Source organism: Drosophila subpulchrella, chromosome X, assembly GCF_014743375.2.
Source record: "Drosophila subpulchrella strain 33 F10 #4 breed RU33 chromosome X, RU_Dsub_v1.1 Primary Assembly, whole genome shotgun sequence".
NCBI lineage: Eukaryota > Metazoa > Arthropoda > Insecta > Diptera > Drosophilidae > Drosophila > Drosophila subpulchrella.
Window position 1 is genome coordinate 29,175,550 of NC_050613.1, and position 498,742 is coordinate 29,674,291.

The 498,742-nt window shown below is 40.7% G+C and overlaps 49 protein-coding genes across 99 annotated transcripts; 24 read left to right on the forward strand and 25 right to left on the reverse strand.

Moving 5' to 3' along the window:
- Positions 1-37,371: 37,371 nt before the first annotated feature.
- On the forward strand, positions 37,372-59,317 carry LOC119557508 (hormone receptor 4). Its single transcript, XM_037870281.1, has 3 exons — positions 37,372-38,154; positions 50,541-51,319; positions 57,521-59,317. Exons 1-3 carry the CDS (start codon positions 37,620-37,622, stop codon positions 58,529-58,531), a joined length of 2,325 nt encoding a protein of 774 aa, XP_037726209.1. The 5' UTR covers positions 37,372-37,619; the 3' UTR covers positions 58,532-59,317.
- Positions 59,318-59,847: 530 nt separating this feature from the next.
- On the reverse strand, positions 59,848-61,388 carry LOC119557185 (myosin light chain 6B). Its single transcript, XM_037869830.1, has 3 exons — positions 61,120-61,388; positions 60,053-60,800; positions 59,848-60,002 (listed from the first exon to the last, which is right to left on the reverse strand). The coding sequence occupies exons 1-2, from the start codon at positions 61,325-61,327 to the stop codon at positions 60,088-60,090; spliced, it is 921 nt and encodes a 306-aa protein (XP_037725758.1). The 5' UTR covers positions 61,328-61,388; the 3' UTR covers positions 59,848-60,002; positions 60,053-60,087.
- A 612-nt stretch (positions 61,389-62,000) lies between these two features.
- On the reverse strand, positions 62,001-63,324 carry LOC119556168. Its single transcript, XM_037868086.1, has 2 exons — positions 62,992-63,324; positions 62,001-62,756 (listed from the first exon to the last, which is right to left on the reverse strand). Exons 1-2 carry the CDS (start codon positions 63,201-63,203, stop codon positions 62,072-62,074), a joined length of 897 nt encoding a protein of 298 aa, XP_037724014.1. The 5' UTR covers positions 63,204-63,324; the 3' UTR covers positions 62,001-62,071.
- Positions 63,325-63,683: 359 nt separating this feature from the next.
- On the reverse strand, positions 63,684-65,935 carry LOC119556166 (N-chimaerin). The gene is made up of 5 exons (XM_037868085.1): positions 65,675-65,935; positions 64,993-65,609; positions 64,451-64,928; positions 64,283-64,388; positions 63,684-64,219 (listed from the first exon to the last, which is right to left on the reverse strand). The coding sequence occupies exons 1-5, from the start codon at positions 65,784-65,786 to the stop codon at positions 64,054-64,056; spliced, it is 1,479 nt and encodes a 492-aa protein (XP_037724013.1). The 5' UTR covers positions 65,787-65,935; the 3' UTR covers positions 63,684-64,053.
- Positions 65,936-66,294: 359 nt separating this feature from the next.
- Positions 66,295-69,912, reverse strand: LOC119556169 (myosin-2 essential light chain). The gene is made up of 3 exons (XM_037868087.1): positions 69,783-69,912; positions 69,609-69,636; positions 66,295-67,344 (listed from the first exon to the last, which is right to left on the reverse strand). Exons 1-3 carry the CDS (start codon positions 69,783-69,785, stop codon positions 66,932-66,934), a joined length of 444 nt encoding a protein of 147 aa, XP_037724015.1. The 5' UTR covers positions 69,786-69,912; the 3' UTR covers positions 66,295-66,931.
- Positions 69,913-69,960: 48 nt separating this feature from the next.
- LOC119556165 (ribonucleases P/MRP protein subunit POP1) lies at positions 69,961-73,664 on the forward strand. The gene is made up of 2 exons (XM_037868084.1): positions 69,961-71,815; positions 71,877-73,664. The coding sequence occupies exons 1-2, from the start codon at positions 70,159-70,161 to the stop codon at positions 72,761-72,763; spliced, it is 2,544 nt and encodes an 847-aa protein (XP_037724012.1). The 5' UTR covers positions 69,961-70,158; the 3' UTR covers positions 72,764-73,664.
- Positions 73,665-76,133: 2,469 nt separating this feature from the next.
- LOC119556163 (proton channel OtopLc) lies at positions 76,134-97,065 on the reverse strand. Of its 15 annotated transcripts, none has more exons than XM_037868078.1 (13): positions 96,903-97,065; positions 96,330-96,715; positions 91,459-91,947; positions 90,062-90,195; positions 89,712-89,750; positions 82,286-82,470; positions 81,999-82,156; positions 81,832-81,852; positions 81,428-81,539; positions 81,195-81,355; positions 78,266-79,683; positions 77,740-78,100; positions 76,134-76,881 (listed from the first exon to the last, which is right to left on the reverse strand). In XM_037868078.1, the coding sequence occupies exons 3-13, from the start codon at positions 91,606-91,608 to the stop codon at positions 76,741-76,743; spliced, it is 2,880 nt and encodes a 959-aa protein (XP_037724006.1). In that variant the 5' UTR covers positions 91,609-91,947; positions 96,330-96,715; positions 96,903-97,065; the 3' UTR covers positions 76,134-76,740. The 15 variants fall into 15 exon arrangements, with proteins under 15 accessions (XP_037724006.1, XP_037723997.1, XP_037724002.1 ...); XM_037868069.1 differs by lacking the exon at positions 89,712-89,750 and adding an exon at positions 83,647-83,757 and having other exon boundaries at positions 96,855-97,065; XM_037868074.1 differs by lacking the exon at positions 89,712-89,750 and adding an exon at positions 83,647-83,757 and having other exon boundaries at positions 91,477-91,947; positions 96,903-97,064.
- A 2,026-nt stretch (positions 97,066-99,091) lies between these two features.
- On the reverse strand, positions 99,092-110,646 carry LOC119556372 (proton channel OtopLc). Of its 2 annotated transcripts, none has more exons than XM_037868537.1 (6): positions 108,908-110,646; positions 104,498-105,241; positions 104,244-104,361; positions 104,029-104,125; positions 103,770-103,958; positions 99,092-103,619 (listed from the first exon to the last, which is right to left on the reverse strand). In XM_037868537.1, exons 1-6 carry the CDS (start codon positions 110,644-110,646, stop codon positions 102,316-102,318), a joined length of 4,191 nt encoding a protein of 1,396 aa, XP_037724465.1. In that variant the 3' UTR covers positions 99,092-102,315. The 2 variants fall into 2 exon arrangements, with proteins under 2 accessions (XP_037724465.1, XP_037724466.1); XM_037868538.1 differs by lacking the exon at positions 108,908-110,646 and adding an exon at positions 105,658-108,841.
- A 2,342-nt stretch (positions 110,647-112,988) lies between these two features.
- On the reverse strand, positions 112,989-114,356 carry LOC119556542 (NAD-dependent protein deacylase Sirt4). Its single transcript, XM_037868825.1, has 2 exons — positions 114,114-114,356; positions 112,989-113,809 (listed from the first exon to the last, which is right to left on the reverse strand). Exons 1-2 carry the CDS (start codon positions 114,292-114,294, stop codon positions 113,052-113,054), a joined length of 939 nt encoding a protein of 312 aa, XP_037724753.1. The 5' UTR covers positions 114,295-114,356; the 3' UTR covers positions 112,989-113,051.
- An 878-nt stretch (positions 114,357-115,234) lies between these two features.
- On the forward strand, positions 115,235-121,145 carry LOC119556174 (RNA-binding protein 25). Of its 3 annotated transcripts, XM_037868096.1 has the most exons (7): positions 115,235-115,509; positions 115,566-115,666; positions 115,741-115,982; positions 116,598-117,786; positions 117,901-118,723; positions 118,784-119,439; positions 119,672-119,767. In XM_037868096.1, the coding sequence occupies exons 2-7, from the start codon at positions 115,604-115,606 to the stop codon at positions 119,765-119,767; spliced, it is 3,069 nt and encodes a 1,022-aa protein (XP_037724024.1). In that variant the 5' UTR covers positions 115,235-115,509; positions 115,566-115,603. The 3 variants fall into 3 exon arrangements, with proteins under 3 accessions (XP_037724024.1, XP_037724023.1, XP_037724025.1); XM_037868095.1 differs by having other exon boundaries at positions 115,236-115,666; positions 119,672-121,145; XM_037868097.1 differs by lacking the exon at positions 119,672-119,767 and having other exon boundaries at positions 115,236-115,666; positions 118,784-119,104; positions 119,232-119,432.
- Positions 121,146-121,152: 7 nt separating this feature from the next.
- On the reverse strand, positions 121,153-122,178 carry LOC119556176 (ras-related protein Rab-18). The gene is made up of 3 exons (XM_037868098.1): positions 121,989-122,178; positions 121,467-121,899; positions 121,153-121,347 (listed from the first exon to the last, which is right to left on the reverse strand). The coding sequence occupies exons 1-3, from the start codon at positions 122,045-122,047 to the stop codon at positions 121,246-121,248; spliced, it is 594 nt and encodes a 197-aa protein (XP_037724026.1). The 5' UTR covers positions 122,048-122,178; the 3' UTR covers positions 121,153-121,245.
- Positions 122,179-123,430: 1,252 nt separating this feature from the next.
- Positions 123,431-124,281, forward strand: LOC119556720 (60S ribosomal protein L35). The gene is made up of 3 exons (XM_037869118.1): positions 123,431-123,561; positions 123,748-123,884; positions 123,955-124,281. Exons 1-3 carry the CDS (start codon positions 123,559-123,561, stop codon positions 124,184-124,186), a joined length of 372 nt encoding a protein of 123 aa, XP_037725046.1. The 5' UTR covers positions 123,431-123,558; the 3' UTR covers positions 124,187-124,281.
- A 712-nt stretch (positions 124,282-124,993) lies between these two features.
- LOC119556719 (protein trapped in endoderm-1) lies at positions 124,994-131,277 on the reverse strand. The gene is made up of 7 exons (XM_037869116.1): positions 130,948-131,277; positions 126,727-126,860; positions 126,511-126,656; positions 126,269-126,369; positions 126,101-126,203; positions 125,404-125,894; positions 124,994-125,332 (listed from the first exon to the last, which is right to left on the reverse strand). The coding sequence occupies exons 2-7, from the start codon at positions 126,857-126,859 to the stop codon at positions 125,146-125,148; spliced, it is 1,161 nt and encodes a 386-aa protein (XP_037725044.1). The 5' UTR covers position 126,860; positions 130,948-131,277; the 3' UTR covers positions 124,994-125,145.
- Positions 131,278-132,326: 1,049 nt separating this feature from the next.
- On the forward strand, positions 132,327-134,232 carry LOC119556718 (gustatory receptor 5a for trehalose). The gene is made up of 7 exons (XM_037869115.1): positions 132,327-132,452; positions 132,516-132,776; positions 132,847-133,041; positions 133,101-133,369; positions 133,417-133,571; positions 133,629-133,881; positions 133,990-134,232. The coding sequence occupies exons 1-7, from the start codon at positions 132,329-132,331 to the stop codon at positions 134,080-134,082; spliced, it is 1,350 nt and encodes a 449-aa protein (XP_037725043.1). The 5' UTR covers positions 132,327-132,328; the 3' UTR covers positions 134,083-134,232.
- Positions 134,233-134,565: 333 nt separating this feature from the next.
- Positions 134,566-135,902, forward strand: LOC119557586 (vegetative cell wall protein gp1). Its single transcript, XM_037870387.1, has 2 exons — positions 134,566-135,655; positions 135,785-135,902. The coding sequence occupies exons 1-2, from the start codon at positions 134,829-134,831 to the stop codon at positions 135,864-135,866; spliced, it is 909 nt and encodes a 302-aa protein (XP_037726315.1). The 5' UTR covers positions 134,566-134,828; the 3' UTR covers positions 135,867-135,902.
- A 1,222-nt stretch (positions 135,903-137,124) lies between these two features.
- LOC119558050 (GPI inositol-deacylase) lies at positions 137,125-141,627 on the reverse strand. Its single transcript, XM_037871200.1, has 10 exons — positions 141,441-141,627; positions 140,652-141,383; positions 140,410-140,592; positions 140,113-140,357; positions 139,573-139,995; positions 139,385-139,510; positions 139,059-139,252; positions 138,366-138,999; positions 138,183-138,278; positions 137,125-138,115 (listed from the first exon to the last, which is right to left on the reverse strand). The coding sequence occupies exons 1-10, from the start codon at positions 141,579-141,581 to the stop codon at positions 137,947-137,949; spliced, it is 2,943 nt and encodes a 980-aa protein (XP_037727128.1). The 5' UTR covers positions 141,582-141,627; the 3' UTR covers positions 137,125-137,946.
- A 382-nt stretch (positions 141,628-142,009) lies between these two features.
- LOC119558054 (protein twisted gastrulation) lies at positions 142,010-144,578 on the forward strand. The gene is made up of 4 exons (XM_037871204.1): positions 142,010-142,878; positions 143,767-143,979; positions 144,038-144,182; positions 144,237-144,578. The coding sequence occupies exons 1-4, from the start codon at positions 142,662-142,664 to the stop codon at positions 144,430-144,432; spliced, it is 771 nt and encodes a 256-aa protein (XP_037727132.1). The 5' UTR covers positions 142,010-142,661; the 3' UTR covers positions 144,433-144,578.
- A 490-nt stretch (positions 144,579-145,068) lies between these two features.
- On the forward strand, positions 145,069-148,406 carry LOC119558051 (paraplegin). The gene is made up of 7 exons (XM_037871201.1): positions 145,069-145,227; positions 145,288-145,737; positions 145,792-146,160; positions 146,219-146,755; positions 146,814-147,084; positions 147,155-147,690; positions 148,099-148,406. Exons 1-7 carry the CDS (start codon positions 145,090-145,092, stop codon positions 148,258-148,260), a joined length of 2,463 nt encoding a protein of 820 aa, XP_037727129.1. The 5' UTR covers positions 145,069-145,089; the 3' UTR covers positions 148,261-148,406.
- A 1,328-nt stretch (positions 148,407-149,734) lies between these two features.
- LOC119558053 (circadian clock-controlled protein daywake) lies at positions 149,735-150,933 on the forward strand. The gene is made up of 3 exons (XM_037871203.1): positions 149,735-149,890; positions 150,066-150,558; positions 150,697-150,933. The coding sequence occupies exons 1-3, from the start codon at positions 149,809-149,811 to the stop codon at positions 150,896-150,898; spliced, it is 777 nt and encodes a 258-aa protein (XP_037727131.1). The 5' UTR covers positions 149,735-149,808; the 3' UTR covers positions 150,899-150,933.
- A 492-nt stretch (positions 150,934-151,425) lies between these two features.
- LOC119558049 (period circadian protein) lies at positions 151,426-160,086 on the reverse strand. Of its 2 annotated transcripts, XM_037871198.1 has the most exons (9): positions 159,844-160,086; positions 156,464-156,618; positions 154,842-155,866; positions 154,402-154,758; positions 152,557-154,316; positions 152,214-152,447; positions 151,968-152,108; positions 151,670-151,853; positions 151,426-151,611 (listed from the first exon to the last, which is right to left on the reverse strand). In XM_037871198.1, exons 2-8 carry the CDS (start codon positions 156,556-156,558, stop codon positions 151,782-151,784), a joined length of 3,684 nt encoding a protein of 1,227 aa, XP_037727126.1. In that variant the 5' UTR covers positions 156,559-156,618; positions 159,844-160,086; the 3' UTR covers positions 151,426-151,611; positions 151,670-151,781. The 2 variants fall into 2 exon arrangements, with proteins under 2 accessions (XP_037727126.1, XP_037727127.1); XM_037871199.1 differs by lacking the exons at positions 151,426-151,611; positions 151,670-151,853; positions 151,968-152,108; positions 152,214-152,447 and having other exon boundaries at positions 153,676-153,922; positions 153,999-154,316.
- On the forward strand, positions 156,465-166,938 carry LOC119558055. The gene is made up of 3 exons (XM_037871205.1): positions 156,465-156,600; positions 165,563-166,313; positions 166,805-166,938. Exon 2 carries the CDS (start codon positions 165,596-165,598, stop codon positions 166,295-166,297), a length of 702 nt encoding a protein of 233 aa, XP_037727133.1. The 5' UTR covers positions 156,465-156,600; positions 165,563-165,595; the 3' UTR covers positions 166,298-166,313; positions 166,805-166,938.
- A 65-nt stretch (positions 166,939-167,003) lies between these two features.
- LOC119558052 (T-cell acute lymphocytic leukemia protein 1) lies at positions 167,004-169,567 on the forward strand. Its single transcript, XM_037871202.1, has 2 exons — positions 167,004-167,351; positions 168,661-169,567. The coding sequence occupies exons 1-2, from the start codon at positions 167,033-167,035 to the stop codon at positions 169,431-169,433; spliced, it is 1,092 nt and encodes a 363-aa protein (XP_037727130.1). The 5' UTR covers positions 167,004-167,032; the 3' UTR covers positions 169,434-169,567.
- A 7,618-nt stretch (positions 169,568-177,185) lies between these two features.
- Positions 177,186-228,585, reverse strand: LOC119555853 (protein kinase shaggy). Of its 10 annotated transcripts, none has more exons than XM_037867491.1 (11): positions 228,487-228,585; positions 218,795-219,297; positions 187,364-187,554; positions 187,200-187,283; positions 186,512-186,565; positions 185,613-185,723; positions 185,253-185,490; positions 184,989-185,182; positions 183,763-183,952; positions 183,262-183,693; positions 177,186-179,324 (listed from the first exon to the last, which is right to left on the reverse strand). In XM_037867491.1, the coding sequence occupies exons 2-11, from the start codon at positions 218,877-218,879 to the stop codon at positions 179,128-179,130; spliced, it is 1,776 nt and encodes a 591-aa protein (XP_037723419.1). In that variant the 5' UTR covers positions 218,880-219,297; positions 228,487-228,585; the 3' UTR covers positions 177,186-179,127. The 10 variants fall into 10 exon arrangements, with proteins under 10 accessions (XP_037723419.1, XP_037723418.1, XP_037723420.1 ...); XM_037867490.1 differs by having other exon boundaries at positions 228,329-228,519; XM_037867492.1 differs by lacking the exon at positions 186,512-186,565 and having other exon boundaries at positions 228,329-228,517.
- Positions 228,586-229,151: 566 nt separating this feature from the next.
- On the reverse strand, positions 229,152-238,262 carry LOC119555851 (phosphatidylinositol 4-kinase alpha). Of its 2 annotated transcripts, XM_037867482.1 has the most exons (11): positions 237,994-238,089; positions 237,295-237,508; positions 236,165-237,226; positions 235,451-235,510; positions 234,547-235,048; positions 233,502-234,488; positions 231,626-233,424; positions 230,589-231,505; positions 230,343-230,531; positions 230,031-230,277; positions 229,152-229,842 (listed from the first exon to the last, which is right to left on the reverse strand). In XM_037867482.1, the coding sequence occupies exons 1-11, from the start codon at positions 238,087-238,089 to the stop codon at positions 229,457-229,459; spliced, it is 6,459 nt and encodes a 2,152-aa protein (XP_037723410.1). In that variant the 3' UTR covers positions 229,152-229,456. The 2 variants fall into 2 exon arrangements, with proteins under 2 accessions (XP_037723410.1, XP_037723411.1); XM_037867483.1 differs by lacking the exon at positions 235,451-235,510 and having other exon boundaries at positions 229,457-229,842; positions 237,994-238,262.
- Positions 238,263-238,838: 576 nt separating this feature from the next.
- On the forward strand, positions 238,839-241,278 carry LOC119556819 (polycystic kidney disease 2-like 1 protein). The gene is made up of 2 exons (XM_037869269.1): positions 238,839-239,836; positions 239,901-241,278. The coding sequence occupies exons 1-2, from the start codon at positions 238,916-238,918 to the stop codon at positions 241,212-241,214; spliced, it is 2,235 nt and encodes a 744-aa protein (XP_037725197.1). The 5' UTR covers positions 238,839-238,915; the 3' UTR covers positions 241,215-241,278.
- Positions 241,279-241,736: 458 nt separating this feature from the next.
- Positions 241,737-243,715, reverse strand: LOC119556820 (seipin). The gene is made up of 3 exons (XM_037869270.1): positions 243,039-243,715; positions 242,189-242,676; positions 241,737-242,121 (listed from the first exon to the last, which is right to left on the reverse strand). The coding sequence occupies exons 1-3, from the start codon at positions 243,320-243,322 to the stop codon at positions 241,784-241,786; spliced, it is 1,110 nt and encodes a 369-aa protein (XP_037725198.1). The 5' UTR covers positions 243,323-243,715; the 3' UTR covers positions 241,737-241,783.
- A 327-nt stretch (positions 243,716-244,042) lies between these two features.
- On the forward strand, positions 244,043-246,268 carry LOC119556821 (tetraspanin-33). The gene is made up of 3 exons (XM_037869272.1): positions 244,043-244,460; positions 244,540-244,710; positions 245,151-246,268. Exons 1-3 carry the CDS (start codon positions 244,043-244,045, stop codon positions 245,474-245,476), a joined length of 915 nt encoding a protein of 304 aa, XP_037725200.1. The 3' UTR covers positions 245,477-246,268.
- Positions 246,269-246,975: 707 nt separating this feature from the next.
- On the forward strand, positions 246,976-250,837 carry LOC119556336 (myb-binding protein 1A). Its single transcript, XM_037868426.1, has 4 exons — positions 246,976-247,399; positions 247,465-247,836; positions 247,898-249,178; positions 249,242-250,837. Exons 1-4 carry the CDS (start codon positions 247,076-247,078, stop codon positions 250,709-250,711), a joined length of 3,447 nt encoding a protein of 1,148 aa, XP_037724354.1. The 5' UTR covers positions 246,976-247,075; the 3' UTR covers positions 250,712-250,837.
- A 77-nt stretch (positions 250,838-250,914) lies between these two features.
- Positions 250,915-253,177, reverse strand: LOC119556337 (caspase-8). 2 transcript variants are annotated; one of them, XM_037868427.1, is made up of 5 exons: positions 252,974-253,176; positions 251,988-252,767; positions 251,563-251,934; positions 251,297-251,451; positions 250,915-251,229 (listed from the first exon to the last, which is right to left on the reverse strand). In XM_037868427.1, the coding sequence occupies exons 1-5, from the start codon at positions 253,061-253,063 to the stop codon at positions 251,097-251,099; spliced, it is 1,530 nt and encodes a 509-aa protein (XP_037724355.1). In that variant the 5' UTR covers positions 253,064-253,176; the 3' UTR covers positions 250,915-251,096. The 2 variants fall into 2 exon arrangements, with proteins under 2 accessions (XP_037724355.1, XP_037724356.1); XM_037868428.1 differs by lacking the exons at positions 250,915-251,229; positions 251,297-251,451 and having other exon boundaries at positions 251,642-251,788; positions 251,866-251,934; positions 252,974-253,177.
- A 567-nt stretch (positions 253,178-253,744) lies between these two features.
- Positions 253,745-262,625, forward strand: LOC119558350 (protein suppressor of sable). 3 transcript variants are annotated; one of them, XM_037871848.1, is made up of 6 exons: positions 253,745-254,138; positions 256,706-257,062; positions 257,131-257,369; positions 258,241-259,595; positions 259,660-259,784; positions 260,043-262,625. In XM_037871848.1, the coding sequence occupies exons 2-6, from the start codon at positions 256,783-256,785 to the stop codon at positions 262,073-262,075; spliced, it is 4,032 nt and encodes a 1,343-aa protein (XP_037727776.1). In that variant the 5' UTR covers positions 253,745-254,138; positions 256,706-256,782; the 3' UTR covers positions 262,076-262,625. The 3 variants fall into 3 exon arrangements, with proteins under 3 accessions (XP_037727776.1, XP_037727778.1, XP_037727777.1); XM_037871850.1 differs by having other exon boundaries at positions 253,745-254,090; positions 256,703-257,062; XM_037871849.1 differs by having other exon boundaries at positions 253,745-254,090.
- Positions 262,626-263,550: 925 nt separating this feature from the next.
- LOC119558352 (HEAT repeat-containing protein 6) lies at positions 263,551-266,770 on the forward strand. Its single transcript, XM_037871851.1, has one exon. The coding sequence runs from the start codon at positions 263,573-263,575 to the stop codon at positions 266,702-266,704; it is 3,132 nt and encodes a 1,043-aa protein (XP_037727779.1). The 5' UTR covers positions 263,551-263,572; the 3' UTR covers positions 266,705-266,770.
- Positions 266,771-274,573: 7,803 nt separating this feature from the next.
- On the reverse strand, positions 274,574-278,813 carry LOC119556894 (retinoblastoma family protein). Its single transcript, XM_037869375.1, has 8 exons — positions 278,359-278,813; positions 278,149-278,288; positions 277,885-278,073; positions 277,470-277,824; positions 277,071-277,402; positions 275,746-276,481; positions 275,125-275,505; positions 274,574-274,958 (listed from the first exon to the last, which is right to left on the reverse strand). Exons 1-8 carry the CDS (start codon positions 278,545-278,547, stop codon positions 274,740-274,742), a joined length of 2,541 nt encoding a protein of 846 aa, XP_037725303.1. The 5' UTR covers positions 278,548-278,813; the 3' UTR covers positions 274,574-274,739.
- On the reverse strand, positions 278,580-280,791 carry LOC119556896. Of its 3 annotated transcripts, XM_037869378.1 has the most exons (4): positions 280,415-280,531; positions 279,457-280,361; positions 279,008-279,290; positions 278,580-278,713 (listed from the first exon to the last, which is right to left on the reverse strand). In XM_037869378.1, exon 2 carries the CDS (start codon positions 280,304-280,306, stop codon positions 279,467-279,469), a length of 840 nt encoding a protein of 279 aa, XP_037725306.1. In that variant the 5' UTR covers positions 280,307-280,361; positions 280,415-280,531; the 3' UTR covers positions 278,580-278,713; positions 279,008-279,290; positions 279,457-279,466. The 3 variants fall into 3 exon arrangements, with proteins under 3 accessions (XP_037725306.1, XP_037725304.1, XP_037725305.1); XM_037869376.1 differs by having other exon boundaries at positions 279,457-280,768; XM_037869377.1 differs by lacking the exons at positions 278,580-278,713; positions 279,008-279,290 and having other exon boundaries at positions 279,381-279,588; positions 279,644-280,791.
- A 171-nt stretch (positions 280,792-280,962) lies between these two features.
- On the reverse strand, positions 280,963-282,392 carry LOC119556897. The gene is made up of 2 exons (XM_037869379.1): positions 281,316-282,392; positions 280,963-281,258 (listed from the first exon to the last, which is right to left on the reverse strand). Exons 1-2 carry the CDS (start codon positions 282,338-282,340, stop codon positions 281,177-281,179), a joined length of 1,107 nt encoding a protein of 368 aa, XP_037725307.1. The 5' UTR covers positions 282,341-282,392; the 3' UTR covers positions 280,963-281,176.
- Positions 282,393-283,468: 1,076 nt separating this feature from the next.
- LOC119557836 (vesicle-trafficking protein SEC22b) lies at positions 283,469-285,575 on the forward strand. Of its 2 annotated transcripts, XM_037870814.1 has the most exons (4): positions 283,474-283,897; positions 283,958-284,067; positions 284,357-284,658; positions 284,781-285,575. In XM_037870814.1, exons 1-4 carry the CDS (start codon positions 283,823-283,825, stop codon positions 284,927-284,929), a joined length of 636 nt encoding a protein of 211 aa, XP_037726742.1. In that variant the 5' UTR covers positions 283,474-283,822; the 3' UTR covers positions 284,930-285,575. The 2 variants fall into 2 exon arrangements, with proteins under 2 accessions (XP_037726740.1, XP_037726742.1); XM_037870812.1 differs by having other exon boundaries at positions 283,469-284,067.
- LOC119557834 (uncharacterized protein CG43867) lies at positions 285,336-394,261 on the reverse strand. Of its 13 annotated transcripts, none has more exons than XM_037870810.1 (14): positions 393,683-394,261; positions 376,129-376,964; positions 375,591-375,683; positions 310,916-310,978; positions 292,223-293,669; positions 291,409-291,809; positions 290,929-291,351; positions 290,583-290,865; positions 290,406-290,518; positions 290,133-290,342; positions 288,921-289,016; positions 288,361-288,702; positions 288,094-288,298; positions 285,336-285,466 (listed from the first exon to the last, which is right to left on the reverse strand). In XM_037870810.1, the coding sequence occupies exons 2-14, from the start codon at positions 376,951-376,953 to the stop codon at positions 285,426-285,428; spliced, it is 4,542 nt and encodes a 1,513-aa protein (XP_037726738.1). In that variant the 5' UTR covers positions 376,954-376,964; positions 393,683-394,261; the 3' UTR covers positions 285,336-285,425. The 13 variants fall into 13 exon arrangements, with proteins under 13 accessions (XP_037726738.1, XP_037726727.1, XP_037726732.1 ...); XM_037870799.1 differs by lacking the exon at positions 285,336-285,466 and having other exon boundaries at positions 285,647-288,298; positions 292,223-292,345; positions 292,400-293,669; positions 393,683-394,258; XM_037870804.1 differs by lacking the exon at positions 285,336-285,466 and having other exon boundaries at positions 285,647-288,298; positions 291,409-291,542; positions 292,223-292,345; positions 292,400-293,669; positions 393,683-394,257.
- On the forward strand, positions 313,227-313,798 carry LOC119557840. Its single transcript, XM_037870818.1, has one exon. It carries the CDS (start codon positions 313,233-313,235, stop codon positions 313,605-313,607), a length of 375 nt encoding a protein of 124 aa, XP_037726746.1. The 5' UTR covers positions 313,227-313,232; the 3' UTR covers positions 313,608-313,798.
- Positions 314,948-315,549, reverse strand: LOC119557839. The gene has a single exon (XM_037870817.1). The coding sequence runs from the start codon at positions 315,516-315,518 to the stop codon at positions 315,282-315,284; it is 237 nt and encodes a 78-aa protein (XP_037726745.1). The 5' UTR covers positions 315,519-315,549; the 3' UTR covers positions 314,948-315,281.
- LOC119557838 lies at positions 339,199-339,856 on the forward strand. Its single transcript, XM_037870816.1, has 2 exons — positions 339,199-339,245; positions 339,378-339,856. Exon 2 carries the CDS (start codon positions 339,397-339,399, stop codon positions 339,760-339,762), a length of 366 nt encoding a protein of 121 aa, XP_037726744.1. The 5' UTR covers positions 339,199-339,245; positions 339,378-339,396; the 3' UTR covers positions 339,763-339,856.
- LOC119557835 (seminase) lies at positions 355,800-356,824 on the forward strand. The gene has a single exon (XM_037870811.1). The coding sequence runs from the start codon at positions 355,800-355,802 to the stop codon at positions 356,556-356,558; it is 759 nt and encodes a 252-aa protein (XP_037726739.1). The 3' UTR covers positions 356,559-356,824.
- On the forward strand, positions 378,827-379,536 carry LOC119557837. The gene is made up of 2 exons (XM_037870815.1): positions 378,827-378,913; positions 378,998-379,536. Exon 2 carries the CDS (start codon positions 379,001-379,003, stop codon positions 379,421-379,423), a length of 423 nt encoding a protein of 140 aa, XP_037726743.1. The 5' UTR covers positions 378,827-378,913; positions 378,998-379,000; the 3' UTR covers positions 379,424-379,536.
- A 19,333-nt stretch (positions 394,262-413,594) lies between the features above and the next one.
- On the reverse strand, positions 413,595-418,968 carry LOC119556563 (leucine-zipper-like transcriptional regulator 1 homolog). The gene is made up of 6 exons (XM_037868857.1): positions 418,277-418,968; positions 416,673-418,091; positions 416,417-416,592; positions 416,182-416,360; positions 414,984-416,022; positions 413,595-414,930 (listed from the first exon to the last, which is right to left on the reverse strand). The coding sequence occupies exons 1-5, from the start codon at positions 418,867-418,869 to the stop codon at positions 415,618-415,620; spliced, it is 2,772 nt and encodes a 923-aa protein (XP_037724785.1). The 5' UTR covers positions 418,870-418,968; the 3' UTR covers positions 413,595-414,930; positions 414,984-415,617.
- Positions 418,969-420,110: 1,142 nt separating this feature from the next.
- Positions 420,111-420,838, forward strand: LOC119557919 (mediator of RNA polymerase II transcription subunit 22). Its single transcript, XM_037870927.1, has 3 exons — positions 420,111-420,325; positions 420,382-420,483; positions 420,545-420,838. Exons 1-3 carry the CDS (start codon positions 420,214-420,216, stop codon positions 420,760-420,762), a joined length of 432 nt encoding a protein of 143 aa, XP_037726855.1. The 5' UTR covers positions 420,111-420,213; the 3' UTR covers positions 420,763-420,838.
- LOC119557918 (nucleosome assembly protein 1-like 1) lies at positions 420,799-422,243 on the reverse strand. The gene has a single exon (XM_037870926.1). The coding sequence runs from the start codon at positions 421,974-421,976 to the stop codon at positions 420,888-420,890; it is 1,089 nt and encodes a 362-aa protein (XP_037726854.1). The 5' UTR covers positions 421,977-422,243; the 3' UTR covers positions 420,799-420,887.
- Positions 422,244-424,107: 1,864 nt separating this feature from the next.
- Positions 424,108-425,554, reverse strand: LOC119556949. The gene has a single exon (XM_037869448.1). The coding sequence runs from the start codon at positions 425,492-425,494 to the stop codon at positions 424,160-424,162; it is 1,335 nt and encodes a 444-aa protein (XP_037725376.1). The 5' UTR covers positions 425,495-425,554; the 3' UTR covers positions 424,108-424,159.
- Positions 425,555-426,102: 548 nt separating this feature from the next.
- On the forward strand, positions 426,103-433,214 carry LOC119556039 (cell wall integrity and stress response component 4). 2 transcript variants are annotated; one of them, XM_037867827.1, is made up of 4 exons: positions 426,103-426,326; positions 426,383-427,522; positions 427,802-427,942; positions 431,563-433,214. In XM_037867827.1, the coding sequence occupies exons 2-4, from the start codon at positions 426,599-426,601 to the stop codon at positions 431,632-431,634; spliced, it is 1,137 nt and encodes a 378-aa protein (XP_037723755.1). In that variant the 5' UTR covers positions 426,103-426,326; positions 426,383-426,598; the 3' UTR covers positions 431,635-433,214. The 2 variants fall into 2 exon arrangements, with proteins under 2 accessions (XP_037723755.1, XP_037723754.1); XM_037867826.1 differs by having other exon boundaries at positions 426,103-426,293.
- LOC119556040 (translocating chain-associated membrane protein 1) lies at positions 428,860-431,463 on the forward strand. Its single transcript, XM_037867828.1, has 2 exons — positions 428,860-429,014; positions 429,798-431,463. Exon 2 carries the CDS (start codon positions 429,820-429,822, stop codon positions 430,924-430,926), a length of 1,107 nt encoding a protein of 368 aa, XP_037723756.1. The 5' UTR covers positions 428,860-429,014; positions 429,798-429,819; the 3' UTR covers positions 430,927-431,463.
- On the reverse strand, positions 432,285-434,845 carry LOC119556038 (GPN-loop GTPase 1). Its single transcript, XM_037867825.1, has 3 exons — positions 434,153-434,845; positions 433,736-434,089; positions 432,285-433,679 (listed from the first exon to the last, which is right to left on the reverse strand). The coding sequence occupies exons 1-3, from the start codon at positions 434,732-434,734 to the stop codon at positions 433,473-433,475; spliced, it is 1,143 nt and encodes a 380-aa protein (XP_037723753.1). The 5' UTR covers positions 434,735-434,845; the 3' UTR covers positions 432,285-433,472.
- Positions 434,846-479,356: 44,511 nt separating this feature from the next.
- On the reverse strand, positions 479,357-482,153 carry LOC119557666. 4 transcript variants are annotated; one of them, XM_037870530.1, is made up of 3 exons: positions 481,643-482,143; positions 481,425-481,551; positions 479,357-480,873 (listed from the first exon to the last, which is right to left on the reverse strand). In XM_037870530.1, exons 1-3 carry the CDS (start codon positions 481,646-481,648, stop codon positions 480,743-480,745), a joined length of 264 nt encoding a protein of 87 aa, XP_037726458.1. In that variant the 5' UTR covers positions 481,649-482,143; the 3' UTR covers positions 479,357-480,742. The 4 variants fall into 4 exon arrangements, 3 of the variants coding, with proteins under 3 accessions (XP_037726458.1, XP_037726456.1, XP_037726457.1); XM_037870529.1 differs by having other exon boundaries at positions 479,358-480,873; positions 481,612-482,142; XR_005220114.1 differs by having other exon boundaries at positions 479,357-479,585; positions 481,425-482,153.
- Between the last annotated feature and the right edge of the window lie 16,589 nt (positions 482,154-498,742).

The window sequence follows — 498,742 nt, forward strand, 5'->3', positions numbered from 1 at the left end:
TAACTTGCAATTACAATCGCCGGGGATCCTGTCAAAATAAATATTGAATTTCGCCAGGGATTATGGGTAATCAGATCCTAGAGATATTTTCCATTTCCAACGAAAACTAGTTTCCCCCAGGCGACTATTGGCTACAGTTCAATGTTGGAGTTTTCTTATTTTTTTATTGGGTCCTTTGGCATGTCCTTCGAGTTCCCAGAAGCTCGGGCCTTTATGCTTTTGTTTTGCAAATATTTTGACGTGCCAACGAAGGACTGACAACCCGACTACCTGGGAATAGCCTGGCTATATATTTGTATGTGTATATATGGTCATATATGTATTTGGATATTTCGATACCGGGTGCCCTATTCCGTCTCGAGTTGCTCTTCACATTTCTGGTAGTTGACGTGGCCCGCCAAATGATTTAATTATGATCTCAAGTGCGAAAGTTTACCAAAATCGATTGTCAATTATGTGTCGAGATTTATTTACTTAACTACTATTGTCTTGGCACACACACAATATACCATGTACAATACACAATCGGAATTGGACAAACTTAATTATGAACAATTAAAGTTCAGTTATTTTTTGTGTAGGCTTCCCCCAGCGGGTTTCTCGATTATTTTTGGAGTGATGGCCGAGTGACAGGTGCTATACGGCTTGCCAAAAAAAAGCTGGACAAAAAAGCAGTAATAAATAATGATAAATCAAAATGGCATAAATAACAGCAGGCCCATTGTTGTGTAATTAAGTTGTTAAGTGTGAACAAATCTCGGTAAATCTTCGCGGGGAAACGGGGTTTTTTAAGGGGCTTTAGACAATATTATTGTCACACAATTGTTGCCGTGTGATTAGTTGAAACTTTAATTGCGCCACAATGGCATAATAACGACGATAATGGCCCGAAGAGCACAGACAAATTTTCAAGCAAAGGTTTTCGTGTTGGCACTTTGGCGAGGTTCGAATACTCTCAAACAGTTGTGCTATAATAGGTTATCCGTAACGTAAAAATATAATACGATAATTATGAACTAAATTAAATCGATCAGGATTTAAAATACTAATATATTAAGTTTTGTGTTTTCAAAAACTTTTTAATTCAATTTGAAAGATTGCCTTAGGTAAAAGAATAAAAATAATAATAATAATGATATAAAAAATACAAATTTTTTTATAAGCATAAAAGTATAAACATGATAATAATCATTTAACAATTATTCCTATTTACCAAACGTTTCGAGTACTACATTTGTATACCCCGAAAATTTATAGAGCATACTAATTTACCGTACAAGTGGTGGCATTTGGTATTAGCTGTGAATTATAATCGTCATTATCATATTACTATTATTTATTATTGTTATTGTGGTTGCTATTTCTGCGGCTCTATCCACAGTTGCTTGTGCTGTTCAAGTTTACTTTTCAATTATTTAATTGTTTATTTCGTTGGATAACGTGAGAAAATTAATATCTGCCTTTGAGAAGTTGCGTTTTGTGGCCATTGCCCACAGATGGCGCCAGTATAGCGTTTATGGCTAATTTTGCACAAAGCCAATCAGCGAATCCCTGTTTTCTGGCAGGTTTGTGTCTTCGCTAATTAATGAAAGTTTTTGCTAATAATGTAATTACCACAAAATCTTATAATCTATCAGTAGATTTTAGTTAGTATGCGAGTTAAGTAATTCGATTATTTATCAAATTCTAAATTTTAAAGAAGTGTTTGTATTTGTATAGACTCTTTAGAAAACATAGCTTTTACAATGGACTATAAAATATATATATAAAATGCTGTAGCATAAATTTGTGTTTTCGGTGGCATTGGAGTATTTAAAATTAACTAAACAGAGTTAACTTATTTTCTATTTAACCTTTGTTCCTCTTATTATTACCGTCGCCTATCCCATCACACAGAACAAAACGATACTCTGACGTTATATACACACATGTGTACGTCCTTTAATGGGATTATCTGCACTAATTTCCACCCAGCAAAAGTAACATACGAGCTGAAGTAGAAAATACTCGATCATCATTTGTGTGAGCGACGGGAAAAATGATTTATCATTCGAGAGCACTCGAGGGTGAGGATGCTCGCTGACAGCCGTTGGGCTATATGCTTAGTTCTTCGACTGGTTTGGGTGGTATTGGGTTTTTATGCTGTGCTTACATAGAGAGAAATTATAAATCTCTCGCCCTAGATACATTTGGTAATAACTGTACATCTAAGATCGAGTTCAAATGATAGAGCAACGAATTATGATTGCAATAAACAAATCGTATGATACTATAATTTGTTCGAGAAACCCATGAAAAAACGGTCTGGAGAATAGCCAAAAAAGCAACAATTATATTTTTAAAATCAAATTCAAATGCTAGGACCACACTGATATATCCGTAAACAGTATAACATGACTGTAATAAATAAATTGTGTAATCAGCCCACGAAACAAGGTCCGGAGAATAGCAGACTTACCTTAGCCACACTGCTGCTTGACCCCAGAGTCCTTTTTTTCCAGTGTACCACCGTATCTGGCTGTGTGAGCTTCCGAAGTGGCCGAAGAGTGTGCTCGACAATGACGACGAACCAATTTATGGGACAGGCTTTCGAGTTGGCACTTGAGTAAACCGAAAGGCAAACACTGCACTACACACAACCAGATCGGAGGGAGGGTGGGCATGATTAGGGGTTGTGGAAACTTTGCCCATGGACGGTGGTTGTAGCCTCAAATTAGAAAATAGGCAACAAAAATGTGCAGAGCCAAAACAAATTAGAAGCAGCACAAAAAACACAATAACAATAGTGAAATAAGGGAGCGAGGGGTGTGAAATCCAAAATGGCCGAGCTTCAATTGAAGTGTTACAGAAGAAGTGGCCGCCAGTGGCATACAAATACAAGAGTACCTCTGATGGCCGCCACACTGAAAAAAAATCATGGGCTGAGTAGTAAGTCACAAGACATATCACTTTGAAGTGATCACATTGTAAAAATATTCAATCACGGTAAGTTCATCCAAAAGTGAAGCGTTCTTCATCAAGACCTTTGATACTAAGGAACTCATTGAAAGCTTTTATTTAATTATTTTTAAACTTCATTGGAGATGTACTTAATTGGTGGCTGTAGGCAAAACCACACCCTGTATTAAAAAGCATTTAGAATAAATAAATAACGCAAAGCCTTTCTGAAAACAACAATTATAATATACTAAGCCAAACATCATATGAAGATCTTCATATCTTATCTTTTTGGAAAGAGGACCCTTTTAGAAAATACAATTAATAAAGTTACCCTATCCATTATTGTCGCTAAAACCAATCAATTTGAAAAAGTAGATCCCAGCTTGCCTCAGTGTAGCTTAGTGTCGACGGGTCGCTAATGATGATGGAAGGTCCCGCGCCTCGTTTATGGGTTAATCAAATTGTATGAGCGGGATTCCGGCTATGCAAAGCAGCCGCCGGGGGCAAGGGAGTGTTAAGCGAGAGTGGACTGGGAAGTGGAAGTGGGAATGACTTCAATTAGACGCCTGGTTTTTGATGTTTTCGATGGTGGCGGTACTTGGCAGCCAACCAAAAGGGGCGCAATTCGCCTGAAAATGGGAGTACGGCGCGGTGTTATAATAAAAACGAGAGGCAGAAATACAGAACACAAAAAACATGGCAGCTTGCTGGGCGAAAAAGGGGAAGGCAGCCACTTTCAATTGTGGCAAATTGCAGGCGTTTCCGCCGCTGCCATCATTACTTATTATTTGAGTTCTTTCCCCCACTCCCTGAATATTCTTCTCTGGCATTTTATTTGTTAATTTTTAAATCAGAGTCGCGTGCAAATTTGATTATTTCGCCTTCAAGCTGTGACCCATGGAGTTTCCAGAGGCGTCCTTCTGTTCGCAAGACTTACCAACTTTTTTATTCGAAATTGTTTTTTGTGAAAACTCTTTTGTTGAAAGTATTCGCTGGCTCTTGCTAATGAGTCATTCAAAGTGTGATTTGCATACGAGAGCAGGATTACGAACTTTAAATGCTGTGGAGGGAAGGCCGAGGAATGGGAATTTCAAGTGTCCAGTAACTGGAATCAGGAAAGTAGAGTTTTATACATGAAGATCCATTTTTTTTTTTTATTATAAATTGCTCGGAAACAACTGTTTAACGGAATACATTTTAATAAAATGATCTTGAAAAAAAAAAAAAAGTTTTTGAAAACTTTCAATATTTTCGCATTATATTCTTTTGTTTCTTTTCCTGGAGCATTTCAAACACTTTAAAAATAGTACTCAATATGTGAAGCATTCCAGTTCAATACATTATTGGTGATAAAAGTAGATGAAAACACAGGCAGTAAATTTTGTAAATGACTAAAGAATCCAACTGTTGAAACCGAATATTTTCCTAGTCTTCTCGAGGAAGGGTTTTACAAAAAAAGAAAAGAAAAAAACAAGTGTTTGATTTTAAAGTACTATACATGGAATGAAACACACACCTTTTTGTTTAATTTCTTTATTCATTTCTTTTCTACCTTTTCTCACCATCTGGCAAAAAACAAAAAAATCGGTTGGCAATTAACGACAACGAGCCCAATGAAAACAAAACCAAAAATGCTATGCGTTTGATTGTTTGTGCAGAAAGAGCATGAATATCATTCTGAGGACCAGAGATTAAAAACCACCCACTAGGCGGTTTCAATCAACTTTCCTGCGAATCCAATTCACAATTTTCGACACGAATTTTGATTAATTTCCTTTTTCGTCGCTTTTTTGTTGTTTTTGTTTGTTCAATATTCACGCAATCGTAATCAAAGACACTGAATTGGATTTGTGGGAAACTCAATGGAAAAGGAACTTGCAAGGATTTAAAGAGCGGAGGACAACGAATAAATCTGATGACTGCATTAATGTGAGGCTTAACATATCTCAATGCAGCTGGAATATATTTAAGGTACATGAAATCCAATAGGTGCGAAGTAAAAATATTTAAAGAACAAAACAAAAGCGGGGAAAATAAATTTGTACGCAGATTTCAAAGCGTTGACGAATTTGAAAGAATTATAACAACAAAATTGAAGGAGAATGATTTCAAATAATACTATTTCACAGAAAGACGGTAATGTTTCGTTATGTCTATGACACTTGCCTAATTTTTAACTAACTGGATGAATTTATGTTAAAAAGTCGTGAAAACCTAGAAGAAACCAGAGAGACCGGTATAATCGATGCCATCGACTATCAGATACCCGTTACTCAGCTAAATGTACTGACATTACAAGTAGCTCAGCGTCTGTTCCCAAGATTGAACACTATATTTTTTATAACTTCTTGATGAATGGCCCGAATGGAACAATTTGTTTTTATTTTTGACATTAATAATCAAAAGTATTAAAAAATTTGGGTGCTAAACGTGGTACCCTACTGAAACAAACTTGTGCCTCGCAAGGAGCTCAAGAATATAAATGCCAAGTCCCAACTATCTAGCTTTTACACTTTCCGAGATCTCAGCGTTCATACGGACGTACAAACAGACGGACATGACTAGATCGACTCGGCTAGTGATCCTGATCAAGAATATATATACTTTATATATTTCGGAAACGTCTCCTTCTACCTGTTACATACTTTTCGACGAATCTAGTACACCCTATTACTCTACAAGTAAGGGGTAGAATTACGAGAGGGGAAAGTAGGTTGAATGTGAGATTGTAACCGAATAATTGTTGTTAGCCTGGGTAAAACATGTCGATCTGAGTCGTCTTAAACAATTTCTTATAATTATAGCTATGAATTTTGAGGAACTGAAACGAATAATTGAAAATATTATCAAGTTAATGGGGGAATCTTATCTTTCGTACACATATGCTTACATACTTGGCAATATCTCATGGCATAAAGCACTCTTTCACTTTACAACAATCGGAGCACACACACATGCATTTTTGAAGTGTCCAGACACACACACAGGCTTTTGCGTGAAAAGACGATATAAGCAGCAAACTAAAATAGAAATTAAGAGAAATGGCGAGAAAGGGTGGGGGATATAAAAACAAAACCATAAAGTGCAACTCAGATGGCGGAAATGAAATGAAATGGTATATATGTACACAAGTATTCATGTGTGTGTGTGTGGTGCATTTCCCTCTGTATGTATCTGCATATGTATGTATGTGCGTGTACATAATGAAAAAGTACTTCATTAAAAATCAAGTATGTGTTGATTTCCATATGAAAAACAACAACAGAGACATAAGCCGACCGAGGAAATGCTAAGTACACGTACGTAATGCACTAGTGGGCGGTAGGTGCCACGCCCCCTCGAGGGGGAGGGGCTGGAGGAGGCTCGGCCCATTGTCACAGGAAATGAGTTGAGCCATAATGCAGGAGAAATGGAGAAAGCCCTAGACTTTGGCTCAGAATTGAAATTAAAAATGTGTAAATGAAAAAATGAATAAATATGCACGAAGAGGATGAGGATGGTGATGGTGATGGTGGGGTTCGCAAATACAAGAATATAATTGCTACATTTCGTATTAAGCACCCCTCCTCCGCGCAGCATTAAGCCCACCCACTTCCGCTGCTGGGCAAATGGCAACAATTGAAATCATTCTTTGATCTTTCGCATGGAAATTAATTTCTTGCGCCTTTTTGTTGTTGCTCAGCAATTATTATTCGTATTATTTGCAATGAGCAGGAGCTTTTCGATGGGAAAGGGGCACCCGATGATGGGCGATTGGAACTCTCGATGGGCCTTTGGAAATGTGATATGGAACCGAATACCCGGACAAAGTTATGAGCCTTCGAGGGGCCAAACGTTAGTTGTGGGATTCAATTGAGAATGGCTCGTTCTAAAATAATACTTCACATATAGCAGTATTTTAAAGGCTTGGTAATGTGTGGACTACAAGGTTTAATAAATAAATTGCATTAAAATATTTTCATTTACTTGTAGTAACGATATATCGTTTGTATACAAAATGAATTGAGGTACTTTGTTTTTGAATTTAAAATACTGGTTTGAAAAGAATAAAAACATTACATCGATCGACGGATAAATACACATTTTGTATACAAGTTTAAAAATATATATAACAAACTTTATACTTATTCACACATTATGTACGCACAAAGCTGAAAAGCTATGAAAGTATGAAATAGAAAATTAAGAAAATTTGAGATGTTTGGGCCGGTGGGGATAAGTGCCTCAGGCTATTAGCCAAGTCTTATTCTTACTGAAAATACGCGTCGAATGACACCTCATTGGTTGAAATCCAAAGCTCTGTTCAATTATACCAAAAACAAGATTTTGTATTTTCCTTTGAGAATTTAGAAGAGTTATATAATCTGAAATGTTATTACCAACGATTCTCATTAAAAATAGTTGCAAATGGATAACCGTTGGATAAGCGAAAATAGGAAGCTCCATTTCCAATTGTCTGCTGACGTTTTATAATGATAATGATGAGGCTGATTTAGCCAAACCCAGATATTCATATGGGGACCGTCTGCTCGTTCGGTGTGAATTTTCATTACAATCAGGCCTTCCTTTTCTTCTCGGCCTAAACCACGCCATTTTGTGAAACAATGGAAAATACAACCAGAGACCGCATTTGTGGCTTGAACGGAAACCTGTGATACGGGGAAAACTCACACACGGATACGTGGGAAAAGTCTGTCAGGTGCACTGAGAAAAAGTAGAAGTAGGATGCTGGAATGTTAAGCTTTCAGGGTGAGAAATAAGGAAATAATAAAAGAAATACCTTTAAAAAGGAAGGGAACATACCTTCGGTACGCCGAAGTTTTTATACCCTTGGATGGTATTTGTTGTCACAACCTTTTCTAGCAGTGTTCCTTCTTCCAGCCGCGAAATTTTGCAATTTGCGCATAATAATCATGATAATAATAATCGCACCCATACTTGGTTTTTTTTACCTCGGGCCAGGGCGTTGGCGCTTGCCGGAGAAATTCCACAAAAAATATGGAAAAAGTACGGAAAAGGGAAAATAATTCTAATGGAGGCGTCCTAGGCGGGGCATGGCGAGTATATGTATGTGTGTGGGGGTGTCATTCGCCTGGTTAATTGTGGTGGAAATGGGGTATGTGCTCTGTTTCCCACTTGTGAGAATTGCGCAATTTTCAATTATTTCTTGGGGAAAATGCAGAGTGAGGTAGCTGCCCAGGGGCGGGGTGAGTAGGTGGGCGTGTCGCTGCAGACTTTTGCATAATTATAAGCTGCGATTCACTCCCAGCTTGCAAATTATAATTAATGTATGCCATAGTGTGAGTGTCGCCTTTTTCAAATGCTCATGTGTGGGGCTAAAATTATGCAATGGTCTGATTATGCAACTGTGAAAAAAGTACTCAAAGCAATATGAATTAAAGCCTTCGTCAAGGATAGCTGGAAAAAATGAAAAGTAGTTGTTGCGTGACACAAGGGTAATGCTAATGGCCACAAGATACCTGCTAAAATTTCGGCCAACTGACGGAACTTTTTAAAGAATGTGATGCCAACCTATGGTATATCTATCCGAATTCATATAATTATATTGAGCTGTAGATCTTTATACCCGTTACTCGTAGAATAAAAGGGTGTACTAGATTCGGCGGAAAGTATGTAACAGGTACAAGGAAGCGTTTCCGACCCTATAAAGTACATTATTCTTGATCAGGATCACTGGCCGTCCGTCCGTCTGTCCGTATGAACGCTCAGATTTCGAAAACTATAAGGCTAGAATGTTGGGACTTGGCATGCAGATTCCTTGTCTTGCTGGTCTTGTTTTAGAAAGATGCTACGCCCACTTTAACGCCCACAAACGACTATAACACTAACATTTTGTAAAAATTGAAATCAGATTTTAAATAAGAACCGATTAAATATTTAAGTGACTTTTAGTAATCCACTAGAAAGCCCAAATATGTTAGTAGAATTTTACTGTACAACTGGCCTTTATTATTCCCAGTGTAATCAAGATTCCTCACATTCCCCTTTCTCCCCTCAATTTGCACTATCGCGTCTGCATATTTCAAAGCTGACTCATCCAAGGTACGATCCCTGATCCTTGAGACCTGTTCCTCCTCTTCTTTCGGACCTTCCTGCTTTGTGCAAAAAAGAAGCACTCATTTTTGGCATTCTTCTGTCAAAATATTGACACAACAGTTGTCAGGCTGTCAGGTCGCTCGGCAGAACTTTGCAGGACCTTGCAGGACATTCCAGTGTGCCTTTGTCCGGCTTCAGAATGGGATCATTGCCGTGGGCAGGAGAAATTACTTGTAATTATATTATCTGGAGAACAAACACGACAGGATGCCGAGTAATTATGATAATAATCCTGCCCGAGAAGTGCCAATGTAAATAAGCCGTTTGACAGGAGAGGTGCGAATGGGGTCGAACAGGATTAGGGATTAGCATTGACCTTTCCCCGGCGAAGGTATGATCGAGGATCGAAGGTCGAGAGTTCCAAGGGGCAAAACACAACAATCCTCGGTAGCAACAGTTGGCCAGGATAAACAAAGGCCCACAACAGCAGCTGAAGTGATTTCAAGAGGAAATCGTCTGCGGAAATAAAATAAGAAGCCAAAACTCAAAGAGCTATTAAAACATTAAAATATAATGCTAGCTCCTCGGTTCGACCTCTCAACCTAAACTCAATTGAACCTTGACTATCTAAATATCTCAAACAGTTTTTGGAGAGTCTTTGAAAACAAATTAGAACAACAAAAAATCAATCCAATGGAGACTATTATTATTTTCGATCTTACTGCGGTTAAGTTATTCCAATATATGCTATATGCGCAACCTACCCTCCATCTAGATGATTTCCATGTGTAAAAATTCCATTCCTGTTCTATATCATTAGAATATAACATACTTTCAAACAATCCATGTTTTGACCAATAATGTATAACGACTTATGAAGAACTTCGCCACTTAGCCACCTTTCCAACTCGATTTCAACCTGCCTGTCATTATCCATTATCAGGGGCTATCGGAGGCTGACTTATAGCCCAATTAATTAATGATTAACGCCAATCTGCCTCGAATAGCCCCTCCTCCCCTTCAACACAAATGATTTTCAGGCACTTGGGTTCCGCCTCTCGAGGAGCTGGAAAAAAGACAGCCAGAAGCAGAGGGGACAGGTGCTATCCACCTATCCACCCGTCCAATGGCTCAGCAACTTTTGCGAGTGCTTTCCGCTCTTTCCCAACGATTTTCCAGCAGCCTGGCAACGTTTACACAACTCCTTAAAGAGCCTTGTTTTTTCCTCCGTTTCTGAACCAATTCTACTGTGTTCTCAAGCGTGACTACAGCATTTCTGAAAAAGGCAGCTAACGAGCAATTTTTAGAGATTGTAACGTGATTGCATCATTTTAAAACTATTACAAAGGATTAATCTACCAATGCTCTATCTCATGGACGAATATTCGGTGACTTATAGGTAAAGTCAAATGTATCATTTACAGGGACTCGGGTTTTTTAAATCACTTGGCCTTAGTTAATGTTTATAAGCTCGGAATTCAGTTTATTGGCTTAAAATTTATTGGCATTCACATGCATTTGTACAACAAATTTATATTGGTGCTCCTTGACGGCATAAACATTTGTATAATTTTTATATTCTGGCCATTCACGACTATCGCCACTGCAACAGGGCTCAGACCGATCTCCTCTCTAGGCCAGGTGAAAAACTCACACATGGTTCGCCGGCTCTGAAGTTCTCAGGTCTTTGGCTGGCAATCGGGTTTAATTGGTAAATGGTTCATTTAGCAGTCAGAACCAATTACGAGCCACGTTCACACTTGCCTTCGCCGCTTTGTCCGCCGCTTCTGTAAAAACAATTACAACAGTTTTTCACCTTTTTTAACGAGGCAACGACGTGAAAGTGCCTCTCAAGGGTGTGCCCGCTTTTTTCCATTCGTTGGAACCAATTAAATTTTTAGAATATTCCATGGGTGATACGCCTTTACGAGAGAGGTCTCAATCGAATTATTTCGTTTTCTCCGTTTTGGAAATCAATTTACACACGCCTCCTTGATTGGGTAATTGGCGTAGCCCCAGCATAATTTAGATATTGACTAAGCTGCAGTTGCGAGCGGTTGTTAAATTGGGATAAATGGACAAATGAGCTCCAAGTTCTCTAGATCATTTTTGGAATCGAGGTCAAAGCATGAGTTCGAAAAAAATTAGGTATTGAAAATATATACTTAGACCCGACATATTGTTCCTTAAATTAAGGAGTTTGGTAAAAAAAAACGTTTTAGATACTCTTGATAATGTGACACTTTGTACCAGAACAATAACACCTTCGGCATTATATATAATTGGTAACTAACCATCTTTGTGAGTCGCTCATGAGAAGAATTGCGAGAAAGCAAGGCGAAAATGTCTTTTCTTTAAGGAAATCAACATATTTTAGCGTTAATTTAGATGGTCTGGTTTCTGTCCTCGAGGGAGCAAAACGAGTTTAAAACGCCAGGGAGAGAATAGAGGCATTATAACCGTGTGTGCCCGACGAGGTGCGGAAATATAATAATGAGGACACCCCCCAGGTCTCTGTGACTTCAGGACCCGAGGACCCAGGACTCACCGCATCCTCACCTCGTTAGCTAACGATGCTCCGCCCGAAATGGCGAAATGGAGTATTAAAAAATTATGCAAATGAATTCGTACGTTCGTATTCGCTGGGAAATCGCGGGGGTTCTAGTCCTTCAACGCCACTCCCACCAAATGCGCGAAAATTAAGCGCAGGCAGTGCATTATGAATGTTGTAAATTAATTTCTCCGTACATTTTTTCCTCCGAAGGCTCTTGAAAAGACACGAGCCGAGCTAAGCAGTCGGTGCAGAATGGGATCAGGAGGGGAGTGGACAAATGCGTAAAAACAATTACGCTTTAATTGCAATGATTTCCCAGGAAACAAGCAACGGACCCGGTGAAAAAAGCCAACGAAAATTGACGGAGAAACGGTGGGGGAAATGGGTTTTTCAAGGAGGTGTAGAGCCACTGCAGTTTTGCATATTACAAAAAAATAATGGGTAAAACGTGGAAGGCACCAAAATAAATCCTACTACTAACGAGTCCCCGATATGGGCAGGTGACTCTGGAGAACAGTGGGGCAAAACAAGTTATCGGCCTCGGGTTTTATAAAGTATATAACTTATTTATTTAGGATATATGTATACAACATAAGAAGGGCTTACTGGACTCCTCGTAAAAACAGATTTCTATTGAGAATTTATATATTTATTTCCGTAAGTACATATGAATATGCACCAAATTCTAAAATAAATATAAAAGTGAACAGTGTTTTTGGTAATCTATTTTTATATGAAAGAGTATTATATGAAATGTAGCGTTTGTTATGGCTTTTCATACTTTTTTGGCATTGCAAGGGCACTTTTCCATTTCACTGCTGACACCAGCGATCTGGGCCCATGGTGGTCGAGCGGCTGCAGTTAGCAATTTTAATCTCGCTTAACGAATTATTAAATCCTCATGGGTGTGTGGTTGGAAATCATATTCACATTCATGCTTGAATGGGCACTTGCTTGATCAAAGGACGACACTCTTGAGAAATTATCATAAAAGGATTTGCGGCAACGGCGACTGCTCTCCATACCATTTCAATCCTTTTCTTTTTCTTTTCCTTTCTTTTTTGCATTTTTTGAATGGAGCGCCTTCGCTTTTGTTTTTCATTTGAAAATTTCAAAATTTGAATAAAGCGCAAGTGGCGTGAACAGCAGAACGAAGGGAAAACCATATTCAGATTGGGATGCAGATGCAGTCCTGATTGCATAATAGGCATTTCCCCAATCCGCAGATTGCAATTAGACAATTGTAGAAGGCGCGATGGAAATTAGAGTAAATGCTAAATAAGTAATCAAGTGATTCGGTAGCTTCAAGTGCATTTTGACATTTGCACTTTGAAGTGGTTGAGCACTCGAGGGGAAAGGACCTCACACCCAACCATTTATATCCGCGTACCATGGCCCCTTCCGCAACAATCAAGGTAATTCTACTCGGGCTTATTGACTTTCTTAGTGCCCAATAACCCTCTTTCATGCCTTTAAGAACAGGTAGGGCCTACTCACATCTCCCACCAGTTTCGGATAGATTTTCGTAGCAATCCACAAGAACAAACTAAATACTGGCTAGCGTTGAAATTAGGAATTCAATAAAATAATAAGTAGATTGTTTAGGTTTTTTAGAGATTAATATTTGTAAACAAAATCAACAACATCATTTGTTAATCGATTTTACTGAATCGGTATCTATTGTCAACGATTATCTTTTACGAATTGAGTTTATATTCTCAGAAATTCTTTTTATATCATATTAGGGTCTCAATATGTAAATTAACATTAAAACAGTGAAATTTCATGTCAAATAATTTTATCTCAGCTTTTTAGAATTGCCTCTCAAAATTGGTCTAAAAAAACAAGGTTGTTGAATTTAAAAAAAACACATTATTTTATAAAACTTTTATTTTATTAATGAATTTTTTACTCTACAAGAATACTTGCTTAGGTTTCTAAAAAGATATGTGATACTCTTAATGATGTATTGAAATAGTAGTTTTCCTATGCTAAGAGCTCCAGCCGTGCCCATTTTAGTAACTCCTTACCCAGTGGTTAAATCTATAGAGATTTGTGCGACATTCCTGATAAATCTACTTCAAGGGATAATGCTTAGCCATAAGTCTAGAGTCCCCGAATCTCAGGACGCTCTAGCCCTAGGTTTGTGTCCCGACTAAAATGAGGATTGCTGATTGCGAGCGCTGAAAAGTTTGCAAGCACTTTGCAAGCAGCTTTCCAGGAACATAAAAGGGGGAAGAGGAGCTTTTTCAATCCTCTCAAAGGATTGCATATTGTTTTATTCACCGCACGAGTATTAGTACTAATGAGCCCTCTGGCTGGTGTGTGCGTATGTGTGTGTGGCCATTGCGCCTGCCCATATCCTTGGGACCACGGTGCGTATGCGTCACGTCGCAGTTTGATTTAATTTCCGCCTATTAAGCGATGCTGCCCAAAATAATGGGGAGGAACCCAAGTGAGTTGTTGGCAATTTCGTTAAGTTGCATTTAATGTCGATTTTCCCATTGCAATGTCCTCAATACACAATAAAAACGATAAATTAAATTACTCCCGGGCAAAGACGGGCCGGCCAAATATGTCAATGGCAGGACGACAGCCCTCAACCCCGAATTCTTCGCCAAGGAGTTGGTCCAAAGTGTATTTAAGCTAAAAGCTTTAGAGCCCTCTTGACAATGGGCCAAGTTGTTATCCTTGCCTGTCCTGCCCCGTCCTTTGCCCTGTGAAATCCTGTGGCCGCTCGGAAAAACCCAAGCATTTTCCCTTTGGATTTATTTACACTCATTGCGGTCCAGTCGAACGCAGTCAACAAGACAATCCAGAATAGATATCCAGTATTACACGTGGAGTATTAGGGGAATTTCGGATTGTCCGGACTTTGGGTTCGTATGGGGGTGGGAAGGACCTGTTATGCGACCGAAAATTCTGTTTTCTGGATGGTAAATTATGTCTATAGACATGTATATGATGCCAAAGTACAGACTACGTTCAATTAGTTCGCGATGACTCATTTCCATCTGAAACAATTACATTTTTAGCCAAAGTAATTTTAGTATTTAAAAGAACTTATAATTTACCTGTTTATGCAGAAAGGAACTAACAATTAAAGTTCTAGCATCAGAAATCATAATCTTAATCATTTTTAAAAGAGTCAATGCAAATTACATCTTTTACATTTTTGTTATAAAAAGTAGAAAGTAATTGACTTAAAAATTGTAGACAGCAAAAAATCGTTTGCCAAATTGCACCTGCTTCAGCTGACCCAGCCACGCCCATTTCCGCCCCAAACTCCACCTACAGAAATATAAAACCGAACTTCTTTGCATATAAAAGGTAAAGAAATTGCTTAACGGCAATTTTCACCCTCCGCCGCACAAATGGAAATTTCATATTTCGTAAATGAATTAATTCCAGATTACGATGGGAAATTTCTTTGAAGGCGATTTGCTTCTTTTTCGTGTTTTATTTATGCTTTTGCTATGCAAATGAGAAATTTCTCCACTCATATTTTCACATTTTTGCTGATGGAGCAAAGGCCTTAAGCACCTGGAACTGTTTTACCTGAAAAAACACAATTTAGCAATTTGCTATTCCGAGAATCGGGACAACATTATGCGTAAATATATCGAATGCAACATCTGTCGGCGTGAGCAAATAAATAAGGGAAAATAAAGAAGCGTATCTGATAGATACCGTGCACAATGGGCCTTTTTATCGTCGCTACCATCGAGCTGACAAAAGGATGAAGTGTAAACAGTTCACGTCACCGAAAGACGAAGGACAAACATGTCAACCAATTCTGACAAGTCCCCTCTGAAGTGGGAAAACCCGGGAAAACTCTAAATTCGGGGGTAGCGTGGCGGTGCTATTTGCGGTCTGCTATTGGTTTATCGTCATTACTATTGTCTAGGAGCATCTGTTAAGTTTGTGAATTGAACGGATATCATTTGCCTAAGACGTTAAACTTTGGTTACCTTGTAAAAAAAAATAGAAACTTTTATTTACCTTTTTGATATTGTAAATTGGTTTTGTAATTATTGAAGCAATACAAATTAGAATTTATTATTCGACACGAACTGAATATTTTTAATTTTTACTTTCCTTTTATTTTCCATTTTGTTTAGGATTTCAGCTGAACTCATTGGAATTTACATATTATATGGTTGTTAACGAGACTTTACATTCTTTTCTACGATTTATTGCTATTTCCCTCATGCCATGGACTACTGTATATCCATTGCTGGCAACTATAAGCACGAAAATCGCAATCCAAGTAAAGCAAGTGCAATGCCAACAGTTAAAGTGTCAACATGCCAAATGGAACTAGTAATAGAAATATAAATTCGTTTAGTTGCAATTTCCCAGGGACTGACAGCGGCAGTCGAAGGAGTTGGCTGTTAAGCCCGATTCAATTCCGAATCGGAATCGAAATCGAAATCGTTTTTGTTATGATGATTGCACAACAAATATGACGCCAGCACCTCCGAATTGATTCGATTTAATAACTTCTGTCAAACGCATACAAATACATGTAACTACGGCTCACTTAGCTCGTCTGCTGTTAACTGCTTTTGACGTGGCCCCCAGTGCCACCCCTCATTTTCCCCATTTCCCGTTGCCTTTTGGAGCTGCCAATATTTGCCATGCAACTCCTTGTGAATCGAAAATGCCAAGCGGTAATAGAAAATGCCAAATGCCATTTTATTCGGAAGCGCGGAAGTTATGGAAAATAGCTGTTGGTGCTAACTGATTTTCCACGCTTTTTGACTTATGGACACCACGGGTGAAGTAAGTTCTGATTTTCGCGTGGAATTACACTTACAATCGGGGTCGTAATCGTTATAATTGGTTTCCTATTTTCACCCCCACACACGCACTCACATTTTGGTGGATGGATCAGCAATCCATTAATTCTGGCCCGCAGCCCCGAAGCTGAAATTGCGAAATTTCAAATTCGATATCATTCAATTTTGCGGAAGAAAAAGGAGGCGAGCGAGGACAACAGCCAACATAATTCCCCATTGCAGTTGTGCGCCATAATGACATCCTGTGCGCAATGCACCTCCCAGCCCACAAGAGTCCTGCCAGGCAGCCATTAGCGAAATATGAGAAAACATAGGAAGGAAAAATATAATAAGAGCACCCAGAGCGAATCGCATCGAGTCAAAGGAAAACTTGACAAATGCGATGGATGCCCAGGGTGGGTTGTGCATGGGGGTTAGGTCACCGAATAATGCCGGGATCCGAATTAAGCTGAATAATTTACACAACCCCTTAAAAGTGCACTCAAGAGCTACAATATAATAATAAATGGAAGCGTAAAAATGTTGAATTATTATTTTACCCGCGCAGTCCCCCGTCTCATGGCCTTCTCCGGCATCCTTCAGCATCCTGGCTTCCTGTCGCCGACTGCCAATAGAAAATTGCGTTCCCCAATTGACTGACTGATTGACAAATCGACTGACTGTCTGACTGAGAAATTGCGATTCGGCTGCACTGAAAGTGTAGGAAAATATCTCCAGGCTGAGACCTTTGGCAAAATTAAACTGTTAAAATAATATTCATATTTCTACTCGCTTTGTAAATAATATAATCATAAATAAGTAAGTAAGTCCCCCTTAAAACTTATTAGCTCCGATTGGTAACATAGTATATCTAAAAGACATACTGTTACACCGATAGCTTATTTTTTTAATTTTTTTAATTTAAAATATGGATACCACATTCTGTAAATATTTACTTGTAACACTAATATACCTTATACATAAGATTCCTTGTTTTTCACAGTGACTTTTCGATGGGCTGTGCAATTGTCTGAATGGGCATTGAATGGATCCTGAAAAATGGAATGGATCCTGAAAGGAGGTTGAGGGATGTGCTGGATTCAGTCAAGTGTATTATCAATTGAAAACTCAACGAACTTGCCAGGTAGCAGTGAATTGGATTGGACTGAAATGGATTGATTTGGCGTGGTCGGTTAAGTTATCGGGAGCTGTATTGCATTGGGCTTCGGACACAGAAACTATACACTATAATATATTACATAAGTATTATATATTACATGTTCTAAAAGAGTACCTAAAATACTCCTTCACCAATAAGTAAAAACAAATACATTTGAATACGATATATTTTAATTTATTGCATTTATTTTGATTAAATTGAATTGAAATGCTTTTAAACTTTGTTTTGCAAAAAAAATAATATTGACTTTAAGGGTGTGCAACATTTTTATTTATGACCTAACATTATTATTTAGTAAAACAATTAAAATCAATATAATTAGACTTGCTATTTTTACTTTTATTTAATAATAAAGCATTTAAATTTTCAGTTTAGCTATTTCGGATATGCATACATTTTCACCATAGAGTATTGTTCGTATCGACCATATCCAAACCCATTCTTAGCCCGATTTTTCTTTCCTTCCGCTGCTCTTCGCTAATGACGCTGATGAGTTGACGAGGTAGGTTTTCCAGGATATTAACGACAACGACAACGAGGACGCCGGTAATGAGAACGATTATAATGTCCCTGATTTTGTGTTGAAACTAACAGGCAACTGAAGCACACAACATAACCCCCGATGGAACCCCTTTTTTTTAATCTGTATTTTTTTGCGATTCTGAAGTTTGTTTTATTATGCCGAGTGCTGTTGGATGTCGAGAACGGTTGGCATATTTCTGCTCTAAATGAGGTTGAGTTTTGAGCTCCGTTGGCGCAAACAATGCCGCCACCGCACCACCCAACCACCCACCCACTCATCCACCCACCACCCCCTCGTTGGGGAAACCCCTTGAGGGGCCGAAGACGGCGCCCGTCTATTCAATTCAAAATTTGCTGCGTTGCCCCACGATAATCACGATGATAATAATGATAATGTTGCTGCTGATGCTGATGCTGATAACTGATGACTACTTCACTTAATGCAAATTTTAATCCGGGTGAATAAAAAAGGTAGATTTCAGAGTTCTACCAAACAGAGCAAAATAAATATATAAATTAAATATATAACAAACAGAGCAAAATAAATATATAAATAAAATATTATTATATTATATATTATTCGGTTTACTACTAATTAGAATTTTAAAAGTCAATTAATAACATGCTGTATTTACTGATCGTTTGATTAATTGATCAATTGCTCTTTAACTTTTTAAGAAATTATATAGAGATGAACGGAGCTCCTTATAGAACCAAAGCTTAAATCCTTTTAATGAGGGATAAAGTGTCAAATTTAAGAGCGGTTTTGCTGATATTTTCTCCCAGTATTTCCCGATAAATAACCCTAGGATTGGGGCTGCCATCGAGGCCATAATACTGCAAATCGTCGTATAATGAATGAGATTCTGCAACTCGTTAGGCCGTAAAACATAAAAAGTGAGTGTGGTCTGAAGGGCCCTTGGATATAGCTTTCAAAAGCCTTTCTGGCAAACATTTTCACATCTGAAATTAATATGCCATTGTGGAGGCGTGTTTAGAGCCAAATAAAAAGTTGCAAAATTCAATTTCCACCTCGATTTTCCCGCATTCGAGATGCGCTAACGATTTGCGGAGGGATGGAACTCAACTAACGAGATTTGCATATGGATGCGAGTGGTTCGCCATCATAAACTCAATTCCCACAGCGACATAATCAACTGACGACGAAGACGAACTCGGGATTCTTCCTCCGAAATTAAAAACGAAAATTGCATTGAAATATTGGAAAAACTTCGAAATCAGCAGAGCAAATGAAGCGTAACATCAGGTGTGGGGCTATGGCACTGATTGAGGATAAAATATGGTGAGTAGGGGTTATAAGTATACGTATGAGTAGAGGGCGTTTAGGTTGGCAACAAGTCGGATATATAATTTTCAAGAGCTTTGAGCCGCGATTACTGGATTTCCTTATTCCAAAGGCTTAGTTGGTTTTAATATAATCCAAAAAAAAGTTCTTAAAAAATTATGTTATAAAAATTGTAAGTCTTTGTACATATATGTACAAATACTTAAAAATATAAAAAACTTTCTTTTGTTTTCGTAACTGCTTTCTTGATATTTTTAAGGACTTCCAAATACTTAAAAGTACGGATCTTAAGAGATATAACATTTTCCCTGAGCTATGATGAAGTTAGCACTCAGCTTGTGCGGCTTTATTCTGTGTTTAATCCCAGCATTAATTGACTCTCCTTAGCCGCAATCAGTCTAATTGCTGGCAGATCTCATTAAAATTGAACCTCCACGATATGCCTCATTAGAAGAGATGCAGAGGCCCTGCATAATTGTTGATTTGATGCAATCCAAATTCGAGCTCGTCAAGTGTTTACCGCCCAAATCATCAAGTCATCACAATCAGTGATTACGTGGATTCAATATTTCCAATCTAATATCCGGCGAACCACCCATAAGCCCCCTGAAATGCGGACAACCGACCAACCAGGACCCAAACTGGCGCCAAGGTCCAGGGACTCCGGACTTTGAGGGCTGGCTATCTCTGTTTAACCCACGTCAGCCCGATGGTGGTTGTTTCTTACCTGCTGGCAGGGTAATGGGTGGGTGGGTGGTTGCTGAGTGGGTTTACAGATGGGTGGTTTACAGAGTGGCCGAGAGCAACCCTTGATTTTTTTGCCTTATTCTGATTTTCGCAATCATCCTTGAGAGGAGTTCCATGTTTGCCCCTCCCAGTTAATTTGTTCTGCCCTCTTTTTCGCTCGCCGTAGTGCTCTCTCTGTCGCACGCCCTTTTTTCTGTGGCCTCATTTATTCATTTTATGAATTGCATTTGCGCTCTCCCTCGCGCCCTCTTGCTCGCACTCGTTCGACCTGCGCACACACCAGTCGCCCTCACTCTTTCACTCGCCATACTTCTGTCTCTCTCCGCTGTGGTAGCCCTCTCTCTTTCTCACCCCTCGAGAGGTGGTCTCAGAAGAGGAAGCCATTATAAATTTTCATTCTACGAGGGGTTGGGAAATATGCGAAATATAGGGGTGAGGGGTTTATTAAAACGCTGATTACGATTTGGATTTGACAACCCCTTTGGTAATCGGTGGTTACTTTCAGCCAACAACCGCCTAACTAATCAGGCTACTAAGTTAACAGATCGAAAGGCCATTCCCAAAGCTTTTGCGCCAAAATCTTGGGATTGCCTAACACTATAACAACAAAAATAAGAAACTTGAAAGCTAATGATTCAGTAATATTATATATAAATGCCATTAACGACTATTAAGTAAACTGATCAGATTTGACAACTTATCTTGTATGTTTTAAAATACTTAGCTTAGCCTAGCGAAAACTTCTGGTCAACGAATTTATTATCAGTCAGAGCAGAACTTGAACTTAGCTATAACTGATTGGGAATTGTAATTACCCACTGAAGCGATAATATTTTAATTAACATTAAAATTTGGTTAATTTTACATTTCCATTATTTTAACATTATCAGACATTTTACATGACTTATGTTGTCATTTGCGACTAACAAAAGTCGTGACGTGCGCACCTTCAGCACGCCAAATTCCTTTATACAATTTTGTGGCTAATAAATACTCATACATTTTTCCACGACCAAATCGGGATCCAATAACTCAAGTTATTAAATCTATAAGTGAAGTTTTGGGTTTCCATTCTAAACGCCATTGGAATTACGGAATAATCGAACATGAAAATGGGTTAAAATGTTGACTCTCGCTTAAAAGAAAACTTTTAATGTAGAATATCAGAGAATTAAACCACGAATTCATAGAGGTATCCCACTTAAAGATCGGGATCCTACAGGTAAAGTTATGGAATTTAAAAGTTCAGTTTTGGGTTCCCATTCTGGACCCTATTGGAATTACGGAATAATCGAACATAAAAGTGGGCTAAGATTTTGACCCACGTTCAAAATAAAAATTTTAATGTAGAATATCAGAGAATTAAACCACAAATTCATAGAGGTATCCCACTTAAAGATCGGGATCCTATAAGTCAAGTTATGGAATTTGGAAGTTCATTTTTGGGTTCCCATGCTGGACCCATTGAAATTACGGAAAAATCGAACATGAAAGTGGGTTAAAATTTTGACCCTCGCTTAAAAAAAAACTTTGAATGTAGCATATTAGAGAATTAAACCACGAATTTATAGAGGTATCCCACTTAAAGATCGGGATCCTACAGGTCAAGTTATGGAATATAGAAGTTCAGTTTAGGGTTCCCATTCTGGACCCCATTGGAATTACGGAATAATCGAACATGAAAGTGGGTGAAAATTTTGACCCTCGCTTAAGAAAAAACTTTTAATGTAGAATATCAGAGAATTAAACTACGAATTCAAAGAGGTATCCCACTAAAAGATCGGGATCCTACAGGTCAAGTTATGGAATTTATAAGTTCAGTTTTGGGTTCCCATTCTGGACCCCATTGGAATTACGGAATAATCGAACATGAAAGTGGGTGAAAATTTTGACCCTCGCTTAAAAGGAAAATTTTAATGTAGGATATTAGAGAATTACACTACAAATTCATAGAGGTATCCCACTTAAAGATCGGGATCCTATAAGTCAAGTTATGGAATTTGGAAGATCATTTTTGGGTTCCCATGTTGGACCCATTGGAATTACGGAAAAATCGAACATGAAAATGGGTTAAAATTTTGACCCTCGCTTAAGAAAAAACTTTGAATGTAGCATATTAGAGAATTAAACTACAAATTCATAGAGGCATCCCACTTCAAAATCGGGATCTTATAAGACAATTTATGGAATTTAGATGTTCAGTTTTGGGTTTCCATGCTGGGCCCCATTGGAACTACGGAATAATCGAACATGAAAATAGGTTAAAATGTTGACCCTCGCTTAAAAGAAAACTTTTAATGTAGAATATCAGAGAAATAAACCACGAATTCATAGAGGTATCCCACTTAATGATCGGGATCATACAGGTCAAGTTATGAAATTTATAAGTTCAGTTTTGGGTTCCCATTCTGGACCCCATTAGAATTACGGAATAATCGAACATGAAAGTGGGCTAAAATTTTGACCCTCGCTTAAAAGAAAACTTTTAATGTAGAATATCAGAGAATTAAACCACGAATTCATAGAGGTATCCCACTTAAAGATCGGGATCCTACAGGTCAAGTTATGGAATTTAGAAGTTCAGATTTGGGTTCCCTTCTGGACCCCAATGGAACTGGTTAAAGTGAAGAACAATTTTAATGTAAAATACTAAAGCAATCAGAATGAAACACTCTCAAAAGTCTTATTTCTATTTCAAGTGGTATATAACTATATCTTATAGCTCCCATGGATCCCATGGACAAAATGATCAGAAAAATAATAGGTCGAACATATCAGCTTAGGTGTTTTTGATCATATTCTCTTCTACTCCGGGTAATATAATTGTTTTAAGATTTAATACGCTTTTTGCCACCTCTATAGTATCCGCTTACAACATTTGAAATCGCTTCAGAACGCCTAACAAGGACATTAAAAGGACACCTCCTTACCTTAAGACATCCTTGGCTTATGCAACCTCATCTGTCAGATACTCGCGTCTTTGGGGAGGCAGTCCAATCCTGCGAGTCCACATAAGTGCACAAAAGCCAAAGCACCACGCAGTTATTCATATTGCTGTGCTAGGACTCAAGGATATGCACGGATACGCGGATAAAGGATACTTGAAGCATATTAATGCATATGCAAATTACTGCAGGACGAGCACAAAAGGAAAACTGCAGCCTGCAGGTGGTAATGTGGTGCAGTGGTGTGGGATCGTGTGGTGCTGTGGGTGGCTCAGTGGTGCCGGCGGTTTCGCTTGGTTGGTTCGTTATTCGGTTACATTGCATTACATTTCATTTCAATTCAAAGACACACTGCAAGAAATATTTTTTGGCTTGCAAAAAAAAGGTAGCAGAGGATCCATGATGTGGCGTGGCTCAATTAAACTCTCCTTAGACTACAAAAATGAGAATTTTTTTTTAACTTTCCAAGCTTTAATAAAATTATTATTTTATTTTATCTAAGTACGAATTTATTTAGTTCTAAATTGCAACCAATCGACCTTATATCGAGTGCTATTTTTTCAATGTCAGTGTCATACAAACGCAAACTTAAACATGAACTTTTTGGTGACGAAACTATTTTAAATAGTGCCAACCCATATGTGTGACATCAGTTCAACGATAATCATTTTCTCTATGTGTTGTTGGTAAGTCGGAAATTTAATTCCTTCCAGTTTCATGCATATTCACAAGATGATGACAGCAGCAATGCACGCTTTTATAAATTAAGGATAACGACGTCGTCCTCGAGAGCTGGTGTGTGTGGGCACATATCAACCTGATGGCTCTGTAATGAGACGCATTTTTCCATATCCCCAAAAGCCCTCCCCCTAGGATGTCCCTCGCTGCTTTGCATAACGCTCCTCATCCTTAGCCTCATAATTGTTATATGTTTGCATTTCTCCGGGACTTCTTTTCGTTTCGTTCAAAGTGTTAAAACACCATAAACAATTATTTCGCATATCGCTGTGAGGTGTTATCCCTTTGTCGGATGGGCGTCCTTCGTGGACGTGGAAGCACGTGTGTCACAAAGGATCTTATTGCGCTTTTTACGTTTGTGCATTTTACCAATTCATTTAATCTGCCCATAGGCGATTAGGAAAGACGAGTAAAAATCGCTAGAAGGCTTCTAGCAGACATCAGATGTTATGGCCCCAGGATAATATGTGTGGCTACAGAGCAATTAAGTTCAGCGTTAGTATCTTTTTAAGCAAATTAAGTTCTATAAATCATACAACAATCTATTGTGACGATAGAACCTTCTATACATACACAAAACATCTGATTTTACAATTGGCGACAAAAAGGCAATTTTAGAAAATGACAAATTTGTAATAATTTTATATTGATATAGAATCTAAAAATTGTTTAACATTAACATGGAAATAACACTCTTAACAGCCTGGGAGTAGGTACTATAAATTGGGTCCTTGTAACGCAGTAAAGAAAACGTTTTAAACCCTATATGGTATACGCTATATATTCTTTATCAGCATCACTAGACGTAGATAAAAAAGATCACCGGTAAATCATGAAAAACGGCCCTGTTACTGAAGACAGTCTTTACAGCGTAAAAGCTTTAGTATGCAAATCGTTGTTTTATATATATATCTATTAAGGTAAAAATTGTTGCTGATCGGATGATTATATCCTATTGCTGAGCATCAGGTTTTAATATGCCAAATTTGTATCTATTTAAAGGCATTAGCGTTTATTTCGTTGTTTAAGATGTTATATTTTGGGCTTATACTAGTAACATTATATTAGTAAAATTTTAATTCGATTCGCGTCTTATATAAAGATTACAACTTTTTAAGTCATTTCTGTAAATTATAAATGTTTTAATAATTTTAGATTTTCCCAACTGGGTAAAGTTTCATTTAGCACCGCGCTGGAGCGTGAAACCTTTCAGGCCTCTTGAAAGACCCTTTATTCGCTGTCTTTATTCCCATTTTTTCCGGGGGCGCGACTGCAAGCCAAGCTGCACAATCACAAAAGAGGGAGCATTCGGAAAATTTCCACATTTCACATGCGACGCTCCACTTTGATGTCCACGAATTGGGCGGATACCAAGATTTTAAAATTAAAAGCAAAAAAAGGGAGCCATGATGGCCGACACGGAATGATGGCGAACGCTTTGCTCACTCTTGATTTTAATTTGAGCCTCAATTTAAATTTCAAAGGGCGAGCAAATGCACAAAGAGCGAAATCAAACAATAAACTGCACTCGAGCACGAGGCAGGTGGAAGTGGATGGTTTCAGGGGAAAGTGGGTGGATCATGGGTGGGTTTTGGGTGTTGGTCGGGTGACTTGAGCCTCCGGGCAAGTGACAAGTTGGCCATATTTGGACGCCATGCTGGGCGCCTTAATTCGATCAAAAGGAGCTCCAAAATCCGGGGGTTCTCGATGCACTCGCCTGCCCCTTCCGTTTTGGGTAAGCCCCCCTTCTTTTTTTGCATAGCACCCCGCGTCGATGACGTTGTCGACGTCGTCTAACCCTCAAGGAGAGTTCTGCGTGGCTGGGAACTTTCGATGACATTGTTGAAATTATACTCGACGCAAAAAAGTGTTTCCTAAATGATTATTAATGAGAAAAGGGTTGCTGTCGCAACGCTCAAGTGGAAACGCCCCCCGGGTGGCAACTCTGCCACTCCACTTCGACTCAGTTGCAATTCGAGTTGGGAGAATTTTGTAATTTGGTCTGCTTAACAATGTCACACATCGTATTTCCCATATTTGCGTAAATACGTTGTACCTTAACAAAATGGTGCTCCCGAAAGGCATTTTCATTGGGAAGCCATTCTATTCTCTCCGCACACCTCCAATCTTTCTCTCTCGACCCAATCAAACAATCGACATCAATCATAATTTTCGCTATTTTCCTCTCTCATTGATTACTGTCTGTTCGGGCTTTTCTTTCTTTTCTACCATCTATTTTTTGTGCCTTTGTGAATTTTGTCATTTTCTTATTTTCCATGGATGTCCTTAATCCTTGTCAACAGCAGCTAACAATGTTCGAGGTCCTGGGCTGTTGCTCCTTTGGCTGTTGTTGTCGCCTGTCGGATTTTCATGTTCATTTGTGGTGGGAAAATTGTCATAATCTTTTGACATGCACCCCGCACCTCATTTGTTCGCATTTTTCCAGGAGAGTTTTGGTTTCTTTCGTTCGCCACCTTTTTCTGCTTCAGTGCTCCTGGGTTTTCCTCCGCTTTTCGCCTTTGATACTCAATAAGAAATGTCCTCCACCGGATTAGTGAGAGGTTGACAAAGCCGAGTACTCACTTAATTTGTATTTTCCACCACTCCACCCCCTTTCACCATTTTTTTGTCTAAGTTTTCCTTACAAGGCGTATCAACTTACGAATCATTAAAATTTTACGGCTGACTCTTCCCACTTTTCCGCGGGAAAAACTTTCTCTTGACGGCAAAGAGCAGCCAGCAATTAGTCAGTGGCAGGTGTAATGATAATGAAAATGATAATGATATCAGACTCATCGTGGCACTCCAATTGTTCTTTCAAATGAACTCGAAATGAGAGACCTGAACTGCAAAACCGAAAAAAATTTAAGTTACAATCAATTTTGTCTTTGAATAAATTGGCTTTAAAAACCTAAAATTCATGACACATTTTTGTCAAACGACCGGCAAGAATTTATAAATGTAAGTGTAGCATTAATAAAATTTACAGCTGACTCAATAATGTTAATAAAACAATTATACACTCGGTGGAAAATTAAATAAGAGTTTTAGGAAAAGTAACCGTATTTAGCGTGTGTTTTTTTTATTTTTTGTTGGCCAAAAATGGTCAAAAATTAAAGTTTTTAGGCTTGAATGCCAATCGATTGGGAATTTAATTACGAGCTCATCGAGGTATGGCATTCCTTTTTCCGACTTTATTTCGAAAATTGATTGCTAAAATACGTAGTTTTTTTTGGGTCAAAAATAGGTAGTAGGATTTCAGATGAAACAAGAAAGAACGCTATGGTCGATGCCATCGACATCTATCGACTCGGCTAGATCGGCGAGTATAAGGTATAGTTAATAGGAAATTAACTAGAGTATCGACTATTTGTTATAACAAGAAGGGTATATAAACTTCGGATGGACAAAGCTTTGGCTTTCTTATATATTTTGTGTGTTTCTTGTGTCCCGGTAACACAATTTTCCTCCTCCCCCTGCCAATAAGTGCGAAAATGGCAAGCCAAGTGTGTGGGAATAATTGAGCAAATTGAAACACAAATTGAGCAACAAAAAGCGGGAGGACATATGCGAAAAGGTGCCTCAGCTGTTGGAGAAAAATAATGCGAAAATGGTCAGGGCAAAGTGCTTTTCATGCCTAAGTGAATGGCAACTCGATTTATTTGCTTATTCTCGGACACTTATTGTCAAAATCGAGGGACTGTGATTGGTTTTATCTATTCGATTTGTTGAACCACTTCAAATGTTATTTCACCGAGCAGAAAATCGCATATATGTATAAGTTATATCGCAAAAGACTCTTTAGTATTGTGTTTCTTGAAGATTGGTTATTTTCTTTAACGAGGAGCCCAAAATGTTTTGTTTTAACTATACTTAAAATGTTGATGATATGCAGTTTTTTGACTTACCTAAAAGCGTAAATGAATAATTAAATAAAATCTTCTTCCGTTGACGATCGGTTAGTCCATTGTTTTCCGCAACCATTCCGATTGAGTAGTCAGTTCATTAAATTAATCTATAATTCATTCATTCGTTTCGTAATCGGAGACCCATGCACACTCAATTGACCAAATCACCTGCGCAATGCTTATGCAAATTTCTGTGGATTTATTTATTTGTTAATAGGCAGAAAAATATAATGATTGCATAATGTGTTTGAGGTGGAAAAGTGTGTGAGTGGAAGGAGGGGAACCTGCGGCTCAATTCGACTGGAAATCGAAGGATTCCGTTTGAGTCGGTTGGTGTGGGGGTTGAATTTGGTTTGGAAGCTGCCAGCGGTGGGTTCACTGAAAAAATTAGGGCAGTACTCCTTAAAAAATTGGTCTTCAAAAAGAGTATTGATTATAATTTGAGAAGAAAGCGCCGCTTTAAATAAGTGTTTATTTATCGCTTGCTCTATTTTCCACTCCTCCAAATAAAAGAAAATGTAAATGTTCGATTTAGATTTTAATTCAGATTGTCAAAACACACCATATCACTACAGATGCGGATGCAGGGAAACCTGCAAGATGGCGCATTCGATTTTCAATTTGCTTATTGCGAAACCAATTCTGCGCAGGGAAACAAATATCCTTAAGGCAAAGTCCCGTCGAATCCTTTGTGACCATCCTTAGACGAATGACATTCGCGCCAGGAAGCGGCATTTGAATTGTATAAATATAGGGAGCGGGGCATTTCCTTTTTGTAATCGAAACCCGATCGTCATGACACGGGCAATCCTTTCTGCCATTATCCTTGCGGTTGTCGTTTTGCTCTTCACGCAATTTAATCAACTTGCCGCGTTTCCTCCTATTTATTTATTTGTGTGGCTGCCATTGTGTCCTAGTAAGTGGTGGGGACGAGAGTCCTGGTATCAATTACCAAATGTTTTGACAGCGATTGTCCAAATAGGCAGCTTTTGCCCAGCATCCTTTTTTGCGGCTGCTTCCCCAGGCACTTCGAAGATGTTCTGGGAATCGAGATCCAGACTTCGGCTTAAAAGTTATAGTACTGCACTGAAACTCAGGAAAGATCCCTGAAAAATAGTTTTATTCATTCTATAACAATTCATTTCCGCTTTAAAGCTTTTAAAACAAGGGGTTCCATCTTATCATTGTTGACTACATACAACTTACATCTAATGTAAGCCTACCTCAAAGGGTAATTCTTATAATCCATATCAATTATCTTCGTAAAACAACAACTTTAAACCAATCTAAGCATCCCCACCAAACATACTTCGTTTACGAACCACATCTCCCCTCGATAATCCAAATAATAACCAAAGCCCGTAGGCCAGATTGAATCATTTTTCCAATCAATCAAGTGACAAAGCTCCCAGGAAATAAAATGTGCTGCTGATGAAGCAATCAATGGATGGTCTATTGCCGTCTTCGCTGTAATCATTATTATATTGCTGTTATTATTGCCACGTAGAAATAAAAACAATTTGAGGCTCGTTAGTTTTGACACTTTCATTAAGTTGGCGAAATGGGAATCGTTTTTTCTGTGTCCGTTGGGCGTTAATGAGGAATGAAATTTGACGAGACGTGGAAAATTAGTGACAAATTAAAAGTCCACCGGGGGCAGGGGGGTTTGTTGATGCCGCTGCGAGCCATCCAAATTGTGTCAAATGTCAAAATACAAGACACTCCCCCATTTAATCTTGTCACCCCATTCCGCCCGTCCTTTTCACCACCTGCTGCGCCTGCGACTGCCAACATCCAATTAAACGGCATAAGGCGGAAAAGCGGGAATAGATGTCAATGATGTCGTCATGCCACCAATTAAACTAATGATAAGCAAAACGAGCAACAAATCGAAGTGGGACGCGTCGAAAGTCAAAACATGGGGCCGAAAATATGAAAGGCAAACGGGTCTACACGTGGAAAACACAAGTAAGTTATTGATATTATTGCCCATATAAATAGAAAATTCAAAACAAATGTTGTTTATTATAAATTTTAAATAAATATCAAGTTTATGTACCATTAACTTAATATATTTTAATAAATGCCAGCTCTTAATCGATTAACATTTTTTAAGACTACATTTATTTTTAAATTCTCAGTTCGTTTTGAAACTATAACTACTTCTTACGAATTTTGATGGCGGTGTACCATGCAGATTTCGATTCCGGCATATGAGACTTTTGGTGTGTGCCTCATCATCGTCCTGAAAATCAGAAATAGCAGCAAGAGCAGCGCTGGCAACCAAAAATGGCACGCCACGCTCGAGAGACGTGAGAAATTGCTTGTTATCAAGTTTATTTCGGTCGGCACGTTGCACATGCCAAAAAGTATGCTACGGATTCGGATGTGCGCGCGTGTGTGCGTAAGTTTGTACATGCAAAACTGTATCCAACACACAGACACGCACACACACACACACATCGGGGGGAGGCGGGCGGGGGAGCAGTCCTTAAGTGGCATCATTTCGAAATAAAGTTGATTCAATCAGATACTGACATGGATGTGGATGGCACTGCGTGTGTGTTTGTGGGTGTTTGTAGTGCTCCAACTGTCACGCATCCATCCAATCCATCCAATGTTGGCTGCCTTACGTCGGATATCAAGTTCGCAATCCCCAGTTTCCCCCGAATCGCCCTGAAATTAACCAATTTAAGTTGCTCGATCGAGAGTACAAGAACGCTGTGTCAAGTTTTTTGGATATTTAAGTTGCAGTTTTAAAGGACTTTGGAAGTCCCAGCCGATTTTGTATATTTGCCGTGACTTTTTCAAAGGGGCTAGTCCATTAGCGGATCTTAACGACGGACAATAAGTTTTCCGTGGCATTATGTATAAGATTTCACCTGAGGGAGTGGGTTTTGAACCCTCGATTCACCAAACAAGTTAAAATATAAATCAATTCTTAGAGACATATTATAAGAAAAAGTTATTTACGCAATCAAAATAAATGATTAAGTGCGCTCAAGTGATTAGGTAAATGTGAAAAAAACTAAAGTAACCTTTATTTATCATTATCATTTATATTGACAAATTCCGCACAATCTTAAGCCTTCTTAAATGCAGTAAACAACATGTAAGTTTAAGCCTCCCCAAACTTGTGTTCGAGCTTATTTGGGCTTTCAGCGAATACACAAACCGCAGAATTGTTATAAGCTCTAAAGGACTCTCGTCCTTTTTGCGTGGCGCCATCTATCGTAGCTCGTCCTCGCTTGCTATAACTTTGCCATAAAATGCCTAGCAATGGGGGAGAAGAATTTTTTGCCAGGACCCAAAACGATATTTGTTCTTTGTCACTTTGTAATTTAACGCTTTTGATTACTTTTTCTTTGCCCCAGCAGTAAATTGCACCGCAGTTTTTATACAGCTGTTTTTAGACAGCATCAGCTGCGCTAATCCCTAGAAAAAATAAATGTAACAAAGCAGCAAACTCTAAACAAATGTCAGCAAACGTCATACATGCTGCTGATATGCCTTTCAGCTCTTTTAATTGAAAAATTTTGAAATCACATAATTACGAAGCACTCGACGTCAAATGAAGCCCCGCCATTTTGAGCTGCGCAATTAAGGAAATAAACCTTTAGATACAGTTTAAATAGAACCACTTGAAAGAAGCGCGTACTTCTATTTCGCTTGGTGTAGGGCTTCTGCTGACTTAAATGGTCAAAAAGGCTGCGTCGACAGAAATTGAAAGAAAAGCCCGCTTTTCACCCCGACTTTCGCTTCCTTTTGAAGTCTGCGATTCAGATTCATATTCATTTGAATCGCTCACGAAGAGTGGGTTGCTCATTTAGGCGCAATGTCCACAAAGAATCCAAAGACAACCCCCAACAAAACTTCCCATGTTCGGGATTAATTTTGAATTATGAGCGTTTTTGAATTCCATTTAAATGTTGTTTTTGCTGAAATAATTGAAAAGCGGAATTCGCTTAATACGCCTGAGGCTTAATGAGCTCGCTGCAAAAGAAAGTCATGGGCTGGGTTCAAGGGGATTTTTCTAAGGGGTGAAGGTCCATCATTGAAGGTTTTCCTGCTATCCTGAAAGGAGTCAGCTGATTAGGCCAGGGAAATAGGAGGAAAAAACAGCAAATTGTTAAAAAATGCTTATAATTCTTGATTAAACCAAAAATAAAACAATTGTTATATTGCTAAAGCCCAAACAAAATGTAATATTTTACAAGTGACTATTTATATATTTATGAAAATAAGTTTTTGGGTTATTTTATTAGCTTACACATTGAGGTTAGTGCTTGTTTGTTCTGCATGACAGATATATAGGATTTAGCCGATCCAGTGGTCACCCTACCAGTGTTTCAAAATACCTTATTTTCCAACCCCATGAAACTGAGCCATCGCTTTCCCCCTTAACCTTTCCCCGCTTTTTTGTGCCAACCCCTTAAGTCAAACAAATCTCAAACAGCAAGAACAAGCCAAGTGGCCAAGGAGAAGGGGCCATTTGGAAGGGAATGGAGCAGAAGTTGACCAATTATGTAAACCACTTACACCACTGCTACATATGTACCGCACACACACACACCCCAACGCACACACCCTCGCAGAGAAAAAAACTGAGAACGAAAACACGTCAATGCGATAATTATTAATAATTATCCACTCGTCCTTCTTTTTCTTTTTCTGTTGCCGCTTCCCCTGTTTTTCCTCTTTTTACCACTCGTTCCCTTTCTGCCCCACATGAAGCACTAATAAAAATACGTATCACACGATATTGGTATATTATTGTTATCCTATTTCAAATGGAACATTACTTATGTTTATAATCCAGACCTTAAGATTGTAGCTATTATATGTGTGTATTCTGTGAATGATCTCATAGTTCAAAAAATATTATAGATGTTATATATGTAAGCCACCTAGACTTGACGTATTCCCCACCATTTTTCGCCGTGCAGCTGACTTGTTGTGGCCGCTCCTTCGAGGACACTTCGTCCTCTTTGAGGCGCTCCCTGCCCACTACCGACTACCGACTACCCACTGCCCACCCAACACCCAAATCCAACCCAAATCCTGGTGCTGATTTCCCGCTGAGTGCCATTGCAACAAAGGCACCTCCCTCGCCGCCGCCCACTTCGTGTGGCCTGAACTGCTAATGGACGGGCAAAACTAAATTATGGCCAAAATGGTGTTGGCTTTCTGGCTGGCTGCCACTTATGTGCCACTTACACATCCACAAGCATCCATGTATACACACACACAACCATGCGACCCGGACTTCCCCATTTTGGAGTTCGGAGTTCGGAGCGTGTGCATGAAACATGTAATTATAAAATTAACGATTTCCAAGTGGCTCAAAGCGACGTCGCTATTTGGGAGCGTGTCAGCCAGGAAGACGAAGAGGAGCACACAAACAATGGTCAGGATAATATGGCGCAAGGAGGCTGGTCTGGGTAGAGTCCATATTTTAAGGGGCGTCTCGAATGTCGCAGGCCCCTTCCGATGATTAGCTGCAACTGTACTAACAGATATGTTCTTTTCAAACGAACACATCGTATTCAGTTTCGCAGCTTTATGTATCTGGTATGGTATCCTGTATCAGAGTATTTGTATGTAATTCAGGGTACCGCATTTAAATTAAACATCATTAAATTTGAATGTTTTCTTACAATAGAAAGTTGGAATACTAATGAAATTACCAATGAAATAGTTACTCTCACAACAACAAAATACACACAACTTACTATTTTATGGAAGTTTTACTATTAAACGGCAACCAAAGCGACAACAAAAGACACATAACTATTTTGAATAGTTATTCACATACTTTTACAGTAACGTAACTATCCGTATTGGTCAATTTTACCTATAACATATTTTTGTGTGTAGAAACAAGACTTCCAAGACTCTCTTTAGATACATTTATATAAAGTGTAACGATTTCAAAAATTTTATTTAATTTTGTCACCTTGTTTTTTTTATAGCCGACAAATTGGTAAAAGGTAAGGGAACCTCTGCAATTGTGACCTTAAAAGACGAGTACGAACACATTCAACTTACAAAAAAAAGCCCACAAATCACGGACCTCTTGAAATATATTTGAGAGTTTCGGCGCATATAGCATATAACTATAACATTTTTTTGAGTGTAGAAATGAGATTTCCAAGACTTTCTTTAGATACATTTACATAAATTGCAGTGATTTCAAATAACTTATTTATTTTTTGTCATCTTGTTTTTTATCGCGGACGTATTGGTCAATGGTAAGGGAACCTCTGCAATTGTGACCTTAAAAGACGAGTACAAACACATTCAATTTACAAAAAAATCCCACAAATCACGGACCTCTCGAAATATATTTGAGAGTTTCGGCGTATTTAGCACAGCTGGATATCTGTTTTCAAGGACATATTTTTCAGATCGCAGCCGAGGCCCCAAGCCCTTTGAATACAAGTCCCATGGAGCGATTGTGGTTTTGTCATTAGTCAAATGGCAGCCAAGGTCCTTCCTGGCTAAGCAACAACAATGGCGAAACGGGAGCACTACGGGGCTAATATGCGGTCGGATACGGACACGGAGACAATGCCGTGCGATTCCCCGGGGACCCCACAAGTGAGCAAAAACAAAAAGCCAGAAGCGATGCAATCGATGGCAGATGTTCCTTTCACCTCCTCGGTTAATTAGTTGGCCACCGAGGCTTTTAACCTAATGAGAATCGAGGCAGGGAGTCGGGGCCCCGAGATCCAGGGATCAAAGGATCAATCAACCAATAATCGAAGTGAATTTCCCATTTGCATTCAACAAGAGCTCAAGGAACTGCTGCGCCCACACCCGCGGAAAACATACGAAAACGACTTATTCCAAATGCATCTCGAGTGGCCGTCGAACATCAAACAAAAAGGCGATGCTGAAAAAATGAAAAATAAAGCGTAAAGAGCCGCATACAAAGGCTTTTAGCCCACGAAGTGGACGTCCTGCATATGGAATGTGGTATATGTACATATACGTATACACGGAATAGTCGCCAAGCACGCCTCCATTTATATTCGTGATTTATGCGCCGTCTCTTTGAGGCTCAAGTGCAGATTACATTATAAATATGAAATAATGCTCGGGTCCTCGAGGACAATGCGAAACGGAAACTCCTTTTATCGAACTTTTGTGTCCTGACCACTTCTGTTTCGCTGGAAAGCCGTGTGAGGATGGCTGCGAACCAATTACGAGGGGATTGGGGTCCAAACGAATGAGGATGGGCCTTACATCCCAAAGGTTGATCGGAATATCAGGCTTTCGTGGGGAAACCTAAAACCATGGTGCTTAAAGCGCTCTCAGCAGTTTGTATTCCACGTGTTTAAGGTATGTTAAAATATAGCCATTTAAATGGTGCATACCCTCAGCTGCACTATTTTGAAAATTATTAAACTGACTAAAAATATTTTTTGATTTGGTATTTTATTCATTAAAGCACTTTACAACCACCCACGTTTCCAAGACTCAATTAGATTTATTTCATCTGTAAATTTACAATGCCACTTGAGACTGCACATGGAAAGATTAAAGCGGAAAATAAATCATGCAGATGCCATCAAAATTGTCAGTTTTAATGGGTTTTATTAATGCCGCTGCTTAAGAGTTAAGATGAAAGTCAAACTTTTTATGGAGATGAAAGACACGCGAAGAGAAGGGAAGTCTCTTAAAAGTGCAGATTGTCTCCGTTTCAAAGTTTAAGGTTGCATCCACTCATTACTATAAAACATATATATTACAATAGGTACAAGGTAATAGATCCCTCCAACTCGGGTTAAAAAGTATATGTAATCTGTATTATATTCCAAAGTTTTGATTTCTACTCAACACATGTTTTGTATATACCCCCACAACGAAGTTCTGGGTCCGCCAATGATTATAATATAGTATTTCAGTGTTTACCATCAAATGGCAATTGACCTTATGGTTATACAACCTATTTAGTTACCCAAAATAACAAAACTAATGTATCCCCGTTGTTTCCCACCGTGTAGCCTTACTTACTAAGTGCTAATTACTTAAAATATCGGACAGACGGGCTCCAAAAAACCAGCGATAGGAAAGAGGTGGTCGAAAAAAGAGGATGGGTGATTGGATGGTTTTGTGGGCTGACTAAGTGCCAACCAAGCAGTTAATTGAAATGGCATATTGATTATGCAATTGTTATGCAATGCGACTAATTAATGTTTGCAACTGCAGTGCCAGGCGGGGAAAGGGGAAAGGGGAAAGGGGAAAGGGGAAAGGGGGAGGGAGGGCCAGGCCATGGCAGCCGCAGCTAATCGATAAGAGAGAGCCGAGTTTCCCGGAGAGTAGGGGAAGGGGCAGCCGAAGCTTAATTAACATGACCAAGTTTGGCCTGAACAATGCGCGCGCTTTTGGGGCAGAGGCGTGGAATGCGGGAAACGGAAAAGCGCAGGGGACTTAAAACTTCCAGGAAAAACTTTACTTTCGGAGAGAATAAATGGAAGAGCGGAGAAAGCGGGAAATGTAAGGAGCAAAGACATATTTGGGTGGGATTCCAACTCAATTTTCAGGCCAACCTATTCATTTCCCTTCTTTTAGTAATACGAAATTGGTTGCATATGAGTAATATCAAAAGATTACATCTAAGATTTCGAAAGTATATTATATAAATTAAGCCTGAAAAATAATCGAGTAATGTTATATGAGCGTAGTTGATTAAAGACAGATTGGAAAATTAATTAAGTTTTACAAAATAAGTAGGGAAATTGGTTTAATACGCAATTAAGATAGTAATACTTTTCATCAACATTTCTAACAAGAAAACTTACTTTTTGTGTATTATAAAAACCAATAGGAAAGTATGTATGTTACTAAAGAGTATAACAATACCATTTAGTTATGGATCAAAAAACCATAATCCAATGTCTTGAACAAATTCAAGTAAAATGATCGGTTTTACCCATGATTTTTATCCTTAATACCAGAGTAGTTAGTAAAGATTTGGTAATAACAAATTTGACCTATAATAGAACTCTGATCCCGTTTTGGCGGGAGTTATCTGTGATTATGCCTAATTGGTGGTATAAAAGGTATCTTCGAATATTGGAGCTTGTTACTTAGGCGAAGCAATACCTCCAGTCAGTGTTTTTATTAAGGTTTATTTATCAACTAAACAAAAAACAAGAAAAACGCAGAAAAAGATAGTTCCAATTGCACACACACTCTCTCACTCTCACACAGATACATATATATACATATACATTGGGACATATAGCATCATTGGCGTCGCAAAACAAACTGAAATCTGAAATCGAAAAGCCGAAAAACTGGGAGCGAAATGAAATTCAGTGTAATTAACACGCACACATTGACCCCTCACACGCACAGTGTTTACAGTGTACGTGAGGGTTTTCCAGGGCGGAAAGAGAGGCAAATAGGGGAGTGCCCAGGCGGGAGAGAGAAAGATGCAGGATAACCCCTCTGCGCTGGAAGTATCTGAGGTCAAAGCGGGTGAGTGAGCGAGACGACTGCATGGCGCTGCTATGGCCATCCCCTTCGCGCCCGCAAAGATGGCGCTGCAAGTTGTTGTTGCCTTGCCCTGTGTGTGGGTGCGGGCGCCGACGCCAGCAGCGACGCCGACGGCGGCAGCGGCGTTCAACGCGACGCTTTTGCTGGCGTGCAGTTCGCTTTTCAATTTCAGTTCGTTTTCGAACGCCGCACCGAACGCTCCAGCGCTCAAAAACACACCGAACAACAAAAAACAAGCCCACAAAAATAAAATACATACAAGCGCCAAGTGCGTGAGTGAACTTTTTTTCCTGTGTACGTGTACGTGTACGTGTGCGTGTGTTCGCCAGCTGCCATGAGAGTGTGCGATAAATAGAAACTTGGGAACTCCGACTCTTTTCGAAAACAAACTCAGAACCCAAACAATCGTTCAGTGCAAAAGTTCCGTCGGCAAAATGCAGGCCACCAAGATGCGAACGCCCTTCGCCATCCAGGAGATTTTGGGACTGGGCGCCTACCAGCAGCAGAACAGCGCCAGTGCCACGCCCTCGGAGGCGCCGCCCTCGCCGGCAGCCACGCCCCCGCCCACCGCGAGTACGCCCGCCAACGGCTCGATATCCGCCGGACAACAGCAGCAACAACAGCAGCAGCAGCAACAACAGCAGCAGCAACAGCAACAGCAGCAGCAGATGGACGGCCTCAGGGACTCCCGATCCATATCGCCGGACGTGTCCAGATTGTCGGCGGCTGCTGCAGCCGCGGCGGCGGCGGCCGCCCACTGCCAACTGCCCGTCTTCAACCCGGCCAACTTCTACGCCGCCGCCGGATACGCCGCTGCAGCGGACCCTGGCAACGCGGCGGCCGCCCACCACCACCACATGACCACCTTGGCGGCGGCCGCCTATCTCCGGGGATTCCTGCCCCCCGGTTTCAGCACGCCCCACGAGTTCCGGGGACACTTCCAGCAGCACTTCGGCGCCCAGTTTGCAGGTGAGTCAGGTGATCGAGATCCCCGGTTTCCCCTCCTAAGTATTGGTATAGCCTATTGAAAACCCCATTTCACTGCTGGTACTACCATCAGTTACTGGGCCCTGTTTATGAGTAATGCCTTGACTCGTAAGAGTAACATACAAATCCCTGTGGGATCTGGTACTCCAAAATATGTAAAATGGTATTAACAAAATGTTCGTACATTTATGAATGAATTTGTACACCCAATTAAATAGTTACAAAGGCATTTGACCTTAACTTTTTATTTACCGGTGTTATTGTCCCCGAAATCCTATCCAATTCAATCACTTTCTTTTATCGGTTTATATTATCGATATAAACTGCTTTAGAGGCAATATAAATACATACTTTGGATGTATGTTTAATAAGTTAAGTCCTTTTTTAACCTATATCTTGGGCCATACCTTCATTAACGTTTGTACTCTAGTACCAAACGAATATTGATTCCCTCTATTCAAAAAGATATCTACAAAATATTGAATTTCTAAAAATTCCATTCTCTGGAATTAAAATCATGGTAATCATTTACGAAGTATTTGTGAAATTATTCTGCTTGTATTCTGTTTCCAACATTTAAAAAAAAAACATTTCGATATGGTTCAAAAATCGATTAGATTAGGATTTCCAATTTGTAAAACAACGATGAAGTTACGTTATTCAATGCCAACTAGTTTTAGGGAATTTTAGTTGGGCATCCCCAGACTGCGCATCCCAACTAGGTTTTTATAAAATAAAGCACGAATTGATATTCCTCCTGCACTTTGCCAGTGAGTTGCTTCGAATGGGGCACAAAAGGGAGGAGGGGTGGCTAATTAGGGGGAGTGCGGGGAAGGAGCTGCATAGCGCTGAACACTCTGTTGCATCTGCTGTACGGGTGCAGCCAAGTGGCAACCGCATCTGTCTCCTGCATTTCGTACTCGGCACTCCGAGTCCTTCGTCCCTCGACCTGGTCCTTTTGCCCACCCGTAGGCGCAACTAATAAGCTCAAAGGGTTGGCAATTGAGTCGCGTCCTCATCGGAGTTAAAACAATGAAACGACACGATTAAGCACAGCACAAAGGGCGTGGATGCGGACACAGGGGAGGTTACCGGGGTCCAGCTTATTAATAACACTTATCCACTCGAAAAAACGCCTTAAATGTGGGATACTGAGCTCAAAAACTTGATTTGCAATAGGTGACCTAACCGGGGATCTAGAACTTCCGGCTCTATTTAAGAAGTTACTATTGAAGATCATTGGCAATATATTGTTCTGGTATGTAAGTCAGTAGTAAGTAAGTTGCTAATGATGGAATTGCCTTTTTACAATTATTTAATTGAAAATTTCCACCCATTTTAACTTGCTAAAATTATATTACTGATTTCTCCAAGTGTACACACAGAATGAGGGAGGAATAGAAGGAGGGGCGTGGCAGGGGCAGGAGCGGTAAGTGAGCGGCAGCCGTCCTGTCAGCAAAGTGTGAAATCTCTCACACACTTCACTCGAGGCACGATTTTGGTTTCTCTCTGTGTGTGTAGCGCTAATTAAGCGCATAATTTTCAGTGAAATTAGCAAACTCCAGTTGGCACGAGCATCCATTAAAATGCGATAGCCAGTGGAGCTTCATCAAAAAAAGGTTCAAGCTTCAGAGAATTACGGACAGTTCGGAAATAAAACTTTGATGGGTCTAACTCCGATAATCCCAAAGCGAATAGGTAACGAAGAACGCACAAACAATTGGAATCCTATAACTTTTAACAGATCGTATAAATGTCTCTATTTTTAAAGCTTTTTATTTCCATTTGGATGATACTGTTCTACTTTTTAATGGGAAATGGCATACTGTTCAAAGGTATATCACTATAATATCCGTTTTTTGTTCATTACTATACACCCGCAAAGTTAAGTATTTCTACAAAATATAATATTTAAAATTAAATAAAGATATCTTGTTATTTGGTTTGGAACACAAAGGACTTGGAACCTTTTTATGCCGCATTTATTATTTTAAGTGCATGTAGAACCGTCTTTTGCCGTTGAACTCCATTTCCCGGCCAAATGGCCACGCCCCCACAAGATTTTCACCCGAATCGCCCATCTCCTTTCCGCAACACTTTCCACACACTCTCATGGCAGACACAATTGCATCCGAGAGTTACACGCACTTAATTTGTTAAATTTTCACACTTTACATCTGTTTATTTGTCATTCCGTTCCCTTTGTGTGGTTCTTCGTTTCGGTTTCTTCGTTTGTCATTCAGTCATTCCGTCATTGTTGACCTTTCCGGGAGCTGCTGCCAACCACTTTAAAATCGTCTTTATCCCGCTCTTCTTCTAGTTCCACCTTTGCACTGCGCGAAAATGCGGAAAGCGAACTTTATTTAATTGTCCTTTTATAATAGGTTTGATCAGAAAAAGAGAACCAAACCCTCCATTTAGACCCTTTCAAATTACTACCTCATTTGGGTTTTACACTTAACTGATTCCTTTTTAATAACAAATAAATGTACCCTGGGAAGAATCTAGATAAACTGGTATGATTTAATACCGTAAAATTCGAAAAGGTGTTTTTAGGTTACTTCTAAGTGAGATCATCATCATCATGAGATGCATCCACTGTGTTCCCAGCCAATTCTCCTGAAGTAGGTGCTCATTTTTTTCGCCTGCATCCTGGCACATCCTTTTCAACTTGTTCTTCTTAGTCATGCCCATCGCAGTTATTTGCCGAAGGTCCGTTCGCACTTTGTTTGCACAACAGCAGAAGTTGAGACCCCGAGGCTCCTTGCGAGCTGTAAAAAAGGCAACAAACGCCGTGTCCTTTCCCGGTTACCAGATCCTGGACCCGAGGAACACGGGGCGTTAGTTTCGAGGCAAATTGTGTACAAAATAAATCGACTCGAGTGGTTAACCGCAGCTGGAACATCGGAAAATAGCAGGGGAGTGGGTGGGCGAACAGCAGCCTTTCAGTTTTCTTTTCTCGGGCGAAATTGCTACTTGCACGTTGTTAGCCTTAATTTGAGTGGCCATTGAGGAGCTCTCTTTTTACCTCGGCTTCTGGCTCTAATAAATATTTGCTCGAGAGATCCTTGGCGTATGTTGTGTCCTTTTGTTCGCATCGCTTTCCTCGTGTAATGCAGGCCACTATTTTTCTTTCTCCTTTTCCACTTGGTATGGTGTCTGGTATTATTCTTGTACTTCTATTTTTCTTCGCACATTTGGCTGAGCTGCCCTGTGAGCCATTTGGTTGTAAGCGCCTCTTTTTCTCGCCCATTGTTGTCTTGCCGCCTTAGTCATGTGTAATTTTCCCTGCGCTCTGGAAAGTTAATTTGTCTTAATGACAAATAATTGCAGACAAATTGGTTTCCCCAATTGGGCTTCACCAAAGAAATACCTTCACAGCAGATTAACGGCTTTAGGAGTGTTTTCTTCAACTTCCATTGATTGAGTAATTGGTATATTAACTTAAATCACTTAACGGTTGCAAAAGTACGAAAAATATGCTTTGCAAACTTTCTAAATACAGATTGTCAAATGTTCTAGAGAAAGATCTAAATTCAGGAACGAAGCTCTTGGTTTCATGCAATTTTCAACTGAAAATTAAAAATTTTATAAAAACTGTAACACCGTTTAAGGCATGATTAAGTCAAGACCAATTTGTTTTGTTTTCCAATTTCAAGATTTCAAGACCACTTTCCTAACTTTATATATTTTTTTCTCTGTCTAAATCAAAAAAATGAGCTATCATTTGGTTCTTTTAATCCATACCTAAATCCAATAATCCTTGTGGCAAAAGGTCCCTTGTCACGCGTGTCCTGGCCGACTGTAAATCAATCGCACCAATTTTGAAAGCCAAAAATAATTACCACAAAAGAAGCGGAATAAAGAAAAATCCCAAGGAAAAGAAAACCTCAAAAAAAGCAGCACCGATAAGAATCTGTACTCTTCACAAAAAAGGTAAAAGGTGTCTCAGATATTTTTGCGATATTATTGTGCGCCGCAAGGACGCACTTCCGATACAAATCCTTGCACATTTCCTGCCCCTGCGGCAAAGGAAATTCGATAGTTTTTCGCACATTTTCCCAAACAAGAGACGAAAACTGCTGGGAAAATTCCCCAAAAACTGTACACAAATTGCTATATCAAGTGTTAATTATGTGACAATGAGTAGGTCAAAAAGTAGAAGAAAAAGGAAACGAGAACGAGAACGAAAATAACAGCTATTATTTTCTTAATCATTTTTTAATTAGAAAACTTCAAGTTCGGGTTTCAACGAAACCAGACGAAACGAAAACAAATATGGTCGGATGATACGCGTGGTTTTCACATTTAGGGTTTTTCCGAAATGTTGCTTCCAGCGAAGTGCAACCGAACTGCAAGTGGCCCCGCTGGATAAACAGAGGGCCAGAAATTGATGACAACAAGTGGCAGGCATTGAAAGGAGCTCGGTCCTACCACCGACCGTCCAAAATTTGAACCAGCTGCATGATCAGCCAAATGCAACCTGGACCACTCCACTTCAGGCTGCAGTTGCACTCGCACTCGCAGTCGCAGTCGTCGTCGATTTCCTAGGAAGCACTCGAGAGCGGCGTGTAAACAACTCGCACAGACACAGATACAGATGCAGATACAGATACAGACACAGATACAGATTTTCCAGCCTCTTGGCTCTCAGGGTCCGAGATGGAGCCGAAGATTGGAGTCTGCCTGCTACGAGCCACAAACTATATAAACCTACAAGGCTAGTCAGCGCATCAGTTAAGTGGCTTTGTTCGCCAGTTTAAGCCCAATCCAATCCTAGTTCCAATCCCAGTCCCAGCTCGAACATTTTCTGCATGATTTTGCAGTTAAGCCCCCAGAGGGCAAACAGCATTCAGTATTCAGCATTTGGGGCCAAGTGGCATTTGGTAAAAAGTGCATGGACAGCAGACGAACATGATGGACAATTTTTTAGCCAGACGCTGTAGGAGTTGCATTTGCCAAATCAGAAATCCCGAGAGAAGGAGTAGGGCAATAAGGATGGATGATGGCTGAGAATGGGAAAGCTTACTCCGAAGAATGTAGAGCCCTGGGAAAGAATTCGATGAATACACCCGATCATCAGAAGATTCTATTCGTAAGAAGTTATCACACTTAAGTCGTACTAAAATTGGTTTACTCATATCATTAACAACTGTACTTATAAGCCCAATTGCTATGCTAAGTGCTAACTCGTAATCCTCGTCTTAGTCGTCTCTAAAATAGAAGTAGGAAACATAGCCCAAAGTTCCCTTTTATTTCCCATCATCACACGCAATTACCTCGTCGAATTTTGGCACTCTAATTGCCGTTAATCGAATCAAATGCCCAAAACTAGAGAGCTTCTCGAGGACTAGGTCCGCTGTTTGGGCGCCACTTTAGTAACTCATTGCGGCATTTTTACAGCGTCGCGTGTGCGCAAATTGAATATTAAACGTGTTAATCCATTTTATGGCTTCGCAAAGAACCCAAAAGTTGGTGTAGCTGCTAAGGGTCTTATTTTATTTGCCGATCTTAACACACAAGCACCCATTTCACGGGGGTGGTGTTGCTTCGCCTTTAAAAGGCGTTTGACTTTTTATTAATTTCCCTGTTGACAGCAATTTGCAACGGTACACGAATTTGTTACCACCGAAAAACATACCCACATATGCAAAGGGGGAGGGGGTGGCGCAGTGGCCAAAGGGGGTGCCACAGGGGGGTGAGGGGTAGGGGGTAGGGGGTGGTCTGAAGTTTTCGGCTGTTATATGTGTTTGCAACGAAAAGGCCGGAAAAACTTCCGCATGTGTTGATGGGTTAATAAATATTTGAGCGCACACAAACAGGCATTTTAACACCCTGCTGCATGCCAGCCGTGTGTGTGTGTGTTTTTATATTTACCGCTATTTCCGCACAGCATTTACAGTGTTGTAAAACGTAGCCAGCCGAAATGGACAGACCACAAAAGGGTTGTTGGTCGTTTGGCTGTTTGGTTTGCCGGTTTCGAGTTAGTTGCCCATTTAAATGGAACAACGTTCCGACCGACCATTTGCGAGGTGGCCCAAATTGGGGGGAGTACGGCTTGTAAGCTGGAAGGCTGCTGGCGCCCCAAAGTCCTCAATTCCTAACTGTGCACAGCCCGTTTTATGGCCAAATGAATTTTACAAAAGTGAAACATGCAATTCGGCTTGGTTTCTGATTCGTAGCTCGATTTTTGTGGGCTGAAAACAGTGAGCAGGGGAGAAGGTTGATCCAAAAATCGTACCGATCATTTGGCTGCGGAATCGATTGACCCAAACCGGGAAAGTGGTCCATGGGGCTTTTCTCTATAACTTATTCATATTATTTGCTGTAATAAGAAAGGCAATATATTTAAAAGCAATCGGAAAACGGGCGACCCCCAAATTATCAGAACCAATATCTTAACTAGTTCTTGCATTAGTCGAATAATACTATTTCCCTACCAATTTCCTCGCATTACTGTTAACTTGATATACGACATAGCTGCATGCATTTCATTAGCTAATAGCCACCTAGTCGAGCCACGCCCACTTTGTCAACTACAGAACCCAACTGAACGCGAAATAATGTCTAATTATAAGGTGAAAATAGGGGGGAATTGGGGAAAATGGGGAAATGGTTTGTGCGCAACAGCGGCAGAAATAAACGTCGGAGAAAAGCTGAGAAAAGCTCCTGCCTCACTCAAGAGTCTTGCGTATAAATAAATTAAAAGCGGAAGAATGCAAAGCGAGGCGGCAGAAGCGTTTTTCAAGGAGCCTGCGAAAGGAAAGGAAAATCGCACTAACTACCCAATTATTTCATTCAAGCTTCACTGCTCCGCTGCCGAATGGATGGAAAAACAGAAACGGAAAGCTTTCAAACAAACAAAAAAGAGTGGATGCAGAGCGGAGGAAAACACAGCTAGACAACAACAGGAAAATAGCAGAAAATCAGCTTGAAAATCGAAATACAATACACAGCAACAAAGCGCCAAGTGGTTGGGTGGGGGGTGGCGTCAAATTTGGGGGCAGGGTTTTCAAGGCGAGTAAGCAAATTTAAGCACAGCTTGGAAAATCAATGGCTGCGAATCTGCGAGTAAAAAAACACCAGCGAAATTGGAAAATAAGCGTAACACAAAACCAAAACCGGGAAAACCCCGCGGCCCCACAACACCCCACTTTTCCACCGCTTTTTTCTTCAATTGTCATTGTCTGATTGTTGTTTTTCCCTTGGCGTTTCTTTCTCTTGTTTTTGTTTGAGTATCAACAAGGAAAATAAGTCCTGCGAAAACTAAGGATACACAAGAACATTTCAATAAATGGATCGATGTTTAGATCATAATATTAAAAAGATAAAGTACCAACGTAAGAGTTACTACATTTTAATAACTTGAATTATAATACAGACAACTAAAATATTTAAGTTTCGTCTATTTTGTACATAGTATTTTTTATTTATGTTATTGAAGTCATATTTTAGGTCAATACTATTCCAGGTAGCTACAAAATCGTCATGGTTTTACAAAAAGTTTTTCATTTAAAATTCGAAGATACATTATTTAAAGTTCAGACCCAACCTAATTTTACTGATTTATCTTATGTTTAAGGAAAATCAACTGATCTAACTCATGTAAGAATCGCTGATATCAGCGACCTTTTCATTCCTTTCAATGGCCTGTCGTAAAGCGGCGTTATCTTTCACTATTCAGTTTGTTTTTATTATATTATTTAAACTTAAAGTGGAAACTCTCTCTGCCTGTCTGTGTGTCAGTCTGTTCCGGCCCCACACCCCACTCCCCACACACACATACACAGGTCCGCCATCTTGGAAAAACAACGCCTTTCGTATTTATTACAACAGCAAAGGCAATAGGAATAGCAACAATGCAAAATACGAGCGCAAATGGAGTTAACGAGCTAACTGCGGGACGTCCAGCCACCCACACTTCGAAGCCCTCCAAAAAACCTTTAGAACCCCCCTCCAACCACTGGGCGAACCCCCCGTAAAGCCCCGAATATTTTGTTTCCCCCGCGGCGACAAACAACCACCCAGAAAACTGGGAGACAAGCCGAAAACGCAACCCCAAAACAAAAAGCAAGTCCCTCGTTGTGTAACAACTAGCAAGTTGGGAGAACAGCAGCCAACCCAACCGCCCAACAGCCCAACCACCCAACCACCCCACCACCCACTTGCCTTGCCATTTTTCTTTTACCACTTTGCTTCTTCAACTTATTTACGTCTCCATTACAAATAATTGCGCGTCATATTGGCTCAGCTATACTTAGCCCTCGTCTCTCGCCCAGTCGAGGAAAGCCACCCCCGGCAGCACCACCCCCGGAAAAGCGCCCAGCACCACCCAATGGGGCAATGTTGCCTTGGCGCAAATAAATACCTATTTCTTTTTGGCGACCAAAAAAAGAGAGAAGAAAACCCACCCACTTTCGCCTAGACAACCTCCTCCTCGTAAAAGTGTAAGTAGTAAATACGCTTGAGTATTATTAACGTAAATGCAAAATTGCCAATTTCGAGTGTATTTCCTGTCAACAGAAATTTTTCTCTTTTTCCTCTCTACGGCGAAAATAAAATTAAAAGCAAAAAACAAGAGCTGAGGGAAAATATAAATCGTTTGAAAAGGGGCGTCGGTTTCCCTCGGCTTCATCTGCTTCTTATATCGCCTGGTGGCACCCATGTGGCCCATCCACTAAATCGCTCTGCTATTACGCAATGATGCACTGCAAAAAAACAATCACTTAATACAATATTTATAGTTAGGATTGTTTAAAGATGTTTTAGGAAATTTAAATAAATTATCTAAAAAGTGTACCGTCATACACTGTAATTAATATGCACATAACTAAATCATCTACGAAATATATATGACATTTTACCAGCTCTTTACATTTAAATGCAGTATCGGCTAGCAATCTTCAGAACCAAGAAAATACTCAGGTGCAGGAACCACCGATTTTGCACCGTGTAATCGCGTTAGGAAACGGCCCAAGACAGGCATAGATCCACTCCACTCCTGATGCCAGTGCCAAACGGTGGTGCTCTCGATGGCGGTGGTTGGTGGGCTTTTATTAATATGTCTGGCAATTTCAATTTGACTTTATTGGTAATTTTACATTTCGTCTGTGGACGCTGGCGGGGGGTCCTTTGGAGGATCTGCTACTTGGACGGCTGCCATTTATCAGGAGGAGTTCCTGGGGAGTCCATAAATCTCATTCGCTCAATGGGATAGGTTATTCGAAAGCTGCAGAAAGTACACGAACTTCCGGACACAAATTAAAGCTATAAACATGGAAAATACTGCCAAGTCGAAAGTAAAAGGAAAATTCTAGGACGAAATCTTTTTTGCCGTTACGAAAAAGTTAACAAGTTATAAAACTATGTTTCAGATATTTTTGATTATTAAAGCGAAATCCCCCTAACGTAGCACAAACTACCGAAAGGTAGCTACATAACTAAGCCCGAACTCAATAAATACCACAATAAATTGGCATATTATCGTAGCCGCTTCACTGGGCAGTTAATGCAATTCATGGAATGCCGCACAGAACAAAAGCCATTCGATCAAATTATTGCTTAATTGAACAATTAATCGAGGCACAAAGGATCCCGAAAGGATACTCGGCCAAGGGATAGGACACAAAGGAGGCGGTCGTATACATTTCACCCCCACTCACCACACCATCCTCCAATCCACAAAAACCAGGAAAAGAACTACGAGTACATATCAAATTAATTTAGGCGGAAAACGAGCCAGAAAAACTTGGCGAAACGGGAACGAAAGTGGATAAGGAAAATGGCAAATGGAAAAGTTGGGGGACGGCACAAAATATCGCATGACCGAAAACAGAAAATCAAGCAACTCATGCCCCGATTGACTTACCCGAGTAGCAAATTAAATTAGTTGACGAACCGAACAGAACTGAACACATCGGAAAATAAGTGAGCTGGACCAGACCAAGCTGCACACTGAACATTTTTTTTATTTATTAATACTTTTAAATAGAATAAAATTTTCCTTTTCCCTTTTTTTATACAAATACACCATTAGGCAAGACTTCAAGCCTTGGTTTGGGACTAACGGCCGTATCTTCTCAATTTGTATATTACCTTTGGCTGAATCCATTTTTCCCAGCGTAGACGACATCGATAGCTGGCCAAAGTGGCTGACCACTCATCGCCCTCTCCCCAGTATATATATTTATATATGTATCATTAACGTGACTATTTATAAGTGTGCGAGGGCTTTTAAAGCATTTTTGCGAGGGTCTGACTTTGGCTTCGGACTGTATATGAATGTAGGGGATGCAGAGGGGGTTTGGTCAGCTGTCGTTCGCTGACCAGCTAATTGCTAATTGATGTGTGTCTAATTGTGCCGCCAAAGTAGCCAGGCAATAAAAGCACCGCTCAAACACATGAACTCGTGGGACGTACATGTATTTATAGAGAACTGAATAGATCCGTTTGGTAGTGAAATCAGGTCCAAATTGGTTGAAATGTGGAGCATATTTTGGTTTTATTAATACAAGTGCCTAGAAGTGGCTCAAAAGTTGCAAGAGATTAAAATCATTTCAATGTACAATATTGGTGAATTCAACTACAAACTTATAGACGTATTCCACGTCCGAATCGGGATCCAATAACTGTTTTTGGGTTCCCATTCTGAACCCCATTGGAATTGCAGAACAATCGAACATGAAAATGAGTTAAAATTTTGACCCTCGCTTAAAAGAAAACTTTTAATGTAAGATATTAGAGAATTAAGCCACAAATTCATAGAGGTATCCCACTTCGAAATCCGGATCCTAGAAGTCAAGTTATGGAATCTAGAAGTTCAGTTTTGGGTTCCCATGCTGGACCCATTGGAATTACGGAATAATCGAACATGAAAATGGGCTAAAATTTTGACCGTCGCTTCAAAGAAAACTTTTAATGTAAAATATCAGAGAATTAAACCACGAATTCATAGAGGTATCCCACTTAAAGATAGGGATCCTACAGGTCAAGTTATGGAATTTAGAAGTTCAGTTTTGGGTTCCCATGCTGGACCCCATTGGAATTACGGAATAATCGAACATGAAAGTGGACTAAAATTTTGAACCTCGCTTAAAAGAAAACTTTTAATGTAGAATATCAGATAATTAAGCCACAAATTCATAGAGGCATCCCACTTCAAAATCGGGATACAATAACTGAAGTTATAGAATTTGGAAGTGCAGTTTTGGGTCACCATTTTGGAGGCCATAGGAAATACGGAAAAATATAACATAAGAAATACATAGGGCGTAACGAATTGTTTCTTATTTCTTTGTATACTTGCAAAGAAACTAAGAACACATCTAAATACTACCCAGAACTCGTAAATTGAAAAGTAATCTTTCAGTATTCATTATTAAATTGCCTGTAGAAGAATATACCTCATTGATAGATTGGTTAAATTAAGTGGCCGGAAGTCCATCGAAGAGTGAGACCTTTCGTGTTCGTCGACCTCATCACCATCACCACCACTACCGCCATTATCATCATTATCATCCTTGTGGATCGGCTCATTCAAGCAATCACAATAGAACGCCCTGTGCAACACGCCTAAGCCGATTCGCGTTTAATTTGAGACCGAAAAAGGGCTAAACCACTTAACACTCTAACACCCTAATTGTCAAAACAAAGCCGGCACACGAAACCGAGGTCCCGTCCGTGTCCGCTCGTCCTTTTCCTCCGCTTTCCTCTTCAAGGAGCTGAGCAGGGCAAAGAAAATATTTGCCATCTGAGGGTGTGTGTTGCTATTTTCTCGGCTTTCTAGGAAGGTGCAAACACAAACACATTTAACCCTTTGCTGACATTTGAATAAAATCCAGGCAACTTGTCAAAATCTGCGCGACACATCGAGTTGAACGGGCATGGAGCGATTTTCCAGCTGCCGCTTTATCGTGTGCGAAAAATCGACTTCTCGAATATCTGCTCGCCATTGTCTGCCGTTTAAAGGAAATAGGATTTGCCACAGGGATTGGGTTATGGTTTTTGGGCCAGGGTTTTTGCTCGGGATCGGGGGCTACATCCTACGACATGTGTTTAGCAAGCGCCAGGAATTCGAGTAAGCCGTGCCGTATGGAAAGGGGTTGAAGACTTCTTAGAAATATGATTACAGATTCGGAATAATGGTAGGTAATCATTTTTATTCACTCTTCAAAAGCTCTGCCAGACTTAAATATAGTCTAACATCTTTCAGATTTGTTTGCTTTCTGATTCGAAAATCTAAAGCATTGAAGAGAAAACTTATGGATGATAAATAATTGTATATTAGAATATGATATGCTAAAAGGGAAAAGCGGGGTATCTTAACGTTTAGTCAACGCAACTTAATTTTTTTCCAATTTCTCCTGCAGAACAAGCTGCCGCCCGAGGACAGGAGTATGCCAGCAGTTTGGCCAATGCCAGCGGTGACGAGCAGTCGCCCAGCAAAAATAGCAGTTCATCGGGCAACGGGTCCGGAGGATCGGGAACCGGTTCCGGGGGTTCCGGATCGGGAGGCGCCAATCAGACCTCCAATGGCCTGGGACATTTGGGCTCGCCAACGGCCAGCAACGGTGGTTCCGCCGTGGGAGCCGGAATAAGTGGATCGGGCGGAGCTTCTGGCACCTCCGGAAGCACCTCCACATCCGCTGGAAACGGCGGAAACTCCGGCAACCGCTCTTCGCCCGCTGGTGCGCATCACTCGGCCGCCCTGGCCGCCCACCAACATGCAGCGGCTGCTGCGGCCGCCGCTCATCATCATGCCGCAGCGGCCGCCGCCGCCCATCATGCCCACCACGCCCACGCCCAGGCACACGCTCACGCCCACGCCCATGTCCACGCCCATGCCGCCCACGCTGCCCATGCTGCCCATGCCCATGCCCATCATGCCGAGGCGTTCTTGGGGGCTGCTGGCGGACCTGGAGGTAATCCCAACAGCCTGCTAGCCGCCCATGGCGCGGATGTCCTGGTTGGCCCCGGCGGAACGGGCCCCGGGGGAAAGAAGAAGAACAAGCGGCGTCATGGCAGGACGATCTTCACCAGCAGCCAGCTGGAGGAGCTGGAGAAGGCCTTCAAGGAGGCCCACTATCCGGACGTGAGTGCCCGCGAACTGCTGTCCATGAAAACCGGCCTGGCCGAGGATCGCATTCAGGTGAGCAGTCTCCTATATTCGATATCAGCCATAAGGAAGTGTCCCAGAACTAAAATTACTGATCTCCCATGGTATTTAAATCAATATTATTTTATAAATTTATAGTCAATACTGAGAGTTGAAAATTGATTTCCTTGACTTTGGAACTTTCCGATGCACCTCAGAGAAACTGTTTTCTGACTGTCCCTGAGTAAATCAAGGATTCTCCATTTTGGGTTTTGCGGCTTTTTTTAATGGGGGAAATGGGGGGCTATCAGGCTGTCACGTAGCACTGCAGAATCAAGCTGAGGATGCGCGAGCGTTCTTCTGCCATTTTATAGCCATTTTTTATGGCTTTTCCCATCCTAAACTGGAAAGGATTGCAATCAAAGGCGGCTTCGATTCGAGGGGAGTGTTTCGTGGCCCCCATAAAGGAAATTTAAAAATGGGGAGTGCACATGGCACTTGGCAAGTGTTGCCACACGTAATGAGGCCTCGCTGATTACGTAATTACGAATGCACACAATTGCAATTGCAACGTCCAAGTAGCGAAACAAAAACGGAAATGGAATGAAGTAAGAAAACGTGGCACTTGGCACTCGCCGACACTCCAAAAAATTCACGAAAAATTCGTTACAAGAGCTCGCGAGGTGCGAGCTTCAAAATTGCAAATTATACTTTTCAAAGCGCCCGTTCCGATAATAGAAACTGAAACCAAACCAAACACAAGGGGTAAATAAGTCCAAATTAGAGCTGCAATGAAGGGAGTTGTAAAATCTTCAGGACAAGGGAAAGGAAAAATTGTACGGATTAAATAGCCATGTGTTGAAATAAGGTGGAAATTATTTATTAACTTTTTTAGATTAAGATCTTGGTAAACGTAAAGAAATTATTTTATTAGAGTTTGAAACCAATGTATTGTGGGTGAAGTGAATATGTGAAAATTCAATTCAATTCAATTCAAGCTTAAAAATATTTTTTATTTATAATTTTATTTTTAAAAAAAATATTACAGATTTTTGATAGAAAATGTAAAAATAGAGCATTGGGTAAGAGGTTCTGACAAATAATTAATTTTCTTTTAACTTATAACTTTGTAATCATGTGACTAATAGCTCCAATGGCACTTTAATTTTTGGGGACTTCCCCCTAATAAATCAAGCCCACTTTCCCGTAACGCCCGTTATTCCATTAACCACTTGAAAGTCCGCAAGATGGCGCCACATCAATTGCACCGTATGTGGGTGTGAGTGCATCCTGCTCTTTGCATTTGTGTGCGAAAATCAAATTAACAAGCACAATTGGCCGAAAGGCAAAAAGAAACAACACCAACAAAAAAGCCGACAGTCGGGCAGAATGAAGAAGAAGAGCTGCAGTAAACATAATACCAAAACATTCACACACGCAAATACACTTCAATTAAGTGCAAATATGGCGCACAGCTGGAAAAGAGAGTGGTGAAAGAGAGGGGATGGGAGGGCGAGGAGGAGAGGCAATCATTAGCAGCACTATAAGAATGGGCTAAGAAAGGGGAGGGCGAAAGGAGAAGAGGGAAGTGGAAAGGGGGAGGAGGAAAGAGGAAGAGAAACGGCAGCCATGCAAATTTGCACAAAACAACGGCAAATATCGGAGCCACCATTCAAAGTCTCTCCTCTCTCTCTTTTTGTGTGCTTTTTTGCCTGCCGTTTTTAATTGCATTTCATTTTGCGTGCATTTCGCGCATTATGTGTGTGTTTTCTGCAATTCTTCCCCTTTTTTGCATAAATTTCCCCTTTAAAACCAAGTAAAAGAAACATGGCCAAACATGTTTTTCAGCCTCTCCCTGTCTCTCTCTCCCGGGAATCGCCTTGTCTCCCTCACTCTTATTGGCTTTTTCTGCTGGACTGGAAGTTGCCAAAAATGTTGCCATCGCCGAAAGTCAACGACCAGGCGACAAAAACGTCGCAATCTGAATAAAATGCTAATCCCCATCAACCTTAGACAGTTGGACATTATGTTTATGTTAATGATGATGAAAATTACTACGGATTTTGGTTTAGTTTTAAAGGTTATCTACCAAAAAAGTAAAAACAATAGTGATTTTCGCGATTTTAAGATGACTACAATTATGACTAATTCAAATTTAATTTTTTACAAGCCATCCCAAGCTTTTTTTAATAATCACCTTGTCATTCCGTATCATATCATATATTCTGCAAAAAGCTGGCAAGCTAAGGCTATTTTTTACAATTAATATTTAACGAATTAATGTTTAATTTCAATTATTGTAACCTTTTAAAGGTGTGACAAAGACGGAGCTAGGATGTGCACACATTGTCTGCCATATTTAAAACTTTTTTGCACTTCTCTTTGGCCATTTACATCGCCCCCTTTTGTTGGTAATTTCCATACACATTAACAGAAAAAAGAAAAGGCTAAAACAAAGGGCAAACCCTTTGAGAAAACATGAAAAACACAATCGGGTTTTAAAACAATGCAAATTGCATTAAATGAAAAAATCAAATTGCACTCCACCGCATGTTCAAATTTTTCCAATTTGCTATAAAAAAATGCGATAAAATTGCCACTTTCAGTTGGCGATTTTCGAAAGACAAAAGAAACTGCACTTGCACTTCAAAGAAAAAATAATGAGCAAGTGTTTCCTTTTTTTCAAATCTTTGAGTGTTCTTTGGCCGAATAATCGAGACTTTCAAGCTTTTAAAATTAAGAAACAAAAGAATAATTGGTTTAACCAAGACTGGGGGCTTTTGCTTCCAATTCAAAAAAAACGTCTCAAATAGATCAAAAAAAGGAAGTTTTTGAACTATATATTTTTCTCTTTATTTTGAATAGGTCTTAGAAATGAAAATAATGAAATAAGAAAAAGTTTTGCTTAAAAAGCTGGTATTGGTCATTAAATTGTATCCAGGTGCATCTTATGAGTAATGAAATGGCACACATAAAATTAAAACAGCTTACACTATGAAAGTGCATTTTTATATTGCAATAGCACATAGTAGCGTTACATGCTCACTAACAATTGCAAATTGCACCATCTGAATTTATTTTTTGCATAATTTGGTTGCTCCTTGCATTAATTACACACTTTTGCGTTTCTTTTCTCCTGCGCTTTTAATGAGCTGTTAATATTAACGCACACATACACCAGCAAAGGGAAAAAATGAAATTAAAAATGATTATGCATAATTATGTAATTAACATTTAAACAAAAGAGGTTATGGCTGTGCAACAAAAGCATTTAACAAATTGCTATTTGTGCGTCCCCCTTTATTTCTCACTTTTTCTCTCTGCATTCGGTCCACAAAAAACAATATTCCTGGGAAAACAATGTTTTTTTCGATAAACATCATAATATTAAAATATTTTGGCAAACAATTATATAGTTTTTATCTTAAAGTCCATAAATGTTCGATGTGTTCAGAGTTCTGGAGGCCTTATACATTAGTATCAGCCTTAGAAGTACTTCTTTCTATAAATATTACATTTAAAATGCAAAAAATCCCAAATGCCATTTTTATAGGCCGTAATACTCGCTGTTTTAGAACTTTGTTAGCGTTTGTAATAGACCTTTTTAGGCGTATTTTAAAAAGTCATTTATCACGGCATTAGCAACACCGATTGAGTTCGTCCGCCCGGGACCGTCGCACCCCCGGCACTGGGCACCATAGATAGATAGATACATATATTTCTGGCTGCGGATTTGGGTTCGAGGGGGTGTTAAGTGTTGTCAACTCAAGCAGATTTAATTTGCCATGTTTTCGCTTTGCTTTTTTCGTGATGCTGCTCAAGTGCAACAATAAACAAGGCAAACAACTGTAAATGCAAATGTTGACATCACACCGACCGAATTGAAATAAAAAACAAGAATTTCAGAAGGGAATAAGAACAGGACGAGGCCGCGTGGCGGGGAATTTAAAGCGATTCGGTCCTTGGAGAATTGCGGCACATGTCGTTACGTCAGCAACCCTGGGAAAACTTGAACTTTTACAACAGAAGATTAAGTTGTCCCCGGGGAAAAGGGGAGAACGGCCGCAACTTGTCTGCGAAAATGGAAAATTGACCGTTTAATGTTGTCGGCCGGCAGCATTTCTTGTTAATGTTTCATATTGTTCCTAATGTTGTTACTAATAAGTACTCGAGCAGCCGGGGGATGCGCGACAAGTGTTGTTGTCGAAGGGCGGCCGAAAGGGGAAGTCCCCTGTTAAATTAATTAGTTTTTGGTCGCTATTGTGCCGGCGAATCCCCACCCCGAGGTCCTGATTTTCCGTCGCCTTTGTGCGGCCCTAAACAATCACAGAACTCGATGATAATCCCTGAAAAATATTGTCGCTGGCGCAAATAATTTCTTAATTAATTTGCACTTGCACAGCGATGTGCAGCGAGTTATTTAGAAAGTCAATTGATGAGGAATTCAATTTGTTGACCTCTTTCTATGATAAAACATATAACTATAACTGATTATATCAGACATAAGCGGTGGGTTTAGTTATAAAAACAAGGCTGCACTTACCTTCCTGTCGATCTGGAGGTGTCTTGATCGAGGAAAATATATGTAGATCGTTGGAAAGGGCACACAGCGAAATTGGTGGGGAATTTGCAAGACATTAGGGGGTCTTCACTGGATCACTTGCAAATAGGAACTGGCCCAACTAGAGCTTACGACCTCCAGAGCGGAGTGGAGACCTCGAGACTGTCGGAGGGGTACCGCGGTGTGCGTGATATGGACTTTTCTGGAGAAACCGTTTATGATACAATTGCATATAGAAAGGAGAGTGTGAATGAGATAGAGACATCTGAGAAACCTTTTATTGATAACCTTGTAAATGGGCACTAACATACGCCTAGTCTTGGCAAAACGGTGTAATGCAATTGTATATAGGAACTGATTAGCATAACCAAAGCTTAAGGGCGACGACTTGGTGAACTGTCTAAGAGGGAGAGCGAAAAGTGTTTCATTGATAAAGTTGTATATAGGAACTAACAACGCCTAGCTTAGGTAAAGCTTGGGAGAGTGTGAAGGGGATAGACACACATACATATCTTGACATACTGTTCATTGATTCAGTTGTATATGGGAACTAAGATCACCCAGCCAAACTTTAGGAAGAGTGTGAGGGAGACGAGAAACCGGACATTGATATTCTTGTAAATGGTCACTTACACAAGAAAAGCTTGAGTAAACCGGTTCAAAGTGGAGAGATGGTGATGGGGACAGCAGGGGTGCTTTCAAATTCTCTATATAAACTCTATATATATAATTTCTTAATTAATTAGCACTTGCACAGCGAAGTGCAGCGAGTTATTTAGAAAGTTAATTGATGAGGAATTCAATTTGTTCACCTCTTTCTATGATAAAACATATAACTACAACTGTATTTTTATCAGACATAAGCGGTGGGTTTAGTTATAAAAACAAGGCTGCACTTACCTTCCTGTTGATCTGGAGGTGTCTTGATCGAGGAAAATATATGTAGATCGTAGGAAAGGGCACACAGCGAAATTGGTCGGGGTTTTGCACGACAAGCGTGGGGTCTTTATTGGATCACTTGCAAATGGGAACTGGCCCAACTTGAGCTTACGAGCTCCAGAGGAACTGATTAGCATAACCAAAGCTTAAGGGCGGAGACTTGGGGGACTGTCTGAGAGGGAGAGCAAAAAGTGTTTCATTGATACACTTGTATGTAGGAACTAACAACGCCTAGCTTAGGTAAAGCTTAGAAGAGTGTGAAGGGGATGGACATACATATCTTGACATACTGAACTAAGATCACCCAGCCAAACTTTAAGAAGAGTGTGAGTGAGATGAGAAACCGGACATTGATATTCTTGTAAATGGTCACGTACACAAGAAAAGCTTGGGTAAAGCGTTACGAAGTGGAAAGATGGTGATGCTTGCTTTTAAACTCTCTATTAACACATTTTTTAACAAAGTAGTCCGTTCTATAAATCAAGCCAATACCAAACATATACATACATAATGCTCAAAAGATGCCTAGGTTTAAATTTAACCATGAAACTGCTAAGTTATTTTGAAGTGCAATTCCCTTAGAAATTTCAGCAATTTTGGTGTTCATTAAAGCCCCCTCTTGTCCCACACCCAGCGCCCTCTGACCCAGTTATACTTTTTAATTGCATATTACGTTGCAGGGCCAAAATAGTGATAATAAGACACCTGAGTAGCCCCACACAGATCAATAATTTGGGTTCTTTGCTTTTTTGCAGGTGTGGTACCAGAACCGCCGGGCCAAGTGGCGTAAAACCGAGAAGTGCTGGGGCCACAGCACCAAAATGGCGGAGTACGGTCTCTACGGGGCGATGGTGCGGCACTCGCTGCCCCTGCCGGAGACAATTATAAAGTCGGCCAAGGAGGACGAGTCGGTGGCTCCCTGGCTGCTGGGCATGCACAAGAAGTCCCTGGAGGCCGCCGAGCTGCTAAAGAGCGACGAGAGCGACCGCGAGACCCCGACCTCGGACGACACGAACACCAGCTACTCCGCCGGAAGCACCCACAACTCCCCGATCTCAAGCTTCTCGATCTCACGGCTGCTCTTCGACGCACCCCCACCAGCGGCGGGTTCCGCCGGGGGCAAGGGGCACCACCACCACCACAAGGGGCACCACCACGCCCACGTTCACGCCCAGGCCCAGGCGCACGCCCACATGTTGTTGCACCACCAGCAGCACCACTTGCACGGCGGAGAGCCCTCGCTGAAGCAGCAGCAGCAGGTGGCCGGGACAGGATCGGCTGGGCCGCCGGCCCACCACCCCTACAACCAGCAGCAGCACCTGCACCACCTGCAGCAACTGCAGCAGCAGCAACAGCAGCAGCAGCAGACACAGCAGCAGCAGCACCACCACCACCAGGTGCACCACATGCACCACCACAATGCAGCCGGCTACGCCGAGGCCGCAGTGGCTGCAGCAGCAGCCGCAGCAGCCGTTGCTGCAGCAGCAAACGCGCGGAACGCAGCGGTGGCCGTGGCCTCCGCGTCCTCCGCCGTGACCATCGCCGAGTCCGAGGCGGAGGAGGAGCAGGACGACATCGAGGACATGGAGCTGGACAAGGACTGCGAGCTGGAGGAGGACGTGGAGCCCGTGGACAACGACAACGAAGGGGATGTGGACGCGGACCCCGAGATAGACATCTGCGACGACCACGACGAGGAGGTGGGTCTGCAGGAGCAGCTCCTGCTGAAAGTCAAGCAGGAGCAGGCCCACCACGGACCAAGATGAAACATGTACATCGACGTGTTGTTCTAAGGACAACGGTAAACATACAGGATTCGAAACACATCCGGCTAAATGCAATGAACGTTTTCTAAGCATAGACGAGCTTTTTGGTCTGGGTTGTGTGCTGTACTCAAAATGTTTTCAAGACAAACGTCAAAACAATTTTTGGTCTTCAGGCAAAACACACAGCCCAGGCTAAAAACCTTAAATTAAAGGCATTACATTCATAACAAACGAAAAACAAAAACCTAAACTTAAAGCCAACAACAATTTTTTTTCATACACCTAAGCTGCACACGTAATTAATCTATATATAATAACATATAATCTCTCATTTTTTAGTGTAAATATTAAATTATTACAAATATGAAAGAAAAACACAAGACATTAGCGCGTAAAAAGAGCTGCAACGATTTGCAAAATTTTTAAAATATGCTAAATGTGATTTAATTTAGTTGTCAATTCTAAACAAGGCTTTTTATGGTTTAAGACTTTTTTTTTGCCTATTACATTTAGTGATTTTTTTTAACTGAACTTTCCTCCTGTATAAAATGTACATACCAAGTCAAAATTCAATCAATCCATCAACGTATATGTACACGTGCTACAACCTGAAACGTAAAACAGTCCACTGCCTCTGGCCCTAATATTCTCTACTTTTTTCCTTCATAACTCAAATTTTTTGAAACAAAAACGAAAATACATAAGAAACAGCAAATTGTGTAATTAATTAAAAAACAAAACAAATCCACATACAATACACATACTTATATATGAAAGTTAGATGAAATAAAATGGATGATATATAAATATAACTGGCTTTGTGTTATTTTCTGAGGGTTCAAGATAAATATTTTGTGAAGCAAAATGGTCGTATGCTTTAATTTCGACTAAGAGACTGGGCTTATTTAAAAAATTCATTGGATAATTCATTATGGAAAACCTTTATATAAGTACATTCTTTCCATGACTGCTTTTTAATTTCATTTTTGGGAGTATTAAAAAAGTCAATTATTGAAAAATCTTGGTGGATGTAATAACAGATCTGTAAAAAAGGGGTAAACAACATGTAATATGTTTCCCCATTCGAAATGCTGTCAATTTACAATTTAGTTACATGAAATATATACACATAGTTGAATTTCTAATTACATAATGTAATGTATAATGTTTCGTGTAAAAGGAAATATGTGTAAATGTAAATTGGGTGATGTTAGGTAGATAATTCGAAATGTATGTTACTTAATGTAACGCAAGAAGTGTCGTGTAAAAGATAACATTGTCAAATGTAATGTTATAAACATATGTCAAATATCCCTGTAAATTCCAGGTGTATTGTAGTTATTTTGAAATGTATCTTACAGGCATTTAATTTTACTTTAAAAATTTAAGGTATTGTTAAGTTTTCTTGACACATAGAGGGAGTTCTATAAATAGATTCTATATTATACATTAGCCAGTGCTATCACAGTTTCTAAGGATGAAATTTTCAAATTTTGTAGGATAACGCTCAAAATTGCATACCTGTTTGACCGAATCCGTTGCGCTCCCAAAACGATCTACTCATTCATGATGAACTGCAGAAAGCGGCGGTAGTTTATGCCCCGCTCGCACTTGGTGTCCTCCATTCCCTGGGTAAGGAGCTGCAGCTCCTCGCCGGTGAACCGCTCATCGTTCCGATTCAGCAGCTCCAGCAGGCGCTTCGGCTCAATGAATCCGGAGCGCGTGGGATCCGAGCGGCGGAGGGCGTCGATGAACTCATCCCTCTTGGCCATGTCCATGTCGATGGCATTGCGCCCCACCGCCTGCAAGTAGAGCCGGGCCTGCAGGAGCCGCTCCTCCGCCTGCTCGTCCTTGGCGAACACCCGGTGCACCAGGTGCTCGTAGTGCACATTGCCAGCAATGTCCGAGGCGCAGTGCAGCAGGCTGAAGACCTCCGCCTCGTCCAGCCGGTCGCCCATGGTGGTCAGCATGTGGCGCAGCTCGGAGTAGGGCAGCACTCCAGTGCCCCTCGGATCGCGGCTGCGCAGGACCTGCAGCGCGTCCTCGGCTGAGGGGCCTTCCTCCTCCTCGGCCATCTGGCAATAGAGTGTGAGCACCAGCTCGAAGGACGCTCGTTGGGAGAACGCCGCTCCCACGGGTCCCATTGCCTCTCGCCGACGAAGGTGCTCCGCCAGGCGCGTGGCCAGCCAGTGGTCACTTGGACTCAGGCCCATGGTGCGGAGGCAGTCCGCCACATCAGACAGTTCTATGCTGGCCGCAGGATCCAAGCCTTCGTGAAAAATAATGAAAAATGTCCTGATTATTATATACACATTGCAGTAGCAGCAGTTTTTTATAGTTTAAAGTGGCTTTAAAATAGCTTGATAGAGAGGTTTTTTGTGCAATAATTGTATGAGAAAACTAAAAGCATGTATTTTAGGATCTAGGCGTTGCACTATTGGTTCTCCAAAATGTTGTTGCTTAGTTCAAACCTACGCCACCTTAAATTCTAAAGTAAAGGCAACGGTGCGCGTGAGTGATAAACATTAACTCATTGCGCAGACCCTAAACCTTGGTCCATACAAACTATAACTATTGGTGGCACATACCCTCTGCTCCTGCTTCCGTTTCTGCTCCTGCTCCACTTTCAGCTCCTGTTCCATTGCCATTAACTACGAACAGGTCAAATATGTTTCGCAGCTGTGGAACTTCTGGCAGCATTATCATCAGCTCCGATTGCTTGTGGAAGAATCCGGGTCCGCGAGTGGATTGCAGTAGATTGTGCGACTGAGGCTCCCGCTTCCCTTTCATATTCATTTTGTCCAGCACTGGAAACAGAAAAAAATTTTGTTCAGAGTGCCAAATGGGAATAGATTTTTTATCCAGGCGGATAGCATTGAAGTCAAAGAATGCTTCGCCTTAAAAATATAAGCGGATCCCGAACTATCATTTTTGTTGCCAAAATTGGCCAAAATTAAAAGAGTCCAAACGATTAGGAATTTAATTGCGAGCTCAACGAGTTTTGTCATTCCTTTTTTGCGAGTTTTCGATCGTAACTTGGTCAAAACGAGGCGCACAGCTGATAATCTTATCGCATTCCCTAGCAACCTAGCCTAACCATCCCTATCATATTTTTTGACCCATTTTCACATTATTTTAATACGATTTTTTGCGAAAATTGGCCGAAAATTAATGATTCCAGGTTCAAGGAGGTTCAAAGAGTAAAAGTAAAACTAGAGGAGTAATGTAAGTGTTTGTATCTCCTTTACTCCCACATAGCTAGACTACTTCCGTCTCACTCTGATTTGTGTTTTCTGAATGTGAGATACAAAAATATACATTACTTCTCTAGAGATGGAAGGCATCCCACTCTAATTTGTGTTTCTTAGCTATGAGAACTCCTACTCCTCTGCTTTGTGACCGACTGGTTCTCGAGTTCCGAGGAACACCGCTTAAGGACCGACTGTGTCGATTCTTATCATTCTGAACCTTATTTTGTACAATGTCGTTTATTTGGTGGCTTTATAGTTTAAGAAATTGAAAAAATTTCTAGACATCACATTAGTTTTCCCCAGGCTTCGTTGACTTATCCAAGTGACTGGGACCGTCCTCTCCATACTCAACCACTTCACTACGAACTTCTGGGGGCTGAGTGGTTTCATCACACTCCACCGGAATAACTTGGTCTGGATCTTCTTGAATTGCTGCACAACTTGGCAATTGAGCCGTATCTGCAACATCCGCACAACTTGCCGACTGGACTCCTCCATCGATCTCCATGGTTGTAGTGTCTTGTTCCTCCGGCAAAAACTCTATAATACTATCGATGTCCAATTCCTCCTGACTCTCAGTTGCCTGAACAAAGGAAACGCCACTTTCCTGTGCGTCAACGACGAAAACACGTGAATCGTTAATGTCTATAGCAACGGTATCCTCCGGATGGTACACGATCTCGCCGTTCCCGCCGGTCAAGATGATGAGTTCCCCATCGTTGATACGGACCTCTCGCATGCCAGGCACCTGCTCGTTCGGGGTAATCGGCGATTCCCCGGCATAGCACTCATGAGTGCCATCCGGTTGCATTACGAACATATTCGCAACCGGATCGATGCTTATTTCCTCAGTTGTCACCTCCTTCTCCGGCTGTGCCACCGCTGATTGGCCGACCGATTGGCTGATACTTGCCGCAGAACCAGATGGCAGATCGTCTAGGGTGAGGGCCTGTTTATCAGGGCTGTCTTGCTTCCTACATATTAAAGAAGATATGTATTACTATATGGATAAAAAACGAACAAGGTCAAACGCATTTTTTTTTATAATTTTCGAAACACTTTAAATTTACCTCTGTACTATGCTACCTAAATGCTAGCTAAACAGAGGCTTAAGAGATTTATTGATATTTAAGTATGTATAGGATTGAATGATACATATTGTTAGAACAGTGTGAAAATTTTTAATATGAAAAAAGTTCCCAAACTCACTTTTCACTTTTTGTCAAAGTTTTTGAATTAACTGGCGTTACGAGACTTTCCAGGCTACCCGTCATTTCGTTGAAGTGAGCCTTTTGGTCTTTGATTTCCCTCAGCTTCTTGTCGATTTGATCCGCATCGTTGCGCTGCGATCGCATGGAACTCTTCGACAAGCCCGGCTTTCCACGCTCACGTTCATCGTCAAAAACTTTTTCGCCCTTCATCGTCGTTTTTTTTTTTTTTGTAGTTTTTTTTTAACACACACGAAAATAATATTTGAAAGCAAAAAGATGAAGTCGACTAGTCTCAACGAAATCCCTTCTCAAAGTGACTAAAACAGTCGTGGCACCTCTACAGCAAAGGACTCGCCTACCAAGTTGGAGTGCTGAAAATGATATATGTATAAAGTTTTTGGTTTTGGACAACTTTTTGTTCGGTTGAATACTAGACCGAATGCTTTCATAAAATTAGATTTTCATTATAGAAGGTAAAAGCCTTCAAGGGACTACACAACCCTTAGGGTATTCCCTAAACTGTTGAACTGCTGCATTTTTGAAGCCATGTTCAGAAACCCTCGATGGGATTACTGCAAACCAGAGTTCTTTCATTAAACAGAAACCGTGATCCTGTTGAATTTTTAACAATGCAGCAGTTCAGCTGGTTCAGTTCAGCCTGAAACTGGGTTTAGTTCAAAAGCTTAACAATTACATTGTAAAAATAAAATAAATACATATCTTTATTGTGACAAAAAATACTTCACCTAAAAATATTTCGAAAAGTCGTTAAATTCGTACTCCTACAACATTCAATGTATTCTACTGGATATTTGTTTTTTCCTTGTGTTTTTGGGCTGCTAAAAGAGATAAAACCACCGATTCGAAGTGACCGATGCGGATATTTGATCTTAGGCTAAATTTTTGGTGGAATTCTCGAGTCACGAGTACCGATGCGTGCTTGGCAGAGGGCACACTCTGGGATCCGTTTGAAAAAGAGGGGCAATCCGTGCGGCTGCGCCCCTCGGACTACAGCCTAGGGTTTTGGCGTTGGGAGGCATTGGGCTCGGTTTAAGGCTGTTTAGGACGCCGCAAATATAGTCTTGCAGTGGGTGATGAGCGAGGAGAGCATGAAAATCTCCTCCGTAAGGTTTGTCATGTGCTGGGGGGTGGCAATCAGTGTGGGCGCAAACACGGTGGCCAAATTGTGCTCGTTCATCTTGTTCACGGCGTAATGGGAGGCCACGCTGTGGTAAGAGCGGCTTGTCAAAGATCTTCGGAACTTAGTGGCTACACAGACACCAACTTACCGCTTCAGGTGCTCCAGCATATACTGCAGGCAGCTGTGGTGGGCGGGCGGCAGGCGACGCACTGCCTCCGCCATGAGCTGCCGTTGCTCCGTCTGCTTGCCGGTGCCTGGGAAACAAATAGCATGATTAGGTCCGGCAAACCCATGTTTAGGGGTAGGTAAAGCTCACGTCCTGCTGCCATGAAGCTGGGGTAGGCCTGGAACGTGATGAGCGGCACTGGGAGCAGGCGTAGGTAAAGCTTCAGGGTCCCGGCAATCACATTCACATTTCCGTAGGCCGTCTCCGACATGTCCGTCGTCTCGCCCTCCCGATCCAAGGCCAGCTTAAGGGCCTCGATCTCATCGGCGAACCCGGACACCCGGTATATCCCCTCCTGCAGCATGCCCCTGGCCTCCACCTCTTCCACGCAGCGCCGCACCACGAAGGGTATCTGGTGGTGCGGCTCCAGCTGCACCATGGTGGTCAAGTCAGTGCCGAATACGCCACGTATGCGCTTTAGGTCCGGCACACACTTGGGCGGCACCAGCTCGGAGCACTTGCTGTGCGCCACAAAGCCGCAGGCTTCGCACTTGACGCCCTGGGCGGTGAATCCCCACAGGAAGTTGGCACAGAACTCGCACCAGTTGAGGCCCTTGAAGGTGTGTACCTGCAGGGAGACAACACTTGGTTCAGGTGCGTCATTGTAGATTATGGATTTACGCTGAGCCCACCTTAAAATGATGCGGTTTCTCGTACACCAGCGGCATCGGATCCGCGGCAGGTGGCGGCTCCACTTGCTTTTGCTCCTTTTCCTCGACTGGCGGGGACTCCTTGGCTGCCGAGGCCTTGCCCAGCTCATTGGAGAGGGCCCTCAGCTTCCGTCCGTTTAACGTCATGTAGGGGCTCTGCTGGTAGCAGTTCTTGGTTTGCTGGTTTATCTGCTGGATGATGGGGCTGGCGTGGAGCTGCATGTGGAAGTTGATCAGCCCGTCGGCGACCATGTCGTGAACCGTATCAAAGCGCTTGTCCTGGCCGCGCAGGTAGTGGCCTACGCCGGGCTTGTGGAGCAGCTTGTAGTGCTTGGGGCGCTTGTTGAAGCGGAGACTCAGCGTGTAGTAGCCGTCGGACTGGGGGCTCCGGCGGACGAAGTAGCTGCCGTCGCGGGCGTTGGCCAGCAGCTGCTCCGCCTCCAAGTGCCCCATGAGTCCGTGGTACTCGGAGCCGTACAGCCGTCCAGCCAAGTTGTTGGCCTCCACGGCCTCCGCCGTACTCTTCGCCGGCGGCAGAGGCAAGGTACGCTGGCAGCGCAGCGGACACGGAGCCGGTGCCTCCAACTGGAGTTTGTACACTGTAGGGGAGGTGGGGAATCGATGTAGTGGACGTGGGGGTCATAAGTGCAGCTCCTCCACTCACATTCTGGCTTCCAAACCTTCTGAACCGGAGAACTGGGCTCGGGAGCACCACCTACACCGCCGGAACCGAGAGTTCCCGCACTTCCGGCGCCCGCCTCCGTGTTCCGGGGCATCCTCCTTGGGACTAGCAGACCAATAAATCAAGTCACTCAGTAGGCGGCAGTAATTTGATAAATTAATTTAAGTTAACTTAATGATTCTTAATTTTTTGCTTGGCAGACGAGCAAGGTTGCCAGGCCGTCAAATGCAGTGCGGTATTAAGCTTTAACAAAATACCAAAATAAAAATACTACAAATTTAAATTTATTTTTTGATACTCAACCAATTCGTACAATTTATTTCAGACGAAATTATAATGTCCATGGATGCTAATACCGAAATATATACACATGCACATATGCATACACTCAGAAACATTGTGCATGAGTTCTGAGCAAATAAAGTCCGAAGTATACCCAACAAAAATTAAACAAAAGTATACTTCTCACAGTCCGCAGTAATTTTGATCATCTAGGCAATTGATCATCTTCCCTTTTCCACTACATATCAAAACAACAACTTAGGTTCAATTGGTTTAATAGATTTAAGTACGTTTCTTTTGTAAAAAGACCTACACATTCATTGCTTCTCTTTTTATTATTTATTAAATACAAATATTAAATTATTTAAAAAAAATAAACATGTAAAACTTCAAAATGCGCATTTAAATTCGGACACACGCCACCGACGCATATCAAATTTAATTTAGAAATACTTTTTCGTGATACTCTCGCTGATTTCCACTGAAATATAATATATGTATCGAGTGTGATTGGTACAAAAGAACGCCTGCACTAGGTGATAATTGCTGATTAACCTTCTAATTTCTTTTTAGAATAATACGCACATTCACAGACGCAATGATTAGTTATGGTTAATAATGAATCTATGTCTACATCGATGGTTAGTTTTGGAAGAGGGAATAGCTCCAATCTCTATGTTTTCAGTTTGCTTCAGTTTTCAGCTGCTTATTAAGGACTTTCCCCTGTATGTATATATATCTCGATATCCTTGGTCGTTGTCCTTGGTTTGCAAAACAGAGTTTGTTCTTCACCCGGGAGAAGAATGGCTAAGTTGGAATCACGGAGTTGGAACTTCTGGCGGAATGAACGGATCAGCTAGCTTGGCAGGTGTTTTAGTGTTGCTGTTGTGTTGGATAGTGTGTGTTGCTTCTATTGTCGTGGTCCTGGACAGTTGGAATCGGAAGGACCCGGCCGGCCTAGCCGCTCATGACCATGCGAACAAACTCCTCGTAGTTGATGTTGCCCTGCTGGTCCTCCATGTTGGCCAGCAGCTGCTCCACCTCCTCGTCAGTCAGCTTCTCGCCCAGCGTGGTCAGCAGGTGGCGCAGCTCGGCGGAGGAGATGTAGCCGCTGGCGTCCTTGTCAAAGTGACGCAGTCCCTCGATAAAGTCATCGGCCGTATCGCCAGAACGGGCCTTCGAGATCGCCTGGTAAATAGGCAGGAACACCTCGAACGAGATGCGCTCGTCGGGCTTCAGCTGGTGGGTGCACTTCTTCACGTCCGACTCCGTGGGGTTCTGGCCCAGGGCCCTCAGGCACTCGCCCACCTGGCTCAGCTGGATCTTGCCATCGCCGCGGTTGTCGAACAGGTTGAAAGCCTCCTGAAATTCTGCGGAAAAATGTGGCTGTTTGTTAGAGAATTGTCATACAAAATCAACGAAACTCCTTTCACTTCTCCTAGACAGTTAATATTTTTAAATGTGTTCTTAGAAAATCCACAATTGTTTACCCCTTAGGGGTTTTGTTCATATATGGATAGTAACTATGACACTGTATTTCACTACATAACTTTGAACTCAAAAAAATAGTCGAATATTATTTCGAAATAGTTCTCTTATTAACACTCATTGGTTTATCACTCGGTGTAATCGGACCATTGGCCACTACTGCAGATTTTCAATTCTGCGGCTATTCATACACAGTGATATATGACAAGTGATCCCTCAAGAACCCAGTATATAGATGAATAGATCACCTTCCAGGGTGGTAAAGGTTTGCTTCACGTGTGCAGTGTAGTAATACATATTGAACCACTCCGATGACCGTTTTGTCAGCTACTGACTGCCTGAAACTCCGTCTGCCCGGATTTGGCTGGCCATTGGATCGAATCCGATCCCCTGCCACCCCGCCCTCCCTCGCGATGCGATACCCTGACTTCGCGGTAGAACTTCTATACTGGGAAGTGGCTGCAACTCTCTTGAAGTCGGGCCTTAGAGTAAACTGTTTACAATTGAAATAAACAACCCGGGAACCCAGGAAATGGCTTGTTTTGAAAGGTTTTGTTTCGGGGCAAGTGTGGAACGAGGAATCGTAGGCTTTTCCAGGGACAGCGGTTGCAGTTGGATTTAAGCAAGTGAAGGTGTAAGTTCTTCAGCTCGAGAAGTTTTGTGGAATAAGTTAAATATACAAAAAATGGATGGCAGATGTTTGAAAGTGTAACTCGGATTAAATATTTAATGGATTGCACCAAACAACCTTCTGGATTCTGAGGTTTTTAGTGAAAAACTGTGTGCTTTCAAAACGGTACGAAAACAATTAGAATGGATAAATAAATTATGATACATTCAGTATAAACTAGAGTGTTCAGAATTCGATGACCTGCACGGATGCTCAGCTTTATGCTTGGTTATCATGCGCATACGACATCCGTAAATGGCAAAAAACAAACGAATCCAGCACATTTTTGTCCATTTAAGGCGATGACAAAACGACGGCGACTGGCGATTCGACACCGCTGAATGCTAAAGCTAAAGATTGCCAGGCATTGCCGACAAGGTAAGTTAGAATTGGAAAATACATATGGTATATGGTTATAGTACATACGGTCGAATGCGGTCGAACGCTGACGTCAGAGTCAGCATTGCTGAATTATCGGAGACCATTGACTTTGATTAGGCTAACACAGGGAATTGCGTAAAAATTCGATTTGGTTCGCTATGGAATCGGAATCCAAATCAGACTCGGAATCGCGTTGCATTTCAACTCAGAGAAGGCGCTTTTCCGTAAATGGAAGCTGATTTTTGTCAGATGGCTGTCTTATCGTTTGGTTTTTGCCACTGCAATTGCAGTTTTATTTGAAACGAGCTGCCGGTGGGTCAGAAAACCGGGTGATTATCCCACTGGGTAGCTCCTATATCTTTATCTTATCGCTCACTTCCTTTCGCCATTCAACAGTGGTTTTCTTTGATGCCCTGGCAGAGGGTTTTGTAGTGGGGCTTAACCTTGAGATATGATTCAGGGGAGAGGGGCCTTTCTTTTTGAATAATGTTTTGCGCATAATGACCAGCATTGTTTTTCAGATGACTACAATTAAATTGGTATGTACACGTTTGCAACGGTTTCATACAACTATCCTACAACTAACATTGTACCACCGGGTGGAAGATCATAACATTGTTCCTTACACACACATGATTTCCTCTTAATTGGAGTATTGTTATGGGGGACGGTAGCGTTAAAGACCCATTACAGAACTAAATGTACGCCTCATAGCTTGGATATCGTAGAGATAAGGATATCCTCAGAGCGACAGACGTGGAGTCCAAGGATGCCTCCTCATTGGGCCACAGGGTGACCCCACTTCGGCCCTCGGATTTCCCCGGGGCACTGCTGTTTCTCGGCCTTTTTGGGTGATTCACGATCGTATTCGTATGGCTGCTTTCCAGCGCATTGGCTTTATCAATGATTCATGTTTTCGCCGCCTATAAAGCTGTGTAGCACTTACACACACCTTCGTGCCGTCGCTCTCCCACTCCCGCATTCCAGTGCCGAGTGGGAGGGAGAGGGCGCGATGTGCCAGCGCACACATATTTCGACGCTGTTTGGTGGCCGACTTTTGGTTCTTGACCTTTGGAAACCTTTGGGAACACTCACCAGCCAACTGATCCTCGGTGTAAGCTGCCTGCAACGAGAAAAGAAAACAAGGGACACTTGAGTACCGTTTCCAAGGCTTCCAGGGCGGCCTTCCATCCGACACGATGGTAAACAGTAAATAGTAAACAGTAAACAGTAAACAGCGCCGCAGTAAACAGTCCACCCTGCACTCACCATTTCAATTTGTTTTTAGCTAGCTGGGGGAAAACAACACAAAAACACGGGAAATTCAATATTGTAATAAATGACCAAGCCAACAGTAAGACCGTGCAGCAATACCGTCCGACTGTGGGAAATATACTTTTTATACCATTTCTATGCGCTCAAATATACCAAAAGAAATTCGTAGAAAGGTCATGCTAAAATGTCAGGATGGTGTCCTTGCTAGCATAGCGGAGACACCCTCCTGACACACCTTGCCAGATTGTTTACAGGACTGGGATCGACAGTGCTGGAGAACACCAAAATACAAAATAAACACGTGCCGCTCGGTTTGTTTTGCCCCGGGACGGGCCTTAATTTGACTTTAGATCTGTTTGGCCGATCCCAGATGAGCACCCAGAAGCTGGAGTACGACGCAGCCGTGGGCGGTCGCGTGACCCTGCCATCGCACGTGACCACGTACCACTACGCGTCCGGGGCGCTGCAGGAGATCCGGAACCTGGTGGCCGACTGCCAGGAGACGACGCAGCGGAGCAGCAAGCTGATCTTCCAGACGCTGCCCAAGCACATGCGCCGCCGGGCGATGTCGCACCACCCGAAGCGCCTGCCGCGCAAGTACCGCCAGGCACACAAGTCCCAGATGGGCAAGGGCGGCAACCAGCCCGTGAATAGCAAACGCCCCTCGAGGAAGTACCGCCGGCGCCCCAAGAACCTGATGCGGGAGTACGTGCGCCGGCAGAGGCGCCACGTCTGGCTGGAGACGCACATCTGGCACGCGAAGCGATTCCACATGGTTGACCGCTGGGGCCACCGGCTGGCCTATGCCAGCTGCGACAAGACCTACCGCGCCTGCTATCGCGCCAGCTCGGAGCACTGTCTGCTGCAGGACATCTCGTTTTACTGCTGCGTGGAGCTGCGAGGGCCCTTGGACCTCCTGCGAAAGGGATTCGACCGGCTAACCAGTCCGCAGTGCGGGGTGGGAATCACGGCCAGAACGTTTTTAAGTGGACGACGAGAGGGCAGCGTGGAGTTGTTCAGGGACGGCCGCTATCCGCATGGAGGTCTGCAGCGGGCCAGCTTCATGTGGCGGCCACGGGGAACAGAGGAGGACCAGGAGGATCACACGCTCTGGCTGTGGTTGCATCCCAGTGGCGCCCAGGCCACTCTGAAGGAACTGATCGGCGTGTTCCAGCTTAAGTCCACAAAACAACAAGTGTTGCCCTTAAAGGAGGAAGTAGAAGAGCAAAAGATGGAGGTTGAGTCAGAGGAGTTGTCCAAGGAAAAGCAAGAGAATCTCAGCGAGAAGAGCCAAGGCAAGAACCTTCGCTTTTGGACACAAACAAAAGCCTTTGAACTACAGCCCAGTTACTCCAACTCCGAGAACACCCTCCGATTGGAAACGTTGCAGCGGGAGTTCAATCGTTTCCGCTTGACAGGCCCCAGAGCGCAACGCGTTTTGCTTGCTAGCTTGCGTCCGCATCAACAGGGGGAGCTCCAGGACCAAGCCAACTACTGCCAGTCAGCCTTGCAGCTGAGTTCACCCGCAGAACTGCTTTCCAACCTGGTGATGGGCCACCAGGTGGTGGATCCGCGCCTACAGCGACCGAAAAAGCGCACGAAAGCAGAGGGGAAAGCGGTGCAGACGCTCTGCGCCGGCGATCTTCTCGTGGACCAGCCAAAGAGTCTGCCGGAAAGTCCATTGTGGAGCAAGGAGGCGAGGGAACGGCTGGCCCAGAACATCATGTCCACGCACACGTACGATCAGCTGCGTCAACAGCATGCCGTGGTGCCTGGAGCTCCCTGTGCCTTCGAACAGAAAATGCAGGCGGTTCCTCTGATTCTCGTTCAAAGACCAGGCTCCCAAGACCCCAGATACAAAAGACTGGCCTACGGTTGCGGCTGGGATGTGATTGCGCCGGCTGGATACGGCATGGCCCTTTGGTTGACGCTCACCATGTGGGGCGCAAGGCCGGGCGGGTTGAGGGAACTGGATTCGGTGGCTAGGGAGGCGGGTGCCGAGATGCATCTGCCGGATACAATACCAGGTTAGTGGCTATTACAATATGCTCCGCATATTTCTCATCACTTCCTTTTTGATCTCTCTAGGACTCCAGCAAGCTGCGTCTGCAGCGGATGAGCACCGTGTCAGCTACTTCCGGATGCCGCCCAATAAGCGCACCAACTACCGAAGACTGGCGGTGGTCAGTCCGTTCAGTGCTCCCTGGAAGTACTTAGTGCGCGACTGGAGTCCACCTTCCAGTTCTGCCAGCGGATCATCATTCTATGTGCTGCGCCATCGCCAGCAGCTGGAGGAGATTGCCGAGAGCATTCGACAACGTAGACCGCTACCGGAGCCACTGCCCGAGGAGGCACTCGTGCAGATCCAACTCCGGCTTGTATCCCGTGGCTATGTAAAAAGCAACGCCTTGATTTGCCTGCCCACGGCAGAGGATCACATGCAGCGTTGGCGACAGATTAAGCGCGATGACCAGGCCCCGGTCTACGTTGAGCCACTGCAACCGGATTTGAATGAACAGCTGCGCAAGGATCTGCGCCAGAGTCACAAGCTCAAGCTGAAGCGATTACGGTCGGGGAGGGTGCGTGAAAAGCGGAAGCTTCAGGAGACTGCCACCCATCGTGTTCACATACGGCCAGCAAACACAGCCCACCTGGTTCATGCCCAGCTGCAGCAGATGTGCCAGCTATGGCTGCCGACCCATCCGGCGGAGATGCGCGACAGCGTGCGCCGCCAATGTAGTCGGCAAGTCTTTGGCTATGTGAGCTCGGCCGGCTTCAGCTTTACGGAGGCCCTTGTCTGCGCCGTGGGATACGTCACCCCCGCTGGTCTGCAGAAGCTCGTCGGGGAGCTGCCGAACTGCAGGGGTCACCAGAAACAGCCGCCCCTAATGTGCCTGCTGCGCGACCCTGATAGCCGGGACTACCGCTGGGCCAGCTTCCAGATCAATCTGAACGTGGCTAGTCCAGCCTTTTAGTCTTATATTAAGTACTTCTAGTTGTTAGCCAACGATGTACCAAATATCTTAATGCAATTATATAGCATTACTATCACTAAGTATTAATTACTAAGTTCTGCAATGCTGCATTTTCAAGAAACCTGGCTTTGAAGCAAGGTATTTTTGACTAATTTTTGACGGATTTTCGCAAAAATAGACGATGTTACCCCTTATAAAAAATGTGAAATTTAGTCAAAAAATAAATTTTCCGGAATGTGATGGACATCGGTAGCCTAGGTTGTAAGCTGCTCAACACAGTCGGTCTTTCGGCTGTGCGCCTCGTTTTGACCAAGTTACGACTGAAAAACTGCAAAAAAATAAGGTGTTTTTGTCTAAAATCCTTCTACCTATTTTTTCACCCAAACAAACTAGGTTTTTTTGCCATCATTTTGCGAAACAGGGTCGGAATTGGGAATGCCATACCTCGTTGAGCTCATTATTAAATTCCCAATCGATTGGCATTCAAACCCGGAAACTTTAATTTTTGACGGATTTTCGCAAAAATAGACCCCTTATACCCCTTATAAAAAATGTAAAAATTGGCCAAAAAATAAATTTCCCTGAAAGTAATTGAATCTGTTAGCCTAGGATGTTAGCTGTTCAAAACTGTCGGTATCTTGGTTGTAAGTCTTGATTTGGCTAAACTACGACATAAAAACCCGCAAAAATTGAATTTTTGACCTAAATCTGAATTTCAAAAAAACCTGGTATAGCCCCTTATAAAAAGTGCAAAAATTGGTCAAAAAATGTATTTCCCTTAAAATGATTGGGATTGTTGGCTTAGGATATTAGCTGCTCGGCAACGAAGTCTTTACATGTTTTGAAGCGGTACTCCCCTAGTAAAGCCTTAAAAACTGATCGTTGGCCACCTAGGTGAAATTTTCAAGCAAATGTCTGATAAATAAAACACCCTTGGAATTTGTTGTACATATTTAATACTAGTTTTTATTCAATTTAAAATTACTTGTATGTCATCTGTACTTCGTTTACCATCAAATGTTTACTTCATTTTTGTATGTCAATTTGTATTCGTTATGCAATGAACTCAATGTTGAGCGAATGTCAGTGTGATGCTGAACGTGTGTTTAAGTGTTTAACAAAATGATCTCGCGCTTAGAAATGTTTGAATTTTGTATTCGTTCTTGTTATCATATCTTAAATGCGACAATGATTAAAAAATGGCTTACAATTTTGGGATTTAATTTTGTGTTGTATCTTGTTGTTGAGCATATACATTTGCTTTCGCTCGTCCACAATTTATAATATTCATTCTTCGAACACGTTTGTCGAATCCTTTATCCACGTTAGTTCGTTCGTAATTGTTGGTTTACTTGATTTTTTGTTTAGTTGATGCGGTTATGGAAAATGTATTTGAATTGCATGTAAATTTCGCTTTTTGGTTTTCACTTTGTATATATATTTATCAGTTATTGAAATTGTCTATATACTTACGAGTATATAAGTTGTTCATGTTTTTTTTCATGGGATTTAGCAGCTGCTTTGGTGTTGATCTCTTGTTCTTGTGCGTTAAGTCTGAATATTTTAATGTTATTCGAATTCCCAACTTGTTTTTCGTCGACGCTTTCCCAAAATGTTGTCAGTGTTTTTTTTGCTTAGATACAGATACATAATTCCATTATGTAAACTCTCACTTATAATTATACAACTTAGTTGAAACATTTAATAAATATTTCTTTCTGCTCACTTTTTTGTTCGGTTGTACGGCATAAAATATGATTCAATCTTACGTTTAACTAAATGTTAAGGAAAAAACAATTCTTTTTATTTATATATATATATATATAAATGTATAGTTAAATATATGTATGTGACTTATGATGTAGCGTATGCATTCAAGTAAAATTTCTAAGAGCTACGCAAGTACAAGTTTCAAACTGAATTTGATTCGCAAACTTTGGATATATGATTCCCCGGATACTGGATTCTCGATCCCGATCCAGATCCGTTCGTGAGTGACTGAGTGTGTGCTGAACTACTTAGGGTTTGTTCGATTTTTGTCTTGGTTTACCTATGCTTGCTACCACATTACATTTGATTGGATTACGAGTATTGAATACGTATTCTTCTTGAACTCCCCGCGTCTACAGTTAACATGCATTATATAGACTTGTAGACTGGATTATTATTACAGATTATAATCGGATTCGCAATTTATCGTTTCGCTTTTGGTAACGTCTTTGGTCTTTAGCAAACTGATGCCTTCTGACTTGAGTTGCAGCTGTATTTGGGATGGGGTTTTTGGTTCATAGGGAGGGGGAGTTGGGGACCTGGGTTCGGAGTTGGGGGTTCGGGGTTCGAGGTCAGAGGGGGACAGGTCATTCATAACTGTCCCGACCTCTTGTCTTGCGCATCGTCTCCTTGTATAAAACGTTGAAATACTTTGAATTTGGTGGGTTAGTATACATATATTTATAGATATACGTGGCATATATATCTTTCAAAATGTTCGTTTCTTTAACATTGTTGTAAACAAATTGATGCTTGTCAATGGATTCTCCTTTCTTTTCCTGTCGCCTCATCATCACTCCACTTGACTTTCCATTTCGCTTTAGCTAAAATTTTCATTCATAAATGCGGGGATTCACTTGGAAAGTTTTTCGTTTGCTTCGCAAGTTCTCTTTTTTCGAGTCTTGCTTAAGAATTTCTTGGTTTATCCGATTCTTTGCTATAACATACATACATATTATTATTTTTACTGTTAATTATGTTTTTTTAACATCACTACTAATAATCAAAAAATGGACATTTATAAACTTTTATATAATGTATATTAAAAATGTTTTTTTTGTGTTTTTGGCGTTTAAATGCCACAATTTTCTTTGTTTTCTCTTGTTTTTTTATATTTTTGGTTTTACTTATGGTGTTTTGGGGAATTTGTTTTTACAATTGGCCATGAAGTTGTCTTAGCGCCATTGTTTCTAAATTCTTACAAAAGTTTTGTCGACTCAGTGAGTGAATTGTGGCTGAGAATAAAAAAAAAAGAGGTTAAGTGATTAAATTAAGTCGAGAACAGATTTCATGAAATTAAATTATACCAGTAAATCAAATAAATTCATCACAGTTTGTTGTTGTTCGGCTGTTACTGTTGTTGTTGGTTGGTGGAAAAGTCAGATCAAATTTATTGAGAAAGTCCTTCGTTTCCGGGTCTCGTTACCGTTACCGTTTCGTTTCCGCTTCCGCTTCCTATGGCCGCGTTCTTCATGGCATTGCATTTTGTGTCCCTGTTTTGTGTTTCTGTGTATTCGTGTGGGTGTTTCCCGGGGACTGTGACTTTCACGGGCATTTCCCTCACTCGCAGTCGCAAAAAAATACACGAAAGTAAACAACCTTTTTAGATTAATTTCCATCTTATTTGTAATGTGAATTTTTTAATCGATTTCGTTTTGGTTTCTGTTGCCGAAGCGGATAAAGGTTAAACTACTAAGAAATTAATATTAACTTGCATTTTTGATTCAGTAACAAGATATTGCAGCGTGTTAGAGACGAAACTAAACTAAACTAAATTAATACGTAACTCAAACAAAAACGTGTGCCGTGGTTTTCGGGTAAGCTGTAACACTATGACTTAGTTCTTAAGTTCTTAAGTCCTCCACGCGTTAACAAAGTAAAATGGGAAAGCGGGGGAAAATCAACAAGCGACTTGCAAATCGTTTTCGCTTGGCAATCGTTAACCGCGCAGATTGGTCCGATCGGTTCGTTCGTTTCGTTTATCATTTCGTTTCGCTTTGGTTCTCAAACAAAAAAATCATACTCATATCTGCGTTAATGTATATGTATATTATATGTAGTACGCATATATGTTTAATACGTAATTAGAAACTAACTCTTCACTTGATTTCTATTTGCGTTCTGGGCTCGCTATGTTTTGGTTTGGTGCATTTTCATACTCCCACATCCTATATAGCCTATATAGACATCGGGACTCGGACATCGGCTTACTCCAGGCGTGCCTTGTAGGTGGTCTTCCAGATCTCGGCGAGTGTCACAGCGCTGTGGAACCGATGGAAGATGCACAGGGGCAGTGTGATGCGCTGGATGATCGACCAGGGCACGAAGCCGTAGAACTCCAGCTGAACCTGTGGGTATAGGTAAGGTATGGTTAGAGGGGTCAATGAGACGAGGGCTTCCAGGGCTAAACATCAACGACATGCAAGGGGACATCACAGCAAGACAAACAGCTGTTTATAACCAGAAAAACACGGTCAGTGAAAAATAAACTTCTCAAGTGATTACAGTTTACAGTACAATTTAAATTGTTATATATATATACACTAGGGTGTTCCAAAAATATAATCGTTACAAAATCGTATACATCGACCATGTCGATGTTGGTGTGCAACAAACGTACTCGAAAACTTAAAAATCACTCATACGACACGTAGCCAGTTGCAATATAGTCATTTCTAACCGTGCCAACTTATGATTTCGTTTGAAACCTTGTAAGCAAGGGACATTGAAATTGAAATGGTTGGTTGAAACCTACGCCAAGTAGAATAAAATATATTTTTGATTAAAAGCAACAGTACGTATGTGTGATATTATTTAAAGCCAATGCGCAGACCCAAAAACCCTTTTTTAAAATAAAGATATTTAGGTATGCCCCAAATGCCTCAAAAAGCCCCGTATATGCGGGTGGGAGTAAGACCTTGGACCTTATATACGCATTTAAAAGTGTTGTCCGCTTTCAAAGCGACAAAAAGTATGCTATAATATTTTAAATAAAATATTTTAAAATAGTTTAGGGACTAACATGTTTTAAGGATTTTTATTTGTTTCAGTACCCAAACACAACAGCAAAAATATATCTTAACTTGGAGCCCCAACCCAAAGGCATGCAGAAAAACACACAAAAACAAGAACAAGACCATTTGAGGAATAACGAGTAGAGAACGAGAACGTTAATCGTCTTACTTAACTCAGTCTCGCGTACGTACATATCTACTTACAGGATTGGCGAATACTTTTTGAGCTTCGAATGTGTAGATGGCGAACATGGCCACGTTGCAGATGAGGAGGAAGGTGACGATCTGGCGGCCCGGCTTGCTGCGATCGTGCTCCGGCAGGTGGACGCGACGGCGGGACACGTCCGCGATGAAGAGCAGCTGCAGGATCACCTGGAAGACGGCCACGCCCCCGGTGGTCGTCACCAGCAGGCTGGGCTCGCTCTCCAGGACCTTCAGGCTGCCGGCGATGATGCTGAACACGGAGTAGGTGAACAGGCCGAAGGCCGAGATGCGCAGCAGTATGTCGTTCAGGTTCGACTGCTCCTCGCAGCGGAACTTCAGGTTCTTGACCCTTTTGAGAAAACGGGAAAACATGAGTATGGGTTAGATCGGATTATTGAGTATTATGGGGACTGCTCAGGGAAATGGCACAGCAAAGATATTGAGGAATCATAATATAATAGGCTCTATTTTCCCTGTGCAGTCGGCTCCCAGGGCCATCATGCTCCGTCCAAACCTTATGAATCCAACTATTATGGCCAGGATGGCGAAGGCCATCAGAATGCAGTGGCTGGCGTCGGCGAGGTAAATGGCCAACAGCGAGAACTGCTGATGGCGCACCAAGACGAAGAAGAGTATCAGGCAGATGAGGGCCCCGACCAGCAGCAGGAGCCCGAAGAACAGGCCCTTCGACGAGCCTACGCAGTCAACGCGTCCGGATCGCGCCTGCTGCGCCATGGCCACCGCCCTCCGCGAGAGCATCACCTCCAGCCGGTGCTCCAGGTCCTCGTCGTTCATGCGCCCTGGGTAGCGGCCGATGTGCTTCCACATGACATACAACACCACCGCCCCGATCAGCGAGTACTCGATAATGAACGGATACAGGTAGGGCGCCGAGTCGTAGACAATGGTGCCCATGATGTCGATGCGTCCGCAGGCGGTGGAGTTGAGTGTGCCGATATTGGAGGACAGCGCCGCCGGGTATATGTTGTCCAGGCTCTCCAGGTTCTCGAAGCTGACCAGCCCGGTGGCCTCCTCGTGACCTAGGTCGGTGTACGTCTGGAAGCTGTTCTCCATGGGGCCCTGGCCGAACAGGTTGTTCATTATGCTGGCCGAGCCTTCGGTGCTGCTGGCTGGGCTCAGGGTGCTGGCCAGGAAGGAGTCCACAAAGGAGCCGGGACCGGAAACGGGAGTGGGCGTGGCAGCGGAACCGAACCCATCGACTGGCGCCAGGCTCGGCGGAGCGGCGCTGGAGAGAACGCGCTGCAAGCCGCCAAAGGGCGAGTCGCTGCCGCTGGTCTCGAGATTCAGGGCGGCAGTGGTGCTAAATGGGTTGAAGGTGGTACTCGGTGAAATGGTGGTGCTACTGGTGGTCGGCGGGATGGTGGTGCTACTGGTGGTCGGTGAGATGGTGGTGCTGCTGGTGGAGCTACTGCTGCCCGCCGCCGTGGTGGCCGCGGTGGTGGCGCTGGTGATAAACTTCTTCAACTTGCGGGCCATAGTAGTGCTGTGCCATTGGTAATTCGGAGTGGTGAACGGGGCCCTCGTGGTCGTGGTGGTGGTGCTGGCGACCACCTGGTCACCACCCATGCCCAGGCTCTTCGAAATACCGTTGACGGTATTGCGAACCAGCTTGGACAGCACGTTGTCGCCCTTGTATCCATCCTTAGGCAGGAGGTCCTCGCCGTCGAGGACCTCGAACTCGCTGTTGGGTCCCGCGTGGGTCCTCAGCACGGTTCCGGCGTGGCGCAGGGCGTGCTGCCTTATCGAGTGGGCTATGGAGGAGGCTCCCGCCTCCGGCTCGTGCTTCTGGTGATAGATCGTGATCTCAAGCAGGGACTCCTTCACCAGGGTGCGTATCCACACGCAGATGTTGGTGGCCACCACGTGCATCAGGCCAAAGCGGGCGATCACCTTGAAGCGGTGGATGTTCAGCTGGAGATGCGGAATCCCAAATCCGGTGGAGAGTTACGGAAACACAGAGAGAGAGAGAGAGAATGGGGTGCGCCGGGCGCTTGAGTACGGCGGAGAGTTTCACGGCGGTCAAGTCGATTACATTGATTACTTATAGAGATTAGATTGCGGGCAAAACTCAGTTCCTATTCGGGAACTGCAAGCCACTGGCCCTGCAGAGGGGTTTTTCAAAAGATCCCATATTATGAGGTGCGCTTAAGACTCTGTTTTAGCTTTGTATTTCCAATTATTTGCGTTACTGCATTTCAAGCCCAAGATCAACGTTCCTAGTGAATACTTCAAAAATCGGACTTGTTATAATTTAAAGAAAATAAGATCTTGAAAGACCCCTCTACAGTGGCAGTGGGGCGAAACAAAAACCAAACGCCCGCGGATGAGAACCCTTAAATATATAGTAACTTGTTTAGACTTGTGGTTATCATATCATATCGTAACATATATACATATAATAGACATAGGTGGTAGAGGTATGCAGTTGGGTGATCAAAATGAGCATTTGGTTGGAGGCAGATGTACAGGTACAGGTAGAGTTAGAGGTAGTGAGTACAGTAGAATAGAGTAGAAAATGAGTTGCATATCGTACCTGAAATGGCGGCCTAGTCTGCGATCGCGCGAATGGGGCGGAGTTGTGGGATTATGTACACAAAAATGGTTCATTAAATAACTACGTAGCAAAATTTCGGAATTTGTTTTAAAGAATGAATATGCATTGGTTGATTGATGGATAGTTTGGATGAATGGATGTTTGAATGAGCTGTGGCTGGCTGATGGTGGGTGGTTTCGGTGGTCAAAATGCGTGTGGTGCTGAGGATTTGAACTCTGTGTCAGTGGGTCTGTGAGTTCACAGAAAAAGAACAAAATAAAGGATCAACACTAAACGCAAGGGGTCAATTTGACTTCATTATCGATCATATCATGTTTCAGAATAAGATCAGATTGACACCCCTAGCACATAATTTTAAGTAGTCTGTTGTCTGTGGCTTTTCCAATGATCGTTTGAGAGATTGAGAGAAGCAAGCGAGTGATATGGCAGATGATGTGATTAGCGATGGATGCAATTGCGAATGCAGATAAAGATGCCGGTGGATGAAAACTGAACTCAAAACTGCCAATTAGCACGCCAATGTAACACTCGTGGTGAGATTTGGATTGAGATCGATGAAGGTGAAAATAAACCGAAACCGAATCCGAAACCAAAAACGAAACCGGAACCGCGACCTGACTTTAAATGCCGCGACCTAACTTTGAGATCTACGGAAACTTGGGAAACTAACCTCGCTGGGGTTCTTGAGGAGGAGCTGGGTTGGTTTCGTGTACTTATGATGGTTTTACATTTAACATACGAGTATAGAATAGCCGTAGATAATAGCAGTAGGTAGTAGTAGTAGTAGGTAGTAGTCATACGCTTACAGTGTTCTTTAGTTTTAGTTTTAGTTCATAGTTAGACACTGATTGTTGACCTTTCGACTTACCCGGGCATTCATGAATATAAAATACATCTGCATGAAGGTGAAAATCATCTGGAGCAGTGGATTTACGCCGATCAGGATATGATGGCACGGCGAATCGAAGGGAATTTCGAAGAACGATCCAAACTCTAGGCCAATATAAATCATGGCGCCAAGTCCAAAAGCTGTGCATGAAAGGGGTCGAATGGCATCAGTTCTGGTAGATATATACTGTGAAGTTGGGGCTCTTAACTTACCAATGGCTCCCACGCGCAGGAAAAAGCTGCCGTGTGTCAGATCACTGTGGGTCGTTTTGCGCTTGCGCACATTCTTCGGGGTGACGGCCACCTCGGCGTCCACGGGTGCTTCCTATATTTGAATGGACGGAGAGATCGGGCGGTCAAGAGATAATACATGTAGGGAAAATCTCACAGCCCTCGGAAGAAACTAATTGATGCGACCTTAGCACTTGGCCCCTAATTAGCAAAGCTTGACAGGGTGAATTGCTTAATTGGCAAGTAGGTCATGGAAAATGCCAGGTGAGGGTTTGATGCCAATACAGATATTGACATTAAGACCTGGTTTATGATAAGGGAGTACATGTACATGTACATAGCGAACAGGGACCTTAGAAATAGTTTAAGTAACGTTCATAGCAAACCAGAAACTTGGCCATCGTATGCTTATATTATAGGGGAAACAGAACATATTCCGAATTAGTTCAATATATCTTCACGAGATCGTTTTCGAGGGAAACTTTTCAGGGAATTTTGATAGAAGGAATACTGTTTTTTGTAAATCAGTGTCAGTCAATTATATAGAACCCACCTGATATGCGGCGCCCTTGGCTGCCTTGCCAGAGTCCTTTGAGCCCTTCGCTTCCTTCGAATCGGCCGGATCGGCATTTTTGGCTTTCTTCGACTTCTTCTCCTTGGGTTGGGGTTTCGGTTTGCTGCCACCATTGCCGCCATTGCAGCAAGAGCTCTCTGTAGAAATCGGAAGGAATGAAGTCGGATAATGTCTTTGGAAAGTGGAATGTCTTTTGTCTTTCAGCCTCCATGAATCAAAAAGTATGGTAAGCGGAGCAGAAATTTTAAAAGCTAAGTACCACTCACCCTGCAGCAGGAAACAGAAGACGTAGAGGAGGAAGAGTATGCTGACGCCGTAGAGATAGGTGAAGAACGTCTCGTAGTACAGAACCGGCAGTCGGTGGGTGGTTACATCGCTGATTACGTAGGCGATGCAGACGACGATCAGGAGGATCGCGTACACCAGACTGGTCACGATGAAAAGCGATGTCCTGCGAATGGGAGGGCCCAAAGGTCAGCCTCTGAGTGCTCAGGTATCTTTTAACTCAATTATGTACAGAAGAGTAAACTCTGGGTGCGCGTATTTACGGGTGGCGTGGGTGTGTGTGTTATTTCGTGCGGGAACTGTGTCAAGATCTGGCCAAAAGTCTGGCCCTAACTCCCCCGCGTTGACCCACTGTCCCGCTTCCAGAGTGGGCTAATTTTCCGCTTTTCCACTGTTAGTTCTAATTCTGTCTTTCTAGTTTCTGGTGTGTGTGTGCTTGTGTTCTTGCCCAGAGACAAGAGCTTATTGTGTGTTTGGGTGTGCGAACCACATCACATGCAACTAAACCCAAGTGCATTTACACTTGACAACTCAAGAACATAACCGCCCTGCATTAACCCCTATTTGATGTTTGATTAGCCACGAACGTGCACAGGGGACTCTGATACAAATTTAGTGTTCAAAAAATGAGCAACGTCTAGCTCACTAAAATAGATTTAACATTAGAAGTTTTATGCATAAATACATATTTAAGTTTTCAATAGTTTGCGGACCCTATTTTATAAACTCTTTATTTATTATTATTATTATTATTATTTAAGTGTTCGATATCTCTTTTATAAATGTCGTGGAAAAAGTAGCTTTGGTTGGTCGAACTTTTATTGCATCCTTTTAGGGGCTCCAATTGGGTATTTAAACTTACAGTGTTAATGTATTTATAAATTCTGTTAAGCTTTCCTATTAACCGAACATTTTCTAAGCATGCATCCCACTGTGGCTCATACAGTATTTTCAGTATTTCGTGACCTAGTTAGTTGCTGCTTTTAATGCACACCTCTTTTTCCACCCCATTTAAGCATCCATTTGCATGTGTATGAGCCCTGAGCTGGATCAAATCCTACGTTTGCATTGTATAATGCGAGTATTTAGAAAGAATTCCCTTAATTATGCATGACATCAAAGCTGATTTTGCCTGCATTTACAATAAACCTTTAGAGGAATATGATTGTTTTTTAATGAATTCATGTTTCAAATTCAAATATCGTTTGGAACCCCAAAATAAGTAATCCTTAGCAGTGTGTTCACATTTAAGATGTGGGGAGCATGAAACAGGGGAATTTAGCGGACGGAGTATTTTGGACTTTGGGTAGGGGTAGGTCATGGTTTTCACATGTCACATTACCATAGTTCGATGGGTCCCGTTATCGGATTGGTTTCATATGTGCCCTGTACCGTAATTTTCGCTGGCATAAAACTGAACTTATTTGGATTTGGCTTGAACGTGTAGCAAACCCTATAAGATTTGGTGTAAATTAAGTGTTGATATCCAATTCGTTAGACTATAAGTAATCTTTAATGGATGGTTTTACAAAGCCTTGGACGGTTGGGGGCGGGGCTGGTGGTAAAATGCAAGCGCGCAGAACCAAAACGTAAATCTTTTGGGGGTCCTTGATAAGAGAGGGAGACGGCGCTTTACAGATGAAATTGCACTTCCAATCCAATATACTTCTTGCTTATGTACAAAGTGTGCGGGTGCGAGCGTTTCTATCTGTGTACTGTGTGTGTGCTCATGTGCTTTGGGTGAATCTGTTATACACAGGGATTCGCTAATTACTAATTGGAGAACGGCCTTGATATTAACGCTCAATGCCTAGCAAGACATTTAAAGTTGGGATGTTAATACGTTAAGGAAAGGTGAAGATTTGTGCTAATGTTTCAACAAATGACAGAACTATTTACTAATATGTTTTCGCGCTACCCATTTAATCATTAACTTGTTTTGGATTTAAGTTTATATTAAAGTAAATACTTTAAAAATTACTCCCTTTACAGTATTTCGAGAAACTTTGAAAATGTTTTAAGGGCAAAAATAACTTTAGGATATAAAATATTTCTAATGTTTAAATACACTGGAGATGTTTACTCAGGACTAGAGTTATTAGATTCCAAAAAGTCCTCCTTTGTTTCAGGATTTACATCCAGGTTATCAGTTCATCCCTTATCAATACATGTTCTTAGGTTGGAGATTGTCTCTTGGGACTCGTAGTCCCCCCAAAATGCGATAGAAGTATCCCCGAACCTTCCCCCAATTTGCGAACCTCTGCAGCGGCTGCGGCATGACATTCTTGAGCTCCATCTCCTTGTTGGCGGCGTTGTTCTTTTCGGCGCTGTCGGTGCTGCCGGCGGTATGCGAGCGGGACACCGGCAGCGTGGCCATGTTGTCCCCGCCTTCGACGTCGACGGTAGCGACCTTCACTTCACCGCCGCCCATTGTATCTGCTTCCGTTTCGGTCTCCGTTGTAATGGCTTTTTCGACGACCTCCTTTCCGATTACTCTATTGATGGGCGATAGGATCTTTTGGTCCTTCGCGGCGGATCTTTTTTTCTCTTTCCTTAATTTCACTTCACAGTTCTGAATTATGTATCTTGACAACTCTAAATGAAGCAATTTGCAGGGTTTATTTTCTATTTTGGAATGCAACAGAACAACTATTGTTTGACTTGGAGAGCATCCCTATATACAGTATCTGACTCTCTCCCTCTCTCTCTGTCTCTCTCTCTTTCTGTTGGGAGCCTTGTGGAACGCATTTGAAATGCATTTGACAAATGGGCAAATGAGGCGTGGTTATAATTTTTGAAACGGACTGCATCCCGGATGGGAGCGACCCAGTGACCTCTCTCTCCGGCGGATTTGGAGGGTTGAAAGCCCTATCTGGCATTCCGCATTTCGGAGGGGAAAGTGTATCCCGTGGAGCCCACAGACTCTGGGTGTGCTGGTGTGTATGCATTGGACGCGGGCCTATGTGGAATGTACTATCCCTCTACATTGGGAGTCCTCAGGTTCTTAAGAGGCTATCGAGCTGTTTCTTTCCCCAATATCTCCCCATCTCTCTCAGTCTCCCATTGCTGTGTGTATAATAAGCTGCTTAACTTGTGTGTATTGCCCGGTGCCATTAAAGTTATTTTTTTGCAGGCCTGGCCAAATCTATTAACTGTAGTTAGCGGAAAATCACTAGCATTATGAAATAAACGCCACTGCAAATTGCTTCATTGAACCCAAATTATTTCTTGGTTAAAAACTGGAGTGCCTTCGTTGATTTCACAGATAGTTTCACGGTTTCGAATTTATCTTTTCAGAACACTAAGAGAATCACTTTTCGAGTTAAAACTTAAAAAAAATGCTATGGCAGTCACAGTTACAGTTTGAAGTTTTGAAATTTTGTTGAAAACTTCCAACTGATTGGAGGACTTTTGCTTTTGGAGGACTTTGGAGGCTACCTGGCGAACGATTCGCTCGACACGTCCAAGACCCTTTACTATCCAACTACAACTGAAACGGGCCCTGGCAGGATAAATCCAGCATCCTTTTCAGCCAGCAGCCGCCCTCAATCTGCGCCGAATCTCTCACGCTCTCTCTTTCTTCTCGCCTATTCCCGTCTCTTTCGCCTGTAGTCCCTCATCTCTCTCACACTAACTCGCAGGATGCTCTCGGTATGCAGGGGGAAAATTTGCTTGGGTATGCCAGAAAGTAGGACACATTTCGGTGCGCGATTTGATGTGCGATTTTTGCTCTTGTTGCTCTCAGCTCTGCTGGGTTATATTCAAATTGTGGGTCTTGTCGGGGTACTGGCTCTGAAGAGGCCTGTCATTCATGTAGCATCCACAGGCTCTGCTTCCGCCGCGCTTGAAATGTTAACTAACGTTATAGTTATTCTTAATTGCGCTGCAAAATAGCTAAACAGTTCTTTGTTCCAATTAAACTTTAATGTTGATCTCCTGACTCAATAATATTCTTGTTTTTTTTATACATAGCCACCTATACATTATTTTTTTAATTTTGCCATGTTTCCCGCAAAATTCCGGACTCCAGAGCTGTCCAAAAACGTATCTTTTAATTGAGTTTTCCATCAGGCAACGGAGATTCTTTGTGAGCCGCACATTCGATGTAAATGGGTCACTTACGGAGAACCCAGGAGTTAAAAGGGGGGATGCCACATGTCAATCAGCGGGTATGCCAATATGCAGAGTGCATCAGCAAAGGTGGGTGGTTTCGAGCCAAAGGAGGCGGTCATTTGGAATCAAAAATGGGGAATTGAAGAACAGAACCCAACAGAACCGCCAGTCATCAAGAAGCAACAGCACCAAACTCAATTACCCACGTTGCTGGGCCAACCTCTACTAATTTTACTACTATCATCTGATGTCTTTGTTGTTCGATTGTGTGGATGCGACGTGCTACAGCCACCCAACGTCACAACCACCCCGCAAACCTTTTTGGCACAGTGGGCTGTATCTCTTGGACACTGAATAAAATGCATACTTCACTATTGTATGTCTTGTAGTACATCTGCTTTCCGACAGATACCCCCATTCCTTACAAGTCACTAAAATCATTCTCTAATCCATGTCGTACATTCATCAGCTCTTCTCTTCAGTTCATCAGAGCCTTTTTGAGACGCAATTTCCATTAATCCCACTCGAGGGCCCATTGTGCGCTGTGGCAGAGCCTTACGGTAAAAGCCGACGCCGTCGTCATGCTGTCTGGTTCGTTCTGTTTCGGCGTTCGAAGTTCGGCTTCGTTCTCGTCCTTGTTCGTCCTGTTTTACCGTTTATCGTAACTCCAGCGCTGGCTGCCTTTTGTGCTGCCGTTCGCAAAAACATTGCGGCATTCTGTTTTGGTTGCCCATTCGCCGACAGAGTAGCCCCATCCCTTCGAATTCCCAACCGCCGAATCCCGAGCCATTGAACGTCGAGCGCAGAGTGCGACAAGGGGTTGCAGTCATCCAGAAGAGTGGCGGTATTAAAAATGTGAGCGCACAGTCAGAGAAAAGAGGAGTTCCATAACAATCTTATTCTGCAATGTTTGCCCCTCCGCGAAGATCAGTGGAGAGTATTTTTTACTGAATTAATTTCTTATTTGATTGGAAGATCGGTAGAATATCGTTTCAGAGTCTTTTCCCTTGAATAAGATAACAATTTTGGCAAGTTTTGTTAAACGTATCTATTCCATCTATTTTTCTTGCAGTGTAAACGAAATTAAAGGATTTGCGACGCAGCTCGCCAACTGCGTCGTAGTTGCATAGAAAGGCATAAAAGCTGGAAAGTTGCGGACAGACGGGCAGCAGAGGGTTAAAGGCGGAAGGTGAAAGGGCGCAAGAAAACCGGGGGTTATCGAATCGCTGGCAGCCGCACCCTGGTCACAACCAGATGAAGACGTGTGACCCAAATGCCACTCACCAACTCCTGGAGTAGAAAAATGCGATAATAAGGCCTCGGAATTCAGGCTGCCTAATGTTGAATCAAGTTAAAATTGATGAGACTCCCTAAACAGTTGTCTGACTGTAGGTCCCACAGTAAAATACACACAACGTTGCTGAAGAAAAAATTGAAATAATATTCTTTTGATTTTTACTTAAGTACCGATAATACGCTGTTATCCTTAAGTATATGAAAACACGAATAAATCCCTGACCTGTTGTTCCCTTTAATTGAAATCAATCCCCAAGTGAGTCTATTATTATTGTGGTCTGTACCACACAGCCCTCGGAAATCAAAGAAGGGTTGCACTGGCCTTGTTTCCACTCGCCTAATTATACATTTAGCCACCCCTCACAACAGATGAGGTCTTTGTGCGGAGCTTAAATTATTATTTTTAAAACAAAGTATCGGGGGTGAACAGAGATCCTTGAGCCTATCACAAAAAACCTCGTGCCTAATCGGGTGACAATGTTTTTGCCAGGGACAGCGCCACAAATAGATGATGGGCATTTTTTACAAATGGATTGAGAGCCAAATATAAAAAACTTTAGAAGTAGGAAAACTTTGGCATGCGCTAGATGCACCGCGAAAAATCTCCCCCACCAAGTTTTAGCTGGAACTGAAGCGTACATCAATAGGATTCTGTGTTATAGGTATAGAAGCTCGCCTTCAACAACAAGTGTCGCCAGTTTTGTTCTCTGTAAAGTGCGAGGATGTCGAGGACCATGTTCTCAAGTGAGCTTGACAACTCTGGCCAAATGCCAAGCATCGATAGTTTCGCCGTCTGCTCAACTCAACGCCGCTCTCCTTTGCGCCCATTGGGCCACCGCCATCCCATTGTTAACAAATTGCACAAACTCACGAATGTAAGTCATTCGTACAATGACACTTTGGGTCCCGAGACAAAGACATAGCTCCACGGGTTTCCCGTGTGCGGGTCTTGCAGGTGATGGGACTGGAGATGCGAATGATATGTTGATTTGTTGAACTATTTTAGAGTGAATTAATTTAATAAACATCGAAATACCACTGTACTATAATATCCTTTTGATCGCACTCACTTTTGTTTTGAATGTACGATCATATATTCTGCGAATATCTAATTGATATATTTTCTATCTGTGTATGTGATACAAGACGCTAACAGATCTCGTTGGCATGCATCGCTGACAGTTCATGCCGCAGCCAGCCGAGTGGAATGCTTTGTCGGTTTGTCAAGTTGCATAATTTGTTTGCAACTTCAAACCCCCCAGCACCACCCACTGGCAGCATTGTGTAAGCGATTTTGGATGACTCGCTGCCTACTTATTTGTTTTACGTCCCGACCGGAGAGGAGCAAAAGAAAAATACTCGTATAAAAAACCATGCCACACCATCGGAAATGTAAGGCAATGTGCCTGGCGTCCAGTTCATTGACATTATAATCCACTGGATGCCAACAAATAGTGCAAATAGTACAACAAATACAAGAGCCATACAGATACAAAGAAAAGGCTGAATGAAATTCGGGCTAAGATGGCTCTTTGGCTCTTGTGTGTATGCGACTCCCAAAGCGGATATGTGTACTACTTAATTTGGGATTTTGCACTCAGCGAAAAAGTCTTGGAAACCATATATCACGTTTCCTACATTTATTCTAGTTTATAAAATTACATTTCCTTTCTCTATTCCAAATAATATTAATGATTTCAAATGAATGACGAAAATCGTAATTATCGTAGATCTAAGGCTTGTGTATATTTTGTTATCCTAGGGATTTTCAGGTTACTAACCCTAATATATAGTTAGAGTAAGTCTGTTTACTACAGCTGTAGGAAGCCATGTCAAAATGCAGGAGATAGAAAAGATCAACTACGTTCCAGAGAGAACTAACTAACATTCCTAGGTTAGTAGGAAAAGGATTTGGGTTCTACTGTAATATATATGTGTAAGTATTTTAAGACTAGTTATAGGATCGGTTTTTGAAAAATGAGTTATAGCAAATCTGACCTTTGCTGTGGGCGCGTCAGAACCGCTGGATGTTTGCCGCTGTAACGGGTTCTAACTGATTAAATTGTACACGAATCACGGATTTCGGGGCTTTACGGTTCTACTGCAGATCTAATAAAAATGTCTCACAGGTTAAAAAGGAGGAAAAGAATGAGGAAATCGAGATCTCGCTGGCACTTTGTTAGCCGTTTGAAATGTGAAACGGAAGCCTAGTAACGCAGGAAAAGAATGGTGAGACACAAAACACAAAACAAATTCAGTGGAGACACATAGAGAGGTGCTGGCTTAGAAATGGCATTTGGTACTTTTGCGGTTCGGGACATTGTGGTGGGTCCATGGAACACACTTACTTGGCATTTTTCGGTCGTCGGGCGTCGATCGGAAAGTCGTCGTCGAAATCCAAATTAAAGTCTTCACCGAGATCGTGAGGCACTAGTGGGGTGCGTTGGTGTGCAGGGCTTGTGTGGTATCCATCGCCCTGCAGCTGTTGGTGGATCGATAACACATTGGGGTTAGTTCTCGGTGCCAAGTGGGTCTCGAGCTTACGACAATAAATTGGAATTTCATATTTATAATACAAAATGTACAAGGAATATACCATGCGCGGATCCACGGGGGGGATATAGGGGATAGATCCCCGCCACTCGGGTTAAAAGTATATGTACTAAGTATTTTATTCCAAACTTTTGATTTCTACTCAACATATTTTTTGCATATCCCCCCACAACCAAATTCTGGATCCGCCACTGGTATATACAAAAAGTTATTTAAAGAGATTGCCACAGAAATTTCAAAGTGTTAGCGTTCTGAAAATTATGTTATTTAATTAGCTCGGAAGTCAAGAGTTGGTAGACAAGTTGGTCTACCAATCCTATATCCATTTAATTCAATAATGGTTAGTAATTATTTATATGTGTGGATTAGTGTGGATTATTTATATTTCTTTTAGTTAAAAATCATTTCTGTGGCATTGCGCCTCTTAGAGAAAAATAATGTATTTCTTGATCCATTCACATGCGTTTCGAAAATAAGACGGTAATAAATATTTGTATCCTTTTAGATAAAATCAATTCCAATTTATTGCAAATTAAATGAATCATAATTGCTTTGGCTCTTTTCGTTATCATTTTCGATTCGAGGAACATAAAGAAAGGGCGAATCGGTTACTCGTGCAAGGATTTGGTTGGTTCAAACATTTGGATCCGTTTCGAATTCATGGCTAAGGAGAAAAATCTTTAAAAATAAATTATTTATTTGTCACACACACCAACACACACACTGCTTAATGAAGTTAAAGCTGTTATATTCATATGCAATATACAAGCTATGTACATTAACTTGTTTAATGGAAGTTCATGTGATTTTATGGATAAAATGGTATTAATGATTTTATGTTCAATGTTCGTCGTCGATGAGAAAAATATCGGTGTTGAAAATAGAAGATATATTTCCTGTTTATTTTTAAAAAATATCCAAAATGGATAACTGAATACGAATAAAAAAGCAAATTTTGTATCCAATCTATTAAAAAACAAATTAACTAGTAAAGACAATGATATATTTTTGAAAGCTGCTAAAATATGGTTGATTTAATATCACTGATAGTATTATGTTGTATAAAAGTGAGTTTATTGAGAGTTGCGTGTGTGTAATGTGTGTTTCGACTGGACGTGGTTAGATGGTGTTAGATATTGCATATGAGTTGGATAGGGGAAATCCTTGTAGCGAGTATATCGAAGGCCCCTACCTTGACCACAGTGCCGACCTGGTTGGATTCGGATGCCGATTGGCGGTTGTCGAGCAGAGTGGCCCGCTCCATGTTCTCCAGTTGAGGTGTCTCCCGTGGCTGGTCCAGTAATCTTTCTCGCATCTCATGAATGTAGGGACACCGCTGCATTCCTCTCTGCTCTCTCGCTCCCGACCCTCCTCTGCTCTCCCCTATCTATCAGATAAATATGTATTTGCTTAGATCGGCTAACTAAGTGCAGATACTATATACGGGAGTTCGAAATGCAACACTTCAAGCGCTTTACGATATAGTCCTATATAATCGAATTTATTGCTCTGCCATTCATATATATCCAGCCGTAAATGCAGGGGTGTATGTATTTTTTGTAAGCTAGTGTAAAGTTCTTAGGGAGGTAATCGCTATGGCTTGCTCAACGAGATAAATCAGTCATACGGTTTGCAGCAGCAGTTGAATGTTTAAGACTTTTAGTTGCGCAATTTGGTCGGTCTGAAATGAGAAAAGTTATTCATCTTATTATTTTTGATAATTTTTTTTATTGCGAGAGGGGACAGTTTAATCATCATCATAACCAAAAAAAGCATTTCTCTGTTTTTTGTTAAGATACGCATTGCCCTACTTATATTTAACAAAATCTATGAGTTTACATTGCAAGTTTATAAGGCCATACGACCCCAGATTTGGATTTTCAACACGCACGAAAAGCGAGACTAGCGAAAAGAAAATAAACAATTTGAAATAATATTCTACAGCATGCGATTGGCACCCACCCATTCCCCTTTTTTGGCTACACGAGTATGAAGTGATGTGAAATTTTGGTTGGTGTAACTACAAAAGTAGCAACAAGATTCCTTAACGCAAAGTAAAGTCAGTGGCGGATCCAGAGACGATTCTTGGGGGGGGAAATTGAACTTATTCTTCGATTTGGGGCTCAAACTTATTATTGCGAGAGAAATACAGTACAAATTATAAAACAAAAATTATCCATCCCAATTTTTAGGTAAACAAAGTGGTTATATTTTTTTATTGCAGAGAATATTTTTCTAGCAAACAAGTAAAATTTTCAGGTTCTGTGGTTCCAAGGGGGGGGAAATTTCCCTAATTTCCCCCCCCGTGGATCCGCCACTGGTAAAGTACATATAAATATGTTGAGCACAGCTGTTGCTATCTTCTATTACATAGTAATAATCACTTAAATGATTTAATCAATTATATTTTTTCAAATCCATAGAATGTATTTGATTTTCTAAAAACATTTTGAGCAGCACTATTTCAGAATTCTGGCAGGCAGCCAAATGAAAAGTGTGGCAAATAGTCGGAGCGAACTATGCAGCGGCTTTTGCTCGTGACTCTGAATCTTGATCTGAATCTAGATGTGGATCCATAATATTCATTTTGTATTTAGTTCTCTCGAACAGCTACCCTCATCAATCTGGCAAGATATGTTTGGCACATATCCATCAGTATCAGCATCAGCATCGTGGATTTGATCGGATTAGATGGCCGAGATGGAGAGTCATAAAAATTGTGCCAGATTTCCTTCTAGAGCTTCCACTTGTTGCTCTCGCCTTCGAAGGAGGGGATAAGTTTTATTTTAATTCCAAGTCAGCCAGCCTTTGGGGAGCATTAGGTTTTTATGGTTATGATTGAAAATATGATTGAAAATATTTGGCTGGAATTCGGAATGGATTTCAAAAACTGACATTATTAAGTAAACAAATATTCAATGAAAATCGACTTGCCTTATTAGATATAAGAGATGAACACATTTTGTTCTTCAGTTCAAACTTGTACAAAATTAAAGTAAATTCAGTACTATATCTACAAAACAATATTTATATTATTATAGGTAAGATAATTTTATGCTTTTGAATAATTTCGAGCCAAATAAGCATATGTTGATAATAAGCGTATCAAAAATTATCAAAAACTCGAAGTGCCCCCATGAAAAACTACTAGGGCTTCCTACCTTTGCCATCCAACTCTCATTTGGATGGAGATCTAGATTATCTTCATCTGGAGCATCACCATTACCTTTTCCTGCCAAAAAAAACACAGTGAGGAGAGCGTAATAAAGCAAAGGCGGTGGTCACAAAAAGCATTCTAGTCAGCACTTTGTAGTTTGTAGTTTTTTTCTGCCGGTCCGTAGTTTTTCATGCTTGTCCATGGCCATTTGCAAGCTAGAATTGTCGCATGTTCGCGTTTGGCTCGCAGCGAACATCAAGCAGCCACCAACACAGTCTCGCGAATTGAAATCTTGGCTAATACCATTAACATTTGATGGCTAACACTCGCGAAAAACTGAGAAACTGGCGCAAAAACTAACCCAGTGCTGTTAATTGCGAGCTCTCTTATTTTGGCTCTGCCCAACATTATTGCCAACAACCGAATCGAATCGCTAACTTGACCCGATTAGCAGCGAATCGATATCGGTGGGTGTTTCAATTTAAACTCGTGTTCTACACATTGTATTATTTTGTATTATACTAAAAGTATATGTATTACTGAAACTTGTAACTGAAGACGCCAAACCCAAATCACTTTCGTGCCTCTTCTTTGGGTTTCTTCTCCTGCCAATCAAGCGGTTAACAAGGTTTTCCCTTTTTAAGATCTAAGAGGTCTTGCAGCCATCGAACGGGAAATTCGAGTGAGCCCAACTGTCTGGTTTTCGTTGTAAACAAGCTGTGCCACTGGAATTGGATTGGGAGATCATTGTAGCGAGTTTATGAAAGTGTCCGATGACAGATTGCACACAAATGACAGCTTGCACCACCCTGCTCCACCCTGCACCACCCATTCGCGGCCTCACCCACCCACACAGAAGCTCGGTGGATCGGCGCCAGGGGCAAAACAAAAGGAAACTGCGGAGAGGAAAAGTTGATCTATGCAGATCTGTGGATGTTCCAGAGACGGCGCCCACATGGAGGACCGGATATGCAATTGTATACCGAAAAGAAAGAAATAAAGAATCGGAATCGAAATGGAAATGGAAAGGGAAATGGAACGAAAATGGGCATGAAAATGGCTATGGAAATGAGCATTAGAACTGTCAGCAGATGGATGCAATACGTGAGAATAGGGTGACCTTATAAACAAACCCTGTCTGCAGTCGCCAGTCAGCCATGGCACTCAGAAAAATACTTGTGCCAAGAACTACGAATGAAATATGTAAATTTTAGGCCTGGATATTCTGCCTGATCAATTTTCAATAATAAGACAAAGTATTTTAACGAAATAGAATTAAAATCGTTTAAATACAAAGCAAGTTGCTATGCACTTTTCTGAAAGCAGATAATTCATTTATTTTTTGCCTGTTCCCAGTGGGTTGGTTTCCGGCTGGGTGGATAAATGGGAGGGTGGTGCGTGGCCCTGCTCTTTCGTCACTGATTCACCCACGCCCCAGTCCGTCAGTTGTCCATCCCCCGAGGTCATCGGCTCATTAGTTAATATATATGCTGACGCACGGTACGCGACCGTATGCAGAATATGCACTCCGTTTTGCTTTTTGTTTTTTTCCTGCTCACCGTGTTTCAAGCCGTCCACTAGCCACCAAAGCCGAGCAACCCACCACCACCCATCATCGTCGAGGTGGCACCACCCACTCGCAGAACCACCCACCCACCAACTGGCCAACTAACCACCGTTAGAAATCGCGTGTCGCGGCTTCAACCCTCGTAAGTGCTTTTCCATGATGCCAAACAGTACCGCCGATTTTGAATCGATGCGAATCGATGACCGACAGTCTGGGCTGATCTTTATATTTGATCATACTATATATTCTGAAACATAGTAAATTGTGCCGACAATGACTCACATCTGAGCTCAGCACTTTCACTTGCTCACAGTGATTCACACGATCAAATCGATTTAATAAAATTAAGGATTCATGAGTTATGGCTTGAATTCCACCAACAATTACTCGATTCAATAAAAACTTTTGAATTATTTAGAAACTATAATAATGGTTATATGGTGATGTTTTTTTCTTTGGATGATAGAACTATATTTTAAACAAAATGCAACAATATAATGAGCTGCTGAATTGAATAATGCTTAGATCTTTAATAAAAATTGAGCTGGATTGGACCAACAAAATGGATTGGACTAGCAAAATGTCGAATCTGAAACTACCAATTTGAGTAACGCAAGAAATGAAGAAGAATGATTCCAAAATAGTGTGATCGCCGGGGAAATTAGCACTGCCGTGACTGTAACCCAATTCTGGGGACTGACTCTGTTTCTTCTGGCAGATCAGATCCGCCCTATTAAAGCTCGTTTTATGTTTGTGCGGTTTTTTCTCTTGTCCGCGCCTCTTGTGCAATTAAGATTTTCCATTTGGCCCAGCACTTTTATGGGTTTACTTGGACGAAGGTAGCGAAAACCGAAAAAGGAAATCCCCACGACACCGAAGCTGTTTCAATGTCTTTCTAATGGAAGACCAAGAAATGTGTCTGTAACCCGAGAAGGGCAGCAGTTTGATTGCTTTCGAGTGCGGAGAGGGGATCAAAGAGCTTAGTGTTACGGCAGAACCTGTATAGTTCTACATATACGAGTATATGTCATATATATATATATACAGGAAGTTCTGTTTTTATTAGCTCGTTAGTTAGTAAAAAAAAGTTTTTATACACCTAATGAAAAAATTAAAGGGTTTCTTGTAGACAGCATAGATATTGGAGTTTTTGGACCGCAGAGTTTTTAGGTTTTGAATTTTAATATGAGTGGAGATCTGAGGAATGGGAGACAGATTTATACCAAGTCTGAATAATGTAAGAAAGCAATGTACAAATTAAAGGCACTTATAGGCAAGTGGTTACTATACTGGGCCTGGATTGAGATGAGAACATAGTGAGGGGGTGATCTTGACTTACTTTGGGGGATATATCCTTCCGTTCAGATCATATGCGTTCCTTTTTCGGGTCGCTTCCTCTTGTTTTATTCTCCTTGCTTTTGCGCTGTCCTGGTCTTTTTGTTTTGCTTCCGTTCGAAAGGAGGGGGAGGGCGGATGTCGTGGAGTCTGTGGCACGCGCGTTTTTCTACTACGCTTCGCATTTACTTAGTAGCTTTAAGGATATTACTGTCCTGCGTTTTGGCCAAATACAATGTCTGTTGACACGGTGGGACTACACCGGAAACGGACTCGATCACACACACAGGCACTCGCACAGCTCACAAAATGGACGACGCACTCTCTCAAATGTAATTTCCTGTTTTTATTCGTTAGTTTTCCTGGCCTTTATTTTCTAGCACTGCCACACTGCACATTTACAAAAACAAAGCAAATAGTATGTATAGACTCGAAAGCAAGCGATGGCAAGAGCAACAATAACAAGAGTAATAGCAATACCCGATGCAACGATTACTAGTTAATGTAAATGTCATTAAAAAGTACTAACTCGTTTTTGTTTGGGGCTCTTGCCTTCACTGCCGAGTGTTGCTATTACCTCTTGTCTGCCTGGTGTTCTTTTGGCAACTGGCTATTTATTTGTTATTTTCGATTATTTTCGGCACCGGTAGTGTTCGTAGCAAAGGGAGACAGCAACACCGTGAGTGTCTGTTAAAAGTAAAAGAGGGAGACAAAACACGTCTTCCAGCACTCGCAGTCCGCTTTGAAATGAAATTCCGAACTTGCAACGCAAAGCAACGGCAGAATCAAAGCAACGGCACAACGAGGGCAGCGACGCCGGCAGAGGCAGAGGCAGCAGCTTTTACGATATTCGCGGTGCTCGCCGTCTGTTGCTTCCGTCCTAATACCGTTTGTTGTTGCTTTTTGCTTTGCACTCACAGTTGTTGCTTGAGTTGTGCACTGAACAAAATTCATAAGCAAATAAGACATTACTATAAATATACTTTAGAAAAGTACATTACTTTACAGCAACTGGCAAATTAGGTATTTCTATTATCACACAATTCGTTAAGTTTATAAACATTTTTTTATGTCATTAATAGCGGTTTCTCCAAGTTTCTTAATTTGAAATTTCATTTTATTTTTAAATGCTCTGGTCCATATCTATAACTACATACATATGCATGGGTAAAATTATGTCAGTGTACTTCTGCCGTTTTTTGTTTTGTGGCCAAAGCTGGGAAATAAATGAAAATGCCTATGCGACAGATTGAATAATTAAATCAAATACGAAAGAAGTGGCGATAAATCATCGTACACACTGAAAAATTTTCAAAAATAAAATGTTTATACCTATGTTATGTTACCCTAAGAATCTTTTTGAACGTACTTTAAGGCCTTCTATACACTTTGAGTTGGCTTCGAAAATCTAAGAGATTTAAAAAGTCCCATTACGAAAATCATAGTGAAATGAAATTAATTGTCAGTGAAGTTAATATTTCCATCGTCGGCTCATGTTTCCTCAAGCAATTAGAGAACTAGGAAAGCCTGCATTCTATTTCATGAACAGGGACCGTCTATCCCTTATGCTTGAAGAGAAAACTTCACCGGGTGTCCTTTTCTGTCCAGCGGCGTAATCAGATTATCGCCATCGGACTGACTCCCCGAAAAGGGGACTCTCCTGGGGTTTGCCACAACATCTATGCACCAAAAGACGCTAATGGGCCAAAAAGGTGTGACACGGGGCGAAGCAGAGCCAGCAATCGTGATATCAAAGATGCACACAAGTTTCTAGGGTGTGGGCCTGTACGTTTTGGGTGGCAAAGTGCGAAAATGGGGCGGCAGTGGGTGAGTCCTTCTTTGCCCAGGAGCAGCGCATGCGTTGAGTCCTGCCAAAGGACATTCACCTCTGGTCGGTCCTGAGTTTGCCGCCAAACAGGGTGCATTTATATGTGAGCCGCTCGCATTGTATCTGATTTCAGGCGCGCCCACAAAAAAACAAAACATGCACACCCCACAAAATAGAATAAACAATACCCCCCTGAATGGTAAGTTAATTGAATTAGGTCTTAGACTTAAAAAAGCGTTGGAGTTTGGTAACGAAACTTTCTTTTGATGATCACACAAGGGCAGTTCTTAATACTTCGGTAAAATATTTTTACTAAAAGTTAAAATTCTTTTCAGCGATCTAACACTTTTATAGAGTTCAGTCGCTACTTCAACTCCTTTATGTATTAAAAATCTCCGTATTTTGTGTGTAATCATGTACTTGAGCGCTAACCTAGTTTTCGGTCAGCTTGGTTGGCCAGGGCGTGGTTCCAATCCCGGGTAACCAGTTGGTAGGTGTATATACCCATGAATATAGTACATGGCATCCACAGATTGCAGTGCAAATCAGGGGAAACAGCATCCACAAAGGGTCTGAAAGAGAGAGGGAGCTTGAGAAATGTTGGGGAAGTTCTTAGGCCATCTCGCTCTGAAAGATGCAAAATCGGGGGTGTTGGGGTGTAGCACGAACTCATAGATACATGCCCGCGGTTCGAGATACAATTGCGAGTAATACTGCTACAGCTTCAGCTCTGTATCTGTAGGTGCTACTGCGCCTATTCCCCAGCCTAAGCAGTGCCACCCAAAAGCCCTCCAAAAGTTCCCTCCCAGAACCCCTGAAAACCCCCAAGCTACCCTGCCCACTTGAAAACCCCACCCTGAGACTTCGAAGAGCGCACTTTTTATCGCTATGTAGAACATTATTTAATTCTTTATGACCCACATAGAAAAACATCGGCATTTTGCATAGTAATCGAAATACGTTTCAATTTATTATTCATATTTATTGCATATTTACTGCTCTTTTATAGTCAATATAGTTGTCTTTCGGGTGTACAGGGTGGTGGTGTATTTGTTTTCGGGGAACACAGAACATTCACGACTAGTTTTATGTTGTGTTTTAACTTTATGTTCATAGCCATTATTGTAAATACATATAAATACTTGTAACACTTAATACAAATTGCTCTTCCTAGGCTTAGTCAAGTTGCATTGGTTGAGTATTATGAGAAATATTTAGAAGTTGCTAGAAAGTTGTTCCTTAAATAGGAATCAGAAGTAATTTATCTGATATTAATAATCTGAGATGCATAAATGTCTTTTAAAAACGGTAACGGAACTGTAAAAGATCTTAGGCAATATCAAAATTTAACTCCTTACTATTTGAATAATCCATATAGTCCTAAGGAATTCTTAATCAATCCATCTTAATAGCTACTGAAATTCAGAATATAGGGTTAAATTCGAAGATAGAAATGAAACCTTTCAGAATAAAGCAAAAACAAACATCCAGAAACACTTTTTAGAAACTTACGAAAGAGTGTAGAAAAACTTGAAAGAATTTATTTATTATGGCTTGTGGCTTAAAACCCAAGTTAAGATCCATTGAGAAATAGTTATAGAAACGAATAGGAATAGTCGTACAATAATAGCAAGTTCTCATCTTAGTTAGAATTTTTAAGTGAGTCCCACAAATACTATAATTTCGTTTTATTTAATTTTCCTTTTTGAATAATAAGAACAAATAGTGGTTGTCGGGTATAACTTGAATATTTCCGTTGGTTTTTTTTTCGTTTTTCTTTTAATTTTTTTTAATTTTGCATAAAATGTCATTTGCTGGTTTCGATTTTCGTTTCGATTCTACATAGAATAGGAGTTCCTCTAATGAGTTCGATCTCTCATCATATCTACTTAGTTTCAATAAATTCTAATGTAATCGGCTGTAAATACAATACAATTTTCAATTTTGATTTTTCGCTGAATATGCGATTTTTCGAACAATGTTTCGAGTCGGCGTACAATAAATACATGTAAGAAAATGCATACAAAGTTACAGTTAATTCTAGTTAAAAATTTAGTACGAGTATAAAATTGAAATAACTAATTTAATATATATATATATTGTTTTTTCTTAAGATTTTTGTTTCTTTTGGTTTTGATTTCGATTTTGGCATTCATAACTTTGAATATACAATTAATTAGTCAGTAGATTCAAAATACTCGAACTCAACAAGAAAGCGATTACAACGTAGGCTACATAAAGAACTCTTTGGCATTGAAAATATATATATCGCATCGTATGTGTAAGTGGGGTCTATATCCTAGATAACTTATACCATTATGGTAGACAAAAAAAAACACAGACATATTTATACCTCCTTAAATAGATTTGTGCGTCTTATAGTAAGTTATTTCATTGGAATTTTTAGCAATCTCTTGATTTGTCCTTCTACAATTTTTGAGCTTTCATAATACTGAAATGGGGTTTGTTGGGGATTACTGGAGCTGGAACAAGCACAAACGTATCACATAAAAATCTATTCGGGCGAAACAAGGTTCCTAACAAGAGCTCTCCATGTCTTTTATCTCGGACTTAAGTTAAAAATGGTGGTAAATTCTATGCTAAAAATCAGGAATCTCAACAAGGGGACCAAACAATCACGGGTGGGGCTTAAGAGGGGCTTTTGCAGTTTGGATTGAACATCTACATATGCATGTGAGTATATATCCTTAGGTGCTAGGCTGTGTAAACCGTCTACTTTGTAGTACAGTGTTGTCTAATAACTTTTGCGGTTCTCGATTTCTGGTGGGGTTAATGACTTCTCCTATCCGTATTCTTCTCCTCTTTCAAAACTTCATCTCTTCTTCCGTTTCCTTTTCTTTAAACTTTTCATTTCTGAAATACATCCAAAGTGCTTTGGAACGCCGATTAATTATCCTTGTAAATATCATTGATAGAACTCGCTATCTTGGGTTATACATATTCGGTATATCTGCTCTATATTTGGTTGATCGTTAGTTTAGCGGCATACATCGTAGTGCGGTTGGTTCACAACCCGTTTTGCTGATCCTCAGTCAGTAACTATTTATAAATGTATAAAATGTTGTCTAGTTTTTTGATTGCGACTCTTTTCAACATTTATCAAACTTTGATTCTTGGATTTTCGGAATTGTGTGTGAGGGGTAAACATGTATTCATCTACGGTTACGTGTTTTGCCTACAATACTTCTCAGATCGCTCACCTGCTACCAAAGGGAAGTTACCTAAAAATCGGGACTTTCGATTGATACGAACAAAGATACTTCAAAATAAAATTTCCATACAATCACTGGTAATTTCCTCTTTTCTTAAGTGGTAAAAATCGGATTTGAGGGTTGTTGTCAGAAAAAATACTTTATGGTAGTAAGTGAACGCTGAGTTTAAACCATTTAATATATTGCGTATACGCACTAGTGACAATTGCTTGGAAATTTATTGCCTATACGCCCTAATGACATTGCTTGGGGTTTCTTCAATGATTTATCTTTGCTATGGGTCTTGTGGGGGCTACCCGATTGATTTATCTTATATTGTTCCATACTTGGGACCCATTGGGAATCTTTTCTTTATAATGTTTCTTTTCTAGGATATGTTTTGGGCTTTCGACGCTTGCATCCCATTGGGTTTATGTTTGGCTTTGGTGGTTCTCGAAGATGGGTTCCTAGTTCTCTGGTGTCGGTTTCGTTGGTGGGTGGATTGGTATGGTGGAGCCCAGCGGATGCAAGTCCTAGACAAAGCTGAGCTCATGGCCGCTGATCGCGTCGATGAACTCAAAGTGCGCGTAAACTCATTCGCCATTGATCACGTAAACCGGACAGAAGGCCTTTTCCGTGTTGAGGGACTGCGGCGACAGCGCCCGGATGGGTGCCCTCAGTCCACAGCTGCCATCGCCGCCCTGTTGCCCCTCTGCTCCTACCTCTCCTGCTCCCCCTGATTCTGCTGATGCTGCCGACCCTGCTGATCCTCCGGCCGGTGCTCTTCCCTCCTCCGCCGAATTACTCTCCCCGCTCTCCACCTCCTCGACGGTCTCCAGCTCGCCGCCAGCCAGCGTAGTGGAGCAGTAGCAGTAGGACAGGTTCGTCTTGAGATCCTCGCAGAATTGCTGCTGCTGCGCAATGCTCTGGATGCGCGAGCGGGCGAATTCTCACATGTACGTGGGCTTCAGCTTGTAGGCCCTCTTCCAGATCTCGCACAGGCACACCGTCGAGTGGAACCTGTAGAATATGGCCAGGGGCATCGACACGTGCGTGATGATCGTCCAGGCCCACAAGCCGTAGAAGTTCAGCTGTATGGGATGCGACTCTGCGCGAGACTTCTCCAGCGTACTGATGGCCCACATGGCCAGGTTCACGACCAGCATGAAGGTTACGATCTCACGGCCTGGCTTCTTGCGCAAGTGCTCCGGGCTGACGGCCTGCCGGCGACTGGCGTCCAAAATAAACATCGTCTGGCAGGCGGTCTGCACGATGGAGGCCAGGGCATTTATGGGCACCAACATATCGTCACTCCGCAGGGTAAAGTGCCCGGCTATGACTGTAAAGATGTTGTACAGAAACGAGCCCGTCTGCGCGCCGACCAAGAGTATGTCATCCAGCGAGAAACTCCTGTAGGCATCGTACTGCAGATGTCGGATCTGAATCATCCCGACCAAAGTGGCTATCGTGGCCGTTCCGTAGATGAGAAGCTCACAAATTGTCACCTCCGTAACGGCCAAGGCCACGAACTCGGGCCGTGAGATCAGCACAAAGAAGATGATCAGCGATATGATAGTCAGCACCAGGATGAGAATGCCCACGAACAGGCCCTTGTGGGCCCTGGCACAGTCCACGGAATAGTGGTGCGGAGATCGCTTCATCGGCGAACTGATCATATCCGGACGCTGGGGCGTGGGCGTCTGGGGCCTTGAGATACTTCTCCACATCACGTACAATATGGCCGCGCATATCAACGAGTACTCAATGGTGCAGGGGAACAGAAACGGCGAGGCATCCTGCACCAGAGTTCCAATGATATTGGTTCGCCGGCACTCAAAGATTTGGTACGGTCCCTTGAGGCCCCTCGCAACCCGCAAATGGGCCGTCGGATCGTGCTGGATTATGGCATGCCCCCTGGAGTGTCCCGGTATCCTGTGCGAAATCCTCAGCGTGCGATTCTCCGGATTGTAGAACGTCAATATCTCGTGCTTCGTCTCCTGGATGAGGACATTAAGCCAAACGGCCAAATTCGTACCAATCATGTGCATCAGGCCGAAACGAGCAATGATCTTGTACCGATACACCTTGATCTGTTCGTTGTTCAGGAAGATGAAGTACATTTGGATGAAGATGAAGGCCATACGGGTGGCCGGCGTCAGGGCCAGCAGAACGTTGTGGCACTTGGTGTCCGGATTAAGTTCGAAATACTGTCCAAACTCCAGACCCGAATAGATCATGCTGCCAATTCCGAACGCTGTAATTGTGAAGGGGGATTTTGGATGAGCTTTTAGTAGTATTTATGTATTGGCAAAAGCCGGGTGAATTCCATTCAAGAAACATGAGTATTTTTTACGCATATAATCCTGCAATGTTATGATTTTTAACCGGTATAGTTCACACTCACCGACGGCGCCCATGCGCAGATAAAAGCTACCGTAGTGGGCATCCCTCCTTCCAAGTGGCGAGAGGAGCGATGGACGCCGCACGGGAATCGCCGGTGGGAGTCGGTGGTGCACGGAGTTACTATCTGTATCCGATTCGTCCATGCTATCTGTTCCACTTGCCTTCGTCGTCGACTTGTTCGGGGAAGTGGCTATGGAAAAAAGGAGACATCCCTGCCTTTAGACCATTTAAATACCCCCTAAGACCTCAACACAACTTACCAATTGGAACTGGCAATTTAGGACGTCCCCATAGCAAAGTGGCGTACATAAAAAGCAGGAATATCATGCTGCCGATGTACAAGTACAAATAGTACACCTAGATAATTACAACACAAAATTAGTAGATGCCCTCAGTAAACATATTACAAGGATCCACAATGTTCATGAGGTTATCAGAGCCCGTTCCTCCCAAGATAGAGATTTATAGAACTCACCTCATAGAAAGAGGGTGGGATATAGGTCGATATAACCTCTGCCATTGGAAATGCTATTCCCATCACGACCAACAGTTTCCCGTAGAGTGCGGAGAACAGTGTGGCCAGTGCATCGCCGCTGAAATACAAACAAATCTAGGATGTTATATACCAATGAATACAATCTGTCGATAATCAGTTCAGTGACCTGGAACCTCTGGCACACTTAACGGATAACATTTATTTTATATCTTTTATATTATATATGTACTTACGCCTTAACCCTCGGCATCGGCGGATAAACAAAGGATGGCCGGTGAGTGCGCTTAATGGCCGGCAGCACCGGATAGTTGGTCAGCTGATGCGAGTGGTACATCAGCGCCAGCTGTCCGTCCGCCTGACTCCCGCTGAGGGCCGGCTGGGAGCTGCTGCCTCCGGGCGAGGAGGGCGGATCCGAGCTGTCGGGCCCGCCGCCTCCAATGTCCCGATCGCCGTCCCCATTTCCGCCGCCAATGATCAGGCCACTGGGCCCCGGTGTCTCCTGGATGTTGCCCTTGTGGCTGGGCAGACTGGACTCGTCGATGGTCACATGGTGCTGCGATCCCGAGCGGGCTGAGACTCGGCCCGGGGATATGGCCACCGCTGGCTCGGCGGGGGTGCCCATCAGGGACCCTCCGGCGGCGGCCGGAGGAGCTGCTTCCATGAAGAGCCGGCGGCGGTCAACGGGAGAACTGCTGCTCCCGCTGTCGGCGGGCGGGGCATAGCTACTGGGCACAGTGGGCGTGGGCACCCGCACACTGTGGGTGTGGTGGTTCTGGTGGTGTGGATGCTGGAACTGGTGCGGCAAGTGGTAGTGGTGGTGGCTGCTCGTGAAGTGGGACCTCGGCTGGGTGGTGACCACCGCAGGGGGCTTCTGCTCATCCTGGTAGCTCACCGTGGCTATTGACGGCTTCAGTGGCTCCGGCTTCGGTGGCTCCGGCTTCGGTGGCTCTGGCGGTTCGGCGGTGCAGCTGCTTAAGCTGGAAGCGGAAGATGAAGAAGAAGAGGAGGAACCGGATGCGACCGACATTAGTGGGATCAACGAGTATATGGTATGCGTGGCTGGATTGGCGGACCGACGTGGGCTCACTGAATCGGTGGACTGGGTTCTGGGCCCCGCACCCGATTTTGCAGATACAAATACATACGGCTGGCTTAATTAAATAATGGTCTCCCCTTCAAATCGTATATATGCGAGTATGAATATACATATGTATGCATAAATCGCGTGTGCGGGGATTTATTGTATCGGATGCCAGACATTTCCGCCGCGGATACATTGAACTTGGTGTCAAGACGCCAGCCTTCGAATGAACTTAAAGCCCTGCAAGAAGATGAGCCACTATTTATAGACACCGAGACTCCGGCGGAATCTCTGTCCTTCCGGAGCACCCACCTCCTCCCGCTTCCACCCACCGGCAAACACAGCGTGCGCTCCGAAATTGCGCTTAATAACAGATACAAATAGGGACACATGTACGGATGCCAACGCATATTCAGACTCGGATCAAGATAAACACATAGAGCTGGCGAAAAAAAGAACAATACCCACTCAAAACAGAAACTTAATGAAAAGTCCCCAACCATTCGCCACGGGCAATTGAAACTAATCGCTGTCTAGTGGACACAGCACAAATCGGGATACACATGCGAACTATACAGTGCGTTTCGTAATTTTAGGTGGTGAGATTAAATAATTTTCTATAGGGTGATTTTAAAGTATCATCACTAAGACCTCTTTAAAGAGAATAATATTTATATAGCTACTGGAACTGTAAGGAGATGGTTTTAAAAAATAGTTTGCATTGCTCTGTTAATTCAAAACAGCGCCCTATACTATAGAACCATAGGACTACAGTACAAAAGTCCTGATAAACCTAATTCTTTATTATTTCAACACAAAAGTCGTGATAAATCCAATTCGCACTGTACCCCTTATAAGTGAATACGGGGATTTGTGCCTGTATTTTAGCTGGCGGCACTCACACAATCCTAGTATGTTTGCTGGCTTAATGGAAATATGAAATATTTTCAGTACGTGATTGGGATGTTTAATTAAGGCGGAGCGGCATGCACATGACACATGTCGGATGACAGGTGGATTCGAAAGAAGGGGGGTGGGTGTACTTTTCGAGGGCCCACATCCTGCTTCACACGCTTCCCATGCCAACAGATCCACGAGATTCGAGCACGCATCATTTATTCGCATTCAAATCGAGGCTAGACCCCATTGCTTTTTCAAATCGAGAACCACTCGAAAGTAATGCCGGGCATCATTACGACATCTGGTTGAGGGATCACGAGAAGTCGCATTATTCACAATTCAGTGTCACAAATGTGTTAGTTTTGAGGAACACTTGAACTTAAATATTGTAATTAGAGAATTAAACAGATTCAGAAGAATAAATATTGCTTAAAACAACAAATATTTACATTTTTTATATCAATGATATCAACTATAGTGAAAATTCTTAATGTGCTTTAAAATATTTATATTTTTCGATTTTGGGGAATTGAATACTATGCTTAATTTAGCTTTTAACAATGATGGGAACAATGATAATGGGAAAGAAAGAATTGCAACGTTTGTTCAGGGACCCTGTCCTGTGGTTTTGGAGAGGGATTTTGGGTTTACAAATAACCTTGACATCAGGACACATCCATCAACACAAATACAAACAGAGACTGGAGTGCATGCCACATAGGGAGGGGCAGAAATTGTGTGGGCTGTGCACTCAGGCGCTCTTGTAATCCGATTTCTAAAAGCGTGCTGCGTGCTGGGGTCCTTTTTTGTACCTGTGTTTTTGGGGTTGTTAACCCGACGCGACGGTAACCTTTTGCCCTGACTGTTGCATAAATGGATGGCGAACCAGCCAGCTTTCCATCGCTTCCCCATGATTCTACTGCACCTGCAGCACAAAGTCAAAGAGGGCAAACAAACGCGATCTGTGCAGCAAACACTTTGAGGAGCGCTACTACACAAGTAACTCGCAATCATGGTGGCAATTTGCAGTGAGGTAACAAGGAACCAAAGTGATTTGAGTGGATTATCCTTCTTACAATAGGATGTAAAATGTTCATTTTTCTATGTGGCGTGGGATAGAATAGAGAGTGTTTTATGATATTTTAAAAGGGTGCAAGGAGATGAATAAAAGCTTGTCTCTACCCCTTTCACCCCTGCACCAGCCTGCTTGTTCGCCAGTGCCACTTCTTGATGCCCAGATAAATGGACACGGATCGATCGGAAGAGCCGGGACTCAATCAGCAACCATCAATCCGGTTGCCTGTCAGTCAGCTGGGGCAGTTAATTTCCGGCTCGAAAGGCGGAAGACATCAAATATTCACGAGTGCGAATGCATTCACCCCGGATCCGAGGCTCCGTGCTTCGAGCCCGGACAAAAGACGGCCTGGAAATGTCCATTAATGAGGGCTCCTTGCATTCGGACAAATGCGAAAACCGCACTGGCAACACAAAAGTTGCCACTGAGCACATGGCACAACAAACATTCAATTGACCCATTTTGCGGTGGTGCTCGGGGGTCTTTCGGTTGGCTGGCAGTGGCTGGGCAATTTCCAGTCGAGCCGCTTGCTTTTGGCGCCATAATAATGGGCGTGGCAATGGCCGAGGACAACAACCTACCAGGTCATCCTTTTCACCTTTCACCTCCTCGGTTCTGCTCTTTTTCATGCTTTTTTTTTTGAGCAGCAACAATTTGTGCATGTCAAGCCAATCGAGCAGCTACAGGCGAGGACCGTGTTCACCTGTAAAGCCTCCCGTGCCTCCCCCACCAGGCTGCACACCAGGCGTATACGCACTTCAAATGCCGCATACGCCGTGTGGTCCTTCCACTGAACGAGACACTACGAACGTCTAGAATTGAATTGCTATCCATTGGAGCGGAGCTGATAACTCACAAAAGTTTTGGGGACGTAGGGCACATCAGCTTGAATCTCTGTGGTTTCCCATTCTAAGCTGTGTAGTAATATTTCTCAGTGAGTACCCCCTGTTTCTCTCAGTTTACGGCTCTGCTTACGGCATGAAACTTGTCAGGGTGTTGCTCTGGAAACGGTTGTTTAATTAATGCCGAGGGGAGGCTGCAGGGGATGCAGGCAGACAACGCCACAGCGGCGCAGCGAAGCGAGTGCAGATGGAGCTTTCGTGGCAGGAGGTGTTCGAGAGGTCCCGGACGACCAAGTGGAGGAGTAGGGAATGCACCGACACGGTGGGAACACGAGCACACAAGCCAAACAGTTTTGCCGAGCTATTAGCAGCGCCCAATGGAGGCTGACGAGAACGACTTCGCCGTACGTTGTTAGATGAAATTGGGGATAAGGACGCGCGGCGTTCTAAGGACGATTATGCAATTAATGAAGTGCCCGAGGGAACACGAAACCAGACAAGATGGTTCAGTTAGGTACGCGATAGGAGAGCAGCATCCCAAGAAACGCTCTGCGCTTAAAAGTTTCTTAAGCCTGAAGCCCTAAAAGATTTGCATCTCAAGTTAAGCCAAATTTAGGCGAGACTGAATAGCAAATCTGCGGTTTAAATGGAGTTTATATTATAGGTACTTATCGTTGTGGATAGTCCACTTAAAATGTTGGTATGCTGTTGTCCCAATCACCGCTTTCATTTTTGTGCCACTCACCCGATCTGCTCCTTGACTCCGGCGGCGACTCCCACGGCAGCGGCCGCGGACTCGGCCAGTTTCGGTGGACTGCTGACCAGCGGCGGACTGCAGACCCTCGGCGGCGTCGTGATCCTGGGCGGACTGTGCATCTGGCGGGCCAGTTCCGGCGGAGGACTCCTCATCAGTGGGGGCGAGGGCATTGCCGGAGCTCCCTCTCCGGCTGGCGGACTTTGCACCCGATGTGATCCGGACTTGATGGATCCCGCCGGGCTGCGCACGGATGTGTGGCCCTGCGAGCGAACGGAAGTCTGTGACTTGAGGGAGGCCTGTGGGGAGAGGACGTCAGCTGCCTGGGCGGAGGCCACGGATCCCGTGCGGGATCCTAGTCGAGAGCCTCCCCGGGACCCTGGAGCAGATCCCTGCTGCGATCCCGATCTCAGTTGCGAGCGCTGGCTGCCACTACGACTCGGCCCGCGACTGTCGAGCCTCGGCGAACCTCCAGCTCCGCCGCCAACGGATGTAGAAATGGATCCCGTCAAGATGCTGGCTGGCCGCGGAGAACTTATACTGTCGCCGCCCTGATCCTGCAGCGATTCCCTGTCCACGGATATCTCATCCGTCTCCTTAGTCAGCTCCTCCTCCTCCTCCTCCTCCTCGTCGGGCTCTTGCTCTAAGGGCGGTGGCGGTATGAAGCCCCTGTCCTCCTCCAGTTCCGCAAAGTGCTCGGGGGGAGGAGCTATGATGGAGGAGGCGGAGTAGCCGTTGCTGGGCGGTGTGGTGATGGTGGTGGACTCATCTTCGTTGTCCAGGGAGCGGCTGTGATCCTCCTGCTGCATTCCGGGTGGTGGCTGCTCCGCCTCCAATCTGGGTGGCGGCGAATTTGGCTGGGACTCTGCCTCACCCTCGCTCTCGTCGGAGGGCGTTAGTGGTGGGATCTGGCTGATGTGCTGGGCAGGCGGCGAGACCATGCGGCTGATGTTGAGTTCCGGGCAAGGTGGTGGAGTCACGGGCGGCGAGGGCGAGTTCGATGGCGACTTGGTTAGAGGCGGAGTGACCTGGCCGAGATTGTGACCCTGAACATAGGATAGGTTGGAGGGGAGCGGTGGTAAGGGGGGCGGTGGCGTGGACTTGTCGTCGTCCTCCTCCTCTTCGTCGTTGTCGTCCTTGGGTTTTTCTTCCTGAGCAGTCTCCTGCTGCTCCTCCTCTGGAATGATTTCTGTGTCCTGCATTTCCTGTGGTGGCGGAATGGCCTCCACCTCCTCTGCCTCGTCGGGTTCCTCGCCCTCGTCGTCGTCATCTGTGCGTAGGCCCGCATCCTCCGACGGCGACAGTGGAGGAGGTGGTATTAGCTCCAGTTCCAGGACTGAAATAATGGGTGAGCCTGGTGGCGAAGGAGCTGCCCTGACTCCTTGATCCTGATTCGCGTCCTCCTGCTCCTTCTCCTCGTCCGCCTCTTCCTCCCTTTGCTGCGGTGGGGGCGTGGGCGTAGGCGGAATATCATCCGTTTCTGTTAGCGTTGGCAGTGGTTGACCCAGTAAAGAGGGCGGTGGGGCCACCAGGAGCAGGACCTCCTCTGCCAGGGAGACTGTGGGCAACGGCGGCGGCGGAGGCGGTACCTCCCCGGCTTCCGGGTTGGCGGTGTTGTCCACCTCCTCGATATCGGAGTCGATGCCTTGGGCAAAGTCCATGTAGAAATTATCCCGCGAATCGCTGGAACCGCGTCGCAATTTCAGCGACAGATCCGGCGAGCTGTCCATCTCGCTCGCACACTGGTCGTCCTGCCTGCACGGGGCTTCCCCTCTTGAGCTCTCTCTCCCCTCTGTGCTTTCGCCGTTCGAGAAATTCCTTCACACACCAACACACGCACACGCCTGCAGGGGCGCCCTCTAGCGTTGGCTTTCTTTTAACTGCGTGATTCTTCTATTTTCGAGGTTTTCCTTTGGGTTTTAAGTTTTTTATATTTTTTAATTAGTTGTTAGCTGGTGATTTTTGGCCTTTCACTTAATTTCACTGCACACGCACATTGTGTGTATCCCTAAAATGCACTAGCAAAGGAAGTGTCAAAAACACGCATACGCACAGCATTCCGCTCTGTATCTGCTCCTTCTGCTCTCTCTCTCTGCTGTAAAGGCGTGGGCGTTTTTGGAAGGGGCGTGGCGCGGCAATGCAGTTTGCTGCGCATTTGGCTTTTTACGCAATTAAAGTGCGTGAGTGTGAATGTGCGTGTTAGCAGGTAGGGTGCAGGGAGGGGAAAAGGATGCGGAGTAATGGTTAGGAAAGGGTTTTCCTTTGGCACTAACCAAATTAAACATTAAATTCAATTATAACAAACAATAAACACACTTTAAATTCCAAAAAAATGTTCTGCTTATTTAAACACTGGGATAACTGGATTTCACACAAAAAAAAACTAACGGTTCAGGTTCGTGTTCCGGTTTCCGACTCCGTCGCTTGTTGTTGCTCGGTAAAAGCACGGACTGTGCTCGATTTACATGTACTAACATGTACGACTAACTGCGACTCCTGCTGCGGCGGCACTTAATTTTAGAATGAGAAGACCGTTCGAACTCGGGACGTAACGGAACCCACATCGAATTGAGTTGCGCACAGCCTCTCAAAACGAGAGAGTGGGAGAGCGGGCGAGAGAGCGCCACATAACGGTGCCGGCTAACGGTGGTTGTCGAACGGCGTTTGCAACTACAACGCACTTGACCGGATTCCAATTGCCTTTGTTCGCAAAGTTTCCAGTTTTGAGAGAGCCTTTATCGCAAATCCGGAATCCGCGACGTAGAAGAAAGTAGGGTAGGAAGTCGAGTGGTGGTCGAAAGCAATAGTAACTACATACAGGTGGGCACTCGGACTTTTAATATCGTTGCACGTCAGGGCCATTTATCAGCTGGCGATATGCATATGTACATATATTAAGAAAGTCCTTTTCACTAGTAGTTTACTGAGCTAAGCTGACTTAATATTATCTCTTATAATAACCCCAAAAACATGTCGAAAATATTATACGATTTAAAGGGGAAGGTAAAATTGCGCATTAAGTAGCATACTTTTTAAGGCATTATGCATTTGAACACTACGAATGCTTGAATGTTAATTTTAGAACACACTATTTGACTGGTTTTGTATGCCTTTGGAATCCGCATTCCGAAAATTTCGTACATTGATATACGTTTTATAAAAATGGAATTAAACTAAAATGTTTTCGTTCAGCGTACATATGTACATTAGCATGAATGCATATATGCATGTACAATGTACACATATTCCTCTTTTCATTTAAAAGAGTTGGACAAAAGTTGCACACAATGCATCCCGATCCGTAACCTTGTATTTTTGCCCACTGTGCCGCGTCCTACGCATCTTTCTCCTTCTATAAGCTCTTGATGAGGCGGGAAGCTGGGGGGCGTTGGCAGGGGTAATGGACAGCGTGTGAAAAGTGTCACTGTCTGTGTGCTTTGCGATTGTGTGTGCAGCGGTAGATGCCTCAATTGCGGTACATTTATGTGGAGCAAAGAGAGCAGCGGAGCAGGCTGGAGTGAAAAACAAAAACATTCAACGGGAGCGGACCGGTAACAACGGAAGTGCGCATAGCAGCCCGACCGCCACCCCTCCCGCCAATCCTTCCCCGGGTTCCCCATGGGATGTGCTGGAATTTCAGCACCCAGCACAGGTCAATGGGAGAGCCACAGAGAGAGGATCTGCTAATGGGGAGGAAGTAGACGTGGACGGATTTAGGGAATGAGAGAACCGTTATTCGGGAAAGCGTGTCAGTGCGTCGCCCGTTGAGTTTGCTTCAGAAACCTGCGCAAAAATAAACCAAAACCTCAAAAATAAAGCAGGACCTCGGCCGGGCTTGCCAACTGGTTTTTAATCAAATTCGCGTTGCCATACACATTCAGGAATGTGACAGCTAGAACCGTTACTCGCAGAAATGCTAAAATCTGGCATACCAGATTTTAAAAGTTTGGATTTATTTTACATTTATGTATATGATAACGAAAAAGTACATATCACTACATGCATGATATGTACATATATTTCTTACATAAAAAATTTATGATACAATTCTTATAGTCAAAAAAAAAAAAAATTTCCATAACTGAAATTTATTGCAAGATATACAATGTACAATATACAATAAGAGCAGCCAGGATTAGCTGGCGCTCTTCGAGGAGCGAAAATCAAACAATTTGGGTATCACATCGCCGCACTTAGCGGAGATCTTGATGTCCGCCAGGTGGTCGGCACGCGTGTCGCCTATATTGACTATGGCCACCGGTAGCTTGAGGTCCTTCATCTGCAAGACAACGCGGTAGCCGGAGAAGACTAAGAGACTAGATCCCAGGACCAGCAGGCCATCGCTGTTGTAGACCATGCCCGCAATCTGGTCTAGTCGTGGCTTTGGCACAGAGTCCCCAAAGAAGACGATTTCCGGCTTTAAATCGCCGCCGCACTGCGCGCACTCCGGTATCCGGAAGTTCTCTATGTACTCCAGGGGGATCTCCACATCGCCGTCGGGTCGGATCATGTCGGGGGCATCCTTGAAGGCCGGATTGAGGGTGGCCAGTATGCTCTGCAACTCGTGCCGATCGATGCGGTATTCGCAGCTCAGGCACTTGACTACATAGCCACTGCCATGGACCTCCACCACGTTCTGGCTACCGGCCTTTGAATGCAACCGATCCACATTCTGGGTGACCACCGCCTGGACCCGTCCCTCCCTCTCGAACCTGGCTAGAGCATGGTGCGTAGAATTGGGCTGGGTGGCGGAGAACTTGGGCCAACCTACGAAGTTCCTGGCCCAGTACCTCTTGCGCACCGCCGATGACTTCACGAATTCCATGTGCTGCACGGGCTTATGATTGGACCGGGCGTAGAGTCCCACGCCCTCGGATCGGTAGTCGGGAATGCCTGGAATATATTTTGCAGTGTTAGTTTCTGATGTTCATATAGAACTCTCGGAATTAAGGCGGTAAATCTAAATACCTAAGAATACTCTTTTTTAACTTTTTAAGGATTCATAGAAATAATAATAATAAAAAACAAATATTTTTGAACTTAAAATCCAGTTTATTGAAACGAAAAAGAGACAAATTAAAAATAAACAATAACTGAAAATTTGTACATATTTTACATTTCATACATTAAACATATTATGAAATTTTTGAGTATTTCAAACAACAATCTCTCAGTGTAGACAAATCAAGAAACTTACCCGATTCAGTTGAGATCCCAGCGCCCGTCAGAACCAAAACATTCGGCTTGGACATTAGGAAATCTTCCAACCGTTTGATGTCATCTTCCACAACGGGTTTATGATGCGGCACGTACTCTTGTTTAGCGGTGGATCCCCGGAAGGCAGTGCTTCCGAACCGGAGCAATTGACCCACTCGCATATTTTGTTATGTATTGTTTTATTATTATATTTTATTTTACTGGTTACGTTACTAGAGCTGGGCTGCCCACTAACGATACTATCGATATATCCCATATTTATAGGGTACCAAAAATCAAGTAATTGGAACCCAATTTGCCGAAAGACCTTATCTTTTAATAATAAGTCAAACATTTTGATAAATAAATTATTTATAAATAAGTATCTTCCAATATACCAAAAATATACAAAAACAAAAACTGAACTATTTTGAATATACAGTTCTCGCCGAATAGGAGTATTAATAACAAAAGAAACAACGGCCGCGTTTAGCAGAACAACGTGATACCTGATTATTAATGGAATTCTTACGATAGTTCTGCTGAACGCACATGATTACTAATCATGATGCAAAAATTCTTCCTCATGATCAGTAAAAAAAAAAGCGTAAAATTGGACGCTACCTTTCCGTAATACATGATACATTGCTGCTGGCGTGTATCTATGAGTGAAATATCGATACAAATTAAAATAATTAATACAAAATACCATGAAGTAAGTTAAATTTTTTAGAGCTGCTTAGGCTTTTTTGATTTTTACGTGTCGACGATTGCTGTGCGCAATGCTACAGTTGCGGTGGCAACCGATATCGTTTTTACAAAAGCAATTTTAATTTAAAGACATACATATGATTATAAAGTGATTGTCAAAACCGTACACTAGGACCCATTTAAAAAGACAAATGAATTGTACAGTGGAGTTTTTCTGGTAAAATGTTTTACTTTTTCGGCGTAGTTATGTACTATGAGCGTTATTATGTTGTACTACTGAATCTATTAATATAATTAGATATAAAACTTGGTTGAGCGTGCCGATAGAAAAATACTAAAATCGAATTTGGGACGCGTGATATCGATAGCCCCATGGCCGCCATCGATTTTTACACGCCGTCAACCGATAGCAGCTTGCTAGCAGCTACCATCTCTAGACGAGAGCAGCGGCCTCAGAAAAAATCAGAGATTCGGTAATTTACGTGTGAATTAAGCACGCGCCGTGTACCCAGCACTTGCAGCAGCCGCAGGCCAGCCGACCCGAGATCCTTTTAGTGATCCTTGCGGGCGCCCAGCTCCGGAACCGGGAAAAAGGACATCCGCACTCACATTTGCCACTCCGTGTGGCGTTTGCGCCCATCCGTGTGTTCATGTGTATGTGTGCCTGCCTGCTCAGTCGCTTGCTTGTGTGTGTGAATTGTCGGCTTTAATTTGCAAGCACGCTAAAGTTGTGTTTTTAAAGGACACAAAGGATTTGCAGGCGGAACGGAAACGCACAAGATGTCTTACCCACCGCGGGCGCCCATGCCGCCCTACATGAATGCATCTATACCGCCGCCGCACGTAAGTGTCCGCTTCTGGGTCACAATGGCCATGGAGATGTTGAGTCCCAAGCCAATCCTCCCTCCTTCTTTTAGATGATGCAAAACATGGGCAATCCGCCGCGGAACTTCCGCAACTCGGCAACCATCAGCTCACAGCCGACAGTGTATCACCGTCCGCCGGAGCCGCAGCCCCAGTTCCGCGGACCAATCATTACCGTCTTCGTGGGCAACATCAGCGAACGCGTCCCAGAGGCGCTGCTCAAACGCATCCTGGCAGCTTGCGGAGTGGTCATCAACTGGAAGCGGGTCTCCACATTTGGCTTCTGCGAATTCGAGTGGGTTCTACTGCCTCTGGGGCACTAGGGAAGGTGTAAAGCACTTTGGAAGGCCTAGGATAGCACTTGTACGTTTTGGATCGTCATAGCCCTCTGAAAGAGTTTGGCATCCGGTTTGAACCGTTAACAAATCCCTAAGATCCTATAGATTGGCTTAGAACCCTAGGAGAGTTTCTAATGTATAGAAAAGCAATTGGATTCTTGGAAAGATTTTTGCAACCATTGGTTCAACATTGACTTTCCTAGAAAGGCAAAGCTTATTTATAAATTGGTTCCATTGCCTCTAGCCATGTTAACTAAGCCGAAAGTTTATGGGTGTTAATCTAGATGTTCAAACAACAAAAGTTTCTCGAATTACCAGCAAAAAGTAGGAAAGTAATACAATCCGAAAGAAAGATGAGTATTCGTAAGCTCTATTTATTATAGGCAATGGCAAAATTATTGTTCAAAGAAATTAAGATATGTCAATTTAGTAATAATCATTAAGAAATCAATATTGCTTATATATAATCATTTAGCAAACAAATATGTAGATAAAAGCAACGGCCTTCTAGTGTGCTTTCTCGAATGCTTAAAATCGCCAGATGCCTAACGGAGTTCTTTGACGTCTTTCAGCGGACCCATTGCAGCCATGCGAGCTGTTCGCCTGCTGAGCGAGATGGAGATCGATGGCAAGAAGCTGGTGGCCAAGGTGGATGCCAAGAACAAGGTGCTCATCGAGGACTACAAGGAGCAAGAGTGTAAGAACGGAGATCGCTCCAACTCAGTGGACGAGAAGACTGAGGATGAATACGCCATCAGCCAGATGCATGAGTTTCTGGAAGAGCACAAGCACGAGTTTGATGGATTCGACGGCAGCAATCGTACCGATCTGTACGGCAGCACCAGTCGCAACAAGAAGACACGCCGCGAGGAAGACATCAAAATCAAGGTGCTGAACGAAAATGCCTTAGAGGAGGAGAAGCGCAACCTGATCAGCAGCGAGATTGGAAAGTTCCGGATGCGGGCGGAGGCCGATGAGCACCGCAAGGAACTGGAGAAGGAGAAAGAAAAGGAGAAGCTTGCGGCCAGCAAGGAGAAGGAGCGCGACAAGGAACGCAAGAAGCACCAGCGTGAAAAAGAGCGCAAGACGTCGACCAGCAAATCCAGTAGCTCATCGGCAGCAGTTACCAGCTCCTCCGCCACCACAGGTGCCTCTTCGTCGTCAGCTGCAGATGGCAACGACGTGGCGGAAAAAGCGGAGAAAGAAGTCACTACCGCTGTTGTCAAGGACGCGGCTGCCACCAAGGAACCGAAGGAATCGTCCTCATCTACTGGACGCAGTGCCAGCAGTCGCAAGGAGTCGTCTGCCACCGAGACAACACAGAAGGAGCGGCGCTCTGATTCCAAGGAGACGCGACGCCGTCGCTCGAAATCGCGTTCCAAGGACCGGGAGCGGGAACGCGAACGAGAGCTGCGTGAGCTCCGCGACAAGGAGCGCGAGCGGGAACGCGAAAGGGAGCGGGAACGGGAGCGTGAGCGGGAACGCAACGAAATGCGGGAACGGGAGCGCAACGAGATGAGGGAACGGGAGCGGGAACGCGAACGAGAGCGGGAAAGGGAGCGGGACCGAGAACGCGAACGGGAGCGCGAGGAAAAGCTCCTGAAGCCTGTCCGCGATTCGCGGCGTGAAAAGGAAATGGAGGACGAGCTGCGAGAGCGCAAGAAATCCGAAAAGAAGGCCCGCGAGAAGGAGGCCGCCTACCAGGAGCGTCTGTCCAACTGGGAGATTCGTGAGAAGCGCAAGGCCAAGGAAAACGAAAAGGTAATTGATGTTCTTGGGTAGCTTTCGTTCCTTAAAAGGAATCACTTGGCTTCAAGCTAATGTCAACTGTACCAACTACCACTTATCTGTTTGTATTTCTTTTATTTTCATTAGTACCGCCTTAAGGAGCTGCTGCGGCAGGAGGAGCGCGAGAGCGACGCCAAACGACTGAAGGAGTTTGTCGAGGACTACGATGATGAGCGCGACGATTCGCTATATTATCGCGGTCGCGAACTGCAGCAGCGGCTGGCAGAGCGTGTGCGTGAGGCAGATGCCGACTCCAAGGATCGCGAGAAAGAGGCCGACGAACTGGGCGAGCTCAAGACTAAATTCTTCAGCGGGGAGTACGAAAACCCGTCGCTGGAGTTCGAGAAGGCGCGCCGGGAGATTGAGAAGCTCTACGAACCACGCATTCTGATCAATGTGAACCTGGAAGCTGCGGCAGCGGCGACTGCGACGGGCCACCAGCGCAAGCAGGCAGCCTCCGCGGCGGGCGAAGGTGATGGCCTGAAACAGCGTCAAAAGAGCCAGCAGCTGGACAGTTATGATCCGGACATGGCCGGCATGAATGATGATGACTCCATATCGAACGACGACCACGGCTCCATGGCCGATACAGCCTCCAATGCCAGTGGGGGCTATGCCAAGAACAACAACAACGACAAGTCGCTGTCGAACAGCCTAAGCAGGCAGAACAGTGAGTCGCGGGACTCGCTGGCCCAGATCCATACGCCCACGCAGAGTGCCATGCTGAATGACCAGGGATCGGGACATGATGCCCTCTTGCCGTCAGCCACGCCCCCCATGACCATGCCCCTCATCTCGCTAACGCTGGGCAACAACCTCAAGAAGAAGATCGAGGCAACGGGTGTGTTCGTCAACGACGACGATAACGATGAGAATATCAATCCAAAAAAGCGCAAGCTGGTGCCGCTAGGTGAGTTTTAAAAATCTGCACAAATAGAAACCCATTATAAAGATTTCTTTGCTTTCGCAGACTACGACGACAACATGAGCAACACAACACCATCCACACATCCAGCCAGCACCGCTGGCGGAGTGGGAAACAACAACAGCAGCAACAACAACAACAGCAGCTCGGCGGACCGTCAAAGCTCTGCCGTGTCGGCGGCCACCGCTGCAGCCGCTGCCGTTAGCCAGAAGATCGCCCAGGCGGGTGGCTCCTCCGCCACGGGATCGGGATCCGGTTCCGGCGGCTCCGGGTCGACCACATCCGGCGGCAAGAACAACGGCAGTGGCAGCAACAGCAGCAGCGGTGGCAACAATAACAGCAAACAGAACAGCAGCAGCAAACATGGTAAGAATGAGGCAGCTGCATCTGCGGGCAGTAGCGCAGATGCTGCCGCTGGCAACACAAAAAAGGATGAGAATGGTGCAAAGGTGTATGATGAAAAACGGCGGCATATAAAAAGCATTATTGACAGGATACCCACGCAAAAGGAGGAGCTATTTAATTATAAGCTTGACCGCAACGAGATTGACACTGGTCTAATGGAACGCAAAATACGTCCATGGATCAATAAGAAAATCATCGAGTATATCGGTGAGCCGGAGCCAACGCTGGTGGACTTTATTTGTTCCAAAGTGTTGGCTGGCAGCCCTCCTCAAAGCATCCTAGACGATGTGCAAATGGTAAGTGTTTGTGGATAGGTACGATAACGATGACGGCACTAAAGTTTCCAATGCAAAATCATTTATTTAATGAAGTGCAAATTTATCACAGATGCATTGATCTTTAATAGAAAAAGCTAGTATTACAAAAACTTTAGTGTTATTATGCGAATCGTGATTGTCTCCCCCTACGATCGTTTGATGTATAACTAACCACACTACCCTTCTCCCTCTATTTCGATTCAATCTTCAGGTACTTGACGAGGAGGCAGAGGTGTTTGTTGTGAAGATGTGGCGCTTGCTCATCTACGAACTGGACGCCAAGAAGAGCGGCATCGCGGGGAAGTAGGAGTGCGCCCTGCATCACTGGGGGACTGGGGGGAGCGGGTGCAGATCGAGGGATCGAACGAGGAGCAACTGCGCGAATAGACTCTAAGTTACTCTTATGAACCTATGCGACTACAACCTTGTACATAAAAGGCGAGCTCCGGAAATTGTTGCGGCCAAATGTCCAGCTTTGTTTTCTAAGCTTTGACTTCGTGCAAAAAATCAAAAAGAAATTTATGAAAAAGCGAGACACAAACACTGAAAAACATAAGCAAAAGCGCAGCCTCAATGATTTCTCAATCCACCTTGTTAGCGTTAATTGCTAAAATTAATAATCGATTAATGTAAATACACACTAAACTCACTTATAAATTTACACCAGCAGAATCAACAAAAAATAGCCGTACATAAACAAAACAAAGCGCTGCCTATGTACAATTCAGTTGGTTTCTGATCCCAATATTCCTTTTATTTGTTGCGACATCGAAAATCGATCTATGCGACAACTCCTTTATTCAAAACGAGCGCAAACAAGAAAAAAACGTCTTCTTTTAATAAAACAATGAAAGGAAATTCGAACCTGGGTTTTTGATTGGTCGAAAACTGAATGTTAGCTTGCTAATAGGAGCTTGTGAAAATAAATGATGTTTTTAAATTTGTATAATTTGGAAGGCAAGAGCTGTCTAAAGAGTGAAGTCTCCAATCTTCTTGCATCAATATTGCAATTTTAATAAAAAGTTCTTATCCTAATTTAATATTCTAGCTAGATACACTTAATTTACTGAGATTTTTGCGTCCCAAATGTTTTTCCTATGTGGAACTTATCCCAAAAATCTATTCTAAACGCATACGTGGCTTTGAAAGTTTCTGTTAATATCCGTTGTAGCCGAATGAAAAAATGCGAGGATGTCACAGTTTTCTCTCTCCCAACTAATTTCGTTGCAATTCGTATCAATGTACAAACAAATTCTAAACAAATTTGTTTGTAGGGGATTTTAGTGGCAATCCGATAGTATTACAGTTCAATTCAAATTTATAAGGAAGTAGACAGTTTTATAAATATTAATATTACAACGTAAGACTGAAAGATTTTGTAGAGACTTTCCTTTCACTTTTCTCATCATTCTTAGTAACATTTAATTACAAAGATAAAAGGGATTTGAATTGATCCGAAATATTAGTAAGTATAGACTAAAGTATATGAAATTAAGAGGCTACCCAAGATGTGACCAATTTTAAAGGTCTCTGTAGAATAAGTGCTCATCTTTCTAACTCTTCAATGTATCAATTAGCTTTAGCTCGTTTGGATAAGGCCAGATAATAAAGCAGATAGTACTGGGGAGTTACCTATGACCTGACCAACTAATTAAGCCTTAATCCCTGATCAGAGTTCATTAGAGTTCACGATTGAACGTTGAGGTTGACTTTATGCTAGTGATATTGAAACAATTAAATAAATACACGGTTTAAATTTGAAAAAGCACGAACAACACCCGAATATCAACAGTAACACGTGGAAGCGCTTTCCTCCAGATCCCGATTGCTGGCGATGTCGAGACCGCCGGCACCGTTGCCATTGTTGAAGTACTCGGAGGAGACAATCTAAGAGGGGGATTTGAGAAGGATTAAACACTGCTTAGCAGAATGAAATGGGGGAAATAAACAATGGGATATGTTCTCCCCATTGGAGATGGAGATTGTGGCTCCACCTCGTAACCCACCTTCTCCACAACATCCTTGAACACATCGCTGACGAACTGATCGCACTTGGCAGAGGTCTCGATGAAGAGGGCTCTGTGCTTCCTGGCGAATTTGCGGCCCTCCTCCCGATCCACCACTCGCTCCTGGTCGATCTTGTTGCCCACCACGATGATGGCTATGTTGGGATTGTCGCTGTAGCTGTCCAGTTCGGCCAGCCAGGCCTCCAGCTTCACGAGGGAGTCCCGGTTGGTGATGTCATACACCAGAATGGCCCCCAAGGCCTTTCTGTAGAAGCTGGGCGTCAGACTGCGGAATCTCTCGGCGCCCGCAGTGTCCCAGAGGGCCACCTTATAGTCGATCCCGTCCACGTTCATCACCTTGCTCTTGAAGTCCATGCCAATCGTGACGTCATGGTTCTCGTCGAACTTGTTCTCCACGAAGCGGCGGATCAAACTGTGGCGAAACGCAAATGATGCAAGCGGCTAGTAATATACGCAGTGGATTTTCTCCATGGACTTGGGACTCCAGGAGACTCTACCCACCTGGACTTGCCCACGCCGCTCTCCCCGATCACCAGCAGCTTGATAGCCCGATCAGCCATTGTCTTTGAGCTCTACTTATTGCTTATCAACACTATTGCTCACTCAAACAGACAAAAATGGCCAATTATTTATGTAGAGTATCTATTATCTGTGGGTATGTGGTCGCGGCGTTGCCACCTGGCTGCTTTGTTTACATTCTCACGATAGAGGTGGACCCCTGCGATAATTCTGATTGCTGCCCTGTTAGAACGGAACTTGGAGCTAGTGCTGACACTTTGGGTGCAATCTGGCTATTTTTCAGTCGGTCTTTTAGCTGTACGCCTTGATTTGGCTAAACATCGACTGAAAAACCACTAAAAAATTAGTATTTTTGACAAAAATCTGAATCCCAAAAAAACCCGATGTACCCCTTAAAAAAAATGCGAAAATGGGTCAAAAAATAAATGTTCCTTAAAGTTGTGGGGATCGATAGGATTTGTAGCAAGCTGCTCAAAACAGTCGCTCTTTTAGCTGTACGCCTTAATTTGGCTAAACTACGACTAAAAAACCACCAAAAAATTAGTATTTTTGACAAAAATCTGAATCCCAAAAACCCTTATAAAAAAATGCGAAAACGGGTCAAAAAAAAAATATGTTCTTTAAAGTGGTAAGGATCGATAGCATTTGTAGCAAGCTGTTCAAAACAGTCGGTCTTTTAGCTGTATGCCTTAATTTGGCTAAGCTACCACTGAAAAACTACTAAAAGTGAGTATTTTTGACAAAAATCTGAATCCCAAAAAAACCCGATGTACCCCCTTATAAAAAAAGCGAAAACGGGTAAAAAAAAATTTTTTTTTAAGTGGTAAGGATCGATAGCATTTGCAGCAAGCTGTTCAAAACAGTCGGTCCTTTAGCTGTACGCCTTAATTTGGCTAGGCTACGACTGAAAAACCACTAAAAAATGAGTATTTTTGACCAAAATCCGAATCCCAAAAAAACCTGATGTACCCTTATAAAAAAAATGAGAAAATGATGAAAATGTTCTCTAAAGTGGTAAGGATCGACAGTATTTTTAGCAAGCTGCTCAAAAGCTGAGCTATTTTGCGCAGCGCACGTTTATTTCAGCGGGATGTATTTCTTTTGTTTCTCATAAATAGATTTTTTGTATGATTGCAGAAATAAATGTTATACCTTTTTTTTAACTATCTTTTTGTTTTCGTTTAGTTTTTAACACTTAAATAACATTAATAAAAAGTCGCAAAAGCAAACTGCCTCTGAGACAGCAAATTTGGTGAGATAATCTTTGACTTCAAAATGAATTAGCTACCATTTATTTTTTTACTATGAAATAGACCTTAAATAATTATTTAATAATAGAGTAGTGGTATTTCGCTTTATCAGAATTATTCCCCAAAAACAAAGTTATTTCATATTTCATAAGAACCACTACTTAGCTATTTTCCCGCCGCTCTCGCCGGAGCGCGAACCGGTTCGATAACAGCGCCGCTGGCGGTTCACTGCACGGCTGTGTCACCTCCAACTGGTTCTTTCATCTTTCCATCTTTCTTTTTTGACGTGACCAGCGAGAAAAATGGTTGGTTTTCCGACGGAGTTTAATTTTGTAAAATAAGAGCCATCCGTGCACAAAATGACCGGTTGAGCCGTTATACTGGCGGCCCGCTGTTTTTGCCGCGCGGTGGAGTTGCTATTTTCGCGAGGCGTACCCCTGCAAACCGAATTCTAATGATGTGTTTTCTGCCCTTTTGTTTGCGCCGCCCAGGTGAAGGTTAAGTGCTCCGAGCTGAGGACCAAGGACAAGAAGGACCTCACCAAGCAGTTGGATGAGCTGAAGAATGAGCTGCTCAGCCTGCGCGTGGCCAAGGTGACCGGCGGAGCTCCCTCGAAGCTCTCCAAGATGTGAGTATGCCGCTGCGCGCGACCGACTGTAGCATCTCCCCTAATCCCCGTCTCTTCTGCGCTCCCACAGCCGCGTTGTGCGCAAGGCCATCGCCCGCGTCTACATCGTGATGCACCAGAAGCAGAAGGAGAACCTGCGCAAGGTCTTCAAGAACAAGAAGTACAAGCCCCTGGATCTGCGCAAGAAGAAGACCCGCGCCATCCGCAAGGCCCTCTCGCCCCGGGACGCCAACCGCAAGACCCTCAAGGAGATCCGCAAGCGCTCCGTCTTCCCCCAGCGCAAGTTCGCCGTCAAGGCCTAGAGGCGTCCTCCTTCTGTCTAGTGTGCGTTAAGGGTTCTTCGGTCCATGGAGAAGAAAACAAATAAAACCTTTTTTTTAAAGTGAAAAACCCGAAACAATTTTTTATTTGTGACCGAAATTCGCGAGTGGCACATGGCTCCTCCGTGGGTTGATCGAACTGAGTTGAAACAAGAGCCGTATTGCCTAAAGTTGAATATTAACCAGGTCAAGCTTATCAAAGCCACATGCAAATACATAAGTGATCAATGATGCAGTTAATTTAGTGAATTCAGAAAGTCGCGTGTGAGGGTCGCAGTCGAGCAGAAACGTGGATCAAGACAGAGGTTAATTCCATTAGGAGCTGAAGCTTAACAAGGGAACTAGGCCATTCATACGAGACTCTGATCTGAAGAGAAGTAATCTAAAAACGTCTAACCCTCCCCTTAAATAAGGTCAGTAGGCCAAAGAAATTATTCACCAAACTGATTGGTACTGATGCAATAGAAAAGGTGATCCCATATAAAGACGTTCTAATAGTTGACAATGCTTATATCAAAGCTGTGACGATCAGATTTTCGAAAACAAGGTAGTAGATCTTTAAATTAGTTTCTTTAGATCAACAATATCAATGTAATTAACTTATTGTCGGAAATAATGTAATCATAAAAGAAAACTACGGAAATTTAAGGGGAAATTCTTTGATAAAATCAAAACTAATGTCAGTGTTATTCCACGCGATGTTTTAGAGCTGACGTGACCTTGAATTAAATCATAATACTCTTCTGAAAAACAGACCCGGCTTAAACTTTAAATTAAAAAAACATCGCCTTCTCAATTGGTCTACATATATATATTTAATTCGATTGTCTTTGATGTAAGCACTGCGGTACATCGTTTATAAATTTATGAACTAAAAAGTAATAAGTAGGTAATTGATATGAACTACAAGCTCTAATACAAAGACTCGACTGCGATTTCGATTATACTGAATATGTTTGGCACATTTGGTTAATACTATTCTTCTGCACAGCGTGGAAGAGCGGCGTGCTGCGGATTACGCCCGACAGCTCCTTGGAGTTCTTGCTTTGGTGATAGTTTCTACTCGGCATCGGCGACAACGGCTCGCCCCAGAACTTAAGCAGCGCAAAGATCTTGTAGTAGGCCACTCTAAAACGAAAGAAATTCGGAATAAGTAATACGTTCCCGATCCAGACCCACAAGCAAACCCCTTATCCTACCTGTAGTTGCGGTTGCTGGCCGCATAGATGATCGGGTTGATGACGCTGGAGGCCCAGGCCATTACCGAGGCGATGATGTGCAGCCAGGGAACCCGGGTGTTGCGCTCGTCGTCCACCACGTTGGCCAGCATCAGCGGAAGGAAGCACACGAGGAAGCACAGGAAGATGGTGACCATCATGACGGTCAGTCGGTTGTCTTCGCGCGCCTTTCGCGTGCACGTGGTGGTCATGTAGGATCCGCCGGCGGAGGAGCCTTTTCCCGCACCACTCGCACCGATTTGGAAGTTGTCGTGGTTGCGGATCTTCTTCTTCTGGTGCAGCACCGTGATGTAGATGCAGGTGTACGAGACGATGATGACCAGGCAGGGCAGCAGGAAGCCGATCACGAACAGCGTCTTCTTGATCGATCGTCCCTCCTTCTTGAGTATTGTGCAGGAGAAGGTGGCCTCGTCCAGACCCATCTCGCCCCAGATTCCCAGAATGGGCGGTAGCTGCGATTGTAAATATATGTATTGTTTAAAAATAATTCAAGTTCTTTATTGATATTAAAATATCTTCAAATTCCTGAGGATCACTGTGCCTGCAGATTTTTGAGTCTTCCGTAATACCATTTTGAAAATCAATTTTAGGAAAGCTATATAGAAAATGTCTATTTCTATATAGGAAATATGGTTAAAAGGGTAGACTTATCACTTACCAGGAGAAGAAAGGACACGGCCCATACGAACACCAGCTGCAGGGTTATGAACTTCGGTTTATATATCTGCGAGTAGCGACTGTGGCAGGCAATGAGTATATATCTACCAGAGGATTATGGTGACGGTTGAGGATTAGCTTGTGACAAAAGGGACTGAACTGGGCTTACCTGTTCAGCGTGATGCCCACCATGCTGAGGAGTGAAACAGCCACATTGCCATAGAAGATCACCGGAAAGATCTTGCACAAAGTGGTGCCAAAGGTCCAGCTCTGCAAACAAAAATGTATATGTTAAAATGTAACAAAGGTTAGTTCGGTAACTATACAACTTAGAAAAACCGCAGTGGTTCCTCAAATACTACATTTTTCTCCGACATTTTGAAATCCCATTTGGTAGGGATGGTGACTCACCTCCTGGAAGTATCGAACCGCCGTCAGCGGCAGGCTAAAGGAGCAGAAGAGCAGGTCGGAGATGCTCAGCGAGATGACGAAGGCGGTGGTTGCGTGTTCCCGTATCGTGGGGCTTTTGAGGAGCGCCAGCAGCGTAATCAGGTTGCCTGCGGGAGCAGTCAGCCCAAAACCGGTTAGAAAAGGAGTTCGAGGAGCAGCAGGACGCAGATTACTCACCAAGAACGCCAATTGTCACAAAGACACAGGCACTAATTGCCGCGAACAATGTCGCCGAATGCGGGTAGATTGTGGTCGGGGGAGCACCTGTGGCCGTGTTCATGCCCATTCCCATATTAATGTCCGTGTCCATTCTGCGGGGGAAACAAGGAAGAAATATTAACGTTTTATTAGCCATTTTCAACATACTACATTGTGAGCAAAGAAAGAAGCTCTATCCGCTAATTCCTACTTATTCTTTGGATGCATATTTTTAACTTATCATTAATGGGAATTGATTTGAATTATTTAGCCCTAATAGTTTGAGACTTTAGTACCCTTGCAGAGGGTATATTAACTTGTTCAGATGTTTGTTACCCAGTGAAGATTTCCAAAACTGTTGAATTCCGTGTTGGGTGACCCGATATTTTTTTAAAACTGAAAAATTCGCTTTATTTTTTAATTGGGGCAGGGAAAATACTTAAAACACAACTACTCTGGCCTGGGTAAACATTATTGCCCATTGGTTTTTACTATATCCTATAGCTTCCCTAGGAACAATCTGTTAAAATCTAAAGAATGAATTGATCAAACTATTCAGAGTAAACTTTTTTCTTTGCTCGATAAAGGAAATTCATATTATCCGCAAAATCAAGTTCCTCTCGCGTGAAAATCTGTGAATGAATGGGGACGTAATATACATACACATAAGCGGGAAAATTAAAAAAGTTATTTAATTGCCGTTTTGCGGATGCAATACCCCAGTTTGCTCGGCTGGCGAGATCACAGCTAAGGAAAACTCGACTTGATCTGCGGGATTAGCAAGGAAGTCTGCGTACTCCCACCAACTTTTCGCATCCGCGACATTTGATTTATGCGAACTGATTTTGTTATAAGATTTTTGCTGGCCAACTGGTCAACCGTAATGATCGAGCCGGTTTGCACGCGATTTGAATTCACATTTGTACAAATTTTTCATCAAAAGTTCGAGTTTTTCACCAATTTCCTCATCACACGAGCAAGGCAAACGGCTTTGAATAATAGTGTATGATACATAAACCAAATTGCTGCTGACTGCGTGATTGATGGCCACAAGATTATTTATTATCGAATCAGGATTCAAAAGGAGATCAATGTCAAATGCAGACAGGAACATGAAAGACGGATGTCATTTGCAGTTAAAAACATCAGCCGGAGTTTGTTTGCTTGGCGCAAGTACTGGTAGCATCGTAAGTTCCTGCTTAACTATTTAAAAACGTAAAGGTTATTTGCATAGATGATATGAGAACGGCTTTTTTACTAGTCAGGTATCTTTATTATGACTCATTATCATCAGATGGCTGACCAGTTTTTGCTGCTTTCTTTTTAATAATTATACGTTTTAACTTTATATTTAAATTTTTGTCACGTAGAACTGTGCTGATTTATCTTTTAATAGCCGGAAAACGCAAAGCATCCAATGCTAAAATATCGAGATCGGTTGAATGCGAATGATATTCCGGATATTAAATGATTCTCGAAATTGTTCAGGCCAGAAAAATGCCACGCTGTTGGGAAAAACATAGAAAATAAAAGAAACCCGACTTTTTACGACGATCAACGGATGCAATTCAAGCGATTACGGCTCCAATTCGATAACGTTACAGATTGGCTGCCCTCGTTTCAATTTAAGTAGAAATTTGGAAATAAATTATTGGTTCGATATGCTGTCAGAAAGATCCCTTATCTTCTTGAGGGTTTGATCTGGGTTTCGAAACGATTCTATTTTGAAATCTCGCTTTTATAAAGGTCCCTCTCCTTTTGAATTTGTAGTATGGTTATCTTTGCGAACAGGCGGCTTTATCAGCGACTTTAATGCACTTTTTACGACCAATTAAATTTTAATTTTCCTTTCTTTTCCCGTTGATAAGCGGCGAAAGTGATAGAAAAAGCGTTGCGACAGAAATGCAATTAAATGGGTTCCGTTTCGGTTTCAATTTCCCGTTTCCAGTGAAAAGAACCCACCGTCATATGTTGCGCGTATTGAATCAATGACAGTTTCAATTAAGCCGGGGTTTGTCGCGTTATTTCGTTGGTTTAACCCTGCAGATAACGCGGCCGTGCAACTGTTTTGCATATGCACACAATTTCATTTATTTAATGCTTTTTATTTGGATCGGTTAAATTAAAAAGCGCCTTGTTACGCATTTAACGATGTTTCCGGTGCGTGATGGTACTACGCTTCTGGGAACGGGAACCTCAGGGCCCCAGAAGGGGTACTATGTGGAAACATTGGAAGGTGGATGGGGGATGGTAGGTGGTGCCGGGGGAGCGGTTCGCTTTCATGCATGATCAACATGTGTGTTTGCTTTTCAACTCTGTGTATGTTGTTTCAGTTCTTTGGGTCTCCCCAGTCTTTCGTTCTTATGTTTTCGAATAGGGGGAGCAACAGCCAGCAACTGGAAATCTGAATATGCATCCCATCCAATATAGGCACCATCCCATCGTTTCACATAATTCCATTTCCATTCCCATATACATATGCGTGCCCGCACAGCGGCGGCGGTTAAAAGAGGTCCAAATAGTTTGTTGTTATTTATCAACTTATAAATCATATAACTACAATAAGAGCATTGTTATTCCAGAGGCCATATTGATTTTACTAATTTTGTGGTGCACTGAACCGTATTATGGAGCGCACAGATAAACTTAACTTAAACTAGAGCTAGAATACTTTGTATCCCGGTCTATTGAGTTTACCGCGAGTGTGGGTGAGCTGCCTCTTAACAGTTGGCAATGATGATGGCACAGATATCAGCGATAACATCCACCCCACTTCGGGATATGCAGATCCCGCACTTTGTCGCCTTCCTCTGGCGCGCTTCCCTTGCAAGTTTACATATTATGTACACACAGCTAAACACATAAAGGATGTCCATATAGTTTAATCAAAGTCTTATCAGCCTTGGGTTCCCAACGCTCGAAATTCTTCGAAACCCTCCCTCGCCCAAAAATCCAAGACAAGCAGTGGGACGAAGATTAAAAAAAAATCAATCAACAAATATGTATTTTGCGGGCGTGAAGGCGAACGCAAATAATGGGGACTGATGAATATTTATAAAGTTGTGAACGCCTTAGTTTTATTTTTTACATGATATCAATCTAAGTCAAGTAATATCTTATCTGAAAATGTGTTATAAAATATTGATATTATTATCCTTTGGAAAAGAGCGTTTGATGCGATTTACCATAGGAGTATATTGTAAAACCACTATATTTTGTTTAGGGCTTTTCTGACTTAAGAGGTCCTATCAAAAATATTACTCAATCCTCTTCTCGGTCTCTCATTCTTATCGTGTCAATGTACCAGTCCCGCTTCAGTTGCAGTTCGCTGACTAATCAAAGCTAAATACCAGTGTAATGCCCAAATAAGTTTTCGATATGAGGGGTATACTAATACCCGCCATGCATATGTAGATAGTGCACATATGTATTGGACTGTTTTGGAGCTGGGTTTTTCATTTTTCGTTGTTTTCAGAGACTTGGGCTGTATGAGTCGCTACCAACTGTTGCGGTGACGGACAAGGGACTTGGATGATTCATGCAGCTGATGTTTCGAAAGGGGAAGAGTGACAGAGAAAACACATCGGAAGCGGCGGAATCAAAAAATCTGTGTAAGTAAGAACAAAAGACTTGGGCAGTGGGGCCGGAACATTATTAGAGTCGAAGCATGTCAAAGTACAGAGAAAGTTATTTTGTACTTAATAGTTCATTTATTTTTAAGTACTTTTAGCCTCGATTTCAATATGAAATTACTTGTCTAGTGTGATAATTCAATCCTTGTAAACAAATGATTCAATGAGGAAACTTTTGCAGCAGCATTATTAAAAGTGAAGGACCCTATTACTAAGTGACTGCATCAAGGAAAGGCAATCAGGATGCGAGTCTGATGCTCCTACCTAATCCGCTACTAGCCTGAACGCCCTTACGATCAGTTTCTCTCGGTGTATCGCTGTCCCCTCTCCATCCCCTCTTTGCTGATTTTATTTTTGAGAGGGTGGAATTCTAGATTTCGGATGGCATGTACAAATGTATGTAACATTGTGGAAACAGCCGTTCCATTATCGTTTCATTACACTCACACTCCAGCACAAACACAGTGTGCGTGTGGACCAAATGCAACAACAATAGAAACGCGCAACTCAAATTGTTAACAAAAGTAAGGCCGCTCTTGGCCGGATTCTGGTCTTGAAAGAGACTCACCCGAACTCGAACTCGAACCCGTTTCAGCGTTTCAGCGTTTTATATATTCCTCGTTTCGTGTTTCCTAAATGCCTTTAAATTGCATTTTGTCAAGCGCACAGCGCCCGTTTCGAGTTGGCAAACGGTGATGTTGACATTAAACCGCGCAGCACAGCAAAAAAATGCAACAAAAACGTACTATGTTATATTCTGACTTTGACTTTTCGAGAGAGATGGAGATCTACGGGCGCACCGCGCGAAATGTCGTATTTTCTTTGGCAATTAACAGCAATAGTACAACGCGTAGTGCTGCTCGGCGACGGCGAGCGACTTTACCGATCGAGCAAGAATGAGAAAAAACCATATAAGAGCGGCTTGACAGACCCGAACAAGACTCGCCGCCCGCCGATGACTGCGGCTATCGCCGTGCTGTTCTATCGATACTCAGCGCCGCGCTGCGCAGGCGCCTATCGATGTTTAAAATTCTCTCGAAATGTCACTTTTGTTCTATCTTCTGTACAAAGTTGGGATTCCTATCACGATGTTTAAAATTCTCTCGAAATGTCACTTTTGTTCTATCTTCTATCCTAAGTTGGGATTCCTTACTCGATCAGTTTCACCAGTTTAGAGCTAAAACTTCCTAGCCGCCAGTTGGCGCTGAGCACAGTTTTCGAAGGCCACTCGCGTGCGGTTTTCTTTGCGGAACCCGTCAGATAAAATGCCAGGTGTACGTATAAATTATGTGTAGGTTTATCAAATGTTGCTTTCAAGTGCCACTTGGCGTTCGTGGCTTTCATTTAGACGCTGCCGGCGGTTCAAGACGCAAAACTTTTGGCTTTCATTTACCGCTTTGGATGGGTAGTTTCTCCTTTTAAAACTCACATTTATTTTATGCTTATGATTTGGTACTTATCTTTACGCCCATATCGGAGACTAATGATATTTACAACCCGTTAAATTCAATCCACACTTAATCAATTTTCCCAGGGAGCTGCACATTTTTTATGACTGGCCAATCATTTATCATTTTTCACTATTAGTGCCAAGTTCATGGCTGATTGAGTGTGTTACCAATTTGCATGTTTGAGCGCCATTGACTTTTATCCGGCTTTTCGCCAAGGTCGCGCTAATTAAATCCTCGTTGTCAGTGATGAGAAAGGTACTACCTATATCGGTTCAAAAATATGTTAGTTTTCTTTCAAACTTGAAAACTTACCCATAGTACTTACAAAATATTATATATTATATGTCAAGAAAAAGTTTTAAGAACATGATATTTAAAAGTTAGGTTCTAAAACCTGAGTATTCCTCACCACTGGTCGTTAGCTATAATAGGCTGACTTTTATCCCTTCCTGCTGCATTTTTGCATTGAGGTTTTCAGTCAGGAATCGAAATTCAAGCATGGTGCGACCACTAAATGACCGCTTTCCACACCGAAGGCGGGCTAATCAAGCCGTTCGCCATCTGAAAAGCCAAGGAAGGATCTGGCTGAAACACTTGAAAAGAGGATTGGACCAGTGTCGAGGTGCGATCCAATGGGGTCTTGGTCCTGGGTAAATTGCATACATTATTGGCTTTCTTAATCCAGACACCCAGGCGCGGGGAACGCGAAAGAACTTCCTGCGCAACGGCTCCTTCCATGAGGCGGTGTCTCCTGTTCTGGCCGTGGCTCAGTGCTTCTGCCTAATGCCCGTGAGTGGTATCAGTGCTTCCTCCTGGCAAGGATTGAAATTCAGCCGGCGTAGCTGGCGGTTTTGGTACTCTGTCGCGTACCTCTGCTCCACTTCGGTGGATCTGGCCTTCAGCATCCGCAAAGTGGCCTACAGTGTTTTGGATGTGCGCAGTGTGGGTGAGACGCATTACCCATTTATCCCTCCCATAAATACTGATTTTCCGATCGAAACTCATTAAAACTGTAGAGCCCATCGTTTTCCACGTGAGCATTCTGATCGCCTCCTGGCAGTTCCTTAAACTGGCGTATCTCTGGCCCGGATTAATGCGCCACTGGGCGGCGGTGGAACAGCGGCTGCCTGGCTATACCTGTTGCCTGCAAAGGGCTCGTCCTGCCCGCCGCATCCAGTTGGTGGCCTTCCTGCTGCTTTCACTTTCTCTGAGTTGGGTCTTGTATTTCTTACCTCTACGTCCTGACTGATTGACAAGTATAACTCTTTAGTGGAGCACCTGCTGAGCATCATTTCGGTGGTGTACTACGACTTCTGTCCCCGGAGAAGGGACCCCGTGGAATCGTACTTGCACGGAACCAGTGCCCAGTTGTTCGCCGTGTTTCCCTACTCCAACTGGCTGGGGTGGCTGGGCAAGATACAGAACTTGCTGCTCACATTCGGCTGGAGCTACATGGACATATTCCTGATGATGCTGGGCATGGGTCTCAGCGAGATGCTGGCCAGGCTCAACCGCAGCCTGGAGCTGCAGGTGCAACAGGTGGGTATGGACTCTTAAGTACCATCATGTAAAGTGCATCCCTTTAGCCCATGCCGGAAGCTTACTGGACTTGGTCGCGCACTCTCTACCGATCGATAGTGGAGCTCATACGGGAGGTGGACGACGCCGTATCCGGTATAATGCTAATATCCTTCGGCAGCAATCTGTACTTTATCTGCCTCCAGCTGCTGAAGAGCATCAAGTGAGTTATCCGGACAAAAGCACACATTGAAATGAGTACAATAGTCCTGGAATCCAGCACCATGCCCTCCTCGGCCCACGCCGTCTACTTCTACTTCTCGCTGATGTTCCTGCTCAGCCGATCGGCGGCCGTGCTGCTATTCGTCTCGGCGATCAATGACCAAGCCAGGGTGCCACTGCGTCTGATGCGTCTGGTACCGATCGAAGGATACCACCCTGAGGTCTTTCGGTTCGCCGCGGAGCTGGCCTGTGATCAGGTGGCGCTCACGGGGCTTAAGTTCTTCAACGTCACCAGGAAGCTGTTTCTGGCGGTGGGTAAAGAGTGATGTTATGTTAAGGGTCGTCCCAAATATCCCTGCCACCTGTGTTCCCAGGAACGTCTTCATGCTCATTCCCATGTTTGTATTTGTATCTTTTAGATGGCGGGAACAGTGGCCACCTACGAACTAGTGCTTATCCAGTTTCACGAGGATAAAAAGTCCTGGGACTGCTCGGCCTCCGATTTAAATTAGATATAATTATATATTCAGGCACCAGTAGTGTTGTCTGGTTTATTATTGCGATTTATCCGATAAATGTCTTAATTTATTAACCAGCAGACCATTCTTCAGTGCAAAAAATATTTTGTATCACTCATACGCAGCGTTGCCGTAACTTGAAAAAAGTCCTTTGAATACTAAGTTTTGTAATTTGCTGTGCGATAACTGTGAGCTTTACTTATTTATCTCTAATTCGTCAGTCGCCAGCAATTGCCTTAGATGATAGCTATTAAAACACTTTATACACTGTGCTACACAGTTGCGAGAGGAGTCCGTGGAGGAACCTGTTTTCATCTGCCCACTTTTTTGCACGCGCTTTCCACTTTTCACATCAGTTGGCGTCTGCGGCTGCGTTTTCGTTTTCATTTTCATTTGCGGACCATTTACTTTGGTAATCCAGTATAAGTATGTGATGCAATTGCTGGCCATAAATGGTGCACGCTTCCTAGGCACACCGAAATGCGTGAACCGCTGTTAAATTCAAACTGAACCAGTTGGCCAAATGCCAATGCCGATTGCTCCTAGGCTCCTCAACTCTAGCTCCAGCTCCACGATGCTTCCGGTCAGCGGGTCTAGCCGATCTAGTCCGGTTCCAGCCAATTGTTAACCCAATTCACGAGCGGAGTTCGGGGATCAGATCGCCGATAGGAGTATATAAGGCCCACAATCGGTTCAACGCGCAGACACAAATCGCGCACTGAAGCTCCAGTTAAGACGTTATGGCCAGATATCAGAGTAGCATCCACTGCCTTGGCGGGATCGGGTTCCTAGTGGTCCTGTTCATAGATCAGTTGGCCAGCGGCCAGTTCGTTCCTGGCCCGATTTCTGCGATTCCCCGACAGCAGAGATCTCTCTTCGGTCCGGGACCTCCGCCGGGATGGAGCAGTGGTGGCCTCAGCCACGGCTGGAACGCTCCCAGCTTCGAATTCAGTCACCTGCCGCCATCCTCCAGTCCACATGTGACCAAGGACGAGTTGCTGGCCCTGCTGGCCGCCTGGAAGGATGTGGCCGTGAAGCCCACGACTCCTGCGCCGGAACCAGAGCCCGAAGAGCCGGAACCCGAGCCAGAGACCACAGCAGCCCCGCCGCCGGAGGATCAGGATGAACCAGAGCCGGAACCGGCGGCACCAGAAGCGCCAGCTGGCCCACCACCCGGTGTTCCCGTCACCGTATCCCTGCCCGCCCTGGTGCCCATACAACTGGCAGCCATGTGGCAGCAGCCGGCGCCAGGAGCAGCGGCCGGTGGACTGGGTCCCTTGGGGCTGGGAGGCTTGGGTCTGGGGGGTGGAATCGCCTTGAACAACCTTGGCGGTGGTGCGGCTGCAGCAGGAGCTGCTGCAGCTGGAGGCGGAGGAGCAGCGGCCGCCGGATCCGCCGCAGCGGCAAGATCCGGACTTGCCCGTCCCAGAGCCCGAGCAAGGATCGGAGGACGTGCGTCTAATGCTCAGCCTGCCATTCGCTTCCCGGTGGCCAATCCGCGCAGCTTCACCTCAAACAACTATGTGGCCCCCAGGCCACGTTACTATCGCGATACGGAGACAATGCGGTGAGTATAAGAACATCAGATTAACAATTCTTAATTTATATTTAAGAAAAGAAGGTTGCATTACATATTTTTTATACATTATGATAACTTCTTGTTTGGATCCTGTACCATTTGCTATTTTTCTTTCAGCGTCAATGTAATGGCCCCTCCGCCTTATCAAATGCCCAATGTTCAAGGGCCGGTTCAGCTTGTGCCCGCCTACTGGCAATAGTTCGTTCACCTCTTCAAGTCTTATAATCGTACTGCCAATTCATTATAAGTTAAACTGTACAAAGTTATATGTTATAGTAATACGCTCATGTGCATGTAGAATGCCATGGCCTGTTAACCAGTCGGATTTGTTTTTTTTTATTATGCCAATAAAATATTTTACCAAAAAATAAATACACCATTTATTCATTGGGGTTAACACGTAATCAAGAGTGAGTTTTGGGCCAAAAATAGGGTTTTGGCAACAATTTAACTATTAAGTCGGAATAAGAAATGTCATACCCACCTTGAGCTCGTAATTAAATTCCCAATCTATTGGAATTCAAGCCTTAAAATTTTAATTCTTGTCAATTTTCGCAAAAAAAAAGCGAAAATTGCTCAGAAAATTATTATCCCGAAAAGTGATGGGGGTCGTTAGCTGCTCAAAACAGTCGATCTTTCAGCTGTGCGCCCTGGTTTGACCAAGATAAGATTGAAAAACCGCATAAAATTAATATTTTTAAGCATCTTCCAATTTTTTACCTCAAAAAAATATTTTGGTTACCATTGTGGAAAATAAGGTCTGGGTATGAGTTGTATGTCTAATATCTGCAAGGGTGTACAAATATGGTCCCATTAATTACAATAACAATATAAATAAATAGTTTGGCGTTTAAACAGCACACATAAAAGATTTAACAAACCATAAAAACCGATGCAATTTTGACTACCCAAACCTGTAGCCTTAATTAGCAAATGTTTTTCTCCATTAAAATATGCACAGCTCTGTAAGCTACTAAAGCCAATATGGAAATAGGCTGTTTATTCCCTAATTAATATACTTTGTACACAGAAATGCAATTTGCTTATATCACTGCACGAATATTGGCAACTTTCGTCACATGCTGCTGACAGATGTCGGCCCCATAAGCGAATCGGTTATGAATATATATGCTGGTGGTCAAGTCCTTATCGGGACATCGTGTTTGGCCACTGAACAGCTTAAAACTAGCTCCGAACGACTCCCGTGGGTATTGTAGACGACGGAATGGCCTCACCCAGTTTGCGTGCGGCCACGCCTCCCGTCCCCCGGGTGTTATGATCCACCGACTGATCCAGATTTCGACATCGCACAAATGAGACATTAAGTAGATGGCGTGGATGGACCAAAACTTGTTTCAGTCGCCATCCTTGTGGGCGAAGACGAGCTTAATCAATGCATTGGTAATTGCGCACCCATCTAAACAGATCAGCAAATCAATACAGTTTTTTGGAGTTTACAAATGTATAAAATTGTATTTTTAGGGTAAAACAAAGCTCTAGTAAAACATTTTACATACATAAATTTGTTCTTGGTAAAAGTCCGTTTGTGACACATGGCACCTAGAAACATTAGGTAGATAAACTATTAGGTAATCGGAAAAGTAAAATATTTTTTACAATCATTATGGGACAAACAAAAGAATATTGTTGTATAAAATCTATACTAAATGTAACATTTTCATGTGTGTGCACAGTTATTTGGCAGTTATTTTACATTTCTTTCAAATGGTTTTAAGAAATTAAAAACCTTAATAACTCGCACACAATCTTATTTCATTTTTCAAGAACGCAGAACAAAATAAATTGTATAAATACAGATATGTATCTCACAGTAAAAATCAACTAATTCTAAGAAAGTATTATACTATTAAGTAAATAATTGCGGAAAATTACTAAATAATACGTCTTTGGCTAAGAGCAAACTAGAGTCTGGATGGGGAGTGTGCCCAACTGGCGACGATGTTTAAAGTCATTTTCACACATTTTCCGCAAATGGAGATTAACGTGTCTGCCACCCGAGATACCGAGGTATCGCTAACCAAAAGCGCCGGCGACAGGCGTAAAAACAATTAATACGTGTAATGTGCGATCGACGCAAATCGAGAGCAACGCCCAATCGGGCTCAGTTTGGACTTCCCGCTAAGAGAGATCCCGATCGGGGCTTATTTACCTCACAACGATATGGTTTACGTAAGCTGCCGACCACGACTCCAATCTCGGACTGAATTAACTAACGCAGCAATAATTAACGAATTATAACGTGGAGGACAAAATGTAAACTAGATTTGGGACAGGCGACGCCATAGGATCCAAAGACTTTGGTGGGCAGAGAGCAGTGCGAAGGCCCCGGCAATCACAAAAGTCAGCCTGTAGATAGCCGCCTGACAGTACAGTAAAACCACGCCGGCCAGAACGTAAAAAACGAGGGAAAGCATCCAGTATCCCTGACTGCAAGTAAGTTTAAAGAATTTTAAAAACTATTAAGCGAGCAATGCATGTACGCGTGTATGTTTACCATTTTTGGGGAGCCCTCAGTTGCAGGAGCAAACTAAGTGATGCCAGGACTACGATGCTGGGATATAAACTCGGATCCGGCAGGTCGATGCCATGCCTAAAGGAAAAAGCAGTTAGGCAACACGAAGATCAGATCGTATATTGTGGTCTTAAAAGACTATACTAGCTATAAGTTAAAACTTACCGACGACTGCGCACCCAAGCCAAAGTGCTAGGAGAATTGAGCAGCAGATGCATGAGCAACATCAGCAGCAAAGTGACATGAAAGGAGAAGTTGTGCAAGCCCACGCAGGGCTCCGGTTCCTCGTCCTCCTCCTGTTGTCCACCCTTCTGTTCCAAAGCTTCTGCATTTTGCTCCTTCGCAGCATCTTCGCAGCTGGCAGGTTCTTCTGCTGCCCCCGCAGCAGGCATTCCACGCACCAAATTAGCCGCCTTCTGCCAGAGAAGGTCTTCCAGATAATCCTTATATGCGTTCGATAGCATCAGGAAATAGAAGACGAAGGCCAGGAGAAGACCCACTCCGCTGCAGGTTCCTACAGCTGTGGCAATGGTCAGTATACCGAACGTTATAGGCAAGTGGGTCATGATCGAGATCATCACGTTGGAGGTTGGCTGGGAAAGGCGTGTTATCCGCAGAGCCAAGCGGTAGAAGGCGTTGCCATAGAGCGTCAAGGCCAACCAAGTGCCCAGAGTGGCCAGCAGGGACAAGGCAATGGCTGCACAATGGATCACAATGGAAACATTGATACTGTAGTCCAGGGGTTCTGGCTCCGGCAGCATGCGGCTGCTTATGATTAGCTTCTTTAGAAGCCGACAAGCTGATATTTGATTAAACGTATAATAAATGTAAGTGGTAATTACAATGAATTAAACAAACCTGTGACCACATAGAGCGAGGTGTACTGCATGTAGCCCACATAAGGCCGCAGGCTACGAAAAGTTCCCACCTGGTGAAAGGTTTCAACTTGCTTCCTTAGCACAATCAGTAAAACGCAGACCAGGTGTGCCGGCAACCAGCCGTAGAACTCGAGCACCAGTCGAGATAATGCAGAGGAGTAGGAGTACTCATAGCTAGGCAACACAAATCAGAGTGAGATAGATGTAGCCAGTGGAAGTAAAAGAGATACAAAATAATACATTACTTATATAGTTTTACTTGTACCCTTTTCATGTATAAATTTCCATTACGTTTGCGATGCTTACCTGATTCGATAGCGACAAGTGGGATCCAGGTAAAGATCCAGTGTCACAGGATTAAGAGTAGTGTTGTAATGTCTGGGCACCAAGGTGGGTACATTTACATACAATTGAGGTTTCTGATCAAAAGATCTGGAAAATTTCAAAAGCACCCGAATTAATAGTACATATCGTCAATAAAATAGCCAACTCACTTAAGGGTCTGGAAACGTTCGAAGCCAGCAGCCCAGGGAACACATATCCTGGCTGTCACTCTGTACTCCGAACTGATGCACTGCAGCGGCTCCACAATCACTCGAATGCTCTGGTATGGATCCACCATCTCGGAGATGCGAAGCCGATGATGCAGCGTGCCTTGAAGAGTTTCGTTTATTATAGGCAGTCTTGCCATGGTGTACCAGCGCGGCATCTTGATGTCCGTCACGCGCTCTCGGGGATCGTAGATGTCCAGGTTGTAGCCGATTCGCTTGGTGCTCGGTGGCAGGCGCACTAGCACATGGGTCCACTGCACGTAGGTCTTGCGCAGGTTGTGCAGGTCTAAGATGGCAATGCTACGGGGATCGCGATCTTCGTTGGGCAGCCGCTGGACGAGGTGCATCAGCGAGGTGGCCTTTTCGCTGGACAGGAAGATATATATTCTTATTAATGTGGCTTATTGTTTGGTTATTAGGACGTCTGTGGAACTTCAATTAAAAAAAGTGCAAGTTAGATTTATTATATACGATTTAACGCACCAATATAGCTGTCCCGTCTTATTGTTGTCCAGGGCCGAGCAGCCAAACAACCAGTCTTCGTCATCAACATTCAAAGCCTCGATGGCTGTTTTTTTGTATCTCTCCTGACGCAGCAATCCCACTAAATCAAAGAAAGTGCCCTTGAGTCCATTGGTAAAGTACTTGTTTATCACGAGACGACGCTCCTCGTGCCAGTTTCCAGCGGCTCCGAATCTCTGTGTGCTCTGTTGCCGTCTTCGTGGCTTCTGTGAGTATATATTTAGTATTGAACTGAGATTGGCATTTTTAGGAACCTACGACAAAGGTGGCTAGGGCCGACTGCAGGTTGCGCTGCTTGTTGGTGCCAAATACGATTGATGAGCGATCCTCGCGCACATACGCAATGCTGAAGAGAAAATGATTTATGGTCTGCATAAACTGCAAGCACCACACGGCGGATAAATGGTCGCAGCTCAGACTAACTTTGGGTATAGCCGAGGTCTGGGGGACAAGATAGGAAAATATACACAGATCAGGAAGGCTAAATATTATTCAACTACCATGGCATGTATATCGTTGAACCGAGAGCTGGTGAGACCGGGGCGCACAAGCAAATCCCTATTACCGCCTCCCGTGGAAATGAGCAGCACGTTGTCCAGCCGCGCCGAGCTGTCTTGGCTGGCCATTCGCTGCACACTTGGGGGTCGCTGGTGCAGGCTGTCGCATACATTTGTGGTCATCGTGGGCACCGTTGCAGTGCGTAGCTTGCTTAGCACAGCGTTCGTCTGGTCGTAGAAATACTCCAGCTCGGCGTCTAGGTTGAGCACCGGCTGATCCAGCGGCGTGGAGATGCTGACAATTGTATTGATGTGCTGACCAATGGCCGGATCAACCAGCACCGACTGCGCCAGCTTTCCACCCATTGAGTGGCCAATCAGCACGATGGAGGGCTGCTCCGCGCGCCCCTCGTAGATCGACAGAATAGTGCGGATGCAGAGCTTTAGATAGTTTCGCTGGCGAGGCAGATAGCCCCCGTACAAGGCAGACAACTCCTCGTCGTAGTCAATGGTGTAGTAGTCTAGGTGGATGCCCGCATCGTCCGACATGGCCTTGCGGAGCGCCACGGACGCCAGAGAGCGCACCTGCTTGTACGAACCGGCATTGCCGGGAACAAAAATCACCGGAGCACCTGTCATCCGACGCCTGAGCGGATCCAGCGGCTGTCGCACGCCCTCATAGTAGTAGTAAAGTCCGTAATTTGGATACTGATCGCCATCCTTGACTCCAACTTTCTGCAAATCGAGTATAATCAGCATTTAGTGGCCTTATCTTTCACAGTTCGGTCTTACCGCAAACATTGGTTCGCCAAACATGTAGGTCATCCGGCAAGCATTTGGCTCCACCTCCACGTGCAAGTTGAACAGGCCGTAGATAAGGCAGCATATTGAGCCGATCACCAGCAGAACCGCACAGTTTCGGAACATAAACATCCTCGATTTTCAATTTTTCATGTCTGTTTATGTCTTGTTGTCCCAGCTGTGATAGAGATGAGTGCGGCGCTATTACAATACGATAGTTTGCATGAGGATAGGGGTGGGCAACCGATAGTTCGTATCGACTACTTATATAAGGCCGTTGTAAAATTAGCTAAAGCCATGCAAGAAGAACAACTAGAATGCTCTCTTCAAAAAGCATACCTTTAGTTATTCAAAATGCCTAGTAAAAATAGCAATCTCTAATAGATTGTTACGTCAGATTCTCTAGTGAAGAATCGACGATGATGTTGTTACTTTTAAGCCGTGACTTTTAGTGACCCTTTCACGGTTGCCGCAGATGCGCTCATCTCTAGCCACTTGATCGACACACATACATAAGTATGTATCGAGCCGATCCGAGTTGTTGCTTTGGCTAGTTTATTATTCAGTTGGCGTAAGCGTGCGCTCACCTCCGATCCGCTGATCCGATCCTCCAGATTCAGATACATATACATATATCGTACCGGAATTGTCAACAAAAAGGCAGCGGCGCCGGCGTCAGCATCATCGATTCGAATCGAATTTCTAAGTCTGGCCTGTGAGTGTATGCGTGGATGCGTGTGAGCCAGCGCCTTTGTGTGCGCGCGATTAGTTCGCGTACTAAGCTCGGCTTGTGTCTAGCCTGGCGATATTGTTCTTGTTTTTGGTGGGAAGATAAAGACGGTTTATGCCCTTGCAATAACAAAAACAACGAGAGAGAGAGACATTGTCGCCGAGCAGTTGCTCCGCTGCCGCCGTCGACGTCCGCTGCCGCAGCGAACAGTTCGATCCGCTAGTTGTTGCTGTTTAGTGTTCGTTGTGGTGTCGCTTGTTGTTGCTTTGATCCGTTCCGAATTCGAATCCGCATCCGATTGCGATATAATTCACCCAATACAAATTACTTATAATATTTAGTGCAAAGAGGCGAAATGACTGTGTGCCAGTAATTGTTGTTTGTTGTAATTGCACCCGCACACAGCCACGAGCACCAGTGCACACGTATATACGTATATACGGGAGCGCATTCCAATCCCTACACACGCACACACAGTTACCATGGAAATTTGGCGCTCGCTCACAGTGGGCACCATCGTGCTTCTGGGCCTCGTCTGCTTCTACACAGTGGAGTCCTGCAACGAGGTCGTCTGCGCCTCCATAGTCTCCAAGTGCATGCTCACCCAGAGCTGCAAGTGCGAGCTGAAGAACTGTTCCTGCTGCAAGGAGTGCCTCAAGTGTCTGGGCAAGAACTACGAGGAGTGCTGCAGCTGTGTGGGTAAGGAAGGTCGTCCGGTGGGATCACCGTTTGGGTGGTGGGAGGTGTCCATATGAATATGTATGTATTTGATCACCAGTGATGTCAACTGGGTATGTGTGTGTGTGGGATGGAGGGGGGATGGGAGGGGGTGAGCTTGCGATGTGCTAACTAGTTATCGATATCAGGCTTGAGCTGGTGATCGGTCTGGGGTTAAAATATTATAGCGCTGAATAGGAGACCTTTTAGACCTGGAGGGAGGGTCATATGTTGTTTTTCACAAAATATTCTTTGCATTAACAAAGCATTTGTTTTAAAATAGCAAGTTTAAAAGCTTAATAAAATAAATAATTATATTTACGGCTAATGGGAATTATCCCAGGTCTACAAACCCTTCATGTTCTTTATATTTAGCAATGCTCAGGCGCCCTTGAACAATTCTTAAGGTCCCACAAAATCCCCAAAAACTTTGAAAACTCACTATCTGTCACTTACATTTAGTTATGAGCGAAGAAAAACTGTTTATTGATGCAGTAAAAAAGTAAATAATCAGGCTGTAATCATCCTGATCGGATTTTCTTGAAATGCAATTTACGTTTGGCCCACTTGATGTTGTTTATAAACGAATCGAGCATGACGATGAAAACAAATGTGCACACGAGATCATATGTATGTCTTTTTTCGAGGAATAAATATAAATCATATTAATGATCAGATGCACAATAAAAACAAGAATCCGGTCGTAAATATTAGAATGCATAAAGAAAGGAATGTGCATCTTGAAAACCGCCATTTCCATTCAAAAGCATTATACGATTTAGTATGGGTCCTAAAAGTTAACACAATTCAATACTTTTTACAATCCTTTCATATTCCTTATTGGGCAATATCGATCCCTTATTTTTCCAGAACTCTGTCCAAAACCCAATGACACGCGCAACTCGCTGTCCAAGAAGTCCCACGTAGAAGACTTCGATGGAGTGCCGGAGCTATTTAACGCCGTAGCCACTCCGGATGAGGGCGACAGCTTTGGCTACAACTGGAACGTGTTTACGTTTCAAGTGGACTTTGACAAGTACTTAAAGGGTCCTAAGTTGGAAAAGGACGGTCATTACTTTTTGAGTGAGTGGCGACTCAGGTTGATGGTTTCGCATTCCTATAACATTCCGATTTCGTGTAGGAACCAATGATAAAAACCTGGACGAGGCGATTCAGGAGCGGGATAACATAGTGACCGTGAATTGCACGGTTATATATCTGGACCAGTGCGTGTCGTGGAACAAGTGCCGCACCAGCTGCCAAACAACAGGCGCCAGCAGTACGAGGTAAGGAGAAGAACAGATACGGCGAGAACTTTCGTTCATTGGTCAAAATAACAGATGGTTTCACGACGGCTGCTGCGAGTGCGTGGGCTCCACCTGCATCAACTACGGCGTCAACGAGAGCCGCTGTAGGAAGTGTCCGGAGTCGAAGGGCGAGCTGGGCGACGAGCTGGACGACGCCATGGAGGAGGAGATGCAGGACTTCGGGGAGAGCATGGGCCCCTTCGACGGACCCGTGAACAACAACTACTGAGCGACGTGCGGGTGCGGTCAAATGCCATTCAACGAACAGAACAGAACCACATCTAACAAATTTAGCTACTCAATTCAGTGACATTATTATTATGTAGTACGAAGTAATATTTGTATAGCACTATTATTATTATTTTATTTACAAAATCGAATAGGCGCTTTGAATTGTTTTACTTATTGAACCGGCCAAGATATATATATTATACATTTTTTTTAACTTAAATAAAAAAAGTAGTTTTTGTTCGGAGTTTCAGCGGGCTTAGGTAATTTATATGCCTTTTAGGCTTTTAAGCTGCGTTTATTATAATTTTTTTTTAATATTTTATAAATATTAGATATTAAAGTACTTGAACTGTTTCAAATGATAGTTCTCATAATTTTAACGGCCTTTAGTGTGACCAGTTGAGGCTATCATGTTGCGTTAGGCGTTTCGGTATTCTGGGCGTATAGAGCCTACTATTTGCGGCAAACCAAATTTCGTGTGTTTTTATTAAAGTTAAATCATCATTATTTGGGGGTGGCTCAAGTGTGGCAAAGAATTTGGGAAGCCGTTTGGCCGTAGTTCAGTATTAACAAGGGCTATCGACTTTATCGGGACCTGTCAACGAAATAGAGTTGCGTCGGAGTTACGTAGTCGCACCGCTTCCGTGATTTGGAAATGATGTTGAAGGGCCTGCGGCATGTGCGGAATGTGCTGCAGCGCGGCGGCTCTCAGTTGGCCCAGATCCGCGGTGCCACGGGGCAGCCCCAAAGGATTTGTCAGGAGCTATCGCTGCTCCAACTCAGCCGGCGGCAGGTGCTTTGAGTGGCTAACCGCAATCCCCCAGAGATTTAATCAGGGTGCTTCCTTCTCCAGGTGATGCAGCTGCAGACGGAGTACAAGGCGATTGTGGGCTTGATAGCCCGCTCACTGCAACTGACCCCCAAGGAGGTCCGACTGATGCACCTGCGCAGCCTGAGCACCGCAGGAAAACCTCCCGCTCCCACGGAGGGCAAGGCGGAAAAGTCGACCAAGGACGGATCCAAGACTGAAGGTGATTCCTCCAAGGAAAAGCAAAAGCAAGCTGTCGCGGCGGAGGGCAGTGAGAAGAGCAGCAAAGCCTCCCAAGACGAAGGCTCCAGTAGTCCGAATCCCAGCCCAAGCAGCTCCACCGGCGAACCCGGCGAGGATCCCAACAAAAACAGCAACGAGAATGATGAAAAGATGCGTTCTGTACTGACCAAGGCCGTGCTTTGGCTTTTTACCATCTATATGTTTGTAGCCTTCTTCTCCTTGCTGATTACCCCGCGTTCCGAGAGACCAGAGGTAAACATGATCATAATAGTAGTAGCCAATAACCTAATCCTTTCCACCAACCAGGGCTCCACGCGCTATGTGTCCTGGAATGAGTTCGTCCACCATATGCTGGCCGTGGGTGAGGTCAAGGAGCTGATCATACGGCCCGACATGGAGATGGTCACCATCATCCTGCACGAGGGTGCGGTCATAAAGGGCCGGAAGGTGTCGTCCACAATCTTTCACATGGCGGTGGCTGACGCCAACAGGTTCGAGGAGAAGCTACGTGAGGTGGAGAAGCGGCTGGGCATCAAGGATGGTGTGCCGGTGACCTACGACCGCCAGACGGACACCACCGGCCGCATCCTCATGCTGCTGCTTGTCTGCGCCCTGCTCGTGTCCATTGCCACCCGCATGAAGAGCATGAAGAGTCCCCTCAGCATGGATTCGTTTGTGAGTAGTGCTCCTTAAGCCAGAGAACCGTGACTCATAACTGCTTAAATCTTTTCAGAACCAAATGGGCCGCGCCAAGTTCACGCTGGTTGATCCCTTCGACGGCGGCCGCGGCGTGCTCTTTCGTGACGTGGCTGGTCTCAGCGAGGCCAAGCAGGAGGTAAAGGAGTTTGTCGATTACCTTAAGTCCCCGGAGAAGTACCAGCGCCTGGGGGCGAAGGTTCCGCGCGGAGCCCTGCTCCTGGGTCCGCCGGGATGCGGCAAGACGTTGCTGGCCAAGGCGGTGGCCACCGAGGCCCAGGTGCCGTTCCTTAGCATGAACGGTTCAGAGTTCATAGAGATGATCGGTGGCCTGGGGGCGGCGCGAGTGCGCGATCTCTTTAAGGAGGGCAAGAAACGGGCGCCGTGCATTATCTATATCGACGAGATAGACGCCATCGGTCGGCAACGTTCGGGAACGGAGAGCATGGGGCAGGGCAGCTCTGGCGAGTCAGAGCAGACACTTAACCAGCTGCTGGTCGAGATGGACGGCATGGCCACCAAGGAGGGTGTGCTCATGCTGGCCAGCACGAATCGGGCGGATATCCTAGACAAGGTACGACATGTACACTCATTTAATTTAACATACCAACGATTATTTTTATATTTTGAAGGCCCTTCTGCGACCCGGTCGCTTTGATCGCCACATCCTCATAGATTTACCTACGCTGGCGGAACGCAAGGAGATCTTCGAGAAACACTTGTCGTCGGTGAAATTGGAGTCGCCGCCCACGACCTTTTCGCAGCGATTGGCACGTCTGACGCCGGGTTTCTCAGGTGCTGACATCGCCAACGTGTGCAATGAGGCTGCCCTGCATGCGGCCCGAAATACCCAAAAGGAGGTCAGCAGCAAGAACCTAGAGTATGCTGTGGAGAGACTAGTTGGTAAGTTTATCTGCAGATTGCACAATACCTTTAGAGTTCTATTCAAGTATTCAACTCCCAACTCCTCTAGGCGGCACTGAGAAGCGTTCGCACGCTTTGTCGCTGGCGGAGCGCAAGGTGATCGCGTATCACGAATCCGGACACGCTCTGGTGGGCTGGATGCTGCCCAACTCGGACATCTTGCTCAAGGTGACCATTGTGCCGCGCACCAGTTTGGCGCTGGGATTCGCCCAATACACCCCTAGCGAACAGCATTTGTACAGCAAGGAGGAGCTGTTCGACAAGATGTGCATGGCGCTGGGCGGTCGGGCAGCCGAGAATCTTATATTCAATCGCATAACGACGGGCGCTCAGAACGACCTGGAAAAGGTGACGAAGATTGCATACTCGCAGATCAAGAAGTTCGGCATGAACGAGACCCTGGGACCCATCTACGTCCGGGACGCGGATGAGACGGAGGGCGGTGGTGCGATGGGCAGCGGTGGCAAGAAGCCATTCTCGCGAGCTATGGAAAGCATGATCGACAACGAGGCGCGGCATGTGGTGGCCAGCGCCTACCAAACCACCGAGGGGATACTCGCTTTGCATCGCGATAAGCTGGAAAAGGTTCGTTGGTACTGCTTTCTTACTTTATATCATTTCCGCAAAGAAATTATTGGAATGTCTTATAAAAACCTTAAAATCATAAAGCCTATGCGTCATAAACTTGTATAAATTAATTAATTTGTTTGTAAATCATGTCAATAACGATATTTTATGTTCTTAACATGTTTCTAAAACTTCGCAGTATAAAGATAATTAACTTAAGATTTGATTGAGATCCTACAGTGTAAATTATAAAAAGCGTATAATGAACATGCTTGATTATAGTTAATCAATATCTATAGAACTAGTTATTTTAGCTCATTGTAATTCGCTTACGCTTATTTTTTTGTTTTCAAATCGGATATGCTTCCGTTTTGTAAGAATATCCTACGACGCACGAACGTTTCCATTCATCACCATCTATTTCAGCTGGCTGAAGCTCTGCTTGAGAAGGAAACACTGGACTACGACCAGGTGGTGGAACTGATTGGACCGCCGCCGTACGATCTAGGGAAGCGGCAAGTGGATGGTGTGGAGTTCGAGCAGTCACTGAAGAACCTGGGCAGCGACACGGACGCCACGAAAGCCTGAGGCTTTGAGTAGAACTCAAATTCAGAGTCATAGTCCCAGAGTCACAGTCATTCATCATACGCCACGTGCCCCGAGTCGCTCACCTTTCCGCCCGCCCTGGTTCATGTTCGTTGAATGTAAATAAAGTTGTTTACCTTTTAAATGATTCCAAGCCGTGTTCATTATCTAATTGCCCGCTAATAAGCCGCGTCTCGTCGGGCAAGCCGATTTTGAACTACCTAACGGATAATACAGTCCATCTAGTAATGATTACCGCTCGAATGAATGAATGAATATGACTGTGACTATGAGCTGGAAAACAAATTGTTATGTATTTTTTTGTTGAGCTGAAAGCAATATATTAAAATCTTTTTAGAACGAATATTGTTTGTACGAAATTTTATGTAGCTAAACAAACATGGGATCGTGCATAATTTTCATGTCAAAGTAAACCTAATAACAAATGCTGATGAGAAGATCATTGAAGATCCATCATTATTATTTCCTGATATTTCGAAATACTTTTGTACATAATACCCGTCGTTGATCAGGGTATTGTGTAATCAGCGTCATCACACCGACACGGCAGGAGATCAAAGTTTAATTCCACACTTGTCCACACTGACCTAGAACCTGACGCGCACTGTCAATTGGCTGAGCATACACAATCACCCGGTGACCGTACCGATGGTCACCTGATGACAGCCGGAATCCGCCGATCCGCTCCATATCCATGTCCAAATCGGTCGAGGGATACATATTTGAAACATTTTTGAAAGCTCATGAAAGAGCAAATAAAAAAGCTAAATAACATTTGGCATATTTTACTAAATATCTTTATCTATTCAACAAAGACTTACTGGCAGATATCACCAAAGATCGGAGTTACGTAAATATCAGGGTCTACCACATTTATGTATATTTGCCTTTATGGGTGCAATTCTAAATTGAACTCAGATGATAGAATCTCTATAGATGGAGAAGAGAAACCAGTTCTCCATTGCAAACCAAGTTGAGAATCATTTAGTTTTCACTCATATTCAATTGAATTCGATTTATGAGCCGAATGCTGTTTAAACTTTTCTCATTTTAATACCGACATGTTACTTACTTCAGTTACCTACTTAAGTTATAATTAATAAAAAAGTCGTGCAGAAAAATTCAAAAAACATAAATGGTAATACATTTTTCAGCCATTTTGCATTTCTTGAATTTGATTGAATTTTTACCAATTATGTATGCAAACCAAATAATAAACATAATTCCTTGGTAAGACATGGAATAATAAGTTATTCAAACGAATCTAAAATCAAAGTTTGAACAAATATAGTTTTCGATAAAATTCGACGATTTTCCAACTCGGTGAAATAAAAATATTAAATTAAATACTTAAATAATGTTCATACCGGTACGATCGGGTTTAGGAACACTTAATTTGATCTGGTCCCAGAATCGCACTAGAACTTGCACTCGGCTTCTAGAGGATGCATAAATAGGCCCGGCTTTGGGTTGGAGGGTGTCAGTTGTCGCTCAGCTAAATCGGTAAGCAGAAATCGGATTACGGAGAAAATGCAGCTAACCGGTGTCTCGGTATTCTTGTTATGGATCGGTGTACTGTGCCTGGTTCCTTATAGTGTCTCCGATTTATTCCGTGAGTGTCCAAACGTTTAATAAGTTTTTTAGTCAATACAATTTTTGCAAAGCATGTAGTTTTTATTAAAGCATTAATAAGTCTAGGAGTCTGCAGTATATTATTTTAAGTCTGCAGCAAAACTAGCATGATTATTTATAGAACGCTTTATTTGTATTCTTGGGAAATACCACAGCATCGCCCCTGAAACGGTGCAAGGTGGAGGATGAGTCGTGCCACGTGGCGCAGGCGCAGACCTTTTTGGAGGCCTTTAAGAAAGGCATTCAAGGACGGCAGGTGCCCGGTCTAGAGCCCATTTATCTGGGAACGTTGCGCGTCGAGAGTGGGGGCCACTCGGAGTCCCTGCAGTTTAAGCTGGTCATGACCGATGCCAAGCTCTACAACCTGGCTAATTCCGCGGTGGTAAAGAGCATGAAAGGCTTCTCCAAGGACCTCACGAAGCCGCTTAAGCTAACGATGGTCATGGATGCACCGGAGCTGGTGGTGCGGGCGAAGTACGATGTGAACGGTAAACTCCTCATCCTGCCCATCGTTAGCAAGGGTGATTTAACCATTCGGCTGAACGAGGTCCAGACCAAGTCGAGGGTTATGGTGGAGCCCGTAAAGCGGTCCGACGGCCATACATATCTTAACATCACCGATTACAAGACGATCACCAAGATCAAGGGGTGAGTAAATAGAAGTATTATTGAGAGTTTATGTACACTACCTTTTCGATTTTCGATTCCAAGTACAAGGCGAACAGAAGTTGAAATAGACGACTGAGTAAAGTTAATTGTTTAAAAATTGTACATTTCCATTCTTAGTGGCCACTTTGACATGACGAACCTGTTCAACGACAACGTGGAGCTTCGGGAGAGCACCTTGAAAGTTCTAAACCAGGAGTGGAATACCCTGGCTCTCGATGTCCAGCCGAAACTCAACGAGGCCTGTTCCAAGGCCTTTAGATCCATACTGCAAAATTTGTGGAAAAATATACCCTATGACGAGTTCTTTGAGACGGAATAAGCAATAAGCACAAATATATCCAAGATAAAAGTATACTATTTTTATTTATACTCGTAGAGTAAAAGGGTATACTAGATTCGTCGGAAAGTATGTAACAGGTAGAGGGAAGCGTTTCCGACCCCATAAAGTGTATATATTGATCTGGATCACCAGTCGAGTCGATCTAGCCATGTCCGTCTGTCCGTATAAACGCTGAGATCTCGGAAACTATAAACTATTTTCTCTTGTTACATTTAAAAATATTATTTTACTCATAAAACAAGTAGGTTAAACGAAATAAAGTACATATCTATTAAATGACCAACTACTACTTTTGGGGAGTTACATTTAAAGTAGCCCATTTTGCAGTTACATCTATCTATACCTTATCAACTTCACCCAAGTATTCAAATCGCAAAGCATAAGTGCCGGAATAAAACGTCTGTTTAAAACAAATAAAGCAGCGATTGGTTTTTGCAATTTATTACACAAACGAATAATAAATAAAAATGTCTTAAAAACTAGAGATAAAGTATTTAACGCTGAGATGCATTTTTTGAAGAATTTTATTTTTCGACACATGTAATATTTCTGAATTGAGATCTTTGTAATTTGCAAGTCCAGCCGGTTCGGTATTATTAAGAAATCTTCACCAGTTCATCTTGCTGTTTTCGTTGCTTCAATAAGATTCAGAATAGTTGATATCCTACGGATATGTTCGTAAATTCGGAGAACTTAAAGGAAAACTCAGGATTAGCTGTGACACCAGGTCAGGTGATTTAAACTGCTCACTCTTTTCTAGGATTCCTGCTTGTCCTCGGTGATTGCTGCTTGGTTCGTCCTAGGGATCGACATTGTGCACTCGATTGTGTACGTCGGTCAGCAGCAACTGAGGGTTTGGCTACTACCCATCCCCATGCTGCGTCTGGTCCTCCTCGGGGTGTTCCATGATCTTGCTCTCCGAATTGGTCATGTTCTGTGGGATACAAAGTATGACCTTATAAGTGTGGCTTAAGGAATCAAATAACAACAAAGACTTTTGTAAAAGCCACAAAGATATTTGTAAGACTGTTGGGACCTAAGTAAATACCTTTAGTTTACGATGCTTGGGGTCCTTTTCGGTGTCCGGCGGACTCTCCGATCCATCCGTGGTCTTAATGAAGGATGAGTAGAACGAGGAGAAGCTGGAGCCATCCATGTCATCGCTGTTTCCATTGCTGTCCGTGTATTTCTGTGGATAAGTAGGTGTTGTTATAATGGTGTAGTTAACTTCCAATGACCTATTATGATCATTACAATTACAATTATTTCCTCGTTGTATTTTATCCATAATTACCTTGTTGTTGGTGGGATTGCTGCTGCAGGGCGGATCGGAGTTGTAGTCCCCCATAACGGAGGGAATGGAAGAAGAGTCGGGCACTTCCTTCTTGCAGGGATCCGACATAGCCACATTGGAACCCGGCTCCGCCTTGACGGAGGTGGTCTGTGAGGAGGGCCGTTGCACCTGGGCGGTGGTGGTGACCGAGTGGAATGCCCCAGGTACCTTCTTCGTCATTGTCGCTGGCGTGGCCTGCGGGGAAATTGGGAGAAGGTTAGTTATCCAAACATCTGAATCAGGCCCGGCCAGAAAGGGAGGCACTCAGAATGCTCGTCTGGATCTAGCCCATCCGCTCACTCACTGTGTACACCGTCTTGTTGTAGGCTGACTGAGAGCCCAACGGCCGCTCCGGTATCTGTAGGGCATTGGCCATCCCGGGGAAGGGCATCGGTTGGTACATCATGGCCGTGGCGGCCGCCGCCGCTGGATGTGTGTAGAAGAGGGAGGGATGTGGATACATCACGCCGGCCATGTACTGAAGCGGCATGGCCTGGGCGGCCGCTGCTGCTGCCTGCTGCGAGGTGGTGGGCAGCTCCACGCCACTCTTGTGCGGGTGCTTGTGGATTCTAGGGGAGCGTGTGGGACTGGTGGGCGTCAAGGAGGCGGGGATGTAGTAGAACGTCGGGAAGAGGCCGGCGGAGGAAAAGCTGCTCTGGGCCATCGCCGTGTGCGTGGAGTGGACGGGCGGGGTGATGCCCACCGAGAATGGTGGCCAGAGGTTAATGTTTTGGGTGCAGGAGGGATACGAGGAGGGTCCTGGCGTGGAGCTGCCCACCGAGGAGGTGGCTCCGACCGCCCCTCCTGTTCCTCCCCCTCCTCCTGGGGTTCCTGCTCCCGATGTTGTCGTGGTCCTGCCGTCTTGTGTTCCCACTACACCTGGCCCGGTTCCTCCTCCGCCTGCCACACCTGCTCCCCCTGACCCCACCCCACCAGAGCCCGCGGCTGCTCCCCCGCTTCCTGCCGCCCCTTTGACCGCATCCGTTCCCAAGGCCATCTGCTGCTTGGGTTTGTTCGCCTCTCCCTCCCACGAGTGGGAACCGCCCCTTTTTATCCCGTGTCCTGGGCCACTGTACTCCAGCATCTTGAGGGTGTCGTTTGTGGACTTCTTGCTCTTTTCACCAGTGCGTCCCCGCGACTCGCGGTGCTTCTTCAGCATAAACTTTTCCATTTCGTCGTTGTGCTTGTTGAGCAGCGATTCGGTGAGCGTAATGGGCGGTGTGGCGGCGCCTCCGCCTCCTGTTCTCGTACCGGTTCCTGTTCCTGTTCCTGTCCCTGTTCCTGTCCCAGTTCCTGTCCCAGTTCCTGTCCCAGTTCCTGTCCCAGTTCCTGTCCCAGTTCCTGTCCCAGTTCCTGTCCCAGTTCCTGTCCCAGTTCCTGTCCCAGTTCCAGTCCCAGTTCCTGTCCCAGTTCCTGTCCCAGTTCCAGTACCTGTGCCCGTTCCTGTGCCCGTTCCTGTGCCCGTTCCGCCTGTGCCCGCAATGCTCGTATTGGTCACACTGCTCATGTGGATATTACTGGCGGTGGTGAAGTTGCCCGAGGAGCCACTGCCCCCACTACCCTCGTGCACGGGACTCATCGGTCCACTGGCCCCACTGACACAGGTGCCCCGCGGCTCCGGCGGCTCCGTCTTGGGCGGATCGAGCTCCGCCGGCGCCGTGACCGGCTTGCTGTTGAAAAAACGCAGCAGGTTCTCGTTATAGTTTAGCTGGTTGTAGCTGGGCGGCGTCTCTGTGGAGCTCTTACTGTCATAGTAGTCATGGTGCGGCGAGATCTCGCCGAGCATCACGCTGTCCCGCTCCGAGACGGTCAGCTCGTTCTCGTGCGGCAGCTCCAGCTTGAGGTCAGCCCGAGACACCTCGTCCATTAGGGTCTCCATGAAGCTGGCGAGTGCCTGGCAGCGACGGGAGACCTCCTGTTTGACCGTATCCGACGGGCGGGACACAGTCTCCGCCAGGCGCTTCACGATGTCCTCCTTGATTCGCGTGTTCCGGCTCTGGGCCTCCTCCGATATCTTGAGCTTGCACGTGGGCGCGGCCTCGAAGACATTGCACTGTTTGGGTCCTGTAGATGTTCAAGTTCAACATTTTATTAAGTCAGTCAAGGCTTGGTTGGGGAGTGAGATAATGGGAAGGAACGGCGAACTCACCCTGAAAGACTCGATGATGTCCGACCACAAACTCCAGCTTGCGGGACCACGGATTCACGAAGCTGGTCCACTCGGTCTCCAAGAGTACGTAGCACCCGTTCTGGATGAGAAAGCGGTACGGCTTGCTGCAGAAGGAAGCGCCAGCCGTCTGGCCCTTCTTCATCACCGTCTCGTAGGTCTCCTTCATGACGGTGAGGTCCTCGTGGTGGTAGAAGTCCATGATGCTGCGTCCTATCAGGTCCTGCGGCAGATAGCCCAGCGCACTTACCGCCGCACTGTCCACATGCGAAATAATACCGGTGGCCGTGTGGCGGATGGCGAACTTGGGGCTCTTCTGGGAGAGAATCTCGTCGGGAACTAGGAAAGAAAAGTGAAAGTATGGTAAGTCACACCATCTAAATCTGTTTCTCTTGCTTAAAAAAATTTTAGCTGAGACTCACCCTTGTAGCTGCTCTTGATCGGAGTGGCGCAAATGACGAGCAGCATGTTGGTGCCATTGGAGACCATGTAGTTGTCGGGTCGCGCCTCCTCCGGGGCCTCTCTGAAGGTGAGGCCAAGCCGAAAGGGTTCGTAGCTGACCGATCGCCCGATCACTCCGAATCCACCGGACTTCAATCCTCGATAGCGTCGCAGCATCACGCAGAACGTGCTCTTGGCATCCTTTGGCATGCTGCCTCGGGATTCGGCGATGGGTATGCCCGTGGTTATTTGACTGGCGAACGTGGCCCGATCCTTGAGATGCACAAAGTCGATGAAGGATCTACCCAACCACATGTCGCGTGGAAAGCCCAGGACATCGGTGATGCTAGGCGTGGTGTACAGGACAATGCCGTCGTGCATGGATATCACGCAGCAGAAGCTGTCCTCCTTGACCCGCTCCCCTCGATGCCCACCGGATGCTCCAGCACCTACTCCAGTCATGGACTCCATTTTTCCCGGGGTTGATTCCCAGGTCTTATCGAATTTCGCCAGGCTGCTGTCCAGACCGGAGGCGTGACCCACTCCGCCGCAACCGCCCACTCCTCCGCCCATCGAAGGCGGCACTATGGTCACGGACAGCGGCGAGGGGATGGGAAAGCTCTGGGCATCCGACTTGGCTACGCCCTCGCCCCGATCCGCTTCCGACTCGGATCCGGACTGATCCTCCTCCTCCTGCTGCAGCTGCTCTGTGGCCTCGGGCTCGTTGCGATCCTCGCCGTGCTGCTGGTCCTGCAAAGTCTGCTCGTCTCCGCATCCACTGCCACTGGGCCGCGGCTTCTCCTCCGCTCCCTCCAGGGATGTCGCCGCCGAGATCAGGGACTGCACCTGCGTCTGCCCCGCCCCTTTGTTCTTCTTCTTCTTGCGCGACTTGTCCTTGTTCCGCTTGATGATCATGTCGCTACTGCTGGCCTGCGTCGAGGGCTTGCCGCCATAGCCACTGCTGCCGGAGGAGTGGCTTCCGCTCAGGCGGGACTTGGAGCTGCCACTGCAATGGTGAAGGGATTGAAAAATAACCGTTTGCAGGGTGGCCAAAGCCCATTCAGTCCGCCAAAATACTTGTGTAGCCTTATCTCGGAAGGCACTGACTTATGTAAGTACATACATAGAAAATAAAACCCTAGAGATGTTTAATATTGGTTGCATACTTTCCGGGTCTTTCCGTTTAGCTTAAACAAAAATGCGATTAATTTTCGAGTCTAGTGCTAATTTGAAAAGTAACGAATTAATAAGAAAAAGAAATCAAAAGTGTCACCCCCCTCATTTTGTATTTTACTTTTTATCGAATCAAAGTGCTGCCACCCTTTCTACAAAACAACAGTTATAACCAAGCGTTGAAGGAGAAGCGCACGAAACGTTGTTGTGGCCAAATATATTAAATTAAAAATTTAATAATAAACAGACAAATGATCAATTAAATCTGTGCAAGACTAGATAAGTGGTTCTGGCTACCGCGCTGGTTTGTCCCCACCACCATTCGTCGTTCGAGCCCCGCATCCTGACTGGGAAACAGGTGGGTGCTCCAACAACAGTTATCAAATAGCAACGTCACAGCAGTGTGTGCGCAGACTTCTGGAGGACTTACCTGCGCTGCGACTGACTGTTGCTGCAGCTGTTTGAATACGCCGAGTCGGACACCTTGGTGTTGTGTGTGGACTCCGTGGACTCGCCGCCCTCCATGTTGTTTAGATTATCCAGTTTGCCGGTTTACGTGGAGGCAATGTAAGTGTTGCGAGATTTCTGAAAATCGTAAGGTAACCATTTATACATACATGACTTGTATATGAGCTTATGTGTCCTAGATATGTACATATGTTCAAACTTCAATAACTTAAAGCAGTTGTAAAACCATTTAAATACGCTAGCTCCCACTTCCGAAGCAGTCCTTTCATTCCATTGTGTCCCTAGCAAACTTTAATTTTCAATCTGTTCGGTAACCAATTAGTTTTCCGTGTAAAGGATTTGTAAAATTCGAAATGTTTCAACAAATTGCCCAACCGCATAGCAGAATCCACTTTTACTTTCATTCAAAACAAAGGTTTACGTGGAGGCAATGTAAGTGTTGCGAGATTTCTGAAAAGCGTAAGGTAACCATTTATACATGACTTGTATTTGAGCTTATGTGTCCTAGATATATACATATGTTCAAATTTCAATAACTTAAAGCAGTTGTAAAACCATTTAAATACGCTAGCTCCCACTTTCGAAGCAGTCATTTCATTCCATTGTGCCCCTAGCAAACTTTAATTTTCAATCTGTTCGGTAACCAATTAGTTTTCCGTGTAAAGGATTTGTAAAATTCGAAATGTTTCAACAAATTGCCCAACCGCATTGCAGAATCCACTTTTACTTTCATTCAAAACAAAGTCGCTGCATGAATGCGAATCGATTGTATTGTGAAATAGTTTCACTTCGGCCGAGTGACGAAATGAACCACAGATTTGTTGCGGCATTGTGTTACGACTCACAAAATCGGGCTTCTGTGGCGATTGCAGCTTTCTTTCAATCAATCAATTCAAATCAATCAAAATACTTGCGTATGCATAGTATATATTTCATTTTATTTACTCACGTTGTTTGCCTTTATTTCCTTCAACTCGTTTGAGAATCTCAAGAAATAACTTATTTGGTTTGGCATTAGCTGTGAGTAAACATCGTTAAATGTATAAGTAAGGAAAATAAGTTAGAAACTGATTTTAAAATCTGTCTTGAAAAGGGGATGTGGCCTAAACACGCTGGTCATTGTCATACATTAAGCCAATTCTCACATTTATTAACGCGTGATTAATGGCATATTCAATTGATTTTTTGTAAGGAAATCGGAAAACAGTATATACTGCTAACGTTATTATTTTGATGCAGATGCTATGTCCAATTAAAAGTGGATTTTAAACTAAGAAGAAGTGTACTCTAAGTTTATCATAAGCTAAGCTAAGCCAATTCGTCCAGCTTGTTAAGTAGGAACTCAGTTACGACCAGTTATAATCAGCTACTATTTTTTAAAAGAGTTCGAGCACTCGGATGTTCCTAAATGTCAAACCATTCGTACTTGCTTGTAAAAAGGTTTCACTGTGGTAATTAAGAACGGTGTGGCAGGGAGGAGGCAAAATGTTGCATTCACGTGCAGCTGCAGGCGTTGTTTGTAGTGCTTTCGTTGTTCCCGACAACGGATGCCGTTATGCAGTCGCAATGCACTTAGCTGTTGAATCGCAAATACAAATACAGTCAAACACACCCACACCCAAACACAGATAGATTGGTGCACAGCTAAAAGATACATCTTCTGGGAGACGCATAAGTTGCGTGCCGCTTTTCAGAGCAGTGTTGAATTCTGCTGACTTGTTAAACATTCTAGCAAGAAAAATGTCCCATAACCAAACAATTATTTCGCAAGCGTTTATATACGTAATACCAAAAACATTTTATGGAGTCCACTTACAAAGATTACGTAAGCTTGAGTTTAATTTTCCCAATTTGCAAAATCAGCAAGCCCTAAAAATACTTGTATAAGCACTAAAATCGCAAAGCATTGTATGAGCGTTAGGGTGGACCCCAGATTTATCGAAAAGATTCTCTTTAAAACCTCCTACATACTGTTTATTTTGCACTGGGCTATTGAATTTTCAACTGTAACCAAATGCGGATTTTAAGCTACATTTGATTGTTGAATGTTACATGTTGCACACTTAATTCAAAGAACTAAAAAAAACATATGGAATAAAATTTGCTGACTAAAACAAAAAATACACAATGTTCTATTCAATGTTATGAAATCTTATCAATTAATTATGTTAAAATGTTTCATCTTTAATTAAGTACAGACTGAAAAAAAGCTTAAACAAATTAACTAAGCGGCCCTAACTATCGACACTTAAAGAGCCTTAAGAAAACGCTTAAGCGTTAAGCTATGAACCACTTCGTCGAGCCTCCAAATTGTATAATCCAACAGATAACCCAGTTTACAACGTATACGTCAGTAAACTTTGACGCAGTTTCGTCAAACGCTAACAAATCAAAAAGGGGCCAACTGGTCGAGTCCTTGCGGGAGGCTTGGATTGCGGGATTACATTTGGTCGTGCGTCACTCGCGAGGATGTTAGATAATGCAGTGAAGAAAGCGCGGCAGACGGTGGATAACAGTTCCATAACCGAGGAGTAGGAGTTGTCAGTTATAGGTTTGCATTGTGGGAAAATACAATGCACAAAGCGGGAGGCCGAGCTATTAATGTTTTTCGGTTTCACTTGTATAACATGTCTGGGGCTCTCCAAATCTGTTTAACATAAATATTTATTTATCGTGAATAAGTGGGACCACGTGGCGTATGCGAACTGGGTGAGCTGCAATTAGCTGCAATTTCACACCAATTTTTATTCAAAAATAGTTACCTAAGTTTGGGCAAATTCGTTTATATTATTTCACATGCTAAGTTTTTATGTACAACAAGAACGAATCATGGGCCCACCCTACGTATGCGTAATATCCTGTAATTCAAAATAGTTACATATATGACTTTCCATTGTTACGTATGGGGAAATGACTTAGTTGCAAGGCAGTCAATGCAGGCAAAGGACTGTCGCCAATTGTATTTTACGGATGCGCAATATGTGCACTGTTAGGCCAATTGGCAATAACGTTTTCCCAATGCAACATGTTTGGAAAACAAACGCTAGTCTAAATTTGTATTTATATTTATCCGAAAGTATCGTTCAGTAGGGTCAGGTATGTGTTTGTAGCTTTTGTTTACGCTAGAATTGATTACAATTTTTAGCGCTTTGTGCAACGTGCACTGTGCGGTCGGCACTTATTAATAAACAATATATATATACGCCATAGAGGCGTTATGAACCAAGTTCTTTATGTAAGTTGGGCCCAAGTTGCTTTTTTTTCGCAATATGATAATGGGTCTCTCTCCGGCCTGTTGCTATTTTGTGTTTTTTATTGCAACAACGTGACAATTGCACTTACACTCTCGCGGGCTCTCCCTGATGCACTCTTGAGAGTATGAGATAGGTTTATATCAAGTTTTAGGCTTTATTTCTCACTTTTGAAACTGATTTTAATTCAGCTCCGGCACTCTCACTGTCACCAAATAAATGAAACGTATTGTTTATGGCAAAATGGTCTCTTGCGTGGTTCTAGAGGACGTTGTTTCGATTTTTGAAATATTACGATTGACGGCAGCCGCGTTAGTCGACCTTCTGGCTTTAAATCCGCACGAATACTAGCTGTGGCCCGCAAGCTCCGATATGTGTATATGCCGTCGTATATTCGCATTCTGAGAATTTTCTCACACTCAATCGCCGCTCTCCGCTGTCGCTGAGAATCGGAAGAATCGTGCTCGCTCGGGAATCGGATGATTTACTCGGATTCTTCTGGCATTAACCCTTGAGCGGAGCTTTTGTAAACCCTTTAAATAAATAAGCTTAAAAAGGGTTTTTGAAAAGTTGCAATTATAAATACATTTTCTGTTAAAGTTGTATTTTCAGAAAAAACTTGTTTTTACCCATGTCATATTCGCCTTATTAATGTATGTGATTTTCTCCTAACTTAAAGCCTTAACGCAGATAAAACACTTTACAAATTACAAGGAACTACAAAAAGACAATACAATCATATATGCACATGTCTTTCAGTGCGAATTTGTTTATATGTTTATATGTATTTTATATCTGGAACTTCCGAACTCATTTAATTCAAAACCAGACCCCGCGTACCAACTTGAGGTTAAGGAAAGCTATGGAATCCGTTGTCTTTTCGGGGGTGGTTGGGTGGCGTCGGGTGGCCGCCGGGGGGCTGGCAGCACGTTTTCTGGGGGGTGTTTTCCGAGGGGTGCCTGGGCGGACGATTTGCGGGTCAAGTCACGCAATTCGCCACGTGAGCGTCGGCTTTTCACTGCCTACGGCTTTCATGGGACGCTTTTTGCACTCGGGCCTGCCCCACGATGGCTTTTGCATGCAGGCACTGACATTTCGCAACGCATTACTCACCCACAATCTTTCATCTATCGCCAGTTCTCGTACAGACACAAATGAAAGTGGCGCCAAGCTTTTGGCCCCCATCCCTCTGCTCGCCCCTCGTAAGCTTTACCTGGGCAGGTGTGCTCTGTGGCACGTACTGATTGAAATGCCAGCGACAGCTGATTTTCCTTTGCTTTTCCATCTCCGCCCACCTGGCTATCGATTGCCAACGGGTATTGGGTTTCGAAGGCGGCAAGCGCGTGTTGTAGCCAACAGGTGGCGTCACACATCAGCAACAAGGGATTCCCCGTAGTCGTAGGGGTCGTTGAACTCTATGTGGGGGAGTGACTGGATATTGAGGCCAGGCTCTTCTTGAGTATATCACACGAGGAGGTAATCTTTCTTTCCTATGGCAGCTATGTACATATATGATAAGGATTTTATAAGTTTGGTCCGATCCGGCCCGTTTGACTCATTTATGTACTATCTGCAATAAAATAAGACTTAGTTGGTGTTATTCGCTAGGTGGGGCTAGGTAGCGCAAGCCACAAGCAAGCATATCTCCATCTCTCTGTCACTCTCTTTAGCTGAGTAACTGGTATTTGATAGTCGATGACATCGACTTTATTACGTATACGTATAAGATAAATGTCTGCGCACCTTGAATATATTGTCCTCTGAATGGGTAACGGTTACAGTGATTTATAGCTAACATTTAAATCAAAAAAAAGTAACAATCTTTTATTAATAGTGAACAACTACAGAAATGTTTTGTTTTATGCAGCTTCCAGCCTCAAGTCCCTTTAACAAGCAGCCTTCTTAGAATGAAAAGGCTAAAAGGAAAAGACGATTTAAGCTGAATAAGATCAGATAAATTATTTGGAAAAAAATGTTATTGGCGATTTTCTAAAATGTAGGTTAAATATTATTTTGAGTGTAGCGGGCCAAATTGTTATAGCCATCTTTGATTTAGTCAGCGGCCACGATGAATTTGCGTGGAAGGACTACGATCAGCTAAAGATGCAAGCAAACATATTACCCTTGAAACGAGAAAAACCCTTGAAAAAGACTTCAACCAAAAATGTACATACACTCAAAATACAATTAACCCTATAGTCAAGGAAATCGCCTTATTTTTGTCTTCAAGACAAGCTCGCCAAATATTTTAGTAATCTTAGTAAGATATTTTCGAAATACTAGGTTAATTTTTACTACATTTCAGGGGTAATTTTTCTTTAGATTTTAGGGTAATAGTTTTTTTCAAAATAGAATATAATTTCTTGGATGTAGAAAAGCTTTTCTACGAAGTAGAACTATTTTCTAAAAAATAAAAACATGTTTATTACATCTTAGTACTGTATGAATGTATGTAATGATGTTAGGGCTTCTTAAATGTTGGTTGAATATTAAGTATTCGGGAGCATGTGCCACCTGTGGTTCGAAAAGTAATTGTCGTTATTAATGAGAACTACGGGGGAGGGGGATGGGGAATGTAGAAAATTTTAATTTGTTAATAATTTATCTTCCTGAAAAAACTTACATTGATATTTCTCCGCCGGAGGGATCAAACCCGAGTTTTCCGCGCGAGCTAATGTGAAACTTAAATTAGGTTTGGCTAACCTAGCATTGTATATAAGTAGTGAATTCTACTTATAGCGTTCTGTACCATACCATGTACGATTGAGCGTACATACATATGTTATAAACAGGAACCCCTTGCAGAGCCAGCTAAGGAGTCACTTTCCACCCTATATCAAGCTTCTTCATAAATGGGTTGAATTGACTTTAACTCCCCGTTAGCCCAATCCAAGTGTCGAAAGATGCTATTATTTTATCGGCTTTCTCATCGGTCTGCGGTGGCTTGGAATAATTGAATTTTATTAATTGGCGGCTTTGCCGGCGTCGAGTGGGTGTGAAAATCCCTTTGACCTGGCCCACTCCTCACAAACCTCCATTGTGGGCCACGTGGTGGTGTTTGGCGAAGTTTGCCGGAGTTTGCTGGGGTTTGTTCTTATCTATCCCGGCCACACACGTGCCAAAAAGTCACAGACGCCTGCCCGAATATGATAAAGAGCATTCGAATTAGCCACCAAACTGCTACTAATTTGATTTTGATGCTGGCAACTGTTGACTTTCCTCACTTTTTCACTCCCGGGCTTTTTTGATATGATGTGGTTTTATTTGATTGCCACTAATCGGATTCCGGGGGGTGGTTTTGGGTGAGTGTCGGTTGGACTGTGAGCGGGATTAGATCTGGGTTCCCAAGGCCCACCCTCTAATGCCCACGTGACGATGGCTTAAGAACCTGCTTATGAATACGGATTGCGATTAGATGACAGTGATCTACTTCAGGTGGGCTGTAAGGGTACTTCAATTTCCCTTTGCCGTTAAAAAATAATGTTAAGTTTAAAAAAAACAAGGAATTCTGTAGTCAAGTGCCTTAACAAGTATCATTCATTATACACCGAAAATCCAATTTTAAGCAAGATTGCTTGCTCCAGTTAAATAAGTTTATCAACCCGTTGGCTGCACATAATATGTAGATTATATTACCAAAGCAGAAGGTTCTCTTTTCTTTCCATTACCTTGCGAAATGGATCTTTCATTTAAGAGGAACTCGCTAAGCTGAGGTGTCAGCAGGAGCTATGACGGAGGCGCACCTCGACGTGGCTTACAGCCGCTTCCTGCTGGCCACCGACTACGAGCAAAGACTGCCGGGAGCGTGTCCCGTCGGCTGTTCCAGCCGCTTGCAAATCGTTGGACTGGTCGACTATGTGCATAAGGTTGTGTTTCGCATCAGCGAGGATTGCCTCGACTGCATTAACATTTTAGACAATCCGCCATTTCAAACTTGTTCCATCTGCAGCCCGGATTCAATGGTCACATTAACCCTGCTCTTTCAGGATTCGAATCATGCCATCAAGCTTTTGGGCCAGGATTTGATGGGAAGACAGATCCCTTGCGCTGTACAGTAAACCGTTCACACCATTAGCTTTGTGAGCCCCTCCAGGAAAGCGATGCAGCTGCATATGTGGCCAGTTTTGGAGGAGATGAAAGATCAGGATAGACAGGATGACCTTAAACATCAGGGGCATCCTGAGAGTCACGAAAGGCTTGAGAAGCAAGAGAAGAACAAAGGATATCAACTACAAGGAACACTAGAACTAGTGGAAATGCCAGAACCAATATTACTGTCCCAAGTTGGTCCCATGGCAATGAAAAATCTCCAAACCGAACTAAATCGAGCTCGTGATACATTGTCCTCGAGCGGCGTTATTTGCTCAATCCGTGGCCCTGTGACTTTTGAGATCCCACTTCGAAACTAAGAAATTAAGAATTAATTTTTTGATAAATTTCCCTGTGCCAAAAAGATGTCTTGCGAAATAATCGTTCGGGTCTTAACAACCCTTAGCGCTCTTGACAAAACTCCGCCTCCTAGCGCCTGCGCATTACTTACTTATAACCTCTTTTACCCTTACTCTTCTTAATTTTTTGATGTGGTAATTAATTAGACAATTCGATTTTAAGGCGTGGAACAACGAGGAAAGGCCAGTTCTTGGTAAATGGCAGAGGCGTTGAAATTTCAACGCCTTTGGGGAAAACTTTTTTCTACTTAATCCCAGATTAAGATTTACATCTTCGAAGAGTAAAATAAAAGGTTGAAAACACTTAATGGTTATTTGCACTTGGCAACTCAATTTTAAGGAAATAAAATGAAACCAACTTTACCAATACTAAAAACGATATTTTAATTTAGTTTATTTTCAAATAAGTAATTGAGTAATTTAATCCATTACTTGAGTAATTGGATACCGACTTAGAAGTGTGATACCTCTATGAATTTGTGTTTAAATTCTTGTATAATATACCCTCAAATATTTCGTTAAACGAGGGCCGAAATTTGAGCATATTTTCATGTTACATATTTCCATCATTTCAATGGCTTTCAGAATGGGAAACCAACACTGCGCTTCTATTATCCATAACTTGAGTTATAGACTACCGATTTAAAAGTGTGATACCTCTATGAGTTTGTGTTTAAATTCTCTAATAATCTGTATTAAAATATTTATATTTAACGACGGTCAAAAATTGAGCCTATTTTCATGTTTAATTTTTCCTTATTACAATGGCTTTCAGAATGGGAACCCAAAACTGCACTTCTTTAGTCCATAACTTGACTTATAGGATCCCGATTTTGAAGTGGGATACCTCTATTAATTTGTGGTTTAAATCTCTGATATTCTACATTAAAACTTTTCTCTTAAGCGAATGTCAAAATTTTACCCCATTGTTATGTTCGATTATTCTTCAATTCCAATGGGGTCCAGAATGGGAACCCAAAACAGAACTTCTAGATTCTATAACTTGCCTTATAGAATCCCGATTTTGAAGAGGGATACCTTTACAAATTTGTGTTTAAATTCTTTTATAGTTTACATTAAAATATTTCGATTAAGCGAGTGTCAAAATTAGAGTCTATTTTCATGTTCAAGTTTTCTGTAATTCAAATGGCTTTCAGAAACTATGAGGTTGTTTAATTTCTCTAATAATCTACATTAAAATATACTTAAAGAAGTAGGCTTTTGCTTTTCCTGTTACATATGTTTGAAGGCTCCATTTTATTAGTTTTCTAAAAATTGTAGTAATGCTTATAGTGATCTTGGCGTGTTAAAATTTTCGGTTACACATAACTAAAAAATTTTCCCTGCTTTTATAATAATTAGGGATACCGATACGGATACGCAATCGGAATCGGAATGAGCTACACGAACCTCCTGCGCCAGCAAAACGTGGTGGACGACTGTCAGCGGGTGAGTTGCAACCGCGGACCGGCGTCCAATCTCTCCGGGCGCTGTGTGATTAGCCGGGACATCGTGATCGGATGCAGGATGGAACAATGCGATCCAGACTTGCCATACATGCTGGAGCCCACGTGGAGTGTCTACCTGCGATCCGGTCATGATGGCGGTGATCTGTCCCGCTTCGTGCGGAGGGCCACCTTCAAGATGTCGCCGCGACTGCCGCTGAGATTACACGTGGCGGACAGTGCTCCGTTCGAGATCAGCGAGGTGCTGGGCAGCGACTTTCCTGTGGAGGTGCAGGTGCAGTATGTGGACGCCCGGATGTCAGCCACCTCGTACGTATTCCGACCCCGAGTGGTGCGTGAGGGGCATGGCGGGATCAGCGAGGAGGTGACCGACAAGATGATATTCGTGAATCCCACGCCCTCTATGAGGTTGAGCCTGACACCCGTTTATGTGCCGTGTGTGAGTGGTCCGCCCAAGGCTAGGGTATCCTCCGAGTCCCAGTTGGAGCGCCCCGAATCGGAGAAAAAGGGTGAGCGGAAGGAACGGGATCGGGAGCAGGTTGGCGATGTGGCACGGCAAACGCAGCCGCACACCACTCAGCTCAAGAAGCGCCTAAGTGTGGGTGAAAACTACACTAGCAGCCACCAGTAAAATATACTATTCACAGGTGAGTAAGCTGGGTTGATTTGTATGGACAAAAAAAAGTGACAAATCATAGGTAGATAAATATTCTAAGTAATGTTGCTAAAGAAACTACGACCCGGAAATCACATTTGCCCTACGCATTGCAAAAGAAGGAAAAATGGAACGGAATATTATTTTTTTAATGCATTTTCTTAAAAGAAAGATTACGGCTTGAAGTATGAGTATGTAATCTGTTAGCAATTTTTTTCTCATTGTTGCTAAGGGATCCATTATATGATATTGTAAATGCTGAAATATCAATAAAATATTAAATGCGAGTACTTAACAAAATATTAAAATAGGGATAAGTTGATATTTATATTATGGTTTAATTATGCTGAAACATCCCAATCGCGTATCTTTAATTTAACTAAATATTAGGGTAGCTAACTTCGAAGACACCAACCAAATCAAATAGCTTAAGAAATTCGTATCCAAAATGGGTAACCGATTGCTCCGTATTTAACCCTACAGCACCAAAATAACACAGCAACACCTCATTGCCAAGGACGGTACCGCCCATTTTGTGTGTATGCCTCATCCTGGGGTGGTTCGCTGCTTCCTTGGCCCCGCCTTCATTCTAAGAGGGGTTGGTTACCAGCCACAGAGTCACAGAACTCATCACTTAGTCAGTTGCTCACTTCGCTGCTGCTCTCCGAACGCAACAGAACATTCATATCCTTTATCCGGAGAAACGGACAGATGGCCTGGCTACCGAGCAGCTCCAACGGGGCGGACAACGCGGACGAAAGGAGCACAGCTTCGAGTGGGTCCTCCGGACACAGCCAGACCAACGAATCTCCGCATTCCGGAAATATAAATGGAAATGGAGTAATCCGGGACACCGGGAGACACCCGCCAGCTCTGCTACGGCACGCCACGCCCCATCTGCAGCCCAAGACGGAGTCCGTTTCCGACGGAGACGGTGACGCGGAGCTCTCCGATTTTTCGCTTAACGACACTGAGGAGGATGAGGAGGATCTGCGGGACTACATCGTGTTGAGTGGCAACCAGGCGGATGGTAAGGACTACCTTTTTAAATCTAACATTCCTGGGTTGCGAAAATTAACTTTATTTAAAAACAAGATAATACGCTATAGTCGATGTCCTCGACTATTAGATACCAGTTACTCAGCTTAAAGGAGTGCAAGAGGGATGGAGATATGCTTAAAGTATATCTGCTTTTTTCGCTAACACACCTAATCTATAGCGCCACCTTGCCTACAGCGCCAACTAGCCTATAGCGCCCCTAGCGGCTTGGTGGCGTATTAGTGAAAACAGCTTATTTGCATGTGGTGCTCGATTGAATTGCAAAATATTGATTATATACACCCTTTTAATGAATAGTTCGATTTCAATAATTTTTGGCATGTAGATCGGTAGATATAATAAGAACAAACGTTCATTGAAATTTTTTAAAAATATGTAAAAATGTCGCCGCTAGACGGGTTTTAGTGTTATAGTCGTTTGAGGGCGTTAGAGTGCGCGTGGTACCCTGCTGAAATAAACTTGCGCTGCGCAGGAAGCCCAAGAATCTACATGCCAAGTGTCAACACTAGCTCTTATAGTATCCGAGATCTCAGCGTTCATATTGAGATTTGGCTTGCAGATTCCTGAGCTTTTTACGCAGCGCAAGTTTGTTTCAGCAGAGTGCCACGCCCACAAACCGCCCAAAACAGTTTTGATGCTAGAGAAACAATTTTAACTGAAATGTATTGCTCTCGTCAATATATATCGATTGACCCAAAAAAAAGTTTGCCACGCCCACTTTAACGCCCACAAACTTCAAAAAATCGTAAATATGAACGTGGATATCTCGGAAACTATCAAAGATAGATAATTGGGATTTTAGATTGTGATTCCGTAGCCTTGTACGCAGCGCAAGTTTGTTATGCGAATATGCCACGCCCACTCTAACGCCCACAAACCGCCCAAGCTTGTGGCGCCCACAATTTTCATGCTAGATAAAAAATTTTAACTGAAATGTATTGGTCTCGTCAATACCTATCGATTGGTCCAAAAAAAATTTGTCACGCCCACTCTAACGCCCATAACGCTTAAATCTGTCTACCGCCGGTAGGTGGCGCATTTCAATCTCGTTTTTCTGCTTGCATATCTCCATTTCCCTTTGGTCCCTTTAGCTGGGTAACGGGTATCTAATAGTCGAGGTACTCGAATATAGCGTTCTTCCTTGTTTCTAGTTAACTTTTGTATATTTTTGTTAAAAATGGTCTAACTTGATATAATATCGTATTATCTTTGTTTTTCACAATTCAATTCAATTGGTTTTTGTATTGATAATTTCGATGTTTTTTTTGTCCCTTCCCTAGGCAATCGATCACTGTCCAGTTCCCCGCGTAGCCACTCCCGCAACGGGCTGCTTACAGCGCCTCCCAGCTCCGGAAGTTCAGTCGGCGGAGGCGGTGGTGGGGGAAATGTCTCCGGAGGCAACGCGTCCAGCGGCGGAGGAGGAGGAGTCACTGGCGGAGTGCGTAAGGTGTTCACAAACACAAGGGAGCGCTGGCGCCAGCAGAACGTATCTGGCGCCTTTGCGGAACTACGCAAGCTGGTGCCCACGCATCCGCCGGACAAGAAGCTTTCGAAGAATGAAATCTTGCGCTCGGCCATCAAGTATATCAAGCTACTGACGGGCATCCTCGAGTGGCAGCAGCGACAGGAGCCTTCCCTGCACTCTAGGGGTCAACTGGAGCCGAACAACAACGACAATAGGATGGTCAATGGTCATGCGGCGGACGGCGAGTTAGAAAACGCAAGTATCCCAGCAGTTCGGCACATAAAATGTGAACGTGCCGAAGGACAGCAGCAGAGGATAGGGCTTGGGAACGGTGGAAATGACTTGCTAATGATTGCGCCGGGAGCGATTATTAAGAGCGAGCTCCTTTTGGAGTCACCACTGCCTCTTGGACAGCCGGTTCCGGGCACTCCACTGCCGTTGCCCACTGCTCCGCTGGCCATTGTGGAATCACGAATTTCCGGAACCGTGTCCGGCATTAAGGTGATTGGCAGTCGGACCAGCAAGCGGCGTCTCAAGTCAGAGAGCGGGGCCACCGACCTCAGTGTGGGCAAACGCCGCCGGACTTAAAAGAACACGGCCAGATGGAATCTCTGGAAGAATGGATGCCGACTGTGCCGAAGCAAAGGGAGCAACTGTCAGATAGTTACACCCCTCATATTAAAATTATTTTATTTTACCAATAAATTTAAAAGTTATAGAAATACTGTCTTAAGGTTTAAGATGTCATGTGTAGAAGGACAATGAAAACTATGCTTTCACGTTGCTCTGCTTTATTTAAGCAATTGTAAGTAATTTTATAATAATTAACATAAACAAACAACAGCAGCTCTGCCTGACCATTAGCCACCTGCTGACGCTGGCAATGAGCTCGGATCTGCCGGCGACGCGGGAGTCGCTCAAGGCGGACCAAAGCTGTCCAGCGCATTGGATGCACCCATATATAACTTGGCCCATCTATATCCTTTTGCAGTGGAATCAAACCCAAAGCTGCTGTCCAGCCTCGGCCTGCACTGCAAATATATTTTTGTTTGTTTAAAATAAGCTTCACCGGAAATAAATAATTTCTTCAATAAGTTTTATTTAAGTTTTCTCACTGCAGCATAAGATCATATTCATAGTAACAGTAGGCTATAGAAAAGAAATACCACTTTTGAAAAATAAAATCGACATGGCGCTTCTTTGTTTTTTGGGGGCAGGGTATGGGGCGGCATACTTTTGGGCTTTTGTGGTTGGCAACGCAGGTCTTGCCCATCGTGCCTAACTCTTGACAAAAGCAAACTAACGGTTGTTTTTCACGGAACTGACTTCAACTTGTTCGCACGGTATACAAAGTCGAGAAATTTGCCAATGATTATCGGATTTCTGATCAATTTTGTCGGGCGAATCGAGAGATTTTCCATTAAAAATACCAGGCGAACAAATATGTTAAGAGGTGGATGCGTCATTTCTTAAGCCATAAAACTCAGTAGACACCTACTAACTTTTATGTTCGCCTGGTATACAAAGTCGAGAAATTTGCCAATGAATGCCAATCGATTGGGAATTTAATTACGAGCTCAACGAGGAATGACATTCCCAATTCCGACTTTATTTCGCAAAATGATTGCCAAAAAACCTAGTTTGGTTGGGTCAAAAAATAGGTAGAAGGATTTTAGACAAAAACAACTTATTTTTTTGCAGTTTTTCAGTCGTAACTTGGTCAAAACGAGGCGCATAGCTGAAAGACAAACTGTTTTGAGCAACTAACAACCTATGCTTCCGATCCCCATCACATTCCGGCAAATTTATTTTTTGACTAAATTTCACATTTTTCAAAAGGGGTAACATCGTCTATTTTTGCGAAAATCCGTCAAAAATTAAAGTTTCCGGGTTTGAATGCCAATCGATTGGGAATTTAATAACGAGCTCAACGAGGTATGGCATTCCCAATTCCGACCCTGTTTCCCAAAATGATGGCCAAAAAACCTAGTTTGGTTGGGTCAAAAAATAGGTAGAAGGATTTTAGACAAAAACAACTTATTTTTTTGCAGTTTTTCAGTCGTAACTTGGTCAAAACGAGGCGCATAGCTGAAAGACAAACTGTTTTGAGCAACTAACAACCTATGCTTCCGATCCCCATCACATTCCGGCAAATTTATTTTTTGACTAAATTTCACATTTTTCAAAAGGGGTAACATCGTCTATTTTTGCGAAAATCCGTCAAAAATTAAAGTTTCCGGGTTTGAATGCCAATCGATTGGGAATTTAATAACGAGCTCAACGAGGTATGGCATTCCCAATTCCGACCCTGTTTCCCAAAATGATGGCCAAAAAACCTAGTTTGTTTGGGTGAAAAAATAGGTAGAAGGATTTTAGACAAAAACAACTTATTTTTTTGCAGTTTTTCAGTCGTAACTTGGTCAAAACGAGGCGCATAGCTGAAAGACAAACTGTTTTGAGCAACTAACAACCTATGCTTCCGATCCCCATCACATTCCGGCAAATTTATTTTTTGACTAAATTTCACATTTTTCAAAAGGGGTAACATCGTCTATTTTTGCGAAAATCCGTCAAAAATTAAAGTTTCCTGGCTTGAATGCCAATCGATTGGGAATTTAATAACGAGCTCAACGAGGTATGACATTCCCAATTCCGACTTTAGTTCGCAAAATGATTGCCAAAAAACGTAGTTTGTTTGGGTAAAAAATTAGACAAAAACACCTTATTTTTTCAGTTTTTCAGTCGTAACTTGGTCAAAACGAGGCGCACAGCTGAAAGACAGACTGTGTTGAGCAGCTAACAACCTAGGCTACCGATGCCCATCACATTCCGGAAAATTTAATAACGAGCTCAACGAGGTATGACATTCCCAATTCCGACTTTAGTTCGCAAAATGATTGCCAAAAAACGTAGTTTGCTTGGGTCAAAAAATAGGTAGAAGGATTTCAGACAAAAATACCATAGTTGTTTGCAGTTTTTCAGTCGCAACTTGGTCAAAACGAGGCGCACACCTGAAAGACTAGCTGTTTTGAGCAACTAACAACCTATGCTTCCGATCCCCATCACATTCCGGCAAATTTATTTTTTGACTAAATTTCACATTTTTCATAAGGGGTAACATCGTCTATTTTTGCGAAAATCCGTCAAAAATTAAAGTTTCCTGGCTTGAATGCCAATTGATTGGGAATTTAATTACGAGCTCAACGAGGTATGACATTCCCAATTCCGACTTTATTTTGCAAAATGATTGCCAAAAAACGTAGTTTGCTTGGGTCGAAAAATAGGTAGAAGGATTTTAGACAAAAACAACTTATTTTTTTGCAGTTTTTCAGTCGTAACTTGGTCAAAACGAGGCGCATAGCTGAAAGACAAACTGTTTTGAGCAACTAACAACCTATGCTTCCGATCCCCATCACATTCCGGCAAATTTATTTTTTGACTAAATTTCACATTTTTCATAAGGGGTAACATCGTCTATTTTTGCGAAAATCCGTCAAAAATCAAAGTTTCCTGGCTTGAATGCCAATTGATTGGGAATTTAATTACGAGCTCAACGAGGTGTGACATTCCTTATTCTGGCTCCCATTCGCAATTTGTCGACGAAAAACTGATCTATTTTGGGCAAAAATCGGAAGTAGCATTTTAAGCCGTTTTTCAGTCGTAATTCCGTCATGTCGAGGCGCACAACAAAAAGACCGACTGTTTTGAGCAGATTACAATCTAGGCCTATCACTTTTAGGGAAATTTATTTTTGGACCAATTTTCCCATTTTTTATAAGTTTTGAATGTCAATCGATTGGGAATAATAACGAGTTCAATGAGGTATGACATTCCATATTCCGACTGTATTTCACAGAATGATTTCCAAAATACTTTGTTTTTTGGGGCCGAAAAATAGGAGGTTTCTATTTAAATTACCTCTACTTTTGTTTGGGTTTTTCTATAGTAACTTGGTCAAAACGAGGCGCACAACTAAAAGACCGACTGTTTTAAGTAGCTAACAACCTATGCTGCGGAACCCCATCACTTTTTGGGAAGTTTATTTTTTAACATTTTTTGGATTTTCCGTAAAGGTTCACATTTTTTTTGCGAAAATTAGTCAAAACTTAAAATTTACAGGTTTGTGCCAACTGATTGTCAAATTTCTCGATTTCCTAATTTCGGACACCAGGCGAACAGAAGTTTAGCAGAAGAAAAAACGATCAGCTGATCAGTTTAATCAGAGCTCACTTGCAGATGACCTCGTGAGTGCTTCCTTTTGGCACGGCACAAGCAATTACATAGGATTTAATTGTTATTTTGTGCATATCGTGACAAGCTCGTGATAAGCTCGTGAAACAGCCATGGTTGCCCATCTCTAGTCTGCGTTTGGCTTACAACTAACGGTTCTTTCCCATGGAGATCAATTCCTATTGGTCAGTGGGGGGAAGGGAAATATGTAAACGGCCGCCATCTTGAAAATTAACAGCTGTTTAAGTTTACTTCTGCCTACCAGATGTCACTTGCTAAGTTTTCTGTTTGCCTGGTGTCTGAGATCCAGAAATCCAGCATTTTGGCTGAAAAATATTGCGAAGCCCTTCAATTTATCGAAGTAAATTAGCGATTTTTCAATTTCAAACACCAGGTGAACAGGAAAATTCGTAGGTGGCCAACGATTAGTTTTTAAGGCTTGACTAGAGGTGTGCCACCTCAAAATATGTAAGGCCTTTGTTGCCGACCAAGCGTTAGCCCACCTCTAGTCGTCTTACACTAAACTAACGGTGTCCTTCCATTAAAAAAATGTTAACTCCCAGCAGCCACCTGCTATGGATTATGTTGGCCTGGTGTCAAAAATCAAGAAATTTATTTTCAGACCTCATAAAATGTCAATTCATAGAAATCATAACACCAAAATACCTCATTTGCTCCTCGAGAAAATGGTCAGATTTCTTGATTTCTTAATTTCAGACACCAGGCGAACATAAACGTTTAGTAGGCGGAAAACGATCAGCTGATTAGCTTATTCCAAGCTTACTTAGAGATGCCCTAGTGATTTATTCCTTTTGGCACGGCTTAAGCAAATACATAGACTTAATTGTTACTTCGTGACAAGATCGTGACAAGCTCGTGACTAGCTGGTGACACGGCCATGGTTGCTCATCTCTGGTCTGCGTTTGGCTCGCAACTAACGGTCCTTTCCCATGGAGATCAATTTCTATTGGTCAGTTGGGGGTGGGGAAATATGTAAAGGGCCGCCATCTTGAAAATTAACAGCTGTTTAGGCTCACTTTTGGCTACCAGCTGTCACTTGCTATGATTTCTGTTTGCCTGGTGTCTGAAACCAAAGAACTACATTTTAGACTTGATTGAAATGTCAATAATAGAAATCAGAAGTCCAAAATACCTTATTTGCTCGTCGAGAAAAATAGTCATATTGCTAGATTTTTTATTTCAGACACCAGGCGAACATAAACGTTTAGTAGGTGTAAAACGATCAGCTGATTAGCTTATTCCAAGCTTAATTAGAGATGCCCTAGTGATTTCTTCCTTTTGGCACGGCCTAAGCAAATACATAGGACTTAACTGTTTCTTCGTTCATATCGTGACAGGCTTGTGACAAGATCGTGACAAGCTCGTGAAACAGACATGGTTGCTCATCTCTAGTCTGCATTTGGCTTACAACTAACGGTTCCTTCCCATGGAGATCAATTCTTATTGGTCAGTTGGGGGTGGGGAAATATGTAAAGGGCCGCCATCTTGAAAATTAACAGCTGTTTAGGTTCACTTTTGGCTACCAGCTGCCACTTGCTATGATTTCTGTTTGCCTGGTGTCTGACTGAAAAAATGTTACAAAGCACTTCATTTTGTTGAAGAAAAAAAGTTTATTTTAAGCTGTTTTTCAGTCGTAATTTAGTCAAATCAAGCCGCACAACAAAAAGACCGACTGTTTTGAGCAGCTAACAACCTAGGCTATCGATCCCTATCACTTTTCAGGATATTTATTTTTTAACCAATTTTCGCATTTTTTATAAGGGGTTACATCATCCAATTTTGCGAAAAGTGGCCAAAAATTTAAGTTTTAAGATTTAAATGCCAATCGATTGGGAATTTAAGTACGAGCTCAACGAGGTATGACATTCCTTATTCTGGCTCCATGTCGCAATTTGTCGACGAAAAAACTGATCTTTTTTGTGCAAAAATAGGGAGTAGCATTTTTTGACGAAAAATACGTTATTTTAAAGTCGTTTTTCAGTCGTAATTTAGTCAAATCTAGGCGCACAACCAAAACACCGACTGTTCTGATCAGCTTACAATCTAGGCTAACGATCCTTATCACTTTTAGGGAAATTTATTTTTGGACCAATTTTCGCATTTTTTATAAGGGGTAACATCGTCTATTTTTGCGAAAATCCGTCAAAAATTAAAGTTTCCGGGTTTGAATGCCAATCGATTGGGAATTTAATTACGAGCTCAACGAGGTATGACATTCCCAATTCCGACTTTATTTCGCAAAATGATTGCCAAAAACGTAGTTTGTTTGGGTCAAAAAATAGGTAGAAGGATTTCAGACAAAAATACCATAGTTGTTTGCAGTTTTTCAGTCGTAACTTAGTCAGAACGAAGCGCACAGCTGAAAGATTAACTGTTTTGAGCAGCTAACAACCTAGGCTTCCGATCCCCATCACATTCCGGGATTTCAGACAAATTTATTAAAAACATACAAATTTTAAATTTCAAAGCAAATTTATCGATTTCCGACACCAAGCGAACATAATCCGTAGCAAGTGGACACTTTAGACATTCTGGAAAACAACCGTAAGTTGGCCAAAGCTCACTAGAGATTCCTATTTCACCTAACTACCTACGGATTTTTCTGTTCGCCTGGTACTTGAAGTCGAAAATTGCCCGACAAATTTATTCAAATTTATTACGAACATAATTTTTTCGGGCGAATCGAGAGATTTCCGGCGAATACCAGGCGAACAGAAATTTTAGGATGTGGTTGCGCCATTTCTTAAATCACGAAAATGCGGAAACTAAACAATTTTTGATAACTTTGTCGAACAAAACAAGAGATTCTTGTCGATTTTAAATTTTGAAGTACCAGGCGAACAGAATTTTCAGTAGGTGGCTGCGTGATCTGAGAACTTGGTAGCCCCCAAAAGGCGGCAACACAAAATTCTCAAGCCGAAAAAATCGGCTGCCCAAAAGTATGCCACAACAACTGGACCCAGTGTAAGCAAAACCATCGACTGCCCACAAGTATGCCACAAAAAAGTTACTCAAAATTGCAAATCCATAGACGGCCCAAGAGTATGCTACAAAATAAGCCTTAAGCCAAGCTTTAAATTAAAAAACATTGCATTCTTTTAGGCATTAAGAATAAATATATTAGAAACTGAATTTTTATTGGATGCGCCACCTACTAATTTTTATGTTCGCCTGGTATCCAAAGTCGAGAAATTAGCCAATGATTTTTGGATTTCTGTTCAATTTTGTCGGCAGAATCGAGAGAATTTTTATTTCAAGTACCAGGCGAACAGAAATTTCAGGATGTGGCTGTGCCATTTCTTAAACCACGAAACCCAGTAAACACCTACTAACTTTTATGTTCGCCTGGTATCAAAAATGAGGAAATGAATCAATTTGTGATTAATTTCGTCGAACAAAACAAAGATTCTTGTCGATTTTAGATTTTGAAGTACCAGGCGAACAGAATTTTCAATAGGTGGCTGCGCGATCTGAGAACTTGGTTGCCCCCAAAAGGCGGCAACAAGAAATTCTTATGCTGCAGAGATCGGCTGCCCAAAACTATGCCACAACAAATAAGCCCAGTGTAAGCAAAACTATCGACTGCCCAAAAGTATGCCACAAAATAAATTAAAATTAGAAAAACACTGCATTCTCTTAGGCCTTAAGAATAAATATATTTGAAAACTCAATTTTTATTTCCAGTTTGTTTATATTTTCTTTAAGTCTACATATATTTGTAATAAAGAACTAAATAAAATAATTTAATATATTTGTAATTCTTTTCCAGCTCCTGAAAAGCTTCCTGAAGAAACGCACTTTCCACGTATCTGCTGATGGGTACACGTCGTCCACCAAACCGATCTCTGCCGGAGTTCCCAAAAGTAGCGTCCTTACAAACTTCTTTTATTCTCTATTTTCTAACAAACGTATGAGGTTTCCACCTAGAATAGAAACAAATCCACAACCGCAGAGCCCATAAGAAAATACACATTTATATAAATATATTTTTGTTTGTAATTTTTATTGTTTTTAAATTAATGTTTTCTTTACGCATTTGTCTCGTGTTTTATTTTCATTATCATTTCCTCTTTCAATTTGGTTTTCCCATTTTTTAGTTTTGCAATTAATTTAGGTTTGTGTTTATTTGTAATTAAGTTTAAGTTTGGTTTGGATTTCTCATGTGGTTGTTGCCTCATAATTAAAGCGAAACGCTGAAGTTCTTCATCATATATAAGTATGTTTTTCTATGCATATATATGTGTGTATATGTATATATTGTTTTGGGCTTTCATTTATCTTCGGTTGAAATTTGTAATTACAAATAAAGCAGTGTGTTGGTGTTTTTTAAGGTATATATAACTTGTCTGCAGTTTTCGTAGAATCTTTACCAAAAAGAATATTAGTTCACAAATCTTCGGTTTCAAATTTATTTGAAATTATAGACGTATGTGCGTGTGAATATGTCTGAATTTACGTGTGTTTTTTTGTGTGGGTGTGTACATATATGTATATAGTAAAATTTATTTAGTTTTGATGTCACAAAACTCAACTTCATTAATTGTATAAATGTATCATTTAGTTAGTAAAAAAAAAATATGTTCTCATATAATATATAAGGAGTTCTATGGAAATACATACAAATAGACTTGCTTTCCTTTTTTCTTTTTCTTTTCTCATGTTTCGCTTTGTTTTGTTTACTTTGTTGGTTTTAATGGGCTTAAAGTGCTTGGACATAACCGCAGATTTTTAAAACGAGATCTAAGCAGTTTAACTGGGTGTTTTTCATAGGTATAGAGAGATAGATTGGAACCAATCGAACCGAGGGGTAGTGCTATAGTCGCGCAGGAGTTTCCGGTTGATCTAAGGCCTTATATTCTAAAACCATCATCGGTTTCATTGTATTTTACTTCAATTTGTATTAAATAAGTTTAAATTTTTAATTGCAGCTAGATGTTTTTTGTCGGTTACTTTTAAATATATCCTGGCTCTACTACCTCATTACCTCAATATTTGCATTGTTAATTTAAGTTAATGGGTGGCGTCGCGCGCTAAAAGCGTTTCTCATTCAAACATTCATTTACTTTTTTGCTCTTTTTGTTATAACCTTTGTATTTATGTATAGTGTTAGTGTATATTGCATTTTGACGATCGCTTCCTTAGATAATCGTAGTTCCTATGCGTCACTTGAGAACAGGCCACGAAAAATGTTGCTATACGTGGAATTTTTTCATTTCTTTCGGCATTTCCGGTTCATGGGTTGGGGGTTGCTACTAGGATTACGAATGTCTTGGTAATATCTCGTATATATATCTATGTTTATATAATATCTATATCGTATTTATATAGATGCACTTGCGCGAGTTTAGTAAATGTTATATCCTCCTTTTTGCTAGTTGTTACTTTGCCGCCTTTTATTTTTACTTTTACTTTCACTATGGATTGCTAACTGCTGTGAACGTTATATATTTGTATAACCGCATATATATAAACGTTAAATGGGGCAAAAATTTTGATTTATTTCACTAAGTATTCCCTTATCTTTCTTGTGGTTTCTTACTTAACTTTTATTACGTTTCGCGAGCTATTTGTTAAATGTTATTTACTATATTTGAGGGCGGGGGCACAAGGGGGAGGAGTTTTTCTCTTTGTTTTTCAATAATACAGATTATTATTTAAATTATTTATGCAAAATTTAAAGTGGATTTTGTTTTTTTCTCGAGTTTTATGCTAAATATTTGCTTGCGCACAATGCATATAGCTTGATATACATACATACATGTGTGTTGTTAGTGAGAATGTGTAAGGATGTGGCTGTTGTTGTCGGGGTGGGGGTGTCAGTGTATTGGGTGGGTGTTATGTGAAGTGAATTCCATTGTCTATAATTTTGTCTTAGCTTTAGCTGGGACTTCATCCATCTCAAATGTCGAGTCTAATTGTGTGTGTCTGGGTGATGTTGCCGTATCGCTTACGGCCAAAATGGTAAACTTAATCCCTGGCCCAAGAGAAAATCCTGTGAATAACATTACATTAAAAGAGCACCTCTCTCGCGCTAACCCGACGCCGCTGCCTCGGTTTCTGCTGCTCCTGCTCCAGATCCGGCTGCTCCACTGTCTCCAGCGTCCTTATCCCCGCCATTTCCACCTCCTGATCCCGATCCGCATCCGGATCCCGAGCCGCCTGCTTCTCCGTTTCCGCTGCCGCTTCCACCACTTCCGCTGCTGTTCAGGGCGCTGTTCGACTGGGAACCTAGAAAACGTCGTCAAAAAAAGAAAGAGATACAAATGTGGATTGCTTTTCGTATTCAGTAGCTCTGTTTTGCAGGATATACTCTTCAGAGGCGTAGACAGAGAGACCTTGGGGTGGACCCATGAGAATATGAGATAACTCCCAGGACAAACATCCATAAGATTTTACCAAATTCCTAGGGCAGTAGAGTTTTGTATTAAACCATTCACAAAATATAAGAAATCATAACTATTGATAAAAAAATCTTTGAAATAACTGGTATTTCGGAGTTTTAGTTTAACTCCCACATGACCAAAAAAAAACATAAAACTTTAAAAAATTAAAAGAAACTCTTGATAAAACTAGAATTAGTTTAAGTGCCTATTACTTTTCGCGTCCAAATCTTATAGTCCTATTAGTTTATTTAAATATTTTGATAAAAATAATCTTTAAAAATAGTAAAACATGAGTGGGGCGTAGAGATTTTCGTACTTCCAATGTCAGCTGCAATATATATTAATATATGTATTGTGCATTTTATTATATTAGGATCAGCTCAAACAACTATTCCATGCATACTAATCTTATTGACCTCAAATACATCCACAAGGAAAATGAGGATGCAGCCGAAAGCCCAACGAAAACGCAAAAGCAATGCTTACATTGAACAATTGGATACAATAGATGTGGATGGTCATAAAAAAGAAAGGCAAAAACAAAAGGTTTTACTTTTGTTTAAATATTGTATTTCTCTTTTTATTTGTTGGATTTTGTAGTATTTATTTATTATCATTATCATTACGGCTTCTTTGCTCATTGTCATCAACGAATCTATATATTATCATGATTATTACAGCATTACATATACAATTGTCAAAGTATGCGTATGTACGTGGCTGTGTGTAGTGTATGTTTGTGTTATGTATTTAGCAATTTTAAAAATAAGATAATGTGTTTAATTTGTTGTTCCTTTTTATTTTTGTATATTTTATAATTTTTTTATCTGTTTTCTTGTATGTCTAAATTACTAGGAAAAATGTATTTTTTTCTGCGTGTGTGTGTATCCATTCATCATTTATAATTAGAATAATAATTAGTTTAAGGTCGATTATGATAAACTATAGAAATAAATATGTGTTTAGCTTTTTGTTTTCTTTTTTAATTTTTTGTCGATCTAATTTTGTGTTTTTACTTCTCCCATACTGACGAAAGAAAATGATATTTAATTTTAAAGCAGCTCTGTATTGAAAGAAGGATTTGGGGGCGAGGCAGGCGACACTGACTATATATGCAAATTAAAATAATGCAGTTCTACAGTTACAGAAACGATAATTGGACCTTATCTACATATTGCAACTAAGCCGTCGGTTCTCAGATGCCAGCTTCCATGCCTGTGTTCTGCTTCTTGATCTCGTTATCCGATATTCTCTCTCTCACAACTACTGGCTAAATAAAAATACATGCATTGAGATATATCTGTACATATATATTTTAAGGGCGAACAAAATATATACGTCTTATTTTCCACGCTCTGTTCGTTTCTTGCTGTCAATCAATTATTTTCTTTTATTTATTACAAAATAATAATAATAATTATTTAATAAAAATAAAAATAATTTATTTATTTAATATGTATGTATACATAATGCGTGTTGCAAAAAAAAAATATAGTTTATGTTCATAAAGATTATATATTATATATGTATAGTTTAAACAGTTTCGCTTTTTGTTTTGTTTGTTGCTTGTAGTTCTTTTTTTCTTTTTTCTTTTTTTTTGTGGTAATAATTTCCATTAAATTAAGGTATAACATAACATTAACATTATGCTTGCGGCTTTGTTTTTGTTTTTTTTTCTCTTCCTCTTTATCTGTATCTCCTCTTCTGTTCTCTGCTGTTCTCCAGTTTTGTTAAGGTCGTTTGTATGTGGTGTATCTATGCTTTTGCTTTAGTTAATCTGTGCAAATTCATTAAATGTCTGCTTTTGTTTAGATCTTAGCTTTTACTACACAAAACTTTTTCCATTGGATTATTTATATCTGTTTCCTGGTTCCTTATCAGTTAAACGTACTAAACCAAGGTGCTATAAAAAAAATACGCAATGACTCTGTTCAATATACATATACATAGTTATTTCTTTAGGCTTCAAAAATAATGGGTAGAATATTTACGGAGATAGTGAGAGAGGGGAGGAAGGAGAGATATTTGTAATAAAAGGTATTTTTAAAAGTTATATCGCCACACACGATGGTGACGAAGTGACAATCGGTCAGCGCTTTACTATTAGAATTATTAGGTTTTTATTTACCATTATTAGTTATTATTATTATGCTTATTATTTTTATTTTAGATTTAAAATAACTTTAATTTTTACCTAAGTAAAATGATTTCTCGTTATACATTTACTTGCTTTTGCTTCTCTCTCTCGCTTTTTTGCCGCTATTCTTCTTTCGTATGTATTTGTTGTTGTTCTTTTCCTCAATTGCATTAATTAAATTTATTAATTAGTGTGTATATATGTAGGTTGTTGTTTTAATTTTTGTTGCTGCTGGTTTTGCGTTCTCCGTTCTTGTTTATAATTATTATATATGCTTGTTGCTGTTGTTGTGGGTGAAGGTTTTATATATATTTATTTCTATATATATACGTGGATATATATAAGTGTGTATGTATGTTACTATTGCCCCTATGAATCTGTAAATAAAAAATAAAAAGAAACGAAAACGAAATTAAAATTAAAATATGTTTCTATTAGCTGACTACTAATAATAAGAAACTAAAAATAAATAAAAGCTTAATGAAAATGAATGAATTTTCTATTTTTTAAATACCGATAAAAGCCACATACTGACATAAAACTGACATAAACATATCCTCAATAAGGTAATTAACATTTTTGTAGGCACCATTATTTTTAAAGGGAATTTTCTGTGCATTGGGTAACCAACCCTAGGAAAGATATTTTTGGAGCAAAACATACCTTATTTAATACATTTATGGAAATGTAACTTTCCTTAAGTTTCGTAGTTCGATTTCAAAAACATCTCACTAATATACAACTTACTTGTTTCTTTCAACAAACCTTATTAAATTTAAAGCATTGCATTTTTTTTAAATATTTATTGTAGCTTTAGAATCATCTTTTTTAGATTTATCTAATAAAACTTGAAAATATGCCGAAATTTGCTTTGCCTGTCATTAGCCTAGAGATTATTTCTCCTTTTCCATTATTGTTGACTCTTGACTGTAATTCCTTGCTCTTAGTTCTTGATTTTTCACTTTTAATTCATGATTCCCACACTTTCAGCTCTCACTTTCTACAGGTCAATTGATGGCTATTTGCTCTTTCCGTGGGTTGGTTTGGATTGGAGGTGCGTTTTGGATGGATGGATAGGTGGATGGATGGATGGGTGGATGGATCAAGGGATGGTGGTCAAGCGCCGATAGGTTGATTCAAATTCATATGTTGGCCGGATTGCGCAGGAAGGGTTTCCCTGACAACGGCAATTTGCGGTGCGGCCTCAGCATGAGATTGATACCAGCTAAGGAGCATAAGATGCGGTGGAAGTATTCTGGGTATACAGCAAAGACATTGCCCGTATCAAAATCGTATCGAATCGTAATTATGTGGTGACAAATATGGAAACTGGTGTTCATCGATATAATAGATGTTTAGAAATTATTCTATATTTAATATTGAAATACTATCTTGTATATTTTAATATAAAGTAATGTCAATCTGTTGACCCGACTTTTCAAAGACCACAAGAAGTGGGCTTAAATATACAAGGTAGTCAACCCTGATCATCAGCAAGGGTGTTAACCATTGTATTACAAAACGATACTGATACTTTTTTGGCTGGCATGATGTGGTGACTGTTTGAAGATGTCAAAGCGTCAGGAGAGGAAAAGGAGCCAGGGGCAAGGGGCAGGAAGCGCTGGCTGGCCAACCGCTTACTCACCTGTTACGTTGGCGCCGCCGGCGTTGCTCGCGGCCATAGCGCCAGCTGCTGAGGCAGCAGTGGCCGCCGCACCGGCACCGCCACCACCACCACCGGCGACCGCGGCATTGGCAGCAGCTGCCACGGCAGACGGCGCTCCCGGTGCTCCGCCGCCGCTGCTGCTGTTGTTGCCAGACCCGGGTCCCCCGGCACTCGATCCGCCGGCTCCTGCTGCTGCTCCGCCAGATCCCGATCCCGCAGCTGCTGTTGTGCCCTGCGGCTGGGAGGATCCTTCCGCCGAGGCGCCACTGCCCGTTGACGAGATGCTGGTGGAGCCGCTGGCCGCAGCAGAGGCTGCGCCGCCGGCTGAGGATCGATTGCCGCCAGGTCCGGATGCATTCTGCAGATGCTTGGGCAACAATTGTGGCACTAGGCTGGGCTGTATCGAGAGTTCTGCGGATGGAGTGGGCAACGATTAGGGTTAGTATTCGTGGGGTCGTGGTCAGAGATCAATTCACTTACCATGCTCGGTGAAGTTGAACAGCGGCGGCATCTCGCGACCGTTGGGCAAGGTGTGGTTGCCCTCCATGCGCAGCTCATCGAAGAACGGATGTGCACAGGCCTTGAGCGGTGTGATCCGTGCACTGGGCGTGTACTCGAGCAGCAGGGACACCAAGTTGATAGCTTCTGTAGGAGTGCGTATACGGAAAACCTGCGATAGGAGTAGGGAGATGAATCCAGTTAATGGGTTGTGCTATCACCAAACATTTTGGAGCGGAACTTCTTGCGGGACACAACAACTGGGCGGGTCACAACTGGGCATCTGGGCGACAGGGCAACAAGGCGGGGCAGTAACGCAGTAATCGTCATTGAAATGGGCAGGACTCAAGTAATAGCACAGAGGAAGCTTTCATATTTACAGACTTAAATGTCTTGCTCCGGATTTCACATATTTCTTTCAATTTTAAATCGAAAGATTTATGTAAAAACGTAGCAAAACGCTGTTTTTTTTTTACATTTATTCAAGGGATCAAAATAAATGTCGGCAGTGAGCAGGCCAGAAACCAAAACAATCAATTAAATTAAACTCCAAATCAAATCTAATGAATCAATTAAACAAATGTATAACTCCTGAACGGCTGGAAGAACTGGCAAAAAGCTTAGCATAACTTAAAAGCCATGAAACTGCATCTCAAGCGGTATCTGAATATATAAGAACTAACCCTATAAAAACCATTTGAAAATGTTAGGGGGTCGACATATGAAAAATAACTTTAAAAAACCATTCAATTATTAATTATGAAATAGCCCTGGAATAAAATCAGAGTCTGTCGTGGAACCTGCTATTTACCCCCTGCTGAAAAAGTTATTATAGCATATGTATCTGCATGTTGGCATTATGAATTTTGTCAAGCAAATTTTGTAATTAAATTAATTCGGTCTTTTTGCTGCAACATTTTCTGTTTATGTTTTCAATTCGCTTCTTGGCTTACTCTCAATCGTTGTTTCTGGTTTAGGGCGTTTGGAAATTGGGTGCGTTCGAGTAGTGACTGCAACGAGTATTCATGAACACACAATTTTCGTTAGAAACAATTGTGGAAAAGTAACAAAGAGCGGTTGGGTGGTTATTTTAATGACAAAATTACGTTTCCCTGGAGAAGAGTGAAGAGGGAAGGCCACATGAGCGGAAAGCGCAAGGGAAAACATCGTGAACGGGTCAATCCATTTCCTGGTAACTAGCCACTTACTTTCTGCCATGGATGACTCTTAATTTGTGGGAACTTAAATTCCGTATAGTTTGGATTCATTTCGCGTATCTGTTCTCTTGTCGGTGTGCCCAGGACCTTGATGACCTCGACAAGCTGATCGACACCGGAATCGCCAGGGAAGATGGGCTGGCCCAGCAGTAGCTCGGCCAAAACGCAACCGGCACTCCACACATCTGAAATAAGAAATAAATAATGGTAATTTCAAAGTAGGACTATCGATTCTATTAGACACCGCGGACTCACCGATCTTTGTGGTATAATTGATGGCGCCAAAGATGAGCTCGGGGGCGCGGTAATACCGAGAGCAGATGTACGACACATTCGGCTCGCCGTGCAGCAGCTGTTTGGCACTGCCGAAGTCACAGAGCTTCAGCACAGCCGTCTCCGGATCGAGCAGAAGGTTCTGCGGCTTGATATCACGATGGCAAATGCCCAGCGAGTGGATGTAGGCCAAACTTCTAAACAGTTGATACATGTAGAGCTAAGAGGAGATCGGGTTAGTACAGAACGCAGAGTCTTAACTGGTCACAATAATACTAATAGTCATATTTCATTTGTTATTTGTATTATGTTGACCACACTTAAATACTAGACTAGACTCACCCGAATAAAGTTGATTGGTATCGTTTGCTTGGTTTTGGCATATTGGCGAGCCACTTTGTATACGGTTTCTGGTATATATTCGAGGACTAAATTCAAAAATACTTCATCACGCTGCGAATCGAAGAGAACACACGATTAATTTCTGATATTGCGGTTTTAGGTCATATGATCCATGTATGGATATGTAAAGGAGTCTAGGTCTGAGGGTGAATTGACTGATGAAGTTGCAAGCTGTCAACATGCGTTTTTGTTCAGGGTTGTATAGTCGGCGACATTTAACTCAAACTAGCATAGCAGCAGGATTCGATTCACAGGAGTTTATACCATGCGGTGTGATCTTCTGTACGTTTCATTGTACTTTTCTCAATACAAAGCAAAGGGATTCGGTTTCGGATTCATATATGAGAGATAAAGAAAGTTTAAGATCGAATGAGAGCAAGTTGCTTATGGCCGTATGAAACTTGCTTAAAGTTCGATTAACTAACTGAATTTATTTGTATAAAAACAACGAGAATATGATATGAACCTTATGAAAAACCTACTGCTGTGTAAACAACAGCTCACACCACTGTAAAACGTAAACAGCTTTATAGCTTGATCACTGCTTTAAAGATTTTTGTTCTTCATCGCTTGCTTTGGAATTTTATTTTTGACATTTTATATGCCATTCTACAGCCCTTTAGAGGCTGCTCATTTGCAACAATTCAAATATCACATTAAGTGTGTAAACTCACTGTTAACGCGATAAGTCCTGTGTAGTATAAGAAGTATACGTCATTTATTTAAGTTTTTTAATTTCTCCCTCTCCCCCGCACAATAAATCCAGTCAGTTAGTCAATTGTCATACGGCCATTAATGATCTGAGCTGAAGAACTGAAAACTTTGAGATTTTGGGATACCTGGGGCTTGAGCACACTCGCGAATATGCCCAAATCGATGGGGAACTCGGCCAGCTAGTGACCGATTTTAGTTTCGGATTCAGTTTTGATATCAGGTTCGGTTTCAGTTTCAATATGCAAGTGAAAGAGATTTAATTCAATTCGATATTTGCACAACTCATAATCCTGTCAAGAAATGCTTAGCGATTAAAGCTCAATTCATTGTTTAAAATAAATACTTAGTACGGTTTAACCATGTAGAAATGAAAACAAAACTAGAGGTAAAATTTGTACGTATAAATAACTACCCTTTTGCTAAAAATATTATTTTTCTTTTCAGAACAACCAATCAATAGGGTTTTAAATTGCATTAGGTATACAAATTTTCTCCCAACCAATCTTAAGTAATAAAGTTTAAGAGATTTGCGTTTGAAAATCGATATGCTGCTGGTAAAATCAACCTTTGATATCGACGCAAATGGTTTTTCAATTAAAACATAGCAGAAATTAATTTTTAAGAAAAAGGTAGATTTAAATACAGACAACCACACACTATTTAGCAAAGTAAGCCAAATATTATTTTTGTATTTTTACGTACTTGTTCAAAGGAGACTCAATAAATGCTTTCCGTACTAAGTAAATACCGATGCTGGCAACTTCAGCAGTCCATCTCCCCATAATAAAGAGTGCTATACTAAGTGAAACTTACCTTTTCACCGCTCGAATAGAAAAAGTACAAAAGCTTTACAATATTACAATGCTCCAATTTGCGCATAATTTGCAATTCGCGATTCTGTGAAAGAAAAAAGTATTTAATTAAGTTAGATCCATAAACTTTTTGGTATTTCGATTTTAGGAGACTAAAGAACCAACCTTAAATCGTCTGTCTTGTAAAACTTTTTTGATTGCCACCAGTTCGCCGGTATCGCAAAGCTTTGCCTGGAACACGACGCCGAAGCTGCCATTGCCGATGACCTTAGTGTCTGTATAGGAGACCTCTTGTACGCGATCGGTGCCTTGGCCGGGTGTTGCAACAACTGTTGTAATTTTAGAACCATCGCGACCTGTTTTTGTGCGTAAACAAGAATTGTGTTATTTCAATTTGTATTTTAAAGCGCAGAGAGGAGACTCCCGTATAGTATATGCCCGAACTTATCCTAGCACACACACATATATAAATAGATGGTTTATACACCTGTGGTCTCCCAGGCGCCCTCCAGTTTCTCCTTGCTCCTATCGACCTCCTTTGGAATGGACAGTGCAACACTGTGCTCGGGCCACAGGTCGTTCAGCTTTCCGATCAGTTGTTTCATGCCTGCACACAAATCAGACACGAATCACACAAGATATAGTCAAGAGATCGATCAGTCAATGCTGATCAGAGATCAGCTCGAAAACGAAAACAACGGAGAGAGGGGTAGGAAGAAATAATCACAGAAGGTGAACAAAACAGTGTGAGGAACAATTAGAAGAGTTTGGGTTTACATGGAGTTTAGGTTAAGGAGCGTAAGAAACAGAGATATAACAAATTTTGAGAGAGTTGTATTATGGCCGAGAAATTCACATCAGTTTCTTGAAGATTGTAATAATTTGTATGCAATGCAATTCCTTGCTCAGATTCAAAATTAAGAATCATTATATTATAAAGATAATAGAAAAAAACAAAGTGAAAGAAGAAAGCAACTCGACTATTAGAAACCCGTTACCCAGCTTAAGGGAGTGCGAGAGGGATGCAGATATGCTTAAAGCAACTCTGCTTTATTCCACTAACTAGCACATTCTACGAGTAATGTAATGTAAAAAATACCAAATTGAAATAAAAGAAAATTAAAAAATAAAATGGCAGACCTTTAAATTATAGTCCCTGGATGTAATGCTTTTGTTGTTATCTTTGGCGATCTAAACCAAATAAATCAATAGATCATATCAAGTGTTGAATAAGGAATACAATTATTCCTAAAAACCATCACATCAAGATTTTGATTTTACCCTGTACCATCCGACCGATCTCTTCGCATTTTTGTTGCTAATTAATTTTGGCATTGGCGGCTAAGATGCCGATGCTATGAGCATTATGTTGGTAATAATATAATAATGATGATGGGGCAGGCAGCTGCTACTGCCTCTCGCATCATAGTGGATTTTGGTGGTCACATAACCTTACGGGTTTTAAATTTTTGTTTAGGGTTTGTTGTTATTCTCATTTATCCGTGTACTAATATTCTAATTCCCTACAATCCGGATTTGGTTATAAAATGTGGAATCTTCAGAACGATTCGGCTTTTATTTTCTGTGGGCTTTGTTAATATAAACCCTATCTCTGTACTTGAATCGCTGTTTGGGATTTGGGATATTGAGGGTTTTTATTTCTGTACTTGGATCCTTGTACTGCTTGCCTCCTCCCCCGGCACTGGCGATGCTGGCCCCACTACCACTCCGGTTCGGTGGTTTGGTCTTCTTAAGAGCGGCGGCCACCACTATGGATGATGAGCAGGCGGATTGGGCCGCCTTGGCCGCTGCCGAAAGGGGTTTGTGTTTGCCATTGGCTTTCGACTTCCGATCGCAACTGGAGGATTCAGTGGTCGAGGTACTATTACTGGTGGTTTCGCTATCCGATTCCGATTTGCTATCAGCACTGGAGGAACTACCCGATCCGGATTCCGGTTCGGATTCGCTGGTGCTTTCGTTGCTGCTATTCTCCTCGCTCGAGGATTCACGTTTGTTCTTTCTTTTCGTCGCCAAAGGGATGGGTGGGACAGCACCACCACCAATAGAGCCCCTTTTATTCTTGATGACCTTGGTGGGCGGTTTGCTGGCGTCTATGGAGTTCTGCCTGCCGGAAGTGGTGGTGCCGGAACCAGCACCATCCGATTCACTGGCCTCATTCACGGAGCCACTGCCGGGTGCCCGCTTCTTTTTGCGAACTACCCGAACCACTTTACGGACACCACGCGGCACCGCCACGGGCCCCACCTGTGACTTATCCACCTTGAGCGGGGAGTACTAATCACTACGGATTCACTGAACCACCGTGTGCCCTACCACTGAGTGGTGCGGTGGATGTAGCGCTGCAGTGATGCCTTGCACAACAAAAAATAGTTATGAAAAATTAAAATTGCAAAAGGTGGCGTCTAAATGTTTTTAACCTATTTTCGAAACCGAAAAAAAAATGTAATTAAAGGACAACGTAAAATTTTTTTTTAATTTGTATTAAAGCATTTGTACTATTAAGCTAAAATACCATAAATAATGTAAAAAGTTATCCATGTTTATAAGCAAATATTAAAGTAAACATTCCTTATACAAGATTTGTTTATAATAAGTATTACGCAAGATCACTCTTTAGACCACATAATTTGTTTCATACATTAAAATATAGGTTATAGCAAAATGTATTTTAAATTGTTTTAACTTGATTTTTAAACACAATTTTTATAGGTTCGATTTCAAAAATAGGCTATGAAGCGTTTTAAAAACCACTTTCATTCCATACAAACTAGAGTGTTTTTTTTCAATGTACCGTGGCAGGCTTTGGCCTAGTTTTATTTTCGGTCACTTGACGTTTCTTTCGCTTTGTGTGCAGATCAATCGATCGATCGATCTTCAAATAGCAAAAAATGCAAATACGCAGCAGCACCGAAAAAACAACAAAATACAATATCACAGCAAAAAAAATTAAGAACCGAAATAGTACAATCTTCGAAATTTCGTTGTTTTATTCTTTTAAGAGAAAGAGAAGTACTGATTAGATCGATACGTTTCGTTCCGCTTTCAATCTAACGATCCGATCGCTCGAGCTACCGCAGCACAATTGGCGACAAATAAGTGGAAAAGAGCAGAGGACAACGCGAATGGCGATTAAGAGACCCAAAGATCGCTCACGAATGCCACACGAAGGGTGGTCGGTTCCATATTCGATCCACACACTCAGGCGACCCACAAATTCCTCGATCGATTAAAACGCGCTTAAAAGAATAAATACCTAAAAATCTGCATCATAATTATCACGAACAATTTGTTGCGGTTTGGGGAAAATTTTAATTGCAGGAAAATTGCGATAAGGCCAAAGAAGAGACAGAGGGATTGAAAGACTGAAGACCCAAAGACAGAAGACAGAAGAACGACAGCGGCAGCCAAGCGTGGTCAAGCATACGACAGCCACGCCCCTTAGGCCTCCGCCTTTTTGGCGACAGACAACTGACAGTTCAATGCGGCTAAAAGAAGCCGAAGCCGAAGCGGAGAACGAATAATCGGCAGAATAATCAGAGAAAGAACAGGGCGGAGAAGACGAATCAAAGGATATACGCAGCAAATAAAAACTATTTTATTTTAATGAATCAATTAGACGCAGAATTGCAGAGAAAATAAAAACAGCAAATAAATTTAAAAAGAAGCCAATAAGTCTTGACCCGCTTCTGACATTGACATTGGTTCTCATTGCATCTGCAACACAGGTAAACAATATGAATCATATGGATCATATAAATAATTAACAGATATTAAACAACGATAGTTTTAGTGATACTGCACGTCAAGTTATTAAATCTACTGTTATTATTCAACCCAAATGGTTTCTCACCATCAAGCGGATTTTTAACGCAAACGCCAATCAGGATTCTTGGTAGATGCATATTTAATGATGAAATTATTTAACATTTTGTAATGTCTCCAAGATCGAAAACTTGTATTTGTATCTATTATCCTTTTATATTTCGTTTTCTGTGTTTATCGACTTAATCGGTTCATCTGCTCTGCACCGATCTTATTTCAGTGCTCCCCAGTGTCGCTCTTACATTTATCAATTGCATTTTCAAAGGACTGCTAAATCAATCAAACTATCAATAGGTACAACATCTAACCCACCCATTAACCAAACATTGAAAAACTATATTAAAGAGGAGAAAACAGAGGGTCTGCTGATGGTGGAACAGTTGGAGCCGTCTGAAAGGCAAAGCAATTTGTTGTGCCGCCAACGTCGCCGGAAACTAATCGATATACAAGCAGTTGGCACCACTCAGCCGCAAAAAGGGGGCGTGGGTTGTTTGTGGGCAGGTGATGTGGTATGCAAAATGCTATGACGCAGTGGTAAAAAATAAAAAAAAGAAGGGGGCAAACGGGGCGTAATCCCACTCAGAACGAAAGGAAGTAACCGCAGACAAATCGGGCAATAAAATAAAATCTAAAAGAAATACCCCCAAAAACTCCTACTTTCACCCCTATTAATAGATATTTGTGTATAAAGAGTCCGAGTCATCGTCTCGTTTTACCAGTATTCATCATGCCCAAAACAACTGACAAACTTTTTTGGCTTAAATTCAACCCGACCACGCCCAGAACGCCCCCTGCATAGGACCTCCACCAAAAACCGCAGATAAGTTATATACTCGCCCTCTAAACCCCCTTTAAAATAAAATAATAAAATACAATTGATAAGAAAAACTTCTGAAATACAACTGTAATCAATGGTATTTTTAACGTAGTTAAAATACAGCGGAAACATGGATTTTAGAACGATCAGTTGAACTGCGACTTTTGAAGGGGAAAAATATGGAGCGGAATAATATACATATGTACAAACATATATTTGATTTTCTGTAGAATCAGCAAAATCACCTTGCCTTTGCTGACCATTAAAAAGATATACACTACCAATGCCATTTTTGCTCTGTGCTAAAGATTTGTTCCTCTAGTATATAAACTGTATATTTTTTATTTAATTGAATTGATTTTATTTTTATTGGCCGAGACAGCTACCTGTCGATCACGGTTTAAATGAAAGGAGAGAAGAGATAAATAAGCGTTACAGAAAAACAGGGATAGCGAGAAGACGACACCACGCGGGCGGAGATCACGAGATGCCACACAATCTGCAACATTTGGCACCATTATAGGGATCTTTATACATACCAGGCACTATCACCTGCATCATTATCATCGAAGCCCCCAGTCTTATTTAAGCCAATTATTTTTAGGTTAAACTTTTCACTGCATACTTTTAGATGCCACCATAAAATCCGCAACTATTTGTTTTCTATCTGTATATCTTTTACTTAATCGTTGGGAAGACCTCAAAGTGCCAAGAAAATAAAAAAGATAGTAGAAAAGAAAAAACAAAAATCTAGAAAAGAAAATGTATGCAAAAATACAAAACACAAAATCGAAAAGGAAGAAGCCAGTTTGCCTAAAGAAATCAATACAAAGAGAGGTGCATTATAAAGAGAACTTCTAGTCTCTTCCGCAGAAAAATGCTCTTTTATGCAGCTGAACAAACAAGTTTTGAATTCAAGTTAATAAAACATAAAATAAAATAAAGCGAAATAAAATAAAAGCAGGGGCAGGGGTAAATTGGCAATGAGAAACAGCTGAGCAAATGTTAAACGAAACTTTTCCATTACTGTATGTTTTGAAAATAGTTACACTAATCAGTTGTTAAATCGCTGTCAATTATATTGTACTGTGCAGTAACAAAAAATTTAAAGCTATTTCAATCTTCATTGAATCAGATTATCAATAAAAACCGGTCTGTGCTTCTAGAATAACAATTTGTTTATTTAATTATTCCGCAAAATATTCAGGAGTAGAGGATGTGTGCAAATGCAAAAACAGGTAGCAGGGATTCCTTCCCGACTTTCTCCTCAATTTATAATGTGATAAAATGTATCATTGCCCCAAAAAAAAGTCAACCCTGGATAAACCCTAGTTTCCCACAGCAAGGTTTAGAAAAACACATTTTTGCCATTTCAAATTTCAAATCAATAGACAAAAATATATTCACAAACTTGAGGCAGGGCAGGGTAGAAAAGAAATGAGGTGAGGTGAGAGGGCGATCGAATGCAAAACAAAAAATAAAAATAAAAAACACCTCATTAGGACGACAGACACGCCTCCATTTGGTCACAAGTTAGTGAATTTACGAATATTTTTAAACTTGTACGTACAAGTAGGTATATATGTATACACGGTACAAAAAATACATTTCACAAGCTGCTAAATATATGCATGTTGTTGTGCTCTAATATTTTTGGAAGTTTTTTGCTCTGTCATCCGTTTTATGAGACGAGCGCGTGATTGTCGAGCGTTAACAAAAATAAAAAAAATAACAACAACTAACAACGCCTTATCTCTGCTCCCGAATTCTCAATTCCTCCCAACCTCCCCCTTCGAGCGGTCGGTCTATATATATATTTGTATATAAATGTGGCTATATAAAATCAGAGCTGTAAGGAATATAGCCGCGAGCCTCTTGATCTTTTTACTGCTGATCTCTGATCATGCAGGCAGCATTAGCTCTAGCTCGAACTTGAACCTTACACAGAGAAACAAGCATTTTTACCAATGATATGAAATGATTTTTCTTAAAAACAAGTATAACCGATTTATTTTTAACAATTTCATAAGAAAATTCCCATAAAGAAAATATATGACTTAAACTAAAATCATATATAGAAATTAAAATCAATAGCCCTGTTTATTTATTTAAATATCAACGTATTTAATTTTTGTCTGTGTAAGTTTCTGATGTATTTATAAAATATTTCTCCCTGTGCACCTTTATCATTTGCTAATAAGCTCTGTCGGCTTTCTTATCAGTCAGCATCTGCCAAAGCTGCAAATCACTTATACGACTTACCGGATGGGAACTGAGACATCAACTTAAGCTGGGGATGATGTGAAGAGGATGAAGATGAAACTGAGGTGACAAGCACGTTGTGACACAGTGCCTTCCATAAAGAACACTCATAATAAGGGGATTGTTACTTTTCGCACCGCAACGTTAACGCTTCGATAAGCTCCCGGGCCAAGATTCCAAAATGATGCAACTGACAACAAGTTAACAATATATATATTACATTCGTAATACCTAAATATGGCTATTTGCATTTTAGTTATCCAATTGTAATAGGATCTTAGAACAAAGGGATAGAAATAGTATTCAATGATATACAAAATAACTGACTATAACAAAGAAAAACTATCGAATGACAAGTATTTGGATTATGATGAGAATACTAGGAATACTAAAATTTAATCTAAATATTATTATATCTATAATCTTTTCTGAAAAATTTCCGGTCACTTTTTGCGCACTTGTTAAGTCATGTCGTAAATCTCAGGTTAAATAATATATATTTAATCCAAAGTGTGCTAGTCACAAAGTATAATGTTCAAATGAGTAGGTGAAGAAATCAAAATCAGGTGGCGTAAGTGAGTGCTGTTGCCCTGGATCTGCCGTCTCTTTTTTCTGGCTCCCGGTCTCTTTCTTCCGCCCCTCCCTAGATTCTTCTTATCAACGACAATGCAACAACAGAGAAATATGGCCTGTTATAGAGCACGGACGAGAATATTCCGCTTTTCCTTATCGCCTGTCAACTGCTTTCCACAATAAAGCCAAGATCACATTTCGTATGACAATAAGATCACAAATGTAAGTATAAGTTCGTATATATCCCTGAGCGTTTCCGCCTGAGTATAATTCCTCTGCTTATTTATCGCAGCAAAGAAAAACCTAGACAAAGCTATCAAGAGTGCATTCGTTCATTGACCACACTTCTATATAGGACAGCAGTTGACAACAACATTTTATTTTTAAAGGAAGTTGTTGAGAAAAATGTTATGAAAATATCATAAACCATCTTACATATTTTTTTCATTGACTATGAAGAATTTTCACTTCCCTCACCCGCAGCGAAAACTTTATCACTTTCCTATAAATCTTCAAAAAAATTTCCGTAACCATACATACCCCAAATAAGAATACTTATCTATGTGTGTATATGTGTGTGTACGTAGAACAATCTCACCCGATACGATAACCCTCAGGAGTTTTGAGGAATTTGTGTTCCCATTGAATCAACACTTACCTACAAATAGAAGAAAGGAAATGACAATTTTTAAAAATCACAGTTTAAAACAATTTATAAGATTTTATGGTGGTACTTGGTTTTACAGGAAAAGTCTATTGGAAATGTTAAGTTCTAGAAAAATCCATAAGGATGTTTTAAATGACAAGGCAGTATACTCAGTACTTCAATTTAAAAATAAAAAATATTATAGATAGAAGTGACTATAATTAGTTAGTTTATACTTGATGCCCTACGAAACACCGAAATAAATACGTAAACAAAAATTAATATACATTATACACGTACTTTTTTTACAACGAATTACATTCAAAAATACGATTCCCTAGGAGGTTTTTTTTAAGTTTGGAACAAGTGCTTTTAAAACAACTAAACCATTTTAATTGAACTCCAAACATATCAGGGGTGCCACAGAAATCGCATAGCGCTAGATTCGCTTAGAATCTATATTGTTGTTAATCTATAAGACACCCACATCAACTCAGCGGTAAGCATTTTCTGTGGAACCCCTGTCATTTTTAGATGTTTTCGTGCTTTAGGAATGGTTAAAGTAGTGTCATTATTATTATTATGTATTGTAGTATGTTGAAAGCGATTTTTATGATAAGCAAAACAATCCTCTTAGGAATAACGCATTATATATAAGTGCCACAGAAATCTACTAGCATAAAATTTATATCGATGTATATAACGATTTCAGAGCTGCGCGATTTTTGTGGCACCCCCAAAAATATTTTACCTAGTATGTTTTTGAACTTTTGCACCACTTTGGTCCAACTGACGCAGGACTGTGTTCTGGCCAATTTGGCAGTCTTAACGTTCTCGCCACTCTCATCGCTGTCCTCATCTGCGTAACCTTCGAGATCTGGTTCGGCTCCTTGCTCGATATCTCCGGTGTCCTGGGAGTGCCGATCGTTTTTAGGGCGGGTGGTGATTGTGGTTGAATTGCTCTGGGGAATTCTGTCGTAGTGGTTGTCGTGGCTGTGGCGGCGCATCTTAACCACACCGTTGTCCATGTGGCTGTTGGCATCCACGTCCTCTTCTACATCCACATCGATATGGTGATCATCATGGAGATGGCTAGGGGGATTGGGTACCGAGTTATGTTTGCTCCTAGAGCTAGTATCACAGTGTGGTTGTTGTTTATAATCATCTTTGGTCTCATCCACCACCGCACCGCTGGCAGCCAGATTGGATGCCACGGTGGTGTTTCGCTTCTTGCGCTGCTCCTCGCTCCTCCTCTCCCTCTTCATCATTTGTTTCTGCTGCTTGGCAAGCAGCTGTTTCTGCTTGCGGGCGAACTTCTCCCTCAACTTGGGACTGCCGAACTCGTCCAGGTAGTACATGGTATCCTGGAGGCCGTCCTTGCGATTGATCAGCTTGGAATCGATGTTCGGATCCTCGCTGATCTTGAGCAGGGGAAAGTATATGTGGCCGTCGGTGGCGAGACTCTTGGCATCGCGACGACGGGCTATGGCCGCTGCCACTGTTAATTCCGCCTGATCGGGTGGCAGTAATCGGTTCTTGGGTTTAACATCCACCTCCCTTGCCGCCTCCTCCTCCGCCACCTGTTGCTCGGTCTTGCTCTTGAGGTTTATTATAATACCCGACTGACTGTCAGATTGGTTGTCGTTGTCGGCCTCCTCGACATCGTCGTCCACATTGACGCCATCGTCCTCCTCCTCGATTTCCACGTCGTCGCAGTCAACGTCATCATCACAGATTTCTACCTCATCGATGCGATCCTCCACATCGAATCCCTGGGTCCCGGTGCTATTGGTACTCTTGTACTTGATGCGGCTTCGCAGGATGTTGTTAGCCACATTACTCGCACCCACGACAGCGGGGTTGTCCACACTGCTGAGCTCTAGAGCGGAGGAGGCTCTTACTCTCTGCTGATCCTGGGTCTCGGAACAATTGCTGCCTAGGCTCTCGCTGCTGCTGTTCGATTGCTCCCCGCTCTCCTTTGAGCCTATGGCGTTATGGCTCGGTTTTCCCTTTCCCACACCCTGAATATCCTTGGCTTTCGATGGACGGGTCGCGACACCGTTTTCGATGCCGCTATCTTGACTGAGCAGCAACTGCTGCCGGTGCTGCTTCTGCCGCCACTTGCCGCCAGGTGGCGCCTGTGGCAAACTCAGCGAGCCACTGCTGCTGCGAGGTGGCGGCAACTGCAGTTGCTGCTGCGATGCACTGGAAACAATTACGCCACTGTCCGCCGAACCTGTCGATGTTTGCGATGAGAAGCGCTCGTTCAGCGGTATTTTAATCGGCTGGCTTATCGCGTTGTTATTATTACTGTTGTTATTATTAATGTTTAGTGCATTATTTATATTATTATTGCTGGCGGGCAATAAATTGAGAGCTGGTGCAGCTCCTGCTGCCTGCGTTGTGGTTGTTGTTGCCATCAGGTTTTTAATGGTCTGTTAAATACTCTAGGCGTTAGAGTATTTTGTTTGTTGGTTCTTTTAAGTTTATTAGGCGCCTTAGGTGGCACAGCTTAATAGGCTGGTAGGGTTTAAGATCACTCCTTTTTATATTTTTATAGCTTGTCCTGGCGCTTCACAGTCACATTGCCTAGTTTTTTATTTTAAAAAACAAATTAGACCTTGATTATGATTCGGTTACACCAACTTTTAATTTTTTGACTGCATTTTCAAAAACAAACTTGTTCAAGTATTCTGGCTAAATTTAGCCCACCATTGCGGTTTGTTGATTTGGACACCGTAAAAAATACAGAGAAAAGCCAAACAAAATCTTTTTAAATTTAAACACACTCACACGAAACAAAAACAAAAAATAGCAGTGAGAGAGATCTTTGTGATTTTCAATATTTAAGTGTCTATTTTGGTAAATTATTCGTGTTGTCCGGTCCGTTTTCTCAGCGGGCAACATGTGCGGCCGCCTTTGAGTTCGCGAATGAACGAATGAACTGAGAACTCGAGAAACCTAACGAAACGAAAATGATTTTTAACGTACAGCCGGTCGGCTACTTAACTCGGCAACGAACAACTTACAACAACACACAAACAAAACGTAAGTGTCAGCGAAACGTAAGCCACCGTAAGTGTCAGTAAAAAAAAAGGGAGATAGCCTCAGCGACGACGTCGGCAGCGACGCCAGCGCCATCGCCAACGGAACGAGTGGCAATGGAACACTACGCAAGCACGCAGTGAACGAGAGAGATGGGAAATAACAAAAGAGAGGGCCAACGGGTTCTGAGCGGGATGGAGAGTTACCTTCGTAACGTTTGACAATAAAACACCTGCAAAGACCGACACAACGGAATGGAACGCGGTGCAATTCTGGGACTAACCGAAAGATGATAAGCTTCTGAAGCTCGTTTTCCTTTTATTCATCTTGCTTTAGAGCCTTAATCTTATCACTACTTTAAAATGACTTATCAGCATTAAAAATACTACCATTAGAACCAAAAAAAAGAAACCATAATAAACCAACAACAAAGTTTTTATTTGTTTATGGGTATTTTTTCGCGTGTCGGGCCTATTAATTTACAACTGCACATATTTATCAACAGTGCTAAAGGGCGGAGATATTAAATCAAAAATACCGAAAATGTAAATGAAGGTGGGTAGTCTTAAACTTTTGAATTCGATTTATTTTACTAAACGGACTAAAACTTTAAAAGATATTCAAGTTGCGTTAGAGTGAATCTGAATATGTACTTTGAAACCAATTCGCAGATCCTAAAATTCTTCAATACGAACCTTATAGGCACATGAGAGAAGGACCTTAAAATGTCCATACATATGTATGTGGACCGCCCTAATGTACATTTTTATATGTGCATCAGTTTCCTTAAAACAAATCTCAAAGTTAGCCGATGTCTTGGTGCCAAAGACGCTGCCCCTTTTAGCAACAACTAATCCAGCAGCTGGAGAGATCGAATGATAAAAAAAACACTACTAATACCGAAAACCGCGCTTAGGAATAATCAATGGATGATCCCAATGGCGTATCCAAAATTTTGGTTGGGGGGACAAAAAAAAAATTGAGTAGAAAAAAAAAAATTCAAAATTGGAAATAAAATACATATTACATTCGTATACTTTTTAACCCGAGTGGGGGGATGATCTATGCCCATATCCTGCCGTGGATCCGCGCATAAATGATCCTAATAAGATTGTCAACGTGTCATATTTATTCTGTACTTAAACAATGGAAAAAGAAAACATCGATTATTTACTAGAAGAATGAAATGTTTCTTAAAAATCATAATTTCAAGAAAAACGCATTTAAAGGTTTCAAGTTGATTTGGTATTCTGTGAAACTTGCGTTATAGAGTTAAAATGTTTACCACAGTATTTCGGTTTTTTCAATAACCCATATCGCCAAATAATATTTAGTGAGCCATACTAATAAATCGCTATATACATATACATATATTGATAACATATCTATAATACCGTACGCTTTCTGCAAATAAAGTACCATTACAAAAATCAATGGCAAATTGATACTCAATTGCACGGTAAAGTAATCTGCGTCGACTAATTGATGTTATTACTATTTACCAATTGGAACCATACCATCTAGACCGATGCAATCGAATCGATTTTATGGAGCTACCACGCGAAAGTGTTTTGAAAACAGAGGACAACGCCACATTACCGCAAATTAGAGGAGTGCCCCAAGTCAAGTTGAAATGAAACTGAACCGTTAACCAAGAAGGGTACTACCCAAAGAACAACGGTAAACGTATAGAAGGTAAACATCAGCACAAAAAAACACTGGTCAGCAGACAGTGCGCAATAGACCAAAGGCAAGCCCCATTAAAACAACAACACAATTATTGCACGAGTCTCCGTCGTCTCCGTCCGTATGTAAAATCTCCCTATACGGAACGGCGTTCAGTTCGGTTTCAGGTTGAAAGCGGTTTTGCAGACGATGACAAGTGTCCAACAACGGGGCAGGTTGGCGATAGGGGCCGGGCGGTGCAGGGAATTACATAGGGTGCTTAGGTCAGTTTGTTGGCTTAGTTGGTTAGGTCATGCTATGGCGCAAAACTAAAAGAAACGGGGAAATAACAATAAAGAAACAGAAAAACGAAACCGAGCTAGTTGGGGGATGAACTAACAAAGCAAACTACTGCCCAACCGCTCCCAGTGCAACAGGGTGACGCAGTTTCGACAGGAAAAATGAAATGAAAGAAAAATACCACCAGACCACTTCTTAAGGCATATTAAACTTCAAAAAATATTTTTAAATTAGATAGTTTTAAAAAAAAAACTCCTACCCCCAGTAGGGTTATTCCGCCACTGCGTCGACGGCTTAAATTTTTATCGACATTAAGCTTAGAGGTAAAGCCCTAAATCTTATTATTTAATCGGAAAGTCACATTGCTGGGTGCATATCATCTCTCTCTTGTTTTTATTTATATTTTTACTCTTTATTTTAAACTCTAACAACGTGCATTTCTTTTCTCCTGCTCAAAAACAAAATTGACTGGACTTTATAACGAAATACATATGTACATATGTATGTTCTTACTGTTCACTAGATTTACAAATAACCTCTGAATCTAGAGAAGTCCACCAAAAAGTATCACAGAATAATAGTGGACTTTCTTGCTCCTTTCCCATTCGAAAACCCATTAACTATTTAATAACATTTTCCCATGTCCATGTCCCCAGTTTGCACTGCTCACCACGTGCCGGTGGGTTCTAGTTTTGAGTCAACTTCCATTTAAATAGCAAATGAGTTGGGGCTGGGCCTTGGTGTCGGGGTTTCCAGTGAAAATGAAAGCGGGTCTGCGGTTTTGCTGGGGGCCCGTGAGCCTAGCTGTTGTGTTCTTGTTTACTTGGTCTTGAACTTGCATGTCGATAATGCGCTCTGACATTTCCCGTGGTTGGTATTACTAACAGTGGTAATTGCGCCAAGACATGTTTTTACGGGCTATTTTTACCGGCTGGGAATTATTGATTCCGAATGTGGGAAAAATGTCAAAGCCAAACCTGTTTTCCCACTCGTTTCGTGCCCCTTTTTTGGGGTCTAGGCTATCGAACAGATTTGCGACTATAAATAAAATAAGAGGCGGCGTTTGACATCAAAAGCCAAATAAAATAAGCAACAACCAAAAAAAATTCAACCGTAGAACAGAAACGAAGACCCAAAAATACATCGAATACGTTCTAATTCCACTGCTTGCACAGCAGCACCATCTGTTGTCCACTTCATCAACCATATGAAAGTGAAAGTGAAATTACGAGCGCATAGAAGAGAAATAAACAGAACAAGAGAAAGTGAAAAATAATATAGCAGACAATATAATATTTGCATTTCATTTGGGAACAAGAAAAGAGGAAAATCATTTAAGAAAGAGCCTAAGGAAATTCGCGCATCTATTTACTAAAGACTTAAGAATACCAAAAGTCCGCAAATAACCAGCTAAAAGTGGAAGGTTTTGGGATGGTACACAAAAAAAGGAACGCCTTCAAATCCTCGACTATAAAATACAAGATCATGCGGATGTTGAATTCGGATATGTATTTTATAGGCTCGAACACGCTTCATTCTACCTGTTACACCCGACGAATACAATATACTCTTTTACTCTACAAGAACGGGTATAAAAAGCAGCTTGTGCATTGTTATCACTATCCTCGCACTGCCATCGTCAGCTGCTAATGACCGAGTCGGCAATCAATAATTAGAGCTGACCAAGGCAATTAACCCATGACTACACCTCAAAGTCGATCCACATCCAAAAGGCATATGACTTCGATAACAACGGTTGCAGCACACCGATAGCAAAAACGTAAAATAAACACAAACCGGTTTAAGGAGGAAACTGAACAAATAACATAAAATACAATTATGATTATAATTTAAGATAACATTTATTTGTAATGCTTATAAAAAACATAAGTTGGTACTGCAAAGTTTTCCCCTGCTGTTTGGTTGCAACTTGCGTGGAAAATCGATAAAAGGAAACAATGACACATCAACTACAAAGGAAAAATTATACACAACAAAGGTATAAGCACAAAGCCGTCGAAATGCTAAAAACCCTGAGGCAAAAGGAGGCGCAAGCAGTGGAAATTTCAGAGGGGGTAAGGCGGGACAGTCCCCAGGAAAAACGAGGAAAATATTACAAAGGAGAGGTGATTGAAGAAAGATGAGAGAAGGTGCCAAAGCCAAGACACGATTAGTCAATGCCCAACCCTGCTTGCAACCCCCTCCCAATAACCACCCACACCTAGGATAGACGGAAACAAGAACTGCCAAAAACTGGTAAAAACCGAAACGGCACACTCTTAACAGTCCACTTAGCGTTTTCAAAAAATAAATGGTAAATATTCCATAATACTCGTCTTACAGCAAATATATAAATTCAGAAATAGATATATATAAATATATGCAAATTAATACAATCAATATTCGTTGATTAGGTATCGATGTGTGCGTTTGCTCGTATCATTAGAGCAGCAATTATACGATTATTATTTAACCCACTTACATATATAACAACAACGTGAAATATGGAAAACAAAGAAACTTGAAGAATATACAGACATCTCAGTTCGAGGCTTTTTCTTTTAAATTAAAATACATCAACAATTTATTCCTTTTTTCAATAAGCGTTTACGACAATTGGAAAAAATTTCAAGTCAAGATTATATATAAAGCAACAGAACTTCTTTAAAGGAACCTTGGTTTAAGCCAGAGCCATAATCTTTAGGGGTTCACTAGAATTGCCCAACACCATGTAATTCATAATCGAATGACCAATTAAATAATAAGGAATTTCGTGTGACTTATTTCATTAAAATTCCCACTCATTTAAGATTCACTTTCAGCCTTTAGCCAATCACTCCCTCCTCGCGAATTACGACTAACAAAAAATCGACGGATGGTGAGTGGGCTGAATGTCAAAATTATCGCAAAACTCATACCCTTATTGTCGAATGGCCTTGCTGCTATTGGGCGGAAGTGGGATGGACTCGACTACTGCCAAAACCACACGTGCACAACGCAATTCATGCCCGAATCTTATCAGCAAATAAAAAAGTAACAAAAACAAGAGTTCAAGCAAATTGCCTAATTAATCAAAAATAATATAAAGCGCTTAGCCAAACGTGAACTTTGGTCATGTATGTGTTAAGTACTTTTCCCTGTTAACAAAGTGAACAAAGTAAAATGGAACTAGAGGTGGAATTAAAGCATGTATCGCCTATCTATACGGCCCCGTAATATTAAAGTTTGCATATACATATATACAAGAGGAGAGCAGAGATTAACTTACGCTGATAAGCTGCAATCCACTCTAAAAACCTCACTCCGCATACATATTCCGAATCTCAAAAACCCCCTCAAAAAACCCCTTCAAGTTGCCAAGTCCTTTGTTTCCATTTTTACTGCGCTTGATTATCATAATTACATGGAAAACAACAACAATGTTGAATTGCTCGATGTAAACAATTAAACGAGGCAAAGAAGCATTTTCCACATTGATAAGAATTACAAAATATTTTTGTTTATTTTTTCTAGTCGGAATTCATGGGAAAGTCACGACTGTGTTTGTAAAAATAAACAGAACACAATTTGCATATAAGCAACAACAATGTGATTCAACTTGTTATGTGTCTGAGTGGATGCATATTTTGAAACATTTTTAGATTGCTATTAGCCAAATATTTGTATTATTAAAACTTCTATAAAGAAATAATCTAAGTTTCATTATATGTACTTATGTATATTCATTGCAGCACATTATTTTAATCGACAATCATTCAGATATGATATTTTATGTATTTGGTGGTATTGGCCATTTTTATGATTTCAAAACTTCCAAGCAAACGTTCTCGATAAATACTAAACTAAATCCTGCTCAAAAAAACACAAGGGGCCTCAATGGGTTAAAACCACTTATGTAGATTGGCATTGGCTTAGTCACAACATATTTTTTCCAAATCACAAAAAAAAAAGAAGTAACAAGACAAAAAAATTAAAAAGAGCGCTGACTAAATGCGAAGTTCCAAGTACTTGGGTTGTCCCCCAAAAACCGAAACAAGAAACAAAACAAAACGGAAAAAATAATATAAAAGTAAGCTAGGGAACTCCCTTCAACCCGTGTATTTGTAAACCCCTTTTGCCATTAAGTTAACTGCTAAACATACATATAAAAAACGTAGAAAAATGCAAAGTACATATAATATAATATAATCATATATAACAAGTTATATATAAAATATAAAAAAATATTCAAAACGTACAACAAAAACTGGACAAGACACAAACAAAACAGGCACAATGTTAAAGTTTTACGCAATCCATCAATGAATTGCATCAGACAATTTAAGTATCTGTCGATAGCGAAATAGAGAGATATAGTAAATATATGGAATCTATCTATAACTTACGAATTAAAGTTATTGTACAAATTTGAGGGACAAGGCGAGATCGACTCGTCCAGTGATCCTGATCACATTCTTTATACGGTCGGAAATGCTTCTTTCTACCTGGTACATACATACTCTCCGACGAACCCCATATACCCTTTTACTCTACGAGTAACGGGTATAAATATCAAGAAAAAGAGGTCGCGAGCTTCGACCACGTAAGCTTTACTACATTTTTGGTTTATAAATAAACAATAAATAGACAACAACCTTTCCTCTTTTTTCGACCACCCCCATTTCGTTAAATAAGTGAAGCATGTGTCATGAACAGCAACCAATACAACAAAATATAAAACAAAAATCAAAGCATTAATGAGCAAAAAAGCCGACAAATGCTCTCGTGAGAGCAGAAATAAAAGCTGCTCTCCCACTCACGCACTGCCATCCCCCTCCCACAGTATCGGCCCCTTTCGCACCTACTCCCATTCAGCCCCACAATGACGCAATGCGTGGCAGCATTTACGTCAGACGAGCGCCGAAGTTTCTGCTTCTTTCTTGCTCTTTTCTCAGCGCTTCTTGAAAACGCCTTTGTGTTGTTTTGTTTGTTCCATTGTGCTTCCCCGCTTTGTTTTTAAAATCGAAAGCAGAGAAGCCATCCAGAGAGCCCCCATTACAAGGGTCAGTATCCCCATACCCCTCACAAAGTAGAGGAAATACCTCCAATCCGCATTATTCGATGTCATAAAGTCTTGTAATACACATATCTTTTGAGTTCTCGTTTTTATAAAACTACATGAATGAGTTATACTATTTAAGGCCAACTTCAACCCCTGCACTCTTATCCAAGGCCTTATTCGTACTCCTCTCTGTTTACCCAATCTATGCTCTGCCGAGTCACGAACCACATAAACACTTTGGTATCTGCCCAGACACTCGATGACACCAGACGGCAGACGACCAACAAGCACTATATGCTTGCGATAAGATTTCCTCCAGACAATCCAAAAGCAAGGCCCACTTTTCGCCGAAGTGCTATTGCACTGAACGATCCCAAACAACTCGGGCCAAGCTGGCTTGGATTCGGTTAGGACCAGACACCACTGGTAGCCCCACACAAATCTGGTTGGAATTAACTGCGAGTTACAAGTGCCACATTTCAAATAGACAATCGGGGGCGTTTCGGGAAGCACGTGATAAGCGGATCATTGATGGACCCACGCTAAGTGATAGGTCCAATACCGACCGTATATTTGCCGTGCGCAAATGGCAAGGCGGAAAATGAATTCGGCGCATAAATAACAAAGTGCTAATTGCATATCAACCACTGGAAAAGTTGAGTCTTTCTTTTTCAATCAACAAATGGGAGTAGCGGACAAAAGAGTTCACCTCAAAGCCATTAAATTTCCATCCAAAAATTCATCCAGTACTTCCCTTCTTGCCGTCTCTTTCTGGCCGGGGCTGCTAATTAAATTTGCACGCAAACAAGCTGGAAAGGGACGGCGCTACGAGTGCTAGAGATGTGCTAATTGTGCACGCTAATTACGCCAAAAGATTCGCAATGAAACGCAGAAAAAAAAATATATATCTGTGTATCTATGAGTATCTGAAGAAGAGCAACGCTTCGTGTTCCGATTCACATTGTTGTGCAGCAGACTGGAAAGTTTCGGCGAGCGGCGAAAACTCTCGGTGTAATCGGTGGAAGAGGGGAGTTGCGATTTAGTTGGTCACATGCGATAATTTCGTTAAATGCCACGCGCCGCTGGTTAAACGTCTTTTTCTCCCCATTCCCACCTTATTTCATCCCCGCAAAAATTTGCATTAAAAATAGCCAAACGGTAAGTGATAAATATTTGGTGCCTATTTTTGGATTCGATACATTTCGATTGTTGACCAATTTTTTGATGCCTGCCTCAGTGCTAAGCAAAATCAGCAAAAAACTAAATGGAATGGAACACAGGAAGTTAAGGCTTAATTACCGATCAGTTGAAATGGAACCAAAAGTCAGACAAGAAGTCTTTAAGGCAAACGTAGTTGAATGCATTCGAACTAGACTATTGGATTGGAGCACTCTTGTCGGATACCCTTAGTTTAAAACAGAAAAATGTAATGCCGTAAGACAGCCGTTTTTTATTTTTTAAGACAATGGAAAAGAACGCAGCCAAGGCCAGGAAGACCTTTAACCTGAAACAGCAGAATGAAGCGAAAAGTAAACGCAACAGATCGATTAATCAAGGCAACTTAAACAGTTGGTAACTTTCTAAACAATATGCGATTGCTTTTTCTTCGCGGCCTTCTGCTAGCGGCCGATAATCGACCTTGCCAATAGGGGCTGTTGGGGGGCGCTAACGCCGGAATAGGGGCAGGTGGGCGGCATAGTTGCCGATACCACACAACTGGTTTAATGTGCCTTACTGGCCTCGCACACCAAAAATCCACCAATAAAAGAACCGCAAATGGCCAAAGTCAAATCTGAATCCAAGTCTCGTTTTTAGTTTCGCGTGCTTGTAAGCCGCAAAGGTTAAAAGAGCATTCGAGGCTATATTTACTGTATACTGAATATAAACCATAGAAATACACGATCTGTCCATTCGCCTGCACAAATAAGTATAAAGAGAAGCGAGGCGGCACAAAGGTGGAATGCTTTTCCGCCATTTCCACGCTCTCGGTTTCATTAAATTAATTTTTTTCGTGTTGCGCTTTGAATTTCCGTAAGAATCGGCCAGAATTAAGTATAGCATATAGCAGTTTATCGGAACATAACACCCCCGGCACCAGACCCCTTAATTGACAACATTTCCATATAGAACTCAATTAAGAGATTAGTTTTAACTTGTTAATTGCTGTCGATCAATACTATCGAAACCTCATGAAAGTTGTTAATGAATCAATGAGTCAGTATCGGCAAATTAATTTCCGTAAAGCACAAAGAGTATTGTTTTATTTTATTGTTTATGAATTTGGAACAGGTGAAGGGAAACATTTTTAGATAAGATACAAAGGAACCGAATTAGAAACATCTTAGATCCAAGGAAAAAGAAATAACACAAGCCAAAACTATTTTTCACTGTGTTGCAGCTTTTAAAAAAACAATTTAAGTGCCGGCATGATGGTGTCCACATTCCTCAATAGATTTGTATGCCCCACACACAATCCTAACAATCCAATCAACTGACAACTCTCGTTTAATAGATTTGTATGCAATAAAAAATAACTTGATTGAGCGGAAAAAACAATTTTGTGGCAGGAATAAGCGGAATGGAACAGCGCGTGTTTCCGAAGCTTTTGCAATACTTTCGAGGTGGCTTCTGGGCCAGCTTTTTCTATCCAACCCTCTGTATCATATTGCGTTCCTTTGCTTGCTTTTATAGCCGTTCAAATTTAGTACCATACCGTCCCGTCATAATTAGTGTACAAATTTTTTTATTGCAAATTGAAGTGAAAATATTAATTGAATGATAACAAGATTATGGCAACGTCAGTCGATTCTTTGTGCCAGTACATGTGTATAGTATAATGCACATACATACATCGAAAAATTTGTCAAGCGATTAATAAACAATACATTTTCACTAAGACCTACCGAGTGCGTTGAGTCGAAGTGTTACAAAATTAAATTCGTAATATAAAAAACAATGACATCGAGTGTCCTAGCCAGGTTCTATAAATCTAAAATCAAAAAAATATTTTGCCCGGAAGTGCATTATACAAAGCACTATATTGGACATATCTCATTTGTGGGTTTTCTCTGGTTTGTGCCATTAGTCGCATTCCGTATTCATACCCGTTACTTGTAGAGTAAAAGGGTATACTAGAATCGTCGGAAAACATGTAACAGGCAGAAGAAAGCGTATCCGACCCCATAAATGATCTACATTCTTGATCAGGAGTACCAGCCGAGTCGATCTAGCCATGTCCGTCTGTCCGTCCGTCCGTATGAACGATGAGATCTCAGAAACTATAAAAGCTAGTAAGTTGTGATTGGCAACGTTTAGCATTTTAAAACATTTTTAAAGAAGGTAAATAAGTTTTTGTTTTTCTTAGCTCCCATTCTGGAAACAAATTCTAGCTTCGTCGTTTTATCATTATCAACTTTTCTACCCTGGTGATGAGTTCAAAACGGAGCAATCGGTGGGAAAATAACTTAAAATAAGAAAGGAAGCTGACTTCGGCAAGTCGAAGTTTCTATACCCTTGCAGGTCGTTCCCTTGGGAGCATTGTATGTACAGAGCATTCCGATTTTCAGAACACTTAAAACTAATTACAAAAATCTTAATTATAATTTTATGTTTACCGAAAACAAAATATAACGGTCTATGTATTATTAATCTGATCCTTTCTATGGCATCTACAGCTACATATATGATAAAGTCGTCCGATTTGTTTTAAATTGTATTCGAAATTCTGAAATATTTTAAAGAATAATATTCCCAAAAAAAGAAGTTAATATATCCAATACCACCAAAAACTAATTTTTTAAATTTTTTAAAAATATTGTTTGATTATTCCTATGTGAGCTCTAGAATATAGTTGTCCGATTCGGCTCGTATCGACTTATATACTATCTGCGATAGAAATAAGACATTTCGGAAGGTTTCATCCCTACAGCTTTGAAACTAAGAGACTAGTTTGCGTAGAAACGGACTGACGGAGAGACAGACGAACGGACATGGCTAGATCGACTGATCTAGTGATGCTCATCAAGAATATATAAGTTCGTTTCTTTTGTTGCTGTTTTTTTATATTTTCAGTCACAATGACATTTTTGGAACCAGAAATGCCAATACGCCATAAATGGGCGTGAGAAATTGCCAGGGGAGCAATATAATTTAGATTTTTTAACGCGTCATTATGCCATAAATACAAAAGCAACAAAACAAAAAGTAACCAAGACGTAAACATATTTATAAGAGGATCAACGTGGATTGCGTGGCTTCAGTGAAAGATTGAAAGAATGATTTTCAACCGAGGAGGTGAAATCAAAGACAATGAACAGCATCACAGCGTCTAACGAGATCGTGTTGGTTTTAATGAGTAAACTGACTTAAAAAATATCAAGTGAATAAAAAATAATGTAGATAACCAGCATAAATCTGATAGAAAACTACAGATATTATAGCATTTGTAGGTTTTTTGTAGGCTTCTTTAATTATTGTAGTATAAAAACAGATTTTATTAAACAAATATTTATTCAATTTTTGGCATCGCCCAACGTGCGAAATACTAGTATTATAAATTGTTGTTTTGGCAGCATGTCATGCAGGTTTGACTCCCGAAAAAGTCTGACGAAAGCAAAGCTCCCCACACAGAAGCTTTTCAAGTGAAAAGCTCCGAGTGAATTTTTTCATTATTCATTCGCCTGCCTTGAACCATTGACACATTTCGGGCGTGGGTGGGGAAAGAGAAGAAAGAGCGAGAAAAGTGATCGTCACTTAAAAGATACAAATGTTTGCCTAAAAATGCAAACCTCAATATGAAAAGTAACAGATGAGGGGTAAGAGAAAAAAGGCAATAAGCGAATTGCCAGAAAAATAAACAAACAAAAAACGCCAAGCGAAACAAACGAAGAAAATTAGCAAATGCTACAACACGTGTGTGTGTGCAAATATTTCTTCGTCTGTGCTATTTTTATAAAAATAAAAAATGTTAAAGAAAAAACTAAAATGAAAGAGGGGGCCAAAGCAACAACTACACAACACCAAGTAACTTCGACTCCGACTTTTGCCTTTGGGGGCAAAGAAGAACGAATGGAAGAGAGGAGGAAGAGAGAAGGCTGAAGAGAGGAGGAGGAAGAGAGGCGGAGGAGCCGCCGGCACAGTTCATGCGAATTTTTTTTGGGAATTTTCCATTGGCAAAGCGACAGCAGCAACAACATGAATAATTCACTTTTGGCCCAAGTCACCATAAACACCAGCGGTCATACTAATAGGCACTCAAAACGTATGTGTGGATGAAGTACCGACAACTTGATAACTTAGCAATATAATTTTTAGAAAACATTACTACCCCTAGAAGCAAATTATAACAGCAATATTGACTAGAGATCATTGGCTCTTTAAGGCTATTATTTTGATCGTGGGTGTGTTTTCTTTGCAACGAGGCGCATATTTCAACATTGTCGCCAATAAAGAATTGCATGCACGTACTGCAGCGGCTCCAACCGCTCATCCCCTCCCCCTTCAACTCCACACGGCTTTGACTACTCATTGAAGAACTTCTGCCCATAAAAGCAAATGTTGATCAGTGGTTTGAGGGATAGAGTTCGGGGGGTGCGGGCAGCGGAGAAGAGAGAGTCACCACACCAATTATCGCAGAGACGCAGCAGCAGTAACTACACTAAAAACAATTTAAGTATATTGTGATAAAATGACTAGTAATCATGTAGCTGATTAAGCATAGCGTTTGTGACAAACCCTGTTGTTGTGTCAATAAGATATTGAATCTTTCAGTATATAAATAATTTTCCCTTCATTACAGGCAGAATTATTTTGATGTACAGATGTATCTTAAAATAATATATAAGAAATATTGAAAGTTTGTTTGCTCAACTTAAAAATCGAATATTTTACGTCTATAAGACACATTTTTTTCCTGTATACTCTAAAAGAGTAACAACAACGATACAGTAAAACAGGTTTGAAGACGACGCCGCTTCGATTTGCCACTTGTTGTGCGCTTTGCAAGGGAAAGAGAGGGGGCGACGAAGACAGCTATCTAATAAACGAGATAGAGAGATTGCAAAAACTTTTCCATTGATGAATTTAAAGATACTTCTTTATTTTGGTAGTGAAGCTGCACTAAAAACTTGTCTATATGTACAATATACAGTCTACATACGTATGTATGTGATGACAAGTGTTTTAAAAGAGAGAACATAAAAATAGGGTATTTTTAAAAGCTTTCTAGAACATTCTCCCACTAAAAATATATCCTCAAAACTAAAGTAACAAACGTAAAGATTGAGAATATTTCACAAAGCAGTGAAGTAAACTCCAACAAACTGGCCTTTTAAAGCTCTATTTTCCGTCATTTCTTATTGGTGTCAGACGGCAAACGCAACAATGGGCTACTAATTAGATTTTAATGCATATTGAATTTGATTATTTTTCTTGGGACACTACACTGCACACACTGTTGACACAAAAAATAAATAAGTAATCAGGCTCGTCACGAATTTGTTTCACTTTTTGTTTCGTCGTTGTTATTTACATTTATTTCTTTTTTGTCGCTGATAAAAGTACAAAAACAACAAGTGAATAGCGGAATAGTTGAATGGAACGCGGCGGAACGAGAGGAGAGTACGACGCGCCTGCTCGATGGATTCAACGCGAGTGAGCGAGTCGAAGCATCGGCATCTACATCACATTCACATCCAACACTGACGGCGACCGGCAGCGCAGCAGCTGCTACGCCGACGTCCTACGAACACAGCAGCGGTCATGACGAGAGGACAAATCATTTATATCACAAATCATTTATATCACAAATCATTTATATATGTGAGCAAATATCTTTTAAATGCAAGTAAGCAGTCTAAAAATAAAAGAAGACCTAATAGGTAAAAAATTACGCTTTTTTACAATGTAATTTGTAGTTTTAATCCAATCTTTTTTAATGAACACCATCAAATAATTGACCATAGCTGTGTTCAAGCGATAAACGTTCCACAGTGGGCCAGAAAGTTTATTTTGTGGTAAGCTTTGAAAACAGATGTTTTCAACGTTTTCTAGGCCAAAGTTGAACATTTTTTTTTTAGAATTTTTATTTTCTGAGTGCCACTATACAACTCCAAGCGAGTGGGAATGAAGAAGCAATCGACCGAAATTCGGATCACCTAGCCCATTGTACGTTGTATGGAACCGCAGAATTAACAGTCGCATGGAAAGAGAGTGGCCTAAGGTCGGCGAGAGGGGGAAAAATGGGGAACATGAGCGAGGAGGAGAGGGCGGGAGACAGCGCGAAAGAATTTCTAGTCAACGGAAAGCTCAATTTCATTCGCTGCGTCGTGCGTGAGAGTGGCGATCTGCCTGTGGTGGTTACTCGCATTTATTAGTGGGCTGCACCGGAATTTCTCAGGCCGGCGACCCATGCAAAAATTAGGTAACCGAAAAGAGATGTAGAGAGAAAGGTAAGCGCGCGTGTGCCAGTGATTCAACAAAACAAAAAAAATAAATGAAGAAAGAGTGGTTCACACAGAAGATGAGCGAAGTGGGAGGTGAGTGGCAACCCCTTGCGAGCAGAGAAAGTCCCCAAAAATGCAACCAATTAGAAAAAGGGTACCTTTTAATTAAAGAGCGCCGCCCAAAAGTATGCAAGGCCCAAGGCCAACGCCTTTAATGGCCGTGTTGAGTTAGTTGTAAGTCTTAACTTAAACAGTTACTGCTGCATTTCGAGAATATAAAAATAAAAATGTGTTTGTGAAACTAAATAAAGTCATGTGAATTGAGTAGATATCAAATGTTATTATCAACTTAACCAAAACCCTAATTTGGATAGTTACTCTACGTAGGCTAGCATAGGGGACTAGTGATGCGAGAACAGTGAGTTTAGTTTGAGTTTCAGTTGAGTTACGCTGAAACACAGAAAACCATCTTATGTTTAACTAAGATGCTCTATTATCACTAAATGTAACATGAAAACAAAAAAAAAAAAAACCAAACGAATATCGCAAAAAATATATTTTTTAATTTGATTGACCCGAGGTTTTTTTTTTTACAGATGGGCATTCTAGCGGTGTTGTTTGGGACGTTTGTACACATTTAAAGCGGTATAAAATAAAAAAAAAATATTTTATTTTGACCGTGGGACTTATATCGGGGCAAAATCAACAATAAATATGTATGTTCTAATCAAAAAAAAAATTCGACAAATACGTAGATAAGCATACGTATCAGGATTTTTAGAAGAAACTGAATTGTTTTTGTTTTAAATTTTACAACTTTGTCCAAAAACGTAAGGTAAGAAAATTACCGAGTTTCTAAACAAAACTTTAATGTCAATAATATTCTAATTACATGAAAATACAAAATTAAATAAAATAAAATTTTGAATTTTCGAAAAATTACAAGTTATGGACTAGTTTATTACCTACAATAAAAGGTTTTATTTTTTGAAGTCGTTTTGTTTATAGCAAGAACAAAAACTGGATATATGTATTTTATGGGGTCGGAAACGATTCCTTCTACATGTTACATACTTTTCCCTGAAAAGGACGAATTTCTAGAATTTACAGTTAATTTAATTGTAAGTGTAGATTTAACATTGGACGACAGATTTGGCTTACCCGTTTGTAGCTTAATAAAATTATAGTCAACTTACCTGAAAATAAAAGAGAAAATAAAATAATGATTATTAGATTATAACAAACGTGTTTCGGTTTAAATTCACTTAATAAATTAGGAATAACTTCAGTTGGGGGTAGCAAGCAAATAAGGACACTAACTATTAACCGACTGGACAAACTGGCGGTCCAGATGCTTATCCGTCGGCGGTTTTGAGGGGCCCTCGAGGGCGGTGGCTTTTAGTTTTACATCGCGGGTGGTGCTCTGTTTAGCTGCTTTCTTGTTGGCCGATATGTTTACAGATTTTCGCGACTCGCCTCCAAATCAAAACGGCTTACAATTGCGTGCAACCTTTCGATTATTTCATGAAAATCGCGGTTCGTTGTATGCTAAGAGGATAAAAGGTGGTGTCTGTTGTTGAAGTTGAAGTTGGAATATTTAACGAAAGATTTGGAACAGAATTTTGACGTTAAAAGCGCAGAGTTTTCTTTTTTAACAAGAGTTCAGACAACCTTTTTGTTTGGTTTACTGAAATTTTTACCAAGCAAACATTTCAAGGGCCCTGTTCTTAATCAACTTTACCGGGAAACCAAGCTCCCCCTATGTGTAGGCTTTCACGATTTAATTTTGTAAGCTAGTGTAATTATTTATTTGCATATAACAACTTTTCTAGCTGTTTATCGTTTCCACATGTGACGTTCTACTGTGATGGCGGTGTTAATATTCAAGAGGTCTATGCCCTTGCTCGGTATTAATTCAGTCTCACGAAAGGAATTTCATATCCTATTATACACGTTTATTTTATTTGTTTTTCTTCAATCACAAACAACATTGATAAATTATGGATTGCGAATTTGGACCAACGCCAAGTGCACGCAATATAAAAACCGAAAAACGCATTTGGAGGTCGCCTATCGAGCGACAAGAAAAAATTAATTTTATAAATAAAAGAATTAAAAATTGCAAAAAGGCAGCGGCAATGTTTCAGTTCATACGGAATTGCATAAATATTTATGAGAACGAAACAAACGAATAGCAACTGCGAAAACATCGAAGATCGCTGCATTTGCGCTGGGTATGCAGGGTACACCACCACCCCTACCCCTCCCACTATGTGGGTCATTATCTTGTTTACGTCGGAGTGTCGTCGATGACGCAGCGCTGCCAGGGAGAGCGACAACTACACAGCAGCAAAGTTAACACACGAATCCGAATCAAAACATCAATTACTGCGTTTATGCAGAGAAAAATTGTAATAGAAGTTTAAAATATTACACTTTGATTATTTAACTGCGTACACCTACAATAGAAAACCAATCTTCAAAATGTCTTAGCCTTTGACATTTTTTCTTCATTATCAATGATTTTTTTGTCGGCATATTCTCACACCGCATAAACGTAATTGGTTAGCGAAAACAGGGCCATGGACATTTCCTGAAAATTCTCCTGGCAAGCGGGCAGGTGTCCGATGAGGTGGCCAAATCAAGGTGGTTTTGGGCATTGCAGTTGAATCGAACAACGAATCTAATTTAAACGAGTGGGTGGTGCGGAGTGACGCGACACAACTGGAAATGCATCCCAATTGCTGGGAAAGCCAATTCAACATGAAAACGAAATATGGAGCATATCATTTTATTTGCAAATTGCTACGCAAAGCAATGATGAGTTGATGGCTTCCATCATGATTAATTCGTTAACGATGATTCACGAATGACGCCTGCGAGAATAGCGACTTGCCATTAAAGAGATCAACGTTGTGAACAATGAAGACAACATCGAATTATTGGGTGTATTGCGATAAGTTATTGGAATTAACTAATCCGGCACTAAGAAAAGCTCAAAAAAACTTTGTTTTCCATATCAAATTCATAATTACCACGAGAGTCGAGTCCCTCACTATCAGATACCCGTTAGTCAGTCAGCCAATTTTATAACAAGAAACAGTTTTTATCTGTGAACAATTTAAATATAAAATTCCAAAGCAAAGCCGCACCAAACGGCACCAAGTGGAAAAGGGCACCTAGCGGACTGTAGCGGTACTACTGAATTGCAATGCCATAGGAATTAATAACTTTTAAAATAATATTGAGATTGAAACAAACATGCGCTGCTTAAGAACCCCTAGGTATATATATTATTCAGCGTTCAAACGGACGGACAGACAGACGAGCAGGGCTAGATCGACACCGCTAGTGATCCTAATCAAGAATATACATATATATGTACCTTATAAAGTCGGGAACGCGTTCTTCTACCTGTCACATACTTTCCGACAACATATATTCTTTCGAGTACAATATACCTTATACAATTAACGGGTATAAAAAGTTCTCGCAAAACAAAAATTTCTAAATATTACTTTAGGTCAGCGGTCGGCACGGAATAAACTTATATTTCGTCTTATATTTGTGTGGGTAATTTACACGGGGCAGCTTATCGATGTGTGTGTGACAACTGCTGTTGTACACTGTTTGTACCGCTGCTCTATGTGCTTCTTAAACATCACAAATAATATTCACCTGTGGTTCTTAACATTTGCTTAACAAATGCTTACAAGCGAAATACTAAACGCGTCTATGCAAATTGCATTTTCATAAAGACCCACAATTCTCAAGAAAACTACATTCTTTTCCTTAAATAAATATTTGGTTTGCTTCTGTGAGCCATAAAAGAATTGTTTTACCGAAAACGAAATTATGAAATTGATGAATGAATTACTAGATCTGTAAGTGATCAAAAATTCCTAGGGGGCTTTTTGTTTTGGCACGAGAACACCTCCTTGATTGTCTTAAGCTTATCCATGTAGTTTGGTTTATGTGATGTGTTCTTGTAGCGTTTTTATCGTCTTAGCGGTAGTTTTACCTTCAAGTAGGGACCCGCGGTTGATCAACATGCTCGATGAGGTTGGCGAACGGAAAAGCGACGTTGAATTGAATTGCAGAGAAGCGAAGAACGGGAAAGCGGAAAAACGCTGGACGTCGACGCCGCCGTCGCGGTCCCCGTCAGCAGCGAAGAGAGTGGGTGGGTGGTCGGTTTTGGCTTTAAGTTTTCAACCGTTGACCTTCTTTTTTTCTGTTATTTCCTTTCCTTATTTCTCTTTTCTTGGCGAAAACTTCTGCAGCGCTAGCGGCGTCGCAGTCGCTGCGCTGTCGACTGCAGCGCAGCAGTTACTTATACACACACAGGCACTGACACACATACACACACACAGGGGCACAGAACAAAATTGAAGTGACGTTGGTTTGATTTTGTTTTTGTCTTGGCTTAGTTTCGTTGCTTTTTCGCCCTTTTCAGTGGTGTTTTCGAGCTGGGTTATTTCTGTTTTTTCCTGTGGGTTTTCCTCGTTTTCTTCAGCCGTTTTCACCTGCTTTATTTAGCAAGCCCAAACTAGAGGTATCGGTATCAAATGCGAACCGAGGAGAGCAGAGAACTCGAACTCACAGCGAGGGAATCTCGATTAAAACTAAATTTGCAGCAGCGGCAGCGCAGCGGGGGGCAGCGCACAGTAGCGGCAGCGGCAGCGGCAGTGCGGCAAATTTAAAGGTTTTTCTCTTGCTACTCTTTCTTTTCAACTGTAACTTTAATTTGTGGCGCGCGTTTTTTGGATTTCAGCGTTCTTCTCGCCACGAATTTCGTGCTACTAAAAATTTGCCTTTTTCGCTGCGGAATCCAAGCAAAAAAATATGTGAATAAGGCAAAAAAAAAAACAGCAAACACGAATACCAGCGCAAGAGCAGAGCGCAGCAGATGCGGCGAAAAAGCAAGAGAGAGAGAGAGAGGACACAGAGAGAGCGGCGAAGTTAGTGCGGCGACGGCGAAAACTTGAACATTTTAATCGATTGACTGGCGAAGAGGAAGACAAAGAGAGCGCGAGAGAGCGAACGAGAATGAAAAGAAGAGAGAAAATGCTGTTAGACAGTCTCTGTTGAGAGAAAGCTTTTAACATTTAATACAGGTGGCAAAGGCGGATAAAAAGCCAAGAAAAGGGGGCGAGCGCTAGGCACTGATAATACGATGGCCTTTTTTCGCGTATCGGGGGCCAAAACAGCTGAGTAATAAAATTCAATTACTCAAAAACAACAGCATTTACAAATAAAACCACTCAATTAAGATTTAATTTGACTTTGCAGTAACTACTCGCTAAATTATTTACCGAAATAATTGTTTGTCCATTTTTTCTCTAAAAAATAGTTTTATTTAAATAAGAAAGGAAGTTCATTTCGACAATACCAAGTTGACAGTGAAGTGAAGAAAGCCATAGTATATCATCATAGGAAGCACTTTTACCCTTATCGAAGTATATATTAAAAATTACGAATTGCACTTTCCTCTAGTAGCCCTTACACTGCGCAGAGTTTCCATAAAAACCTATAGGATATAGTCATAAGATTTTACCCCAATAACGGTATGCGCAAAAAAATTAAAAGTAGCACAACAAAGTCATTTTTCAAGTTGTATACCATCTATTAGAGGTGAAGGATACAAATGTCCGATTGGAAAATTTTAAATAGATAGGTTTTAAACTGAGCTCGCTAATTGTATTGAAACGGACGGACATGGATATATCGACTCGTCTAGTAATGCCGATCATAATATATACATACATAGGGTCGGGTCGTCATAACACCCTTTACAAGGAAATAAGTATGATATACTTAAATTAAATAAAATTAAATTTTTAAAATTACAAGGAGAATTTCGTAAGGAAACCCTAAAGGTTTTAGTTGTATAAATATAATAACAAATTACTATTCAATATGAAATTTTTACTTAAATTCAGTGGTTAATATCGGCAGTACTTACTGCATGTTTTGACGCCGCCCAGCACCAGACTCGGCGACTGTTTGTTGCCCTCGGCGAAGGAGGAAGTTCTTGGACGTCCGCTCATCGTGACGCTGATGCCTCTGCTCGACTTCTCGACTGCTTCTTCGGCTTAAACCTTTGTTTTTATTTGCCGCGACAGCTGTTGTTTTGGTCCGTGATTGGTTCTGAATTAATTATGTCAATTAATTATTTGTTTGCTTCGATTATTGTTTTTTGGGAATTTATGCTTCTGCTCGTGGTGTTGTTGCTGATGTTACGATTTCAGTTTATTCAGTTTTCACTACAAAAAAACGAGTATGTCAAAAAAAAAAAAACTTTTTACGGCTTCTTCTTCGGCTGCTGCTGTTTTTTACTGCACTGCAAGGCCATTGGCATGCAGCAGTGTTTTTCAGTTATTGTTGGTTTTCTATTTTCTAGTTTATATTTTCGGTTTTTTAACACACAAACTCGTCAAGGGCTCAACAATTGTAACGGTTCAATGGCTGTAATTATTAAAATTATAGTTTATTTAGCAAGATAGTAAACAATAATGCAAATAAAATAAAATAATACACTCCACTTGCGATTGAAATAATTGTAGTCTTTAATTTGTTTTTTTTTTCTTAATATGTTTATAAACATTAACGTTTTGGTTTAAGTGCCAAAAAAAAATTACATTATTTAATTACATAATGAAACCATAAACATATTATTAAAGGACGCTCTAATTATTTAAAATGTTTGAAGTAAAACGTGCTTACATTTTAAAAAAGCTTGCTATATTTTACCAAAATTTAAATCGCAGTGGACTTTTTTAGATAAAATTTAGAATGATTTATCTTTTAATTAGTAATCGTGTGTCACGTGTTTTGCTTTCACATTATTTGTTTTTTAAGGTAGTCGTGTTGTTTTCTGACTCATTCACACACATACACATACATTTTCTTATTTTTGAAAATTGCAGTTTTTCGTTTAATTTTGTTTGTCTATTTTCTTAGTTGCACAACAGTTTGTTTTTTATTTTAAGGTTTTTTAGCCCAAAGTTTTTATTCCAATTGAAAATCCTCTCCTTTTTTATTGGCAGCTCTTCAAAAATGTGCAAGAGAGAAGGTAAGCGCCTGCAATCTAAAAAATAAGAGAAATTGGCAGTTAGTTGTGTGTAAATTGCAAGTAAATTGAAGAGGAAATTTGAGCTAAGTGGTAAAAGGGTTGACTAAAAGCCCCTTTTTTCCACTCGGTGTCAACAAAATAAATTGCCCCGTAATTTACAGACAGATGTTAATCAAAGTTGCTGGGGGGAAGGGAGACTACGGGTCAACTGAGAAAATCAGCTGGGGATACAACAAATTAAAGCCAAGAAAACGGAGGTCATTTGGTAATAAAAAAAACAAGAGCTGGGAGAGAGGGTAGGTAATTGCGGTTGCATTAGTCAGAGGCGCGAAGGTTTGGGCGTGGCCCAAAACTGATTGACCTATTTTGACTGACCACCCCTGAAAGGCGCACACCAATTAGATGCCCACCCCCAAAACTGCACCCTATCTCAAGCACCCGACTTTCACCTTTCTGCCCAATTGTATGCAATAATTATGTATAATACATCATAAGCATATGAAGAAGGAATATTGTTAAATGTACCAAACATGTTTCGGACTTTGCAAACGATTTTTTGTAGTTTCCATTTTACTTTTTAAGTTATTTTTCAATTCACATTGTATTGTTTGTTATGACGTTAAAAATAAAGGGGTTTTACCATATATGTATATTTGGTGCTTTGATGCCATAACACTTTTGTTATTATTATGTGATATCCTGTATTTGTAGGCATATGTAGCTGTAGCTTTATTAGGACACCACCCCCTCAAGGCCTACAATAAAATGTCTTGTCCTGCGGAAAAAAGAGAGCAGAGAGCCGTGCCCACTGCCTGCGACCGCCTGACAATGACACCATTTAATTTTAAATAGATCAACAACAAAGAGAGACAGCTAGAAGGGGAGGGGCCGGAAAACGGGGAGCCACCAATTTATGACTTTCCACCACGCAAGCGGCAGAACTGCATGCCATAAATTTAAGTACAATAAAAGGACAAATAGAAGTACAGAACCCTGAAAAAACGAAATTATTTTGCGTAGTGCCGAATCGCACAGGGCGTGCGACTCCGCAAAAAAAAACTTTTGTTCTAGTTAAATTTAGCAAATTCAGCTAGTTGGCGGGAAAGCAAATAGTTTCTAAGCGATTAAAGATACAGACATGTGCTATACTTCGTTGAAAATATATTTTTTAAGGCTAATTACACTGTCAGAATTCTTCTTACTAGAATTTTAAGGCTAATAGTTCCTTCTGGGCGCATGTTCTGTCTGTTTTCTCAAAAACCATTACAAACTCATATCCCACTTCAAAATCGAGATCCGATTACCCAAGCTATGACATTTATAAGTACAGTTTTGAGTTCCTATTCTAAAAGCCATTGGAGTTACGGAAACATTCAACATGAAAATGGTCACAAATTTGGACCCCCGTTTAAAAGAAATATTTAAATGTGGATATTGGGGAATTTAAGCACAAACTCATAGAGGTATCACACTTCTAAATCGGTATCCAATTATTCAAGTTATGGATTATAGAAGTACAGTTTTGGGTTCCCATTCTGAGCGCCATTGAAATTGGGGAAAAATTAAACATGGAAATAGGCCCAAATTTGGACCCTCTTTTAAAGGAAATATTTTAATGTTTATTATTAGGGTATTTAAGCACAAACTCATAGAGGTATCACACTTCCAAATCGGTATCCAATTACTCAAGTTATGGATTATAGAAGTGCAATTTTGGAATCCCACTCTGAGCGCCATTGGAATTACGGGAAAATTGAACATGAAAATGGACTCAAATTTGGACTCTCTTTTAAAGGAAATGTTTTAATGTAGATTATTAGGGTATTTAAGCACAAACTCATAGAGGTATCACACTTCTAAATCGGTATCCAATTACTCAAGATATGGATTGTAGAAGTTCAGTTTAGAATTCCCATTCTAAGCGCCATTGGAAAAGTGGAACATAAATAAACACAATGGTCTTTCTTAGTAAGCACCTTAAAAATAATTGGGTCACAAAAGATTAAATTCAGAAACGTTTTGGAAACCCGAAGCAGAATGAAAATGGTTATTTATTTAAAATGAATGCGGTAAATATTATATTTTAGACTCCTATACTAATTTATTTAAATTATCTCAATAACGGAAATAAATAAAAATAAATAAATACACATTTTACTGCTTCTTATTTGGCACGACGCAGTGGAAAATATCCGTTTAGGCACGACAGGCATTTTCTCGAACTTTGGAAATTGATAGTTACTTTATAGGGCCGCAAAGGTCATCATTAAAAATGCAAGTACCCCCTTGCAAAGGGCAAAAATAAGCTATAAGTGTAAGAAAGAGGCAAATTGCAAGGGGTGTTAAGGCGAGGAAGGTATACCCACAAGCTTGTAGGCATGGAAAAGGGGTTAAAGGGCATCCAGAATGACTGGCATGAGTGTGGAGCAGTGTGTGTGTGGAGTGTGTGTGGTGATGGCAAAGGAGACCCTAAAATAAAGATGGAGAACGAGAGAGAGCAAGGGAATTAGTGGCGACACACCGACGATGACAACGAGGACGCTTCGTCGGTTTCATTTTCGTGGCTGTCGTCATGCGACTGCCGCCATTTGACCCACAAAACCAAACGCCGCAGCGCAAAAATGTTCTCCAGCTCACCACCCAACAGCTCCCACTACGTTGTCTAGCTTTTCCACATTTGCGCAGCTGTGGAAATCGTATGCTATTTTCCATTCATTCAATTAGCTCATTCAAATTTTTACCGAAAGCTGGGAAAATGTGCAGAATACAGGTCGAAAAGAGGCGAGGGTCTAATAACCCGCGTAAATTAGAAAGAAAATTTGTGAAAAGCCAGGCTCAAGTCGGGTGTTCAATGTTGGCCAAAGGATATTTGCGCTAATCCAATAACTTTCTACAATTGCATTTAACTTTATACAGCAAACTATTCCTTTTCTAGTTAATACGAATAATTTTTGTACTTTTTTTTATAAATTTAAATAATGGCAATATTAAATAGATCAGAATTATTTAAAAGTGTTTTCTTAACAACCAATCGGATGAAAACTATTATAATGTCAAAGGAGTAGACCCAAAATGTCGGGTAACCTTTCTTATATTCAATGATGTTTACCCGACTTTATAAAATATCGATCGAGTGGGTTAGTAGGCTGCCAGGCAACCCAAAAAAGATGACTAAATACACAACAAAACCAAGGAAAAATTAGGAAAATAGAAAAATCAATGCACACCCTAGGGGTGTGATGTTTGAGAGTGTCTTTGTGTGGGGCAGCACACTAGAAAGTATGCTGTCATTTTACCAGCAAACATTTCCCCCATCAGTCGCAACACTTTTGTGCCATCCACTACTTCTCGCCCAAAGTAGCGGATCCGTCAAGGCTAAACACGTCAGGGCAAACAAATTTGGCAGCACCAAAAGTCAGGCGAAAAGGTTGAGGTGGCAGATTAACACAGAGATCGGCGGAAGAGAATCCAATTTCTAAAACACACCCCTATCAAAACTTTATTAATTACAACCCCTGATTTTAATTTAATCCTTGCACCATGGTTATTTCGATTTTCACAATACTTCTTTCAGTGCTTTAAATGCATTTTACTGTTTTTAATCGAGTTCAATTTCCAAAACCATTAACCTAGTGGAAGTCCAGTTCCCTTGGGTTCGCAAAATGTATCGATGTAAGAACCCTATTTTTGGTTTTGGTAACGATTTATGAATTATATTTCACTTGATTTGTTGTATTCCTATATCCGACGACCCACTGAAACTGTCGCCAATGAGGATTATTTTTGGCAAAAGGGGGCGGGGTTCATTGGGTCTAACCGCATAAAAGTCGCGAACGCGTCATAATTTTTCCCGTTTTCCACCGCTTTTTCGTTGCCTTTCTCTTTCAATTTGCTGTTGCTGTTTGCCGGCTATTTTCGCGTGCTTTTCACACGTATTTTTAGTTGATTTTATTTATTGATACACGCGCCCCACACAACCAAAGAAGACGTATAAGTTGGCATTTGCATGTTTATTCTTTTTATTTTCTTTACTTTCATTTTACCATGATTACCAGTAACCCAAACACAAGTTAAGTTATAGTTTTCCGCCTGTTGTTAGTTGATTAAAAGAACAAACTAAACATTGGAAAGAATGAAGGAATATTTGCTTCTAAGTAGCGTTAATTGTATCTTAGTCATAGACGAAGTATCAATAAGAGTATCAGTATCAAATCAAATATTGATACATACATACTTTTATACAGAATTAAGCAACAAAGAACCCACTTCTAATCTTATCGTCTGTACGCCACAGCGTTTGTATGGAAGTTTTAAATCTCTTTCGTATTTTGCACTTCATTCTTTTGTTTCGAAACAATTTGAGAACAGCAAGAACCAAATGCCGTTTCCAGTCCGATTGTATCAGAAGATAGTAAAAAGTGTTAATAGATTACTTTTTGAGGGGAATTTTTATTTGGCTTTGAGATCGGTAATCGACGGTTAAGAGACCTGGGTTTTCATGCTGTTTTTTCTTTCTACGCTCCGTTTTGTAAATCTTTTATGAAATTGTACAAACAGTGGAAAACTAAAAAGAGCCTCTTTAATAGTAATTAAATAACTATTAGAGAGTTTTCGATGTGAGCAACCAAATGTTATTTATTATTACACAAAAATAATACTGCCTTTTTTGTGTGTTTTATTTATTTTTTTACTTCTTGCAAGGAATCTAAAATATTTATTGTTAATATAAGTAGGAGTATTTTATATATTCCTCCAAATATTTAATTGATAGTGTTTTAAATATTTATTGGAATAAAAAGGTGTAGGAAAGGGTTCCTTTAAGTCAAACTACGACTATGGAAATTTCAAACAATACAAGCATCTCTTAAAAGTATTAATTGAACACACATTATAATGGATTAAGTACTGAGCTTAAAAACTTATTTTAGTTAGTTGTGAATTTCTTAAAGTCGATAACAAAACCTTGACACGAAAAAGTGTTTTTCAATAAGTTTTTGTCGAGTTTTCGGCTGCCGGCAAGTTTAAAAAATGCAAACGCTTACACACATGCCTGAAAGAGCACACACACAATTACGTAAGGCTAATAAGCTGATTTTCGCCAATATAAACGAGATCATTAATCTGAAATAAATATTGAAAACCGATCGGGGTAGTACAGAGCATAATTGGTAAAACGTGGAAAAACGGCGTCGCGAAAAATTGGCATTGAGTTTGGCCAGCAGAGGGCCAAAATCGACTGACGAACCAAACGGGAAAAGCAGCGGAAAACTTAGAGAAACTAAGGGAGCGAAAGAGAGAGCCGAGAGTCCAGGGAAATGCCCACGAAAGTGGCAAGGAGAGAGCACGAGAGAGCGGGTTACAGGAGCACAGCAAGGATGTCGCCGTCAAAGTCGGCAGCGCAGCAACTGCGACGCAACGCAACTAGTGCTGCCGCCACCGATTTACAACACTGTCAAATACAAAATGCCAACTGCAATCGATTACCGACTGCAAAATGATGTCAGCCTTGCTGTTATGTACACATCTTCCCGCCAAAAAAGCTTGATGTAAAACCTTAAGATCACAAAGCCTAATATACGATGTTCTGTGTCAAACGGCATTCGAGGATTACTATTTTTTCCAATAAATCGACTTGATTAGCTTTTACTTAAAAATCTGACATATTCTTTAAAATATATAAATATAAATATATATAACAAAACTTAAAATGCACTAAAATTACTTCTTCTAATCGAAATGGAAAGTAAGAATGAGAATATCAATTAAGTAAAGAGATATGTTTGGTAGTTTTATTGAAAATTTAATATTGTTATAAGTTATTCCAAGCAAGCAATTCTAAAAATGAGTGACGATGATGAATGAAATAATCGATAATACGTTGGGGGCGTGCAAAATTGTGTACAAAGTATCGGAATGTCACGCGCAGGCGAAGGACATCATCACGTACACACACGCCGACAAATACATGCACATATTGTAGAAGTGTTGCCAATTGGCAACAAAAATAAAAAACCAGGAACAAATGTGTGTGTGGCAGGAAAACAGCTGTGCCACGGAAGCCCGACTCTAGACCTCTTTCATTTACAGTTGGGTCCTGCTTTCTACTCATAGTTGTTAGGTTTTTTTTCCATTTGAGTGGTGTTGCCAGGCGAGAGCCCGAACACGTGCACAGGAAGTTGACAACTCTGGCACTGAATTGTTTGAGTGTGCGTGCCCCTGCAAAGTTCGTGGGCGTTGGTGTGCAAGTGTCGGTGTGGGGATGTCGTGCCGTCGCATGGCGTGCAATAGCGCTTTCTCTCAATCTCTCTCTTCCTTAGATCAGCCCTTGCAACCCACAGGCTGGCGATTATTGCGAAGGCATTTCTTTAACAAGGAAACCCCAAAATCGCTGCGACACGAAACTAACAGAGTGACAGTCTTTCCCCAAGGGAACGAACCTTTAGTAAAAAACAAGTAATTAGTCTTATTACGCTGGTTTACAACATCTTTGGTAGCTTCTTATTATTCATTTGGCTATATTGTATTGCCAGGTATCAAATATTTATACATTCATTGCATTTATTCGCAATCAAAGAGGATAAACAACTCCTACCCAACCTTCACTGTAACTTTACCAAGCCGGCACATCCATAATCGCCATCCACTTAGAGAAAATGAAAAGGAAATACAACCAGAAAAAGTCCAAGTCCCAGCACACGAATTAAGTGTTCCAGTGTTTATTTGCTGTAGTCATTTTCAATGTCACATGCAGTGCAAACATTGCACTTTGCAGGCAAACTAATGATATACAACCCGATACAAACAGCAATAAGGCAACAACAATAAGACACAACGCGACGCACAAAGAGTTTTCGCACCAATTTCGCCTTATTTAATTTAAATTCCTTTGACCGGCAGACGGTTAATTTTATGGAAACGTCGCCATAAACGCAGACACTGAGGCATAGTGGGTCAGAAATGAATACAGTGAAGACACCCAAAAATACAAGGTTTAAAAAACAAACAAAAGCATAATTTGTAGTGGAACTTGTTAAGATAGAATACTCAATTAATAATATGAACCAGCTGAGCAAAGGCAGTTTTACTTAGATAAGGATCTTACAGTCCTGTAAAAATGGAAAAATTGTTGCGGAACTTTTCCTGAACAATCAATTATCATTCGAATGACTAATATCAACCATTCGAATAAAAAACCACTTGGCGCACTTTTCCGACTGGTCTACCATATTCTTGGGTGCCACATAAATCGCTTCGCGATGAGCTCGTGTAAAATATGTATATGTACTCCGATTCAGCAGATGACTAAAAAAAAAAACAAACATAACGACAATTTATCTGAACCTTATTTTTATGAGTACAAATTATATTTGCAAGATAATCTGATATTGAGAAAAATTATGAAAATAATCATACGTTATTGTAATTAAAATTCAATCGTTTTAAGATTGTTTTCTTTTGTCCTCATGTTAATATGAGAGTTTAAGACCTACTGTTAGTTTACCATGAGGACAAGCCTGTGCTGCTTCAATTTTTTTTTAATGGATGACTAAATTATTACGCTGTTCTCTATTTTTTTTTAGGAACCAACACCAATTTAGGGGCAAAAATATATTTGAAATTGGATTACCTATTTTTGATCCACTCACTTGTAATTCAGCTTTACTGTACGCTGGCTGCGCAGTCGACGTCGACGCAGACGTAGAGGCGCAGTTTCGCTGCAGTTTCGTTCGTTTTCGTTTTTCGCGTGTGTTTGTTTGCTTTTTGCAACAATTTCTTTATTTGTTTTGTTGTTACTTTGGTTTCATTTGTTATTTTATTTTGTTGGCTTGCAACACTCGAAAAAAATGTATTAGATTATTGAAGCACGCACACCCACACATGCACACACACGCGCGCAGAGAGAGACACGCGACACACACACACGTACACTTGTTCACCACAGCGGAGGTTCTGGGCAGCGTTGCTGTCGCTGGCATCGCAGCGGCAGCGGGTGTGCTTGTGTAACGCAATTTCCTCGCCTTCCAATGTGTGCGTGTGTGCAATGTACTAAAAAAAAATCGCAATTTTCCAGCATTAATTTCTGAAGAATTTTTACCATTTCCTTGGCAAAACGCACACACCACACAACAAAAAAAAGATACACGCATGGGGTGAAAAAAATAGGAACGCACGCTCACATACATACATACACAGGCACACGTTGAGAGCGGTGCTCGTTTATTTCGAAAAATTTTTAATGTTAAATACGCTTTTGCTTTCATGTATACGCTTCTCTTGGTTTTTTCGCTTTTCGTGACATTTTCTCGCGTTTCATTTCATTTTTCGACTGCTTTCTTTTACTCAACACACACACAAACACGCTCTGCTCTGCTGCTTTTTTCGTCTTTTGCTACACCTTGCTTCCGTATATATGTATATATGTACCTTTCACACTCGCTTCGCACAAAAAAGTTTAGGCGAAAATGGGGAAGACTCCCGTACGTTGGGAAACTTTTTGTTGCTCCTCGGCACTTAATTGGAGCTGCGTTGCTCTATCTTGTCGCCAGATTGTCTCTTTTTTACTTTTCGAGTTTTTTACTTACAACAAAAGATCTATATTTTTTGTCGACTGTAAAGTGTGACCCGTCCGAATAAAACACAAAAAACTACCAAGAATCGATAAAAACACTAGAGTGTTGCCAGCTGGCATAAAATACTGAAGCCGCCACTTAATACTAAAAGCACGAAATTACTAAATACTAAAGTTAATGTATACTAAAGTTGGTGTTTTTAAACACTGTAATTTGAAAGCTTTTCAAAATTGCATATTTTTCCAAGTGAATTTATATTTTGTTTCTTAGAGTGCCATACACATTTAAATAAAAACCATCCGTTCCATTCGAATTTCATTTTCTGTATTGTGTGTTATTATAATTAATCGAAACTTATTGTATTTTTAAAAAATGTACATCTTCCTGCAGTTTGTTGTGAGCTGGCCCACTCACAAGGTGGTATATTGGCGCGAACGTTTAAACAAAATAAGGGGTTTTTACACATATTTTATAATCAAGAAATACGGACATTTGTGCTGCAGTTCTAGACCAATATAACAATTAATGTGGAGAAAAATATTTATTTTCTTATATTTTATTACAAAATTCAACCAAGAAAGTTAGGAATTCAATTCTTAATAGGAGTCTCAAGAAAAAACTAAAAGTTTAATGGAACCACCAGACATCCACTTCCCATTAAATAACACAGCTTATCATTATATAACATATTGCCCTATAATTGATTTAATATTTATAAATATTGTATAACGAATATATGCATATGCGTCGTAAAATCTTGGAAAAAGTTCAACATCTTATAAGTACGCGAAACAGATAGAAACACACTTTGGAAATGCGGGTTAAGAAATACAAATACGGGTGCGGCGACAAAAAATTAATAATACGGATGGGGCAGGGATATTTTCTGTTTGTAGGTTTATGTTTCGAGTGTTGTGTATTTTTAAGTGTCTTTTGGCCAACAACAACGAACATGAGGCGCTTGTATTTGGGTTTTAGATTTTTAGTAGGGTATCTGGTTCTGGTAGTACTGGATCATGTCGTAGGTACGCGTGCGGAAGTTCTGGTACGAGTTTCGGATGACAGCCAGCATGTGGGCGGCTGCCTCCTTGTTATTCTTGGTAGCCACGAATCGCTGCTTGAGCAGGTTAATCGTTTGTCCACGGAAACATGGCAGCCCAGTGTCCAGCATCAGGGATACCAGGGAAACAATCGCATCCTGGTAAGGCCGAACGGCGAGGAAGGCCTGGACGCACAGCTCACAGAACCACTTGAAGGCCGGTGAGTCCATCTTGCCGCCCATAATCATGACCATCTCGTCGGTCAACTTCATATCGGGTTCGAAACCGATATTACCACCTGGCGAGGACTCGAACATAAAGCCAAAATCTGCAATGCAATTGGGAAGGTGCTTATATTATTATTATTTGATCTGATTTTGTATTTTTTATATGAAATCTATCTATTTTTTTAACGTCAATACAATTTAAAAACAAATTTGTTCCATCAGAATAACTGTTTTCGGATTCAAACGAATAAATAAATTGACCACAAATGGAAGAATGGCCATGGCTTACCTATGTGTATTATGTGACCATCCTTGTCGATCATGATGTTACCGTTGTGGCGATCTTTAATCTGCAGCAAATAACCTATTAAAGAGTAGGCTGCCATCGATTTCACAAAGTTGGCGCGCGCTGCCTGGAACTCCTTGGAGCTCTCGTCGCCATACTGATGCTGGAAATACTCTGAGAGTCCACTGTCGGTCTGTCGACCGAGTTGATCCCTAGACTTGGCATTCGGCACGCACTCAATCACACCGCACTGGAATAGTTTTAAAGTCACTTCAAATTCGTATGGATTAAGAACGAACTGAGTCGAGAACTCACCCCTGGAGCGGTGGCCACAACGCGGTAGGGAAACAAGAAAAGATCGAGTCCCACCTGTTGGAAGATGCTCTTAAAGATGGTGATCACCTGAAGGGCCAACATGTCCTGGCGCACATCGTCGCCCACCTTAAAAATTGCAGCCTGCCAGGACTCCACGCCCAGCGTCATCTTGGCGTCCTCCTGAGAATTCTGTTAATAAAGTACGGTTTAATAAGTGTTTTAAATATCGACTAGGATCATCGCTACCGGATTATTAGACACCTCCATGGCGCGCGTCTCCAATTCTGTGATGCCGCATCGATATACTCTGAATCTGGCCAAATACGGCGCTTTAGCCGCACTCTGCATGGGCGTGCCGCTGCTGTAGTCGATATCCAGCACCATGGCCTCTGGGTTGGAGGGCAGATAGCACCCGCCCTGCACCTTGATCCTGCTAAGCGCCGCCAAACACGCGTTCTTCCGCTCAATGCCCTTGGCAAACGAGCGAATCTCACCGGAGACGGCTGTTATCTTGCCAAAGAAATCGAATTCCCGCTCGTAGAATCTCTTGGCGGCGCCCGAAAATGAAGCGATTATACTTTGCGATAGCTGATCGAGGGCCTCATACAGATTGGGATCTTTGTGTTGCTGATCTTCGTCCATGTACATATTCGTCTGCATGTTCCAGATCAACTGATGCGCTACAATCTGCGACCTCCGAGAAATATTCTTAATGAACTCCACCACATAGCCCATGGTGTCGTGTCGAAGTGCTTGAACCAATTGTGGAATATACGGCAGCACCGATTCCGCCGGATACGAGGAGAGGGTCTTCACAGCATACTGAGCGGTTAGCGGATGAGATGGATATTGCCGCGAAAAGTAAGCTAGCGCATGGATCGGCGTCACTGGCGACCAGGACAGTATGTATACTAGATCTGGACTCTCCTGCAGTAAATTCTTAGTGGTGCACAAGTACTTCAGCGCTTCGGGGATGTGGCACACAGCTATGGGATCGGAGCAGACAAGTCGTGACACCTCCTCGTCGATAATCTCTGCATTTTTGATCCGCTGCGGTAGGAAGACAGCCAGTGCCGGGTTGTAGCACCAGGCGAGACGGGCATAATCCCGCCAAACGTTTGGCTTGTATGGTCGGTTGCGCCACTCAGTGATCTGTTCCTCACCTGAAAAGAGAATTGAGCACGCGGTTAGAGCTTGGTATGTAGGATGGCCCGTGGAATATGAGTAATATAGTAAAAACATAATCAGGTCAGCTATTAGCCTAGATTTTGTGCGGGGCTTACCTGGCACTATTAGGTCTGGCAGACAATTGGGATTATACCAGGTGATGAGAAACTCAAGCTCGACGGCCAGCAGCTCGAGGATCAAATTTCGTTTCTTCATGTAGTCCTTGTCATACGAATCCTTTTGATATTGTAGCCGTTTGGAACGATTTGATCGCTTGGATAAGGTGGACGTAGAGTGTGGAATGGTGTTGTACCAACCACTGCTGCTCCCACCACCTGCCGCACCCATACCCACCGCATTTCCACTGGCACTCATAGAGCGCGTGTAGTCATTGACCAAGCCACTGCCACTGATCAGGGAAGCCGTCTCCGGATTATTTCTCACAGCCAGCATCTGTGTGGAGCTCACAGAGGCATTCGTCAAATCATAGTCACCCACTTCGGAGGTGACCAGATGCTTTTTTTCACTGCGCATCGTCTGCCAAAATTTCAGCAGTATCATAATATCCTCCAGCAATTGCTCCCTGCTTTGATTCGGGCACGTGGGGGGTCCGCAAAAATAGTCCAATGCATTGGAGTATATCCGCTCCCGGAGAATATTCCTTGCCAGAGATTTAGGTATGGTATTGCCCTGTAGCAGCGATAATCCGCACTGCAGCAGCTTAAAGCGGCAGCCCACCGTGGACACCTGACGATTCTGCTTGCTACTCTTCAGTATAGGAAGACATCGATGCAGAAGAAGACAGAACATCTCAACCTTATCCCGATTGCAATACTTAGCCGTGTCCACCATTTCCGAGAGCAATTGCAACCAAATTAGATGTGGACCGATCAGTATGGGCTTGCTAACCAACTTACAGCCTTCGTAGGCGGCAAGGGGATTTGTAACTTCCGTTTCCCAGGCAAACAAGCCCATACGCTTCTCAAATGTTGTCTGCCAGGCGCTGACCATCTCTTGGATGAAGCACAGCTCCAGATCCTGCCGGGCAGTTAGTACCCATTGCCAACATTCAACGGCGGTCTCCATCGCCGATTCGGTGAACAATTCTAGTTGCGAGCTGGCCACGGCATGCAAAAGTTTCCTGTCAATCTCCGAGCAGATGATCAGATAGGCAGTGGCCCGCCAAAGAGCTCCACGATGACGGGCATCGCTCTTCTCCGCACAAGCCTCCCAGACATCACTGACCAGTCGATCCGCTAGTCCTGCTTTATCCTTTTCACTAAGTACGGACAACAGGCCGCTTATCTCTCCGGCGTATTTGCTCCTCAGGCATAAAACTGATACGAATCTTGGCGTATCTGAGTTAACGCAACTCGGTCGTTTACTCGTAGTTCCCGTGTGCAAGGCACTGCTGCTGACCACGGAGTCGAATGCCAGGGCCAATCCACTGTGGTGGGCTAGGACAGGCGTCGGAATCTGATTTGGATACTCCTGTAGATGCGACCGTGTGGATCGTGGCGCCCACTTCATGGCCTCATTCACGATTCCCTGACACCGATCGGCAAAATCCTTTAGGCGCAGCTCCCTAGCCGGAAGCGAGTCCATCAGCTGCAGGGTGTAAGGAGTGGAAACCACCCGCAACGTGGGCGTCTCCTCGTTGGGATCCAAGCTGAGCGAGTACGCCAGTAGTTGGAGGATGTCTAGCATGCACCACAACACCCGGCGATTCCAAAGCAGATGGGGAAAACGATCGACTAGAAAGGATAGATACTGATCGGCCACAACCTGGATAGGTTTGTGGATGTGGTTGAAGTAGACCAGCAGCAGGGTTGCTTGCGATTCCAGCACCTTCTCACGGATCTCGTCATGAGCGTATAGAACATTGCGAAATTTCTCGAAGACCTGGTCGGCAACGCTACAGTTAACAAGGAGAGAATAAAGAGAGAGATTAGAAAGCTGTACACTACTTGTTATTAAACCCAGTAATCCTACCACTTGACGCACTGCCAGATGCCCGTTTTGTCCCTTTGAAGCGCCGTATCGCAGAGGTAGCTCATTATCGGCTCCAGACTCGGCTCATCCGCATTCTCCACGCGCAGCATCTCTAACCAGTAAACACTCAAGAGATAGGTGCATTGCGCAAAGGAAAGCTTATTGATCGCCGTGGCAACATTGTCTGAAGAGTGCTCCAGAAGCACCAGGATCTGGCTGCGCAGCTCGTTAACCGAATCGCTTTTTATAGCCAGCGTGTAATTGAGTTCTCTCATATCTGATTTGTGGGCGGTCTGCGAAATGAGTAGCGGCGACTTGGCCGCTATTTGCTGGACACCTTGATACCAATCTGCTGGCCAAAGTCGGGCATTTGTGAAGCCCATCACCACACAGTAGGCCCAGAAGTCCTTGAAGAGCTTGTGCAGGCGTTGGCGCGGATTCTTGATCGGAGGCAGGCGGCGCACCAATACCGCAATCACCGGTATCAGCATGCCCAGATTACCAGCACGTGAGCTGGCCTTCTGGGCTCCCGGTGTATTGTCGTAGCTGCGCTCGCCATCCAAACCGATCTGCACGAACAGCTCCAGCAGCTTGCCTAGCAGCTCTAGCATCTCGGCATCACCTTGGATATTGGCCGCTATATTGCCCAACGCATTGACCACCGCATCCGAGACGTGATGGAATTGCTTTCTGTGTTCCGGATCAGATGTGTAGGCCAACGAAGCCGATTGCACTGTGACGCGGGAGAACATCTTCATGATCTCATCGAAGACATGGGTTTCGCACTGCGAAATGATCATACAGCCCAGTTGATCCACTATCAAGGCGTTCTGTTCTGAAGGTACCTTACAAAAACGCTGGATAAAGAACTGCAGAATGTTTTGGGTGGTTTTCGAAGTGTCCTTTAGCGCTACGGCCACATGACCCAACATCACAATGATGTTGAGGCTAACCAGGTTGGATTTGTGGCATTCACCTTGCGATTCACTAAAACATGGGGTGTGTTAAGTTACACATGTTTGTTCAGTGCGTAATATACACCTACCTGCCAGATTTTTCGGCGGTGAAGAGACGGTTTGATACGTTTGCGACCAAAGCTGGGACACAAAACTGGTCCAGGGTGTGGGCAGCTCTCAAAGCGATCGACAAATTCTCGATGGCCGCATCGCGCAGAGATTCAAAAGCAGCATGACCACTCCTTCCAGTTCCGATGCCTGGCGGTTTTTGGTTATCTCCGTAAATTACGACCGCCGTCCGTGAATCCGAGTGCTGCACCGCGATCTTAAATGGCGTCAGCTCCTTCTCCTTCTTTTGCTGAGCCAAAGACTGCATGGCATGGTCATGGAGCTTGCCCAGAATTGGACTGGGTGCCACAAGGAAATCGCGCAGATATGAAATTGAGGTGCCAGCAATGTTGGGAAACTTGTGGGCCAGTTTACCGAGACCCTCTAGACAAACCATTAGCAGCGGCATGTGATCCATCACGATCTTGTGACTGAGCTCCAAATTCAATTTTTGCGACAGCCGGCCACACAGCTTATCGGCCTCTGTTTGGGATGATTTACAAATTTTAGTTATTACTTTGTAATGATATTATATAGCCGTTTTCAAACAAGGAAACGAGGAACAAAAAGAGGATAAGGAGGTTGAGGATATGTTGCAGCATGCAGCGAACGTTGGCCAGGCAATTAACAATAAACCACAAAACCAAAATATAAAGTATTCCATTTAAGAGGGGAACCCACATAGAATTGCAACTGAAGTATTTATTGTCGATGTATAAATCTAATAAATTAATATTGAAGTCGTTTTTTATTAAAACCATTAAGTCAATTAAGTTAAAAATAATATTTTTTAAAACAATCAAATTTTTTACATATGGTTTCCCCCTAATTATCAGTTTTGTGGGTAAAAAAATCAAAACTAGTTGAGATTACACTGCTCTTGACCTTTCTTCAATAAAAATTGCAAGCCATTCTGCAGGGATGGCACATTATAGTCGACGTCAACTGAACCGTATTCCGGGTTCCGGCCACCAAAAAAACAAAATTAAAAAAAAAAACTATAAGAAACTAAAAGAAATTAAAGGAAATAACTAAAAATGTATTAAAGATAGAGAGAGGTTAAAACATTCGCAAATACCCGATAAACAATCATTTCTCACCTTAATATATAAATTATTACAAAAATAAAGCAAAAGTAAAGTCACTTCAAAAATGTTTTCAGTTAGCAAAAGAGTGTTCATCCTTTAAAATACAAAATACAATTTTATAGGTACATAAATTCATCTCTTACCAAAATGTAGTTCAACTTGTATATTAATATATATTTGTAAGTAGCTAAGGCGATCTTTTGACTATTGCATATTTTACCGACTTTAAGAACTATAATTATTCTATTTGCCATGTCTTCAAAATGGAATATCAACTCAATTTACCCTTTGTTTCTTTATTATAGTATTAACGTAAGATTATTAATCTTCAAATGTTTTTTTACCATCTCCCTCTAACTGATTGCGAAGCTTCTTCCCTCTCTCTCTCTTTCGATCGGTTTTGCAATAAATATATGTAACTGCTTAGATTGCCATTTAGCATTTGCATTAATGCTTTAGCGTTGAGCTGGAATTCGAGATCATTCGTTTCATATAAAGGATCTTCGCTTACCCGTTTCATCGCGAATGGCCCAAACCAGTAGATCGACACATGCCGCATTGGCCATTACATTGACCTTGTACTTGTTGACCACCGCAATGCCGTTTTCCTCGCGTCGCTCACGCTCCTGATCCTGCTGCTTATTCTGCAACTCCGTTTGTCCATTCAGGAACAGTCTTTTTACGAATTCCTGCACATCCTTGGTGAATGGCGTCGGCAAGTCCACCTGATGCTGGAGCAATTCACGTAGCAATGTAACCAAAACCAGGTTTAGCGTTTCCGAGAAGCTCTTGTAACAATAGCCTTTGATTTGGTGCAGTGAAAATATGTCGCTAGCCTGCTCATCCAAATGTTCCAGCGTGTCCTTGGTTAACAGTTTCTTGGACACTGCAAATATGGTCTGCAGATGCTGGATGGGAAACGGTGGCACTCGATACAAGGGTCGTGGGCCTCCTTTCGTAGGCGATTCGCAGACGCGCATGTTGGGGAACTGGTTGAAACTGGAGCCGTAACGCGTGAAGAAGTGCGTCCGTGGGTCGTACGGCACGGAGAAGTAGCTGTGCAATGAGGGCTTATTGTGCTTTCCGGCCGTGTACCGCTGGCGCGCATCATCGTGACCTTGGTTCTGGGCCTGCGCCAAGCTGCCCGACATGGAGCGCGGTATTATGGGTCGAAACTGATGCGTGGCTGCCAAGCGTTCGCTACTGCTGAAGGACCCGCCACAAGTGCCACTGGCACTGCTGCTCGATCCGGTGCCATCGCGTCCACCGCCTTTCTGAATAGGCAGCAGCTCTGGCGGAAAAATGCGGCACAGCAGGGGAGGATCATTGCTCGCATAGCGACCCATCGATCGGGCCAGTCCAAAGAGCAAGGGCACCGTAGCCTTGCACAGGATAATGGGAGGTGGTGCTGAGCTGCTGTCCCTGCTGGACTTTACTATGTTAGCCAGAGCACTTAACGTTTCCACTTGATTCAGAATGATCTCCTCGCGGGAATCTGGACATTTGGCCGCTATATCGGAGAGCAGGGTATTCAAGCAGAAGCTAAACTTCTCCGCCGAGGGAATGCGAATGCCTGGTAAATGGATAATTGCATTACCAATCTGGATCTGGATCTGTCATTTATATCAGACTGAGACTTACGTTCGACTTTGTTGCTTCGGGCATCGTCAATCCAGACTGCTTTGGGCAAACATTTAGCCAGGCGAAGCAAGTAGGGTACAATCTGTCCCTCATGCTGGCAGCCGCCTTCTAGATAGTAGATTCCAAGGGCAATCACGGCATCCTGGGCCCGTGTGTCCAGGCAGAACACTCCGGCGGCATTCTCCTGCGGGCAATACCTGAACAGGGTTTGCACCTGTGTAACAAAGAGAATCCATAAACAAGTGAGGTGTAAAAGTTTCTAGTGAAATTTATAACTATGACGAACACCCTGAGCTGTATGCATTTCTGACTAGTTTTCCCATGCTTAAAATGAAATGTTTGCATAAACTCGCTTCCTAACAGCATAAATGCGTGCAAAGGTGTAGTAATAAGTGCTTCTGAATCAACATAATTGGCTGCACCTCTCATACTAGCTTTTCGTGGGTTAGTTCATGTTCTGATGATGAGATGGTGACAGATTATAGAGCAGCATACTGTTTTTGTTTCAAATCACTGTCACTCTTCCCCGAATTAGGAGAGTTTTGTCTGTGTGTTTTGTATTTCGCGAAATGTAGGCTCACCACCCACACCCCCGCCCCTTGAGCACCCACGCATGTCTGTTTTATGGCCGCCGCTCAAGGTCAGTGCGAAAAGTCGATTGTTAGGAAACTTGATAATTCTGTGACCCCAGAAACGTACCTTTTCCCACGGAGTGGGCTGAATCCCCGCCAGAACACGGGCCAAACACAAAACGGTCCGCTGGTACGTGTATTTATCCGAGGCGGTCATCGTCATTGCTCCGTTCCCACTGTTCCTCCAACTGACGGCCACCTGCTGCTCCGGTCGTTCGTTTCGTTTCGATTTTATTGGCTGTCTCAAGCAATCTCGCTAGGCCTTCGTCATCATTTTGTAATTCGGTAATTCGGTCGCAAAAAATTAAGTTGAACAATATAGTAGTACCGCGGAATTATCTATAAATTATACCAAAAGTACTCCAAACGGTCACTCTGCAAAGAAATGTTAACTAACAGAGAAACCCTCGGCGTATGCGCAATTTTTGAGCGCCCAACAGCAGTGCTCTGTTAGCGTTTACTAATACGCCATCTACCACTCGTGTTGGCAACGCCGCCTGGTAAGCCTGTAAGCCTGGTTGACCTGGTTAAATACGCAAGAACCTCGGAAATGGCTTAAAAATAAATACTTAATAAATTTAGTACATTTTGCCTGTATTTCTAGGAAACAGATTCGATTTTAAATAAATCCGTTTGAGTTATTATATTAAAGCTTTTCCTTTGTAAATCAGCATGTCTATATAAATAGGTTCTGCGGTATATTTTTACTTACTCTTCCAGATCACTACCACCTAACCGTTTACACAGGCTACAATTTAAAAAAAAATTAAAAATATAAATAATCTATCTATCTTTCTAAGCAATTCCGCAAAAAAATATCGAGCAATAAATTTCCTAACAATGCTTTCAATTGAATAATATTATTATTCTCTCATCTAGTGAGCCTGTAAGTTTAACAACTCGTCATTCGAAAACAAAACCATACCTGTTTTATCTAGCTCTAAAAATATAGTAAAAGTCCGGATATCTTTTTCGAGCCCAACCCTCTAATGAACGCGAAAAAAGCGCATTTAGCCATGTTTGCGATAACGGTCGGGATAATAATAGCCTGCATGATTATGATCTCGGTGTTTGCCGGATTTAAACATGAGGTGGTCAAATTCAAAACTATGCTGGTCAGCATGGTGATAGTGCTGATGTTCCAGTACCTGATCGGGGACCCCATCAAGTTTGTAATCCTTGCCTTAGACAGGACATTCTGGCCGCCAAAGATTTATGTACCACCTATGAGCGATGAAGGATATAAACACGATCGCAGGGACTTCCTGAAGCAACGCCTAGGCAGCCAGAAATCTAATTTGGTGATATCATCGCAGTACAGGAACTGGAAACTCAACGAGCAGTACAAGTTGATTGCCCATGATCTTTTCACCTACGGGCAGTACTTTCTCTGCTTGATGTGCTTGGTTCTGGTTACGCGAGATGAAACACTCTATCATAATACCAGGATCATCAAGGATCTGTTTATGTTCAATCACACGGATTACACGGGTCTAAAGGAGGTATACTTTCTGAACCAGCTGTATGACTTTATTGAATCCACGCTGGTGATAGCTTTCAATTCAAATTCGAGTACTGGAACTGCACCTGGTTGGGTTCATGCGGAGCAAACGGTTCTCTTGGGAGTGATTCGATTGCGCCAGCTGCGAGTGATTGATCCGGATATCGGCTTGGATAAACCGGAGTTCTCGGAGATGTACTATATGCCTGATTGGCAATTGCCGTACCGTCGACTGCACTATGCTGATAAGTATTGGCGGATCTATGAGCCCTGGATCCCCATAACGGTGAGCTTCGAGTTCCTGGACGGCCTCCTAATGAACTTTGATCATGTGGGCTACCTTAACAGTTATCCGGAGCTGTCGGGCTACGTCAGTCTGCTGGCCCGGAGCACGGGGAATAGCATGAAGGTGAGTAAATGGGGGGTTACTGGGGAAAATCCTTTGGAATATGAGCTAAGATCATTGCCCTTAGGTTTTGGACTACCTTAATGAATATCACTGGCTGACCCTAAACACCTCGGCGGTGTTTATCGACTTTACTCTGTACAACGTAGATGTGAATCTGTTTAGCATTTGCACTTTGCGGGTGGAGAAGACCCCTTTTGGCGGCCTAGTGCCGGATGTTCAGGTGGAAAGCGCCAAACTCCTGGAGAACGTAGATCAGATGCCCTATTCTGGGTTACTGGCCTTGCTTATATATGTGGTCGTTTTTATTCAGTTCTCCCAGACGCTGGCCACCAAACTGTGGTACGAACCGCGACTGCTAAAAAGTATTTGGAACAAACTGGACCTGTTTATCTTTTTGGTGAATCTAATGGTGGTGGTGCTGGTGGTTCTGCGCGAGGCCTTAGTAGCCAATATGATGAAGAAGGTCGAGGGTGCTAGCAAAATGGAGTTTATTGACTTTCGGCGACCATCGCGCATGCACCAGTTGACCACGATCACGATTGGATTTTTAATATGCATAACTACACTTAGACTATGGCGCGTAATGCAGTTCTCTAGTGTTTTTGAGCTATTCACCCGGACCCTTTACTTGGCCTGGGCGGCAGTGGCCAGCACGGCCATTGCCATCGTTATATTCCTCATGGGCTTCTGCTTCGCCGTCGTCACCATAAATGGTAATAATAGCAAGAACTTTAATAGGTTTGTTAAGAGCATGGTGATGTGCATGTGCTTTTCCTTTGGCTTCAGTGCCCAGGTGAAGCCATCGGAATTATTCCATGGCGGTAAATGGTTGGGCATTCTTTTGTACGGTGTTTTGGCCTTCGTCATCATAGTGCTTCTGATTAATGTTTTTGTGTCCTTGATCAACGATTATTTCACCATTGCCAAGACCATGAGAGACTCGGAGACTGACCATCGGATTAATTTCTTTGAGTTTCTGCGAGTCGAGTTTTCGGGATTCTTTCGCTGTATCCAGAATTTACCCTGCTGCCGACGAAATTACGTCCGTAACAATCGTACGGTGGCGCAGAATGTGAGCAGGAAACTGGATGAAATGGAAGCAAAAAAAGCCATGAAGCAGAGGCAACGACGCGGTTACCAAGTGATCCATCGAGAATCGAATGACGATGCCCAGTCGGCGTATAAGGATCGAGGCGAAAGGATAATCAACGTAGGAAATATCCTGAGTACACAGTTAACGTTGCTCAGCATGCTCCTTTTTAATGATGATGAAGAAGAGCAAGATCAGCCGGAACCCCGGGATTTTGAAACGGATGTAGAGGGAGGAAAAACCACCGAACCAAAAAAAAATAAGTCCGATAATGAAGCAGAAGCCTGAAAGTAATTATTTTCTAAATATTGAAATGCTGTATGTTAAATTTAACAGGAAAACTATAAAACTTTTTAAAATATGCTCTTTCTTTGGTTTGTGACTCTTTCCGTTGGTTAAAAAAATCTCACAAGAAAAGTAGTACTTGTGCTGACGAATTTTAATTTTTGAACTCCTAACTCCCGCAATAATAAGAAATAATAAGCTTGTGTCATTTCAAAATAAAATGGTTGAAATCTAAAATAACATGTACAATTTAGCTGCTTTAGAAAACCGGGGGTTTACAATTGACGATTTTATCGACTCTATCAAAAGGAATATCAATAATACCTATCATTTCTAAGTAAACAAAATATCCACCACTTAAATGAATTAATGTTGAACTACATAATTGGACTGCTTTAAGTACAAATTGGCATAATTCAAGGCATTAACTGGCCTGAATACTTCATTTGGCAGCTGTGTTTACTAACTTAGTCCTAAAATCTATTTAGTCTTTGGCTCAAGCGTAGCATGGGCGGTGGTCTTGGCTTCGGTGGTGAATGGTGGTCTCTCTTTTATTTCAGCCACTCCTCATATTAGTGGTCCGCAGTGGTCTTTTTCGAATGACGCTTACGCAGTGAATCCTGGGTAGCATCCTTGCCACTGCCAGATTTCTTGACCAACACCAAATCATCTGCATCCACATCGCTCAGTGTGTCTCCACCCACGTCTGCAATGTCAGACTTATCACCGTAAGCAAACAAATCATCATCATCCCGAAGGCTGCTCGTTTTGGAAAGGATTACGCCGGGTTCCAGCGACTTCGTGAGCCGGGCGTATTTGATTTGCACGCTGTGCAACCACTTGGCGTCGGACCAGTGGTACCAGCTGAGCAGAAAGATGACCAGTATAAAGAATAGATTGGTGCTAATGGCTGGAAAATAAAAATAGGATTAGCGGGGATTTTCTAGGGTGGATTCGGTAGATATAAGGCAACATACCCACTATGGCCGACAACACTGGCCAGTTGAACATAATGTACCGCAGACCGGTAAAATCGGCAACTATATGAAGTGTCACCGTATAGAACTGAATCTTCTGCGACTGTATCTCCACATAGACATCCGTAATGGGATGCTGTCGCTCCTCCAGATACCGCGAAAATATCTCTACCGGGACTTGCTGGAATTCCTCCTTCCAACCAAGCACATAAAGCGGACTTAAGGCCCAAGTGGAGATCATGCGGATCAGTGGCGACCGATATCGCATCATTGCAGATCGGCAGGAATGTCCTCTCAGCATCGAATCGTAGTCCCTCATCTCGGCGCACACCATAAACATACCCAGTTCCAGATTCTGTGGGGATTCCGGCATATCGATATTCACGATCACCTTATAAGCCTGGCCAACCATAAGAAGCTGTTGCTTCTTCGTCAGCGAGACGTGGGCATGTGGAAAGGTACAGGGCGTGCTGGTCTCTAAGCAGGTTCTGCAAAACGTTTGACAGAATGGTATCAGTCTACTTGAAATGTACATAGAAGTGGGTGCTAAGTCTAGAATGGATAACAATGAATTAAACAACTTGGCGATAAGCAGCTAACAATAGTGCACAAATTACTATAGACTGCAGTTATAATTATCAATCGCACCAATAAAAACCTGAAACATAGGAAGATTATGGCTATATTTATGGACCTGATAACATAGGTAACCAGTTTCAACATTTCGTCTGCTTAGCGGTTAATTTTTGGGCCAAGCACGGAATTTATGTCTAGTTCAAAAGTTTGTCGGCCTAGCTGGAAATGATACCTTGGGAGCAAGAATCTGGACCAGAACTCGATTCTTACTTACTTGAACTGCATGTGGACGGGTCGTGTGTGCGATATGGCCGGCATGAAGACGTAGTAGAAAGCGGCGTACATGAAGACCGCCAGCCAGATGATGAGAACCACGGCGAAGGCTATGAGTCCTAGCCGGAGGACCAGTTCCCGCACCGTGCCTACTTTCTCATCCGCCTTGCTGCGGACGCGATCGTAGACGTTCCAAGCGAGATTCAAGGTCGGACGGATGAGGAAGCGACGTCCCAAGCCCAGAGGGTCCAGGCAGAAAACCACAAAGCGCAGCAGGAAGTTCATGGTGGAAACTTAGTGCAACTGAAACTTGGTCGAGCCGACGAACAGCAATTAAAGAAACTAAGTATTTTGTATTTCGTACTATCAGCGCCGACTGCTTATCGATTCCCGATTTCCGATAGTGACCCTCTCTCCCCGAGATTTGCATTGGCTCTATCGGCTGATTCATATGTACAAATGTATATTGTGCTACGACCAATCCACGATCCCAGACCAGACGTTGTACCAGCTCAAAGGTCAGCCAAAACGACTTTTCGGTTTGGGATGATAGGGGGAGTATTACACTGGCCAACACAACCTATTGTTGTGTTGAAAAATCATTATTTTTAAGACAATTCCTTAATTTTTTAAATATGCTCTTTGTTGTGCCTTGAAACACACATCTACAAACATTAGATGCTTTGTCAAACTGAAATATCTAGCAATACTCAACTACTTTATCAACTTGTTGCACAGTTTTGCTGTCTAGTGGTTCCCCGAACCAGCTGTTCCACCCTGCTATCGATAATCGGTAGTCGAAACCAGCCGATTGTTTTCATTGTTTGTAATTACACATTTCATTCAACTTTTCCTAAATGTCTAAATGTTTAACTAAAATATATATTAAGCGAGATAAACCAAACAAATAGTAAAAACCACTGCCAATGCGGTAAAACGAGCGTACGGGTGAAGTGCAAAAAGTGAAATCGGTCGAACACAGATAAAGATACAGATAAACTGAGGATGAGCAACTACCGTTATCAGGGGGGCGGCATCGGTGGTGGAGGCGTGGCAGGGGGGCGCGGCTATAGTGGGATCGAGGTGCACGAGGTGATGCATCCGCATCATTTCACATATGTGAGCCAGTGCGTCAAGTACATGATCTTTATGCTGAATTTCATGTTCTGGTTATTTGGTGGCTTGCTCCTGGGAATCGGGATCTATGCCTTTATGGATAAATGGGTGGAGGCCAACGGGTCGGTGCGGCTAGAAAACGTATACGATGTGATCCTGAACATCTCCCTGGTCATGATTTTAGCCGGTATGGTCATCTTTCTGGTGAGTTTCTTCGGATGTTTGGGCGCTTTGCGGGAGAACACCTTCTTGCTGAAGACGTACTCCGTGTTCCTGCTGCTCTTCTTCCTCTTGGAGATGGCCATCGGTGAGTCATTGCCTTCTGGGAGCTGCGAAGTGTAGGTTGCAGTACTGGGACCTGACTAATTTTCTCTCTCCGCCAATAGCCATCATTTGCTTCGTTTGCCCGCAGTACATGAACACCTTTCTGGAGAAACAGTTCACGGACAAGATCATCCACTCGTATCGCGACGATCCGGACTTACAGAACTTCATTGACTTTGCTCAACAGGAATTCAAGTGCTGTGGTCTCAGTAATTCGGGCTACCAGGATTGGAGTGAGTTAATGATAATGTCAAGGCTCTAAATAAAATGTCAATATTAACATGAAGTTACATTTTTGAACATTGCCTCTAGTAAGGGCTTTCAGTAAGATAAGACCTAACATAATTTTGAGAAACTGAATTTTTCCGAAACAGCAATTTAATTCATAGACAGAAGTAAACATTAAATTAAGAAATCGCCTCTAAAATAGTTGTATAACCTTATGCTGTAGTTTTGTTTACACAAACAAACGCCTACTTCATTTTTGATTACGCATAAAGACTTACAACAAAATCACAGATAAGGTTTATCTCAAAACAAAAAACAGACTTCCTTATAATTGAAAGAGCTATTTCAAGACCTTATACGGTAGAGCCACTTTAGCTGAAATCGTTTTATGTTGCTAATTGTAAAATATTTTTTTTGACACGCCCTTACCATGTACTATTTGCAGGCAAAAATGAGTACTTCAACTGCAGCTCGCCGTCGGTGGAAAAGTGTGGAGTGCCCTACAGTTGCTGCATTAACGCAACCGATATATCCTCAGGACTGGTGAATATCATGTGCGGCTACGGTGTCCAAGAGACTCAGGTTCCGGAGGCCAGGAAACGGATCTGGACTAGCGGCTGTATCGAGGTCATGAGGATTTGGGCCGAGCACAATCTGTACGTGATTGCCGGCAATGCTCTGGGCATCGCGCTTATCCAGCTGTTGGTCATCTATTTGGCCAAGACTCTTGAAGGCCAAATCGAACTGCAGAAGTCGCGTTGGTCTGCGTGAGATCCGGTACTGCCCGAATTTTACGGGCCTTACGATTGCACCTGAACGTTGCATACTCTCAGAATCCTTTGTTTTGTATAACACTCATAAGCCGTCAAGAGTAATAATGGCCAAGAGTGATTATTATAGGGGGTACATTAAACATCAATACAAGTTCCAACAAAAGACATTTCTGTGCCACTCCGTATGAAACTTGGACAAAATAGCAAACATGCTATTTATATAATATAAGTACATCAACTCGAAAAAATGATGTGACAGTCTTAAAATTAGAGAGTCTTTTATATTCCAATTTACATGTTTTTTATTTTTTTTTGGTATTTGGTTACTTAACAAATTATACCGTGCAATATTAATATTGAATGTTTCTCGAAAGCCAAAAGGACAATGATGATTACTGGGTTTTTAGTTTCTTAGATAACTTAGTCCCCAATATAGTTTTTATTATATTCAACCGACTATACTCCAGATGTTGTAAAATACCCATACATATTTATATCTCCCCCTTTTACAAACTCATCTCAAACGATATACTCACGTATGCTTATACCAATCCGACCAAACAACGCCATATTACGTTTGGCCAGTGAATAACTTTGTAAATCTCGATGCATTTATATTTATACGCAAACCATTTCCATTAAAAAAAACACAACAAGGAGCACAAATCTTAAATATGTAACTATAAATCATAGCAATTTTGGAATGTATTATTAATTTAGGAACCCTAAACCAGTAGATTTATAATTATTCAAAACAAAATATAAAATAAATTTATTTTAATCTGAGTAATGGAGCAGATGCCTATTAATTATTGGTTTTCAGACTGGTTTTCACAGAATTCTTTTACAATTGTCATTTTGATTTTTTTTTTAAATTTAGAGTCCAGAAATCGTTTGACTCGTTCAAAAGTTGTAGTTTCTCAAAGATTTTCGGTCGAAAAACTATTTAAAATGGTGGAGCCCTACATGCGACATCAAATCGCAGTTAAAAAATTACAACATATACGGCACCAAAGTTTGGGCTTACCTGAATCCCCCATATTTATATCTGACAATTTGTTATGGAATGTATTATAGGTATCTTTTCCGAGCGTATTTCCAGTATATTCCTTTTACCCACACCTTGCGCTTGTTAGTATTTTTATACTATATACGTGTTATTTCCTCGGTATTCCCTAAACTGTTGAACGGTTCAGCAAGAATCGTTGAGTTTTAATAAACGGCTGGTTAGATATTGTCTACATTTTGGCCCAACTCTCTACCAGTGTTCCTGCACGCCTTCTTTATTTAAAAAAATTAAATTTTAGTTCATCAACCTTACTAATAATTTAAAGCAATAAAAAAATTATTAAACATATTTTTGGGTCCTGTTATTCGCTTATTCCTAAAGCTTTAAACAATTTAGCAGTGATATTTTTTTAGAGAATACCCCAACTGTAAATATATGTACATATACTTAATGTACTCTTTCAATAGAAACCGATACGTTCCGACAAAGTTATCGATGATTTTCCGCTTTACACGTGCAAATTAAGTAGCACGTTATAAATTTAATACGAAGAAGTTTACTTAATTTAGGTATAGAAACTTAATTAAAATGAAGGCCAAGGCGGATAAAAACTTAACCAATGGAGGAACAATCAAAGCAAAGGTTAAGGAGGAACGCAAACGCCCAAAATCCTTGAAATCAGGGGAGGATGTGGACATAGGAAGACCGGCCAAGATTCTAAAGGTGTCCAGAAAGGAAAAGCCATCGGAGCCCGAGGAAAAGGAGAACACACCGAGCAATGGTCACCTGAAGGTATCTCAAATCAACAAAGCCGTTTTCGTGGTCTTTAAAAAGATCCAGGCCAGCCCCCTGACTCAGAAAATGATTAATTCCCTGGTGGTGCTGCTGCGGGACGACACAAATGTTGAACAGGTGGGTGCTCTACAAGGTACCTGAGTAGTTCCATTAACAAATTTGTTTAATTTCCCTGACACCAGCGCACTGCCACCAGTTGCTACGTGCTTAAGCGTTTGATACGTTCTACAGGAGCAGATGACCTCAAGGCAGTAACCCTGGCCGCTAGTTATATACTCTGCATCCTTAGCGCCGTGCCCGCTATTGATGCTTTTGAGGTTCTAGAAACCCTAAAGCGGGATCTGGCCGTTGGCAGCCAGCAGAGGGGCAAGGAGGACTCCTTAGCCGCCGTAGGTCAGTTGATTACAGCCTTTTGTATCCTGCAGACGCCGCAGTTCGCCAAAGCCGAGGCCAAACTGGTGTCAGCAGTCTACCAGATTCTAGCGACCCAGCTGAAAGGCAGGGAGTACCTGGTGTCCATGTGTGCTGATATTCTAGCGGGCTCTTTCAAGCAGGTTGGTGATTGAGGTCCGCCTAAGGGGATTATGCTTATGCTTTCTTATATACTTTGCATAGCTACCAGCTGCCATCTTCGAGGAGTACGTGTGGCCACTTCTGCAACCCCAACTAAACAAGCCATTGAGTGCATTAAAGGTTAACACCTGCGATCTATTGCTTGCCGTTCATCTTACCTATCCCTCTATTTTGGGACGGGAGCAGCTCATTGCTAGTTTGTGGCCAAAAAAACCGGCATTCGGACAGCTCTTTGAGCTCTACTTTTCCGGTTCTACCATTCACAGTGACGGTGTCTACGCCAGATTGGCTATATTCCTGACGAAAGGCGGGAAGGACATGCTCGTTGCCTGGCAGCATTTCAGCGATTCAAATCATCCTTTAAAAAACAATGCAGCTAAGGCTTGTGCGGTCCAAGTACTGGCCCACATAATACTCAACGTCGAACAAACAGAAGAACAGTACATTTTGGATATTTTTACGACCACATGTGTGCAATTCTTGCTGCAGGAATTGACAGCCTCAAAGGGGGATACAGGTGAGGTAAAAAAACCCTCCCAAAAGGAGCTGCGCGAAATTTGCTTCAAATTCGAAGGAGCCTTGGTTTTGAGTTTCGAAAAGCAGTTGCAAAATGAGGAAATCAAACTGCAGCTTCTGCTAAAATTACTGGACCACAGACTGCAGTTGGATTCGGTAATTAGTTTGCCACGTTTCACCCAGCAATTGATCAATCAATTAAGCGTAGAGAGTCTCCAGAAACTCTACGATTACTACAGAAATCTACTGAGTTCTTTGGACGATGAGGATAGAGTGAACCGAGTGCACTGCCTTAACCAGATGCAAATACTCCTACAGCATTCAAAACTAGACCAGGAGGCTAAATGGCGTCAAAAGCAGCTGCGTCACCTGCTCCTCGCTGGCCTTTTCCATTTAGATGTCGATAATAAGCCATGTGAGGCCCCCAAAGCCAGCGCTTTCAGTCGCCAGTGTGCGGCGCGTTGTGAGGAAATCTTTCTGGGTTCTCTGCTGCACAAGTGTTCTGGTCTGCCAGCTCTTTGTCAGTTGCTCCAAAAGACTTTGAGTTATCTCAACAAGGAGTTGGGGAAACCAGGTACGGAGAGCAAATTGCGTTTCCCAAGGAATGAGGCCCTGCAGGAAGTATGGAAACAGGTGGAAAAATTGCTGGCGAATCCCAGTAAAGAAACGGATTTCGTTGCACAAACATTCGAGGCGCTTATCCTGTTTGTTTCTTTATCTTTGTTCACAAAAAATCCTCTATCCGTTACCGTTTTGGAGGATCTGATTATATGCCGAAGAAATGCCCTGGAGAAGAGCAAAAAAAATGTAAGAAAAAATCACATTAAAACCATTATACCACCTATACCTATATTAAATTTTGTTATTTAGGTTAACGAGGAACTTAAATGGCAAGATGTGCTTACAGATGCCCTGCTGCAGTTGCTCTTACAAACGGGCCACTTCTGGCGTGAGTTTGTCAACCTGGTGGGCACTGCTTTGATTCCCCACCTCGAGCATGCTAACCTTGAGCAGGTTCTTGAAGTACTCAACATGAATCAAAATCCCTTAAGCAAGAAAGACGATGGCGAAGAGAGCAATGACGAAATCGAAGAAGATTCCAGCGACGATTCAGACGGTGAGGATGATGATAGTGAGGAGGAGGAAGACGATGAGGATTCTCATTTAGCACAAATTCGCGAGAGCGTTCGTCAGGCTTTGGTCAACGAAGACGACGCCGATGAGGATGGCGCCAGTAGCGTGGATTGGAACGATGTGGACGAGGAGCAGGGTGAGCGTTTGAATGCTGCCCTGGAGCGATCTTTTCAGTTGTTCCGACCCAAGTCGCGCAAAGCCCAAGAGAAAGAGCGACCCTCCAAATCGGAACGCATTGATAACACTAAACTGCTGCACTTCCGCATTCGCGCTTTAGATTTACTCGAGCTGTTTATATCAAAGAAACCAACTCAATCGGTGATCTTGGACGTGCTGTACTGCGTTTTTCAGGTGTACCGACACTGCAGCGGCGACACCAAACTGCAATCCTTGCGAGAGGCCAGTTTAAAGTTGCTCAAAAAGCTGCTCGCTAAGAATATTGAATTTGATGCGAAGCAGGATTCGACACCCATTCTAGAGGCCATTGAGCAGCTGATGTCGACTGCCGAGGATAAGTCAGAGGAGGATCAAGAGGATAGCAAGCAATCAACCAACCGACAGGTAAAGGGAGAGGTCGCTATTTGGAGGGATAAATGCTTCGCCTACCTGGTTTGCCAGGGCTCAGCAGCTGGGGAGCCCAAGCATAGTGCCGTTTGGCCTTTGCTCGTTGAATTCCTGGAGCTGTGGGTAGCCAATCGGCGTAGTCGCCTATCGCTGGCTAGTTTCGAGGCTCTCTTCCAGTCTAGTCAATGGCAGGGAATTGCTCCGCTGGCCGTTGTCTTGGCTTCCCATTTGGATGTAAAGAAAACACGCAGTTTCCGGCGAGCACAGATATTAAAGCTTCTCAGTGAGCAATTTCGACGACTCGAATCAGCTCTCAAGGATGACAGCTCCTCTTCCAAGGAATTCGAGAAGCAACTAGCCAGATATGTGCATCAACTAGAGACAGAGCCTAGCAGTCCTAAAGAGTTAAAGCTGCTGCAGAAGATTTTGGCCCAAGGTGCCCAGAAGCGACAGAAGTTGCTAGAAAGTATTCAAGTCGTGGCCAAGAAATCTAAGTCTGCAAATAAGACAACAAAGCAGGAGCAGCAGGTTTCTGGGGAAGGTATGGAAGTGGAAGATGAGACGCAAGCAGCAAAGGGGGAACAACTGAAAACGAAAAAGGACAAGTCAAAGAAGCCAACAAAAAGCCTACAAAATAATTAAGTTCGCTCCATAAATATCCCTGCTTAATAATAGATTAACATTAAGTTTTTTGTTCCTAGGAAATATCTAATGTTAAATACTAAATTAGTATTGAAGCCAATAAACTTTAAAAACAAATATTTTAAAGGAGCCAGCATTTTTAAATGAAAATACATTTTCAAATTATATACAATAAAATTAGATCAAATGGAAACAATATCGACCAAGTCAAAACTACGCAGGGTATTTTTTAAGCTTATAAAAGACATACAAATGTTGATCTCTATCTATAAAGTCATATATTCTAAAAGTGCTCCATTAAAGGAAAGACTTGCAAAACTGCATAACAATCTTATCGGTTTTGAGGTAGATCCTTCTACCATTTACTAACTACAGAGTGTTCCGATCAAAGGCGAGGTGGCAAGTAAACGTGCTGGACGAATGTGCTATTAGACTTTGGCACCATTGACTCGTCGTTTTTACCCCGCTTTTTGGACACTTCGTTGGTGACAATCATTAGGATGTCGGCAATGTGTTCACTAGGCATTATGGAAAATATGTATATGTATGTATTAGTTGAATCCTGTGCCTTTGTGAGCTATTTACCTGGCAGAATGCTGATCGATGGCATCACACAGGCTCTGGATGAACCAGCTGCCCTTATGCGTGTGTCGCAGCGCAGGAAATCCAGTCACTGTGGACATGGCCCGTACCATATTAACGTGTTGACACGGCGACTGCGTGGTGACATCGATCTTAAACTGAAAATAAAGAATACAAAAGGAAAACCATACATAAAAAACACGATCATAACTTATTAGAAGGGCTAGATTTTAAAATATAGACGAGAATAATAAAAAAAAAATGCGTACGGGCAATCCAAGTTGATTTTGCTTGTCTTTCTTGACAACCTCCTCCTGGCATGCCTGGATGATTAGCAACTTGGGCTTGTTGTAAAGAGTTTCGTAGCTGCAGAGCAAGTTTTCAATGTCCGTAATCCGCAAGGCGATGCTATTCGCTCCATAGACGGCCTCCTCGAAACCGTGGCTTAGGATGCACACCACCAGTGAATCCCGCAGCAGTGACCTATCGCAGGCCCTGCGAATGAGGTCCATAATGCCCAAATGATTCACATTGTCGTGTGACTCCACATTGTAACCCATTGACGAAAATACCTTAATAAGTCGGTCATTATCCACATCCGTCCCATCCCGATTTTGTAGTTCTTTGGGCGAAAGATATTTCTGTAAAGGAAATAAGAGGATTTATTTTTATATTTACTTAGTATCATATCCACCTTAAGATCTTCGGTAACATGCCGGTGGAAGCACTGCTGGTTGATTATCAGAACGATTCCTGCGTTTTCGCGGCTCAACTGGAGGGCATTCCGTCGCCGGATAGAAGCACTTGAGGAAGCCGCGGAGCCTGTGGAACAGCTGGAAGCCTGTTGGCTATCGGGTTGCGTCTCTCGCTTGATGGTCAGAGGGGGAGCCACCGTCTGATCCTCGTCCGGAGCGTTGCTATTGATTGTGTCTATAAGCAACCTGGCTTGCTCCTGCAAATCATTAAATTTAAGGTGCTCGATCAGCAGCTGAACATCGCTGCCCGTGGCATTTATGTCTCCTAGCCGTATACATCTCCTGGTCAGCCAGTCTAGCAGGAATACCTCAAGGTAAGTGTGGTGGTAGAAACGGAGAGGATCTCCTGCCTGCTGTCTCGCCACCTTCTCGCCAACATCCAGGACCAAGCGTCCACTTTGCGCCAGCGACAACTCCTCACAGATCTTATAGAGGCTTTTCAAAAGAGGATGAACATGCAGGGCAATCCCATTAATATGCGGCAAATAGTGCATTCGAAGCTCATGCCAACGGAAACCCAATCTGCGGAGCACCTGGCGGGCCCCAACGATGCACAGAGCCTCTACGAGGTGTCTTTTCCAGGTTTCTGGCCGGGATTTGGCGTACTGCATGAGCAGATCGCTTTGCCGGAAGTCTGAGCGAGTCATGGCCAATAGTTTCTGCAGTATGTAAGTGGCGTCCGAGTGATCGTCTCCATAAAGCAGGAAGCAAAGGCCTACCTAGAAGAAATGTCAGTTTAATTAATATATTGTGGATGTGTAAACTACAAATTTGGGGTTTCGATTCTTTTTTCTCCAACATACGTTTGAAAGGAAATTAAGATAATACAGTTTGGAGCTGTAACTTTGTCTTCCCGGTAATTAAACCATCAAAACAAAGTTTTGTGTCATTTTTTGTTTCAGTTATCTTGTGAATGTTTTCTTACCTTTTGGGCAAAGTTTAGGTCACGCTCCACATAGACCAGATCGTTGAGGTCAATGGTGTCTATTTGGGTCAGCAGATTTGATCCGGCCATGTTGTGCGGGAAAGTACCAATTTGGGATTTAATTTTCGCATAAAAAAGCTAATTATTAGTGCGATATGAGGTTCGGTCAGGGCTGCCAATTCCTCTTTTTCCCTGTAAAACCTGTCTTTTTTTAGGTCCAACTGAGAAAAAAAAATTGAGAATTGCGTTTTAATGTTGCCAATTATTTTACAAAATTGTTGAAAATGGCCACTTTATTGTTGACTATATATGTAAATACGTGCGTTTGTCCTTAAAAGTTTTGGACAAACTGCCATTCGGATATCAAAATGGCAGGAAGAACTGCCAGGACTGGAAAGGGGGGAACATTTTTTATAAACATATATTTTAAGGGGAATTCATTTACAGTGTATAAGTAGACACGATATGGTATATTTTGGGTAGACTTGGAAATTGAAAATGCTATAAAAGTATGCGGTTGCGGTATAATCCAATGAAAAAATTGGTATATTTTTCAAAGCCAAACAGTATAATTTACAGATACTCCCGCGGTCACACTGCACTCATCGATAAATATTATCGGGCTGTGGGCAAGTTTGCGTTAGCGTTTTCGGTGGGATTTTCAGTATTTATATACTGAAAAGTATATATAATTCAGTATAAATAATTGAATACTTTATGCATCGATAAACGGTATGTTATCGGGTCTTAGTCAATTTTGCCCAGCACTTTCGCTGGGATTTTCATTCAAGTAGAAACTGTCGAAACTGTTGCAAACCCTCCTGACTACTATGTTTTGGACGAAAAGTTTTATTAATTTAATGTTTTTGTATATTGTATTCTGTCCATGAGCGTAACAGAGACAGACAGAGAAAGGGAGAGAGAGATACTGAGATACAGGGCCCCGGCCCGCATGCAGAGAGACAGAGAGGGCGAAAGCGAGCTAAAGTGGGTGCGAGCGAGAAATCGCCGCACGCACACACATAACCTGTACATATATATAGTATCAGCAAAAAATAAGTCTAAAGTCGCTATTCGATTCTGCGAAAACTTCAACGATTTTTTCGTACCTATATATGTATGTACCCACACAACCGCTGCGTCATCAAATACGTATACATTAGATGTATGTCAATATATGTATGGCCACTGCTGTATGCCATGTACATATGCCTATATATATATCTTTATTCACCTACTGTACCACTTCCACATTATGTAAGCCGTGACGCCAAAAAAAAACAGGAAATCTGAAAAGCGAAAAGCAAAACAACGAACCAACAAATTCTACCTATAAACCGTCAACCGAACAGCAATGTTATAAAGAAATACCAAAAGGTTGTAAATGTTCCGCATGAAAAAGAAAACAGAAATCGCACATAAAATCACGCTAAAAAGTAAGATCGAAAAAATGAAATGTTTGCTTGGCTTAGTTCCGAAAAATCTGTATGTACTCCCCTGTATATGTACCTATGTATGTATGTACATGTGTGTTGCACTGGGGCCACGCCTCCCTCGCCTACGTGTGTGGGTGTGAGAGAGGGGCGAATGGCGCAAATTGTTGAAAAATACATTTGGTTTTGGAACGCCAGCAAAACAAGTCAAAAATGCGTGCTTCGTTCAATGCATGTTCGTATATACGTATGTACATACATTACTGTAAACTGCGCAGCTGTGCTTGGCACGCCTGCATTTTGCAGTAGCATTCAGAGAAATTCGCACAGCAAACAAAAAAAGCAAAAAGGTTTTCTTTTTACACAAACATAAATAATAAATTAACGAAGACATTCTCTTTCCTTCACAACACTTACGCACACACATGCATATGGAAGTCTCGTCTGTATGTACATATGCTTTGTTAGGTCATGGGTGTGTAAGCGAGACAACATGATAAACAACCGCGAGACAAAATTTAGCACGCGCTCCTTATGTGCGTGTGTGAGTATCACTTGATTTTGTTATTTTCATTAATCAAAATTATTGCATGCATCAGATGTATATCAATATTTTGTATGCAGGCTTCAAGTACGACAGATATATACAAACTAACATATGTACAAGCGCGCCCAGATATACATTTGTACATGCATACATATGTGTAGCAGATATGCGCGTGTGACTTATGTGTAATAATTCATGTTCTTTCACACAACAACAAACTACACGATTGTTTGAAAAATCAATGAAAATTGTTGTTGCTGTTGGTTTGCTGACTTTCGCTTTTCGGTTTTCAGAAGTTGCGTTTTTTTTAATTCGGAGAACTTTTATTTAATTTTTTCTAAATTATATGCATTTGTATGTACATACATACATATGTTGCTTATGTCGATCTAAAAAGTGTATTTCGTTTGCTTTCATTTAATGCTACATATGTATATACATGTAGTGGTCAGCGAAAATGTGACACAACACGCATGCTGCACCCAAAGTCCGTTTTTCTACAACTAATACATTTAAATTAAAATTTGGATTTTTTTGTGGGATGACTTTTTTCTTTTAATAAAAAAAAAACAAGATTGTATTTTTGTATCAAAGCTAGTTTTGACAAAATTGTTGATTAAAACTAATAATATATCAACAATTTTATTATCAACAATTATTATATCAACGTTATATCCTCTTTGTTACCCAACCCTCATATATTTTAGAAAAATGTTTAAGTATATTAACCAAATATCAGCGAAAAGCCATTTTTCCTTTGCAGATTGCCCAGAAGTTGTTTTTACCGTCCGTTGCAGGATAATGCCAACTCTGATTTAAGCTGAGGTCAAGAAGGACTCCCATAGCATTCCTACAAAATACTATATTCAAGCTAAAATGGGGTGGGATGAACATCCTTTCCGAACTCTTTCTTGACCTGAGTATTAATCTGCGTTGACATAATCTATTCATGTGATCCTGAACTTGGTCGGCAAAAGGAACAGAATTATAAAAACATCTTTTGTACATTTTATTTTGTTTAAATATGATCACTTTTGGTCCGTTTTTCTTGGAACCAATTAAAACACTTTTGCAGAAATGAATTTCTGTTATTGGCCAGTTAGTTGAAAATACTAAGAGCCGTTTTCTTATCCGCATGCCAAACTAGAAGTAGGTTTTAAACTACAAACTTACAAACTTTTTCAGGTGTAACACCTACTTTCAGTTTAATGTGCGGGCTGAAGAAAATGGCCCAGAATAACAAAATATACACATACCAAATTTATTAGATTTATAAAAACAGAACTGGCGCGCAGCATGCTTGCTGTGCGCCAACATTTTCGTTGGCCACTGTACGAATACTAGTCCTAAAAGTTTAACTTAAAATGTAATTCCTGTTAAAGCAATTAGGATCCTTTTAATTTTTTTTTGTAAATTGATTACGAAGGAAGTGTGCAAGAGGCAAACTCTTCACATTGAAAACGTACTTGCAAGGCATAGATATGTACTTTTTCAGATCTAACAATACATTTATTTTAAAAGATCAAATCACACCCCCATTTCGACCAATCAGGAACGTTTGCTTTTATTGTTAACCAATTTCCTTCATTCAGTTATAAGTTTGTGATCGCATATGTGGTTAGGTTGGGACTTCACCTTTAAATATTTCGATATATATACACATAACTATATAGGGCTAAATATAGAACGTTTTCAATATCCATGACCCTTATCAACCAAAGGTTCTCCAAAAAACTCTTTTGTTTCCAGCAGTCTTGCAAAAAGGGAGTCGCTTTCCACAGGCTTATACGAGTTCCACTGCTTTTGAGAGATAGGCTATAAACACAACAATGTCATCAATTGTGGCGGATGCGCCTGTAATTGATTTGGTGGAGGATTTAGAGGATGGTGAAATTGACGATGATGACGAGGAGGAGGAGCAGCAACCGCCACCAAATTTTCCGGCCCAAAAGAAAGTTTCCCCAGGGGAAGAAGAGGTCCAATTTGTGGGCATCGAGGTTAAGGACAAAATCACCGACGAGGATGTCGTCTATATGGGATTATCTGCAGACTCTGCGGGACCACAAAATAACAATAGCAGCAAATCCAAGAAGCCTAGGCCATTGGAAGGTAATACCTCAGGAGATTTATTTTTCTTTGAAATTTAATTCACTATATTTTGGTGCTGACTATCCCAGATGACCATGCTAGCAGCATCGAGAATGCCATTGCCAATGCCTTAAAAAAGAAGGGCATAGAACCACCAATGCCTAGGATGCGTTCGTCTAACCAGGTTTTGGGGGATGCGTCCTTGGAGGGATCCGGTGAATTATTATCTGGCGGAGGAAATCATCTCCAGCAGCCAAGTCGCAGCAGCAGGCGAAGGAAACGCAAAAAAGAACGCGAGCGAGAGCAAAAGAAGGACAAGGAGCACCAGGTCAGCCCAACTTTTTAATATTTCACCTTTTCCAGCTTCTCTTTGGGTATCCTTAAACAAGTCTAAGTGTGTTATTTGTACTTTTAAATATCATCTATCACATCTTGTTCGGTATTTCATACAATTACAATTTTGTATACTCTATAAAATTACAAATAATATGTTTAACATTTGTAGCAGCATGAGAACTTAGGAAATTATAAAACAGGGTTAGGTAGCATGACCAAATTCCATGACCAATTGTTTTCTTATTCGAGTCACTACCCTGTTCTTTTTGCCTTTAGTTTCGGTTTATCTATCAACTTTATATCTGCATGGTTTGGTTTAGCTGGGCGCAACCCAGCCAGGTGGGCATTTAGGCAGGGTCCGGAGGAATCGGTTTTCAGAATGATAACACCAATGCAAGTTAAATTGACGACGGCAAACTTTAATATTTTTACTTTAGGGGACTTAAGCTTTTACTTTTAATTTACTCATTTTACTTTTTGAAACCCTTTCATGTTATACATTTGCTGAACAAAAGACTTTAAATTATGATATTACTAAATTATCTCTGGATAAATAGATTTAATTTTGAGTTATTCCCACCAAAAACTTTTTAAATCAATTTCTGTGGGTGATATAAATGGAAAAAAAATTATTATCTTAGTATAAGTTATTTCCACCAAGAAGCCTTCTACTGATTTCGATTGTATTGCTTTACATTCCACAATAAAAAAATACCCTAAAATAGTTGTTAAATGTTTGATATCCAAAACATCACAACACACAACCCCCCAGAAGATTGCTTATCTTTCTGTTTATTTACGGTAATTTTGTATGTATCCTTATTTCTGTATTTTAATTCACTTTCCGTACTTATCCTCTCCAGAAACGGTCCCGCCGTGAGGATGGTGATGTGTCTGGTGTGGCGGGCTGTGCTGGCAGTGATGACATGGACGAATATGAGATGATGAACGTACGCGGCGGCAGTCCGCCGCCCGGAGGAGTAGCACCACCCTCTTCCGGTAGTGGTGGTCAGCGTTTTAGCGCTCCTGATTGGGACTTAGCCGACGGCCCAGCCGTGGGAGCGGGAGCTGCCCTTGGAGGAGGAGGGGGCGGCTATGAATCGCAGCAGGATCCCTACAGCAGCTACGATTCTTTTTCCGATGAGGAGGCATCTGCACCTGGTTTGGTAAACCAAAGGCGTCGAATGCGGAGAGATAGGGAAAAGGAGCAGCAGCGTGTTGGCAATAACCGCAAGCGAAGGGATCGTGATCGCCATGAGGGAGGTGGAGCTGGAGGAGCAGCCAAGCGAAATCGTCGTGATTCCGGTGAGGGAGGTGGTGGTGGTGGTCAGGAGAAGATGGGCGGTAGCGGTCGCATTGAACCCCGCAAACTGGAGCTGTGCAAGTTCTATTTGATGGACTGTTGTGCCAAACGAGACAAGTGTTCTTATATGCACAAGGAGTTTCCCTGCAAGTACTATTACCTGGGCATGGATTGCTATGCCGGCGACGATTGCCTCTTTCATCACGGCGAACCGCTTTCCGAGCAGCTGCGCAACATCTTGCTCAAACACATGGAGACGGCACCTAAAGAGATCCTTGGTGATTTTAAACGAATATCGAGAGAAATTGCCCTGGGGCAGATGACGCGCCGGCACGAACAGTTGTGCGAGCAATTTAAGCGGGAGAATACCTGGAGCATAATGGGCAGTGCAGGAATGGGCAGGCGACAGGACCAGCAACAGCACGTGCAGCAGCAGCAGCAGCAGCAGCAGCAGCAGCAGCAGCAGCAGCACATGCAGCAGCAACAGCACATGCAGCAGCAACAGATACAGCAGCAACAGGAACAACAGGCGGGTGCGGAAGTCGGTGGCTGCATACCCTCTCTTTTAGACATGGTAATTAATCCACCGCATCCGGAGAAAAAGCGCAAATCCCGTTGGGCTGATAAATCGGCAGCCAAGGCAGCAGCTGGTGGAGCAGTTTCTTCAGAAGCGGGCGACACATCGCCAGCTGCTAAACCATTACCACAACATTTGGACTTAGTCAATCTCAGTCACGTGTTGAGTACGGAAAACATGGCCAAGCTGAACAAGTTGGGCATTACCAACCTGGAGCAGATGTTGCAGGTGCCGTTTGGTCAGTTAACCGAGGCTGGTCTAACTCTGGTTGAGATTGGAGAGATTCAGCGCAAGGCTGAGGACGCCAAGCCACAGACGCAAACCGAAACTACAATCAGGTAGGCTTATCACCTAAAAAATAGAACTTATATATTTATGCGAATATTGTACCTATTTTATTAGCACTCCCGTTGCCAAGCCAGACACGGAGACCAACAATAGCAACTCCAACAGCAATGGTTTTATTATGGTGGACTATACGCAGTATCTCAAGGATGCACATGTCAGCTTTTCGGGCAACGATCCGCGTAAGTTGTTCGGATTAATTGATATTAAGCTGTTTAAAAATAAGAAATGTGGGTGGGATTTTTAAAGAACAAAGCGTGATTTTATATTAAGATAAGACCATTGTTCAATATACAGTACATTGCTGAAAGCTTAAAGCATACTTAACAAAAACGGTTAGAACGGTTAGCAAACACATACCTTCCTAGTTTACAAAATTTTAGGCCATTATTTGTTCTTTTGAATTATTTTATTGATAAATATTTCCCATTTAATTTAAGTGGACGATGATCGAGATGATGACGAACAACTGGTCATAGACGACGGCAACGAGTCCACTCCTGAGGAGGAGCAACAACCAAAGCCAGCAAAAGCGCCGACAGTCGACCGCCAGGACTCCGCCACAGAAGAGGCACCCATGCCTTCTGTTTACGATTTGCCAAGCTTTATGAGCAACATGCTAGGCCAGGGATCCTCGGCAACTCAACTGCTGCCAGCCAGTGCCACGTCGCCCAATCAGGAGATGCCACAATTCGCTGCAGTAGAGCAATCGGGACTTAAGCCCTCGTCCAGCGGAGGCAGCACCTCCACCCATGTGTTCAGCCGGATTCTGTTCGGCGACAAACAATCGGATCCCGAGGCTAGAGCGGCTTTCTACCGCGACATTATACGAAATCCTTTCAAGGCGCATAGCGGCGACGGAGATGTGGACTCCAGTAATGAGAACTCCAATTCGAATTCACGTTCGCTGACACCGACTCCTACTCCAGAGCCGGGATCACAGTCGCCGAAGCAGGGGGATCCGGATGAAGAGATGCCGGAATTGCCTGCCATTACGGCAGCGTTGCCGCCGACAACTCCCTCGCTTTATGTGCGTCCTTCCATGTATGATTTTGATCCTTCCAAAGTGGAGGAGCAGCAGCGGCGGAGGGAGCCTCTTCTGGAGGAGGAACTGCGCCAGCGTGATATAGACATGCGACTTCCTTTCGAGCCAATGAAACACTATATGCCCGCCACCGAAATTGATGCGGCGATCTTCTCACACACTCCGCTCCGCTGGCAGCTGCAGGAGGTGTCCGTGGAGGAAGCCAGCTATGCTCAAATCAGGGCCAGCGCTCTGCACAAGGAGCAGCGTGATCTACGGGATCCTCGCATGCGTCGCATTCTGGGTTTACCCGAAATGCCGGACAATAGTGGAACCATGGGATCGATGGGATTAGGTGGACCGGGCTCTTTATCGAGTGACTCCTTTGGACGTTCCGGGGCGAGCATAGCCTCGCCGGAGTCGGAGACCAACGTACGTGATACCACGCCCAGTTCCCCACCCCCGACTTTTGCCAATTTACCATCAATGAGTGTCCCACCGCCGTCGATGAGCGTACCGCCTCCGAATCTACAGATTGAAAAGCCTCCGGTACGGACAGATCCACGTCGCGATCCTCGGAGAGCCCATCTTCAGGCTCAAACTCAAGCAGCTGCGAGTACGGCGAACCCGACACCTACCACAACCAATGCCACTGGTGGCAGTAAACAAATATCTGAGATCCGCAGCCTCATGCAGAGCTCAAACTGGTACAAGAATCTGGGCAGTAACAATAAGATAATGGTAAATCAACAACTGGCGTTGGTGTTTACCGAGCTCAAAAAATTTCATCAGCTACCCGAGGGCGCTCAAAAAATTTTTGATGTCAGCTTTATAGTGAACAACCCAACGTTGCAGCAAATCTTTGCTAAGCTCTTCATATTTGTGGATGATAATGGTCAGGTGGTGCAGATGCCCGAGGAGAATAATGGTGGTGGAGTACCTGTAGCAGCAGCAGGAGCAGCAGGAGGAGTGGTTCTGCCCAATCTATCGCAACCTCCTCCAAATCTGGCTCAGATGTTAAGGGTACCGCCGCCAAATATTCGACTGCTACACATGTCCGGAATGATGATGCAAATGGGCAATCTGGGACCCCCATTTAATCAACCACCACCGCGAGCTGGATTGCTGGGTATGCCGCCAGGAGGCAATGGAGGAAACCAGGGAGTAGGAAACCTAGGAGGATTAAACCAAGGAGGAGGATCTGTGCCGAATGGCAATCCCTTTAACCCATTTGCCGGCGGAGCAGGCAACAATGGAGGAGGAGCTGGCGGAATAGGCAACATAAATTCCATGGGCAACGTTGGTAATATGGGCATGCCTTTCAAGAACTTCAACAATGGAAACAATAACAATAATGGGGGAGGCAGAGGAGGACATTTTCCGGGCGGGGGAGCAGGTGGCAACAATCGCAACCAGCGAGGCGGCAATCAGCGGAACCGCAACATCTAAAAGCTTATGTCTCCAGGATAATCCAACAACACAAAAAGACTTGTTATGCCAAAGTGATGTTGATGTTATGCCCATGACCCTTTTCAACCCACTCCCAAAGTAACCCGCCCCATAGAAAACGTTGTTTCCCCACCCCCACTTTATTTTTATTAGAAAATCCGGGCTTTGACTGCTTTGTACATTGTATTCTATTCCTTAAATCCATCATTGTCACTATTTTTTTTGGCTAGGTGTAAGGACAAACCTTTTTAGCACTACTACGTACTGATAAATGTAGTTAAGAGTAAGAACAAGGAAACTTAAGGAAGAAAAACTGAGCAACAGGAACAGAAAGTAAAGTATAATTGGTATGCCACCTTTTTTACCGAACTTTTTTGAGTAATGTAGGATAAAGTGTTTATTTATGCGTGTACTACATCGATTATCTAGACATACAAACTACAAATAAATAACATGTTTTAAGTAATGCGTCATAAGTAGGTGTGCTAGGCCTTACCAAAAATGCAGGCAAGGAGCGCCAAAATCGAAATACATTTGTTTTTAAATTGTATTCAAGTTCCTAAGGAATAAAAGCGGCGAGGATCTTGTTTTGGGGGAACTAGTCTTTACTAGTATATAATTTTAATATTGAAAACACTGCGAACTCATGAACAGGAGATATTTAATTAGTGATTTTTAATTTCAATAAGTATAGTTTTTCTTAGCTATTCGATGGATGTTTTAAACATTGTACGCAACAAGACAATTCGAACAATATCTTGAATCTTGTTTCGATATTTTTTTAAGACTAAGATCCGTTACTTTAGGGGATCGGCTATATCCCATGGTATAACTATACAAGGTAGTCACGTCGGCGCAATTTTGTCCGTCAACGGTACTCGCAATACGTGCAGGTGAAAGGGATAGCAATATCGCTGAAACACGTTAACGTATTGAAAGCCGAACGATTAGGCAGCCGACGGGACTACCTTGTGTAATTGTACCATTTTCCTTCCATTTTTAAATTTCACACCGCTTTTGCACGAGCGCCAAAGATTAATTTTCTTATTCGTTGGCCAGCGGCTAACAGCGTTCATCGAAACTTACTCGCTAAATCTGGTATTTTTTCCGGTATTTTCTTAACTCATCAGAGTACCGCGCTGAAAAACAGACCCGACGAAAAGCGGTAGCCGCGTGTTTGTCTCTCGCTCACTCCTTTGGTTAGCTCGCGTCTTTCGTCGACGTGAGTACTAGGCTTTAACCCTACATAGTAACAAGGCTGGATGTAAATGTAACAGAGATGTGAAAATTCCGAATTGGTCTCGTTACTTTGTATTTTTGATATTTATTGTTTGGTATAAAAAGTATATTTCTCTGTTTCGCAGGGCTGTTATAGATGGCTCGTTAGTAAGCGCTGACAACAGGGCACTGTTGTTGGGCGGCCCAAAAGCTGCCCTGTTAGTTGGTATTTTTGGTGTATTTGAAAAAAGTAAGAACGGTATAAAATACGCCACACTGATGAAAATGGATCTACACCAGAAGCTTCTGGAGGCGGAATCTGGAGCGGAGCAGCGGGAGGAGCAACGCCAGGCGCACTTGCAGCTCATCCGGGAGCTGCACCACCAGCTGGGCATTCCAGTGGGCGTGGCGGCGGATCGCTTGCGGCAGATAATCGTGGAGGTAAGAGCGAGAGGGCACCTCGAGCGCCTCTGGCAGCTGTGGCTCAACGAGCTAGTCCTGGCTAGAAAGATAATCCTGGTAAGGTCCCACCTGCTGGTGAACGAGCTAATGGCGGAAGGACAGCAAGAGCCGTCAGCCGAGGCCCTCACTTTGCTGCTGACCCTGCTCAAATCGACGCCCAAGGAGAAACTGGCTGAATTCTGGCCAAGATTAACCGCATTAACCCAAGTAAAAGATATAGACGCAGCCCTGCTGCTTTTGCAGTGCCAGGAACATGTGTTATCTGAGCTAGAGGAGTCTCAGGAGGAGAGTGGTCACAGCCGGAACCTGGCCAACTCTCTCATCCACATGCACTTTGAGGGCTGCTGGCTGACCGCCAAGGATGAGCAGCTGCCCCTGCTGTTGGCGCGCAGCCTGGATCTGCTCCAGAAGCTGGTTACCAGGCAGCCCGACTACGCGACTCAACGGCTTCCTGAGGTGATGGGCCTTGTGCAGTGCTACCTACAGTACGGAGCTGAAGCGGAATCCCTAGTTAAGCCCAGGAAATTGCCACCCGCCCAGCAGTCAGCTGACTATGGGCAGGAGAAGGATGAGCCGGAGCATCCGCCCGCTCAGCATTCTCGCTCCTGCGGCCGAAAGAACAAGGTTCGAAAGATGCGATCGTTGGCCAAGCAACGAAACCAGGGAGTCAGTGAACCCCCAGAGGCCAATCCGCGAGATCGTGTTCTGCTGATGGGTAACCAGGATTACGGATGTTTGACTGGAGACTCGGCCGAGAATTGCCTACCCTCCGATTCGGATCAGCAGACAGAAGCAAAGCACCTCCGACAGCAGCAGGCCAGGGTGAGAATATCCGCTCTACACTTGCTGGGAGCCCTTACCAACCAATTGCCCCGACGCTCGTTGTATGGCTACTGGCACGTCCTGTTCCCCGATGGAGACTCTGGTGGCAGTCGTCACCTGCTACTAATCGGTCAGAGGGACACCAATTCCCGTTGTCGTGCCCTGGCCTTGCAGCTGGGCTCCCAGCTGCTTTACGGATCGAAGGTGTTCCTCAGCCAGGCCTGCTCGCGCGGACCCAGTAACTTCACGCCTTTCGCTGTCAGCCTGGCCAGCTCCGTGTTCGCCACATATCGCACCTTGAGTGTCATCCTCGAGCGGGAGTATACGCCGCCCGTGCTAACGCAGTGTCTCAAGTGCCTGGCCGTTTTGGTACAAGCCACGCCCTTTGACCAGCTTGAAATGGGATTTGTCTACGGGTTTGTGGGCCATGTCAAGAAGCTGGCCAAGAGTGCAGACCCTCAGGTAGCCGTGTCCGCTTTGCTGGTCATGGAAATGCTGGTGGGCACGGCTAAACTTACGCCGGAAATTGCCAGCTCGGTGGGACTTGCCCCTAGCCATAGAAACATTCAATTAGAACAGGCAAACGCGGTCCAAGAGTACCAGGAGCTTTGCGACTCGGATGCGGAGGTGGAACTCGAGGAGGAGGAGGAGGGTCCGGCGCAGAAAAATGATGTGAGTACCGTCCACACCGTGTCGCCATCCATTCCGCGCAATTCCTGGCTGCTGAGGCAGGTGCTTCGGTATTTGGAGGGTCCCGGAACTCCTGCCACCGTGCGCCTCGAGTGTTTTCAGGTGCTTCAGGCAATGACCACGCATATTGGCCTGCTCCGGGGACATCAGGCCCGTTTGGCAAGGGTAATCTCCGCCGGATTGTGTGATCCAGCTTCAGATGTGAAGCTCTATGCCGCACGCTGCCTGGACTCGGTCGGGTACCAGCTGGGAAGACTGCTGCCGGAGCCGTCAGAAAGGGAGTTACAGATATCCTTCTGGCTAACCCTGTTGCCCGCCACCTATGGAGCCTACGATGCCGCCGGATTCTCCCTGAAATGCGCACTTTGCGACGCCCTGTCCAACATGGGAGCTTTTAGCTTTGAGAGACTATCGGATGGTCAGAGGACCGCGCTGCTAGCCTTTCTGAGCGGATGTGCCAGCGACGACCACGAAGAGGGGCTGGTCAGAGGAGCAGCTCTGCGGGCAATGGCCGTCTACGTGCTGCAACCTTCGTTAAAGACAGATCTGGGATTTCTGGAGAATGCAGCGGAGTTGACCTTGCGTATCATAGGGAACCCCCAGCTGGTCGTGAGGATCAAAGCCGCCTGGGCGCTTGGAAACATTAGTGACGCCTTGGTGGCCGGCATTCCTAACTCGACTGAAAGGATTTCCGCCGAACTTTTGGGACGCCTCATCCAGGCGGCAATGAAAAGCTGCGGCGATAACGACAAGGTCAGGGCCAATGCGGTGCGCGCTCTGGGGAATCTACTCCAGATCCTGCAGCTCCAGCCATCGGAGAACGGTGACCAGATGCAGCTAGCCATGTCCAAGCTGTTGGACTGCGTAAGGTCCTCGGGCACCGCCAAAGTAAAGTGGAACGCCTGCCATGCCATCGGAAACCTAGTGAAGCACAGGGCCTTCCTTGCCAGCAGCCACCTGGCTGGGATCCTCTTTCCCGCCCTGAGTCAACTGGTGGTGCAGCACACCAACTTTAAGGTGCGCACCAACGCCGCCGGAGTGCTGCTGCAGGTGGTGCATCGTGAGGATCTTGGCTCCCATCTACCGCTGGTCTGGCGCTCCCTCCTGGAGGGGCTGGAGCGCTCCAATGCGCTGGACAGCTTCGAGGAGTACAATCACCGGGATGCTCTGCAGCAGCAGCTCTGCCTGGCGATTGCCCACCTGCTGACGCTGGCAATAAGCTCGGATCTGCCGGCGATGCGGGAGTCGCTCGAGGAGGACCGACTGGAGCAGGTGCGGGCCACGTGGCGGCGCGTCGCATATCGCGTTGTTCCCGAGCAGTCGGCACCGCTCTTCACCTGTAGTCCTCTGCTGGAGCAGCGACTTCAGGCGGAAGTGACCACACAACAACGCTGCGCCCTGGCATTCATCACGAGCACACTCCGCTTGGACCCATAGGAACACCCAACCATCACGTAACCCGCTGGGCAGCCAAAGGATCCATAAATAAAATTAATTAACAAATTGTTGTCTTTCCTTCTTTATCGAATTGCATGATTTTGGGGATTTGTGGATTTGAGATACCAGGCAAACAGATTAATCAGTAGGTGACTATGTGAATGGCCATATCTAGTGGGTGAAATGGCCATCTCTAGTGAACTTTCGCCAAGCAACGGCTGTTTTCCAGAATGTCTAAAATGGTAAGTCCCAGCAGCCACTTGCTACGGATTATGTTCGCCTGGTGTCGGAAATCGAGAAATTTGCTATGAAACGTAAAATTTTTGTTTTGAACAAATTTGTCGGCCAATTTTGGACTTAAAGTACCAGGAGAACATTTCACCTAACCACCTACGGATTTTTCTGTTCGCCTGGTACTTAAAATTTAGTCAAAAAATAAATTTCCCGGAATGTGATCGAAATAGCCTAGGTTGTAAGCTTTTCAAAACAATCGGTCTTTCCGCTGTGCGCCTCGTTTTGACCAAGTTACGACTGATAAACTGCAAGCAACTATGGTATTTTTGTCTGAAATCCTTCTACCTATTTTTTGACCCAAGCAAACTACGTTTTTTGGCAATCATTTTGCAAAATAAAGTCGGAATTGGGAATGTCATACCTCGTTGAGCTCGTAATAAAATTCCCAATCGATTGGCATTCAAGCCCGGAAACTTTAATTTTTGACGGATTTTCGCAAAAATAGACGATGTTACCCCTTATGAAAAATGTGAAATTTAGTCAAAAAATAAATTTACCGGAATATGATCGGGATCGGTAGCCTAGGCTGTTAGCTGTTCAAAACAGTCGGTCTTTCCGCTGTGCGCCTCGTTTTGACCAAGTTACGACTGATAAACTGCAAGCAACTATGGTATTTTTGTCTGAAATCCTTCTACCTATTTTTTGACCCAAGCAAACTACGTTTTTTGGCAATCATTTTGCAAAATAAAGTCGGAATTGGGAATGTCATACCTCGTTGAGCTCGTAATAAAATTCCCAATCGATTGGCATTCAAGCCCGGAAACTTTAATTTTTGACGGATTTTCGCAAAAATAGACGATGTTACCCCTTATGAAAAATGTGAAATTTAGTCAAAAAATAAATTTACCGGAATATGATCGGGATCGGTAGCCTAGGCTGTTAGCTGTTCAAAACAGTCGGTCTTTCCGCTGTGCGCCTCGTTTTGACCAAGTTACGGCTGCTAAACTGCAAACAACTATGGTATTTTTGTCTGAAATCCTTCTACCTATTTTTTGACCCAAGCAAACTACGTTTTTTGGCAATCATTTAGCAAAATTAAGTCGGAATTTGGAATGTCATACCTCGTTGAGCTCGTAATTAAATTCCCAATCGATTGGCATTCAAGCCCGGAAACTTTAATTTTTGACGGATTTTCGCAAAAATAGACGATGTTACCCCTTATGAAAAATGTGAAATTTAGTCAAAAAATAAATTTACCGGAATATGATCGGGATCGGTAGCCTAGGTTGTTAGCTGTTCAAAACAGTCGCTCTTTCCGCTGTGCGCCTCGTTTTGACCAAGTTACGACTGAAAAACTGCAAGCAACTATGGTATTTTTGTCTGAAATCCTTCTACCTATTTTTTGACCCAAGCAAACTACGTTTTTTGGCAATCATTTTGCAAAATAAAGTCGGAATTGGGAATGTCATACCTCGTTGAGCTCGTAATAAAATTCCCAATCGATTGGCATTCAAGCCCGGAAACTTTAATTTTTGACGGATTTTCGCAAAAATAGACGATGTTACCCCTTATGAAAAATGTGAAATTTAGTCAAAAAATAAATTTACCGGAATATGATCGGGATCGGTAGCCTAGGCTGTTAGCTGTTCAAAACAGTCGCTCTTTCCGCTGTGCGCCTCGTTTTGACCAAGTTACGGCTGCTAAACTGCAAACAACTATGGTATTTTTGTCTGAAATCCTTCTACCTATTTTTTGACCCAAGCAAACTACGTTTTTTGGCAATCATTTAGCAAAATTAAGTCGGAATTTGGAATGTCATACCTCGTTGAGCTCGTAATTAAATTCCCAATCGATTGGCATTCAAGCCCGGAAACTTTAATTTTTGACGGATTTTCGCAAAAATAGACGATGTTACCCCTTATGAAAAATGTGAAATTTAGTCAAAAAATAAATTTACCGGAATATGATCGGGATCGGTAGCCTAGGCTGTTAGCTGTTCAAAACAGTCGGTCTTTCCGCTGTGCGCCTCGTTTTGACCAAGTTACGACTGATAAACTGCAAGCAACTATGGTATTTTTGTCTGAAATCCTTCTACCTATTTTTTGACCCAAGCAAACTACGTTTTTTGGCAATCATTTTGCAAAATAAAGTCGGAATTGGGAATGTCATACCTCGTTGAGCTCGTAATAAAATTCCCAATCGATTGGCATTCAAGCCCGGAAACTTTAATTTTTGACGGATTTTCGCAAAAATAGACGATGTTACCCCTTATGAAAAATGTGAAATTTAGTCAAAAAATAAATTTACCGGAATATGATCGGGATCGGTAGCCTAGGCTGTTAGCTGTTCAAAACAGTCGGTCTTTCCGCTGTGCGCCTCGTTTTGACCAAGTTACGACTGATAAACTGCAAGCAACTATGGTATTTTTGTCTGAAATCCTTCTACCTATTTTTTGACCCAAGCAAACTACGTTTTTTGGCAATCATTTTGCAAAATAAAGTCGGAATTGGGAATGTCATACCTCGTCGAGCTCGTAATAAAATTCCCAATCGATTGGCATTCAAGCCCGGAAACTTTAAGCAAACTACGTTTTTTGGCAATCATTTTGCAAAATAAAGTCGGAATTGGGAATGTCATACCTCGTCGAGCTCGTAATAAAATTCCCAATCGATTGGCATTCAAGCCCGGAAACTTTAATTTTTGACGGATTTTCGCAAAAATAGACGATGTTACCCCTTATGAAAAATGTGAAATTTAGTCAAAAAATAAATTTACCGGAATATGATCGGGATCGGTAGCCTAGGCTGTTAGCTGTTCAAAACAGTCGCTCTTTCCGCTGTGCGCCTCGTTTTGACCAAGTTACGGCTGCTAAACTGCAAACAACTATGGTATTTTTGTCTGAAATCCTTCTACCTATTTTTTGACCCAAGCAAACTACGTTTTTTGGCAATCATTTAGCAAAATTAAGTCGGAATTTGGAATGTCATACCTCGTTGAGCTCGTAATTAAATTCCCAATCGATTGGCATTCAAGCCCGGAAACTTTAATTTTTGACGGATTTTCGCAAAAATAGACGATGTTACCCCTTATGAAAAATGTGAAATTTAGTCAAAAAATAAATTTACCGGAATATGATCGGGATCGGTAGCCTAGGCTGTTAGCTGTTCAAAACAGTCGGTCTTTCCGCTGTGCGCCTCGTTTTGACCAAGTTACGACTGATAAACTGCAAGCAACTATGGTATTTTTGTCTGAAATCCTTCTACCTATTTTTTGACCCAAGCAAACTACGTTTTTTGGCAATCATTTTGCAAAATAAAGTCGGAATTGGGAATGTCATACCTCGTTGAGCTCGTAATAAAATTCCCAATCGATTGGCATTCAAGCCCGGAAACTTTAATTTTTGACGGATTTTCGCAAAAATAGACGATGTTACCCCTTATGAAAAATGTGAAATTTAGTCAAAAAATAAATTTACCGGAATATGATCGGGATCGGTAGCCTAGGCTGTTAGCTGTTCAAAACAGTCGGTCTTTCCGCTGTGCGCCTCGTTTTGACCAAGTTACGACTGATAAACTGCAAGCAACTATGGTATTTTTGTCTGAAATCCTTCTACCTATTTTTTGACCCAAGCAAACTACGTTTTTTGGCAATCATTTTGCAAAATAAAGTCGGAATTGGGAATGTCATACCTCGTCGAGCTCGTAATAAAATTCCCAATCGATTGGCATTCAAGCCCGGAAACTTTAATTTTTGACGGATTTTCGCAAAAATAGACGATGTTACCCCTTATGAAAAATGTGAAATTTAGTCAAAAAATAAATTTACCGGAATATGATCGGGATCGGTAGCCTAGGCTGTTAGCTGTTCAAAACAGTCGGTCTTTCCGCTGTGCGCCTCGTTTTGACCAAGTTACGACTGATAAACTGCAAGCAACTATGGTATTTTTGTCTGAAATCCTTCTACCTATTTTTTGACCCAAGCAAACTACGTTTTTTGGCAATCATTTTGCAAAATAAAGTCGGAATTGGGAATGTCATACCTCGTTGAGCTCGTAATAAAATTCCCAATCGATTGGCATTCAAGCCCGGAAACTTTAATTTTTGACGGATTTTCGCAAAAATAGACGATGTTACCCCTTATGAAAAATGTGAAATTTAGTCAAAAAAATAAATTTACCGGAATATGATCGGGATCGGTAGCCTAGGCTGTTAGCTGTTCAAAACAGTCGCTCTTTCCGCTGTGCGCCTCGTTTTGACCAAGTTACGACTGATAAACTGCAAACAACTATGGTATTTTTGTCTGAAATCCTTCTACCTATTTTTTGACCCAAGCAAACTACGTTTTTTGGCAATCATTTTGCAAAATAAAGTCGGAATTGGGAATGTCATACCTCGTTGAGCTCGTAATAAAATTCCCAATCGATTGGCATTCAAGCCCGGAAACTTTAATTTTTGACGGATTTTCGCAAAAATAGACGATGTTACCCCTTATGAAAAATGTGAAATTTAGTCAAAAAATAAATTTACCGGAATATGATCGGGATCGGTAGCCTAGGCTGTTAGCTGTTCAAAACAGTCGCTCTTTCCGCTGTGCGCCTCGTTTTGACCAAGTTACGGCTGCTAAACTGCAAACAACTATGGTATTTTTGTCTGAAATCCTTCTACCTATTTTTTGACCCAAGCAAACTACGTTTTTTGGCAATCATTTAGCAAAATTAAGTCGGAATTTGGAATGTCATACCTCGTTGAGCTCGTAATTAAATTCCCAATCGATTGGCATTCAAGCCCGGAAACTTTAATTTTTGACGGATTTTCGCAAAAATAGACGATGTTACCCCTTATGAAAAATGTGAAATTTAGTCAAAAAATAAATTTACCGGAATATGATCGGGATCGGTAGCCTAGGCTGTTAGCTGTTCAAAACAGTCGGTCTTTCCGCTGTGCGCCTCGTTTTGACCAAGTTACGACTGATAAACTGCAAGCAACTATGGTATTTTTGTCTGAAATCCTTCTACCTATTTTTTGACCCAAGCAAACTACGTTTTTTGGCAATCATTTTGCAAAATAAAGTCGGAATTGGGAATGTCATACCTCGTCGAGCTCGTAATAAAATTCCCAATCGATTGGCATTCAAGCCCGGAAACTTTAATTTTTGACGGATTTTCGCAAAAATAGACGATGTTACCCCTTATGAAAAATGTGAAATTTAGTCAAAAAATAAATTTACCGGAATATGATCGGGATCGGTAGCCTAGGCTGTTAGCTGTTCAAAACAGTCGGTCTTTCCGCTGTGCGCCTCGTTTTGACCAAGTTACGACTGATAAACTGCAAGCAACTATGGTATTTTTGTCTGAAATCCTTCTACCTATTTTTTGACCCAAGCAAACTACGTTTTTTGGCAATCATTTTGCAAAATAAAGTCGGAATTGGGAATGTCATACCTCGTTGAGCTCGTAATAAAATTCCCAATCGATTGGCATTCAAGCCCGGAAACTTTAATTTTTGACGGATTTTCGCAAAAATAGACGATGTTACCCCTTATGAAAAATGTGAAATTTAGTCAAAAAATAAATTTACCGGAATATGATCGGGATCGGTAGCCTAGGCTGTTAGCTGTTCAAAACAGTCGCTCTTTCCGCTGTGCGCCTCGTTTTGACCAAGTTACGGCTGCTAAACTGCAAACAACTATGGTATTTTTGTCTGAAATCCTTCTACCTATTTTTTGACCCAAGCAAACTACGTTTTTTGGCAATCATTTAGCAAAATTAAGTCGGAATTTGGAATGTCATACCTCGTTGAGCTCGTAATTAAATTCCCAATCGATTGGCATTCAAGCCCGGAAACTTTAATTTTTGACGGATTTTCGCAAAAATAGACGATGTTACCCCTTATGAAAAATGTGAAATTTAGTCAAAAAATAAATTTACCGGAATATGATCGGGATCGGTAGCCTAGGTTGTTAGCTGTTCAAAACAGTCGCTCTTTCCGCTGTGCGCCTCGTTTTGACCAAGTTACGACTGAAAAACTGCAAACAACTATGGTATTTTTGTCTGAAATCCTTCTACCTATTTTTTGACCCAAGCAAACTACGTTTTTTGGCAATCATTTTGCAAAATAAAGTCGGAATTGGGAATGTCATACCTCGTTGAGCTCGTAATAAAATTCCCAATCGATTGGCATTCAAGCCCGGAAACTTTAATTTTTGACGGATTTTCGCAAAAATAGACGATGTTACCCCTTATGAAAAATGTGAAATTTAGTCAAAAAAATAAATTTACCGGAATATGATCGGGATCGGTAGCCTAGGCTGTTAGCTGTTCAAAACAGTCGCTCTTTCCGCTGTGCGCCTCGTTTTGACCAAGTTACGACTGATAAACTGCAAGCAACTATGGTATTTTTGTCTGAAATCCTTCTACCTATTTTTTGACCCAAGCAAACTACGTTTTTTGGCAATCATCGCCCATTTACTTCAACATATCGTAACATTTTTTCAGTCAAAATGCTGGATTTGTGGCTCTCAGAAACCAGGCAAACAGAAATCTTAGCAAGTGGCAGCTGGTACTTTTAGCAAGTGAACTTGAATAACTGTTAATTGTCAAGATGGCGTCCCTTTACCTATTTCCCCACCCCTACTGACCAATAGGAACTGATCACCATGCGAAAGAACCGTTAGCTGTGAGCCAAACGCAGACCAGAGATGAGCATCCCTGGCCGTGTCAGGAACTTGTCACGAGATTGTCACGATCTTGTCACGATATGCACGAAGTAACAGTTAAGTCCTATGTATTTGCTTAGGCCGTGCCAAAAGGAAGAAATCACGGGGGCATCTCTAAGTAAGCTTGGAATAAGCTAATCAGCTGATCGTTTTACGCCTACTAAACGTTTATGTTCGCCTGGTGTCTGAAATTAAGAAATCAGGCAATTTGACTATTTTCTCGACGAGCAAGTAAGGTATTTTGGATTTGTAATTTCTATTGACTTTGATTGTATGGGATTTTGATTAAATTTGTCGGGCAGTTTTCGACTTCAAGTACCAGGCGAACAGAAAAATCCGTAGGTGGTAAGGTGAAATGGGCATCTCTATGAGCTTTGGCCAAATAACGGTTGTTTTCCAGAATGTCTAAAAAGTTTAAGTACCAGCAGCAACTTGCTACGGATTATGTTCGCCTGGTGTCGGAAATCGAAAAATTGGTTATGAAAATGAATTGGTTTCGATTTCAAGTACCAGGCGAACAGAAAAATCCGTAGGTGGTTAGGTGAAATGTTTATATACACACGGAGCCAAAAGTATGGGGCCAACATGTTCTTTCGTTGAATGTAACGGTCCCTGTCAGAAAGCAATTCAATCAATATCAATTTTTAAAAAGTGTATTTGTATATATGTTTGTATATATAATGTGGACTGCCTTAATTTTATTTGTTATTGACCGCGGCCTACCTAGATCCTGATCGCCGGATTTCCGGAATGGATCGAAAGGAGCTGCGACCGATGGATGTGTGTGTTCAGGTATTTACTAAAATTCCTTTCAAGTATTGGTTGTTTACATGTATTGTATGGTTAGCGTATGAATTCTGGTTGGTTGGCGTTGAAAAAACTACAAAAGAGATGCGTACGATTGGTTGTGGTTGGTTTTAAATTAAAATGTCATACTAAGAGTTATTAATTAAAAAAAAACAATCATAAAATAGTCGAACGTGCGCCGGAGGAGCCAGCGTGTAAAAAGAGTGGCCTTCGGCGACGGATTTGTTTAGTTTTTGTGTTGTAATAGCCTTAAGTCTAAGCTGCCCCTAAAGCCCCGTGTTTATGTCTCGTGTTCTCCCCCTGCGTCCTGTCCGCTCCCCTCCGCCGGCACAGCAGTCTGCAGTTCCCGGTCGTCCATCACAGCCTTAATCTGGCTAAGGTGCGGCGGCAGTTCTCGCACCAGGCGCTTCGTCTCCGTAATACCACCCAATCCGGGCTCGTCCCCGAAGCTGAGCATGCGCTTGCCCCCGCGTACCTTTTCGTTCATTAGCTGGAGGTCCTGTGGGAATAGAGAAAAAATTTGGATTAATCAATAGAAATGACAGTAAAACTGAAGTGTAAGCAAACCAGCAGACCATATTTTGGGTAATCCGTAAAGAATTGGTAACCGATCTGCTGATCTCCTCTCCATTCCACCATTAAAATTGTGATAAATGCTTAGCTACCTTAGCGGGACTGTGGTAGAACCTGTAGACCATTTGGTTGGGAGATTGCTGGATCTCGTTCTTAGGCATCTGCGACACGAAGAGAGAGTGGTTCTGGGTGACCTTCTTGGGTTGGGCGGCCCGTTCCTTCGGGTGCGGGGAGAGCAGCAGGTCCGAGGTCCGGCCACTCACGTCCGGTGTTACGTTCAGGTATTCGATGGCGAATTGCCGGATCTTCGGCACATATATGTTGTTATAGAACTGAATGATGTCCTTCACCTTTGGTTCGCCGTCATCGTTGAATTCAATGAACACCTCGCGGTAGACGCTGTTTACCGCCTGCGGCTGGTTGCGATATGCCCGCATAATGTCACTGAACTTGGGGTCCTCCATACGCTTTACCTGTAAGGTAGGATTGGATGGGTAACATGGTATACAACTTGGGGGATCTTTGGCTAAGCATGGATGAAGTGTTTTTTTAAATTTTTTTTTCATTTTTTGATTCAAAGTCGAAATGAAGTTTCTCGTAAAATGGGAGTTAACATTTTACGAGAAACTTCATTTCGATTAATAAAAGTTTTGCTTTAAATCTATGCTTCTATTATATAAGCCAGCGAATCAGACAGAGACAGTGCTACTCACTCTTATGTAGATATATATTGCACACATGATATTTTGATCGAGGTGGCGGTCCTTCATCAAGTCCGTCTTGTGGGTAATAGAGTGCTCGAAGATGTGCCAGATGCACTCGGGCGTCTTCTCGCAGAGTTCCAGTTCCGAGCAAAGTTTTTGAATACGTAGCCAGCCAAGCAGGTACACCTTGCGCAGGAAAATCTGCAAAGCGCCGGCGGAGCGGTCGCGGTTGACCACGAGCGACGTGGGCAGCGGAGGCGGGGCGGAGGCGATCATATCCCAGACTGTCGAGTCCCGCGCCCATGCCAGCCGCTCCAGACACGTCTCCTCGATGGAGTTAAGATGCTTGATCAACGAACGGTTCAGACAGCCCTCGTGCGAGCCATGCCGCACCACGATCTCGATAATCTTCTGGAACTCGAACGCACTAATACTGAAACAGTCGAGCACCCACGGAAACTTGAGCTCCGTCTCGTAGGCCTCCAGCACCAGCTCCACGCAGCAGGCCATCAGCGTGATGTTAAAGATGTCCAACGAAATCTTCTGTACCAGCAATCGTTTGAGATCGATGTCGGGCTTGTTTCGGATTTCCGCCTGCAGGATCTGATCGAGCAGGTAGAAGTAGAAGGACTTAGCCAGTCGGAAACGGCTTCTTGCCTCCGTAGACGGATACTTGGCGAGAAATTTCTGCTTAATCTCTTCGATGATGTTTAGCAGCTTGGCTATTACCTCTTCGCCAGCTTGCCTAAAAAAAATAGAACGGTTTATATAGTGTGATATATATGTAATTTGACAAAATAGTATTTTATTACTATATTATTATTACTACTTACTATAGTTCGATTTGAAAGTCATTTTTAAGTAAAACCAAGAAGGACCGCTTTTTCGAGTGCCTCTCGACAACCAGATTTACTTTACTTGTTACCCTCTTTTTGTTACCGATCGTAAAATACTCCATATGGCTATAGTCAATACGGATTGACAATATAAGTGCATTTTAATTATAACTTGAACTACGCCTGGGACTCGGCTGATACAAAGATTTACTGTGTATGCACCACTAGAAAATGCATGTTAAGTCCCGAATCTTTAACTCTTATGGTTTCCAGAATCTCGATGTTTATACGGACGGACATACAACTGGTACAAACATTTGTACTCATTGGCATAAATTAATCATTAAGGCATACTTTGCGTTCATATAAATGAAAAATATAAAGTAAATTAGTATACAAATAAGGGATAGAAAACTGCTTTCCCTTTTTCTATAGATGCAAGTATTCCTGAGGAACTCCAAACTCAAGAACCAAGAATCGAGTTCCCGGCTTACTTACTTGACGAAGTCCGTGGGTTCGGTAATCCGTCCGAAGGCGCTTAGCTGCTTTACGTTGTTAGTGGCGTTGCGGACTGGCTCAAATTTGTCGCCAGCCATCAACGGCTGAGCAGGCAGGTCTTGCTTGCGGGTGAGCGGGGTGACTGGCGGACGCAGGGACTGGTCGCTGAGGCCAGTGTGGTCTCCAGCATCATAGGCACTTAGGATGCGCTCGTCGAACTCGCCCACACTCAGGACGTATTGCTCATAGCTAATGTTGAGAGACTTGAGGTTTCGTTCGAAGTTCTCGTTGGCCAGCAGGCCCAGCATTGTGTCCTTACTTCCGTAGATGGTCTATGCAAAGTAGATACAGGACAATTATATGGCTTAAGGAGGCGCAAAGACAGTGTATCACACCCACCGAAGTCTGAAAAAAGCTCGACATGATCTGCCGGAAGGTGGTGGCCTTCATGGCCTTTGCCTCTTCAGTCATGTCACAGAAGTAAGCCAAAATGCAGTGCGGCTTGTGACGAAAGTCCAGCTCAATCCAGTTGCTCGGCAGACCCTCGAACTTTTGGTTGATGAGATCGGTGCGCTTCTCGGCCAGCACATTGTTGTATATCAGATCGATGCAGCAGATCATTAGGTTAAAGGAGGTAACCAGGTCCACGGTGTTGCTAGGCTTCTGGTTCTTTGCGCAGAGAAACAGGCGCCAGCAGATGTCGTCCAGCTTTATATATGAGCACTTGCCATGGGCATGGTTACCATGCAGAGAGCTGTTTCAAAAAAGAGACTTTAAAGTGACGGGATCGGGGCACACAGGGTGATATACGCACATGTACTTCGAATGTTTCTTTTCGTTGGGCGGACACGAAAATATCTTGTCGAAAATGGTGCGGAAACGTTTGTACAGGGTGAATGTGATGCTGAACTTGCGGTCCAGGACCTCGATCTCATTGACAAACTCCTGCGGCAGGTTGGCCATGTCGCACCACTGCTTGATCTTTGTCTTGAAGTCATATATGCTGACGGATTATGATTGGAAAAACGGTTAAGGCAGGGTGTTGAATGCTGGAGGAGCTGGCACAGCCCAAACTCACCTCATCTGGCAGCAGCGCAGCAAATTATTCAAGGATACGCAGTTGCCCCTGACTACCGCGTCCTGGCCAATCACTGTGGGCGTGCTGGACCTTCGGCAGGCGGCGTACAAGGCACAACACAGCCAGTGAATTGACTCGCCCTGTAAGAAGAGGAAGGGGGTAAAGTTAGTTTCGTCCATCGGTCTTGTTCCTGTTCTCACCGCTACTCACCTCCAAGGAGCACCTCTGGGACACCTCATGGTACATTTGGTAGCCCTGCAGCTCTGTCTGGCGGTCCATGTTGAGCTCGCGGCACAGGTTCGTATACTTGGCCTTGGTCATCTCCTGGCCATCGTCGCTGGTCGCCACCGATCCGCTGACCACCTCGGCGCCCAGCTCCTGCGGCTCGGGCTCACTCATGGCTGCGGCTGTTTTCCCGGCTGGCTTTTCCACCGCGGCACAGGCACAGGCGGTATGGTATTGGAAACCGGAACGTTGCTGTGGGCGGTGAGGACTTCTCGCTGACTTTTCCTAGTGGCTGCCGGTGTGCGCTGCTCTTCCCGCTTCGCTCCTCATGGACATGTAACTAATTATCGTATAAATATTACATTAAATTATATAAATAATATAGTTTCCCGCCGAAACGACTTGGGGCATATCATATCGATAATAACGCCTGCCGATACCGAAGAACGACAGGCCTAGTTATCGATGTGTGCGCGCGCGTGTTTATGTGTGTGTGCGAGATACACCCACCTGGAAGCAGAGCACAACAATAATTTAAGCGACAAAAAAGAACAAACACTGCTGCGATTACCCACGACCCCGGGAAGGGATTAAATTTAGATATATTTATATCATTATTAACTTATATCCATACTCGCCATAGAAAAAGGCGGGAAAAACGGCGAGGTTGCCAAGTCGGGAGATTTTCACGTAGAGCAAGCAGGGGGTGCGGATTTCCGGCGACTCGAACTTGGGGCTTCTTCTAAATTTCCCTGCACTTGCTTCACTGTGTTTTGCCACCAAAGCTTGACCCTTTTACTTCCTTATTTTCGCGGATAATCCATTTACAATTCTCGACGTGTTCTTATTTTCACCGACGGTCTGGCAATGTTGGAAAATGGGATCCAGTGTTGGTCAGCGTGGCAGAGATCGAACAGCTGTGGTTGTTATCGATAGTCGATTGTTTCAAATGTAATAGTGTGGTGAACTTAGATAAATTGAAAATGGCAAGAGCAATGTCATCAGATGCCTTCAAGGCCAGATTGCTCGTACTAAACTTTAATTACTAATTCACTCTATAATTTATAACTGACAATTACATACATGGACTTTTCTAGGGCGGTGACTGGCTCCTGGACTGCCTGGCCAGCAGCTGGAAGCACTTATGCCGCCGGACAAAGGCAGCCGTTAAGCCTGCCGCCGTGGACAGGTCGTTGATCTCCTGGGAATCCGTGGCTAAGATGAAGCTCAGTGAGCGATTGGGAGCTACTAAATCCGGATTCCGCACAACCTGGTGTTCTACATCCTTACCGCCGGTGATTGTTGCATCACTGTCATCGTCGCCAGAGTAGCCCGATCCATCTTTATCCTTGTCGCTACTGGGCTCGCTAAATCGCTGAATTTTTCTCCTGCTCCTGGCATTCTGCTCCGTCTCCCGTATGTTCAAGGACTGAGTCCCTGCCTGGTCTCCGGGCAGCTCTTTTATGACGAACCGCTGCAGCATTTTGGTCAGCTGGCAGGCAGACACCCCGTACTGGGTCAGCAATCGTCTGAGCTCCACGTCGAAAGCAGGCAGGTTTGAACGGACCTCCGTGCTGGGAACCCTTGTGTGTTCCTGCACACAGCTGGCTTTTCTGGTATAGGCTTTATTTTTCAACAGATGTTCCTTGGCGTACTTATTTCCGATAATTGAGCGGGAGAAGCCGCCCACGGAGGTAGCTTTGTCCAGGGTCAGTTTTCTCGGCTCCTCCTCCGTCTGCAGAGCCTTGTGGTGCACCTGGATGGAATAAAACCCCTTCTCCAAAAGCTTCTCGCAACTGAAAGCCATTTGAGCACGTACTCTTTGAAGAGACCGGTCCGGACACTGCCAGATAACCTCCAGCTTGGTGAAGGTTGGTTTCTTGTCTAGCGTAGGGCACTTCTCCTGGTTCAGCCGCTCCTGACAGATGTCCATGACCTTAGACCGCCGGCTGAGTGATGAGTGAGGTAGCAGGACTGTGGGACACAGACTGCGGTGGAAGGTGAGACCCCGTGTCATTGGTTGTCCTGTCTGCGGATTCACCTCTACGACGGTGGCGCGCACAAAGGCCTCTGGACAGCACATGCGCGTCTCGCTGATCGAAGATGCACTGGCGGAGTTTCGTTTCCGCCGGTGCCATACCTGCATCTCCAGATTCTCCTCGTGGCCACCTTCGTTGGGCTCTACGTATGCAATCAGCCGCTGGAAGTTCGGACGCGGGACCCCCACGCCGCAGAGAGCATCAAAGGATTCGGATCCAAACATCATAGGAATTTCTTGTACATCAATTTATATATACTTTTTTTTGCTAGAGATTTCTGTCCCTGTTTTGACTGGAAGTTATATAAGAACTGTGATGATATATATATAATGTTCCGAAGTCGATGTGTTAAAGCGAAACTACGTGATTGAATTGATTGTTTATTTTAGAAAAAGAGAATATACCTCCACAATACTCCCAAGCTTTCTTTCGCTTAGAATGATATGTTTGAATAGGAATAGTGTTGGTTTTACAACCGAAATATGTATAAGTCTTAATGATCATATTAAAATGTAGCCTTAAAAGCAACGAGCTTACTAGGATAGTTCGCCTAAGTTAAACAACATTAACAACAATAAAAAGGTAAGTTCCTTACCTATGACTAATTGCATATTGTATTTTGGCCCAAAAAAAAAAATATGTTACAAGTAAGTATAAGAGGCAGTGGGGATAATCCAGCATGGAAGCCTCCTTCGGAAGTTGCTTGGTTCCTTGGTGGGAACTCTTCTCTTTTGGTTATGGAATCAGGTAGTTGAGGTACAGGATCACTCCCGCCAGTCGCCGATGACTTGTGAGGAGGGCACCAGTTCGAAGCGTGCATTGGCCAGATGCGGAGGCATGCCAAATCTAGGGCGACTTCCGGGAATGAGCTGGGTGATTCCAGTCGCTTTGGTTTCTGCTTACCTGGATCGGAAAATGGGAGCTGGGTGGCTAGGAACTTTGGGAATGGACAGAGGAGCTGCATATGCACTCGCTTTGGGCTTGACTTCCGGCTTAACCTGTTGTCTGACCGGAGCAGTGCCCGCATCTACGCTGTCCAGAGTGTTCCTCACCACAAACTGCTGCCTGGGCTGTGAATGGGAGTGGGTTCTGGCTCGAACCACTGGCATGGGCATAAAACGAAACAGACGAGGAGTGGCATCGTCATCTGGCACGTCATCAGGGACCATGTCATCTCCTCCAGCATCTCCGCTTTCGGGAGAAGGCGGAGCACCATCATCAGCTCCTTCCGCATCAGCTCCACCGGAAGGCGGAGTAAACACGGCAGCCAGGCGTACAGGCACAAAAGCTGGGAGCTGGACTGTAATGGGGGTTCCGGATGGCGATTGGGAAAAAGATGGAAGACCCGGAGCAGGCATGGGAATGGAAATTGGAATGGGAATGGGGCGTGGTGGAGGAGGTGGCGGTGGCGGAGGAGGTGTTCTGCGTGTGGTGGTCTCCGCTGGCGGCGCTGTGGTCGTCGTAGCCGATTCCTGTTCCACCTCCTTCCAGGCCTCTAGTAGGGTCAGCAGCTCATCCTTGCTCATGTGGCCTAGCCCAACGGGACTGTAGGCCCACTCGCCAGCTCCGAATCCGCCGCCCACACTATTCCAGCCCAAGGGAGGTAGGTGCTCCACGTGGTTCAGCGGAGATTCGAAAAGGGATCTCTGGGGACGCGCGAGGAGGACCTGCTGGCCGGCTAGCTTATTGAACAGGATGTGCAATAATAGACTTAGCAACGTTGCACGATGTGTCCCGATCATGACTGACTTTGTATTGTGAAGTCTTTGGGCGGAGCAGCCTCTTATATATCTCTCTCCATCCATAGGAAAGACGAAGGCGGCGAAATCCAACACAACGGAAGCGCCCGCGTTTGGCGGTGGATGAACCGATACACGGTGAAAATTAGGGGTAGGTGGACTCTCCGAATGCTCAATTTTAGCATCCATTAAATGCAGACGCGGATCCAGTGGGAGGGGAACGGAGGATTCTACCTCCCCCTCCCCCCACCAAAAACTAAACATGATTTTCATACCTAATTATTATTTTAATTTAAAATTTCAAAGTTTCCCCCCCCACATAAACATGAAAACCCCCCACCTCAGAATTTTCAAGTACTAGTATTTTAAAGTGCAAATATTTACTTCAAATTTGTTCAGTGCCTAAAACTTATTACGCACCTCCTAGTACCACAAGTAGTTTAATTGCCCAGCCCTGCTTGAAGTCCGGTTTCGCGGGTGAACCACTTTTCCTTTTCGGGCCAAAAATGGGACGTGGATGTGGAAAACTATGGATGGCCACTACGGGCGAAACCTGTTGGGCTTACATTGGTCACCGACTTTTGGGCAGCCCGCTGTCGAGGAAGCATCTGAGCAATTCAATCGGTTCGGATGCACTTCCTCCATCTGCGCGAGTCAATTTAAAAGCGTTGCGTAACCGTCTTAAGCAGTTGGTACACGAAAATAGTACGGCATGCCAGGGATTCCAATTTATGTTGGTTAATAATTCAAATAACAAACAGGAATGACTACTTTTCTTAACGTGGATCGAGGATCAAGGTTCGACATTCCCATTCAAGACTTCATACTCGCAGCGTCCTTAAAGATTTAAACTTTTATTGCAGCAAAAAAGGGAAATACTGCACAAAACTTTTGGGCTATATTGAATTCATCCAACATAAGGAAATTTAAACCCCAATTCTTTAGAGCTATGCTTATTTAAGGTCTAAAATACAAAATTGTCCTCTATTAAATTATAGAGAAATAAACTACATGAAAGGTATGCCATATTAAATTAGGGTTTCAAATGCGAATAATATGATCAGACAGAGACAGGGTTTTGGGTAACCTTAAGAAAAACACAGTATTTGAAAATTCACCCTAAAAACAAGAACAACTTATTTTAATTGCAGTACATATGAGGGTTAAAAAATGGTCATACATATATTTTAAATGAGACGTCTACAAGCTGGTATATTTTCCCATTAGGGTGACCGTTCAGGATTTGTAGTCTTTTTTAACATCTGCGGTATATTATCGTGGTCACACCGATGACGTGGTATTGGTATTTTGGCTGGTATATTTGGACAAACATCTACAGAAACCCCCAATCCCATCCAATCCGCCCGCCGCCCGCGACGTTGCAACATAGATTTGTGGTACCATCGAACGACGTACCAGGGGCTAATTTGCCAAAAGTCCATTCAGTAAAACGGGAAATCGGAGGAACAGTGCAGAATACACCCTGCGATCAGCTGAGTTGTAAAATCGAAGGAAGACTGGGACGCCCTGACTCAAACTTCACCCATTGGACTGGACTGAATTGGAGCCACATCGTAAATAAGTAGCGACCAGCGGGAGGAGGCAGCGGCAAAGTGCAGCCGTGGCCAAGACGATTGAAAACCAATTCCACAGATAATCGTAACCAGGATCATGGCGCTGCTGACCATGATAGCTAGGGTCATCGACGGGCTCCCTCTAGTGGGTACCATGCAGGATGACGAGCAGGTAGCCACCATCACCTTCAAAATCGTTTTGCTTCCGCAACTCAGGCACTTTCACTTTCAGAGCGGCCGCAGCATACTGGACTATCAAAATCAAGCCAAGATGCTCTTCCGCAAGCTCGGCACACACTCCCCAGCCCGGAGCAGCATCGAGACAGGACCATACCTATTCCAGTAAGTAGCCAACAATTCCTAAAAGAGCATGCGTTATTTTGGCATTTATTCAGCAATCTCTAAATCCATAAGCATAATCATGTTGGATTTCGTGTTGAAACTAAAGCCACCTATTCACATTCTTCAGTAAAAGATTTTACATCAGCTATCGGTAAAGACGGAATTTCATAAGCTATATAAGCTTATGATTTATCCACGCAATTTCATGTGAACTTAATGAAATGCTTGCCGCCGTAAAAACGAATGCAATGTGAAGGCCAATTAAATGATTCAAAATCTTTCCCTGCAGCTACCTAATCGAGAACGACGTCTGCTACCTGGTAATGGTGGACAAAATGTACTCTAAGCGACTGGCCTTTAATTACCTTGAGGACCTGGCTCAGGAGTTCCATGCAAACTATGGCCGGCGGGTCAACTCAGTGACGCGGCCGTATGCATTCATAGAGTTCGACGTGTACATACAGAAGGCGAAAAAGCAGTTGACAGACCGCAGACGAAACATCAGCAGCATCAACACACAACTGCAGGATGTGCAGCGCATCATGGTCCAAAACATAGACGACGTGCTTCAACGTGGCACTGTACTGGCAGGTAACTGTCAGATAAGCTATGCGTTTAGCACCCACTCCACGACTATTTTAACTCGAACAGAGATATTTAAACAACATAGGATTAAACAGCGCTCTCTCATTATAAACTGTTTCCCCTTTCAGAACTCGACACGAAGACCCAGAACCTGTCTATGATGTCGCAAAAGTACAAGAAGGACGCCAAGCTGCTCAACCGCAAGTCCATGTACGTGAAGGCGGCAGCCGTTGGCATCATATTCCTAGTGTTTATTATGTACTTCTGGGTTCTGTAATATTCGCTAGCAGATCCAGCCGTGTGTTTGGCTCTAGACCACTTGGAGGGTTGCGTTCTTCGTTACATGTTGAGCGTCATAGACGCAAGACCAAACGACATTTAATTACGCATACACTTGTACTCCAGAATGCACACACTACACACACCCATATAGGATTCATAATCAGGCAACAACAAAAATTTAAAAACAAAACACCTTGACACGCGCACCGCTCCCGAGGCTTGTTTAACTTTTAATATTAACTTACCTTTGTGTTATTTACGGTCTTGGATTCCATTTACTATTAATTCCCGGCCCTGGCCCATTTCATTTCGCTCTACGCTCCCTTAGTTTACGCAGGTTTTCTGCATGTTTGATTACGAATCGAGTTTAATTTAGCCGACCTTTGAGCCAAGTCGAGCGACGACGACCCAAATCTGTAAATTATAAACTCCGATCCGTGTGTGTGTGTATAAATGTCTAGATCGTAGATGGAACCGCTGTGCCGATAAATTCAGCCTGCATAGCGAATCCGGCGGGGATGATTGATACAAACTGCAAAAACATAGCAAGGAAAACGAAAAGAAAAGAAACGATAACAGTTTTAGGCAATTTATATGTATAAAATTAAGGCAAATAAATCAATTTACATTGTTTAAAAAAAGACATAACTCTGCGATATATATATACATATGCTACAATACCCAGGAACCCGAAACAGTAAAAACGACGGTGCATTTTTGGTTTAGTTTTAATCGTTAATTTCCCTTTATATATATTTCATTTCACTGGAGTGTGATGTGATACATTCGCCTATATAGTTTATATCCACTTGCAAGCCTTCGATATTCGATTCTTTCCCAATGAGATGCTCGGTTCTCCCGTTTAGATTCAGTTTTCGTTGCTCTTCGGCGCATATAAATTTGTAATATCAAATCTTTACAGTTAGGAAAAAAATGAGCTGTTACCATAAACACTGTTATATCGTTAATTTGGTGTATATAATTTTGTTAAATATCGAATCCGATTACATGTATACCCTTTCTATATAACTATATGAATGCATATGCTTCTGGGGGGCAGTGTAAAAAAGTGGGCAATAATTAATTGGGGAGAGTGTTTATCTAACGTAAAAAGTATATATGTATGTTATAATTCTGCTGAAGCTCTGGTGAGTGAATTTTTTGTATACATCTAGCCTTTGCACAGGCTTAAACGCGTTTAAAAATTAAATACGTCGACCATAAAATCGCTGCTCGAGTTGAAGCGGAAACCATACGAATTGGGGGGTATCTGTAAATATCTAGATGTAAATGGGGATGCTTGGTTGATGGTCGTCCTGCACTAGGCTTAAAAATCCTTTACAAAATATTTGCTTGATTTTTCGATTGGTTCCTGCTAATTCTACTTCGCTTGTTTTTGGCTTGTTTTGTTTGTATTCTTTTGTTTTTCACGTTCTTGGCTCTGACAACTACAAATTCAAAAGGCAGTTTTGCGCATGGAGGGACAATTACAAATTGAGATTCATTACAAGTCATCGAAGAGCGAGAACACTGAATTATAATATATATATTGGTGTGTTTTGCAATGTGGTTGCTTGTTTGTTGGTAAAAAATAAGAAAAAGAAAAAAAAAATAGGAAAATAACAAGTCAACCGGTTCTGTTCACGTTTTTTCACATACCTCGTGCATTCGGGTACGTTGGTCTTAGGACTATTAAAAAAAAAATTAAATTGTATGTATATGCTTGCTGCTGTTTACAATTTAAATTTAGAGTACGAGTACCGTTGTTAGCTCAGAAAAAACATCAGTGAATGGTGCGCAAGAAGAATAAGGTCCATTTCAGGCCGATCAGGCTAAGTCGTCTCTCTACTGCTATCGCTATCGTTATCCATCTATCGTTATGTATATAATTGTTGCCACTAGGCTGTTGCATATGTATCTGTTTAGTTGTATATGTATGTCTGTTGAGCTGCGATCCTCGTTTATGTACAATGCGGGATCCTTCAGCAAAGATCCATGATACTCTTTTCCGTCACCCTTGCTCCATGAGGAATCATCGTTTTATTAGTATCCTTCTGTCCATGATCCTTTGTTATTAATGTCCCTCCTGAGATTCTAATCAGTTCTACTTGACCCTCTGATGATCCGGCGTACTCTTTAGTATATCAGGCTGGTGGTGCTGCTGGTGATGGTGGTGCTGATGGTGACCCGAACTCAGTGTGCCCGGCTGACTTCCTCCCCCGGCGTGATGAGAGCTACTTAGCGTGTGCGAGTGGTTTGAGTTAAGCGTGTGCGTCGCATGCGAATTGAGCGTGTTGTGAGCCGTGGTAGTGGCATTCGTGGAGAACCCTGTGGCCACTGCCGAGCCACCAGCTAAGGCCGGACGCTGGGAGGCTCTCAGCGAGCGATGCGATCCATTCCGGGTCAGGGAGTTCATCTGGGGAGTTCCGGGGACTGTGTGACCCAGAGCATTCATGTAGTCCGCTATGAGCAGCGTGATTTCCAAGATCTTGGGCTTACTCATTGCAAATAGAAGCTTTTGCTCACAACCTCCGCCATCATCGTGGGACACTACTACCATAAAGTCATCCTGGCAGCCGCCAAAGGTCATCACAGAACTATAAGGATACCGAGCCACCGGGGCCATTGTGGACAGCTCAAGGACATTCAGGGCATCTTCCGCTACTGCCAACCAAGCAACCGGAGTAGTTGCCGTGGCGCTGTTGGATTCTGGACTTTGTCTTGGCTTCGCCTGAAACAAACAGGCCCCGAAATAAGGCCACTTCCTACAGCAGGTGAGGTAAATGCGCACACAGTCCAAGGTGGAGCGACCCTTAAGCAGCATCCACTTAGAGACCAGCAGCTCCTGCACATCCTTCAGTTGCTCGGCACCCAGGGCGTCCCTATAGCGATACGGGTAAAACTTGTCTAGACCCTTTAGGCCCACACCCACATCTCTCGACTTCTCCAGCGAGTAGTCACCCATGTCGATCTGCGACATCAGCGAGGATAGCTCCAAAGCCAGTTCTCTGGACAGAGGGAATCGGCCCTGGACTATCTGGGAATTGGTTTGGTAGCATAAAAGCAAGCGCTCTTTGTCCGTCTCGCACTTGATGGTGTGCTTCCAGTATAGACGGTTCTTGTAGCTCAATTGGATCACCCGAGAATTCTCAAACTTGCCTGAACCTTTTTCCCGCAACGCTGTCTCCCACTTGCTGATCACGTCGCACAGCTTCGCCAGCGGCTCTAGGTAGTGCTCCAGGTCCTTCTCGATCGGATCATCGCTGAACAGGCAGAACCCATTACTTGCATCTCTAGTACCCAGTTCGTGAGCCAAGGTGGCCTGGAATTCCTCGATGGTAGTGGAGCCATCGAAGGAAACCACCTATTTGTAGGATGATTTCAGTGAGAAACTGATAGCGCCTGGGGGAATACCCAACATGTTACCTGGTAGGTGGTGTTCATCATGTGCACGGGAATCGCATGCGGCAGATTGTGGTGATACGGATTCTTAAGGAGAATCGACAGCACCTCCATCCGCGAAGGCTTCGTCTCCCGGCCCCCGTTTTTCAGGGTCCTCTCCAGAGCACGCTCACAGTAGGCGGCATACTTGCCCGTTTCCGTCTTGGTATCCGCATTCCGGGACAAATGAAGCTTGAGGTACCACAGAAGGCGACTCGAGCGCGGAACGAAGAGGGATACGGCTAACGCCAGGAGCTGCCAGCCTTGGACAAAGCTGTAGGCGGGCGGGTTGCTCTTGCAGTCTATTATGGGCGTGGCAGCAGGAGCCTGCAGATGGAATCATTCAGAGATAAGTTCGGATACAATTTAACTTCAGGGGGTTAGAGTTCAAGTTAGAAGAAGTGGATTCGGAAAGTTATAACTACGTCACTACGGAAATCGAACGCAACTGTACTCGCACAACAAAGAATGTTACAGTACAGAAAAGTTGACTGGTAGAATGTTATTGTAAAGTAGTTAGTAAGACTATAAATTTCCCCGCATACCTGTATGGAGGTGGGCGAACTGCCGTTGGCTTGGGCGTGGCCCGCCTGTTGGGTATCACAGGTGAATAGGCTTTGGGTGGCGCACAACAATAGTTGCTGTAAATTTCGGGGTCGGTCATTCGTACAGTGTTGGAAAACATTTAGGGTTGGTTTCGGTTCGGATCGGTTACACGCGAAACGAAACACACTCAACGGAAACGCAACGTTTGAATCGAAACGCAACGCAAGGCAACAAAAATATGGGAAAAAGAAGAAGCCAGAGAACATTTTCGGATCAATTTTTCACTCATCATTATTTGGCGGTGTGATTTTTGTCTGTTTTGTGGTTGATGTTTTCTGTTGGCTGTATTGTGTTACGCTATACGCTTCGTTATGTTCGTTTAAGAAGCGTAATGCAAAGTATAACGAGACAAAGGTTAATCACAAAGAGCACATTCAAAGCAAAATATAAAGATGTTATAAAAAAAGAAAAGCCATTGAAACTCTAAAAACTTAAACAAAATACAAACAAGATAGTTTTGTTCGCCAGCACGGGTAAATGTTATCAATATATTTTGATATGTGGCTGATGTGTAATTAAGTGTTATGTCAGTGGTTAAGTGATTTGGTGGTTCATTTATTTTACATTTGGTTTTGTAAAATTTACAGCAAGTACTTTAAACAATGAGCTGTTTATAGAGAGTTATACAGTGACGTACTGAAAGCTATATATGAATACATACAGAAACATTTCTGACAGTTATGGGGGAAATTTGTTGTCTGTTTGCTACTAACAGAAATCTGAAAACTGAAAAAAGTAATCAAAAACACAAACTATTGGCTAGGTTTAGTTGATTATTAAGTTAGGTTGGCATGCATATCTACATAAATGATACTGTAGTTGATAGTGTTTGTTTTATTTGTATGACATAATATTTAGTATGCTTAGTTATGATATTTTGTATGAAGCGTTCGTTCCTTGAAGCAAAGCTTTTATAGGAAGGCAATGATCGCAAAGAAAAGAATACTTATTAGAGACATGGATGATGACTGTACTTCGGCACAGTTTCCCACCTTCTGCGAGACTCTCTTGGGCTATTATTGCAAGTTGTTAGTGAGGATTTCGGGAGGAATTTCTACACAAAAAAACAACTAAACATTTCCAGGGGGATGCAGGTTTCGGAAGGGATGATTTTCAGGGAACATAAGAAGCTTTGCAACTGAAAAACTTACGCGCGTTTGCTTGCCCAGCTTCTTGTTTACCTGGACGCCGACACTGAGCTTCTGGCCAATGTGGCGGGAGGTCTGCTTGATTAGGATGCAGATCATCTCCGTCTGCAGCTCGGGCATATCCAGAGCATGTTGCAGAGCGTTCTGGGCGAGCACCACGTGGTAGTCGATGCCAGGCTGGTTGACCGCCACCGACATGAACAGCTGAATGCTCTATGGAGGACGAGGGAAGTATTTTACAGATTTCAAAGGTCTCGATTGCGAGCACCGACTCACCTTGAAGAGCTTAATGGCCTCCGGCTGCATCGTTTCCGTGTGCAGAGATGAGAGCGGGGCCGTGATGGTGTCTTTGGTGTGCAGCAGAATAGGATGGCGCCACAGAACGCAGTCTGCAAATTAGGTGAATTATTTAAGGGACTTAATCGAATCTGTTATTTGCATGTAAGGACTCACTAGGATCGCCGTCGGTCTCCATGAGCTTCTGTACGAGCTGTTCGTACTGTGTGCCGGCACTTGGTCCGCCGCCAGAAACGACGGTAAGGTGATAGAGCCAGTTATCTCGCTCTGGTTTGCCAGACAGGATCAGGTAGGTTGGTCCCTGGTGCGCCGGAAAGATGGCAACAGTAAGTCTAGCCTGATCCTGGGCGGCGTCCTCTCGTTCCTCGGAATCAGAGTCAGAGACGTGTTCCACCTCCTCGACTCGAGCATCGCGCATATTGATCTGACCCAGCGGATTCTTCAAGGAGTAAGACAAATAAGGTTATAACGATTCGCTATTGGTATCCTAATGCGTCCTTACCGTCTCAGCAGGAGCCTTGAAGTAAAGGAACATCTTGCCTAACAACACACACCAACACTTCTTGGGATGGCCATTTTTTACCTTGGTCACCCAACCCTGCACTGTGGGCTTTTGGTCATCGCGACTCAGCAGCAGCTTGGTGGCATTCCTTCGTTGCACGTTCTGTAGCACTCGGATCCAATCGTCCATGGTGGCGTGCGAGTCCGCCGTGAGGTAGTATACCTTCTTGCCCGTGTCTATCTCAAAGGTGGAAGCTCCTTCCGCCCGATTTATTCGACAGGCCTCGTCCAGTTGGATTTGACCCTGGGGCTTCCGTTGCACGTCGTGTTGACTCTTCCAGTAGTTGAGGGATCCGTTTTTCAAAACGAACCAGCGCTTGCGCCAAGTCTTCAACTTACCACCCAACTTGGCCAGGTGGCCCATCTAAAAAGAGTCAGCGGCAAATGGGTATGACACTTTATGGACGGTTTGTTACCTTACCTTCTCCAGCGACTCAATCTTTTTGCTTGGTGAATCTACGTAGGACTGTCGCATCAGCAATGACGGCATCGAGGCGTCCATGCATGTGGACTCCGATACGGCGTCGGGGGGAAGGGCGTAGTCGTCCGATAGGCCTGATTCAAAGGAGAGATCTGAAATTACTGTGCCACGCATGTGCTGGAGGAGTGAGGGGGCGTTGGCGGGCTGGAGGGAGTGGCCGTGCCTCGGGCCCCTGTGGAGGCGCGGTAGAGTTATCTGCCCACTCGAGGGCGCCCGGGTGTAGGCCCCGAACTGGTGATTATGATTGTTGTGGGGCAGTGTGTGGGGTTGGTAAGATTGCAGTTGAATATGTTGGTTGGTGTGGCTGGACTGTGTGGTGGATGTGCATGGTTGGATGTGGACTGCGGGTTATGGATTAAAGGTTAAAGGCGGTTATTTGGTTATTCGGTCGGCGATGGTTGATTGATGGGCAGAAGTGGTTAGAATCGCAAGTTGTTAGAGCAGATTAGTTTTTTTTGTTAATTTCGGAACATTTCTTCTAGGAAACGGGATGGAGGAGAGCTGAAAATCCGATAGGGACAGTATTACTAATGTGGGAAATTTAGAGGGCACTTAAGGGTGGCGCACGAGTTGGGGCAGTAGGATTTAGAAGCAAGAAGCTTGGAAACTAAGGGGTATCAAGTTTCAACCATATGAGTTAGTTGGTGTTTAGTTTATATTTAGTTTAAGTTAGAAGGGTAACATACTAATCGGGGATACGTTACGCAATATGTTTATAGGAAAAAATATTCAATAAACTATCCATGGTACATACCACGAGCCTTTGCGTTCTTAGGACTCTCAGAACCACTTCGCTTGGCCGGACTTAAACTAGAGGAGGTCTTCAGGCTCTTCGAGGGGCTTGACGCACTGCCGGAGGTCGAGGTCTCCGTGTTTTCTGTGCTCGAGGAGTTGTGTGAGTGGTGTGTAAGCATCACCGCATGGTCCTCACCGTCACTGGAGTCATCGCTCGAATCGCCCGTAAATGGCATCGAGCGGATCTGCGAGGCTCGACCCTTAACTGTTGCGTAGACGGGCACGGATATATCACAGAAGCCGCCGCTGGCAGTTTGTTGTTGCCTCGAAGGCGGCAGCGGGGTTCCCGGTGTACTGCCCAGGGTGCCGTTCCCATCCCCAGTCCCAGATCCATGACTGTGAACATATCGCCGGCCATTGGACAGAGTGCTTCCCGTTCCCTCTTGGATATCTGTTTCCTGGATGGCCGTACTCTCCGCGGTACTTGTACCCGTTCCAGCTCCCGCCAGTCCGTCGTTGGCCACTTGGTAGATCTTGGCCTCCCAGCTGGGAAACCGATGCAGGGGCGGAGTCGGTGGTCGTGGCACGCCCAGTTCACTGGTTGTGGTTGTGGTGGTGCTGGAATTCCCGCCACTGGTCATAAGAGCTGGATTGTTTTTCATCCAAGCGGGTAGCTTTTCGCAGGATGGAGTGTAAATCTCAGCGTAATCATGGGCTGTATCCGTATCGGAACTATCTGGTCTGGGAACTCCCCCCGATCCAGCTGATCCTCCTCCGGGAGCTTTGCTGGAGATGCTTGACAGTGGTGCGAGGGATAGGCCATCGACGGCAGCCACCAGATTTCGTTCCAGTTCTTGAGGTTCCATCGAGAGGTTTCTCCTATGTTGGTGATGGGGATATGAAGTAGTGAGGGGTCGGCCAATAATCTCCTGGGGATCTAGGCTTTCGCTTCTCCTCCGATGCTCGGGATTGGATCCGGACCCGGCGAAATCCTGAACGTCTAGGCTAAGACTGTTTCGCACCGGACCTACAATACTATGCCGCTGCGATTGATTGGCTATGTGATTCTTGAGGAGCTCCAACTGCTGATTACACTTGACGTTCTGCTCACGTAGCAACTGGTTTTGCTCCTCAAGATCTCGGAGCTTGTTGTTTACCCACTCTTTGATCTTGGCAGCCTTGGCTTCGATTTGTCGTGCGTCATGGAGTCGCAGTTGTCTCTGTTCCTCCACTTGGATCTCCAGAGAAGTAATGGTTTTTTCTGCTTCTTGGGTGGGCGGAGCACTTGAACCCGCTGATCCTGGTGCCGTAGCTCCTCCGACCTGATGACTCGGAGATGACTTGCTTCTGGTCTGCTGTTCTTGCAGATTACTGGGCACTGGTTGGTGCGGATGCGAATGCGGATGCTGGGGCTGTTGGGACGGTGGCTTGGGCCATTCACTTAGACGCTGCTCCATGGCACGCACCTAAAAACAGAATAGTAAAAAGAAAAAGTTTTACAAATTAAATTAAATTCACACTAAGCCACGACAAAGTTCAGGGCAGGGTCTAATGGTTGCACATGACACCCGCCAAGGGTAGTCAAGCAGGCAAATGAAAAAGGGAATCCTCAGAGCACTGCAAGAAAAGGGTTTTCTAAATTTAAAAAAAAATCAACTTTAAGATATCCTATAATAACCGAAGTATAAGAACTTACAGTATACATTGTGACTAAATAGATATTACTAACATTTTAGAATAATATAAAAAGTGCAAGACTGTTGGTTTTTAATAGAGCTAAAAGAGCACTGCAAGAAAAGGGTTTTGTAAATTTAAAAAATTCAACTTTAAGATATCCTATAATAGCCGAAATATAATAACCTATCGTCAAGATAAATTAATACATAGCGACTTTTACTCACATATTGGAAAAATACAAGGAGTGCAAGATTTTTAGCTTTTAATAGCTTTCCGAGTGCATAGGGCGTTTGTATAAAGTTGCCCAGTTAGAGACATTTGACAGTATGGAACAGTATTGGTGGATATGTCTATGGAAATAAATATTTTTAAGGTTACACAACAATTTGCAAGTAGTGCATCTGCCACGGAAATCAAGACTAAGGCGGACAAGGAGACATGAAGGAAATTCCTTTATTTGGCACGCCGGAAATCAAACTGAAAACTTAACAAAGCCGTAAGTTGTTCAAGGGTAGTGGGGTCAAGGCTTAAGATGCCAGTTGAGAAGAAGGTTCAGCTAGAGAGTCAGCCCAAAAAGCCGGATTTCTCCCAAAGAACCTAACTCAGAAGGTACAAGGCTATATTTATGCCTACCCTTTTTTTCGTCAGTGGCGGTTCCTATTACATTTTTAGTTGCCAGCCGGGATTGAGTACCAAAAATGGGTATATTGTTTAATGTTCTCCCACAAGGGGGTAAGGAAAGTGTTGGTAAACAGTTAGAAAGGGACAAGATCAATATTTGGCTTAGGTGAATAAATCGAGGTTCCGCCGAAATAAGGCAGGCTAAAGCAGGCGAAGCTCTGTCTTGTTTTCCACCTGGAGCTCCATTTCTGTACCTGGAATACAATATACAAAAGATACGGACATGCACGGAGTCTAAAAACATAAAAAACGAAGTATGCAAAAATGGTAATGAAACAAAACGAAATTTCAAAACCGCCTGGGCAAAAAACTTAGAGGGAACCGGAGTTTTAAGAAAAACTTGTTAAAGCGTTTAAATCTCAAACGAACAAAAAAGAGGAGCATCACAAAAAAACTGAGCAACTTTTGTCGAACTTGGGCTATGAAATCAGGCTGCGCCTAATCCGCTTAAACAAAAACTTAAGGCTAAGGGACCGTTGGCAGTGGCTTATTTAATGGCCCATACGGCAAAGTTCAGACAAGGAAAACTTGTGCATTGGCGACTGCTTTTCCCCCGTTTCTTTTCTGTGCTTACATGAAACAAATGAATTGCCTGCATTTACGAGCATGAAACTTTGAGCCCCCAAAACAAACAAAGTACAAAAAGGAGTCGGCTAAGAGAAGAGAAAGGGGCTGGAAGCTGAGACAGTAAGATGACTTGATCTAAATGCGTTTTCTATATTCGCAGACACAGCTGGCTTGTATCTCAGACCTGTCAGCCAGACAGGTAAATCCTGGCAATTTTCGTTATTGGATTTGCGACCGGCACTGGAGTGGCGCTTTGTAAAACGAATTTATGGGGAAACATTCATAGATTTGGTAATGGTTAAGTATTTGAAAAGTGTTTTAGTCAAACATGTATTTGTAAAGCATCATGACTTTCATCTTTCGGCCTAAATCATCGTATACTAATTCTATCGCAAACGGACAGGTCAAATCGTGTTATCGAAATTTACTTCAGATTTGTATTTAATTTAATAAGGTTATTAAACGTATTACGCCATTAGTTTTAAATCATAGGAAAAATACATGAGGTATTAAATGCTCATATATTATATTATGTTTTGCATTTTCTTTTCTTAAAATAGTTTCCGATCGAGTTATAAAACGCCTTCATAAAAGAGACTACATTTTCAATACGAGAATCCTGAATTTATTGGTCCAAAAAGAGAATTTGTCTTCCCCGCCTTGTTTTGCCAAAAAAAAGTCTACGTCTGTTGCAAAAAGCGGAAAAGTGATTAAAGGGCATTTGATTATAATGCAAAAGGACATTTAAATTGCTTTCTGCACACTGGGCACTGAGCCCCTAACAAATTGCAATGCCTTCCACTGAACATAAATCGCACATATTGCCGTAAGTCCTATTTTAAAGAAATACTTTAAAAGAAGTGTAGAGAAATTCCCGACAATACCATGTCCTAACGCACAATCGAATTCTGTCAAACAGAAAAAAATAGATGGAGCTAGGAACGGAGGAATAGGGTGGGGAAAATAGGTTTAGTTACTGGTGGCTGCCTGCAAAATGGGCTCAGCATAACAAATTCCAAAAGCAGAACACACTAAAAAGATAAGCGTGCATTTTAATAAAATTTGAATTGAATTTGCCAGATTGCAGCTCTATCCCAAACTGCCATAAATACATATGCAGTGTAGATTTTTAACTTCTCTGGTTAAGTATACATCCTGTTTTTATGACTTAATGAGCAGACGCAACTAAGTTGGGTTGGGTAAGTCAAGAGGGGTTCTCAGGACGATGGTAGTTAGATGACTAACGGCACTTGGCCGTTATAGCCGGACCTAAAAGGCCCGGGGAAGGAGAGCATGAGGAGCAACTTGATGACTCACTTTCTGCTTTGCTGCCTAAATAGTCCTTAATAAACTCAATAATAAACCCCCCTTAATAGACGACTTATCTGTTTATTTATAATTAAGACATTTTCAGAGTTTCTTGGAGGTCGTTAGTTGGAAAGGATTAAGTTTATTAAAAAATCATGATTTACTCCAGTATATACTCTTTATAAATTCAGATCCATATTTTCTCACCTTTCCCGGCTAACAAATTTGCTTACTTTCTCGGGCGATTTGTAAATATCACTCAATATGTGCAGTAACTCAAACAGAGTGCGCCCCCTTTTAGCCATATCTTCCACTGGCCTGCATCCCCCTGTTTTTTTCTGCCACTCATATCAAGCGTCGTATAATACACACAAACTGAAATTCAGAAAAATATATTTTGTTTTCTTGTGCTTCTTTGACTTCTTCTTGGGCAAACAGCCTCCCGCTCGGTCCTTACCGTACTCGCTTCCACTCTCTTTTTCTCCTGCGACGTTTAATTTGGAGTCATGATACCATTGTTATTTATAGTCAACATAGCGGCAGCCGCTTAAGAAAAAACAAGAGCATGGAAAAGCGGTGGATAAGGCAGAACCACTCAAGAAAACACTTCATAGAACATTGTTGCCGGCCCTCATTCCCTGAAAAAATCAATCTCCCATCCCCTTTCCTTAGCACGCGCCATCTTCCTTTACTTTTAGTTCTTAGTCTTCCTCTTTAGAACTGCCACTTATCTGCTATTTGGTGTTCCAAATTCCGAGAACTCCCCCAATATATGGGGGATATAGTTAACTAAATTGCGATAGGAGGTCAGATTTAGGAATGTGACACCTCGTTGAGCTCGTAATTAAATACCCAATCGATTGGCATTTAAATCTAAAAAATTTTTTTTTTGAAATTTTTTCGAAAAAAAGATGATACAACCCCTTAAAAAAATGCGAAAACTTGTCAAAAAATTAATTTCCCGAAAAGTGATAGGGATCGATAGCCTTGGTTGTTGGCTGCTCATAACAGGCGGGCTTTTAGTTATGCCCCTCGATTTCACTAAATTACGACTTAAAAACGCTTAAAAATAACGTATTTTTCGTCAAGAAATAGTACTCCCTATTCATTAAAAAATCAGTATTTTGGTCGACAAATTGCGATAGGAGGTCAGAATAAGGAATGTGTTACCACGTTGAGCTCGTAATTAGATTTCCATTCGATTGGCATTTAAAGCTGAAAAATTTAGTTATTGAAAATTTTTCGAAAAAAAAAGATGATACCAACCAAATTAATTAAATTCCCAATCAATTGGCATTTAAATCTGAAAAATTTATATTAAATGGTTTGGATTTACTCTATTTAATAACCACATTACTAATTTTGATACGTTTACGTATAACGTAAGACTAACTATTCCATTGGTTAAATTGACAATGAGTTGGGTCCATTAAACTAATATAGTGGTCAATTTGGTTAATAAATTTTGTTGTATATATGATATGTCCAAATTTTGTTTTTGACATAACCAAATTCGCCTAGTTCAGATTGTTCTTCTTTTTTAATAACCTCCACGACAGTTTTCGGCTGCTTTAACCTTATATGTAATCCTTAAGTATATGTAGTTAATCTCTTTTGAAAAGGACAATGCTCCTCAGGAATTCTCCATTGTCGCAGGGAAACCACACATCCTTTCTTCCCTTAAGATTAAGAAGTAAGTCTACTGTGAATGCTTTTTTCATTCCAGTCAATGTCAATATTTGTTACAAGTCTTGGCAGCATTGAAATTGCAAATATGCATCTTTCGCATTATTTCGGAACGTGTTTTGTGACAACTTTATCAAGCCTGTCATTCTTTTGGTCCTTCGCCGTTTGTAATGTTCTTCTATTGGTAAATTTTGTTTGTTTACTTATAAATATTTTAAAGTTTTTTTAATCAAGCATTAGTAATATTCATTAATTATTTGGTGCAGCCCTTTTGTTGTTTACTGTTGCATATACCCCAACTTTCATATGAATGAGAATGATAATGTCTGTCCCCTTTTTTAATTAAAATGACCCCTTTATTTCCCTCACCACAAAATTTTAGTGTTGCATACTTTAAAAAAATTTTGTTCAGTTGCTATTCATCTTTTTTTTGTGCGGGAATTTAATAATATACCTGTATTTATGGATAATACACCTGTCTGGGTATCGATTTGGATTGCGCTCTGAGACCTTTTAAGACTGTATATAAGGAATTATAATATAATTTCCAATTTATTAAAGACACATAAACTTGTATATTTTACCAGTTTTTTAAGTTTATTAAAAACAATTTCCAGAGGGTCCTAAATGTTTGCGAAAAACAACGCTAGAGGGGTAGCCATAAGGATTTTGTTTCCTTGTTTAATAGTACATTGGCAGAACTTTGAAGTTGCCCCCTAAAATCCCCACCAGATGTCGTCTGCCAATAGAACTTTAACTTGTGAACGGTAAAGCTACCAATCACTACTAGGAAACTTTCCACCTCCAAAGATCTTGAGATTTTCCATTTTCTCCGTTTCTTTATCTCGACTGGGCTGCCACATTGTCAAGGGCCGCACTCGTGCAACGCAAAGAGGCAAACAATGTCCAGGAAGATGAAGGAGTAGTATGCAGGATCGACGGTTATAAGGCAAGGGATGAGGAGAGGCACGAGTAATGTCCATGTCTGGCGTTTTCAAAAGAAATGAAAATACGCCGCGATATTTCCGAAGTGCTCTATAACTTTTCCTCATTTGTCTAGCTTTGCGTTCCAGCCAGAGTCTTTAAGGGGAACCTACGCCAACTGTTTGTGGCAAATGAGCATGAAATAGGTCTGGGATTATTGCCATTTCACATTTTTATTTTCCATCGATTTTTTGGCGTATAAATTATGTTTTTTCGGGTTCACTAGATAAACAGACCCCACTGTTAAGTCCACAGTTATTCCCATTCAAGCCAAACAACGAATTCCTTCATTTGTTTTCTCCATTTTTGGGCCACTCGATTTATAACACAACTACCGATTGTCAAAGAAAAACATAAAGAGTTCGCTATTAAGATCTCAAACCCCGAATGCAGCTTTAAATTGAAATTTGTTCTCTCGTGGTTTGTTTTCGATACTATAATGCACGATTCTGAACAAAAGTTGTATGATAATATCTGATTTAGCAAATCAGCTTCTGAATTTAAATAAAAGAGTCTTCGTGAGTCTTAGTTGAGTGCAGAGACAATAAAGTCTTCCCAAGAGAAAGAGGGATACTTTTAAGCAATTAAAAACTTTTTTCTCTTTATACTCGTTACTCGTAGAGTAAAAGGGTATGCCAGATTCGTCGGAAAGTATGTAGCAGGTAGAAAGTATGTATCAGGATCACTAGCCGAGTCGATCTAGCCATGTCCGTCTATCCATCTGTCATTCGTCCGTATGAACGCAGAGATCTCGGAAACTATAAAAGCTAGAAAGTTGGGATGAGCTTAAGCTTGAGATTCTTGCGCAGCGCAAGTTTATTCCACATTTTAAATTTTTTTTGAAAAATTTCAATGAGATTTTGTTTTGATTATCAATGTTCAAAATTGTTCAATTCGCTCTATTCATTAAAAAGTAAGCAAATTAAGTGCGCAATCTTGGGAACAGACGCTTTGCTACTTGTATATCTCGAACTCTCTCTCACTCCGATTGGCTGAGTAACGGGTATCTGATAGTCGATGGCATCGACCAAAGCGTTCTCTCTTGCTTAAAATTGAGATTGTTCCCATCGCGTCTTGAAAACTTTTCTGTGCGTTCTCACACTTTTTCTCCAACTCATAAATATTAGATTTTTATGATGCTTTCGCGACGACTGCTCACAGCTGGGACCCAACACGTAAAAAAGCAGTCGAAGACATTCGGCGGTAAAAAACAGCTAAGGGAAAACTCTATGAGGGGGAGGATAAGCACGTCTGGCAGATATTTATCATTAAGAATTCAAGTGTATTGTTCACCAGCGTGCTTTGAGTTCATTATTAACATTGGAGATTAGCGATTGATTCTTATGAAAAAAATATAGGTGACAGACTTCAGGAACTTGAAGGCAGGAGTAAAATAATATAATACGGAAAGGTAAGTTATGAGTCTCTTTCATAAAGGGTTTTAATGTTGCTAAAAAGTTTTTAAAGTGTGATTTGCCTTTCCTTATTCTAATAAAATAATTTCATACTCTTGTTAGATACATACATCGAGCACATTCTGTGCGCCGGTCCCTTGCCGCTGATTTAGCGATTCTCGCCATTTTTACTGGTGTTTTAGCAGTCAATTCACTGATTCTTATAAGATCGGCCAAGAGTTCATTGCCATGACAGCGCTGCACAGGGGTTAGGTTTCGATTTAGAGGTTCGGGGTTGATTTCCGCATAGAGCTCTCAAAAATTACACATATACAACGATCTGGAATAGGAAGTCGGTTGTATTTGCAGAGCTAAAACCGGTTTCGGGACCGCAGAGGGTGGTGGGACCGACGATCGTGAGCGATAACTAAAGTCCGGTGAAGGGTTGGTCTTTTTAATTTATGTTCTTTGTCCTTTGGCTAGGTTTCTTTGGAGCACTTCAGATACTACACCAGAAATATGCAAAAAAAAAACAAGAACATATGTCACAGCAAAAAATAATATAAAGCAGTCACACTTTTATGTTTTTGACCGGCGCCGTTTACCACATAATAGGGAACCGAACTGCGAAGTGTACGACTCGAGCTGCCAACAAGAACTGAAACTGAACTCGAGTGAAGTGGAAAGACTGCTGGGAAATGCTCAGAGAAATTTTGCTGCCAACGCTGACAGAGGGAAATTTTCCGAGGGAAGTTCCAGCGATGAATGCATGTTTTATTTTTGGGGTGGCATCGAACGAAGGCAGTTCGTCTTTGCACAGCCGACAAAATATACAGACCATATCCTAAATCCCTCGGATGCTAAGTATTGCCAGCCAAGTTTAACGTCTTTGACTTCGGAGGGGAGTGCGCAATGGATTTGCAATACGCGTTTTGTGCTCTTTGCAGTAATTAAATTTATAATGCACATCTCTGAACACCAATAAATGGCAATTAATAAAAAACAAAATAAATTTGGTTCAATGTGCCTTTACATTACGAAGTTATAAATAAACCAGGCTGGCACGGTAATTCACTGAGGGTTTCAAAGCTATTTTTTGCTTCTAAAACTGCGAAGTGGGAGAAATCCTTCTGTTAACTAACGCTGTTTCCCCTTAGATGACTCAGCATGTCAATGACTCCCCAAAAAAATAACGAGAAAATAGCGATCCAGCTGCAGACGGATGTCAGTCGGGTGAATGTGCGTGCCATGCGTCCAGCTCAAAGCGGAATCCTCGAAGAGAAGGGATTTTAGTGGGAATATGGGAAAATAAGAATCGAGGGCAGGTGCTCATTACTTGTCAGATTACGTGTATACGTATATGCCAGAAGCGGCAGCGCATGGCAATTTATCTCTGTTCCGCAACTTTTCCTTTGACCAATTGTGTTTTGTTACTTCTAGCTCAACATTATAATGTAACATGTTGTTTTGACTCTTTGGCTGATTGTTTGCGGTTGGTGCTATCAATTTGCCTGATTAAAGGCCAGTTATAACAGCCATTACACACAAAAGGGGAGACCGATGAGTCAGAGGCATTGTTATCCATCAGAGTGCCAGCAGTCAGCCAGACAACTTAAGCAACCAGGCAATGTGGTTACTTAGAACCTCCAGACTGGATGGCGGCCAACCGAAACAGATACTTTCACATACTTTCCCCTATCGAAGTGGAGCTGTTTGGTTCCATCATTCTAGAGGTGGTTGTGGTGTATCCTTGAAAATGTATTCTTCTTCTAAGCTAGTGCTTTGAATTTAGATGAGTGTAATCAAAACAATTTCTGCACAGTTTCTTTTTTTAATTGTTTGCAAAAAAAGAATTTTTGAACAGTTTTCTTAAATTCTAAGTTTTCATACGTGCTCCAGGTTGAAAATCTAGTTTAAATTTAACTTATGGACGAGAAAACTGTCCTTTGGGCAATATGATTCGACATTTGGTTTACATACTTTTTTTAAAGTGTAATTTTAAAGGAATTTTTAAAATTTTTCACGACTTGTTTATAGGCTACGAAACAAAATTTCACACAAACAAGAAAGGAAGCTAGCTGTGTAAGGCCAAAGTTTATATACCCTGCAGTAAAAAAAAATTTATTACAGAATCCGTATAAGCGGTAAAATGGCTGCAAATTTGTATATAAATAGATCGATACTCCCTAGATACACCCAAAAACAAAATAACTTATCAAGTTAGAAAATGAACTTAAATTTTTGGAAACATGGCATAATTTAAGAAATAATTAACCAAAGTATTGTATGGCAAAATTGAATATTGTGGGCCATATATGATTACTTAGAATGCTCGTGGCAAAACCAAATACTACGTCTAGGGCATACGTGAATTCTCTCTAGCACTGGATTTTTAGGACATATGGACTTATTCTAAGTTAATCATCGGCATAAGAATGTTGTCTACTATGACCTTAAAAGTAGAAATATAGTCCACATTCTGTTATTTTTCGGTAACCAACTACCTAAAACTAAAGTTTTAATCTATTTAAAATGTTTCGGTCATGCGTTACCGAAAAAATAGTTCAACTTTTTTTTTGGGTGTATATGGTGTATAATATCCTTCCCAAATGAATGTGTTTTTGTATAATATCCTCGATCTGTTTTACCCTCTGCAAGGGTATACAAAATTGACATTTCCTTCAGCGTATTTAATTTATTTTAATATTAAAAATTTCATGTGCATGTATGCCATGTTAGAAATATTCGAAAACATATTATTATTTTGTTGTTGTCTTATCAGTTAGTAGATTTTTCCACCCCCGAAAACTAACCCAGTTCAGATTTCGTAACACCTCCTTAAGTGAGTTTAATGACCCAATGCTATCATGAGACGCTCGAGGGATACAAAAGCATCTTGTGGATATCTATCGCATCGTTCACAGCCTCTAGTCGCCGCGACTTCTTTGCTCTATTTTTATAAACATTTATGCAGCGCCTCGACTCATGTTTTTTGACTCGTAAGTGGCTCCATTCGTTGGCACAAGAAGTAGCATTATGTTGACTGCAAAAAGCCACAGTCCGCCAAATGGTGTCGTCTACTTGCTGGTGAGTTTAAAATTAAAAAAAGTAGTTGGCTGAAACAACTTAAACGCAGACAGAAAAATCTTAAGAAAACCATAAGAGCAGTATACCGCGAAAGACTGCTTAATATTAATAGCAACATAGAAATTCTCATTGATCAAAATACATATTAATTGACTACCAAATGTACGAATGTAAGAGATAATGAAATATCTTATGAAGTAAAGGGTATAAATCTTAGTTTCATTAGGTTCATAAAGAATATTGCTGAAACGTCTTTGACAATAATATACTTTATGTTATACGCTATATCGGGTACGGAAAAATCTTATAGTATAAGACGAAATGCAAAGGCAATACAATTTTCAAATACACATCAAAGGGGCAAGTTGGGGGCTGGGGCGATTGGGCATTGGATCAGGGGCAACAAACTATATGGGTTTGGAGTGCGAGCGAAGTGCGGAGCCTTCAAGCGAAAGTAACAATCGTCAGCAACCAAGACGATGACGGCTAGCCTGCACTCCGATGACGGATGCATGCATCATTAATTCAACTGAAACAATGTTTAACAGCTAAATAGAAAGACAAACAGGGCGTAGTGGGTAAGTGGGGATAGGAGTCTGCCAACGCTTTACATCTTCCATAATCGAAGTGCCCCTCTGAAATACGAAAAAGGAGGAAATGTGGCTTACGACTCGGCAAATACCCTTGAAGACTTTTTCGACAACCAATTCTTTTTTGCTTATTATATTTTAAAATATTAATGGCTTTCAAAAACACAATATTGAAGGAAGTTACCGTATCCTTATCATGGTTTCATTGCTGGAATGCGCTGTCAGGACAAATTATGCTCGTAATGAGCCAATATTATGGGCTCTTAGGTTATTTATATCCTAGCCTGCAAGCATTCGATTCAACCCTTAGGAAATATTTTTAAAATAATTTTTAGAAATTGATTTAAGTTAAATAATTGTAGCCAGAAAAGGATTTAACCTTAGCCGATTAAATAAATATCGTAATCTTGATAATTCTAAGCAATTCTTTAACCTCCGAACATAAACATGGTAATAAAGTTGTGGGTTCAGTTGGGTTAGCTGCTCTTTGGGGATGTAAATAACAATCTGGAGGAGTAAGTGCATCCGTGTATTGCTGCATCGGGAGCTGGCACATCTAATCAATGTTTATCCAAAGATGAATGGCCAGCAACCAGTGTAGTAAGCTTCGCAGAACCCCTCCTCTGGGCGTCTCGGGGCAATCAATCAACTAACATGATGCATCATCCTCGACGCTGCGAATGTAGACGGATGCCAGGGACGTTAATTGAAATTGCAGCTTCTGCAGTCACGGGAGTATGAATACGAATCGAAATGGGAATAGAAATGGGAATCATCACGAAGCAACAATCAAAGAGATGACGATAGACGGGTCCAATGATAAGTAGCCCTAAAGAAAAAAATTCAATCAACAAGCTGACCCACTTCCGGATTGGCACTTTATAAGAGCAGAGCTACAACAAGAGAAAACGTTACAGTCGACGGCCTCGACTATCAGTTACCCGTTACTCAGCTAACAAAAAAGCGCCACCTATCGTTCATTCCTATCAGCTGTTTACAAGATTTTATTGACACGCCACATAACAAGAAACCTAGGTGGCGCTAGTGAAATTTCGTAAAAAACCGATTTTCTGTATGAATATATCTCCATCCCTCTCGCACTCTATTTAGTTTGCTAATTATTAATTACTGTTTTGTTATAGTTTTTTAATGAATGGTCCAATTTGAAACATTTTTGCCATGTATGTAGATGGATATTGATAATAAGAACGAAATCTAATTTAATTTTTACAAAATATAAAAAATGTGGGCGCCAGAAGGGTTTTATAGTTATGGGCGATTGTGGGCTTTAGACTGGGCGCGGCACCCTGCTGAAGCAGAAAGCCCAAGAATATGCACACCAAGTCACAACATTCTAGCTCTTATAGTTTCTGAGATCTAAGCGTTCATACGAAAAGACGGACGGACAGACAGACGTGCATGACTAGATCGACTCGTCTAGTGATCCTGATCAAGAATATAAACACTTTATACTTCAGAAACGCTTCATTTTACCTTTTACATTCTTTCCGACGAATCTAGTATACCCTTTTACGCTACGAGTAACGGGTATAAAAAGGTAACGAGATCAAATGCAATTCGTTTAATTGAACTAACAACGGTGTTTGCGAAGGTATCTGATCGAATGGGAGCATTAAGGCCATAGGTATCCTCAATTTTTAAAGATGCCATATTATACCATTATATATGCCCAATGTGCATGCCACATAATTAACATTTTCTTTTCTCTGGATTGAAAAGATACGTTGGGTGCACTCTAGTTCTAGAAAATGTATATTGTTGGGACAGCATTTCACAGGTTGGCGCTGCAAGGAATTTTTTTAATTTTCGAGAAATATTAGGGGCTGTTTCATATTACGTCATAGTTTTGTGACTTTTACTTGCAAATTAATTATATGTTTATGTACGATGTACATTGTACAATGAACATACGTTGGCGGAATTCGGATTGGTTTGTACAATAGGTGCTTGGCGTATATTAGTTATTTTCACCTTACCTTTTTCCTATAGTTATCCATATATAAAAGGGGTTTTGTTCGTTGTTCGATGAGTTACTTCTTTGGGAACTATAACTATTCTTCCAGTACCGTTGTTTCGTTGCTCGTTTCTTTTGCCTCTTATTCGCACTATAACTTTTACAGCTACCGTTAGCTCTACTTAAACTTTACTCCAGTACCTGAATCTGCTACTTATACTTTTAATACATTTGTTGTTATTGCAATCGTTGTTGTTGGCATTCCCTTTGTTTCTGAGGTAAGCAGACGCAACAGCGACGATGCTTTCCCTCAGGACGCTTTTCCAGCATTTTTGTGTTCATCTGCGTAGTTTCCTCGGGAATTTTCTGATGTCTCTAATTTCTCATCCTTCTTGCTGTTCGATTTTTTTTTACTGTCTGTTAACTGTTTTATAGCGGCATTTCAATTGTTGTTGCCGTTCTTAAATTATTTAATGATATCCTAATTTCTTTCACTGTAACAATTCCTTTTTCTTTCTTTTCTTTGATGTTTCTGCTTTCCTCCTATTCTCTTCTTTTCCTTGCTGTTGCTCTTTTGTAAATGGACGTTTTGTTGTTGTTTGGCTTATATTTGATATGTGTGTTTGTTGTGTTTTAATTCTTGTTTGTTTTGTTGCCTCTTTTCGTTGTTTTTTGATTATTTATTTAAACTGAGAGCTTAGTTAACTTAACTTCCTGCTTATTGTAATTGTATCCTTTGGGCTGCTACTGCTCCTTTCCAATTTTCCTTTTTTGCTGCCTTCGGCAGTCAGCTGTCATAGAGAGAGAGATGTATTTTGCTCTCTTTGCGCAAGCTCTTTGGTGTTCGTGCTGTACAATGCTATTATGTCCTATTGTCGACGACGCTTATCAATTTTTCCTGTCATTGCCATTTAAAAACAAACTCAAGCCGAAATAACGCGATTATAACTCCATTCTTATTGTCTTGTCACTCCCATGCCAAAGTTCACTTCATTTTCACTGCCAGTCACTTCTTACAGTTACATTGTACGTGCATATGTACATATGTACGTGTAAGTGGCGCATTAGGCGCGCGTTTTGTACCGATATTTTGTTTGACAAGCGATGACTTCATAGCCTTTCTATAATAGGGAATAACTTTAGCGATTTGTAGTCCACTTTGCATTTCTTTGGCGAAATTATCAGTAATTAATGTGGGCCAAACAACCAAAACCAAGTTTCGACAGATCCGCGCAGCTACAAGTCTTCTTTTGCACAACTTTTACGCTCTGCCTTTTGTTACGCTACTTCTTTTTTGTTCTCTGTGTTTCATTCAGATTTTCTGTTTTATTTGGGGTTGTTTTCTTACTAAGCTCTCTTTCGGTTTCTCTCTCAGCTGCCAAGCTTAGCAACCCCCAGAACTTACAGTTTTAGAGCCAGTTCTTAAAAATACAGTTTCAGAATGGTTCAGCTCGCTTGTTGTTTTTGTTATTTGTTTGGCTTGGTTTTTCTTGCCGACTTTTCGGGGCTTTCCAACACTGCCATGTGCCATGTGCTAGCACTCCACACCCTCGCACAAAAACACCCCAACTCCCTAAAATTTTGTAATTGGCCGCGTTGAAGCATTCTGTAAAGCGTTGGTGGCATTTTTACCTATGACCTTGACTGGTTTTGGGCTCCCACCAAAAGTTTGAATGTGTTCTGTTTGGGATCTAGAAAAATACATATGCACACTGGTCGGCATATGTATTTTGACAAAACAAAAGTTAAATATACTCATAAATTGAATTTACTTCTTGTAAACTTTTGGCATCAATGGAAAGGTAATTTAAATGCCGTTTGAATGATACAATACATTTCTGAACCCATTCAGTATTTATTGAAAATGACGAATTTGTGTAAATCTACTTTTAAAATATTTTTTTTAACTTTTATCCTCGACTTGAAAACTTAAATTCTTTGATGCAAAAAGTTTCTTCAAACAAAAATAATAGTAACTGCAAAAAGAATTTTTCAAAAATCATTGTGCTTATATTTTTTATGATTTTTTGAAAATGCTAAGTTACATGCATTTGAGCCATTTTTCTCCTTTTCATACAAATTTTTTCCGACATGTCACATTCAAAAAATCATAAAAAATATAAGCAATATGATTTTTGAAAAATTCTTTTTGCAGTTACTATTATTTTTGTTTGAAGAAACTTTTTGCATTAAAAAATTTAAGTTTTCAAGTCGAGGAAAAAAGTTTAAAAAGTAGATGTTTACACAAATTCGTCCTTTTCAATAAGTACTGAATGGGTTAAGATGTGTATTGTATCATTCAAACGGCGTTTAAATTACCTTTCCATTGATGCCAAAGCTTACAAGAAGTAAGTTCAAATTATGAGTATATTTAACTTTTGTTTTGTCAAAATACTTATGCCGACCACTGTATGATGTAACGATAAACCTTCTGATATACATATGTACAATATACGTATTCAAGTATCAAGTTTTGTCATTTTAAAGTGTTCTAGGATAACATCATTCAGTTGAAAGATGAAAGCATGACAAGGTTCTTGATTGTTCCTTAAATTATAACACATTCCATTATTCATCTGGGAAAGATATGTATAGTATGTTGCACTCATAAACTTGTCTTATGTTCCCAGCTATCTGCTTTCCCTTGCCTTGGCCCAAGAAAGGCCTCTCGTAATAGTTATAATTAAAAAGCCCTGCGACGACTATTTGAAACAAACAGAGAAAACTTCAAAAGTTTTAGACGCAAAAACTTAACAATTTTAATAGTAAAATGCTTTCTACAAAATTTGTTTTACTCTGGCTGTTTAAAACCTTTTATTTTACTCTTTAAAGTAATGTGCATTATAATGCGCATAAGTAATGAGCCTGTTAAGGTTTTTAGGCTTGGCCCCCAAAAAACCGTACGGTTGCCTTGCCCGCAATTTAAAGGGGGTAAAGGTGAAGCAGAACAGGGAAATCGGGGTTGCTATTGCCGTTCTATCCCATCTTGTTAGCTGGTTAACATCCACATGGTGGTACATGAATTTAATCTCGGCGCAAACAAAGTAACAAGAATTCAATTTGTCACAGTGGTTGGGCTCGTTTTGTCCGTTTTCTGTTCTGAGGTTTGCATTTCGGTTCTGGGATTTGGTCTCTCCGGTAATCCGGAGCCTGGCAACGGTAGCTCAGAGATATACATAAACCCAGTAAGCCCAGAGTACTGGAAGAAATGGACAAGCTGAAAAATGATTTATAAAAACCATAACTGATATTACGTACATAGTTTAGTATTATGAAGTTAGTTCAGATTATGAAATCACTTATAAAGGTCCATAAAAGCATAGACCAATATACATATTATGAATTGGGAAGTCCATTGTATTAGAATTAATACAATGAATGACTAATTTTTTACGGCATACTTTTAGGCGGAGCTGTAAAGTGATTCTTATGGCTAATCCCATAAATTGCTATTTTGGCCAATAAAGGTAATCGGTCGTTTCTTCGAACAGTGCATCACATTTGCGTTTCGCATGTTTTTAGGGTGTTGCGATAGGCAAAGAAAAAAGCCTCCGGAAACTTGTTCATGCAAACAATGCGCATTTGATATTGAAAACGTAAGTGTAAGGAGCTTGGGCATAGTCTGGTAATGAGGGAGGGGAACAGCTTATGCCTGTGTCCTTTGTGCTGTCGGGGGTAGTTTTCTGCCTAGCGACGAAAGGGGCTATAAGGGAGTCTGGCAAAGCTCCGCTCCGTTTGCAACGGCACGAACTCCAACGCAAGCCTGCATTAATGTGTATTTCCGGAGAGCAATGGGTGCTACGGGGGTACTGAACGGAAGTCTATTTAGGTTTTTTATATCGAGCACTCTCTGTACCACCAGTATCCCCTTCCCAAGCACAGATAATATAAGCAATCAAAAAAAACAAGAAAGAACGCTATAGTCGAGTGCCTCGACTATTAGATACCGGTTACTCATCTTACTAACTTTAAAATAAATATACCTATACCTTCGAGTAGAGGGGAAGAAACACTGATTTTAATCTACTTACAATTTTTTATGTTACGCTCTCACTTTCATCTACTGGCTGTGACGTTATGTTCTTGACGATGGTCTTGCTAGATACTGGCTTAAGGCTTTACTTATTAACTTATGGTCTGATTTCAACAATTTAACAAGCGGAATAAAATGATATGTATAATGTAAATGTGCCACAGGTTATTTCCATGTTTGAGCGTTAGAGTGGGCGTTGCACTCTGCTGAAATACACTTATCTACATGCTTAATCCCAAATATCTAGCTGTTATAGTTTCCAGGATGTCAGCGTTCATACGGACGGACATATAGACAGACAGATGGGCATGACTAGATCTACTTGGCTAGTAATCCTGATCAAAAATATATATACTCGATTGGGTTGGTCCTTCCAACGCTGCCATCTACCTGGGCGTCGAAAACAATATCCTAGTAGTCTACGAGTAAGGGATATAAAAAGACTATCCGATACCCGTTACTCTGTTTCAAAATATAATTCAATTAAAATTCCAAGGCGTTTCTATTGGCGCGGTACACATTGTGCGTCACAGCTGTTAAACAACCATGCTTTCGAAAAACGCCTCCGGCTGCACACAAAAAAAAAATGCTTTGGTAAAATGGACACAACCCATAAAATTGTGGTGCGGTCTCTGTCTAGCATAAACTGGATATAAGCTTGCTTATCCTTATTTAAGTTTTGCCACTATAGGATGAGGATGCGGGTGCCCTAAGTTATTCAAAGACTTACCTTATCTTCGGCTTCATCGGCTCGTTCTTCCGCTTCAATAACGCGTTGCTCCAGATCCGTAAGCTGCAAGTAGGAGGAAAAATAAAAAACCTTGGTTAAAAGTCGTCCTTGTTAGCCCTACCGGTTAAACGGATCAATTAAAATACTCGCCGTTTTTAATGTAGTTATGGGTATGAACAAGTTATAGACATAATAACAGAAAAGTAAAAATTATACTATTTGTATTCCGATTCCCTTTATTTATTGCTGTTATGTCCAACTTTTTTTTTACAATTTTTATCCCACTTTCCCCTACATTTATAATTGGACTGTGTTACAGAATTTGACTTTTACTAAGTTACCTCGATGGCTGCTAGAAAATCGTATTCGCTTTGATATATTTGTAAATTGCCACTATTTACCTTTCAAACCCCATACTCAAAGTAATTTTAGGATTTTTTTAACGGAGTAATAGACGAGAGACGTAGACGTACAGCTGCGGTCAAAACAATAGTTTTGCTACTGCCCTTTATTTTATATTCGTCGGAATGTATGTAACAGGTAGAAGGAAGCGTTTCCGATCATAAAAAGTATATATATTCTTGATCAGAATCAATACCCAAGTCGATCTAGCCATGTCCATCTGTCCGTATGAATGCTGAGATCTCGGAAACTATAAAGGCCAGAGTTTTGGGACTAGGCATGCAGATTCTAAGTTTGTCTTAGCAGGGTGCCACGGTGCCCACTCTAACGCCTACAAACGATTATAACACTAAAACCCTAAAAATGTGGGCTAGACATTTTTTAATATTTTGTAAAAACATAAATGAGAGTTTTTCTTATTATCAATAAATATCTACATCACATCTACCTAAAGGTCTAAGTGCGTCGGACTATAGTCCGACAGCCGCCCTAACCTAACCTAACCTACCTATCTACATGCCAAAACTTATTGTCGGACCATTCGTTAAAAAGTTAAGGAGATAGGTGGCGCTATTGGCTAGGTGTGTTAGTGAAAAAAAACAGATTGGCTTTAAGCATATCTCAATCCCTCTCGCACACCCTTAAGCTGAGTAACGGGTATCTTATAGTCGAGGCCATCGACTACAGCGTTTTCTCTTGTTCAATTTTATTTCACCTGTGGCTTGTTTACATTTCACTTGTATAGCATATACAACTACCAGTGCAGATGGTACAAAAACCTAACCTTAGCGGGGACACCTATCATACTAAAGGTAACTTCCCAGTATTTTTTGGTGTGGTGAATTGCATTTGAAGCGTCGATGGCGCCAGTGGTGTGCTTTCGAGGTTATTATGTCCTTTTTGGAAGGTTTCTTCATCCATTCTTAGCTCCCCGGAAAATCCTCCACTCCCTCCATCAACCATTCCATTCCCCAACGAACCAATCCTGGGAAGTGACACACAATTTGCGGTTAAAATGGATAAAGGTCTCCGGCTCATACAGTTCATGACGCTGGGATCAATATTCATGCACCTGCCATTATTTTAATGATTACAAAAAATGCTACACTGTCCCCTTCGTTGCTTATCCCGTGGTTTTAACAGCTCAATGGCCTGCCATTAACAAAGGTTAAAATCCGGCCATAGTGAAGAGCTTTCAAGGAATTCCTCTCCAATTAATCACCAAGTGCCCCAAGAGAACTAGAGGAGAATAGACGCAGAGTAAGCTGGTTAAACGCCGCAAAGGCGTTTTGAATGCCTTAAGTGCATTAATTTCCGCCTTTTAAGCCATTCAAGTGGCCACTCATCCATGGGGGGAGGAGGTGTGGCGCCCATTGATTGATGGCTGTCAAATTGTTGTGCGAAATATGAAGAAGACTCCTCTTGTCTACTGGGCCACATCGATGATGAATGCGAGATTGCGGAAGTGGCACGAAGCGTCGGCATGACTTTTTCGGAATGAAAAGGCTGGTATGATTTTATAAATCAAGTCGGAAACAAGCTATGGTAAGCTGTTAACGGCTTTAACTCCACTATTTCATGATAATCGAACTACAGAAGGGATTTTGAAGCTGTATTCCTCCACTATTTCATGATAATCGAACTACAGAAGGGATTTTGAAGCTGTATTCAACACTTGCACACATAAATGCATTTTATGCAGTACGATGATAGAGAATGTTCAAAAGTTGTAGCAAAAGACTGATACCCCTGATTTTGGGCCCTGCTGTTTAAAATGCTTCCACACAATGGTCATTTGTTGAGTAAGAGGCGCTGAATGGATGCGTCACCCCGTTGGCTCAAAACAGCTGTTGGATAGAGAGGGATCACTATAAAAGATGCAGAGCTTCGACAAACTCACCCAGAAGCGAAAATTATGTGCACTAATCTGAGCAACTTGTTTGCCTGCATAAGGGCCCAGGGCAATTCGGATGCGGACGCAACTACCACATCCCATCAGCGGCATAACGAGGATGTGGACGATGAAGCGCCCGGTTCCCGATGGGATCTGCAGCAGCAGATCCAAAGGGTGCATGTCCTCCACAAGGAGGAAAATAAATCCGTAGCGCAGCAACACGCACTTTCACTTACGCTTCCAGTTGTGCCTCCTTTGAAAGGATGCAATTGGCCCCCATCACGAGACGTACGGGTCTCTCACGAAGCCCTGGAACGCTACGATCAGATTTTCGAAAGTCCTACCGATGTACCCGCAGCATTTGTTTCGGACAGAAATATTCCCGGTCAGTTCTAGGCCAATGAAATCATAAATCGTAAATCATATCAAACTTGGAATTTTATTTAAAAAAAGAGTAAAATTTGATAATTGGTAAGAAATATATTTTTGGAAATCGAACGAAAAAATGACTAAACTAGTCGAAGCTACAGTGACTCTTATAAATAAATTAATCTAAAAGAATGGCGATAGTGGTATGCCATGGCTCGCTAGCCCTAACAGCTTAAGAAAACTGTAACATTTTCCTGTCGGGGTTAGTATACTGTGCTGCAAAAGGTGGTCAAAAGTATGGATTATACGAAAAGCTTGAAAGAAAGTTGGGCTCAAGTTGCGTGCGTGAAAAGATTTCCTAGGTTTTACCGGATTTCCCCTGCACCATCTATACATACCCACACACCTGTTTAATCATGGACGTTTTGGCCTGCCAATTGGGAGTTAATTGGAAGAAAACCGAACAACAGTCGGCGGCCTTAAGCAGAAACATTTGGCATTAATTGCTGGGGGCGGAACGGTTTTTCAGACACTTCATACTCTAACAAACAAGTTTTACAAAGTTGCCATACAGTTGTTGTCGTGACAAAAACGGGAACAACGGAGGAATCAAACGGAAAATGTAATTTCGCAGCCACGAATGCAATACACGCCAGCAAATGGCTCACAATGGGTGCAGCGAGCTCCCAAAACCCCTGTTGGCAAAGGAGGTGACTTTGGCCATTAGTCGGTTTCGGTGTCTTTTTTTGGGTTACTGCGAAGTTTCCAGCAAATGCCGCGTTAAAAGTTCTCGTTTTCTCCATTGTGAGATACATGAATATATATGTGAGCATAGCGGGGATACGCAGATTTTTATGGGTAGTAATAGCTGTGGTGAAGGGCTTGAAAGGGTTTCTTTTCACCGATTGGAAATTTCTGAGGCTTAAATGAGCTTACAATAATTTTTAAGGCCAAGCTGCTATACACCGAGAATCCGACAAAGGTATTCCAAAGAAATTATAAACTGAAGAGTTACGCGAATAAACGTAATTTGACCTAGCATCTCATCAACAAAACAACACTTGATTCATTTGAGCCTATAACATTGTATTGTTGATGTTTATTCCATATGTACATTTTGTATACAACCCTAAAGGATTTCTGACTCTTGCTTAATGTTTAACCAATTTGTATGTATGTATGTATGTATACATTTAATATATAAATAAAATAAATCCAGTCAGTTAGTTAAAAATCAAACATGTGTAATAAGGCTTAAAGCAATTAAATATTATATATGTATACGTAGAACTTAAACATTTTCGGCTTATTGTATTTCTTGACTTGTACAAACAAATAATCCCATACCAATTTACCCCATCGTAATAAATTTTTTATTATTACGCCCATTTTTATTGAATGCACTCATATGTTTGTTGTCTCCTCATTTGGTTCTGGTTTTGATTGCAAAAAGTTAATTAAAAATTTGTTGGAATTGAATTTTATTGCATTGCTTGTTTTGTTCAGTTTATTTTTCTCAGCTGTGCTTTGTTTGAGTTTTGTTGAGTTATTCTATTTTTTGCCGGCGTTTTTGTTGTCTGGCCATTATGCCATTTGTTGTCATTTGGTTTTTGCCTTTGGCCGTAATTGGATTATGGCAAAAAGAGTTTTAATTAAACCAAATGAAGCGGAATGGAAACGAGCGGCGGGCTTTGGTTTGAATCATATGATAAGCTCCGGGAGTCGGGGATCATCGAAACCATCGAAGCCATCATTGCACTCTTGTTCGAGAGCCCAGGGACTGCGGATAATTTCAAAAGTTACGGGCAGCGATGACGGTCCAACTTTTACAGTTTTGGTCGGCGCTTCTTCAATCGAGGGAGTAGATGGAAACTCCATCATACAATCGACACCGAAGCGTCGACAGTTAAATAAATCCACCAAAAAGCCCAGGAACATTGTCACCACTCGGCTTGCAGTCCTCGCCCGATGCCTGAATACGCAGCACTAACGAAATGGTAGGGTTCCAAATACAACCCACCAAGTTACTATCCACAAGTCCACGCCCCACAATCCACTTCACAGCTGCGTCCACAGTAGAATTCGCAAGTGGATGGATTATCAATAGCTCCCCGAACACGCGTTTCCCGTAAACCCATCATCATCATCGTCGGTGTAAAAAGCAAATGACAAAATTAATTAAAATTAAATGTCGCTCGTTTGGCGTGGGTTAAGGAATGCGATCATGCATAATGCATAATACATAATATCATATTCACTGCATCGGCATTACGTAATCTACTGTTTATATACACGCGCATTTATGTACTTATGCATTTATGTTTGTTTCTGTATAGAATGCACATTATAATTACATTTATGCGCGGCCATCAAATTCAATGGGATAACATTTGCATAACGGATGCTGCGCCCCTTTCATCCACCCCAGCCCACTTGTTAAAGAACATTAAAGATGCAAAAATGCTGCAGTTCCGAATACTCTTGCTGTGGATTCTAAATATTCCTAAAGGAAAGTATGTAACATTAGCTACTCGTCGAGTCAATTTGGTCATGATCGTCTGTCCGTATGAACGCTAAAGGTTCGGAAACTATAAAAGGTATTAAGTTGGTAGCGGCTATAGCGAAGACTCTTGCACACATCGATGAACTCCTAATTAAGAACTGCAAATTACACGCAAATGGAAAATAAAATGTCGTGCTGTTGTATGCCGAAATCTTTTATAATTTTAAAAACTAAAAATGCAACACAAATATTAAAAAATTCGTTATATAGTTTTTCAAATTTTTTCGCTTAAAAAGTAGATTTGGAGATACACATTCCCATATCTTACTCGCTAACTGCCTGAGTAAGAGATAGTAACTGGTGCGTGATTAGCGTGTATTTCCGTCTACTTTGTTACTTTCCTTGCTCGAGATGACTCGCTTAATGGAGTTTCATATTAATTGCCAAGCATCAAGCTTTAAAAACGTGCGTTTGACCCCATGCAAGAATATCAGAGTATTTATATGACGGGTAAAACAACTAAGTTGTGCGAAAGTGGAAAAAAGAAGCGGTCCGTCTGCGACTGCTACTGCTAAATTCATGTCAATAGCATAAAGTCCAGGCCCATACGCACCGTCCCCTCCACCCTCTTCGTTTTGCGCTTTACTTTTTTTTTTGGCTTTGGGTCAAGTGGAAAGAACAACAAGCACTACAAAAATAACCATAACATGAAAAAGTAGGTTAACATGGGTTAAAGTGTGTCATTATCTTGTCACAAACACACGTGGAAGGTAGAACCCATCATTGAGTCTACCCAGCGGCATTCCCTGGTTACACAGAAAAAAAGTTGTCTTTATTTTTGAAATATCAAAAGAGACAATTGGTTTTATACAATCTTCATGGTAAATATGGTAAAAACATTTTTACGCAGATAAAGATCAAAATACCGAGATCAATTTCGATTATTTCATGTTTACATAAACGCATAAATTGCTCGCTTGGTTTTGAGTCTTATCGTCTTTCTCTTCTCCTTCGAAAATATTCTGAAATTGAACAACAGACACGCTTTTCCTAGACTTTAGAAAAATGTATGTATATGTACAGTGTAGAACTTCTTACAGATCGAAAATATTATACGTATAAATTGTGTGTGTGCAACCATAGTAGCACCTTTGTAAACTTGCTTTTGCAAGGCACAGCCCGCGGAGTCATTAAAAGGCCATTCCACCACTGCTGGCGGCTGCTGCTCATTACGGATAATGTGCCAAGGGCGGATGTTGCACCTGCACCTGCAGCATCCCCACTTGACTGAACTAATTAGCAGCTAGGCAGCAAAGTTGAAGGCATCTTTAAGAGGCAATGTTCCTGCTTGGGTACCATCTAAATTGACACAAATTGGCATAAGGCAAGTACACCAGGGCAATCAGATTAGACGATGTCGTCGCATCATGTGCGATGTGCTTTTCCTATTCATTCTCTTGTTCCGCCCCCTCATCCTCTGCTGACTTCGCTTTTCCACTTTACAAGGAAGGAGCAGAAGCAAAAGCAGCCACCCAACGTTTTTGCAGGTGCTTTCAATCATGACGCACGGATTAGAACTCCGGTTAAAGATTAACAATGCCACACAGGAGCGACTGATAAGGCGGGAACCAAAACGGATGCTCAGCTAGTTAGACAAAAGACGTTTGCTCACGTCACGCCCTCTATTAGTTACAACGCTCTTGAGGGATAAAATGGATTGGATAAATAGGCGAAAACCCAAAGATAAGATATGCCGATTGCTAACGGGAAGTGCATAAGGGCAACTCAGTTTATCCCAAACGCGACTTAAATAGAATCAAGACTAACTTAGGATACGATGGTAGTGGTACTATCGGAGACACCTTTCTCCTTTAAATACCGTTCTAAAACAAAGGATTTTGTAATGAATTTGATGAAAGCACTTAACACGACGACTGTGGCGAGATATCCCAAGGCTATTAGCAGTTGATAGCGTCTCAAGTAGTCCAACGATACCAAGCCCAGACCCAACTCAGTTTATCCCAAACGCGACTTAAGATAAGGACAACAAAGACAGCCGAAGAATAACAATTAGTGCATACTGTTAGGTACAAGAAGAAAATGAAAGAGAAAGATATGCCACAACGAAAGAGCGCAATCATCACAGCAAAGTACTACATATTCATAGGCGCAATCAACTTAATTGCACAAACAGCAGCACTAGATAACACAAAACAAAGGACCTCGACTACCTTCTTCATACTAATTAACTTAATTGTGGGCCGTTAGACGAGTCCAAGTGGCTCCACTCCTCGCTGGAAGTAATTGCCACTCAAAAGTTCAATGCATTTATGTTGAAGAATTCATCTTCATTCCACGGTTCAAAGTTTTCTCAATTTTCTCAATATAATATTTGGCTTGCTGACAAAACTTCTTGCAGCAACTTGAAGGAATATTATGCAGAAAACAAATTATGCTCATGATTTTCACTTGAAAGATTGCCGCGAAAAAATGAATCTAGCTTCGTCAAGACGAAGTTTAAATACCCTTGCCAAGTGAAAATGTTGTGATCATTTTTAGGGGGCTATAGAATATAGTTGTCTGATCCGGCGCCCTTTGACCTAAAGTACGTTTCCGTCTGTCCGTCCGGCTGTCCGTTTGTACGCAAACTTGTCTCTTAGCTTTAAAGCTATCGGAGTGAAACTTTCCAAAAAGTCTTATTTCAATTGCATGCAGTATATAAGTCGGAACGAGCCGGATCAGACAACTAGATCCTATAGCTCCCATAGGAATGATCAAAAAATATTTTTTTTTAAAAACCGTTATATTTTGTTTTCAGTAAACATATACAATAGTAAATGAAATAGAATGCCTCCTTTCTTTTATAGTGTATAACAGTGGCGACCAAGAAGTATTGGAAAGCTCCTAACAAATCTATTAAGGCGTTGCGAAATCCTGTCGGAGTGTTTTCATTTCCAATTCAATTTGTAGTTTATTTTCTTTTCAGTTGATGGACTTTAAGTAGTACGTTTTCTATTCCAGAAGTGCCGACATTTTTTAGTCGGCTGCTCTGTGCTGAATTTCAATTATCCTTGTTGGAGCAACTATTGCTTGCATTTTCATTTCCTTGTATTTCTTGTATTTCACTTTTAGTTTTATGAATGAGGCACCGCCTAGTTTTTCACTCGGAATTCCTGCTTCTCCCTCTTGCCACTGCTAACATTCCCCCGCTCAATACAATTTCTTTCGTCTCCAAGCCCTTCAGTGTCCCGTCCTTCACTTTATCTTCTTCTTCTGGCGCTGGCTAGCCATTTGGGCCGTAAATTGTTTTCATACAACACGGCTACAGTGGAGGGGGTTTAAAGGAGGGGTCTAGTTCAAAACCCCAGCCATTTGTTTTGGGTCTTAAATTTTGGTGCGGCTTATTTGTGTGGCTAGATTAAGTTTCAAATTGATGTGCGTTTTGAGTTGGCCAGAAAATGGGAATAGAGATGGGACTTGGCTTGTGGTCATAGTTTCCCTCCGATAAGATGGAACTCCATGCCTGTAAGCCGCATTGATGGCCAAACTTTAATTTGATCATTCTTTTCTGTTGCCTATTCTTTCTCTCAGAAAGAGCCGATAAGCTAGCTTTTATGACTCAAAATCACGGGACTTGCACATGAAAATGGGGCAGCTAATCTGCAGGGATTTGTGGGTCTGTAAAAGTCCTGGAGCGCCTTGTGCGGGATTTTCCAATGGAAATATGACATGCCCTATTCTAGTGTGACCTTGCCACGAAGAACCATTTGAAAAACTAAAATGACACATGCTTCAGTCCAATGAGTAGAGTGAAAAGTCTGAAAAAGATTTCCGCATTTTTATCAGGACTCTGATTTGAGAATAGAAATACCTTTTCAATTTCTCCGGGAAAGACTAAAAATTCGTGCCGCAAAACGGTGTGTGTGTAAAAGCAAAAAAGTCCCCATAAAATTTCCATATCAGCTATTTTATTTGCGGCAATTTGGCAACACTTTTGTTTGGTGGCGAGTGGGTGGTTCAGCTTTCGCTGGCGGTGACGTATCAATTTCCGCTTGATTGCATTAAAAAAGAAATGGCTGAAGTAAAGTGGGTAAAGCGCGGCATAAGTTTTCCTTTTCCATTGCGGCAGCGCTCTCCTCTTCCGTTTTTTTTTGTGGCGCAAATTAAGTTTTTGGTCTGCAAATACCATTTTTGCGGGAAACGAAAATCGAAAATAAAGTTAAAAATTTTACGTTGTACTTGGGTGTATCTGGCCTTCGTTCTCCTTTCGTGTGCGTCGGTCTAAAAAGTTTGCCGCTGCGGAAAACTTTGGCGAGTGTAAAAGTTTACAATTTCTGCACACAGTTCGCTCGCTTGCTTGCGTCCAAGTTTAAAGGTTAATGATACCACAAAATAAGTTAAGAACCCCCGACATACACGCAGGGGGAAACCGGGATTCCGTGTGTTACAACAAAATAATGCCAATGATTGGATTTGTGCAGTGATGCGACCACGTTTGCTGTTTGCTACGTGCTGCAGTTGGGAACAAATTGCCGGTGTGACAGGCGGAGGGAAACAATGGCATTGAAACACTTAGTATGACCCTGGGCATTGGTTCAACGAAATACTGTTATTACCAATTAAGACAGTTACTTTCTCTACTGATGGGAATGCATCAAAAATGTTATGTAAAAGTTAGTAGTAATAAATCAATGATTTGTCTGTATAGTTACATAGTTAAATATTAAAGAGTTTGATTATGGTGGCCACATTTAAATGTTCTGACTTATGTTGAAGCATTTGTCGTAGGGATCAAACTTTGGACTCCGTTACGAGACAATTGAAGATGGATTTGTTGGAAGTTTCCTTTTCATTTCCCAAGGTTGTTTCATTTGGGAATGGACTTAAAGGAAGAAACTGGCCAGCTCAATCCCAGATTAGGTAAAGCTTTTATCTTTAGATTAAGCTAATTGTTTGATCTTTTTATAAGCGGAACAAGAAATACTGCAAGCTAGATTTTTCAAAAACTGTAAAGTTTACTTAGGACTATTTCTGAGTTTATCCTCCTTTGTCGGTCTTGCCATGCAAGTATCCCTAGAATTGTGCGAGTAACAAATAACGAACCACCAGATGTCAGTAAGTATGTTCTCGAGTTTGGTCCTTATACGCTTCCATAAATACCCGGCCCGCCTCTTTGCCACGTCCAAAGCGTACACACAAGAGGGTATTTCCTTATGGTTACTTTCCCTCCTCAAGCTTCTCGTCTTGTTTATTGTTAGCTTAGTGAACATTTAATTGTTGTTTACATTTGTGTTTCGGTTTATTTTGCAGCACTTTGTAGTCTCTCCCCCCACCTCGTGTGCCTTTATAAAATTGTCATATAAAGAGGAAAACAGGAAATAAATGGAAAACAGTCAAAGGTAAGAGCGAAATTTAAATTTTTCTTAATTAAAAATACTGGCAAAAAATAAAACACATGACATGTTTTCTTTCCTCTTTTGTGTCATTCTTGTTATTTTTCTTCGGTTTTTTTCATTTCGTTTTCTTGGCGCGGGGTACTCTTGCGGTAAGCGGTGTAGCTGTCAACACACAATTTAAAAGACTTTACACTTTAAGCTCTTGGATGAAACACCCGCAAAAAAACATAAAAGAGAATTTACCAGGTGAAAAGTACTTGACGCTGTACGAAAGCGGTCAAAAGATGAGTAACTTGCAGCCCAACTAATACAGCCTTAAGTCGACTACAAGCCAATGTAAGTTATCAATTTAATCGATCGAAATTGAAATGCGCTTGTCAATACCCGATACATGTAGAGTAAACGGAAATATTGTATATTGTAACAGGTATACCTTCTATAGAAGAAAGCGTTTCTGCCTCTATAAAGTATTTATCTGCTTTATTCTCATTAGCCATGCCGATCTAGCTATTTCCGTCTGTAAGCAAGGAAGTTAAGCCAGTCACATTTTTGTTGAGCTGTCTGCACTTATCAATTTATCGTTTTAAAATTGTAAACATTCATTACATAAAACCCGCAGGGACTCAACCAAAAGGCATCCTCCTCTAAGCATCAAGGAGAATGGGGTTCACCTATGTCGCCTATCAGATGTGCGCCGGATGCATTTGCCAAAACACGAGAAAACAAACAAATTGCGGATGCAGTTGAGACCCCAAAACAAATCGCATCTGAAAGCTTGACAGCCATAAGAGGAAGTGCTTCATCACAGGGTGCTGTCGCCTCCCTCCTCTCCGGTCAGATCCTTCATCCTGCCGTACAATTGTCGCACGTAATTTGGTTTTTGGTATCTCAGTTTCTGCTCTCCAGGCTGTCGAGTATTCGGATGCCATGATGTTGGGATGCTAGGACGCTAAGGTGGCTGCAACGAATCAATTTCTGACATATGGCCTGTCAATGAGCCTTGACGTGTGGCAGGCAAGATAAAAGGATGTGCAACAGTGTTGTAAGACACCAAGCAAACACGACACCAAAGCACCACAGACTCGAAGCGAAACGGCTCCAAATCATGCCATTAAAATAAATGTCTTTATTAAAGGAACAGCTTAGAGCACCATGGGTTTGTAAACTTTTTAAATTTTGTATTTATCTTACATTTTTCAACGCACACCCATTTACATATTTTGCTTTTGTTGGAAAACATTTCGCGCAAATTGAAGTATTTACCTTTTTGGTCAAGGCAATGCAATATCCTATTCTCCCTTACTTCTCCATTTCTGCTTCATTTGCTTTATGTAAATTTGTACGACCACTCCTAACGCCCTATCCACAGCACCACGGTAAGCTTTCAGCGTTATTTCCCAGTGCTTTTGCAAAGCTGTCCCCTTTGGAGCTGGAGCTGTAGATGGAACTGGAGCCACGTTCCTCACCTGTCAGCCAGTTGCCACCCGGGCACAGCCATTTGTCTCGCCTCCTCTGCTCTTTAGCCCACTGTCCGCTTTTGGATCAAACAAAACATTGCGTAAGCGCTTGCCAAAGTTAGACCCTGGCATCCTAGCATCCATCCCAGCCCATCCAACCACGCAAACCAAGTGCAACCCGTGGGAGTAGGAGAGCACTAACTGACTATCGCTTACTAGCGCCGCACATGTCTGCACGTTTAATTCCTCGACGGTTTTCTGTTTGCTTCAACGCTTTTTTTCGGTGTCGGTGCTTTTTTCTTCGCTGCAAATTGCATTGAGTTGGAGCATTTTCCGACTGAGCCAGTTCGGTTCCCTGGCCTTATCAGTACGGCCCCAAGCCCAAACTTGAGAACCCATTCCAAAAACTCCAGCTCGACGTCTTCTGTTTCATTTTCAATTTTCATAACAAACAAGCTTTGTTTGTTTTGGTTTCTTTTAGGTTTTCGGGGGCCAGCAGCTTTTTGGTGGGGGTATGTGACACCCGTCAATGGGGCATATGAATTTTACTTTAAGCTAGAATTGATTTTACGATTCAGTGTTACCATATTACGAAATAATATAGACCGTTAATAGCCTGTTTTGACAGGGTCACGGAATTTTCATAAACAACTATTACAATTTGTTAAGTTATTAAACAATTTAAACTGAATGTGCACAGAGAAGAAAACCTACAATTTGATATGCACATGGTAAATTTTTTCGGTAAATTTTTCTCTTTGGAAGTTTTTTCAATTCGAAAACGAGAGAAAGGAGCATATTACTCTGAATAAAAGGGAGACAGCAATATTCAAAACTTTCCGAAACAGAAAGTCTGGAAAATGCATGATAGCGAACATATACAAGTGGGTTGGACAATTATGTATCACATGTCAATTATTCAATTATCTCAATTGGTTTAACACACTGGTTGCAACACACTGCGACGACCAGCTCACGCACTCCAGAGAAGGGCGGGACGGGTAATGGTAGATGTGATTCAAGACGTATCTAAATAGAATTGCTACTGAATTTCTCCAAAATTAATATAATTACTTCTAAATCTTTTCCTGTGCGGGCAAAAGTGCCGTCTTGGTCGAGTCTTGGTCGACACTCAGGTAGTTTTTCGGTAATAGCAGTCTTGTTACCCTTAGTACTCTTCAAAGTTATAAACTGAAGACTCGAGCCAATTTGCAAGGACCTTTACTTTAAAACTAATAACGTGACCATACTATGCAGCGGAATTTGAACGGGTAAAGGGTAAAGGCTTGGAATGGCAATTTCAACTAGAATACTCTCTGGCACAATTATCATAAGGTCCAAAGAAGCTCTTTTATTAAGTCATTTCGTCGTTAGCTGAAATGAACCAAAAATAAAAAGCCAACAGGAGAAAAGATTGCGCAAAAAGCGGCAGAAAATATAATCATAATAAAAGTGAAATTAAATAAAATAAAAAGTCCTGAAAAACATTTGCACTTGTTCAAAAAGTAAGCACAACAGAATCGTTTCGTTGAGTGGGCAAAGTTGGCAGAGGGCGGAGTGGGTGGGGTGATTTCCATTAGCTCAACTGGAGTGAGTGAAAGGGCAAGCGCGTTCGGTCATTTAATATTTACTTGGCGCTCTCATTCCTTTTACTTAGGCAAAGGCTCGCCGAGAGTTGCGCTCCCATCGCATTCCATTAGACGACTTCCCCCATAGCCCGCTGTAAGTATGTGTATATGTATGTATATGTCCGCTTCTGGGCACAAGCCAGATAAACATAACCGTTTCGTTTTATGAGCAACAATCATTGCTTTTGATTGCTATCCTGATGGCTTTAGCTTCCAAGAGCCCAGACCTGCCCGCCGAAATCTGCTCCTCCTTCTAATCCGGACGAAGGTGTAAAATGCCGCATTGCTTAAATTTTTTATGGCACACGCTTGCAGGGTGGAAAGGCGAATAGTGGGAACTGGGCTTCCGGTATTGTGTCGTTCTCATGATTGAAACTCATTTGGCCAGGATCCCTATTCTCCGCCACATGCCTGTTAAATTGATTGCACGTCAGGTGTTCGGACACGGTGGAAAGACGAGGAGGAAGGACGTTGCATGTCAGGCAGCCAGCCAGTCCCCACAATTGTTGCTCTCGATTCTGGATTTTAGCTGTGAGGGCCGCATTAGTTTTGGTTGCGGTTTGGTACTTGCCTGGGAAATTGGCCATAATTTTTTGCACTACGTAGCGTAAGGTCTATGGCTGAAAGCATCTTAGGTTGTGCAAAAGAAAAATACCGATACAGATTGTTTTGTTGAGGTTAGTGTAACTGAAGTTCCACATTATCAAAGCTCTGATAGCTGTTTGAGAAATCTGCCTAATTGATTTTAATGAATTGAGCAATATTTTGTAGAACAACGATAATAGTTCTAAAACTAACAAAAATACAGTTATCTTGGGGCATGTATGTACTTGACAAATACTTCGAAATAAGTTCGCAATGTTGTTGGCATATGGTAATACTAATCAGCTAAAAAATATTGCATTGCTGTTTCTTATAACATAACACCAGAAATCAGTTAATGCCAGTTTACAGATCCGAAATTATATATAAAAATTGCCGGATCGGCGTAATCGCTGAACGTAATCTTCAATGCCAAGAAATGCTGATTAGGAACTTTAAAAAAATGAGACTGAACAATTGACGTGATTGATGAAAGCCAACTATCAAGTGACAACTTTTGGCAAGGACGTAGAAAAAGGGAAAAATGGGAAGAAGCGACCACGGCCAAAGGGAATTGGATCAACTTCAATGAAATTTTCTGCATATTAAGCTGAAACTTCCGAACTCATTGCGATGCGGAGCGAAAATAGGCGAGAAAAGTGAAGAAAAGCGAGAGCCAAAACGAAATGAAAAACATCAAGAAAGTAAGCTAGCTTCGGTAAGCCAAAAGTGACATACCCTTGCAGCTTAAGCCGTATCCATTACCTATTAGAAACATACGTATAACACAGAAGGTTTCGGGAGATTTTTAAAAATTTGTTTTTTTTTAAATGTCGTTTTAGAATGTCATTGTACAACAAAAGCTTTTAGAAAAATTTGTAGACACATAAATTTTAAAGCCTAGAATTTTATAAATCTATGTAATTACAAAGGTTTTAAAAAATCAAGCAAGATTTTAAAATGCCTAAAAACAATGCGAATTACTATTGTTATAAAAAGTTGTGGGCAAATAAACATTAGAGAACAAGAGCGAACGCTATAGTCCATGTCATCGACTATCAAATAAGCAATGCGAAGGTTTCCAACATTACACACAATATTTCCTTATATCTTACATTGACAGTCAAAACAAAATCTTAAATTTTTCAAAAATATTAAATATTTGTGTGTTTTAGGGTTATGGGCGCTTGAATGGGCGTGACACCCTGCTGAAACAAGCTTGCGCTGAGCAAGAAACTCAAAAAGCTACATGCCAAATCCAATATCTTAGCGTTCATACGGACGGACAGGCGGATAGAGGGACATGGCTGGATCGACTTGGCTGGTGATCCTAATCTTCCTTCTACCTGTTACATACTTTCCGACCAATTTAGTATACCCTTTTACTCCAAGAGTAACGTGTGTAAAAATACATGTTGGTCTCTGTTTCTCAAGACAAACTTTGAAAATCTGTAACATTTTAATCACATAATTGTATATCCTTGCAGAAGGAATAATGATTTCAGTCATTCTTGATCAGCATCACTAGACGAGATGATTATGCCATATTCGCCTGTCCGTCCGATTTTAGGCAAAAAAATATAAGTTCGGTGTTTTTTGACATATCAACTTCTGCTCTTGTGAATATCATTCTTAAAATATTCCAGAATTTCGAATAAAATTTAAACAAGGAAGAACGCTATAGTCGAGTACCTCGACTATCAGATACCCGTTACTCAGCTAAAGGGACCAAAGGGAAATGGAGATATGCAAGCAGCAAAGCGAGATTTAAATGCGCCACCTACCGGCGGAAGACAGATTTAAGCATTGTGGGCGTTAGGGTAGGCGTGGCAAATTTTTTTTTGGATCAATCGATAGGCATTGACGAGACCAATACATTTCAGTTAAAATTTTTAATCTAGCATAAAAATTGTGGGCGCCACAGGCTTGGGCGGTTTGTGGGCGTTAGAGTGGGCGTGGCATATTCGCATAACAAACTTGCGCTGCGTACAAGGCTACGGAATCTAAATCTGAAATCCCAATACTCTATCTTTGATAGTTTCCGAGATATCCGCGTTCATATTTACGATTTTTTGAAGTTTGTAGGCGGTTTGTGGGCGTTAAAGTGGGCGTGGCAAACTTTTTTTTGGGTCAATCGATAGGTATTGATGAGAACAATTCATTTCAGTTTAAATTTTTACTCTAGCATCAAAACTGTAGAAGCCACAGTTTTGGGCGGTTTGTGGGCGTTAGAGTGGGCGTGGCACTCTACTGAAACAAACTTGCGCTGCGTAAGAAGCTCAGGAATCTGCTCGCCAAATCTCAATAGCCTAGCTCTCATAGTTTCCAAGATCTCAGCGTTCATCCGGACAGACGGACAGACGGACAGACGGACATGGCTAGATCGACTCGGCTAGTGATCCTGATCAAGAATATATATACTTTATGGGGTCGGAAACGCTTCCTTCTGCCTGTTACATACTTTCCGACGAATCTAGTATACCCTTTTACTCTACGAGTAACGGGTATAAAAATTAGACGACTGCTGCCCTAGAAAGGATCGGATAGTTAATGTCAAAATAATACAGACCGATATATTTTGCTTTAGGTAATCATATACGGTAGTAAACTAAAATATAACATTATGTTAAGATTTCTGTAATTAGTTTTTATACCCGTTACTCGTAGAGTAAAAGGGTATACTAGATTCGTCGGAAAGTATGTAACAGGCAGAAGGAAGCGTTTCCGACCCCATAAAGTATATATATTCTTGATCAGGATCACTAGCCGAGTCGATCTAGCCATGTCCGTCTGTCCGTCTGTCCGTCTGTCCGTCTGTCCGTCTGTCCGGATGAACGCTGAGATCTTGGAAACTATGAGAGCTAGGCTATTGAGATTTGGCGAGCAGATTCCTGAGCTTCTTACGCAGCGCAAGTTTGTTTCAGTAAAGTGCCACGCCCACTCTAACGCCCACAAACCGCCCAAAACTGTGGCTTCTACAGTTTTGATGCTAGAGTAAAAATTTAAACTGAAATGAATTGTTCTCATCAATACCTATCGATTGACCCAAAAAAAAGTTTGCCACGCCCACTTTAACGCCCACAAACCGCCTACAAACTTCAAAAAATCGTAAATATGAACGCGGATATCTCGGAAACTATCAAAGATAGAGTATTGGGATTTCAGATTTAGATTCCGTAGCCTTGTACGCAGCGCAAGTTTGTTATGCGAATATGCCACGCCCACTCTAACGCCCACAAACCGCCCAAGCCTGTGGCGCCCACAATTTTTATGCTAGATTAAAAATTTTAACTGAAATGTATTGGTCTCGTCAATGCCTATCGATTGATCCAAAAAAAAATTTGCCACGCCTACCCTAACGCCCACAATGCTTAAATCTGTCTTCCGCCGGTAGGTGGCGCATTTAAATCTCGCTTTGCTGCTTGCATATCTCCATTTCCCTTTGGTCCCTTTAGCTGAGTAACGGGTATCTGATAGTCGAGGTACTCGACTATAGCGTTCTTCCTTGTTTTTGTTTTCTAAAAATCGGAAAGCTCTGAACATACAATGCTACCACAGGAACGATCTACAAGGGTATAGAAACTTCGGCTTGCCGAAGATAGCTTCCTTTTCTGTTTTTAATAACTTTAAAAAATTAAAACTTGAAAAAAAAGAGATGTTAAAAATTATTTATTAGTTTGCTAAAAAATGTTTGCAAATTTTAACTTTTGTGTTATAAGTATGCTTCTGAACAGAGTTCTCAAACACTTATTTTATGGCTTAAGCAATTATGTATTATTATGTATCATATGCAAATTATTAAATTATCTCAATTGGTTAAAATTTGCAACACAGTACGATGTCCAAGTTATGGACTCCGAGAAGGGGGGTAGTGCTGATGGTAGAACTCTGCTGCGTTGGCATTCTTTTTAATTTCCGTTTTTATGGGTTTGCCTCAAGGTGATAGCGAAGGAGTTGGAGGCGGAGGACTACGCACACCTGGCTAAGGCAGAGACGCTGATGCAGCGATTTAGTGCCTGACTGCCCACTTTTGCAGCTCCTGCTGATAATAAGCATAACATTATCGACACAAAAGCAAAATTTGTGTAATAAAAATTTTAATTAAGTGTATCTCTCGCCTTTTCCCCCCGGAGCGATGACAGGCGCTTCATCGCAAAGCGGATCTATATTTCCTGACATGAACATGGCTGCGGATCCTGGCTATCATTGTTTGAAATTTATGCAAATCGCTTTTTGCCCACCATCATCTTCTGTCATTGCGGCCCACTGAGTTTAAAGTGAAGTGTTTCCAACTACAGAAACAAAGGTGAACACGCACCACTGCCTGGCAGATACACAGAAAGACAAATTTATTTGATATAAAGACCTTTTTGGTCAAAAAACAATATTTTATAAAAATTAGATTTGAGAGATTAATTAGATATTTGAATCTAGGTACACGTTTAATTTATATGTTGTCAAAATGATAAGTGTGATTAACCTAAACTAAAATTTTATGAGCATAATATTAAAAATAAGGAAGAACTGCTAAGCTATTCAGTAAAATCATTTTGTTTTGTTGGAATAAAAACGTTTGAATTTAAAACGTATAAACGTGTCCAAGCCATAAACTGAGATTACATTTGACCTGCGAGTATCAAATTGATGTTTAGCGTTTTTTTTTTGTGGAATGGATTGGGACATAAACCCGACACAAAGACAAGGGGAAATCAACAAGGGGAAATCGACGATTAACGCTTTTAATGAGAACTAAACTCGCCTACGCAATTATAAGAAAGCCAGCGGCCAGAGGGTGTACAAGGAGGAGGGGGAGGGACAAGACGCTCCAATCGGACCAAAAGTCGTGGCTGTCATGGCGCGTGGTTGCCGGCGGTGAAACCAACGATTTCCATAAACAGATAACAGATAAAGCCAACAAAGGAAAATAAAAAACGTAGGGGCTTGGAAAGGATAATCAAGAGGGTGTCCCATCGCAGTATTTTCTAATTTATTTTTCTGGCTTTTGCGTATTTTGGTACTAAAAAAATATTTAAGAGTCTTAAAGTTCTCCAATGTAGTTATAAATGTACCCCCAATAAAACTAAATGGCTGGTTTATCATTTATATGCATATAATATTCTTAATGTCCGAAAATGCATTCTGATTCTATAGAATTAGCTTGTCAGCCACATTAAGACATTTAAAAATATTCGCTTAAGACACATAGGTTCTATAACGGAGACTCTAATCTTGGCCTTGGTAATAGAATAAAGCCATTTCCTGGATTATCCTTTAAACCCCACTTTAATTCTCCCCGTCTCGTCGAAGTCCACGTTAAATCGATAGAGTGGTTAATTTATATGGGAACTTTGCTTATGCGTGTCCGGCAGCAGGTGGACTAAGTTTAAAAAGAAGACCAATTGGTGCGACGTCTCCTGCAAGACCTAAATGGAAGCTGAAAAATATATGCGTCGCCATTTCAAGTCAATAAGCGCATTTCTCTTGTCGTCCGCCAGGAGGAATAAACTGAGTAAATTCTTGCAGAAAAGAAGTTAAGTTGAATCATATATTTCGGTTTTTTATAAAGTGGTGTAGTGGGGGAATGGAAGTTGAGTTTCATGTTGATTTTTAATTAGCACTAGATTTGCATCAGCGACTTTGTTTGCGTTTAAAACTGATTTAATGGTGGTCGGAGAGATTTTAACTCTATTCTGTATCCATAAAATAAATTTATAATGTCAATTATTAAAAACAAAACAAAGAACATATTTTTTTCATTCCACAGTTCATAGAGGTATCCCGCTTCTAAATCTATATCCGATTACCCAAGTCATAACAATTACACTACACTACAGTTTTGGGTTTCCATTCTGGAAAACTTTACCCTCGATTAAAAGAAGAATTGAGATTAGAGAATTCAACCAAGAACTCAAAGAGGTATCCCACTTCAAAATCGAGATCCGATTACCCAAGCTATGACATTTGTACAGTATAGTTTTGTGTTCCCATTCTGAGCTAAATTGGATTTACGGAAAAATTAAACATGAAAATTGGCTCAAATTTTGACCATAGTTGAATAGAAATATTTAAATGTAAATTATTAGGGCATTTAAGCACAAACTCATAGAGGTATCTCACTTCTAAATCGGTATCCAATTACTCAAGTTATGGATTATAGAAGTGCAGTATTGGGTTCCCATTCTGAGCTCCATTGGATTTACGGAAAAATTAAACATGAAAATGGGCTCAAATTTTGACCATCGTTGAATAGAAATATTTTAATGTAGATTATTAGGGCATTTAAGCACAAACTCATAGAGGTATCTCACTTCTAAATCGGTATCCAATTACTCAAGTTATGGATTATAGAAGTGCAGTATTGGGTTCCCATTCTGAGCTCCATTGGATTTACGGAAAAATTAAACATGAAAATGGGCTCAAATTTTGACCCTCGTTGAAAAGAAATATTTTAATGTAGATTATTAGGGCATTTAACCACAAACTCATAGAGGTATCACACTTCTAAATCGGTATCCAATTAGTCAAGTTATGGATTATAGAAGTGCAGTATTGGGTTCCCATTCTGAGCTCCATTGGATTTATGGAAAAATTGAACATGAAAATGGGCTCAAATTTTGACCATCGTTGAAAAGAAATATTTTAATGTAGATTATTAGGGCATTTAAGCACAAACTCATAGAGGTATCTCACTTCTAAATCGGTATCCAATTACTCAAGTTATGGATTATAGAAGTGCAGTATTGGGTTCCCATTCTCAGCTCCATTGGATTTATGGAAAAATTGAACATGAAAATGGGATCAAATTTTGACCATCATTGAAAAGAAATATTTTAATGCAGATTATTAGGACATTTAAGCACAAACTCATAGAGGTATCTCACTTCTAAATCGGTATCCAATTACTCAAGTTATGGATTATAGAAGTGCAGTATTGGGTTCCCATTCTGAGCTCCATTGGATTTACGGAAAAATTAAACATGAAAATGGGCTCAAATTTTGACCATAGTTGAATAGAAATATTTAAATGTAAATTATTAGGGCATTTAAGCACAAACTCATAGAGGTATCTCACTTCTAAATCGGTATCCAATTACTCAAGTTATGGATTATAGAAGTGCAGTATTGGGTTCCCATTCTCAGCTCCATTGGATTTATGGAAAAATTGAACATGAAAATGGGCTCAAATTTTGACCATCATTGAAAAGAAATATTTTAATGTAGATTATTAGGGAATTTAAGCACAAACTCATAGAGCTATCACACTTCTAAATCGGTATGCAATTACTCAAGTTATGGATTATAGAAGTGCAGTATTGGGTTCCCATTCTGAGCTCCATTGGATTTACGGAAAAATTAAACATGAAAATGGGCTCAAATTTTGACCATCGTTGAAAAGAAATATTTAAATGTAGATTATTAGGGCATTTAAGCACAAACTCATAGAGGTATCTCACTTCTAAATCGGTATCCAATTACTCAAGTTATGGATTATAGAAGTGCAGTATTGGGTTCCCATTCTGAGCTCCATTGGATTTATGGAAAAATTGAACATGAAAATGGGCTCAAATTTTGACCATCATTGAAAAGAAATATTTTAATGCAGATTATTAGGGCATTTAAGCACAAACTCATAGAGGTATCTCACTTCTAAATCGGTATCCAATTACTCAAGTTATGGATTATAGAAGTGCAGTATTGGGTTCCCATTCTGAGCTCCATTGGATTTACGGAAAAATTAAACATGAAAATGGGCTCAAATTTTGACCATCGTTGAATAGAAATATTTTAATGTAGATTATTAGGGCATTAAAGCACAAACTCATAGAGGTATCTCACTTCTAAATCGGTATCCAATTACTCAAGTTATGGATTATAGAAGTGCAGTATTGGGTTCCCATTCTGAGCTCCATTGGATTTACGGAAAAATTAAACATGAAAATGGGCTCAAATTTTGACCATCGTTGAATAGAAATATTTTAATGTAGATTATTAGGGCATTAAAGCACAAACTCATAGAGGTATCTCACTTCTAAATCGGTATCCAATTACTCAAGTTATGGATTATAGAAGTGCAGTATTGCGTTCCCGTTCTGAGCTCCATTGGATTTATGAAAAAATTTAACATGAAAATGGGCTCAAATTTAGACCATCGTTGAAAAGAAATATTTTAATGTAGATTATTAGGGAATTTAAGCACAAACTCATAGAGGTATCTCACTTCTAAATCGGTATACAATTACTCAAGTTATGGATTATAGAAGTGCAGTATTGGGTTCCCATTCTGAACTCCATTGGATTTATGAAAAAATTTAACATAAAAATGGGCTCAAATTTTGACCATCGTTGAAAAGAAATATTTTAATGTAGATTATTAGGGAATTTAAGCACAAACTCATGGAGGTATCACACTTCTAAATCGGTATCCAATTACTCAAGTTATGGATTATAGAAGTGCAGTATTGGGTTCCCATTCTGAGCTCCATTGGATTTACGGAAAAATTAAACATGAAAATGGGCTCAAATTTTGACCATCGTTGAATAGAAATATTTAAATGTAGATTATTAGGGCATTTATGCACAAACTCATAGAGGTATCTCACTTCTAAATCGGTATACAATTACTCAAGTTATGGATTATAGAAGTGCAGTATTGGGTTCCCATTCTGAACTCCATTGGATTTATGAAAAAATTGAACATGAAAATGGGCTCAAATTTTGACCATCGTGGAAAAGAAATATTTTAATGTAGATTATTATGGAATTTAAGCACAAACTCATAGAGGTATCACACTTCTAAATCGGTATCCAATTACTCAAGTTATGGATTATAGAAGTGCAGTATTGGGTTCCCATTCTGAGCTCCATTGGATTTACGGAAAAACTAAACATGAAAATGGGCTCAAATTTTGACCATCGTTGAATAGAAATATTTTAATGTAGATTATTAGGGAATTTAAGCACAAACTCATAGAGGTATCAACCTTATAAATCAGTATCCAATTACTCAAGTTATGGATTACGGAAAAATTGAACATGAAAATGGGCTCAAATTTTAACCATCGAAATGACCATCAGAAGAAATTTTTAATCTAAAAATATTGAATGCACTTTAATGGGGATTCAAAGCGAATAAGATTTTCTAGCAGCCAAGTCGGACGTTTTTACTCGTTGGTTTCTAATTTTTACATACAATACTATAGAATTCATTTTTACCAATACATAAATTTTAGACTTAACAAAATTAAGATTCTATTGCATATACTTATTGGTCCAATTTTACATTCATATAAATCCACCATCTCTAACTTATATTTTCTCGTGTCCTTTTTGTTGTGTCATTTTTCCACTTCGATTATTTTGCTTTGACCCTTGGCATCCGTGTTGTTTTGAAGCTAAATTAGCTAAATTGCTTATGGCAAACTCACGTAGCGGATCCCATAACCACCCTAAAAATGGGAGAGAAAGATTTGGAATGCAGACGAACTCTATTTCTGTTACAACTCGGTTGGGTAGCGATTTTTCTGGAAATTTATAGCGGGTTTTTATAATTGTTATTCACAGAAAGTTTAGCATCATTTAAGACCGACCCCGACACCACCTCTTCTGCTTTTGCATTTACAGTTTTCGAAAAATCGTTGTGCGATTTTTTATTTTGGTTTTATAAGGGTGAGGGATTGGGTAGAAAATATCTTATATTGCTAGCTACACCACCCCCATTTTCATTTTGTGTACGTGCAGGTGAACGCACAATTAGGAAAATTCCTTTGTTTTTCCTTTGGTTTGAGGGGGCCTCATTGAACCAACGATAACATTTAAATTTGGTTAAAGCAAAGAACCTCCAACTTTATGTTTACTTTCTTTTTCCGGTTTCTCCTTGTTTTCCATAAATGGAATTCGATACCACTCGTCTTACCTTTTAACGGACTTACATACCAAAATGATTTACAAGACTTACCTGAAAGAAAACATAAAAGGCAAGAATACGATTAGAACGAGAGAAGACGAGCAGAGGCAAAAAATCAATGTGTATCTTTGAGAGCTGGTAAAACGGTTAACAAGTCGTATGAGTAATTTTACGAGGGCAAAAGAAAACTTTTTATGACAAACCCAAAAGATATGCACCAAATACCAAATTTATGCCGCACACACAGCATTTTTGTTTGTACACGCATAAGATGCCATTTCTAATTTACGATCTTTGAAGGAACGGACTTTTTCCGGGTGAGTTTTCCCCTTGTTTATGATGAATTTTCTTTTTTTTTCATTTACTTTATTATTATTGTTCTTTGTTTGCTGTTTTGCTGATTACAACCCCCGCACTTCATCCATTTTCGATTTCAGCTGCACACCTAAAATTATATTATAAAAGCCAGAGGCAAATGAAAGGAAAAACAAGAGAAACCGCTATAGTCGATGGCCTCGACTATTAGATACCCTTTACTCAGCTTAAGGGAGTGCGAGAGGGATGGAGATATGCAAGCAACTCTCTCTCTATAAAGCAACTCTGCCTTTTGACTAACACACCTAGCCTATAGGGCCACCTATCTTTTTCTTCTATAGCGCAACTTAGCCTACAGCGCCAACTAGCCTATAGTGCCCTAGCGGCTTGTTGCCGTATTAGTGAAAACAGATTATTTGCTGCATGTGGTGTAAAATCTCGACAAAATAGCAACATTTTGACTATTATTTGGTTATAACTTTTTAATGTCTGGTTCGATTTCAATATTTTTTGGCATGTAGATAGGTATTGATAATGAGAACAAACTGTCATTTAAATTTTTACAAAAAAAAATGTTGGAGCTAGACGAGTTTTAGTGTTATGGTCGTTTGTGGGCATAAAAGTGTGCGTGGAACCCTTCTGAAACAAACTTGCGCTACGCAGGAAGCCTCGCATGCCAAGTTCCAACACTCAAGCTCTTATAGTCTCCGAGATCTCAGCGTTCATACGGACAGACGGACATGGCTAGATCGACTCGGCTAGTGATCCTGTTACTCTAGGAAAAACGGTTATAAAAGGAAGGGGACACACTTTCCGACGAATACAGTATACCCCTTTTATTATACGAATTACAATCAATAATTAATATGCAAATAAAATAGTTATGTTTATTATAAAAAAAAACTAAATTTAGAATGAAAAATGTTCTACGCCTATTCTTTCTTCTATTGTTCTATTGCTAATATTATCATTCTTCCTTTTAAAAATTTGCATCATACCAACCCAAAAAATTTCTGTTTGTATTTTGTTTAATACATGTCATTAGACCAGCACGGAAACGGTTCCCTTCCATATGCCGAAAATTTGTCAATAGAGTCAACCCTTGAAACTAAGGCTCTGGAATCCCCTCTCGATTTCACGCAGCTTACTTTCAATGGACGTGGGGAATGCGACGACAGAACATGGGCAGAGGCAAAAGGGGGCAGAAAGTACGCTGCATACATAAATCAATTCAAATTACCGTTAATTAAATACGCATAAAGTGGGCATCACCACAGAAGCAATACGCTGGGGTAGATTGCTGTTATCAGGATGTTCAAAATAAAAAAAGAGGGTGTTGGTGGATGGTTGGTCAAGCATAAACATTGAGATAGAAACGGGCGAATGAAAAACACAGATTGGCATAGAAACCGAAAAAGTCCCGAGTAGTATGCACCAAAAATTGAAAATGGCGCGCCAACTACCCACCCATCCTACCACCGCACACCAACCACTCCCTGGCCCACCCATTATTCCACGCGTCTGTTTTGTGGTTACGCGCTTGGCTTGTCATGAAATAGGAGGACTGAGCAAACCACATATATGTACATATACCCACAAAGCTAACAATAAGCAAAATAAAACCTGAGACCTTAAAAATAAATAAATATTAGTCCAACAGATACTCTAGGGATATACGCATTTCGCTTATTTACTAGAAAAGAGAAAAATCTAAAAAAATATCATTTGCAGAAAAAAGCGCATTTAAAATTAATGTATTTCACGAAACAGATCAACATTTTACAAACTCTGTCTATTAAAAATAGTATATTGCAATTTTTGCACAACGTCAATTATTTAACAAAGAAGGTTTCTGCATCATTACTCTAAGATCGTGTTTTTTGACATGTCTTTGTCGTTCAAAGTCTGGGTTGACCTTCTCTAAACAGGGTTCAAGTCTTAGAACTTCCAAAATAAGGACAAAAACCCGCACACACATAAACAAACACTTGAAATGGGAATAGCGAAAAATGCAGTTAGAAAGCCACAATGATGCGGCTCGCCAAGGGAAATTGGGAGAATTCCAATCCCCGGAAACCAGAGCACCGAAACCCGAACTTCCCAACTCCCCACCGTAACAGGCACAACACTTCTAACTTTACACGAGCAACAAAGTCCGGTTTCCCCTATGTTTTCATAGCGTACCCCACTTTGTTTTTCCAGCAGCAACCCCCGAATTTGGCCAAGGGCCTGCAAATGACATTGATATTTTTCTGGCTAGCCATAGTCGCCAAGGAGGGGGATATTGGAAAAAACCTAAGAAGAAAACATGTAGATTAAAAAGGCTATGACCAAAAGTATACCCTGAATTTCAGAAATGTTAGGGGTATTACTGTTATTAATTATTAGTTTTTACTTAGCAATTCATCCAGTAAAAATCGATCTAAACGTTAGAAAATCAAACCCAAAAGTAACTGTGCTATACTGAAAGTACAGGGGTGGTAGTCAAATTGTCCGGTGATTTTTTGTTCTATTATGTTTTGTTAATCCTTGCTATGGGAGTTATAGTTGTCCAATCCGGTCCGTTTCGACCAATATACTTACTACCTGCAATGGAAAGACAATTTTTGGGACGGACGGACAGGCTTTTAAATAAGTGTTCATGGAAAAAAGATTAAACAAGAGTGCAGCGTTAGTTTATCAGTAATATCAAATGAAATCCACTAAAAAACCAACTTTAACTAAAGATTAAGTGAAGACTAAGCAATAATTATTTCATAATTCAATACTGCACTACTTCTTGTCTTGTTACTTGATACTTTTACTTATATTAGTCCCACAACCCGCGGGTTATAATTCCTTTACAATTGCGCTTCCCGCGTAAATCATTCAAAGAAGTATTAATGTAAAATTAGACCTCTGGCCACCCGCTGTGAAAGCGGAAGATTTTTCCTTTCGGCTTTTGTATTTAGTTTCAACTTTCATATTATTACAAAACTCATTAGTGCAGAATCATTCTGGTCGGGAAACACTTTTCCGTTGGAAAGTATGCAATGTTAATTGAAATTGGGGTTGGTATAGGCGGAAGAGACTGGTCCCAACATCTCCGAAAAGCAGCGCGACGAAGAGCGCCCATCTTTTGTGGATCGATTCGTGGATCGCCAGCAGTACCCAATGGTGATGACTCAGATAACGAGTAAAGAGCGTTCTCCTCGGAGGACCCGGAGTCCCAGATGCCTCACCACATGCCATCGCATGAACTCCTATTTCCCCACTCATTTGGAGGAGTTTAGCATCTGTGCGGAGTACATCTTCATCCTGATTTGGTGCAGGATACTATCCTCCGACCCCTTAACAAGAGAAACTCCGGTATTACCATAGAGGATGTCATCGAGGTCCTCGCCACACATCCTTCTCCTGTTTCGCAGTCATTACCATCGGCTTTGATGTGAGCTTCGAATGTCAATCTCTTTAAATTCAATACGACACTGGTATGAAATTTACGCTCTACTTCTGATTTGCATTCGCAAATTGGTAATACAATAGGTTGTCGTTGGGCTGGCGTTTTTCCCCCACCGCCTTTCGATACTCCCGATAATGCACTATAAATTGAATGGAGTCTAGAGCATTTTTGAAATTTACATAAGTGACATCATTTTACATAATAAGGGGCGCCAAAAACAGTTGTCGGAGGAGGTACTTTCAATGCTGGGGGGTTTTGAGGGGCCAGTCTAGCTCGGTTCCGCCGAATACAACTGTACTTAGAAACACTTGACACTCGTGGCAAGGTGGTCGTCACTGCCAGCTATAAAAGCAAACAGCTCGGGGTTGTACTGCCTCAGTTAAAGCCTCCCAACAGAACGCCGCGGGTAAATCAAGATTATTTATAGGGTGTTAATAGGTGAGGACTAAATATATTAGTAAGGATACAAATAAATCCACTGAAGAGTTATTCGATTATGGTTATTTATTCGACACTGGTTATATTTTCAACTTGTACCATCTGATCCCAAATCTTATGTACCTTTCCCAGAAATTCGCCAAATAGAATCATGTGCCTCATCCTCCCACTCGACTGCTGCGGTTGCTCTTCCCCGAGGTCCTGCCAGAGGCAAAAAAAAGAGCAGCAGGAGCAGCACTTGCAACACCAGGCGAAGAACTACCACTCGGATATCCAGCTGAACGAGCTATCCTCAGCCTGCCAGGTGACCACCAGCCAGCCATCGTTGTCCAGTCTGAGTCCCAGTTTAATGGCCCTGCCCCACAGGATCACCACGTCGAGCACATTGAGCTCCTGGGCCGGCGAGGAGGAGCTTTACGATATGGAAGACTACGAGGATCGCACGCCCAGCCGGTGGAACGCCTGGTGGCTCACCTCCTTTGGCGATCAGGGCTGTCACTCATCCGTGGCATCCTAACTTTGAACTCCGAGGGAGCAAGAGTCCTAACTTCGAGTCAAAAAAAATTAAAATCTGGGTTCGTCCTGCTTAATTAAGATTTTATTATTCAATTTATAAAGCCATAGGAAGATTCTTGAAAACGATAAAGCTTTTAATAAAAAATTTTATAAGTAATAATGTAGGTTTGGCGATATTTTGTTTCAAAGTTGTTTTTTTTGTATCATACAACTAATGCAGCTTGTAAGAATTTAGCTGAATCTTTTTAGTAATCACGAAAAAATAAACTATTGTTTGCTTGTAAACGTGCTGAAAGCACTTACGACTGCCCCGACCCGAGAAAACGCTTTGAGCCACCACACTACCAAAAAAACAGAGCAAAAATACTGGGAGACAATCCTCCCCTGTGTGCACCTTTGCGAATCCCACATGGCCTCTTTAGAGTATGCATTTTTAAAATGAAATTACTCTACGTTTTGCGGGAGAGAGAGTACAAATTTGATTAGCTGCTTGTTTAACTTTAATTAAGTTGATTTCGCACACACACTGAACACCGGAAAGATAATCAAAAATTTAAGAGGACCTTTTTCCTGTTTTCCCAGAGCGAGTGCCGCAGGGTTTAGTTTAGTTTAGTTTTGGGTTGTGCAGAGTTGGTAAATATTAACATTTTGACTAAGCAAACTGGCGAGGGTAATCAAACGAATACCGGAATATTTATGATGATCACTATTAAACAGTATTCAAAGTAGCAGTAGTTAACTGGTTATGCAGTTCAGGACCAGCCTGTGAAGCCTGCTAACAAGTTTTCACAGCCCTTAAGGGTTTTGACGGTAGTTTAAGGACAGAATATATCTGCAATCTCCATTCTGTCCCTGCCAAAGTGTTCCGACCTAAGCCATTAGGGGCAACTTTGTCAAGATGTCATTAAAATAAAAATCGAGAGCGTGTTAAATGATTTACAAAAACGACGGCCGTGGAACCAAACGAGGAAAACAATTTTGTGGCTCTTTCAGTTTATATCGTTTGAGCTCCTTAGGTTTTCTTAAGCCACTTCCGTATTTTATGCTTTTTATGACTTCAATAAGTTTTCCCCCAAGACGACAGCCCACAACCCCGAGAGAACTTTGCTCATCGAGCCATTAAAAAAGAGAAGTTTAATATCGATAAGTTTCTGCATCGAAAAGGGCGTGTGTTAGATCTGGTAGGAGTTAAGGTGTTTTTAAACGCTGCACCGGCTGCCTTGCAGCATGTGTAAATGTTGACGCTCACACTCTCAACTCCGCAAGAAATATTTATTTTTTTTCGCGCAGCATTGAGAGTTGCTCTTCTGCAAGAGTGCTACTTAGATGCCCTAGTGCTGACCCACCAACGAAAAAGCCGAGAAAGGCCCATAACTCCATTTCGAATACAGTGTAAAAGGGCCTTGAAATTGCCTCCGTTTAATGAAGATCTTTTTGGAAGAGATTGATTTGGGTTTGTTCCGTCAGGTTTAAAATTAAGTTTCGAGTCATTCTGGGGCCCTACGGATTGGGTTCTTTTCAATTCAATCGTTAACCATTAGCCGCCAATAACATTTTTATGCCACTTTAATAAATTTCAGAAGCTAACAAGTGTACGACGAAGGGGGAGATTTGCTGTACGGGAAAAGTTTTTGCACGTTGCGACAAATGTCTTGAGCTGCAATCGTCCCCGGAGGTTTATATTTGCCACAAGTTTGTTTTTTGGGGAGAAGGTTGACGAGGGTATAGCTTGTATGTATGGATTCTGATATCAATAATCATTCCCCTCGTCCGCATAGCCCCGTGAAGAGATGTAATAATATAAGCAAGTAAAATGCATAAATAAACATTTGTGGGATATGGCAGTTTTTCACGCTCCCCTAAACCTTTCCTCTTTGTAAATTGATACAAATCGTTCTATAATCACGCAATTGCATTTTATTTCTTTCGAAGAAAAGAAACAAAAAGCGGCAGCCAGACAACTTTCAGGCTCGTATGCGTAAATTTACTTGATACGTCCTCTGGGGATGAAGTGGGCCCAGTGTTGCATTTACAAGCAGTGGGGTTAGTTACATTTTCTATTAATGGCGTACGGTCACACTGAGAAAAAACTGTGAATACTGAAGGAAAATTGAGTGGATATTGAAATACAAAATGTTAAAAGGTGTAGAGGAACCATCCAACTGTACTTATTTCTCAGGCTTAAAGGTGAAAAAATATAATTGGGCAACTATTTTTTGTCGCCTTATTAGGTACAGTTTTAGATTCTTGAAGTACAGTTTAGGTGTAGTAGTGTAGTGTAGAAACTAAGAAACCGCTCGCATAAAAATGTAGAACGAAGTGCATGTGCCCTAAATTACATACAAAATTATTAAGTAATTTAAATTAATTTTAAAATAGGTATCGTTGTGGGTATAAAAGTACAGATCCGCAACAAAAACTCCTGTAAAAAATAATAGTACTTTGCTAATTTTTGTGAAACAAAGTTTTGATATATTGTAATCCAATCAAGCAAAGCTTTTTACATTAAATGGACCGATAACGCTAATAGTGTAATGAGCTCATTAATTTTCAGTGCAGCCACGACCAACGCGGAAACAGTACCACCCATTTACTGAGTTTTATTTATCATGTGGCAAATGTTGTAACGCATTTTGTAATCGATACAAAGCAATCACATCGAATTGAAGTCAAAATCCGGAATGAAAAAGGCAGGGGCGTGCAAGGCACGTGACCAATCAAATGGGCGTGGCAGAGACTGACTGAGAAAGGGAATTGTATGTGCGTAGGTTTTACGTTGCTAAATTAATGGAGCACCAAGAAATACACTCAGGGAAAAACAAACGAACGAACGTTATAGATTTAGAGTATAAAAATGAATCAAAATAAGTACGACACTAAATTATTTTAAGAACGCTTCTATAACTACTTGTATTAATATTTTTTAGTTAACAATGTTAGTTTAATCTAACTAATTTTTAGAGATCAGCATGTTTTAAACTTAGGTTCTATACGGAAAAACATTTAGTAAAGATATAAGTGATAGTTAGAAAATCTCTTACCCCGACCTCGATTTGAACCTACGAGCGCTCGCACTTCAGAGAGACAACTTAAGGAACTTGACCGCGCACCCTCATAAAAGACCGCTGACTAGACCAGACTCAATTATTATCGGCCAAAGGGCTAGCATACCTATAATTTTATTCCTATTAAAACTACTATATTTACGGTTTTAAACCGAACAAGAAAGAACGCTATGTTCGAGTACCTAGAATATCAGATACCCGTTACTCAGCTAAAGGGACCAAAGGGAGATGGAGATATGCAAGCAGCACTGCGAGATTGAAATGCGCCACCTACCCGCGATCTCAATATATGGTTATGTGGGCGGCAGGCAGATTTAAGCGATGTGGGCGTGGCAATCTTTTTTTGGGTGAATCGATAGGTATGGACGGGACTAACAAATGTCACTTAAAATTTTTTTCTATGAAAATTGTGGGCGCCACAGGCTTGGGCGGTTTGTGTGCGTGGCATATTCGTGTAACAAACTTGCGCTGCGTACAAGGCTACGAAATCTAAGTCTAAAATCCCAATTCTCTATCTTTGATAGTTTCGGAGATACTGCGTTCATATTTACGATTTTTTGAAGTTCGTGCGCGGTTTGTGGGCTTTAAAGTGGGCGTGGCACATTGACAAAACAAACTTGCGCTGCGCAGGAATCTTTAGAATCTGCAAGTCTAGGCCCAGTATTGCACCTTTTATAGTTTTCGAGATCACAGCGTTCATAGGGACAGACGGACATGGCTAGTGGTTCTGATATATATATTTTATTCTGATACATATTCTTTATGAGGTCGGAAACGCTTCCTTCTACCTGTTACATACTTTCCGACGAATCTAGTATACCCTTGTACTCTACGAGTAACGGGTATAAAAATACAAAAAAAAAAAACCATTATACATGTATTTAAAAAAAAAGGTTTAAACAACTGTTTAATAAAGTAAAGTCAGTACCTGTCGCGGCGAGAATTTGGAAATAGGATTATAGTAAACAAAAACATAAATCACCTAAATTGGTTAGGCGCTTCTCAAGATATAATTTAAAACACGGAGTTAAAAAAAAAATGTATAAAAAAACTTTAAAATACATACTGACAAATGCAATAAAATAAAATGTTTTCGAAAGCAAAGTCTTTGAAAGTGTGGGCGTCACAAACTTATGGGCGTTCGAATGGGCGTGGAACTCTGATAAAATAAACTTGCGCTGCACAGGAGTCTCTAGACAGATAGATGATAGACAGAAAAGCAGAACGACGGACAGACATGGCTAGTGATCCTGATCAAGAACATACAATTACATACTTTACAGGGTAGGAACCCTTCTTTCTGTTAGACCCTTCGTTCCTTTCACTGTACGAATAGAAAAATTGGAGCCGGAAGATAACAGATAAGACGCCAAATCAAATCACAGAACTTTAATGACCCAACACTTCCGACTTTATTTTTGGTCGGGAAAAAAGTTTTCCTGCAATTGCAGATGGTTGCAACATAATACATACACAAAATACATACATAATTCATTAATTACTGCCAATAAATTAAGCTGTTATTTAACTATCCACGTTTTCCTCCCAACTTTCCCGCAATTGTATTTCCATTATCAAGCAGGGAAACCCTGCCAGCATTATTATTTTTATTTTTTTGCTGCTTTGTTTAAATAACCAATGCAAAAGACAAAATGCTGCGTGCTACTTCCCCCCTAACATTAGTTCTTCCCCCAGCTGGCCAACGCAGAATTATATTTTTTTTTACTGCTGTGACTATCTCGCCTTTTCGTACTCTTTATTTTTTAGTTTTTTTAAGCATTGCGCTTCGTTAATTGCGCTTGCTAATTGATTTGCCAGACAAAGGAATCGGGTGCTTTAAAGAGAAATGGAAAGGGGGAAAAGAGGGAAGGTGCAGCATAATTTGACTATGATTATATTTGCCACTGACTCGATTAAAAGCAAAACAACAATAATAATTAGGACAAGTATGTAATGGAGGATTACCATCCCAAAAAGTATAAAATAAACCATTTGCTTAAAACAAAGCAAAAAACTAAATCAAAAGTATTCCGTTATAAAATTAATGAGCTTCAGCCAAACTTATGTTTTTATTACTTCCAAAAAGACCTATAAATAACTCGAACAAAGTATTAATTGGCAACCCCAGTTCCAAAAGTGCCTCAAAGCCAATGAATCCAGCTTGGACTATTCTCATGCAAATCTGGAACAGTTTTGCTCAACTTCTCTGTTTTTTGTTTCACCTTCCCCACATAAAACTCCTGCGTGGGTCGACCTCCTCTGGGCCATGCATAAATCATGGGTAAAGGGGTTAAAACGAAGGTCGAGGAGAAATCGCAAAGGGTTAAACAAGTGGCAAACTTTCGCTTTTGTTTAGGCTTCTCACCATTGAGTTTCGGTTAAGATTTGGAATCGATAGCATCGCCTGTTAGACCACGATTTCTGGAGGTACGCGAAGAACCAGTGAAACGTTTTGCACGCCACAAAAGTCTGCTTAGCTTATTTATTATTTATACGAGTGAAACGTTTATGAAACCGACCGAAATGCACCAAAAAGAAAAAAAGGAGAATTCGAAAAGGGCAAGGAAAAAATCTGCCAAGGCAGGCTAAGAAAATCTCCAAGTATATGTGTGGGCGAGTGTGCGATGTTGGTGGTTTGTGGTTGATTTGATTGCTTTATGCACCCAGTGAGTGGCCGCATGAATTTCAAATAGGTCCTTTGGCTTATCTGCCCCGTTCTCCCGTTTCCATACGCTTTGTTTTCTTCTCCCATTTTTATGTATTTTCTGTGTAACCATTCAAAATATTTTTCGTTGCCGAGGAGTACAGATATACTCTACTTGAAGAATATCCAAAGTAGGAATATAAAGCTTTGATTGAACCTTAAAGCAACTGAAATAATTTTATTAAAATGTTTATTAATTCTTACCAATACCGGTAAAAACCAAGTCAACTAAAGCTCAGGCCAAAGCTGTGAGGAAAGAATCAAAAAGCTGGAAAGCTTTAATCATTTTTGAGATACGGCCTCCGAACAGTCATTATCCTAGAAAAAATGGGGATGGAAAACAAGTGGCACCAGCACCTTGCCCTATGTTGCCACATAACGTGTTGCACACGTTTCACCGAAAAGCCAAGAGGTTAGAGTTAGAGGTGTGGGTTAGCTGAGTCAGTCTTCCTGTGTTTGTGGATGTGGGTGTTCACACAGTAATTTGAAATTCATGCGCTTTGTATGTGGAATAAATTCAAGATTTTGATTTGCTGCTACGTGTGGCAAGCTGCTCTTCTTCGTACTCGCCTTCTTTGCAATTGAAGGTGTGAAATCACACATAAAGGATAATAAAAGTGAAAAGCGTGAGAGGCTGTCAGGCTGTCAGGCCCCATAAAATGGACAGACAGGAATGGAACAGAGCAGCAGCATCAGCTGCAGGTTTACACTTTTGTTGCGCTTAGAGTTTTGTCCGACGAACACAAATAAATATGTATACGGATGCAACTAAGCCCCCTGTGGGTTGGCAAATTGTATGAAACGAGAAATTTTTTTAAAGTTTTTTGTATGCCCTGCGCATAAAACATATATTCAGAGCTGCGTGTGACTTTGATCAATTCAATGAAGAGTCAAGTGGCAAGAGAACAAGAGTAGTTTAATTGTTTTAACAACTTTCCGTATGCATCCAATTAATACAGCAAATTAAAATCAAAACTAAGTTTCAGTAAAACAGATAAAAGAAAACTCTGCACCTCTGTAAATGTAATGTTTAGTTATAGGAAAATCACTTATACTTACACTTTATAAGGTTGGAACAGCTTCCTTCTACCTGCTACTTACTTTCCCTCTTAAAGGTATACAAATTTCAAAATATACAGGGCATTAGTTCTTAAAAGAACACACCAATTGAGAAACCTAAAACATTGGTCCTAAAACTTGCCCACACACATTGGTTTTTCGTCTATTGAATTGAAGCTGGTCCTCCGCACAACCCTCCACAACCCGAACTGGTGTTTTCTGGTTACGCCCCAAGAAAAATCATCATTTAGTTACTCCCCAGGGGAAGATCAAATGCATACATGGCCACTGAGGTATATATGTACATATATGTATGTACATCGTACACATACTGATGCCATCCCATACAGGGAAATAAGCTGGTTACAAGACGACAAGAACTATATCCCAGATGGCGCCATTTGGTGTGTGTGAAAGAAAAAATTTCAATGACTGCTGTTTTTTATGCCATTCGAATAGTATTTTATAACATTTAACGCCTTGAAGATTTAAGCAATTTGTGAGGGGGAATCGTCCCCCTCAGTCGAACTAGATAAGATGCCGATGATTTCGAGGGGACAACTGAGCACAAGTCGCAATAGCACGAAAATTACATAAGCACGCGAACATGACTTTCTTTCTCGTCCCTATTGTACTTCAGATTTGAGTTTATTTTTTAGGAATAGCTGTTTACAAAAAAAAAAGAGAACGTATCATCCGCTGCAATTTACTCGAATTAAAATGCGACTAAATTGGAATAAAAACAGGGTACTAGTATTAAACAGCGATTATTTTGCACATATCTTATTAACCTAGGATAACCGATTGATTCTATGTCAATAGCTTTTACAATGTCAAAATTTCTTGAAAATGTGCTGAATATTTTAAGATTTTGGGCGGTTGTTCCTATGACAGCTATAGTATATGGATTTTATGATGATTGAGAATAATGTTAAGGAAACGTCAAATAATTTGTACAAGCTGTTGTCAAAAGTTGATCACAAACTTTGATGCAAGATTGTTTGTAGAAATATTGTAAATGTTGTTTGATCAAATTTTATTTAGCGTAAGTGTGAACACCCCAAGGAAAAATTGATTTCTTTGTAGGTGTTTGTTAGAACAAGTACTTCAAACTTATTTTTCAACTATATAAAAAAACTAAAGAGCGAACCAAGAATTTTTGCAAGACCTACCAATAGCAATTGTTTATAAAATGACCAAAAAAATGTAAGCCTTTAGGTATCTAAATGATAGATTTCTTAAGCTTATGCAAATAGAGCAAAACAAAATGCCCAACATTTGTGGGGTATCAAAGGCGAGAGAAGAAAGAAAAAATACATGTCAATGACTTTACAGAAAGCGGAAACTCATAAAAATAAGTGTTGACATGGCTGCCAACATGGCCGTCTTCTCATTCACCTCTGGCCCCTTAACTTTACGTCCCACCTTTCCTTTTTCTTCCTTAAGTAGCATATGTCGTCTCGTATTTGTGTCACTTACTCACAGTCACTCTCGACCATATGCAAGCGTATGAGTAAGTCGCATTTTCTTTAATTTTCTTCTTCTTTCATTTTATGTTAAGGGAAAAGCAATAAAAATTAAGCTTTAGACCGCTGGGAATATTTTTGAGTATATACACTCTTAAAGAAAATGTTAGCGGAATTTCAGAAAATATATTTCTGAAATGGAAATATTTAGGAACAGCAATTCTGGATTAAATTTTTTTTAATTTAAGAAAACAATAATGAATTGTTTTTGATGATGAATGATTGCGAAATTACTTGAAACAACAAGCAGGAAATACCATTTTGTGACCTTGTATGTTGTTGTTCTTGTTGGTTCTCGTACGAATTCACCCTTTTAATATATAAATATTGCTGCATACATTAAGACGCCTTTATGACTGATTTAAATAATATGATTTTCTGATGGAATACATAACTATGTAGTAATCTCCCTGAAGTTTTCAGATGATTTCTCTACATTGCCTCATTTCCTAATCGGCTTCGAGCGTTATCTGTGGCTTATATTCCCAGGTGGTAATTAAATTTCTGTAGCGAGACTTGTATAGGTAAGCATATATGCTTAGATATATATATACATATATATATATATATATATTTTATGGGCGGCACTGGGTAATTCTGTTCGCCACATGTGGTTCGTTGGCCCGACTAATTAATGTTATCGCATTTCATGCATCATGGAGGTAAACATTGATTAACTTGTATTAAAACTGCCGCAGAACTAACGCAGAACTCTAACAAATTTTTTCTTGATTCTTAATTGATAGCAGGTCATATTTATACAACCGAAGCAGCTCAGGATAATAAAACTCATTTGTAGGTTAGCGCTAAAAACCCGTTAATCAAACTTGAAAAGGAGCTAGCTCCGGGAAACCAATATATATACCCTTTCTGTTAAGGAGATATGAAGTATTTATATTTTTGATCTGCATAGCAGCCGAGTCGATGTAGCCATGTCCGTCTGTCCGCCAATTTTTCGATTCTGATATATATACAGAAATATTATACTAAAATTTCACCCAGAATTCCCCTAAACAAGTGATATTAGCATAAAATCCAAGAATATAACCTAGTTTATATTTAAAACCTCTATATTTCTCAGTGCAAAAACGAATAACATAAAAGTGTGAGAGAAATGCCGAGAGGGTGCCGCGAAAAAAACGGCGGAAATAATTACGCAGCTTCGGAAAAGAGCGGACTAGATTTTGTAGCATTTTGGACTTTAAGTGCGATCCTCTGGAGCATAACAAAGATTTATGCCCATGCTAAAGGTACAAAAAATGTATGCACCTAATAGTGGCCAGCAGCCAAACAACAAAGTGGGTGGTGGTATTAAGGAGAAAAGTTGACCCCTTTGGAATTTGGCTTAAACTTTTCACTCTTGTTGTTCTTGTTGCTGCGGTTGCATGATACTGAAATTTCTGTGACTTCCACCTGCTTTCTTGCCCAGGAGCAGGAACAAACAATAACATGAAAAGCAAGAATTGAAGCTAGCTTCGACAAGCTGAGATCTATATACCCTTGCAGATTATTCAGATTGTTATAAGAAAAGTAGAAATTTTTTAAAGTTTTAAATTTTAATTGGACATGTCATTATTTTTTTTATTTCGCCAATAATTTACCGATCATTCCTATGGCAGTTATGTGGTTTAGTCATCCGACCAATTTTTATTTACACCGTAAGAAAATCTTCAAACGATCAGAATTTAGCGTTATGGGCAATAGAGTGAGCGTGGTACTCTGCTGAGACAAACTTGCGCTGCTTTCTAACTTTCTAACTTTTATAGTTTTCAAAATCTCAGCGTTCATACGGACAGACGGACAAGAACCAAATTTTATAGGGCCGGAAACGCATCCTTGTACCAGTTACATACCTGTTATATTCGGATAAAAACTTATTAAAACACAAATATTTTCCAATTCTTCATAAGCACATATTTATACCAGAAAAATGTATACCATATTTGAAAGAACTCCAACTTAGCAAGAAATCTGATAGTAATGCTAATCAAAAATATATATATTTTCTATTGTCGATTGTTTGATCCGCTCATTCCGCCTCATATTCTACTTACAGCAGAAAGAAGACTTTTGGGAAGATGGGCTAGAAATCTTTTGAGTAATGCGTGTCAAAAGTATATATATTTTCTATTGTCTGACTTAAATTTTAATACACTGTGCAAAAGTTTAAATAAAATGAATCTTGAGTATTTAGCCATAAGTGATAATAATTAAAACTCCGTAGCTACAGTGGGCGGGGCACAAAAATTGCCAACAGGTTTACAGTTACGTTCAGCTACACACACGTTAATTAAGTTCAATTGGATTAAAATTATACATAAGATCTCTATTTTCGCTGAAACAGACTCTTAATACATGACAACATTGCTAAAAAATAGTCCCCGTCCTAAACCATTACCCATGTCAGACAAAGTTAAGATTCCTAATTTTTTACAATTTCTCTGATGGAAAACCGCCCCTAAAAGTAATTTTTTTTTTCTTGGAACTTATGAAGATATTTTATGAAGATATTTAATAGGATTTGTTATACTAATAAAACCCTTTTTTTAGTTTTTTTATCTGCTCCTATATGTTGTCAAATTTGTTATTCACTACATCATTTTATACAGATTTCTAAGGGCATTAAGCCTTTGGAATTTTCTTTGTCACCCTTTGCAGAGCACTTCTTTACCTTAGGGTGTAACTCAAAAAAAAAATATTGCAATGTACAGTTGCCTCGGGACACCTCTTCAGCCAGGTAAAAGTTTCTCAATCAAGCTTACTACTCCACGCTGCACTGCTTTATAATGCAGATGAAAAATTCTATTAAGGCGAAAGAAGGCTTCATTAAATTTACGAGCCAATTTGCTGCCTGTGGATCAGAGGGGGCTCTTTTGCCTCAGGAATGTTGACAAATTCCACAATATGTTTTCTATGGAGCTTTAGAACTTTTTGGCTTGTCCTTGCTCCCAAAAAACACACCCCATGCACTATTCGAATTTTGAAGAGCTTTCAGTCTGTCAGCGCTGGAAAGTATGCTTTAATTTTATGGCACCAACACAGTCACTGCCTCGTCCATCTTCAATGCTCTTTATTGAAATATTATGCAACTTTGTTGATGAATTTTTCGCCCGACAAACTTCAGAGCTGCATGGGGACTGCGCGTTAAGCGAATCCCGGTCTCGACCAGGATAAGGGGATGAGGAGTGTGAGCAATGACTCTTCGCCCTTTTAGCATTGTCAGGTGTCTACCAGGCGCACAAATGCAGAGACAAAATGCTAAGACGCTGAGCCGTCAGCAGAGGCAAAAATATTATAATAGCAATTGAGAATTGCTGATGAGCCCTGCCACCAGGCTCAGGACCCTGGCTCTTCCTGACTTTTCGGCGAACTGACAGTTAACAACAGTGTGCACTAAAAAAAAATATGACTTTTCGGTTGCCACACAAAATTCTGCATGTTTAAAATCGCGTATAAATAAATGTATAATTAAGGCAAGCTAAAATCGAGGTTAGGAAGATTAAAAAACATCACAACTGATTTACATTTTCCATAAACAATTATAAAGATTTCAAGTCCAGATTTCTACAATATATAAGTCAGAACTAATCAATGTATTATTTGAAAGCAAGCGAGTTTAGGATGTTTTTTCTCCAAATGCATAAGCCCACGCTAAAGCTCTCTGCTCTTTGCACAGACTGGATGCCGAGGGAGCATTTTAATTATTCAACATTGTTGACAAAGTTTTCACTGCGTGCGTGTGAGCGGGACGGCTGTTGAGCAATATGATTTGCTGCTTGAGCAGTCAAAAGTTGGCCCACAACAACGATAAAAGCGGCAAAAAAAAACCGAAAATTCGGTCTACGGCAGCAGCAATATGCGGCTGTAGAAAGTGGCAGAATGGCAAAAGGGGAGTGTATGCCACCAGTTAGTCGTCACTTTGTTAAAACCACCTCAGGCAATGAGTTGTGATCGAATGGCCATCAACGGTGCCCCAAACAACTTTTAAATTATATACTGCCTTCTCGACATGCATCTCCACTATTTTTCCCCTAGTTATATCATCATCCCTCGCCCTTTAAGCTTTTTCAAGGCCAATTATCATCTTGGCGACAATATGCCATGGCTTCATGCTTCAATTAAGCTAGGCCCCTGTTATGGTTATCGTTTCAGTTGGGACCATGGACCAAATTGGTAGCGACTGCAATTTAATTTCTTTTCAGCAGTAGCAGTCCATAAAGGTTCCCAAAAAGGGAATTCAAAAACAAAAGGGGGAAAAGGGGTATGAGCCCGATTGACCAAAAAGCCGGAAACACAAGGCCCAGAGCTTCAGTTCGGCTTTGGCGAAACATTTTTGCTCGACGCGCTTCAATAATTCTGTTTGCCCATACAGCAAACAGGGTACCGAAAGAGACGAAAAGTGTGTGGGTGACTGGTTGAAAAAAGACATGGCTAGTGGCAGAAAAGAGGGAGATGGAAAACTGCACACAGAGTGCAGGCGAAGCAAACATGTTTCGAGTGGCTTTTGTGGCATTGATGCGAAGACAAAAAAAAGCGCCAAACCACATGTGCAAGCAGCAGGCAGTTGCAACAAAAGTTGCTGCAGTGGCACAAAGCTCGAAATAAAACAGAATAAGCTCAAAAATAGTTAAGTCCATGCGATACCCTGTATAGATGGATATTAAATTTAATTGAAATCCCAAATGGCAATGGATATATGTAATAGCACTTACTAACCGAATTCAAGGTGACATTCTTTATGAATATCAGGACAACAAATTCTGAGATGAGATAATGATTTGAAATTTTGCCAGATTCAAATACGGTTTATTTGCGTAAAATGCAAACCCATTAAAGGGTTATGTGAACAATTACAATGCAATTGTTTGCCAGTGGCAAGCCCCATTCAATACCCATTCCACGACTTACTAACTACATTCCACAACCCACACAGGCCAAAAGTCAGACCAATGCCAAGCAAATGTAAGAACGAAACGATATGGAATGGATAGCCGTCCGGAAGTACGGAAGGAAGATATGCAAAAAAAAAAACCCACAGAACACTCACAGAATGGCTGGCGTCACCTTCGCCATCGTCATAGTCTTTTTTGTTTGTAAGAGGCGCCGTCGCGGCCATTATCGATTTAAAAAGGTCAGTAGTGCTGCATATAGCAGGACAGATGGAGATTCCGCATGCACAAAACAAAAAAATGTTTTATATTTTTTCGAATTAACAGGTCACATAGCAATTAGCACGGTTCATTGATATGTTTATACCCTTGCAGTCAGAAGTTGCAACGCAGTGATAGAGACGTTTCCGACCCTTTAAATTATATATATTCTTGATCAGCACTACTAGACGAGATTTAGTTTTATAGCTATCGGTAAGAAACTTTCCGAAGTCTTTTTTCTATTGCAGGCAGTATATAAGTCGGAGCTAGCCGGATTGGACAGCAATAGCTTTGATAGGAAAAATAATAGAAACGAACTCTAGTTTGTTCTCTTTGTTGTTTTTGATCATATTCTATTTACTCCTCGATACAGCTCTTTTAAAGGATTTCATAATTTCAAATAAAATTGTTTTATAGCTATCGGTAAGAAACTTTCCGAAGTCTTTTTTCTATTGCAGGTAGTATATAAGTCGGAGCTAGCCGGATTGGACAGCAATAGCTTTGATAGGAAAAATAATAGAAACGAACTCTAGTTTGTTCTCTTTGTTGTTTTTGATCATATTCTATTTACTACTCGGTACAGCTCTTTTAAAGGATTTCATAATTTCAAATAAAATTGTTTTCTTTATCCGACGATTTCTGTAATATACGTATGATTTAACTTGGTTGATATGGTTTCAGCTGCAAGGGTATATTAACTACGGCTTGCCGAAGAAGGGAAGCTTCCTTTCTTGTTTTGAAATCACCTAAAAAGAAATGCAGTAAAAAGACTTCTTTCTTTTCTCAATCCTCATTTGGATTCAAAATATATGGTTGCATACATTCAGACACCCTTATATGCAATTTAACCCAAATGGTTTCTGTGGCACCCTCGATCATATAAAATTTTCTGTGCAGTAGGCTGGGTTGATGGTTCAAAAATGGTGGCCATGGTGCAGCCCTGGCACTGCACTTTTTCTGATTAACTGTTAAATAATTTTCGGGGCTGCGGTTTTCCTTTGTGAGGGCCACTGCTAATTGAATTTGCATGACAAATTAGGGCACTCACTCGAATTAATAACGAATTGTGAATGAGAATATGAATTGTGGCAAGGATGGAGGACTGAAAGTTACTTAAAAATGTGTGCACAGTACGAACCCTTAAAAAAAGAAGCTTAAATAAATGTCGATAAGAGAAAAGTGGGCTTCACACACAATAGACTTGCATATTTAAACTCGGCACTTATACACATGTATGCATGTTTCCAGCTCCATCTCCTTCATATTTTTGGCAGCAATTCGGTAGCGAGTCAAACAATGAACCTTTTGTATGCCACAACGCGTTCTTTTTTATTCCTGCTGCCCTTACAGAGGAAGACACGAATATTCCACATACGTGGTCCATTGTTTGTATTGAACGCAAGGAGCACAGGGATGCGGAGAACGGTGGAGAAAGCACACAGAAAAGCAGAGAGAGAATGGCAAGCGAATTCTCGACTGAGGCGTGTTCATTTGCGCTTCAAATCTAAGAATAATAGCTGCCTTGATTACATTCACATCGCTTTATGACAAGCAAGAAAAAAGTAGCGCAGGAGAAAGGAAGTATGTACATGTCGGCTTGGAACAAAAACAATTAAGGTAGAAGCAGGGGAGCTCTGTAAAACAATGACTGAAAAGCGATGGCATCCATAAATAGTCCTGTAAATATATTGCCCATAAATAATAGGTATTAAATATAAAAAACATGACTTAAAAATAAAAGCTTAAAAATCGACGAACGGTAACTCTTAACGATAGCCAATACAATTAATATAAAATTATTGATTAAATGAACAGCAAGTGTGAATACCGAAACCGATAAACAAGAACAAAAATTGTAAATTGATCCATAGCTACTTTTGCCACACTGTGCGCCTTCAGTTGGCCTCAAATGAAAAGAAATGATATTAAGTGGCATGTTGTTGCTTGTTTGCCTGAGTGGGATGTGATGTGGGAATGTGGCCACGCATGACCAACTTGCAATCACCCTCACCACGAGCACCACCACCTACAAACGGACGTCGTCTGCCTGTCTCTTGAGCTCTGCACTGTAGGCCTGTTAAACATTTCGAGTATTAATTGTGTGCGAACAACAATAACAGAGGGCATGGGCGTGGGTGTGAAAATGGTGGGGTATATTAGATTGAAGATTAGAGGCTGGAGACGACTGGCAGACCGTCGTGATTAGAGCCAGGCATGACAAAGATTTTTTGCGATATTAACTTTGTGTGTTTTTATATATGTTTTGGGTTGGATTATTATATATAAATGACCCATTTTCCCAAAAACTCTTATCTGTATTAAATATTATTTCCATACTAGTTGTCTTTAATGAACAACTTTGAGATTTCAGTTATTTTTAGCTACTAGTTTACTATCCATTAAAACTTATATTCGACCGAGTTCTTTTAACCACCTCCCATAAACTTTTGTGCAACCGTGTCGAATGCGAATCTTCACGGTTCCCACTTCCATAGCCGATCGCATCTGCTCAGCTATGTGGGCATACTTGTACGATGGCAACCATAGTGGAGTTACAGCTTATCCTCCTTTTTAACGCAATCAGGAGCGGAAATTCCCTGCATCAGGGATCGCGGGTTCATCAGCAAAATTTTGGCTATGCGCTGCAGATCTACGATCCAAAGTTTATAGCAACCGGATCATTGTTTAGTGCCCGTTATATTTTAACAGTTGCGCACTGCTTCAAAAGGAATACCAAACCGGAGGAGCTGACAGTGCGGGCGGGTTACGACAAGATAGCTAGGGAATTTAAAGGAAGACCAGTGGCGGGATTCCTCCGCCATCCGAAATTCTCACCTCTCACCCTGCGAAATGATATTGCCGTGCTGAGAGTCAAAGTGGCTATTGGATATTCGCGTAGAATTAACTATATAGCCCTGTGCTCGACGCCCTTGAGGCGCGATAAGGGCGCAAACCAACTGGCGATCGCAGGTTGGAGTTTGATGAATATAACCCAGTCGCTGCAATCCATTAATGTCAGCGTGGAGTTACAGAAAAACTGCCGCCATTGGTTTCCCCAATTGCCAAGCGGCGTGTCCTGTGCTTCTACTGCAATCGGGGAAGGTCTGTGCTATGGAGACTCCGGGGATCCTCTGATCACCGGTGGTGAAATCTGTGGCCTGGCAATAGCCTTTCGGAGATGCGGAGATAAGCGCTATCCCGCCCTTTTCACGGAGGTCTATTACCATCGGCCCTTTATTGCCCATGCTGTACTCACATTGGACAGGGAAATGTTAAAAAAACCAAGGGGTTGACTCCCGAAAACTCTCTACATGCAAAATGGATTACGGAAAATTGCAGCTGAATGAAGTCTACATATGCTCAAAAGGCAGCTGGAGGACTCACCAGCAAGGAAAGAGACAAGGAGAAATTAAAATACATAAAGAACTGAATAGAATAGAATAATATAAATATAGAGCAGTGAAAGTTACAATGAAAGTACGATTAAAGCAACAATATATGTGGAGGATAAAACACTTCTATCAAATTATGTATGACTGCAACAAAATATATTAGATTCTTTAATTGCAAGATTATAGCCCAATTTACAGTGAGTTTGTCATTTGCGTGAGCTCGTATGAGGTTTAACATTTAAAGGTTTATACAAATTTATTAGATCTTGCAGAGATATGACTCAATTAAATGATATTCCGTTATATTTCGTTTTCGGTAAACATACACGGTAGTAAATTGAAATGGAACATTATCTTAAAGTTTGTATAATTAGTTTTTAGTTTTCTAAAAATCGGAAAGCTTTGTATATACAATGCTCCCACGGGAACGACCTGCAAGGGTACAGAAACTTCGACGGGCCGAAGCTAGCTTTCTTTCTTGTTTTTTTTTTCAGTTTCTATGTTCAATACACAGAGAGAAATATTAAAGTACATTGTTCCTGAATTGAGAACATTCGTTTTTAAAAACCGTGTAAGTACAATTTGGAATCAATGTTCTCAATATTTGAACAAAATGGTAAGATAAAAATTAAATTGAGTTTATTTAACAACTTTTTGATAAGTATACACTACTGACTGGACTAATAGTTTATTTGTTAAGATATACAATGTAAATACCGCCAATTCAGCTTGATAATTTTGTATTATTGTTTGGTTAGAACTTTTTAATGAATGGTCCGATTTGAATAATTTTTGGCATGTAGGTGGGTATTGATAACAGGAACAAAAAAAAAAACATTTTTACAAAATATTAACAAATTTGATCCTAGACGGGTTTTAGAGTTATGGATTTTGAGCGTTAGAGTGGAATCTACATTCCAAGTCCCAACATTCTAGTTCTTATATTTTTCAAGAACTCAGCGTTCATACGGACAGACGGACATGGCTAGATTGACTCGGCTGGTGATGCTGATCAAGAATATATAATTCTATATGGGGTCGGAAACGCTTATTTCTAGGAGTTACATAGTTTCCGACGAATCTAGTATACCTCTACGAGTAACGGGTATAATAAAATGTACACGTGAACATGAATATAAAACTTGAAAGAGGGGAAAGACGCATTAAAGGACAAACTGAATCCTGCGCATCCTGTGAGTCCTGAGCTCGGTAAAACACTATGCAACAAAAATAGGAAAAAACTTGGATGGCTGGAAAAATAAAGTATGCAATTATTGAAAAGATTGACGATGACATGTTGACGTTATGTCGCCCAGATTTTACTTCCCGGACAAAACAGTTGTTAAGACAGCAGTGACGTGCGTGCGTGAAACAAATAATTGTAAAGTCCAAGCATATAGAAACTAATTTAAATTAGCTAATTAGGTACCGGCTCTGCACCGAATCGATTAAACTAGGAAAGCTAGAGAGTTGGGATTTTAGATTCAGATTCCAAAGCTGATTCAGCATAGGTGCCACGCCCACTCTAACACCCACAACGGTAAGAGATGCTTCTTGTAAAACTTGTTAAAGTGTAAATGAGATTTGGTTTTGTTTATCAGTTGATGCAATCGGACGATTCATTAGAAAGTCCACACTGCAAATTATATTTTTCAATTAGTTAAATTGGTAAGCCGAGTAGTCGAGTTCTATAGTCTAGTTCGACTATAGTTCTCTCCTGTTTTTATTATAAACATAATTTAATAACAAATTAGCATACATTTTAAGTAAATGAAATATTTTTTAGATAAACTAAAATGATTATCTAAAAAATGTGGTACCTGTTCTGTCTTTTTAATTACAACTTTAAAATAATGTTTCTATATTTTTTCAAGACCACAAAACTTTTGAAAAATGTATGAACATGACGAATGATCGAGGCGTATGAGGTCTTAAAATTCGTCAAGTTGTTTTCAGAGAAACGGATAAATATATTATCTAATCGACAACTGTGATAAATTGTACTTTAAATCCAGAATCGAGTCAGTCCCTTGTCAAAATCAAGGGACTAAAAAGGTTTGACTTCTAGCTAGAATTCCTTTTTGAATTTTCTCATTTTTTTCTATGTGTTACTTGTTTACTAATAATGCCTCACATATTTGCTTCACTCCTGGTCCTTGGGCGCTAAAAAGGATGGTAAGCTTTTCACCGAAAAATACACCCAAGTAACACATTACCCTAGTTAGGAATATCTTCCTAACCCAGCTTGGGTTTATTTTGCTTTTGTTTTCGCTTTCCCTCTTACATTTTCCATACTTTTTTGGTATCTTGAGTATATATCCTAATTGAAGGGAAATTCCCTGATGGACACGCATAGTTTTTCAGGGAAACCCTTATTTCTGTTTTTGTTTTTATTTTTAGATAGTCCTTTGTTAGCTATTTTACGGCGATTGCCTTTCTTTTTTGTTTAGTTTCACCATCATTTTTGTAGCTGGAGCTGAACAGCGGACTAAGGTATAAGGCATGTCCGTAGGCAATTGTGTGGGACATGTGCGGTAGATAAATTATAGCCGACCCCTTTAATTTCCACATCCCCTGCATATACCTTCAATCAAAAATATTAGCGTGCTTTCTGGCCCTGGCCCTTATCTTATAATTACGCAGCCACAAGAGCATACCATGCAAAAAATGTAACTTGCTAAATGCGTCATTTGGTTAGAAGACCAGAACAAAAATGTTCTCAAATACCCATTTGATGATTCCCCATTCTCATTACATAAAGGTGTCTTATAAAAACAGTATATAACACGCACACGGCGGGAGGGAAAATAGGAAAAATTGAGAGGAAATGACCGAGGGAAAACCATGTGGGTCCAGCTTATTTGCCACGCAGGCATTTCATGTTGGCTTACGACCGCTTTGGGCATACTAAGCTCCCATTATGACGTTTTGACCGATTTGCGTATGTGAAAAGAGTAGGATATCGTAAAAACCCACTGAGGTAACTTTCAGTGTTTGGTAATGTTTCATTCTTTTCGACTGCTCAACATATATGGTTTTGTTCTTGCTTATAGAATATTTATCTTGGTAAATTGTGAACAAGGTGAAAAATGGTCTTACAGACAAAATAGCTTTCAGGAAATTATAATATAATAATAATAACTATAATTATTATTCCGGAAACTTGTTTTTATATTAATTTTGGTACATTGAAGCGAGGTAGTTTTAAAAATATACCTTCGATTCCAGTCATATTACTTTGAAGAAAACTTGTTCTTTTAGTGAGAGACAACCCTGATGATTTTTGAACGAAACTCAAGTTCTCACATAGCTTTCTTTCTTGAAAGTCAAATCAATTTTTTGAGTGCTTACTGCCACAAGATTTTTTGGCTCTTATCAGAACTAGAAAAGGTAATATGTCCTCTTGATTGTCCCGTTTTCACCCATAACTGTATAGCTATCAAGAAAACTTAATGACATTCTCGATGACTTAAAATTAATTCCACAGGATTTGTTTGACTCCTGCCAGACTAGAAGTAAATTGTCCTGCGGAATGTCCAGTTACTGAGCCATAACTGTACTCTTAAAAATCGTAGGCAATCTTTCGTCTCGCTTAAAAGTTTGCGGACTAAAGAAGTTTGCTCCGGCAACCACAAGAGGAGTTTTGTGTATTCTGGTCTGACTGGGACCCATACGATTTAAGTTACGTTCTTGCCTATTGAAAGTTAACTTTGACTTTGTTTTCCGATTGCATTGACTTCCTTTTTGTGCTCGTCCTTCAGAACTTTTTGGACCCTCGTCGTTAGACCTACTCTTCGGTTTTTATGGGGTCTATACTTTTTAGGTTTGTTATGACCTCCCTTTGTTAACTACCGTTCTTTATTGATACCGATCTAATTCGTTGTTATTATTGACGTTTTTAACCGATTTGTTCAAGTCTCTAACTAACTTTGATTTATCTCTGTGTCATTCTCCTAATGCACACATTTTTATACCCGTTACTCATAGAGTAAAAGGCTATACTAGATACGTCGGAAAGTATGTAACAGGTAGAATGAAGAGTTTCTGATATTCTTGATCAGAATCACTATCCAAGTCGATCTAGCCATGTCCGTATGAACGTTGAGATCTCGAAAACTATAAGAGCTAGAATGTTGGGATTGGGCATGCCGATTCTTGAGCTTCTTGTGCAGCGCAAGTATGTTTCAGCAGTGTGCCATGCCCACGCTAACGCCCACAATCGACCATAACACTAAAACCCTAAACATTTTTTAATATTTTGAAGAGAGTTTGAGAGTTTGTTCTTAATGTCAATACCCATCTACATGCTAAAAGATGATGGTCGATGGCATCGACTATAGCGTCCTCTCTTGTTTCAATTCAATATTTATTTTAGTCTTTCTTTCTGTCTCTGTCGCTGTAGTACATTTTCCGGGGTTTCAAGGCGTAGCTCTTTCTGCGGCTGTTAAGGTAAACAACGAAATGTCCGCATATTTGGCACCATTACTCAAATTGCCATTATGCACGCGCATTGCCTTCGCCTCGAATTGTGCCAACCAGTAATCGAGTGTCCTGCTTTCCGATTTTCCACCATTATGACGGCCACAAATGCAATGCAGTGGAGTTTTTCCCCTTCCGATTTTCAAACGGCAATGCGACAATCGCAGGTGGAAAAGAGAGGGACAGAGGTAACCGCAACCATATAGAGCGCTGCATTTTTCCCGCTTTTCCCCTTTGGCACGTGTGTCGAGTTCATTATCGCTTCTACAAATACAAACACGCTATACACTATATATATGGAACAGAGTTGCCCACTCACATTTGCATTGGAATTTTCTATTGCCAGTTTTTTTTCTCGGTTTTGGGGGCACATTACAATTTAAATTATTCGCATGCGGCCGGCAAAACTTGTCGCATATTATTTATAGGAGAATGGGGAAGCCCCTTCTTTTCCTTTTTTTGTGTGTGGGGGTGTGTGCGTGTGGGATACTCGGTACTGTTCCTCGGCTTAAAAATGTTACAGAAGCAAAAAGCTTTGCATATATTTCGGGGCCTGGTGGAGAAACACAGGATATGGGATACCGGAAAGAAGGACCACACGCTGTGTTTGCGGACTAGGCCCAAGATTTATGGCTTTGCGACAGGCGGAGCAGACGACGGACAAAAGAAACCGACGGACAGCGCACAGCCGAAACAGACAAGGGCAAACAGAAAGCCAAAGAACAAGAAAGCAGTCAGCCGGGAAAAAACAGGGTAAAGAAGTTAAAAAGAGGCCAGGAAACCCTTGAGAAACTCGACGAAACAATGAAACTTCAAGAAAACCTCAAAGTTAAGTGAAGGGAGCCTAAAGATACCCTCGACCCCAAAGAAGCGATGCGCTGCTTTCCTTAGTCGTGGATGTAGCAGTCCGAGGCAATTTGCTTCATATCTGAGCTTTTACATAAGGAAACTAAGAAACACTTAACAATTGGGAATCAAATGAATCTGAGTACAAACCTTTTTTAATTACTGTAAACATGCGCGGATCTACGGGGGGTATATAGGGGATAGACACCCCCACTAGGGTAGAAAAGTACAGACATACATATATGTAATATTTATTTTATTTCAATTTTTTTGATTTCTACTCAACCCATTTTCAATAAATACCTCCACAACCAAATTCTGAATCCGCCACTGACTGTAAGTCTTAAATTGCATAAACTTAATATCAATTATAGATAAAAGAGACAGTTTAATAATACTCGTTTGCAGACTCTTAGCTTTCGATTATTTAAGTGTGTCTCGGCCGTTTTTCTTAACGGTTTTCTTTTTAAACATTTTTGTGTAGAACCATTAAATCTAAGAAATTTAAATTTTTATCATATATTTATTACTTAACAAAGTAAATTTATGAATTTTTTTAAGTCCAATTTGAAAAATGTTTGGCTCTCTAGCGGATGCTCGCGATACCACTGACCATGCAAGGCCTTTTTCACATATCACTTTAATAATTCTTAACTTTAAATAATATTGCGTAAAAATCGCATTGATTATTGAAATGAAGATAAGTATTGATCAACAAATTCAGAGACCTCAGCGTTTATACGGACGGTAAGACGGACAAGGCTACATCGACTCGGCTAGTGCTCCTGATCAAGAATATGTCTACTTTAAAGTGTCGGAAACGCCGTCTTCTAATAAAATATAGACTTTTAGTGATCGGAATCGTTAGCCTAGTCGATCCAGTTATGTCCGTCCGTCTGTCTGTGTGTCCGTATGAGCGCTAAGATTTCCGGAACAATAAAAGCTAGAAAGTTCGGATTAAACATTCACATTCTAGGGGTTCCTAAGCAGCACAACTTAGTTTCAGCCTTCAACTCCCACAGTTTTGTAGATTTTGTTTTAATGTAATTTAAAATTTATTTTATTTTTCGATACCTACATATATATCGGTTAAGAATGCCCTGAAATTTTATTTTAATTAAATTTTGAAACAGAATTGTTGAAACAGATTTTTCAAAACCGAAACATGGGTGAAACCTTTAGAAAGTGATTATGGTTTTCAAATCAATTAAAATAATATTAAAAGTATCTTTTAAGTCGAAAAGATGAATTCAATTTACCTTTTTTAACATATCGTCCAGAGAATCCACGTCCAACCCGGCATAGTTGTTGTTGAATTGACTGGAGCAGTTTGAGGAGTTGCTGGTGTACCGCTTCCGTCTACCCAAGGCTGGTGAGTTAACCAGCGAACTAGGTCCGCTGGAACCGGTATAGCACAGTTGGGCAGCAGCCATCAGGGGGTAGAGCGATGGGTGGGGCAGTTGGTGGGGTAGCGAGTGGCCAGTGGCCAAGTGGCCCAGATGATGATGCGAACCGCTGGGGGAACAACAAGCCGCCAAACAGGCGGCTGGACTTGCTCCATTTAACACCGGTGGGCCTGTTTGGACACTTCTCACCGCTGCCAAGGGCGAAGGTGGGGCCGTGTGGTGGTGCAGCTGCAGGTGGTGCATTGGTGATCCATGAAGCTGCAGATGGTGTTGCAGGTAGACCGGTGACGGTGAACCGCTGCCCGATGAACAACCCGCTGGAGTCGTGGTGGAGTTTTCCACGGGAGTGGTGCTCGTCGAACTGGAGGATTCGATAATGGTGGTGGTGCTGGTTGTGCTGACGGTCACTTCCATGTTGATGGTGCCACCACCAGCTGGGGTAATTTGGGAGGAGCCACTTCCCGATCCCGAAACGGGCCGATCTGTCTCTCTGTGCTTGGGTAGAAATGGAAGTTTGGATGTGGATCCCGTGGCATCCATTGCTTCCTCTTCGTGATTTTTATCCAGAGTTCGTTGTTCTTTCGAGGAGTCCTTTTTCACGGCTGACTGGTCACACACGGCAGCCGTCCATTGCGTATTTTGTGGCACACAGGAATCACACGAAAATCGCACTTTAACCTCTGCTGCAAACGGCACAAGAATTGTTGCACTCTCTCGTTGCGTCTGGCATACAAATTTATGTTGCTGCTGCCATTTGTTTGTTTTTTAATTGCAGCCTGCATACTTTTAGGCGACGCCCACATGATTAATGGCCCCCAGAGGTTAAGGGGCGTAAGGGGTTAAGAGATAACCGGGGGATAGCAAGGGAAGGGTAAGGGACCGCCTGATATAGCCGGCAGAAACATATTGTTGTCATTTGCTATTTAATGGGACTAATCGAAATCCGAATCGAATGGAAATCAAATTCCACAACGTCAAGCGCCATAAAAAAAAAACTGATTCTGAATCTGACTCCTGACAGCATACAAAAGGGCATAAAAGAGGGGCAGGGCAGCTCCTTTATACGGTTAAACCGATTTTAAAATTGAATACTTGGTGTGTTAAAAAAATTTAATAGCTACTATATTTATACATGTAACATAAGTTTCTTCGTTCATTTAAAAAGGCGATTATTATTAATCTCAGAGATAATACAGAACAAGTTAAATAGGCACAAGATAATTTTATAAATTAAATTATTTTCGTTTGCATGGGAATAATATTTAACTTAAATAAGATGCGCATAACGTCAAAGTAAGATTCAAAAATGTTTAAGCCGATAGTTTAGTAAGTGCGGATCCAGCACATTCGGAAATGAAATTGGTAGACACGACGTAGCCGAACAAGAAAGAGCAGGACTTCACGCATGCCAGACGTTGGACGCGTTGGCAATTTACAACAAGCAGCAATCAATTCCAGAGCATAAATAACTCAATTTCGCTACGAACCCCCACCGATGAGGCTAATGTTGTCCGGCCATCAATAAATTTTCTGTGAAAGGGGGAGAATTGGAAAGGAGGCGGTCGAGCGGCGAGGTAAACCAGAGACAGATTGTGACGTTCGAATTAAGGGGGGCGAGAGAGTTGATCCGAAGCTTGGCTAATTAGTGGCTAAACCTTTTTCGATTATGCGCCAGACATTGTCATGGCTTAAAGCTGACTGGGAAGGTATAAAAACAGAAAGAAAAAACGCTCAGTTCCGACCATATAATAGCAGACAAAGCTATGAAATGTTTAGTGCAGAAAATCATATGATACTTTTATTTTAAGCTTCTTGACTGGCACAAGTTTTAAAATTTACATTCTTTTAACAGTAAAAATGTAAAGGAGTTTGAATTGTTGTTACTTGACGGATACTTTTTTTTCTTCGTGTACATGGCAACAGAGATCAGATTTCAAGTAAAGTTCGTCGGAGAAATGCGATGCAACAGCATTAGAAGCGAAAGAGTCCCCATATATGAGGCAGGAAGACAGGGTGTGGTGCATTTCAAGGGGTTTTTAGCAGGGCGTCCTGGTTAGAACATGTCCACTGTACACGAGTGTGTGTGTGTGGGCTCTTGTTGCCGGACTACTGGTGTCTGAAGTTTTGTATCGTCCATTTAACAATGTGTGCCACACACACAAAATGCACGATGATGATGATGCATATACACTAGTCGAAATGCTAGGAAGTGGGATGAGGAGGGGGTGTCCCCCAGTGGGTGGTACACACGGGCCAACAGCTCCTCTGCTTTGCTTTAGCCATGTGTGGCAGTTCTTGTAAGGACAAGCCGTTTTGGAATCTATATGGTCAGGCCATAATTCACTGGAGATAATATACATACGCCCCGTGTATGTGTAAAGAGTACTGGCTTCTATACGTATGTGTGTGTGGCAGACAGGAGGCATGCAATTGCCTCAACACACGCACACCAGCACACGTAGGCATATATTAATGACACAAGCTAGAAATTTAAAGCCGTGCAACAGAAAAACTACATAATATCAAAGTGGTAAGGAGCAAAAGTGCACCGGCAGGCAAATCAATTGATTACATTTCGGTCCAAGTCTGAATTTCAGATTCTGCCAAGGGAAAAAGCTATCAGATCTTGTCATACCCGTTTCTCGTAGAATAAAAGGGTATACTAGATTCGTCGGAAGGTATGTAACGGGTAGAAGGAAGCGTTTCCGACCCTAGAAGTATATATATTCTTGATCAGGATCACTAGCCGAGTCGATCTAGCCATGTCCGTATGATCGCTGAGATCTCGGAAACTATAAGAGCTACAATGTTGGGTTTTTTATAAAAGGAAGCTTAAAAATTTATTTAAACTATAAATGTTTAATTCGGCAAAATTTTAACAAAACTTTTTTTTAAAATTAATTGCGTGTTTATTATTTTTAAAACCTAAAACGTGATTTTGTAATATATTTTTTCTGTTATAAACCAAGCTAACTTCGCCAGGCCGAAGTTATTATACCATTTCAGACCGATTGTTTTTGTGACAGATTAGTTTGGCCAATTTGTATACCCATTGTTCGTAGAGTAAAAGGGTATATTTCAATCGTTGGAAAACACGTAACAGATTGAAGGAGCCGTTTCCTATAACGTATATATTTTAGGATCACTAGCTGAGTCGATCTAGCGATGTCCGTTTGTCTGTCTGTCCGTATGAACGCTGTCATCTCAAAAACTACAACAGCTAGAAAGACTCTAGGGAGTTCCTGCGCAGCACAAGATTGTTATCCCGATTTGCCACGCCCACTTCAACGCTCTTAAGCCGCCTGTCCGTCCGTCTCTATAAATGCAGAGATCTCGGAAAATTTAAGAGCTACAATGTTAGAATCAAGTATATTGATTCAAGAGACGCGTGCTCAGCTCAAGTTTTTTCAGCAAAGTGCCACGTAAGCAAGTTATGACAAAACAATGTAATAGCCGCTAGGTAGCGCCCTGTAATCTCGGAAAAAGTCGGTTTGCTGCTTGCATATCTCCGTCTTCACTGCGCTGCCTTTAACTGTGTAACGGGTATCTGATAGTCGGGGCACTCGACTAGAGACTAGTTTATGAAACGGGCCTACTCGGTGGTTGATGATGATCAAAAATGTATAAATGTACTTTCTAGGGTCAATGTCTACGTTGCTCACTTTTCAGAATTATAATACCCACTGCAAGCGTATAAAAACATAACATCCACAAAGGATACACAGTTGGACAAAAAAGCGATATACATACATATTTAAATATATTTAACTTTGTAGTAAAATGTAAAGGCAAACAAAATCTTTAAATATCTATTCAATTTATAAAAACGTTTAAATTGACGAAAGCGTGCAAAACGAATTTTCATAAACTATTTGAAAGCAGGCAAAAAGCTTGAATTGGTCAAATTACAAATTAAACTTCCCTGCTACTGAGATTTTATTAGGAATGAAATTGAATTAAATAAAAAACTTCTGAGGGTAAATACTTGGGGACCCAGTTCAAAAAAATAGTAGTATACATTTGAGGAAAAACTCCTAGGAACTAACATCAAAACCGATTTCACACTTTTTGAAGGGGGCTTATCTGCTTTATTTCCACAAAGGAATAATCTACCGCTTATAGACCAATATTCATTAAAAGTGCTGAACAAAGGCATCAAAAAATGCGGCAAAAATTAAAGCCAAACACAGTGTATTCATCCCCCAAATCCAACTATGTTCACTTTGGCAATTTTTTTTATCATGTTATTATTCGCTTAAACATTTTAAGTTTTACATGCCAAACAAGAGGAGGATGCAACAATTTTGCTGGCAAAAAAAAACACATCCAACTATTTTGATGCAAAAAAATTAAAAAAAAATATTGCGCACCCGATTTTACTTTTTCGCACAACGGACGCGGAAAACGGAAAAGGGAGTGCCGGACTTTTCGACACGGACCACGCAACGCGTAACGCAGTCGAAGGCAAACTGATTGCCGTGTGCCATGCCATGGATATAAGGATGTGATTTACCGACCTACACAGCTAAAGCTAAAGTCACACTTACTCACTCGCACTCTGCAGAACAGCTGTCAGGGAATGCGCATGTTTGTGTGTTCGCGTGGGGAGTTCGCTTGCGAGTGGTGACTTTTTACCAATTTCCCCCGAGTGGGAATAATGGTTCAAAATACGAAGGTCCTGCAGGTGGGACTTTTTTAAACGACAGGTGAGTCTTTAGCGGGTTACACATAAGCAAGTCATGGTAAGTAAATGGTGATGGTAAGTAAAGTTAGTTTAAGTCAGCAACGATTTAAAATCACTCTTTTGGATGTCTTAAAGTATTTGATCAAAATATAATATATAATTCTACGTTACAATCAAATCTATAGGTCTTCAGTGAGTTAAAACCCGTAGCGGCTTTAAATCTCCTATTTAAGTTCAAATTTGTCTAGTTGATTAAAAATTCCAAGTAGTCATAAAAACAATATATTTATGTTTATTTAAAATTACCTTTTATAAATTATTTATTTCCAATTTAGTATTCTCTTTACTTTTCTTTCTGTGTGCACTAAACCAAACAAAAAATACAATTTTACTTCGAGCGCCAAAAACCTCGGCTGCAAAATTTCCCTGTATTCCCTGATGCTGCCATGGTGAGTTCGGTGCTTCGGGCCTGCTGATTTCTCTTCCCTCCCCTTTGCAGCACCTTCTACGCCATCCTATAGCACACTTTCCTGCTCTGATTGTGTACATTAAAGCCAACGCAAAAACACGCAAAAAAAAAAAGAAGCGGCAAAAACAAGGCGGCATTCTGGTTCGATTAAAGCGACCAAGAAACCAAGTTAGCCCCATGTTTTGGCCGCCTGCGAATTTTAATGACTACGGCCGAGGAGCAATTGCAGGGTTTTTCCACTTCCCCTCCGGATTTTTCCCCGCCTCTATGTTCCTTGTTTACGGTTCGTGTTGCCAAACATGTTTGCATTTGAATTTTAAATTAAACGTCGGCGTCGTCAGCGAGCGATGATGATGACGACAACATGTCAACATCAAACCAAAGAGGCAAGCCCCTCTCATCCCACTCATCATGGTTGTCGGGCATTAGCTGTCGCTATTGATTTTCGGCTGACCTTTTTTGCGAGGGGACGCGGAGCGATGTGCGACCGATTGCCAAACGGGGGAATATGTTATGTCAGGATCGAGCGATTAAAGATCGGTTTCAAAATCACTTTTTTGTCAACCAGCATTTGGAAGACAGTATTTTGGTTGTCTCTGTTATTCAGTGGAAAATATAACATTTATTAGGTTTTGAATATATTTAAAAAAAATGTGTTTGCGACTTAAGATTAACTTTTAATTACATTCATAGGTCAAATTTCGCCAAAAAAAAAAACCATTACTTGCGCTTCAAGTGTGTATACCGCATTCGATATTTAAGCAGCTAAAGTCGTAGCAAGCAAATTCAACCACTTTAAATCACACTTTTCTCCCTCTGTCAATTATTGAAACGTCCTCTCAAGTAGCAAAATCGTAGTTAGCCGCAGAGGAAGATAAAAATACGGAACCCAATTGATTGCAAAAATATTTTTCGTTTTGGTTTCATACCCTTTTAACTTTTAACTTTTAATTACATTCATAGGTCAAATTTCGCCAAAAAAAAAAACCATTACTTGCGCTTCAAGTGTGTATACCGCATTCGATATTTAAGCAGCTAAAGTCGTAGCAAGCAAATTCAACCACTTTAAATCACACTTTTCTCCCTCTGTCAATTATTGAAACGTCCTCTCAAGTAGCAAAATCGTAGTTAGCCGCAGAGGAAGATAAAAATACGGAACCCAATTGAATGCAAAAATATTTTTCGTTTTGGTTTCATACCCTTATTTACATTTGTGGCTTCAACTCAGCTGGGGACCAACTTGTTGAGCAATTAAGCCAGAACGCTTAACATGTCGGACTCGCAAACTCGATAGATTTACGTAAACGGAAAGCTTACAAGGACATCAAAACGAAAGGGCACAGCGAGGACATGACATCTATTGCTCTGAAACGTTAAAAATAAGGGACTTCAAGCTGCGCAAAGACAGCATGAGAAATACATAATTATGTATAATTGAATGTTGCTTTAGCATAAGAGGCAAGCTTTTAACAAAGCTCAGAAAATTTGGGAGTTCCCTTAATTATATTATTTATTTGTATACTAATATAACACTGCTCGACATTGTTTTTGGTGCAGGCCTATAGGCATTTAATTATATTAATATATATTTTGTATACAACCATATCTGCGTTCTTAGTTTTTGATCCTAACGTATGGTATTTGTGAAATCAAGGTTTGAAAAAAATAACAACTTTTATTGTTTTGGCTAAAGATATGTTCGACAGTTTGTACTTAATTTTATTGATGTGTGCCAATAAATGGTTAAGATGCCTATCTTTAAATTTGTTTTTAAGGTATCATCATATCTTTAGTCGATCACAACTTATGGACATTCAAGTAATCTGTAATTAAAACAATAAATTCTATGTGGTGAACAGGCTTTGAAAAATTCAAGGAAAAATATGAGCCCCAATATATTTTACATGCACTAAGAGGCGTATTTTCCCGAACATTTAAGATACTAAGCACCATTGTACGTCGAAGGATGGAATCTATAGAATTTTTTTTAGAAATCTAAAAAGTAATTATTAATAATTAAAGTATTATACCCGTTACTCGTAAAGTAAAAGGGTATATTGTAATCGTCGGAAATTACATATGTGACAGGTACCACGCCCACCGTAGCGCCACAATTGCTAAAACAAAACAAAACACAGTCTTGTTTTAAAATTAGTTATCTGAGTGACGGGTATCTGAAAGTCGAGTCAGTCGACTACAGCGTTCTTTCTTGTTTTTACACAGCAAGGAAGTTTTTAGCCGCCACTCGAGTAATATCCATCTTTATCTGACAGCATGTTTTTCAGCGTATTTAAACAAAGCAGCGTTAAAACGTGGCGGAAAATAAGCTTAACTATAGTCCTTGCCGTCTGTAATCTTGGCAGCAGCAAGAGCATATGAGGCATTGTCATGCTTAATTAAAATTAAATACGCTTTTGGGAATAATTCAAATGAATAAACGAGCGTGGCCAGCATGTGTGCTGCATACACAAAACGAGTTTGTCGCGAAAGAGTTTCCTTTCATTATTCTATAGAAGACAAAAAAAGATTGTCTTAAACAGAAAAATTTTAGAAAGCATTTTCTTGTGCGCTTTCCTGGTCCATTGTGGCGAGTACGCCCCATTCAAGTAGTGGGCGTGCCGGACAAAAGAGACGTTCTGGAAAGAAACGCTTCATTTATTATGCGACTGATGGCCATTAATTTTGCAGGCCATCGTCGTCGGCTTCCATTTTCCTCTTGCTTGGTGTCTCCAAAATAAAAAAAAAAATCAAGAAGGCCGCATGCACATGCGTGTGGCTTAAACTCAATTTGAATATCCAACATATGGAAAACTGAGAAGAAGCCGTTAAATTTATTCCCATCTTTCACAAACACAAGGCATTTTTTGTTCACTAATTATTGACATGGCCCAAAGGGTTGCGAGAGATTCCTTTTCTAATTGCTCAAATAGTTTCACCAAGTTCCAATTACTAGCCCTCGGGCACTCCTCTATCGCATCGCATCGATGCCCAATTTATGCTGAGGCACGAAGTTGTCAAAAATTTTAGTTAAGCACGAAGGCAAAGGCATTCAGTATCCCACCCTTGGGGGTGGCCGGCCGCCACTGGCTGTTTAGTAATTAAAAAATTGATTGAATTCCAATGGCAAAACAGATATCTGTTTTAATATAATTAGTTGTCTGTTTTATTAAAATTACTGACTGTGAAGAGCAAGGGAGATTAAATTTTATTTGAAAATGGTCAGCGAATGGGGTATTTTTATGTAAAGGTTATAAGGAAAGGAGAAAAGAAAGATTTATACTACCTTTCAATAAATAAAAGAAGAAAAACCACTATAGTCGAGTGCCTCGACTGTCAGATGCATGTTACTCAGCTAACCAACTTTTAAAAAAGAAACAGTGTTTTGTATGTTGACCAATTTTTAAATAAAGTTTCAGGGTATTTCTTTTTGGTGCTGCACCTAGAACCAGAAATTTTAAAATAATATTTCGATTACTGTGATAATTGGAATGCAAATAGGTAATAATCAATCAAATCAATTTCACTGAAACAAATTCTTCTTCATGGACGAAGATTGGGCGTGGCACTCCGCTGGAACAAACTTGCTATGATTCATAGCCCCTATAGTGTGTATGCTTAGTCTTAGCTTACATAGTTTTCGAGATCTCAGAGTTCATATGGAGGAACAGACAGACGGACATGGCTAGAGTGACTCCTTATATTATATGAATTTTTTTCTAAAGTTAAGGAAATATTAATTAGGTCAAGAAAATTTTTGTCAAGTCCACGAACTGGTTGCCACAAAATAGAATGGCCCAAAAAACAAGAACAAATTTCTTTTTATCTATAAATTATTTCCTGAAAAATAGAAATGCTTTCGCAAAAATTAAATTGTTTTTTCGTAAAATGATTACCCTAACCGTAAAATGATTCCTACCCTAAAAATATAAATATTTTCTAAAAAAAATAGTAATATTTTCTACGGAATAAAAATATTGAAATGCCAACGTATTTTTTTAGAGTTTATTTTTAAATTGTTGTTGTTATTTTTGGTGAAAAATATTCGTCAATCGGTAAAATTTAGTTATTAAGTTATACATATACAAATGAAGCCATTTATACTGTGATCAAGATCGTTCCTATGAACTTGCAAGTGCGCGCGAACACTTAATATTCAGTGCGAATGCAAAATCATACATATATTTTTTTAAAGTTAACTATTAAATCTATTAAATAAATGTAGTACTCATATTCGGGGCTCCTTAGCATAATTTGCATAATAATACCTATGCAAATTCAACTGAAACTGAGACTGGAATCTCTGCCGGATGTTTCTTTGTTTCCCGGATGTGCCACCATCCTGACAGATGCCCGTGTAGTTGTCAAAGTGTGAGTTCGCACAGGTATACGGTTTGAGTAGCGGGGAACGTTTCATGTTAATCGAAAATAAGAACCCACTTATGTCACCATTCTTGCATTTGAACATTTTTAAAAATTTATAATAACCGGTTAAATGGCTATTTCTTTGAGTTTGCCAAGAACCAATATATATTTTATATTTCATTGCAAATACTAAACAATATCATATTTCTAAAAGTGCAAACATACCGGATATAATATTATAATATTGAAAAACTTATCCCTTAACTAAGAGTATTACCAACTTCGATTTGTGCAATTATGACTGTTTACCTTTTCGAGATTTTGAGTTTTGACCAGAATTGAAATGGATGACAAGGCAACCGGTCATTTGCCTCTAAGCGCTGCTTTCAACGCGCTTTTCAAACACGCAGAAAGTGATATGGTGTGTCTAGAGGGCCTGGCACATCGGGCTAACAATGGCAGCTTATGGCAGATGGCGGCACTCTAATGTGGCCACTTTTGGCGTTGGTGCTAGCCGTTTGACGACCATCCAATGTGCAATGTGCAATAATGGCCAGCGGGTCTTTCAGGTTTACGGTTTTTCTATCAGAAGAGTAAGCCTCTTCTCCAGGGATCCCCGGAAATTGCCAAACAAAAATTGCAACCAAGTGAGCAGCAAATGGCATCAAGCCGGAAGAGCAATATAGTTACTCAGTGCGACAAAGTTAGTTATGGGATCTTAAACCTTTTCCAATTCAAAGTTTTTTCTGATTCACAAAAATAAAGATTTTAACCTCTAAATGGAACAAAAAATGTTTACAATCTCATATGGTAATGGCAAGTTTATCTTAATTTGACATGGTTTCAAAATATTATTTAATTTGTTGACAGACTTACTCTTTTCACAAATTATGGTCTAATCCAACATTTATCTTTTCTTTCCCCGATTTGCATCACTTTCTTGTCCAAAAAATTGGCAAACAGCGACTTCCATATCTACTTCTTTAGCAACATTTATGTACCAATATTTTTTTGTTGAAATTTGGCAATAGTGGTGGTTGACCCAGACCCTTGGTTGCCTTTCACTCCTATCCATTTATTTAATTCTGCCGCTTGTTGTTCTCGGGTGGCTTTGGTAATAAACTGAAATTTTATTGTCCAACAAGAATGTTGCAATATGCTTTCCCATAATTTCAACGTTCTGCACATTGTTGCCAAAGGCAAAGACCCTCTTCCCGTTTTTTTCTCCCTGTCCTGGCAAAATATTGTGGTTTGAGCTTAACGACTCTTCTGATTGAACTCGCCCTTCTTTCTGGCTTTTCCTTACCTGGACATGGTCAAACCAAAACCAAAATCCTAAAATTACATTTTCGGTAACTGAATTTGTTAATCATAAGCTGTTATTAAAAAAAAGTTTTTATCACCTGCAGAAAGAAGTTGCCAGTTTGTAAATTTAAGTTTTGTTTTGTGAATAAGTCTTTTTCGGATTTTAAGAAACTGGCTTTTTCTTGACATTGACGTGACGTGGACATATTTTAGAAAGAAAATAAACAAAAAATGGCCTTTTAAAAACATGAATTCTTCAACAAATTCTTCTTATCACTAAGGAAACCATTAAAAAACATAATAACATACTAGGCTGGCTTAAATACATAAAATTATTTATAAACTGCAAAGAAAGTTAAACAGCGAATTCTTAAGAACAAGAAGAACTAACAATTACTACACTAAAATTTTTTATAGCTTCAATAAGAAAAGAACGCCATGCTACGATACCACTCATTTAATTCTATCATGCCGAGTAGCATACAAAGCGAAAAATATTTGATGCGTGGAAGTCAAGAAAGGAGCTGAAAGGCCAGTGAATTGTGTCCAGACCATTTTAAGTTTAGTGCAACTAATATAAAATTTATGATGCACTTGAATTGCAGCTGTTAAAAAGTTGAAAAGTCAAATGGGAGGAAGGCGAGAAAGGTCGGCGAAACTCATACGACAAGGGAACAAAATGGGAAATAGAAAATGTATAAAACAGAGCTCAAATATTCATTGCATATATTTAGCCATTAAGTTATGAATTTTTTCCCTTTGCCGTATTTTGTACATTTTTTGATGACCCTTTACTGAAAGGAAAGTGAAAGGAAACTCGGTACTTAAAAAGTATGCAACAAAAAATGTTGTTCAAAAACACACCTACGACCAAATCCAGTATCCGGCACTGAGTAATAGCTAAACCCACTACGGAATTTACGGGGAGAGTTAATTTTGATTGGACTAATACATAATTCATAGTTTTTGCATTAGACCTGCGCCACTTGGCCAAAAGCCTAATGACTTAATTAGACTAATAATGAGCCAGGATCAAGATTCGGGTTTCCCTCTCCTTTTCCGCATCCACATGTGTCACACGAAACAGCATCACCATCTATAGTAAAAATGGCTGGAAAATGCCCCGGCCACTCGAGTGTTTGTTTGTGTGTGGATGATAATTGCGTGGGACGTCGTAAAAATGTTTTAGCCGTGGCTCTCATAAATCATAATTAAGCACAAGACAGGAGTTTCACCCCCTCAGTAATTAATGTTTGTCTTTGCCACTATTGCATTTTACTTATTAACTCATTTAGGCTCATCATCAGACACCCCAAAGCGGACCACTTTGGGCGCTATCTGGTCACCCTTTTACCCGCTCCCTCTCCTTATCAGTTACTCACCTTTTCTCGCAGCATATCGCGTATACGACCCGCCTGATTCTTGGATCGATGCAGCTCCAGTTGCAACTCCAAACATCGTTCCTGCCAATTAATCTGCAGGTAGGAAAAAAAAAGTCAGAAAAGGGATAAAAATGGACTTAGCTGAAAAAAGTTAATTTTATTTTGTGCCGACTTGGCTGTTGCATAAGAATTGTGGGCATTTAAATTCACTTCATTTATTTATTAATTAAGTTGTTGTATTTTTTTTTATAAAGAGACATTTTAGCAGAGCACCAACGTTTTTTAGGATTGCTTAAACTTAGTAATAATAATAATACTGAATTCTTAAAAAATTATATAACCCAGAGTAGGTGAAAATATAAAGAGAAATTATAACTCTATAATCGGTTTTATTTATTTATTTTTAAATCATTACTATGATAACTTTATGATATAGGAGTGCGATCGGACCCGCTCCGACTTATAACTGATAGGCAGATGGACAGACGTCTGTCCAACACAGACTTCTTTTTAACTTAAATTAGTTACTTCAACTCACCTCCGGCAGTGCTTGTCCGTAGTTGTTCACCTGGTGGACGTCCAGGTGCTCGGTGAGCGTCGAAAAGTGTGGCCATGGAGCATCCGGTGCGTCCAGAGCTGCCAGGAGCGGATTTGCATTGTATTGAACCGTGGCAGTCGAATCCCTTGGCGGAAGATCCTTCGGCTGTTGATCCGCCTTCACCTGTTTCGGCTTGGCCGGGATGGGAGGTGGAGGTGGAATACGACGGGGCAACAACCTCGGACTATTCGGCGTGGACGCAGTTCCTCCGGTAGCAAAACGACCCTGAGCCAGTGGTATTTGACCACTAAAAGAGGTGGCTCTCTTGGCCAACAGCGGAGATCCCTGTACCGATTGTGATCCCGATTGTGAGCCCGATAAGCAGCCACGTGCCCCGCCCCCGCTCAATTTGGTGGGTAACGAGGGAGGCTGACTGTGATGATGCAAGGTGTGCACTTGGTGGGGGTGCTGCTGATGGTGGTGGTGATACAAATGCGATGGAAAGGTGTGCAGGTAGCCACTGCTGGCGATATCTTGCGGCCGCAGCAAATAGTTGTGGGAGTGGCTGTAGTACTGCAGTGTATTAAGAGGGCTGGCCACACCGAAACAAGGCGTGGCCCGCCCAGAAGTCGAGGCAGAGACACTGGCCGATGGCGATGGCGATGAGGAGGCTGATCTTCTTCGCTGCTCTGCAGGCAACTGCTGTGTATGAAGATGCAGCTGCGATTGCAGTTGCTCTTGAGAACGCAGGTGTTGCTGCTGCTGGAGATTGGTCAATGTATCGAAGATTTGAGATAGGCGACCCAGAGGAACTTCGTCAGACATTGAAGCTGTGGCTAAAAATGTTCCAAAAGATTTGTATACTTCAGATTGCAGTATTTACTTGAATTCATAAATATGTACATGGCAGAATTAATAATAACAAATGTATATTTAAGTTGTAGTAATGTTTTTCTCTTTTATATATTTACAATCTGCCTTTTGACAACAACAGATAACGGAAATATCAGTTTTCCAATGATCCTTATCATTATATGTAACATATTTTAAGATTATTAAATTTGTCGATCAGGGAAACTTATTTTGATGATTATAAGTTATGCCAATACATTTCTTACCTTTTATATCGGTGGTCAATAACTCAAGTTATGGGTAAATGAAGTGTACTTTTAGGTTCCTATTCTTAAAAACAATTGGAGTTACGGAAAAATTGAACATGAAAATGGGCTAAAAAGTTGATCCTCGTTAAAAAGGAAATATTTTAATGCATATTATTATGGAATTTAAGCACAAACTCATAGAGGTATCACACTCTTAAATCGGCTTCCAATTACTCAAGTTATGGATTATAGAAGTGCAGTTTTGGGTTCCCATTCTAAAAGTCATTAGAATTACGGAAAAATTGAACATGAAAATGGGCTCACATTTTGACCATCGTTTAAAAGACATATTTTAATGTAGTTTATTAGGGAATTTGAGCACGAACTAAAAGAGGTATCACACTTCTAAATCGGTATCCAATTACTTAAGTTATGGATTTTATAAGTGCAGTTTTGGGTTCCCATTCTGAGCGCCATTGAATTTACGGAAAATTTTAACATAAACGTAGGCTAACAAGAAAGGAAGTTAGCTTCGGCAAGCCGATGTTTTTATACCCTTGCAGGTCACTCCTTTCAGGGAAATGTATACACAGACCTTCCCAATTTTTAAAAAGCTTAAAAATAATTACAAAAAGATTAAGATCATGTTACATTTTAATTTACTGGCGTATATGTTAAACCAAAAACGAAATATCCGATTCTTCTTATGGCATTTTTATCAAATTTAATTTGTAATTGTAAAATGATAAAAAAAAATGCTACATACCGAAGTTGAAGAGAATATGATCAAAAATAAGGAAGCTATAATTACTTTGATATAGTCTTACTCTTTTTAAAAACTTCAATTCAAAATCATGAAATACTAAAAAAAACAAACATGAAAGGCAGCTTACTAAAGGAAGCTTAAGAAACAAACAAAAATGTTAAGATAATGTTACATTTACGTTTTGCTGAAAGCGAAATATAACGATTTCTGTATTTTTTGACATTAATTATTCGATACTTCCTATGACAGCTATCTGACATACAACTCTGGATTTTATCAAATTTTTTTCGTTGTTCTGAATCAAACAAAAACACCTCTTAACGAGGTAAAGGGCCGTGACGATCGCACCTTTAACATAAAAAACTACTGATATCAAAATTTGACACGACATTTTTTTATACATTCGATTAATTATATACTCTTCCTCAAATTTACTCATTCTACATTTTTACTTTTACACTTTCACCGCTCTTTCTCCCAAACCAATTCGATTGGTGTATCTTTACGATTGGACCATCACAGTAGATTTTCATTTTTTCGTGTATTTATATAGTAGTCGCCTTCGCACACTCTCCTGGTGCGCTTCGTCACTACGTGGACTGCCTTCCACAGTGATTGATGAAAGAATTCTATATACTGAAGTAAAAGAGAATAGGCTCTTATAGTTTCCGAGATCTCAGCGTTCATACGGACCGACGGACATGGCTAGATCAACTCGTTAGTGATCACTATACCCTCTTCAAGGGTATAGAAATGTAGGCCCTCTTTAAAATAAAAAATATGAATATAATTCAAGGCATTTCTTTTTTCTTGGATCAAGTGTGCTATGAGTCGGGATGTCAAAGGTCGAAGCCTAGGTAAATGCCAGGCCTACAGTCGTGCCAGAGACCCTGCCTTACACACACGTTTGGAACTTTACGTGGGTTTTTTTTTAATTTTCTTTTAGTTTCCTTGCTAAATATCTTTTTTGAATTCTAACCAAAAATTATCTCCAATCTTTTAGATTATGGCAAATCCCAAGTCGAGTGCTAGTAATAAGTCCAAGGGCAAAGGTAACCACAACCGTCAGTCGCTGCAGCATTCGCAGCAGCAGCAGGTTGACCCTTCGAAGCAATCGCAGTTAACACCTGCACCTGTGGCCGCCACTGGATTGGATTCGGCCACCGTCACGCCCCTGGCTACGCATCCCTCGGAGGACACTCTGGCCTTGGCGGCCGCCGTCGCCGCCTCGATTCCAGCCGCCCCCCTGACTCGACCCGCTCCCGAACGTCGCCCTTCTACGCCAACGGTGGTGACCAAGACTAGCGACAGTCCGTCGGAGACCAGCGCCACCGAAAATGAGACCACCTCACGAACGGCATCGGCGGCAGTCACGCCATCTGAAAATAGACGGGGGCTATTCCAGCGGCTCTTTGGTTGGAGCTCGTAATGCCCTTTGCTAACAAAATTTTTCTGAAAACCTTAATTTTGGTCAACATTTTACTGTTCAAATTCTTCTTTAACCGATAAGTAAAAACATATTAAACTGGCAAGAACTATTAATATTTGTTTTATGTTTATTTCTGTTGATTAAAATCTCATTTAAATTAAATACATATCCATGACGTACAACCTACTAGGTTTTTTTCCACTCTAGATTCCTTAATATTTATGTCCGTCCCAAACGATGCACAAACAATGATCCATCAATCCGCCAATTCATCAATCGGCTTGTACATTACCAGATCCCAGTCAACATTTACACCTTTTTCTACGTGCACAGGCATGGAAATCAATTCGAGCAGACGGAAAAGCGAGAGAAAGGCGATGAAGCACGAGAACGAGTAACACCACCAAACGAAGGAGGGGATAATGGACAGTGGACACCATGAAGCTAGAGAACTGACCAACAGGTGCGCGAATCTGGGGCATCAATTGCCAATACGTGTGTGCAATACCTAATCAACGGTCCAAATGTCCATGGAAAAGGCAGTTGGCAAATTGAATATGCCACTAAATTATAGACAGCAGACTTGACATTCTGGAGTTGCAGCAGGAATGTCTGCCGGGTACTCTATCATCTTTTGTGGTCCGTGAACTACTGGCTGATGGATTTGCCAGCTTCCAGCCCCAGCCCCACCGCACCGCAGCATTCTCGGAGCTCTCTTCGCTGTAAAGGTTTGTGGCTAAAAGCCTTCAGCTGCAATCTCTCCGGTCAGAAGTCCATTTCCATTGCAGCAACTCCTTCCTCATTTCTTTCGACCTCTGGCTGCGGCCGAAGGGACCCAAACCAGACACATTTACTAGAATTATATTCAAATTTGTGCATAGTATGAAGAAGAAGTGTGTGTGCGCTCACTTTATTTTGCACATTTTCATTTAATTCAAGTTGATTGATATTCAAATTCAGTTTTTGATTTGGAAAATGTGTCCTGCTCTTCACTTAAGAACACTTCAAAGGCTACTCCTCCTTGCTGCTCTCGATTTTAAATGCACTTTACAGCAAATTGTTTCTAATTTGCTGGGGCTTGTGTGAAAATTGGCAACGGTGCTTGGGGCTTTTCCGGAACTTTCCTCTTTAAAGGAGCCGAAAGTGTCCACAAACTACTTCAATAGTCAATGAAATGCGACAACAGTGCAGCGGATTCAACAACAGTGTACTAAGAATATCGTTTTTAAAATGTTGAGTCACAACATTAAATGAATCAGACCAAAACTAAGAAAGATAAAGCGTCTAACGCGGTTTCCCGAATGCCCTCGAATGACCAACTTTAAATAAGTGTTTCATTTTCATTCAAGCCATTTTTGAAGTACCATACCGATTGTTCTGAAATTTGCTGTACTTTTATCATCAGGTAATATCGGAGCCTTCAATGCTTTGAAAAACCACATGAGCGTGACTGTATAGTCATAATAGAACCTGCAGTTTGGTAAGTTTAACGAACTTATTACTCGGCATTAGCCAGCAAACTAAGGTTCGGCCAGATTGGCAGGCATGTAAGTCATAAGCTTAAGCGGCTTGTGCGATTAGAAAAAGGTAACTTGTTAGTTATATGTATATTTCTTTACTACTCGGCTTATTACGAACTTGACCAGCACAAGAGCACTTGAACAGAAACAGTTGAACCATGGTCTGATACCGACACATCGCCTTAGCTTCGGGTTAACGTAACTTTTCTAAGTGCAGTAGTAGTAGTAATGCACTGAAGTCCCCCGGTCGAAAGGGGATTTTCGGAGGGTTTGGCAAATCCAACTGCATTGTCTTGAGTTTGCTCTTTGCTTAGCTCCCTAATGGAGGAATATGGAGGAAACCAAATATAGGGAGGGCGACATGGAATGGAAAACTTACTCAAATAGTTGACAAAACTTGTTCACGGCTCCAATGAAGTGCAGAGCGGCAAAAGGGGTGGGCACAAAAACAGGATGAAAAAAACATTTCTAAAAACCCCAAAAAACTCTTTAACTTCCCTTCGTGGGGTTTCTCACTTATGCGCATCCAGTTCCTGTGCAGCTTTCCAGTTTCAGTTTTAGTCGCCACTCGGAAATTTAATAAATGTTGGACAATGTACTTAGGTGTTATCAGAACTGCAAAAAAATGTTAAAGGTTTTTGCAGACGAAATCTCTATTCCCATAATCTTTAATAAATTAATTTATTTAGTGACTATAATCCCCATTTTCAAAAATGTTTTTTTTGTTTGGATTACATTGCCAAAACTTCTATTCGATCGGACCGATAGTTTGGGATATATGACAGTCGAAAGTTATGTTTTTCAGCTCATTTGGCCAGACACAACGCATTTAAACGGCGTTTTTTTTATCATCATTAGAAGAGTCAACCTAACTTGCCTCTCAGCCTAACTTGTCTCTCAGTCTTAAAGCTATCAGCCTGGAACTTTCCAAATGCCTCCTTCTATTGAAGGTTGTATATAAGCCAGAACGAGTCAAATCGGACCCTTACGAAAAATCGGAATATAATGGAAAAACAAGACAATCCGCCATAGTTGAGTGCTTTGACTATCAGATACCCTTTTACATTATTTATTATTTTAAAACTGGTTAACAGACAAAACACTGTTGTTTTCTTTAAAGTTTGTTAGCCCAGTGACGGGTATCTGACAGTCTAGGTACTAAAAAAAAATCACGAAAATATGATTGTTTTCGGCTCTAAAACTGTGTACCTCAACATAAGCTTTGAGTAATGGACTCCAAGAAGTCTCGGTTACTAGAAAAAATTATGTAAAAAGTATGGTAAACTGTTTACTGCATTTTAATGAACCTGTTTTAACTGTCACCGCACAATGAAGACTGCATAATGTAAAGTTGTAAAATAAATACGAAAAACAATTTGGTGCGAAATAATTTCCCTGCATGACAACACACACAGTACAGCGCCGTCCACTTTTGAAGTAGCTTACTTCCTTTGTTCTGGCACTATTAAGACTTAATAAGCGTCGCAGCATCGTTCGCATGCCAATAATTGTAAAACCCTGATATAACGCTGCGACCCACTTTTTCTCCCGGAACTGTGTAATGCATCGTCAACTTTGTCAATGCATGTGGGAAAAAGAGAGGAACCGTGTGTTAGTGTGCGCTAACTACTAAGCGTTATATTAAGAACATTGTAACATGCAGGGTGTGTAGGCCAACCAGACATACTAACAGTCCCACCCCCAAAAGCACCCCCTCGCTAACCTCCTTGTTTACTTCAGCTTACTTCCCTGCTGCTCCATTGTTACCACTTGCACAATTTCCGATTTCTCATTATATGGTTCTTCTAGTTACTATAACTTTTGCGATCCACAATTTTGTATCCCAGGATGCATTTTTATAGGCTTTATGTTTTTTTAGAATGTATAAAATATCTTATGTGGCAGGTTGAACTCTGCGAAAGTTTTCTTGACTGTACCTCACAACAAAACAACATTTTCTGGAAAACATGCAAAAATTTGAGTTTACTAACACCTAAACCAGGGTATTTCACACTTCGACAACTTTCCCCTGCTTCCTTTTTTAAAACCTCTCCCGCATGTATTTTTCATTTGCTTTCTTTTTCATTCAACTATTTTTCACTCAATTCCAACGAAAAATTTATAATAAATGCTCGCGCATATGTGATGTCGCGCATTTTAATTGGTCTCTGCCACAGTAACTCCGAAAGGGAGTACTCGTAGGACGTTTTAAGGGGGGGCGATAGGGGCTATAGAACCCAGACAAACCGTGCAACTGTAAGCCACATACATGTGCTATATATTCTATATATACATATATTACCAGCAAGTTTGAGTCGGGGCCTTAACTCTTGGGTGCGTCTCTTTTTCGTTGACTGCGGTTCCTCCGTTGTAAAACGGTTGTCATTATGCAGTTGTTGTTTATGCTAGTTGGTAAGCACTTGTAAAGAAGGTTTTGTGGGGGTCAGGGGGATCCCTCCACGACCTACGTGACAAGCAAAGAGACTCACAAAACAAAACATCTAATGGCGACTATCGACTTGGGGTCTGATCAACTAGATGTATCTCGGCACATATATTACTTGTATTTACCGATATGCGAGACTGGGTGAGTTTAAAATATCTATCGACTAGAATAACCATGAATAACATTAAAATACCACAGTTTTGGGAGGATTGTGGGCGTTAGAGTGGGCGTGGCACCCTGACGAAACAAACTTGCGCTTTATAGTTTCCGAGATCACAGCGTTCATACAGACAGGCGGACATGGCTAAATCGACTCGGCAAGTGCTCCTTAACAAGAATATATATCACTGTGGACGGCAGTACACGTAGTGGCGAAGCGCGCAAGAGAGCGTGCGAAGACACTACTATATATAGCCGCAGAATTGAAAATCTGCCATTATGGTCCGATCGTAACGAGTGATACACCAATTGAAAGGTATCGCAAAAACTAAGAAGATTGCATACCAAGACTTTCGAAATATAGATTTGTTTGGGAGAAAAGGCGGTGAAAGTGTAAAAGTAAAAATTTAAAAAATTGAAGCTGCTGGATACGGTGGGGAGAAAAGCCCCCGGCTGTTTAGCTAGTTTTATTCTTACTGAGAATACGCTTCGAATGACGTCTCATTTGCTGAAATCCGATGTCCCGTTCAAAAGTAATTCAAAAAACAAGACTTTCTTCTTCTTCCCAAAATGAAAATGTTTGTCCCTTTGTTTGTGGGTTTGTATGCATCCCATCTTAGTTTTGGGGTTTTGGAAACCCTATGGGTGTATACACTAGCATAAAGTAGAAAACGTTTGTTCTACGACTTTTGGAAAAACCCGCTAGTTTAGCGGAAAATCAAAAAAAAAAAGCCAGATTTAAAATGCTTATAGTATCTGAACAACTAATGCTACAGAAACGTGCTATATATCTTTGAAAAGATAATTTAGTTTGCTAAATACTCTTTATACAGTAAAATTGTCTGAATATAATAGATTTAGAGTTATGACAAAAAGTTATTTTCTAAAACCACTTTTTTACTATTTTCTCAAAATTGAGTCAAACGATTTATTTTTAGATTTCAAATCATATAGCCCTTGAGATTCCTCAACTTTTGATATATAACACTTTTTGCCCTACTTGATTACAGCGAAATACTTGATTTTTTCTGAGTGTACTGGCGACTGAACTTTAACTTTAAGCAAAACAAACTATTACCACTGAAACTATAAAAGTTCTGGTCCCAAACAAACCGTTAACTGTTGGATAAACTCTAAACCACATACTGACCATCAAGGCAGACAAAAACAATCCCACCAATTATAAAACACCCAACAAAAATAGAGAAAGAAGACTAAAAAAATAAAATATCGGTTCGCCACCCGCCCCGGAAACTTTCAGCAAACAACAACATGTTGCTTCTAATAAGAGCGCAACAACAATACAGGACAAGAAAAAAATAGTGTCAACAAATAAGCAGCTAATTAAGCGGCGTGACCTTTGGCCATTTTAGAGACCCACAATCACAATGAGAAGTAGGAAAGCGCAGCAGACCAACTACGACCTTCGCCTGGACCAGTTTTTGTTCTATTCTATTGTTTTCTTTTCCCCATTTTTTAGAAACAACCTGAAAATTAACCACAAATTACATGGCTAAAAATATAAGAAAAATAAATTTATTAATTAATTAAAAACAAAAGGAACCTCTATAGTTTCTCTATATAGAAAGTTTGGATTGGAGAGGCATGTGTGTCATAGTAAATTTATCTTTATTAAAATGCAGCAAGAACATATATGATTGTTATTGATGCAAAATAACTATAAATAAGCAACGAGGTATGAAAATTCAGCCGGAAACTTTGATTTCAACATTGAATGGATTTTTTTACCCTTTTTATTCCCCAACAGGCATGTACAATATACATTGTACATACACTTAAATAAAAGTAAATTATGACTTGTACATATATGGGGTCGGAAGGGTTTTTTTACTGCATTCCAAATTTTTGATTAAAACTGTAATACCCTCTGCAAGGGTATAGATACATACATATGACAAAGTAGAGTAAAAAAACGAGAATGGTAGCTAGCTTCGGGCAGCCGAAGTTAATATACTCTTGCAACTAAAACAATATTATGCAATTAAGGGCATTGGTATAATACAAAAACTGAAACAAAAACTAAATTTTTAAGATTTGTCCGATTTTTACATAAAAAAATGTAAACTCTGAAATCTTCCAATAACGCTATACCCCAGAGTAGCAAAAAAATACGATCAAAAACAACAAAGCTTTAATTATTTTCATCGTCTTTTCGCATTCGATTTCCGATTGTTTCTATGGCTCAAATCGTATAAAGGAGCTGTACGCCAGAGAAGAAGAGAATTTAATCAAAAACAACGAAACTTGAATGTATTTTAATTTTTTCTCTGATCATATGGTATCTACATATATACTGTCATATTCTCAACAACCTTTGCAGGGGTAAAAAGAAGAAGAAAGTCAAAACGACAGCTTACAGTACTCATTTTACAAAAAATGGAAATGTAACTCTCTTCGCTTAGTTACTCTCAGCAATTTTGGGAGAGTCAGCTGTTAACGGTCAACAGAGCTCCGTGTTTCACTCGTGTTTGGGGTTTACAGTACAACCTCCCTATTAAAAAAACTTGTTTTTGTTGTTACTGTATTTATAATAAATGTGAACTTTTAAATTAGTTCATTCTTGGCTTATTAACATAAGTCAATTCGTTACATATATATTTTTACCCACAGCTGGGTTTTCTACTTAAGATAATTATAATTGTGTTTAATCTTAAACTTAAAGTTAAAATAAAAGGGTTGTAAAATAAAAATCTTAATTAAATTTCATACTAATACTATTTTAAAATTATTGAAGACATTCTGTATATTTAGCCGACTTATGATGTCAAATGAAAAGCATTGTATTTTTATTTTATTTTATTGTTTTTAGCATGAAATGGGGTGGGGTGCCATAAAAAGCCAGAGCGACTCAAGTTGAGTGCAATTGACGCCATCGATTAAACAAGAATTGGAATCACTTCGCTTGAGACCTGGTACAGTGAGAATAAAAAATCGGGGCAACTTAATCGCTGGATTGAAAAAAGAAAATATTAAATGAAGATTGTCGAAATGTGGTGATGGCGACGACACTGTTCTTGTTTGTTTTCCCTCGCAGTGCCAACATGCACTAAAAGTTCGAAAATATTATTATCCACTTTTTTCAAAACTTTAATTATCAACTGTAAGCCCAATAATGTAAAAAAAAAGTAAAGCATTTGCTATTAACATATTTAAAATACAACGTGGTATTTTTCCCACGATTCGAAGCCTATTTAACGATACCCAAACTCATTTTCTCAATGTTTCATATTTTCCGAAAAATAAAAAAGTTTAAATCTAACTAAATCACCCACGTTGCCCTGAAGTTTTTTCTGTGCTTTGTCAGGAGCTGGCGAGAAATGCGACTGACAACTCACGAATGTGGAGCAATCATAATTCCTGGCTTTTATCATCACGAAAAACAAAAGGGAAATGATCATTAAACGAAAAATGACAAGAAAAAATGGGGAAGGGGGTCGTGGGGAAGGGACGTAAAAGGAGCACAAAGTTGGAAAAACAATGGCGAAGTGCAGAAAATGTCAGCGTTGACAAGAATATGCACTCGCTACGCCACAAGGATATACACTTGACACACAGAATTACAAACACATGCCAGCACATAAGCCATTAGCATATGACCGGAAAAGGCTGGGCGGAAAACGGTCGGGTTGGGGTTCATGTTTGCCAGCTAGGAGGAAATGAAAATGATTTTGTCTCTGCCAAAAGGTTCAAATGGGCCAAATCGGGCCATCAATGTAAGCAAACAAACAAAGTGCTCCACGAAAAAAATGACCCAGAGATATACAAATGTTTGGGGTATTTTCCATAGCACTATGGGACTCAGTTTAATACTTTAGTTTTGAAGATACTGATTTTAAACTTGTCATTTATACTGTTAGTCGGATTTTAAATTGGCGGTATAGCTAATAACACAAAAGTCTGATATGTGTCTAATGTGGCCCATAGAATTGTCTAACTCAAACACAGAGTTTTAATTCTAAATTTAAAGATGCGCAATAAAAAGTAGTCTGACTTATGAAAGGACACTAGTGTAAATGACGTCTTTAAAGATTTTGTAAAAGTGCAAATGGAAGTTTGTTTAGTTTATCAATGCTAAAAATTGTTCAAAAAGGACCATTTAATAAAAAGTTATGACTAATAAATGTAATCTCCGCTTGTGTGGGTATCTTTAGTCGATGCGAATGACTATAGCGTTCTCTGTTGCTTTAATTTTGTAAGCTGGTGTTATTATTAAAACAGCTCAATACGAATCCTATTCTCATCAATACTATAGGATTACATATTAGTCTAACCGCTATCGTCCAAAATTGCCTTAAGAGGATCATGTGCATCATCCTTTTATCTATTCGTACTCATTACACAAGTTTTAAGATCATAAAACACGCCTCAAAGTAATTAATATTCTCCTTAATTTGCCCTTTTCTGTATCCGTTAATGTAGGTGTCACCAGAAAAGTTTCCATTTAAAAAAAACATAAACTGATTCTCTGCTGATGTAGCCAATTGACAGAACGATTGACTGCATTTTTTATATGTCAAACAATCACAACATTTAGAAACACCATAACTAACATGCAATATCCAATGATGAAACCTGGCTATCTTTTTCGCCTCATGAGCACCTGCTTGCCGCCGTAAATTCTCATTCCGGAATCCGCCCCGAAATTCCCCCTTTGTGCCCTACCTTCCGTGGTAAATAGCCAGTCATTTAATCAATTATGCAAAAATCGATGTCAATGTTGACGTCGAGAGAGACGGTGGATCGTAAATTGTTTGCCACGGTTACGAGTTTGCTTTTGCAGTAAACGTATCCGTATTCGTGTTTGTAGCCATGTCTGTCTATACCCCCATGAACCTGCTGGCACGTATACCTTTTCATGTATAAATAATTAATTAAATGTACAGCAGTTTTTGGAAAACTGCCTTCGGGTTACCCGAAGCAAGAGCCTGGCGATTTTTCCGGCAGCATTCGGGAAATCGAGGGTGCTTGGGGTCTTGGGCATGGCATGTGTGTGTGCGACCGGAAATCGCAGTAAGTTCCTCTAAGGACTCATTGAGACATTTAGCAAGCCACTTGTATTAAGGACAATGCCAATAAATGACTGATTACGAGGGGCAGAAATGATTTAAGGTCGCTACTTCCATGAGTAGATACCATCCAGTCGCTGCTTACTTAAAATCCCATAGAGTATAGAAAAAATTAAAAATGTAAAGTAAATATTATAAAATATTTTTGCGTGCAATTAAAACGAGACCCATATAAACATTTAAGACATGACAACAATGTCGCTTTAAGGTTTATTTATATAAAGTGAAGTTTTGTATCCCCATAATTTCTTTAAAATGGTTGTTCAAATTTCTCAAGTCCCTTGGTATTTAAAAGATGTTTTGGAAAACTATGTTCTTTTACTCGTCGTAGGTTTAAACAATGGTTATCCAATGATTACTCTTTTAAATAATATTTTTTCAATAAGAAAAGACAAAATTTTTTTAATTTAGGATTCTGAAGTATTTAATTGATCGATTTTAGTCCGCGCTTATGATTTTCAAGCCCTAAAGCTAAAAAATCTAACTAGAATAAGACTACACAGCCCTGTTCCCCAACGATATCTACAATATACCTCTACTGCGAGCTGCTCCAAACTCAAGACTTTCACGCCGCGAGGCTCTTGAGGCTAGGCTGGATAGGATATATCTATGGACATATATGGAGGGGCAGAGGGGCTGTTGACCAAAATTGGCCAATTGAGACAACATCACGTAGCCGACCTGTTTGCCAAGCGAGCTTGAGATGTAGTAGCAGTCGCATTCTGCAGGCACTCGGAGAAAATTGATGAATAAATCATAAATTAATGTATATTTCCAAGTCTTAAAGTGATTTTTAAAATTATCACAAGTATGTTTAAATTAACATTACAAGAATAGAATTTTATTGATTATTTCCCCATCATTTTTATTAGTAATATGTTTTTTTACTCATAGGTAATTGTTTCAAACTTTCGATGTTTTGTCTTCTACCGGTACCAAAATCTGAACCAAATTGTATAACCAAAATATAATCGTTTATCGATACAGTGGATGAGACTGTGTTTGATTCCCTGTTTGAAAGCAACTCCCTTGTCGTGAACAAAACCCTCTAGAGCAGCGATCAGCAGCGTCCCATTAAGCGGGCATAAGGAATAGCTCTGATCAGCCTCTGCCGGCATACGTACTGATTACTTATTGATTGCAAATTACTAACACAAATTAGAGACAAAATCTTAGTGTATTTCGTGCTGAGTTTTTGGAGACCATCATTGTAAAAGGCAAGACTTTAAAGGATATATTGAAATTTATGCAAAATTGATTTATACATAATTATGCCCAAAATTATCAAAATGTTTTTCTGTGCAAAAAAACATTGACAGTCTCGTCTCGCTGGCTAGCTATTTTTGCGGGGCCGGTTTGCAGAAGGGCGTTGAAAATCTGTGCACACAATGGGCGCAGAAAGAGGGCAAGAGCCCCAAAATAATCTACGGCAATTGCATATGGCAGGCAATAAACTTGGTCAAGTCTAAAAACAACCACTGAACGACTGTCGTAGGTGGTTTGTGTTGTTTATCTTTTTTTTTGTTGCATTTTGGGTAGTGCAGTGGTTGTGTTGTGCGGTGGGGAAATAGACAAAAGTGCTCTTGACATGTTTTTTTATTAAAGTTTCCTACGTTTCCGGGCACGTCTAAGAAGAAGAAATGAAAGACAGCTAGAAAAATTGCAGCACAATGATTTTGGTCCCGAGCTAGTTTTTCCTTGCCCTATTCACACATATTTCTAAAGTTTTTTATACCCTTCTTGAAGCCATATGCTTCTAACGATTTACAGTTATAAGCTTGATTTTAAGTTTGAAACATATATAATAATAATAATATAAATAATAATATAATATAAAAAACCTTTTAAATATTTTCTGCTCAAGACAATCCGCGTGAAAAATAAGAAGAAAAGATATAGCCGAGTGCTACAACAACAAAACACTCTTTTTTTAATTTAAAGTAAAATAAAAATCCAAGGCATTTCTTTTGGAGCGGCACACAACACCGATTCCAGTGCCACGGCACGGTTCTACTGGCCATGCCATGCTGACTGGGCGTTTGTGGGCGTTAGAGAGTGCGCTGCTTAAGAAGTCTTAGAATCTGTACTCCTAATCCAAACTTTCAAACTTTTATAGCTTCCGAGATCTCAGCGTTCACACGGACAGATGGCCAGACGGGCATGGCCAGATCGATTCGGCTAGTGATCCTGATTAAAATTGTATATGCATACTTCATACGATCGGAAACGCTTCCTTTTCCTTGTTACATACTTTGCAACGAATACAATATAACTTATTACTCTACGATGAACGGGTATAAAAAACAATCCATTCACAAAACAATATAAGTAAAATAAATGTATGTAAATGTATGATAACTGCATTTTTAACAAAAAATAATGTTTTTCACTAGTTTCTAAACACCTTTTTCTCCATTTCTCTTAAGTTCTTCAGCTAAGTCCTTTAATTTTTTTGTTGGTATCCAAGTTATGTTTTGTGTGTGCTTTGTTCGTGGAATTGTTATTTTACGTTTGCATTCAGCGTTCAGTGGCTCCGAAAAAAATTCATTTCATTCGGTCCGAGTTTTGGGAAGTGCATGTTGTTTTTCTATCGAATTTTTCTGCACCTCCAAAAGTGTCGAACTGACCCAGAAAACTACCAAGATTTGCACACTTCCTTCCATTGGCGAAAAACAAGCGTCAGACCGACTAAGAAAAGAAAACAAAAGCAATTATACGTAAAAAATTTTCAATTTTGAATATACCTTTTTTCTGAAGCTTAAAATTGGAACCGGGAAGTAGGAAAATGCTGAAGAAAATGTTGAAGTTTTTTTTTAGGGAGCAAAGAACAAAGCGAGCAGCTTGAAATAAAAACAAAACATAACCAAAATGAAAACTTGGTGACAAAAACAGCATCGCAAGGGGGAAGATGTGGGCTAATGTAGCGACATTGTAGGTAAAAACGGCAGGAAACCCGACAGTCACGTATCCACGTGTTGGCAGCACCCGTCGAGAACTGCAAGGGGCCGGAAAAGCGGGTAAATGCACTTTGAATGGCGAAGTTTACTTTTCACTGGGGACAAGGAAAGTTTAAGAAACCGAGTGTAAATGCAATAATTTATAAACAAGTGCACACTACATAAGCTAAAATACAAGAATCTCACGAAAAGCAAAAAATTTTGATTCATTTTGAAGAAATATATAAAAACACGAATCACATTCATTAATAATGGCGGAAGCTTCGAAAAGGCATCCCAAATAATCTGTATATGCGTATATCTATATGTATATCTGAGTCTGGAATCCTAACCTACCGCGTTGGAGAAAGGAAAATCAAGCAAATAAGTCGGTATGGGAAAACTACGAAGGGATTGAAGCCCCTGGAATGTAGCACCAAATTAACATAAATTCCGTAAGGGAAAAACAAAAGGTACAAAAAATGGCTACTTACACAACTCATGAGGTTATATAGAGTAAGAAAGGGCAAGAGAAATGGGGGGCTCTGGGTGGGAAAATATAAACTAGCAGGAGGCAAACTAGAAGCCGAAGATTGTTGCAAAAAACTCAGCGACAGCAGACAGACGCCACAGGAAAGCGACAACAAATAAAACAAGAAGGATAACGAATAGCTAACAGAGGGGGTGGTGAATGGGGGCGAAAAAGAGGCCGGAAAAGAGGGCGGGAACGGTGCCAAGGGTGCGGATGGCTCCTTTTAACAAAACAGTTCGTTGTTTCCCATGTCTACAGTGTCGCTTTCCCAACTATTCCCACAAGAAAAATCAATGGAATTGTTTGGTATATTGCGCCATGTTTGACTCATACCACCCACAATGACAACCGTACTGCAACACCACCCACACAGCTGTGGTCAAAGTAATAGCACTGCCAATTACTGTTTGCCAAGTGCTAAGTGCAAGTGAATATTTTCGTTGATCCCAAAAGAACAATAATATAATCTAATTATGTACCCAATTGATCTTTAGCAAATATTAAAGGAATAGAATGGATTTTAACATTTGTTGCCAATAAAACAAGCATAGCGACCTTTCATATTATTGACAACAGAAAGTTACAAAGCAGGTCAAATTTTTTGTTGGTAAATATTCTCTTCTACTAGGTTCTAGGCTTTAGTATCTTTTTAGGATATTAAAGTTTCAGATTTTATCTTATAAAAAAAACACCTCGACGAGGTATAAAGTGAACTATCCTCCACGGTGATAGCAACTTCAGCCAGCCGAAGTTTATGAACCCTTGCAGCTAAAACCATATCATACAATTAAAATCGAATGTACGCAAATACAGGGGTGGTCAAAAGTATTTTCACAAAACAAAAGTTAAATATACTCATAATTTCAACTTACTTCTTGTTAACTTTGGCATCAATGGAAAATAAATTTAAATGCCGTTTGAATGATACAATACATTTCTTAACTCATTCAGTACTTATTGAAAAGGACGAATTTGTGTGAAACTCTACTTTTTAAACTTTTTCCTCGTCTTCAAAACTTAAATTTTTTGATGCAAAAAGTTTCCTCAAACAAAAACAATAGTAACTGCAAGAAGAATTTTTAAAAAATCATTTTGCTTATATTTTCTATGATTCTTTGAAAATGTTTAGAAACATGAATTTGAACCATATTTTTCTGTTTTTCATAAAAATGTTTTCCGACATTGTCACCTTCAAAAAAACAATAAAAAATATATGTAAGCAAAATGATTTTTGAAAAATTATGCATATATTTAACTTTTGTTTTGTGAAAATACTTTTGACCACCCCTGTATACTGATAGTTCGTAAGACAGCTACCCCTGTTTGCCGAGGTCAGTTCCCTTTCTTATTTATGTATTTCAATTACACACTAGAATAGTAAAAAACTATAGTTCCGTTGAGATCCTAGTGATTTTGATTTTTTATATCAATTTGTTTGCCACCGTTGACATACTACTTGAAAACACTGTACATACATAGGTACATGTATGTGTTTGCTTAGGAGACTTAGGAGACGAGCGGAGGCTGCGATCAAGGATCTGGGAAAAAGCCCAAACAAAAACAAACGGTACGAACTCACCTGTCTCTTTTTAACAGCTACTAGTTGTTGTTGCTGCGGGTTTCAGCTCCTTCTTCAACAGCTTCATCATCGTCTCGCTTTCCTTCATCATCGCGAATGTGAATTTTCCGCAAGGGAATTTTCCTCTGCCTCTGCTGCCGCAGCCGACGTCGACTGCACACGTGACTGCGCAAACTCTTCTTCTTCCTCTTTTTGCTTTGCTTTTCGTTCTTTGCCTTTCACAGTTGTTGCTTTTGTTTGTGTTCTTTTTAACGGTTATTTTTTGTTTCTTTCAGCTTTCCTCCTACTTTATCGCCCGTTCTCATTGTATCAACTTTGCATTTGCATTTTTAAGGGCGAAAAATATACTGAACAGCTGTTGTTCGCGCACTTGTTGTTGTTGGGATAGGCTTGGGCTTGGCTTCGCATTGGAATCGCCACAAACCCACAAACACACACTAAGAACAGGTTAAAAAACAAGATTGGCGAAACAATACGCGACAACAACTATTAATAACAATAACAAGACGAATTTCGCGAGAAAAAGCAACGCGGAGTAACACAAACGAACTTGCTCGGCCGAAAAGAAAAAACTACTGATTCTCGTTGTTTACAAAAACGGCAAAACACCGTAAGTCGCAAGTGTCGTAAAAAAGAGATGCAAGATGCGACGTAAGTGTCAGCAAAACGTAAGCCAACGTAAGTCAGTAAAAAAGGGAGATAGCCTCAGCGTAAGTGTCAGTGAAAGAGGGAGATGCAAGATCTGAAATGAGAGCGAAAGAAAAAATCACTGGGCGAAAAACGGCAGCCGCTGCTGTCGCGGTTGAGTGCTGTTAAGGCGCGAGAGCAGATTTTCGAGTGCTGTTAGCGCGCGAGAGCGGATTTTCGAGTGCTGTTAACGCTGCGCAACATATTGCGCAACATTTTTTTGTTAAGTGTACTTTTTTTTTGTGTAAGCAACAAATGTAAGCAATTTTACATTTAAATTTTTTGTTAAATATATTTACGGGGCTTAAAAAACATTTAATCAATTGCATTTAAAAATAGAAAATAGTATTAAAAATGTACTAGCTAAATTATTTTCTTTTTCTTATTAAACGTTCGAGGTCCTTAATAAATGTATATTTTTTTGTTTTAAAATAATAAATTAGTATGATTGTTCTTGAATAATTTTAAAATTAATAAACATAATAGCAAAATTCAAGTAAATTGGTAACGTCATTAAAAATGGCATAATAAGCAAATCAAAAGGATTAAATCCGAAAAAAAGATTATAAAAGTGAAAAATGTTAAGGTAGAAATAAAAAAACAATGTTATATTAAAGCATTTATTGAATATTTCCATATATTCTTATTTTAAATTAATATAAGGTAACTGATTAAATTTAAATTTCCAGCTATTTGAATATGTTTTTTGTAATTTCTTGAATCAAATTTTTTGAGGAGCAAAAAAATAACTGGAAAATTTAATAAAATGGATAAACATTTAAAAAGCATTTAAAATTGCAAGATCTTTTCGCATTAAAACCAAAAAGCAAAGGCAAACGAAACAACCGAAGAAAGGAAAACCAAAACAAATTGTATGTCAAAGGTAAAGGTACGAGCTCTTATTATTATTATACCTTTTTCTTAATTTGTTATTCTTATTATTTCAAAAACTCATTTTCATTGTTTGAATTGGTTTTCGGTTTTGTTTTCCCACCACAAATATTTCGTTCAATTTTGTTAAAAGTAATCTGGCAGGCAATAAGTAATTTTTATCAAAAAATTTTTTGTTTTGAATACGAATACATTTTTTGAAAACTTTTATCATTTTTATGGAAACATATATATGCATATTTAAAATATAAATAACTGACAAAGAAAATTATTGTGTGCTGGGAAATTTTAGTAAAGTTATATGTTTTAAACAAAAACGTCTTGGTTTTTATTCTTAACAAACGACAATTATAAAAATATTCTTATTTTGAGAATTCACATTGAAATAAAACTGATAATGATTGATTTATCGACGATCGGTATCAATCTATGCGTATGCATCCCCACGCCCCCGCCTCACTCTTCGAGTGGTTTTGATTTTGACTTTGACCTAAAAATTAATTTCCCCGTTAGCACCCTGCGGATGATCGTCAACATCCTGGAGGCGGTCAAAAATTCTTCACCGATCGCTTGCATATTAATAGAATAGGTTTAGTAATCTTATGAACTGAAACAATTTAACGTCACGTAGCTTTTCTTTAATCAACAAAATATAACGATTCTTAAAAATAAATAATAACAAGAGAGAACGCTGTTGTCCCAAGACTCAACACTTTATTTGCTGATAACTACAAACAGCCTTGATTTAAGAAAAATTGCTTACCATTTAAGAACGTTCGTGCTCAAAAAGTTCTCATATTGAGCACTTTTTGGAATTTTATTGTGTGCCAACTCTAATAATTCCCAACTGTTTATTCTGAAGGTACTCGGTATATAAGGCGCATAAATTAGACAGTGTTAATGCCCGTGAGCGGCAAGTCGTAAGTAAATTTAAAATATTAATATTATTTACATATATGTATCTCATTTATTTCGTTTCAGTTTCCAATACTTATTTCTCTTACTAGCATAAAATAAAAACTCATTTTAATTTCATAATATTTATATATTGATTTAAGAATTATTCGTCCTTAAATCATGCCTGCAACTTTCTTACTTTACTATTAAATCGTTCTTGTTTTTAGTGCAAATATGACTTGATTTAAGAATTATTCACACTTGATTGAAGACTGAAAGGTTCTTAAAGCTAGTATTTTCGGTCTTGAAAATTCGTGCTCGAAAGTAGTATTTTGTTCTCGGGTTCTGTATTTTCCATGCTTGGCGAAGTTTTGACACCGAAAATACTAGGTTCAAGCACGAAATACTTGATTTTTTTCTGAGTGTACTTAATGAATGGTGATGATAATCAAAACAAAATCTTTTTTAAATTTTTCAAAAATATTCAAAAATGTGGATGCTAGACGGGCACCCTGCCATCTACATGCCAAATCCCAACTTTATAGTTTTTAGTTTCCAAGATCACCGCGTTCATACGGACGGACATGACTAGATCGACTCGACTCAATACTTAATAGCGTCGGAAAAGCTTCCTCTTACCTGTTAAATACTCTTCAAGTAACGGATATAATAAAATATTATTAGTAATAATAAAACATTTAAATACAATAAAATGGTTCTTAAGTCGCTCCTTGCCTCCGTTTTGCCATATTGTTTTGTTTCTTTGAACAGCTGTTCAACGAAAAGTCTTATTTTTTACCTTCAAATAACTTCTAAATGTACTTTGATGAATAATAACTTTATAGAAAAATATTTAAAGGCAAAAGTTCAAAGTTGTTATTGCAAAAAAGCACCCACTAGGAGGACATCATAACCGCGTATGTAACTCTTATTTAAAAAACAAATTTTAAAACAGGTTCATAGCTTTTTGAGTTATTGTGTTCACCTGTTTCCAAGATGTGAAAAAGGTTCATTGGCCTTTAAAAAGTAAAGCTACGAGAACAAGAAATCATAAGACTTTTTATTTATAAAAGATATGACTGCTTGTAATAAACAAATAAAATTAATTTATCGTAGCTTTGTCCAGGATGTCCAAACGGGAACTGCTAACTCTGTGAAAAATCTGACTCTCACAGGCGGTTCAAAAAAGAAGGCGTGGCGTCCCCACCTGACTTCTTTGGTTCAGTTACTCTCGGAGCAATTAACGGGATTCCAATGTGTCTGGCCGTCTGCTGGGTGCAGACTGTGACGGGAAATTTCAAAAATTTCAATTCACAGGAATTCGCTTGGCTCACACATGTGTGTTTCAGTTTCTAGACAGGTGTTTGGTGTCCATTCGGTCCATTCCACCCAAAAGTCAGACATCCACTTACTTTTCCCACATTCCGACCTGTTTTTTCAGTCTGCGTGTTGGCAGCAGCAAATCGTCATCGAGCCAAGGTGAAGCGGACCACCCTAGGGGTTTCAACCAACGGAAATGGGTTCAGGTGACATACATTAAACGAGGAAATCGACAATCAATCAAACATTACAGGACAATAATTATATTTAAAATATTTGGTTATAGAATATATTCGCTATTACTGTCAGCCAAGCATGGTAGATCATTGTACACACAGTCAGCCAAATTGTACAAAACATTAAAAAAAAAGTAATAAAAAAGTTTAAATGAATAAGATTAAATTTAGCTAAAAACGGAAGTTGATCAACAAAAAAGTTACAAATGTAAATGTAACAAGAGAAAACGCAATAGTCGACGGCCTCGACTATCAGATACCCGTTACTCAGTTAACAAAAAGGCGCAACCTATTGTTCATTCGTATAGGCTGTTTACGAGATTTCACTAACACGAATCCTAGGTGGCGCTAGTGAATTTTCGTAAGCAGCCGGTTTTCTGTATGAACATATCTGCATCCCTCTCCCACTTTATTGAGTTTGCAAATTAATTAATTTTATATGCCATGAACTTATTTATGGTGTACAGGTTGACAGCTTAGTCCAAATTTAACTGCTGAAAATACGACAGCGACGAAGTCCATAAATTCTGTAGCACTGGATTGGCTCCCATAGGAGCTGAACGAGGTACTGTGGCCAGGGTTCAAAGAAATGGTCGTAGCTGAGCTTCACTGAGCCAGGCACCTGGCAAAACTCCATGCCTTAGTCCTGTCCCAGGTGTCTATTTTGCTGCTTTTAACTCGCTTATGGTCAGCTTTTAAGGATATTAACAGGGGCATAAGAAGGAGCATAAGATAAACCACGGGCCTGGTTTAGTTGTACACTGATTCTAGCAATTATATCTTAGCATTAGCCACTTTCCCAAGTGTTACGAGCTTGTTGCTAACATTATGAGCTAACTCAGCTAAATCAACGGGGCCCTCCACATGCCAAGGACCAGGAATAGCTGCATCACGCAACGCGTATAAACGGGAGCACATGAGGCAACGCAACTATAAAGCATGTAGGACGTGCAAAGTGATAATCATGCGAATACAACAGGAGGTAACAACATGACATGGCCAAAACGAAGCCATCAATGCACTAAAGTTAAAAGCCTAATAGAAATTAGAGTTTAAAAAAACCTCGTCTCCAGTAATGAATCGAAATCGCGCAATCGAATTATATTGTTCCATACTTTTAGACACTTTTTTTTAAAGTGATTTCTGTGGCACCCTTGATTATCTTCTTTTGGCATTTTTTGAAGGAATAATAAGAACATGGCAACAAGGCGCGTTTTTCATCAGTTGGACTTCATACCCGCCCGTTTACTCTAACCCTGCGTATGACAGATTGTCCCCGACCTGCTGCTTCACCCGCACGCCGCTGTGTGCACTGCTACCCATTCACATCCATATCCGGAACTTTGCCTCCTGCCGTGTAACCAATGCGCCGTACGTGCGCCCAGCACTCATTATACATGAAAGCCGAAAGGGAATGTACCCAGGTGTTGAAAACAGAATTTCCGGGAGGATGATGAGTACCTGACTGCTGAAATTAATCAGAGTTTCAATCAAACATAAAATAAACGCTGAGATTTGCCTGGACTTTCCCCAGACAACTGCACAAAAACGGTGGACAGGTATTCCTGCGAGTCTTCGAAAATGTGTTAACTATTTGCAGTTTTGCTTATTTCGCTGTGTTGGGAATTCGGGTAAATGGTCTCTCCGGTGGAAAGAGGAAATCGGGTTTTTGGGTGGATGTTCAATATTTCGCGAATTTGTTGTTGGAAGAAATAGTTTTGTCTTATACTTGGTTGTATATGAATATACTTTTAATATTAAAACCTATGTTTAGCTCTGCTTGAATTCAATCATATGATTAATTTATTTTCTAATATTATTTTTACTTTCTGCTTATTCTGAATAGCAGAAAAGGTCTTACAAAAAGAATGTTGATTAGTTTAAGTGCTTGCTGTTTGTTGGTTCTTAGGACAAGCGCCTGGCGTGAAAGGCCAACCGCCCACTTTTGAAAGCACTTTTACCTGCCCACTTTTCCTGATAACCCGCCCCAGGAAAATGTGATTTAATGGTGGCGCGTGCGTGGGTGCGTGTCATGTAGACATGGTAATTTTTTACACAATTACACACACACACATGATGCGTAACCCACCTACAGGTGAAATATTATTCAAAAATCCGTAACGCCCTTAAAAATGAGCGACCCTGACTCCTTGGCGAAGTGGAAATTTATTAGATCTCGCAGCACTTAAGAAAAGCTCTTTACACACATCCCTTATCCCCTTATTAAAAAAATCGCTCGAAGCTGACTATGAAAATCAAGTGCAGCTGCCGGTCGAAGTGAATTGAATTTATAAACCCAAGCTTCCCGTTTTTACTTCTTCATATGTAAGTGGGCGTCTGGAAGGAGTCATGTCATTAGGTAGAAAATGGAAAGTGTTTTATTGCCTCGTGTGTCGGCCAATGAGTTATGTGTGGGGCTCTAACATGAGATTTGCATTATGCTTGTAAGGAATTTACTTCTATTCAGTTGAAAAACCCCAGGATAGGTATTGACGGGACCAATACATTTCAGTTACAATTTTTAGCATAAAAATTGTGGGCGCCACAGTTTTAACAACCACAAAATTGCCCTGCTTACGAAGATAAGGAATCTAAATCTGAAATCCCAATTCTCTATCTTTGATAGTTTCCGAGATATCGGCGTTCATATTTACGATTTTTTGAAGTTTGTGGGTGTTAAAGTGGGCGTGGCAAACTTTTTTTTGGGTCAATCGATAGGTATTGATAAGGGCAATACATTTCAGTTATTTATTCTAGCATTAAAACTGCAGGAGCCACAGAGCCACTGGGCGTTAGAGTGGGCGCGGCACCCTGCTGAAACAAACTTGCGCTGCGCAAGAAGTTCAGGAATCTGCATGCCAAACCCCAATGGCCTAGTTCTTATAGTTTCCGAGATCTCAGCGTTCATACGGACAGACGGACATGGCTAGATCGACTCTGCTAGTGATCCTGATCAAGAATATATATTCTTTATGGTGTCGGAAACGCTTCCTTCTGCCTTTTACATACTTTCAGACGAATCTAAAATACCCTTTTACTGTACGAGTAACGGGTATAAAAATGAAAAAGCATTTTAATCTGTGAGTCTGTGGCTATGTCCAGTAGTAACAATTTTGAAAAATATTGAAACATAAAAAAATAACTTTGAATTTATGATTCTAAAAAAACACGTTTTTTTTTCTCTATTTTGTTGTGTATAAAAAAACGACGTGACTTTTTTCAATTATGTTACTACCGGCCATAGCCACACATGTGCTGAACATGCCCTATAAATTTCAAGGCGATCGGTCAAGTCGTTTTTTAGATCTTATAACCAGATGAAAAAAGTGGTTTCGAGAAAAACACGTTTAAAAGATAAAGTATGAATCACGCCATGAAATCGTGGCTTACCGTCAATTTGCGATTCCTGCACCATACAGGACACCTTCCTGCTCTTCACAAAAGTCGGTTAGGTCCTGATCTCTTCTGGCATCCATCCTGGCCTGACGAACGAATTAACGGATTTGATACGTATATTACGCTTTTGAATGCCAAGACAAGACTGAACTAACCGTTGTATTCGAACGCATTCCTTCTTTGAACTATAACTTTCTAACGGTACCGAATATCGAACAATCCTTTTAACCACATATTCTACATAAGTTTTAGATATGATTTTAAAAAAATCGAGTAACTGGTATAAAAATAGGTCAAAACGTTTAAGGAACACTAAAAACAACCATTTGAATTAATTGATTTATAGATAAAGCCACAAACTTTTAGAAGCATGCATGAGCTTTTATAAGTAAAAAAAATCTCATCCAAACCATTTACCTTCCACGATATAATGCCATTATTAGGATTGAATAACTCAATTTTACTCACTAGCACAACTAGCTGTTCTAAACATTTTTAAACAACCCCAAAAGCTTTAAAATTCCCCCACGGATGCCGAGGAGTTTTCACTCCATTTCCTTTTTTTACCTGGAAAATAAAATTCCCCCCGATGTTCCAAGTGTCCTATACCTTCGTCTTTTTTTCGTTGTCCCGAATGAGCAGCAAAAAACGACGTCCGTTTTTTATTTTGACTGACGTTAATTAAATTAGATTGATTTTTATGCTGACGTCCAGCAGCTTTCCACGGTCCAACGCTCTTCGTCCTTCTCATTTAAATTTTTTCCTGCTCTTTCATGGCTACTTATTTATCAAGTTAACGACTAGCAATATAATTTAAATTTTGTGTGTAGTAAAAAAAGATTTTTGGTAGGTGTGCCTTGGGGGTTTCTGCCTTAAAGTTTACGACCCTTGGGGTACCTGCTTTTCGATTCCTTGATTTTCAGATCGGCCCGAAACTACCGCCCAACTTAAAGTCGGGTGCAGTTAACACTGGAACGGAATTATTAAGTTTTATTAATCTCTTGAGCTTTTTCATTTCAGCCATAAATCTGTCCTTCTGGCTAAAAGACAAGGACATTTTGCACATATGGTCTTCCGAAAAACTCAGGAAGTTCTGTTCTCCGGTCGAAAAGGTCATGGAGTTTTGTCCACACTGCAGGCAAGTTACGGCCACATGGAAAACAAACGGAGGTGGCGATGGAAAAGGGGTGAGAAAGTCAGCATAATAGAAATATTTTAGTTTCCACCAGAATTTCAAAAATCAACATGTTGCTTGGAACTACAGTTGAATAAAAATATAACTGTAGTATTATGTATTTAAACAACAAAATACAACTATGGGAAGCTTGTAACTTTTAAACGGTTCCTATAGGAGTTGCGAAACACATCGAAGGGAAAATTATTATTTATCATTTTTCGAAAATTAATAATTTTAATTCGATGTTTTCCGAGTTTTTCGAATGTTTACCATACTTGTCATCCCAAGTACTGTACTTCTCCACTGCACATCTTGCTCTTGGTATCTCTATCAGCCAGGTGCTCATAAATTTGCACATTATACGAAAAGTTAACACGAATTACTGTTGTAAGTGTGCAGAAATCTCAGTTGCAAAAAAATGAGGCAAGTTCCTTGAAAGACAGGAAAAAATTGCAAAAAAGATACTGACTGTTCATATATTTGGCAACACTTCCCAGGAGGAATCCAACTAAGGCTACTAACAATGGAAAGCAAAAAAAAAACTAATTGAAAGTAGTCAAGTTTAATTTTCGATAAAGTTATTGGTGAATGACTGAAATGAACTGAAGTAAATGGAAGTTCTCAATCAATTACTTACCCAGAGTTTGCTTTCGTTTGTTAAGCTCTAAACTCATTTTCATAATTTACCATATTTTTTCAAGACTTTTTGGCAGAGGCATACGTTATTTGTTAGCTTAAACTACATACGCTTTTCGGTTTTGTTTACTAGTAGTAGTATAACAATTATCTTTGCTACTTTCGTCAAATAAATTGATTTTTAGACATTTGACATATGGTATAGATACAGCAACAAATGAATTTAATAAAATCGAACTAATTGTTTCAATACATAAAGGCCAAATTTGACAAGAAAAGGTCTCGGGACATGCTATGCATGTAATTAAGTGACGCACAAAGGCGCAAGGATATCTGAAATGTTAACATTTGTCGTGGATGGCTTGGTGGTTAGAACTAGCTTCGGATATCTCTCTGTTTGCTGGCTAATAAGATTACAAATTATTTCGACTAATTGCCACCGACATAACATAACTAATAACAGCTGCAGCTGGATAGAAAACGGAGGGATTTCCTCAAAATTTCCTCAGTCGCACGTAGCAAGTTTCATGTGGCTCAGGGCATTTGCATTGCGCCTAATTGTATGCCATAAAATATTAAATTACATGCAATGCATATGCACAACGTGAACGCTATTCCCACTCCGCGATTTCGCATGGCTTTCCCTGGCTTTCCCAGCTGCTTTTCCCACCCCCCTCAGCAAGACTTAAGCCTTCTCTCGCCTGCAGCGCAATTCCCTTTGTGGACAGCCAGAGAAATAGGATTAGTTCTGGGTTTCTAATGGGGGGGCAACGTCTATTTATCAGGGATTTAACTTTGCAGTGGCAAAGGGATGACTTGAGGGCCTGACTCCGAAAAGAAACTCTTGATCTCTTCCAGGAGCCTAATTGGAAATTATCCCAGTTGTTTGAGTTTAGGTTAAGTTTAGACTAGGTTTAAAGACTTAACTTATGTTCTTAATTGCTTTACCTTAGTTGTGAATGGCAAAACTATAAGCTTATACTCAAACCTTGAACAAATTGGCCAACTGTTCTAGTACACCCGTTTACTCTAAAAGTAACGGGTATAATAATTATATTCTTTATATCCATTTTACTTTGGTTATATTTAAGACCTTTGAATTTTTTTATAAAGCTTATTAGTTAGAACTCGTGATACTAGCTTTTTTCCTGGAATTCATAACAAATTCACAGTATCCTGCAACATCCTTAACTTCCGATCTAGGGCAACCAACCGATTGGCACTCTATGTGACTGCCTATCTACCATCTCCATCTTAATTTGGGCACTTCATCAGCTAGGAGACAATGTCACATGCAAGACAAAACCACGCCCCTTTGCTACGCCCATGCATGTAGCAGTTAATTTCTGTTGAGCCTGCAGGAGGGCCCAATGGTTTCAAGGGTCTGGAGGAGCCGCTCGAGATGGAAGCTCACGTCGAACGGTAAATGTTTATGACGCACTCGAAATTGTCTATCAAGTTCAGCTGACGTCGTTGCCATAAAATGTCACTTCTGCTGTGGAGCAGGGGGTAGCATAGATATGTATATATTGTGTATAAAGATTTAAGGCTGGTCCTGGAAGGTCCTCATTCGACCGACTTTTGTTCTTATGATTGAATATTTAATTCAATGTGTCGCGAGGCTATTTCCTTAGACTTCTTTACGATGCCGACAAGACTCTTACGCCTGGTACGTTCCTAATTAGAACCCATAAACATTTTATGAGTTTTGGCCAAAAAAGGTAAACCATTCCAATCGAAACTTTTGCCAGCCAAATAGTTGGACTTCGCTATTTAGCTAGCAGGTGTTACAAGTTCTTTACGATTTTACAAATGTCTTCCACATTATTTTATATTTTTACTTAAGTGTGGAGTGCAGAGTGGTTAGCACATTGAATTACCTTTTCATTAGTTGTTTGTTAAACTATAGGCTTTTAAAATCGAGATATTTTTTTGATTTTCCGCTAAGCAAGCAGGTTTTTTCAAAAGTCGTAGAACAAAAGAATTCTATCTCGATCTTTTTAAGACACCCATATAGTCCCTAAGGCCCCTAAGCCAAAAAGGGATTCATACAAACCCACAAACAAAGGGACAAACATTTTCATTTTGGAAAGTCTTGTTTTTGGAATAACTTTTGAACGGACCATTGGATTCTTATATTCTCAGTAAGAATAAAACTTGCCTAGTAACATGAGGTACCTGTTTTTTATTTTTTTTGTGCTCTTCATTCTTGGTGTTATTAGGCAACAACTGAAAACACTCCCAGTGGGGCAAGGTTAGTTCAAGGTAATATTTTATAATACAGGTTTTGTTGAAGTAAATATACAGTTTTTATGGTACCAGTAATACTGCCAGTGGTGATTGCACCTGTCAACGAGAACTTGACTACCCAAGATGTTGTAATACTAAACAAAGCGGTAAAAAAAATAAATTGACATAAATGGGGTCCTCCGCGTCAAAAAGCTATAGCCGAAATTTTATATCATGAAGAAAGGTTAACAAAAAACAACAAAATATATTCCATTTAGAGTGATACCACTTTTAAGGTGATGACTTTTTAATAGCTGCTATTATGTGCAACCTATTGTTTCTTACTATCCTAACCCCACTCTCCCCTACTTCAAAATGATTCCAAGAAAAATGTTCTTAACAATATTCTTGTTTTCCTGAATATATTTTTTTCGTGTACACATACGTACAAAAGGACACCAAACTGATTCAATCCTCTACAAGTGCCAACCCACCTTCCGTCCCTCCGTCACCGAAAAAGCAAGAACAGCAGTCGCTTGTCAATAATGTCAACAAAGTTGTTGGTTGCTCCATAAATTACAAGCGACAACAATGGCCAATGGTTGATGGGCGTGAAAGGGGGACGGGGGCTTAACCATTTTATTATTGCAGCTGGTGACCCCCAAACCTTTCCATCCAAGTGAAGCAGAAAAATGAGCAAAACATACGAAAAATGGACAGTTGACGGCGCATTTTATGACCTCCCCTTTGTAGAATGTTCCGCTTTTCCTCTTTGTTATCCTTCTCTTCCCTTAACCTTAAACAGCTCCCCTATATTCTCAATTTTCGTTCGACTTTATGGTTTGAAAATATTTGTTGATTTCATTCGATGGCGGGCAAGCCAAAAAAAAACGAAGAAAATTTGCGTCGTGTTATCTATCTATCTCCACAAAGGGCCGAAGGGAATTTAAAGGAATAATTTCTTTAATTATCGTACAAATTTATAATTAGTAGGTACTGAACAAGAAGGAAAGCTAACTTCGGCAAGCCGAAGTTTCTATACCCTTGCAGATTGTTCCCAAGGGAGCATTGTATATATAGAGCTTTCCTATTTTTAGAAAGCTAAAGACGAATTACAGAAATTTTAAGATTATATTCCATCTCAATTAACTAACGCACATATATGATTACCGAAAACAAAATTAATTTAATTTTATTCAAAATTCTAAAATAATAATATATAATATTAAAATATTGATATTTTCAAGAGTAGAAGTTAATAAGTCAAAAAAACCAAAAATTATAATTTTTAAATTTAAAAAAAAAATTTTTTTTTTTATAATTCCTATGGGAGCTATAGAATATACTTGTCCAATCCTACTTATATAAGTTTATAGTATATATATATTTTATAGTAATATATAAAGTTTCGGTTTCTGCAGGCAATTTAATAATTAAAATTTGTAAGACCACGAAATATTATTTATTTAATTTACATTGTTTAAATATGCACTGAAATGTGTTGTATGTTTCGTTTTTGTATTTAATTAAATATGTAATAAGTAACTTTAATTCAATATGCAGATATTTATTATAGTTTTTCATAGTTTTAAGTGTATGATTTTCCTTTCAATTTGTATTGAGAGATGTGTAACGTAAGGACATCGCTTTTCACTATTCAAAGCCAATCAAACTTATATTACGCATACGCCACCGTACCCAGAGGGGAAAACAGTCATGGACAACGAGGAGGAAAAGCTGAAGAAAGCAGCCAGACATCAAAATGATTCCCTAAACTCAAAAAAAAAAATGCATTTCGAAATGTACACACAAACCCAGGAGACAAACAAAATCAAAAAGAAATATGATAATCAATGCTTACAAACAGAAAAAATGGATGATGAAAAGGAGAAAAGTATGAACAAAATATTACAGGAAACTGGAAAATTAAATAAAAGTTTAATGCTCTTTCTTACCTTTTCATAAATATAGGAGTTCAAATTGGACATAATTTTGCATCAATTTCAAACCAATTAAATACAAAGAATAAATTCAAACATTTATAATAAATTATTGAGCTAAAATTTAAAAACAACACTCAACTTTTAAACATTTGCAGCGTTTCAAAGGGTTTCCGGAATAAAATTTATGCAAGAACTTCCTGTACTCTTTATTCGACGGACTAATATATCCCAACTATATCTTCACCCACCACTAACACTTCAAACTCAGTTGCAAAATGTGTATTCTTTCAGTATTGACGTCGCCATCGTAATACTGAAAATGTTATAGTTAAATGTTAGTTTTGTTATGCAAAAACACTTACAGTTGGAATAAGAGGGTTTACTCAGGGATGAGGACCATGAAAATATGAGTCAACAAAGTCGAAGGCGACCATATGTTTGCAAGTAGCAAAAGCATGTGGAAATTGGGTGGTAAGTGGCATGATTCTCTTTCTGTGCACACAGGAAGAAAAATCGTTTTTAATTGATAGGGTTAATATAATGTAGATTTTCAAAATTACATATAAAGGTGTTTAAAGCAATGCAACAACATATGTTTAGTTGGGGAGTCCAATAAATTCAATCATAAGGCGTCTTGTATTCTAAGAGTAAAAGGTATATTCTATTCGTTGAAAAGTATGAAACAGGTAGAAGAAAGGTGATTCTGACCTTGCACAGTGTATATACAAATTTCTGATCAAACAAAATTGCCAAGACGATCTAGTCTTGTTCGTCTGTCTTTCTGAACACTGTGTTGTTGGAAACCAGAGCGCTCCCCAATATTTGGGGAATGTTTAAAATATTCTTCTTCGTCGAACACAGTTCTCCAATTTTTATTTTTTTTTCATGATTGGGTTGCAAACCGATGTTAAAAGACCTTAGATTTTCTCTCGGTGCTTGCATGTGGGTGGCAGAAGCGCTAATGGAAATTTGTGTTGCTTCAACTTCTGGCACGTCTTGCGCTTTAAGCTGCAATAAGCAGAAAAAGACAGCTACAACAATTACATTATGTGTTTGCAGTTTTCGTAGAGTAAACACACCAAGATCCAAAAATAAAGGGAAAATCCGAAAGCTGCAGTAGTAATTTTTATGCCCAAAAAATCGTAAAGTAGAGCCAACGGAAACCGATACCCAAAAAGGTGCCTTAACGGTGTCTTTTGTCCTCAAAACAAACGGACGCACACATAAAAATTGCAGAATATATCGTTCCAGCTGCGCCAAAAGCAAAAGAAGTCTGTCACATAAATACATTACATAACCATGATGCAAATAAATACAATTGTACATACGAATTGTTAGGTTCTCTGAAAATAAATCGATTCATCATATATGGGTGTTCGACAATCTACAAATCATTTTCCTAACAGTGAAAACTTAATTTTCGTGAATTTACCTTGCGCACATATATATCCAGAGATGCTTTGTATTATAATTTTAGCCAGGTATATTGTGTTTCTATTCAATTAATACATTTTCAGAAAATATTTTTTGGATTGCTTATGTATGTTGGATTTGTTGCTTATTAGATTTCAGCTGCATTCTCAACACAAATTTAGATTTTTCTTTGTCTACAGCAGCCCTGCAGCCATCTTTCGGCTTTTATTCAATTGTGCATACCCAAGGATCCAAGCAATGGCGTCGCAAGAAGAAAATGTAGGACCTGTCCAGCCAAAGAACCATTAATAATCCCCTACTAGAGTTCCTGACAAATGAGCGAGTAGAAAAAGGAAGAAAGGCAAACGACTTTATTTCTCAAGGCGTCACAGAGAAATACCTAACGGGTACTTCTTGAGTTCGTTTTTAAATATGGAAATTATAATGACATGCATCGTTTACTGGGACATTCAATAACATGGTGCTATCAGTAACGGAACGGAAGCAGAACAAAAAAACCATAACAAACCAAGCAGATGATAAGTATATAAAGAGTTAGAATAATTTTTGAATATACAGATAATATGTAGCAATTTCTCTCTGTGCTAAAACTATGAAAATTCGCGTAGTCCATAAGCGTTAGCAACGTAATCCATATTTTGCTGCTTGATTGCCAGCAAATTGAAAATGTCAAGTGCACACATAAGCAGCACATTGAAGTGGAAAATTCAGACAACCCCACGGTTGCTTTCTACTCGCCGCGATTTTCTTGTATAATGACGACGTTCAACTTAAAAATTGTATTATATGCATATATATACCTAATCTTAAAATTAGATGCACAAAATGCCAATCCAAGTCCACCCAACAACCAGATACCCTTTTCCAACTGTTTTAAAAGACTTAGTATCCCTATATACAATAGTTAACCAAGAACCATATGCAGAAAAAAATCGTATACCAAACGTTGACAGATATATAAAACAACAAAACATTATTGCGATCTTCACGGCTGCTTTATCAAATATTTAACTCTTTTTTCATTGTGATTGTCATTGTAGGTTGTTGCTGGTTTTGGGGAGCTGCCATCAGTTGTTTATATGCATACATTTTATTACACATACATATGCTGTTGCTTATGCGGCTGAACAATGCCAACGTAAGTTAATGCAACATAAAATGTTCATATTTCATTTATCACGATATGTTTTTTCATTTTTTTTATATTTTTTCAACCCCTCTTAAGGGAAAACGGCGAAATCAAAGGATATGTAATAAAATAAAGCATACAACAAACAGTAAGCGACTGAGAATTTGAAAGTCGACTAGTTGTAGGCCCTAGACAATGGTTTTAGGACGGACTGGAAAAAGAAAAAAAAGAGTTCACGAGTTCTTAAAATAACCTATTCGCCGAACAGCTTAAGGCGATTCCTAACCAATATGAAAGGAAATAAGACTACACGTTTATGTATTTAAAATTATAGCGGACCGCAGAAAATTCTACTTTAAACACGCACCTTTGAAATTTTATTACAAGAGAACCATGGCTGGCCCGCCACGTTATTTCTTCATTTAAATTTTAAGAACTCGTGACACATCGAGTATACATAGTTTGGAGGTGAGGACCGTTATCAAGTTTAAAACCAAAGTCTTAGTGAGATATACAGACACAACCCATGCAGAGAGTATCATTATATATAAATTTCAGTCAGAAGTTTGCAACGCAGGGAAGGAGAAGTTGCCGACCCCATAAAGTATATTTATTCATAATCAGCATCACTAGGCAAGTCAATTTAGCCATGTCCGTCTGTCCGTTTCTAAGAAACCTAATCTTTCAGTTTTAAAGCTATCGGGGTTAATCTTTTCCAAAAGTCTTATTTCTATTGTAGGTAGTATATAGTATAGTATAAGTCGGAACGAGCCGGATTGTACAACTATATCCTATAGCTCCAATAAGTATAATTAATGTCAAAATAATACAAAGACCGTTATATTTTGTTTTCGGTAAAATATACGGTAGTAAATTGAAATGGAACATTATCTTAAAATTTCTTCTTCATCTTTGTCTGTTTGTCTTCTCTGTTCATACAATGCCGTGACCGACCTGCAAGGGCTTGGAAACTTCGGCTTGCCGAAGCTAGCTTCCTTTCTTTTTGTTGTTGTTATGTGTGTAGCACCTTATTGTTCGGTGTAAAAAATATTCACAAAGGTGAATTGCTTCATTGAAAAAATATTTTATTTTATTATACTTAGAAACTTTAAAGGTTGCAGAAATACTCTATTCTATTCTAATGTAATATATAGCCTAATACTCCCCAGTTGATACCCAGCAGGCGCAGAAACAAAAAAATCGTCGCAATAAAACTGCCACACACATGGCACATAGAATAAACCACAGGCGTGAGGCCATGCCCCCAGCTAAATCAGCATATTTGCGAGTTTATTTACAAGGACGTTTATAAAAATTTACGGCCATGCCGTAAATTGCAGCCGCTGGGCAGGTCTTGAAATTTATGCGTTGACGATTATATCAGAAGGGGTCAGGGGTTACAAGCCTAAAAGCCCCACCAAGGAGTCAAAGCTCGCCAGAGTTTCTCACATAATTTAAAAACGCTTGCATAACACACATTCCTCTCAAAAGAATTTAGTTAAATATAAGGTTTCTAGAATAAAGGGCGATGTAGACCTAAAGCCCGTAGGTTGCCCATTCTATAGCTTAAAACCGTAATACAGCCGGTCCAGGGGAAACCAGGTAGGGGAAATGGGAAAACTTTTGTTAAAATTTATAATTGTGAGCTGGATTTCATTTATCAATACATATGTACCATGCAGCAGCATGAAAAAATTACTTTCAAGATTAAAGCAGTTCAACCGTCACATGGATAATGAAGCCAGTATTAACTCGCATACCCATTTATTTGCATACCTTGTCACTCTTCGGCTTTGTCCGTCTGTACGCCAATTAAACTTCAATTGCACAGGGTCGTGGGCTGAATGGGCCTGCTTCAGGGGAGCCGGTTTTTTAATTAAACTTTGCTGCTGCTGCACTCTGCACGAATCTCCGTGAATCCTCGAATCCTCGAAAATTGATTGCTTTAATTAGGCATCCGAGCCGCTGAAATGACACTTTATGCGTGGCCCAAGAATCCGGAACCGGGGGCGTAGTCCGGGATAGAGGGGGCATGAGCGGGATACAAATACTTGTCGCTATAAATTAATCGAAGTTGGCGCAGAACGGCTTCAACAACCGGCAATGAAAAATGCTAAAAGTCAATGTTTTTGACCATGTTCAGAGCTCCCAATACCCCAATAAGTTAACCCTTTTCGAGGGACGTAGTTTTTCTTTCTCACCCGCTATCTTTTTGTACCACTTAGTCGTAGAGTAGAAGGGTATATTGTATTCGCTGAAAAGTATGTTACAAGTAAAAGGAAGCGTTTCAAACCTTACACATAATATATTCTTCATCAGGATCTCTGGCCAAGTCGATCTAGCCAAGTCCTTCTGTCTGTCCGTGCAAACGCTGTGATCTCAACACTATAAGAGCTAGAAAGTTAGAATTCAGGGGGTTCCTATGCAGCGCAAATTTGTTATCCTGATTTGCCACGGCAACTCGAACGCCCACAATCGCTCAACGCTAAAATCTGTCTTTCGCCTATCTGCGATTTTGTTTTGTTTATCAATACCCATTTACCCATATATTTGGTTCAATCGGACGGTTCATAAAAATTAAGAGCAATTCAAGTTATGGCCGCTAGGTGGTGCCCACATTTTTAAAGATAGAGGAAAAATATAACAGCTAAATTTTATTTTTTGTCTTTATATCGGATCATTAGTTAAAAGTTAACTAATGCCAAATTATTTCAAAATAAATTTATTTTACTAAGTGCTGTTTGGATTTCCACAACACAAATAATAAGTAACCCAAAGTCCTTAGCCTAGCCTTTAGAACGTTTCCTTACTTTTTTCGGCTCGACTGCTTTAATTGACATGAAATTTATGTGCCTCCGCTCAGCGTGAACTTGATGCACATAAATCCACATAGAACGGATATTAAAAAGCATCAAACGAGCCAATCTTAACCTTCTACATCCGTATTGATCCCTGCTTTTGGCTTTAATGATGAACTTATAAATTGACAGCGGGCTACGGAATGCTGAACTTCCGCCCTCTTATTTCTAAACTTTGGGATTGGTTTGCAGTCAAACGAAAGGGGTTAAAGCTTAACTAGACTTTTGGAAAGAGTTAATGGGCCGCCCCAAATAAACAAGGAGAACGCTGAAATGAAATCATATAGAACCCCTCACGAATTAAAGAACCGAACATTTGGATCAATCATTAGCCGCTCGATTAAAAATGCTTGAATTAATTGAATGAATAGTAAAATAAATAAAATCTAAAAACAATCCAAATCCTCAAAGTAATCCCATTAATCGATCCCCTGTGCCTATTTCCGTTAGATTTTCCAATACCGGCTAAACTAATCGAGTATTCAGAACGAATTCCCCCTCCAAGCTGCACTAATCTGCAGTAAAGCCTTGACCATTCCAAGAATGGAAAGGACTTTAGATTCAAATGGCCTCATAAATATGCAACACAAAACTAGACGAACTCCACCTGAAAAGCCTGGAGATGGAGAGCCAGGGAAAGACCAAATATTTTCCCTGACTCCATAGCAATTCAATTCAATTGGGCTTTCTGTCAGTTAAATCTGTAAATTTCCATCTCGAAGAGAAGATCCTTCCAGGCTGCTGCCGTTGGCATATTTGATTTTGTAATTTGCATTTGATAAGCGACTCAGGGCACGACTTACCCCCGAAGCGACGTCCTTGTCATTGTCCTGGCCTTGGCTACAGTTTCGACTGGGTTCCTGCGTCCTTGCCAATCCTTTTGACAGCTCCCACTTTCGACTGCAGTCTTTGTTTTGTTTTAATTCCATTGAAATTAATTTATTTTTGCCAAACCAGTTGGGAAACACTCAGTCGAAACTCTGGGCTCAGTTTGTTTGTCTTAAATTCCATTATTTTGCTTCGTTTTTGCGGTAAGCCCACAAAGATTTTCCATTTAACTTATATCAACAGAATTTGCATAAATATACCATAATATTGTTTATTCTGAATTCTCGTCAAACAGCAACTAAAATGAAATTACAAAGAAAACATTCCAAATGAAAACCAAAGTTCTAAAATATTTCTTAGGAATAGTCACAATACAATAACTTATTTATCACAATTTCGGAAATTGGGATATTTATGCATATGTGCATATATTCGACATCGAAACAACTTTCGGGACAATCATTAAGCGCGAAACTATTTCATTTTGTACGTGGATAAGGTGATTAAAGGTCAAAGGTTACATATAGTTTATTTCATATACGAAAATAAATATGTGTACAAACGATTGGTTTTAAATCCATATAAGTTACTGAGTTGTACTTGGGAAGGACTACAATAAGGGAAGACCCTCGGACCACCGAGACCATAGGAACCTTGCAAAGTATGTTATTCGAAGTCTACTTTTAGCTAACAATAAGAACGAAAGCTAACTTCGACAATAGCACATACATATGTGATGACGATTAAGTACATACATCCTTTACATGGTCGCAAACGTTTCTTCACAGCTTTACAAACTTCTGACCAAAATTATAATACCCTCTGCAGTGGTATAAAAAATATTTTTTTTTATATTTACAAGGAAACAATATTAAGCGTCCAGAATGTCTAATCTCAATGGGTTATTACTTTTTCTTTTGGACCACAGCAAAAAAATTAATTTTTTACAGATTTAGTTCATTACTCAGAAATAACTCTTATCAAAAAACAAAAAATAGAAGTCAGATATAAATATCAGTTTCACACTTTTATTATTTTAAGTCTCTACGATACTTTTAAAAATTCAATATTCAATATCCCTCAAATATTTTCTTATTTTTCTTAATAATGACCCAGCATGAAAAGCAAACGCAGATCAAAAGCACAAAAACACAATAAATATTGCAAATTTATTAAAATAAAATGTGCAATAAATCACAAAATAAAAGGGACTGATTAAATTTGAAAAGACTTGCAAAAGCCAGTAAAGACTCTTATTTTAAAAGTTTTTTAATAAAATGTATTATCTGACTAGTAAAATAAAAGTCCCAAGTAACTGTTATGTTAAGGGAGATATATAATAAAATTCTAGCGATAAGAGATTATTGTATGATTCAATAGTACATTAAAATAAACCTTATGGAAAAGGTCTACCTATTTTGGTTCATATTAACATTAAAAAGGACTTTAGAGAAAAAAAATATCTGTTTTTTCTACTTAGAAATAATTTAAAAATTAAAGCACATATTCAACTTAAGGACTTTTGTTTGTTTTCTGAAAAAGTAATTGTATTGAGAATCATCTTGTTAAAGCAGAGGCACCATATTCCTGAAAAACAAGTTAAATTATGTTTTGTATTTCCAAGTTTTAATCACACTAACCTTTTTTTGTAAAGTTCCTTTGGCCAGCTTTGACAGGCGGCAAGAGTTTGCATCTCTCGGGCTCGAACTAAATGTCTTAACCAAAATCAAGTTATGTTGTGAAACAAATGTTTTAGCAAAACTCAGATGAAGTTTCGGAACAGAGAAAATCAACTATTTGTTTCACCCTTCATAAAAGTATTATTTGCGATTGGTTGGGCTTTTTTCCAAAGCGTTTTTGTTCGATTTGATTGAAGGTGCATTTTCGGTTAGTATATATATATATATACAGCTGGTTGTAGGCGTTCCATAAGCTGCACCTACAGAATTAGCGGTGCTCCGTCTGAAGCAATTCGGACAAAGCGATGCTGCTGAAATCCGTCTACCACCAACTAAAGAACAGGAATAAATCTCGTTATGTAGCTATCGCTCCCTCTCACTCATCCTGGTGCAGTCTCTCTAAGACACCGTTTTGTACAATCGGAATCTGCAAGGATCACTGACCAAATGTAGAGGAGGATTGATGGGGATGGATCGGTTAATAATAAATGGATTTCGTTCGGCGCTGCCAACCGCTACTGCCGCATTACGTGCTACGTCCGATTTGCAACCAGGCGAGCAACAACTGCAATGCCGGCTGGAGCAACACCAGTTTTCAGATATCTGTATTGATATTGATCCGCGTAAGAAACTCGCCGTGCGAATCGGCCACAGCGCGTATGATCTCCAGCAACAGTTCGCGCGACAAACCGGCAATCTTCGGCAGCCTTGCAACCTTGGCAAAATCTTTGACAATCAGCTTGAGAGCGTACTCCTTAATGTCATAGATCTTTGTGATGTCCGAAGCCTCCAGCGTCTGTAGCACATTTTCGAAGGTAATGTTGTGCTCCAGGGAGTATTTGCAGAACGCGTGGAGCCGATTGTTAGCCAATCCGTAAAAACAGGGTGCCTGGAAGAGATAAAGTGCATCCTGAGGCGGCATTTTCGTTTCGCCGTAGTAAATGTAGCGCAGCAGGGAGTGAAACGCCTCAAGCGATGGTGAAATTTCTCCAATTTGGATCTGGATAAAAGCAAAATTTTGTAGACTATAAGACCGGTGTTACTTTTTTATGCATTTGTTTTCTTATATATATTTTTTCTTACATATAGTTATTCTTTTCACTTAATTTAATATTAAATAATTATTTTCATTGAAATTACAAAATGTAAATGTACTTACGTTGACCGTGTTATCCGGTGGCATAAAAGATCGGAACATGCCCTGAAAGTAAGTACAACGTGATGACAACACCGACTTGTGGGCTGGTATCACATGATCCTCCAGGACGAGGCTTATATCGCAAAAATCGTTGCCAGTTGACTCCAAAAATGCGCACAGGTCAATCTCCAAAGTGGTTCCTGCTTACAAAATGGGTCTTAATAAAACGATTTGAAACAATATACGCTCATCTCACCTATATTGGCTTCATAGCTAGTGTCTATTACAACCTTGCTGGGATGCAGACGTTTGCGGATGATCTCCACCAGCAGGGACTTGTCCAAATCGCTGAACTCGCTGGACATGACCACCTCAGGGTAGTTCTCATCCTTGATGATGAACTGCATGCAGTGATCTTTAATGATCTTAATGCTATGGTGGAAAGTTTTCAAATATATTACTTTAAGTTATAAAGTAAAGATACGATTTAAAAAATATACTTCTTCACTTACTTGCTTTTGTCTGCATTATAGAGTGCCTCCAAAACGTTAATCTTGTTGATCTTGTAGTCCAAATACTGGATACAGCCGTGGGCCAGCCGCGGCATCGTGAATAATCCGGCCAGTTGGTAAATATCCGTGATCAGAATGATGATGTTCTTGCTATACGTATCTTTCAAATCTATTCGATCGGTGTAAATGTAGTTCAGTATGATGTCAAAGGCCTCGGGGGAAGCGTGGGCCAGTCGCACCTCCAACATGGGTCCGCGGTCCCCGCCCACGCCCGTGTTCAGAGCCAGTGCATCCACCTGGCCCACCCCATAGACTTTCTCCATCTGCTGCTGGCGGGCTTCCCGGGCAGCTAATATTTTGTTTCTCAAGTACTTCGAACGCGCTGCCACAAAGGCGATGTGGGCCAGTATGCGAATCTCCTCCGCTCCAACGATAAATTGAATGTCGCAGAACTGTTTGTCTAGAAAGAACTTACCGAAGTCATCACGCAGCGTGCACTTCGGATACGAGGAAAACTGGAAACGATACGTGTCTCCTCTCCTTACACTATTGTCCACAGTTCCGCCGAAAATATACATGGCATCGCAGATGACGGCCGAGGCATGGAACACTCTTCCCGAGGGCACATCCGAGTTTTGTTCCGGCAGGATGACGGACCACACCTGCGAGTCCAAGTCGTAGCAGTGCAGATCGTTGGGCAGCGTCGAATCCGCCGATCCCCCGAAGACGTACAAGAAGCGATCATGATGCACCATCGTGTGCCCATATCTTCGCGAGGGGGGAGCTGAGGTAGCGCCTCGTAAGACGGGTTCATTTGAAATGCGGCGCCAAGTTCGCGTCTTAAAGTGGAATTCAAATAGCGAGTTGGTAATCTGCAAGCCACTTTGTCCCGAAAAAACGTACATTGCGTCTCTGGCCACAGCCACGGGGAAATTGCAACACGTAGGCGGGCGATCGCCCAGCTGGTCAACTTCCTCCCACTGGTGATTTTCTCCAGTAAGGTTCAGCGTCCACATGTCGTTAAGCCGCGCATTGCCATCGTAGCCCGCATAGATCCACATCTTGTTGTCATACACGGCTGCTCCGTGCGCAGATCGAGGAACCGGCTGTCGTCCGGAGAACTTCCACTCCACCCACATGGCACTCTGGAACTTGTACTCGAACAGATCGTTCTTGTTGGTCAAGTTCGAGTTGGAATGAATGTCGCCGGTGTAGCCCCCAAAGATGAACATTGAGCTGCAAGCCACCACCGCCGAGTGATGGTATCTCGGAGCAGGTGGAGTTCCTGTGGCACATGCACGACCCCACGACTTGTCCTTTACGCCGAAGCGGATCAGATCGTTTAGCATATTCTTGCCATTGTCACCGCCGAACACGAACATCGCATCCTTGTACGCCACTACTGTGTGCTTGCTCCGTCTGAGAGAGAAGAAAAATATTATGGATCTGCAGATTGGCTGTATATATTGCTAAAAGGTCCCTCAAGGAATATGATATTAACCACGCCTTATAAGAACTCAATATATCTCAACTATGTAGGTGATTGTCAGATCTGCCTTTGGTTGAATCCAAGCTAATACCAGTTATAAAGTTTTACTACTCACTTGGCTCCCACAAACTCGGCGCACTCGAGCATACGGGTCCACTGATGAGTGGCCGTGTAGGATGTAAAGTCCACATTGAGGGCATTGCAGCTGTAACTCCCCGGGGAGGCGACCTTTCCACTCCCACTGCCACTTCCACTGCTGGCATTGCTAGCCACGTCATAGGCCAGTCCGCATCCGAATCCTCCGGATCCGTTGCTACAGCTGCTGCCTGGAGGATGCGAAGTCGAGGAGCCTGCTCCGTGGCCCCTGGTACTCCTCATAGAACTGGACATGGACATCCGGAGATTGGTCCGAATGTGCTGGGCGTCTAAACAGCCGGCGGTGGAGGCGCTCTTTCTGGCCTTGTTCCTTTTGCTTGACTTGGAGGAGCTGCGCGAGAAGAAGCCCTCGTGCTGGGGACTCGAATTCTGGCTAGGATTATGCTGATTGGCAGCTGCCACACAGGCGGGGCAATAAAGAATACCGGCGGGAGTGCTCCCGCCACTGTTATTGGCTAATCCTCTGTCCCTGTCTCGATCCCGGTCAGCTCCTCCCCCACCGCCTCTTTCCGTGGATGCCACGCCAACGCCTCCGCTTATCGACTTTAGCATTAATGCATCACACTCCGGAAGGATACTCCGTCGTCCTGGATGCGAATTGTTCTTCACTTCTACAAATTACGTTTTTATACTGTCTACAACAAGTGTTGCCAACTCTTCGGGCCATAAAAAAGCTATACTTAGAAAAAGCTAGAAATAGCTAAACAAATTTTAAAGGTAGCTAAAAAGAGATGGAGTTGTAAATCGACACTTTTAAAAATTTCTTTAAGCATTTTACTGGATACGTTCAGTTCAGTATGCTCAGATAAAATGTGAAACCCATTTTCAAATATCTGATTTCCTGCGATCCTTGATTGGCTAAACACTTTTTGTACAATCATAATAAATTCAGACCTTCCCCAATTATGGTTTGACACAACATTTTAACTATTTAACGAACGCAGAAAAAGTGTTTAAAAAGTTATTTTACATATCCAAGGTCTAATTACTAATATTTAAGTGTTAAATAAAGTTCAAGGTTTACAAAGCCTTTCAATTGGCTAAACACTCGCTAAAACATTGTAGATCTAGGGGGAAAATAGCTAAATTGGCAATACTGATAGGTATATAGGTGATATCGGTTATCGATAACGCAGTAGTGACTGACTGCAGCCGCTGCCGATAGGTGCTCGAGAGTGCCACCACTACAGTGTTAAATACTTGTACCTAAACACATATCTAGGTACCATTTCGGCGCGCTCTCTTTTCGGAGTGCAAGAGCAAAAATCTTCTACCTCGCTTTTTTACTGACTCGTTGTTGTTATCTCCCTTTTTTACTGTCACTTACGGTTGCTTATGCTTGCTTACGTTCAAACACAAAAATACTGAAAAAAGTGAGCGCGAACGATGTTTCAATCGATATTTCTCTATTGTGCATAGTGGAGTTTTTAGGAAAACAGTTCTACCTTTTTAAGGTCGTGTATCATGAGCGTTCAGCAAAACAAACTTGATCGCTGATTACTGATGGATCATGTTCTGCTGAACGCGGCCATTCTCTGCTCCTGATCCTGTTTTATTCCCTCGGGAATATTTGGTAGAAATCTGAATTTTTTATACAACAATTTTAGCCAATACAATTTTCGGCGCTTTTTTTCACCACTAAAATTTTTCTAACTCTCTCCCTTTGCCCAAAAACCACTGAAAATGTCGGGCTTAATCCTCGGTTCATTTTGGAGTCACCCGGCTTAAAGAACCAGTTCACTGAATGGACTCTGTTGCTCGACCCTGGACTCACGAGTCATCGATAGGGCGTTATCGAAAATATGCCTATCGTTATCTGACCAAAAGTAAACAATTCAGTTTAAATTGGTAATTTATTTATTGTTTATTTACGCACATAACAAAGAAGTAACAACAATGGCCAGCGGGTCCAGGACGACGATATTGCCGCAATCGAAGGAGGCGCTTTTGAAATCCTATAATGCGCGCTTAAAAGACGACGTTCGCAGCATGTTGGAGAATTTTGAGGGTATAAATGGAGTACATAGGCCACCTGGTATAGATAATTATACTTATCCCCTCCAGAAATCCTCAAGCTGGCGCGCCGTGAGAGTCATAGTCAGATTTCAAAGACCACGCAATGCGAACAGGATGCTCTGGAAATGCAGGTCCGCGCGGCCAATATGGGTGAGTTATTGTGTTCCCAGAAGATCCGAGCCAAATCCCTAATCTATACCCCTTATTTTAGTTCGCGCCGGCGAGTCGCTTATGAAGCTAGTGGCTGACCTGAAGCAGTACCTTATCCTCAACGATTTCCACTCTGTGAACGAGGCCATCACAAACAATTCGCAATTGTTTAGAAATACGCAAAGCGAGTGTGACAAAAAGCTAATGAAACTGCGCGACGAAATGGCCATGGATTTGTACGATCTGGAGGAGGAGTACTACACCAGCATATTTAAGTAGCCCTAAGAGAAGGGTTAACCCAAATGCTTGTAGTGATTGTCGCTAAACAATACAATTTTATTTATGATCGCTAATAGTCGAACGCTTTTGAACTTATAATTTTGTTGCTGAACAACGAGCAATATTCACAAGAGCTGCTCCTGATCCGTATCCGAAGACAAGGAGCGGTTGTCCGGAGTGCCTTCGTTCAGGCTATCCACCAGATCACCAGTGTAGAAGAGCACTGCCTTTGGGACAATTTGCGTGCGCAGCAAGAAACCCACTTCAAAGTCGTTGCCCAAAATTAGCTTGGTTTTTTCATCCGCAAGGGACAAGTCTAAAGCCTGGGGCGGAGCGAAAAACCGAAAGAAAGACTCGCGGGGCATGACCTTGGTGACACTGCGGGATCTATTCCTTCGCCTGCTTTCCACCGTTTGGAGCGTGAGGTTTGAGCCATCGCGCCAATGGATATGGCAGCCCTCACAGCGCACTATTTCCGGACCCTCGAACAAAAACGGATACTCCTGATCCGCCGAGTGTTGCAAAAAGTAGCGCTTCGTGAGCAGCAGCGAAGAATCGTGCAAGAAGCCATTAGGTCGAAACTGAAAGCTAACCGTGTAGCTATCCTGATCGTAAGCTAATCGCACATCTACGAGGCATTCCAGCAGCGGCTCATCGTGATCCTGAACTAGTTCGGAGAGCAGGGGGACATTTTGGAAGACGGTCAACCAAAAGCGTGGAACACCCAAAATATTCGGAGAAACTTGGGGCAATTTTAACCTTAACTGGCGCAGCTCCTCGTTATTCTCAAAGTCCAGATACAACGAATCCTGCGGGTCCTCGGGCCAGGAGGTTTCCGTTTGGAAAGGTGGCTCTACTAAACCATCTAAAATATCCCGCCTCGCATCGAAAAGGGCGCAACTCTGGCCGTAGAATCGCCGTTCAAGTTCGTAAACCTCTCGGAAAAACTGTTCCGAAATGCGTACCTGTTGCAGCTGATTTTGTTTGAGTGCTCGTATGCGGTTCTGGACACATTCCGGTAGTTGACCGATCATGTGCCGCAGAAACGCCTTCCGGCTGCGGGCAGGCAAATCCGCCGGACTCAAAGCCGGCTCTGTGGATTCCGTGGCATGGGTCTCCAGCGAGCGGACGGACTCACTAATTTCATCTGCTTTCGAATCCGGGGTGCTCTCCCCCTGGGGAACCTTCTCCGGACTATTTCCCATCTCGAACATTGTGAAATTTGGTAGGATAGCAACTTCAAAATTTAGGAATCGTAAGCCCAGCAATGTATTGTGCTGTTATAGATCTACAAAATGACAGTTTGGAAGATAGCTACTAGAAACAGGTAGAAATCACGGTTCCCGTTAGGTATGCTGTAAGCACAAGCGCGAATGTTGATTTTTGAGTCTATAAGAATAATAATACTTTTCAGATTTTTGGTGAGTAGAAGTTTTTGGTTGAATGCCCTGACAAAAATTCATTAAAATTAGTTAAAAATTATACAATTTTTCATTGTTGGCATATACAAATATTTAAAGTAAACCGATTGGTAGAAAGCAATAAGAAGAATCGTTTTTCTTCCTTGACTTCTATGGAAAATTCCTATCTTCATAACTCGCATGTTTTGCCAATAAATAATCTAATAGTTCTGTAATCTAACTATGAATAAAATTACCTTTAAGGGAAAACCTTAATAGATACGAGCATAAATAATCAAGTCGATTTCTGTTAACAATGCATGATATGACTGATTTCTAGGTAAGTCGGTGGGTAGAATTTGACAATGATTATCGCTGGTACCTGCGTATATGACAGATATGGGATATAATCGAGGCTAATAATGGTCGTGACTTATCAGGAAATCGTTAATTGACATTGCTGCAGGTCGGAACTCACTATAAAAATATTATTGTGATATAATTGGCATTTCCTATATTCAATTTTGAACAATGCATGATATGACTGATTTCTAGGTAAGTCGGTGGGTAGAATTTGACAATGATTATCGCTGGTACCTGCGTATATGACAGATATGGGATATAATCAAGGCTAATAATGGTCGTGACTTATCAGGAAATCGTTAATTGACATTGCTGCAGGTCGGAACTCACTATAAAAATATTATTGTGATATAATTGGCATTTCCTATATTAAATTTTGAAGAATCGATTTCGATAATCCCTGACACACCTGGGCACTTGGTCTTGTGATTTTATGGCCTAACAGAGCGATAAGTTAGCACAGTTGTCTTTTATGCCCCATATAATCCGACCGTCACGCGAATATTTATGGAGGGAAACCCCGGACCACTTGACCCAGGGTAGTTCCCAGGACTTGGTTGAAGGGGGGTCGCTTGACCAATCTTATCCGTTTCTTGACTTCTCCGTTCGCCTGCAGCACGATTTTAATTGTCGATTGGCCCTCTTTTTTCGACGGATATGCAACCGTTTGTAGTCTTCTCTCTCCACCGGGGGTCGAACTCCCCATCTGATATAGAAGTCTCCCTTTTCGTCTACAGTCTATTAGATTGCAGCTGCACCCGATCCCCTTCACTTTATATGTATATTTGTTTCGAGTACCTCGACTATCAGATACCCGTTAAGCAGTAAAGCGAGATTGTAATGCGCCACCTACTAGAGGTGCAGAAACATCTATGTTTTTCGATGTTACATCGATGTTTAACACATTGGAAGAGCGAAGTTTTCTGCACCCCTACCACCTACCCGCGATCTCATTATATGGTTATGTGGGGCAGACAGACTTAAGCGTTATGGGCGTGGCAAACTTTTGACGAGACTAATACATTTCAGTTTAATTTTTTTCTAGTATGAAATTTGTGGGCCCCACAGGTTTGGGCGGTTTGTCGGCGTTAAAGTTTGCGCGGCAAACTTTTTTGGGTCAATCGATAGGCATTAACGAGACTAACACATATCAGTTAACATTTTTTTCTAGCACGAAAATTGTGGGCGCCACAGGCTTGGGCGGTTTGTGGGCGTTAGAGCGGGCGTGGCACACTGACGAAACAAACTTGCGCTGCGCAGGAATCTCTAGAATCTGCATGCCTAATCCCAGTATTGCAGCATTTATAGTTTCCGAGATGACAGCGTTCATACGGACAGACGGACATGGCTAAATCGATTCGGCTAGTGATCCTGTTCAAGAATATATACACTTTATGTGGTCGAAAACGCTTCTCCTCTATACCTCTGGATTTAAAGATTGCATCAGCCAGCCACTTTAGTTTTACCAATATATACATAGATGAGGAAATTCCTTGTATAAAATAATTACGGTCCGCGAACTTAAATTTCCAGTTGATTACAAATTCGTAATAAAATAAAGTGTATTTTTATAGAAGCTCCATTTGTCACCTTAAATTAAAAAACAAAAATAAATGAAATGGTTCCTTGGACTCCTAGAAGATAAAATCGCCATCCTCCACATCCAGCAATGTCAGGCTCCTTTCGAATCGCTTTATGATTTGGTACCATCTGGGGTCCCTAGAAGATATATCATCCGGCCTGCCGCCTTTGTGGCGATAGAGGAACTCAGCGTGTCCTTGACCGGAAACTCCATTGACCGTACAGGCCACAAACTGATTGAAGACCTTGGACTCCCAATCTACCCCCACATACCGCACAGCTGATTCCTTAACTTGGATCTGGATGAGGTACTCCTTCTCCTCGGTGCGCACAACGAAGTTCTGGTGCTGAGGGGGAATTCCCTTTTCACCGTAAGAATATAGCTCGAAATTGCTCCCAGTCAGGGGTTGATACTTTCCCGAGGGACTGCAGACGTATCCGACCTTCAGGGAGGAAAGGAAAAAGGAGGGCTGGCTGAGATTTCCCACAACCATGCTGCTGCCATCGTCCATAAACAGAGCGAAGTACACGTACCGGTTAATGGTGCTCAGACAACGTTCGGTTCCGAAACTGTGGTTTCGAAAGCCAAGCATTTTCAGGGAAAGAGCCTCGCCATTGAAGTTGATTTTTCCCGCCAGCTCTCCACTCTGTTCATAGTGGGTTCGCTTTTCCACGATGTGATTGACACTTCGCATAAGACTATAGAATTTCTCATTCCAGGGTTCTCTGGCTATGGAGTCAGCTATCAAAGAGGAACTGAGATCCCGGTTGTAATCAAAATGTTCGGCGGAAGAGCTCTTAAAACGGAGGTTCAGGTCCACAGGTACTTTCTTTACCCCCTCTCCATTACTCTTCAGTACACCCTTGTACTTAATCCTCCAAACTTTCATACATTCCTCTAGATAAACATGGAAACCTCCACCCTGGAACTCGCGGCTTTCCTCTCCACCCTCGGTTGTGAAATATATCATATCGGGCAAGTTTGGGGAACTGAACAACCCCTTTTCTGGAAGCCATAGGTACAAAGCTGCCTTCAGAACTCCTCGCCTTCTTCTCTCCATAGTAACCATCAGTTTGTGGCCCTCTTTATTGGCAGCCATAAAGCTGACTACATCGTAGCTCTTTGGATCGTTGCTAAGGTCTTGGGGCCGGTCAATCTTAGCCAGATGATCCTCAGATCCGAGTAACAACTCATTCCTTCGATAGATTCGGTATCTCAGGCGTCGAAGAACCAATAGAGCGATCCAAAACTTAACCCTAAAGAAGATACCTTTCAGTGGGTATTTATCAAAAATTAATGGCGGTTTCAAGCCCAAAAGCTTAAGTATAACGATCACGAGGGTTATTAGAATGCCAAAGATTAGACCGAGGAGTAAAAGAAACACCATGTTTTGTTGTGATCGTTTTTTAAAAAATTTGTTGTTCCCGGTGGATGTTGTTAAGGGGTTGGGATATTTTACGTGACTGAAAACCCACTGCACATTGCGCGAGGAAAATACTTAGGTTTCCGCTTATCGACCCCCGATAAGCTACCGCTGAAACCTCTTTTTCAACCCAACCCTCGGTTTTGGCTTATCGGTGGAATTATTGGAACTTTACGTCTGCCGGTATATGACTACCTCGTAAATCTGGATCTGTCTGCGGCCGCAATTTCTGATTGATTGTGGTATGTACAGAGTTTTCCGATTTTTAGAAAACTAAAAACTAATTACAGAAATTTTAAGATAATATTCCATATCAATTTACAACTGTATATGTTTTCCGAAAACGAAATATAACGTTCTTTGTATTATTTTGAAATTAATTATCCGATCGTTCCTATGGCAAAAGTTTATTCTATAACTTTATTTTTAAATAATTTATTTGTTAAATAATTATTTGCATATTTAGAGATTCAAATTACCGACTTCCCTTGTCAGCACTGGAAAATATCCTTTGCGGAAAGCCCAATCCAACACTCATAAACTGCGCGTGCGCCAAAAAACAACAAAAGCTTAATCAATAAAAACATAAAATTTAATGCGCAAGGAGCATCAGAAGTAGGAACAGGAACAAAAATAATATTCCTAAAGGACGACAACAAAACACATAGTAATTTTTGTACAGCTGGGGAGGCATACAACTTGCAGTAAAATCGTGGAAAAAGGATACGAAGTTATTTACCCGGACACCTGCAGAAAATCGAAGGTGAGCGAATATTGAGTATTTTCCGTTAAAGAGGTAATGGGAAAGAAAAAGTGAGAGAGGAAGAGAAGTTAAAGAAGTTTTATTTCCAGAAACAAAACAGAAAGATCTGATTTGGGTTCAATTGAGGATCAATCCATCCTCCAGGGGAAGAAGAAGCCACAAGCAAAAGAACCTAAGGAAGCAATCAACAATCCGCAGAAATAAAGAGGGAGCTAAAAAAAAACAAAAATTTGCAGCAAGTTAGAAAGAAAGAAGTACGAGGGAGCTCCGGAAGATTCCGAGGCGAATCCAAAGATTACAACAAAATGTATAAAACCATTAGGCACGGGGAAAATAGTCTGCAGTACACGATTTTGCCGCAGAACGACGACTTTCGCATCGAGGGAAAACTTTCAGGCTCAGGACGTTCGGCCTCTGCCGGCGGAGGAGCCTCGTCTTCCGGATCGTCAACCTCTTCTACAGGACCCGTCAAAGCCAAAGGCCAGCGACGACGGCGGTCCTTCTTCGCCTATTTGGGCTTAATTTTTGTGTGCACCGTGATCATTGGGGCCGTGCTTATCCCCTTTTTGGTTTCTGCCGAGTGTCTACCAAATCCTACAGAATGGTTCTTGAAAACTAAGGCGGCGCTGATCCACAGCTCACAAAGAGGAGGATCGGGGGGGAGTGGGGAGGCTGTCGGGAATTCCATATCACCCACAGGATCTCCCCTGCTGCAGCAGAATGTGGGAAGAAATGTGCAGATTGTTAACCGGAATGGCATCGAACAGTTTATAATCCGTCTGAATAAAACTAACTCGAATGCCACTACCACCAGAAGCTCCACCACCATGTCAACCACCACCAGCAGCTCCAGTACCACCACCACCACCACCACAACTACCACGACAACCACCCAAGCTCCTACAACAACAACCACTACTACAACCAGGGAGCACCCAATGACCACACCGCGATATTCGCCGCCTGCCACCACAATCACCACCCGAATCATCCAGGTTCCCCTTCTGAAATCCGCTGCCAAGAAACCCATAATGCCACCCGTTTTGGCCAAAGCCCAGGAACCCCAAATTCAGACCGGCGCTGGCCAAAATTCCAGGATGCAAGTACAATCAGACACGGAAGAACAATCTTCGGACTCGGGAATCGGCCTGGGCAACGAAAAGAGCAACAGCGCCTGGATAAAAACGCACTGGGCTTACATTGATCCCTCGACCTACTTCCAATGGACCGTAAGTCGCACGCAATCGTTATCGTATATTCTGTACTATGGGGTTCAGTGGCTCAGTACCGCTAGCGAAATTTTTGATGCTTATTTTATGAACCAATTCATCATTCTAAGATGACATTGGGTTGAAAGTAGGTCGAGAGTCCCTGTATCCACACAGGCTAGGCTTTGCAGGCTTCCTTTATGGGCAGATTTGGGCACAAACTGTTATAGCTAGAATACTAGTACCATGTGACCCTATTGTCGAGTTTAGACAGTAATTAAACCGAATTCTCTTTTGCAGGGCTACAAGGACGAGGATAGTGTTCTGCTGCCAGCTCTTTTGGGTTTCGCCCTCATCGGAGTGATTTTGATAATAACGGTTTGCCTGGTGGCACGCAACAAGCGCACCATTGTGTCCTCCGTCCGCAAGCGAAATCGCAATGTGAGTACAAATTGCAATTAAATTAACCAACGAACTAGAAGAATGTGGGTTGTGGGTCGCGTGCCCTCGAGTCCAATTCGAGGCATTTCTGGTTTGATGTGTAAACAGCCATGCGACCTGTTTAAATTAAACTAGCAATACATATGTTGTTAAAGGGGTATGCAATTTATATACCCTTTAAACAACTTAGTTTAAGCAGTTTCCTACTTTATTGAAACCTTAACATTCAAATTACGCGCTTATGGTGAGACCAGCCCTTGAATTGGCAGCCCTTTCAACAGGGCTGAACAGTCGCCCAGTGAAAGTTAAATTACTTAAAAAGTGAAAGTCCTTGAATTTGGTGTGTGAGAAAAAACAAATTTTAAAGCAGAAAATAGTGAATCAAATTAACCGGGCAAAAATAAGCCCTTTACAAAAATAATCAGCACCAAAAACGTTACAGGCGCTGCAGCCCTGGTTAACAATGAAAATCGTCGCCAAGCTTGTGTAAGCGATAGGTAGGTCAAAAACCACAACTATTTCAAATAATCTAATTATTTGAAACATGAAAATCGAACGCCTGAAAATGCGGTAGAGAAAGAGTCCGCACGCCGGTCTGCGTATGAGCGAGATGGCGCGAATGGCGAGAGTTTTACGCGTGGCAACTTTTGCCAGGGCTGGACAAAAAGCAAAAACAGCGGAGAATTTGGGAACAATTTTAAATACACATTGCTAGCGAAATAAAATCAACCAAATGGTTGCGCAAAGGAGTGGCAACGGTGCATAATAGTTAAAGTGTATAAAAGTGCAGCTTGAAATGTGCGCGATATAGATGTGGCATCCCTGGTCAAACACACACGCACGCACACACGCGCACGCGGCACACAGGTGAGCAGAGGCAGCGCAGTCACCAGCGGCAGAGCGCCCAGAGCAGATATTTCAGTTTGTGTGCCGATTCAGTTCCAGATCAAGACCCGAATAGGAGCCGCTACTGTGTGCCAGCCGCAACACGCCTACGTCAGCAAAATCACGTTGCACATCAGCAGTTGGCTGGAAGATTGGCCAAAACGGAGAACGAAACGGCGATAATCCTGTGAGTAACAGTGGCAACCACAACAATTTGCCAGCGTGTCTCTTGGAGTCTCTCTATGTGCGCGTATGTGTGAGTGGGAGCGCTCAGCCTTGGCTGCGTATGTGTGTGCAATGCCAACAAGGCAAATTGTGTGTTTGTGGTTGGAGGAGCATCTTAAATACAGTAGTAATTGCTCAAAGTGCCAGGACAACATATTTCAAAACCAAGATGAATTGGAAATAGTTTTCAAAGAAAATAAAAGCAAGCTCCCATTTTTAAAAACAGTTGGATTGACAAAATATGTTGGAGGAGATGGGACATCATCAATACTGCAGTTATGAATAGTTATAGGAGTGTTGAGTGGTTAGGGAAAACAGTAGGCATTGCTTTGTATATGGCTTGTAAGCACGCCCTTGTCGATAACAGATTTTTGGTATTAATTGAAAGAGGATCTTAACTAATGATAAGTTTTGAGTAGGCATACTGTCAAATACTTTTCGACAACAGGAACCGTTCAAGAATACTCCAGTTACTACTAACCAAACACCGCTATAATAATAGGAAAGTAAAATTTGAATTCGTAAGAAATAAACTATATCTTTATTTTTAACCAATATTAAGATAACATCTTGCAGGCAATGCCTATCATATATACCAGAGGTGTCAAAAAATATAGAGCTATTACAAAACTACTGTGTTCAAACCGGATGCCCTCCTATAGCAAAATTTCTTGGAGCAACCAGAGGATCAAATGACACAGCCAGTAGAATTTTTATAACCAACTCAACTCAAACCCTATTTCAGAACCCCCTGAATCACCAGAAAGATGGCTATTAAGCCGGGACTCGGTCGCAAGACCAGCAACAAGAATCCTCCAATCCTGAGCCACGAGTTCGTGATCCAAAACCATGCGGACATTATATCCTGCGTGGCCATGGTCTTCGTGGTCGGTCTCATGAACGAATCTACGGCGGCATTTGCCAGTGCGTTTATATCCCTGCATCATAATGTCAGCGGCGAGGATCCCAGCAGGGAACAGCCATATGGAAAGGCTTACACATACATTGCAGGGATCAAGGACTACTGTGCGATATTCTTCTACACGCTGACCTGCATCATAATGCACGCGATTATTCAGGAGTTCGTGCTGGACAAGATCAGCAAAAAGCTGCACCTGTCAAAGTTCAAGCTAGCCCGTTTTAACGAGTCTGGCCAACTGGTGGCCTTCTATCTGCTGTCCTTCGCCTGGGGCGCCCATGTCCTGCTGAAGGAGGGATATCTCGGCCAGGTGGCCCAACTGTGGGAGAGCTTCCCCGACCATCCTATGAGCTTCCTGCACAAGTTCTATTTTGTGGTGCAGTTGGCCTACTATCTGCACATGCTGCCGGAGCTGTATTTCCAGAAGATCAAGACCAAGGAAGAGCAGCAGCCGAAGATCGTGCACTCGATCAGCGGCTTCACCCTGATTGTCTTGGCATATACGCTAAGTTTCCAGCGCTTAGCCCTGGTATTATTAACGCTGCACTACTTAAGCGAGTTGCTGTCGCACATCTTTCAGCTGATTGGTGTCTTCGATCGCGAGGAGCGTCTGGCTAAGCTGCGAGTGGTCAACAATGGTGTCTTCTTCCTGATCCGCTTCGCCACGTCTGTGATTGGAGTGCTCACCTTGTACTACGGAATCGGTGGACTGAGGTCCTTGTTAGCTTTAGGCGGTCTGATTGCCCTACAAGGCTACCTGGTGTTCTCCTTCATCACGGAGCAACTGCGCGCCAAGCGCGAGGCCAAAAAGGAGGCCAAGCGCGAGGCCAAGCTGGCGCTGCAAACCAAAAGGCCTGCTAAAGCGCCCAAGGACAAGGTTAAGCGCAAAAAGGAGAGTGATCTGCCCGAAGCGGATCAAACTTCGCCCAGTCCCATCAAGCAGAAGCTCAAGTGAGAAGCCAGTAAACTCAGAGCAACAACATCTTCCGAACACTTCCAATCTAAAACGAATGAGAGATAGAGAGAGCAGCACCATAAACAGAGCCTTGGTATAGCAGATTTATAGCCACGATTAGAATCGAAAAATCTCGTTTAGCTTAAAACTTCAACTGCAAACTTTTATGCTGCATTTATTTCCTCGACACACAAAAGAACCTATTCTTAGCCTAAATGTTTTTGTTTCATTTTAAGTTTAAAACATTTTTTAAACAATTTTTTTTATTTTTATACATACACAAAAAATGAAAAAAAAATATATTAAAAGAAAAAAGCACAAGCTTATTGTAACGTGTGTTTTTTACTTGTTCTTCCTTGTAATAAGTAAATTGTTTAACTGCTGACAAATGATTTAACAATTTCCGATCGTCCTATTCGCATGTAAAACTATTTTTTATAAAAACAAAAGAAAAAGAAAAGATAAAAAAACAGGAGTGTAACGAAGCAAGCAAAACATTTGCTAAATATATAAAAATATATATTTTGTATAAAAAGAGTTTTGGAAGAGTTTTTTTTGGGGGTTATATAATATAATGTTTATTTGCTAAGCTTCGTAATATCAATGTTTATGACCGAGACATTATACATTTTTTAGGATATTGAGGAACAGGGCACCGAGGATAACGCCACCCTGCTGACCGCCACCAATATGTCGGACGACGATTAATTGGAGCTCGTCTAGATGATTCCCAGATTATTCCCGATTATCCTTCCATTGAAGCTTTTGTTTATTGGCCTGCTTAACCCGTCCGAAATAGCTGGGATATCGGCCACTTCCGTTTTTGAGACATGCGTATTTACCTTAATTTAAGCTAAGAATGCCCCACACTCTATAGTAAATATAGCGGATCTCAGCGCTGTCCAACAAGCCAAGCTAATATGCTTAAACCGAAACCTAAGAAACTTTCTCTGTTATGTTTCTTCGTCCCTTTCTACAAAAAAAGCAAGCGGAAAGGAAACAAAAAAATATTTCTAAAAATGAAGAAGACTGTTTCTGAAACGACATGAACACAAGCGAGCTAATTTTTATAGTTTTCCACAAAATATTTAATGCTTTTATATCTCGTTTTTCGAAAGTATCTTATTCCCTGTGTGTTTGAGAATGTGTGTGTGAGAGCTGATTCCTCGATCCATTAAGATACATACGTATAAATTTATGAATATAAATACGTATATATATGAAATATTCATGAGCTAGCTCGATAATTTAAATTGCTAAATTAGAATTATGATTGGAACTACAAATTTCCATTTATCACAAAGAAATTAGACTTCTAACAGGTACAGTGCGCTTTAAAGCACGAAGAAAAAAACAACTTCAATGCAAAATATTAAATCTTTATTAACATCAACAATACTTTTTAATAAGGGAGCTCCTTTCAACATAATTGTACTCAAAAAAGGAGTTTTATACAATCTTGCTGCTCTAAGCCGCGCTGTACCGCAAAATTTACCTATAAAATCGTAAGACACATAAAATAAAAAAATCACCAAATTTAAATTTCGTGTGAGCCCAAGGAAATCGCACCCAAATCAAATGAAAACGTCCAGAATAAGAATATTTTTTGCGTAAAAAGTGCTTCTCCTTGCTGAGCGTGGACTATTTTTGATTTAAAGCACAAAAATGTTGAGGGATGCATTTAGCCTGCCAAGGATCTGGATTCAAATTTATGTTAGAATCCTGCACAGCTAGTAAACATAAAACACCCAAAAAGCTTGCAGAATAAATTCAGATTGGGCAGTAAAACCAGGAAGGAAGTAGAGTTTGTAGCGAGGGACTATTGTATGTCTACATAAACTGTGTATAACTGTGAAGCATTGACAAGTATTTGAGATGATCTGTATTTTTGTAAGCCTAATATTTAAAGCGACAACCAATAATAAAAAAAAAACAACTCCAGAGAAGCAACTACAAAGCATAAGATATCGGGCGGGGCACTCGCAACGCAAAATTGATTTGCTCAACATATATACACACATAATATATACATAATATATATATATATATATATATATATATATATATATATTTACAAAAATATGTTACGCAAAGTATAAGGCTTGCATTTACATTTACAAGCGGGATATATCCTCCATATGTATATGTTATCACTAATTTGCAAAGCTAAACTAAATCCATATATACAAAACAGATATCCGACCGGAGATGACAAACACACACACTATATTGAATGTTTTTGCTTGTTAAAGTGCATAATAAAGAAGAAAACTCAAAACAATGGAAAACGTGTGTCCTATATTAAGTATTTGTTTCCATATCTCAAGGAAAATAATCTCCTTTGATTTCCACATTGAAAATCATGCAAAAATGTATAACTATAATATCTATATCAGCGGACGGCAGCTTCCCAATAAAGCATAGGCATAGGCTTAGGGAACAGTTCTGCTCGGTCTCTGCCGTCATTGTATTGCGTGCCGACCGCTAATCTGTTTTTATGGAAAACTATATTAAATGATACTAACTGAAATGTGTTCCATATCACTCTAAGTCTGAGACTGTTCTAGCTGCATCTTGTCCCGCTTGCTCTGTTGGGCAGTAAGGTGATTCAGCACGAAGCTGTGAAAGTCCTGGTCCTCCATGGTGCCCTTCGGGTCCTCCTCCATGTCCTCTTCCCTGTCATTCTCGGCGGATTGGGGCACCAGACCAGGAGCCATAAGAAATACGCTGGTTCCGGAGTTCGCAGGTGGGTCCTTAGGTATTTTAAAGCAATAAAGTATGTTAAGAGTAACTCATAAACTGTTCCTACCTGCAGATCCCATCCCAGGTTAACTGGGACGCCAGCATCTTCCACATTGTCGGCAGGTCTCGGACCCGCTGCCTGCTCCGCCAATCGCTCCTGGCGCATCTTCTCGTACACGGGCTTGTAGTCCCGCTCATACTCCGTCACGCAGTCAAGAATCTTTTTCAGGAGCTGGGCGAAGCCCACGCCCGTCATGGCCGAAACGCCGCAGGTGCTTAGACTCTCGTAGAAGGTGTCTAGAGTAAGCGACATGGTGCGCGTGAGGTTGCTTACGAAGGTCTGCTCCTGCTCCAGAGCCTCCTGGAAGGTCTCGAAGTCCGTCATCCAGTCTAGCACAAAGCTGCAGTCCTGCAGGTCGATCTGGTGGAAGCAGGAAAGGATTAGTGATTAGTGATGAATCCGGAGGGCGTATTAACGCAATACCTTATTTAGCGCCACCAGGAATGGCAATCTTGTCTTGTACAGGATGGAACAGGCGTAGAGCATGTTGGACATGAACGTGGTGGGACAGGCGCTGCGCACCACATCCATAACATAGACCACAATGGTCGGGAACATGGTGGCCAAACCCTCGGTGATAATGTTTCCGGATGCAGACCAGGTAAAAACCTCAATCTGTCCAGGCGTATCAATCACACACCACTTGTGGCCCCGCTCGCCGGCGCGACGCACTAGTTCCGCAAACTGAGACATTTTGGTGGTGAACATGTTTAGGGCGGTCACTATGCCGCCGTTTGGACCCAACTGATATTGCTTCATCACCTCCCGGTAGTTGACCGTGTCCCGGATGTCCACGTGGGCCGCGTACGGCACTTCCCGGCACGCCGGGTCCAAGTTAACCACGTACGGATTGAACTTCTCTTGGGCGTGCTGTATAAGACTCCGAGTAAACGTGGTCTTGCCGCTGCCGGCCATCCCCAGCACAATTATGCAGACGGGCGACTTCCGGATCCCTTCGCTGAGGGACAGGGCTTCCAGCTTGATGTCCTCCACTCCGGCGGACATTTCGGATGCGGGTCTATTCAGTTCCTCCTTTGGAAACGCGACAGGAAGGCGAAAATGTTTCTGAAAACAGCTGATGGATTCTAATAGCTTGGGCTTGGAGTTATTACTAGAGATGGACTAGCGATACCCGACCGTATTTCGAGTGCGGTCACACGCAAATGTTTGGAGGGTGTCTCGGCTATCGCTGTAAACATTTAGGTGGGACCGTATTATTTACCCCAAACCAACGACCAGTGGTCACACTATCTGTCTATGTTAACTATCGATGACTCGATGTTTTCCAGCCCTCTACGTTGTTGCTATCTCCCTTTTCTTACGGTTGCTTACGTTGTGCTGCGTTGCATCTTGCATCTCCCTTTTTTACTGACACCTTACGCTGAGGCTCTCTCCCTTCTTTACTGACACTTACGTTGGCTTACGTTTTGCCGACACTTACGTCGTTTGGAATCAACCCCACCTCCCTCCCGAGCAACTGAAATATGAAAATATGAAATTAATCATCCGCCACCGAAACAAAAAAATTTGTGTTCTTATATTTGACACATATGTATATGTTTTTGATTTGAGATTGCACCTTAAATATGTAAATTCATACGTAAGAATGTATGTATAATACGAACTAACCATTTTTTTATAAACATTCCGCGCGTTCAGTTGCGTACATTCATAGTTGTTATTTTATTTTTTAATTTATTTGGGTTAAATATTTTATTTTTTTGTTCCATTTATTTTTCAGTATTAATGAGTTACTATTTTTTCTAGCTATTTACTCATTATATTATTATACACAAAATTATATATACGCAAAAGCAATAATAAATAGAATATAATTCAACATTCATACTATTGTATTTTTCGCACTGTGCATGTGGAAGCATTCAGTGTGTGCCATTTTCTCGCTCTCTCCCTCTGTCTTATTCTCTTATTCGCCAAACTGCGTGAGCGAGCAGTGCTCTCAGTCGAAGCGGGACTTTTCAAAGCGAACGGACAACGGACATTGCGTGGACGAGCAATTTATTCAAAAAGGTGCGCGCCGCCAAAAGAATGTACGCTTAGTGGCTAAAATGAACTATTTAGACATTAGTTAGACAATCGACTTGCTGTGGTGCGTAGGCGTGCGTGAAATGTAAAAAAGGCCCCGCAAAAAATCTGAAACACACAGCAGTGCTGTCGCTAAAGAAAAAGCGTATTACAAAAGAAAAACATTTGCCCCGTGGTCACGCTCTCGGGTAATTGAAATTCAATCCGCAACAAAAAAACACCTGGCCAAAATCTGCTGTCTTCGCATCAAACCTTTTTGAATTAACGCATCGCATCAAAGCGCGCTCGTGGATTTTTTGCATTTTTTTGAGTTCAAATAGTTCGTTTATAAGAGTGGCAGTCGACCTGCGATCAAAAAAAAAAATATGGCTTAAAACGAGGAAGGTGCCCTTCCCACCACAAAAAAATACGTAAGCTTATGTGGCTAAATAGTTCATAAATTAGCAATCGTCATATGGTGAGCTCATAAACTAATGTATAGAAATGGGTGCCGCAGTTTAAGCTGTGCTGCGTAGGCGTGCGTGCTTAAACATGCATATGCTATGTGTACATATAAGTGTGTGTGATCAGGTGCCGATATAAAAGTGCAATAAAAAATACATGTGTGCATGTATGTACATAGACATAATTTTTTGTTTCATTTTGGCAACAGAAGAATATAAAATATGTAAGCACGACGGTGAGTAATGATAACGGCATTTCAAACGATTTTTAAACTTAAAAGATTTGGTACCTTTTCGAAGTTAAAATAATATACATATTTAAATATTGTACTCATTGTAAATAAATATTTCCCTCTCTGTCCCCTCTGTCTACATTTCGCTCTGCTCCCTTGAAAAGATTTTTTTAAATACCATTACATTACCATTAAATTACATAATTGGATTTAAATCTCTGGCAACCAGAAAAAAAAGTAAACAAAAAAAAAAAACCACTACCCAATTATAACGCGCACAAAGGCAACCATTTTTGGCGCCAATCAGACAAGTTACCTGTGCTACTTTGCGCATCTATAACATTTCCTTTCCTTGTCTTGTCCAACTTTTTCCGGTCCGTTATTCAGATGCTTTACATATGTACTTATCTTAATGCGCGGTATTCAACGAAAATGTAACGTATATTTTCCCCTCTCTCTTTGTGTTCAATCCACTCCTTGACTTTAAATTCCTTTCTCTCTCTCGCCCTCTATGACAGTGGAATCAAACGGCTTGCTCACTTGGAGAAAAAAGGGGATGTTTAATTTAAAGAAAATGAATGCTTTCCATAATTTTTCCCCTCCTTATTAATAATAATTATTAATTTTTGTTCATGTTCAATACAAAACTATTTATTACAAACTTGTTATTATTTTGTTCTATTTATTTTTAATAAATGAATTAATCATTATTTGTTAGCTATTTACTAAATATATATATATATATTAATATTTGCAAAAGCAATAATCAATGGAATATAATTCAATACTTGGTATTTTTGGGCACAGTGCATTTTGAAGCATTCAGTGTGCGCCGGCGGCCATCTTATCTTTCGCTCTCCCTCTCCCTCTCTTATTGTCTTTCTGACCAACTGCGTGAGCGAGTGCTCTCAGTCGAAGCGGGACTTTTCAAAGTGAACGGACAACGGACATTGCGTGGACGAGCAATTTATTCAAAAAGGTGCGCGCCGCCAAAAGAATGTACGCTTAGTGGCTAAAATGAACTATTTAGACATTAGTTACACAATCGACTTGCTGTGGTGCGTAGCCGTGCGTGAAATGTAAAAAAGGCCCCGCAAAAAATCTGAAACACACAGCAGTGCTGTCGCTAAAGAAAAAGCGTATTACAAAAGAAAAACATTTGCCCCGCGGTCACGCTCTCGGGTAATTGAAATTCAATCCGCAACAAAAAAACACCTGGCCAAAATCTGCTGTCTTCGCACCAAACCTTTTTGAATTAACGCATCGCATCAAAGCGCGCTCGTGGATTTTTTGCATTTTTTTGAGTTCAAATAGTTCGTTTATAAGAGTGGCAGTCGACCTGCGATCAAAAAAAAAATATGGCTTAAAACGAGGAAGGTGCCCTTCCCACCACAAAAAAATACGTAAACTTATGTGGCTAAATAGTTCATAAATTAGCAATCGTCATATGGTGAACTCATAAACTAATGTATAGAAATGGGTGCCGCAGTTTAAGCTGTGCTGCGTAGGCGTGCGTGCTTAAACATGCATATGCTATATGTACATATAAGTGTGTGTGATCAGGTGCCGATATAAAAGTGCAATAAAAAATACATGTGTGCATGTATGTACATAGACATTATTTTTTGTTTCATTTTGGCAACAGAAGAATACAAAATATGTAAGCACGACGGTGAGTAATGATAACGGCATTTCAAACGATTTTTAAACTTAAAAGATTTGGTACCTTTTCGAAGTTAAAATAATATACATATTTAAATATTGTACTCATTGTAAATAAATATTTCCCTCTCTGTCCCCTCTGTCTACATTTCGCTCTGCTCCCTTGAAAAGATTTTTTTAAATACCATTACATTACCATTAAATTACATAATTGGATTTTAATCTCTGGCAACCAGAAAAAAAGTAAACAAAAAAAAAAACCACTACCCAATTATAACGCGCACAAAGGCAACCATTTTTGGCGCCAATCAGACAAGTTACATGTGCTACTTTGCGCATCTGTAACATTTCCTTTCCTTGTCTTATCCAGTTTTTTTCCGGTCCGTTATTCAGATGCTTTACATATGTACATATCTTTATGCGCGGTATTCAACGAAAATGTAACGTATATTTTCCCCTCTCTCTTTGTGTTCAATCCACTCCTTGACTTCAAATTCCTTTCTCTCTCTCGCCCTCTATGACAGTGGAATCAAACGGCTTGCTCACTTGGAGAAAAAAAGGGGATGTTTAATTTAAAGAAAATGAATGCTTTCCATAATTTTTCCCCTCCTTATTAATAATAATTATTAATTTTTGTTCATGTTCAATACAAAACTATTTATTACAAACTTGTTATTATTTTGTTCTATTTATTTTTAATAAATGAATTAATCATTATTTGTTAGCTATTTACTAATTATATATATATATATTAATATTCGCAAAAGCAATAATCAATGGAATATAAATTCAATACTAGGTATTTTTGGGCACAGTGCATTTTGAAGCATTCAGTGTGCGCCGGCGGCCATCTTTTCTTTCGCTCTCCCTCTCTTATTGTCTTTCTGAGCAACTGCGTGAGCAGTGCTCATTTGAAGGGGACTGCTCAAAGAGATCGGACATGTGGCCGAGCAATTTATTCAAAAAGGTAAGTGGCCAATTTTTTTTACATATAGCATACAGCATGTATACCTTATTTATTGCAGTTATATGTACGTATATCTCATTTATTAAATCTATTTCTTTACAGCCGAACGAAGCACAAACGCCTTAACACAAAAACACACAAGGATTAACATTAAAATCAGGTGAGTCGACAAAAAACTAAGAGAGCATAGATATTTAAATGAAATAAGCGGACAGTTTAAAAACTAAAATCAACAGTAAAATAACCAGCTATCAAGTTTAGCTACAGCTATTGCTGATTCCAATTTAAAACAGTACTACTACTACTATACAACTACAACTATAAACTAAAGGAACTACTGTTTTCACAGCAAACAATCTCAGCTAACGATCCAAATAATTTTCGGGCAGAATTAGGAGACTTAAACAATCGGCCGATTTTTGCATTTTTCATAAGGATCAAAATGGATTGAAAAATGGATCAATATTACCATTTTCAGGTTTAAGTGCCAATCGATTGGAAATATTATTACGAACTCAACGCAGTATGACACTTCTCATTTGGACCATTTGTTGAGTTGCCTCGGACAAAATAGTGAAATTATTTAGTGCAAAATTCGGGTTCATAACTTCTGGCAAAAACCGGAATTTTTCCGTTGATATTTTTTGTCGTAAAATAGCTAAATTGGGTCTCAGCTAGAAAAATTGATTTTTTTACCAGCAAACAACCTCAGCTAACGATCCAAATGATTTTCGGGTAGATTTAGGAGACTTTAATAATTGGCCGATTTTTTAATTTTTCATAAGGGGCTAACGTTTTATTTTTTTGTCCAAAAATTGATCAAAATTACCATTTTCAGGTTTAAGTGCCAATCGATTGGAAATATTATAACGAACTCAACGCGGTATGACACTTTTAATTTGGACCATTTGTTGCGTTGCCTCGGACAAAATAGTGAAATTATTTAGTGCAAAATTCGGGTTCATAACTTACATATGTATGTCAAAAACAGGAATTTTTCCGTTGATATTTTTTGTCGTAAGTTAGCTAAATTGGGTCTCAGCTAAATTATTTAATTGTTTTTACCAGCAAGCAACTTCAGCAAACGATCCAAATGATTTTCGGGTAAATTTAGGAAACTTAAATAACTGTCCGATTTTTGCATTTTTCATAAGGGGCTTACGTTTATTTTTTTTGGCCAAAAATGGACAAAAATGACCGTTTTCAGGTTTGAGTGTCAATCGATTGGGAATATTATTACGAACTCAACGCGGTATGACACTCCTTATTTGGACCACATGTTGAGTTGCCTGGGACAAAATAGTGAAATAAATTTGGTCTGAGCTAAAAACAATGATTGCCTTTAACAACTAACAACCTCAGCTAACGGATCAAATTGGGTTCGGGTAGATTTAGGGGACTTTAATAATTGGCCAATTTTAACATTATTCATAAGGAGTTGATTCACGTTTTTTTTTTTTTTTGACAAAAGTCGCATTGGCTCTTTTCAGGTAGATTTCGGGTAGATTTAAGTAAGGCAGCCAATTTCTTACATACAATATACTTGCTACATCGTTGCAAAATTATATATACTTACATATAGATAAATGAAACTAAAATTCAGCCAAAGACATATCAAATACAGCAAGTGCAAACGCAATTTCGCTAATTTATTTACATATGTATATACATATGTACGTCCCTATCATCATTTCATCACATAAATATTCCATACAATACATACATACATATATACAACAACACCTTTAACGGGTCGTTTGGATAGGTTTTCTGACTTTTGATTGCCGGCATTTAAAACTCTGACAAACAGCAACAAAACGTAAACAAATTAAAAAACCACCACCCAACTAAACAGCGCTTATAGGAACACACCCAGAAAGTCATGCATGCATGCATACACATGCAAAGCAGACCAAAACATAAGAAGAAAGCAGCCAAAATTAACCGCAACCATTTTTGGCCCCAAATCAGACAAGTTACCTGTGCTACTTTGCGCATCTATAACATTTCCCTTCCTTGTCTTGTCCAACTTTTTCCGGTCCGTTTTTCAGATGCTTTACATATGTACATATCTTAATGCGCGGTATTCAACGAAAATGTAACGTATATTTTCCCCTCTCTCTTTGTGTTCAATCCACTCCTTGACTTCAAATTCCTTTCTCTCTCTCGCCCTCTATGACAGTGGAATCAAACGGCTTGCTCACTTGGAGGAAAAATGGGATGTTTAATTTAAAGAAAATGAATGCTTTCCATAATTTTTCCCCTCCTTATTAATAATAAATATTAATTTTTGTTCATGTTCAATACAAAACTATTTATTACAAACTTGTTATTATTTTGTTCTATTTATTTTTAATAAATGAATAATCATTATTTGTTAGCTATTTACTAATTATATATATATATATTAATATTCGCAAAAGCAATAATCAATGGAATATAAATTCAATACTAGGTATTTTTGGGCACAGTGCATTTTGAAGCATTCAGTGTGCGCCGGCGGCCATCTTTTCTTTCGCTCTCCCTCTCTTATTGTCTTTCTGAGCAACTGCGTGAGCAGTGCTCATTTGAAGGGGACTGCTCAAAGAGATCGGACATGTGGCCGAGCAATTTATTCAAAAAGGTAAGTGGCCAATTTTTTTTACATATAGCATACAGCATGTATACCTTATTTATTGCAGTTATATGTACGTATATCTCATTTATTAAATCTATTTCTTTACAGCCGAACGAAGCACAAACGCCTTAACACAAAAACACACAAGGATTAACATTAAAATCAGGTGAGTCGACAAAAAACTAAGAGAGCATAGATATTTAAATGAAATAAGCGGACAGTTTAAAAACTAAAATCAACAGTAAAATAACCAGCTATCAAGTTTAGCTACAGCTATTGCTGATTCCAATTTAAAACAGTACTACTACTACTATACAACTACAACTATAAACTAAAGGAACTACTGTTTTCACAGCAAACAACCTCAGCTAACGATCCAAATAATTTTCGGGTAGATTTAGGAGACTTAAACAATCGGCCGATTTTTGCATTTTTCATAAGGATCAAAATGGATTGAAAAATGGATCAATATTACCATTTTCAGGTTTAAGTGCCAATCGATTGGAAATATTATTACGAACTCAACGCAGTATGACACTTCTCATTTGGACCATTTGTTGAGTTGCCTCGGACAAAATAGTGAAATTATTTAGTGCAAAATTCGGGTTCATAACTTCTGGCAAAAACCGGAATTTTTCCGTTGATATTTTTTGTCGTAAAATAGCTAAATTGGGTCTCAGCTAGAAAAATTGATTTTTTTACCAGCAAACAACCTCAGCTAACGATCCAAATGATTTTCGGGTAGATTTAGGAGACTTTAATAATTGGCCGATTTTTTAATTTTTCATAAGGGGCTAACGTTTTATTTTTTTGTCCAAAAATTGATCAAAATTACCATTTTCAGGTTTAAGTGCCAATCGATTGGAAATATTATAACGAACTCAACGCGGTATGACACTTTTAATTTGGACCATTTGTTGCGTTGCCTCGGACAAAATAGTGAAATTATTTAGTGCAAAATTCGGGTTCATAACTTATGTCAAAAACAGGAATTTTTCCGTTGATATTTTTTGTCGTAAGTTAGCTAAATTGGGTCTCAGCTAAATTATTTAATTATTTTTACCAGCAAGCAACTTCAGCAAACGATCCAAATGATTTTCGGGTAAATTTAGGAAACTTAAATAACTGTCCGATTTTTGCATTTTTCATAAGGGGCTTACGTTTATTTTTTTTGGCCAAAAATGGACAAAAATTACCGTTTTCAGGTTTGAGTGTCAATCGATTGGGAATATTATTACGAACTCAACGCGGTATGACACTCCTTATTTGGACCACATGTTGAGTTGCCTGGGACAAAATAGTGAAATAAATTTGGTCTGAGCTAAAAACAATGATTGCCTTTAACAACTAACAACCTCAGCTAACGGATCAAATCGGGTTCGGGTAGATTTAGGGGACTTTAATAATTGGCCAATTTTAACATTATTCATAAGGAGTTGATTCACGTTTTTTTTTTTTTTTGACAAAAGTCGCATTGGCTCTTTTCAGGTAGATTTCGGGTAGATTTAAGTAAGGCAGCCAATTTCTTACATACAATATACTTGCTACATCGTTGCAAAATTATATATACTTACATATAGATAAATGAAACTAAAATTCAGCCAAAGACATATCAAATACAGCAAGTGCAAACGCAATTTCGCTAATTTATTTACATATGTATATACATATGTACGTCCCTATCATCATTTCATCACATAAATATTCCATACAATACATACATACATATATACAACAACACCTTTAACGGGTCGTTTGGATAGGTTTTCTGACTTTTGATTGCCGGCATTTAAAACTCTGACAAACAGCAACAAAACGTAAACAAATTAAAAAACCACCACCCAACTAAACAGCGCTTATAGGAACACACCCAGAAAGTCATGCATGCATGCATACACATGCAAAGCAGACCAAAACATAAGAAGAAAGCAGCCAAAATTAACCGCAACCATTTTTGGCCCCAAATCAGACAAGTTACCTGTGCTACTTTGCGCATCTATAACATTTCCCTTCCTTGTCTTGTCCAACTTTTTCCGGTCCGTTTTTCAGATGCTTTACATATGTACATATCTTAATGCGCGGTATTCAACGAAAATGTAACGTATATTTTCCCCTCTCTCTTTGTGTTCAATCCACTCCTTGACTTCAAATTCCTTTCTCTCTCTCGCCCTCTATGACAGTGGAATCAAACGGCTTGCTCACTTGGAGGAAAAATGGGATGTTTAATTTAAAGAAAATGAATGCTTTCCATAATTTTTCCCCTCCTTATTAATAATAAATATTAATTTTTGTTCATGTTCAATACAAAACTATTTATTACAAACTTGTTATTATTTTGTTCTATTTATTTTTAATAAATGAATAATCATTATTTGTTAGCTATTTACTAATTATATATATAAATATTAATATTCGCAAAAGCAATAATCAATGGAATATAATTCAATACTTGGTATTTTTGGGCACAGTGCATTTTGAAGCATTCAGTTTGCGCCGGCGGCCATCTTTTCTTTCGCTCTCCCTCTCTTATTGTCTTTCTGACCAACTGCGTGAGCGAGTGCTCTCAGTCGAAGCGGGACTTTTCAAAGTGAACGGACAACGGACATTGCGTGGACGAGCAATTTATTCAAAAAGGTGCGCGCCGCCAAAAGAATGTACGCTTAGTGGCTAAAATTAACTATTTAGACATTAGTTACACAATCGACTTGCTGTGGTGCGTAGCCGTGCGTGAAATGTAAAAAAGGCCCCGCAAAAAATCTGAAACACACAGCAGTGCTGTCGCTAAAGAAAAAGCGTATTACAAAAGAAAAACATTTGCCCCGCGGTCACGCTCCCGGGTAATTGAAATTCAATCCGCAACAAAAAAACACCTGGCCAAAATCTGCTGTCTTCGCACCAAACCTTTTTGAATTAACGCATCGCATCAAAGCGCGCTCGTGGATTTTTTGCATTTTTTTGAGTTCAAATAGTTCGTTTATAAGAGTGGCAGTCGACCTGCGATCAAAAAAAAAAAATATGGCTTAAAGCGAGGAAGGTGCCCTTCCCACCACAAAAAAATACGTAAACTTATGTGGCTAAATAGTTCATAAATTAGCAATCGTCATATGGTGAACTCATAAACTAATGTATAGAAATGGGTGCCGCAGTTTAAGCTGTGCTGCGTAGGCGTGCGTGCTTAAACATGCATATGCTATATGTACATATAAGTGTGTGTGATCAGGTGCCGATATAAAAGTGCAATAAAAAATACATGTGTGCATGTATGTACATAGACATAATTTTTTGTTTCATTTTGGCAATAGAAGAATATAAAATATGTAAGCACGACGGTGAGTAATGATAACGGCATTTCAAACGATTTTTAAACTTAAAAGATTTGGTACCTTTTCGAAGTTAAAATAATATACATATTTAAATATTGTACTCATTGTAAATAAATATTTCCCTCTCTGTCCCCTCTGTCTACATTTCGCTCTGCTCCCTTGAAAAGATTTTTTTAAATACCGTTACATTACCATTAAATTACATAATTGGATTTTAATCTCTGGCAACCAGAAAAAAAAGTAAACAAAAAAAAAACCACTACCCAATTATAACGCGCACAAAGGCAACCATTTTTGGCGCCAATCAGACAAGTTACCTGTGCTACTTTGCGCATCTGTAACATTTCCTTTCCTTGTCTTATCCAGTTTTTTTCCGGTCCGTTATTCAGATGCTTTACATATGTACATATCTTAATGCGCGGTATTCAACGAAAATGTAACGTATATTTTCCCCTCTCTCTTTGTGTTCAATCCACTCCTTGACTTCAAATTCCTTTCTCTCTCTCGCCCTCTATGACAGTGGAATCAAACGGCTTGCTCACTTGGAGAAAAAAGGGGATGTTTAATTTAAAGAAAATGAATGCTTTCCATAATTTTTCCCCTCCTTATTAATAATAATTATTAATTTTTGTTCATGTTCAATACAAAACTATTTATTACAAACTTGTTATTATTTTGTTCTATTTATTTTTAATAGATGAATTAATCATTATTTGTTAGCTATTTACTAATTATATATATATATATTAATATTCGCAAAAGCAATAATCAATGGAATATAAATTCAATACTAGGTATTTTTGGGCGCAGTGCATTTTGAAGCATTCAGTGTGCGCCGGCGGCCATCTTTTCTTTCGCTCTCCCTCTCTTATTGTCTTTCTGAGCAACTGCGTGAGCAGTGCTCATTTGAAGGGGACTGCTCAAAGAGATCGGACATGTGGCCGAGCAATTTATTCAAAAAGGTAAGTGGCCAATTTTTTTTACATATAGCATACAGCATGTATACCTTATTTATTGCAGTTATATGTACGTATATCTCATTTATTAAATCTATTTCTTTACAGCCGAACGAAGCACAAACGCCTTAACACAAAAACACACAAGGATTAACATTAAAATCAGGTGAGTCGACAAAAAACTAAGAGAGCATAGATATTTAAATGAAATAAGCGGACAGTTTAAAAACTAAAATCAACAGTAAAATAACCAGCTATCAAGTTTAGCTACAGCTATTGCTGATTCCAATTTAAAACAGTACTACTACTACTATACAACTACAACTATAAACTAAAGGAACTACTGTTTTTTACCAGCAAACAACCTCAGCTAACGATCCAAATAATTTTCGGGTAGATTTAGGAGACTTAAACAATCGGCCGATTCTTGCATTTTTCATAAGGATCAAAATGGATTCAAAAATGGATCAAAATTACCATTTTCAGGTTTAAGTGCTAATCGATTGAAAATATTATTACGAACTCAACGCAGTATGACACTTCTCATTTGGACCATTTGTTGAGTTGCCTCGGACCAAATAGTGAAGTTATTTAGTGCAAAATTCGGGTTCATAACTTCTGGCAAAAACAGGAAATTTTCCGTTGATATTTTTTGTCGTAAAATAGCTAAGTTGGGTCTCAGCTAGAAAAATTGATTGTTTTTACCAGCAAACAACCTCAGCTAACGATCCAAATGATTTTCGGGTAGATTTAGGAGACTTTAATAATTGGCCGATTTTTGCATTTTTCATAAGGGGCTTACGTTTATTTTTTTTGGCCAAAAATGGATTAAAATTACCATTTTCAGGTTTAAGTGTCAATCGATTGGAAATATTATTACGAACTCAACGCGGTATGACACTTCTCATTTGGACCATTTGTTGAGTTGCCTCGGACAAAATAGTGAAATTATTTAGTGCAAAATTCGGGTTCATAACTTCTGGCAAAAACAGGAATTTTTCCGTTGATATTTTTTGTCATAAAATAGCTAAATTGGGTCTCAGCTAGAAAAATTGATTTTTTTTTACCAGCAAACAACCTCAGCTAACGATCCAAATGATTTTCGGGTAGATTTAGGAGACTTTAATAATTGGCCGATTTTTGCATTTTTCATAAGGGGCTAACGTTTATTTTTTTTGGCCAAAAATGGATCAAAATTACCATTTTCAGGTTTAAGTGTCAATCGATTGAAAATATTATTACGAACTCAACGCAGTATGACACTTCTCATTTGGACCATTTGTTGAGTTGCCTCGGACCAAATAGTGAAGTTATTTAGTGCAAAATTCGGGTTCATAACTTCTGGCAAAAACAGGAAATTTTCCGTTGATATTTTTTGTCGTAAAATAGCTAAGTTGGGTCTCAGCTAGAAAAATTGATTGTTTTTACCAGCAAACAACCTCAGCTAACGATCCAAATGATTTTCGGGTAGATTTAGGAGACTTTAATAATTGGCCGATTTTTGCATTTTTCATAAGGGGCTTACGTTTATTTTTTTTGGCCAAAAATGGATCAAAATTACCATTTTCAGGTTTAAGTGTCAATCGATTGGAAATATTATTACGAACTCAACGCAGTATGACACTTCTCATTTGGACCATTTGTTGAGTTGCCTCGGACAAAATAGTGAAATTATTTTGTGCAAAATTCGGGTTCATAACTTCTGGCAAAAACAGGAATTTTTCCGTTGATATTTTTTGTCGTAAAATAGCTAAGTTGGGTCTCAGCTAGAAAAATTGATTGTTTTTACCAGCAAACAACCTCAGCTATTGATATAAATGATTTTCGGGCAGATTTAGGAGACTCAAATAATTGGCCGACTTTTGAACTTTTCATAAGGGGTTAAAGTTCTTTTTTTGGCCGAAAATGGATCAAAATTACCATTTTCAGGTTTACGTGTCAATCGATTGGAAATAATATTACGAACTCAACGCGGTATGACACTTCTCATTTGGACCATTTATTGAGTTGCCTCGGACAAAATAGTGAAATAAATTTGGTCTGAGCTAAAAACAATGATTGCCTTTAACAACTAACAACCTCAGCTAACGGATCAAATCGGGTTCGGGTAGATTTAGGGGACTTTAATAATTGGCCAATTTTAACATTATTCATAAGGTGTTGATTCACGTTTTTTTTTTTTTTTGACAAAAGTCGCATTGGCTCTTTTCAGGTAGATTTCGGGTAGATTTAAGAAAGGCAGCCAATTTCTTACATACAATATACTTGCTACATCGTTGCAAAAATATAAATACTTACATATAGATAAATGAAACTAAAATTCAGCCAAAGACATATCAAATACAGCAAGTGCAAACGCAATTTCGCTAATTTATTTACATTTGTATATACATATGTACGTCCCTATCATTATTTCATCACATAAATATTCCATACAATACATACAACACCTTTAACGGGTCGTTTGGATAGGTTTTCTGACCTTTGATTGCCGGCATTTTAAACTCTGACAAACAGCAACAAAACGTAAACAAAACAAAAAACCACCACCCAACTAAACAGCGTTTATAGGAACACACCCAGAAAGTCATGCATGCATGCATACACATACAAAGCAGACCAAAACATAAGAAAGCAGACAAACACATAAGAAAGCAGCCAAAATTAACCGCAACCAGTTTTGGCCTCTAATCAGACAAGTTACCTGTGCTACTTTGCGCATCTATAACATTTCCTTTCCTTGTCTTGTCCAACTTTTTCCGGTCCGTTATTCAGATGCTTTACATATGTACATATCTTAATGCGCGGTATTCAACGAAAATGTAACGTCTATTTTCCCCTCTCTCTTTGTGTTCAATCCACTCCTTGACTTCAAATTCCTTTCTCTCTCTCGCCCTCTATGACAGTGGAATCAAACGGCTTGCTCACTTGGAGAAAAAAGGGGATGTTTAATTTAAAGAAAATGAATGCTTTCCATAATTTTTCCCCTCATTAATAATAGTTATTAATTTTTGTTCATGTTCAATACAAAACTATTTATTACAAACTTGTTATTATTTTGTTCTATTTATTTTTAATTAATGAATTAATCATTATTTGTTAGCTATTTACTAATTATATATATATATATATTAATATTTGCAAAAGCAATAATCAATGGAATATAATTCAATACTTGGTATTTTTGGGCACAGTGCATTTTGAAGCATTCAGTGTGCGACGGCGGCCATCTTTTCTTTCGCTCTCCCTCTCTTATTGTCTTTCTGAGCAACTGCGTGAGCAGTGCTCATTTGAAAGGGACTGCTCAAAGAGATCGGACATGTGGCCGAGCAATTTATTCAAAAAGGTAAGTGGCAAATTTTTTTTACATATAGCATACAGCATGTATACCTTATTTATTGCAGTTATATGTACGTATATCTCATTTATTAAATCTATTTCTTTACAGCCGAACGAAGCACAAACGCCTTAACACAAAAACACACAAGGATTATCATTAAAATCAGGTGAGTCGACAAAAAACTAAGAGAGCATAGATATTTAAATGTAATAAGCGGACAGTTTAAAAACTAAAATCAACAGTAAAATAACCAGCTATCAAGTTTAGCTACAGCTATTGCTGATTCCAATTTAAAACAGTACTACTACTAGTACTATACAACTACAACTATAAACTAAAGGAACTACTGTTTTTACCAGCAAACAACCTCAGCTAACGATCCAAATAATTTTCGGGTAGATTTAGGAGACTTAAACAATCGGCCGATTCTTGCATTTTTCATAAGGATCAAAATGGATTCAAAAATGGATCAAGATTACCATTTTCAGGTTTAAGTGCCAATCGATTGGAAATATTATTACGAACTCAACGCAGTATGACACTTCTCATTTGGACCATTTGTTGAGTTGCCTCGGACAAAATAGTGAAATTATTTAGTGCAAAATTCTGGTTCATAACTTCTGGCAAAAACAGGAAATTTTCCGTTGATATTTTTTGTCGTAAAATAGCTAAGTTGGGTCTCAGCTAGAAAAATTGATTGTTTTTACCAGCAATCAACTTCAGCTAACGATACAAATGATTTTCGGGTAGATTTAGGAGACTTTAATAATTGGCCGACTTTTGAACTTTTCATAAGGGGTTAAAGTTCTTATTTTGGCCGAAAATGGATCAAAATTACCATTTTCAGGTTTAAGTGTCAATCGATTGGAAATATTATTACGAACTCAACGCGGTATGACACTTCTCATTTGGACCATTTGTTGAGTTGCCTCGGACAAAATAGTGAAATTATTTAGTGCAAAATTCGGGTTCATAACTTCTGGCAAAAACAGGAAATTTTCCGTTGATATTTTTTGTCGTAAAATAGCTAAGTTTGGTCTCAGCTAGAAAAATTGATTTTTTTTACCAGCAAACAACCTCAGCTAACGATCCAAATGATTTTCGGGTAGATTTAGGAGACTTTAATAATTGGCCGATTTTTGCATTTTTCATAAGGGGCTAACGTTTATTTTTTTTGGCCAAAAATGGATCAAAATTACCATTTTCAGGTTTAAGTGTCAATCGATTGGAAATATTATTACGAACTCAACGCGGTATGACACTTCTCATTTGGACCATTTGTTGAGTTGCCTCGGACAAAATAGTGAAATTATTTAGTGCAAAATTCGGGTTCATAACTTCTGGCAAAAACAGGAATTTTTCCGTTGATATTTTTTGTCGTAAGTTAGCTAAATTGGGTCTCAGGTAAATTATTTGATTGTTTTTACCAGCAAACAACTTCAGCAAACGATCCAAATGATTTTCGGGTAAATTTAGGAAACTTAAATAACTGTCCGATTTTGGCATTTTTCATAAAGGTTAACGTTTTATTTTATTTTTGGCCAAAAGTGGACAAAAATTACCGTTTTCAGTTTTGAGAGCCACTTCTTCCACGGTATGACACTTCTCATTTGGACCATTTGTTGAGTTGCCTCGGACCAAATAGTGAAATTATTTAGTGCAAAATTCGGGTTCATAACTTATGTCAAAAACAGGAATTTTTCCGTTGATATTTTTTGTCGTAAGTTGGCTAAATTGGGTCTCAGCTAAATTATTTAATTGTTTTTACCAGCAAGCAACTTCAGCAAACGATCCAAATGATTTTCGGGTAAATTTAGGAAACTTAAATAACTGTCCGATTTTTGCATTTTTCATAAAGGTTAACGTTTTATTTTGTTTTTGGCCAAAAATGGACAAAAATTACCGTTTTCAGGTTTGAGTGTCAATCGATTGGGAATATTATTACGAAATCAACGCGGTATGACACTCCTTATTTGGACCACATGTTGAGTTGCCTGGGACAAAATAGTGAAATAAATTTGGTCTGAGCCAAAAACAATGATTGCCTTTAACAACTAACAACCTCAGCTAACGGATCAAATCGGGTTCGGGTAGATTTAGGGGACTTTAATAATTGGCCAATTTTAACATTATTCATAAGGAGTTGATTCACGTTTTTTTTTTTTTGACAAAAGTCGCATTGGCTCTTTTCAGGTAGATTTCGGGTAGATTTAAGAAAGGCAGCCAATTTCTTACATACAATATATGTACTTCCTACATCGTTGCAAAAATATATATACATACATATAGATAAATGAAACTAAAATTCAGCCAAAGACATCAAATACAGCAAGTGCAAACGCAATTTCGCTAATTTATTTACATATGTATATACATATGTACGTCCCTATCATTATTTCATCACATAAATATTCCATACAATACATACATACATATGTACAACAACACCTTTAACGGGTCGTTTGGATAGGTTTTCTGACCTTTGATTGCCGGCATTTTAAACTCTGACAAACAGCAACAAAACGTAAACAAAACAAAAAACCACCACCCAACTAAACAGCGCTTATAGGAACACACCCAGAAAGTCATGCATGCATGCATACACATACAAAGCAGACCAAAACATAAGAAAGCAGACAAACACATAAGAAAGCAGACAAACACATAAGAAGAAAGCAGCCAAAATTAACCGCAACCATTTTTGGCCCCAAATCAGACAAGTTACCTGTGCTACTTTGCGCATCTATAACATTTCCTTTCCTTGTCTTGTCCAACTTTTTCCGGTCCGTTATTCAGATGCTTTACATATGTACATATCTTAATGCGCGGTATTCAACGAAAATGTAACGTATATTTTCCCCTCTCTCTTTGTGTTCAATCCACTCCTTGACTTCAAATTCCTTTCTCTCTCTCGCCCTCTATGACAGTGGAATCAAACGGCTTGCTCACTTGGAGAAAAAAGGGGATGTTTAATTTAAAGAAAATGAATGCTTTCCATAATTTTTCCCCTCCTTATTAATAATAATTATTAATTTTTGTTCATGTTCAATACAAAACTATTTATTACAAACTTGTTATTATTTTGTTCTATTTATTTTTAATAAATGAATTAATCATTATTTGTTAGCTATTTACTAATTATATATATATATATTAATATTCGCAAAAGCAATAATCAATGGAATATAAATTCAATACTAGGTATTTTTGGGCGCAGTGCATTTTGAAGCATTCAGTGTGCGCCGGCGGCCATCTTTTCTTTCGCTCTCCCTCTCTTATTGTCTTTCTGAGCAACTGCGTGAGCAGTGCTCATTTGAAGGGGACTGCTCAAAGAGATCGGACATGTGGCCGAGCAATTTATTCAAAAAGGTAAGTGGCCAATTTTTTTTTACATATAGCATACAGCATGTATACCTTATTTATTGCAGTTATATGTACGTATATCTCATTTATTAAATCTATTTCTTTACAGCCGAACGAAGCACAAACGCCTTAACACAAAAACACACAAGGATTAACATTAAAATCAGGTGAGTCGACAAAAAACTAAGAGAGCATAGATATTTAAATGTAATAAGCGGACAGTTTAAAAACTAAAATCAACAGTAAAATAACCAGCTATCAAGTTTAGCTACAGCTATTGCTGATTCCAATTTAAAACAGTACTACTACTACTATACAACTACAACTATAAACTAAAGGAACTACTGTTTTTACCAGCAAACAACCTCAGCTAACGATCCAAATAATTTTCGGGTAGATTTAGGAGACTTAAACAATCGGCCGATTCTTGCATTTTTCATAAGGATCAAAATGGATCAAAATTACCATTTTCAGGTTTAAGTGCTAATCGATTGAAAATATTATTACGAACTCAACGCAGTATGACACTTCTCATTTGGACCATTTGTTGAGTTGCCTCGGACAAAATAGTGAAATTATTTAGTGCAAAATTCGGGCTCATAACTTCTGGCAAAAACAAGAATTTTTCCTTTGATATCTTTTGTCGTAAAATAGCTAAATTGGGTCTCAGCTAGAAAAATTGATTGTTTTTACCAGCAAACAACCTCAGCTAACGATCCAACTGATTTTCGGGTAGATTTAGGAGACTTTAATAATTGGCCGATTTTTTCGTTTTTCATAAGGGGCTAACGTTTATTTTTTTTGGCCAAAAATGGATTAAAATTACCATTTTCAGGTTTAAGTGTCAATCGATTGGAAATATTATTACGAACTCAACGCGGTATGACACTTCTCATTTGGACCATTTGTTGAGTTGCCTCGGACAAAATAGTGAAATTATTTAGTGCAAAATTCGGGTTCATAACTTATGTCAAAATCAGGAATTTTTCCGTTGATACTTTTTGTCGTAAAATAGCTAAGTTGGGTCTCAGCTAGAAAAATTGATTGTTTTTTCCAGCAAACAACCTCAGCTAATGATACAAATGATCTTCGGGTAGATTTAGGAGACTTTAATAATTGGCCGATTTTTGAATTTTTCATAAGGGGCTAACGTTTTTTTTTTTGGCCAAAAATTGATCAAAATTACCATTTTCAGGTTTAAGTGCCAATCGATTGGAAATATTATTACGAACTCAACGCGGTATGACACTTCTCATTTGGGCCATTTGTTGAGTTGCCTCGGACAAAATAGTGAAATTATTTAGTGCAAAATTCGGGTTCATAACTTCTGGCAAAAACAGGAAATTTTCCGTTGATATTTTTTGTCGTAAAATAGCTAAGTTGGGTCTCAGCTAGAAAAATTGATTGTTTTTACCAGCAAACAACCTCAGCTAACGATCCAAATGATTTTCGGGTAGATTTAGGAGACTTTAATAATTGGCCGATTTTTGCATTTTTCATAATGGGCTAACGTTTATTTTTTTTTGGCCAAAAATGGATCAAAATTACCATTTTCAGGTTTAAGTGTCAATCGATTGGAAATATTATTACGAACTCAACGCGGTATGACACTTCTCATTTGGACCATTTGTTGAGTTGCCTCGGACAAAATAGTGAAATTATTTAGTGCAAAATTCGGGTTCATAACTTCTGGCAAAAACCGGAATTTTTCCGTTGATATTTTTTGTCGTAAAATAGCTAAATTGGGTCTCAGCTAGAAAAATTGATTTTTTTTTACCAGCAAACAACCTCAGCTAACGATCCAAATGATTTTCGGGTAGATTTAGGAGACTTTAATAATTGGCCGATTTTTGAATTTTTCATAAGGGGCTAACGTTTTTTTTTTTTTGGCCAAAAATTGATCAAAATTACCATTTTCAGGTTTAAGTGCCAATCGATTGGAAATATTATTACGAACTCAACGCGGTATGACACTTCTCATTTGGACCATTTGTTGAGTTGCCTCGGACAAAATAGTGAAATTATTTAGTGCAAAATTCGGGTTCATAACTTCTGGCAAAAACAGGAATTTTTCCGTTGATACTTTTTGTCGTAAAATAGCTAAGTTGGGTCTCAGCTAGAAAAATTGATTTGTTTTTACCAGCAAACAACCTCAGCTAACGATACAAATGATTTTCGGGTAGATTTAGGAGACTTTAATAATTTGCCAATTTTTGAACTTTTCATAAGGGGTTAAAGTTATTTTTTTGGCCGAAAATGGATCAAAATTACCATTTTCAGGTTTAAGTGTCAATCGATTGGAAATAATATTACGAACTTAACGCGGTATGACACTTCCCATTTGGACCATTTGTTGAGTTGCCTCGGACAAAATAGTGAAATTACTTAGTGCAAAATTCGGGTTCATAACTTCTGGCAAAAACAGGAATTTTTCCGTTGATATTTTTCGTCGTAAAATAGCTAAATTGGGTCTCAGCTAGAAAAATTGATTTTTTTTACCAGCAAACAACCTCAGCTAACGATCCAAATGATTTTCGGGTAGATTTAGGAGACTTTAATAACTGGCCGAATTTTGAATTTTTCATAAGGGGCTAAGGTTTTATTTTTTTGGCCAAAAATAGATCAAAATTACCATTTTCAGGTTTAAGTGTCAATCGATTGGAAATATTATTACGAACTCAACGCGGTATGACACTTCTCATTTGGACCATTTGTTGAGTTGCCTCGGACAAAATAGTGAAATTATTTAGTGCAAAATTCGGGTTCATAACTTCTGGCAAAAACAGGAATTTTTCCGTTGATATTTTTTGTCGTAAGTTAGCTAAATTGGGTCTCAGTTAAATTATTTGATTGTTTTTACCAGCAAACAACTTCAGCAAACGATCCAAATGATTTTCGGGTAAATTTAGGAAACTTAAATAACTGTCCGATTTTGGCATTTTTCATAAAGGTTAACGTTTTATTTTGTTTTTGGCCAAAAATGGACACAAATTACCGTTTTCAGGTTTGAGTGTCAATCGATTGGGAATATTATTACGAACTCAACGCGGTATGACACTCCTTATTTGGACCACATGTTGAGTTGCCTGGGACAAAATAGTGAAATAAATTTGGTCTGAGCTAAAAACAATGATTGCCTTTAACAACTAACAACCTCAGCTAACGGATCAAATCGGGTTCGGGTAGATTTAGGGGACTTTAATAATTGGCCAATTTTAACATTATTCATAAGGAGTTGATTCACGTTTTTTTTTTTTTGACAAAAGTCGCATTGGCTCTTTTCAGGTAGATTTCGGGTAGATTTAAGAAAGGCAGCCAATTTCTTACATACAATATATGTACTTGCTACATCGTTGCAAAAATATATATACATACATATAGATAAATGAAACTAAAATTCAGCCAAAGACATCAAATACAGCAAGTGCAAACGCAATTTCGCTAATTTATTTACATATGTATATACATATGTACGTCCCTATCATTATTTCATCACATAAATATTCCATACAATACATACATACATATGTACAACAACACCTTTAACGGGTCGTTTGGATAGGTTTTCTGACCTTTGATTGCCGGCATTTTAAACTCTGACAAACAGCAACAAAACGTAAACAAAACAAAAAACCACCACCCAACTAAACAGCGCTTATAGGAACACACCCAGAAAGTCATGCATGCATGCATACACATACAAAGCAGACCAAAACATAAGAAAGCAGACAAACACATAAGAAGAAAGCAGCCAAAATTAACCGCAGCCATTTTTGGCCCCAAATCAGACAAGTTACCTGTGCTACTTTGCGCATCTATAACATTTCCCTTCCTTGTCTTGTCCAACTTTTTCCGGTCCGTTATTCAGATGCTTTACATATGTACATATCTTAATGCGCGGTATTCAACGAAAATGTAACGTATATTTTCCCTTCTCTCTTTGTGTTCAATCCACTCCTTGACTTTAAATTCCTTTCTCTCTCTCGCCCTCTATGACAGTGGAATCAAACGGCTTGCTCACTTGGAGAAAAAAGGGGATGTTTAATTTAAAGAAAATGAATGCTTTCCATAATTTTTCCCCTCCTTATTAATAATAATTATTAATTTTTGTTCATGTTCAATACAAAACTATTTATTACAAACTTGTTATTATTTTGTTCTATTTATTTTTAATAAATGAATTAATCATTATTTGTTAGCTATTTACTAATTATATATATATATATTAATATTCGCAAAAGCAATAATCAATGGAATATAAATTCAATACTTGGTATTTTTGGGCACAGTGCATTTTGAAGCATTCAGTGTGCGCCGGCGGCCATCTTATCTTTCGCTCTCCCTCTCCCTCTCTTATTGTCTTTCTGACCAACTGCGTGAGCGAGTGCTCTCAGTCGAAGCGGGACTTTTCAAAGTGAACGGACAACGGACATTGCGTGGACGAGCAATTTATTCAAAAAGGTGCGCGCCGCCAAAAGAATGTACGCTTAGTGGCTAAAATGAACTATTTAGACATTAGTTACACAATCGACTTGCTGTGGTGCGTAGCCGTGCGTGAAATGTAAAAAAGGCCCCGCAAAAAATCTGAAACACACAGCAGTGCTGTCGCTAAAGAAAAAGCGTATTACAAAAGAAAAACATTTGCCCCGCGGTCACGCTCTCGGGTAATTGAAATTCAATCCGCAACAAAAAAACACCTGGCCAAAATCTGCTGTCTTCGCACCAAACCTTTTTGAATTAACGCATCGCATCAAAGCGCGCTCGTGGATTTTTTGCATTTTTTTGAGTTCAAATAGTTCGTTTATAAGAGTGGCAGTCGACCTGCGATCAAAAAAAAAAAAAATATGGCTTATAGCGAGGAAGGTGCCCTTCCCACCACAAAAAAAAATACGTAAACTTATGTGGCTAAATAGTTCATAAATTAGCAATCGTCATATGGTGAACTCATAAACTAATGTATAGAAATGGGTGCCGCAGTTTAAGCTGTGCTGCGTAGGCGTGCGTGCTTAAACATGCATATGCTATATGTACATATAAGTGTGTGTGATCAGGTGCCGATATAAAAGTGCAATAAAAAATACATGTGTGCATGTATGTACATAGACATAATTTTTTGTTTCATTTTGACAACAGAAGAATATAAAATATGTAAGGACCACGGTGAGTAATGATAACGGCATTTCAAACTATTTTTAAACTTAAAAGATTTGGTACCTTTTCGAAGTTAAAATAATATACATATTTAAATATTGTACTCATTGTAAATAAATATTTCCCTCTCTGTCCCCTCTGTCTACATTTCGCTCTGCTCCCTTGAAAAGATTTTTTTAAATACCATTACATTACCATTAAATTACATAATTGGATTTTAATCTCTGGCAACCAGAAAAAAAGTAAACAAAAAAAAAAACCACTACCCAATTATAACGCGCACAAAGGCAACCATTTTTGGCGCCAATCAGACAAGTTACATGTGCTACTTTGCGCATCTGTAACATTTCCTTTCCTTGTCTTATCCAGTTTTTTTCCGGTCCGTTATTCAGATGCTTTACATATGTACATATCTTTATGCGCGGTATTCAACGAAAATGTAACGTATATTTTCCCCTCTCTCTTTGTGTTCAATCCACTCCTTGACTTCAAATTCCTTTCTCTCTCTCGCCCTCTATGACAGTGGAATCAAACGGCTTGCTCACTTGGAGAAAAAAAGGGGATGTTTAATTTAAAGAAAATGAATGCTTTCCATAATTTTTCCCCTCCTTATTAATAATAATTATTAATTTTTGTTCATGTTCAATACAAAACTATTTATTACAAACTTGTTATTATTTTGTTCTATTTATTTTTAATAAATGAATTAATCATTATTTGTTAGCTATTTACTAATTATATATATATATATTAATATTCGCAAAAGCAATAATCAATGGAATATAAATTCAATACTTGGTATTTTTGGGCACAGTGCATTTTGAAGCATTCAGTGTGCGCCGGCGGCCATCTTATCTTTCGCTCTCCCTCTCCCTCTCTTATTGTCTTTCTGACCAACTGCGTGAGCGAGTGCTCTCAGTCGAAGCGGGACTTTTCAAAGTGAACGGACAACGGACATTGCGTGGACGAGCAATTTATTCAAAAAGGTGCGCGCCGCCAAAAGAATGTACGCTTAGTGGCTAAAATGAACTATTTAGACATTAGTTACACAATCGACTTGCTGTGGTGCGTAGCCGTGCGTGAAATGTAAAAAAGGCCCCGCAAAAAATCTGAAACACAGCAGTGCTGTCGCTAAAGAAAAAGCGTATTACAAAAGAAAAACATTTGCCCCGCGGTCACGCTCTCGGGTAATTGAAATTCAATCCGCAACAAAAAAACACCTGGCCAAAATCTGCTGTCTTCGCACCAAACCTTTTTGAATTAACGCATCGCATCAAAGCGCGCTCGTGGATTTTTTGCATTTTTTTGAGTTCAAATAGTTCGTTTTTAAGAGTGGCAGTCGACCTGCGATCAAAAAAAAAAAAATATGGCTTAAAGCGAGGAAGGTGCCCTTCCCACCACAACAAAAAATACGTAAACTTATGTGGCTAAATAGTTCATAAATTAGCAATCGTCATATGGTGAACTCATAAACTAATGTATAGAAATGGGTGCCGCAGTTTAAGCTGTGCTGCGTAGGCGTGCGTGCTTAAACATGCATATGCTATATGTACATATAAGTGTGTGTGATCAGGTGCCGATATAAAAGTGCAATAAAAAATACATGTGTGCATGTATGTACATAGACAAAATTTTTTGTTTCATTTTGGCAACAGAAGAATATAAAATATGTAAGCACGACGGTGAGTAATGATAACGGCATTTCAAACGATTTTTAAACTTAAAAGATTTGGTACCTTTTCGAAGTTAAAATAATATACACATTTAAATATTGTTCCCTCTCTGTCCCCTCTGTCTACATTTCGCTCTGCTGCCTTGAAAAGATTTTTTTAAATACCATTACATTACCATTAAATTACATAATTGGATTTTAATCTCTGGCAACCAGAAAAAAAAGTAAACAAAAAAAAAACCACTACCCAATTATAACGCGCACAAAGGCAACCATTTTTGGCGCCAATCAGACAAGTTACCTGTGCTACTTTGCGCATCTGTAACATTTCCTTTCCTTGTCTTATCCAGTTTTTTTCCGGTCCGTTATTCAGATGCTTTACATATGTACATATCTTTATGCGCGGTATTCAACGAAAATGTAACGTATATTTTCCCCTCTCTCTTTGTGTTCAATCCACTCCTTGACTTCAAATTCCTTTCTCTCTCTCGCCCTCTATGACAGTGGAATCAAACGGCTTGCTCACTTGGAGAAAAAAAGGGGATGTTTAATTTAAAGAAAATGAATGCTTTCCATAATTTTTCCCCTACCTATTAATAATAATTATTAATTTTTGTTCATGTTCAATACAAAACTATTTATTACAAACTTGTTATTATTTTGTTCTATTTATTTTTAATAAATGAATTAATCATTATTTGTTAGCTATTTACTAATTATATATATATATATTAATATTCGCAAAAGCAATAATCAATGGAATATAAATTCAATACTAGGTATTTTTGGGCGCAGTGCATTTTGAAGCATTCAGTGTGCGCCGGCGGCCATCTTTTCTTTCGCTCTCCCTCTCTTATTGTCTTTCTGAGCAACTGCGTGAGCAGTGCTCATTTGAAGGGGACTGCTCAAAGAGATCAGACATGTGGCCGAGCAATTTATTCAAAAAGGTAAGTGGCCAATTTTTTTTACATATAGCATACAGCATGTATACCTTATTTATTGCAGTTATATGTACGTATATCTCATTTATTAAATCTATTTCTTTACAGCCGAACGAAGCACAAACGCCTTAACACAAAAACACACAAGGATTAACATTAAAATCAGGTGAGTCGACAAAAAACTAAGAGAGCATAGATATTTAAATGAAATAAGCGGACAGTTTAAAAACTAAAATCAACAGTAAAATAACCAGCTATCAAGTTTAGCTACAGCTATTGCTGATTCCAATTTAAAACAGTACTACTACTACTATACAACTACAACTATAAACTAAAGGAACTACTGTTTTTACCAGCAAACAACCTCAGCTAACGATCCAAATAATTTTCGGGTAGATTTAGGAGACTTAAACAATCGGCCGATTCTTGCATTTTTCATAAGGATCAAAATGGATCAAAATTACCATTTTCAGGTTTAAGTGCTAATCGATTGAAAATATTATTACGAACTCAACGCAGTATGACACTTCTCATTTGGACCATTTGTTGAGTTGCCTCGGACAAAATAGTGAAATTATTTAGTGCAAAATTCGGGTTCATAACTTATGTCAAAATCAGGAATTTTTCCGTTGATACTTTTTGTCGTAAAATAGCTAAGTTGGGTCTCAGCTAGAAAAATTGATTGTTTTTACCAGCAAACAACCTCAGCTAATGATACAAATGATCTTCGGGTAGATTTAGGAGACTTTAATAATTGGCCGATTTTTGAATTTTTCATAAGGGGCTAACGTTTTTTTTTTTTGGCCAAAAATGGATCAAAATTACCATTTTCAGGTTTAAGTGTCAATCGATTGGAAATATTATTACGAACTCAACGCGGTATGACACTTCTCATTTGGACCATTTGTTGAGTTGCCTCGGACAAAATAGTGAAATTATTTAGTGCAAAATTCGGGTTCATAACTTCTGGCAAAAACCGGAATTTTTCCGTTGATATTTTTTGTCGTAAAATAGCTAAATTGGGTCTCAGCTAGAAAAATTGATTGTTTTTACCAGCAAACAACCTCAGCTAACGATCCAAATGATTTTCGGGTAGATTTAGGAGACTTTAATAATTGGCCGATTTTTGAATTTTTCATAAGGGGCTTTTTTTTTTGGCCAAAAATAGATCAAAATTACAATTTTCAGGTTTAAGTGCCAATCGATTGGAAATATTATTACGAACTCAACGCGGTATGACACTTCTCATTTGGACCATTTGTTGAGTTGCCTTGGACAAAATAGTGAAATTACTTAGTGCAAAATTCGGGTTCATAACTTCTGGCAAAAACAGGAATTTTTCTGTTGATATTTTTCGTCGTAAAATAGCTAAATTGGGTCTTAGCTAGAAAAATTGATTTTTTTTACCAGCAAACAACCTCAGCTAACGATCCAAATGATTTTCGGGTAGATTTAGGAGATTTTAATAATTGGCCGAATTTTGAATTTTTCATAAGGGGCTAACGTTTTATTTTTTTGGCCAAAAATAGATCAAAATTACCATTTTCAGGTTTAAGTGTCAATCGATTGGAAATATTATTACGAACTCAACGCGGTATGACACTTCTCATTTGGACCATTTGTTGAGTTGCCTCGGACAAAATAGTGAAATTATTTAGTGCAAAATTCGGGTTCATAACTTCTGGCAAAAACAGGAATTTTTCCGTTGATATTTTTTGTCGTAAGTTAGCTAAATTGGGTCTCAGTTAAATTATTTGATTGTTTTTACCAGCAAACAACTTCAGCAAACGATCCAAATGATTTTCGGGTAAATTTAGGAAACTTAAATAACTGTCCGATTTTGGCATTTTTCATAAAGGTTAACGTTTTATTTTGTTTTTGGCCAAAAATGGACAAAAATTACCGTTTTCAGGTTTGAGTGTCAATCGATTGGGAATATTATTACGAACTCAACGCGGTATGACACTCCTTATTTGGACCACATGTTGAGTTGCCTGTGACAAAATAGTGAAATAAATTTGGTCTGAGCTAAAAACAATGATTGCCTTTAACAACTAACAACCTCAGCTAACGGATCAAATCGGGTTCGGGTAGATTTAGGGGACTTTAATAATTGGCCAATTTTAACATTATTCATAAGGAGTTGATTCACGTTTTTTTTTTTTTTTGACAAAAGTCGCATTGGCTCTTTTCAGGTAGATTTCGGGTAGATTTAAGTAAGGCAGCCAATTTCTTACATACAATATACTTGCTACATCGTTGCAAAAATATATATACTTACATATAGATAAATGAAACTAAAATTCAGCCAAAGACATCAAATACAGCAAGTGCAAACGCAATTTCGCTAATTTATTTACATATGTATATACATATGCACGTCCCTATCATTATTTCATCACATAAATATTCCATACAATACATACATACATATGTACAACAACACCTTTAACGGGTCGTTTGGATAGGTTTTCTGACCTTTGATTGCCGGCATTTTAAACTCTGACAAACAGCAACAAAACGTAAACAAAACAAAAAACCACCACCCAACTAAACAGCGCTTATAGGGACACAGCCAGAAAGTCATGCATGCATGCATACACATACAAAGCAGACCAAAACATAAGAAAGCAGACAAACACAAGAAGAAAGCAGCCAAAATTAACCGCAGCCATTTTTGGCCCCAAATCAGACAAGTTACCTGTGCTACTTTGCGCATCTATAACATTTCCCTTCCTTGTCTTGTCCAACTTTTTCCGGTCCGTTATTCAGATGCTTTACATATGTACATATCTTAATGCGCGGTATTCAACGAAAATGTAACGTATATTTTCCCTTCTCTCTTTGTGTTCAATCCACTCCTTGACTTTAAATTCCTTTCTCTCTCTCGCCCTCTATGACAGTGGAATCAAACGGCTTGCTCACTTGGAGAAAAAAGGGGATGTTTAATTTAAAGAAAATGAATGCTTTCCATAATTTTTCCCCTCCTTATTAATAATAATTATTAATTTTTGTTCATGTTCAATACAAAACTATTTATAACAAACTTGTTATTATTTTGTTCTATTTATTTTTAATTAATCATTATTTGTTAGCTATTTACTAATTATATATATATATATTAATATTCGCAAAAGCAATAATCAATGGAATATAATTCAATAGTAGGTATTTTTGGGCACAGTGCATTTTGAAGCATTCAGTGTGCGACGGCGGCCATCTTTTCTTTCGCTCTCCCTCTCTTATTGTCTTTCTGAGCAACTGCGTGAGCAGTGCTCATTTGAAAGGGACTGCTCAAAGAGATCGGACATGTGGCCGAGCAATTTATTCAAAAAGGTAAGTGGCCAATTTTTTTTACATATAGCATACAGCATGTATACCTTATTTATTGCAGTTATATGTACGTATAAATTATAACAAAAGTTATTTCAAGATCGATGACCGTAGTCGGGTTAACTTATATCTCATTTATTAAATCTATTTCTTTACAGCCGAACGAAGCACAAACGCCTTAACACAAAAACACACAAGTTTTATCATTAAAATCAGGTGAGTCGACAAAAAACTAAGAGAGCATAGATATTTAAATGTAATAAGCGGACAGTTTAAAAACTAAAATCAACAGTAAAATAACCAGCTATCAAGTTTAGCTACAGCTATTGCTGATTCCAATTTAAAACAGTACAACTACTACTATACAACTACAACTATAAACTAAAGGAACTACTGTTTTTACCAGCAAACAACCTCAGCTAACGATCCAAATAATTTTCGGGTAGATTTAGGAGACTTAAACAATCGGCCGATTCTTGCATTTTTCATAAGGATCAAAATGGATTCAAAAATGGATCAAGATTACCATTTTCAGGTTTAAGTGCCAATCGATTGGAAATATTATTACGAACTCAACGCAGTATGACACTTCTCATTTGGACCATTTGTTGAGTTGCCTCGGACAAAATAGTGAAATTATTTAGTGCAAAATTCGGGTTCATAACTTCTGGCAAAAACAAGAATTTTTCCGTTGATATTTTTTGTCGTAAGTTAGCTAAATTGGGTCTCAGCTAGAAAAATTGATTGTTTTTACCAGCAATCAACTTCAGCTAACGATACAAATGATTTTCGGGTAGATTTAGGAGACTTTAATAATTGGCCGACTTTTGAACTTTTCATAAGGGGCTAACGTTTTTTTTTTTTTGGCCAAAAATTGATCAAAATTACTATTTTCAGGTTTAAGTGCCAATCGATTGGAAATATTATTACGAACTCAACGCGGTATGATACTTCTCATTTGGACCATTTGTTGAGTTGCCTCGGACAAAATAGTGAAATTATTTAGTGCAAAATTCGGGTTCATAACTTCTGGCAAAAACCGGAATTTTTCCGTTGATATTTTTTGTCGTAAAATAGCTAAATTGGGTCTCAGCTAGAAAAATTGATTTTTTTTTTTACCAGCAAACAACCTCAGCTAACGATCCAAATGATTTTCGGGTAGATTTAGGAGACTTAAATAATTGGCCGATTTTTGAATTTTTCATAAGGGGCTAACGTTTTTTTTTTTTGGCCAAAAATTGATCAAAATTACCATTTTCAGGTTTAAGTGTTAATCGATTGGAAATATTATTACGAACTCAACGCGGTATGACACTTCTCATTTGGACCATTTGTTGAGTTGCCTCGGACAAAATAGTGAAATTATTTAGTGCAAAATTCGGGTTCATAACTTATGGCAAAAACAGGAATTTTTCCGTTGATATTTTTTGTCGTAAAATAGCTAAATTTGGTCTCAGTTAGAAAAATTGATTGTTTTTACCAGCAAACAACCTCAGCTAATGATCTTCGGGTAGATTTAGGAGACTTTAATAATTGGCCGATTTTTGAATTTTTCATAAGGGGCTAACGTTTTTTTTTTTTGGCCAAAAATTGATCAAAATTACTATTTTCAGGTTTAAGTGCCAATCGATTGGAAATATTATTACGAACTCAACGCGGTATGACACTTCTCATTTGGACCATTTGTTGAGTTGCCTCGGACAAAATAGTGAAATTATTTAGTGCAAAATTCGGGTTCATAACTTCTGGCAAAAACAGGAAATTTTCCGTTGATATTTTTTGTCGTAAAATAGCTAAGTTAGGTCTCAGCTAGAAAAATTAATTGTTTTTACCAGCAAACAACCTCAGCTAACGATCCAAATGATTTTCGGGTAGATTTAGGAGACTTTAATAATTGGCCGATTTTTGCATATTTCATAAGGGGCTAACGTTTATTTTTTTTGGCCAAAAATGGATCAAAATTACCATTTTCAGGTTTAAGTGCCAATCGATTGGAAATATTATTACGAACTCAACGCGGTATGACACTTCTCATTTGGACCATTTGTTGAGTTGCCTCGGACAAAATAGTGAAATTATTTAGTGCAAAATTCGGGTTCATAACTTATGGCAAAAACAGGAATTTTTCCGTTGATATTTTTTGTCGTAAAATAGCTAAATTTGGTCTCAGTTAGAAAAATTGATTGTTTTTACCAGCAAACAACCTCAGCTAATGATCTTCGGGTAGATTTAGGAGACTTTAATAATTGGCCGATTTTTGAATTTTTCATAAGGGGCTAACGTTTTTTTTTTTTGGCCAAAAATTGATCAAAATTACTATTTTCAGGTTTAAGTGCCAATCGATTGGAAATATTATTACGAACTCAACGCGGTATGACACTTCTCATTTGGACCATTTGTTGAGTTGCCTCGGACAAAATAGTGAAATTATTTAGTGCAAAATTCGGGTTCATAACTTCTGGCAAAAACCGGAATTTTTCCGTTGATATTTTTTGTCGTAAAATAGCTAAATTGGGACTCAGCTAGAAAAATTGATTTTTTTTTACCAGCAAACAACCTCAGCTAACGATCCAAATGATTTTCGGGTAGATTTAGGAGACTTAAATAAATGGCCGATTTTTGAATTTTTCATAAGGGGCTAACGTTTTTTTTTTTGGCCAAAAATTGATCAAAATTACCATTTTCAGGTTTAAGTGCCAATCGATTGGAAATATTATTACGAACTCAACGCAGTATGACACTTCTCATTTGGACCATTTGTTGAGTTGCCTCGGACAAAATAGTGAAATTATTTAGTGCAAAATTCGGGTTCATAACTTCTGGCAAAAACAAGAATTTTTCCGTTGATATTTTTTGTCGTAAGTTAGCTAAATTGGGTCTCAGCTAGAAAAATTGATTGTTTTTACCAGCAATCAACTTCAGCTAACGATACAAATGATTTTCGGGTAGATTTAGGAGACTTTAATAATTGGCCGACTTTTGAACTTTTCATAAGGGGCTAACGTTTTTTTTTTTTTGGCCAAAAATTGATCAAAATTACTATTTTCAGGTTTAAGTGCCAATCGATTGGAAATATTATTACGAACTCAACGCGGTATGATACTTCTCATTTGGACCATTTGTTGAGTTGCCTCGGACAAAATAGTGAAATTATTTAGTGCAAAATTCGGGTTCATAACTTCTGGCAAAAACCGGAATTTTTCCGTTGATATTTTTTGTCGTAAAATAGGTAAATTGGGTCTCAGCTAGAAAAATTGATTTTTTTTTTTACCAGCAAACAACCTCAGCTAACGATCCAAATGATTTTCGGGTAGATTTAGGAGACTTAAATAATTGGCCGATTTTTGAATTTTTCATAAGGGGCTAACGTTTTTTTTTTTTGGCCAAAAATTGATCAAAATTACCATTTTCAGGTTTAAGTGTTAATCGATTGGAAATATTATTACGAACTCAACGCGGAATTTTTCCGTTGATATTTTTTGTCGTAAAATAGCTAAATTGGGTCTCAGCTAGAAAAATTGATTTTTTTTTACCAGCAAACAACCTCAGCTAACGATCCAAATGATTTTCGGGTAGATTTAGGAGACTTAAATAAATGGCCGATTTTTGAATTTTTCATAAGGGGCTAACGTTTTTTTTTTTGGCCAAAAATTGATCAAAATTACCATTTTCAGGTTTAAGTGCCAATCGATTGGAAATATTATTACGAACTCAACGCGGTATGACACTTCTCATTTGGACCATTTGTTGAGTTGCCTCGGACAAAATAGTGAAATTATTTAGTGCAAAATTCGGGTTCATAACTTCTGGCAAAAACAGGAATTTTTCCGTTGATACTTTTTGTCGTAAAATAGCTAAGTTGGGTCTCAGCTAGAAAAATTGATTGTTTTTACCAGCAAACAACCTCAGCTAACGATACAAATGATTTTCGGGTAGATTTAGGAGACTTTAATAATTTGCCAATTTTTGAACTTTTCATAAGGGGTTTAAAGTTATTTTTTTGGCCGAAAATGGATCAAAATTACCATTTTCAGGTTTAAGTGTCAATCGATTGGAAATAATATTACGAACTTAACGCGGTATGACACTCCTTAATTGGACCATTCGTTGAGCTGCCACGGACAAAAAACTGATATTATTTAGTTCAAAATTTGGATTCATAACTTATGGCAAGAACAGTAATTTTTCCATTGATATTTTGTCTATTTTTTGGGTCTCAGCTAAAAAATAATGACTGATTTTACCAGCTAACAACCTCAGATATCGTTCCAAATCATTTTCGTTTAGATTTAAGGGGACTTAAAAAATTGCAGACACCAGTATAAATAGTTGGATTTAGGAGAATAGGTAAGGTCTGTTTTAAAGCTGGAAGACAATGACCAGAATATCGCGGTATGGCATAGTGGAAAAAATATGTTGTATTGCTATCGATATTGCGAAGTTTGAGTGGCCAATAAATATTTGTTGTCCAACAAATACTAAGAAATATGTTGTATATATCGATAGCATAAATATGTTGTATTGCTATCGATAATACGAAGTTTGAGTGGCCGATAAATATTGGTGTGTCCAGAAAAAATACCATGAAATATGCGGTATAAATCGATAGCATTGCAGTGGCCATACATCGCTATACTACCAATAAGTGCAGCGCTATCGATACCATTTTTTACATTTTTAACTCTCTCAGTAGGTGGAAGTAAAAAAGCCATGATGGTGATCGCCGTGCTCTATGGGGGGTTAACGTTATTTTCACTTTTGCCAAAAATGGACAAAAATTTACGTTTTCAGGGTTGAAAGCTAATCGATTGGAAATTTAATTACAAACTCAACGCGGTATGACACTCCTTATTTGGAACATTTGTTGAGTTGCTTCTGACAAAATACTGATATTATTTTGTGCAATATTTGGATTTATAACTTATGGCTAGAACAGGAATTTTTCCGTTCATATTTTTTTTGTCGTAAGTTGGCTAAATTGGGTCTCAGCTAAAAAAATATATTGTTTTTACCAGCTAACAACCTCGGCTAACGATCCAAATTATTTTCGGGTAGATTTAGGAAACTTGAATAACTGGCCGATGTTTTGATTTTTCATAAGGGGTTAACGTTATTTATATTTTTGTCAAAAATGTACAAAAAATTACGTTTTCAGGGTTGAAAGCCAATCGATTGGAAATTTTATTACAAACTCAACGCGGTATGCCACTCCTTAATTGGACAATTCGTTGAGCTGCCACGGACAAAAAACTGATATTATTTAGTTCAAAATTTGGATTCATAACTTATGGGAAGAACAGGATTGTGTTCAATCCACTCCTTGACTTTAAATTCCTTTCTCTCTCTCGCCCTCTATGACAGTGGAATCAAACGGCTTGCTCACTTGGAGAAAAAAGGGGATGTTTAATTTAAAGAAAATGAATGCTTTCCATAATTTTTCCCCTCCTTATTAATAATAATTATTAATTTTTGTTCATGTTCAATACAAAACTATTTATAACAAACTTGTTATTATTTTGTTCTATTTATTTTTAATTAATCATTATTTGTTAGCTATTTACTAATTATATATATATATTAATATTCGCAAAAGCAATAATCAATGGAATATAATTCAATAGTAGGTATTTTTGGGCACAGTGCATTTTGAAGCATTCAGTGTGCGACGGCGGCCATCTTTTCTTTCGCTCTCCCTCTCTTATTGTCTTTCTGAGCAACTGCGTGAGCAGTGCTCATTTGAAAGGGACTGCTCAAAGAGATCGGACATGTGGCCGAGCAATTTATTCAAAAAGGTAAGTGGCCAATTTTTTTTACATATAGCATACAGCATGTATACCTTATTTATTGCAGTTATATGTACGTATATCTCATTTATTAAATCTATTTCTTTACAGCCGAACGAAGCACAAACGCCTTAACACAAAAACACACAAGTTTTATCATTAAAATCAGGTGAGTCGACAAAAAACTAAGAGAGCATAGATATTTAAATGTAATAAGCGGACAGTTTAAAAACTAAAATCAACAGTAAAATAACCAGCTATCAAGTTTAGCTACAGCTATTGCTGATTCCAATTTAAAACAGTACAACTACTACTATACAACTACAACTATAAACTAAAGGAACTACTGTTTTTACCAGCAAACAACCTCAGCTAACGATCCAAATAATTTTCGGGTAGATTTAGGAGACTTAAACAATCGGCCGATTTTTGCATTTTTCATAAGGATCAAAATGGATTCAAAAATGGATCAAGATTACCATTTTCAGGTTTAAGTGCCAATCGATTGGAAATATTATTACGAACTCAACGCAGTATGACACTTCTCATTTGGACCATTTGTTGAGTTGCCTCGGACAAAATAGTGAAATTATTTAGTGCAAAATTCGGGTTCATAACTTCTGGCAAAAACAAGAATTTTTCCGTTGATATTTTTTGTCGTAAGTTAGCTAAATTGGGTCTCAGCTAGAAAAATTGATTGTTTTTACCAGCAATCAACTTCAGCTAACGATACAAATGATTTTCGGGTAGATTTAGGAGACTTTAATAATTGGCCGACTTTTGAACTTTTCATAAGGGGCTAACGTTTTTTTTTTTTTTGGCCAAAAATTGATCAAAATTACTATTTTCAGGTTTAAGTGCCAATCGATTGGAAATATTATTACGAACTCAACGCGGTATGATACTTCTCATTTGGACCATTTGTTGAGTTGCCTCGGACAAAATAGTGAAATTATTTAGTGCAAAATTCGGGTTCATAACTTCTGGCAAAAACCGGAATTTTTCCGTTGATATTTTTTGTCGTAAAATAGCTAAATTGGGTCTCAGCTAGAAAAATTGATTTTTTTTTTACCAGCAAACAACCTCAGCTAACGATCCAAATGATTTTCGGGTAGATTTAGGAGACTTAAATAATTGGCCGATTTTTGAATTTTTCATAAGGGGCTAACGTTTTTTTTTTTTGGCCAAAAATTGATCAAAATTACCATTTTCAGGTTTAAGTGTTAATCGATTGGAAATATTATTACGAACTCAACGCGGTATGACACTTCTCATTTGGACCATTTGTTGAGTTGCCTCGGACAAAATAGTGAAATTATTTAGTGCAAAATTCGGGTTCATAACTTATGGCAAAAACAGGAATTTTTCCGTTGATATTTTTTGTCGTAAAATAGCTAAATTTGGTCTCAGTTAGAAAAATTGATTGTTTTTACCAGCAAACAACCTCAGCTAATGATCTTCGGGTAGATTTAGGAGACTTTAATAATTGGCCGATTTTTGAATTTTTCATAAGGGGCTAACGTTTTTTTTTTTTGGCCAAAAATTGATCAAAATTACTATTTTCAGGTTTAAGTGCCAATCGATTGGAAATATTATTACGAACTCAACGCGGTATGACACTTCTCATTTGGACCATTTGTTGAGTTGCCTCGGACAAAATAGTGAAATTATTTAGTGCAAAATTCGGGTTCATAACTTCTGGCAAAAACAGGAATTTTTCCGTTGATATTTTTTGTCGTAAAATAGCTAAATTGGGTCTCAGCTAGAAAAATTGATTTTTTTTTACCAGCAAACAACCTCAGCTAACGATCCAAATGATTTTCGGGTAGATTTAGGAGACTTAAATAAATGGCCGATTTTTGAATTTTTCATAAGGGGCTAACGTTTTTTTTTTTGGCCAAAAATTGATCAAAATTACCATTTTCAGGTTTAAGTGCCAATCGATTGGAAATATTATTACGAACTCAACGCGGTATGACACTTCTCATTTGGACCATTTGTTGAGTTGCCTCGGACAAAATAGTGAAATTATTTAGTGCAAAATTCGGGTTCATAACTTCTGGCAAAAACAGGAATTTTTCCGTTGATACTTTTTGTCGTAAAATAGCTAAGTTGGGTCTCAGCTAGAAAAATTGATTGTTTTTACCAGCAAACAACCTCAGCTAACGATACAAATGATTTTCGGGTAGATTTAGGAGACTTTAATAATTTGCCAATTTTTGAACTTTTCATAAGGGGTTTAAAGTTATTTTTTTGGCCGAAAATGGATCAAAATTACCATTTTCAGGTTTAAGTGTCAATCGATTGGAAATAATATTACGAACTTAACGCGGTATGACACTCCTTAATTGGACCATTCGTTGAGCTGCCACGGACAAAAAACTGATATTATTTAGTTCAAAATTTGGATTCATAACTTATGGCAAGAACAGTAATTTTTCCATTGATATTTTGTCTATTTTTTGGGTCTCAGCTAAAAAATAATGACTGATTTTACCAGCTAACAACCTCAGATATCGTTCCAAATCATTTTCGTTTAGATTTAAGGGGACTTAAAAAATTGCAGACACCAGTATAAATAGTTGGATTTAGGAGAATGGGTAAGGTCTGTTTTAAAGCTGGAAGACAATGACCAGAATATCGCGGTATGGCATAGTGGAAAAAATATGTTGTATTGCTATCGATATTGCGAAGTTTGAGTGGCCAATAAATATTTGTTGTCCAACAAATACTAAGAAATATGTTGTATATATCGATAGCATAAATATGTTGTATTGCTATCGATAATACGAAGTTTGAGTGGCCGATAAATATTGGTGTGTCCAGAAAAAATACCATGAAATATGCGGTATAAATCGATAGCATTGCAGTGGCCATACATCGCTATACTACCAATAAGTGCAGCGCTATCGATACCATTTTTTACATTTTTAACTCTCTCAGTAGGTGGAAGTAAAAAAGCCATGATGGTGATCGCCGTGCTCTATGGGGGGTTAACGTTATTTTCACTTTTGCCAAAAATGGACAAAAATTTACGTTTTCAGGGTTGAAAGCTAATCGATTGGAAATTTAATTACAAACTCAACGCGGTATGACACTCCTTATTTGGAACATTTGTTGAGTTGCTTCTGACAAAATACTGATATTATTTTGTGCAATATTTGGATTTATAACTTATGGCTAGAACAGGAATTTTTCCGTTCATATTTTTTTTGTCGTAAGTTGGCTAAATTGGGTCTCAGCTAAAAAAATATATTGTTTTTACCAGCTAACAACCTCGGCTAACGATCCAAATTATTTTCGGGTAGATTTAGGAAACTTGAATAACTGGCCGATGTTTTGATTTTTCATAAGGGGTTAACGTTATTTATATTTTTGTCAAAAATGTACAAAAAATTACGTTTTCAGGGTTGAAAGCCAATCGATTGGAAATTTTATTACAAACTCAACGCGGTATGCCACTCCTTAATTGGACAATTCGTTGAGCTGCCACGGACAAAAAACTGATATTATTTAGTTCAAAATTTGGATTCATAACTTATGGGAAGAACAGGAATTTTTCCGCTAATATTTTTTGTCTTATTTTGGGTCTCAGCTAAAAAAAATGACTGATTTTACCAGCTAACAACCTCAGATATCGTTCCAAATCATTTTCGTGTAGATTGAGGAGACTTACATAAAAATGACAGATATTTGCATTGTTCATAAGGGTCTAACGTTTTTTTTTTTCTTACATTAATTAGTTGCCTCGGGCAAAATATATTCAGCTCCATATTTTTCATCAGTTTTTAGCGTTTATAGCTATTGTTTGGTGCTAGTTCATATGTCGGAAAAATTAAAATAATATATTGTGGGACCACCCTATTATATGATGCTCTTTACTTTAAAATGGCGGCGAGTTATACTCGCTATCTTCTTTTAACGCATTGTGTTAGTAATACACTGGTTTACGACGTAAAAGCCTTAATAAAATGGCGGCGTATGTACTGTTGTCCTCTTCTAACGAATTCGGCTGGAAACACGCCAATCGCAGCGTCCGACTTCTGATAAAATGGCGGTATGGCAGTCGCTGTCCTTTTCTAACGGAAAATTCTAGGGTGGCTCGACATTGTTATGTTATTAAGACGCATGAAACAATTAACTAACAATTAAATTTGCGATATTTTTAATTTAAAAATATAATTTTTTTTAATAGTTAATTAACAAAATGATTTTAAAGTGGTTGTTCTGCGTCTCAACAATTAAAATTATTTTGTTTCTATAGAGTACCCTTAAATATCCAGCTGCATTCGTATGTTATTTAAAACTTGTAGCGATATTATTTAAGCGGTGCTCAAAGTTACTTGTTTCAATTCGTGTAATATTGTGTGGGAGAATATTAACTTAATATTCTATTAAAAATTAGATTAGGTTTGTTACCAAATTTAAATTAATTGCTTTCCATATCCCCAACTCTTATGAAATAATTTTTAATTCATACGCATTCTTTTACTTAATCTGAGATTAATTTTTATCGTTGTTCATAGCTATCGTACAATGCTAGTTCATATGTCGGAAAAATTAAAATAATATATTGTGGGACCACCCTATTATAAGATGCTTATTTTTTTTTCAATGGCGGCGAATGTATTGCTGTCTTCTAACGCATTGTGTTAGTAATACACTGGTTTACGACGTAAAAGCCTTAACAAAATGGCGGCGTATGTACTGTTGTCCTCTTCTAACGAATTCGGCTGGAAACACGCCAATCGCAGCGTCCGACTTCTGATAAAATGGCGGTATGGCAGTCGCTGTCCTCTTCTAACGGAAAATGCTAGGGTGGCTCGACATTGTTATGTTATTAAGACGCATGAAACAATTAACTAACAACTAAATTTGCGATATTTTGAATATAAAAATATAATTCTTTTAGTAGTTAATTAACGAAATGATTTTAAAGTGGTTGTTCTGCGTCTCAACAATTAAAATTAATTTGTTTCTATAGAGTACCCTTAAATATCCAGCTGCATTCGTATGTTATTTAAAACTTGTAGCGATATTATTTAAGCGATGCTCAAAGTTACTTGTTTCAATTCGTGTAATATTGTGTGGGAGAATATTAACTAAATATTAAAAATTAGATTAGGTTTGTTACCAAATTTAAATTAATTGCTTTCCATATCCCCAACTCTTATGAAATAATTTTTAATTCATACGCATTCTTTTACTTAATCTGAGATTAATTTTTATCGTTGTTCATAGCTATCGTACAATGCTAGTTCATATGTCGGAAAAATTAAAATAATATATTGTGGGACCACCCTATTATAAGATGCTTATTTTTTTTTCAATGGCGGCGAACGTATTGCTGTCTTCTTCTAACGAATTGTGTTAGTAATACACTGGTTTACGACGTAAAAGCCTTAACAAAATGGCGGCGTATGTACTGTTGTCCTCTTCTAACGAATTCGGCTGGAAACACGCCAATCGCAGCGTCCGACTTCTGATAAAATGGCGGTATGGCAGTCGCTGTCCTCTTCTAACGGAAAATGCTAGGGTGGCTCGACATTGTTATGTTATTAAGACGCATGAAACAATTAACTAACAATTAAATTTGCGATATTTTGAATATAAAAATATAATTCTTTTAGTAGTTAATTAACGAAATGATTTTAAAGTGGTTGTTCTGCGTCTCAACAATTAAAATTAATTTGTTTCTATAGAGCACCCTTAAATATCCAGCTGCATTCGTATATTATTTAAAACTTATAGCGATATTATTTTAGCGATGCTCAAAGTTACTTGATTCAATTCGTGTAATATTGTGTGGGAGAATATTAACTTAATATTCCATTAAAAATTAGATTAGGTTTGTTACCAAATTTAAATTAATTGCTTTCCATATCCCCAACTCTTATGAAATAATTTTTAATTTATACGCATTCTTTTACTTAATCTGAGATTAATTTTTATCGTTGTTCATAGCTATCGTACAATGCTAGTTCATATGTCGGAAAAATTAAAATAATATATTGTGGGACCACCCTATTATAAGATGCTTTTTACGTTAAAATGGCGGCGGGCATATTGCTGTCTTCTTCTAACGCATTGTGTCAGTAATATGCCGATTTACGACGTACAAGCGTTAATAATATTGCGGGGTGGGTATTGCTGTCCTTTTCTAACGAATTGAGCTGGTAATACGCCAATCGCAGCGTCCGAGTTTTGTCAAAATGGCGGAGTGCCAGTTGCTGTTCTTTTCTAACAAAGAATTCCAGGGTGGTTCGACATTGTTATGATATTAAGACGCATGAAACAATTAACTAACATTAAAATTTGTAGTATAAAAATATAACTTTTGAATATTTAGTTACGAAGTTATTTTAAAGTGGTTGTACTGCGTCGCAACAATTAAATATAATTTGTTTACTATAGAGCACCCTAAAGTATCAAGTTGCATTCGAATTGCCGTTTTCTCCTAACTTATTGTGTAAGTAAAACGCTAGATAACGACGCATATGCCTTAATTAAATGGCGGTGTGCGTATTGTTTAACGAATTGTGTGAGCAATGCGTCAATCGCAGCGGCCAACTTTTTTAATTTGTTAGAAAGGAAATCAAAATAAGCATACCGATAATGTAACATTTAGCATTTTCTTATATTAGGGTGGTCTGAACGAATTATTATTTTAATTTTTCCGACACAAGAACCAACACCAACCAACAATAAAAATCCATGGACAAGGCTATAAACTAATGGCAGCTAAAACAAAAAAAGTCCCAATAAAAAAATCATTTTTATAATACAATCTACAACAATGCATTTAATTGCATTTCATACAATTAGATATACATTTTCCGACAAAATTTGTGTTGTTTTAAATAGAAAACTAAATTCCCATTCTCTTACACAATATTACACGAAGTAAAGACAAGTAACTTTGAACCACGCTTAACTTATATTGCTACAAGGTTTAAATAATAATGGAATGCAGGTTGAAATTTCGGGAGCGCTATAAGAAACAAAACATATTTGATTGTTTTGAGGGATTATAACTACTTAAATTCCTATACAAATACAAACAAAATTTAAAAAATTTTTGTTAAAGCTAGAACTAACACAATATATATATTTTTAAGCCTCATGAGTCTTATAATTATAAGACAATGTCGAGCCACCCTAGCCCAATTCGTTAGAAGATGGCGGCGATACGCACGCCGCCACTGTAACAGAACTCAGACGCTGCAATTGGCGAGTTGCTAGTCCAATTCCTTAGAAGAGGACAACAATAAATACGACACATAAATTTCATCTTATACTAGAATGGCCCTCAAGCACAAATTAATTTCAATTATTTTTTCGGACACATGAACTTGTACTAACAAACATTTAATAGCTCTAGACAAGGCTAAAAACTAATCGCAGCTGAAATAATAATTCCTAGAGTTAAAAATCTTTTATAATAAAAAATATACCCTCACGGAAAAACACCGTGCTAAAATCAAGCTAGAACTAACACAATATATATATTTTTAAGCCTCATGAGTCTTATAATTATAAGACAATGTCGAGCCACCCTAGCCCAATTCGTTAGAAGATGGCGGCGATACGCACGCCGCCACTGTAACAGAACTCAGACGCTGCAATTGGCGAGTTGCTAGTCCAATTCCTTAGAAGAGGACAACAATAAATACGACACATAAATTTCATCTTATACTAGAATGGCCCTCAAGCACAAATTAATTTCAATTATTTTTTCGGACACATGAACTTGTACTAACAAACATTTAATAGCTCTAGACAAGGCTAAAAACTAATCGCAGCTGAAATAATAATTCCTAGAGTTAAAAATCTTTTATAATAAAAAATATACCCTCACGGAAAAACACCGTGCTAAAATCAAGTACAACCAGCCTTGTTTTAAGAACGATTTAATCCTTACCATTTAAGAATGTTCGCGCTGAAAAGTTCTCACATTAAGCACATTTTGGATTTAAATATTTATTAATTTCCAATTATTTATTAGTTGAAAAACTAAAACAAATTTCATTCGAATTATATTGTTTGTGTGGATAAATTTGATATGTTTTAATTAAAAATAACGTCATTTTTTTTGACGTAAATCCATTTTAGATGAATAACAAAAATCTACAATAATCTTACATGAAAAGTATGTTTAATATTAAAGCGTTAAAAATGAATTTCATTTTGTATAATTTTTAAATAGGTTAATTACTTATGAAACAAAGTAAACAAATTGGTTGGTACTGCTTCGGTAGTGCTAAGTTGTACATATTAAAACGAAAGCTAGATGTTTTTACATAAGGTATGCATGTATTAAATATACACTTCTAAATCATTTTAAATATACTCGCAATTTATTTTAATGATATTAACATGTATTCTATAGGACATCATCATTATTTTCTACATGTTTACATGAAATTGGCACGCGTAGCACATTTTAACTACTTGAATTTTACAGGTCACCTACATTAGTTGTACGTGTTATTTACATGTTATCAACATGTATTATACATGTTAACTACATGAATTCTACATGTAATCTACGTGAGTTCTACGTGAATTCTACATGCATTCTACATGGTATCTACATGAATTCAACATGTTATCTACATAAATTTTACACGTTATCTACGTGTTATCTACACGTTATCTACGTGTTATCTACATGTTATCTACATGGTATCTACATGGTATCTACATGTTATCTACATGGTATCTACATGTTATCTACATGTAATCTACTTGTCATCTACGTGAATTCTACATGGTATTTACATGAATTCTACATTGTATCTACATGTATATTACATGAATTCTACATCTTATCTACTTAAATTCTACATGAATTCTACACGTTATCTACATGTAATCTACGTGAATTCTACTTGTCATCTACATGAATTCTACATCGTATCTACATGTATTTTACATGAATTCTACATGAATTCTACATGTTATCAACATAAATTTTACATGAATTCTACACGTTATCTACATGTTATCTACTTGAATTCTATATAAATTCTATATGAATTCTACATGTTATCTACATGTTATTTACATGTTATCTACATGAATTCTACATGTTATTTACATGAATTCTACATATTATCTACATGAACTCTACATGTTATCTACATGAATTCTACATGTTATCTACATGAATTCTACATGTTATCTACATGAATTCTACATGTTACCTACATTATATATACATGTTATCTACATTAATTCTACATGTTATCTACATTATATATACATGTTATCTACATGAGTTGTACATGTTATCTATATTATATATACATGTTATCTACATTATCTAAATGTTATATACATGAATTATACATATAGCTTACATAAAGCTTACAAAGCACACAAAAGCTTTTTAAAGCTCACGAAAGCTCAAAGCTTTTTAAAGCTCACGAAAGCTATTTTAAAACATCCGTAAAGCTCCCAAAAAGCTCATATAAAAATGCCATAAAGTTGACATAAAGCTCACATATGGCGTTCACAAAGCTCTCATACAGCTTTTATGAATCGTACACAAAGCTTACATAAATGTTACCTAAAGCTTACATAAACGTTACTTAAAGCTAACATAAAGCTTACATCAACCTTACATCAATTGTACATCAAATTTACATCAAGCTTACATCAATTTTACATCAAGCTTACATCAATTTTACATCAACTTAACATCAATTTTACATCAAGCTTACATCAATTTCACATCAATTTTACATCAATTATACATCAATTTTACATCAATTTTACATCAATTTTACATCAATTTAACATCAATTATACATCAATTTTTCATCAATTTTACATCAATTTTACATCAATTTTACATCAATTATACATCAATTATACATCAATTATACATAAATTACACATCAATTATACATCAATTATACGTCGAGCCACCCTAGCCCAATTCGTTAGAAGATGGCGGCGATACGCACGCCGCCACTGTAACAGAACTCAGACGCTGCAATTGGCGAGTTGCTAGTCCAATTCCTTAGAAGAGGACAACAATAAATACGACACATAAATTTCATCTTATACTAGAATGGCCCTCAAACACAAATTAATTTCAATTATTTTTTCGGACACATGAACTTGTACTAACAAACAATTAATAGCTCTAGACAAGGCTAAAAACTAATCGCAGCTGAAGTAATAATTCCTAGAGTTAAAAATCTTTTATAATAAAAAATATACCCTCACGGAAAAACACCGTGCTAAAATCAAGTACAACCAGCCTTGTTTTAAGAACGATTTAATCCTTACCATTTAAGAATGTTCGCGCTGAAAAGTTCTCACATTAAGCACATTTTGGATTTAAATATTTATTAATTTCCAATTATTTATTAGTTGAAAAACTAAAACAAATTTCATTTGATTTATATTGTTTGTGTGGATAAATTTGATATGTTTTAATTAAAAATAACGTCATTTTTTTTGACGTAAATCAATTTTAGATGAATAACAAAAATCTACAATAATCTTACATGAAAAGTATGTTTAATATTAAAGCGTTAAAAATGAATTTCATTTTGTATCATTTTTAAATAGGTTTAAATTAATTTTTTTTACAAGCCTTGTAAGTTTATGTGTTGATGCATTATTTATAAATTATAAAAAAAACTGTACATATAATGAATACAAAGTTTCTAAAACAATGAATTGTTTCAGAATTTTACACGACTCAATAAATTGACACAGTTTTAAATTCTATATGCATTTTACGAAAGCTACATTTTTTTACATAAGGTATGCATGTATTAAATATTCACTATTAAAGCATTTTAAATATACACACGATTTATTTAAATGATATTAACATGTATTCTATAAGACATCGACATTATTTCCTATATGTCTACATGAAATTGGCAGTGAGTTGTGTTTGTGAAATCATAAGTGAAGTGAAAAATGCCGCCGAAAACTAGTGGAAAGGCAGGCAAGAAGGCTGGCAAAGCCCAGAAGAACATCACCAAGACCGATAAGAAGCAGAAGCGCAAGAGGTAGTAGAGCTACGCCATCTACATTTACAAGGTCCTGAAGCAGGTCCACCCTGACACCGGCATTTCGTCGAAGGCGATGAGCATCATGAACAGCTTTGTGAATGATATCTTCGAGCGCATTGCTGCCGAGGCGTCTCGTCTGGCTCACTACAACAAGCGCTCGACCATAACCAGTCGGGAGATCCAAACGGCTGTTCGCCTGCTCCTGCCCGGAGAGTTGGCCAAGCACGCCGTCAGTGAGGGAACCAAGGCTGTCGGAACTGATTCGTGGACAAAGCCTTGCAATTCAAAGGTTGATAATATCAGACTTCAGGGGTGAGGAGGAATATATGGAGCCATTAGAAGCTGAACCAATCATCCCTTCTAATCAACTTACAAAGTTACCTGTTGACCCCAACCACGCCTCCTGCTACTGCTGCTGCTGCTGCTGCTGCTGCTACTACAGCTACTACCGCTGCTGTCATTGGCGGAGGAGAGGTGCGCACGCAGACAAACCCCAAAGCCCAACTGACTGAAAATATTCGCGAAATCGAGAGAAACCTACACCTTCTCGTTGAAGATGACCTTTTGGCAGAATATAGCAGCAGCCCTACGGATCTTATTGAAGCCAACATTGAAGAAGGACCCCCCCCTGCTACTACTCTCCAACACACGCATTGCACTGCCGACAACATCGCTATTCTCCTTTTTAACCTTTTTCAACAACGCACTACAAACGGAACAAATAACGCGCCCTAATACGGACCAACAATAATTGTCATATCACAGACCTAACTAAAAACATGACTAGCCTCTTCAAGGATCATATATGGGACATAGGATAACTCACATAGCTCCCAGAAGCATGCTCTGGTACGTCTGCGTGCCGCTGGGTGTTCCACTACGGCCTCTCGTATGTAGTCTGTAAACGCGCTCTGCTCTGGGCTGCTTCCCGGACGAATGTCACTTTGAAGATCCTAAGAGGAAGGGTACAATTAACATTTACTCATCTCAAAGGGAAAGGATACAGAGCCTACTGCGAATTGTACAGGTCTCAATTGACCCCACCTCCATCCTGGGCCATGGTGGCTATGCATGCCGGCAGTGTAACACAGTTGGGCGCTTCCGCAGTTACGGCGAACTGCTGATGTCGCACGCTAAGACGTTTAAGACGTGAATTGCCGCCTGGTTGACTGTTGCACTGCTATTCGAGAACAAATGGACATCGGCGCTGCGCACGGGCCCACTTGCGCCTTCGTCAGAGGGATTTCGTGGCCCACTGCAAATTGGCCGAACTCCGAACAATCTCATCTTCAACTGTGGCTGGGGCAGCCAGGGGCGACTAACAACAGGACACTAACGTGCGCTGCCGCCAGGAATGCAATCCGCTCATGCTGTGTGCTAGGATATACGTCGTGGATGGTCGAGCTGATGCTGGGTGCTGGGATATACGTCGTGGATGGTCGAGTTGCAGCCGAGTGCATTTCATCAAAAACGTGCTGTTGAAAATTAAACTCAAAACATTTGTCAGCTGACTCCGACTACAAAAATACCAAAACGCAATAAAAACATAAACGTAACAAAATACCGAAACGCAATAAAAATACGTAAACGTAACAAAATAACAAAACGCAATAAAAACGTAAACGTAACAAAATACCGAAACGCAATAAAATACGTAAACGTAACAAAATACCGAAACGCAATAAAATACGTAAACGTAACAATATTCCGAAACGCAATAAAATACGTAAACGTAACAAAATACCGAAAAGCAGTAAAATACGTAAACGTAACATACCGAAACGCAATAAAATACGTAAACGTAACAACGTAATGCACTCCGACCATGCCAGATGTCTCAAGCTAACAGCTGTTCCTGCCTACAAAAATACTGAAACCTAAATAAATAAACTAAAGCGCACAAATTAATCGGCAAACAATCGATACCTCACACATCGCCAACCAAGATGCCAAGCAGGTACTCATTAAGTCCAACAATAATAAGAAGGTTTAATTGCTGCGCCATATTCAAAATACAAAAAAAAAACCTGCGTTTCAATGAATAATAAGTCGAAAGTTTATATCCTGCCCAAATATAAATAAAATCTTGCGAAAGTCGTGTAGTCCGGACGACTGCTACGCTGCAGCTTGAGGACACAGAAATACTGAAGATTGCGCCCAGGTCCATCTGCACAGCCGCACCTCCTCGAAAAGCAGTTAATGCACACGCCCCGGCATTGAACTGCTGCCCGAATGACTGCTACGCTGATGACACTAATATAAGAAAATAATTAATTAGTTCCTTTGTTTTGTTTTTATTTTTTTAACATTGGTTTCCTTTATTATCTTGTCAACTACCGGACTGCAAAATAAAGATAAACGCCCCACTAGTCATCCGTTACTATAACGTAATTATAATGTTCATGTAAATTACTTATGAAACAAAGTAAATAAATTGGTTGGTACTTCTTCGGTAATGCTAAGTTGTACATATTAAAACGAAAGCTAGATGTTTTTACATAAGGTATGCATGTATTAAATATACACTTCTAAATCATTTTAAATATACTCGCAATTTATTTAAATGATATTAACATGTATTCTATAGGACATCATCATTATTTTTTACATGTTTACATGAAATTGGCACGCGTAGCACATTTTAACTACTTGAATTTTACAGGTCACCTACATTAGTTGTACGTTTTATTTACATTAGTTGTACGTGTTATTTACATGTTATCAACATGTATTATACATGTTAACTACATGAATTCTACATGTAATCTACGTGAGTTCTACTTGTCATCTACGTGAATTCTACATGAATTCTACATGGTATCTAAATGAATTCAACATGTTATTTACATAAATTTTACACGTTATCTACGTGTTATCTTCATGTTATCTACATGTTATCTACATGTTATCTACATGTTATCTACATGTTATCTACATGTTATCTACATGTTATCTACATGTTATCTACATGTTATCTACATGTTATCTACATGTTATCTACATGAATTCTACATGAATTCTACATGAATGCTACATGTTATCTACATGTTATCTACATGTTATCTACATGTTATCTACATGAATTCTACGTGAATTCTACATGAATTCTACGTGAATTCTACATGAATTCTACATGGTATTTACATGAATTCTACATGGTATTTACATGAATTCTACATCGTATCTACATGTATATTACATGAATTCTACATCTTATCTACTTAAATTCTACATGAATTCTACACGTTATCTACATGTTATCTTCATGTAATCTACGTGAATTCTACTTGTCATCTACGTGAATTCTACATCGTATCTACATGTATTTTACATGAATTCTACATGTTATCTACATAAATTTTACATAAATTTTACATGAATTCTACACGTTATCTACATGTTATCTACATGTTATCTACTTGAATTCTATATGAATTCTACATGTTATCTACATGTTATTTACATGTTATCCACATGTTATCTACATGAATTCTACATGTTATTTACATAAATTCTACATATTATCTACATGAATTCTACATGTTATCTACATGAATTATACATGTTATCTACATGAATTCTACATGTTATCCACATGTTATCTACATGAATTCTACATGTTATCTACATGTTATCTACATGAATTCTACATGTTACCTACATTATATATACATGTTATCTACATTAATTCTACATGTTATCTACATTATATACACATGTTATCTACATGAGTTCTACATGTTATCTATATTATATATACATGTTATCTACATTATTTAAATGTTATATACATGAATTATACATATAGCTTACAAAGCACACAAAAGCTTGATAAAGCTCACGAAAACTCAAAGCTTTTTAAAGCGCACTAAAGCTATTTTAAAACATCCGTAAAGCTCCCAAAAAGCTCATATAAAGATGCCATAAAGTTGACCTAAAGCTCACATATGGCGTTCACAAACCTCTCGTACAGCTTTTACGAATCGTACACAAAGCTTACATAAATGTTACCTAAAGCTTACATAAACGTTACTTAAAGCTAACATAAAGCTTACATCAACCATACATCAATTGTACATCAATTTTACATCAAGCTTACATCAATTTTACATCAATTTTACATCAATTTTACATCAATCTTACATCAATTTTACATCAATTTTACATCAATTTTACATCAATTTTACATCAATTTTACATCAATTTTAGATCAATTTTACATTAATTTTACATCAATTTTACATTAATTTTACATTAATTTTACATCAATTATACATCAATTATACATCAATTATACATCAATTATACATCAATAATACATCAATTATACATCAATTATACATCAATTATACATCAATTATACATCAATTACACATCAATTATACATCAATTATACATCAATTATACATCAATTATACATCAATTATACATCAATTATACATCAATTATACATCAATTATACATCAATTATACATCAATTATACATTAATTATACATCAATTGTACATCAATTATACATTAATTATACATCAATAATAAATCATTTATACATCAGTAATACATAAATTATACATCTGCTGTACGTCCATTTTACATCCACTTTAAATCAAATTCACTTTTAGCTTACATTACTTTGACAAACATTTTTTCACGGGGTTCCATTAGTTATATTACATAACTTATACAGAAGTTCAATTTTCCTATCAACCCACATTTATTGTTATTTGCTTTTTAGTTTTTTTTATTACATAAGGTGCAACGTCATCAATGATAAGTTTTTTGCCTTACAGATGCGTCAAACATCAGCTGAATTTTTAAAAGGTAATATATAAGTGTTCATCACATTGTTTATTTAATTCCATTTTTCCTAGGGTTCAGGATTCTGTTTATCTGAAATACTATCTGGACTTATAAAAGACTTGTAAGTATTAGGTTAAAGTAGATTAGCTTGTGTTCAGTTTTTCGTAGGAGTCATGTGTTCTGATCTATTTGTTTAAATAATTTACCCCATTATACTTTTTTAATTGTTTACTATATCAACTTAAGCGGTTTACTAATTTAAATATTTTTAAATTTACAAATTACTTGTTCCACGTGTTTCCTGTGTGCCAACAATTCCATTTGTACGCTATTCCACATATTTTACTAACTTAAACTAATTATTTGTTTTAAATGATTTGATAGCTTTACGTGCTTTACATTTTTAACTAATTTAACTTTAAAATGTTTATTTTATTCCTTATGTTCCACTATCTACACTTGTGTCATATGTTCCACTTATCATCTTTGTTCCAAATATTCTACTAATTCCATTCGTTCCAAATGTTCCGATTCCACTTGTTCCAAGTGGTCCACTGATTCCATTCGTTCCAATTGTTCCACCGATTCCATGCGTTCCACTTGTTCCACCGATTGCATTCGTTCCACTTGCTCCACCGATTCCATTCGTTTCAAATGTATCGATTTCACTTGTTCCCTGTGTTCCATTGATTTCATTCGTTCCAAACGTTCCACTTATTCCATTCATTCCATATGCTCCACTTATTCCATTCGTTTCAAATGTTCCACTTATTCCATTTGTTCCAAATGTTCCACCGATTCCATTCGTTCCAAATGTTCCACCGATTCCATTCGTTCCACTTGTTCCACCGATTCCATTCGTTCCACCGATTCCACTTGTTCCAAATGTTCCACCGATTCCATTTGTTCCACTTGTTCCACCGATTCCATTCGTTCCATATGTTTCATCGATTCCATTCGTTCCAAATGTTCCACTGATTCCACTTGTTCCACTGATTCCATTCGTTCCAAATGTTCCACCGATTCCACTTGTTCCATGTGTTCCATTGATTCCACTTGTTCCAAATGTTCCACCAATTCCATTCGTTCCACTTGTTCCACCGATTCCATTCGTTCCATATGTTTCTCGATTCCATTCGTTCCAAATGTTTCAATTCCACTTATTCCAAATGTTCCACCTATTCCAATCGTTCCACGTGTTCCACTGATTCCATTCGTTCCAAATGTTCCACTGATTCCACTTGTTCCAAATGTTCCGATTCCACTTGTTCCAAGTGTTCCACTGATTCCATTCGTTCCAAATGTTTCATCGATTCCATTCGTTCCAAGTGTTCCACCGATTCCATTCGTTCCAAATGTTCCACTGATCCCACTTGTTCCAAATGTTTTGATTCCACTTGTTCCATTGATTCCATTCGTTCCAAATGTTCCATTTATTCCATTCGTTCCAAACGTTCCACTTATTCCATTTGTTCCAAATGTTCCACATATTCCAATCGTTCCACGTGTACCACTGATTCCATTCGTTCCATGTGTTCCATTGATTCCATTCGTTCCAAATGTTCCACCAATTCCATTCGTTTCAAACGTTCCACTGATTCCACTTGTTCCAAATGTTCCATTGATTCCACTTGTTCCAATTGTTCCACTGATTCCATTCGTTCCAAATGTTTCATCGATTCCATTCGTTCAAATTGTTCCACCGATTCCATTCGTTTCACTTGTTCCATTGATTCCATTCGTTCCACTGAGTCCACTTGTTCCCCTGTTCCATATTATAGGCATGTTTAAGGGTATGTTAAGGCCACTGTTAGGGCTATGTTAAGGCCACTGTTAGGGCTATGTTAAGGCCACTGTTAGGGCTATGTTAAGGCCACTGTTAGGGCTATGTTAAGGCCACTGTTAGGGCTATGTTAAGGCCACTGTTAGGGCTATGTTAAGGCCACTGTTAGGGCTATGTTAAGGCCACTGTTAGGGCTATGTTAAGGCCACTGTTAGGGCTATGTTAAGGCCACTGTTAGGGCTATGTTAAGGCCACTGTTAGGGCTATGTTAAGGCCACTGTTAGGGCTATGTTAAGGCCACTGTTAGGGCTATGTTAAGGCCACTGTTAGGGCTATGTTAAGGCCACTGTTAGGGCTATGTTAAGGCCACTGTTAGGGCTATGTTAAGGCCACTGTTAGGGCTATGTTAAGGCCACTGTTAGGGCTATGTTAAGGCCACTGTTAGGGCTATGTTAAGGCCACTGTTAGGGCTATGTTAAGGCCACTGTTAGGGCTATGTTAAGGCCACTGTTAGGGCTATGTTAAGGCCACTGTTAGGGCTATGTTAAGGCCACTGTTAGGGCTATGTTAAGGCCACTGTTAGGGCTATGTTAAGGCCACTGTTAGGGCTATGTTAAGGCCACTGTTAGGGCTATGTTAAGGCCACTGTTAGGGCTATGTTAAGGCCACTGTTAGGGCTATGTTAAGGCCACTGTTAGGGCTATGTTAAGGCCACTGTTAGGGCTATGTTAAGGCCACTGTTAGGGCTATGTTAAGGCCACTGTTAGGGCTATGTTAAGGCCACTGTTAGGGCTATGTTAAGGCCACTGTTAGGGCTATGTTAAGGCCACTGTTAGGGCTATGTTAAGGCCACTGTTAGGGCTATGTTAAGGCCACTGTTAGGGCTATGTTAAGGCCACTGTTAGGGCTATGTTAAGGCCACTGTTAGGGCTATGTTAAGGCCACTGTTAGGGCTATGTTAAGGCCACTGTTAGGGCTATGTTAAGGCCACTGTTAGGGCTATGTTAAGGCCACTGTTAGGGCTATGTTAAGGCCACTGTTAGGGCTATGTTAAGGCCACTGTTAGGGCTATGTTAAGGCCACTGTTAGGGCTATGTTAAGGCCACTGTTAGGGCTATGTTAAGGCCACTGTTAGGGCTATGTTAAGGCCACTGTTAGGGCTATGTTAAGGCCACTGTTAGGGCTATGTTAAGGCCACTGTTAGGGCTATGTTAAGGCCACTGTTAGGGCTATGTTAAGGCCACTGTTAGGGCTATGTTAAGGCCACTGTTAGGGCTATGTTAAGGCCACTGTTAGGGCTATGTTAAGGCCACTGTTAGGGCTATGTTAAGGCCACTGTTAGGGCTATGTTAAGGCCACTGTTAGGGCTATGTTAAGGCCACTGTTAGGGCTATGTTAAGGCCACTGTTAGGGCTATGTTAAGGCCACTGTTAGGGCTATGTTAAGGCCACTGTTAGGGCTATGTTAAGGCCACTGTTAGGGCTATGTTAAGGCCACTGTTAGGGCTATGTTAAGGCCACTGTTAGGGCTATGTTAAGGCCACTGTTAGGGCTATGTTAAGGCCACTGTTAGGGCTATGTTAAGGCCACTGTTAGGGCTATGTTAAGGCCACTGTTAGGGCTATGTTAAGGCCACTGTTAGGGCTATGTTAAGGCCACTGTTAGGGCTATGTTAAGGCCACTGTTAGGGCTATGTTAAGGCCACTGTTAGGGCTATGTTAAGGCCACTGTTAGGGCTATGTTAAGGCCACTGTTAGGGCTATGTTAAGGCCACTGTTAGGGCTATGTTAAGGCCACTGTTAGGGCTATGTTAAGGCCACTGTTAGGGCTATGTTAAGGCCACTGTTAGGGCTATGTTAAGGCCACTGTTAGGGCTATGTTAAGGCCACTGTTAGGGCTATGTTAAGGCCACTGTTAGGGCTATGTTAAGGCCACTGTTAGGGCTATGTTAAGGCCACTGTTAGGGCTATGTTAAGGCCACTGTTAGGGCTATGTTAAGGCCACTGTTAGGGCTATGTTAAGGCCACTGTTAGGGCTATGTTAAGGCCACTGTTAGGGCTATGTTAAGGCCACTGTTAGGGCTATGTTAAGGCCACTGTTAGGGCTATGTTAAGGCCACTGTTAGGGCTATGTTAAGGCCACTGTTAGGGCTATGTTAAGGCCACTGTTAGGGCTATGTTAAGGCCACTGTTAGGGCTATGTTAAGGCCACTGTTAGGGCTATGTTAAGGCCACTGTTAGGGCTATGTTAAGGCCACTGTTAGGGCTATGTTAAGGCCACTGTTAGGGCTATGTTAAGGCCACTGTTAGGGCTATGTTAAGGCCACTGTTAGGGCTATGTTAAGGCCACTGTTAGGGCTATGTTAAGGCCACTGTTAGGGCTATGTTAAGGCCACTGTTAGGGCTATGTTAAGGCCACTGTTAGGGCTATGTTAAGGCCACTGTTAGGGCTATGTTAAGGCCACTGTTAGGGCTATGTTAAGGCCACTGTTAGGGCTATGTTAAGGCCACTGTTAGGGCTATGTTAAGGCCACTGTTAGGGCTATGTTAAGGCCACTGTTAGGGCTATGTTAAGGCCACTGTTAGGGCTATGTTAAGGCCACTGTTAGGGCTATGTTAAGGCCACTGTTAGGGCTATGTTAAGGCCACTGTTAGGGCTATGTTAAGGCCACTGTTAGGGCTATGTTAAGGCCACTGTTAGGGCTATGTTAAGGCCACTGTTAGGGCTATGTTAAGGCCACTGTTAGGGCTATGTTAAGGCCACTGTTAGGGCTATGTTAAGGCCACTGTTAGGGCTATGTTAAGGCCACTGTTAGGGCTATGTTAAGGCCACTGTTAGGGCTATGTTAAGGCCACTGTTAGGGCTATGTTAAGGCCACTGTTAGGGCTATGTTAAGGCCACTGTTAGGGCTATGTTAAGGCCACTGTTAGGGCTATGTTAAGGCCACTGTTAGGGCTATGTTAAGGCCACTGTTAGGGCTATGTTAAGGCCACTGTTAGGGCTATGTTAAGGCCACTGTTAGGGCTATGTTAAGGCCACTGTTAGGGCTATGTTAAGGCCACTGTTAGGGCTATGTTAAGGCCACTGTTAGGGCTATGTTAAGGCCACTGTTAGGGCTATGTTAAGGCCACTGTTAGGGCTATGTTAAGGCCACTGTTAGGGCTATGTTAAGGCCACTGTTAGGGCTATGTTAAGGCCACTGTTAGGGCTATGTTAAGGCCACTGTTAGGGCTATGTTAAGGCCACTGTTAGGGCTATGTTAAGGCCACTGTTAGGGCTATGTTAAGGCCACTGTTAGGGCTATGTTAAGGCCACTGTTAGGGCTATGTTAAGGCCACTGTTAGGGCTATGTTAAGGCCACTGTTAGGGCTATGTTAAGGCCACTGTTAGGGCTATGTTAAGGCCACTGTTAGGGCTATGTTAAGGCCACTGTTAGGGCTATGTTAAGGCCACTGTTAGGGCTATGTTAAGGCCACTGTTAGGGCTATGTTAAGGCCACTGTTAGGGCTATGTTAAGGCCACTGTTAGGGCTATGTTAAGGCCACTGTTAGGGCTATGTTAAGGCCACTGTTAGGGCTATGTTAAGGCCACTGTTAGGGCTATGTTAAGGCCACTGTTAGGGCTATGTTAAGGCCACTGTTAGGGCTATGTTAAGGCCACTGTTAGGGCTATGTTAAGGCCACTGTTAGGGCTATGTTAAGGCCACTGTTAGGGCTATGTTAAGGCCACTGTTAGGGCTATGTTAAGGCCACTGTTAGGGCTATGTTAAGGCCACTGTTAGGGCTATGTTAAGGCCACTGTTAGGGCTATGTTAAGGCCACTGTTAGGGCTATGTTAAGGCCACTGTTAGGGCTATGTTAAGGCCACTGTTAGGGCTATGTTAAGGCCACTGTTAGGGCTATGTTAAGGCCACTGTTAGGGCTATGTTAAGGCCACTGTTAGGGCTATGTTAAGGCCACTGTTAGGGCTATGTTAAGGCCACTGTTAGGGCTATGTTAAGGCCACTGTTAGGGCTATGTTAAGGCCACTGTTAGGGCTATGTTAAGGCCACTGTTAGGGCTATGTTAAGGCCACTGTTAGGGCTATGTTAAGGCCACTGTTAGGGCTATGTTAAGGCCACTGTTAGGGCTATGTTAAGGCCACTGTTAGGGCTATGTTAAGGCCACTGTTAGGGCTATGTTAAGGCCACTGTTAGGGCTATGTTAAGGCCACTGTTAGGGCTATGTTAAGGCCACTGTTAGGGCTATGTTAAGGCCACTGTTAGGGCTATGTTAAGGCCACTGTTAGGGCTATGTTAAGGCCACTGTTAGGGCTATGTTAAGGCCACTGTTAGGGCTATGTTAAGGCCACTGTTAGGGCTATGTTAAGGCCACTGTTAGGGCTATGTTAAGGCCACTGTTAGGGCTATGTTAAGGCCACTGTTAGGGCTATGTTAAGGCCACTGTTAGGGCTATGTTAAGGCCACTGTTAGGGCTATGTTAAGGCCACTGTTAGGGCTATGTTAAGGCCACTGTTAGGGCTATGTTAAGGCCACTGTTAGGGCTATGTTAAGGCCACTGTTAGGGCTATGTTAAGGCCACTGTTAGGGCTATGTTAAGGCCACTGTTAGGGCTATGTTAAGGCCACTGTTAGGGCTATGTTAAGGCCACTGTTAGGGCTATGTTAAGGCCACTGTTAGGGCTATGTTAAGGCCACTGTTAGGGCTATGTTAAGGCCACTGTTAGGGCTATGTTAAGGCCACTGTTAGGGCTATGTTAAGGCCACTGTTAGGGCTATGTTAAGGCCACTGTTAGGGCTATGTTAAGGCCACTGTTAGGGCTATGTTAAGGCCACTGTTAGGGCTATGTTAAGGCCACTGTTAGGGCTATGTTAAGGCCACTGTTAGGGCTATGTTAAGGCCACTGTTAGGGCTATGTTAAGGCCACTGTTAGGGCTATGTTAAGGCCACTGTTAGGGCTATGTTAAGGCCACTGTTAGGGCTATGTTAAGGCCACTGTTAGGGCTATGTTAAGGCCACTGTTAGGGCTATGTTAAGGCCACTGTTAGGGCTATGTTAAGGCCACTGTTAGGGCTATGTTAAGGCCACTGTTAGGGCTATGTTAAGGCCACTGTTAGGGCTATGTTAAGGCCACTGTTAGGGCTATGTTAAGGCCACTGTTAGGGCTATGTTAAGGCCACTGTTAGGGCTATGTTAAGGCCACTGTTAGGGCTATGTTAAGGCCACTGTTAGGGCTATGTTAAGGCCACTGTTAGGGCTATGTTAAGGCCACTGTTAGGGCTATGTTAAGGCCACTGTTAGGGCTATGTTAAGGCCACTGTTAGGGCTATGTTAAGGCCACTGTTAGGGCTATGTTAAGGCCACTGTTAGGGCTATGTTAAGGCCACTGTTAGGGCTATGTTAAGGCCACTGTTAGGGCTATGTTAAGGCCACTGTTAGGGCTATGTTAAGGCCACTGTTAGGGCTATGTTAAGGCCACTGTTAGGGCTATGTTAAGGCCACTGTTAGGGCTATGTTAAGGCCACTGTTAGGGCTATGTTAAGGCCACTGTTAGGGCTATGTTAAGGCCACTGTTAGGGCTATGTTAAGGCCACTGTTAGGGCTATGTTAAGGCCACTGTTAGGGCTATGTTAAGGCCACTGTTAGGGCTATGTTAAGGCCACTGTTAGGGCTATGTTAAGGCCACTGTTAGGGCTATGTTAAGGCCACTGTTAGGGCTATGTTAAGGCCACTGTTAGGGCTATGTTAAGGCCACTGTTAGGGCTATGTTAAGGCCACTGTTAGGGCTATGTTAAGGCCACTGTTAGGGCTATGTTAAGGCCACTGTTAGGGCTATGTTAAGGCCACTGTTAGGGCTATGTTAAGGCCACTGTTAGGGCTATGTTAAGGCCACTGTTAGGGCTATGTTAAGGCCACTGTTAGGGCTATGTTAAGGCCACTGTTAGGGCTATGTTAAGGCCACTGTTAGGGCTATGTTAAGGCCACTGTTAGGGCTATGTTAAGGCCACTGTTAGGGCTATGTTAAGGCCACTGTTAGGGCTATGTTAAGGCCACTGTTAGGGCTATGTTAAGGCCACTGTTAGGGCTATGTTAAGGCCACTGTTAGGGCTATGTTAAGGCCACTGTTAGGGCTATGTTAAGGCCACTGTTAGGGCTATGTTAAGGCCACTGTTAGGGCTATGTTAAGGCCACTGTTAGGGCTATGTTAAGGCCACTGTTAGGGCTATGTTAAGGCCACTGTTAGGGCTATGTTAAGGCCACTGTTAGGGCTATGTTAAGGCCACTGTTAGGGCTATGTTAAGGCCACTGTTAGGGCTATGTTAAGGCCACTGTTAGGGCTATGTTAAGGCCACTGTTAGGGCTATGTTAAGGCCACTGTTAGGGCTATGTTAAGGCCACTGTTAGGGCTATGTTAAGGCCACTGTTAGGGCTATGTTAAGGCCACTGTTAGGGCTATGTTAAGGCCACTGTTAGGGCTATGTTAAGGCCACTGTTAGGGCTATGTTAAGGCCACTGTTAGGGCTATGTTAAGGCCACTGTTAGGGCTATGTTAAGGCCACTGTTAGGGCTATGTTAAGGCCACTGTTAGGGCTATGTTAAGGCCACTGTTAGGGCTATGTTAAGGCCACTGTTAGGGCTATGTTAAGGCCACTGTTAGGGCTATGTTAAGGCCACTGTTAGGGCTATGTTAAGGCCACTGTTAGGGCTATGTTAAGGCCACTGTTAGGGCTATGTTAAGGCCACTGTTAGGGCTATGTTAAGGCCACTGTTAGGGCTATGTTAAGGCCACTGTTAGGGCTATGTTAAGGCCACTGTTAGGGCTATGTTAAGGCCACTGTTAGGGCTATGTTAAGGCCACTGTTAGGGCTATGTTAAGGCCACTGTTAGGGCTATGTTAAGGCCACTGTTAGGGCTATGTTAAGGCCACTGTTAGGGCTATGTTAAGGCCACTGTTAGGGCTATGTTAAGGCCACTGTTAGGGCTATGTTAAGGCCACTGTTAGGGCTATGTTAAGGCCACTGTTAGGGCTATGTTAAGGCCACTGTTAGGGCTATGTTAAGGCCACTGTTAGGGCTATGTTAAGGCCACTGTTAGGGCTATGTTAAGGCCACTGTTAGGGCTATGTTAAGGCCACTGTTAGGGCTATGTTAAGGCCACTGTTAGGGCTATGTTAAGGCCACTGTTAGGGCTATGTTAAGGCCACTGTTAGGGCTATGTTAAGGCCACTGTTAGGGCTATGTTAAGGCCACTGTTAGGGCTATGTTAAGGCCACTGTTAGGGCTATGTTAAGGCCACTGTTAGGGCTATGTTAAGGCCACTGTTAGGGCTATGTTAAGGCCACTGTTAGGGCTATGTTAAGGCCACTGTTAGGGCTATGTTAAGGCCACTGTTAGGGCTATGTTAAGGCCACTGTTAGGGCTATGTTAAGGCCACTGTTAGGGCTATGTTAAGGCCACTGTTAGGGCTATGTTAAGGCCACTGTTAGGGCTATGTTAAGGCCACTGTTAGGGCTATGTTAAGGCCACTGTTAGGGCTATGTTAAGGCCACTGTTAGGGCTATGTTAAGGCCACTGTTAGGGCTATGTTAAGGCCACTGTTAGGGCTATGTTAAGGCCACTGTTAGGGCTATGTTAAGGCCACTGTTAGGGCTATGTTAAGGCCACTGTTAGGGCTATGTTAAGGCCACTGTTAGGGCTATGTTAAGGCCACTGTTAGGGCTATGTTAAGGCCACTGTTAGGGCTATGTTAAGGCCACTGTTAGGGCTATGTTAAGGCCACTGTTAGGGCTATGTTAAGGCCACTGTTAGGGCTATGTTAAGGCCACTGTTAGGGCTATGTTAAGGCCACTGTTAGGGCTATGTTAAGGCCACTGTTAGGGCTATGTTAAGGCCACTGTTAGGGCTATGTTAAGGCCACTGTTAGGGCTATGTTAAGGCCACTGTTAGGGCTATGTTAAGGCCACTGTTAGGGCTATGTTAAGGCCACTGTTAGGGCTATGTTAAGGCCACTGTTAGGGCTATGTTAAGGCCACTGTTAGGGCTATGTTAAGGCCACTGTTAGGGCTATGTTAAGGCCACTGTTAGGGCTATGTTAAGGCCACTGTTAGGGCTATGTTAAGGCCACTGTTAGGGCTATGTTAAGGCCACTGTTAGGGCTATGTTAAGGCCACTGTTAGGGCTATGTTAAGGCCACTGTTAGGGCTATGTTAAGGCCACTGTTAGGGCTATGTTAAGGCCACTGTTAGGGCTATGTTAAGGCCACTGTTAGGGCTATGTTAAGGCCACTGTTAGGGCTATGTTAAGGCCACTGTTAGGGCTATGTTAAGGCCACTGTTAGGGCTATGTTAAGGCCACTGTTAGGGCTATGTTAAGGCCACTGTTAGGGCTATGTTAAGGCCACTGTTAGGGCTATGTTAAGGCCACTGTTAGGGCTATGTTAAGGCCACTGTTAGGGCTATGTTAAGGCCACTGTTAGGGCTATGTTAAGGCCACTGTTAGGGCTATGTTAAGGCCACTGTTAGGGCTATGTTAAGGCCACTGTTAGGGCTATGTTAAGGCCACTGTTAGGGCTATGTTAAGGCCACTGTTAGGGCTATGTTAAGGCCACTGTTAGGGCTATGTTAAGGCCACTGTTAGGGCTATGTTAAGGCCACTGTTAGGGCTATGTTAAGGCCACTGTTAGGGCTATGTTAAGGCCACTGTTAGGGCTATGTTAAGGCCACTGTTAGGGCTATGTTAAGGCCACTGTTAGGGCTATGTTAAGGCCACTGTTAGGGCTATGTTAAGGCCACTGTTAGGGCTATGTTAAGGCCACTGTTAGGGCTATGTTAAGGCCACTGTTAGGGCTATGTTAAGGCCACTGTTAGGGCTATGTTAAGGCCACTGTTAGGGCTATGTTAAGGCCACTGTTAGGGCTATGTTAAGGCCACTGTTAGGGCTATGTTAAGGCCACTGTTAGGGCTATGTTAAGGCCACTGTTAGGGCTATGTTAAGGCCACTGTTAGGGCTATGTTAAGGCCACTGTTAGGGCTATGTTAAGGCCACTGTTAGGGCTATGTTAAGGCCACTGTTAGGGCTATGTTAAGGCCACTGTTAGGGCTATGTTAAGGCCACTGTTAGGGCTATGTTAAGGCCACTGTTAGGGCTATGTTAAGGCCACTGTTAGGGCTATGTTAAGGCCACTGTTAGGGCTATGTTAAGGCCACTGTTAGGGCTATGTTAAGGCCACTGTTAGGGCTATGTTAAGGCCACTGTTAGGGCTATGTTAAGGCCACTGTTAGGGCTATGTTAAGGCCACTGTTAGGGCTATGTTAAGGCCACTGTTAGGGCTATGTTAAGGCCACTGTTAGGGCTATGTTAAGGCCACTGTTAGGGCTATGTTAAGGCCACTGTTAGGGCTATGTTAAGGCCACTGTTAGGGCTATGTTAAGGCCACTGTTAGGGCTATGTTAAGGCCACTGTTAGGGCTATGTTAAGGCCACTGTTAGGGCTATGTTAAGGCCACTGTTAGGGCTATGTTAAGGCCACTGTTAGGGCTATGTTAAGGCCACTGTTAGGGCTATGTTAAGGCCACTGTTAGGGCTATGTTAAGGCCACTGTTAGGGCTATGTTAAGGCCACTGTTAGGGCTATGTTAAGGCCACTGTTAGGGCTATGTTAAGGCCACTGTTAGGGCTATGTTAAGGCCACTGTTAGGGCTATGTTAAGGCCACTGTTAGGGCTATGTTAAGGCCACTGTTAGGGCTATGTTAAGGCCACTGTTAGGGCTATGTTAAGGCCACTGTTAGGGCTATGTTAAGGCCACTGTTAGGGCTATGTTAAGGCCACTGTTAGGGCTATGTTAAGGCCACTGTTAGGGCTATGTTAAGGCCACTGTTAGGGCTATGTTAAGGCCACTGTTAGGGCTATGTTAAGGCCACTGTTAGGGCTATGTTAAGGCCACTGTTAGGGCTATGTTAAGGCCACTGTTAGGGCTATGTTAAGGCCACTGTTAGGGCTATGTTAAGGCCACTGTTAGGGCTATGTTAAGGCCACTGTTAGGGCTATGTTAAGGCCACTGTTAGGGCTATGTTAAGGCCACTGTTAGGGCTATGTTAAGGCCACTGTTAGGGCTATGTTAAGGCCACTGTTAGGGCTATGTTAAGGCCACTGTTAGGGCTATGTTAAGGCCACTGTTAGGGCTATGTTAAGGCCACTGTTAGGGCTATGTTAAGGCCACTGTTAGGGCTATGTTAAGGCCACTGTTAGGGCTATGTTAAGGCCACTGTTAGGGCTATGTTAAGGCCACTGTTAGGGCTATGTTAAGGCCACTGTTAGGGCTATGTTAAGGCCACTGTTAGGGCTATGTTAAGGCCACTGTTAGGGCTATGTTAAGGCCACTGTTAGGGCTATGTTAAGGCCACTGTTAGGGCTATGTTAAGGCCACTGTTAGGGCTATGTTAAGGCCACTGTTAGGGCTATGTTAAGGCCACTGTTAGGGCTATGTTAAGGCCACTGTTAGGGCTATGTTAAGGCCACTGTTAGGGCTATGTTAAGGCCACTGTTAGGGCTATGTTAAGGCCACTGTTAGGGCTATGTTAAGGCCACTGTTAGGGCTATGTTAAGGCCACTGTTAGGGCTATGTTAAGGCCACTGTTAGGGCTATGTTAAGGCCACTGTTAGGGCTATGTTAAGGCCACTGTTAGGGCTATGTTAAGGCCACTGTTAGGGCTATGTTAAGGCCACTGTTAGGGCTATGTTAAGGCCACTGTTAGGGCTATGTTAAGGCCACTGTTAGGGCTATGTTAAGGCCACTGTTAGGGCTATGTTAAGGCCACTGTTAGGGCTATGTTAAGGCCACTGTTAGGGCTATGTTAAGGCCACTGTTAGGGCTATGTTAAGGCCACTGTTAGGGCTATGTTAAGGCCACTGTTAGGGCTATGTTAAGGCCACTGTTAGGGCTATGTTAAGGCCACTGTTAGGGCTATGTTAAGGCCACTGTTAGGGCTATGTTAAGGCCACTGTTAGGGCTATGTTAAGGCCACTGTTAGGGCTATGTTAAGGCCACTGTTAGGGCTATGTTAAGGCCACTGTTAGGGCTATGTTAAGGCCACTGTTAGGGCTATGTTAAGGCCACTGTTAGGGCTATGTTAAGGCCACTGTTAGGGCTATGTTAAGGCCACTGTTAGGGCTATGTTAAGGCCACTGTTAGGGCTATGTTAAGGCCACTGTTAGGGCTATGTTAAGGCCACTGTTAGGGCTATGTTAAGGCCACTGTTAGGGCTATGTTAAGGCCACTGTTAGGGCTATGTTAAGGCCACTGTTAGGGCTATGTTAAGGCCACTGTTAGGGCTATGTTAAGGCCACTGTTAGGGCTATGTTAAGGCCACTGTTAGGGCTATGTTAAGGCCACTGTTAGGGCTATGTTAAGGCCACTGTTAGGGCTATGTTAAGGCCACTGTTAGGGCTATGTTAAGGCCACTGTTAGGGCTATGTTAAGGCCACTGTTAGGGCTATGTTAAGGCCACTGTTAGGGCTATGTTAAGGCCACTGTTAGGGCTATGTTAAGGCCACTGTTAAGGGCCAC

Excerpts from the sequence above, each read along its gene's own strand:
- LOC119557508 (XM_037870281.1), top strand. The coding sequence starts at position 37,620 with ATGCAGGCCACCAAGATGCGAACGCCCTTCGCCATCCAGGAGATTTTG. Across the intron at positions 38,155-50,540 it reads CTTCGGCGCCCAGTTTGCAG|AACAAGCTGCCGCCCGAGGA; the intron begins GTGAGTCAGGTG and ends TTTCTCCTGCAG. Across the intron at positions 51,320-57,520 it reads TGGCCGAGGATCGCATTCAG|GTGTGGTACCAGAACCGCCG; the intron begins GTGAGCAGTCTC and ends GCTTTTTTGCAG.
- LOC119557185 (XM_037869830.1), bottom strand. The coding sequence starts at position 61,327 with ATGAATATGAAAGGGAAGCGGGAGCCTCAGTCGCACAATCTACTGCAA. Across the intron at positions 60,801-61,119 it reads AACGGAAGCAGGAGCAGAGG|GCTTGGATCCTGCGGCCAGC; the intron begins GTATGTGCCACC and ends TTTTTCACGAAG.
- LOC119556168 (XM_037868086.1), bottom strand. The coding sequence starts at position 63,203 with ATGAAGGGCGAAAAAGTTTTTGACGATGAACGTGAGCGTGGAAAGCCG. Across the intron at positions 62,757-62,991 it reads ACTTTGACAAAAAGTGAAAA|GAAGCAAGACAGCCCTGATA; the intron begins GTGAGTTTGGGA and ends TTTAATATGTAG.
- LOC119556166 (XM_037868085.1), bottom strand. The coding sequence starts at position 65,786 with ATGCCCCGGAACACGGAGGCGGGCGCCGGAAGTGCGGGAACTCTCGGT. Across the intron at positions 65,610-65,674 it reads GAAGGTTTGGAAGCCAGAAT|TGTACAAACTCCAGTTGGAG; the intron begins GTGAGTGGAGGA and ends CCTCCCCTACAG. Across the intron at positions 64,220-64,282 it reads ATGCTGGAGCACCTGAAGCG|CGTGGCCTCCCATTACGCCG; the intron begins GTAAGTTGGTGT and ends CTCTTACCACAG.
- LOC119556169 (XM_037868087.1), bottom strand. Across the intron at positions 67,345-69,608 it reads CACCGAGGATCAGTTGGCTG|AATTTCAGGAGGCTTTCAAC; the intron begins GTGAGTGTTCCC and ends ATTTTTCCGCAG.
- LOC119556165 (XM_037868084.1), top strand. The coding sequence starts at position 70,159 with ATGAGCACCCAGAAGCTGGAGTACGACGCAGCCGTGGGCGGTCGCGTG. Across the intron at positions 71,816-71,876 it reads TCTGCCGGATACAATACCAG|GACTCCAGCAAGCTGCGTCT; the intron begins GTTAGTGGCTAT and ends TGATCTCTCTAG.
- LOC119556163 (XM_037868070.1), bottom strand. The coding sequence starts at position 91,608 with ATGCAGCGGTGTCCCTACATTCATGAGATGCGAGAAAGATTACTGGAC. Across the intron at positions 79,684-81,194 it reads TTATATTCATGAATGCCCGG|CTGAACATCCACCGCTTCAA; the intron begins GTAAGTCGAAAG and ends CCGCATCTCCAG. Across the intron at positions 78,101-78,265 it reads ATAATAGTTGGATTCATAAG|GGTCAAGAACCTGAAGTTCC; the intron begins GTTTGGACGGAG and ends TTTTCTCAAAAG.
- LOC119556372 (XM_037868537.1), bottom strand. The coding sequence starts at position 110,646 with ATGGACAGCTCGCCGGATCTGTCGCTGAAATTGCGACGCGGTTCCAGC. Across the intron at positions 105,242-108,907 it reads GGAGTCAAGGAGCAGATCGG|CTTAAGCAGCTGCACCGCCG; the intron begins GTGAGTGGCACA and ends TTCCGCTTCCAG. Across the intron at positions 104,362-104,497 it reads CCGATGCCGAGGGTTAAGGC|CGGCGATGCACTGGCCACAC; the intron begins GTAAGTACATAT and ends TTTGTATTTCAG.
- LOC119556542 (XM_037868825.1), bottom strand. The coding sequence starts at position 114,294 with ATGCGAGTGGGTCAATTGCTCCGGTTCGGAAGCACTGCCTTCCGGGGA. Across the intron at positions 113,810-114,113 it reads TGGGATCTCAACTGAATCGG|GCATTCCCGACTACCGATCC; the intron begins GTAAGTTTCTTG and ends AATATATTCCAG.
- LOC119556174 (XM_037868096.1), top strand. The coding sequence starts at position 115,604 with ATGTCTTACCCACCGCGGGCGCCCATGCCGCCCTACATGAATGCATCT. Across the intron at positions 115,983-116,597 it reads TTTGGCTTCTGCGAATTCGA|CGGACCCATTGCAGCCATGC; the intron begins GTGGGTTCTACT and ends GACGTCTTTCAG. Across the intron at positions 119,440-119,671 it reads TCCTAGACGATGTGCAAATG|GTACTTGACGAGGAGGCAGA; the intron begins GTAAGTGTTTGT and ends TTCAATCTTCAG.
- LOC119556176 (XM_037868098.1), bottom strand. The coding sequence starts at position 122,047 with ATGGCTGATCGGGCTATCAAGCTGCTGGTGATCGGGGAGAGCGGCGTG. Across the intron at positions 121,900-121,988 it reads AGCGGCGTGGGCAAGTCCAG|TTTGATCCGCCGCTTCGTGG; the intron begins GTGGGTAGAGTC and ends GTTTCGCCACAG. Across the intron at positions 121,348-121,466 it reads TCAAGGATGTTGTGGAGAAG|ATTGTCTCCTCCGAGTACTT; the intron begins GTGGGTTACGAG and ends TCCCCCTCTTAG.
- LOC119556720 (XM_037869118.1), top strand. Across the intron at positions 123,885-123,954 it reads CCCTCGAAGCTCTCCAAGAT|CCGCGTTGTGCGCAAGGCCA; the intron begins GTGAGTATGCCG and ends GCGCTCCCACAG.
- LOC119556719 (XM_037869116.1), bottom strand. The coding sequence starts at position 126,859 with ATGGACACGGACATTAATATGGGAATGGGCATGAACACGGCCACAGGT. Across the intron at positions 126,370-126,510 it reads CGGTTCGATACTTCCAGGAG|AGCTGGACCTTTGGCACCAC; the intron begins GTGAGTCACCAT and ends TTTTGTTTGCAG. Across the intron at positions 125,895-126,100 it reads CCGTGTCCTTTCTTCTCCTG|CTACCGCCCATTCTGGGAAT; the intron begins GTAAGTGATAAG and ends TTACAATCGCAG.
- LOC119556718 (XM_037869115.1), top strand. The coding sequence starts at position 132,329 with ATGGTGCGACCACTAAATGACCGCTTTCCACACCGAAGGCGGGCTAAT. Across the intron at positions 133,572-133,628 it reads CAGCTGCTGAAGAGCATCAA|CACCATGCCCTCCTCGGCCC; the intron begins GTGAGTTATCCG and ends CCTGGAATCCAG. Across the intron at positions 133,882-133,989 it reads CCAGGAAGCTGTTTCTGGCG|ATGGCGGGAACAGTGGCCAC; the intron begins GTGGGTAAAGAG and ends TGTATCTTTTAG.
- LOC119557586 (XM_037870387.1), top strand. The coding sequence starts at position 134,829 with ATGGCCAGATATCAGAGTAGCATCCACTGCCTTGGCGGGATCGGGTTC. Across the intron at positions 135,656-135,784 it reads CGCGATACGGAGACAATGCG|CGTCAATGTAATGGCCCCTC; the intron begins GTGAGTATAAGA and ends TTTTTCTTTCAG.
- LOC119558050 (XM_037871200.1), bottom strand. The coding sequence starts at position 141,581 with ATGTTTATGTTCCGAAACTGTGCGGTTCTGCTGGTGATCGGCTCAATA. Across the intron at positions 140,358-140,409 it reads CGGCCCTAGCCACCTTTGTC|AAGCCACGAAGACGGCAACA; the intron begins GTAGGTTCCTAA and ends ATATACTCACAG. Across the intron at positions 139,000-139,058 it reads CTCGCTCTATGTGGTCACAG|CTTGTCGGCTTCTAAAGAAG; the intron begins GTTTGTTTAATT and ends ATCAAATATCAG.
- LOC119558054 (XM_037871204.1), top strand. The coding sequence starts at position 142,662 with ATGGAAATTTGGCGCTCGCTCACAGTGGGCACCATCGTGCTTCTGGGC. Across the intron at positions 143,980-144,037 it reads GGACGGTCATTACTTTTTGA|GAACCAATGATAAAAACCTG; the intron begins GTGAGTGGCGAC and ends GATTTCGTGTAG. Across the intron at positions 144,183-144,236 it reads ACAGGCGCCAGCAGTACGAG|ATGGTTTCACGACGGCTGCT; the intron begins GTAAGGAGAAGA and ends TCAAAATAACAG.
- LOC119558051 (XM_037871201.1), top strand. The coding sequence starts at position 145,090 with ATGATGTTGAAGGGCCTGCGGCATGTGCGGAATGTGCTGCAGCGCGGC. Across the intron at positions 146,161-146,218 it reads CCCTCAGCATGGATTCGTTT|AACCAAATGGGCCGCGCCAA; the intron begins GTGAGTAGTGCT and ends AAATCTTTTCAG. Across the intron at positions 147,691-148,098 it reads ATCGCGATAAGCTGGAAAAG|CTGGCTGAAGCTCTGCTTGA; the intron begins GTTCGTTGGTAC and ends CATCTATTTCAG.
- LOC119558053 (XM_037871203.1), top strand. The coding sequence starts at position 149,809 with ATGCAGCTAACCGGTGTCTCGGTATTCTTGTTATGGATCGGTGTACTG. Across the intron at positions 149,891-150,065 it reads TAGTGTCTCCGATTTATTCC|CATCGCCCCTGAAACGGTGC; the intron begins GTGAGTGTCCAA and ends GAAATACCACAG. Across the intron at positions 150,559-150,696 it reads ACGATCACCAAGATCAAGGG|TGGCCACTTTGACATGACGA; the intron begins GTGAGTAAATAG and ends TTCCATTCTTAG.
- LOC119558049 (XM_037871198.1), bottom strand. The coding sequence starts at position 156,558 with ATGGAGGGCGGCGAGTCCACGGAGTCCACACACAACACCAAGGTGTCC. Across the intron at positions 152,448-152,556 it reads ACAACAAGACGGTGTACACA|GCCACGCCAGCGACAATGAC; the intron begins GTGAGTGAGCGG and ends ATTTCCCCGCAG. Across the intron at positions 152,109-152,213 it reads GCAATCCCACCAACAACAAG|AAATACACGGACAGCAATGG; the intron begins GTAATTATGGAT and ends ACTTATCCACAG.
- LOC119558055 (XM_037871205.1), top strand. The coding sequence starts at position 165,596 with ATGAGCTACACGAACCTCCTGCGCCAGCAAAACGTGGTGGACGACTGT.
- LOC119558052 (XM_037871202.1), top strand. The coding sequence starts at position 167,033 with ATGGCCTGGCTACCGAGCAGCTCCAACGGGGCGGACAACGCGGACGAA. Across the intron at positions 167,352-168,660 it reads GAGTGGCAACCAGGCGGATG|GCAATCGATCACTGTCCAGT; the intron begins GTAAGGACTACC and ends TCCCTTCCCTAG.
- LOC119555853 (XM_037867484.1), bottom strand. The coding sequence starts at position 197,759 with ATGGCAACAACAACCACAACGCAGGCAGCAGGAGCTGCACCAGCTCTC. Across the intron at positions 185,183-185,252 it reads CAATTATACCACAAAGATCG|ATGTGTGGAGTGCCGGTTGC; the intron begins GTGAGTCCGCGG and ends TTCTTATTTCAG. Across the intron at positions 183,953-184,988 it reads AGAGTCATCCATGGCAGAAA|GTTTTCCGTATACGCACTCC; the intron begins GTAAGTGGCTAG and ends CTCCTATCGCAG.
- LOC119555851 (XM_037867482.1), bottom strand. The coding sequence starts at position 238,089 with ATGACGATGACCGCCTCGGATAAATACACGTACCAGCGGACCGTTTTG. Across the intron at positions 234,489-234,546 it reads ACCGCCGAAAAATCTGGCAG|TGAATCGCAAGGTGAATGCC; the intron begins GTAGGTGTATAT and ends CCCATGTTTTAG. Across the intron at positions 230,532-230,588 it reads TGGAGGTGTCTAATAATCCG|AATTCTCAGGAGGACGCCAA; the intron begins GTAGCGATGATC and ends CTTTATTAACAG.
- LOC119556819 (XM_037869269.1), top strand. The coding sequence starts at position 238,916 with ATGAACGCGAAAAAAGCGCATTTAGCCATGTTTGCGATAACGGTCGGG. Across the intron at positions 239,837-239,900 it reads GCACGGGGAATAGCATGAAG|GTTTTGGACTACCTTAATGA; the intron begins GTGAGTAAATGG and ends CATTGCCCTTAG.
- LOC119556820 (XM_037869270.1), bottom strand. The coding sequence starts at position 243,322 with ATGAACTTCCTGCTGCGCTTTGTGGTTTTCTGCCTGGACCCTCTGGGC. Across the intron at positions 242,677-243,038 it reads CCCGTCCACATGCAGTTCAA|AACCTGCTTAGAGACCAGCA; the intron begins GTAAGTAAGAAT and ends AACGTTTTGCAG. Across the intron at positions 242,122-242,188 it reads AGTGTTGTCGGCCATAGTGG|CCATTAGCACCAATCTATTC; the intron begins GTATGTTGCCTT and ends TTTATTTTCCAG.
- LOC119556821 (XM_037869272.1), top strand. The coding sequence starts at position 244,043 with ATGAGCAACTACCGTTATCAGGGGGGCGGCATCGGTGGTGGAGGCGTG. Across the intron at positions 244,461-244,539 it reads CCTCTTGGAGATGGCCATCG|CCATCATTTGCTTCGTTTGC; the intron begins GTGAGTCATTGC and ends CTCCGCCAATAG. Across the intron at positions 244,711-245,150 it reads TTCGGGCTACCAGGATTGGA|GCAAAAATGAGTACTTCAAC; the intron begins GTGAGTTAATGA and ends TACTATTTGCAG.
- LOC119556336 (XM_037868426.1), top strand. The coding sequence starts at position 247,076 with ATGAAGGCCAAGGCGGATAAAAACTTAACCAATGGAGGAACAATCAAA. Across the intron at positions 247,837-247,897 it reads TAGCGGGCTCTTTCAAGCAG|CTACCAGCTGCCATCTTCGA; the intron begins GTTGGTGATTGA and ends TACTTTGCATAG. Across the intron at positions 249,179-249,241 it reads TGGAGAAGAGCAAAAAAAAT|GTTAACGAGGAACTTAAATG; the intron begins GTAAGAAAAAAT and ends TTTGTTATTTAG.
- LOC119556337 (XM_037868427.1), bottom strand. The coding sequence starts at position 253,063 with ATGGCCGGATCAAATCTGCTGACCCAAATAGACACCATTGACCTCAAC. Across the intron at positions 251,935-251,987 it reads ATGTTACCGAAGATCTTAAG|AAATATCTTTCGCCCAAAGA; the intron begins GTGGATATGATA and ends TTTCCTTTACAG. Across the intron at positions 251,452-251,562 it reads AAAATCAACTTGGATTGCCC|TTTAAGATCGATGTCACCAC; the intron begins GTACGCATTTTT and ends CTTTATTTTCAG.
- LOC119558350 (XM_037871848.1), top strand. The coding sequence starts at position 256,783 with ATGTCATCAATTGTGGCGGATGCGCCTGTAATTGATTTGGTGGAGGAT. Across the intron at positions 257,370-258,240 it reads AGAAGGACAAGGAGCACCAG|AAACGGTCCCGCCGTGAGGA; the intron begins GTCAGCCCAACT and ends TATCCTCTCCAG. Across the intron at positions 259,785-260,042 it reads CTTTTCGGGCAACGATCCGC|TGGACGATGATCGAGATGAT; the intron begins GTAAGTTGTTCG and ends ATTTAATTTAAG.
- LOC119558352 (XM_037871851.1), top strand. The coding sequence starts at position 263,573 with ATGAAAATGGATCTACACCAGAAGCTTCTGGAGGCGGAATCTGGAGCG.
- LOC119556894 (XM_037869375.1), bottom strand. The coding sequence starts at position 278,547 with ATGAGTGAGCCCGAGCCGCAGGAGCTGGGCGCCGAGGTGGTCAGCGGA. Across the intron at positions 278,289-278,358 it reads CCCAGAGGTGCTCCTTGGAG|GGCGAGTCAATTCACTGGCT; the intron begins GTGAGTAGCGGT and ends CTCTTCTTACAG. Across the intron at positions 278,074-278,148 it reads CTGCGCTGCTGCCAGATGAG|CATATATGACTTCAAGACAA; the intron begins GTGAGTTTGGGC and ends ATAATCCGTCAG.
- LOC119556896 (XM_037869376.1), bottom strand. The coding sequence starts at position 280,639 with ATGATGTTTGGATCCGAATCCTTTGATGCTCTCTGCGGCGTGGGGGTC.
- LOC119556897 (XM_037869379.1), bottom strand. The coding sequence starts at position 282,340 with ATGGATGCTAAAATTGAGCATTCGGAGAGTCCACCTACCCCTAATTTT. Across the intron at positions 281,259-281,315 it reads GCTCCCATTTTCCGATCCAG|ATTTGGCATGCCTCCGCATC; the intron begins GTAAGCAGAAAC and ends AAGTCGCCCTAG.
- LOC119557836 (XM_037870812.1), top strand. The coding sequence starts at position 283,823 with ATGGCGCTGCTGACCATGATAGCTAGGGTCATCGACGGGCTCCCTCTA. Across the intron at positions 284,068-284,356 it reads ACAGGACCATACCTATTCCA|CTACCTAATCGAGAACGACG; the intron begins GTAAGTAGCCAA and ends CTTTCCCTGCAG. Across the intron at positions 284,659-284,780 it reads ACGTGGCACTGTACTGGCAG|AACTCGACACGAAGACCCAG; the intron begins GTAACTGTCAGA and ends TTCCCCTTTCAG.
- LOC119557840 (XM_037870818.1), top strand. The coding sequence starts at position 313,233 with ATGTGCACTAATCTGAGCAACTTGTTTGCCTGCATAAGGGCCCAGGGC.
- LOC119557839 (XM_037870817.1), bottom strand. The coding sequence starts at position 315,518 with ATGTTCCTGGGCTTTTTGGTGGATTTATTTAACTGTCGACGCTTCGGT.
- LOC119557838 (XM_037870816.1), top strand. The coding sequence starts at position 339,397 with ATGTGCCTCATCCTCCCACTCGACTGCTGCGGTTGCTCTTCCCCGAGG.
- LOC119557835 (XM_037870811.1), top strand. The coding sequence starts at position 355,800 with ATGGCAACCATAGTGGAGTTACAGCTTATCCTCCTTTTTAACGCAATC.
- LOC119557834 (XM_037870797.1), bottom strand. The coding sequence starts at position 376,953 with ATGTCTGACGAAGTTCCTCTGGGTCGCCTATCTCAAATCTTCGATACA. Across the intron at positions 290,866-290,928 it reads TCAAGGCTCCTGCTGAGACG|AATCCGCTGGGTCAGATCAA; the intron begins GTAAGGACGCAT and ends TACTCCTTGAAG. Across the intron at positions 288,703-288,920 it reads GTTCGCCCACCTCCATACAG|GCTCCTGCTGCCACGCCCAT; the intron begins GTATGCGGGGAA and ends TTCCATCTGCAG.
- LOC119557837 (XM_037870815.1), top strand. The coding sequence starts at position 379,001 with ATGGCAAATCCCAAGTCGAGTGCTAGTAATAAGTCCAAGGGCAAAGGT.
- LOC119556563 (XM_037868857.1), bottom strand. The coding sequence starts at position 418,869 with ATGCTAAAGTCGATAAGCGGAGGCGTTGGCGTGGCATCCACGGAAAGA. Across the intron at positions 416,593-416,672 it reads TATAATGCAGACAAAAGCAA|CATTAAGATCATTAAAGATC; the intron begins GTAAGTGAAGAA and ends TTTCCACCATAG. Across the intron at positions 416,361-416,416 it reads TAGCTATGAAGCCAATATAG|GAACCACTTTGGAGATTGAC; the intron begins GTGAGATGAGCG and ends TTTTGTAAGCAG.
- LOC119557919 (XM_037870927.1), top strand. The coding sequence starts at position 420,214 with ATGGCCAGCGGGTCCAGGACGACGATATTGCCGCAATCGAAGGAGGCG. Across the intron at positions 420,326-420,381 it reads CATGTTGGAGAATTTTGAGG|AAATCCTCAAGCTGGCGCGC; the intron begins GTATAAATGGAG and ends TATCCCCTCCAG. Across the intron at positions 420,484-420,544 it reads GGTCCGCGCGGCCAATATGG|TTCGCGCCGGCGAGTCGCTT; the intron begins GTGAGTTATTGT and ends CCCTTATTTTAG.
- LOC119557918 (XM_037870926.1), bottom strand. The coding sequence starts at position 421,976 with ATGTTCGAGATGGGAAATAGTCCGGAGAAGGTTCCCCAGGGGGAGAGC.
- LOC119556949 (XM_037869448.1), bottom strand. The coding sequence starts at position 425,494 with ATGGTGTTTCTTTTACTCCTCGGTCTAATCTTTGGCATTCTAATAACC.
- LOC119556039 (XM_037867827.1), top strand. The coding sequence starts at position 426,599 with ATGTATAAAACCATTAGGCACGGGGAAAATAGTCTGCAGTACACGATT. Across the intron at positions 427,523-427,801 it reads CGACCTACTTCCAATGGACC|GGCTACAAGGACGAGGATAG; the intron begins GTAAGTCGCACG and ends TCTCTTTTGCAG. Across the intron at positions 427,943-431,562 it reads TCCGCAAGCGAAATCGCAAT|GATATTGAGGAACAGGGCAC; the intron begins GTGAGTACAAAT and ends TACATTTTTTAG.
- LOC119556040 (XM_037867828.1), top strand. The coding sequence starts at position 429,820 with ATGGCTATTAAGCCGGGACTCGGTCGCAAGACCAGCAACAAGAATCCT.
- LOC119556038 (XM_037867825.1), bottom strand. The coding sequence starts at position 434,734 with ATGTCCGCCGGAGTGGAGGACATCAAGCTGGAAGCCCTGTCCCTCAGC. Across the intron at positions 434,090-434,152 it reads TCCTGGTGGCGCTAAATAAG|ATCGACCTGCAGGACTGCAG; the intron begins GTATTGCGTTAA and ends TGCTTCCACCAG. Across the intron at positions 433,680-433,735 it reads ACCTGGGATGGGATCTGCAG|GACCCACCTGCGAACTCCGG; the intron begins GTAGGAACAGTT and ends AAAATACCTAAG.